At 42.0% G+C, this 576716-nt stretch overlaps 3 protein-coding genes, 1 long non-coding RNA gene and 1 pseudogene across 17 annotated transcripts; 3 read left to right on the top strand and 2 right to left on the bottom strand.

Moving 5' to 3' along the window:
* Positions 1 to 28050: 28050 nt before the first annotated feature.
* Positions 28051 to 54729, top strand: LOC132665050 (uncharacterized). Its single transcript, XR_009603939.3, has 7 exons — positions 28051 to 28160; positions 33679 to 33754; positions 34059 to 34128; positions 49082 to 49154; positions 51660 to 51738; positions 53910 to 54046; positions 54456 to 54729. It is a non-coding gene; the product is annotated as an uncharacterized LOC132665050 (long non-coding RNA).
* Positions 54730 to 218292: 163563 nt separating this feature from the next.
* Positions 218293 to 369064, bottom strand: SUDS3 (SIN3A corepressor complex component SDS3). 12 transcript variants are annotated; one of them, XM_081790702.1, is made up of 15 exons: positions 367460 to 367776; positions 365508 to 365577; positions 364675 to 364746; positions 362937 to 362992; positions 361528 to 361599; positions 358583 to 358602; positions 357221 to 357377; positions 348739 to 348834; positions 347713 to 347774; positions 347531 to 347552; positions 346256 to 346361; positions 339232 to 339316; positions 335921 to 336006; positions 258865 to 258954; positions 218293 to 218395 (listed from the first exon to the last, which is right to left on the bottom strand). In XM_081790702.1, the coding sequence occupies exons 1-15, from the start codon at positions 367599 to 367601 to the stop codon at positions 218335 to 218337; spliced, it is 1197 nt and encodes a 398-aa protein (XP_081646828.1). In that variant the 5' UTR covers positions 367602 to 367776; the 3' UTR covers positions 218293 to 218334. The 12 variants fall into 12 exon arrangements, with proteins under 12 accessions (XP_081646828.1, XP_081646830.1, XP_081646834.1 ...); XM_081790704.1 differs by lacking the exon at positions 258865 to 258954 and having other exon boundaries at positions 218320 to 218395; positions 367460 to 367775; XM_081790708.1 differs by lacking the exons at positions 218293 to 218395; positions 258865 to 258954; positions 367460 to 367776 and adding exons at positions 301960 to 302143; positions 369012 to 369064.
* Positions 219177 to 227488, top strand: LOC132665188 (histone H3.3C-like; annotated as a pseudogene).
* A 1985-nt stretch (positions 369065 to 371049) lies between the features above and the next one.
* TAOK3 (TAO kinase 3) lies at positions 371050 to 556466 on the top strand. Of its 3 annotated transcripts, none has more exons than XM_078435737.2 (21): positions 371050 to 371335; positions 456851 to 456953; positions 465453 to 465663; positions 472454 to 472525; positions 472911 to 473012; positions 476314 to 476359; positions 477553 to 477649; positions 480484 to 480597; positions 482673 to 482764; positions 495858 to 495951; positions 496988 to 497069; positions 504355 to 504522; positions 507187 to 507393; positions 519809 to 519943; positions 528438 to 528674; positions 530394 to 530522; positions 535847 to 536050; positions 543569 to 543808; positions 545281 to 545493; positions 551407 to 551589; positions 552635 to 556466. In XM_078435737.2, the coding sequence occupies exons 3-21, from the start codon at positions 465544 to 465546 to the stop codon at positions 552794 to 552796; spliced, it is 2697 nt and encodes an 898-aa protein (XP_078291863.1). In that variant the 5' UTR covers positions 371050 to 371335; positions 456851 to 456953; positions 465453 to 465543; the 3' UTR covers positions 552797 to 556466. The 3 variants fall into 3 exon arrangements, with proteins under 3 accessions (XP_078291863.1, XP_078291865.1, XP_078291864.1); XM_078435739.2 differs by lacking the exon at positions 371050 to 371335 and adding an exon at positions 380205 to 381000; XM_078435738.2 differs by lacking the exon at positions 371050 to 371335 and adding an exon at positions 381040 to 381618.
* An 8827-nt stretch (positions 556467 to 565293) lies between these two features.
* Positions 565294 to 570282, bottom strand: PEBP1 (phosphatidylethanolamine binding protein 1). Its single transcript, XM_060611837.3, has 4 exons — positions 570021 to 570282; positions 568736 to 568845; positions 567958 to 568058; positions 565294 to 566299 (listed from the first exon to the last, which is right to left on the bottom strand). Exons 1-4 carry the CDS (start codon positions 570153 to 570155, stop codon positions 566082 to 566084), a joined length of 564 nt encoding a protein of 187 aa, XP_060467820.1. The 5' UTR covers positions 570156 to 570282; the 3' UTR covers positions 565294 to 566081.
* Between the last annotated feature and the right edge of the window lie 6434 nt (positions 570283 to 576716).

Below are 576716 nucleotides of genomic sequence, written 5' to 3'. Positions count from 1 at the left end.
CACCAAGACCTTGCTTTGCCTTGATCTCATTTAACCGTAACAATGCTATAAAGTGGAATTATTTAAAAAGCATTCCAACTTTTCATCCGACCTGAACCTCAATCAGCTGAATTCCCAGACCTGGTTGCACATCAGAATCACCTGGGGACCTTTTCAAAACATACTCCCTGGAAGATTTCGATTTTTAGGTGGGTTCAGGAGTACGTATTTCTCAAAGGCCCTCAAGCAATTGTGATGCAACTAGTACGTGGACTGACTTGCTTTGAGAAATTACAGATTAAGACGTCACTGTCTGTCTAGAGCTGATCAGAGCAATTCTTGTGCTTCCTGCTTCCTCCACGAAGTAACTGCTTCTTATTTTATGTCCTTGACACCAAAGTCCAATACCTGCCAAAAAGCAAGGGCTTAATAAGAGTTATTGACTCACTAAATGAATTGAGAAATGGATGGTGGATGGATAGATGCATGCTTGCATACATGCAAGGAGGAAGGAAGAAAGGAAGGAGGGATCAAGGCGGGGGCTCCTAGAGCTTGGTATTTACCCATAAACTTGAGTCTCTTCTTCTCCCACTCTCCTTCCTGACCTACCTTCTCTTTATCTCAATTTCCTGTCTTCCTTTCTGTCTTATTCCCCAGGGTCTTAGAACCTCTTTTCAAGGTTCTGTGCTCCCCACTTCCTCCCTTCCTTAAAGGTAAATTTGGGACCACTTTCTCATTAAGACCCATCCTGCCACCATTAGGACCACAGATCCAGTCTTCAGTGCGACCACGAATTAAATGAAGGTGGTCCTCAGATTCCCATCAGCCTCCAGTCCCACTGGAACTCAAGCTACCTTTCTCTCAACCCCTCACCAAATAGCCGTTTTCTTATCCAGTCACATAACTTTCACACACCAATGCACTGATGATTCTGAAATTTATATCTTCCATTTCAACTCATCCCCTGACCTCCAGGCTTGCATATACACCTGTGTGGTTAGGATCTCCACTTGGGACTCTAACAGGAATCTTCAATTTAATATATCTAAAACCAAAGCTCTAACTCTCCTCTACTGTCCCCCCGCTGCCCCCCACCTCAGTTGTGTTACCACCATTTGCCCAGTTGCCCAGGCATGCCTGACCACGTCCCTTCTGTTACTCCCAGAGCCAATTCTACAGGAAGTCCAGAAAGCTCAACCTTCACAATATATCTTAAAACTGACCCTTTCTTACAGCCCCTCTGCTGCTACCACAGTCCAAGCCACCATCAACTCTCTCCTGCATAATTAAAGAATCCTCCAAACTGATCTTCTGACTTTGCTTCTTGCCCCCTACCATAGTCAGCCTCCATACAAAGGCCAAAGTGAGGCTTTGGAAATACACATCAGCTGGTGTCATTCGCCTATTGGAGACCTCACAAAGCTCACCACCCACCATCCAGACACTCCTGTGGCCTTCAAGGGTCTACATGATTTGGTCCCCAGTGACCTCTCCAACTGCGTTTCCTCACATTCTCCCTGCTCACAATGCTGTCAAGTGTTTCTGTCTCCAACACTAAGTTCCTTCCTACCTCCCTGTCATTGAACTTGTTGCTGGTCCATTCTTCACTCAGACATTCACATAGTTCACTACCTACTTCAGGTCTTTGCTCAAATGTTACTCCTTCAGAGGGTATTTTAAATAGTTTCTCATGATTCCTACTCTCTGTACCGACCCAGTCTTGTCTTGTCCTTCATACCTCCTTCACTGTCTCATTATATTATAGATACACACACACACACACACACACACACACACACACCCCTACTCAAATGTATTTTTTGATTATCTGTTCCTAAGTTTCATGAAACCTTTTCTATCCTGATTTCAGCTGTATCCATTATGCCATAGTCAGTGCCTAGGACATAGTAGGCACTCAATGTAGTTGTTGAGCAAATAGGTGAATTGTATGCCCCTACCTTGCTCGGTAGTATATTAATCCAGATTATAAGAACCATGCTTTATTCATTATTGTGTCATTTTGCTTTTTAACAAATAAGCTCAATAAATGCTTACTATCATAGAGCTTGTTAAATAAATAATGATACACGCATGTCACAGAATTCTACATATTCTTACCCTATTTTTGTTAAAAATCCATAACACTAATGGAAAAGAAGAATATGCCCCAAATTGAAAATGAGATCACCTTTGCCTCATGGGGTTACGGCTACAGTTTCGTTTCTTCTTTGGCTTTTCTCCATTTTCTAATTATTTACATAATGAAAATTTATCCCTGTACAATCAAAATCTAATTTAAAAAACTTTTAATGTACTCCTATTTGGAGGTAAAACAACTAATCTCCTAAGATGCTGAGAGTCGTTATGTGGAGACCTGAATTCTCACCTCTCCTCCTCAGTTGGTCAGCCAAGTCAAAATCTCTCAGTCTATTCTTCTGAAAAATGAGGGCATACCAAAGTGTGATGAGACACAAGTGACAATGTCTACATGCAAAGATTTGGAAAACAGTAGTACATTTTGAGGGATTATCACTGGTGGATCCTTTCTAGGGCATTGGTGGGGATTACAAAATTGGCTCCCTTCTTGGCAAAGACATCGACATATCCATGCTTCACCCCAAAGGGGTAATTAATGGTGGAAATATTGGGCATGGTAGGGAGACAAAGGGAGAAACCAGCTTTTCATCAGGCATCCCTTCTGGCTCCGGTGGATTACCATTATCCACCTAAGCTAAGTGACCACCCACTGCTTATGTGCAAGACCTGAGTTTCACGGCTTTCTCTTGAAATGACCCCTCTAAAGCGGAGAGGTATAGCAGGGCCTCAAAGCAGGATATGGAGCCAAGGGAAACCCTTTTCCTTTCCCTGTCATCTTCATGTCAGGTCCAAATTCCCAACTGCACCCCATAACCTGCCCAAACACCCCAACACATGCACACATGCATGTGACTAGGCAGCCTTCATTTAAGTTCTGATAATTTTCCCTTTAAAAATAAAAGTGCATCTGACAGTCTGTGATCATTTGCCCAAACTGAGCTGAGTGCTGCAGACCAGAATGATGGCAGACATCAGGCACTGGCTCATTACCCTTGCCTAGTGTCTCCTACCACAGTCTCAGAAAAGAAGGCTCATTGGGCAGCCACTGAATGAGACCACCATTAGGTTCCTTCCCCCTACAGGGGCCTCAGTTTCTCCATCTGTAAAATTAGGAGGCTAGACTAAACAGGGAAGAAGATAGGTATATATCTCACACATATCTCATTCTCCGAAACCCAAAAGAAATGATCCCAGACCTTTATCCCATGTACAATAACAGACTCTGCTTTCTTCTTGGTCCAGGAATGTTTGAGGGAAGACATGGGGCATGCATTTCTCTGTCTCTGGCTTCTTTATTTTCCTGAGTTGGTTCAGTTTATGGGTCATCTATTCAGACTTCCCCGTGTTCTCTTCTTTTCCCATACTATATCATCACATCCTGGACACTGCCACTATTCCTCTACTCCCACCCAAATGTCACCAGCACAAGTCTTAGTACATGAAACAGATGTTTATTGTCAGTTTGGGTTGACAAACTGTGCATTGGAGTGAAGCAAACTACTTAAAATTGGAAATGAGGTATCCCAATCTTTGAAATTTTGAGCCATTCTAACTTCAGGAAGTCCCTATGCTGTCTTCTCTGGCCTTTTGGGCTCAGCTACCCATCATGTGGCTCAGCCTCCCGTCTCCTACAAGCTCCTCACCCCCATCTTGCTCATTCACAACCCTGAATTCATATAACTTATGCAGGACAACTTAGTTCTGTCTTTGTTTTGCTGTTTTCTTACAGTTTATATCCTTTGGGTCCCATCTTCAATACCTAAAACAGCCGATAAAAAATGCGTTCTAAGACAAAGACAGTTTTCTCTCTAAGAGGAGTTCTGATGCCATATGTGTATAGCTTTTCTGACCCTACCCACATACCTGCCATAACTTCCTAATGCTATTCCTGAAACAGATATCACTAATCAATCTAACCACTATTTGCCACTAATCAGATCTCTTCCCAACAGAGAACTGTAAACAGACATTCCCAGTGAATAATACCTGCCCCCACCTCCCATAAGTACAATCTTTTTGCAATTTTCAATCTCTGAGCCCCAGATGACCTCAAAGTTTCCTTCCAGCTTGGACCGTCTAGGGTCTGGTAAGAGTAGAATATTCACTCAATGAAATCAACCGAGGACATCATTAATCATTTGCATGGAAATGTTCCAAATAATCTGAATAGGACATACCCCTGTCTCAACTTCCCCCATCCCCCCAGCTCCAAGAGTCTGCAACAGATCTGAAAAGAGCCCATGCCTGATCACTCTTTTGGACTAAAACATGAAAGATCCTAGATAATTAAGAATAGTACAATCTCATCCTCTGCTCCAAATGTTCTCCCCTCATCTTTTTCCTTGACTGACTTCCTCTTAGTCAACCTTCTGGGCTTAGCTGAAATGTCACTTTCTCCAAAAAGACATCTCTGAGACCACCTTCTCTAAATGTTGGTCATGTCCTTGACCCTCATTAGGCATTCTTTAGCACCATATACTTCCTCTCAGTAAATCCCGTCATCATTTAATTGCATAATTGCTGCTCAGTGTTTCTCTTCCCAACTAGGTTCCATCTCCAGCATCAAGACATGACTGCATGTAATAGATGTTCAGTAAATATTTGCTACATGACGGATTGATTATTAATATGTACTTTCTGTGTTTTTTTTTTTTAAATTTTTTTAACGTTTATTTATTTTTGAGACAGAGAGAGACAGTATGAACAGGGGAGGGGCAGAGAGAGAGGGAGACACAGAATCTGAAATGGGCTCCAGGCTCAGAGCCTGACACGGGGCTCGAACTCACGGACCGTGAGATCATGACCTGAGCCGAAGTCGGACGCTTAACTGACTGAGCCACCCAGGTGCCCCTGTACTTTCTGTGTTGAATGTGAGACTTGGAGATGCACATGGTATATAACATGTCTCCTGACACATAGAAAGTGCCCCATAAAGGACAGTAATACAAACATAACTGATACAGGGCTCTGTGCTCTCTCTCTGTATATCATTTCATTTAATCCTTGCAAAAACATAGGTGAAGCCACTGTAATTATTCTCAGTTGACAGATAAGGAAATTCAAGCTCTGATAAGTGAAGTCACTTGCCCATCACTGCAAAGAGGCAAGAGCCAAGATGGATACCTAGAGAGCTCAGTCTCAGAGCCTCTGCCTATGGGCTATTCAGGAGGAATCAGAGAGGGGCATTAGGCTCAGGGCTTGAAGGTCAGTGAGGTTTCCCACTGAAAGGAAAGGGCAAGTGTAGTGTAGTGGAGCAGTTAGGGCTTGAGCCTTAGAGCCTAGACAATCTGAGTGTCAGTCCCTCCCGAGCCACTTCCCGGCTAGGTAGCATGCGCAAGTGACAACCTCTCTGAACCTTGCACTTCTCCTCTATAAAATGGGAATAATAATACCTCTGCCTGTAATTACAATATGATGATCCTATAAGTGGTACACTGACTGGTACATTATGCAGCGCTCGTAAAAATAGCCAAAATTATTCCTTCCTCCTGGTTCCCTCCTGTCTTCACCTCTCCTTTCCCCTCCCCTCCCCTCCCCTCTACTCCTTCCTTCCCTTCTCCCCTCCCCCGTACACTTATATATATATGCTTTGGTTCTTAGAACGTCACTTTTAAGTGGGTAAAGAAGCTGCCTAGATGCCTCTTTACCCACTACCTGGAAGTATATGTGTTTTGGGGAGAACTGAGTTTTTTTCCCCTAATGCCTAAAAACAAAAAGACATTATTGGGTACAATTAATTGTTCAAACTGCCAGAGATTTGAAAGTAGGGGGAATAAACAGATGTTGCTCTGAGCTCTCTGCTCATTAACTCAGAGAAAAGATTCATTTCCTATGCATGATTAACTCCCCATCATCAGTGATTTACACAGCAGATGATCAAAAGAGAATTCATTATTCCACAGACAGAGAGTCTGGGTACTAGGCATTCAGCCTCCTTGGGATAGCTCTGTCCCCTAAATTCCTGGGGTGTCTATGGTTAGTGCCTTGACCCAGGAAGATGCTGTTTGTCATTGGCCCAGTTCTCCCAAGGGTTCTCAAAAGAATGATGATCAAAACCAGCACAGAGTAAGCCCCAAGACCTCCCTCTGTTCTGTGACTGGAAGGAACCCAGAATCCAGCCACCTTTGGTCTTCATTACATCTTGTCATTGTTTAAAGGAGCACTGTACTTTGGAAGATAAAGCCAAGCATGGCAGGACTCATGTTTTCTGTTGGAAAAGGTCCCAGGACCAAAAGAGAATCACCATCATAGAGTTCAAGATCCGCAGAGATCTGGCAAGTATATACCTATTGAGCACCTACTATGACACTGCAAATCAAGAACATCATGGCCTCCTCTCCCAACATTGCATGGGCAATGCCTTCCTGGGAGGCTAAATGAATACTTTCAGTGCTGAGTTAGCAGACAAAAATCCAAGGGGTTCTACATTGCCCTTGCTTTCCAGAAAGGATAATTCTACTGCAAGGGTTTTATTTAACCATCAGTGGTACAGGGCCAAAGGATCAGGAGCCAAAACTATCTTAGAGAAGGATCAGGGTCTCTGCCCTTTATGATGCTCAATCAACCAGCCTTACATCAGTCACTGTGAGTCAGGCTTTGTTGGGGAGATAGTGTTGAATCAGACACATTCTCTGCCCATGAAAAGCTAAGGCTAGAAGTGGTAATGGGGTAGGGATATGAAGAATTAGAAGACAGTTTTTAAACACCCCTGTCTAGTCCAGGGCTTATTTGTGATGAATTCTTTACTAGGACTCAGAAACAAGACAAAAATAAAAGCCATCCTTGTATGAATTTTTTATAGAATGAAATTTATTTCATTGTGAAAATGCTTCCTTATTTTGAAATAATGCCCTCCTTCTCTCCCTCTCTTCTTTCCTTACATTCTTCTCTTTTTGTATTTAAAAAGTTTCTTTTATGAAATGATGGTGTTGATAAAATCTGAAGTTAATAGTTGTCAAATCCATGGCAGTTCCTACCCCCTCCCTTTAAAAAATATTATTCGTTCATGAAATCTCTAAATCAGGCACCCATGGCTATAAATAAAGGCAATACAGATAAAGCTCAATGGGAGCTTGGCAAGGAGGGCAAGATACCTTCTCACTTGGGTGAAATCAAGAAAAGCTTCAAAGGAGTTGACATTTGGGCTGAGACTTTAAAGATGGATGGGCTTTGTAAACTTAGAGTTTGAGGTAGATTCAAAAGGGCAATCCAAGTGGAGGACACAGCAAGAACAGAGGCATAGGGGTGGGAACAGAATCCCAGAATAAGTCATGCTGTAGAAATAAGCAAAGACCTACTTTTACCAGAGTACACAGTAAATTCCAACCTGTAAGCCACTGCCTCCTAGAGGGCTCTAGAGGTATTGCAAGGTATCTGCCAATTTTCAAGCCCATTTGCCAATGTCTCACTCCTAGTACAACTACTTTTTAAGTCTTTAGATCTATTTATTCAAAAGTATTACTGAATTCATAGATGCACCTGGTCAACAAATGATTTATCAAGCAAAATATGCTAAAATAGCAACTGTTATTTTGGGAATCCATGAAAAAAAATTTTTTTAATTTAATTTTTTATTAAAAAATTTTTTTAACGTTTATTCATTTTTGAGAAACAGAGAGAGACAGAGCATGAGCGGGGAAGGGGCAGAGAGAGAGGGAGACACAGAATCTGAAGTAGGCTCCAGGCTCTGAGCTGTCAGCACAGAGCCTGACGCGGGGCTTGAACTCACGGACCGCGAGATCATGACCTGATCCCAAGTTGGACGCTCAACCAACTGAGCCACCCAGGCTCCCCTTTGAAAAAAAATTTTCATGTCAAAAGGGAACCTCATGATTCCCTCTCCTTTCATTCATTTAACAAATATTTATTGAAAGCCCATTATGTGCTAGGTACTATGCTAGACACAATTTGCTTTGGTAAGCAAGACTCAGGACAGGGAGAAAGACCAATGAGTAAGACGTTGTAACCTGGGTGAGGGATGATGCAGAGACTGGACAAGGACAGCAGCAAAGGAAAGGATGAGCAGTGGCCAGACTGGGGCTTATTTTGAAAGTAGAATAAACGAGACAGGCTCATAGATTTGATGGTTAGGGATCAGGGAAAAAGTAATAAAAAACTGCTCCTAGGATTTCAGCCTGGACCACTGGGTAGATGATGATACCATTGCATGAGGAAATAAGAAGAGGTTGGAAATGATTGGACAACAGCATGAGGCTTATGAAGGTAGGTGAGAGGGTCATTGGCAATAATCATGAAGGCCAGATCAAGAAGGTGTGGGAGCCTTAAATGCCAAAACAAGAAGTCTGGACTTTTGTAACTGGAGGCACTTTTTTCAATCACCCCCAAAAAAGTCAGCAGCTTGGGATCCCCAAGAATGCCTGGGAGAGATGCTCTTCGATCAACTTTACTTTCTGAGTATCAACTGTATACAAAGCACCATACTTGGCACCATGGGGGATACAAACATAATTTCTGTCCTGGAGACATCATCATCTCCTCAGTTGACTCTGAAGGCTCACAGATGAGAAGAGCAAGCACCCTATCTTTGAACAGCAGCATAATTAAGATAGGCGCTGGTGCAAAGCTGGGATTCTAGAAATTGTGTTGATCTCCATGAGGAATCAGTTGGAAATACCTGGGGTTACATCAAGTTGGGTCTGCCTTGCATCTTTGTATCCAGAGGTTTGCCCTCACACTACATAAAAAGATTCTTGACATACCCACTTTATCCAGAGTTTCCATTCCACATCCTTCACCCTGACAACTGAAATGGAGACCACTGGGGGCACCCAACCCTGATGCCCTTTACTAGCTAAATGCATCATCCATCCCCAGAGGCTGTATTGGCTGCCATGCTCATAGCTGCCCTAGGGAGGATCTTCTCTCAGACAGGAGCCACCTCACCCAGAAAGCCCACTTTAGGTACATTCCCTCCCCAAGGTCATCCTATAAACAATGAGTACCTGACACAGTGGTCAAAAAAAGCTCACCCCCTTTGCCTTGAGATGGGATCAATTCTGCAGCATAGTTCATACCTGAGAGCTTTCTGTGGGATCAGACTGTAGCTAGTCTCCAAATAGAACCACATCCTCCTCCTATCCTTTCCTTCCTTCCCACTCCCTTGCTTCTGAGAGCTCAGTAGGTCACATGCATGAGAACCCCTGTGTCATATTCTGCTTCTAGAGAACCCATCCTAAGATATCAACCTTACACTTCACTCCCTAGCACAATACTATCATTAATAATAACTAACTTGTTGAGCTCCTACGATGTGCCAGACAATGCGGGAAGCCCTTTCTGTACCTTGCCTTGTAGGATTTCAAAGGTTCAGTGCCATTACTTCCATTTAACAGATGAGAAAACTGAAGCCCTCAGACATTATTATGTGTGGCATCCTAAACACATTTCTTCTGGCCTCATGGAAGGAACACAGACCTTCCAGGGGATTGCACCCCTCACTCTACAAAACGATCTTTTCCTACATTTTTAAATGTTTTTCTGAACTCCTCCTCTTCCCTCCCCCTACCTTCGCACTTCTCAGATCCACCCTCCTCTGAAAACCGGTGGTCAATTACATGGGTTTCATTGCTCAAGATCTCCTAGGGCAGAAAATTCAATTTATTTCCATCTGTGTTAGTTTTCTCTCAGAATGCCTTTTTTAAATTGGCAATAAGCACTTGAGCCCTCCCAAGGATTGTTCACTCAACATGTTCCTAATGTTTCTAATAGGTATGTGTGCTGAGAAGAGAAAGGATGTCCCACCACCTTTTCTTCCAAGTGCTCCAAATAACTGATGAGATCTGGATCTGCTGTAGAATCACAGAAGCTTCTCTCTCCCAAAGAACCAAGCCTCAGTGCCAGCAGAGTCAAAGGATAAGTGTTCTGAAACTCCAAACCCTTCCCAGAAGGAAGAGGCATTAGAAACTGAGCATGACTTATAGTGGCCACTGCCAAAAAAAAAAAAAAAAAAAAAAGTGTGGCAAGCATAGCTAGAGGCAGAGGCAATAAAATAAGGAACATACCTACTTATTCTGCATAAGTTGTTCCTTCTGCCTGGAATGTATTCCCTCTTTCTCCAACTACCGAACTCTTATTCATGCTTCAAAACCCAGTTTAAAAGTCACCAACTCTTTAAGATTTGCATAAAATTCCCCAGCCCTTCATGAAGTAACTGCTTTCTGTGGACATACAGAGTAAGATCCACTCTCTCAATAGAGTTAACAGCTCCTTCCTGTGTAAGATAACCCAAGATCAAATTCTCATTGCATCCCTCACTGGCTGTGTGACCTCGTGCAAGTCATTCAACTTCTTCAAGCCTCCGCTTCCTCACCTGTAAAATGCTAATGTACACAAACACTTCGCATTGTGCCTGGAATGCAATGGATGCTCAAGAAAATGGTGGCAAGTTTCTTCATCACCATCATCATAATCACTCCCTCCTCTGAATTTCCATAAGCACTGTTTTCCTATTGTCCATTCCATTAATTTGCTCTTTACCCCTATGGCCTTGTTTTGTTAATTAACATCTGATGTGTGCATATCTCCTTTCCTTAACTACATGGCAAGGTCCCTGGGGACAGGAAATGCATCTTACACTGTTATATCCTACACAGCTGCAAGAACAGTGCCAAACACATAATACATGCTCCAATATTTGCTGAATAAATTCTTAAATCTCTGGCTCCCAGTATAGGTGCTTATTTTGCTTGGCAACAGAACAAATAACATTTTATATTTACATTCTTGTTTCCAGGGCTAATTGATGTGGGTCTTATAATCATAAAAACCCCTCTAAACTCTCCCCTAATAATGGCAAAAGCCATCAATTAAACAAACCATTAGATGTATCAACAACCTATTAATCTGCTCTTAGTGGAGGGACACTGGTTGATTTTCAGCTGTCTGGCTGCACAGTGGAAATGAGTTTAACTGGAATATTCTGTTTGGTTTCTAGCTCTCCATCAGCACTACTCACTCTATGAAATGAGGATTAAATGGTAATGTAGCTAATATAAATATGGAGACAGAGGAAGATATGCAGAGAGCATTTAACCCAGTTCCTGGTACACTGTAAATCTTTAACACGTAGTAGCTTTAAAACTCTGGGTAGAGGGGAGTGGAGTAGGAGAGTATAAAGGAGAATCAAGCCCTGGCTTTGCCATTTTAGCTCTTTGATCTCTGGTGTTCTCAGAAGCAAAGTAGGGATGAAAATATCTGCACTTCCAGGTTATTTTCAGGATTAAATGAGATTATATGTATGATAGGATAGCTGTCCATCGTGGCACAGGTGAAATGGTGGAGAACACAGAACAGAGTGCCTGCCCTTACGAAGTTCATGGTCTAGAGGAGGATACAGACAAATAGTTCCCACAAGCGAGTGGTAAGTTCTATGACAGAAGGTAGTACGGAGGACCGAAGGGACACACGGAGGGCGGGACACCAGCTGGAGCTTGTGTGGTGGGGTCACTGAAAGCTCGCCCTGCCAAAGAGGTGTGTGCTGGCCGTTCCCATCACCCAGCTTCACACCCAGCCTTCCATCAGCCACGTGGGCTGCAACTACAACCCAGCTTTCTACCTGCATCCTTAGTGGGCCCTGCAAGATGGACGGTGCCAGAGGAGACAGCAAGGCTGAAGGCAGCTGCAGTAGTTTCCAAGGGCTACTAGGAACCAAGTACCATGAAAGTACTACAGGCAGCTTGACCAGCATACAAACATCGTCTCACGCGTGTGGTTGCTACAAGTCCAAGATCAAGGTGTCAGCAGGGGTGGTCCCTTCTGAAGGCTGTGAAGGAAAATCTGCTCCATGCCTCTCTCCTAGCTTCTGGTGGTTTGCTGGCAATCATTTCCATTCCTTGGCTTATAGAAGGAATCTCTGCCTTCGTGTTCTTGTGGACTGTGTGACTGTATCTGTGTTCAAATTGCCTCTTTTTATAAGGATACCCGCCATATTGGATGAAGGGCCCATCCTACTTCAGTATGACCTCATCTTAACTAATTATGTCTGCAATGACCCTATTTCCAAATAAGGTCATGGTCTGTGGTTCCAGAGGCTAGGATTTCATCATAGGAATGGGAGGGGGCGGGGATTCGACCCATTACAGAGGAAACAGGGACCGTTCCTTCCATCCATCCAGCCTATAGTATTGGTTGGTTCCAGAAACAGCAGCTAGCTCTCATTTCCTTTTTTTTTCTTGCACTCCTGGAAACAGCTTCACTGTGTCCCATCAGAGTCACCAGAATCAGCTGGACAGGGCCACCCTCTCAGACCCCATGGGGGACCCTCCTCCAAATATCTAGATTCTAAAGCCCCAACCTCTTCCCTTTGTCCCTCCAGCCCTGTGGGTCTGAGCCTGTGATGGGCAGCCTGTGGCACTGCTCCTGGTATTCATATTGTTGTGTGATCCCTTCCCCAGGAGTGCAGGATGGACTCAGTGCCTCACTTATATGAGAAAATAGAAGCAGCTGGGGGCACCTGGGTGGTTCATTTGGTTAAGAGTCCAACTTTGGCTCAGGTCATGATCTCACGGTTTGTGAGTTCGACCCCCACATTGGGCTCCATGCTGACAGTGAGGGGCCTGCTTGAGATTCTCTCTTTCTTCCTCTCTCTCTGCCCCTCCCCTATATTCTCTCTCTCTGTCTCTCTCCTTCCTCTCTCTCTCTCCTTCAAAATAAATTAATTTTTAAAAAAACAGCAGAGGTGATGGAATGTCACTTGAGAGATTAAATAATGAGACTGTGACCTCCAACGTGAGTGTTCTGTCTTGTTCACTTGTTCTGATGAAGCCAGCTGCCAAGTTGCGAGCTGCCCTACGGAGAGGCCCACGTGGCAAGAAACTGAGGGAGGTCTCCAGCCAAGAGGCACAGATAAGCTGAAGGCATCGGCCCAATAGTCCACGAGGAACTGAATCCTGCCAACAACCATGAACACATATTTCCAGCCATGCCTTTGGATGAGACCTCAGCCTGAGCTGCCACATTTACTGGTGTCTTGGGAGAAACCTTGAGGCAGGAGATGAAGCTCAGCCATGCCTAGATTCCTGACTCACAGAAAAGAGGAGATAACGAACGGTTGTTTTCAGTTACTAAGTTGTGGGCTATTCTGTTATGTGGCAGTGACTAACTAATGCACTTTGGTTATACACAAGGTACCCTTTTTACTTTTTCTCTGTTTCAGTAAGTAGTTAACCAACTCCCTATTAAATTCTCTCAGTAACATTAATGAATATAATTTCTTTGTCTTGATTTGACACCAACTGGCACAGAATGAGATATAAGATGTGACCTTAAAGACAAGTGGGAGTTCATTGGCAAAGAGGATGAGGAGAGTGTTTCAGGAAGAGGAAACATACATGCAAAGGCCTGGCCACCATTCCAGTGTTTAAATATATTTATTAAGCACTTACTATGTGCCACGTTTGGTACCAGGTCCTAAGAATGAAATTATGAATGAGAATTTCTACTCTCATGTTCAGAATCAGGCGGCAATGACAGAAACACTAGGACTGGTACATTGGGGTCAGCTCATACCCCAGGCTTCCTCATCAGGGACACATGCATCCTGTTAGGATAGTGGCACTTAATCCAGGCACAAGATGAGTAACCACCTCCCAGTTTCAACATCTCATCTGTAAAGCAAGAATGACAATCTCTCCCTCCCAGGACTGTAGCATTAATCAAATGAGGTTCGGAGGCTTGAAGCAGCTTTGTAGAGGAGACAGAGCTCTACTACAGTTAAGGCACAGTAGTCTTACTTTAACAATTGGTGTTTTCAATTCAGAATGATCCAAATCCTTCATCTGCCCAGTGGCCAGTGGCCCTCTGCTGGCCCAGAGCTGGCTGTAACCAAGACCTTATTAATAGGATTAAACAAAGAGCCTGTTGCTTCTGGCCCCAGACAGCGGGTTGCTGGTCATTGATAAAAAACAGGCTGTAATACAAAAAGCAACCTCCCCGCAGCCACCCGCCCCATAAATCATCAGCTACCAAGGGCTATTGAATTACCTTTAGAAGATGGATGGCACCGGAGCTGGAAGGCTGCTTGATAAGGGTTCCCTTTGAATAATTCCATGTAGAAAGCTGGGTTTGAGAAATGGGGTCTTTCCACCAGCTCAGCTCCATCCGTGCTGTCTCTGCCAGGTGCTTTCAAGATAAACACGTTTCCTTATAGGCTGCCAGAACGTCTGTGATGAAGGAAGAAAACTTACTGCCAGGCCTGAGGGAAGTATCTACTTCTGCCCAAGGCACAAAAGGTGGTTTTGTTTTAGTATTATTATTCACTGTTCATAGTACTAACTCATTAATAACAGCTATCATTGATTAAGCATATTCCATGTGCCAGGAAATGTGCAAAGCATCTGAGCTCATTAAGTCCTTAAACAACCATATGAGACAGGTCTTATTACTCTCTCCATCTGACTGATGAAAACTTAAAACTCAGAGAGGTGACATGACTTTCTCAAGTTCACACAGCTAGTAAGTACTGGAGCTCAGACTCAAACCCCTGCTCTTAACAGGAATCAGCAAAACTTTATCTGTAAAGGACCAAATAGTAAACAGTGTAGGTTTTGTAGACCATACCATCCCCATTGCAATTACTCACCTGTGTCCTTGCAGTGCAAAAGCAGTCATAGATACTGCATAAACAAATGTACAAGGCTGTGTTCCAATAAAACTTTATTTACACAAATAGGCAGAGGGCCAGATTTGGTTGATGGACAAGCTCTACTCTTAGTTTTATTAAAAAAAAAAAACCTTATTTTAATGTTTATTTATTATTGAGACACAGAGAGACATGGAGCATGAGCAGGGGAGGGGCCGAGAGATGGAGAGACACAGAATCTGAAGTAGGCTCCAGGCCCTGAGCTGTCAGCACAGAGCCCGATGCCGGGCTCAAACTCACAAACTGTGAGATCATGACCTGAGCCGAAGTTGGATGCTCAACCGACTGAGCCACCCAGGCGCCCCTGGACAAGCTCTGCTCTTAACAGTCATATGGCACTAACTCTCTACATTTGGACTTTGTGGTTTCCCCCACTCATCTGCTTCCACATAGAAAATGTCCTGGCTCTTCATGGAGTTATTTAATTTATTCAACTCACTTACAATTCCTTCATTGAGTTCTTGAAGGCACCAGCTCTAAGGAAAATACTGAGATCCTGCTAGTTTAAGAAGCAAGACGTATAAAATATTTCAATTATTCCTTTTATTAGTGAAGAAAGGAGCTTCTATGCTACACTAACAATAAATCCAAGATCTCAGTGGCATATTGATACTTTGAGCTAAATAATTCTTAGTTATCCGGTGCATTATAGGATGTTCAGCAGCATCTCTGGTCCCCACCCACTAGATCCCAGTAGCATTTCCCTACTATTTCCAGAAATTGCCAAATGTACGCTTAGGGACAAAAGCACTCCTGGTTGAGAACGGCTGGATTAAGACAACAAAGTTTATTTCTCATTCATGAGAATTTGAATATGGGTCATGAGCTCTCCCTGAGAAGTTCCCCTGCAGTGGTGCAGCAAGGTCCTGAAATGTTTGCATCTACAACTCTGCCTTCTCAAAGTTCTTTGCCTCCTGCCCTGCAAATGAAAGAGATTGAGAATGGAGAACCTACACCCCTTCTTAACTTTCTCAGACCAGAAGGGACATGTTGCTTATGTTCACAGGCCATTGGCCACAGCCTAACTGCAAGGAAGGAAGGGTGGGAAATATAGGAGAACACATGGAGTATTTGCAGTCCCTACTGGTCATTCAGTCACGCAACCAACACTGAAGGAGTACCTATTCCAGTCAACAGTATACTGATGCTGGGGTTATATCTCCGTGAATAAAACAGATTTTGTCCCTGCCAAAATAGTGCTTACACTCTTCCTTTAGGGTGCTGCTTCGGGTTGCAGAGAAAAAGAGCATGAGTTAGGTCTGGTAGCAGAGATTATTGAAAGGATACACAAAGATGTGCAAAATAAGATAAAATTATCTCAGCAATTATCCTGGGTCCAGAACTCCTGAAGCCTCATTAGGAACCTGAATAAATACATCAAAAGTCTGAACCTAAGTGATCTTTCTTTTATTCACCTACCCTTCATATATCCTAAAACAGAGAACACAACTGGATCAATTACCATCCAATAATGAGCCCTTTTGGCCAAATCACTTCAGAGTTTTAACATCCAGCTTTCACTAAGTAATGCTGTCATCACAAACAATTCCAAAATGGCTTACAATAACAGACATTCATTTGTTGCTGATATATACGTCATCTGCAAATTGGTTTTAGCTCTGCCAATATCTTCTTTATTCCAGACCCAAATGAATGGCAGTCCCATCCTCAGTCATGAGTTAGAAGGAAAAGAGCAAGTGGAATTACTATTGGATCTAAAAATTTCTTCTCAGGCATGGCATTCACGTCTGCTGAAATTCCATTGGCCAAAGAAAGTCACACAGCCATGTATGACATCAGTAGGGCAGGGAGGGTACTCATCCCACTGGAAGGACCACACGAAAGGGATGTAGGGATAGGTCTATCAACTAGAGAAGGATTCTAGCATCTCGTGGGTAGTGGCCAGAGATATTGCCAAACATCTTACAATGCCCAGGACAACAAAGAATTATATAGCCCCAAGTGCCAAGCAAATATTTTAAATGCTTAATATAATCTAACACCATAGTTCTCAATGTTGTTCCCCAGGGAACATTTGATGATGCCTGGGGGCATTTTTGGCATCACAATAGAGAAGATGCTACTGGCATTTAGTTCACAGAGGCCAAGAATGTTGCTACACATTCCACAGTGCATAGGAAAGTCCCCCAGAACAAAGAATTATCCCACCCCAACTGTCAATAGTGCTGAGATTGATAAACCCTAATCTACCACAAGAGGCAACTAGGCTCTTCTATTCATTCATTCACTCATTCATTCATTCATCTTCATCAGAGATTTATTGAACATCTATTGAGTGTCAGATACTGTGCTAGTCCCTGGGGATAAAATAGAAGTAAACATAAATACAATTCCTGCTCAAATGGATTGTATAGTCCACTTGGAGAGGCAGACATTAATCAAATAATCACACTAATGAGTGTTTCATGACAAACTAAGATAAATGATAGAATGGAAAAGATTCTCTGAGAGTTTATTCTATGAGAGAGATTAGGGGAGTCTTTCCCACCAAGTGACAAGAATTCTGAATGATGTGTAGGAGTTAACTAGATAAAGAGGGTGAGGGAGTTCTAGGCATAGACACAGAAAGGAGCATTTTGTTGGAGGAACTGAAAGGTCAGTGGGATGAACACACAGAATGTAAGGGGCGAGTGGTGTATGATGTAGCTTACAAGGACATCAGAGACCAGATTATCCAGGGCTTTGTATGTAGACCAGTTTAGAGAATTTTGTTTTTCTCTTATGAGCAGTGAGAAGCCACCAACAGGTTTTCAGCAGGGAATGAATTATCCACTTTGCATTTTGAATAGTTCACTCAAACTGCAAGGTAGAGGATGGCATTGACGGGGCATAGAGGTGACCCAGGTAGACCTGTAAGCTGACTGTTATCATCGTCCAAGTGAGAGATGGTGAGGGATCCACAAAGGGGATGGTGGAGAAGACAGAGAAAAAAATGAATATATCTGAGAGCTAATTAGGATGTGAGATATGAAGGAAGGAAAGGTATTCAGATTGTCTTCTAAATTTCTAGCCTGTATAACCAGATGGATGGTCATGGTGTTCACTGAAATAGGAAACACTGGAGAAGAACTAGGTTTAAGGGAAGGGGAGCAGGAAGACAATACACTCTATAACAGAACATTAGCTTAAGTTGTCTTTGAAGCAGCCAGGTAAACATATCAAGAAGGTAGCTGGATATACATGTCCGTGACTCAGAGGAGAGACGAGGCTGAAGTTATTCATATAAGAATCATCAGAATACATACATTCAACCCTTACATTGCAGCCTTTGACTTGGACCCCAATCCTTGGCTTCATCATTTGTGGCTTCTTATCCTTGACTAAATGGCAGTAACCATAACAACTCTATAAAAGTAGAACCACTTGTCTGCTTCCCTCAGAATTCAATCATTCATTCAACAGTTTTAGATCTCATCATTTCTGACTGGTTATCCTTGATTCAATGGCGGTAGCCATAACAACTCTACGAAGATAAAACCACTTAGCTGCTTCCCTCAGAATTCATTCATCCATCCATTCATTCATTCATTCATTCAACAAACAGTCTTGGATGTTATTGTATACTAGACTTTGTCCTTGGGGGCTGATGATACAGCAGTAAATGAGAACAAACAAGGTTATTGTCCTTCCAGGCATTTAATATTTTATGACTTCTTCCTTTGTATGGATTGCTCAAAACAACTGACCCTTGTTCGTTCATGTCCAGTTTGGAGTATATCATCCCACACTGAGGAAAATGCCTGTAAAACAACCTCAAAATCAGGGATGCCTGAGTGGCTCAGTTGGTTAAACGACTGACTTCGGCTCAGGTCATGATCTCACGGTTCGTGAGTTTGAGCCCCATTTTGGGCTCTGTGCTGACAGCTCAGATCCTGAAGCTTCCTTTGGATTCTATGTCTCCCTCTCTATCCCTCCCCCACCTCTCTCTCTCACAAAATAAACATTTTTTAAAAAACCTCAAAATTTTAAGATGATAACAAAACTATAGTATCTCAGCCTTATATTTGTAGGATCCATTAAATTCACTGATGTAAAATAGATTTCTTCTCACATGCCAACTTTAACTGATTGGTAGTAGCTGCATGAAGACGTAGGGTCAGAATGATTCAACTGGAAAAGAGATCAATTAGTGATGTTTGCCAAGGATTTGATATGGGAGAGTGGAATGCAACATGCCCATGGTTCTGATCTCAAGTCTTCCTTTTTATGCACTACCCAATTCTATTTGATAATATTTTGCTAAAGAATTTTGTGTCTATGTTCATGAAAGATATTGGTCTATTATTTTCTTTCTTTATAATGTCATCAGATTTTCTTAACAGAGTTATGCTGGCCTAATGATACAAGTGGGAAACAAATTCTCTTCTTTATTCTCTTAAAGAGTTTGTATAGTCTTAGCATTATGTCATCCTTAAATATTTGATAAAATGGGCCTGTAGCTGTAGGGGAGGGAAGTCAAGGTCACAACTGAAATTGTGAGTTCAATTTCTTTTTTTTTTTTTTTTTTTTCCAACGTTTTTTATTTATTTTTGGGACAGAGAGAGACAGAGCATGAACGGGGGAGGGGCAGAGAGAGAGGGAGACACAGAATCGGAAACAGGCTCCAGGCTCCGAGCCATCGGCCCAGAGCCTGACGCGGGGCTCGAACTCACGGACCGCGAGATCGTGACCTGGCTGAAGTCGGACGCTTAACCGACTGCGCCACCCAGGCGCCCCGTGAGTTCAATTTCTTAAATAGATACAGGGCTATTTTGATTTTCTATTTCTACTCCTGTTCATTTTGATATGTTATATTCTTCAAGGAATTTATACATTTCATCTGAGTTGTCATACTCAACCCATTCACTTAAAAGGTAAAGAAATTAAAGCTTAGATAGGAACTCAGGTCTTCAGAGGCTCAGTCAATTGCTCCCAATCTATAGCATATGGATTTATCCTACTTCAAAGGCCTCAGGGACACTGTCCAAGGATCTTTCCAAAAATGGCATACACATGCATTTTAAATGCCCAAATGCTCCAGTATTTGGCATAAACTAGGGACTTAGGGAAAAAGAGCTGTCCAGGGTAAAAATCACCTTCATCAGCATCAAACTGGACCCTCAGATTTTTATCAGTCTTACCCATCAATGCCTGAGTTTTTTTGAGAAAACTCATGGGTCACAATAGAAAGAAACCCACTCTGTTCATATTGCCCTGGGAAGCACCCAGTCTGCCTTTCCCCTGGGTGCTCTCTGTTCAGTGCAAGAAGTCAGGCTGTCCATGCAGATTATTTCCCCCTGAGTCTGGGCTCGGTCATTAGAAGACAAAGTCCCTATGAAGCTTCTCTGCCTGACCTGACCTATTTAAATATGTCATGCCTGATGACAGTGGGAATGAAGCTGATGGGGATGGACAAGAAGGCATGTTGGGTGGCCTAAGGGAGATGTTCTTGCAGAACTTAGCTCAAAATGTTTCTGGGGGAAGGTCTCTCTAGGGGAGAAGCATCTGTTAAACCTGACCACATCAGCACCCTGTATGAAAATTTTCAATGAGACCCTTGTATGCTCATGAAGTAGTCCAAACTCCTTCACATGGCTTCTAAGGTCCAGCATGATCTGACTATTCCATGTGTCTGTCTCCACCCTTCCCCATGACCACCATCTTCTTTGAGCGAGATGGACCTACTTTCAGTTCCAAGGTGGCAACATGCTCCCTCATCCCTCAGGGCATTTGCATAGGTTGTTTGTTCCCTTTGCCTAAAATATGTTCTCCCCCTATTTTCACTTGGCTTGTTCTACTTAATCTTCAGGTCACAGCTTAAAAATCAAGCACTCCAATAGCATGGCCCAACACCACCAATCTGAACTCCTTCTTTGGACAACTACAGTCCACTGTACTCACTATATGACCACACTTACATGTTGCTTTGGAAGAGACTGCCTATCTACCTGTCAGTATCCCCCACTAATCTGTGAGCTACATGGCTTCTTCTCTGACTTCCACAGTCATATGACCAACTGCCTACTTGTCATCTTCACTTGTATGCCCATGAACACGTCAGGTTTAACACGTCCAGTAATGAACCCCCAATTCCCTCTCCCAAACCGGCCCTTCCACCTCAACAAATGCCAACTTTATCCATTTAATTGCTCATACCAGAAACCTTGGAGGCAACCCTAACTCCTCTCTTTTCGTCACATCCCACATCTTATCCATCATCAATTTACCTTTCAAGATTTTTACAGAGTCTGGCACTTCCCAACACCTCAGTGTTGAGTAGACCTGAGCCACCACCACCCCTCACCCAGATTATTGCAACGGGCTCCCAACTGGCCTCACTGATCTACCTTTGCTTCTCTAAATTCTATTTCTAATACAGAAGCCAGAGGAATCTTCTTAAAAGAAACATCTGCTTATATCCCCCCATCTGACTCACAAACCAAAGTCCTCCCCACATTTTTTTTTATATTTATTTATTTTGAGGGAGAGAGATAGAGAGAGAGAGATGGCATGTGCAGGCAAGTAGGGAAGGGGCAGAGAGAGAGAGAGAGAGAATCCCAAGCAGGCTCTATGCTGTCAGTGCTGAGCCCAACATGGAGTTTGATCCCACAGCCCTGATATCAAAATCAAGAGTCAGATGCTTACTCGACTGAGCCACCCAGGTGCCCCACCACATTCTGACAGGATCTGACCCCAGTTACCTTCTGTCCTCACTTCCTCCAGTTCCCCATCCCTCATTCCATCCAGCCACTCTGGCCTCCCTACTGACCTGGAACATGCCACACATACTCCTGCTTTTTTTTTTTTTTTTTTTTTTTAGTTTTTTAATGTTTATTTATTTTTGAGAGAGAAAGAGATACAGAGTGCGAGCAGGTGGAGGAGCAGAGAGAGAGGGAGACATAGGCTCCAGGCTCTGAGCTGTTAGCATAGAGCCCAACGCGGGGCTCAAACCCATGAACCGTGAGAACATGACCTGAGTTGAAGTTGGGTGCTCAACCATACTGAGCCACCCAGGGCCCCCTACTCCTGCCTTATAGTCTGTGTACTTGGTATTGCCCCTGCCTGGAATGCTCTTCCTCCAGAAAGCCAGGTAATTCCTTCTTCTATTGAGGGCTCCACTGGCCACCCTATGTAGGCGGCACCCCCTTACCAATCCCTATCTTCTCCTACTGCTCCATCATACCTATGAGTGAGGACTCCACTGGCCACCCTATGTAAGACGACAGCCCTTCACCAATCCCCATCTTCTCCTACCACTCCATCCCACCTTGCTCTGTTTTATTTTTCCCTGTAACACCAACCACCACCTGACCATATTTAACGATTTATAATTTGTCTCCCTCCATTGGAATGTGAGCCCCAAGAGGGCAGAGACTTCTGCTTTTTCACTGTCATAACCCCAATGAATAGAAGTGTCTGACCGTGTTGTTGATTGAAAGATTACGACTTCCAGCAACATGGTGTATTGACTGGTGTAGACAACCCCTGTGCCACAAACATAGTATTAGGGGGAAAAAAATCATACAGAGCCAGACTCAAAATTAAATAAAAGACATCCCAAGAGGTCAGAAGCGAAAACTAGATACTCTAGGAGTAAGCTCCATATGAGAGTAGGGCCACCAGGAGGTATCAGACACAGAACACAGGCCCTGAGAGGTGAGGGCTGGCATTCTAGTGTCACTAGGGTAGCAGGAGACATGGTCTGGGGCCTCTGCAAGGAGGAGAGCTGGGTGTGAGACTCCACCATAAAGACATACTCTCAAAGACAGCAGAGAACCTTCCCAGCAGCCCAGGAACCCTATAGACAAATGTGCTATCTGCCTGGGCTCTTGATGGCCTCTTAGCCTGAGCTCCTCCAAAGCAGATCCTGAAACAAGGACTTGGGATCAGGCAGTTTATTGAAGAGGTGATCCCAGAAAGCATAAAAGAAGTAGTAAAAGTAAGATAGAAAAAGGAGAAAAGCCAGTAACAGTTGCATAAGAAGCACATTACTACTGGGGGAAACTGAGGCTTGGTCCAGCTGGAGACCTCTGAAAGACTGTAGAAGACATGTCAGAAATTATCCCACAGAGAATAGGGGATGACACACTTGTCCACCAACTCATGTCCCCCAATCATTGAGGTTACTCTGAGAACGTTAACCTCTCTTGCGCTTATAGGTTATTCTAGAGCCCAGCCAGACAAGGTCTTAGGCAGAGAAGAAGAAAGGCAATTGGGATAAAAACCTGCCAGCAGTGCGCTAGGGAATGTCTGCAAGTAAAGAAAAACTCTGGCGGATAAAAGGGATACAGGGCGGGGCATCTACTACAATGGGGAAAACGTCTCTGGTAAGAAATTGCAAACCCAAGCATCCATGCACCATGGCATGAGTGTCTGGGTTTTATACTTCCCACGTGACACAGAAATTCTCAGCCAAGAAATTAACATAAATATAAATCTGGATTTCGAAGCTCTCGAGGCCCAGGAGGAACAAAAGCAAAAATACCATATAAATAAACATGGAATCTGTTGCCAGGAAGGTCTGCTGGGGCTTCCATCCATCTGCACGGAGTCCACGAACCATGAGCCAAACAAATGGAGATGACCAACAGAAAGAGGCTAGCCCCAGTCCCTAGGGTGGGGATGCTTCTATGTGGATACAGCAGTTAGAATGAACAGAGGCGAGGACAGTGAGCTCACCAAGAACACGTCTCAAAAAATGCCCCAACAATGAAGTATCATTACACACCTATCAGAAGAGCAAAAATCCAAAAGACTGACAACACCAAACGCCAGGGAAGATGCGCAACAGGAACTCTCATTCATTGTTGGTGGGGATGCAAAATAGCACAGCCACTTTGGGAAGCAGTTTGGCAGCTTCTTAGGAAGCTAAATGTACTCTTGTCATACAATGCAACAAACACGCTCCTTGATAGTTACCAAAATGAGTTGAACACTTATGTCCACACAGAAACTGCACACAGATGTTTACAGCAGCTTTTATTTATTAACTGCAAAAACCCAGAAGCAACCAAGATGCCCTCCAGTAGGGGATGGGAAAATAAACTGTGGTTCATCCACACGATGGAATATTTATTCAGTGGTAAATAGAACTGAGCTATCGATCCATGAAAAGACATAGAGGAACCTTGATGGTTACTAAGAGTGTAAAAGAAGGCAACTTGACCAGGCTACGTGCTGTATGATTTCAACTGTATGACATTATGGAAAAGGCAAAACTGTGGAGACAGTAAGAAGAGCAGTAGTTTCCAGGGGTTGAGTTGGGGGAGGGATGAATAGGCAGAGCACGAGGGGATATTTAGGGCAGGGAAACTGTCCTTGTGATACTGAAATGGTGGATACAGGTTGTTATACATTTGTCCAAGCCCAAAGCATGTATAACACCAAGAGTGCACCCTAATGTAAACCATGGACTTTGGTTTATAATGATGTGTCAATGTAGGTTCATTGATTATAACAAATATATCACTCTGGCCAGGGATGTGGATAGCGGGGGAGGATGCACAGGTATGGAGACAGGAGTAATATGGAGACTCTCTTTACTTTCTGCTTCATTTTCCTATAAACTTAAAAATGCTCTAAAAAATAAAGCCTATTAAACAAAACAAAACAAAACAAAACAAAACAAATGTCCTCTTCTCTCTCCTTCTCATTTCCACCAGCAGAAAAAGGAACAAGAAAGAGTGGAGTGCAGGGGAGTGGGAGAGCATGCCCACATACAGCCAAGGCCAGGAAACAGAAAGGGAAGCTCTGAATGAAACCTAAGACTGGAATTGAAAAATGGCCTGGTGTCTAGGCTCTTTTAATGGCCCCAGGAGACTGAAAAGTTATGGAATCCAACTGACTTACCAGGTAGCAGGAAGGTGGGAGGTGGGTGTGGGAGGTGTAACAGAGACTGGCTCATTGTAATAACTTGGACAAGTAAAGCAATTTCATGTTTATTCCTCAGTGAAAGGAGACCTCTCAAATAGGCTCCAGGGGAAGTTTCTAGGATCTTTCTACAAATTACATCAATTTTCCCTTGTTCCTATGCCTAATGTTTACCCTTATGTATGCACAAGTGCATTTGCACATGCACACGCACACAACACAGAGCACACACTGCTGAGAAAGCCTCTGTGACTGGCAACATCTAACACAAGTCCTCATCTTACTGTCAGAACACGGCATTTTAACAAGAATATTCTCCGGCTCTGCTGAGAAGCAGAGTATCAGCAACAATCACAATTACAGAATCTCACACTTCTGTTCCATTTTTGTTTCAGGAGGTTTAAAACGCTTGGCAGACTTTAATTCATTAGCATGGGCATACATACTCGCCACCTGTGAGAGGAACAGCAATTATGAGGTACTCCCGCCCACGTCTGATACGGCGCAATAAGATCCCAGGGCATCTGTCAGACGGTCATGTGGTCCTGTCTCAAGCATTCCTGAACAGTGTCATCACTGTTCCACAAAGGGTGAGACAACAACTCCTTTCAAGGCTTTCTGTGTTACCAGTGGCCAATGGGCTGCCATATTGGTTCTCTAGGCTTTATCCACAGTTGTTTCGTTTCTTCATTCTAACTTAGGTGTCACAGTTTCTAGAGATGCATAGAAAGATTGGCAAGGCCCCCAAGAAAAAGTCTTCTAACAAGAGCAAGGGTTTTTATGGTCTTGATCCCAGCTATATAGCAAACCTTTCCTCTTCCCCCACAAAGCACAGCAACCCACTTAATTAAAAACTTGGCCAAGTGCTGGAAAAATGCCCTGATCCTTATCACTTTCCAGGACCACAGAGACAGATGGAAATGGGTAAAGGGGAGGCTCACTCATATGACATGTTCCTCCCACTACCTGGCCTTTGCAAGGGTTGTTCCCTCTGTATGAAGCACACCCAATCCCTCTCTCGCCTCACTTAATTCCAACACCTCCTTCAGATTACAGCACAGGTCACTTCCCCAAGTCTAGAGTAGATTGCTTTGCTGGATGTGCTCATTGGAGCACGTCCTGTCCTCTACATTTTCTTCACTTTGTAACAATTTACCAAGTTCTGAGATTATTTGATGGTGGTCTGTCTCCCTGTGGGCTCTTAACTCCCATGAATGCACGGACCATGGCTATTCCACTCACCAATGCAGCTCTGGAAGGTAGCACATTGCCTGGTACACAGTAGTTAACCAATAAATATATCATGGATAAATCAACTAACCCCATTTTACCGAGAAACACAAACACATTCAGTAAATTTTTGTTGAATGAATTAACTAATATCTTTAAAACTATGAGAATACTAGCACCTACTTAATAATAGTACTTATCTAATAAAGTTATTAGGAGAATAACATTGTTGATGCAAATAAAGATTTCTTTTAAATTTTTAATGTCTATTCATTTTTGAGAGAGAGAGACAGAGACAGAGATAGAGAGAGAGAATGAGCAGGGAAAGGGCAGAGAGAGAGACACAGAATCCGAAGCAGGCTCCAGGCTCTGAGCTGTCAGCATAGAGCCCAATGCGGGGCTCAAACTCATGAACTGTGAGATCATGACCTGAGCCCAAGTTGGATGCTTAACTGACTGAGCCACCCAGGCACTCCAATGCAAATCTTAAACAGTGCTTGGCACGTAATAAGCACTCAAGAAATATGAGTTGATCTTATTATTAATAGTTATCCCCATAATAGGAAGATACTTGGAATTACTACCTGAAATGGGTTTTTTCTCCACATTTTCTGGTAACTCAGCCCTTCTTTCAGCCTGAGCAGCACTTTTGATGTGGACTTGGAGATTCAAAGGGCCCCTAAGCCATACAGCTAGTAAATGGCAGAGCTTGGATGCCAACTCACATCTCTCAGACCCCAAAACACCAGTGTGTCATCCACTTTTTCTCAAACCATCTAGCAATGACCAAGCGAATAATGAATAGAACTTCAACTTTATTCATTTTGAAACACCAGCTCTTAAGAACTTTGTCACCTGAAGAGGAAGCATTACTTTACTGAGGAATTGCCACCATGAGAAAAAGTATCTGAAATGATAATAACGTCACACCTTGCTAAGAAATAAATCCTCTCTGTTTATTATAACAAAGACAATGGCGTACCAATGCATTATTGGAAACAATTATCTCTACACTTAGCTCCCCAGAAGTTGCTGTCTCAGCCAATATTACTTAAAGACAGTGATGTTTTTCATTTTGTTTTCGTCCTGTGAAGTGTATTTTAAAAGTGAACGGGAGACCCTCTTTGAAAAATCGATTACATATTTCCATTTTAATGCAAACACTTAGTGTCCAACACTCGGCCTCACCATCTCATTAGCACTGGTGCACAGCACCACTGCAGACATTTATTTCAAAATCTTTTCTTTCCCCAGGCAGAGAAGGCAAATTGAGCAAATAGTTGCCCTGGCAGATAGTTGACCAAATGAAAAAAAATCGTGAAGACGGGTGGGGGACAAACTTTCAGAAGCAATGGGAAAGTATAAGGTAGCTTTAAATCCATCGTCTCTGGGGAGCTGTTAAGATGTTTATTTGTATTTTTAGGGGATCTTTCAAGCTGTGCTTTTCAAATATTACACCACCAAAACAATAATAGTAAATAAATAAAATGGATTTTATGATGGTCAGTTTAGGTCCCAAGTGATCAGATACATGCCTCTTTTCTTTATGTTGAGAAGTTACCTCCCTGAGGTTACTAGAAAAGGCCATTTGGAAATCCTTCAGATCTGAGAGGAAAGTGTTTGAAGCGCAATGCTAGGTTTAAATCCATTCCCCCGTAGTGAGCTGGTGTCCTGTTTCCAAAGCCAGGGAAGGCAGCCTGTATCTTCCTGTGAAACAGCCTGTCTGGGCTACACACCCTGCACGCCAGGTAGGATTGAGGCAATTTAGGCTGAGTGCAAAGTGCTCCATTTCAGGCTGAAATCACGCCAAGGTGTCCTTACAAAAGCCACATTCAGCACCTCCAATTCCACATTCCATTCAGCGCTTTGTCTGCCATTATTACCCAGGATTCCAAAAGCACTTGGCTGCATTAAATAAGAGTCAGGAAGGACAACAATAGCAAGGAACTGCTGGAGGACTCAAAGCTGGAATCACCAGGGGCGCCTGGGTGGCTCGGTCGGTTAAGCGGCCGACTTCGGCTCAGGTCATGATCTCGCAGTCCGTGAGTTCGAGCCCCGCGTCGGGTTCTGTGCTGACAGCTCAGAGCCTGGAGCCTGTTTCAGATTCTGTGTCTCCCTCTCTCTGACCCTCCCCCGTTCGTGCTCTGTCTCTCTCTGTCTCAAAAATAAATAAACGTTAAAAAAAAATTTAAAAAAAAAAAAAAAAAAAAAAAGCTGGAATCACCAAGAGGGGAGCAGCCAGAGATGTCAGCTGAGCTCTGAAAATAGACGTGACTTAATGAGCAAGAGACAGGTTGGGTTTCTCTAAAAAGGCAGATTCAACCTGGTAAGAAGTAGATCATCACACACTGCTGATGGGTGCACCTCGGTTCAGCCACTTTGGAGAGGGCTATTTGGCAATACTTATTAAAACTAAAACATGCACGTGCACTAGGACACAGATATACCTCTTCTTAGCATCTATCCTAGAGAAAGACGCAAATGGATATAATGTGCACAAGAAGGGATACACAGAGATTTTCAACAGAGTTGCATGCAATAACCAAAAGGTGGAAAATGATCTAATACTCATCTATAGGGGAAACGTCACACTGTGGAAGACTGTGCAAAGAGGCTATGCCCTAAGCAGGACAGACAACAATATCCACACTCACCTGCCCAGGAGTTAAGACGTTCCAGAAACTCTTCCAAGTGCCTCAACACTTTGACCCTTTGAATCCTTATAATAGTCCTTGAGAAGATTCTCTAACTGTTCTCACAGGGTAACTAAAGCGGCAAGACATTAAATAACGTGCCTAGGATCACACAAATACACAAGGTATTTAAACTCAGGCCATCCAGCTCCAAAAGTCACACTGCTTTCCAAGGAATTTTAAAAACATATTGTTTTCCTTTGAATTCAAAAAAGCAAGTTGCAGAACGATACATCCAATGTGCACCTGCCAGCCAGAGGCTCAGCTTTGTGGCCCATGGTCTCCCATTCTCTGAACTGTATTGAATGGACTTGACCAACACCTGCCTCTCACCCACCCCTTCCTCTGTTTCCCAGGCCATTGTTCCCCTAGGATAGCACTTTATTATGTTTAGATATGTTCATACACTGCCAGGTCTTGATCAAATTTGTAGTCCCGGAGGCCCTTTTGTCCTTTTAGGATGTGCCCCTCCCAAAACCAGAAGTGGGAGGAGAAACTACATGGAATGGTTCAGAGAATGGATTCTGAAATCTAAGAAACCTTGGCTTGAATCTGTGCTCCAACTGTGAGTGCTTGGGCAAGTGATTTCACTTTTTTGAGCCTTGTTTTCCTCATCTGTAAAATGGGGATATTAATAGTTCCTACCTCACAGGTTATGAGGATAATGTATGGGCAATGTTTCGCATAGTTCTGTTACATCATTAAGATTCTGTCTGGTCCATGCTTTTTCGGGGGTGATCACATTTTCCTATTTCTTCCTTCTTGGGGAGGTGTCTTAGTCTACCCCAAAGAGGAAGGGTAGCAAATTCAGTTCAACATGTAATATTCACTGACCACATTACAGACATTTGCCACCGGGAGCTATCTGGTACACTACATCTCTTCCTGTTGGCACACTGATTTTCATTTTTTCCCATCAAATTCCCATTGAGAGTGGTTCTAAAATGAGTGCCCCTAGCTACTATGGAAGGTGTAAGGGGAGAATAACTCAGGTCCCTCTAGCCACATGCCTTCTTGGGGACTTGGAATCTTGAGCTTGTGACTGAAGGACATAGAGATGGTTGAAGTTATGAACCAATTTCTGCTGTTGGATGTTTGCTATAATTCCTGGTGCTCATTCCCTTACAAGCCTGCTCCTCTAGCCCGTTATTCATTCCACGTGCCCACCCCCCATATCCTTCTAATATATTCTCTTTTAGTGGAAGAAAGCCAGAGCCAGGTTTCTGGGTCTTGTCACCAAGAAGGCTGCCTCATTACATCTGCTGTGCACAAGGTGCTGTGGGTATAGAAACTAAAGACACCAGTAGTCTCTGCGCTCGAGTTGTCCACAGCCTCACAGAGTTCAGAGCATTCTCATCAGGTGCTTGGTTATATAGTACCCTCCCTTTCCACCTCCCCCCAAAGGCAACATCTGTTAGAGCTGAGACAAGAGAGGAGGGCAGGAGAGCCATGACTGGACCAATGGTATTTGACTTCTCTGCCTGCTCCAACCCTATTCCAGAAACCAGAGACCATACCCAAGCTTAATCTTATGGGCCTCTTTAGAAGTCTGGCTAATTAATGGCTGTAAAAGCAGTTTGGACTTTGTAAGCCTTTTATAATGTGCCTCATTTAGACATAATGGGCTCAAGATTGCCTCTGGCATCCTCAAGAAAATTAAAAATCCAGTAGGCAGTGGAATTGCCTCAATGTGGTTTTCCTATTACTTTTATTTTTATTATGATTGCAAATAGTGGCATTACTAATGGTACCTTGGACGAGGAAGCCTTTCCGGGGAAGGCCTAACTATTTCCCTACATCCACAGCATGATTTATTGGTCCTCCAGCCAGCAGCATGCTGGCTCCTTCTGCATGATGTCATTTAATTCTTGCCAAATGCAGGGGAGTTGGAGGGTTCCCCAACACGTGGAGTCATTCCTAATATGGGTCCACGGCAAACAGAGACACCATTCATTACCCTCCAGCTTGACAACATAAGTCCTAATTGGTATTTGTCTAATCCTTGGCTTTGGACAAGCAGGTGTCTTGCCTGCATGGAGTAGGAAAGATTTGGTGTTCTGGAAGTCTGGGATAGCATGCCATGTAGAAAGATGGCAGTTTATGAACTGGGCAGAAGAGGCACGACTAGTAATAATAATAATAATAATAATAATAACGCTATCCATCAGGACCTTTAGTTGCAAATCACCAAAGTACCTCTACCAAGTTTAACAGAAGAAAAAATTTTAATAATATCAGGAAGTTCCTGGAATCCCCAATGAGGGTCAAAGAAGCTTGATCAGGGAGTATATTTCTAGGAATGAAACCTGAATTATATCCCTTCGGCAAAGACGACTGCTACCCCTATTTGTCACAGACACCTCAGCTACTATTAGTAACTCTGGGTTTGAAACATCACCCTCTGCCACTGTTACCCCTAAAAGGTTGGGTGGTGTGTCTGCCATCATGCTCATTCAAAAATGGATTCCACCTGTACCTGCCAGCCAGCATCACTTACCATCAAATTTTTTACCAGCGAATTTTTGCATAGGTGAATCAGATTGGTGGGATTAAGTCAGAGGCATGCCAAGGGCAGTGGGAGGGGTCTGCCCTTGGTGTAAAGAGCAAGAGAGTACAGGATTAACAGAGAATTTAAAAGCAATAAATAATAAAACTGACTTCAATCACTCTGTTTTAATTGTTACCATGAACCAGTAATTTCAAACGATGTCCATGATACAATACACCTCTGGATGGGGCAGACTATGCCCATCCCTCCTCCTAGGTAGGCTACTGGATTAATTCACATTTCTATAGGGGCACCACCTACAAAAGGGAGGGTGCATCTGATAACAATAGAACCTACCTCTAGAGTTATTGCGAAAAAATAAATCAATATTGTAAGGATGTCCTCTCTCCTCAAATCGATCTAGAGACTGTAATCCTGATCAAAATCCCAGCAAGTTTTTGTTTGGGTGGAAATTTATACGGTAATTTTAAATATGCATGGAAAATCAAAGACCCAAGATTATCACAGAGAAGAACAAAGTCAGATGATTTTCACTACTAGATATCAGGGGTTATTATAAAGCCAGAGTAATTAAGGGAGCATGCTTAGATACAAGAAAGATAAATAGACCAGTAAAATAGCATTGAGAACTCAGAAACAAATCCACACACGTAAAGACACTTGATTTATAATAAAGGTGCCACTGAAGAGGAATGGAGAAACAATGGCTTTTTCAATAAACGGTGCTAGGTCAATTGGCCATCCATAAGGAAAAATCTGAATCTTTACCTCTATCTCATACTACACACAAAAATCAATTCCAGTGGATTGTAGATCTAAATGTGAAAGGGAAAAATGATAAACCTTCTAGAAGACAATATAGGAAAATATCTTGAGCTTGAGGTAGGCAAAGATATCTTAAACAGGACACAAAGGAACTGCAAAAGGTGAAGCCTCATTGTGCAGGTGGTTCAGAATAAGAAAACCCACAAATCAAAGTCCTTGTCTAAGTTTTCTCCTTTAAAGTTTCACTGCCTTAGAACCTTTTAAAAATCTCAGAATGTTCAGGCTGAAGCATTCCAGAGTAGGAGGGAATTTCCCATGGTGCTCTACATGGGAAGAATCTATGTCTAGGCTACTTTTATAGAGGCAGTGACTCTGATATCATATATAGTGATTGTTGACTCTGTGCCAGGCACTGTGCAAAACACTTTGCATCATTCTCTTATTTATCTCTATTTCAGCCAGTGGTTGATGCCTGCAAATCTGTCACCATGGAAACCACAACACAAGAAAATCTACCTTCTAATCTCTCTCTACTACTTCATCCTTTAATATCTAAATTTTTTAATTTACAAAATTAAGACACAAAGAATCAATCAAGAAATGTTGAAGTGAATGTTTCCCGCTGTATTGTTTTGTTTAATTTACAGTAAAATTTAACAACAATTTGATAACTTAAACTTTACAAAATATATTCCCATGCATTTCCTTATAGAATCTCTATGAAATAGCTATGCCTGGCATTGTAATTCCCATTTTCCAAACGGATAAGGTGAGGAATGCAAAAAGCTCCTATCAGGGGCTGGAACCCATGCTAAACATTATAAGCCACATCCAGCATGAGTGGAAGAGTTAGCTATTTGGTTTTGTAGAGGCATGCTCAAGTGAAGAATGGTATTAATATATTTGAGATTTCTTCCTTAGAAGTAAGTAAATGCAGGGTGCCTGAGAGGCTCAGTCAGTTAAGTGTCTGAATTCGGCTCAGGTCACCATCTCACAGTTCATGAGTTCGAGCCCCGTGTTGGGCTCTGCTGACAGCTTGGAGCCTGGAGCTCAGAGCCTGGAGCCTATTTTGGATTTGTGTGTGTGTGTCTCTCTCTACCCCTCCCCCACTTGTGTGCTCTCACGCGCTTGCTCTCTCTCCCTCTCTCTCAAAGTTAAATAAATATTTAAAACGTTTTAAAAGAAAAAGAAGTAATTGCAGAGGATGAGGGCAGGAGCATGCTCAGCCTTCATTCCAATTAGCCTAGTTGAGAATCTGCTCCCTGATTCCTAAATTGGTCCTCCTGGTCTCCAGTTTTCCCTGATTTCACACAGATCATGGCAACACTTTCAGATTTATCTGTCTACAACAGAGCTGTGATATGTAACTTCCTTGCCCCAGACCATCAACAGGTCTTTACTTTTTAAAAAATATAGTATTTAGGGGCTCCTGGGTGGCTCAGTCCATTGAGCATCTGACTTTAGCTCCGTTGTAATTTCATGGTTCGTGAGTTCAAGCCCCACATCGGGCTCTGTGCTGTCAGCACAGAGTCCACTTCGGATCCCCTGTCTCCCTCTCTCTGTGCACTTCCCCTGCTCACTCTATCTCTCAAAAATAAACATTAGAAAGTATTTATATAGTATTTGTAATCAAATTCCATTAGAAATAAATCTTGGCTCAAATTCTGACACCAGCACTTACGAATTCAGTGGTTTTGGTCTACTTGTCTGAGTCTCAGTTTCCTTGTCTGTAAAATGGGGCTAAGACTAGGGTCAGTTGGAGGGTAAAAGGGATATTTTAAGTATAATGACTGAGTGCATTGATGTGCTGGTGTTAAAAGATGGAATGGACCATTTGCTTCAGTTAACAATACAAATTTTCTCTTTTTTCTTTTTAGAGCTTGCTGTGCACCAAGTTCTATGCTCACACTTTTCATGCAGGCCATTATCAAATCTGCACAACCACCCCCTGAGGTTAGAATTACTATTTTCTGCATTTTTATATACACAAGGAAACTGGAACTCAGAGGTGTCACCCAGCTGGTAAATGGTAGAATTTAGTTTTAAACTCATATCTCACTGAGTTTGAAACTCATACTCTTCACTGCTATATGTGGACCACCAACATCAAAATCACCTGAGGGTGGCAATTGCAGAAATGCAGATCTCTGTGCCCCAGTCCAGACTTCCAACAGAACCCATTTTGATCTTTCTTCTTGTGGCTGAGAATATGGCTGCATAGCCAGAGACCTGATTTCCCTGTCTGCTTTGTAATTAGATGCAGTTGTGCGACCAGTTCTTGCCAGTGCAATGTGAGTAGAAGTAACAGGTGCCAGCTCGAAGCCAAGGTGAGTAAGAAATAGATGCATCTTCTCCAGCCACTCCCACTGACTAGAATCTAGACATGGTAGGAACTCAATCTTGACTGAGCAGATGATGACAAGTTTATAGAAGGTAGAGGAGCCTCATGATGGAAGAAACCTGGGTCTCTGCAACCATCCTAATCTTAGTCACTTCAAATTATCAGTCATTTATCAGGCACATGAATCTATGATTTGGGCAGGCACCAGGGGATCCCTGGAGGGAAGGGGATGGGGATGGGGATGGCACCAGGTGGGAAGGTTCCACTGGACCAGAGGGTCCACTTCCATAGTAATTCATGCCCATGGTGGGAAAGTTGATTCTAGCTCTTCTCAGCTGAAAGCTTAACTGGGGCTGACTACCATGTGTCCCTCTTCTTCTTCCACATGTGCCTCCTCACAGGCTTTTGGGCTCCCACATAGCATGGTAGCTGGGTTCAAAGAGTGAGTGTTCCAAGAGAAAAAAGTGGAATCCTATAGTCTCTTAAGGGCTGTGCCCAGACACTAGTATAGGGTCACTTCTAAAACATTCTGTTGGTCAAAGCAAGAGGAGGGGACATCAACCTCATTTCTCAATGAGAGGAATGTCAAATAATACATGCCATCCTTAACCTGCCACATCTCATGAAACAAAGATATCCGCCAATCAGGAACACTCACTTTGGATTGTAATGTGTGTGGGAGAAATAAGTTCGGTGTTCTCTAAGCCATGTTATTATTGGGCCTTTTGCTACAACACCTTAGCCTTCTGCCATGACAAATCCAGTGAATCAGAATGGAAGCTGGGGGGTCAAGAATCTACAAACAAGCAAACTGATGGCTTCATGAATGCCAGAATTTAAGACCCACTCTGCTAAGCAACACAGCTACTCCATTCAGTGTCTGACTTCCCAATGACTCTGAGACAGATAAGCCCTTTTATCTGATTGTTCATGGGGTTCACATCTTGGAACAGACAATCTGTCCACAGGGCTGGTTTGAAGATCCATGACCTTGCTAAATCCCACTTGGAGATACCTAGAGGGGTCTTGGGAGTTCATCTAGCAAAATCCTCTCTGGTACAGGGGCCCTAATACTCTAGGGTTACAGGATGCTCCCATCGAAGGAAAAAATTCCAGAAGCCCAGGTAAAAGGAAATGTTTTCTGATTGTCTTTTCTAAGATGCAACTCCTATCATATGAAAGGATTGAACTATTTCAGAGGCGTGAAAAATCAGAACCTGAAAGTCTAACAGTGTTGCTTAGCTGGGTGGATCTCAAATACCACAGACATGATATTAATTAATGGTGAATCACTTTGTAGGCTACATATATTTTACATAACAGGGAGCTGGGTTCCCATACCAACATGTTAAAACTCTCTACGCAAGAAAGTTGCAGAAAAGAGCAGCAGTATTTAGAGCAATTAGTGAAGACATCCAACCAACAAAATGACAGTTTTTAGACAAACAGCTGGTTATTCAAGGCTCTTAGCACCTGGGGGAGGGAATGTCTTACAAAATCAGGTCCCTGATTCAACAACTTTCTCCTCTTCTTAGTTCATATCCAATTCTGTTTGAATATTAAGCTTCCTTATGGTTAATATTGGGTCCCTGCAGACTTAATTTGGCAATCTTCCTCAAAAGAGATGATAATACCAGCCCCATGAGGTTGTTACAAAGATTAAATAAGATAATAGAGATATTCATGCAATGAATATTCACAATGAAGATCCATAGAACATGTAGTACAATGTTCAGAACAACACGCTGCATGGTAAATAGAAGTCCCTCTCAGTCCTTCTCAGTCTGAGGAAATAGCTTCTAAATTAGGAATGGCAGCTGTTATGAGCTGTTTGTCACTCCAAAATTCATATGCTTTGAAATCCTAACCCCCAATGTAATGGTATTAGGAGGTGAGGCCTTTGGAGGGTAGAGCCCTCATGAATAGGATTACTGCTCTTATAAAAGGGACCCCAAAGAGCTCCCTCACTCCTTCCATCACGTGACAACATAGAGAGAAGTCAGTCATCTATGAACCAAGAAGTAGGTCTCACTTCCCAGGACTTCCCAGCCTCTGGAACTGTGACAAATGTTTGTTGTTTAAGCCACACAGTCTATGGCACTTTTGTTAAAGCAGCCAGAACAGACTGAGACAGCAGCACATCAATGTTTGGTTTGCTACATGCAATGACTTTTTTTTTAAGTTTTAAATTAGATTCCAACATAAAAATCAGAAGGTTTCACATGAAAATTCAGATTTCTGGTTTCTTCTAAAAGAATAGAAGAAACTCTAGAAATCCAGACCACAGCTCTAGAAACATGGCCCCTATAGGCAGGAGTTTGAGAACTAGTACCTGATAATGTTCTCTCTCATCAAGTTTTGTTTCCAAGGCCTACTTCCCTGGGCTCTTAATTTGTCTTCTTGGTCTGGGAGAGTGAGCAGGAAAAGAGTCTGTTGAAAGCTCTGATGTCACCATGAATTGTGAGTGGAGAAAACTGCCTTTGATGCTTGGCCAGGAGCTGGGTGCATGTAATGACAAAAGATGTGCTAACAGTCAGTGTTTCTGGAAAAGATGATGCATCTTCATTATGGCTTCCCTAGCTAATTACCACCCGGCCAGAAAACTGCTTTCAGAGTCATCGTGTTTTATTTACCTATTGATTTGGTGGAACCCTACTATGCTCAGGGCACCATGTTCTGTCCTATGGAACATAAAAAACTGTCGAGAAAGAGACCTCATCTGGCTAACCCTTGTTCACTATTTAAAGTCTTAGTATTAAAATCTCTCCCTCCACAAAGCCCTCCCTAATTGCTCTAACTAGGTTAGACTTCTAAGTCTACACTCCCGAAATTTTCCTTTGTCCCATTCTATGAACTTGGCTAATGTCTTTATCTATCCCCTTCTTCTGAGTTCCTTATGGTGTCCTGTTACTTGTTGCATCCCCAAGTCCTAACACAGTGCATGATACCCAGAGGGTCCTTAACAATATGCTGAAAGAAAGAATAAATGAATGTGAGTGAAAACATGAATGAATGGATGGATGAATGACAGAAGATTTCATGTTTATGCAACTAACTGCAATAGAAATGAGGAGTGGGGCAAATGCATTCATTGGTTAACTGGTCATTTGTTAAACATTTTAAATATCACCCCTGAATACAGAAGACTTAAATGCCCAGTGCATTAACAGCTACAATTAATTAATATCTATAATGATTACGAGCAGATAATTAAAGTATTTTGCACTAAAAGTGGCTGTTCTCTTGCATCAGGGAATTCTAGTATAAACTTTTTTATATAAAGGAAACTCCTGGAACACAATAGATGCTCAATCCATGCTACATTAGTTAGGAGGGCTGAGACTGGCAATATTATACCTGTTACCTTCACTGCTATGCCTTCAGCACAGAATTTGGTACACAGTGTTTAACAATGAGGAATTAACAATATTAGCTCAGAGATAAAAGTTAGTCTGATTTTCCTAAGGGCAGTTTGGATCAGCCATAGAGCCCCTGAGAGTATTCTGGGATACTTAGGGTCAGTGGTAGGAAGGTCAGTTTTCAGCCTGGAGAGAAGTGGAAGGTGCTCCAGGATCCCAAAGGCCAGGCTACTTATCTATTATCTAGTCTTTTTGAGGGTTGTGCCCAAGGCAATTGCCACAAAGGGCACCTTATCTCTGGCAGCACAGGGAGCTGAGGGCTCCAGATAAGCCCTGCAGGTGAGTGGGACAGTCCCAGATGGGGCTCCTGATTAGAGGTGAACATTCTGAGGTTTGCAGGGGTCTGGGGTCTGGCCCAGGGCATTTCAGACTTCTCTATAGAAGAGTCTCTTTGGATTTCACATAAAGTTGAAGAGCTGAGAGGCTGGGAGGTAGCAGGGAGAGAGAAGAAGAAAAAGACCAGAGATGGAAAGAGAGTAATGGAGACACACACACACACACACACACACACACACACACGCACACACACGGGATCAGATGCACAGAGAGATGCACAGTGGGCAGGACAGGAGAAACAAAAGACCCAGAGTCAAAGCAAGAGCCAGGACTGGAAAGAATCAGAGGCAGGAACTCACAGAAAGACACGTAGCCACAGACCCAGGAAAAGGAAATACAGAAGAGAAACACAGGGAGGTAGGGTCTCGGAGATATTCACCCAATGAGACAACACAAAATAGAGAGACAGATGACAGAGATGAGAGAGTGTCTCAGAGAGACACAGATGGACTAAAGAAGGACAAACACAGAAAGACAGAGATGGAGAGAAACCTAGGAGATTAAAACAAAATAAATCAGGGACACCAAACAAGAGGTACACAAGGTGAAGAGTGGAGGAAAGGTAAGGAACAGAGGGACAGGATGAGCAGGTAACCCTGTGGGTCAGCTCATCTGGAACAGCTCTTTGTACTTGCTAGAGATTTTGATTCTGTAGCCCTGGGGAGAGCCTGGACACCTTAAGTTTTAAAAGCTTCCTGGGTGACTCTCATGCACAGCCTGGATTGAGAACCACTGCTTAAGGCAAGGGTTTTGGTCAGTAGAAGAACTGTATCAGAGTTATTTGGGGTGTTTGCTAAAAAATATCCTTGGCTCTTAGGGGCATCTGGGTGGCTCAGTTGGTTAAGTATCAGACTCTTGATTTAGGTTCAAGTCAGGATCTCATGGTTCATGGATTTGAGCCCTGCGTTGGACTCTGCAGTCACAGCTCAGAGCCTGCCTGGGATTCTCTCTCTCCATCTTCCTCTGCCCCTCTCTCTCTGCCCCTCCCTCTCTCTCTCTCTGGGTCTCTCTCTCCCAAATGAACAAACATTAAAAACAAATCCTTGGCTCTTGAGCCCTTCCAGAGCTCTGAATCAAACCTATGAGTGTGGAGCCTAGGAACCTGTACTTTTGTATGCTTCTCTGGGGATTCTGAGGCATAATTCAGTTTGATAAATGTCCTGATCTGGTGGCTTTAGGGAAACCACACACACACACACACACACACACACACACCCCTCAGAGTATGTTTGGTGACAGTGTCCCTACAGTGTCCCTAGGTACTAGGGCTGGTCTTTATAAAACTTCCCTTGCCCAACCCATCCTTATTTGTGGAAATGGCAAGATTCAAGGTCAGAAAACCAGGTCACAGTACTGTCTCCTACATGCTGAATGGCTCTAGACATGTTGTTTAACTTCTCTGAGCTTTTCATTACTCATCAATACAGTTAGGTTAATAATCTCAGCTCTGCCTAGCCAACAGGCCCTTGTGGTAATCAAATGAGATATAAAATGTAAATCTGCTTTGTGAGCTAGAAAGCATTACAGTGCTATCATTTATTATTATTATTAACAGCATCACAATTATTAATAGGTGCGATGTCTTTTTCCAACATTGACAACCAATTCCCCAATTCTTTGATACCAACTGAATATCCAACAATTCAACTCTGACACTATTCAGAGTTAGTGCAGATTCTAAAAATTAAGGGCTCAGCCCACAAACTGCCCCCACTTTAGACAACAGCCACAAATGGGGTGCCCAGGGTACCCACACTTCTTCTGTCCAGCCAACCCAACTATAAATTCAAGGGCTCCTGTGACTCCCTCCTTGGATTTGATAATTTTCTAGAATGGCTCATAGAACTCAGGAAAGTGCTATACTTATGGCCACAGTTTATTATAAAAGAGACAAACATCCAGATGAAGAAGTACCTAGGGTGAGGTCCAGAAGGAGCACAGAAACCTCTGTGTCCATGAGGCTGGGATGTCCCACCCTTGCTGCATGTAGATGTGTTCACCAACTTGGAAGCTCTCCAAATCTTGCTCAAGAGTGTTTATAACCTACTCTCCAGCTCTCTTCCCCTTTCCAGAGATAGGGGAAGCTGAAAGTGACCAGACCCATCCTGAGGCTATCTAGGGGCTCCACCCTGAGTCAACTAACTGTCATAAACTCAAGTGTCTAGAAAGGAGTAGAAAGTTATGAATAACAAAAGGCATTCCTATCATTCTGGAAATTCCAAGGGTTTTAGAAGTTCTGTACCAGAAACCAGGGACAAAGACCAAATATATATTTTATTATACCACAACATATAACAGCTACTGAGTGCCTACAATCTTCTAAGTGCCCTGATAAATACTTCACATGCTTTATTGCATTGATTCATCATAACAACTTTATGACATGAATATATTATTGTTATCATTATTATTCCATTTACAAATGAACATCATGAACATTATGAACAAATGAACATTATGTCCATTTTACAAATGAACAAATAGAGACTCAGAGAGATGGAATATTTTGCCCAGGGTCACAAAATAAGCAAATAACAGAGCCGGATCTCTTACCATCTTAGATCTGAAAGGAATCTCAAAGACAAGTCTATATAACAGTCTCTCTCTATAAGAAGAACCACTAGGGGCGCCTGGGTCGCTCAGTCGGTTAAGCGTCAGACTTCAGCTCAGGTCACAATCTCGCGGTCCGTGAGTTAGAGCCCCGCGTCGGGCTCTGGGCTGATGGCTCAGAGCCTGGAGCCTGCTTCCGATTCTGTGTCTCCCTCTCTCTCTGCCCCTCCCCCGTTCATGCTCTGTCTCTGTCTCAAAAATAAATAAAAAACCTTAAAAAAAATTTTTTTAAAAAGAAGAACCACTAAAAGTTCAGAGAAATTAAATGCCTGACCAAGGTCATAGAAAGAGTCACTGCTATATCTTACTGCAAATTACTTTAAACAAATTACATAAGCCTGACTGACAACAGGCTTATGTATGTAGAAAGTCCTAATGAATTCATACACACACACACGCACGCACGCACACATCTACTAGAATAAGTGAATTTAGCAAAATCACAAAATACAAGTCAATATGTAATTTACATAAGTTTCATTTTTACTGGCAACAATTTAAAAAACAAAGTTAGGAAACCAATAGAATTTACAAAAGTATCATCAAAGATACAATAATTAGGAATAAATTTAATGAAAAAACGTATAAGATCAGTTTACTGAAAACCAAAGAAGAATGCTAAAAGAAATTAAAGGCCTGAATAAATGGAATGATATACCATGTTCATGGATCAGAAGACTTAATGTGAAGATGCCCATTCTCCCCCAAACTGAATGCAATCCCAATCAAAATCAGACTGAAAGAGCTAAGAAGCTAATTCTAAAAGTTCAGGAAAAAGCAAAAGACCTATGAATACTTTGCTAGGGCTGCCATAACAAACACTATGTGGCTTAAAATTTATTGTCTCAAGGTTCTAGAGGCTAGAAGTCCAAGACTGAGATGTTGCCAGGACTGGTTCCGTGTGAGAGCTGTGAAAAAACTCTGTTCCATATGTCTTCCCTAGTTTCTAGTAGTTTGCTAGCAATCCTTGATGTTCCTTGGTTTGTAGAAGCATCACTCTGATCTCTGCTTTCATATTCACAGGTTCTCCCTGTGTGCATCTCTGTGTCCAAGTTTCCCTTTTTTACAATTTTAATTTGTTTATGTTTATTTATTTTTGAGAGAGAGAGAGAGAGAGAGAGAGAGAAGGAGAGAGAGAGAGGGAGAAAGCATGAGTGGGGGAGGGGCAGACAGAGAGAGAGACACAGAATCTGAAACAGGCTCCAGGCTCTGGGCTGTCAGCACAGAGCCCAACACAGGGCTTGAACTCATGAATGGTGATATCATGACCTGAGCCAGAGTCGGACACTTAACTGACTGAGCCACCCAGGCGCCCCTAAACGTCCCCGTTTTAAAAGGACACAAGTCATGATAATTTAGGATGTACCTACAGAACTCATTTCAACTTGAAAACTTCTATAAAGACCCCATCTCCAAATAAAGTCACATTCTGAGGTACTTCAACATACAAATTTTGAGACATGACAACCTAGCAAAGCCAAGACAATTTTAAAGAAGATCTCACATTACCTGATTACTATAAAATAACAGTAATGAAGATAGTGTGCTAGAGTGATATAAAAACAGATAAAACACATAACTGGGACAGAATAAAGACTCTAGAAACAGACCCACATGTTATAGTCAATTGGTTCTCTACAAAAGCAGCAAAGCAATTCTATGGAAAAAGGAGTCTTTTGACAAATGGTGCTGGAATAACTAGATACTCAGATTAAAAAAAAAAAAAGAATCTCAATCCCTATATCCCACATGTCAAAAAATTAACTCAAGATGACTCATAGACCTAAACATAAGAGTTAAAACTATAAAGCTCCTAGAAGGAAACATGGAAGAATATGTTGTAATAAGCCAACTTTCTTAAGGCACAGAAAGCACTAACCATAAATTTTTTTTTAATTTATAAATTGGATGCCATAAAAATTTAAAACTTTTGTTCATTCAAAAGACACCATTAAGGAAATTAATAGGGAAGCCATAAACTGGAAGAAAATAGTCATAATACATATATCTGATAAAGTACTTGCTTCCAGAATATAAAAGAAACTCTTACATCTCAATAATAAAAAGAAAAACAGTCTAGTAAAAATGGTCAGAAATCTTGAAGAGACCCTCCACAAAGGAAGATACACAAATAACTAATGAGTATGTGAAAATGTACCAATGCTACTAGCCATCAGGGAAATGTAAACTAAAACCAGATTGACAAAACACTATATGGCCATCAGAATGGTTTCTAAAAATCTAGCCAACATAAAATTTCAGCTAGGATGTAGAACAACCAACAGTTTCAAACATTTTGAAAGGAGACAGGAAAAAATATACAACCATTTTGAAGAAAAAGCTATAAGTGTTTTATAAAATTATACATACATGTACTCCTTAATTCAAGGAAACCAATTTTTAGCAACTTACCCCCAAAATGAAAACATGTATTTGCATAAAGACTTTATTTTTTTTTAATTTTTTTTTAACATTTATTTATTTTTGAGACAGAGAGAGACAGAGCATGAATGGGGGAGGGTCAGAGAGAAAGGGAGACACAGAATCCGAAACAGGCTCCAGGCTGAGCTGTCAGCACAGAGCCCGACGCGGGGCTCGAACTCACGGACGGCGAGATCATGACCTGAGCCGAAGTCGGACGCTCAACCAACTGAGCCACCCAGGCGCCCCGCACAAAGACTTTATTTACCACACATATTTTATTTATAATAACCAAAAGTTGGGAATGGCCCAAGTGTCTATTAGATGAACAGGTAAATAAACTGTGTATATCCATACAATAGGACATGATACAGTAATAAGAAGGAATAGATTGCTGTTCCATTAACCAAATGGGTGACTCTCACTGACATAATGTCCAAGAGAAGACAGATACAATAGAATACATACAGTATGATTCCATTTGATATGCAGTTCAAAAACAGGGAAAATAAATCTGTAGTGATAGAAGTCCAAAGACGTGATCACCTCTGAGTTGAGTATCAACTGGAAAGAGTCATGAAGGTGTCTTCCAGGGTGCTGCGAATGTTCTTTATCTTCATCGGAGAGTGAATATATGTTTAAGACCTGTACACTCTAATTATGTTATCCCTCAATTTAAAAAAATTATAAAAATCATGGCAACTCTGCCTCACATTTAAAAAAATAAAATATCAGTGCTTTAGCATCATAGAAAATAAATACCAAAATACTGGGATGGCCTGTGGGTCATGATTTCGATCATTGTGCATGAAGGTGGCCATCCTGCAGGTAGTTGAGAAATGACAATAGCGCTTGTGACTTTGCCAGGAAGGTGTGAGGCTTCAGAAATCAACTAGCTCACCAAGATAACAGTGGTTTCCTAAATGAGAAGAACCCACCACCCTCATTAAAGGAAGTGGGACCTTACTGGAGCCCACCTGTGAAAGGATTCGATATATATGCACATATGTCCATAGGAAATGAATGCAAAGCCATGACAGAGTGAGTGCTCTCCATAAAGATGACAGAGCAATAAAAATGAAACTACCTTTAAAAAAAAGAACGGTGCAAGTGCCAATAAAACAGGGTGGTTATTGACCTTGGAAGGGCTCTGCATTTTGGGTTTCCTGGTGGCAAAATGAGTCTGGATAGGCCTGGTACCTGTCTTCTTAGGAGGAAGGTGATCAGCCAGGTAGCAGGCAGATAATACTTTAAGGTGTTGTCTCAGACCTCATTTAAGGAGGAAGGCAATGATCAGAGGTAGACTCGTTCATAAGCAAGAAAATGAAATACAAGATAAACTCTTTTCTTTAATTGGAGGCTGGGTTCACTGATGCCTGTGTTTACTAATTTCTATTAGGGACTACTTACTATGCACCTGGTATACAATACACCTTAGACAATTTAGCAGAACAGTTTTGGGGTCAGATTTCTTGGGCTTAAATACTGACCCTACAGCTTATTAGTATGTAACCTTGGGTAAATGACTTAAAACCTGCGTCTCAATTTTCTCAGTGTAAATGAGGCATAATAGGGTTAAGCACAATAAATGATGTATAATGGGGTTACTGTGAGGATTACATTATGGAGTAATACACGTAAAGAATGCTTAAACAGGACCTGCTACATATAAATGACAGCTATTTTTTATTAATGATGCTCTTCTCATGGACCATAGATGCAGAAGCACACAGATACACATAAACATGCATATACACAAATGAGATACAAAGAAAGTGGCCAACACAAAAACGATATGAAATTTGTTTAAGATTCATTAGTTGGGTACATAGTGCACGTGAACCCCCATGCTAGGAATGGCTGTGCAGTGAAACGGGCCATACACCAAATAAAGAAACAGTTATTCAGGGGCACCTGGGTGGCTCAGTCGGTTAAGCGTCGGTTCAGCTCAGGTCATGAACTCACAGTTCATGAGTTTGAGTCCCACATTGGACTCTGTGCTGTCAGAGACCAGAGACTGTTTCAGATTCTGTGTTTCCCTCTCTCTCTGCCCCTCACCCACTCACACTCTGTCCCTTTCTGGCTCTCAAAAATAAATAAACATTAAAAAAAAAAGAAATAGTTATTCAAGAAATTCTTTTTTTTAACGTTTATTTATTATTGAGAGACAGAGAAAGACAGAGCATGAGCATGGGAGGGGCAGAGAGAGGGGGAGACACAGAATCTGAAGCAAGCTCCAGGCTCTGGGCTATCAGCACAGAGCCCGAAGTGGGGCTCGAACTCACAAACTGCGAGATCATGACCTGAGCTGAAGTCGGACACTTAACTGACTGAGCCACCCAGGCACCCCTAGTTATTCAAGAAATTCTACCAAAAGTAGGAAACAAAAAGGACAGTCAGTGGTATTTGAACTTAGACTCAAAATGGAAATTCTACTCTAGACTGCTATAGTCAAGAACACAGGCTTCCTTTTCTCCCCAACTCCCAGTTAGAGGGCTATCGTCCTGGAAGGAGCAGGACATCAGCATTTCTCCTCTGGTCCCCAGCTACACGTTGCTGATGCTAGATTCTAATGAAGTACAGCTGAGAGGTGGGGGATCCCTTCTGCCCAGCCCCACAGAGGCTCCACCTTGAGCATAGCACTACTGAGAATACTGACATCCTGAGAGCCCCTGCCCGAGCTCATGAGGTGAGGGAGGGGGTTCCACAGTGGGAGAGGCAAACCAAGGAGACCTGGGACCTCCAGAGCACCTCTCTCTCCTAAAGCAGGAGTGTCACCCAGAGAGAAGTATGCCATTGTCTACCCCCAGTATCACAGTTACAGTCTCAGAGGTTTTATCTGGGGGAGAGAAGTAGACCAGAGCTAATGGGGCTCTTCATCCCTTCCCAAAGCAACCAAGTCCATTTACAACAGAGTGTGAAGTTCAAGCCTAAGGGTGTTTTCAAGAAACAGTACAGATGGTGAAGGGCTGCTGGGCTTCAATGGGCTATTGATGGATTCATTGGAGATATAGGCTAACCTAATGTAGGCCAGCTAGTTTGCCAGAGACAGAAAAGGAAAAGACGAGTGGGAGGATTTTGTCATCACAAACCTCAAACACTGTCCTCAGGAAGCATCTCTTCCAAAGAGCCCAGATTTTATTGTATCAGTTTGTGAAGAAATTTATGCCCTAGGGCACTGTTGAAGATTCCTTAAATGGAACGACTGAGGTAGTTTAATATTTAGTGTGGTCAGGGAAAGAAACAACCAAAGAGAGTTCTGCCAAAAGCCCTGTCATTCAAGTGTGACTCTGGGCTTATTCCAGGCTGCCGTCTTGGAGAATCAAGATCAGAGACTTCGCACTGCAACAGGGAGGGGAATAGACTTCGTTAAATAATCCAGCCAGTCACTGAACAGGTAAACAAGCAAACAACAAATGTGCTTGGATGACTAGGTAGCCACATGCAAAAGAATGAGATGTGAGTTACCTCACACCATACATAAAAATTAACTCAAGGGGTGTCTGGGAGGCTCAGTCGGTTAAGCATCCGACTTCGGCTCAGGTCGTGATCTCTCAATTTGTGAGTTCGAGCCCCGTGTCAGGCTCTGTGCTGACAGCTCGGAGCCTGGAGCCTGCTTCAGATTCTGTGTCTCCCTCTCTCTCTCTACCCCTCCCCTGCTCATGCTTACTCGGTCTCTCTCTCTCTCTCTCTCTCTCTCTAAACAATAAAAAAAATTAACTCAAAATGGAATATTTAAGAGCTAAAACTATAAGACTCTTAGAAGAAAAGAGAGTAAATCTTTATAACCTTGGATTTGGCAATGGACTTTTAGATATGATGTCAGAAGCACAAGCAGCAACAACAAAAAACTAAATAAATAGAACTTCGTCAAAATTCAAAACCTTGGGGGCATGTGGGTGGCTCAGTGGTTTAAGTGATTGTCACAAATCACAGAATCGATGGGGAAAAAAATCAAATAATATACCTGAAAACAAACTTTTATATAAAAACACAGAGCAAACAATCCTAAAATTCGTATGGAACCACAAAAAGCCCTGAATAGCCACAGCAATCTTGAAAAAGAAAAGCAAAGCTGGAGGCATCACAATTCCGTATTTCAAGTTCTATTACAAAGCTTTAGTGATCAAAACAGGATGGTACTGGCACGAAAAACAGACACATAGATCAATAGAACAGAACAGAAAACCCAGAAACAAACCCACAACTGTATGGTCAATTAGTCTTTGACAAAGCAGGAAAGAATATCCAACAGGAAAAAAGTCTCTTCAGCAAATGGTGCTGGGAAAACTGGACAGCAACATGCAAAAGAATGAAACTGGATCCCTTTCTTATACCATACACAAAAATAAAGTCAAAATGGATTAAAGACCTAAATGTAAGATTTGAAACTATAAAAATTCTAGAAGACAGCACAGGCAGTAATCTCTTTGACATCAGCCATAGCGACTTCTTCCTAGATATGTCTCCAGAGGCAGGAGAAACAAAAGCAAAAATAAACTATTGGGACTACCTCAAATAAAAAGTTTCTGCACAATGAAGGAGACAATCAACAAAACTAAAAGGCAACCTATGGAATGGGAGAAGATATTCACAAATGACATATCTGGTAAAGGGTTAGTATCCAAAACATAGAACTGATACATCTCAGCACCCCAAAAATAAATAATCCAATTAAAAAATAGTCAGAAGGCATGAACAGACATTTCTACAAAAAAGACATCCAGATGGCCCACAGACACATGAAAAGATGATTCCTTTTACATAAAATGAACAGAATAGGCAAATCTATAGAGATAAAAAGCCGAACAGTGGTTTCTCATGGCTGGGGAGGTTGGAGGTTGGGGAGGTGATAGTTAAAGAGTGTGAGATTTCTTGAGGTGATAAAAATGTTCTACAATTGACTGTGGTATGGTTGCACACATCCCCGAATATACTAATAACTATTTAATTGTACACTTTAGATGGCATAGTTTGTATGCTATGTGACTTCTCGACATAGCTGTTATTAAATTTTTTTTTTGAGGGATATACAAAAAAATGAAGCCTAGAAGATAAAATAACCTCCAATATTTCCCAAGTGTTTGTTTTGTGCTGGGCATTGCGCCATTTGGAAAAAGCTTATAAAGTACTTACTATGCAGCAGACACTTCTCTAGACTCTGAGATACAACAGTGAACTAAACAAATTCCCTGCCTTTATGCAACTTACTTTTGAAGGGAGAGAAGTAGACAATAAATACATATACACTGAGTGGCGATTAAGTGTTAATAAGAAAAACAAAGTGGAAAATGTGGAGGGCTGCCATTTCCAGGGGGTGGGTCAGGGAAAGTTTTTCTGATAGAGCTGAAAGAAGGTAGGCCCAGGAGGGAGAAGTTCAGAGAAGTAGGATCAGCCGAGTCCCAAGACTTCGAGATGGAGATGTGCTAGATGTAGCACAAAGAGCAAAGAGGTCAATGTAGCTCTCATGAGGTTAGTAAGGAGAGCAATGGTGGGAGAGGGTCAAAGAGGAAGGCAGAGCTTGTGAACTGCTATAGGATGACATGGATATTTAGTGCTGGGGTCTCTCTCACTCCTGTGGACAGACCTGTCCTCAACCCCATGGCAACACATCAAGGGCACCATCCAAGGGTCCCAACACACGACTTGGGTGACCACAGTGTAGTTCAACGTTTTTCAAAATGTGGGCTACATCCTATTCATCGTGCCATAAAATTAATTTAGTAGGTTGGGAAACCAGAATTTTTTCTGGAGTTGAAATAGAGTGGAAAATATCCCAGTACCATAGTTCTGTGGGTGCGAGCATGCGTGCACGCATGGGCATGTGTATGTGCATATGTGCCATGTGCTGGGTGTGATAGAAAATGTATTTCTTACTGAGGATGGCATCAAAATATTCGAACCTGACTCCATCCCATGCCGGGCTCACACAGCACAGGCAAACCTGCACCCAAAGGCACCTTGGCTGTTGATATGTATGTGGCCTCCTATGCTGACTGTCAACAATTTAATTGATCCAAAAGATGAACTCGCCTGCAGCTATGGAAAGGAAAAGGTCTTCTGTGTTAATTGAGACATTTACTTTAAGCGAGGCAGGAACCCCACGTGTATGTGTTGGCATTGTAATGAGGTTTCCTTTTTTGCTTTGTTCAGCTACCACAGTCCTGATCTGCAGAAGAACCCCAAGACCAAGCCAGCCACATCCCTCTGGGTCTAGATACAACAGGTAGGGGAGGGGCTGCTGGCTCCCTCTCAGAAAAGTGCCAGGACCCTCAAAAGTGCACTTTTGGGGATCAGACAGGTATAAACTCCAACCCTGATGCTGTTAACTCCCAACTGTGTGACCCTGGATAAGTGAAATCACTCCTTGGAGACTTGGTGTCTTCATCTGCAAAAAAAGGTGATCATTGCACCAACCTGATAGGATTGTGGTAGATTAATAATAATGGCGGTTTCTACCTGACACAGTGCTTACAGTGACTGTCTATATTAACACAGGCAATCCTCCCTACAACTCTCAGAGATGAAGGATCTATTCTCCCCACTTGACAGATGAGGCTACCGGAGCCAGAGAGGTTCAGTAACTTGCCCAACGTCACCCATCTGGTAAATCGTGAGGACTGGGCTTTCCGCACATTCTCTGCTCAGTTTTAACACTGGCTGTTTAATGGGGAAAAAAAAGTAAGAGCCGCTAGAGAAAATCATTATTTAGGAGATTATGCAAATCTTTAAGGCCACTTACCAAGAACTTTGGGTTCTCTTTCCAGGCCCATAGTAGGATTACTTTTCTCCACTCTCTTGAATTTAGGTATTTGTTTGCTTCAGCTAATAAAATGAGTGGAAGTGATGTGTGCCACTTCTGGGCAAGAGGTTTAAAAGAGAGCAGGCAATTCAGTATGTTTTTCTTCTTCACGCTGTGGTTCCCATGAGCACATATCAACATGGGCCTCCATTAACCTGCTTTTCTGAAAAATTAGGATAAACAAAGACTTCTGGGCCAATATGCTTTTGTCACACTACATGAATGAGAAATAAAGTTTGGCTATGTTAAGACTCTGGCAAACTGAGAACAAACTGAGGGTTGATGGGGGGTGGGAGGGAGGGGAAGGTGGGTGATGGGTATTGAGGAGGGCACCTTTTGGGATGAGCAGTGGGTGTTGTATGGAAACAAATCTGACAATAAATTTCATATAAAAAAAAAGACTCTGGCATTTGGGGTTATCTGTTACTATGGCAACACCTAGCCTATCTTGACTGACACAGGCCCTTCCCAATCTGATGTACTGTAGGTACCATTCACTGAACTCTGTGTGTCAGATGAAGTACTATAACCACTTTATTATCTACTTCAACCCATTTACCCCCATCACAACTCCAGACAAAACTCCTATTAGCATACCCATTCACAGATGAGGAAACTGGGGCTCCAAGAAGTAAGTTAAGTGCATTGCCCAACTTAATATAGCTCATAAGGGGCATGATCAGGACCCAAACCTAGACCACAAATAATTGCCTCCACCATTCATGGGAACTGAACCAGCAGTGTGCCAGATCCTACCTGCACCATCTTGTGAGAGCTGATTCTGGGCATCTCTTCCCACATTCATTTCCAGTGAGGTTACACTGGTTACCTTGAAATCCACCACAGTTGGGAGGATTTACACCATGGAAATTGGCAAATGCTACAAATCAGGGCTTTTCTTTTTGATAGACGAGCCAATTTACCACAAGATTGGATCCATATTATCAGAGCCAGCCATGCTGAGTTCTAATCCACTAAACTTACCCAGGACCCCTTGGGATTCCCAAAAGTGTTCCTAGTTGATAACAGAGAATCTGTAGTGAGACTAGCACAAAGCAGGGCATCACAAGTCGAACTGTTAAGGGCAAGAAGACAGAAGGTGCTCTACAGGATAGCTAAAAAAAAAAAAAAAAAAACCAAAAAAAAAAAAAAAACCCAAAAAAAAAAAACCAGGCTGTGAGAGTAAGAGGAAGGAAAAAAACTCTGGTGGAGGAAAGAAAGGCCTTCCAGTCAGGAGAACAGAGTCTTTAATCTGTGGAGCACACATTTTGTTAAGCCTGCATAATTCATGAAACACAAGAACATCCCGAGGACAGCTGAAGTTCAGGGCAGAAGATCAAGTTGACAAGATTGGCTTTGGGGTAAAACACGCAGGGGGGCTTGGCTGCCGGAACTGACCTATATTTCTGTGTGTTTACACCGCAGCAGGAGCTGTCTCTGCTCATCCATCACCCCTACCAGACTTCACCCGCAGTCCAGTTTTCCCCAGGGGTGTTGGGTGGGCAGAGGGGCTGTGGAGCACAGAACCATAAGGATGACTATTCTGTTGGTTTCTGGTGGCTGTTCCCACATATCCAAGACCACTGTATTCGTGCTTGGGATGATAGTGACAATAACTCTGCCACTTACAGGGATGGGGTGACCTTGGGCAAGTGATCTTACCTCTCTAAGCCTTAGTTTGTTCTTTGGTGAAGAGGTGCTGGTAGGAGCTCCTAGGTCATAGGGCAGTCATGCACAATGCCTGGCACATAGTAAGTGCTTAGTAAATGGTAGCCGTTAACTTTTGTTACTACAGGGAAGAAGAATAATAAATAATTATTATAATATTTAACAGTGCCAGATGCTATTCTGAGAGTTTTGCTTAAAATAAATCCTATAACCCTCACAGTGAGCTTATGAAATAGGTACTATTATTGTCTCGTTTTCTAGATGAGGAAACTAAGGCAGGAGAGGAAGCATTTGCCCAAATCACAGTAAGTGGTGGGGCCAACCAGTCATTGAGCTCCTGGTAAGTACCCAGGCATTTATACACATCTTCTCTCATCCTCACCTGCACAGCTTGGACAGGTATGCTTGTTTCCATTTTAAAGATGAGAAACTGAGGCTTGAAGAGTCAAATTAGCTAACGGCTGGGTCACTGAGCAAGTAAGCAGCAGAGTGGGAATTCAAGACTAGGTCTGTTTATCTTTATTCCCAGAAAGAAAAATAGTCACCCTCGTTAAGGCTAATTAACATGTATTTGGCATTTAAGATATGCAAGACACTAAGCACTTCCCAGGCATTTTCTTATCACAACAGCTGCAGGAGGTGAATACTTATCCCCACTTGACAGAGTAGAACACTGAGGCACAGAGAGGTTGGCCACACGTCCAAGGCCACACAGCTAGAAAGTGGCAGAGCTGGGATATAAACCCAACTATCCTGACTCCAGAGCCTCCTTGGCCTAAGTTCCATTGAACTATAGAATATCTATTCAACAAATATCCCTGACCTGTGTTAAAGAAATAATTACTCCTGACATTTGCCAAAGAATGGTAAAGCAGACCTTATTCAGGGGAACTATTGCCATAGGTATAGGGACTGCTGCAGTGGGATTTTACAGTAGGGAAGAGAGACTGGGGTCAATATAAGGAAAAGTGGGACTTCCTAGCCAAGGAGCAGCTCACTGGAAGGAAAACTACTAAGAGGGGGAATTCTGGCTAGACAGACCAATCGGAATTCTTGCTGGAGGCAGGCCAGGACGATGAGACACCACTTGGGGGATGGTGGAGGATGAGGAACCCGATGAGGCAGTCAGGGTGATCTGATCCAATACCAAGGATGACTAACCTGACGGAGCAGGATTCTTGCCAAATGTGAAGAGGAACACAGAAGTCCAAAATCCAGGGCCTAGCTGAGAAGAGAGTTCAGAGGAGCTTGAATAGAGTTTGGTCAAAGAGGGAAGCTTTGTCACCTGCCATGAAAATTCCAGGTCCTTTCATTTCCTTTGACCAATGTCTGGGTAGTCCTGAGAGGGAGATGGGTGGGGGGCAACCACTAAGGAGCTGGAAAGAAAAGGGAATATGGCTGAGGGAGGGGCAATGTTAGAGCTAAAAGTGATGGACAGAAAGCCAGACCAATGGACTGGACCAGCCCTCCCTCTCTCTGTCCCCTCTCTGTCTCTCTCCTCCTCCTCAGAGAAGAAGGAATTCCAGGACTATCCCAGCTGTGTCTTGCAGGTCTTGGAAATGCCAATTAAAGCAGACTCAGGAAGATCCCTTGGTCTCCTTGGAGACTGGGCAACTATCTCCAGCTCCACGCCTCCCTCCATCCCTCCTAACAGGGCAGCAGTGGGGACCTCTGCTGGGGAGGCCCCTCCTTGGCTTCCTTGGCTAGAAAGATTTATTAAAGCAGAACCTTCTGAAATGACAAAATAAAGGTCAGAGGCTGCAGGCTAGATGGACTTCCAGGCAGAGTCTGAGAGAGTCAGGCCAAGAGCTGGAGGTACTCTCGCCTCCATTAATGTCTCCTGCCCTTCGTGCAAGGCCTGCCTGGGGGTGGCCCAGAGGCAGGGCCTCACTCAGGGATGAAATGTCATGTCTCCTGAAGGTGCTGGACTGGATTCCAGTTTTGGGGAGAAGTCAGTCCACCCTCTAAAACCTCCAGACCTGTTCAGGCTGACAATTTGTTACTGCAGCGTCTCTCCTCTTCTTAGGCCTCAAATGGCTCCCTTGACATTTTTGGTGGCCTGCAAGACCCTGAGGGACCTCCCGCCTTCCCAGCTCTTATCACAGCTGTCTTTGGATCATTCAAGAAATGCTGTTCTAGTATGCAACTCCCTGCCTACCGCAGGCTGCTTCTCTTCTCCTAGACTTGCCCAGCTGTCCCTCTGCCTAGGAATCCCCTTTGTCCCCTCCCATCCTCCAGTTTCACCAGGATGACCCTAAACAACCTTCCAGATCCTCCTCAGGCTTCCCAGCTGTTGCTTCCCTCCCCAGTGGGGAGTTAGGTGCCGTATGTACCCAATTACCTAGGACTGCTGTAATCCAATTACCACACACCAGTGGATCAAAACAGAAATGTATTCTTTCACAGCTCTGAAGGCTGGAAATCTGAAATCAAGGCGTCAGCAGGGCCACACTCCCTCAAAACTACTGGGGGAGATTCCTCACTTGTCTCTCCCAGCTTCTGGTGTTCCAGGTGTTCCTTGGCAGTCCTTGGTTTGTGGCCACATCACGCCAACCTCTGCTCTGTCTTCAACTGGTCTTCTTCACCGTATCTCCTCTCCTCTTCTTCTAAGGACACCAATCACTGGACTTAGGGCCCAATCTACACTGGTATGACCTTACTGAGCTAATTACATCTGCAAAGACCCTATTTCCAGATATGGTTAGATTCTGAGGTTTCCAAGTAGACATGAATTTTGAGGGGACACAACATGACCCAGTACAACCATTTTACAGATGAGACTGGTGCCCTGATGACCCCTCCCTTTGTTTGCCCCACTTAAAATGATCTGGCAGCAGAAGAGAAATTACCAACACTTTTTAATAGAACCCATCAGCTAATAAAACTGGAAGCAATAACCTGTCACTTTGAAAGTATGAACCAACATGCTTGTCAAGAAGCTTTCTATTCTAGCAATAACATTGGACTAGTAAACTGCTTGCTTCTCTCTCTCTCTCTCTCTCTCTCTCTCTCTCTCATCTGTACATTTCCAAATAATGAATGTCAACTCATCTTTAGGACTATTAAATACCCAAGTGGCCAATGCAATTGGAGAGTAGATAAATCATTCATTCCAAAAGGCAAGGAAAAAACTGAAACCCAAAGCAATGGAGAGGATGGAACCAGAGACATGGCGGGTTCAAGTACTGCCTTCGTCACCTACTGACTTCTGACTCTATGACCTCTTGAGCCTCAATTTCATCAAAAAAAGAGGGGGATAATAATCACACCTCTCTCTCTGGTTCATTTTGAGATTAAGTGCCTGGCAAAGAGTGAGCACCCAAATAAATGTTACCTGGTAATTTTCTCAAAATAAAAGTTTTTGAATACTCATGGCTTGTTATTGTAATTCTGAAACAATATATTTGTGTTATAAAATAAAGCAAATTAACAGCTAACTTCTTGTCATTAGGAATCAATGTTTTCAGTTTAAAAGAGATACAAATATAAACACAAAATAAAAAACAGTGTGCCCCCAGTTTGAATTAGAAATATAAGTATGGGGGCACCTGGATCGCTCAGTTGGTGAAGTGTCTGACTTTGGCCCAGGTCATGATATCCCAGTTCATGAGTTCAAGCCCCATGTCGGGCTCTGTGCTGACAGCTCAGAGCCTAGAGCCTGCTTTGGATTCTGTGTCTCCCTTTCTCTCTGCCCCTCCCCACCACACTCTGTCTCCCTCTCTCTAAAAAATAAATAAACATTAAAAAATTAAAAAAAAAAAGAAATATCAGTATGAATTCATGATGTAGTTTCTTCCCCCAAAAATATGCATTTCCTAACTGTCCTCTTAAAATGCCTAGAAACAGTAATCCAGGAGCAATGAGCACTTCTAGCACCTAGACTATGGTCTCACATACCATTTTCCTATTCAAAGAAATCCAAACTCTTTGGAGAAATGGCTGACTCCTGGCCTTGGGCAGAAAATATATGAGATGAACCAGACAGTATTATCATTCCAGAGTGTAGGAACGCTATTGATATATTAAGGTCATTTCCAAAGGACTCAAGTCTCCCACTAGCCACAGATGAGATAATTTGAGTATCAATAATAATAATGTAATGGAGCTAAGTACACCACATATGTTAAAGATCTATGAATTTGTAATGGTAAAAACAACTAATTCAGTTCTTTCATTTAATCCTCACTTTAATACCCAATGAAGGAAGATCTAATTGGCCTCTTTGTCACAAAAGAAATTGAGGCTCAGAGAGGTAAAGACTCTCACCCAAATTCACACAGCTTCTAAGAGGGGGACCTGGAGTGTCAGGCCAGTTCCATGACATTGCAAAATTTCAGCAAGTATTCAATAAGTGAGCTTTCCCCCCACCACCCCCACCACATCCAGGCTATAGGAAGGCATAGAAGAAATGGGGAGAATGAAGAACCATCAAAGTTTCATCCTGCTGTCCCTGCTTACAAGCAATAGATGTTGGTAGTTGAGTGGGCAGCATGATATCCGTTTAAAATGATAAAGATGAACCAATTATAACCACTCTTGTGAAAATCCATGACAGCCATAAAATGGTCTTTGGTTTTAAAGTGGTAACTGGGAAGATATTTCTAAGGTACTTCCTGATTCATGTCTGTACCCTCCTGCTCCTGAGACCAAAGTGTCTTAAAGAGTGGTTTGGGAATCATTTTTAACTATCACCCAGCGTACTGTTTAGAAATGCAGATTCATGGGCCCCATCTCAGATTACATTGATCTCTGGTGGGCAGGCTTCCATAGTCAGTATTTTTAGCCAAATTCCCTGAGAAGTATGCTACAACATTAAAATTTGAGAGACATTGCCCAACACCCCATCCCCTCATAGAAAACACCCTCCTTTGGGGCCTCCCTGCCTCCATCTTCCCCATTCAATCTACTCTGCAAACAGCCAGAAAGATCTTTCTGGAAAACAAATCTGAAGTGGCAGTCCTCTTAAAATTTTCCAATGGTTTCCCAGTGTCCTTAGAATAGAGTCCAATGATTTCAGCTCATTAATGATCTCCAGCTTTATTTGTCATTGCTCCTACAACCCCCACCACACTCCGTGCACCCCTAACATGGGAAACTCTTAACCTTCTCCATGTTCACTCACGCATCTACATTTCTTCCAGAATGTCTCTACCTACCACCCACTCTAACACTATCCCTGGTGGCCTCTCCAGACTCCTACTCATACTTCAAACACGCTTCTGGATTCACCTGTACTTAGCCTTTCTTGGTGCTTCTGGCTGAGTTAAGTCACCCCTTCTGATCCCATTGTCTCTTCCAGCACATTTCAAGATATTTAGTAACTGGTAGGTTATGTACCCATCACCCAACCCTCCTGTGCATCCTTGGAAAACAGAGGCTATGACATTTTCACCACTGAGCCCACACCACCTGGCACACTGTAGGCTTACAGGGCTTATTAAAGAAGTGAGGGAATAAGTTAATGAATGAATGGCATCTCCCTCCTCATCCTCACTCCACCATGGTACACATCTTGCCCCACCCATCCTCTGAATTCTTCCTATTCTCCTTTGCTCCCTAATCAATACAAATTTTTTGCATGCTGCTCATTGGGTCAGCGCTGTGATCTTGGCCAAGGAGGTGAGGGGCGGGTATTTTGCCTCAAAGATACCCCCTTTAACTTAAATAACAACTGTCCCTTTTGCCACACTTGATAGTTTTCAAACTCCTTCCATAAGTACAACAGCCCTAGAAGGCAGGCAAGGTTAATCTTGGTATCCCTGTGATGGAAATGAGTATGTTTATGCAGATAATTAAGGGTGCCTGTTTTATCCATACCCCTTGTTTTGATAGCCCTTGTGAACAAGTTATCCACAAGTAGCCAGTCATGTTATACGCTTAGAAGCTCCCCGCTGCCCACAGTTGTCTGCACCAGGGATGTACACGGGATTTAAGTGACCCAATAAGGTTGTCTCTTGAGAATTTTAATTGAAAAAGAAAGAATTTCCTTGAGCTTCTTTTTTTTTTGCCACTTTTTAATTGTAAATTGAGACTGTGCAGAGAAAATCAGAGAGGGGGGCTACTAGATGGTTTCAGAAAGAGAGAAAGAAAAAGAATGGCCTTCTTGGTTTCTGATCTCTGTTCAGTGCCTGGATGAAGTCTCTTGTGAGAACCAGCTCTGAGTTCTGCCTTTGGGTCTCGGGAGTACCTTTACTGTCCATTCAATTAATCTCCCCTTACTAGAGTTCCTTTGTGTAGGTTTCTGTTCCTTGTGAACATACAAGCCTTGGTCCAGATGGAGATGTAAGAAGAAGGAAGAACATTGGGCTGGGAATCAGAAGACCTTAAGTGGCTTTGCCACTGAGTGACCACAAGACTTCCAGAAAAGCATTTCATTCCTTCAGACCTCTGTTCCCTCTCCTGTAAGTGGTAGTAGTGATGGTGCCTACCACACAGGGTCAAAGGAGTAGTGTATGTAACAGCATTTCGTAGCTACATAATTATTAAGTGAAATAACTTGTCCCAGGTCATCCTAATGGTAGAAGATTTGGGCATCATGATGGGACATCAAAGGGAGTGCTACTAGGGAGAGACTGAGTGTCATTCAACCACGAGTCACTTTGTACAAACAGCCTCCTAGGAATGGAGCTTCCTGGGAATGAAGGGTGCAATGGCCCTGTCCAGAGGTCACCAGCTTTGAGGAAACACCAGGCTGGAGAATAAGTCCCAGCCACTCCAAGGGGGGAAGGAAGCAGCTCTCTCTCTGGTTCCATTTAAGCTTCCATTTCTCCCTTTGTATCTGTGAGCTCTAAGGGTAGGATGGTGGTTGTCTTGCCAACAGTCCTATCTCCAGAGGGCACAGGGCCTGGCACACAGCAGGTGCTCATGGGTGGATGAATATCTCTGTTTTTCTCTGTCTCTACCTCTGTTTTAATGTCTCTGTCTCTTTTTCTGTGCTACATCTCTCTGCTTCTCCCTTCCCCACTTCATCTTGTCTCTCTCTTTTTAAAAAATTTTTTTTTACATTTATTTATTTTTGAGACAGAGACAGAGCGCAAGTGGGGGGAGGGTCAGAGGGGGAGGGAGACACAGAATCCGAAGCAGGCTCCAGGCTCCACCCTGTCAGCACAGAGCCCAATGCGGGGCTTGAACTCACGAACTCTGAGATTATGACCTGAGCTGAAGTTGGATGCTCAACCGACTGAGCCACCCAGGCGCCCCATCTTGTCTTTCTTTTATCTCTATTGGTCTCCTCCTCTCTCTAGTCTCCTTCTCTAGTGTTTGCCCCCATCTCTCCCTCTTCCTCTCTGTCTCCTCCCCACCTCACCCCACACACTCACACCTGCCCCAAACCTCTCCCTCACACTGGCTCCCTTTGTCTTGGTCCCTCTCCTGTTGCCTGGTAACGGCCCTCCCCAGCAGCCGCGGTGAAACCATAGCAACGGGCAGCCTAAGCCGTGGCCATTCGTCTCCCTTTTGTCCCTTGCATTGCACGTGGATGCTCCAATTACAGGTACTCAGGCAGCAATGCCTTTGTCCGCAGCCCATTCACTGCGCAGCCGGCTCCCGAACCCTGAAGCTGTTGGGAGCTACCACACAAAGCGCCTTTGTGCCTCCTGGGTGCCCCTCCCCACCTCCCCACTCCACCCCCATCCTCTGCTGTACTCAAGGACATGGAGATCTCCAAACTCATGCTCTGACACCAGCAAGCAGGGTGGTGGTAAAGGGGAGAGGGGAGGGGAGTGTGGGGAAGATCGACCGAAAGATATACTGACCCAACAGCCCCTAGGAGACACGTCTCAGGCCAGAAGTCTGGGGAGGGCAGTGGCCCCGACTGCCCCACTGCTGGTTATGTGCCCCTCTGGGCTCTGACCTTCCTTCTGTCCACTCCTTCAGTGCCTACCTAGGTCATCCTCAAGCCACAGAACCAGCACATGTTCTGTTCCCTCTAGCCCAAATCTTCCTTCTCTTTGCACACTCAACTCGTACCCCACCTTCAGATGCCAAGCTCAAGCATTCTTTTGGGTTGAAGCCTTCTCCACCTTCTTCACTGGCTACCACAGCTCCCTATGTTGTGTCATCCACGCATGCAATTATAATTTTCTGAGTGGCATATGAAATTCCTAGGGCTGCTGTAGCAAAGTACTACAAACCAGGCAGCTTCAAACAACAGACATTTACTGTCTCACAGTAAACTGTCTCACTTCTGGAGGCCAGGAGTTTGAAATCAAGATGCCAGCAAGGCCATGCTCTCTAAAGGCTCTAGGGAGAATTCTTGCCTTTTCCTGGCTTCTGATGTCTCCCAGCACTCCTCGCTGTTCCTTGGCTCCTAGACTCTGATCTCTGTGTCCACTGTCACATGGCATTCTCCCTGTGTCTCTGTCCAAATTTCTCTCACAAGGACAACAGTCATTGGATTAGGGTCCATCCTAATCCAGAATGTCCTCATCATAACTTGGTGATTATCTGCAAAGAATCTATTTCCAAATAAGGTCACATTTCAAGGTTCAAGGTGAACATGAATTTGGGGAGGGAAGGGGAAACTATTCAACCCAGTGCAGATGGTTATTAAGCCCTGTGACCTCAGCAAAGGCATTTACTTTGCTCACCACTCTGGCTCCCAGTGCCCACAGTGCCTGGGCAGTTAAGAAGTCAGTCGCTGTTTAGTGAGGGAATGAGCTAGCAAGACTTGCTTCACCTGCATGAGCCTTAGAACATCTTATGCAGAATAAGAGACTCTTGAAAACTGAGAACAAACTCAGGGTTGATAGGGGGTGGGAGGGAGAGGAGGGTGGGTGATGGGTATTGAGGAGGGCACCTTTTGGGATGAGCACTGGGTGTTGTATGGAAACCAATTTGACAATAAATTTCATATATTGGGGAAAAAAAAGAACATCTTACGCAGAAAACAGGAATAATAGCATCACTTCAAAGAATCGATGAGGAGGAATGCACACCTGGCATGTAGAGAATGCTCACAAATTGGTAACCATGCGTTTTAGTTGCCTATGATTGTTGTAACAAATTGCCACAGAAATCAGAATCAAGGTGCAAACAGGGCCATCCTCCAAAGGCTCTAGGGAAGAATCTTCCCTTGCCTCTTTCATCTCCTGGTGGCAACAGATCTTGGCGGTGGCTGTATCACTCCATCTTCACATGGCTGTCTTCCCCATTCTGTAGCTTCTAAGGACCCTGTGGTTAGATCTAGAGCCCACCCAGAAAATCCAGGATGATCTCGTCTCAAGATCCTTATTTACACCCGCAGACCCTCTTTTTTCCAAAGAAAGTCATATTCACCAGTTCCAATAATTTGACATGGACATATCTTTTGGGGTGGAGGGTGCCACACCATTCTACCCGAGACACTATGATTATTTTTTTTTTTCTGTAATTAAAGTCCAAGCTCTGGTTGTTGACAATTTATATTCAGTCAATATTTATAAAGACCAGGTAATTACCAGTTGTGGAGCCTGCTCACTTTTACTTAATTTTTATAATGACTCTGAGAAGGCAGAATGTGTTTTTCCCATTTTTTAAGTTGAGGACAATGAGGCAGAAGAGATGAAGTGAATATCCCCCAATTTCTAAACCAAGGAATAGGGCAGAATCCCCAAACACACCCGAATTTCCCTCCTTTGTTTTTCCTGCCTTCACTGGAAGGGTCTGCCCATCCATCAGTTTCCTTCTTCTTCAAGAGGACTTCTCCAACCCCTACGCTGTGTTAGGACCCCTCTTTTGGTTTCCAAGACATCCTCTATCATTTGGCATCTATTTTTGTCTCCTTTGTCTGAGGTATGAACTCCTTGAGGATAAGGACTAAACGTAGTTCAATGTTACATCATTTCAGTTTACCATGGAGCCAGAGCTCCATAAATATTTATTGAAGTGAAATTATATGTGTAATGGTATTGTCACAGACTTATTCAACTGAACATATTAATATAGGTTACATTATTATTATCACTTGTTTATCTGATACCTCAGTCCTACAGAAATCCTGGTTTCAAGAAAGCTAGTGGATATTTATCCCTAGGATTCAAATAATTGCAGTTTTCAGATGGGTAATTGGTAAAATGCTAGGCCCATTAATAGAAATCCAGAGAATCAATAGTGTAAACCAATGCTTATCAAACATTAATGGTGACACAAGTCACCTGGGCCTTGTTAAAAATGCACATCCTGATTCAGCTGGTCTGTGGCAGGACTTGAGATTCTTGCATCCACAAGCTCCAGGATGATACCAAGGTGGCTGGTCCTGGAATGAGCTTGAGAAGAAAGAATGCAGTTCATTTGAGCAGGAGGTCAAAGATGATGAGTTAGATTTGCAATGCTGAGTTTGAGTTGCTGAAGTGAGTCTCAAATGAACATTTTGATGAGGTGGTTGTACACACAGGGTCAGGACTTGGACAGAGAGGTAGAGGCCACGCCTTCTGATATGGCATGCCACATAGGACATGGGTGAGCTTAAGTATGGGCCAGGAAAAAAAAACAACAACAAAGATACTGGGGGATGTACACATTTGGGAGAAGGAAAAAGAGAAATAGAGAAGGAGCAGAAGAGAGGTGAGGAGTTGGGAAGACAAAGAAACCAGGACAGTGCAGAATCATAGGACAGCCAACTGGTAGAGGAAATATGGACAATAAGCCAAGAACTTGCCAATGGAATTTATGACCTTGAAGGTCACTAGTGACCTTGAAATAAAGGTTTTACAAGAGTCCAGGGGTGTGTAGCAGACACCCGATTCTCAGTCCCATACGCCATTGGCCCACCTGAATTCACCTGCAGCCATATCCAAGTATTCTCCCATATACAAGCTTCTTACCTTGAGGATCTATGTCTGTCTGTCCTCAACTTGAAGATTTCCTCCAGCAGCAGAGGACTTTGCTTGGCCTTAGGTAGTCTCAACCCAGATGTGTAGGGGAGTTAACACACAGGGAGAAGAGGGGCAACTCTTAACCAAACTAGTGTGGGAGTGGATAAATATCCCAGTCCTTAGTTCCACAGGGGGTGTGGTTCTGCAGCATGGTTTCCCAGTAGAATGAAGCTCCACTGACCCATAGCATTAATCTGCTCAATAACACACTTCTTGGCTCTTCCCCCTTCCCCACCTCACTTGTCCATTCTCTCACGCATGCTTCCTGGGATTACTTCCCTAAAAAGTTGTTTGCACCCATGTATCCTTGATTCAGGTCTGCTTTGATGGAGGAAAACTCACATAAAGATGGGCCAGTAGCCATAGGGGACAAAGTGCAGATAGCAAACACAAAGAGCATTGCAAGAAATGGAAGGAGGTTTAAGCCAGTCTTGCAAATAGGTCCTCTTCCACTGGTCCAGGCACATAAATGAGCTGAGCCAGGCAAGTACCTAGTGATTAGATTCACTGATTTCTCATGGAAAAGGGAAAGCCTTTGGAGGCAGCTCCAAAGGAGCGCCCCTCCCCACAGCATCAGCATCACCAACCACCCACTTGAACACATGAGGGCAGACACTGTCCTGGGAAATTGGCAAAGCTTGAGGAAGAGGGTAAAGTTTGCCTCGCTCGGTTCACATCTATGAAGAGACTCTCTGGGTGCAGCTGAGGTTGCTGCTATATATAACACACAAGCACAACTAATAAAACTGATTGTAAAGCACTTTGCAGATCCAAAATGCCACATAAATGCTAAATAAGAAAATTAATCTTAGCTACAAAGAACTCACGTTGAGAGACGGGAATGGTTTTGAGTCTGTGCCAGGGCAAAGGGAGTGTGTACCACCTCCCCTCCCCGCTCTCTGCTTTTACTCTCCCCTCAGCCAGTGTATGCCTATGCATCCTGGGCAGCATGCTCCCGCATGAAGCCCTGACACACTCACACCCCAACACATACACCCCACACACATACCAGCCCACACACATGCAGAGACATTTTTTTGCATAGCCATGCACATACACCCAGATGCACCCTGACACACACACAACACATAACCCACACACATACTCACCACCCCACATATATGCACCCACAGATGCCTTCACAGCCAAGCATATACACTTAGACACACACATATACATACACCCATAAAGGTTCACGCACATACACTATCTCTCACACACATCCCATCTTCTAAATGCCCCCCAGATAATTTCTTAGACATGTAGCCACAAATTCATCCCGAGGACCCCTCACACATGAAACACCCTCCTACATGCATACCATCACACACACAGTCTCACACATGGCCTTCATACATTTTGCAGTATCTTAAATCAGTGTTTGAAGTTCTTCACACCCTCCTTGTATTAAAACCAAACATCCATGCCCTCTATTGCTTAACTTCCTCTTACTACGGACTTAGTTTCTTTCCCCACCCACCGACGGTGGACTTGGCCACATGATTTGTTTTGGCCAATGGAATGTTAGCAGATGTGACACAGAAGGGTTCAGATATGCTTGTGAGTCTTGGATTGCTCTCTGAATCCCCAGGGATCTGCCAGAAGTAGAGCATGCCCCTCCAGCCTGGCCCTAGGATGAACATGGAGCAGGTATGAACTTTATGCACTGGTAGCTCAGCCCAGCTGGATCCACAGCCTAAAATAGAGCTACCCAGCTGAGTCCAGTCTAGATCAGCCACACCATGGTTGACCCACAGACCTATAAGTCTCAGACCGTATTAGAGGTTAGAAAACTATCCCATGGACCAGATTGGATCTATGCCTGTTTTTGTAAATAAAGATTTATTAGAACACAGCCATACTCATTCATTTATGTACTATCTATGCTGCTTTTGCCCTACAAAGGTAGAGTTGAACAGTTGCAACAGATACTGTGTGGTCAACAAAGCCAAAAATATATACCATCTGTCCCTTCCCTCGTTGAAAAAGTTTTCCAATCCCTAGAATAGATGCAAGTTGTTGTAAGGCATTGAGTTTTGGGTAGTTTGTTGCACAGCATTATTGTGGCAGCAGCTGATGAATTCATATGAATAAATACAATTCAGATATTTTCTCATTGCCAGGGATTTTTGTTCCCATGGACCTATAGGCATTCATGTTTCATCTCATAAATTTAGACACAGACATCAGACACAAACACTTCCACGATCTGTATATACACGTGTGCCCACACACACTTTCACACACAGATCCGCACATGGACTTATATATAAGTGCGCACACACACACACACACACACACACACACACTCCCCTAAGATATCACCACACAAAGGCACACATACAATGTTCCACATCACTCGTACATTCCTCCATTGACATATTCACATGTCCACATACTCCCACACAAAAATGAACACATGGGCACTGGTGCATGCTTTTTGGTCTCATTGCAGCCTTCTCAGTCAGTTCAGTGTCCAACTTCGGCTCAGGTCATGATCTCACGGCTTGTGGGTTCGAGTCCCGCGTCAGGCTCTGTGCTGACAGCTCAGAGGCTGCAGCCTGCTTCAGACTCTGTGTCTCCCTCTCTCTCTGCCCCTCCCCTGCTCACACTCTGTCTCTCTCTCACTCTCTCAAAAATAAACATTTAAAAAAAAACTTGAATGGTCCAGTAAGTCCAAGGTCTTCCATGCAGGCCTAGACCTCAAAAGACTAGGAACATTTGACTCTGATGACCACAAGAACCCTCCCCAGGAAGAAGGAAGTAGTAGGCTATCTAAGAGTTTGTACCCAATGGTAGCCATGACTCCAGTTTCTGATATTGTGGAGAGCAGAAAAAGATTCATGACCACAATGCAGAAAGACAGCCTATTCAACAGACTGACTTCACTCTGCCTCAACAGCCCTTCTCTCCCCAGGTTTCCTTTCTTTGAGCACCTTCAGTTAACTCTGTATGCCCTTGTCTGGTCCTCACTGTCATACCGAGGCAGCTCTTGTAATACAGTCTTCCACTGCCACATAGTTGCTATGGACTGAATTAGGTCCCTCCAAAATTCCTATGTTGAAGCCCTAACGGACCCCATGTGATGGTATTTGGAGGTGGGGCCTTTAGGAGGTTTAGAGGAGGTCATGAGGGTGGGGCCCACGTGGGATTAAGTCCCTTATAGAGACCGTAGAGATGGTTTTCTACCCCACCCCACTGTGAGTACCCAGCAAGATGGTGGTCATTCACAAGCCAGGAAGACAGCCTTAGCCAGAAACCAACCTTGCTGGTACCCTCATCTCAGACTGCCAGCCTCCAGAACACTGAGGAAAAGTCTGTTGGTTAAGCCACACAGTCTATGGTATTTTTTATGGTAGCCCAAGAAGACTGACTACATGCTGCTAGAGAGGTCCGCGAGGCAGCGATTTCTGTCTGTTTATTTATTCCTGGTGCCCTAGCATGTAGCACAGTGTCTGCCACATAGTAAGGGCTGGATAAAAACTGTGGAATAAATGAATAAGGGAACAAATAAATGAAGGTCTGGCTTCCACGGCAGGATTAAAAATGTCTTGAGGACATGGGCTTTATTTCCTTTGTCTTTCCCACTGTGCTTTTGCAGTTCACGGGAATGCAGGAAAGAAAATGGCAAGAAAGGAGAAGAGCAAAGGGAAGGAGAGAAAGAAGGGAAGAAAATGAGAAGCAATGCAGGGAGGCAACTTGAAGGAAATAAGAAAGAAAATGGGAAGGACAAGGGAAATGAAAGACAGAATTTGAATTCTTAGCCTGTCTCTACCAGCTGTGTGACCTTGGACACACGACTTAATCTCTCTGAGACTCAATTATTTTCTTCAACAAAATGGGAGGTGATAATAGTGGCTAACATGGGACTTTTTGAGGATAAAATGAGATGATACATTCAAAGCTCACACGTGTGGGGTGCAGCAAGTGCTAAATGAAGGCAGAGCTGCAATGAGAATGAGAAGGAAGATGACCCTGATGTTGATGGCAATTAACAAAGGGAGGGGAAGGGAGATGGCTAATTTGGAACCAGCCCCTTCAGAATAAGACTCTGTGGTCCCACCCACCTCTGTCTGGCCGCATGTGCCCCCTGTTTGCGCCATTCCCCTAGACCGGTGGTTTTCAACTCTGGATGCCCATTAGGATTTCTTGGGAAGCTTTAAAATTCCTGATGCTAAAGCCACACACTCTGGACCTCAGTACCTGCACTTGGGAAAGGTGCGATGAATACTAGCTGTTACCTGCCATGGTTACCATGAGCACAGGTTCTCCCTCCTTTGAACAGCTGTGGAGGCAGGAGAGGCTTCTCCCCGACAAGCCCCTTGGCACCCGATCCCCACACCTCAGAAACCCATTGCCAAACTCCCAGCACTCACATTGGCTTAAAAAAACCAGAGAACCTGAGTCTGCCCCTACTTGTCAAGCACAAACAGAAAGTCAAACAGCAGATTTTCCATGGACAGAGAGCGGCCAGCTGAGCCCAGACAGGCACCCGGGTGCCCCTCCCAAGAGGTTCTCACAAAATTCTGAGAAATCACAGCCCAGACAGGCGGGGACGCCTGCAGCCTTGATAAATCAAGAGCATCTGGTGGGAGCTCGGCCTGGGCTGAGAAGGGAAGAATTTAGACTCTCAATCACCTTCAACTCCCAATTACCACATTTCTACTTGACAACAGAAGCCAGGTGGGAGGCCTGTGTGGGAGATGCACACCTAGAGTTCAGAGGACCAGGCCAGCAGGGCAGGTAAGCGCAGGGGGTTTGGGAGTCAGCCAGACATTCAAATACCAGTGCTCTGAGTGTTTACCTGAAAGACTTTAGGTAAGTGACTTCACCTCTCTGAACCTCCAGTTCCTCATCTGCAAAACTGGCATAATAAAATCCCTCCCTGGGGCCTCTGGGTGGCTCAGTAGGTTAGGCATCTGACTCTTGATTTTGGCTCAGGTCATGATCTCACAGTTTGTGAGTTCAAGCCCCATGTCTGGCTCTGCACTGACAGCACGGAGCCTGCTTGGGATTCTCTCTCTCTCCCTCTCTCTGTGCCCCCCAACCACTCATGCTCAGTCTCTCGGTCTCTCTCTTGCTCTCTCAAAATAAATAAATAAACATTTTTTTTAATTATTAAAAAAATGTTTAAAAAATAAAATCCCTCCCTTATAGGGCGGTCTTGAAGATAACAGCTGACAGAGAAGGTAGTTTTGTAAAGTGCTGTCACTTAACACACAATGATAACTGGCCCCAATTCCTCACTGTGTGAGTGTCAACATTTATGGATTTTCTTTAAATAACTGAAGGACCTGGACTTCCTCCATCACATGCCTTATTCTACTTTTTCTGTGTGTATTCTCTTTTATTATGTAACATTTTTAAAACCACATGTTCACTCAACTGTTTCTCACCACTTTTGTTGCCATATAAACATATACAAATAAAATAAAACCATTTTAAAGAAGAGAATTTCTTTTTTTCCCTTTAGTTTCTTCAATAATTGAATGCCTGTTAAGCTCTGAATTATGAAAATGTATCCTATGTAATTTTTTGTGCATGAGCTATTTTTCCACACACACACACACACACACACACACACACGTATGCTGAATGAACAAGTTGCACAGCTGATAATGCCCTCTGTTCCTTATGAGCATTTGTCATTGTAATATAATATATTCATCATTATATTATTATGCCTTCCGTCCCTTGTCCTAAGAAGAAGCGTTTAATATGTCATACCACATTTAAGCCCCCAACCTCCTAATGAAATCGTTACCATTTGGATTGCAGGCATTTTTTTCCTTTTAAGTAAATTATTTTACTGAAGTATAACATATATTCAGAAAAGTGCACCTATAACTGCCTAAGTCGACAAATTTTTGGAACATGATCACAGCTGTGGGACCAGCATCCAGATCAGAGGCCCCCCTACATGTCGGTCCAAGGCCAACCGCTTTCCTGATTAGGTTAGATTAGCTAGTTTGGAAGTTCATATAAATGGAATCATACAGTATTATTAGAGGCAGAATAATGACACCCCCCGCCAAGATGCCCATGTCCTAATCCCCACGATCTCTGATGTGTCGCCTTGTATGGCAAAAGGGACTTTGTGGGCATGATTAAGTGAATGCCTTGGAGTTGGAGAGATTACCCAGGGTCTGCATCCCTGCTTTAAAGATGAAGCCCCCAGATGGGTTAAGTCTAAGGCCAAAGGTCACACAGGAGGCAGTAAGGCTGGGATTTGAGTGATTTCTAGTGGCGACATCTAGAACCCATACTTTGAACCACTGCTCCAGGTGGGAAGACTGAGGCTGGGTGAGACGGTGTTCTGAGTATGATCATGCAGGGCAAATCTTCAGAGCCGGGGTGTGAACTGGACTTTGGCCTGCTGACCGATGGCGCTTCCTTGCGGAGCTGACATGCCACAGACATTTCCTGCCTGGATCCGTGATGCTGGAAGCTTCAGCTGATGACATGCTCTTCCCAGTCTGCCACTTTTGTGCCAGCTCCAGGATGACAACCACATGAGTCACTCACCAGCCACAGGGCAAGCTCAGCTGACTCCTGTGTCACTTGCTGTCCCCAGCCCCCTCAGGGGGAAAGGAAACGCCACCAGCTCTCTGCTGCTGTGGAGAAAGGCTGTGGTCCCCAGGCCCCTTGACACCAGCTTCAGCTAGACTGACCGGGCAGAAGGGAATGCCAGCTGGGTTTTCTGCGTGGTTCATAGACTGTGGAATAGTTTAGTAGAGACAGGGCTGAACATTATGGCCACCTGGAAAATTTCCCTCTGGAGTTCCACTTCCAGGGGAACAAGGAGATCTAAGATGGCCACAGGGGTTAAATGCAAAGCCAGGGTCCCCAGGGTCAGACAGGATTCACAGACTGTAGAGTCTCAAAGGGACATTTCACAAACTCCTTAACTCTCAAGAGGTAGGGAACTTAACATCTCCATATACCAGCTCATCTTTATTGAGCACCTGCTACGTACTCGGCACTGTGCCAGGTGCTTTGTCACTGTTTTCTCTATAATCCCCACTAAAGTCTAGAGACATAGACCGTTCTTAGGCACCTTTTAGTAAAAAAGGGTGGAGCTCAGGAAAACTTGCTCAGAGCCAAGTGGCCAGAATTGGGAACCAGAGCTTTCTGACCCTAGAGATAGGGTGCCCACTCACTACAATTTACATCCCAGAGAGGGAAATTTTCTTGTTCGAGTTATTCTCCAAGTCAGTGACAGGCTGAGACCACACCCTAGCATCCTAATGCCAGATATATCTTCTATACCATGAAGACAACTTTGCATAGACCAAGGATGAGCCACAGGGCCAGAATTAACAGTATAGTAATCACAAGCATGAGGGCTGAAGACAGATGGTTGCCCATCATAGCCACTTCTCTCTCCCCACTCTTGACTCAGAAGCAAAGTCTAATTGGTCTAAGCCATTCCTACTCCCTTGCCAGAGATTCATTTGGGAATGAGACTTAGTTTGTGGCCAATGGATCCTGGGAAATGTTTCCTAGCTCTAAAAGAGACATCACATCAAGAGAAGCCCTCTCATCTTCCCTGGATGTTATATCCGGATGTGATACCCGGAACCACATCAGCCATTTTGTGACTCTGAGAGGAACCAGGCTGAGGGCAATTCCCATGAGCTGAGAGATGAAAAGAATCCAGGTTAGGTGACATTGTCAAAATGCTGACTAACCACAGAACCAAATGTCCTCCAAAATGCCTGTTAGGGACATTATAAAAGACTTTCTTGCTTAAGTACATCAAGTCACGGTTTTCTATTACTTGCAGCCAGATGCACCCCCACTGATACAATGAACCTTAAATTTTGGTGTCAAACTGCATGGGTTCTATACCCCACTGCACCGCCAATTAGCCACGTAACCTTGGGCAAATCTGACCCTTGTAAGCCTTGGTTTTCACCTTCTGTACAATGTGGTGGGTAATCGTAATCTGAGTCATAGTGAGGGTACAATGAGAGCATAAAAATCAAAGTGCACTGCAAATAGGAAAGCCTGAGGTATTGCTGGATATTATTATTGTTGCTGATATGATAGACTCAGAGGGTCCAGAAGAAGCCTGGGGCACCCTGGGGGGCCCAGAGTCTGCCCTTGTTCCTGGCGGTGGACTCAAGGAAGGGAGCAGCTGCACACACTCAGATAAGGCCACATTTGCATTCCCCAGCCTTTCCCGCCCGGCGCTGTGCAGGCTGAGCCAGACAGACCCTTCCCTGGGGCTCAGGGCCAGCAGTGAGCATCTGACGGAGGCACGGATGCTGAGGCAGAGGCTGAGAAAGGGCCGCACCCCAGCCATGGGGGCCCCACCAGAGAAAGGACATATGCCAGTGACAGGAGAATATTCTAGCTATCCTATCCTGACAGTCTCCTGCTTGGTCAGATTCTTTGCTTTCAGCCTCTCATTCATATGAACTCTATGAAGTAGATTTATTCCTATTTTGTGGATGAGAGAACTGAAGCTCAGCGAGGTTAACAAACACGTCCAAGCTTAAACAGCCAGAAGTGGAAAGGCCAGATCTGTCTAGTGCCAAATCCACGCTCCTAACCGCTAGGCTGTAGCTGAGAAAATCAGCTACCCCTCCAGCTGCGTGAAAACAGGAAAGCAAGAACTGTTCCTGGAAGAACTGTTCATGGAGCTCACCACCCAGCCTATGGCTGAACCATTCTGACACCAGCTCTTCTGAGATTTTGCCGTTGACATCCTGGCCTGTCTCAGAATTTTCCATTTCCTTCTGTGTCAGCCCTCTAGGTAGGGGTCCTGATCTCACAGGAGACAATGCTGCTCTGAAAATGGCTTCAGAGGAGTGGAGATAAAGCCTTTCACCAAGAGTCTGGGGCCCAACAGGGCAACCGAGAAGGAGCATGTGAAAGTGGGCTGGTTAATCTCCGCTTGTGATTACCCCCTCCCCGCCCCAGCCAGATCCACTCTGCCCTTCTCTGCACTGCTCTATGCCTCAGGGGGTGACCCATATGGATGGCTTCGGTGGGCTCCCTGACCTCTAGCTTCCCAGGAGGTTTGGTCAAAGGGAAGCACTGGGAGAGGTCAAAGAGCAAGAAGAAAGAGTTGGAGGTACTTCTCCCCATTGCCTCTCCCAGCCACTCCCCAACTCAGTGTTATGGTTCCAGATGTTCTTCCATGACTGCAGCTCCTTCTAGCCCCCCTCCCTGGCTCTACCTCTTACCAGGTTCTGGAACCACACTCCTCTCCTTGTATATTCAAGCCAGGGGTAACTGCTTCCAGCTAAGGCAAGTCTCTGGGTGTCTCAACATCCTCATCCATCCCCCTAACCTGACCCACTCTCCTGTGTGTAAGCCTTTCATTAAATGTCCTTCAAACTCCCACCTTTCTGTTTCCTCTTGGGGCTCTAAGTATTGAGGGGCTGATTTTTTTTTTTTTTTTTTGGAGGGGGAGAGGTCAGATTGTAATATGTTCTTGAGATGTTGGACTGTCTTGGCTCAGCTATTCAGATAAACTGCCAGTGGGAGGAGCTTTAAGGAATTGCCAGTGGTTGGTGATGCCCCATGTGATGCTGTCCCAGAACAGTGGAACTTGGTGGCAAGGGCAGTCTATTTCTGTGGTATTTGGGCTGTGACAAGCCAAATTCCATCTGGCCTAGTCTGCCTGGCTCACAGCGAGCTGCAGTATGGTAAAGAGGAAACAGCCAAGGGTGGTGGGACGGTTCCCAGATCTCACACACGAAATCTCCCTCTTTTCAGCCACCCAGCACTTTCAGATTGACAAGACATTTTCTCATGAATTCACTCATCTGAGCCTTACTACAATCCTGTGAGGCAGACAGATAAAGGCTGCTTCCCATTTTACAAATGAGAAAAATTTAAATTTAGAGGAAGGGACATATCTAAAGTCACACAGCCCAGTAGGTCTCAGACAACCCCAGCCATGGTGATCCCAAGTCTGGGGGCCTTTGCAACACATCTCACCCTTCTAACTGATACACCCTCTGCCTCAGTGCCTGAAAGATCACTTGGCAAACCTTCCCTCAGACTCCAAAATAAATAAATAAGAGCTAGAATTTGATCACTGAACACTTGTTATGTACTAAGCATTGAGAAAAATACTTAATATATGCTTTATCTCTTTTAATCCTTAATAACACTGTGAGATAGTAATGATTATCCCCCATTTAAATGTGGAAGAAGCTGAGGTTCAGAGAGGTTAAGTGATTTACCCAAAGTCACACAGCTGGCAGGTGTAAGACCTGAAATCTGAAACCAGAGCCATCTTATGCCTCTTGTGCTTAACCATTCCACCAAACTGCCTCTCCTCCAAATGCTCCCGACAGAGAGCCTTGACCTGATGGGTGAAAGGTACTTCCATCCCCTCTGCCAACGCCTGGAGCTATGTTAGCAAGTGCAGTGCTGCATGTTGAAAGTTGATCATCCTGCAGACAGCACCCTTGGCAAAGTAACCCCTCTCTTGGCAGCATGTCTTAAACTTTCTGGTCTAGCACAATGTTACCCTGAACTTGAGGGGATAAAGGAGTCAAGTTTCCATAGATGGAATGAATGACACCTCACATAAGCATTTCACATCTTAGGATGGGTTCTGACACCTCCTGAGTTGTTTCATTCTTATGGCAAACCTGTTGGGCACACAGGACAAATATTTCCAAACTTTTCTCTCTCTTAAAAGAAATCTAAGGATGCAAAAGAGTAAACAGACTTACCCAAGGTCACACAGCTGGTACAGGTGAAGCCAGGATTCTGACCTACATAGATTGGGCTCCAAAGCTTATGCTCATTCCACTGTAATGTGCTGTTTGGCTTGGGATAAGAATCTGAGAAGGGAAGTGACTTGCCCAAGGTCACACAGCAAGACAGTGTTGCTGGGATTAAACTCAACTAACACACCTTGCTGCACCCAGACTTCCTCTTCTCTGTCTCCTTTTCTGGAAGTCCCCCCACCCCCACCATGAGACTTCTCCCCCTCAATTTCCTCTTCTAGAAGCAGCTAGAACTAAGAGATGTCTCCCATCCCATAGTATTCTTGGACAGAAGGGGAAGAAGGAGGAGGGGAGACTAGTAAGGAGACGGGGAAGCCACGGTGGGTATCATTTGCATGAGCTGGTTACAGCATGGTTTCCTGAACTCTTGGCAGTACATGCCTGCTCTCTGCCTGCAGGAAGGGGGTGGAGCAGCTGTGTGCACATCTGCCGGAGGAATTCTTTAAAGAGCAGAGATGATGCTATTTTTCTACCAGCAGTAGCAACAGCAGGGCAAGTGCTTGAGGCTCATTTTGGGTTTGTTCCCTCTCTGTCTGAGGTTCATGTCTTTAGAACAGCTGTGCACACAGAGCAAAACAAGACTGTAAGGCAAGTAGGCCTCTGAAGCAAGCTCAGGAGCCCTCTGGTCAAATTCATGTGAACTCACTATTCACAGAGGTTGCTCACAAACACAAAATGATAGCAAAGACTCACTGTATGCCAGGCAGTCTTCTAAGCTATATACATATATATTTAATTTATATATTTCATTCATATTTATATTTTTAAAATTTTTTAATGTTTATTTTTGAGAGAGAGATAGAGCATGAGCAGGGGAGGGGCGGAGGGGCGGCGGGGAGTCACAGAATCCGAAGCAGGCTCTAGGCTCTGAGCTGTCAGCACAGAGCCTGATGCAGGGCCCAAACTCACAGACCACAAGATCATGACCTGAGCCGAAGAAGGACATTTAACTGACTGAGCCACCCAGGTGCCCTATTTGTATTTTATATATATCAAATTAGTTTGTGTGTGTATACGTATGCATGTATATATACATATATTCTCTGTGTGTATATGTATGTGTGTGTATAAATATATATGTATAAATATATATATACACACACACACACACACATATTGCCAAAACTCTATGCCATAACTAATATAATTATCATCAGGGATTCTCAACTCTTCATGTGTAAAAGACTCACCCAGGAATTATTTAAAAATCAGAATCCTGGGTCCCTGCCTTCTGAGTTCAGGAGGGCTAGAGAGCCCAGATAATTAATACTGGCTATTATTACCTGAATGATAACCATATTCCAGGTGTGTTGCTTAATGTTTTATGTTTATTAATGCTTATTTATCACAACAAGCCCCAAGTCAGGTAATATTATCTCCATGTTATAGATGAGTAAACTGAAGTCCACAGAGGTGAAGTAACTTCCCCAAATCTCAGTTGTCCTAAGCCTCACAGATAGCAAGCAGAGGAACTGGCTTGTAATGCAGGTCTTCTTGATTCCAGACACTGTAATCGTAACCAGGGATGCCAGTGCCTATCCTGTGTAACTCCAAGAGTAGTGAAAGAGCCAACTGGGGACCTAAACAGTCACAGAAACACCATAAAAAATAAAAAGAACCAGAGAGCAATCTTTTTTTTTTTTTTTTTTTTTTTTTTTTTAATTTTTTTTTCAACGTTTTTTATTTATTTTTGGGACAGAGAGAGACATAGCATGAACGGGGGAGGGGCAGAGAGAGAGGGAGACACAGAATCGGAAACAGGCTCCAGGCTCCGAGCCATCAGCCCAGAGCCTGACGCGGGGCTCGAACTCATGGACCGTGAGATCGTGACCTGGCTGAAGTCGGACGCTTAACCGACTGCGCCACCCAGGCGCCCCGAACCAGAGAGCAATCTATTTCAGGTGTTGTAAAGGTTAGTAGGGAAGCAAGATCACTTCCTGTCAATGGACAACCCTGGCAGGCTTCTTAAAGGAGGTGATATTTATATAGAGTCTTCTTAAAAAGTTTTTAGTGTTATTTATTTTTGAGAGAGAGAGAGAGCACAAGTGGGGGAAAGGGCAGAGAGAGAGGGACATACAGAATCTGAAGCAGGCTCCAGGCTCTATGCTGACAGCTTGGCATGGGGCTCGAACCCACGAACCAAGAGATCATAACCTCAGCCAAAGTTGGATGCCCAACTGACTGAGCCACCCAGGCGCCCCTATAGAGTCTTCCTAAAAAGGTCAGGATTTGAACACAGTTTTGATGGGTGTTGGAGGGAAAGAATTCCAGGTAGAATGAACACATAAGCAAAAGCACTGATGTGAGAAAGAAGAGAAATCTAATGGGAGACATGAAGCAATACCACTTGGTTAGTATGAAACTATAGGCAAATCTGAATAGCTCGCTCCCTCATTTCTTTCAACTGTTTATTCAAATGCCATCATCTCTTCAAGGACTTAGATGACCACCCTATTTACAGCTGCAGTGAAAATTTTTCCCCTCCTGTTCCATTTCCCTGCTTTATTTTTTCCATAGCATCGTCACCTTCTATTATTGAATATGTCTTTTTTTGTTAACTTGTCTAACTCCACCCACTAGAACATAAGCTCCAAGAGGGAAGGTATTTTTGTCAGTTTTCTTCCTTGTTGAATTTTGGGCTCTAAAACAGGACCTGGGATATGATAACAGAACTTGGGTGCTCAATAAAGATGTGTGAAATTGTGAATGAATAAAGCAAGAAGGGGTATCAGGGAAGAGTGCTTGGAGAATTCAGCACCTCGGACAGAGATCCACTGTTTGGGATCTCCATCCCTGGTTGCCTGATAGATGGCAATTGGGTTGACTTGGATAGGGGCCTCAATTCCTCCCTCCTTCCTTCCCTCCTCTGTTTTATTAAAAAAAAAACAAAAAACTATTGATTGATTGATTGATTGATTGATTGATTCAGAGAGAGTGTGTGTGCATGCAAGTGGGAGACAGAGAGGGGCAGAAGGAGAGGGAGAAACAGAATCAGAATCCCAAGCAGGTTCCACACCCAGCCCAGAGCCTGAAGCAGGGCTCGATTCCATGACTGTGACTGAGCTGAAATCAAGAGTTGGATGCTTAACTGATTGAGCCACCCAGGCAACCCTTCCTTCCTTCTTTCTAATTCTCCACTGATGAATCTAATGTGCATCCACGATGAGACATCATGTTACATCCAGCTGTGGCAGCCTACACAAGCCACTCCTACTGCAGCCATCAGTAGAGTTTCCAGAATCTTGATATTCTAATGATCCTAGTGACAAAAACAGTCGGGAGATGGAGGTGGAGTTCTCTCATTAAGGCAGGCTTAGCCCACTGGGGCAATTCCTAAATCAACCCCCCACCATACAACAGCTTTCTGCACTCTCTCTCCTCCAAACATCTTTGACAAATCCTATTCCTCTCCCTCCTCCTTTCTGATGAGTCCTCAGACACTCCAGCCAGTCTGTTCTGATTCATATTTATCAGCTTGGGGCTGTCTTCCCTTCCACCATCACCCTCATATTCTCCCCCAAGTTAATTGGGGAAGACGGATGGATGATGGCGCCCTGTGTAACCTAATTAAGATAAAAGCTTCCGTTGATCTTCCTGCTGGAGAGACAAAAGATGTTGCCAGCAATAACTCCTGATGCTGACATGTCTTATATGTGCAGCCCCATGGAGGAGTCAAGGGTCTTAGCTGTCTTCAGAACCAAAGGATCCCAGTTACACAAGCTCCCATGACCTGACCATCTGTGAAATGTAAGGCAGATAAATCCTGAATCTCATGTTTGCTGAACTCTGTTTCTTAAAATATTTTTAATGTTTATTTATTTTTGAGAGAGACAGTGAGAACACGAGTGTGGGGGGGGGCACAGGAAGTAGCAGGACAGAGGATTTGAAGTGGGCTCTGCATTGATAGCAGAGAGCCTGATGCAGAGCTTGAACTCACAAACCGTGAGATCATGACCTGAGCTGAAGTTAGACGCTTAACTGACTGAGCCACCCAGGTGCCTCTTGCTGAAAACTCTTAGTATCTGTATCCAGAATCTGACTACTCCTCACTACCTCCACCTGGACAAGCCCCTCATCATGCCTTACCTGGAATACTGTAGTGGCTTTCTCACTGGTCTCCCCTATTCTGTCCTCATTCCCCTATAGCCCATTCTCAGTACAGTAACATTGTCACATTGTTGTGTTCCTTTAGAAACAAATGGATTCAAGTCACTCCTCTTTCCACAACCCTCCAATAGTTCCCCAAATCATTCAAAGTAACAACATGGCCCCACCTGTTTGGCCCCTGCTACCTCTATGAGCACATATCTTATTACTCTCCCCTTGCTTACCCTGTTCCAATCAAACTGGTCTTCTTGCTGCTCCTAGAATGTTCCCAGCATACTCTGGCCATCTTCTTTGCGTGGGCTATTCCCTCCAATTGGAATGCTCTTCTTCCAGGTAGCTACCTGGCTTATTCCCTCACCTCCTGACCACCTTATTTAAAATTGCAACAAACACTACCAGTCACTCTTACCTGATCTATTTTTTCTATAACATTTGTCACCTTCTAATATACTGGATAACTCATTTGTCCATTACTAGACAACTAGCACATGAATACCACAAAGACAGAGATTTCTGTTATGTTTCGTTCTCTGCTGTTTCCCTGGTCCTTTATATAATGCCTAGCACATAGTAAGTGCTCAATAAACATCTAATGAACAAATGAGTCAACAGAAGTATAAAATTTTGCATCGCTAAAAATGTCTAGAAGGAACAAAGATAACTGTGGCAAAAACATTAAAAAAAAACCAATATAAACCCTGAAATGTAATCATCAAGTGCTTTACAATCTATAGGTATGCAACCTGTGTCAAAACTGCAGCTCCTAAGTAAACCTGAGGTCACATTAGCAGCTTGGATCTGCTACTCCCTGGCTGTGTGACCTTAGGCAAATTACTTAACCACTCTGAACTTTGCCTTTCTTATATAAAAAATATGAAGATACTAATAGAAACCTAACCCATGAGGTTATTATAGAATTAAATGTCTTAATAAACCTAAGGGGCTTAAAATAGTGCTATAAATAGTTACCATGCAAGCCTGCACGTGCTGACATAGGTCCTGAGCCATTGACTAGAGGAGGGCAGTAAGCAGAAAGCTGAGTCTCATAGTTGCTCAAAGCTTCTGCCCTTGGATATATCCACTAGAGGCACCACGGACCACTAGAGCAGTGCTGAGACCTCAGACAGAGTTGTAGAGATGGAGTTTTCCTTAAATCAGGCTTGGTCCTTATCCCTAAGAAGCCCCGCTTAGTTCCAGAATCTCACGTATGTCTTGAACATGACAGCTTTGACTTTTCATCTTACCTGCGAACTTCACTGGAGCTCAAAGTGAGGCCATTAACTGGGTGCGGAGGTGGGTATGGGTAAGGGAAGAGACAGGCACTTGACTATACTTACCACTCTATTTTTCCTTCCCCAGCCCTCTCTGGCCCCAATCTTCCTTCACCTTAACCACAAAGCAGCAGCCCCTGTGCATGTCATGAAAGCAAGCAGACACTAGCAAAAACAGTATATGTGTTTGTAAAAACTGCTAAGTTTTAGGGTTATTTGTTATGCAGCAATAGGTAACTAATACACCTGGGATGGGACCTAAAATCTGCATTTCTAACAGCTCCCAGGTGGTGCCCATGCTCCCATGGACTACACTCTGCATAGCCAGGAGATTAGATGATTTGCTCAAGAAAACATAGCTAGTCGTTAGTGGTAGAACATGACTCTGAACTTAGATCAACCTGTCCATATCCCCTTGGCATTCACTATTCCAACATATGCTTGAGAGTGTTCTATTGCCAGGTCTCCACCCACGGGCTTTCTCCCTGTCCACTCAGGACATACTAGGAGTTCTGGGACCTAACTCCCCCAATAACGGCACTTACCCAGTGATGGGTGGGAGCTAGATGATAATTACCCCAGCTTCTTTACTTCTCAAGTGGGATAGTTCTAATGTATGCTCTACACATCTCCCAGGAGTCCCCAGTGAGATTGAGTTCCAATTGCCCACAGTGTTAACATGCTCAATAACAAGAATTTATTGCCTTTTTTCCCCTCCCTGTGTCACTTCCTCATTCCCCTATTAGTAGTTCTTAAAATCATCTCCCAAATAAACTACTGGTATTCTAATCCTTGTCTTGGGATACTGTGTGTAGGCTACTATGTCAGAGAGCTCTCTCTCTCTGTTCTTGTTCTCTCTCTTATATATACATATGTGTGTGTGTGTGTGTGTGTGTGTGTGTGTGTGTGTGTGTGTGTGTAATCTCATTTGATCTCCACAACAAGTGATTTTCTCATTTTACAGACATCCAAGGCACAGAGAGGGTAAGTGACTCACCAATGATTACACAGCCAGGAATGAGCAGAGCAAGCCTCTCTGACCTAAAATACTAGGTTCTTATAACTCTATCCACACTTCACCCACCACCATCTGCCCTGAGTCTAGAACTACCCATCTCCATTCTCTGAGCTTTTCCCTCCCTGCAAGAAAAATGCCAGGCCCTAGGCCCCATCTCAGTGTAGCCCCTTGCCCTGAAAAAGAAGAGGCCAGTAAATCAGTATGAACGTTCCCAAAACTACTAAGTTACTAAGTAACTAAGACTTTCTCAAGACATGTCCAAAAACAGTGATCCTGGAAATGAGGTTTTAAACACAGGTTTTAAATCATCAGGTTTTAAATAGATCTTTGAGTGTCCAAACAAAAGAGAATCTACTGTGACAGGTGGATCCTAAGTCAATCCTTACATGTGATCATTTAATTCAGCAAACTGCAGGGCTCTGCTCCAGGAGCAGAGGTAGGAGTTTCACTTGGCACTCTCTGCCCCAAGTCATTTCCACAAATGTTACACAAAATCTACCCAGTGTCTGGATGATAATAGTTACTCAGTAACTATTTCTTGAATAAATGGATCATTCAATGCATTAATGAACCAATGAATATAGGTGTACCACCTAGCTGGGCACAGAGGCCCCCACTACCGGGACATCTCCTGCCCATTTGACAAAGCAGCAAAATGCTCAGCCATACACACTAAGATTCATAACTCTTCAGGTGGAGTGCTTCCCAATTTTCAAGATTTTTCCCTACATGATGTCTCATTTTATTCTCCCCTCCCCCACGACAACCTTTGAGTTTATTGAAACAGAAACAGACAGCAATTGAATGTGGACGAAAGAGCTTCAGCCTCTAAGTCCAAGAAATGTTAAGCTCTCACCCTGCTTTTGCCATGATTTGCCACTAATTTGTTATGTGACCTGGGGATGGTATCTTCCCCATTCTGAGAACCAATGTCCTTGTCTTTAAAATGAAAAAGGTTAAGCTGAATTTAAGATCAAAGATTCCCTTCTGGTGCTAACATTTTATGATTCCAATATCCACCCAGGCAGGAAGGAAGGGCCAAATTTTACACATGACAGATTTCCCAATGCTTCCTCAAATATCACCTGTGGATCTCTGGGTATAGTTATTCCTGCCAATAATAAATGTTGTTTTATTGTAGGCTCATCATGTTCCTGGAACTATGCGGGAAACTCTCCATACACTATCTTATTTATTCCTCACAACAACCTGTGAGCCTGAGTTTGATGTATCATTTATAGATCCTTTCAGCTGCCAGTAAATGACTACCAATGGCATAAGTCATAAGAACATATTTAACAAGGAAACTGGACATCCCACCATTGGTTGAGCATCTCAACGATATTACCAAGAATCTAAGCTCTTATATCCTTCTCTTCCATCATCCTCAGAGTTCTGGTTCTTCATTCACAGGTTTGTTGCCTCATGGTCACAAGATGGCAACTATGGCTCCAGACATTATAACCCCATGCAACAACATTCAAAGCAGAAAGGAGGAAAGGGAGCAGGAAGGAGATCTATCCTCAGGTACTGCTCTTTTTCACTGGAGAAAAAATCACTCCCAGAATCCTCTACACCAACTTCCTTTTATTTTTTAATTTTTTTAATGTTTATTTATTTTTGAGAGAGAGAGAGAGACAGAGCATGAGCAGGAGAAGGGCAGAGAGAAAGGGAGACACAGAATCTGAAGCAGGCTCCAGGCTATAAGCTGTCAGCAGAACCCAATGCGGAGCTCGAACCCACAGACCGCGAGATCACTACCTGAGCCGAAGTCAGTCGCTTAGCCAACTGAGCCACCCAGGTGCCCCACCAACTTCCTTTTTATCTCATTGGCCAAAACTCAAGTCACATGGTCACCCCTGACTATAAAGGAGGCTATGAAAGCATCTGGCTTTTTCAACCTCTAGAGTGGGAAGTGAGCATGAGAAAAAAATGAGGCATGCTATTGGCTGGGGAAGCAACAGTGTCTGCCACACTTACTTATACCCATTTGAAATTAATAAAACTGGGGCTTAGAGAGGTTAAGTAACTTGTCCACTGTCACAGAGTGAGTAAGTGGCAGAACAATAAGCAATGCCCATCTGCAAAGCCTGTGCTCTTAACTACTGTCAAGTCCCAACTTTGGCACCAGTTAGACCTTTAAAAGTCGAATGGTGGGGGCGCCTGGGTGGCGCAGTCGGTTGAGCGTCCGACTTCAGCCAGGTCACGATCTCGCGGTCCGTGAGTTCGAGCCCCGCGTCAGGCTCTGGGCTGATGGCTCGGAGCCTGGAGCCTGTTTCCGATTCTGTGTCTCCCTCTCTCTCTGCCCCTCCCCCGTTCATGCTCTGTCTCTCTCTGTCCCAAAAATAAATAAAAAACGTTGAAAAAAAAAAATTTAAAAGTCGAATGGTGGACAGTTTAAAGGGAGTCACATTTTCTAAGAGGATATTGAAAGGGCACAAAAATTTCAAGTCAGGCTAGAGGGTCCGGTGATGAGAGACAGTAAATGGATCTCCTCAAGAAGGCAACAGGGTGCTTCCCAGACACCTGGCCGGATGGTGAAAGTGAGGCAGCATCATCCTAGTCCTTGGCATCCTCCCCTGACTATGAGTTTGGCTTCATAGGGCTTTGCCTTGCCCTCGTCAGCATAAGCAGCTGAGTCAGAAGAGGATCATCCTAGGAAGGGAAGCAGGAGCCCTGGGATGGGCTGGTCACTCCTGGGCCATATGTCAAGGGGCCCTTAATAGCATAATCACTCTCTCCCAGGAAGGCCAGTGGTGACAGGCCTTTTAATGAAGGATAATGGCGTTTTGCATTTAAATATGCTCAGCCACTGACTCATTACTGCAGTAGCCATCAGAAAGACAAGTGAATCAGAAGGGGAGGAAGAATTTGTCAAGCTTGGCGAGAAATCAGGCTAAGATGTGGACCACCAGGGACCTTCATGGCTGCCGCAGCCAGCATATAGCTCCTTAGCCCTCTTGAGTGGAGAAATGGACTATATGGTATGTTTCCATCATCACAAACAGTTCTACTGGACAGCCCTAAAATGGAGTGAAGGTGGAGGAGAGTTAGTTTCCCAAAGGAACATCAAGATGCTAGGACCCAAAGAAGGGTGGATGGATGCTGGGGAAGCAAAACTGATGTCCACTGTGAGTCATTCTTAATTTGAGAGTTACAGATAGCCGGGACTGAGGGGAGCTAGGGACCTCACCCCCCGCACACAGGAAAAGAACTGCAAACAATTTCATAAACACAGAATTCTGCTTAGAGTTTCAGGGAGGTCATAGGCTCCCTGGAGCCAAACCTTGAGCAATGACCCCGGTTCAGAAGTCTTGGTGTTCCGGGAATTTTAGCAAGACAGCGGGTGGGGGAGGCAGTGCAGTAAGGGAATAACTTTTAAAGGCTTTACTGCAGAGTGCCATTTCCAGAACTGCCTTAATTCTCCACCCCAATGCCCTTAGTCTGAGAACAAGAAGAATTTGTCTCTACTCCTAATTATCGGGTAAGACACAAACGATGCAAATATTATGCTAAATGAGGCCCCTTAAAATAGCAGAGAGCAAACCATGGCAGAAGATGCCTTGTCATTTGCAATTTGCAAACGAGTTTGATGCCTTTCTTCATCCTCTCCCCACTCCCCACCCCTGTGGTTGATGTTAATCTGAATTCCTGAAGGAGTCACCTTCCCCCCAGAAAGGTGTCCCTTGAGGGGAGGAGAGGAGGAAAACGGGGGGATGGAAATGCAGCTTGATTGCCTACATCTGATTAGTAATTACAAGCCAAGAGCTGCTCTGGAGAGAAACACTGTCACCCTCTGATGAGGAACAGGCTTTAAAGGCAGGTATCCCAGGTAGAGAGGGTGGTAGGAAGGTGACAAAAAGGGGGAAAAGGTGGTGACAGATATACAGTTGGGGATCTGCTGCTATTGGGCTGGGGAAGGAGACTGTTCCAGTCTTTGCTGGCATGGGTGACCTTGAGCTGTGTGCAGGTTACACTGTGTGCCTCAGTTTCCTTACCTGTAAAATGGGAATAAGGGTACTACCTGCTTCTTTGAGCTGTTATGGAAATTGAATAAAGTCTTATTACAGTGCATGCACCCTAACAAGCTTGGAGTCAGCTTTCAACTGATAGGACAGTGTGCCTGAGGTTCTATAAAACCTCAGGAAGGTCACCTTCACCTCTGCCACGTGGCTGTAGACATCCACATCTTAAAAAAAAAAAAAATGGAACACGATGGCCCATAACCAACTTCCAACTACTTGCATCATCAGAAAAAAATTGGTGGCTTGGGCAATCCTAGACGAAAGTAACCAAAAATAGCATATTGATTTTAGCTGTTTTCATGAACTTCCCTACCCCACATGAAAAATGAGAAAGGAGATCCAACTTATCCAGCATCAGTTGTTCAAAATGCAGGCAAGACTCTGGAAGGAAGGACTCCCATCAAGTCCCCCTCCAAGGGTGGATGGATGGCACAATTCCCACTGAATGTCCTCCTTCATCAAAAATCAGAACATATGACTTGGCCTGCAAACTGCTGGCTGACTTTGGGCAACTGGCTTAACACACATGTGCAAGCAGGGGAGAGGCAGAGGGACAGAGAGATAATCTCAAGCAGGCTCCACACTCAGCATGGAGCTAGATGCAGGGCTCAATGAGGGGCTCAATCTCATGACCTTGAGATCACAACCTGAGGTGAAATCAGGAGTCAGATGCTCAACTGACTGAGCCACCCAGGCACCCCAGTAGAAAGAGGTCCATTCTGGTATTGCATGTTCAGTACATGAGGGTGGTGGGCAGACTTTGCATTATGACTGATTTGTACTGGTTACATCACTACCTCTAATGAACTTTCCCATTGTGGGAAATATGAGAATAAAGCAATGGTCCTTAAGTGTGGCTACCCTTTGCACTCAACTGAAAAGATTTTAAAGTGTTGATACCCAGGTTCAACCCCTCCCTTAAGATTCTTTTTTTTTTTTAATTTTTTAATGTTATTAAATTTTTTTAATGTTTATTTATTTTTAAGAGACAGAGAGGCAGTGCATGAGTGGGAGAGGGGCAGAGTAAGAGGGAGACACAGAATCCGAAGCAGGCTCCAGGCTCTGAGCTGTAAGCACAGAGCCTGACACGGGGCTCAAACTCAGGAACCGTGATATCATGACTTGAGCCAAAGTCGGACACTTAACTGACTGAGCTACCCAGGCGCCGCCCCCCCCCCTTTTAAGTTTATTTTATTTATTTTAAGAGAGAGAGAGTGCATGAGCAAGGGAGGGGGAGAGAGAGTGGGAGACAGAGAATCTCAAGCTGATTCCATACTGCTGGCATACAGCCTGATGTGGGACTCCAACCCATGAACCGTGAGATCATGACCTGAGCTGAAACCGAGTCAGACACTTAAGTGACTGAGCCACCCAGGCGCCCACCCCCACTAAGATTCTGATTTAATTGGTTTGGGGTGTGGCTTAGCCATTGAGAATTATTAAAAAAAAACAAAACCCTAAGCAATCCTGATTTGCAGTTATCTTTGAGGACCACTAAGCTAGAGAAATTAGGGCTAGTGAATGATTGACAGTGATAGGGTAAAGCCTTACATCCATCTTTTAAAATTATATCATAAAGAAAAGAATGATGTATCTGACCATGATTTTTTTTTAAAAAATGTTTTTTCCTCCCTACCCCCAATCACAAGCCAAATGAGGAAGTCAAAAAGCCAACTTCTTAGAAAGAAACTAAAATATAGAAGCCCAAGAGGAAAGTATGCATGCCTCCACTTACCCCCAGACAAGTTTTAAAACTGTCATATATAAAGAGTTCTTACAAATTAATAAGAAATACAAAGCTGAGATCCAATGAAAGTGAACAAAAAACATGAAAAATAATTCTCAGTAGAATAAACACACGTGCCCAAAAGCTTGTGAAATTTTTCAAAAATGCAGCCATTTCGGTAATCAAAGAAATGCAAGAAGAAACAAGATACTGCCTTTTAAATGTATTAGCTTTAACACACAAAAAAAAAAAAAAAAGAAAAGAAAAGAAAAGAAAAACCTCTATGCTGGCCAGAGTGAAGAAAGCACTCTCAAAAACTGCTGGTGGGACTGTAAATTAGTTCAACCTTTCTGGAAAGCAATTTGGCAGGACAATCCCAATTATGTTAAAATATATATATGTACATTTAGGCATATGAAAAAAATACTGGGAGGATATAAAACAAATGTTAACAGCAATTTTCTTCCTGTAATAAGATTAGGGTGATTTTTATATTCTTCTTTATACTTTTCAGTATTTTCCAAATTTCCACAGTGAATATGAATTGCTTTCATAACGAGGAAAAAAAGAAAAACAATGAAAAGAGATACATATTTTAAAAACCTTGTTATGTTCTTTTGAAAAAAAAAATTTTTTTTGTACTGTTTCATTCCAGGATGCTTGGTTTTGCAATGCTAAGCTCTTTCTACAGAGTTTTGTACTTCATCCTGAGAGAGTTGTTGAATAAAAGGAACTGGTTATTTCAGTAGATCTACGAAAATGAAAGCACACCTGCTCTGCACTCAGCAGACCTGTGTAGGTATTTTGGCTTTGCCCTTTCTTGGCAGTGACCTTGTGTGAGTCATTCAAACTCTCTTAAGTTTGGATTCCATATCTTTAAAGGAAGACATATAATCATTCCTACCTCATAGGACTGAATGAGATAGCTTATGTAAAGTGTCTGGGACAATGCCAGGTGCTTAGTAGGTGCTCGATAAATGATAACTAGAACAAAACAGATGGTGGGGAAAGACATGACATCCTCCTAAATGGGAAGCAGTCATCCAGAGGGAAAATCCATGCCACTTGGAGAAAATTATTCTGATAAGTACACTTCGTGTCAGCATTCCCATTTTACAGAGAAGGCTTGGGAGGCACCGGAAAGGTAGAATGCTTTGCTCAAAATGCTCCCAGGACTTCAGGATTGGAGGCTGAACAAGCAGCCACATCCTGATTTCTTTCCTCTTGAAGAAATGTTCCCAGGCTGTTTCCCTACCCCAGAATAACATGCCGCCCATCTTCCCACATCTTCCCAAACCAAGGGGAGCATCTCCCACCTTCCGCCAACATGATTATCTAGTGTTCACTGAAGCATGTTAATCACAGGGAGGTTGTAAAGCTGTCTAAATGTCTGTGAGCTCCTTGAGGACAAGAACTGTGTCCATTTTGCCACCCCCATGTCGGGTCCCTAGTTTCTCCGTTTGAGTCAGAGTCCAGCTAGATTAGAAAGGAAAGAGAAGGATTCAAATGGTCCTTGGCCTCCAGCTTATTGGCCAATCCAAATAGGTGGTAAATCCCTCCTCCAACTGCTATCAAGCAGAACTGAGAGAGAAAGTCAGCTACTGGATAAGGATCAGGGACATATCATCATAGGTCACAGTGACGACTTTGGCTTTTAGTTGGAGAGCAGGGATTTTTGCCTTTTTTGTTCACTGATGCATCTTCAACATCTAAAACACTGCCTGTAGGCACTCAATAAACAGTTGTAAAAATAAATAAATACTATGCGGCCAACAAAAATTCCTGCCATAGAAAGACATTTATGATGTATTGCTTAGTTGGCTTGTATTTTTAAAGGCAGATTACAAAAGAGTATATATAACTAGGTGATCACAAATTGTTCACTGTGGTTGGTTTGGGTAGTGAATTTGGACCCCATTTTTTTCCTGTTTTTGTAACTGAATATCCCCCCCTAAAACAGCTTGTGATATTTGTATAAGAAAGGAGAAATGTAAATGAAGAAATTAGGTAAGAATTGGGAAAGAAGAAAGGAAGGAGCTGGGAAGAGAAGAGATTAATTCAGCCTGTGGAATCCGAGTCCATGTTATCCCCAACATCCATTCTCCATCTCTTACACACATACACACACACACACACACACACACACACACACACACACACACACACACGGAAGCCCTCCTTCCCTTTACTGGCCCTACCCTTAGCTGCATTCCACACTCTCTCTGCTCTTGGCAGCAACCTCACATCCTCCCAGAGGCCAATGCCCTGCTCCCCAACCACAGGGGAGGCTGCATTCAAATCCACAAACAAAGGCAATTAGCAAGGCCCTGGCTCCTGTAATTGCCCGCACGCCTGAAAAGAAGTAAGTGATGACTCTTTCTGAGCAGAATAAAAACATCTCAGCCATTGGAACCACATGTATGCAGGGGCACCTGCCTGGGTGGCTCAGTTGGTTGAGCATCCGGCTTCTGCTTGGGTCATGATCTTGTGGTTCATGACTTCGACTTCAAGCCCTGCACTGCACTCGTTTGCACTGAGTGGATCTGTCCCCCTCTCTCTCTGCCCCTGTCCCATTTGTTGTGCTCTCTCTTAAAAATAAATAAAACATTAAAAAAAAAAAAGAACCACATGTATGCAGAGCAGGCCTCCTCTAGGAAGACCCAGGAATTGCCAAAGATAGAAATCACATGACCAGAAGGCTGCCCCAGAAGGGACGAGACTAGCAGATGAGAAAGAATGGCCTCTTGACAGGCTTTCTGGGGACTAGCCGCTAACCCCCTGATGTGAAATCAGGTCTCTTGAAAGATTTAGGTTCAAATCCCATCTCTACGATTCACTAGCTAGCTGGGTGGCCTTGGGAAATCACACTGCTTCTCTGAGCTTCAACTATAAAATGGAAGCAGAGCCAGCCTCAAGGGATCATTGTGGGAGCTAAGTGAGAAAGCACCCAATAAGAGCCACTGATTGTCACTATTTGTGAGCATATTTTCCCCTCTGCCTGTGCTCTCTGTCCCCCCCCCCCCCATTTCCTTCTATATCTCACTCATTCCTGCTCATCCTCCATGATTCAGTTCAGATGTTACCTCTCCCAAGATGTTCCCTGACACCTTCAAACTGAATTGGGTGTCTCTGCCATGTGCACCCAGTTTACATGCTACTTCGCTGTCTAGGTCAGGGCTCATTGGTTGTGAGTGACAGAGACAGCCTCTGGATAACTTAAGCAACAAGGGAGTTTATTGGAAGGATGTCAGAGCTCAAGAAATCAATGTGAGGTTGGAGACTGGGCCTCGAGAATGAACTAAAGATGCTCCAGGGAGCTGAGGAATAGAATCTGGGCATGAAGCCACTGCTGGGATGGAAATAGGGCCTTGACCTTTCAGGTGCTTTGGCCCTCTGCTCAGAATCAAATTCCAGGGAGCAGATGATGGAGTAGCCTTGCTAAGGCACAGGTCCACCCCTGGCCAGGGTAAAACAGAGCCACCAATTATGGCCACACCATACTGTCTCCAGTGGAGAGAGGTTACCCCAATAACAGAAGTGACCTATGAAGTAAAAGTGAGTGCTAGCCACGAAAAACAGAACAAACAACAGGTATAGAAACCAACAACAGAAACTGATCTCAAATGTAGGCAGGGACTGGATTTAATCTCAATCATTCCCCTCTGAGTCTCTAAGACTTTACTCAGTGCCTTGTAAAGTTGGATGGATGGATGGATGGATAGATGGATGGATGGATGGATGGATGGATGGATGGATGGATCATGGAGAAACCATAGCCTTCAAGGCAAGTAGTGCTAAGGGCCCCAAGTGAGGCACAAGGAATGACCATGGGAGGCAGGGAGGGGAGAAACAGACTTGGGAGTCAGAGTTGAGTTCAAGTTTGAGCTCGGCCTCATTTCTGATTTGGCTATCTTTGACTTTGACTAAATTGCTTCCTAGGCTTCAGTTTCCTTACTGTAAGGACAGCTTTGTAAGTTTGTTGTAAGGATCCAAGAAGAAGTTTTGTGTATAGAACTGATACAATGCCTGGGACATGCATGTTAATACTTAACATTCTGTTAATATTAACACTCCATTAATACTCTTTTGGTTTTACCACTGCAGGAGGTGAGGGGAAGAAAAATGATCTGCCAACTGAGCATGAGAGCCTTATGGAGAAGGGGCTACTGAGATATGTGAGAGCTCATTGGGGGACTCCTAGATGAACAAGGTAAGGACCCTGCTCTAGAGAAACTAGGAAGGGGAGTGAGGGAGACAGATGAATTCTCATCCAAAAGTCACATTTTTAAAAAATGAACAAAAGTGAAACTAACGTATGATGAAAATCTTATGCAGCCAGAACCAGACCGAGAAGAAGCAAAAGCAAGTGTAGTCAAGGACTGACTTATTCAACTCACTAAATTCTGAGGATGGTGGGGAAATGCCCAAGCCCTAGGGAAGGGAAGAGACTGTTCCAGAAGTCTTCACAAGTTGGAACTTGAGATGAGGTTTAAGATATATCTGGAAAGGTCAAGAAGGAGGGCACTCCAGGCAGGGGGTGTGAAGTTGCAAAGTTAAGCCTTAAAAAACTCTTAGCCTCCTTGGCCCCCTTTGACAAATACCATAGGCTGGGTGGCTTCAACAACGGACATTCATTCCTCACAGTTCTGGAAGCTGGGAAGTCTAAGATCAAGGCATCCATCGATTCAGTTCCTGGTAAGGACTCTCTTCCTGGCGTGCAGATAGCTGGCCATCTTACTAGGTCCTCATATGTCACACGGAGAATGAACTCATGTCTCTTCCTCTTCTTCTAAGGATACATCGATCCCATTATGGGGGCCCCACCCTCAAGATCTCATCTGAACCTAATTACCTACCAAGGGCCACATCTCCAAATACTGTCGCACTGGCGGTTAAAGCTTCAATACGTTAATTTGTGGGGAGGGACACAGACACTTAGTCCACACCAGAGACCCAGGTAATGGGCAAGGGAGCAAAAAGGGAGACTATAGTTTTGCAAGTGGCTTCCATTTTTACTAGGTTCTGTCTTCACTTGGGACTTTTATGGGCTGTAATTCTAGCTCAGCTAGGGGCACACAAACCTGGTTTTGTATTGGAAGTACCTACTTCCAGGGGTGCCTGGGTGACTCAGTCGGCTGAGCATCCAACTTCAATTCAGGTCACGATCTCACGGTTCTTGGGTTCAAGCCCCACATTGGGCTCTGCACTAACTGTGCAGAGCCTGTTTGGGATTCTCTCTCTCCCCCCACCTCTCTGTCCCTCCCCTGCTTGCACCCTCTCAAAATAAATGAATAAACTTTTTAAAAATTTTTTTAAAGAATTAATTACCTGCTTCTATTTCCTTTTCCAACTCAGAATCCTGAGCTCTGCCCCAGATAGACTAAAGTAGAATCTCCTGGGACAGAGCCAGGAAATCTGGATTTTTTTTTTTTCGTTTCCACAAGGGATTGTTTTTTATTGAAGTAAAATCACATAACATGAAATTGACCATTTTAAAGTATACAGTTGAGTGGCACTTAGCACATTCACAATGTTATGCAACCACCACCTCTGTTTAGTTCCAGAATATATTCATCACCCCAAAAGGACACTCCCTACCCATTAAAAGGAAACCCATATCCCATTGCCCCCACCCTCCCCAGCCCCTGGCTTTCTGATTCTATGGGTCTGCCTGCTCTGGTTATTTTGTGTAAATGGAACCTACAACAGTCATCCTTTTGTGCCCGTCTTCTTTTAGTTAGCGTGACGTTTTCAAGGTCCATCCATGTTGGAACACGAATCCGTGCTTCATTCCTTGTTATGACTGAATAATATGACACTGCATGAACAGACCACATTTTGTTTATCTGAATGGTGGACATTTGGATTGTTCTCACCTATTGCTGACTGTGAATAGTGCTGTCCCTAGGTAATTTGAAAAATTGCCTTTTGGGAACTGTACTCAGGTTATAATCACTTAAAAAGGCCACAGTTCTCAAGCTTCAGCATGCCTCACTCACAATCACCTGGAGAGCTTGCTAAAAGATATAGATGCCAAAGCCCCTCCTCCACATATTCTTGATTCAGTAGATTTGTGTGGGGCCTGGAAATAATTTTTAATGAGGCCCCTGCCTCTCATCCCTAGGAACTGGGATGCAGGTGGCCTACCCACCATTCCGGAAGGCACAGTGATTTAAAAGGAGGTCATCCATGGTTGAATTATGGGTCATTTTTTTTTCCCTATTTTTTAACACTTGCCAATATTTACCAAATATTCAACAGTGAGCATGTTTTACTTTTATATTCAGGATTATTTGAAATATCAATGAATAGAGAAAAAAGGAAAAGGCCCAATGCCTCACCTGATTCCCAGTCTCTGCTTCTCTCCAGCCCCACCCCCACCCGCTAAGACTTTACGACCCCCACCCCCTTCCTGCCCTCCCCCAAGCCTAGGCTCTTTCTGAAAAGCACACACACATATTAAGAAAGTCAACATCTGATTTCTATGCACAGGATACTTTGCCTCTGGCATGTCACACAATTTGCTTACTTACTGTGCGCTTTTTGGAGCATCTGAGGAAATCAAAGCTGGGGGCTGGATCTCTGTTTTCCTACAGATAATGGTATTCTCCCACCACCTAAGTTAATAGATTGAGGCTTGCAGGCATTTATGAGTGGTGTCTTTAATATGGTTCTGGAATATTTGCCCTATAAATTCTTAAGAACAGACTTATAGATTGCCTATTACCAGCATTATGGGCTATTAATAAATCAGTTACAGCCACGTATTTTTTTTAAATTGCATTTTTCCTATCTGTTCACATTCAAAGCAGCTAAAAAATTGGTGAGAGAAGGAACACCCGTGCTGGATGAGGGCTGCGATTTCCTGTAGGGAGATGGCAGGGGAAGGGAGTTGACAGCGAGGTCTGAAAAGACAGTTTCAAGCAAGGAAGAAAGAGAAGTGAAGGGACCCCACCAGCTGGGTGTTGTTACAATGTTTTAGAGCCACAATCCATCTCCTGGTGTCCTCAGGCAGCAAGGCTGAGCCCGCTGCTGTCTCTGTGATTCCTTTGCTATAAATCCCCCTGGTATTCCTCTGCTCAGGCTGTTCTGTGTTAACTTTGCTTGTAATGATATGCTGCGTGGTACTGGGGCAGGGGGACCCAAGCATCACCAAGACTCTCCAACTGGTGTGTACAAACACAATCACATGGGAGGGGACCTGAGGTTCTCCAGCTCCACAGCCCCTTCTCCCGGCTGGGGGAAGACCTTCAACCTTCTTCAAGGCCCCTGTCCCAATCTAGAAGCTAGGGAGTCCCCAGGGGATGGCATCTCATTTGTATTTGGCACTCTAGGCAGATGCTGTTTCCCCACCCCCACTCCCCACCCCCGCTGCCTCGGCACTGATCCCAGCTGTGGGACTCTGAGGTCCCTTGCCTGGCAGGCATTGCTGTGCAGAACTTACCCCAAACCCTGCCACACAGGAGGACCCCACGCTTGGGACCACAGCACTGCCCCACTCTGCATTATTACACAGCCCTTTTCTCTCAACAGTGCCGAGTTCAGGATGACAAAACTAAGAGCCATATTTGTTGGTTTTGTTGTTGTTGTTGTTGTTGTTGTTGTTGTTTTTGTTTTCCCCAGAACTACCCTTTCCTCCAACTCCCAGGATTTGGGGTTGGGACTGGATCCCTATTCCTATTGAATTTTTTCCCTACTGTCCATTCACTGGAACATACCTATTTGTCACCTTACAATCTCTTTTCATTAAGCGTCCTCTCCCCCTCCCATGCCATCATGTATGCATGCTGGCAGTGTCTGAATACCCGTCACTGGGGCTGATGGAGTTGTTTTTTCTGGAAGCCTCTAGTGCAAACCAGTAGGTGCAAATAGAGGGGAAAGCAGTTTCTGGCATAATATACCTTGTGTGACAGAAGAAGCCATTGCCAGCCGCTATTACAAACCAACATGATGCACGCAGTGTGTATTAAGTGCTAAAAGATGTATATTATCTCATTTAAAACCTGCAACAGTCAGAGGAGATTATTTTTATAATTGTCCCCGAGGCCATGCGGTAAATGGTGTAAAAGGGATTTGAGCCAAGGGAGGAGATTCTAGAGCCCTCACTGGTAACCGCTACACTAAGAAATAAACAGTGAACTATTTTAAAGATCCCACTCCACCAAATATCCCAGATCCTCCTGACAGGACTCCCGCTAGAAGTGTCTGAGCAGCTGCGGGGAATGAAGGTATGCAGGGAACCATCCTCCCATGTGCTAGTGGTGGGGGCACTTAAGGAAAGACACAATACTGTCTTGACAGGCACAACCACATCAATCCACATCTCAGTCCCCCAACCCGCCTGGGTGCTCAATGTGGCTGAGGCCTCCATTAAAATCTCCCAGCCTGTCATCCACCCTTACGTCATCTCCCCTTGGTCCCACACAGCCCTGGAGACCATTTGAGGCAATACCTCTAGCTCCACCCTATCCCCAAAGCCCCTTTTCAGATCAGGTGCCCCTTGGGGAACAAGCCCCTACACATCTTGTCCCAATCTCCCAGCCAGAAAAGGGCAACAAGTTGCAATTAACCCGGAGACTCTGAAAATCCAGAGAAACTTCCCCAAAGGTCTCCCCCACCCCAGACACCTGTCACTGGATCAGAACCTTCCTTTAGCAGAATCAGTCCGTGGATGAAGGAACTGTCTGCAGAAGACCCCTGTTAAAATGCTGTTTCAGAGGAGAGCCCTTCCTATGGATTTGCAAAGTTCACTTATCAAATGAGCTCATGTACTGATTCACTCAGCATCACTCATGCCTACAGGGGTGCAGGACTGAGAATACCTTGTGACAAGAGTGTCCCCTTGGAGAGCAGCAGGCAGAATCCCACAGGATGAGGACACAGGAGGATGGATGACACCTCATTGGGCTGTGGGGCCCTAGAATGTGCGTGGGGGGTAGAGGATGGTCTGGGGCATTTAAGGGGGCACCGCAGGGCTCTGGGTATGAAAAACAGGAAGATAGAGCAGGGTTATCTAATGATTTTGCCTGAGGCCGGCACTGCCCCTGCGATGACTTTGTTCTCCAGCCTCTGTCACATCCTCTGGCCTATTTCTCTGAAGATAAGTTCTGGAGTTTAAAACCAGAGGCTTTCAATTTATGTAAACATAAAATCCTCATTGGCAGGATCACTGGGCACAATAGAAAGGCTGGACTGGAAGTCAGAAAACCGGCTCCAGCTCTCACTTGTGTCCCCATGACAATGAGTCTATCAGCTCCCCTCCAGGGGCCTTGGTTTCCCCTATTGCCTTGATTGTGGACAAGATGCTTGAAGGCGCAGCAGCAGCCATTATGCAACCATGAGGAAGACCTGCCATGAGACGGCAAGTGGCAGAGCAGGAAGATAGAAGGAGCCTGGGTCCCCAAAGACATGCTTCCACATAAAATGTTGAGACTGACAGTCAGCCTCCTCTTTCCTGGCCCCTGACAGGTTTGTCAGGTCTTCAGTCACTTGCAGCCATTTCTTTTTAAAATAAATATTAACCGAGCATCTACCCGTGGCAAGCAGCTGAGCACTATTACACTGATTTTATCCCATTCCTCACAACAGCCCATTTCACAAATGTAAAAATTGAGGAGCAGAGAGGGTAAGGTACTCAAGGTGATGGATACAGTGTGAATTAGAACTTAGGCTCTTAATCAGAAAGCATGCTTCACCTTCCTGAGCCTCAGTTTCCCTCTCTGTAAAACAGGACAGTAGAAGACAGTAAAAGTTCTAAGGTTTTGAACAATTGAGACGGACTTCGGTTCAAATCCTACCTCCACCACCTGCTGTTGTGTGATTGGAGCAAGTAACTAAACCTCTCTGAGATCCAATTTCTCCCTCAAGAACTACTGCCCCTGAGAGGACCTACCTCATAGGGTTGTCATAAGGATTAAACATCAAGGAAAGCTGTTAGCACAGTGCCCAGCACAGAGCAGGCAGCTCTCTGTGGCTGAGAGATAATCTCATCTCTCCCTTCTAGCACAGGACTGCCAAGACACTGGGGACTGGTTCCTTACCAATGCTGAAATATCCAATGTTATTCCCCAGAGAAAATGTGCTCCTGTGGCTTTCTAGGAACGGGAGAAATTGAATACAGAAATTTTTCATCTGAAACCAACTATTTTTAAAAACAACTGTTTACAACTTCGTTTACTCCTGGCAAGGGTTAGACCAAGGCATCCAGCCCCTCCTTGCTGTGGGTAATGGAGGAGAGAGAGAGAGAGAGAGAGAGAGAGAGAGAGAGAGAGAGAATATATCACTCTCCAGGAGCCTCCCCGGACTCCACAGCTAAGCTAAAAACTTAAAAACCTGAAAATGGGAAGGAAAGGGGGAGGCGCAGAAATGAGAAGAAGCAGGTTCCAAGGAGGTTATATAAAAACAATGAAATCGTAATATTTTCCGTGACAGATTTCATCAGTGCCGCCTGAGTGCATTCTATTAAACCTCATTTATTAAATTCTGAGGAACATAATTTAGATATAAGATCCCGGACAAACAGGTTGCAAAATAGCTGATTCCGGACACATCGACATCCCCCCATGCGTGGAAAACAGGCTGGTGTTTTTCATTTTGATGGTCTCACGGGGCTCTCCTGGCACAGCTTGCGTGGGGGAAGGAGACAGTGAGGTGAAGGTGGAGGGGGCTCAAGGCTCTCATTTGCAGTCTTTCTGCCCCCCTCAACAGCCATTCAGAGGTGTTGTGCTTCCTGTCCTGTAGCATAAGCATCTCTGAAGTTGAACAGGCACACTTAATTGTGTTCTGGAATTTGTGGGCTGAGAGGAAATATACGAGCAGGTGCCAAGAAAGCAATGGACACACAGCACAAATAGCTTATTTGTTTATCTAAGGGTCTCCCTGGAGCCTCCCAAGACATCCCCCACCCTCCAGAGAATCTCATTTGCTGATGTTTACAAGGCAGGAAGATGCCAGGGTCTTCCTGATGGATGAAACAGATGATATGTTTATTCTGGGATTTCCAGGTCATTGGGAAGTCTCCCTGCCCACGCCAAACTCCCAGCCCAAACACCTCCTCAGACCTGCTTTCTAATGCCCCAGTTGCCCCTTAAAAGGAGTGAATCCATGCCGGAGACTGTGTCTGCATTAGTTCATCTACTCCTCTCCTCAGACCCCTCACAGCACGGATTGTTGGCCCCACTTCATGGATGAGAACACTGAGGTCCAGAGAGGCGAGGCAATTTTCCCAGGATCACTCAGTGATTAAGAGGCAGAACCAGGAATTCAAGCCCAAATTTCACCATTCTACTGATGGCAGGACACAACATACCAACACTTAGACAGATGACAGGCAGAGCTCCAAATGGGAGGAATCCACCATGCAGGAGCACATAAGGGTTGTGCCCAGGAACAGGGCAAGAGGGAGATGCGGTAGGGGGCATCATCCATATGGCAAGCAAAAAGGGGTTATCTTGGTTTCTTGGGCTCCCAGTGGGTTGGTGGATTTGAATAATTTGTGGTGGGCTTTGGGGCATAGAAGCTGTCCCTAGTTGTCTGGTACCTGGCCCTGGCTTGATTAGGGCAGGTGCATGGTGACCCTGGGGCGTGAAGCCCGATAAGGCAACTAGTTGCAGTGGGAACTTAATTATCTGCTCAAGAAGAGAAACTGACCAGCCTCTAGCCAGGGCCTCAAAACTGGGCCAAGACAGAATTTGAAAACAAATAAACATCAACATTACAGATGGGTCTAATTCTAAACCCCACATCTTCTTCCTTTCTCTGTGCTGAACATGCCTGTAGACCTCGGGGTCACCCATCCTTACCCCACATTTAGTTGGTCACAATGTCTTTTGCCTCCACCTCTGGAAAGTCTCTTAGATCAGTCCCCTGCCCTCAAAAGTCATGCTCAGATCTCTTTCATGAACTACAAGGCCCTTCAAGGCAGCATCACTATGGTTAAGAGGAAGGTGAGCTCACAGGTCAGCCCATCTGGGTTCAAGCTGTGACGGCGCCACCTGTTGGTGGCAGGACCTCAGAAATCACCCGCTCTCCCGCTGAGCCTCCTCTTCCTCATCTGCAGAAAGGGAATTAAAGAGTGGTCTGCAGCTGGAGGTGGGGAGGCTTAAGCGAGACTGTCTACCGGAAATCCTGGCCCAGAGTGAGTCCTCATGTAATGTACTCAGCACTGCTGCTGTTGCTATTGCTGTCATTCTGTCGTCTCCGGTGCTAACCTGCATTTCAACCTCACCTCTCTGCTCTTCCCAGCTCTGGCCATACCCCCATGCCCCTACACTGCCATGTCCCTTCTCACCTTTCTTCTGAGGCTGGGATATTTTTCTCTGCACCTTTCCCACTTCCTAGCCCATCCTGTTCATCCTTCAAAGCCCAGCCCCATGGTCACTTCCTCAGAGAAGCCTTCTGGAGCCCCTCACCGGATCCCGGCAGATTTTGCCTCCTCCTGCCCAGTGCTCCCTCCCTCTCCGTCAAAGTCTGAACCAACCATGTTGCAAGGAGGAAACGGGGCTCCTACCTGGCTTCCTGACAGTGAGCTCCTCAAGGGAAATGCAGAATCTTATTCACACAGCAGAGTGGTTAAGGATGCAGATCTCGTGCCAGGACACCTGGGTTCAAATTCTAGGTCCACCTGTAAGCAGCTACCTCTGGTGTCCCACCCACACATTCCTGCCTTTGCCACTTTCTCCTGCCGATACCTGCATGTCTTGAGTTGAGGGTCTTTGTCTCATCACAGAGTCTGCTTTGCTGCCTGCAGGGCTGGCCAGAAGTATCAGAGAACAAATGTCCCCCTCTTGACCCCCACACCCTCACCCAGGAGCAGCACTCAACCAACAGCTGCCAGAAGTGAGTAAAGAGATCCCTAATTCTCTCATCCCCTGGGTGGGATATCTCTGAAGTGTGTATTCCACCCGGCTCCTGGAGCTTCCTCAGCGGGATCAAGCCCCACTTGCCCACAGGGGCAGCTGGCTTGACGTATCAGAGTTCTCCAGAGAAACAGAGCCAATGGGACAGATAGATGTAGATCTATGTGTCTATGTCTATAGATAGAGAGGGATAGAAATAGTCTATAGATACAGATATATATCTCTATCAATCTCTGTCTATATCTATATGGGGATATTTATTATAGGAACAGGCTCATATGATTATGGAGGCTGAAAAGTTCCACCATCTGCCATCTACAAGCTGCAGACCCAGGAGAGCCAAGGGTGTAATTCAGTCTGAGTCCAAAAGTCCAAGAACCAGGAGTGCCAATGTCCAAGGACAGAAGTCAGATGTTCTAACTCAGGCAGAAAGACAGCAAATTAGCCCTTCCTCCACCTTTTTGTACCATTCGAGCCCTCAAAGGATTGGATGATGCCCACCCACACTAGTGAGCACATCGTTACTCAGTCTATAGATTCAAATGCTAATCTCTTCTGGAAACACCCAGAACTAATGTTTTACCCTCTGTCTGGGCATCCCTCAGCCCAGCCTAGCAGACACACAAAATTAACAACTGTACTTGATAATGCATCTTCAACAGTTGCCTTCCTCCACTCCCTCACCTCCACTCCCCCACTTGCACTTCAATTCTTATCTCAGGGGCTGCTTCTGGGGGGATCCAAATGGAGACGAATTACCCTTCTAGCTGCGAGAGCTTGGGCATGTTACTTAAATGCTCTGTGCCTCAGTTTCTTCATCTGTAAGTGGGAATAATTTTATTTATGGGATTGTATTATGAGGAAGAGGTGTGCTACACTGTATGTGGAAAAAGGGTCTGCATTACAGAAAACACTATAAATATTAGGTCTTTTATCCTCAAGGTCTAGCAGAGGACCCGGCATATGCGAGGGCTTCAAAAAGTGTTTGTTGGTTGAAGCACACTGAATCTCTAGGGATGGAGGAGGGCTGTATATTAAGCCTTTTCATTCTGTGTTAGGTTCTTTTGGTTGCCAAAAACTCACTCAAGCTAACACAAGTGAGGAAGCTTGTTTTAAGGAGGTGCCTACAGGAACAGAGACAGGCATCTCTAGGGAACTGCAGAGCAACCAGCCAGGCAGACCATACCAAGGCAGGAGCATAATGGGGAATATGGAGGTGGTTCCGGTTCCAAGAACAGCCCTAGCGACTGGGTTATCTTGTCACCGCCCCCCCTGAAGTGCAGAATGTTCTTCTGTCTTCCCTCTAGAGATCTATTGCTATCATGACTCATCTCATCTCATCTCATCTCATTTCTCTCTCTCTCTCTCTCTTTCTCTCTTTCTCCCCTGCCTCTCTTTGACAATTTTCTGGTTTCACTGAGGTGTCCTAGTTTCTTTCCAGTCATATCTCTTCCCCCTGAGGGTTGTGATCCAAATGAGAAATAGTCACACAAGTCAAGCTGGTATGAAGATACCAGCCTCAGAGGTGGTAAAGCAGGACTGGAGAGCACAGCACAGACTTGTCACGAGAGGCAGGAATTCTACTCCTTCCCCCAAGTCTCATGGTGGAGCTTCCTGGAGCAGAATATGGGCTCCCCTGCCAAGCTGCCCCTCACCTGCTGTGCAAGAAGAGGCCCCAGAGGGATGGGGAACAGGTCATTGCACTATGCCAAGCAAGAGCCTTCCAGCAGGGCAACTCTGAAACCAGAACTTGAAGAAGCAGTGGAGAGGGCCACATGGAGACCTATCCACTATTCACTTCCACTGGATAGAGTAAGAAAGGGAGGGGAGAGACAGGCTGAAGCCCTCTCCAGTACTTCCAAAATGGTGGCAGTTATTTTAATGGACCATGGTGGACTAGACAGGAGAGGGAGAGGATTACTTTTCCTGCAGCTCCTCACTGACCAGTTTTGCCCATGTCTGTAGTTCAAATTCCCATGAGAAAGGACCTGATTGGTTCAGGGACTCATCTTCATCTCTGTTTGAGCAGAGTCTCCATAAAAGGACAGCTCGTAGGCCATTGGCCAGCCCACCCCTTAGTGAAACCCCAAATTACAAAACTTGTTCATGTATTTGTTTATTGTCTGCCTCCAACCCCACTAGAATGTTCCTGTGAGACCTGAACTTTATCTGTTATGGTCATTTTTTAATCCCCAGCATCTCTAATAATAGTACATGGCTCAAGTAGGAGCCTGATAAAGACTTACTGCACACATGATTGAATGAATGACTAATGCAATGAATAAATAAGTGAACAAGTTTATTAAGAGCCCTGTCTACATCACTGAAGCCTCATCCCTATCATTCAGGGAACTCAGCTCCACTAGGCAAAGTTCCACCAGGCAATGAGACCCCACTTACCCAGAAGGCAATTCAGTGAGTTTCTACTGCTATGGCAGTATGCCCTCAAACCCCATCAAAGCAACTTGGCCAAGGATTCCTTCCAATCAAGTGCTGGAATCTTTCTGAGAGACGTTCTGGCCAACACAATTTTCTGTCTTATTCTCTGTCCAGTGATGTTTTAGCCCCTCTTGAAACTGGACCACTGCCCTGATTACCTGCTTCTTAATCCAACTCTGTCTGCACCAGTACCCTTGATTAACATGTTTTCCTGTACACAGTGATGTCTCCCTCCAGCTCACTCACCAGGGCATTCTTTAACAGAAGCCTAAAACCAGCATGCTAATGAAAACAGCTCTTGCAAATAATCCTTTAAAGGGATTCTTAGTACCCAGCTCCTAATAAACTGATGCAAATTAATGACCTTTAGGAGGCCACTAAAAACCCACAATGTCCATGGTCTCACTATTCTTTTACCCAGAATAAAGTAGAGATGAGGTTACAGATAACAGAAAACATCAAGACAGATCAGTCCCAAGTTTCATCACACTGAGCCTCAAACAATGTTAGAAGGGGACAGTACCCTGGAGAGCTCTGAAGAACTAGGATTTACTTCATGGTTGCCAAGGGAGATAGCTAGGGATGCCCCAAATGAAGGAATTTTGTCCTATCTTCCTCAGCATTAGTCAGAGGGTCTGGGAAGGTTAAAGGATAAGCCTCTGGTGAGCTGCACATAATGAATAAGTAAGACTTTTACAGTTATTGTGAATATCAGAGATAATATGTGAAAATTGCCAGCACATAGCAGGTGTTCAGTAAATGGTAAATGTTGTGATGATGCAAAATGCACACTGGTGCCTTTAACAGCAGAGACCTGGAGAAAGAGCCTTCTCAGCCCAGGATCTGGAGTATCTTGGCACCAAAGGACTTTCTGCACTCAGCCACAGTGGAGGCTTCAGAGCTACAACATTTGCAGCTCCTGGACATGTCTGCAAGGGCATGTAAGACCAAAAGGACCAACACAGGATGGTCCTAAGTTAACTACCTCGTTGAGAGGCCAGAGTAGAACCTCCTGCCCAGAGAGGGGAGGTCAGGGTGAGCCTCTCCAAGTCTGTGAGTCTACCCTGGACCAGCCTTTCTTTGTACTCCTCTGCAAACTCTCAGTGCCCTCTCCGGGACCCCTTCTCACCATCCCTGACCTCTGATTTTCAGCGTTAGGCTCACCTCCCCCAGGAAACCTTCCTAGGCATTTGCAAGCTACATATTCTTTTTCTCATCTCTATGTCCCCAATGACACAGTCTTCAGCAAACAATCTAGCCTCCTCTTTTAACATTACACTTCACTGGATTTAGGTCTATGAGATTTAGGGACCCCTTGAGAGCTGAGACATATGAGACTGGCTCATATGTCTCATGTAGCCCCCTAGAAATCTTGTGAAATGGTGATTCTGATTCTGTACATCTTGGGTTGGGTCTAAGACTCTACATTTCTTTTCTTTTTTTTAATAAGACTCTACATTTCTAACCATCCCCCAAGTGACATTGCTCTAGACCATCTATTACAACACTGTTTCTTCAAACTTTTAATGTTACCTATTTTAAAATATAGAGAATCAAGTTTACTTCAGGAGCTGTCAGAGCCCTCCACAGGCACTGTGAGTCTCCAAGAGAGGGATACAGTGCAGTGTCTCCCAAGAGAAACCTCTGTTCAAGAAACTATCCTCCGGTATTTATCTCCTGATCGGACACACAGCAATCATTAATAACAAGAGCAAATATCTATTTCCTCCTTACTATGGGCCAAGAGCTTTACATGCACCATCTTATTTAATTATTCCACTGACCTCTATGAAGTAAGCACTGTTGGGATCCCCATTGCGAGGAGGAATTAGAAACTAAGAGAAGGTAAGTCATTTGCCCAAATGTGTGTGGGAGTCAGGGATTGGGCCCCATTTGTCTCACTCCAGGGCCCTCCTCTTCAACTACCCACTTGACCTCTAAGCCTGGGCCCAGAGACCTTCTTCTTCCATAAATAATGGATGAGGAGGCAAACTTAGGACAGATAACTGTCTCAGCTGCTATCAGCTTTAGTTTGTGTACTCTTTTACATGGCTCTTTTACAATGTGGGTTGGGTTTTTTAAAAAATATTCCTATGGTGAACATTTATTAATCACAGATGAGAAAAGAGCACACTCTTGTTTTAGCTCAGAGTGTATCTGACTACTGCAAGTAACCGTAGATAAATATGTGTTCTAATCACATTACAAGAAGTCCAGAGGTAGATAGTTAGTGACTTTAGTTCAGCTACCAGGAACCCTGGTCCTTTCTTTCCTTCTAGGTGTCATGGACAATAACAGAGAAAGTGCATGTCTTGGCTGTGGGAGAAGTTAGTGTAATCACCGTTTTCATCCACCCTTTGATTTGAAAGACATTTTAAGATCTTTCCATGTGTCAACCAGTGGGCTTTGAACAAAATGAAAAAACACAACCCATTCTATGGGATGGATAAGATTATGCAAATAACTAATCTCCCAATTATGATACCATCTAATGACTATTATTCATTTCAACCCTGGCTTTCTGTAGAAAAGATCTGAGGAGCTAATGCACTGTGATAGGTATTGTAAGAAAAGTGAGCACGGGCCCATGAAAGCCCAGAGAAAGGGCCTCTTGTCTCCCTGGGGGGGTGAAGATGGTCAAGAAGGGTCAGGAAAGGGATGAATCTGAGTCTTACAAGGCAAAGAGAAATTAGCCAGGCAAGAAAAGTTCAAGTAGGTACAGCATGCCAAGCAAGCCAAAAGAAAAAGAAAAAAGAAAAAAAGAAAAATGTGAATACTCAGGATGTTTTCACCTGTACCCTGTTTTAGCTTTAAAAACAGGGTGGCTGTTTTGGGGTTTGTGGGGGGAGAGATTCCCCCCTCTTATAGAAAAGGAGTACAGGGGTAGATGATCCAGAGTTATTTCCACAGATCAAACATGCAAGCGTCTTGGATCAACCTGTCTGGAGTCTCTTCACCCTCCCCTCATGGTTGTAAGATGACTCCAATTGCTCCGGACATCACAAAAGGAGAGAATACAGGTCTCTCTCTCCCTTTTTTTTTCTGTGGCTTCTTCCCTGACACCTTTGCCCTTTTAGGCGAAGTTGCTCACTTTGTAATGTAAAACACAATATTTTATGCACATGTGCCAAGGGGTTAAACTAGGTAAGATTCACTGGAAACATAGAAAGTTTGTAACAAAACTGTATGTGAAGAAACACTGTCATCTTGAAATGAAAGGGACAGAGAGAATACAAGGTGAAAAAAGACATTCAGATCACCAAATTTATTCAAGCAGGAGCCAGCTGAGAAAACTCCTTCGTGCAAACACAAAGGATGAGTCAGATGGTGAAACTAGAAGGTGGAACCAAGAGCCATGGAATGTTACTCCCAAGCCCTGTGTTAGAATCAAGGAACTGCCAACTTGTGACCAGCTGGGTTGCAGAATTTCTATGGGCCAGTGACCCTGTGTGCTTCACACATTTTCCCCTTTGTGAACAAGAATGTCTACAGTGATTATTCTATGCCTGTCCTACCACTGTCTCTAAAGATAGCTTGCCATCAGGGGCACCAGGGAGGCTCAGTCAGTTGAGTGACCGACTTCAGCTCAGGTCATGGTCTCATGGTTCATGGGTTCGAGGCCCACATTGGGCTCCGTGCTGACAGCTTGGAGCCTGGAGCCTACTTCAGATTCTGTGTCTCCCTCTCTCTCTCTGCCCCTCCCCTGCTCATTCTCTCTCTCTCCTAAAAATAAATAAACATTTCAAAAACACTTAAAAAAAGATAGTTTTCCATCAAATACTGGCTCTGCTGCTTGGTACCTTGGGCACCTCCAGCAGAAGCCTCAATTTCTTCATCTGGGCAATGGCAACAATTATAGTGCCTACCTAACTCATTGGTTGTTAGGAATACTTAGTAACATTACTGTGATATGTGTGTATTCACTCCACACAGTGCCTAGTACAGGTAAGTAAATGCCTACCGTTATTATTTTTCATTATTCTCCCCCCTTCACACTGAACATATTCTTAGCACTTACCATTTTGCACTGGAATTATACCTATCTTCCCTGTTAGGCTCTGAGTGTGGGGAACAGAGAAGATATCTTAGTTATATTTTTATCTTTCACTAAACATAAATAACCCTCGCATGTGGTAGATGCACAGTGTTGAATGAATGAATGAACGAATGAACGAACGAACTATCTGAATGAGGGAATACCCATGATTCTGCTTTTCTTCTTAAGGGCCTTTGGTACTTGAATAGCATGGTTTTCTCTCCTGGATGTTGCTGTGGGAGATGATTTGAGAAAGCCAGGGGTCCTTCCTGTCAGTCATGAGGACTGAACAATTCTGATCATCTGTGATGGTGAGCACTCCAAAGGCAGTCCCTACAGTAGGAAGCCGCTGTGGATGGGATGAAAACCCTGGAGAAGGAAGGGTTCCTCCCAACTGGGAGATACCTGAGTTCCAGAAACCCGGCTCTCTTCAAGCCACTTCCCTTGCCCAAAGCACTCTGCTAGCCACCCTTCTCCCAGCTCTGTGTTGTGACAGAATAAAGTTCAGTGACTTGAGATTTCTCTTGTGGTCCCAGACAGTTGAAGGCAAAATGGGATGTACATACAAGCATGGATTTATTGACTCTCCTCCAGTGCTTCGGGGAACACTACATTTGGCTAATTTAGGAAGAATATCAAAATCAGGGCACCCATCTGCCTGGGGTCAATTAGGAACAAAACTCTCATGAAGCAATGGGCTATGGTGACTACGGTGACCTGTGACCTCCCTCAGACCCAGGATCTGTAACAAGCATCAACGACAGCCCTAGCATAAATGCCAACAAATTCCCAGTGTAAATGATGTACCTAAACTCACAGCATACATCACTAATCAATTACAGCACACATTCACCCCAGACACACCTTTTCATCCCATTGATTGAATAAAGTCACTACTAATTGGTTGGGGGTGCCATGCAAGATTAAACCCACTTTCCAGCCCTGACCTAGATATTCACACCACCTGCACAGCCTTCATGATTATAATAATCTCCTGAGCTAGTGCCTCCTTATGTCCCTAACAACATGATCTTAATAGCATCCTGTGTCATCATGGAGCGGACAACTTGCATCTTATCATATTGCCTCCTCTCTCTAGGACTCTCTTCCTTTTCTGAATTGCACTTTGGTGGGACATAATATGAAGCAGTCAAATGAAACTGTATTTACTGTAAGAACAATGTTGAGGATATTGTTCATTATTTTACATAGTGCCTTCTCTATGAGGCTCTAGGAGGGGGGGAAATATGCCTCCTTGATCTTAGAATCAATAATGGATGTGTCTCTCTGGAGCCACCAGATTTTTTTCTGCCTTATGAACCTTGGGCACTCTGTAACTGACATAGTTCCCTCTTTGCAATGGCTACAGGAAGTCGACAGACCAGGAAAGCACTACTTGCCTTATAATTCATGCACTAGCCTCTTTCCTGAATCCATCTAATTTTTCTCTGTTATTTCCCTCCTTTGTTTTATTTATCTTAATTTTCATTTATTTTATTCTGTTGCTTTTTGGGCGTATTTATAAGCCTCCTTGAATATTTGGGGGAATAAACTTGGTATAAATAAACAGATAGATAACTAATATCCAGATGAATGTGAAGCATTGTTCAGGCTTTTTAATATCTAATTCATGTGCAAATGTTGGGGATGGGGGTGCCCCAGACCATGTTTATTGGGGGATTGGAGTAAGACCATTATTTCTTTTCAAACATCCACCCTGTTCTTCATGCTCTGAGAGACCTAAGAAAGGTGTGTGTGTGTGTGTGTGTGTGTGTGTGTGTGTGTGTGTGTGTCCTTGATTCCCTGCTTTGCATGTGCTCTCACAGACCTGATATTCCCTTAAAGCAACCTAAATCAGCAGGCCCAGAGGCACATAGTTTAACATTAAACATCTAGGGCACTTAAAGCAAAAAGATGAAAGAACAGGCACTCTTCCTCTTCCTCATTCTCTGTATCACAGCTCTCTACTGCCTAAAATACTTGTCCAAGCCACTTAACACATGGACCTTGAAGCCATACATACCTGTGTTCAAACCCCCCATCCTGCCATTCAAAAATATATTTACTTAACCTCTTTTTCTAAACCTCAGTTTCCTCTTCTGTAGAACACCTACTTTCTGGAGTGGAAGAATGGCTGAAATGAGATTATATGCAAAAGCATTTGGTACAATGCTCGGCACACGGTGAGTGCTTGATAAGTGATAGCTATGACTTCATAGCTTTTATTATCCTTGTCTCCTTTAACCTTTATAAACTGTAGGCTCTGCTTCACTATATCTGGTGGAGAGAGAGAATAATTTGGTTTATTATACCCTTACCGGCATACAGCCCGGGGTCAAGTACATAGTAGGTGTTTAATACCTAGTGGCTGAAACTCTGGAAGAATGTGCCCCTGGAGACACAAACAGTCAATCTATTTACCATGCCGTGTGCAATATTTCATTATATGGCAGTACTTCCTCTTTCACAGAATGACCTCTCTTCAATTTGTACCAACTACATTCACAGCACCCTCTATTAGCTGGCAGTAGCAACAAATAACCTCCCAAAGTCAGCATGTGATTTTCTCTGAAGGAAAGCAAAGGAAGAAAACGTACATGTATGGAGTCCACGTTGTGTGCTGGCCAATGTCCTGGACACGTTCATCAGCTGCACGTGAAGCTGTGTGGTCAGTGAGTGAACAGCCACATCAGTCTCCACCGGGTCAATTCTCCCTCTGTGTAAATTCTACAGCCTGAGCACCTAACAATCTATATTCTTTTCCAGGTCAAATGAAATGACAAGAGGATTTAAAAAAATGTGTCTCAGAAACCCATAGCCAGAGCCCAAGAAACCAGCAACAGGGAGAGTCCTGGTTAATTTCAAGATGCCAAACAGCCAGCTTTCCATCAATTTCCAGGACCTCATTTTCCCTCCTTCATTTTCAGAATTGATGTTTATGTTTCCACCAGGATAGAGACCAATTCTCCTTGGCATCCTCCGTCAGAGAGAATCAGAAATTTTCCACCTGGGATGCTACAAATTGCATTTCTCAACACAGTTCTGGAATACGGGATATGACCAGCATAACTAATGCTGAGTGATCAAAACTCAGGTGCTCTAACTTTATAAGAATCATCATCAGGCAGTCAGCGTTTCACCAAGGGATGGAGCCTCTTGTCCTCCAAGATTCGAAGAGCAAGAAGAACACATCGATCTGGAAGCAGCTCCCGGGGAAAACTGCAGCACTAGGGGGGAGGCTGGGTGAAGACTCTGCCACTACCTCCTGTCTAACTTTCGCTGTGTTGCTGCTGCTCTGAGCCTCAGTTTCCCATTTTTGGAATGAGGACAAAAGCAGGACCCAATTCAGAGGACTAATAGCATTAAATAACAACACATGGGAAGCACTTAGCACAGCGCCCGGCTCATGGGAAGGGTGTGGAAATCTTAGCTGGGCTATAGTAGGCAATCTGTCTGGTGTTCACCCTTCTCTAAAAGTATCCTTCACTCCACGACCTAGTTTACCCTTGGAAGCCGTAACCACGCCCCCTCCAGGGTTCTCTGCCAATGGTGGTTAGACCAGGAAGGAACGCTCACCCAAACTCGACCAATCAGATTCTCTCTCCCAGACACCAAGGGTGCAACTCAAGGAGCTAGTCAGACTCCGCTGGCTGTTTCAACTGAAGAGTATAAATTCAGGAGCCAAGAGGATGCCATCTTCTACCATGTAACCAAGGAAGCAGAGAAAGTGTGTGGAGAAAGGTGTCTCCAGGTCTGGCTACCGGGGGAGAGAATGAGAAAATTTGCTTTAGTTTTAGACCTTTTCTGGTTCATGGTTCCAGGGTCCTGGAAGGCCTGGCTGCATCTGTTCCCCTACCGGCTCCTGAGACAGCCCTGTCACTTTCAACAAATCCCACTGTTTCCCTGAGCTAGTCTGAGATCTCTCTTATTTGGAGAAAAGGGTTTTGAGGGGAAAGCAGAGACTTCAGGTTCAAAACTCTTTTCTTGGGAATATGCTATTCCTTAGTACTTAATGAGGGATTCTATGAAGAAGGAAAGGAAAGGGACAGAAAAATACCACTTAATGAACACCCATTGGGTACCATCCCCTCTGTTTGGTGCTCTCTCACATCACCATCTGGATGTGAGACATCTCAGTGAAATAGGGACAATCACCAAAACTTTACACAGGGAGCACTTAAAGCTCAGAGAGGTTAACAAGGTCACACAGCTGAAAACACGGTGGAGCTCAGATTCGAACCCAGGTCTGTCTGAACTCATGTAAGTTTTTTCAGAAATCTGGTATTAACAAATTGGGGATTAACTCAAGGTTTCTGCTGCATCATCAATAATCATCTCCACCACCACCATCAAATCACCCATCCACCTCCCCATTATCCCCTTCCCATCACCACCCCTTATCATCACTGTGGTCACCATCATCATTTCTATATCACTGTCATCACCATCACCATCCTCAACACCACCACTGTCATCACCACCACGGCCATCTTCATCATCACAAACATCACTGTCACTATCATAACCATCATGATCATCACCATCATCATCCTCATCCCCTTCATCATAACCACCATCATCATCATCACTATCATTATTAAAACTATCATGATCACCATCCTCCTCCTCCCCCTCCTCATCACCACCACCGTCATCACTATCACTATCATAACCATCATGATCATCACCTCACCACCTTCTTCATCACCATTACCATCATCATCCATCACCATCATCACCATCCTCCTCATTATCGCCATCACTATTGCCCTAATGGCTAACACTTATTTAGCAATTCCATTCAGTCACTGTTTGTTTGTTTGATTTTTTTAAGATCAGCTATCATTTATTTAGTGTCCTACTCAATGGTAGTTGATATAGACAGAGTTAAGAAACAATCTTTACCCTCAAGAAGATGGTCATAGTTTGGTAGTTGAAACAGATAAACTACTACAATTGCAATCATATGAAAAGTCCCAAAATTGAGATGGGTTATTGGGCACATTCTTGACTTAAAGGAGGAAGTGATCAAATTTCATTGAGTTAATCCTTTTTTTTTATGACTGAGTTAATTCTTGAAGGATAATTGGTGATCACCACAGAAAATGCTATAAAGGATACATAGTCTAGACAGTGGCACACGCCCATGCTCTCATAAATAAAAGTCTCTAAAATAATTCATTCCAGTGATTCCTCTCCATTAACACAAGTGAAATTTAACTTGTTACCATTCAGTCACTCTTTGAGCACTGTACAGGTTAGCACATGACAAGACTTTGAAGAGATATTGTTACCATCTCCATTTTACAGATGAGGAAACGGGTTTTGGGAGGTTACGCCACATGTCTGACGTCTCCAGATCGACCTGGGTCCAAAGCCCACCCTGTAAGACTGGTCTCTCCTGGTGAGCACGGGCTGCATCCACCATTTCTTTGACATCCCTCGTGACACCCAGCATTGTGCTGTCCGTGCGGTAGCTGCTGAACACATATCTGCCGAGATGATGGAAAATGTGAAAAGGATCACAGAAGTGCTGAAGAAGGGGCTAAATGCCCCACTCCAGGTCACCAGTAAAGACAGCGGGAAAGCCAGGCTCTGAGCGCCAATCTCCAGGCACAAAAGGCTCTCTTTCATGTTGGTAATAAAGATGCTTGTCAAAATGCCTTTTGATGTGGAGCTGGGAGGCTGACAGGAGCGTGCCGAGCCTCTCAAAGGCTGAGGTTCACTCAGTCCTTACCTTATCTCCTGGACTGAGCCAGGCCATGAATCAATGCCAGGGCGGTCCTCTCTCACCCCCAATTCAAGCCAAGGAAACAAAGAGAAGGAAAAACCACATTTAGTGAGTGCTTATATGTGCCAGGTATTGTGCCAGTGCTTTACTGGACAAAATGAGACATGCTGAGGCCACCTGATAGTTAAGCTCGTGATTAAATGCACAGGCTCTGGATCCACACTGCCTTAAACCCTGGCTCTACCATTCACTGCTTATATGACCTTGGGCCTCAGTTTCCTTATCTATAAAACAAGGATTAGATTATTAGTAGGACCATTTTTGAAGGGTTATTATAAGGGTGAGGTGAGCATGTGGTTAATGCTCCATAAACATTAGCATGCATTAATCCAATGACACTGTGAAGTAGGTATTATCAACCCATTCTGCAGATGAGGATACTAAGGCTCATGCACATAGAATGCCTTGCCCAATACCACACAGCTAACAGGTTCAGACACTAGACTGGAATCTACATTGTTTATACTCCAGTCCTGGGCCCTGTACCATTCACATTGTCATATTACCAGGGGTCATGGTACCCTCAGCTTTGGGGAGAGGGGAAGGTCAAGCCCTTTGTCCTCTATAGGCCTTCTATCACTCTTCCATTGGCTTAGTTTTGTCACACACGCAAGTGAGCTGTAGGCACAGAGAAGTCAAGTCAGGGTTTCTTTGCTCATTTCTTTATTCGCCACGTATTTATTGTGCCATGCACTAAGGTTTTGAGAACATAGTGATGAGCATGACAGACTTGGCCTCTTACCTTATGGAACTCAGTTTAGCAAGGGATGCAGATATTTATCTAAGAGTCATGTACATGTGTAATTGTGGCTACACATGTGCTTAGAAGGAGTGATGTTGGTGTTCAGAGGGCCAACATAGGAGGAACTGACCATGGAAGGGGATCAGGGAAGGCATTTCTAAGGAGGTGATGACTGGGCTAGGGTATGGCTAATAATAGTGATTATCAACATGAAGAATGGAAGGAAAGCCATTTCAAGTAGAGAAAAGAGCATATGTAAGGGCCCTGTGGCAGGAGGGAATACAGAAGCAGCAGGGACTAAAAGTGATTTGCGTGGCTAAGGCAGAGAGCAAGGGGGAGTGTGTTACAGGTGCAGTTAGAGTAAGGAGGAGCATGTTACAGGGTGTGGTTGATGCTGAAGCAGGCAGCTCTCCAAAAACACTGTTGAGAAACACTGTTCTAGAACATTGCCTGGCACATAACAAATGTTCAGTACAAATGTGATGAATGAATAAATGAATAAATGGGAGGACTGAGTCACTGGCTGAAAACAACCTATATTATAATAAGAGAAAATTCTAGAATAGCAAAGGCACATAAAAAGAACTAAGGAAGTGCATATAGGAATGCATTTGAAGGCCCTGGAAGGCTTCCAGGAGGCGATGACTCTTGAGCTGAACCTTGGAGCCTGTGAAGACATTTTCCAGGTGGATAGAAGGGGAAGCCTCCCAGGCAGAACACACAGCATTGACTGCAGAGCAGCTGAGGACCAGGGCACCTCTGTGGGAGCCGCTGGGAATGATGCAGCAGGGGAGGCTTTCTCTGTCCACATGACCTGACCCAAAGCAGAGTCCACTGCTGGGCTCCATCAGATCTTTGGTGATTGATCCCTCACATCAGGTGACGCCCTTCGCCTGAATCTGTGCCAGAGCCCCCTGTGAGGGGCACCAAGCTCTATCTTACCTGCCCTAGACTGGATTCACTGAAAAGGGAAATGCATGTTTAATTGCCTTCTGATTAAACAGGTATTAAAATGACAACCACGGAGCAGAACATCAGTGAAACAAGACAAACTCTCTGGGAGGGAAGAAAGGGAGCAGTTTTGTCTGTAGGCAGATGTGGAGCCAAATCTGTCACCTGACCAAGGTCTAATGCCCTAGTTGGATGGGACCCTACACATGGTGAGAAGACACTGGATTGGTCTGACTGAGATGCTTAAAAAGTTGGTGAGGAAGGTGAAGTGGGCAATCCCATCACCTGCTGTGATGCCCACCACCATCACCAAGCATTATTGCAGAATACAACAGAATCCTTCTGAGGAGGTTGCATCTGAGCCATGCTACAAATGACAAAGAAAGAGTATTCTGGGTAGAGGGAGCAGCAAGTGCAAAGGCCCTGTGGCAGAAAATTCTGGTGGGTCCTAGACAGTGACAGAGGCCGGAGGAACTGATGTGTATTGAGGGAGGGAGGAAAGCATTGAGGACAGGGAGAATAATGGGGCCCAGGTCATACAGTGCTGTGTAGGGCAGGTAAGGAGACCAGATTTTATCCTAAGGCTGATGGAAAGGTAATGAAGGGTGTTAAGCATGGAAATAACATGATCTGATTTATTATATATATATATATATATATATATATATATATATATACATACATACATATAATTTATATATATATGACTCTGGCTGATACGTAGAGGATGATTCACAGATGAGGAGTAGAAGCAGAGGCCAGCTGGGAGGCTGCTATAACAGTCCGGGCAAGAGATGCTCATAGCTTAGACTACAGTGCTCCATGTGAACATGGAGAAAAGGGGACAGATTTGAGAGGTGTTCTGGCACACTCTGAAGGTAGAACAGTCAAGACCTGACCTCATATTTGAAGCTGAGCTAAAGGAGGGGAAGGAGTTAATGGGACACCCAAGTTATGATCATACCATGTTTCACGAGTCAGTCTTTTTATTTGATTTTTACAGGTTTGGAAACAGGCCTAAAGCAATCCTATAAATCACGTAGAGAAATAACCACTCAGCTTGGACCAGTCCAACCCAGGCCTTGATCCCTAGCAGTTTGACCTCAGCTCCTACGCTCATAAACATCCCAATAAGCTTCCACAATCGCACAAGGAAGGCAGGAGAGTCAGGAGACCAGGCCCAAGCACTGTTCAGCCACTCGCTGTGTGACTCAGGCAGACCTCTGTACATGTCTGACCCACCCTCAACTGTACAGCGGAAATTACAACAGCTTCACCAGGAGGGTGATGGGAGAATTACATGAAATTTACTCATTCAACCAATAAACACTTACGAAGCATCCACCATGCGATGCCAAGATGCATATCGATGAGCACAACAGTAGAAGAATCCTGTCCCTGAGTTGCTTACACACCAGGAAGGAGACACGCAATAATCCTAATAAATAAGTACATTATCTGGTATTTTAGAAGGTAAGAAACGCTATGGAAAAACAAGAAGGCAGAGCAGGGTGGGGGGGACATATGTAAATGTATCAAATCTGCACCTTAGACTTTCACAATGTCATATGTCAATCACACCTCACTGAAAATTAAGAGAATAAGCCATTGCAGCTATCACAATTGAATAATTGTTCTATAAAAAATTGCACGTCTTGACAGATCTTTTATTTTTATGGCTTTCCTTGCTTGGGGACAAGAATCTCTGCTCCCTCAGTTAACTCCAGAAGACAAAAGTTCTTTCAACCCAGAGAAATGTCTGTCATTGTTAAAATAAAAGCAAACAGAAGTGCCTGGGTGGTTCAGTCGGTTAAGCATCTGACTTCTGCTCAGGTCATCATCTCCCAGTTCGTGAGTTCGAGCCCCGCGTTGGGCTCTGCGCTGACAGCTCAGAGCCTGGAGCCTGCTTTGGATTCTGTGTCTCCCTCTCTCTCTGTCCCTCCCCTGCTCATGCTCTCTCTCTCTCTCTCAAAAACAAATAAACATTTAAATAATAATAATAATAATAATAATAATAATAATAATAAATACTTTGGGTGAAACAGATGGAATAATATAAAAAGCTCTCTGGAATCCCAAGTTTAATAAAAAAGACAAAAAACAAAACAAAAGCAAACAAACGCACAACCCTCCCACTGCAAGCACTTGCTAAGTGGAAATGTAAGATCCAGTTAAACAGCTCCAGCAAAGCAGCTCCACAAAACCCCTGGAGCTCCAAAGCACCCTTTGTCCTGAAGCACCAGTTCTCAGTGGGGGTGGTGCTGCCCCCTAGTGAAGTATCTGGAAATGTGGGTCGGGGGCATGTTTCAGATTGCCACTAAGCTCGCACATAAATGTCCTGCCAGACACTTACTCCATGAAAAATAAACATCATGTGAGCCAAACTCTAACTTCTTGGTACAGGCAAACAAAAAATTATTTCCTGCATGGTTCAAGCATATACCGAATTTTAAAGGAATATAACCACTGGGTAAGTTGAGCAAAGGTTGTTCTTTGCTTTGTCCAGAACGTCACCAAAGTGCACCATTTCAGGAAACTGGGTCGTGGGCAGCAACACTGTGGATGGTATTTTTGTTGTTGGTGTTTGGTGGTGACACCACACGTCTGTACAAGTCTGCCTTCATAGTTGTGACAAGTCACAGTGATTATATATAGAAGCAATTATCCGACTATATCATTATGTTTTATAGTAGAGTCATATCTAAGCATTTACATATTGAAATATATACTACCTTATTACTCCTTTTAGTTTATTCTGTTATAATATTGTTAGGACATTATATTGACTTCTTGAAGTTATGTGTATATATAGATTCTACTATCTGTGAAATTCATTTCTGGGTAGTAAAGAGCATGTTATAAAAATTTTTTTTTCTTTTAGAAAAAGGGGCACGGAGTCTGACTGAAGACTGATGTCATCTAAATGCTACTACTGAGCTTTAGAAAGTATGCCCTGTGGATCTGGGCACAATTACTATCTGATCTCTCCATATTTCAAGAGAAACTAGGCATCCAGAAATATACGTGCAAGCTCCCAATTCTTAGAGAAATGGCACCAATTTTTAAATATAAACACACATTGAAAAGATCAGTGGTGTCAAAGATTTGGATGAAGGGAGGATGAATAGCCAGAGCACAGAGGATATTTAGGGCAGGGAAACTATTCTGCACAATACTATAATGGTAGATATGTGTCATTATGCATTTGTCCAGACCCACGGGATATAGCACACCAAGAGTGAACCTGAAAGTAAACTACGGTCCTTGGGTGATAACAATGTGTTAGTGCAGGTTCATCGACTATAATAAGTACATCTCTCTGGTGGGGATGTTGATTTGGGGGGGGGGGGTGCTCTGCATGGATGGGGACAAGGGGTCTATGGGAACTCTCTGTACTTCCTACTCAATTTCATTGGTGAACCTAAAACTCCTCTACAAATAAAGTGTATTAAATACATATATTTCTATAAACACTATTCAGGCCACAGAATCACATCTTTTGATTCAATGTAGCCTGACTATGATCTCAGCTTTAACACTAGATGTATTTGATGGAGAAACCAGAAGGACGGATGAGCCTCTGCCATGTGTATGTCATCACTGAAGTAGTCATTTATTAAACATATACTTTGTGCAGTTTTCTCTATATTACGCACTTTGTTTCACAAGAAGCTTCTAAGATAAACAGGATCCATGTCACCGATGAAAAAACAGAGGCTTTGAAAAATATTCTTATACCACAATCACCATGTTTAGAGGCATATATTTTTATGCCCACTTTATAGACCATGCAGCTGAGGCTCAGAGAGCAGTACTGGCCCACACCTTTCAGCTAAAAAGCACCAGAATAATCTCAGAATGATGCCAGGTGGGTCTGGTTGATTCCAAAGCTCATACAATCAACCAAACTGCTGCATTTCCTCTCTAAAAGATAAGCAATACTAACAGCAAGGGTCATTCACCTGTCATAGAAGGAGTATGACAAGTGCTTTGTTCACTGTGTCTACACCAGAGACTGTCAGCCTTGATTACACAGAAGAATCAGCTGGATGTTTTAGAAAGTATCCATGGCCAGGTCTCATGTGAACGGTCTGAGATATGACCCGGGCATCAGGATGTGTAAAAAGTTCCCCCAGGTGATTCCAACAATTATCATAATCAATCACCAAACCCCAGAGTTGGGTGGGAATCTTGGTGTCACCTCTTGAGCCAGTCAATTCATTTCTCCATGCCTCAGGTTTCTCATCTGTGACACAGATACCGCTTATCCTCGGAGGCTTCTGATGAAATTAACTATGACTTCCAGGTGACCCACGCACTGGGCCAGGTCAATGGCTTTCCACCCTAACTTTGTTCTAGAATCATCTGGGGGTTTTCTCTCCTGGGTAAGGATGCCCAGGCTCCATTCTCAAAGATTTGTTTTCAGCTGATCCATTTGTTGCCTGCAGATTACAGAGCCTCCCAGGTGATTTGAATATGCAGCAAAGGGGCAGAACCATGCAACCAGGTGTATCTAATGCCTTATTTTGCTTGTAAAGTAACTGAGGCTCACAGAGGTAAAATGACTTACTCAGGGTCACACACCTAGAAAATTGTGCTTTGAGCCACTATTTTATGATACCCAAAAACTTAGAAACCTCTTTCCTGTCACTAAATACAGATTGTCGAGCCAGAGAGTCACAAGATCTCAGGGTAAGTATGTCCGTTAAAGGCCACACCAGTCCCACATACCCTCTGATGTAACCTCTCTCTCCAAGTGGTCACCATAGTTCGACTTGGATTCCTCCAGGAACAGGGAGATCATTAGCTCTCAAGCTGCCCACTCCATCGTGGGGCAGTTCTGACACTTAGAACTGCCTTACTTACTACACAGCCTGTTGAGAATTCTGAGATAGATCTATTTGAACTGATACAGAAAAATCTCCAAGAAAAATTAGTAAGCACAAAAAGCAAGTTAAAGAACTACATGCCTGGTATGATCTAATTATTATGCAAAATACAAAAACCTTCTCAGTGTGTATGTAATTGCATAGGAAAAATATCTGGTATCATAAGAACAAATCAATAACAATGGTTAACTTTAATAAGGAGAGGGGAATTCAGAGGGACAGGTGCATATTTTTTTCTGAATTGTAATGCTTCAATACTTAATAGATTGTTGTGAAAATAAAATGGAATAAAGGAAGTAAAATACTTAACACGTGCCTGTCATTATAGGCACATTCAACAAATGTTCCTTAAATAATTTTTTTTGAGAGTGAAAGAGAGAGAAAGAGAATCTTAAGCAGTCTCCACATCCAGCACAGAGCCTGACACAGGGCTCGATCTCACCACCATGAGATCACGACCTGAGCCAAAATCAAGAGTTGGACACTTAACCAGCTGAGCCACCCAGGCGCCCCTTGCCAAATATCTTTTAATCACAGAAAAGTTTCAAAAGGATGTCAGTGGCGATTACAGATTTCTTTTTGCTTACCCATTTTTAAATTTTTCCAAAATGAGCATTTATTATTTGTTAACAAGAAAGAAAAAGAAATCACTTCTGTATCAGCTGAGAATACATTTGGCTGCAAGTAACAGAAAAATCTTCACAGTGGCTTAGACCAAAAAAAAAAAGGGGGGGGGGGCAGGATATCTCTTAACAAGATGTCAAAGTAGGTGGCTGCTATTCAGTCATCAGGGACCCAGAGCCATTGGCCATTCTCAGCACATCAGAATTTATCACTATGCTTTTCACTTCATGGTCTTAGGGTGGCCACTGCGTCTGAAAATGCTGCATCCAAGCAGAAAAAGGGAGGGGGGATGGTGCCAGCTGTATGTTTTCCCTTTTACTGGGAGATACCCTTGTTCCCAGAAGTACCCACGGCAGACTTCCATTTAGGTCCCATTGGCCTGATTTGTGTCACTTCTCCCTGCAAGGCACACTGGCAAAGGAAGGAACAAGAGTGTCATAATTGGATTCCACTCATCATGACTCACAGCCTAGAACTGGGTGTGCCACTGCCTGTTTAAACATAAAATGTTCCAATATCAAGAAGGAAGGGGGTTTAGGCACTGGGTACACAAGGGTCTTCCATTTATGAAGCCTGAAGCTCCACCTCAAACATCCAGATCGATCATCATTGTTATTTACAAAAATACATGCATTATTAATAATTCCACTTGTAGGCTGCTTACAGTGTGACATATAACATACTTAAAATCTCATGGGGAACCCAGCGGGGTCAGGGCTGGGATTTACAGGCTTCTGCCTGTGGAGATGAGTAATGCTCATTCCCCCAAGTATTTATTTACATCCAACTAAAATATAAGACAGGGGCGGGGGTGGGGGGTGGGGAGAAATATGAATCCTATCTGTAGTGGGGGTGTATACATGTTCAAACACTGTCTGACAGATAAATGGACAAAGGGGAGCAGGTAACAGAAACCCAGTTCTAAGGAGGGATGGCTTAGGTCCTGAGAGAAATTTCATCGTAAAAGGAAAAGGAGACTGGCCCAGAGGAGACTTAACAACAAAATCTGAAGGGCGGAGGGAAGCAGGAGGTTTAGGGAACATGCACCAGCTGGAACTAAGCATAACCCAAATGATGGGATATGTATGTGTGTGTGTGTGTGTGTGTGTGTGTGTGTGTGTGTGTGTGTGTGTGTGCGCGCGCGCGCGCGCCCTGGGGAGAAAAAGAGCTTTACGAAATAGTGATGTAAAATCTCGAGTATAGAAAGGACGACGAATTTGTCTTCTCCCTTCACAACAGATACTGAGCTCCCATGATGGTGTGAAAATCAAGAGCCCAGAGAGCTACACAGAAGAGGGTGAGAGTTCTGGTTCTGGAATCAGACTGCTTAAGTGTATACCTCACGCCTACCACCTCTGTGACCTTGGGCCTGATGCTTACTTAATCTCTCATCAGTTTCTTCCTCTATAAAGTGGAAATAATAATAATAATATCTACCTTGAAATACTGTCATGAGCATTAATAAGCCTAGAAATACCTGGCACTTACTAAGCTCTTGCTATTTGATAGCCATTGAAATTATTGGGCAAAAGAGTCAAGATCACCCACAATCCCAGGGTGGGTCTCAGAATGGTTAAGGCCAACTGCTATTAGAAGCCAGAAGTGGCCTGAGCGTGCTCACATAACCCTCGCCAGTGAGCATGTGATCATGCCTGGAGCACTGCAGAATTTGAAGGAACTCAGCCCGGCAAACAAAACCACGCCAGTCCAATCTTTTTGCAGCTCTTGGTCAGAAATAACGAGCATCCGATTCATGATCTACTGAAACACTCTTTAAAGGACCCTTTTGTCTGACACACCAACTCTCCCCATACCTTTTCAGCACATTTCTCACTACTGAGGATTCATCCAAACCTCCAAAACCCCCTACCCACCACATATCCTCTCCTCTCCTAAGACTCTGCTGTCTTTTCTCTCTGACAAGCCCATTTTTAGGTAATTCAACAGATATGTCCTTGTGCTGGGCACAATTCTTGGCAAAGGGACACAGGAATGGCAATATGTGGTCCCTACACTGAGGAGCTCATCCTCATATCCCCCTATCTCAGCCACTTCCCAGGATAGAGGATATCCCAGACTACCCTGGACCCAGACCAGAAGCAGGTGCCCAAACCATTAGAGTTCTCCTAAAGACCCCTGGCAGATGACAGGAATGCAGCTGAATGACTATTTGCAGCCTCTCCATGACAGTCTGGGGAATGAAGACACTTAGTTGACAGTGGCCTTGGCAGAGCCATAGAGAGACCTCAATACATTTATCACCAGCTGGGGAGCTGCTGTTCAGCCTCACTGACCTGTAAAATCCACACTAAACTCAGGGCTGGCTCTTCAAGCTTCTGAATTTGATTTAGACCCTAGGAAGGGCCCCCAAGGCCTGAGAGTGACAAATCACCATTTCTCAGTACTATTCCACTTAATGTGGATGTTTGAAGATTGCTACAAGCCACTGGGGAGAGCCAAACTTGCCTCACCTATGAGGCACCCCCCAAATGCCTCCTCAGTTTGGCACTTCTCCCCCATAAACTCATCACATTTGGAATATTAGGCCAAAATCTGTCTCCTCTGATAGAATATAAGCTCTGGGAGAGCAGGGATCATATTGGACTTATTCATGGATGTACCTCCAGCATCATGCCCTATGTGTTGTCCATAGTAAGTGCTCAATAAATACCCACTGATTTCATCATACATGATACTACTTTCACAACATACCTTGAAAAAAATACAGTCAATACTGAGTCAGTACCAAATAGGATGCTAAGTGATTTACATTCATCATCTTAAACGAAAGGTCAGAGAGATAGGATTTATATCCTAACAGCCCAAACGAATAACTTTGGGCAAAGATTTAACCTCTCTGGGCCTCGGTTTCCTAATCTGTGAGAGGAGCACACAATAATAATACCAATGTGTCTGCGAAGTGCACAGCATAGCAGCAACGTTTTTAAAGAGAGCCCGGGCCGCCCTCCACTTACCCAAACTTTAACTGCTCATGCCCATTAATTCCCAGTAATCCCACTTCCAGGAGTTTCTCCAATAGAAAAGTTTGAGCGCCTGTAAGAGGACGATGAGCAAGAATGTTCACTGCAATGCTGTTTGAAACAGAAAACTTCATAGTAACCTACGTGTCCATCAACCAGGGCTGGTCACACAAATCACAGTACTGGGCATTCATTTCCTGGGGCTGCTGTAACAAATTACCACAAATCGGGTGCCAAAAACAACAGACATTTATTCCCTCACAGCTGGAGGCCAGAAGTCTGAAAGCAAGGCGTCCGCAGGACCAGGCTCCCCTCCATAGGCTCTCGGGGAGAGTCCGTCCCTTGCTTCTTCCAGTTTCTGGTGGCCATCAGCATTTCTTGGTTTGTGGCCACATCTCTCTCTGCTTCATCTCCACACGTGCCTTCCCTGTATGTGTCTGTGTGTAAAATCTTTTGCATCCCCCTTACAAGGATACATGGGATTACGTTTAGGGCCCGATGATAATTCAGCATGCCCTCCACATCTCAAGATCCTTAATGTAACCACATCGACAAGTCCCTTTTTCCAAGTAAGGGAACGTTTACAGGCTTGTTATGGACTGAATGTCATGCCCCCGACCCCACAAATCCATAGGTCGAAATCCTAGCCACCCTCAGCATGTGATGGGATTTCCAGATGGGGAGGTAATTAGTGTTAGATGAGGGTGGAGCCCCCGTGATAGGATAGTGCCCTTATAAGGAGACACACCAGAAAGCTTGCTCACTCTCCCCTCCAAGTGCACATCAAGAAGAGATCACAGCAAATAAACGGCTACCTAGAACAAAGAGAAGAGCCCCCCGAATGAAACCCACCTTGCTGGCACTTTGATTTTGGACTTCCTAGCTTTGAGATCTGTGGGAAATAAATTCCTGTTGTTTAAGCCATCTGTCTGTGATGTTTTGTTATGGCAGCTCAGGCAGACTAAGAGAAGGTTCCAGGCATTAGGATATGCACATATCTTTGGGCCACCATTCAGCTCACGACATACAGTATATGAGGACTACAAGGCAGTCATCAAAAGGAACAAAGCTATTGCATTGCTCAGTGACAGGCGATCATGACTTGCCCTGGAGAGTTAGAAGTGGAGACTGAACAAAGGGAACAAATTCTAGATGGTTCTGACAGTAGAGCTGATCAGACTTACGTTTTGAATGTGGAGGATGAACAAAAGAGAAGACTCCTTCTTCAAGTCACTGCAATAGGAAAGAGACCCAGAAGGTCTAAGGGCTAAGCCTAGATTCTGAATATATACATATTTTTAATTTCTTTTTGGAGCATAACGTACATACAGTAAATATGCAAAGCTTCCATACACAGCTTGATGAATTTTTACATTTGTATTCACCCATATGCCAACCATGCAGAGTACCCTATAAAACATGATCAGCATCCCAGAAGGTTTCCTTGTACCCATTCTAATGTCTGCATAAAGGTAACCATTTTGATGTTTATATATTTAGATGTTCTCAGATTCTTAAAAATCCTTGTATATTTTGACTTTTATAGGTGTGAATGTTTTTGAACTGCATACAGACAGAACTTTTTCACATTGGGTTTCTCTCACCTGTCATTACATCTGTGAGGTTCATCCATATTGCTGAATGTATTCATACTTTGTTCTTTTTTATTGCTGTGTAGTATTCTATTGTATCAAGATGAAACCCATAGGGTTTGCTGATGGGGCATGGAAGGAGAGGGTTTGGGGCTTTTCTTCTGTGTCACTGCAAGATGGAGTTGCCATTAACCTGACATGGATTACCCTGGGGGAGGTGAGGTGGGCAGAAGATAAAGATCAGGAGCACGGGTTTTTTTTAAAGTTTATTTCTTTATTCTGAGAGAGACAGCAAATGAGCAGGGGAGGGTCAGAGAGAGAGGGTGAGAGAGAGAATCCCAAGTAGGCTCTGCACTGTCAGCACAGAGTCCCATATAGGGCTTGAGCCCACAAACCATGAGATCATGATCTGAGCCAAGATCAAGAGTCAGACACTTAACCAACTAAGCCACCAAGGTGCCCAGAAGTTCAGTTTTGAACCTGGTAAACTTGAGTTGCTTACTAGACATCCAAGTGTTGATGGTGAGTAGGCCATTAAATCATCAAGTGATGAATTACAACAAGGTGGGGTAGTGGGTGATGGAGAGATGACAGGAGACGCAGAGCTTGGGCAGGGCATGGGGGGTGTTGGGAAGGGTAGGAAGTAGCATGTATGAGCAAGCAGCATGCCTACCTTTCCTCAAGGAGTAGGAGGTATGTGCAAGAAAAGCAGCCACCACCTGAGAGGGCTCTGGGGGAAGCTGTGTCCTTAGGGACACATTAGAGCAACAGGGGAAAGAGGATGTCTATAGATATTGTACTGCACCAGGCTCACAAATTTTCCGGGAGCTTCTCGTCCACTCATAACAGACAGGATTATGGTGCCATGCATCGTGACCATCCCCCATGCTTGCCAAGCGAATTAGCTCCTGGGTCTTCTTCACAACACACAGCGTAGGCTTGACCGAGAATCAGGACACCAGAGACCCAAACCCACGTCTGCTGCTAAAGTGATGTGCGATATGAGGAAGGCCCTGCCATTCTCTGACCTCAGCTCCTGCCTCTATAAAAGGGACGAGAAGAGTGTAGATTAAGAAAGTGTGGGTGTTGGGGTCAAGCAGACCTCATACAGTAAATGAAGTTGGGTCTCACTAGCACCCTCTTCTAAGAACAGTACCTGATTTTCTTTAAATGTTTATTTATTTATTTTTGAGAAAGGGAGAGAGAAAAGGAGAGCATGAGCAGGGGAGGGGCAGAGAGAGAGAAGACAGAGAATCCAAAGCAAGCGCGACACAGGGCTTGAACTCATGAACCCTGAGATCATAACCTGAGCCAAAGTCAGATGCATAACAGATTTAGCCACCCAGGCACCCCAGTATTCTGATTTTTTTAAGGAACCACCCCCCTCACACACACACATGCATTCTCAGCCCTTGATGTTCAGATGGAGCTGATGACCACCCCCCTACCCCCGCCAATCCATGCTTAGCCAATCAAAATCACAGTAATTTGTTTTGGGATGTACACATGACCTAATTAATGTCAATGCACACCAACCCTGGGATGTTGACTGAAACCACTGGGGGATGATGTTCCCTTCCATTGTACAACTCAGCCAGTAGACTATAAGCCTACAGCTGCTGGAGGGCATCATGCTTCTTGCAATATGGGTTGAATTGTAAAGAGCCTTTGATGCTCTGCTATGAAGTTGAGGGCATCTCCAATTTTTTCACCAAAGCATCTATATACAACTGAGAACAAATTCAATAGCTGTCCATTCTGAAGTGCTGAGCTCGTGAACTGAACTACAAAATTTCCCCAGCAACATTTGTCTTAGCTTATGTACATGCATGTGTATTTTAATTATTTGCTTACACAAATACAAACAAAACTATTTGTTTATTTGTGTGTGTGTGTATATATACACACACACACAAATATATGTACATATATATACATACACACAAATACACACACACACATATACACACACACATACACATACATACATGGCTTTCTGTCTCTCCTGGTTCACTGTCACCCATCTTCAGGGCTTCAGGTGTCCCAGTTTAAGAAATATGGCTTTAAATAAGAGGCAGACACAGAGGTTTTTGTGGAGTGGCATAACCTGACCTTAACTGTAGGTTTAGAACATAACTCCAGGCCATGATACCTTTTGTCCATTATTTCCAGGCTCAGGGTTGCAGCAAATATCCCTTACATCCCATGTGAACCTTGATAAGAGGTCCAGGCTGTGACCTCATTCTGGAATGTTCCAGGCACCCCACTCATTCACTCATACTCAAGGCTTCTTCACACGTCAGGCTGACCTTTCCCAAGGACACCAGAGTCCCACTGCTCCCATGAAATTTTTATTTCCCCATGGGGCCGCACACTATGGGGAGATAGCTACATCCCTGCTAAATTGCTTTGATAAAGTTGATTATGGACCACATTACTAAGCTTTTGGAAGTTACATTAAGGCTTTGAACTAAAATCTGTCTTAGTACCGACCTAATCCTCAGGAGGATCCACTTCTACCTTCTTGGGGTCACCCTGACATATGTGGAATCCTTAAATTCTAGAAGAGTGACCCATAACTACTTGGGGGAGTTTGTCACAGACCCTTTTAAGAACATGAAGGAAAGGCCTGGACCCTTCTAGCCAGGAGAAAATATCTTTGGGGAGCATGGTATACACAAAAACCCCATTCGGAGGCTAGGTTAAAACAGAGGGATGAGAACATCAAGACTGAAAGAAATATTGGAAATTATCTGACCCAGCTGGCCCACTAAATAATAATAACAATAATTATCATGATTAGAAGAGCAACTGTCTATTCAGTACTTACTATGTACTATGTACTCTGCTAAGACTTTACATACATCATATCATTAAATCCCCACAATAACCCACCCTATTAGGTACTACTTCATCCCCACTTTACAGATAAGGCAACTGAGGATCCCAGAGTCTAAGTCACTGCCTGTGGGTAGGGAACAATTGAGTGTCAGAAGCCAACTGACTCCTACATCCTTGCTTATAAGTGCCATGCATTAGTGTCTGTCATTCATAGTGCTTGTGGTCAGCCTTGGTAGCAAGTTACAGGAGCCCACTGAAGCTACTACCTTAAGAACAAGGGGGGTTGTTACAAGGAAGGATATCAGGGTATTCCAGAATCCATAAGCAAGGAATTAGCTGGACTGCAGGAATCATCTAGAACTAGATGCAGTTTTGCCATAGGAACCAAAAGGGCAGCTGTCTGTTATGGATTGAATGTTTGTGTACCTCCCAAAATTTATACAATGAAGCCCTAATCCCCAATATGACTGTATTTGGAGATAGAACCAGTAAGAAGATGATAATGGTTAAATGAAATCATAAGGGTCAGGCCCTAATTTGTTGGGCGGATGCCCGTATAAGAAGAGGAAGAGACACAACAGGAAGGCAGCTGTCTGCTAGCCAAGAAGAGAGCCCTCCCAGGAACAAAACCCTGCCAGACCTTGATGTTGGACTTCCAGTCTCCAAAACCATGAGAAAATAGATTTCTGTTGTTTAAGCCATCCAGTCTATAGTATTTTTTATGGAAGCCCAAGCTAACTGAAACACCATCTCCCTTTTTCTCTCTTTCTCTTCCCTTCTTTCCTTCCCCCTCTCCCAGCAAAAAAAGAAAATCAGCAAAGGGAAAGCTTAGGAGCTGGGTTTCCCTAGCATGAAGACTAGGTCACCAGCCAGAGATGACCTCTCAGAATGACACATACCCAAAATGAGTGAAACCCTGAAATTGCAAGGGTCTCAAACTTAAATGCATCAAGGAGCCAGGCAGTGAGCTGAAGTGAGTGAAACGTGTTGGCTGTGCACACAAGGGAGAGGTGGGAACTGAGAGCCCCACGAAAAGCACACAGACACATCTCAACATCAGCCAGCCTTGCTCTGTTGATGTACAAGTCAAATGCTGGCAGATTGCACCCTCTTGTTTCCAAAACAGAAACTCCTGACCTGTATTTTCATGTGCAATCTCCAGATTTTTTAAACATTTCACACTTGTACAGTTCAAACTAAATACATGCATGGGCAAGCTATTTCTAGACTGAGGGCAGCCAGTTTGTGTACAAAATCCATGCAGAATCCATTTGGGAGGGAAGGAGGACAGCCAAATGAGGACATGCTATGCAGTCAAGGGCTTGGGTTCGAACCCTGCATCCAGCACTCACTTTCTGTGTTACTTAACAGGTCACTTAATTTCTCTGATCCCTCTGAGCTAATCTTCTTTTAGTCCTGTTGTTTCTAACATTTTGCCAAAACAAATAATGCTGCTGTAAATCACACTGTACACATGTCACTCTGTATCGGGCAAGTGTATCTGAAGGATGAATTCCTGAAGGGGAGACTGCCAGGTGTCACAAACTGGATTTTTTTAGAAGAGACACTAAGATAGTTTGGGCTGCAAAGTGTTTGTTAGGAACATATGTCCACACAAAAATTTACAAGTGACTATTCACAGCAACCTTATTGATTAATAGTCAAAAAAAAAGGAAATAAATCCAAGTGTACATCAACTGATGGATGGATGAATAAATGGCACAACCACCCAATAGAATAGTGTTTGACAATGAAAAGGAATGGGCTACTGACACATGCTACAATATGAACAAACACTAAAAACAATATGCTAAATAAAATAAATCAGACACAAAGGATTGAATGATTCCATTTATCTGAAGTGTCCAGAATAGGCAATTCTTTAGAAATTTAAAGTATATTTGTGCTTGCCTAGGGCTGGAAGGTTGGGGGCGGGGGATGAAAAATGAGTGCCAATGGGTATGAGGTTTCCTTTGGGGTGATGAGAATGCTCTAAAATTGTGATTCACAATTCTGTGAATACACTGAAAATTAAACTGTTCACTTTAAATAGGTAAATCATGTGGAGTGTACATTATATTTCAAGAAAGTTGTCCAAAAAGATATTGAAGGGAAGGAAGAAGAAGCAGGATCGGGCAAACAAAAGAGCCTAAACTGCAATGCAGCCCAACAAAGCCACTCAACCAGGCAGAGAATGACTGAGCCCAAATAGCCAAGCCTCCTACCCTGTCTTGCTCAGTTACTGGATGTTGACTGCTCCAGAAAGCCGTGACCTTGGGTGAGGGAGCTCTCTGCAGCTGTCAAAGGAGCTGACAGTTGGAAGCCATCTGCTGACCACACTCCCCACAGTAGGGTGGCATGTCTTCCCTTGAAGGGGAATCTGAACAGCACATCTCCCCATGCACCAACCCAAGTCAAAAGGCAAACAATGAATTTTGATAACTACAGCCATACCTCAGGATTGTCGCTGTTATCATTGACATGGAAGAATTCCCTAACCACCAGCAATATTTTTATATCTGGCAGGTGGCATACTATTGAACAACAGTGGGGGATACAGTTTAGAAGACCACCCTGAGGAATACCCGTAACGCCACATGAAAGACTTGTTATTTTCTCCTATAAGGATCAGGAGCCCTGCCGTGGTTCTGTTGTTTTCCCAAGAGAGCTGACATGATGTAAAGCTGTATTTTAGAAGACTCATTTTAGTGAGAGTATGCAAGATGGATTAGAAGGGGGAAACCCAGAATACAGGGAGACTAATTAATAGCTTGTTGGTTGGAACCACCCAGCCATGGGGTGGGGAGGGTGGGTGGTTGCCCCCAAAAGGAAAGGAAGGTACAGAGGGAGGAAGTTTTGCGTACGTGGGAACTGATGAGACCAGAGTATAAAGGAGAAGGCAACTCCTTTCAGTTTGAGCCGAGGGGCACTGGATGGATGATGTCCTGGCCCTATCCAGCCATGATGTTGACTTGGTAAGAATCTTCCCCAACCACCCACAACCTTCCATATCCACTATCACCACCATCACTTCTTGCTTGGATAACTCTACAGCCTTCTTGCTGATCTCAGAACATCCACTCTGGCTTCCTGAAATCTATTCTCCTTAGAACAGCCAGAGGGACCTTCTTAAAACTTAATTCAGGTCCGTCACCCCCGCATTCAAACTCTTCCAAATGTGCCTCACTGTCCTGGAGATAAAGAACTATGGCTGCAAGGTCCTTCATTAGCTGCCCCTGCCCAACTCTCCAGCCTCATTTCTTACCACTCCCATTACTTTCCTTACTGAACTTCCTTTATTCTCTGAAGGTTCCATGCTCCCTTTTGCCTCTGAACAGCACACACATGCTATTCCTCTGTGCTCAATATTCCACAGTCTCTAGTCTACTCCTACTTAAACTGTAGGTGTCCAGTTAGATGTTGCTTAATCCAGGAAGCCTTCCCTGACCACCATCCCTCAAGACTTGGTGAGATGCCTATGGCAGATTGCGCAAACATGGCACCAAATAATTCCTCCGTCTCCATGTGTGCCCACAGTGCTCTTCCCAACACGAGATGCAAGGTTCCCCCCAGTCTTTGCGTCAGGCTGGCTGTTGATTTGCTTTAACCAATAGAGGGCATCAGAAGTGACTTTCTAGAGCTTCAGATTCCAGACCTTAAGAGGCTACAAAGCCTCTTCTGCTTTCAGTCAGAAGTCCAGGAGACAGAGGCACCATGGGGAGGAGAACCAAGGTCCCAGATTATGAGTGAGAACCAACACCATGAGAAGAATGGCTCAGCCACTCCACCAAGTCCTGGGATAGTCAAACCATCCCTCTGAAGTACTATATATGTGACAGGCCATCTAGGATCCTCCAGTTGCCCAAGCCAAAGGCACATGAAATAGCAACAAGCCATCCTTCTGAGCCCTGCCTGAATTCCCAACCCACACAGTTGTGATTCATAAACTATTTGTTTTAAGCCCTTGTATCTTGGAATGCTCTGTTATATAGCAACGGATAACTGATAAAATGCCCCTCCTCTTAGCTCCCACAGCACCTCCCTATCTCTTCTGCATGGCCTCCACTTTATTACCTTCATGGTTGCTTGCTTACCTCCTCCACCTCCACCATCCACATCCACATTAGCATCAGGAGGAAAAGAGCTAAGCTGTGTCTTGTTAAGCACCACCTCTCCAGGGCCTGGCCGATGGTAGATGCTTATTAAGTATTTGTTAATAATACAATCAGTCAAGACAGGGATACTCTAAGCAGATCCACTACCTCCCTTAATAAAGCCAAGCCATCTGTCAAGGTTGCCAGGGAAGGGTGAATTCCCACATGGCAAGAAGTGACTAGACCTATATACCCAGGCTTTCCCTCTTCCCTTCCCCATATTTACTCAATCACTGGCTCCTTCGGATAATCTGGACTTTTTTTTTATGAAGGAAGTTTTGGGTGCCTTTATCTTTAAAAGGGCCACTGGGTGGCTCAGTCCATTGAGTATCCAGCTTTGGCTCAGGTCATGATCTCACAGTTCATGAGTCTGAGCCCTGCATTGGGCTCGCTGCTGTCAGCACAGAGCCCTCTTTGGATCCTCTGTTCCCTCTCTCTCTGCCCCTCCCACCCTCATGCTCTCTCTCTCTCTCTCTCAAAAATAATAAACAGTAAAATTAAATTTAAAAGTTACAATAAACCCATGAACATCCATTGCATGTTAAATACATGCCTGGAAGTGTGCCAACAACCTGTATAAGTTTCCAAGGGCTATTGTAACAAATTACCACAAATTTGGTGGCTTAAAACCATGCAAATTTATTCTCTTACAGTTCTGGAGGCCAGAAATCCAAACCAGTCTCGCAGTGCTCAACTCAAGGTGTCAGCAATTCTGATTCTGTCTGGAGGCTCTAGGGGAGAATCCCCTTCCTTGCATCTAGCAGCTCCTGGAGGCCAGCTGCATCCTGGGCTCAGGGCCCCCCTCATAACACTGCAACCATCGTTCCATCCCTACTGCCTCCTCTGTACTCAGAGCTCCTTCTGTCTCCCCTTTTTAAAGTCACTTGTGATTACAGTTAGATTCACCCAGATAATCCAAGAAAATCTCCCCACCTCAGGAGATCCTTAACTCAATCACATGTGCAGAGTCCCTTTTGCCATATAGAGTGGCAATTGGAGGTTCTAGGGGTTAGGATGTGAGCATCTTTGGTGGTCTTTTTCCAGCATACCACAGCACGAACTCACTCACTGTCCTGAACAACACCACGGTGAAGTTCTTTTGTTCTCTCCCTTTTAAAGAAGAAGACACTGAGATTCAGAGAAGCAAAGTGACTGCTTTAAGGGTGCCTGGGTGGCTCAGTCGGTTAAGTGTCGGACTTCGGCTCAGGTCACGATCTCACAGTTCATGGGTTCGAGCCCCCTGTGGGACTCTGCTGACAGCTCAGAGCCTGCAGCCTGCTTCGGATTCTATGTCTCCCTCTCTCTCTGTTCCCCCGCACCCCGGCTCATGCTCCATCTCTGTCTCTGTCTCTGTCTCTCAAAAATAAATAAAACATTAAAAAAACATTTTTTTAAGTGACTGCTCTAAGTCTATGGCTAGGCCACACTGAGAACAAGTTCTGTTGGACTCCTAACCCCTCTGCTGAGATCCCCTTGTATCACTGTTTATCATATGGGCTGACAGCAGTATTTAAGGAGAGATCCTTCAGGAGGAGATGAAGGTCAGGGAACTCTGACTATAAGGTCCAACCACACCTCTCTCTCCATAAAAGATTTGTTGATTTTCTTTGGGGCCACCATGGAAGACTAGGGTGGTGTTTTACTCAAGAAACCAATGGGAAAGTCTGCCATTTTGGATGTGTTGGGCTGGAGGTCACACTGGTGATCGCTCAGGACAACTGAGATTGCTTCAAACACCTGGGAAACCATGTCTCCACTCAAGCCTGTACACCATGCACATGTGGCAAGAGTACGAGTTCTTCTCTTCCTAAGGGCCTTTGGAACCCCATTCTTCTCCCATGTCTGCAGCTTAGTCACGAGGTAAAGCAAGGACAGATTTGCCCCAGTATAAGGACACCTGATGGTAAAGAGTTCAAGGCAGCCAGTGCCTCTGGGCCAGACTGCTCCTCCACTGTCTCTTGGGGAACCCCACGTCCTCGAAGCACCCCTCAGACCCTCACCAAACCCAAACCTCATAGCCTGAAGGATCCTTAAAGGTAAGGATTATGTGCATTATCTTCTTAGTTCTGCACCTCAGAACTCAGCACACTTCCTGGCTCACATTCAACCATCAAGTAATTTGTATATGAGCTAGAAAGAGAGTAAAGAGAATAGACTGGATATAAAGGGAGGAAAGAAATGGCCTTTTGGTGCCAGTTATGCAGTCTTGGGCAAGTTACTTAACCTTTGAAAGCATCTCTCTTCCTTATCTGTAAAATGGGCGTAATGACATTCTGATCACTAGCATTTACTGAGTACTTACTATATGTCAAACCCAGGTCCAAATGCAGTATCATTTAATCCTTATAGCCTAAAAAGTAGGTAGCTACTCCTAGCTATACGCACTTTGTTTAATTTTATTGCCTATATTTATGCCCAAAGCTCACCCTAACTTTGTTTCATTTTGATCTTTGCAGTTCAGTTATTTAAAAAAAAATTCATAGGGGCGCCTGGGTGGCGCAGTCGGTTAAGCGTCCGACTTCAGCCAGGTCACGATCTCGCGGTCCGTGAGTTCGAGCCCCGCGTCAGGCTCTGGGCTGATGGCTCGGAGCCTGGAGCCTGTTTCCGATTCTGTGTCTCCCTCTCTCTCTGCCCCTCCCCCCGTTCATGCTCTGTCTCTCTCTGTCCCAAAAATAAATAAAAAACGTTGAAAAAAAATTAAAAAAAAAAAATTCATAGATGAAGAAACTAAAGCACAAAGTAATTAGGTAACTCGCTCAGGATCACATAGCTTTTAAGTGGTTGAGTCAGGACTTGACCCCAGTACTCTGCCAGCATGTAGGGTGGTTATGAGGACGGAATAGGATGATGGTGCCAGTATGTATGGCTTGTCCTTAGGGGTAAGACAGGGAGACAGAGAAATGGGGACAATATCAGGTCTAGTCTCCACTCTCTCTGTTGTGCCTGCCTCCCTCCTCAAGTATACAGATTCAGATTAACCACCAGCTAATGATTACCCTTTTATTTATTATTTGTTACATGGTATAATGAATACCACGAACTCACCACCCAAACCAAGACCTTAAATGTTATTAGCAATAATTTCATCTAACCATGTGTTCCTTCCTACCCCATCTCCCGCCTTTTTCTTAAAGGTACCATGATACTCAATGTTGTATTAATCATTCCATTGATTTTTTTCTTTCATGTTTTCATATATATATGCCTAACAATAAATAAATTATGTAGTTCTGCTTGTCTTTAACTTTCTAATTTCTAGGTCTTTCAATTATAGGCTCTCGCTTCTTTTTAATGTAGTTGAATTTTATAAGTTCACCCAGGCCACCTTGTTGTGTGGGCTCTTTGGTGCACTAGGGCTCCAACTGCAGGTGGGGGCTGGAATTCAGCCTGCAGCTCCCCCCCCTTTTTTTTAATGTTTTATTTATTTTTGAGAGAGAGAGAGAGACAAACAGAGCACGAGTGGGGGAGGGGCAGAGAGAGGGCAAACACAGAATCCAAAGCAGGCTCCAGGCTCTGAGCTGTCAGCACAGAGCCTGACGCAGGGCTCGAACTTACGAACTGTTAAGATTATGACCTGAGCCAAAGTTGGACACCCAACTGACTGAGCCACCCAGACGTTCCTCCTCTGGCCTTTTTCTAATCAGCACAAAGGCGCCATTCCCCAGCCAGGCCACACACCTGTGAGGCTACAGCCACCTGAAGGGGGCATCTTTTTGTAATTTGAACAAAGGCTAACGAGGGCTCTGAGTTAACCTCCCATGGGTGGTCAGCAATCCCTCTCAGCCACTCCATGTTCAAGGTCAAAGTGGAGCACATGGGGCTCAGAGACAGGAAAGGACCCACAGTGATGGCCTCAGGAGAGAGCTGTGTCATGAGACTCACTGTTCCTGATAGAACTCGTTGGCCTGCCTCCATCTGTCCATCTCTAACCCATCAGGAGGGATTTCCTAATCAGGTTCCAGGGGCTTTAAGATTTATGTCAAGAGGCCTCGATTTATTGAATTAATGCTGCTGAGCAGAACGGTAGCTGTTAAACAGTGTGGAGATCTGGATTTTACAGCAATGTAACTAATAAGGCTATTAACACAAACTGGGCCTGCCGCTGGCATTTATAACACCATAAATCTCTCTTCCCACTGGAAGTATTTATGGGATGGCATGCACTCCAAGTTCACTGCCTTTGCTGTGCTCCGCTCTCAACACTGGGCGAGGAGGAGGTGCGGCCCGATACTTGGACTAGTCAGGAGGAAGGAGGGAGAGAACAGAGTCTGATTCTCAGCCCCCATGCCTTCTGTCACCTGGACATGGCAGCCATCGCCATGGGCAGACTGTTTTACGTTAGTACTTACTTATGTATTTGCTTCCCGTTTGTGGAGCGCTGACCATGCACCGAGCCCTTTGCAAATGTAGCAACTATGAATTCCCTAGCATCCTCTCAGGAGTGAAAACATGCTAACTTCTGTGCGTGTGGATGTGGATGTGTTCTCCCACTGAACTGAACTTCTGTCTTGAGCCCCGCAAACTCTCTGAAGCAGAACATTTAATCTTGTCACTTCCAGCTAAACACCACAGTCATTTTACTGATTTTTATTTTTCTTATTGATTTCAGGTTAAACCAAGTCAGATTTTAGATGTTCTCACTCCTTTCCTCTCAGTGTGGAAGATGCCAAGTTCCAGGGGGTGTGCAAATGTCCCAAGCCATCAGTGGGCAGGGGTGGCCAGGTCTGTATTTTCATCTGTCTGTGTCCTCGAGGGCATCCACTGATACGTGACCCATGCCACAGTGTCACCCTCCACACTGGCTGACCCCTGGGATGGGACACACCTCATCCGGTCCTCACATCCTTCACTGCAGTACCTGTGTCCAGGCCAAGGGAAGCCTTGCAAAACTGCTATCTTATTCTTTCCCTCCCTTCCTCCTAATTTCCAAGACCCACTTAGGGGGCCACGGGCCATGACACTCCAAGGCCACTGGCAAGACACTCTGTCTCTGGACTTCACATGCCTGGCCATATCGCTCACCATGTCTATGCTCTGTCCAACTAGTGCACCATGATGCCACGAGGGCACTGGTGCTCTCTTGCCACCTCCGTGAGAGCTGCCATCTCCCTCCCTTCCTTCCTTCTTTCTTTCCTGCTCTCCCTTCCTTCTTTTCTTCCTTCCTCCATCCCTTTCTCCCTCCCTCCCTTCCTTCTCTCCTTCCTACCTCCCCTCCTTCCTTCCTTCATCGTTTCTTCTTTCCTTCCTTCCTTCCTTCCTTCCTTCCCTCCTTCCTTCTTCCCTCCCTCCCTCCTTTCCTTCCTTCCCTCCTTCCTTCCCTCCCTCTTCCTTCCTCCTTTCCTTCCTTCTTCTCTTCCCTCCCTCTCTGCCTGTCTTCCTTCCTTCCTTCCTTCCTTCCTTCCTTCCTTCCTTCCTTCCCTCCCTCTTCCTTCCTCCTTTCCTTTCTCCTTCCTTCCTTCCTCCCTCCCTCTCACAACATATTGAGCTCTTCTCAGGCACTGTTCTAGGTACCTTATAAGATGTGCTTCATCACTCACATCACAGCTGAGCATGGTAAGATCCACTATTATCCCCCTATCACAGACGTAGAAACTGAAATCCAAAAGTGTAAGTCCCCTGTGTAAGGTCATGCAGCCATCAAGAAGTGGGACTCATACAGGCTTCACCAGGGCAATGAGACACCCACAGAATCCAAAACTAAATGTGGGGCCCTGCTTCACCCTCGGGGTGAAGAGCTTCACCCTCGGGGAGGCACTGCTCAGAGTCCCACATGGGTGTCAGTGTTTAACTCTCCTCCCTTCTTCCAGTCTAGAGTTTGGCGAGTTTGGGGATAAATGGCTCCCTAGGAAATCTTCCCAAACTTTGGTTCCTATCAAGACCTTAGCCTTTTGGACTTCCAAAGCAGCAGATGTCACTGTATTCCCTTTTTCCTTTATGACAATGGAGACTAAGTCCTGATCTAAAGAGAGTCTAGCATAAAAGGTGACCTTCAATATTTCAGACCCAGAAAACCCCACAAAGGTGGAAGCTTCACTCTTCATCCACATCCACATCATCACATTCAACATTACAGCAGCCCCACTGAGGAAGACACAGTCCTTCCCTTTGTACAAGGGATCAGAGGCTCCAGAAAATTCAGGGGCTACTCCAGAAAAAAAAGTGAAACTGACAAGTTGCTGAATGAGAATTTGGATTCAGTTCTGAGTTTCTGGGGAATCACTAACCTCTCTTGTGGGAGCAGAAACTAGCCTGTGTTTTTTATTTTATTTTTTTTTTTTTGGTCTACTCAAATAGTGGCAAAACTGGTCCCAGTACAGAGCTATCCAGAGTTTGAGACTGTCTTCTGGGGGTTGGACCACGCATGAGGATATGTGGCACAGAGAACGCTCAGCTGTGCACGCTTACCAGGCACCTTCTGTTGATGTGGAATTCAGAAGGTCCACTCTTCCGGTGCGTCTTAGCTTTTCTCTGTTGCCCCTTCCTCCTTCTTTGGCCCCCATTGTCTTATTCAAAATATTGTGAACTCCCACTATGTACAAGGCTCAACAAGGAGAGAACAAGGAGAGAACAAGGAGCAAGCCAGAGCCCCTCTCTCCCTCAAAATCTTAGTGCCTCAGGGTGACCAAGGTGCAGACTGTTAGTTTGCAGACTGTTAGTAGCCCCACACAGGTCCTGGTACAGAGTAGGTTATCAGTAAATTGATGAAGGGTTTTCAGTTCCCATCAATTACACAACCTAGAGATACAGGGTGAAGACTCCAGAGTATCTCAAAGATTTGGACAGTTCTGTGCTCCCAAGACTCTCAGCAATACAGAGACATCAAGAGTGATCACTAAAAGCTTCAAGAATGGCTGATATAAAAGGAGACAAAGTAGATGAGAATATACCCAGACTTGGACAGGAACCCAGACATAAGTTACTGCTAGGAAAGGAGAAGGGGCCTCACATGTTCTGAGAGCCTACTCTGTGCCAGGTCCTGGCCCAGGCACTTAACCTAGGTTTTGAATCTTACAACAGACTATGAGATGGACACTCCTGCCAACCTTGCAAACTATTTCTCATCTATGAAAAAGGGTCCTGTTATTGTCAGTATCCTGTGGACAAGGAGTGTCTACCTCCCATGGGTGTTGAATTAACCTTCACGAGCAAAAGTAGGGTAGAATCCTGACCCCTAAATGCAGCAGGGATAGAGTTGGCTGGTTTGTTCCATTTTCTCAAATACCTTTTTTGTTACAATAATATGCCATTTTTCTTTCTTCTTAGTCAATACACCATACATAGTGTGAAATTGGAAAAAAATGCTAATAAGCAAAACACAGAAGAGAAAAGCCACCCTTAATCCCATCATTAAGAAATATTCACCCTCAGGTGCCTAGGTGGCTCAGTCAGTTAAGTGTCTTGATTTTGACTCAAGTCATGACCCCAGGATCATAGGATCAAGCCCCAGGTCAGGTTCCTCATCAGGCTCTGCACTAAGTGTGGAATCTGCTTAAGATTCTCTCTCCCCCGCTCTCTCTGCCCCTCCCACGCTCATGCTCTCTCCCTCTCTCTCTCTCTCTCTCTTATAAAATAAAATAAAAATAAAATAAAAATAATAAAATAAGAAATACTCACCCTAACTACTGTGGCATTAACTTCCCAGGTGCTACACACACATATATATACCTATACATACATGTACACCCACACATACAATAACACATACATATGTGTGACACATGACATGACACATTCAGGTCACATATGTATATCACATGCAGGCCATAAATAGATATTCTTATACACATGCTAATATATTCCTATTCATATACATGTGTGTATCTTGTGCGTGCACATATATATTACATATGTACTGTATATAACACATGTCAAGTATATCTCATGTGCATATGTGTGTGCATATCATATACATATACATAGGCTATATATCATGCACATATACATATCCTATACACATACATATTTTTTCAATAAATAATTTTTTACATTATGATCGTGTTCTAAAATTTTCTCATTTCACTAAAAAATACATAATAAATATATTTTCTGAACATTACATATTCTTCTATAACATCATTTTGAAGGCTCCAACCAAAGCGACTATATGTGCATGCCACATTTTGTTTGCCCTGTCCTAGCTGTTGTTAAACACTTAGCTAGTTCAGTAGTATAAAAAATGCTGCTGTGAACATCTTCAGAGCTACATCTTCAAGTGCATTCGTGATAATTTCCCTAGAATAGATTCCCATAAGTGAAAGTTTAGTGTTGGGTGGGAGCTTTGCCTATATAGAAGGCTTGTGATGCATTAAATATACATATATATTTGGCTTTGCATATATATATATATATATATATGGCTTTTGATGCATGTTGTCCATTTCCTTCCTATAAAATTCATGTGAATTTACCCTCCCACACCACTGTACAAGACTTCCACTTCTTCACATTTGTACCTTCACTGAGTACTGTCATTTTTTACATATCTTTCAATTTGAGAGATGAGAAATGACGTTTCAAGGATAGTTGAATTTGCAATTTTTATTATAAGTGAGGTTAAATCAATCACCTATTGAGTAACTGCTCTGAGCTCAGCAAAGGAAGGCGAGTTGGGAGAAGTGGTGAGTAACACCTAGGAAATCATTTATCAACACAAGGACCACACAGGAGGAGACAGCAAGCCAGGAGGCAGCGGGAGTTGATACAGAACTAAGTGCTAGAGGAGGTCAAGGTTGAGTTCAGGAGGAAAGGGCTCAGTGGCTGTCCTGGAGCTGGAAGGGAGACCTCCAGGATGAGAAGGAAGACCAAGGCAAGGGAAAGGAGGAGGAGGAGCGGATGGGAGAGGGAGAAGAGGAAGCAGGGGAGGGGAGGAGGAGACGAGGGATGAAGAAGAGAGGCAGGGTAGAGGAGGGAAGAAGAGGAGAGGAGAGGGGAGGGGAGTGGAGGGAAGAAGAGGAGAGGAGAGGGGAGGGGAGTGGAGGGAAGAAGAGGAGAGGAGAGGGGAGGGGAGTGGAGGGAAGAAGAGGAGAGGAGAGGGGAGAGAAGGGAGGAAGAGGAGAGGGGAGTTGGGAGAAGGGGGGCCTGGGCAGTGACTGGAGCCCTGAACAATGCTGGTGCCCCTCACATGCTATGTTCCTTTCAGTTCCCAAAATGCTCCAAAGTCCCTCTCATCTCCCACCCTTTGCTCCTGCTGGTTCCTCCGCTCCCACTTTTGCTAAGTTCTCCTCCTCACCTCTCAGTCTACATCTTAAGTGACTCTTCCTCAGGAGAAGCGTCTCAGCCCCAAGCAAGTTCCTGTCCCCTATTATATGCCCCCCCCACCCCGTGCCCTGTACTTGTGCTTTAAAAATACATGTTGTAATAGAAACTGTGCATGTAATTATTCATGTAATGTCCAGGGACTGTAAACGCTGGGCTGTCTGTCTTGCTCACCTCTGAGTTCCCAAGACCTAACATGGACTCTGGTATGAAATAGGTTTGCTACTATTCAGCTCTTGTGTCTCAGCTCTGCATTGACCCTTTAGTATTCTATCTTGTGTTGCTGCTGCTAATACACCTGGAAACTACTTTTCTCCTTTGCCAGCCAGATTTCTTTATCAGTTCCATCAACGGGAGGAGACAATGAAGGCTGGAGGAGGGAGAAGGGACTTGGTCCATCTCCCTGTTGGTGTCCTGTCCCTTTAAGCACCTCCCCAGCAAAGCAATACCTCCCAACCCCCTTTCCCCACCCCTACCCCACACTGTCAAGTGGTTCTAGTCTCCAGTTGCTTTTGGAACTCCCTGAATCAGCCTTCAGTCTTTCACAAGGACCAGCAGCAACCAGCAGTGTCCTCTAACCAGAGTTCTAAGTCCCAGATCCATGGGCCTCTCCTCCCAGCTATGGGGGAAGTAGCTACTTCCTTCAGTTATTGTACCGGAACTATCTCATTGTTCTGCTTTTGCTTTTTCATCCCTCAAGCTTTCCACCCAATTCCCCATATTAAACTCTCTCTGTTAAAATACCTAATGTGATTTACATCTTCCTAATAATATAGTGGACATTCAGTTAAAATTCACTGAATCCAGGAACCATTCTGTGGTTAGAAAATTACATAAGCCAATCAGATCAACATTGCATGACTGAGCATCTGTTATGTGCCTGACATTGTGTGGGGTCCTAGAGGCCCAGAAATGAACCAGAAACAAGCCAAGAGTGCCCAAAGCACCTTCGGATAGAGAGCAGAACTCCCTTTCTCTCACTCCCATACCTACATCAGGAGCCTCTTTAAGGACAGCAGTTCAAGCTAAAAATCTCTCTTGTTCTGTACTTTGCAATGCTTTTCAATGGGTCTCTATTGGCATATTGGGGACAATTCTTCATTGTGCAGGACTGACTTTGCAAGAAGTTTAGCATTTTTGGCCCCCTCAACTAGATGCTAGCACCCCTCCTCCAGTCATTTTGTTCATCAAACGTTCCCCCACACGTTGACAAATGTACCTTTCACAGTGTCCACCCTCCCTGACCACTACAAGGTCACCCACTGAGGAGATACCCCCAGGGGATGATGGATTTGCTAATTATTTCTGACATTATCAGTCCCAGTGGAGAAACCTTTCATAAATGTGGAAGGTGGTGCAGTTCTGTGTGAGATCTGCAAATTAACTGAAACAACCAACAGAATGAAATCCAACAGAGGGCGTGACAGGGCGGCAGACTGGTAGGGTGGTGGTACAGGAAAAAGGCAGCGAGGAACCTAATTAGCCAGGACTGCTCATATCTGAGCTGCTCTGCTCCCAGCTGCCTCCTGACTCATGACATGTTGAAAATGAATTCATCAAGAAGCACTCACATCACCCCTTGTTAGAAATGGGTCCTGAGTAGCCTTAATTAGAAGAGAGATGGGAGGAGGTAGGGCACGGAAGAAGAGAAAGAGAGATGATGGGTTGCCCACATACATGGTACCCTCCAAGATGGGGTATTTTTGAAAGAACTGAGATTTCCTTCCCTACGTTCAAGTTGTCTCACTAATAATGTCATTTTCTGGCACTTCTATTCCAGTGTCCTGTCTTACACGGGAGAGAAAATATACCGAGTTCCAGAGACGGCACACAACTCCAACCAATCTCATCTTCCCAACCCATTATAAATGATGTTTGTCCTAATGTACTTCCTATATCCTTCACCCCCCACCAAAGAAAACTGGTTTGCCTTTGAGATCAGCATAGCGTAGTATGACAATGGACAGTGGAATCAGATAGTTCTGAGTTCCAACCCTTTCCTGGACAGTTGTAGCTCTGGGATCAATAGCAAGTTACTAACTACTCTGAGCCCCAGTTTTCCTCCCCACTGGATACAGCTGTTGACACCTCAGCCTCTGGGCCCTGGATGCTGCTGAGAAAGGAGGACCCTACTATCCGCACTGCCAATTTCAGAGGATTGTTGTGGAGAACTAGGGAGATGAAAGAAACAAAGGTTCTTTGTACGTTAAATCATTCTACACACAGATACTGTAAGACCTTGGTTATTTATAAATGGCTTATGCATCCCATTGATCACTTACGTCTGTCTCCCTGCTCTGCTTCTCAACTGATCCCACATAGGAGGTCTGGTCAGAGCGGGTGAGTGGCAGGCTCCCTTGACTGTCCACCCAATAACCACTCACCCTCCTCCTCCTCCTTCCCAATAGAACTCTGATTTTATTCAATCTCCTAACAGCCAAGTGCTTAAAGTTGTACTGTACCCCTCTCAGATCCAAGGGAGGGGTGAGCCTTGACTGGTCAAAACCAACCATGGCAATCCATTGCCCCTTCAGTGATTGGCTGGAGCATGGACATGTGACATGATTGTGACCAATGGACAGGATGGGAAGCCTGGTGCGGCTCTGGGAAATGCATTCCTTGCTCTTACAAAGTCAATGCTTTGGAGAATGCTGATGTTTTGATGCTTAGAGCTGTTGCAGCCGCCTCTGAGCTCCAAGAGAAAAGCATAAGGGCAAAAGCTAGCCAGTGAGACTTTGAGAGCCTCAGTGTCTTTGGTCCTTGAAGTTGACTCTAGAGCTGTCCTGCCTAGAGATATCTTGATATGTAGGATAATTCTGGTGCTCATACAACCTTGTCTTTGTCAGCTTGGGCTGATATAATAAATTGGCATAGACTGAGTGGCTTAAATAGTAAAAATTCATTATTCACAGTTCTGGAGGCTGGAAGTCTGAGATCAGAGAGTCAGCAGGATCAGGTTCTGGTGAAAAACCTCTCCTGCCAGGTCGCAGAAGGCTGAATTCTCCTTGTATCCTTAGATGGACTAGTTAGCCCTCTGGTGTCTTCTTATGGGAGCACTAATGCCATTCATAAGGGCTCCACCCTCATGACCTAATTACCTCCTCAAAACTACTTCCAAATACCATTATATTGGGGATTAAATTTCAACATGTGAATTGGTTGGGGCAGAAGGGCACAAACATTCCGTTCATAACAATCCTGGTTTTCCTGGAACTATTCAGTTTACATTTGTGCAAGTGTGCTGTCTGCTTTAGCATTTGTCCTAAACAACAGCTTCCTGGCTTGAATGATAAATGATATGGTCTCCCTACTGATAAATATCCTTATTACTTAAGTCACTTTGAGTTGGGTTTATTCTATGCAATCAAAATATCCTAATTAATCCAGGGCTAGGGGTGCCTGGGTGGCTCAGTCGGTTAAGCATCCGACTTCAGCTCAGGTCATGATCTCACATTCATGAGTTCAAGCTCAGAGCCTGGAGCCTGCTTCAGATTCTGTGTCTCCCTCTCTGTCTGCCCCTCCCCCGCTCATGCTCTGTCTCTTTCTCTCTCCTTCAAAAATAAATAAACATTAAAAAAATTTTTTTGAATACAGGGCTAGAAAGAGGTACAAAGGGTGCATGTGCACCTATGTGTGTATATTTATGCGTGCACACAAGTGTATGCCGGCTATACTAAAGCTTAGAACAGATGCTTGACAGTAACCTTTACTTAAAATTGTCCATGCTTCCTCTTCTTCCCTCCTTAGTAAACATCATTATTGTGGAAACAAAAAGAACATGAGAGAGAAACAAACAGTAACATTATAATCCGAGAATTCATCTTCTCCCAAATGTGTCGTGAATCTTTAAGGCAGAGCTATGTGGGCATCCCTTATGCCCACACCCTACGTTTTCACTATTGTCTCAAACAGCAAAACTCAGATCTGTCTCCATGCGTGTAGCTCTTTACCTTTCCCCAAAGTTATAAATCCATTGTCAGATACAAGCCCTTGTTCTCACTCTCCCCTTCATCTGTCCTTCCTCAGTTACTCCATTAATGGCTTCAATTTGCCAGTTGCCCTCTCCCCTTACACTGTGATCAGCAGGGTGGGGCTGACTTGGCCGCTATCACAGAGAAAGCTGAGTAGTCTGCTGATGTAGTGTGTCGAACAAGTGCCCCATTAGTTTTTCTATCATCTGGTGAGCCTCATCCATTAGCTTGGCTGATTTGAGACGAGGTTTCAAGGTAAACCTACCGGGCAGACACTCAACGTTAAGACAAAAGCAAGTTAGAACGCTCAATGTCTGCCAGCCTGTAAATGGCTCTTGCAGCTAAGCTCTCTCTCTTCATTCCTCACCTGATGCAAATCCAAATGTCTGAACTCAGTCTCTAACCACCCAAGGTCAGGAGCATCTGGACGTGGAGACTGGAATCAAGAAACTTAAAAGACACGGCTGTTACTATCACTCTCTCCAAATCACTGAAACGGGCACTCCTCTATTCTGACAGGAGGAATATAAAAAGGCACAGTATGTGAGTTTGTATCAAAAGTCTTAACAGTATTCATACACTTTGATTCAACAGTCCCATTTCTATGAATTTATTCTGAAGAAATAAGGGGACAAATATATGTGTGTACAACAATGTTCATCACATTATTGCAGTAGAAGAGATTAGTGCTGGAGCGCCTGAGTGGCTCAGTCGATTAAGCGTACGACTTCAGCTCAGGTCATGATCTTGCGGTTAACAAGTTCGAGCCCCATGTCGGGCTCTGTGCTGACAGCTCAGAGCCTGGAGCCTGCTTCAGATTGATGAAACAATTTATGACACATCCATGCAGTGGAGCATGGCATGGTTATTAAAACAAGTCTTGCTCAGTTTAACAAGTAAGAGGGTAAACAGACACACCATTTCAGAGGATAATCTGGCAATATGCATCAGAAGTCTTAAAAATGTTCATACCACTTGAAATAGTCACTAATGCTGTTCACAATGTTTCTAATGCTGTTCACAACGTTTCTGGCTCTCCACCTTCCAGACATGGGGTAGAACTGAACTTCATGGTCTCCTAGTTATTATCCACCTAGTCATTAACCATGTGATTGGTTCTGACTAATGAGTTATTAAAAAAAAAAAAAATGATGAGTACCACTTCCAGGCCAGAGCATTGAATTGTCAATGTAACACCCAGGTAACACCCAGGGCACTTTTTTCTTCTTTCCTGGTGACTAGCAATGTCTGAAATAGTGGCAGCTCCACCAGCCTTGGTCCCAGAGTAAGAAGACACAAGCATAACTCAGATACACAGGATGAGAGGGAAATAGGCCATCGTTGGTTTAAGATTTTTAGAGTTGTTTGTTACTGCTGCATATCTGACCTACGCTGATACACTCTTTGACCAAGCATGCCCATCTCTAGAATTATAAGGAAACACCTGCACACATGGATATACACGTTGGAGGATATTTTGTATACAGAGATACATGTTAAGGATATTAATCATAAAATTGCTTTAAACACATTCAAAAACACACAGAGAGAAGTCCTATAGCACACCCACAGTGCCAGTACAGCTAGGGTGGAAGTTCTGTCAACATCATCCGTACGCTACTGTATTTCCTAGGAAGAACTCAGCCCTGAAAGAGAGCCAAGTCACCACCCCAGCCTCTTCCTTCCTCCCTCATAATGAGTTTCCCCTCCGGGCCCCCAGAGTCCAATCAGCTGATGTTAGGTAAAGTTCTTAGTCCATCAAAGATGTTCTAATAATATTCAACTTCAAAAGGTTAACATTCAGAACTTCAATCTGTTTTCTCCCAAGAATTCCTGAGGTTCCCTATGCAAATGTATCTAACTCCTCCACATAAGACATCAAGGTCCATAGAACAAGGAATAGAGGGAGAAAAAGGCTTTATCTGTCCCAGAACATACCTGCTGTGTGTTCTTCCCCTGGCACAAGGAGTACTTACTTGTTTTGCTGTCTACATACAACACTCAAGCCAAGTCTCCACCTCTAGACATAAAAGCAGCTGGAAATGTAGCAACTTCTCTCAACATTGAGGAAAATGGTTTTTAAGTTGACCAGTTCATCACACCATTACTATTAGGAATTATGTTGACCATGTGGACAATGATGAGAAATAAAACAAGGATGAAGTAGAGAGAGGTGACATGTTTAGACACCATCCAGATTAGAATTTGCCTTGGTGTCTTCAAGATGCCCCCTTCAGCAACAAATCTTTAAAATGTAATGGCCCTACTGGGTATGGGTATACCTTCTGAGCCTTAGGAAGTAGCTAGTGAAGACAATAAGCAGAGTGAAAAGTCCCTGAGGCTCACAAAGGGATGGTTTCTTGGCTGCTGGAAGGCCTTATAAAGTTGCCGGTGGTGGCGTTTGTGGCAGTGAAGGCAGTACAGGTGGCAGAGGTGATGGCAGTCGTGGTAATGGGCAAACATGGTAAAACTTATTCATCAGCCCAATCCTGACCTCTCAATTCACAAGGCTGAATTAATGTGACAGTGATGGGGCATTAATATTTACTAGGATTTAATATTTCATAGTCATTCTCTCACTCTAGAAATGGATTAAAAACAGAGAGGTCAGCTATCATCAGGGAAAACAAACAACTCAAAGCAACAAGAGACAAGGGAAGCAATAGGGGATGGGGTAAAGCAATGAGTAGAGAGGGAGAAACAGACATTCCCACGGTGAGAGTTGAGGATCTTGGGGTACCTGCCATCATAGGCTCTAAGCCAGTGAGACAGAAACATTACCAGAACATCTGGTCAACCTCTCTTCGCCTATTTATCTTCTTTCTAGAACATTCTGCCTCTGCTAGCCCACCTATCTCTCATCTCATGTGGGATGAGAAAGAAAGAAAATATCCCCTTTCATACCTGGAAAGCCAACAGGCAGACTTCAGGTAGCAAATCAAGTTGGGTCACCACTAAGACCTGAATCTAGTCATTGGTTGCCCTCGGGATACCTCCTCTCTGGGAATAGGCAAACCCAACTAAGTATCACAGTTTTCCCCAAAGTGTATTTAGAGAAGTATTCTACAAGCTGGACTAGAGGCTCTTTGAGGGCAGGGACCAAGTCCATGTTGATCACCAATGTTCCCTAAGAGCTAGAAAAATGCCTGCAATATGGTCAGTGCTCAATAATTTTTGTTAGATGAACAAATGAATGGATTGTCCTATGGGATGTTGTATTTCAAAGGTGCCACAGTTGAGTAATTGTGGGAAGGATGCAGATCCTCGCCTGTCCTTGGAGAATTACAATGTAATATCCAAGAAGCTTCTGTCTGACTCTGTTTATCACAGAAGGTCTCAAATTTATTTCAACATATGTTATATCCCACGTTTTTTGAAATTCCTTAACTGTTATTTCTATGGGACATGCTTTGGAAAATGCTGCTATGTGGTATTTCAGCATGGTGGAAAGAGCAAGAAGAAATCTAGAATCAGACAAAACCAAGGTTCAAATCTCAACTTTACCACTTTTCAGCTGGGGTGCTTGGACAAGCTGCTTCATCTCTCTGGGCCTCAGCTTCTTCATTTGTGATATGTGAAATATCATAACATCCCTTTTACGTACCTCACGGGGGTTGTGATAGAATCAAATAAGATACTACATGTGGAAGGTAAACCACTTGCACATCATGGTCATTGCTGTTTCTAAAAGCAAGGATCATGTGAAGTTGACACTGCCCAAAGCAATTTCCATTTCAGTTTCAGCTCCTGCTAAAACATGTGCCAAAGTCTAACCTCTGGGAGCTTCTGGAGCCTTGAAAGTAAATTTCCAGGTACAGGTGAATTTTACCATCTTAGAAAATGAATATTAGAGTTGTTTAAAAGGCCGCTTGAAACACTGTAGTAGACACTGGTCATTCACAATATCATTATCCCTTGCTACGTCCCTCTACTTGAAGACTGGAAAACAAAATACTGTACTAAATTTCCAGACGACCTTGAAGCTAGGAGAGATATCGCCTACAAAATATAAGCAGAAATCTTTAATGAGACTTCTGGGAAAGGCTTTGATTTTCTGATTTAATGCAGAGTCAGATAAGACTAGCACAACTGTCTCCCCACTCCCTTCTTGAATTGAGTGCAGATGTGAAGGCTGGAACAGCAACAGCCATATTGTAACCTTGAGGGAAAATACAAGAAAATTACAAAGGCATCATTCTAGAATTATTGAGCCAATACACCAGAGCCAGAAACCACCTTTCCTCAACTTCATGTTATGATAAAAAAATAAATAAATAAATCAACGTAGTCAGGTTTTTGCTACCTGCAGCAGAATAAAATCCTGATGGGGTGCCTGAGTGGCTCAGTCAGTTAAGCATCCGACTTAGGATTAGGTCATGATCTTGTGGTTTGTGGGTCCAAGCCCAGCATCAGGCTCTGTGCTGACAGCTCAGAGCTTGGATCCTGCTTCGGGTTCTGTGTTTCCCTCTCTCTCTGCCCCTCCCCCACCCCACTCTCTCTCTAAAATAAATAAACATTAAAAAAATAATAAAATCCTGATAAAAATAGTGGGGAAAAAAGCGTTTGATTGGGACTTTATTGTTAAAATCAAACTTGACATTATGAAAATGTTTACATCTCATATTAAAACAAACTGAAGTTGTAATTAAGTTGCTCTATCATTCCATGTGCTCATTCTCTTTTTTTTTTTTTTAATACAGAGAGCATATGAGTGGGAGAGAGGGGCAGAGAGAGGGAGAGAGAGAGGGAGGGAGAGAGGGAGGAAGGGAGAGAATGAATCTTAAGCAGGTTCCGTGCTCAGCACAGAGCCCAATGAGGGACTCGATTCCATGACTTTGGGATCATGACCTGAGCCAAAATCAGGAGTAAGATGCTCAACCGACTAAGCCACCAAGGTGGACCTCCATGTGTTCATTCTTAAAACCAAGTATGTATTAGTGATTTATTTGGTACAGAGCATAATTCTTGTAGCCAGTTTACATCCCAACATAATGTGGAGATGCTTTACCGCATGCTGGACTTTTACAAGTTCATAAAGATGAGCTACATCAATTTTCCCAGAAATCTCTTTTAATCCTCTGCTCTTCTCTCTCCCTTTTGCAGCTCCCACTATGGGATCATCCTTGCAGATTTTTTGTCTTTTTTAACTGCCTAACTCTGCCAAGTACTCAGTTGTCAAGGGCTTTGCATGAGATGTGAGAAGCTCACCAGGGATCACGGTCATCAGCTTCATGAAATCCTGCATATTCCATGCAACATTTTCTTTGCAGCCAGTTTGCACTATATTCCCTTCACACCAGTGGAGCTTTACAATTTCAGATCACTGAGAGTGGGGATAAACGAGTGTTGAGTGAAAGTATATGAATGGGGATTGATGTGTTAGGTGGACAATTCATTAGTGAATATTTTCATGCATTGATGGCATTCAAAAGTCTACAGATGACGTTCACCTTGATACAGCCATTAAGGCAACAGATTGGGAGTCAGAAGATCTGTGGTCCAGTTCTACCTGTGTTCCCGATGTGCTGTGTAACATTGGGCAGGAATGTCATTTGCGCTCCTCAATAGTAAAATGGCAGGACTGCGTACCTTCCCAGATCTTGCAACTTCTAAATGTCTATTATCCTTGAAACAACTGACAATGGGTAGGGGGTAGCAATGTTGAGTATAGAAGCTCAGGACCTCTGGAAAGGGTGACAGAAAACCCTGGATGAGGTCCTCTGCTAAATCTGAGTCAGGCTACACATTTTCATTTTGAGGAGGCCCTCGATCTCTTAGCAGCAGAGAAACTAATTAGATTTAATAAGAGACAAGGCTGCTAAATGAAAGTACATGAGAAATATCACATTGCTGAAGATGAACACATGTTCTGGCCTATCCTTATCATAAAACCAGTGCCCCCATTTATCCTGGAATCTGTGACCTAGACTGAATGAGAGAAGTAAGCGGCTCATTGATGTAATGTAAGTAAAAATTTCATCCCAAAGGAAGAACGAGGAATACAGGCACCACTGGCACAGACAATAAAAAGCAGTAAGAGGTCAATCTTTCCCCCTCACTACACTACTTCTTAATGCTCACAAAAGCTCTTCATGTTGAAAATTGTTCAATGGCTCTCCACTGTAAAGTTCTAGGAAAGTTCCCAACTATTTGTGATCTGTCCCCTGCAAGCATCTCCGCCCTTGTCACTAGCTATTTCACGGGTCTTACTTTGTACTTGAGCATCAAGACATTTAATATTTTAAATGTTTGGGAATATTCCATTTACACTGCACCGTTTCTCACTTCCCTGACTGTGTTTCTTCTTTGCTTCTCAGAATTCTCTTTCCTGCCTTCCACCGTATTCTGCAGCCAAACTATTTATAGTTCTCTGAGCCTGTGCCTCCAGCCTCCTTAATTTTTGCAAATACCACGCCCTCTTCCAGGGACACTTTACCATTCACAGTACATTTGACCACAGTTAACAAAATATCCAACTAAAAAGAGCTTAAACAATAAGGAACTTAAACTAGTTTGTTCAGCAGCTCAACAATGTCACGGACCTTCTATTACTTCCCTTCTTCCCTCCCCTCCCCTACTCCCCAAGACTGGGTGACCCTCTATCATGGCCATTCTTTCCACCTTTCCACTCCACCATCTTCCTGTTGACCTTTAGTCTCAGGCTTAACACTCCCATACCTCTCCCCTGGTGGCAAAATAGCTGCAACAGCTCCAGACATCACAACTCCCTCAACAGCATCCAAAGGTATTCCAAAGAGGACTTTATCTTCTCAACTCAGTTTTCATGAAGGAGAAAAACCTTTCACAGGCTTTTCTGCACCCAGAAAAATTTCTGTCAGATTTCGCTGTCCTGGAAAGTTCTTAAGCTTCCCAGAGTAAAACTTAATCAAGCACGTAACATCTGTTTCATTCCTAAATGTCACCAGATCTTCCCCTAGCCTCACCTCTGATTTTGTTTTTCATTGTTGCAGCATTTACTGAGTATTCCTAAGTACTAGGCACTCTGCTAAGCACTCTACAAACATTTTCTTATTTAGCCTTAGAACAAGTCTGTGAAGTAAGCATTGTTATACCTATTCTGCAGTTGAGAAAACCAAGGCCCAGAGAGGTTAAGCAATTTGCCTAATGATGCACAGCTAGAGAGGTAGAGTCAGGATTCAAATCTGTATATGTCCAACTCCAAAGCCCAAGCTTCTAGATCCCTCTTGATCCTTCTCACTCCTGCCTCCTCTTGACATTTTTTGCCCCTCAATGGCTCCTTCTCTTTTACATAGAATTGTCTCTGTGTAACAGACCCTTTCCCTCTGCTGAGCAACATCTTCTGATCTCCCCTATAATTGAAGAAAAATGAGAGCCATTTCCTTTCACCCTGCAGTCTCCTCAATCTATCAAACTTCTCAAAAGCACCTCTTCACACTTACTGATTCCACGTCCTCAGCACACATTTAGCTACTCTTTGTTTCATCTAGCATCCTCCCCCACCTCCCCACTGGCTTGCTCTGCCCAAGGTTATCGGCAATAACCAACGGAATCCCTTCCCTCCTCCTAGACCTAATTAGTAGGGTAGCCAGGCAGCTACCCAGGGCCCAAGTCTATATGGGACTCTAAAACATCACTGGAAAGGTAACAACATGAAGACAATTGTGTTTACCAGAACTCCTCTTAGGGATAGTACCTTGTGCAGTTGGAAAGTAAACTTTGATAAGTTACAGGGGAAGACGGTGACATCTCCCCAGGAGGCACGCTTGAGTAACAACAAATGCTTTCCAACTGCCCTCCTCTGAGGGTTGATCTCTTTAACTGCAGGGCTTTTGTTTTGCTGAATATGAAATGCAAGCCTGGAGCTAAAGCTAATTGCTTAAGGTCAGTAGGGGAGAGGCCTTTGCCCCACACCAGGCTCAGGATTTCCTCCAAATGAATGCCAAGCAAATATTTAAAGAGCACCAGTTTGAAGGGTGCAAAATTATTAGCTTACCCTATGGAACCACAATTCTCAGTCCAGCTCTATCTGCTGCATGTAATATAACTAATTCACTTCGTTCTCTCTTCCGTGGTTTCCTCTGCTTTCTTCCAGGCCCCTGCATCCCACTGGATTCTTCCTCTCCCTCTTCCTCCTCCCTTCTGATTCCCTCTCTCGTAAGGGAAATCATATGTCGTATATAGTTAACAACCAGAGCTTGGAATTAAACAGACCTAGGTTCAAGTTCTAGTTTGGCCATTTCCCACATGTGTGACCTCGGGCAAATTACTGAATCTTTCCAGGCTTCAATTTCCTTTTCTATCCAAATAGTATCTACCTTACTCAGCTATTTTGAGTATTAAATGAGATAATACAAGCAAAACCCTTGACACAGGGCCTAGAATAGCAGGGCTCAATAAAAGGGAGGTCTTGATGATGACAGATGATGATGACAATAGTGATGATAGTGGTGAAATCTACCCAATTCATAGCAACAATAATCACCAACATTCATGGAGAGCCACTATGTGCCAGACACTTTTCTAAGCACTATACACGCAATAAATGACTTAATTATCACAGCAACTCTATGAATTAGACATACTATTATGTCCATTTTATACATGAGGAAACTGAGGCACAGAGAGGTTAAGTATCTTGACCAAAGATACAAAGCCAGCAGGGGGCAGAAACAGAATTTGAATTCAGGCCAACTAGCCTCAGGAACTCCATAGAATTTTAGGAGACATGTAAACACAGTGTTCAGGGAATCATAGCAGTTTGTGTGTATGTGTGTGTGTCTGTGTGTCCGTGTCTGTGTGCATGTCTGTGCATGACTATGCACATACAACGTGTGTGTGTGTGTGTGTGTGTGTGTGTGTGCGTACGTGTATGTGTGTTCATGCTCATACTGTATAGGGTAGAGAGAAGGAAATTTACATTCTGGGTCACAATTTGCATTCTTTTTGCATTTGATCATGTAGCTTTTGGTTGCAAAAATTCTTGCTTGTTTGTTTTTCTTAGAACTCCTCTCTTTTTTCTAAAGCATGATCCTCACTTGTGGTTCAGGGAATGATAAAAAAGCCCCCATTGGCAAAGTGGAGCCTGCCTCTTAAGGGCATATAAAAAGAACTACAGAACTCACTTAAACCTTTCCTACTGATAAATTATAGGGAGATTTCCTCAGTAAAGAAGACAAATGAATTATACAGTATTTCATTCCAACATACTCTCCTCCTTCACTCTATATATTTCTACAACATTACTGGAAGAACAGCTCTGTAAGAGGCAGGCTCTACAGTCAGCCTGCCAATGTCCCCCACCCCCCGCCCCCACCCAGACTTGGTTTCTTCCTCACAGTGGTGTGACAGCTTTGTCCCCCTCCCCCACCAAGATGTCTCCATCTGACAATGACCAGCTCTGTGATCAACAAAACCCAGCTGCCTTGAGTCTATCTCCTTCCCTCCTCTGTGTCTCACTTTAGGATTTTCCCCTTCCCTCCTGTTTCCAACTCTTTCCCTCCTCCCCCTGTTGCTTCCTTCTTCCTCCCATCCTCATTCACAAAATTAGGGAGCAGAAGTGGCTAACAGGTAGGGAACTGGTATCAGACTCAGCCCTGCCATTTATGACCTATGTGACCCTGAGCCAGTGTTTAACCCCTGAGAATCTTGGGTTCTTCATCTGAAAAACGAGGGTTATGTTAAGGATTAAGTACAATATGTAAGTAAGGGGCTTAGAACAGTGCCTGACACATGGTAAGCACTAAATACATATTAGAAGGAACTGTGAAACTCGCCATGAATCACAAAGGGGATGAGAAAAATTTCCCCGTTAAATGCTTACACATTTGTTAAGAATAGGCTTATCTCTGATCTTATTCCTGATTCCTGATCTCTGGTCAAGAATGAATTAATCTGATGTCAGACCTGGGTTCAAATGTGAACTCTGCAATATACTGGCTTCATGACCGTGAGTGAGAGGCTTAAACTCTCCAAATACCAGTTTCCTCAGCAGTCAAATGATGTCAGTAATAGTCACCACCTCTCAGAAGAGGTATAAGGGATTAGTTTAAAACCCTTAGCTCAGAGTCTGGTGCATAGTAAGTACTCAGTAAGTGGTGATTCTTAAGAGTTGGGGTGTCTTCCTTCCTGTGCAGCCAATGACCTCTGACCTCCCCTTGTCCATTTTCAACCCTCTTCTATTTGGCTTTTAACCCTCTTAACTCCCCATTCACACACGAAACTAGGAAAGTTTGTAAGAGTGTTTATTTAATGCTGTATCTGCTATTAATTGCTATCTAACAAAGCATCCCACACTTTAGTGGCCTGACACAAGCACAATCATTTATTTTGCCCACAAATCTGCAATTTGGGTAAGACTTGGCAGAGCTGATTATTCTCTGCTCCATGCAGCATTAGGTGAGGCAGCTGAACTGGGAGCTGGAAGATCTTTCAAGATGGCTCATCACATGCCAGCTAGTTGGTGCTGCTTTTAAGCTGGGAATCCAGCCAAAGCTATGGGTTGAAGAGCTTGGTTCCCCTCCACAGGCTACTTGGGCCTCCTCACAACATGGTGGCTATGTCCCAAAAGAGAACATCCTAATAGAACAAGGAGGAGGTTCACTGCATTTTTGTGAACTAGTCTGGGACATCATTTAACACCATTTCCATGATATTCTATTGCTCAAGGTAGTCATAAGGTTGGAGGGGAAGTGGCACGGATACTTAATGGGGAGTATCAAGGCTCCAGAAAAGCACGTTGGATTGGAGATATTGGTGTGAGCATCACTGGAAAATATATTCTGCCATACTTAGCAACTTTCTAACCACCCCGCCCCTACCCCAGCCTTTACCCTCCAAGGAAAACACTCTACCTTAATTAGTTATCTCCCTTTTAATCAGATTAAAGCTAAAGAAAGCCAAGTCAGGAACCCCATAAGACATTGCACTGATTTCATTATCCACTTTAAACTGGTTTGCATTCTCTGTGTGAATCTGCTGGCTTGGGCAGCTTTGACTGTTTTCTTCATGTGGTCATTTGCAGGAGGCAGTTCTGAGAAAGGCAGTGGGGGCAGCACCAGAGAATACCACAGATACTATGGTCAGGTTCAACCACTCATTCATAAATGTACAAATTCCTTAGGCAATAAGCTTCCCTGTGATGTAATGTGATGTGAGCCCACCCTTTCAGGGACAGCTGACTGGCATAGGTTTAATCACCTGACCTAAAGGCAGCCATCCGGAGTCCTAGTGCATAAAGATGAGCTGAACCAAACAGATTTTCTCTCACAGGAATGTGAGCTAAGAAACAGGAGGAGGTATCTGTTCTTGGGAATGGAAGCTGAAAGTTCATAACGGAGAGTAAGGATGGAGACACTGCAAAAGCCTTGTCCCGACTGCTATTTTGGTAAGCAGAAACCATGCATTACAGATGAGGTAGGTCTGTAGAAAGGAGAATAGAAGAATCCCGAAGTAAAGACAGAGACCATGAGTTAGGAAAGGAAAGAGAAGAAGGTCATTAGAGATATTTTAGATTCTGGTAACTTTTCATTCCAGTTCCAAGGACTTGATGATTAAGCCCCTTGTGTCCCCAGAGTGGGGATTGCTGAATCATACAATAATTCCATTTTTAATTTTTTGAGAAACCTCCCTACTGTTTTCCATAGTAAGCTGTACCATTTTACACTCCCACCAACAACGTACAGGGTTCCCTTTTCTCCACATCCTCATCAACACCTATTATCTTTTGTCCATCCTGACAGGTTCGAGGTGATATGTCATTTGTGGCTTAGTTTTGCATTTCCCTGGTGATTAGTAACACTGAGAATCTTTTTACATACTGCTTGGCCATTTGCCTGTCTTCTTTAGAGAAATGTCTATTTGTTAAGTCCTTTGCCCCCCTTTCATTCAGGTTTTTTGTTTTTGCTACAGATAGGGAAAATGTGGTATATATATATATATAATGGAGTACTTTTTAGCCTTTTAAAAGAAGAAAATCTTGCCATATGTGAGAATATGGAGAACCTAGGGGACGTTATGCAAAGTGAAATAAGCCAGTCACAGAAGGACAAATACTGCATGATTTCACTTACATGAAGTATTAAAATAGTGAAACAGAAAGTTGAATGGTGGTAGCCAGGGACTGGGGGGAGGAGGAAATGAGGAGTTGTCATTCAATGAGGATAAAGTTTCATTTATGCAAATGAACAAGTTCTGGAAATCTGCTATACAACATTGTACATATAGCTAAAAATACTGTAGCATTCATGTAAAAAACTTAATAGAGTATCTTTCACGCTAAGTGTTCTCACCACAATTTTGTTAAAGTCTCTTTTATTTATCCTGGTCTATTGTCCCTCCAAGTTCCCTCACTGCCTCATCTCACTAAAATATGTAGAGAGTAGTCACCCATTTCAGAGATAAGGAAACGGAGGCTCAGAGAAGTAGCCAACTTACCCAAGGTGACACAACCTTTAAGCAACAGAGGAGCCTTGGAGGGAGACCATCTGGGACATCCAAGTTGAAAGGTCATCCCTCTCTGACCTGTCCCTTTCATCAACACCACCCTCTCTGAAACTTGTTCCTTGGAGGCTGCCGTGAAGATATTTCAGCAATAACCCTGCCCTTGAAAGATGACTTTGCCTTGGGATTCCATCTTCCTGATGGAGTTCTTTGATTCCACCCCTTCCTCGAACTGAGTTAATTGCCAAGACTATGGGGAAATCTCACCAGCTCCTCAGTTCAACCAGCAGGACCCCCATCCTTAACAATGCAACTTTCTGACAAAGTATGATAGATGGCCTCAGACAAAACTTTCCTAGCAGGGGATTGGAAAGTAAAATAATTAAAAGCAGAATGTAAGGTGGGGGGAGAGATTTCTTTCCATTGATTTCTTTGCCAATGAGAAGTCTTTAAAAATCACTTTTTAGCTGTAGCCCTCGGATGCGTGATCTGTTATGCTGAGCGGGAGGGAGAAAAAAAATCAAACTCTGAACAGGATCAAACTGTGATCTTTCATCCTCCTGAACAGGCAGCCATCTTGGTAAAGAGCAAATTAGAAATTCAAACAAAAGAAAGAAGGAATGTCTGGGTAGGCTTGGCTTTGGGGAAAATTGTGAGATGGCAAAGTCTGACTTCAGAACCACGTGGCATCCCTTTCTCCCCTTGATTCCCACCACTGGCGGAATCTGCCTTGAGTGAGGTGAGGAAAGGGAGAACTTGGTTATGCCTCCCTCTCAGCTTCCGCTTCTGCTTCCTGTAGGCTTCCTGTCACTTGTCCCATCTAGTCTTGGTGTGACCTGTCCCTTTAGTGTTCTCTGATGCTAGTAGCAGACCTCCAGGAGGGGCTGATAGACTAACAGTTAATTAGTTCATAATGAAGTCTAAGCTGTAGATACCCTGGCCCACCAATCTAAGGATATTTGGGATTTGACAAAGGGAGCTCTTCAAAACACACTCTGTGATAAAGGAAGAGCAGGCAGTGTGTTGGTTGAGGAATGCAGAGGATACTGTGAGGTGTTTCAGAAATGAAGGATGTAATAGCTCAACTCCTGAAGTACTTTTAAAAGAGAGCCCTTTACAATCAGCTGCTTTCAGGGACTGCCTCAGCTGGAGAGAGCTATCTCATCTAAGGTCATGCCCAAGGTCATGCCGCCTTTCCTGGGCAGACTGTCCCCAACTACTAATTAACAGACAACTTCTGAGACTAGTTTGGAAGATTGCCTCCTCTTCGGAACTCTCCCTAACGCTGGCTGAAGTTTCTGTTGAGACCAAATTACAGCTCAATTTCCTCCTCTTTTCAATCTTACTTCCTTCTCTTACCCCATAGGTATCGATCCCAAGAGCTCTCCTTAACAACCGCTCCACATGCCAATCCCCATCTCAAAGTCCACTTCCCTAAGAACTCCAACCTATGACAGCGCAAGAGGAGAAAGGCCTTCCTGGCAGAGTCAAAGTGTTGCATAACTCCAGGGCACCATTTCCACAGTGCTATTTGGAAATGGTATTCCCTAGAGTTGCACAGTCCTAAAGCCCTGCTTCCTGTCAGTGCCTCCAATCACAGCACCCAATCATAAGCATGCATTCATGTGCACCCAGATATCCACTCTACCAGCCTCTGAGATTGGCTGCTCCAGGTACCGGAGTTTTTCACTGTGGCCTGTTTCTGCCACTCAGGGCTTTGCAGTGTGCTTTCTCTGCCCCACCCCCACCTGACCCACTGAGCTATTTCCCCACATCCTGATATTTCTCCCACATCTAGTCTTCCTCAAAATGTGCATGTTCCGTGTTTGCCACTCTATGGTACCAGACACAGATTTACCCCTCCGAGCCTCCATTTCCTCACCTTTGATGTGGCACAGGCTGTTGACTGGCCTCCACTACCCATCATTCCCTCCTTCCTTTCCCAGAACATAAGGCCACCCGCCCATCTAGATATTTCCCAGCCTGCTTTGCAGCATGAGGACATGTGACCACAGTCTCACCAATGAAATGTAAACAGGAGAGACTGCAATGGTATGTGTAAGTTCTATATTGCACCCTTAAAAGCAAGCTGTTTTCCCTCCACATTCCCTTTCTCCTTTCTGCTAAGAAATTGCAAGTGGAACAGCTGCCTTGAATCTAATAATGGAAGCCTGCTTCAAACCACCCAACTCCACCAGTACACGAGGAAAGAATAAGCTTCTACCTTGTTTAAGCCACTCTATTTGGGAGCCTCTTGGATATAGCATGTTAGCACATAACATAACCAATCCATGTAAAGTGAAGATAATAACCCTTACCTCACAGACTTCCTAACATCTAGGAACTTTCTAACCACACTCAATGAGCTTTCCTCATCCTGTTTTTGTTGAATCTCATCTCCAGAATGAGGGATTTAAAAAGAATGATCTTGGGGGCACCTGGGTGGCTCAGTCAGTTAAGCATCCGACTTCAGCTCGGGTTCATGGGTTCAAGCCCCACATTGGGCTCTGTGCTGACAGCTCAGAGCCTGGAGCCTGCTTTGGATTCTGTGTCTCCCTCTCTCTCTCCACCTCTCCTCCACTTGTTCTTTCTTTCTGTCTCAAAAATTAATAAACATTAAAACAAATTTAATTAAAAATAAATAAATAAATAAATAAATATATACATACATACATACATACATAAAAAGACTGATCTCAAGAAATATAGAACAATACAAGCAAAGATCCTGAGTTTAGTGCCCAGAGAAGACAGAGGTCACCCTACACAGACTAATTCGGGGCCAAGTCACTTAACCTCTCTGTGCTTTGTTTCTTTCACTGTAAAATGAGGATAACAAATGTAATTATGTCATCGGGTTGCTGTGAAAATCAAATGAGAAAACATATGTAACATGCTTACGTAAATGTATGCTGTACAGCAGATACATAGACTCTCAACCAAGGGCAGCTATTATTACCAGAGAGGCCACTTTGCCTAAGGAATATGAGTATGTGCTCTGCAGCCAAGCAGTCTGGATCTGAACCCAAGCTCCCCCTCTTGCAGTATGTATAAACACAGGTGGATTACTAAATCTTTCCGCGTCTTAATTTCCCACCTCTATGAAATAAGGATTATAATAGTATCTACCTCATAGGTTCCTCACAAGGATGAAACGAATTGATAATTTGAAAGTCCTAGTAGAGTACCTAGCAAGTGGTGAGTGTTCAAAAATTCTACCTATTGATTATCATCATCAAAGACTCCTTCCAGGGCTGATAAATTAGGACTCTCCTCAGAAAACTAAAAAGCAATGGAAGTCTGAACGAAGGGATACTGCACAGTCCAATGTTCTATGACTTGCCCTTTCTGACCTGCTGTTAGCTGAAATTCTCATTATTAGAACCACATCTTTAAATTGTGATGTGTTTTCATAAAAATCCTAGCCCCAAACCAAAATATATTAATTAACAGGAAATGAGACTACTTGGCCTGTTTTATAATTCAGCAGAAATACACTAGTCATTTATCCATTTAAACATTTTCTGTGAAGCTATAAGCACAGTTCAAGACTCTTAAGGTATAAAAACATAATAGAAATCAGTTTCCCCAGATTACTATCTCAGATGGTAAAGAAAAAGGTCAATGGAAGACACTGTTCATTGCCTCAGCAATATCTATTCCTCCTTCTTTCTTGATAACAAAACCAAATTTTATTTGGAAAAATGAGTGCCAATGCCAGAAAATGGGTTGTGCCTGGTCTAATTTGATCATGACAATCTTGTTCCCTCTTCCCAGCCTCTCTTGCAGCTAAGGATGGTTATGTGATCCAGGCACAGGGGACAAATGTAAGCCAAAAGCTGAGGCAGCAGTCCTGTGAAAAGCATTTGCTTTCCTATTAAGAGGAGAGAGAAGCAGCCGGTGTGGTGACTGCCTTTTTCCCTGCCCATCTTCCTTTCTTGAACATATATGTGATGTCTGAAACTAAAGCAGCTGTCACATGATCTTAAGATAACAAGCATAAAGGAAAGACTGAAGCAAGAACAGATACACTGGCCCTGACATTCCCAAGCCACTCACTGAACCAACACCAGTAGCCATTTATTTCCTGACTTCTTGTTATAAGCTACTACAGATGAGTTTTACTTGCAGCTAAATATATCCCTAACTATACAGGTCCTTCTGCAAAATATGGAGCTGTGGCAGGCAGGTCCAGATAGCAGTTTCCCAGACATGGGCATATGTTCTTGTATTCAGGGTGTAGGTATGGTATGAAGGATGTGAAGAGGGTACTAAAACTAAACCATTCTCCTACTTCATCATTTTACCTATGACTGTCATGTAATTCGACCCAGTCTTTGGTGAATTTCCCAAGCACAGATACAAGTAGTTTACTGATAATCCTAAGGGGGCAAAATTCACCTAATAGCGTACAGAATATGTGGTCCTTGCCCTCAAATAATAGCTCTGCTCAGTTTGGGCAGCCACTCTCCCCAGCCCATAGCATTTTTCCTTTCCTATCATTTCTGTTCTAGCACATAGCAATTCTGTCCCAAAGGCTTCCTGTGCCTTTTCAACTCTGCAATCACCCAGCAGTTGGTAAGACCTATTAATATTTCAGTTCATTTTTCAATTGCAGGGCCATGATACTCATTGAACACAGACCATCTATTCATCTACCACAAAATACACCCAAGTGTCTCAAAATGCCCTTCTGGTTACAAATGAGATAGTTACAAAATACCCCTCAGGACCTTGGAGAGCACCTGTCCAGCAACCTTCCAGGTCAACGGAAGGTCAATTTCTCCAAGACCTCTTCTACAATCCAAGGCATGACATTGCCTCTTCTTGGCATTATTAACCAGGAAAAAAAAACCCAAAAAACAAAAAACAAGAAAAAACAAAACAAAATACTGGTGGAGTAAGACAGCCATTTCTTTAACCTAAAATATGGCAATCCTCCACAGAGGGAGCTTTTTACCAAGATTAAGACAATAATCCCAACCACTGAACACCAGATATGTGGCATTAGCATATGATATTGTTGCCATTTTACAGATGGAAAAACAGAGGAGTTAAAAGCTACCACATTATGGAACACTTGCTAAATGCTGTTAGTCTGCTAAGCTATAGATAGATTATATGTAGCTTAAATACATATGTTTCCCCCACATACACAATCCTATGAATTTCTACGGATATATTTCACTATGTAGTATGTTCTTGAATTTGGATTAAAATAATTTAGAGAGAGATACGTCCGTTATTAGTCTCATTTTATATGTTGAAGCTGAGGCAAGTAGTATGTAGCTCTTAATAGAAGTCCTAGAATTTAACCCACATGGTCTGACCATACCTAAGAGGACCATATAATTTCCTGTGTAAAAAAGCATTTTTATTGAGGTATAACTGACATACAATATTATATCAGTTTCAAGTGTACAATGTAGCGATTTGACACTTGCTATACATCGCAAACTGATCACCACAATAAGTCTAGTTACCATCTGTCACCATACAAAGTCAATACAATATTATTGACTGTATTCCCCAAGCTGTACATGACATCCCCATGACTTACTTATTTTATAACTGTAAAACTTCATTTTTTGAGGGTGAAATGGGTGCTATTAATAATAAGGCCAGACTAACAAGTATGAATCAGGACTGTCCCTTGTAAACCAGAATATATGGTCACTCTAGCTGTATGGATCTCCATGAAATGATACAATGAAATAATGTATTTAAAGCATTTATGCCCATGCCTGAAACATAGTATGTGCTCAATAAATTCTAGCTGCATTTATTATTACCCATCTCTCAGGGTCACTGTGAGGCCCTCATGAGATGGAAGGCATCAAGTGGTCTAGAGATACATAGTGTCATCAAGGGTTTGCTTAACAGGCCTCTTCCATTCTGTCCTCTTCCTCTGGAAGGAAGCATCAATTCTGGCACATGACATCTGTCCCATGTGAGCAACGCAGAGCCAGAAGAACGTGAGATGACTCAAGGCCCACCTGCCATAGGTTGATGGATGGCAAACCAGTGAACTGCTGAGTCTGGCTTGAACACCTGTCTGCCGCATGCCAGGAAAGAAGCAGAGGCTTCTCATGCAGCCATTGATGTCTGTCTGGACGTCTGATATCTTAGCTAAATTTAGACTGGCAATCAATAGAGACCTCTCCAGAGGCCTCATTTTCACAGGTTCCTACCTCACTCGCGTGTCCTTCTACAGTGCTGAAACCTACATTCAGGGCTTTTCCCCTGTTCCTAAGCAATCATCTGAAGTTCCCCACTTCTACCTCTGCTTTCTTCCATGTCTTAAGTCATTCCATCTTGCAGCAAGGAAATCATTTTATCGATGCCACTTTCCTCAAGGTGGAGGTACAGATACCAAATCATGCAATGTATGTAGAGCCAGACTGCTTTAAAAGTCTCTAGTCTGGGCTGCCTGGTGGCTCAGTCAGTTAAACATCTGACTCTCGATTTTGGCTCAGGTTGTGATCTCACAGTTGTGGGATCTAAGCTGAGCTTGGAGCATGTAAGTTTCTCTCCCTCTCCCTCGGCCCCTTCCCTGTTTATGCACACTCTCAAGCGCTCTCTCTCTCTCTCTCTCTCTCTCTCTCAAAACAAACAAAAGGTCTCTGGTCTAATGCACTCAATTTACAGATCGAGAAACTGAGATTCAATAAGAGAAGAGACTTGCCCAATGTAATATGCAAAGCATTTTAGCATTAGGTTGAGCTGGGGGCAGGATGTTGGAGTCAGAATGCCTGGCTTCAGATTCTACCTCCACCACATGCAAGTTACTTTATGTCTCTGTGCCTCAGTTTTCTCAGCTATAAAATGGGACTAATCATAGCACCTATCTCCTTTATTGTGGTGAGGAGTAAATGAGACAGTGCACATAAATCCCTTAGCACAGTTCTCTAGGGCTTAGAATTAGCATTAGATAAAGGTTGCTTTTTATTATTTTTAATATTGATGGAGCTGGTACAGGATTCTACATCTCTTAGTAGGGAAAACTGTGAACCTGTCAGATGCTGGGTGCATCCTCATAAAAAGAGACTTTTTAAAAGGTTTTAGATTTTTAAATGTTTTTCCTTTATAGCATTTAATGCTCTCAAGGTTAATCAACTTGACCAGTATTTCTTAAACTGTATTCCTCAAAAGAGTAGCTTTCCTCAAAGCTAGGAATTCCTTGAAACCCCTAATTTTGTGGTCATACAAGTTTAAGAAATATTGGACCTCCAATTTCCTCCTCCCCTGGAAATTCATAATGTACATAAATATATTAAAGATCCAAGAAGTCCTACAAGAAAGGAGTTCAAATGACGTTATTTAAACTGTTATTTCCCAAATATACTTGACCATAAAATCTTTTTGAATATACCCACTGACACTAGTACCACAGAAACATGAATTCAGAAATTCCGAATTAGGTCAAAGCTTCCTGAAGTTCCCCATTCAAAATTAGAAGCCAAGCCATATTACCTGACACTCCATAGCCTTCTAACCTGAAAAAAAAAAATCCTTCTAGCAAATAACCTACACTTGACACCATCTGCTGTGCCCAAGACTCCCACAGGGCACTGAATCTTCACAATCATATTTGTAGAACTTTGCCACCCACCCCTTAGCCACAGCTGATTGGATCAGAAGTAAACACCTGACTGATGAGCCAGTCAGATTCTTTCCAGAGAGAGTCTGGGGTAGAGAGGTGTCCCAGCCCGTAAGTTAAAGACCGCAAACTCCTACTGCTGGACACCCCACAGCTATTCTACTGATAGCCTCTTGCCCAACTCTCCACACACAGAGATAAAGATGGTGACCAGCATCTCCAGCCTACGTACATTCAGTTCCTCACTTCCCACAACTAATTGAGCTTTGTTGGCCCTGACTGGCCCCATTTAGGTCACTGCCTCATCCTGAACCAATCATAAGGGATGTGGGCTTCTTGATGGGCTGGGCCTGAATCACATGACCATTTCTGGAGCAAGGACTGACAAAACCCATCTGAATCCTACAGAAAGAAGAATATAGGAGGAGTAGTTTCCTGCAGAAGAACTACGGTTCTATGACTAGAAGATGGGGGAATAGCTGGGGAGAAGACAAAAATAAAGATGTGCACTGTACCCCAGGCCACATTATGATTTTTATGGGTCTTAGGCACTTCTAGGAATCCCTTCCTCAAAAAATATAAAATGTATGCATAGATATAGATAAATAAATAGATTATATATAATATACATATATTATGACTGTGTTGGTAATAAAAACAAATATAACCCTGGCTTGATTATATTCATGGTTTTCTTCTGCTTTTAAAGGAAATTAAAATATTTTTGAGGGCCCTAGGTATTGCACCTACTGTGCTAATGAATAAATCAGCCCTGACCACACCTGCTCTCAGATGAAACCATTTTCAGCAGAAACTTGTGCCCACTGATGAGCAAGTATTCCTGTGTCTGCCTTCCACACCATCCTCCAGCCCATCCTGAGAGCTCATGAGGGGGGACAGCAAATTTACCTGAAGAACTAACCTGGAGAAAAGGGGAGCCAAGGAAATTAAGGGTTTCTTCTTCTTCTTCTTCTTCTTCTTCTTCTTCTTCTTCTTCTTCTTCTTCTTCTTCTTCTTTTTTTTAAAGGTTTTTATATTTATTTTTGAGAGACAGAGACAGAGAGCAAGTGGGGAGGGACAGAGAATAAGGAGACAGAATCGGAAGCAGGCTGCAGGCTCAAAGCTGTCAGCACACAGCCCGACGCAGGGCTTGAACCCACAAACCTTGAGATCATGACCTGAGCCCAAGTTGGACATTTAACCAACTGAGCCACTTAAATGCCCCAGAAATTAAAGGCTTCTTAATGAGTATAATCTTCCTGCTAAAAGGTTTAACTGCCAAAGTGCCTTAATCTGCTTCCAAAGTTCACATTCCTTAACTGCCCAGTCTTGGAAAGGTGCTGATAACTCCCTTCACAAATCTCTCACTTGCCATAACCAACGTTATATTCAAGGCTATTATTTTTAAGATTACATGAAGTGAAGTCGGTAACCTTTTACTTTCTTCTCCCATAGCTTGAAGAAAGATGAGCCACAGGGATATTTTCTTCTTTTTTAATGTTTACACATTTGAGAGAGAGAGAGAGACAGCATGCACAAGTTGGGGAGGGGTAGAGGAAGAGGGGGACAGAGGATCTGAAGCTGGCTCTGGCTGACAGCAGTAAGCCCAATGTGGATGTCAAACTCATGAACCATGAGATCACGACCTGAGCGAACGTCAGATGCTCAACTGACTGGGCCACCCAGGTGCCACACCAAGGGGATACGTTCACGGAAAGGAAACCAAAGAATGGAACAAGATGAAAAGAACCCTAAGTGCTTTGGAACGAGAAGCCCTGAAGGGCCTTTGTAAGGTCTGCTGGAAAATCCCTTATCCCTAAATAATTTACCCTAAAGTATTCTGGGCAGCACGGTGTGGTGCACCCATTCCTATCTGTCTTCTGCTTCGTTAATGTCAGCAGGTTATGCCATATTTGTGTATCAACTGTAGTAATTATTAAGCTTTTGTTTAAACCAAGTCACTTTTCCCCACATAACCTCATTCTAAACAATACCATCCAGGAGATCCAAATATGATGAACCAGTTATATTATTCCTGATACATTCAATCAAATATTAACCGTTCTAATAGAAAATAGTTGTAGATGTACTTCCCCAAACCTTCACGAGTACCCCCAATGACACGTACACTCCTGGGAGGATGCCTGCTACTAATTAGCTGTGTGCCTTTAGCGTGTCACTTACACTCTCTGATCGTCAGTTTCCCCACCCAGCTGACCTCTAGAGGTCTATGATTCTGCAGTTCCACAGAGGGGTTTAGGCAGCTGAATTTTCTGTGATTGTGTTCCACTCCCCCCGCTACCAACTTTTCTAGCTTTTAATTTTCTGAATATTAATTTTTAAATGAGGAAACATTTATATAAGCTTTGAAAATAAAATCTATCTTATTTATAAAAAAATATATATTCCAAATCCACAGGATATTTTTTATTTTAGAAATCTCCAGATTTCTATCCACTCAAGCTCCTTCAAAATGTCAGAGGTTTTGTACATGCAGTTCTCTAGAAGTAATGCTCTTCCTGCAAGAGTTCATAACTACTCACCCTTCATAGCTCAGCTTAAATGTTCCTTGTTCAGGGAAGCCCTTCCAACCCATTCCAGCATTTCCACTATACGTCACATCTTCCTATTAAATACTTTCATTTTATTCTGTTTCTCCAGAGGTAATTTTATTTAAATTTGGGGGATCAATTCATTACCGTCTGACCTCCTCCCTAGACTGTACATTTCATGAGGGCAGGAATAGCATTTGATTTCCTTGCCATTGTGTTTCCAGAAATTTCTCTACTGCCTGGCACACAGTAGGCACCCAGTTTGTTGAATGAATGACATTTCCAGGAGGGGGTGGTTTTGAAATTCCATAGAAGCTAACATGTCTTCTGGTAATTTGTTCTAGGGTGTTTCAGCCTTTTCAGTCACAAAATCATCCCTAATGTCTAGCCTCAATTCCTCCTCACGTTTGGCAGAGAAAACATTTTACAAATAGAGTTATACCTGAATGCGATAGTCTTTGGAGGGCCAAGGAGAAATTACAAGCTGCTTCTGTGATGGAGCCCTGGGAATTTCCTCCCACTCCCCATCCAAGGCAAAATCCAAATGTTCTTGATGCGTGTTAATTGCGAATGAAGCCTACTGTTACCTGGTTCAACGCAATTATCTACAAAGCTGGTCAAAAATGCTCAGATGGAGGTGGTTTCAGAACAAAGAGGAAGGGAGAACATTATTTGAGCAGCAAGTAGGCAAGCAAAATCCATCACGGTTAATTATTTGCTCTTAATTGTCAGGAAATGAAGGATGGATGGAAGAGGGTTTAAATGGAATAATACAAAAAGTGTTCTTCTACCCAAATGCTGTAGCCAAATTTGCAAGTGAGACTTTTCATAATCCACGGGTTGTTAATTATCTAAACACGGGTCCCTTGGAGCTGCCTGAGTGAAGATTAATTAGTTTTTGAAATAATAGCTAAATTGATGTGGGGAAGGAGTTCAGACTCCAAAATAATGGCTGAAAATTAGCCATCCTATTTCTTCATTTCTCTTTGCTGGGTTCCTAGAGGACATTTATCTCTGTTGCTTTTGCAGAGAGGGCTCATTAATCACACAGGCAGATGGGCCTTCCCAAATTTGTGACGTGGAATGAAAAAGTAGCCCCGCAAAGTGCACAGGAAAAGAAAAGCTGATGATTTTCTGCACAGACTTCCTTCCAAACCCAGTCATGGCCAGAGGCTTCCTTGTCAATATAAGCAAGACAAGGTACAAACTCCAAAACTCGATTCTTTTCTCCTGGATTGGAAAACCGGTCTGTGGGCAGAAGGAGGTTTCCATGGGCCCCAGTGTCCAGTCCAAAGTCTGGACTTCTGACTCAGAGAAGGACTTAGCTTCATGTATACCCCTTTTTTAAATCTACTTAAGTAAAATTAAGGATTTTTTTCCTATTTATCTAAAAAAAAGAAGGCATAGCAGGCTTTCACTAAATTTGGAAAGTATATTTGGGTCGATCAACTAAAAAAATAGAGGTTATGTGAAGTTGATGAATTTTACCTTGCAGATAGGCAGTTGTTTGACTTTGGGTTTCCCTAAAATCAGGGCTAGACTTGAATGCAGGTAGGTTATTTGGGAAGTGACCCCAGGAAGAACAAGTAGGAAATGGGGAATGTGAGCCAGAGAAGGGTAAGAGCCAACAAACCATTCCGATGAGCTGAATACCACCAGGGGCAATAAGGACTCACTCCTATTAGAAGTCTTATGAGAAATCATATGAAACATTCCTCTAAAAGGTCTCTCTGGATGATGAGGAGGCTGGGTCATTCATTCAATGATTTCCACGCTCCGGTGGTTGAGGGTTTCACCTAGGGCATTAAGATCTAACACCATTCTCCCAGGTACCAGAGGAAGCTGAAGGGCAGAAAAGGGAGATGCATGTGGGAACTGTCCATAGCTGCAAGTGAGTCCAGATGGACTGAGGGGGGATACGTAGGGGGACATCAATGGTCACTTGCCCTTCTGTAGGCAACACTGCAGTACGAGAAGTTAGTGACTGTCCGGATGTGCTATATTACAAAACTGTGGACAGAGAAAACACATAGTGGTTTCAAAAATGAGCCCCTAAATGAAAGTCATAAGGGTAGACACTACAAAATATAGCATTATTGCTTCCCACATGAGCAACTCTAGGTACTTTAGTGTACTTGAGAGAACATGCAGATAGATTTATTTTGTACAAATGGTTACATATTCCAACAGTCAAGTCTAGGGGAAAATAGTTGATACAGGGTTTGTGTTGATATCCAAAGAAACATCCCCTGTCCTTAATCATTTTCTTCCAAAACCACTGGGTTCTCAGGTGTGTTTTTCTTTCTGCCCTAGAACTCAGACTGAGCCAACTTTGTTTACCCAGCTTCTTAGCAAGATTTAATATTGTCTTGGGTTTGGTTCTCCCAGAAAAAGCCAGAAAGACAATGATTCAAGGAGTTTGAGAGGTGACCCCAGGAAAGGAGATGTCAGTGGTTGAGTTCCTCAGAAAGCGGACTCTGAGATGGAGTTAGCATGCAGGATGTTAGTTACAGAATGCCCTTGGAATCAACACCTATAAAAGGAAGAAGGAATAGAGGATGGGAAGCAGAGGAGGTTAGCCACAATGCAGGCCCAGTAATACCTGCACCAACCCTACAGAGAGCTCTGAAGCTCGAACAACACTTACAAGTAGTCCAAAACTCGGCTGGGATGGCTGAGCTTTTATAAACACATATGAATCAGTCATGAGGTGCGGGCTTCCCCAGAATAAGGTGTTTCCTTGGTCACAGCAGCTGTCTGCAGCTAGATGATCCCTAAAGGGACTGACAGTTGAAGGTCATTGGCCAACAGCACTCTAGGCAGGAAGTCCTTCAATGAACGGACATCTGCATGTTATATCACAAGTGTCCAATACAGTAGGGGGTGGAGTGAGACAATGAAAGGAAATAAGTCAATAAACAGTATGTTACTGAAGAGGTTACCACTGTGGGCAATCAGTTATCTCACCTGGGATAGCAAGGGAACCAGGGTATTCATTTACCAACTCACATCAGTCACTGGTTGAGAGCTAATCCCACGGAGCATTAACATCCTGGACACAGGCTCACGGGGCTCCAGTTACCAGAGAAAGTCATCAGGCAGAATCACTGTCAGCCCTTTGGAAGCCTTGGGCTGAGTATGCATAAAATAGTGTCATGGGCAGATGGGCGGGGCTCCAAGCATACATATTAAAGCACCAAATTGTTAACCAAGGACAATCCTAAAAGAATTTTTCTGCCACACAAGACAGCTCTAACCCCTCTTCTCAACTGCCCAATTATCACAGAATCATCCTTCTGCCAAAGTGCAATTAGAGTGGTCTCCCTAAAGCACAAAATTAAACATGTCACACTCTCTGCTTAAAAGCCCATCCTGCCTCCCCCTCTGTTATCAGAAAAAGTCCAAATTTCTCACTCTGGCTTTAAAGGCCCACTTTCAAAGCATGACCGTACCTCACTTTACCTTCCACAACCCACCCAGTTAGACCGCACTGATTTGTGTCCCTCAAATTCACCACGTTCTCTTCCTTTCAGGACTTTGTATGTGCTGTTCCCTTTGCTTGTAATACCCCTCTTCACTTTCCCACATTCCTGTAGCTCCATCAGGTCTCTGTTTCGTGGTGCTTCTTCCAGGAAGCCTTTCTTCCACCACAGATTGGGTGGATGGCCCCTCCTTACAATCCCCTAGCATGCTGAATTTCCCCATCGGTAGTGTTTATATACTGCATTATATTTTTTTGGCCGACATATCTGTCTCCCTCACTAGACTGAGTTTCGCAAGGGTAGAGACCATAACTTGCTCACCAGTATGCTGTCAGTGCCCAGCACAAATGCCTGGCACAAGGTAGCTACTCAATAAATTGTGGTGGATAAGTGTGGAGCAAAATTTGCCCCACACCTACAATGCATGATGCCCCAAATCCCTCCCAATTTGGTCCAGTTCCAGCTCCAACAACCACTTTGAAGCAATTTGGACAACTTCTTCACTGTGGGTTAGAAGGAAGCCTTCGCTGTCTGATCTACCCTTCTGCCAAAGGGATCATTACTTTTCATGCATCGCGATTATGAGAAAACTGACATTTGGCATGTAAGAGGAAGGACACAATAATTCAAGTAAGGAAAGGCTTTTACAACTTCCAATTATGGAAGTGAGGTGTGTGAAGGAATAGAAGTTCCTACAAAGGATAATGGCTTGGTTAATCAACAAGAAGCACGGATTTATTTATTTTTTTTTTTTTGCCTTTTATTTTATTTTATTTTTTTTTTATTTTTTAATATATGAAATTTACTGTCAAATTGGTTTCCATACAACACCCAGTGCTCATCCCAAAAGGTGCCCTCCTCAATACCCATCACCCACCCTGCCCTCCCTCCCACCCCCCATCAACCCTCAGTTTGTTCTCAGTTTTTAACAGTCTCTTATGCTTTGGCTCTCTCCCACTCTAACCTCTTTTTTTTTTTTTTTTTTTTTTCCTTCCCCTCCCCCATGGGTTTCTGTTATGTTTCTCAGGATCCACATAAGAGTGAAACCATATGGTATCTGTCTTTCTCTGTATGGCTTATTTCACTTAGCATCACACTCTCCAGTTCCATCCACGTTGCTACAAAAGGCCATATTTCATTCTTTCTCATTGCCACGTAGTATTCCATTGTGTATATAAACCACAATTTCTTTATCCATTCATCAGTTGATGGACATTTAGGCTCTTTCCATAATTTGGCTATTGTTGAGAGTGCCGCTATAAACATTGGGGTACAGGTGCCCCTATGCATCAGTACTCCTGTATCCCTTGGATAAATTCCTAGCAGTGCTATTGCTGGGTCATAGGGTAGGTCTATTTTTAATTTTCTGAGGAACCTCCACACTGCTTTCCAGAGCGGCTGCACCAATTTGCATGCCCACCAACAGTGCAAGAGGGTTCCCGTTTCTCTACATCCTCTCCAGCATCTATAGTCTCCTGATTTCTTCATTTTGGCCACTCTGACTGGCGTGAGGTGGTATCTGAGTGTGGTTTTGATTTGTATTTCCCTGATAAGGAGCGACGTTGAACATCTTTTCATGTGCCTGTTGGCCATCCGGATGTCTTCTTTAGAGAAGTGTCTATTCATGTTTTCTGCCCATTTCTTCACTGGGTTATTTGTTTTTCGGGTGTGGAGTTTGATGAGCTCTTTATAGATTTTGGATACTAGCCCTTTGTCCGATGTGTCATTTGCAAACATCTTTTCCCATTCCGTTGGTTGCCTTTTAGTTTTGTTGGTTGTTTCCTTTGCTGTGCAGAAGCTTTTTATCTTCATAAGGTCCCAGTAATTCACTTTTGCTTTTAATTCCCTTGCCTTTGGGGATGTGCCGAGTAAGAGATTGCTACGGCTGAGGTCAGAGAGGTCTTTTCCTGCTTTCTCCTCTAAGGTTTTGATGGTTTCCTGTCTCACATTCAGGTCCTTTATCCATTTTGAGTTTATTTTTGTGAATGGTGTGAGAAAGTGGTCTAGTTTCAACCTTCTGCATGTTGCTGTCCAGTTCTCCCAGCACCATTTGTTAAAGAGACTGTCTTTTTTCCATTGGATGTTCTTTCCTGCTTTGTCAAAGATGAGTTGGCCATACGTTTGTGGGTCTAGTTCTGGGGTTTCTATTCTATTCCATTGGTCTATGTGTCTGTTTTTATGCCAATACCATGCTGTCTTGATGATGACAGCTTTGTAGTAGAGGCTAAAGTCTGGGATTGTGATGCCTCCTGCTTTGGTCTTCTTCTTCAAAATTACTTTGGCTATTCGGGGCCTTTTGTGGTTCCATATGAATTTTAGGATTGCTTGTTCTAGTTTCGAGAAGAATGCTGGTGCAATTTTGATTGGGATTGCATTGAATGTGTAGATAGCTTTGGGTAGTATTGACATTTTGACAATATTTATTCTTCCAATCCATGAGCAGGGAATGTCTTTCCATTTCTTTATATCTTCTTCAATTACCTGCATAAGCTTTCTATAGTTTTCAGCATACAGATCTTTTACATCTTTGGTTAGATTTATTCCTAGGTATTTTATGAAGAAGCACGGATTTAATGAGGACTCTGCAGTGGTTGAGGTGCAGACCTCATCTTTATAACTGCCCTCAGCAAGAAAAAAGGAGATGATGAATCAGAAACCTGGAATCATTTCCAAGTTGCAAAGATCCAGTCCACACACTAATTGACCTCCAGAAGTGACATTGTAGTTTTGGAATGTAAATGCATCTAGATGTCCAAGCAATCGATAATCCCCAGGGAAGCCAGTCAAGTTAGCTGGGTCCCAGAAGACATGGCCTGAAAGAAATTGGACAGGGCCTAAAGGAAATCCATTTGCAGGCTGGATATGGAAAGAAAATCAGAAAATAAGGGTACTACAATTGGTACTACAATTCTCCTGACAAGGGATGCTTCCTTTTCCAATAGACTATAAACTTCATGGGGACAGGAATTCTGTCCATCTCTTTATAGATGCATCCCGAGTCTAGCATAATGCCAGAAATGTAGCAAATCTTCATCAAATATTTGTTGAAAGAGTGAATGAATAAATAATGAAATGCTCTAACACTTTCTCTTAAAATCTTGCAACATCTTATTGCTGCCAATTCTCCAGTTTTGTGTCTCTCCCTTCTCTACGATACAATCGAGCCTCTAGCCAAGGCAAAAATGTGGAGGAGCTGAAGCTCTCCTCCACTGATGATGAAAATTTAAATTTGTACAAGTACTCTGAAAAACTATTTGGCAGAATCTACTAGCGTTGAATATATACATATACGACAACCTAAAAATCCCATTTCTAGGTATGTGCTCTGTAGAAATACATACATATATTAACCCAAAGACATTCATGGAAATGTTCATAGCATCACTATTCACAATGGGCCCAAACTGGAAACTACTGAGAGGCCCATCAATGCTAGAATGGATAGGATAGGTAAATATGTTGGGGTATGATCAAACAATGGAATATGGTAATGAGAATCAACAAACTACAAGCAACAATGTGGGTGAATATGACAATTATAATGTTGAATGAAATAAGCCAGACACAAGGATACCGGTGTCTGATTCAATTTATATAAAGTTCAAAAATAAGCAAAATAATCTATTCTGTTAGAAGACAGGGAGTAGATACCCTTGGTAGTGACCAGAAGGCGTGATGGTGGATATTGTGGAACACTAGCAAAGATCCAGCTCTTGATCTGGGTATGGTTACATGGACATGTTCAGATTGCAAACATTCATTGCACTACATGTGCTTATGATTTGTGCTTTTTGCTATGTTTAGGTTATTCTTAATTTTTTATTTTCAATTTAAAAATAATTCTAGCCAAATAACTTACAAACTCAAACGTCTTCAGAGGACACTGTGTGTATTTTAACAATGTATGTGAGAGACATGGGTCAGAGGACCAAGTATGAGGAAAACAAGGAAGTGGTAGGGACTGAGTGAATAGGGAGCCAAGCCCCTCTAAAGACATTTAAATTCAGATTTTAAAAAGTCTGTGCTCACCCAACCAAACATGACTGCCAGCCCAATTCAGTCCATGTGTGATCAGTTATCAGTCTCTTCAGGTCTGCCCATACTCAACCACCCACAGTCTCTAGACTCACCTGACAACATGCTCCTAAGCCTTTGCCTTAAGCCTGTCTTCTGCCACCTTTTCCCATGGCAATGCCTTCCTCATCCTCCAAGATCTAGCTCAAATGTTTACTCAGTGGAAATCCTTGCTGATCCCTCCTCTCTCAGGCACTAATAATCACTTTCTCCCTCATGCTGCCATAAGATTATGTCTCGTCCACAGAGTATAAACTCCAAGAGGGCAGGGATTTCTATTTTGTTCCCAGCTTCACTGTCAGCACCTAGGACAGCACCCTGAACATGACAAATGCTTGATACAGAGGTTGAAATATAGAGAGAGAAAAATATTTACTATACCTCTATAACTATATTCTTTATCCAGAAGGGTGTTTATAAAGTCCATAAACAAATATGTGCAGCCCATCAATCCCCTATACCAAATTCAGAAGATTATGAGCAGCCCCTTACTGGGATTTGGGTGGTATATTACAATCCCTATAGACTCCAAAGAGAATAAAGATTTTGAAGTTGTATCCTTATTCTATTATACCACTCTGCCAATGCTTACACGCTACTCCAGTAGATCCAGGGATTTTCCCCCCTCAAGAATGATATCCCATGAGGAATTACCAATTTGGAAACCTCCTCCACTTGGACCCTCATCCTCTACTTCCCTTCCATCCAGGAACCCTTAGCTTATTCAAGCCATTGCTCAATCTTCTTGTGCTTAGTTTCCAGGGCAGTTTTTCAGCCATCTGGATCCTCCTTTTGTTCCACTGTTGGGCTGGGGACTGGGGCATGAGGAAGGGGCCCAGATCTTTGAGGAGAAGAAGAGGTGTGCTCAGCCTGGCCTCCCTCACAGTGGATTATCAAAAAGTAATCTGATCTATCACACTGCCAAGATTAATGTCCTCCACAATCTCATTCCCTACTCATTATTATGCTCAAAGATATCTATCTCCTTGGTATATGTCACAGGAAGATGGGAGTGGAGGGAGAAAAATATGTTCCCTCCACTCCTCTGTCATAATAATCATCACACTGTATTTTGACTAGATGTATATAATCTGCTTCCCTTAGAGACTGTGAACTCCCTGAGGGCATGAACTGTGTTTTATTTTTCTATACATCTAGGTGTCCTCAAGGCACTCACAGAGGGATAGAGGTGGGTGCCATATGGTGATATGCTCCGTTGGGTAGCAGTTGAAAGAAAAGCTGCTGCCACTGGCGAAAAAGGAGCATTTTAAACCAAATTCCTGTTTGCCTCCAACAGATTGCATCTGTCCAAAGTACTATACTTATGCTACAGAAGACAAAAGGCACTAAGTAGGAGTTTGGGCAACTGAAAGCTTGGACCATTTAGAATGATGGGTTTACACACATAGCTCTCTCAACTGGAAGCTTCAGGTGCCTGCCCTGTCTTCAGTGTTCAGAATACTGCACGCAGGGTAGAGGATTTAAGATGCTATAAATACATTCTCAGGACTGAAGAGCATCCACAGGCACCACTAGGTGCTAGTACCATACACATGGTGGAGATGGGGGGAGATTCTTGTTTAATTAAAAATAACTTTTTTTCTTAGTAGAAGCATAATATATGTGAATTGTGGAAGATTTCAAAAATATGGGAAGCATAATTTTTTTAAATACATGTGATACTAGTACCTAGAAATAAACACCATAACTCCTTCCAGGCTTTTATATACCAATCCTGGCACTGGTCTCAGAGAGTGCTTAGCTATAACTTCATGTGAATTCAACTCTGTTCCACATGGTTTCTGCCAGGTGTGATTCTCTCCTCAGTGCCCCTTCCACACCCACCACCATGTCCACTTCCCTCCAGTATGGTGACTCCCATCTCTGGTCGACAGTATGCATTTTATTTTGCAGTTTGTTCTCTATTCTATGTCACGTGTTCAGTTATGGCATAAACTATGCCCTGGTCCTCTCTTCCCTTTGGATTATAATAAGCCTATTTTGTAAGCCAAAATAAAAATGTGTCATTATGTTCCTGCTATATCCATCCTAATTCTTGTCAAGGAAAGATATATGCCTCTGACTAATTAAAAAAGGATACTAGGAAAAAGAGAAAAGAAAATACTACACACATGCACGCGCACACACACACAGACACACACACACAATTTCTGCATTTCATCATATTCAAGATGCTAGCAATTACAAGACACCATTTTAAAATTTTTTATTGAAGCATAGCATACAGAGAGAAAAGTGTATAGACATAAATGCATAGCTCAATGAATAATCACAAAGCAAACACCTGTGTGACCGCCTGCTGGGTCAAGAAATAGAGTGACGCCAGCCTTTCAGAAGTCCCCCGCCTGCCCTGCTTATGTTCCCTCTATCCTCTCAAAGGTAACAACTGCCTTGACTTATAACACTATATCTTGGTTTTGCCTGGTTTTTTAAGCTTTATGTAAGTAGTATCATACATTATATATTCTTTTGTTTATGACTTCAATCATTCAACATTATATTTGTAAGACTCACCCTTGACTCACCACTACTTTATGTAGCCCTAAGAAAGAAAAAACACTACCAATTAAACTAGGGCACAAAGCTTTCTTATCACTTATAATTTTTATTTTATACCTACTTAAAGAGCTATTTTAGATTTATTTGTTTGGACTTTTATCACATATTATTCTTCTGCACTCATAAAAAAGGGAAAATATAAGCAAAAGATATTGGTAGGGTGTTCCTAAAACTCCTATGTGTTCAGAATCCAATTCTTCTGAATCACTCTTGACTCACAATCAAAGCTCTCCATTTCTTTCTTCACACAATGACATTCAGCATATCATTGCATTGGTGACACACTTTTTCTTCAGAGTGTCCCACTATTGCCCCCAGAGTTCTCCTCCCAAGCTGATGATCTCACCCTGCAAAGTTGGATGCTGGAACTTTCTTACCAGAAGTAGCAGTAGACAACAACCAGAATTCATAGTCCTTACTTCAGTGGTCTTTAATGGTTGGGTGACTGAAGCATTCTGGAGCCAAGGCCACCAGGAATAAGAACCAAGTGTGCAAATACTCAACACAGTGACAACCACATAAAAAATGGCTGTCCAGTTGACAGTATTGTAAGAGGCCATTGACTCCCGGATGCATCCCAATTTTTGAGATGACATAATTTATTTAATGTGTATTTTAGAAACAATGAAATGCAATAGTTTTTTTAATGTATTTATCTTGCTTTCACATACAGTAGAAAATGGTCATGTGGTAGGACTCTACTTCCTAAGATAGGAAGGGAAAAAGCACACAACCAGAAAGGAACAATTCAGAATATCAAGAAAATATTTGGGCAAAAAAAAAAAATTGAGAATCTTATTCTAGTTTAAATATAAAATTAAGTATAAGGTGGATTTGACTGAATTGATTTAAATTTTCACTAAAGAAATTCTTTGATGCTTATGTTTTATTTCTCTAATTATTTCATAGTAGTGTTCACCATCACATGGAACACCATCTATCCACCCAACTTCCCAAGCCAGAAACTTAAGTGGTATCTTCCTTGCTCATGACCCCCCTCCCATATCCAATCTGTGTTTAAAAGGCATCCCTCCATTCATTTGACTATCTATCTGCCTACCCATCTCCTTTAATCACAAATATTCCAATATAAACTACCATGACTGCTTACTTTGAGGACTACAAAGGTATCCTTATAGGTCTATCCCAATCTCTTCTAGGCTCACTATCATCCATTTTCCACCTGCCAAGGAAAGGATCCTTCTATAATGTAAATCTAGTTATGCCTCCTCATGGTTCTAACAAATAATGTCTTAAGTCCTTACCATGACTCATAAGTTCCTGCATTTTCTGGCTGGTAAATACCATATATGGCCATCCTAAGTGACTTTAGGGCACATGAGTCTCTAGACTATGATCTATTATACTGTGGAGCTGTGCCCTGTACAACCTATCTGTCCATACACAGCAGCCCTGCCCCTGATAACTTCTCCAGCCTCATCTGTACCAATTTTTCCCTTTGCTCACTACATTGGACCCACATGGACCTTCTCTTAGCCCTCAAACACACCAAACATCCTTCCCAACTTTATCTATGTTGTTCTGTCTTTTAGGTACACTTACCCTCAATTCCACCTTCACTTAAGTAATACCTACTAATCCCCCATGTCTCAGTTTGAACACTTCCTCAAGAAAGCCTTCCCCTGACTGTCCAGGCTTCCTGTACAACCATTTATAGACTTGGTTAAAATTGTTACCAGATACTTTTTCATGTGTTTTATGGTTTAAAATCTGTATTCTCATCTGGCATGTACGCTGCCCAAGAGAAGAAACTATCTGTCTCCTCACTAATTCCCAATGCCCAACATAATGCAAGGCACAGAGAGGTTCAATAAGTAGGGAATGAATGAATGAGCAGAAAGATGGATGTAGGATGGATAGACAACTGAATGAATAAATGAATGAATCCCTTTAAGACAAGCAGAGGCAGCTTTAATCCATTTGGCAAACTTCGGAGCTGCTTGATATATCCCCATTCTTCTCTCCTTCCTCTTCCTAACCTGTCACCTACCTAGTTTGGTCTGAGAATTGGGACCCTCCAGTGGGTCCAAAATTGCCTTCAATCTAGGGTAACCAAATGTAGCAAATGAAACACAAGATACCCAGTTAAATTTGAACTTCATATAAGCAATGAAAAAGTTTAGTATGTGAAAATGAACAGTAACAATGTCATTCCGGCATACTTATTCTTTTAAAAAATCACTGCTTATCTGTATTCAAACTTACCTTGGAATCCTGTGCTTTAGGTGGCAACCATACATCAGCCCCTTCAAAACTGGACTTATTTGTCTCAGCCCCATTTCCCGCCTTCTGCTTGCCTATCACTGGTGGCTGACCTCTGTGGGCTACATTTCCCAGAACACTTTGCTAGCTGTCATCTGGGGCTGGCCAGTGGAAGACACAGGTAAGACAGTGGTGGGTGACAGAGAGAAGTCAGTCTTTCTCTCCCTTCTTCTCAGCCTCAGCCAGCACCTCTAGTAGTAGCCGTGTCACTTCTGTGAGTCCAGCTCCTGCCAGAAGGCTCTCTGTGGTCCCAGCTTCCAAAGGGTGACCTGGCTCCTGGTCACACCATCTTCTCTGTTCCAAAGGCCAAGTATAGGAGAGGCTTCCTGCTGTTGCCAATCTCTGAGTTGCCTCACCATTTCACTTTCTTAGGCTTCTCTGTTCTTTGCTTATCTGTGTAAGATATTCCCTGCATTAAATTCCTTTGGTATTAAACTCTCAGAAGGTATCCGTTCTCTTATTTGAACCCTGACTCATACAACCCAAGTCTCTGACTCTTTCTATAGTCTCCCGACCTGGTTGCTGGGCATAACTCTTCCTCCAAGACTGTGAGCCAAGGGTAACATGCACAGTACCATCGTCAATTTCAATGCTCCCCCTGGTCTAATGTTTGGGGGAATGGCTTCATCATTATTTTTATGACTAATAATAATATAGCTTATATTTATTGAGCAGTTACTATACGCAAAGCACTACACATGCTTCATCTCATTTACTTTCCAATGTAACTTTATGACTTGGTGCTATTATCCTCATCTGGCAGGTAAGAAACTTGAGGCTCCAAGACCAAGATGTTGCATTTAGGAAGAGCAAACCCAAACATGTGTAACTCCATGCTCTTAATCATCCTGCACTGCCTGGGACTCCAGTCCCACCCCCCTCTCACACCTTCTGTAGGGCATACTCTTAGAGCCAATGCCAGTTCTCTTGGAAGGTTTGGGTATCTTTAGGAGCTGGTGTGTAGGCAATCTCTGAAGGGGTTTTCTGAGTTTTTGAGGCTGAACCAGTCTCAATGGTGTATGTACGTGCAGGGGTGAGTGACAGCGGTAACAAAGGGGGAGTGACCTTGAAATTTGAAACTAAGTCACTCTGTGTCAGCTGTCACCGTGATGAGAAGCCAGGCAGGCAGCTCCACAGGGGACCCAGGGAGACATGAAAGGCACACAGAGTCTGGTCAGGTTGAAGGAGATGTTATTTATCAGGCCGAGGGACTTTTGGCATCAAGGGAGTATCTGCTTAACAAAAATATGAAGTGTCACCAGCAGTGTGAGAAGGCCTCCTGGTGTATGTGGCCCGAGAAAGGCCCATTTTATAGCAAAAAAAAAGACGAGATGAGGTTGACACCCATCCCTCCACCACTCTTTCATGTTTCCAGAGAAATTGCAGCTAATGGAGCACTGCATGACTCTATGCTTCACAATCAGAAGTCCATAGTGGTGCTTCCATGGGGATTCAAATCCCAGGAGGCAACTCTCACGCTACAGACCTCAGCCCTGTTAGCCACCAGCTGCCAGCCTCACGCAGAGCCAGCTGTTTAACATTTACAAACCGGTATCTATTTTTAACATGGCACAGGTGTCAAGGAGTAGGCAGAAAGCCAGGCAGGGATGAAGTTAGCACAGTTTGATTTGGCCAGGTTCTCTGATCTGGGGAGTGGTGGAGTAGAAAAGGCGAGGTATGGTCTGGTGGAACTGGAAAGTAGAGTATATGTCTGGCAGTTTCCTTCTGAAGACTCCCTACATCAAACACCCAGTGTTCATAGGTCATTGCAATGGTGCCCCAGGAGGGCCCTTCTCCAAAATCCTATTCATTCATTCAGCGCTTACCAAATACTTACTGAGCATCTACTATGCCCCTAGGCATTGTGCTGGAGGCCAGCCCAGACTCCCTCCATTGTAGAGCACCTCCCCCATCTTCTGTCCCATTCCAGCAAGATCATGCTTTCAAATTTTTTTTTAATGTTTTTATTTATTTTTGAGACAGAGAGAGAGCATGAGCAGGGGAGGGGCAGAGAGAGGGAAACACAGAATCTGAAGCAGGCTCTAGGCTCTGAGCTGTCAGGACAGAGCCCAACGCGGGGCTCAAACTCACAGACCGTGAGACCATGACCTGAGCTGAAGTCGGACGCTTAACCGACTGAGCCACCAGGTGCCCCACAAGATCTTGCTTTCAGATCCTTTGTTTCATTCGGTTCATGAAGTATTAACTGAGCACCTCCTCTATGTCAGGCACTACGGTTAAATATATAGCAGTGACCAAGGCAGACCCAGTCAGTGACATATGGTACCAAGAATAACAGACTTGAAGGCAAAGGATTGACTTTGGACAAGTTGGCTAGCCCTTTAGAACATCAGTCTCCTTGTTGGTAAAATGAGGATCCTACCTACTTCACAAAGATATCACGACCCTCAGAAATAAAAGATATGAAAATTACTAATTATATCTACAAAGACCTTATTTCTTTTTTTTAATGTTTATTTATTTTTAAGAGAGAGAGAGAGACAAAATGAGAGAGGAGAAGGGGCAGAGAGAGGGACACAACAGAATCTGAAGCAGGAATCATGCCCTGAGTTGTCAGCACAGAGTCCGACGTGGGGCTCAAACTCACGAACCATGAGATCAAGACCGAGCCAAAGTTAAATGCTTAACCGACTGAGCCACCCAGGCACCGCACAAAGACCCTATTTCTAAATAAGATTACATTATGAGGCTTAGAGTAGATACACCTCTGGCGGGACACTAACCTACTACAATTATACTAAGTTATCAAGTAATTCATATTTTTAAAGATTTGACTCTGTGTATATCTCTTAATACTCATCCACCCCCATACACTCCTTGAGATCAGGAAACACAGGTAATATTTTTTTGGATCCCCATTTTCATGAACGTGAATGAAAGTGAGAGTCCATTTCTGTTGAATGAACAAATGGACTAAAGGCTAATAATAGAAATTGAAAACCAAGGGCCAGGCTGCTAACATGAGTGAGGGCAAGAACGGACCTGCTGGGGTGAACTGGAGGGCACATGTCCTACATGAAGGCACTGCCACCCAATTCCAGCCAACTCTTGCCAGGCCCAGAGTTGTGCAACCTTCTGATTTTCCAAAAGAAGCAGAAAAATGTGGATTTTCATGTGAAATCTCCCAAGTTTTAAATGTTGGTCATAATTAAACTTTTAAAACACAGCGCAAAACAAACAAAATACACTGATGAGCTGGATGTGCCATGGAGACCACCAGCTTATCACCTCTACTCACGACCCAAGGAGTGACTCTGATAGTATCATTGCAGGCAGGCCAGTGATAAAGACACCTTTGAGATGGCTGGCCTTGTGGTATTTCCTCTCTGCCTAGCTGTGGGTTTGCTCTTTCTGGAACCCTGCAAAGATTTACACGTGCAGGATTCACATCCTTTTCAATTCATGCATTCAAGTATTTACTGAACCACCATTCTGTGTGATGTTTTATGCTAAGCTGGGCACACATGAGACAAAAAAAAAAAAACAAAAAACAAAACAAAAAACAAAAAAAAACATAATAAAACACCAGACTTCAGCCTGCCCTCAAGGAGCCTGGAAAGGGAGAGAGAGATTAAATTCATCATTATTCCAAATAACTATTTAATAACAACTATGGCAAGCTGAAAACAATACAGGGGAAAATTTTTCCTCTCTCTATTTTTGGGGTATTTTTGTTCAGTTTATTTGAAGACAGAGCTACATTGAGGGGTCACTATAGTTTTGGAGCCCACCATGGGGCCTGAGTCTTCTCAACTGGACTCCAAGTATCACTGCAAACTTGGTGACTAATTCCTCTTCTCTTCCTTTACTTTCATTTCAGGGGCTTTTCAAACGGTGTGGTCTTACTGGAACACTTTCACGTCGATTGCTCAGGCTGCAATCCTCTAACCTGTGGCCACTGAGTGGGGAGGAATAAAAGACTGCCTTTTGGCTGGAAGCTAGTACCCTTGTCAGAATGGTAACAGACCCAGAAACTTGATGCCCTCTCTTCATTTCTCTCCTTACACAAAGCTGTCTGTCTTGGGTACAAGACAGCCACCTAAGTCACTAGGAAGCCTGCCAATCTTAAGACTCTTGTGTGAGGTTTCTTCCTAATTGGTCTAATGTGATCTCTTCCACATCTCTGGTCTAGCCACTTCTGGCCACAAGACCTCCAGTCAGTCAGCTGAAACCAGTACCTGATTAAATTAAAACCCAACCAGGGATTGTTTCCTAGGGAAGTTAGATATAAAGACTACATGTGTTTGTAACGTCACCTGGAACATGATGGATTTCTATCTTTACTACTCTTTGTCAAAGTATCCCACTAACTACTTAAATTACAACATTGGGTAATTTCCCCTTGTGAAACTTTTCTAGTGTTTTCTGTAGGTTAAAAACGGCATGTTCTTCATGGCATGGCATGGTATTTCGGTCCATTCATTGGCACCCATTTGTAGTCTAGAATGCAATGGGGAAGCAGGAGGGACACTTGCTCCTACAGGGCAAGGCAGTGTTCATAGCAATTTCATTTGAGGGACACTTCCAGTCGCTTTGACACTAGGAACCTCTGACATATCCTTCATGGGACACTACCTGGGAATCAGGAGGAGATTTTCTTGGTAATGGACCTTCTCTACTTTCCTAGAAGCATGGGATCACCTTCTCTCAGTCCCCAAGGACTCCCCCTTGGAATGCCTTTTAACCCACTGGAAACAATTTGGATTGCAAGGTTTAAGAAAAGACTTATCTTCTATAACACTGCATGGCCTCGGTACTCCTTAGGAGACAAGGAAAAATGGCCCATTAATGAGACACTAAGCTTCAATACAATCTATCAGTTAGAGCTCTTCTGCAGGAAACAGGGCAAACGGACAGAGGTACCCTAGGTCCAGGCTTTCATGGTCCTAAATTAGGACCCCAACCTAAGGGCCTTTTACAAAATGTGATTTGCTACTAACCAGGCCAATAAACCCTCTCCTGACATACTGGATGATGATTTTTTTTAAGCTTATTTATTTTGAGAGAGAGAGAGAGAGAGAGAGAGAGAGAGAGAGAGAGAGAATGAGCAGGGGAGGGGAAAGAGAGAGGGAGCAAGAGAATCCCAAGCAGGCTCCATGCTGTCAGTTCAGGGCCTGATGTGGGGCTTGAACTCACAAACTGTGAGATCACGACCCGAGCCAAAATCAAGAGTGGGATGCTCAACTGACAGAGCTACCCCTGTGTCCCTTGGATGATGATTATATAAATAGGCCTCCTCCTAATAAACCCAGGTTGCTGGAGGAAACACAGGCCATCTCTGACGAAGGGGGACACTGACTCTCTCTCACTGTTCCTCCTCCTAATAGACCCAGGTTACTCTTGTTGAATGTGGGGGCTTCTCCCTCATTCATTTCCTGGGTTAATGGCTATGATAATTGGAGCCGGTTGTCTCTAGTTGGTCTACTTTGGAATGGGGACTTTAAGGAATAATCTCAAGCCCCTGCTGAAACTCCTTTTGTTTTGAGGAATTTCCCTGTCTTCTCTGTCCTGATATGGACTGCATATTTTTACTTGTTGGTGGGGGAAAAAACAACAGCAACATGTTTTTGGCTCATCCAAGGTGATGAGCTTCAGAAGCAGGAGTCCTCTTTCCTTGCCCTCTAGGCTTTTATCCACCTCCAGCCTTGCTGGTGGCACCCCATCTCTTCTGCCTCCCCCACCTCCTGTTTCTGCACGACCTTGGGGATGGCCTGTGTAACTGGCTCCTATACCATCCTGGGTGCTTCTGGCACCAAATTCTCCTGCTCCTCCTACCTTTGCTATCAAGGAGTGAAGAGCCCAACCAGGAGAATAGAATAAAAAGTGACTGGAAACGTCAATAACACCAGCTATCATTGACTAAGCATCTACTATGTGCTCACCACTGTGCCAGACATATTAAATGTGTTTTCTTTAACTTTCAAAACAAGCCTGCTGGGTAAATATTAGTTCCATTTTCTGAAGGAAAACACTAAGGTTGATGGAGATTGAGCTGTCCAAGATCAAACAGTTGAGTGAATGGCAGAGCCAAGACTTTATCCCACGCACTGTCTCATTCTACAGTTCCTGGTCTTTCAGCTACACAATGCTCTCTCCCAGAAAGCACTACAAACAACCACCAAGTGCAAACTCCCTGTCCAGACTTCCAGCCACAAGAGCAAACCACACCCCAAAGGTATTTTAGCTTGCATGCAACAGAAGTTTATATTTGTCACTTGTGTGATATTCCAAAGCAGTTTTCCCAAATAGTTTGGCTCTTGCCAAACAGTAATTCAAGAACCCAGAGCCTGTCTATCTCCTGGCTTCACCATCTTCAAAAACAAAATGGCTTCCAAGGTACCAAGGTGAAGGATTGTGGGTGGGAGGTTTTTATGTGCCACATAAGAGGTGGGCCACATCATTTCTATTTATATTCAATTAGCTACAACTCAGTCACATGCTGATGTCTAGTGCAAGGGAAGCTGGGAAATGGGGTCTGTCTGTGTGCCTAGAAAGAAAAGAAATCTGGTGATCAGCCAGTACCCCTGCCATACTGCTTCCCAATAAATCCATTTATTCTGGTTGTATCTTTTGAGTACCTGCAAAAGTTCACTGAAGCTTACCTTCCCTTCTGGATCATTCAAAGAGCTTTTATTCATGTGCCTTACAGTTTTATATTTACATTGATAGCTATTTAAAGTCTGTATAACCATTTGACACTATCATTATCTTGCATGCTTCACAGAGGTTGGAGTCTCAGGGAGAGACCTGCTTTCTTTTCCATGGGTTAGAAATGAATACAGCCCCCTATGCAATCTTGCCAAGGACTAAGAAAACGATATAAAGAATGAAAAGCTTTCAAAAGGAAGATATTACTCATGTAGTCATCCAGGGCTAGGTTTGCAAAGGAGATATGAAAATACCATAAGCCAATTTCAAGCAAATGTCATCCAAGACTCTTAAGAGGTTCCCTCTTGTCAAGTTTCTCTTTATGACACATTGAAAATTTTAGGGTACATCAATAAATCATGATTTGCCATTTCCCTCCAAAGCCTTCCCTGTTGTGAAATTCCAAGTAGCTAATCCCTAGAACAATATCTTTCAGAAGATTTTCCTGGTATGTCTGGGTTTATTTTACGTTGTCCTTTATATAAAGAAAGAACTCTTGCCCTAGTCCCTACCAGCAGGGGATGCACATGACCTAGGGTGGGTTTTTTGTTTTTTGTTTTTTGTTTACCCATTTGAGGAATAAATTACACATAGCCTTAAATGCCTCTCCTGCAAAGGGGATTACTCAAACTGTGTTTCAGGGAATACTCTCCCTGTGGATGCTAATATATGTTCTGAAAGAAAACAGGAAGCAAAGAAAGGATTCTGGAAGGAAAATAGGGTGGGGACAAACTGGGTTAAAGAAAGATAAAGAAGCTTCTTTACTGCAGGACTTTCAGAACCTTTTATATGCTAATTTTGGATCGAATACTGAAGAGAAAGCACAGGTTGACCCTACAGATGAAAACCGCTCTTAACCTTACAAATGGGCATAAGACACCTACAGGAAGTGAGCATACTTTGCATTTACCTATATATTTCATACTTCTGAGTTTGAAAAGCAAAGCCCTCAGCTCTGCTCAAAATATTCCTAGATGGGATACTGGATACATTCCCTCATCACCCATTGTAAGTCAAGTGTCTGAAAAAAAAAAAAAAAAACAACAAAAACCAAACCTCTAAATTCTACTAAGATAAGAATAGCAAATTGGGAGCCAAAAGACCTGAGCTCAAATTCTTGTTCTTATACTTATCTGCTGTGCAACCTTGGGTAAATTAACTAATCTCTCTGAATACCACTTTTTGATGTTCCATTTCCTCACATGTGAAATGGGGATTATAATAATAGCTACTTTATTGGGGCATTGAAAGAATTAAGTGAGATGAACTCTAGAAAATATTTAGTAGGGTTCCTGGAATACATGGGTTATCTCCCCTCCAAAAAGATGAGCCATTTATCATCACTACTATAGCATGGTATATTTCTCAGATTTATATGGCACAGGAACCTTTTATCACAGAATGTGCATTAACACCTCAAGGAACATTGCAGAATCAAGTTTGGGAAATGCTAAGTAAGAAGGCATCCTATGAAGATGACATCCTATGATGATGACAGAACATGGGAGAGTTTGAGGACCCAAAGGGGGTGCACCAAGGGCTCAACATCATGAATGTGATCTCTCTATCCACCTTTCCAAATCTAAAATGCCAGGGCGCCTGGGTGGCTCAGTTAGTTAAGCGTCTGACTTCAGCTCAGGTCATGATCTCATGGTTTGTGAGTTTAAACCCTGTGTCGGGCTCTGCATTGACAGTGTGGAGCCTGCTTGGGATTCTCTCTCCCCCTATCTGCCCCTCCCCACCTCAAAATAAATAATAAGTAAACTTTAAAAAAAAAATCCAAAACGGTATATCTGGAAGTGGTGCCAACCTCCCAGATCCACCTGCAAAGTCCTGGTGTCGGAGCCTTCTCCTTAACAAGCTCCAATCCCAGCTTAGACTTACAAAGTTTGAAGCTGACCTTTCTTTGTTCAAAATGAGGATCTCCTGAAGAACACCACATGGGACTTTCAGAGCCAAGGACCACCATTACATCCACGATTGAAGTCAATGCTTCCCTGTCTCCTCCTAGGGTTTATTCTGCTCCCATGGTAGAGGGCCCTTTTCCCCGTTGAGTCTGCTCTAGTTCACCTACTCCAGGTTCTATGAGAGATGAACTGCCACCAAATGCATTTAGAGCAATTAGAGCTTCAATGCGTGTCCATAGCAAAATCATTATAGTCACCTCATTCCTTAGCACTTCCAATATGCCAGGGAGTCCACCAAGCACCTGAAATGTACCATCTCGTTTAACCCTTACAAGAAGGGTTACCTCTATAAGGTAGGGTCTATGATTATGTCCATGTTATACACGAAGAGAGTGAGGTTCCAAGAGATAAAATGACTTGTCCAAGTTCTCACGGTAAGCTGTGTTCTGAACCCAGGCTAAGTCTCCTGAATTTGGTTCATCTATTTCACACTATCTCCTTTTTCTCATAGTTTCCCTCTTTCTCTCTCTTGCCTGTTCTCTGTGATGATCTCCAAGAAAAAAGCTGGATGGATTTAAGTAAGCAGGGGGAATGCCAGTCAGACACATTGATTTCCAGAGAAATAGCTTTCTACTCATGGATGTTCAGAAACTGGCATGCTTCCAATATCAGAACTGGTAGTTTGGTGGGTTATTCAAGAAAGCCAAAGTGAAGAATCATAAAACATAATGCATTCATACCTTACATGTTTTAGTTTAACCTCAAACAAAGCAATGTCATTTGTTTGCCAATCTTTTGAGGTAGGAGAGGTCTTGTCTTGGAGCACAGGAGCTTTAATGAAATTCCCTTCTCTTTTTTTTGGTATAAATCACAACCATAATATATTACTTTTGATATCCAATTCCAATCTCTTTGGAGTGGTGGACTTTTAAAGAAGGCATACATGAAGTGAACTGAGTATTGCACGCTTCCAGATTTTCATGATTTTTCTTTTTTTGTTGGGTTTTTTTTTTTTTTTCTTTTTTGGCTAATCTCTTAGTTTTCATCCCCTGGTTTGACAGCATTTCTTTTCAACTCGACTTTTCAAGTCTTTTCAAAGCATTTAACTTAGTGTTCATGGAAACAACTCCTCTCTTTCAACTCTGGTATTCATCTGTGATTTGTAATATTTAATTAAACTATACACTTAGAACAAAATGTAGGAGCCGCAACTTTCCCCCAGATATCTTCCCAGCTCACTCCCCTCACTTACTTCAGATCCTTGCTCCAAAGGTATCTTTTCAGCAAAACAGAATTGCAACACTCCCTACACCCCTTCCCTGCTTGCTTTTCACTCCATCACTGATAATCATCCAAGATACAGAACAGCTTATTTCTTCTGTTTATTGTTGTCTAACCTCGTTACAATGTAAGTGCCATGAAGACAAAGATTATAGTCTGTTTTGTTTGCTGATGTATTCCAAGGGACTTGTACATAGTGGGTCCTCCATAAATATATATTGAATGAATGAACAAATGTTCCCAAATGGTGGCTGGGATTATAGCTGATACCAAAGAGGTCTAGAGAGCCTCTATGTTTTAAAATGAGCTACTGAATTTTGAGGTCAGATGCCTACCTCAGAGGCTCACCGAGAGAAGAACAACCTGGCCCCACAACCCACCAACCCTCTCAGTCTATAAAAGAAGGCAGCCACAGTATGGTGAGTGATGACAGGTGTCTCCCAATCCTACCTACAATGTGAGGTGCTGTGGGCATTTTTGTCCACTCTGAGGTCAAGGAAGGACAGATTTTTCTCTGTTTTTTGGTTTCCTATAAGTTTTCTAGAATGTGCCTACAGTATTGATTTCTTTATGTTTATCCTGCTTAGAGTTTGTAGGGCATCTTATGATGGCTTGATACCTTTCATCAGTCTTGAGGAAAGTCTTAGTCAGTATTTGTACAAATATCTCCTTCTGCCACCTTCTCTTTCTCTCTCCTTGGGACTCCAGTTAGACCTTCTCACCTTCCTTTTCTTCTGTACTCACCACCCTTTTGTCTCCCTATTCTTAATTCGCAGTATTTTCTTCTGACTCATCACATGCATGGTAAGCAGAGCTATTCTTAAGTATTTGATAACTTCAATATTTGGAGGTTCCAGGGGTCTGTTTCACTTGCCATTTCCACTAGTTGTTATTTATTTTGCTCATGTCCTCATGTGCCTGATTATGGTTTTATCGCATGCCAGACATTGTGTTTGTAAACCCGTTTGTGGAAATAATCTGAGGCCTTGGGATGATGTTATTTTTCTCCAGGGACAAATGTATATTTGCTTCTTGTAGGCTCCTGTAGGAACTAGCAGTCTGGGGTCACCTCAATTCAAATGCAGGGACTGACATGAGCGGTTGCTGAACCACAGTCCCTGCAAGAGCCTGTCCACTTCCATTCTACCTTTGCCCCCAGATGCAGGCTTTTGGGAGTCCAAACCAAAGTAAGGAAGGTTCACCAAGGCCTCCTTCCCTGGACAAGTGCAGAGTTCCAATCCCCATGCCCTGACCCTACGAGGGTGCTAAAATTCCCACTTAGCCCCTTTACTGTGAATCACACTTGGAATTGCCAGATACTGGTCATCTGGCCCACCTCTAGCCTTCCCAGATGCTGTCCCATTTCCACTTAGCTCTCCAATACCTCGAAGCAGTGTATTTGTATGTGTGTGTGCATATGTGTGTATGTACACATATTATACATATATAGAAAATATAGTAAACATATTATGTCTGCCTGGTGGGAGGACTGGTCCAAATTACCTCGTCTGTCATTATTAGAAGCAGAAGTCTCCTCATTACCTGTGTCAGGACCTGGCTAAGGTGAGGCAAGTGAGGCACTATAACTAGGGTGCAACACTGAAGGATATGCTCACTCTCAGGTCCACACAAACCCGGGCTGGTTCCTGAGAGCCAATACATCCTTCTACCGTGTACCCAACACCTCACCTGCCTCGCCTTTATCCCAGTCCTGATCTCTATATATTTGCAGAGGTTTAAATATCTGGGCAGACACTGCTAGGTAAACTGACATCTGGAAAATGGGTTAGGGGTTACAGACTTTATTTGGTCTTTATTCACTTCTAAATTGTTTGTTCTCAAAAATCAGGTATTACTGTTTACTACACACTAAGTGCCTGACACGCATGGTCTCCTGTAACCCTCATAGAAACCCTATTAGTAGGAACCATATTTATCCCCAGTTTGCCTATGAGGGAAAAACAGAGATTAAGTAACTTGTCCATGTTCCCCAAACTGAGAGAAGACAGAGCCTGGTTTTGAACCCAGGCAGGTCTCTAAGCCTCCATATCTAACCACTACATATATAGCCACCCATTATGGATCCTATTAAAAGCACTGAACTACTTCTGCAATTTAAAAATACAATGTATCTAAAATACAATGTAATCTAAAATCTAAAATATTTTAATTAATAGTATATGAATATATTTCATCTATCTATCTATCTATCTATCTATCTATCTATCTATCTATCTATCTATCTATATTAACAGGCATTCTCATGTCCAAAAACATAGGGCTTCTAGCCCATCCTGCGATAGGGAAAGGCAGGGGTCCACTGGCCCCTCCACACTTCCCCTCGCTCGCCTTTTCACGCTCCCTAGCACAGAGGAAAAATGGCCCAGGGCCTGTTCTCAGACATGTCCAGGGCCCAGGCTACTGCCCGGGCCACATCGGTCTGCCTGTTGTTACCATGTCAACTCGGGCCTTTGTCCACGACACGGTGCCCGACTCCCATTACTCACTCTGTCCTTTCCTGTCTGGCTGTGCCAATAAAATGATTTATCAGCAGGAGGTCAGGACAGGCTGCCAGGTTCTGGGCAGAGGAAGGAGGCATGGGAACTGCTTTATGAAATAAAGAACTGGCCCCCAAAGGTCACACTTCATAATCTCAAATGCCTTTCCCACAGGTTCTGGAAGTTGCAATCATTCATTCATTCATTCATTCATTCATTCAACAAGTATTTATTGAGGACCCAGAGCTGAGTTAGGCCTGTGAGACAGACTGGTAAACAAAGGAGGTGAAATCTCTGCCCTCATAGAGTTCACAGACCTGGGGGAAGGCAGGTAGGGTACAAGTCCCTTACAGGTACATTCAAGGAAGCAGGTGGTGTTACTAGGGCAAGAAGCAGAGCCTCAACTAGCCTAGGGGTGGAGAAGGCCTCTCTGAGGAGGTGATTATTCTTGAGCTGTGATCTGAAGACAAAACAGGAGTCAACTCCACCAAGATGGAGGAAAAAGCATGCCAGGTGGAGAAGATAGCACAAGCAAAGGCCCTGAGGTCAGAAGGAGCTTGGTGTTCATGAGGATCTGTAAGTGTGGCCAGGAAGCAGAGAGGAGTGTGGAAGGAAAGAGGAGGAGACCGGGGAGGCAAGCGGGGACCCAATGATGCACAGCCTCACAGGCTTTGTAAAGAAATTGGTCTTTAGGGGCGCCTGGGTGGCTCAGTCGGTTAAGCGTCCAACTTTGGCTCGGGTCATGATCTCCCAGTTCATGGGTTCGAGCCCCACATCCGGCTCTGTGCTGACAGCTCAGAGCCTGGAGCCTGCTTCTGATTCTGTGTCTCCCTCTCTCTCTGCCCCTCCCCTGCTCATGCTGTCTCTCTCTGTCTCTCAAAAATAAATAAATGTAAAAAAAAAAAAATTAAAAAAAAAAAAAGAAGTTGGTCTTTATCCAAAACAACTTGAGAAAATCATTGGAAGATTATGGACAAAGGTATGTCAGGATCCTACTTGCATTCTAGGAAGAACATTGAGGAAAACAGATTAGGAGAGGACCTACATGGAATGAGAAAAGCCATTTAAGAACCCAGAACAGTGGGGCACCTGGGTGGCTCAGTCAGTTAAGCATCCAACGTCGGCGACTTTGACTTGGGTCATGATCTCACGGGTTCCTGAGCTGTCATGCTGTTAGCACGGAGCCTGCTCTTCAGACCCTCTGTCCCCCCTCTCTCTGCCCCTCCCCTGCTTGTTCACATGCTCTCTCTCTCTCTCAAAATTAAAAAAAACATTTAAAATTTTAAAAAGGAACCCCAAACAGTGTTTTGCAGATGATCTGCAGGGAACAACCACTTTTCCCCAATCCGTCATAAACCTTTGCTTTTGTAAAATACAACAAAAATTCACTTTGCATGTCACAGCAATATCGAATTGCTATAAAAGTTACAAACCACTCCCAATTTGTTGACTTACTCATTGTGAACCAGTAACAGTTTGCTGACTGTCACTAGTACCTACATGACAGTTTTGAGTGGCACTGGTGGAGCATGAATGAGGTCCCCCAAACAGGCTCAGGTGCCCAAAGAGAAAACAACTCTGTTTTCTAGAACCTGGTCCGTTCAACCTCATGTAGGTAACAGTCTCAGGCCTTCTGAGCAAACCTGCAGGTTACTGCTCATATATATTTCAGTGTTTATTCTCCCCCCTCCTCGCCCTCCTCCTCTCTGCCACGTGCCATGGAGCTCATGCACACTGCAGCCCCGATGGTCCTGGCAGGGAAGGGGCTGCTCCATTTGATCTGTATCTGCCTCCACCCAGCGCCCCTTCCTGTCTGAGCTGGAACTTGCCACTTCCAGTCCTGGAACTCATCTTCAGTCCTGCAGCCTCTCCTGGTCCTCAGCTGTTCAATGGTGCACAAGTCACATCATCCTGGGCCCAGGCTTCCCTCCCCCTACCGCCTCCTCCCCACCGGGCTGGCTCCTTTCCCATCCCCCTTTCCCACAGCCACACACAACCACCTGCTCTGGGCCGGTGTCCCTCTGCCCAGCACTTCTCCCAGCCACCCCTGACCTTTAGCTCTCTTGCCACTGAAGAGAGCAAAGCTGCTGATTATCAGAGTAGCAGCAGGGACAAATAAGACACAGATGTCCTCTGACACTTGGGTCCCTGTACTTACAGTGGTGACTCCAAGGAGGGGGAGTGAGCACACTTATGTGAAATTCTCTCCCCTTCCTCTTCAAACTCACCCTGGGGTGGCAGGAGGGGACCTAGATCTGGCTGATGTTGATTTCCTGAATCCTTCTGTCTCACAGACGGATCAATATTTTGGATTGAAGAGGTGATAAATCACCACCCTTATTATCAGCTCTGATTCCACCACCCACTCCCTGGGGGAAGGATGGGAGTCCTGCTCAAAGATATTTCCAGTTCCTCTTCTCTCATTGTTCCTCTGCTCCCATGAATCAGACATGGTCCTACAACTGGCCGTGGCCTGTAACAGGTAAGCGGGAGTGACACCTGGCAGTCCTGATGAAGGCACGTCAGAGCCGCTGAGCAAGTCCCCGACTCTAGCCATCACGGAAGCACGTTTGCTTGTGTTGCTATGGAAGATCCCTAAGATCAAAGCTGCTGGGAGAACAGCCCTGGAGCATCACCAAGACTGTAGCTGACTCTGCATGAGTGCAATGTGGGTTTCTGTTTTGAACCCACCAGTTTTCTGTTACAGAAGCAAAGTGTTGCCTATCCTAGCATACCATGGTTCTGGCCCAAACTGAGGATGGCAAAGGTGGAAAGAAAAGCAGTCCCTAGCTAATATCTCCACAGGTCACCCATCTAAGGGAGACTGGGGACATTCTCCAGGCTACAAAAAATGGCAGCTGGTTTATAAAAGTGGTGGCAGCAAAGATGACAGAAGTGGGTGGACTGGTTACGCCTTGGTGACAGATCAGACAAGGGGGGATGAGAAGAAGGGTATGTCAGGCCATGTCTTGGGTTCTGGCTTGGGAAATTGCGGAACTGGCAGACCCATTAAGTGACACATGAGAGTCCAAAGAACAGGCTGACCACATGTCTCTGTCCCAAAGTTCTGAACTTGGCAGGTCACAACAGGTGGGACGAATAGCTGTTATTTGGGGTGCTCTCCTGTTTGCAAGCTTAAGGATGAGCTTTCTCAGTTATGTGGCAGACAGATGCTCACTGGAACAGAAACAGGACTCTGCTGTAATCATTCCCATTTATAATCATCAGGAAAATACCAAACTACAAGGAAGAATGCTGTACTCCAAAAACCACTGGTATTTGGGTACCTGACAGAACTACCAGTGATGAGGATTTGATGGATGGAGAAGACCGAGAAGAATGTCTGATTTAATTTTTTCTTGTATCAACTAATTACATGGTGTTCTTTCATCAACACAGGATGTTGACAGGGTCTCCCCAACTTGAGACCCAGAGACTTGGGTCTCGGTTCCAACTGGTTCTGAGACCCCAGGCAAGGGTCTCCCTTACCCTACAATGCCGAGGTCATCCACAGTGGTGCTGTGCACTCAAGAGATCCATGAATGGGACACAGGGATCCCCAGAAATTACAGTCAGAACATCGTTTTGAGTGTGCAGATGTCTACATGTTGGAGAAGAAGCGGGTCTGCGAATTTCATCAGATCCTCAGAGAATTCCATGGCTTGGAAAAAATTATAAACCACTGCAAGTGGAAATGGACACACCAGAGGATTATGAGGAATGAGGCAGAAGTCGGCAGGAACAGATTCCCGTCTAGTTTTATTTTCCATGTGTATCCAGGCAAGCCAAGACACCAAAGACCAAAACAACTCAGGAAGGGGGCAGGGAGAGAATAAGTAAATCATTGGTGCACTTACTCATCCCATAGGCACCTGCTGGACACCTGCTATGTGCCAGAACTGGAAACTAGGGGTGATGCAACAAAGAAAGAGTGAATGGAACAGGGGCAGGGGTGTGTGTGTGTGTGTGTGTGTGTGTGTGTGTGTGTTTGTGTCTGTGTAGGTCTGGGTGCCTGTGCGTGTCTGTGGGTCTGTGTGTGTGTGTGTGTGTGTGTGTGTGTGCACATGTGCAAGCACGTGTTGACCCTCGGAGCAGCCGTGGGCTGGGAGCCCCATCGTAGGCTCTTCTTCACAAGAACCTGACTCTGAAGAGCTTGGGGGCACAGTGTACACATGGTTAGGAACAACTGATCCTGAAGCTGCAGGGCAGCGAAGGAAGATGCCAGGGAGTGAAGGTCCAGGAACTGAAAAGTCCTCGTGGTCCTACCATGCAAAGTGGCTTACCAGGGACAGGCTGTCCCACGCCCTCCTCAGGAGGGTCTTCTCTCCACCATTGTTGACAGCCAGCACCACATTGCCAGGACCCGAAACCCTGCCGGAAGAGGAATCCCAACATTTCTGCATGCCTGCCTAGGAACCCTACTTTATCACCCAAAATCTGACCTGCATCTATTCAGTGCAAACTGAAAAGGCCTTCAATACAGATCTTCCTGGACTTGTGATGGAGTTACCTTCTGATAAAGTCATTATAAGTTTAAAATATCCTAAGTCGGAAATGCCTTTAATACACCTAACCTACTGAACATCACGGCTTAGCCTCGCCTAACTTAAATTTGCTCAGAACACTTACAGTAGCCTACAGTTGGGTGAAATCATCTAACACAAAGCCTATTTGACAACTAAGGGTTGACTAGCTCCTATAACCTATTGACTACTTTACTGAAAGTCAGCAACAGAACGGTTGTGCGGGTTGAGCAGGTGCACAGAGGCTGTGAGCGGAACGGCCGTTTATCCTCATGCTCGGGTGGCTGACTGGGAGCTGTGGCCGGCCGCCCAGCAGCACAACAGAGAGTGTAGGCACCACGTATCGCCAGCCTGGGAAAAGATCCAAATCCAAAATTCAAAGTACGGTTTCAACAGAATGTGTATTGATTGCTTTGGCACCATCATAAAGTTGAAAACCCCGAAGCTGAACCATGGAAAGTCAAGGACTGCGTGTACTAGGTGCTGTCCCCAGGAAAAGGCCCTGGGATGCCACTTCCATGTGGAGACGCACGGCACAGAGAGGCAGCAGGAGTGGCCGGGAGCCAGGGCACTGAGGTCAGAACGGACAGGTCTGAACCAGTGAGCGGTGTGCGCCTGAGTCCCCTCATCTGCCAAATGGGATTAATATAGTCACCACCTCCTAGGGTTGTGTGAGGATCAAACGAGTTAAAATGTCTAAGGGTTTGCAGTGCTGACTGGTACACAGTGAGCACTAAATAAATATCTATTATTATTATTATTGTTATTCATTGAAAATGGTTTCCTCGCATTCGTTTGAAACTGTGCCTTGCTGCCATGTGAGAGAGAGAGAGAGAGAGAGAGAAGCCAAGAAAATAAGATGTTACATATCTGCCCATTAATGATAGCAGGCAACAGAAGGGCAAATCAATTTTTATGACACATTAATATAAATATTTTATCATATTGAAACTAGCTTGGGGTATTTCTCAACTGTAAGGCATTTCTTTCTCTCTTGTAAATTAACTATGCCATGCCTCACTGGAAGGAAGGAAGGAAGGAAGGAAGGAAGGAAGGAAGGAAGGGAAGGAGGGCAAGGGGGGAGGGAGGAGGCGGGGTGGGGGGAGTGGGGAGAGAGGGAGGGAAGAAGGGAAGGAAAGAGGGAGGGAGAGAGGAGGAAAGGAAAGAAGGAGAGAGAGGAAGGAAGGGAGAGAGGGGGAGGGAGGGAGAGGGAGAGAAAGAGGGAAGGAAAGAGGGAGGGAAGGAAGGGAGGGGAGGGAAGAGCTTTGGGGAAATCCTCTGCCCACTAGTGACTAGTGACGTAGTGACATAGTGAGATAGCGAAGCATGCGCCCAGCACCGCCTGTGTAGTCCTTACAAGTTCCTGAGCATCTGCAGTTAGCTGATCAGCTTCCTCTGACTGCTCACAAACAGCCCCCTGAAGCATGTATTCTCAGCTCCATCTTCCAGATGAGGACACCGAGGCTTAGGGTGAGTGAGCAGCCCTCGGTTACCCACCCAAACCCCAGCTCCTCTGATCTCCTGCCCAGGAGCACTGCCTCTAGAAATTCTTTACTTATTCATTCAACAAACAGTACTCAGACTCCGGCTGTGTGCCCGCCTCTGAGGAGCGCTACGGATGCGGAAATGAATGAGCCGGAATGAGCCACTGAAGTTTCACGGAGGCAGCTTCCAGGCCCGGTACAGGAGGTATCTCAGAGGGCTTTCTCCTGCAGTGACCTTCTGGGACACGAGGAATCCCAGAGCCATGGGGTCGTGCACCCCTGTGGTCAAGTCCTGACCCCTCCACATACTGCTGTGTGATCTTGGGACACCCAAGTAACCTTTCGGAGAGCCACTTTCCTCAGGTGTCAAAGATGACCACACCTACTTCACAGGGCTGTTGTGAGTCTTGCAAAAAGATGGATGCCTGCAGAAACACTTAGCCTGATCTGGAAGAGGCCGCTGGTGAAAGGCAGACTTGAGAGATCTCCTCCCTGCTGGGTCTGAATATCTTGAAAGGAGATTTAGACAACTGGCAAAGAGTTGAGGGCTGGGTTCGGGGAAAGCACACAGATAACAAAGCCAAGGAGAAAACAAGGCAATTATTAACTTCAGAAAGAAGGAAAGGTGTTGCAAAAGGGGAAAGCAATCGGAGTCGACTGCAGAGTCAGCAGCACACCCCATTTACAGTTAGGGTAATACAAACGCTGAATATTGATCCAACAGAAATTACAAAGGATCTGGGGGAGGAGGAGGGTGTCACGTTTAAAGGCAGACCCAGGTGGAGGCAGAGAGAGGAAGAGAAAGGCAAGTCCTGGCCTTCCGTGGAGAGAAGCCAAGGGATACAGTCTGGAATGGAGTCAGCACAAAGTTCCAATACAAGCAGGCTATTTAGAGACAGTGTAGGTAAACAAAATGATCCACTCAAAGGGCAGAGGTGGTTGCTTCTGGGGAGGGAGAGGGGAGAAAGGGGGCAGAGGGACTGCTGTTTTGTACGGCACGTTTTGCAAAAGTGCGTGACTCTAAACCAGGTTTTCTCAACCTCAGCTCCACTGACATTAGGGACCAGATAATGCTTTGTGCTGGGAGCTGTTCTGTGCACCAGAAGATGTTTCAGCAGCATCCCTGGCTCCTACCTACCTGATGCCAGTACCAAACTTACCACCCCCACCATCAATTCCAGTGTGACAACCAATAATGTCTCCAGACACTTCCAGATGTTCACTTGGGGGCAAATCACCTTCCCTCTCCCCCTGAGAACCACCGATTTAAATGAAGTACATGTGGGGCACCTGGGTGGCTCAGTCAGTGAAGCGTCCTGATCTTGTGGTTCATGAGTTCAAGCCTTGCACTGGGCTCTGTGCTGACAGCTCAGAGCCTGGAGCCTGCTTCAGATTCTGTGTCTCCCTCTCTTCTGCCCCTCCCAGCTCACACTCTGTCTCTCTCCTTCAAAAATAAATAGGGGCGCCTGGGTGGCTCAGTTGGTTAAGTGTCCGACTTCAGCTCAGGTCATGATCTCACAGTTCGTGGATTCGAGCCCCGCGCTGGGCTCTGTGCTGACAGCTCAGAGCCTGGAGCCTGCTTCGGATTCTGTGTCTCCCTCACTCTCTGCCCCTCCCCTGCTCTCTCTCTCTCTCTCAAAAATAAATAAACATTAAAAAAAATTAATAAAATAAACATTAAAAAATTAAAAATAAATAAAATAAATGAAGTATGCGTGTGACTTTAATTTTTAAACTTCTTTTGTAAGGTGCTTCAGCAGTGCCCAGTGCATAGTTAGCACTTGATAAATGGTAGTAAAGACTGTTACTTCCTTGACCTTGCCAGGGCTATTTTGTCAATCCATCCACAGATATTTCCTGCCATGCACCCCATCTCTCTTAAAGATAATAGCACTGCTACTAATCACCTTAATACTGATAGCAGTAAGAGTATAGCATGTCTGGGCTTGGCACAGTGGGAATCCCAGAAGAGACTGAGTACATTCACATTTAGTGAACACTCACCTTGTTGCGAGGTTGCTGTGTGTGATCACTGTTAATTTCATCCTCATAACAACCCAGAGAGGGAGGACAGAGGATCCTTCTTCTCATGTTACAATGAAGAAACTGAGAACCAGAGAAGTTAAACAACTTGCCTAAGGTCACACAGCTAGGACATGGAAAGGCCTTAGCTTCAAACTTAATTCTGTCCAATTCCAAAGCAAGCCAGCCCCCACCACCCTCAGGAGTCCCAACTCTTGCTATGCATCAGAGTTACCTGAGAGACTTTTTAAAATAATGATGCCCAAAGGGGATTCAGAGGTGCCAACTTATAAAATAAGTAAGTCACGGAGATGAAAAGTACAGCATAGGGAATACAGTCAGTAAGACTATCATAACCTTGTTTGGTGACAGATGGTACCTACTCTTAGCATGGTGAACACGCTAATGTATAGAATTGCTGAATCATTATACTGTACACCTGAAACTAATATAACACTGTATGTTAATTATACTTCAATAAAAGGAAAAAAAAGAAGACCCATATTCTTTCCACAGAGATGATACAACAATTAATATTTTGCCATATGGCAAATACATATAAATTTTCATATCATTTGACCGAAATTTTCAGAATAAGTATCTTACTTTCAAATGATGTTTTTCTGATGTAGAAAAATAAAAAGAAAATGGTTCCTCTCCAAAATAAACTCGTCTAAATCTAGAAGGAAAAAAGAAAGAAAGAAAAAGAAAATAAAGTTCACCCCTAACCCCCTCTACCCCCTACTCCACACAAAAAAGAAAGTGATACCCAGACTCTAGCCCAGACCAATGGCTCAAAATCTGTGGGAGAGGGGCCCACACATCTGAATTTTTTTCAACACCCCCCAGGGGACCCTGATGCACAAGGAAAGCTGAGAAGAATGTCTAGATCCAGATGTGCATAAAAGTTGTACGTGGATCCTCTGGATGTCTTGTTAAAATGCAGCTTTTGGTTCAGCAGGTCTGGGGAGGACCCAGGGCCTTTTTCTAACAAGCTCCCAATAATGCTGCTGCTGGTGCACAGACCACACTCTGAGCACCAAGAAATGAACCTGCTGGGGCGCCTGGGTGACTCAGTCGGTTAAGCATCGGACTTCGGCTCCGGTCATGATCTCACAGTTTGTGAGCTCCAGCCCCTCATCAGGTTCTATGCTGACAGCTCAGAGCCTGAAGCCTGCTTCAGATTCTGTGTCTCCCTCTCTCTCTCTGCCCCTCCCCTGTTCACACTCTGTCTCTCCGTCTCTCTCAAAAATAAACATTAAAAAAAAATTTTTTTAAGAAAAGAACCTGCTGCATGTCCTGTCTTATTAACCCTGCCTGCCAAAGTTACCTTAGGCATTTCCTAGAGTAAGAGGGAAACTAGAAGAAGGGCAGTAATAACCCCATTTACTGAACAGCTACTATGTGCCAAAGTCTATGCTGAATATACTTTCAATATATCAGCTCTTTTACACTTCGTAATAACCGTGTGTCTTAGCAACTTCTGTTATTCTCATTTCATAGGTGATGCAAGAGGTGCAAAAACATTTAAGTGGCTTTTTCAAGAGCAATACAGCTAGCAAAGCAGTCAAAATTCATATTTGAGTCTCTCTCAGGACTCTTGATTCCTGCTTCTCCTGCCTACCTTAATTCAAGCCCATTCCCCACCGATGTTGTACAACCTGAGGCAAGTCACCTGACTTCTCTGAGCTTCATATTTCCCAACTGAAACCTGAGCGTAAAGCTCATCCCTGGATACCTCACATCACAAGAAAACATTTTGACATGAAGTGGAGGCCACATCCCTGAAGACACAGCATGTTACAAAGGCTTGTTCTGAGGGTGGGCGGGTCCTGTTTTGTTTTTAATCCTGAGCAGGTGGGTGGAATTTTGCTTCCCAGGGAATACAACTGTGTGAGGGGCTGGAAAGCAGGTAAGCACGTCTGCAGAAGGAGATAAGGTCTGCGCCATCCCCAATGACTAGAAGCTTATTAAGGAGAAATGGCCAGAGAGATGCTATCTCCGTGAAATATCGGCCAGTTTATCTCTGGCAGCGACGCAGCCTGGGCAGGGGAGCAAAGGCAACAGGGTGATCAATTCTAACGCTTTTCCAAGGGTGCTAGAGGCACCCCCAGCCCACGCCTGGTGGGGCTGAGCACCTAGTCAGGTATGGATGCGTGGCCCAGCCCCTCAGGGAAATTAGAGGAGCTGCAGGTTCAAAGTCTTTCTCAGGGTACAATCTGTATCTGGTTTGAAAAATGATGGAGGCAACAGATGGAACCAGAGGGCTTATTCTAGCACATTCTGGCTGTGTGAGTCTGCACACAGCCTCAGTTTCTTCCTCAGTAAAAAGGAGAAAGTCTTGGCTGATCTGTCTTTCTCCTGGTGTTGTTTGAAGGTTTTCCGAATGGCAGTATGTATTTTGCATGGACCTGGTATCATTAGGCAAATCTAGATGGTACATGAAGGGAGACATTTTTATTCTAACAGTTGTGTGCTGATTTTATGTGCAGCAGGAAAGTGTGTGTGTGTGTGTGTGTGTGTGTTACTTTATCTCTATTTCCTCTTTCTTTTACCTCAAATCACATATCACCACCTGACATTGTATAAATTTATTAATTCATTAATTGTGTGTCTCCCACCACTATGAGATCAGGGGTTTTCTCTTTTGGTGTACTGATGTACTCCCAGTGCCCCCAAATAGTGCCTGGTATATAGCAGGTGCTCAGTAAATGTTTGTTGACTGAATATCTAACCAGGAGTTCACTGACAACTGTTGCTTAGGGTTGGGTCTGGGTCAAGTTATTTTTTGTTTTCCCCTTTGGTTTTTAAGTGAGTGGATTTTTGAAAATCTTTTTTAATGTTTATTTATTCTTGAGAGAGAGACAGAGAATGACAGAATATGCACAGGAGAGGGGCAGAGCGAGAGAGGGAGACACAGAACCCAAAGCGGGATCCAGGCTCTGAGCTGTCAGCACAGAGCATGACACGGGGCTCGAATCCACGAACTGCAAGAGATCATGACCTGAGCCAAAGTGGGACACTCAACCGACTGAACCACGCAGGTGCCCTTAAGTGAGCAGAGTTGATGAATGATAAGGTGGCACGCAAAAGCCCGAAGTCTGGGGGACCCCCAGATAATAGATGTGAAAATGCTTAAACCATCAGATAGCACCACCAAGAGGATCTGAGGTTATGCGCAGCCATGACAGCAGTGGGCCTGGGGGCCAAAGAGGGACTCAGGGTGAGTTCAGAGTCCCAGGTCACTCACCTGTAATCCTGGGATCACCTAGAATCCCTCCTGGTCCTGCTCCCCAGGTCCTCTGTGAGAACCAAGTGAGAACCAAGCAGAACTGTTTTATACACCTGCAAGAGCTATTGACATGGAGGCGGAATTCTGTTACCTCGTGAACACTCTAGGTGCCACAACCTGACCAGAGCTATGTCACTCCCAGAGTAGGTGCTTTCCACAGGAGTCTGCATGGGTGCTGCAGTGGAGCCAGACTCGAGCTCAAGTCTCAGTGCTACCGGTTGGTACCTGTGTGATCCGAGCAGTCTCTGGACCTCATTTTCTGTACTCAATAATTAAGTTTTTGCTCCATGTTTATAAAATAGGGATAGCACAACTCCCCTGTAAGTGGCAAAACATATGTTCTGTAAATGACAACAGTGGGTCCCAGGTCCCTGTGACAACCCACTATCCCCACTTTTGGATGGAGAAACTGAGGCACAGGGACGTAGGGATGATTATGATCACGCAGCTAGAAGAGGCGAAGACTTGCCTCAAACTTAGGAAGTCTGATCACACTAAGCTACACCACCTCCCTTTAAAAAAGGATCTGGGAGGGGCACCTGGGCGGTTCAGTTGGTGGAGCATCTGACTTTGGCTCAGGTCATGATCTCATGGTTCGTGGGTTTGAACCCTGCGTTGGGCTCTGCACTGACAGCTCGGAGCCTGGAACCTGCTTTGGATTCTCTGTCTCCCTCTCTCTCTGCCCCTCCCCTGCACTCGTGTGCTCTCTCTCTCTCAAAAATAAATAAACATTAAAAAATTGTTTTCAAAAAGGATCTGGATGTGTAAGGCTGGTGCCTTGATTCATTCACTGAACAAATGTTCATTGACATCAAACAAGCAGAGATGACATACCAGGTCCCGGGCTGGTGAACAACTTGGACAGGTTCCCTGCTCTCATGGAGAGGGAAAGACAAGAAGATTCGAGGATGGAAAACACTACCAAGAACAAATGGATATGAGGGCTCTTTCTGACAGTCAAGGCAGATCTCTCAGAAGAGGAGACATAAGCGGGACGAATGGATCAATCATAGGAGAAGGCTTCAGGGGCAGGATTGCAGAAGGAGGGAGCAGCTAGTGCCAAGGACCATGCAGGGAAATGGGCTTAGCATATTCAAGGGACAGAGAGAAGGCCTGGGGGACTGCAGCCCAGGGAGAGGAAGAGTGGGTCCAGAAAAACCAGGAATGGCAGGAGGGAGCCAGGTAGGCCAGAATAAACAGTCTGGGGTTTGCTCCAAGTGTATCCGAAGCCTTTGGAGGCTTCAGCAGTTAAGTCACCCAATCCTACTTAAGATCACTCTGACTGCCATGTAGAGCACAGATCAATCGAGGGGAAGACCGAAAGCTGGGTTATCAGTAATGAGACTCCTGAAGTTGTTAGTGCAAGAAATGATGGTACAAAAGTAAGGGCTCACGTCCACCAAAAGACATGTACAGGAATGCCCTTAGCAGCATTATCCACAATAGCCGCAAACTGGAAACAAGCCCCACGTCCACCCGCAAAAGAACGTTTGAACAAATGCAGGATGTTCATATGGTAGAATACTGCGCAGCAATGAAAAAGGAAGACCAAGTCCTACCCACAAGACAACGGGTGAATTTCCTCAACATGATGTTGGGAAGCCAGGCAGAACCATACATTCTGTTTGATTTCATTTACAGGGAGTCAGTACAGGCAGCATTAACCTGTGGTAATGGGGGCTGGGGAGGAGTCACCCCTGGGGTGATACTGACTCGGAGGCAGAATGAGAGCCAGTTGGGGTGGGAGAAACGCTGTCTGTCTTGAATTCTGTGGTGGTTCTAGAAGCATGTTGGTATGTAAAATCCACCGAGCTGTGTACTGAAAATCTATGTTCCCTACTGTATGTGTTATACCTCAATTTTAAAAGACATATAAAAAGGAAAAAAAAAAGTTCCTCAACTATATAAAGCAGAATCTAAGTCTCCTGACTCCTAGTTCCGTTCTATTCTCTCCAAGCCACAAATCCACATGAAATATTTCAGTAATGCACAAATTTTAACCCTAATAAATATATAAACCGCACACACACACACACACAAAAGAAAAAACGGACAGAGTGGCTCAGGCTGGCAGTGAATGAACTCAACAGGTGTGGGCCCTCCCTTGGCATTTTGGAAGTGAAACTGGCCTCCTGGGGCCACTGGCAGCTCGATCGATCGCATGACTTGTGAGCAGCGCTGTCTCCCAGAGCGGAGGCTGTGGGCCAAACTAGGGGAGGCTCAGTGGCACCACAGCCCCCAGGGATGGGATTCCCCAAGAGTATTGGAAATCTCCGGCAAGAGGTCCAGAACGGTGAGCTCAGGGTCTTCTATCGCTGTCAGTGAACCGAGAAGTCTAGATCTGCTGGGGACAAAAAAAAACCCTGCCTGGTTTTAAACAGTGTTTGATCTCTGTCGACCGTGGAGCCACATCAGAACCAGAAGAGCCAGAGCATCAGACTCGACTCCTTCTGCCTGTTTTTAGACCCAGCAGCCTGCACTGCATTCGTTCCGTGTCACAGCCAAACGGCTACAGGTTGGAGCCCTGTTGCTTGGGGAAGCCCCCAGAAAGGGTTCCCACGGGCCAGTGGATGATGGGCTGGGAGGTGCTCTGAGCTCTTGCAGTGAGATATGCGTCTTCCACGTCTCTTTAAAAATTTTAGGAAACTTGGGCACGAGGGTGGCTCAGTCCATTCAGCTTCCGACTCTTGATTTCAGCTCAGGTCATGTTCTTACGGTTCGTGAGTTCAAGGCCCACGTCGGGCACTGCACTGACTCTGTGAAGCCTGCTTGGGATTCTGTCTCTCTCTCCACCCCTCCCCTGCTCGTGCTCTCTCCCCCTCTCAAAATAAATAAATAAACTAAAAAAAAAAAAAATAAAGTTGAAATTTTAGGAAAGTTTTTAAAGCATCAAGAAGAAAAAATAAATTATAGATATATAAGAAATAAATTATACACACACACACACACACAAATGGAGTCCCTTCTCGACTGCCTTTTTTCACTTAGTAACTGATCTTGACTATCTTCCAGTGTCACTAATAGACTTCAAGTACATCTGTTTTACTAGCTCCATAATAACATGATAATTGATAATGCCAGAATTCATTCCCTGCACACCATTCTGAGCGCTTCTCATGTTTTTGAGACTTTAATCCTCATTTCATCCCTAAGAGGTAAATTCTATTATCATCATCCTCATTTTACACACAGGAAACTGAGGCTTTGCCCAAGGTCAGGATACAGCCCTGTCTTCAACGCAGGTGCGTCTGACATCCAGGTCTGCCCTTTACCAGCACATTTGCCAGCCTCGGGATGAAGGGGTTGCTGTGTCTTGAGTCGGGGGGCCCCTCATCATAAATCCAGATTGATAATGTGTTTTGCTATTCAGTATACAGATGGGTTTAAGAACATCCTTGTGGGGCGCCTGGGTGGCTCAGTCGGTTAAGCGTCCAACTTGGGCTCACGTCATGATCTCGCGGTTCGTGTGTTTGGGCCCCGTGTCGGGCTCTGTGCTGACAGCTCGGAGCCTGGGGCCTGCTTCAGATTCTGTGTCTCCCTCTCTCTCTCTGCCCCTCCCCTGCTCACACTCTGTCTCTCAAAAATAATAAACATTAAGAAAAATTTTTTTTTAATTTTTTTTTTAAGTTTATTTATTTTTGACAGAGACAGAGAGTGAGCATGAGCTGGGGAGGTGCAGAGAGAGAGAGGGAGACACAGACTCCGAAGCAGGCTCCAGGCTCCAAGCTGTCAGCACAGAGCCCGATGCAGGGCTCGAACCCACAAACCGTGAGATCATGACCTGGGCCAAAGTCGGACGCTTAACCGACTGAGCCACCCAGGCGCCCCAGAAAAATTTTTTTAAAAAGAACACTCTTGTGAATAGATAACTGAGGGGTCAGAAAGCCCATTTCCTTAAGATAAATGCCTCGTTGTGAGATAGCTGGGTGGAAAGGTAAGCCCCCTACCAAATTACCTCCCCTCTGGAAAGGCTGTGTCACTTACTCTCCCACCAGCAGCGTGGAAATGGTCTGCCTTTACCACTCCTCCTTATTTTAAAACCTCAGCCAGGGGCTCCTGGGTGGCTCAGTCAGTTGAGCATCCAACTCTTGGTTTCAGCTAAAGTCACAATGCCAGGGTTATGGGATCGAGCCCCACACTGGGCTCTGAGCTGAGTGTGGAACCTACTTAAGATTCTCTCTCTCTCTCTCTCTGCCCCTCTCCCCTGCTCATGTGCTCTCTCTAAAATAAAATAAAAAATGTAAATAAATAAAATCTCAGTGAGAAGGGACTCTCCAGCCACCTTCTCTCTATTCTTCCCTGAACATGCTGATGAGCCATTTACTGAGGGTGACCAGGGAGACTGGGTGTATGTGCTTTATCTTCAGTGCCAGAACATAAATGCCTGGAAAGCACAGACCACAACTTACTCACCTCTATGACCCTCCCAGCCCCAGGGGTCGGGGACAGGCATCTGCACTGGGAAAAAGCCATATCCCTGAAGAAAAGGATGGAGTCCCACCTCCCAGCCATTGTATGTGCCCGGATCACTGCCTCCTCTCCCCTAGTTATCCTCACAGGCTTGGTGCTGGCATCACCACCACCACCACCACCACCCACAGGAGGCCTTCCCTGCTCCCCCAGCTGAGCCCAGCTGCCTTCTCAGCACCTCCACAGCCCCAACTCAACCCCCCGATATAACACTGACCACATGACGTTATACCACATTTCAACAAATCTAAGCCACCATCATCATTGTGTGCAACCCTACAAAAGACTGTGGCACAATGCTTTTCCCTTTTCCTCATTAAGAGCTTTGCTAAGATATAATTCACAAGCCATACAAGTAGCCCACTGAAGGTGTACAATTCAATGGGTTTTAGGACAGTCACACACCTGTGCGACCATCACCACAGTGGATGTTAGATCATTTTCATCACCTCTAAAGGAAACCCATTAGCTAGCACCCCCTTCCCTCTACCCCTTCACCCCTATCTGGTCATAAGCAACCACTAATCTTCTTTCTGTCTCTACAGATTTCTCTGTTTCTCTATTCTATTTCTCTATTCTCTATTTTTGATATGAAAGGAACCATATAATATGTTGGCTTACATGGCTGGTTTCTTTCACTGAGCATAACATTTTCAAGGGTCCTCCACACTATAGCAGGTACCAGTACTTTATTCCTTTTTGTGGGCAAAATAATACTCCATTGTAGGGAGAGAGCACATTTTATTTATCCATTCATCAGTTGATGGACATGGGGGTTGATTGTGAATAATGCTGTTTATAAACATTGGTGTACATGCCTCTATGCAGACACGTTTTCATTTCTCTTGGGTCTATACCTAAGAGTCATAGTGCTTTCTTATCACTGAGAACCTTTCTTTCTACTCTTTTAAAAAGTGCTTTTAGACTTATTGAGACATGAATGTTTTATCACATATCACACTGGCACATACTTAAAAAAAAAACAGAAGCAAAGTATATTGGCTAAAATATTCAAAAAAAAAAAATGTCTTCAATATAAAGTCCAGACCTTCTAAATCATTTGTTTTTCAATCATGGTTGCCAAAGTCCATGTTCTCCTGTAAGATATCATCCTCTGTGCCATTAAGCACATAAGAGATACAAGAATTCTTAAAAGATATAGCCCCACTGCTATCTCCAGGCAAGGCTCACCTCACCCTGACTGCTGCTGGTCAACAGTGATTTCACACCATTGAACTTAAGATCCATCTAGATCTCAGAGAGGTTAATATGTGAAAAAAAACCCAAAAAACAAAAAAAACGTGCATCTTCAAATTCACCAAATACAGTCATTTCCTGTTTACTTGCCTATATCCTACACAAAAGATCATTCGTGTCTTGAGGACAGGAACCAAGCTGATCCACACAAAATACACGAACGAATGCATGCTGACCTATTTTGGAAATTAAAACTCACTCACCTCCCGCTTGGGGAGCACCACCAAACTGTTCATGTCTCTGAGCCATTTCCCCATCTGTGAGATGCAGATAATGGCGAGATCAAAAACAAGCCCGTGTGCGCAGGGCATCTAGGAGACATCCTGCAGACAGTGGGCTACTTAAGAACACTTGTGGAATGAAAGAATAAGTGAATGATAAAATCTTTACCATTGCAGCTAAAATTTACTGCCCATCTGTCTGTGGGCCAGACATTGTTCAATGCGTTTTGCGCGTGAGAACTCGTTTTCCCCATACCTCATTTAATCCTCACAATGACCCCACAAGGTAAGTACTGATATTCCTCACAACTGACAAATGAGGGAACTGAGGCACAGAGGGATAAATGAATGAATGGTGAATGAATGAATGAATGAATGTTGACTTATGTTAAAATCCCAGACTTTCCATTTCTAGGGGATAAACTAGTCAGTCCCCTCCCCATTTATAAAATGGGGAAGTGGATCACTTGTATCCCACAGATGGATGCTGCAGAGGATATGAATCCGCATGTGTTAAGCACCTGGCTCAGGCACAAGTGGGCAAAATGAAGGCTGACCCATCTGTTAGGAAAAGACCTTCACCTGCTTGGCCAGCGACCTGGGGCAAGTCACATAAGTTCCCTGACCTTGCTTCCTCATCTGTAAAGTGAGCATATGAGTATATCCCCACGGTAGTGGTGAGGAAGCTTGAAATTACCCCCGCAAAGCCCCTAGCTCAGCCAGCCACGTCCTTAGAGGAAGCTTCATTCTGACAAGGGGTCCTCACACAGCCAGGTCTGCTTTCCAGGAAAGCCAAACAGCCCAAATCAGCTCCTCTCTCTCAAGACGAATCCAACACGTGCCTGCAGTGCCAACCCTTCGAGCTCTCAGGCGGGCTGGGCAGAACCCAGTGGGTGCACTCTGCTTCTCCCAAATGAATAAATCATTACAGGAGAGCACTATGCATCCCACTAGCATCCATAAGGACCTGAATTATATATAACAAAGCAGCAAAAGCAATTTATCCCAGGCACGTGCAAGTCATAAAATGGGAGTTCTCGGGTGCCGGAGACAATTTTCAGATATTGCGGCTTTTATCAAAGCAATAAGGCCCACCAAAGGAGCACCCTGCCCCACGGGTGCGAGGACGCCTTAATAGGGTTTATTTATTATCAGAGGAGAGAAATCTAACTCTCTCTTGACTCTGCCACCACCCACCCACCCACCCACCACCCCGGTATGGCTGCTTCTGAGCTCAGGGGCTCTGGGATATGGGGACGAGCTGCCAAGAGCAACCGCCCTTCTAGTGGGAGCCATCTGTTGAGAAGCTGGGGGTGGGACCAGGTGTGCTCCAGATCCCTGGAGGAAGAGAGGAGAGAGAAGAAGGGAATGTAAGAAGAGAAAACGGTATGGTAACAAAAGCTCTAAACCAGAGCTCAAGGGTCCCGCCTTTGCCACTGATTACAGGCAGGGAAACTGAGGCACAAAAAGGTTGAGTAACTACTTGTCCCAGATCACACATGGAGAGAGGAGAGGAGCTGGAATGACAGCCCAGTTAGGCTCGATAGACATTTATTCAGGACCTACTATGTACTGGCACTAGGGACACACAGTAGAGATGTCCCCACATCTCTATGGGACAGCAGTGTGGGACTGCTGACTGCCTCTCCTGCTGCATTATCAATGGCTGTCCTTATGACTGGGCTCCAGCCCACAAGCCTGCCTTGCTGATGATGCGCAAATGTGCCAAGTATATTCCTATCTCAGGGCTTCTGACTTGCTGTTCCTTCTGCCTGAAACACTATTCCTCCAGATTTTTACACAGCTGACCCCTCAACCTCCTGCCTCTGCTCAAATGTCACCTTCTCAGACAGGACTTCCCTACTCACCTTATCCAAATTTGCAAGCCCCTCCCCTGCCATGACACTCCATCACCTTGTCACGTGTTGGATTCTCCTAAAGCAAACACAGAGATGGAGTGTGTCGTGTAGAGGGGAAAGCAGGTGTGGATAAAAGACGGAAGAGAAACTATGACATCAGTTCAACATAGCTTCATCCACCCGGGCGACAAGCTCTGCGAGCAATATCGCCCACCAGTGCGTCTGGAGTCAGGAGGCAATGGCCAGGCCTTTGGACCCCACACCTCACTGAGGCACGGGATGCAGGTTGCCCTGGGAAATGTGTGAGCTTGGGCAAGGTGGCTCTCTGCAGCTCAGGCAGACCCTGAGGAGGAACAGGTGGGGACTATCTGCTGACCACTCTTCCTGCAGCTGCTCAGCAAGTCCTTCCTCGATGGGAGACGTGGGTGGTACATCTCCATGTCTACAACACCCTTTATCCTGCTTTCTATTTTTTCCCAGTGCTTACCACCACCCAACATTGTATATAACCACATATTTGCTTGTCTCTTGTCTCTCTGTGCAGCTTTCCATGAGGTGTTCAAGGATACAGGTAATGGCTGTCTTGTTCTCATTTCCTGGAACAGTTCTTGGCACATAGCAGATACCCAGTAAATACTTGCTTAATCAATTAGTAAATGAATGAATGAACGTCCTCCATCGCTCCCAGTTCAACAGGAGAGACTGAACAAGTGAACAATTACATTTCAGTGGTGAGTACTGCTGATATCCTAGGTCAGTGGGTGGTATCTAACCAAGCCTGGGGTGGGGAGTGTCCACGGAAAGCTGTCTGATTCCAAGTCCGCTGCTATTTCCACTTATACCACGACAGGATGAGCAAGACAGATTCAGCCTTTATTGCACTCAGGGCTACCCCCTCATCTTGGTATGTTGTACATGGTACTTAACCATTTCATGTTTTTATCAAAAATTTTTTAATGTTTTGTTTATTTGTGTGAGAGAGAGACAGAGTATGAGCAGAGGAAGGGCAGTGAGAAGGAGACACAGAATCCAAAGCAGGCTCCAGGCTCTGAGCTGTCAGCACAGAGCCCGACATGGGGCTTGAACTATGAACCATGAGATCATGACCTGAGCCAAAGTCAGAGGTTTAACTGAGCCACTCAGGTGCCCCACCATTTCATGTTTTTATATATTGCCTCTCCAACCACATTAGAACTTCTCTGAGCCTAGAGAGCACATCTTACATATCTTTTCTTTATCCAATTCAATGCAACCATGGTGGTTTGGGTACCACTGTCACCCCCTGAACCATTACTGAGTATATGAAAAGGGCCTTTAAGCATGAAGACAGCATGGCTGTGCCCAACCAGGTTTTCTAACCTCCAGTTTGGACATAAGATCTGTAAAAATAAAAATAGCTATTGCTTGGTGAGGACCATGTCCAACCAGATACTACGCCAAGCACTTTGCATACATCGCACCTGTCAATTATTATGGCAGCCTTGCAAGGTAGAGGCTTGAATATTGTCTCCATTTTACAGATAAAGAAACTGAGGCTCAAAGAGGGGAAAACATTTGCCCAAGGTCACACAGTCAATATGAGGTAGAGCTAATAGGCACACTTGAGCTGATGATGTTCTTAACCATGACACTGATCTTTTGGGGCTAATGAGACAGATTGCTTTAATTCAGCATAGAATCATAAAATCAGGGTGGTGAGCTCAACATCTCCATCAGCCTGAAGTCACCAGGGTTTCTGTGTTTCTGTAGGGAGCAGAACCAATGACCACTCAGCCATATTCGTTCTCATCTCTGTAACAATTCCAGATATCTTTGCTCAGGTGTCAGTTGTGTCCTCATCAGAAGCTGTCCCATTCATTAAGCTGTCTCCCAAAGAGATTCATGTGATAGCATGAAGGTTAGTGATTGTATCCAGATCCTTACAAACAATGGAAACCTGGCTCTTTCAACACACCGAGAGAGGTATCATCCCTCTGGGTTAGACTCACATTAGCCACACTTTGAGACTGATGTATAAACCAGATGACAACGTATTCATTTGCAAAGAGAGATTACTACTGTAGAGATTGGTTCTGAAAAGCTATGCAACCAGTATTTTCTCTCCTGGTAAGAAGACCAGCCTGGGGAAATAAATAAGAATATGGTTTCTTGATGAATAAAATTGGGACAAGGAGAGATGGATGCATTCATTTAGTCTTTAGTGGCAATAGACTGAAATGGCTGGAAACCAGCATCTCATGGAAAGGATAATTCAGATGGAATCATCACTGTCACAAGTCGACTGGCAACAATATCTGTATCTATCTTGTGGTAAAGATTTTTGGTTGCTGCCAAAAGGCCACTGTCAACCTCCTTCCCCATGGCTGTTTCAACACTATAGAGATTGGATAAACATACATTCACTTTCCTTGGAACTAAGGGTAATCAACTCTGGCTAATGAGACATAATGGTAAGTCATCTGGGGGGCTTCTGGAAAGGTATCTGGCTTCTTAGTGAAGGTACAGAGGCAAGAGAAGAGCTCACAAGTACTAACTCTTTCCCCCTCTTTCTGCTTTAAATGTGGATGTGATATTTGGGGCTGTAGCAGCCATCTTGTATCCATGAGGAAGATGAAAAGCCAATTTACTAAGGATTATAGAATAAAAAGGAAGAAAGAGAGTTAGATCATTGACAATGCTGTTGACCTACTACACCAAAACTGAAACTTCCAACATCCAGAATTTCTATTAAGGAAGTTCATTAAATGTCTTTATTGCTTAAGCCATTATTGTTTCAGTTATCTGTTGCACTATTACAAATCACCCCAAAAGTTAGTGGCTTAAAACAACCACCATTTATTACTTGTCGTGATTCTGTGAGTTGACCAGCCTCAGCAGGGTGGTTATTCTACTCCATTTGGGGCTGACTGTGGCGGCGATCATCTGGAGGTTCAACTGGAAGGAATGCTCAAAGCAGCCCATTTGCATGACTGGCAGTCTGCTAACAGCTCAGCCTCTCTCCCTATGGCTTGGGTTTTCCACAGCATGGCAGCTGGGTTCCAAAAGGGAGTCTTCCAAGTGTGCAAAGTAGAAGCTGCAGATCTTTCACAGCTGAGCATTTGGAAATTACACGATACCACTTCTACTTCATTCCATCTTTTTGAAACAAGTCACCGGGTGAGCCTGGATTCAAGGGGAAAGAGACCCTGCCTCTTAATGGGAGGATGGAAAGGAAGTTTCAGCCACCTTTAATTGACCATAGTTATCACTCTGATTTTCCACAACTTGCAGCTGAAAGCAGTTCTCTAAACCTAGCCTTGCCCTGGAACAAGAGATATTCAAAGATCAAGACTCACTCTCCACTGAAACAAGCTGTAGTGATTGCATTCAAGGTTGGCATTTGCAACTCTGTCCTCCAGGCTTCTGTGGCAGATCGTGATGGACACAGCCTTTCTTTAAAATATGTTAATAAGTTCAATCACATGACAGACAAGTCTTGCTGGCCTAGCCATCCTATCTCTTTAACATGACTTTGCATTGCTCTGCTTCGATCTATAATATATTGACTTCATGGTGTCACTCTCAAAAAGCAATCTTCACTCCCTATACTTTCCAAGTGCTCAAGAAAACATTGCTGTGGCCCCCTACACCTGGCATCAATCTTCATCAAGATCCTTGCCCTGTGTGCCTCACAGGGTTGTTGAAAGAATCAGTTGCGATGAGAGCTGGAACAGTACCTTGAAGTGGTTACCAGGGATTACTGTTATCATAATCAAATAAGCATGTTGTGTCAGCTATGGCTGTTTTGGTAACAAGTGACATAAAGCCCAATTTAAACTAGCTTAGCAAACAGGAGAAATGCTGGCTGGGAGTCTGAGGGAGTCTTGCCAGTTTCAGGCATGGCAGGATCCAGCAGCTCAAACATCGTCAGCAGGACCTGCCTGATCTCCTGCAGGCTGCTTCATTTCTCAACAAGAGAGTTGCAAGCAGCTTCAGGTGCACATCTTGCTGGGTGTGCTTTCCCTAACTCTTTACCCAGAGGTCCTTCTCCTCAATGTTACTGGCCCAAGTTGGGCAATGTGCCCATCCCTTAACCAATCCTTATGGCTGAGGGCACGTAATGAGCTGCCTGGCCAGGGCCTGGGTCACATGACGACTCTAGATCTGATGGGATCAGTTTGACCCAAATTGTATGGACTGAGAAAATGTGGGGTACTGTTACCACAAGAAGGACAAATAGCTGCCCAGTGTACATGACATGGTGGAAGACCATTAGGTGAGGAGTCTGGAATCTGAGTTATCACCTTTGTCCTGCTGGATGACTCACTCTTGCTCCTGAAGCTTGCATTTGGCCCATCATGACCTCAGGGATTCTATGTTGTGTCGATTTACTATCGGGTCATCATGGTATCTGACTAAATCTGACTATATTCCTTAGAGATTCCTGAGAGTGAATCTGATTAGTATACCTCATGTCCTTTTTATAAAGTCTACATCCTTGGCCAGGCTACGGAACAGCTACCCTTGCGTCGTGGGCCACCACCAGTCTAATAACCGATGGTTGGGAAAAGATGACGCGTGGCATAAAACATGGCTAACTTAGCAGGGACACCATGAGTGAGCAGGGAACACAGATGTGACAACAAGCAGGGAAATGGAGTCATCATGGCAAGAAGCATAAGGGAAGACTGTGCAGCTCCATGAGAGACAGGGGGGACTCTCCCTGCCCTCCACCCCCAAAAGAAAATCGATCCTGGTCTTAGAAGACCTGTAGAATGACTCACTTAATACTGAGCCCAAATTTTCATAGCAAATCATGGGAGAAAAAAGGGCTTTGATTTGGAACTTTAGCTTGAAAAACGAAACTGAGCTTACCAACATAACAAAATTTAGGCTACCATTTCAACTATGCATGAATTCTTGTGAAGAACAAAAAATGTATTAAGTAGTGAGTTTTTTTCGTGTAATTTTTGTGACAAAATCCTTCACTTCAGGTTTGGTTTTCACAGTATGATAGCAAAAAGGTCATTTAAAAAATATTCAAGGGCTTCACCAATTTTTTCCTAAGGCCTGCTAGAATCTTTTGATATTTAAATCTTTCTCTTTTGAAGTGCTCACCGAGTCACTTTCCTTGTCGTTTTTTTTTTTTTTCTTCAACTGTTAACTCTTGGGGTTGATATGATATTCAAAATATTGAATAACCAGTGTGATACAGGCATCAACCGACCAGAACAGTGGCCACAACAGCCGGTGTGGTGGACCCTGGGAGGTCCAGCTGAATATGGCTCTAAGACCACCTGATTCTCTCGGGTCGTCTGTGATTCTTCTGTTCTTTAAGCATGTCTCAGCACCACTTTGATCAGGAATCCCGCATCTTGGGCAAGATTTTCAATTGACCACTTGCTGCTGGATTACACTGCATATGCACCAGGGTCAGACATTTGGTGAAAGACTGATTCTCTCTGACAGTATTTCTTGGTTGGAAGGACCAGCAATCCATTCAAGGGCATTCAAAATTCAGGGAGTCTCCTTCACAGAGACTGAACCACCAGGAAGCTGCCATGGCAGAAAAGGATTCATGCTAAGGATGATAACTTAATCATTAAAAAAGTGTTAATAACTGAAATTGTATAATTATTGAAAAAAAATGAAATGACAAACTTCTGCTTTTCTGCACAACTTCATCACCTCATGGACTCAGATGATAGACACACAGTGACAAAGACCCCTGAATTCTATTTGTGAACTGGCTTGAATGGATTGCCTTTCTTGTACCCATGGAGTCCTAACAAAGACCAGCAGGATTTACAAGTTTGGGTCACCATTGGTTTCAACAGAACTATCAGAACTACATGGAAAAAATACGATGACCATGTATTAGTCTCATACGTTCTGAATCTGTTTCCTAATGAAACATTCAAATATTAGCCTGCATTTCAAACTAGAAATCCTATTTGTAAAATTCAGGACAGATCTCTTACTCAGTGGTAGACTTTATGCCCCCAATTCAGATAGCAGGCTTGCCTTGCTAATCGCAGAACAGAACACGTCATGAACACACAGGAGTGGAGAAGCAGATGAACTGAGGAATTTCTTGACTGTGTCCTCTTGTGAGACTTTGGCGTTCTGATCCTTAGCCTCAGGAGTCAGGGCTGGGGTGGGCCCAGGCCGCTGGGTGTTTTTCTGCCCCCAATTTTGAGGAACAACAGCAATTACTTCATGTTCTGCAATGTTAATTAACTGGAATGGGTCAAAGGCTCACCCAGATCAGAAAAAGTTCCGAAAATGGACTCGTGAATTCTGCAGACTGTGAATTTTCCTTAATTAACATATTAACGTACTTCCTTCCCATGCCTCAAGCCAGAGTTTTTCAGTCTTGGAAATAGAAAAGCAGGAGGATCTAGTGGTCACTGGCTCTCCAGCATAGTGATAAAAAGCTGAGGTTTTGCAGCTAGACAAACATGGATATCAGTCTTGGTTCTGTTCCCTGCTAATTGCGTGTTCTTGGATAAATGCACTTCGCCTGTGTGGACCTCAGTTTTCTCATCTGTAAAATGAGGAAAATAATACCATCTATCTCATGGGGTTGTTGTGTTAGGTATGAGGTGCTTCTAAGGCCTGACACATCACATATGTCCAAAAATTATGAATTTGACCCAGTGGTAGACAATCCTTTTTTTTCCCCTACCAAATGTTCATTACTCTTCCCTGTAGTAATAGTTCTTTGGGTTTCCTTTGAGTAACCACTCCTCCTCTCTAGAGTGGTTCAAGGGATACTAAATAAATCCACCGTGAGTTCAAGGCTGAATCTGTATGAATTTTCTAGGGCTGCATAGACTAGGTAGCTTAACAACAGAGACTTTCTCATGGTTTTGGAAGTCTGAGGTCACGGCAGTGGCAGGGCTGAGCTCTCCTGAGACTTCTCTCCCTGACTTGCTGATATACTTCCTCTCCCTGTGTCTTCGTGGAGTCTACCCTCTGTGGGTCTGTGTCATAATTTCCTCTTCTAATGAGGACTCCAGTCATGCTGGATTAGGGCCCACTCATATGACCTCCTTTAACCTTAATTACCTCTTTAAAGGCCCTGTCTCCAAATACATTCACCTTAAGAGGTCCTAGGGCTCAGGATCTCAACATATGAATTTGGGGGAGTCACAATTCAGCCATAACAACTTGTAACCGAGATCTGGCCAGAAAACTCTCCTCCCCCTAATCAGAATGATTGATTCAATCCTAGACATTTTTTTAAACTTAAGTACAGAGAATTTCTTCATCTTCAAGGTGTGTGTTGCAAAGACAACGTGGAATGGAGCTACTGTGGTCACCATGTGGAAAAGGTCAACACAGAAGAAAACATAAAAGAGAAATGGAAAGAGAAAGACTGAGTCCTGAAATCATCTGAGCCTCTGGATCCTGCTGCACCTAGAGCTCCCTTTGACAGTTCACTCACAGAACCCACTAAAATCCGCTTTTGTGGCTTGAGCCAGTTGGGAGTTGAGTTTCTATCACTTGCAACCAAAGAAGTCTTGACATGCATGCCCCTACTTATTTTTTTTAATGTTTATTTATTTTTGAAGTGGGGGGGAAGGAGCAGGGAGAGGGAGACAGAACATCCAAAGTGGCTCCGTGCTGACAGCAGAGAGCCCAATGTGGGGCTCAAACTCACAAACCATGAGATCACGAACTGTGCTGAAGCTGGACGCTTAACCAATTGAGCCACCCAGGCGCCTTAGCCCCTACTCAATTATTAAGGAGCTTGTAGAGCCCAAGTAAATAGAATGGGAGAGGATTGAGGAACAGAGCTGGAAAGTAGAGGAATATTTACAGAAATTAGGCAGGTAACCATAACCATTAAATGCAGGAATCAGGGTAGATTTAATAACAGATGTATATTCCTTTAACCTAGCCTAATGTAAGAAAATTTGACTCTGCATGGTAGTTAAGACAAGGAGTTCTTCACTAAGCCATAGACTTCTCGAAGACAGCAATATTGTCTCATTCAGATGCAGTGTAGCTCTGGTGCCCAGCATGAAACAGGCACACAAAAAATATTTGTGGACTTGGATGAGCTTACTAAGAAATCTTTTGCACTTTATGGTTCAATATAGACATCCTTTAAATAATGGATTTGGCATAGTATTATATCTGCATTCACTGTTGAAGAGTTACATTGATAATCATAGAGCAGCCAAGTATTAATTTTAACAATGTCTAATAACTCAGAGAAGAAACTCTCAAGTGGGTCCCCTCACCATTAGCTGACCTGTAACTGGCCCCTTCTTTACCCATCAACTGCATTATAATTCTCTGTTGCAACATGGAACTACTTGGCGCCCATTACAGCCCCTTGTGAAAGGGGTTTGGATGGGAAAAGAGGAGAATGTGTCTTTATGACACTGGATAACAGCATGGAGTGGGCAGTGTGACCTTGCTGTACTTGGATTACTGCACCACTGGAGAAGAACACTGAACTTCGGGTTTCTATCTGAGTTTTGACTCTGAGTTTCTATCAAGCTGCTGGTAACCTGCCTGTCCTCCTCTCTGGAGAGAGATTACTCCTTACCCTGGAAAGGAAGTAAATGTCTCTGGCACATGGAGCTTATCTCTAGGTTTACCACCTCCGAATATAAGCAAATATCTTCCAGGAAGAGGACAGAACTTACTCATCCTGGGATGTCTCCAGGAAGAGAGAAGGTCTCTACCTTTGGTTTGCTATTCAATCATTCCTAAACAAAGACCATTTGAGAACCCAAGAAATCCAGGGAGAACTGTCTCCCAACAAATACATGTTGAGATGATGCAGGGAAGGAATCTAGATTCCTGAGTCACCAGATGGAGGATAGCCTTCCCCAACCCATGACCAAGGCTTTCTCTTACCAAGAAATATACTTTCGTGATGCTCAACCACTTGGTCTTGTCTATTATGGCAGCTAAGGTTAACTATCTTGACTAATAAAGATGACTTTAATGTACACCAGACAAATTATACTTGCATGAGGAAGAAGAGAGTTAGATAATATGTAGTAAGTTCCAAATGATAAGGATGGGGATGGGATTTGGGAGTGGACAGAAGATTATGAAGAAGTCTTCATCTTACTAGTGATAGACTAAAAGAAAACAGAATTTGAAAGACAAGCCACAGTTGTCCAGGGACGCACCCCCCAGTCTCTGCACACCCAAATGTCATCAGCAGCCCCCCTCCCCACTCTCGTGCATGAACATTACAGTGAGCCAAAGCTGTGAATGACTTTCACACCAGTTTAGAGCTTTTCAGATCATCTTAAGCTCAATTACAGCTAAACCAATAATATACCCCAAACATCATTATTGGAGAATCACCAACCAGGCCTGCTAATTGTATTTGCAGCTTCTTCATCATATTAGTCAAGTCATAAGTGCAGCATGCTCTTCCCAGAGGATAACCGTTCACAAGGCCAATTTCCTTAGGATGAGACTTTCATATCACATCAGTTTGAACTAATGTGTCTCGGGAAATAAACTGTCAGATCAATAACATCTGCAACCAGAAAATATTGGTGGCAAATAGCAGAGTACAGCCTGCAGTTCAGACCAATATGATCCTTACCTGACACTTGGAAGCTGTCATGACTCAGAAGCTTTGGGGCTTTCCAAGGGGTCAATTTGGAGATGCTGTTCACATTCCCTGGCAAGACACAAGGAAGCTTCATTATAATACTTTGTAACCTTTTCCTCAGAGGCTCACCATATCATTACTAACCTGAAAAAAGCAAACATTTATTAAGCCCTTCTGTGTTCCAGGCTTGATGCCTTGAGCAGCGTATGTAATGATAAGCAGTCTTTATGGAAGTCCACAAAGGAGTTCAAATTCTAGATCTAAAACTTCGTAAAGGCAAGTTTCCTTACTTCTCTGAGTCTCAGTTTCCAAATCTGTACAATATGAAATAACAATAACTACTTTCCAGGGCTGTTTTAGTGATTGAAGAGAAGGTATGGGTTGTGCCCACTGTAGTGCATAGCACACAATAGGTGCTCAATAAATAATAGTTATTGCTATGACTCTAGGTACTTCTTTGTAACTGAAGTTAAACAAATTAATGTTTCCTCCTCAAGTGGGCCATTTGAGGGAAGTTTACCCACCAATCTAGATTGACTCACATAATCTTTCCAGGGAAATATAAAAGGCATGCCATTCTGTTTTTGAAGTAACAGAAAAAAACTGTCAGCTTCTCTTCTTGATGTTTTCCTATATTTTCAGAAAAAAGCCCTTGACATAACCTAGCATTCTATGAGTATCAGATAAAGATTGAAAAGTCAGTAAAGAAATACAAAAAGCATGGAAGGCTGAGAAGTATTTAACAATCCAGAGTCGGGGTTCCTTTTGAACCAGTAAGTCCTGGGATTGAATTCTAGATCAGGCACTTAGCAAAGATGTGACTTTAGGAAAATAACAGAATTTCTGAGCCATGGTTTACTCAATGCAAGACAGCAACACTGTCTGCCTCCAGGAGGTAAGGTCAAAACTAAATAAGGTGATAAATAGTCAAACTTTAGTGACTGTTAATTCTCATCCCCTCCTTCTCATCTCCTATCATTACAAGCTTCAAGTTAATTCAGTAAATGTGTATTGGGCACTATGATGGACACCGGTGATACCGTGTAAATGACACTGACAAGGTCACTGTCTTCATGGCTCCAACCACATTCTGGAGGGGAAAAGATAAATTACTCAGCCAATCCCACAAATCAATGGAAAATTACATTTGTGAGGAGAGCTAAAAAGAAATGATGTAGGGCATTAATGAGAGTTCTCTAAAACCACCTGGCTGAGGCATTAAGCAAGGCCTCCCTGAAGAAGATCTCTCTCTCTCTTGCCCATTCTGGGTTGTAAGCATATTTCCTAATGGGGACAGGACAGAAAGTGGCACTGAGGCGGTAAGCTAGGGCCCAAGTCATGCTGGGCTTTACAGGGTAAACTGCAGGGCCACCATGTTGCACAGCCACGGGAGACACCAATTAACTGAACACACAGCCTGTTTTGCAAGACCAGCAGCCTTGGGAAGCAACATGCAGAAAAGAGAAACCATAAATAAAATGCAGAGTGTGTAAGAGAAAGCATTCAGAAGAAAACAATTATGGAACCTTCAAGTGCACCTGTGATGGAGTAATAGAGCAGACCAACATTCCCACCACATAAAACCAGAAAAGCCAGATCGAACACAAACACACAAAAATTCTATTTGAAAGCCCCAGGGTGCCTCCAAGACTTGCTGTACAAAAATCCTGAAAAGAAAGGAAGTTCAGTGAGATGCACCTGACATTGGGCACATCACCTTTTCCCTTGGGGGCACTGATGACTCTTAAGCATCATGGGGAGAGAAGCTCAGAAGCAGGGCAGAGGGCAGCTGCTAAAAGGCATAGAAGCCATCAGAGTGGTTAGGATGCTTCAGGAGGGCAGGAGACAAAAACTAGTATTCGGGGATGTCAGAACAGCTAGGAGTTGAAGGTCCAAAACAATTCCTTCCCAGGAAAGGAAGTAATGGGAAGTGATCCAAAAACACTGTGCCAATTTTCCCCCATTTGTGCTGTATTAGGTAAGCAGTCTAGAATGAAAGCAACGATACGAGACCTGACTTCTCAACGGACTTGATAGAAGCAAAAAGGCAATGAAAGGAGATGATGTCCAAGTTAGAATTCTACACATCCTGAAAGTGTGTGAATTCTACACATCCTTCGAGGAGGAAAGTGAAATAAAGATATTTTCAAATACATTAAAAAGGACAGAATTTGCCACCAGAAGATACAAGTGAAATAAACAATACTAAAGAGGGCTCTATAGGCAAAAGGAATATGATCCCAGACAGAAATGTAGGAAAGACTAATGAGCAACAGAAAAAATATGTATGAGGTAAATCTAAATGAATATGGAAAATATTAACAAGAATTCCCTGTGGGATTTTTTTCCACTTTATTTATTTTAGAGAGAGTGAGCATGAGCAGGGAAGGGGCAGAGGGAGAGGGGGAGGGAGCTAGAGAGAGAGACAGAGAGACAGAGAGAGAGAGAGAGAGAGAGAAAGAGAGAGAGAGGGAGAATCTCAAACAGGCTCCAGGTTCAGCACAGAGCCCGATGCAGGGCTCAATCCCACAACCCTGGGATCATGACTTGAGCCAAAATCAAAAGTGGGGACACTCAACTAACTGAGTCACCCAGGTGCCCATCCTATGGTTTCTTAAGTGCATGCACATTTAAGTGAATACAATTAAAAACACAAAAGGCAGAAAGAAGATACATTAGAGTATAATAAGCCCTAGAATTTCTGGCAAGTGGTAAAAATACTAATTTACATTAGACTCAAATAAACAAAGAAGGAATGTCTTAATTTCCAGAGTAATTACTAAAATAAGGTATAAGTAATAAGTTAATAAAAGAAAAACTGGTTTAATTTAAAAGTTTTTTTTGATTGGTCCAAATTAAGATTAAAAAGGGGGAAGGGGAGTAGAAATAGAAAGAATAGTAATATTATAGATATAAAACCAAATATATCAGTGATTATATTACATGTAAATAGACCAAATATTCCAATTAATAGACCTACTGTGTCAGACTATATCAGAATGAAACAGTTATATGCTGCTCATATGAGATACACCCTAAACATAAGGACACAAAAAGGTTGAAAGTAAAAGGAAGAAAAAAAAATAAAACACTAACTAAAAGAAAGGCAATATAGTTACACTAATATCAAATCAAGTGAACTTGAAGGCAAGATGCATAACTAGATATAAAGAGGAAAACTCCAGGGGCGCCTGGGTGGCTCAGTCGGTTAAGCAGCCGACTTCGGCTCAGGTCATGATCTCGTGGTTTGTGAGTTCGAGCCCCGCGTCGGGCTCTGTGCTGACAGCTCAGAGCCTGGAGCCTGTTTCAGATTCTGTGTCTCCCTCTCTCTGACCCTCCCCCATTCATGCTCTGTCTCTCTCTGTCTCAAAAATAAACGTTAAAAAAGAAAAAAAAAAGAGGAAAACTCCAGTAAAAAGGTTAATCCACCAGGAAGATATAACAATTTTATATTCGTAAGCACGTAATAGCATACTTTCAAAATATACAAATCAAAAATCTAAAAAGAAAAGTAGACAAATCCATAATAGTAGAATATTTTAACAACCTCTCTCAGGAGCTAATAGAACAAGCAGACAAAAAAACTGGTAGGAGTATAAAGATCTAAGCAACATGATTAATGAACTTGACTTGTTTGACATTGGACTGTTTAGCAAGAGACTGGACACAGCTTTAAAAAAAAAAGTGGCGGGGGGGCACCTGGGTGGCTCAGTCGGTTGAACATTTGACTTCAACCCAGGTCATGATTCTCGCTCTGTGGGTTTGAGCCCCGCGGCGGGCTCTGTGCTGACAGCTCGGAGCCTGGAGCCTGCTTTGGATCCTGTGTGTGTGTGTCTCTCTCTGCCCCTCCCCTGCTTGCACTCTGTCTCTCTGTCTCCCAAAAATAAATAAATATTAAAAAAAAAAAAGGATTAATGAAACGGGATAAGTCAGTGGAAAACATCCACTGCACCCAATGATAATAGAAGACACATTCTTTCTAGTGCACACGGAACATTGGCCCAAAATGACTAGAAAACTGGGTCATAAGACAAATGGAAACAAATAGCAAAGATGAATATCATTCAGAATATATATTCTTACTACAATGTAATTATGGAGGAATCAATAATGATAACTTAAAAATCTTTTAGGGGCTCCTGGGTGGCTCAGTCGGTTGAGCGTCCGACTTCAGCTCAGGTCACGATCTCACAGTTCGTGAGTTCGAGCCCCGCGTCAGGCTCTGGGCTGATGGCTCAGAGCCTGGAGCCTGCTTCCGATTCTGTGTCTCCCTCTCTCTCTGCCCCTCCCCCATTCATGCTCTGTCTCTCTCTCTGTCTCAAAAATAAATAAACATTAAAAAAAAAATTAAAAAAAAATAAAAAATAAAAAAAAAATAAAATAAAATAAAAAAATAAAAATCTTTTAAAGGCTGCTCAGAAATTAAGAAAAAAAGTCACAAGGGGCACCTGGGAGGCTCCATCAGTTAAGTTCCAACTTCGGCTCAAGGCATGATCTCAGGGTTTGTGAGTTCAAGCCTCACATCAGGCCCTCTGGTGTCAGCAGAGAGCCCATTTGGATCCTCCCTCCCCCTCTCTCCCTGCCCCCCACCTCGTTCTCTCTCTCTCCCTCTCTCTCTCTCTCTCTCTCTCAAAAATGAATATTTTTTAAAAAGGAAAAAAATCACAAAGGAAATTAGGAATACTTTATTAGGAATAAGATAGCAGAAAGTATGGAAAGTAGCTAATGCCCTCTTAAACAAACACTTAAGGCTTGAAATGGATCTCCCAGAAAAGAAACAAGGATGTTAATCAATAATATAAATATCCATCTCAAGAAGTTAAAAAAAGAACAATAAATCAACTCAAGAAACTAGGAGGAAGAAAATAATGGAGATAAAACCAAAAATCAATGAAATAAAAAGAAAACTTACAATAGAGAAAATCAAGAATACTCAAAATCGGTTCTTCAAAAAGGCTAATAAAAATTGATAAGTGCCAAGTAAGATCTTATGGGCATTGAAAAGATAATATTATTTTTAATCTTACCATCTTTAATATTAAGGATAGAGTACTATAAACAACATTATGCCAAAAGAATTTGACAATTTAGATGGGACCATACAAGCTAGAAGAATACACCCTACCAAAACTGACACAAAGAAAAATAAAAAATGTGAATACTTCTGTATCTATTAAAGACATTGAATCTGTAATTAACACTCCCACAAAGAAATCTCCAGGCCCAGGTATCTTCACTGGTGAATTCTTCCAAGCGTTTAAAAAAGATGTAACACTGACATACACAACCTCTACTAGGAAATATAAAAAAGATGAAACATTTCTCGATTCATTTTTTGAGGTCAGCATGACCTTGCTACAAACACCCAGATACCAAAACCTGACAAGTAAATTACAAGAAAAGAAAATTACAGTCCAATCTCTTTCACATACCCGGATACAAAACTCCTAAACAAAATATTGTGAAATCAAATGCAGTACTTACATAAAAAGGATGTTATATCGTGACCAACTTTGGTTTATCCCAAGAGTACAAAGTTTGTTTTATGTCTGAAATCACTAAGACCCTCCATATTAATGGAACAAAGGACCAAAAAAAAAAAAATTAAAAAAAAAAGTTCCTCTCAATAGTTGAGGAAAAGCATTTGAAAAGAGTCAAATACTCACTTATTGCTTAATTTTAACAATCTAAGTCAGTTTTGATAAGGAATAGCTACGAAACAACCAAAGCCATCATACATAATGGTGACATATTGAAAATGTCTTCTCTGAGGCTGGGAATGAGTTAAGGATGCCCATTTCCACCACTGTTACCCACCACATCTCAAGTCCTGCAGAACCAGCTGTTCGGCCCATGCCTCTGGCAACTTCCTCCTCCTTCCCTCTACCCAGTTAAAACCACTCCTGCAGGTCGGCTGCAGCCACACCATCCTGTTCTCCATCATTAATGGACTGTATGTTTCCATGGCAGCCACACCTCCAAAGGGTCCAAATCCCAGCCTTGGCAATGAGGAGGGGGGGTCCTTCTAAGTTTCCAAGTGTCTTCACTTATTCACTGCCTTCTCCAGTCACTCTTCTGTGCTCTTTATTTTTTTTTTTTAATTTTTTTTTTTAACGTTTATTTATTTTTGAGACAGAGAGAGACAGAGCATGAATAGGGGAGAGGCAGAGAGAGAGGGAGACACAGAATCTGAAGCAGGCTCCAGGCTCTGAGCTGTCAGCACAGAGCCCGACGCGGGGCTCAAACTCACGGACCTCGAGATCGTGACCTGAGCCGAAGTCGGCCGCTTAACCGACTGAGCCACCCAGGCGCCCCTCTTCTGTTCTCTTTAGAGTTACCCTCTACCCTCTGAACTAGCTACCCACCTTTTTACTAGTTGTACTAGCTAACACATTTTCATATTAACTTTCCCCTGTTCAAATTACTGGCCTGGTTTCTGTCTCTTCACTGAACCCTGACTGATACGAGACGTAAATAAATGCAGAAATAAATAATGTTCATGGATTAGAAGACTCAACATTGTAAAGTCATTCTCCCTAAATTAAGCTACAGATTTAACAAAACCCCAGTCAAAATCCCAACAGGTTTCTTTTTTTGTTGGAATTGATATGTTAATTCTATAATTTACATGGAAATAACAAGGGTCCAAGAATATCCGTGACAATCTTGATGATGTCAAGATTGGAAAATTCAAGCTTCCAGATGTTAAGAATTATGATAGGGGCGCCTGGCAGGCTCAGTGGAAGAGTCCATGACTCCTGATCTCAGGTTTGTGAGTTCACGCACCAAGCTGGGTGTAGAGATTAAATAAATAAATAAAAACTTTAGAAAACAATTATGATAAAGCTACAATAATTAAGACAGTGGGGTAATGGTACAAGGTGAAACAAAGAGCTCAGTGGAAGAGAATACAGAGTCCAGAAACATACCTATAATATGTTTCTGGAACTTTTCATCACTCCAAGATTTACCCTGATTTACGAGAGACATTATTGAAGTGCAGTAGGGAAAGACATTATTTTTGAAAACTCAGTTGATGGAAATCCACACTGGGGTGGGGGGGAAGCATCTTGCCTCACAAATTACATACAATAATAAATTCCAGGTGGATGGTAGACTTAAATGTAGAGGTACAACAATAAAGTTTCTGAAAGACAAACCTAGGATAGGTGAAGATTGTTTCCACAGGACCTATAAGACACTTTCCAATTTAAATTATCCTTAAATTTGATGTCATTAAAATTAGGAACTTCTGTTCATTAAATTCACCAATAAGATATTGAGGAACTGCTAAACTGTTTTCCTCAGTGGCTGTGCCTACCAGGAATATACAAAGTTTCCACTTTCTTCACATCCTCACCAGCACTTGTTTTTCCCTTTCATTATTTGTTTTTCTTTCTTTCTATTATGGTCATCCAAGTGGATGTGCAATGGTATCTCCTTATGGTTTTGATTCACATTTCCCTAATGACTTACAAAAGAACTGAGTACTAATCCATGCTACAACTTAGATAAACCTAAAAATCAGTATGCTAAGTGAAAGCAGCCAGACACACTAGGTCACATATTGTATGATTCTATTTATAGGAAATGTACAAAACAGACAATCTATACAGACAGAAAGTAGATTAGTGATTGGCAGGGAAGGGGGGGGGGGATGAAGAATGGGGAGTGGCTGCTTAATAGATTTCCTCTTGGAGTGAAGACAAGTTCTAGAACCAGATGGTGGTGATATGCTTAAGCAACATAATAAATGCACATGAAGACACTCAACTGTATGCTTTAAAACAGTAAAAATAATAAATTATATGTATTTGTATTTTCCACAATTAAAAAAACAAAACAAAACACCTCAACAAGAAGAAAATGAAGGGGCAAACAGAGTAGGGGAAGATATCTGCAATACCCAAAACTACAAAAGCCTCATAGCCAGAATATACACAAATACACAAATTGACAAAAGAGACAGCCCAGTTTTTTTAAATGGGCAAAAAACTTGAACAGGCACCTCACAAAGAATATATAATCAGGAAACACAAAGTGCTCAATATCATTATTCATTAGGGAAATGCAAATGAAAATTTCAATAAGACACCACTGTATACATGCCAAAATAGTTTAATCCTTTTAAAATGACAATATCAAGTGTTGTTAAAGAAACAGAGTAACTACAATTCTCCTTCACTATAAGTGTAATGAAAATTGATACATTCACTTTGGAAAAGTGTTTGGCATCATCTAAAATAGCTGAACATACACATACCCTATCATCCAGCAAATCCACTCCTCAAAATAGCCCCAAACCAGAAACAACCCAAATGTCCATCAGCAGCAGCATGAAGAAATACATTGTGATATATTCTAGAACGGAATATTATGGAGCATTAAGAATAAATTACAGCGGGGGGCGCCTGGGTGGCGCAGTTGGTTAAGCGTCCGACTTCAGCCAGGTCACGATCTCGCGGTCCGTGAGTTCGAGCCCCGCGTCAGGCTCTGGGCTGATGGCTCGGAGCCTGGAGCCTGTTTCCGATTCTGTGTCTCCCTCTCTCTCTGCCCCTCCCCCGTTCATGCTCTGTCTCTCTCTGTCCCAAAAATAAATAAAAAACGTTGAAAAAAAAAATTAAAAAAAAAAAAAAAAAAAAAGAATAAATTACAGCGGTTAACTGACACCACCACACTGCCATGGTTACCTAATGCCAGTGCCTCTAGCTCACTGAGCTCCAGACAAAAAAGAGGGTAAGGGCTCTACACCAGGGCTTGTACAAAGCAGTCTGCCTATAAATCTACTGGTGATAAAGCACCGAGGAAGCAACTAGCTACAAAAGCCACTCGTAAGAGTGCACCCTCTACTGGAGGGGTGAAGAAACCTCATCGTAACTGGCTTGGTACTGTGGCACTCCACAAAATAAGACATTATCAGAAGTCCACTGAACTTCTGCTCTGCAAACATCCTTTCCAGCATCTGGTGCAAGAAATTGCTCAGGACTTCAAAACAGATCTGTGCTTCCAAAGCACAGCTACTGGTGCTTTATAGGAGGCAAGTGAGGCCTTCTGGTGGGCCTTTTTGAAGACACCAACCTGCGTGCTACCCATGCCAAACATGTAACAATTATGCCAAAAGCCACGCAGCTAGCATGCCACATACGTGGAGAACATGCTTAAGAATCCACTATGATGGAAAACATTTCATTCTTTAAAAAAAAAAAAATTATCTTCTTCCAGTTATTGGTAGTTCTGAACGTTAGATATTTTTTTCCCATGGAGTCAAAAGGTACCAAAGTATATGATTCCAAGTGGAAAAATAGGGGACAGAAATCAGGTATTGGCAGTTTTTCCATTTTCATTTTCCGTGAATTTTTAATATAAACGTGGGGACATAAAGCATTAATGCAAGTCAAAATGTTTCAGTTAACACGTTTCAGCAGTTCAACTTTATAACAATTATAAATAAACCTCTATATTTTTCTAGAAAAAAAGAGAATAAACCAAAGCTACATGAATAAGATTCACAAACATAATATTGGCCAAAAGAACCCAGATAAAAGAGCAAATTTCATAGGAGTCCATTTCTATAAAGTTCAAAAACAGGCCAAAATAGCCTATGGAGATAAAAACATAAGTAAAAACAGAAAGTTACCTGGAAGAGGGCACAGAGGCATGGCTAGGGCATAGGCAAGATTCTAGCTCTTAATATGGGAGGTGATTACGTGGGTGGGTTCATGAATTCACCAATCTATATCCATATATTTGTGTACTTTCTGTTTGAATGTTACACCTCAATTAAAAATTGTTTTTAAGTGGCTGGATAAACAAACTGTGGCATAGACATACAATGGAATCCTACTCACCAATGAAAAAGGAATGAACTATTGGTACCTGTAACAACTTGCATGAATCTAAAGGGCATTATGGTGAGTGAAGCAAGACAGTCTCAAAAGTTACCTAGTATATGATTCCATTTGCATGACAGGCTCTGAAAACAAACAAACCAACAAACTACAGAATGGAGGACAGATCAGTGGGTGCCATGGGGTTAGTTTTAGTTTTGGTTGGCAAACTGGTCCCTGGACACAGGGGACAAGGGGAGAGGCTAAAGAGGCAGACACTTTGATTGGCAGGTGGCATGTTTAGTAAGTGAGGGAACTCCTTTAGGAGGCTTGTTCTGGGTGGCCCCAAGCCAAGTAGATCCCTACACTAGCCACTAAAACCTTAAAAGTTTATACAGAGGCCTTAACTATAAGATTCAGTGACAGATTTGGTCCACATAGTCTATGTTTTTCAAAATGGCTTTTACTGTGGGAATGGTGGGTGGAACTCACATTTCAAGGACAGAGGAAGAGGTAAGGGGTCTCCAGTTGCCCAGATCTAGTTCTCAGGTCAACTAGTGGTCACGTCCTCTACCTGTTAGGATGGGTCAGGATGGGACACAAGAGTATTTTCGGATTATGGAATAGTTCTCTGACTGTGGTGATGGTTACACAAATTTATATGTATTAACATTCATGAAACTGTGCACCCCTCCCAAAAAAGTCAGCTTTATTGTATAATAATTTTGTCAATGAAAAGTGAAGTACAGGCTTTGCAGTCAGACTTCCTTGGGTTTGAATAACAGACTAGGTGTTTATCTTGAGACAGATAACTTAATCTTCCTACTTCCCAATTTCCCCATAAGAATAATGGAGGTCATGGTGACCACCACCCTCCATAGGGTTTTATGAATATAAAATATGCTAAAACATACAAGCATTTAGAACAGGTGGTACATAAATGCTTGACAAATATTAGTGATCATTATTAGTACACATATACATCATGTGAAATTTTTGTTATAAAGTGTGTAATTTTTAAAAAGCATTACTTTTTGGGGCGCCTGGGTGGCTCAGTCGGTTGAGCGCCGACTTCGGCTCAGGTCACGATCTCGCGGTCTGTGGGTTCGAGCCCCACATTGGGCCCCTGTGCTGACAGCTCAGAGCCCGGAGCCTGTTTCAGATTCTGTGTCTCCCTCTCTCTGACCCTCCCCCATTCATGCTCTGTCTCTCTCTGTCTCAAAAATAAATAAACGTTAAAAAAAAAAAAATTAAAAAAAAAAAAAAGCATTACTTTTTGACAACCCAATGTTCATTAGCTGATGAGTGGATAAACAAATATGGTATACCCACACGACAAAATATTCTTCAGAAATCCAAAGGAAATACTGACCCATGCTACAACATTATGCTTGGTGAAGAAGCCAGACACAGAAGGTCACATATTGTACAGTTCCAACTATATGAAATGTCCAGAATAGATAAGGGATTTCCTTTTTGGGAGTGAAGGGAATGCTCTGGAATTGAAAATGGTAAGTGTTGCATAACTCCATAACATACTAAAAACCACTGAATTGTATACTTTGAAAGGATGCTCAATAAAGCTGTTATTTAAAAAATACTAATATTTAAATATGTGCTCACTGCTCAGTCAACTCTGTCTACTTGCTAGTCACCTTATATTGTCTGTAGAACCCTTACATATATTTTGCTTATTTTGCTTCTTAGTAAATTATATCTGTGCCTTCTTCTGTAATAAATCAGGTTACAAATGACCAAAGAGATTAAAAAAAAAAAGATCATCTTGACTTTAAAAGATTTATTTTAAGTGCCCATGAATGTGAAATGATGTTTTAAATAACTGAAAACAGTTTTAAATAATATTAACCAAAAAGAGGTGTAATAAAACCATTTAATGGTTGTTAATCTGAATAAATAGGTTTTAAATCATAAAGTGGCACTTAATTGACCTGCAATAACTGGCTTGTTAAATCTAAATTAAATCATTATCTGAGGCACTTAAAAAAAGTAGAGTTCTTGAAGACTTGCAGAAAAAAATGTTATGAAAAATAGCAATGATAGTTGTATACCAAACTAATTGTTGAAGAAGCCTCTATGACTTTTTTTTTTAATGTTTACTTATTTTTGAGGGAGAGAGAGAGAGAGAGAGAGAGAGAGAACAAATGAGGGAGGGGCAGAGAGAGAGGGAGACACAGAATCTGACTAAAGCAGGCTCCAGGCTCCAAGCTGTCAGCACAGAGCCCAACGCGGGGCTCAGGAACTGTGAGATCATGACCTGAGCTGAAGTCAGTCACTTAACTGACTGAGCCACCCAGGCTCCCCAGAAGTCCCTGTGTCTTTTAAAAAGGATTCCTGGGACCTGGAAGTTAAGGGTTCACTGCCCCCAACCACTTCAGACACCAGTCACTAGCCCAGATTGTTACCTGTACTTCCGACCCACTGGCTATAAATCAGAAGTTCAACTAATTTGCTAGAGCAGCTCACAGAACTCAGAGAAACATTTTACTTACTGGATTACCAGTTTATTATGAAAGGATATAACTCAGAAACGGCCAGATAGAAGAGATGCATATGGTAAGGTACGGGGAGAGGTCGAGGAGCTTCCATGCCCTCTCAAAGGGCACCATTCTCCACGAATATCCACATGTTCACCAACCCAGAAGTTCTCTGAGCCCTGTCCTTCTGAGTCTTTATGGAGGCTTAATTACATAGTCAAGATTGATGAAATCATTGCCATTGGCAACTGATTCAACCTCCTGCCCCTTTCTTCTCCCACGCCCAGAGGTGGGGGTGAGACTCCGGAGGGTTGGTACTTAAACTTAGGACCCGCCAATCACTAGGTTGGTTCTCCCAGCAACCAGCCCTCATCCTTAGGCAGGGTCCCAAGTCACTTATTAACATAACAAAAGACACCATAATGGCGTTCCTCTTAGCAAATTGCAAGGGTTTTTAGGAGCTCAGTGCTGGCAACTGGGACCAAGACCAAATAAATATTTGCTGTTATGAATCACAATATCACCCCATTACATTATTCACATGTCCAGTGTGGCTTAATAAAAGCTTACTAAACAGTGGCTATGTCCAGGTATTGTGCTAGATTCTGGGAACACAGTGGTAAAACAAGAAAAGAAGGAGTCTACCCTTTTGGGCCTAGCAGTCTAGCTATTAGCACTGTCCAACAGGAAGTGAATGTGAGCCACATCTGTAATTATACATTTTCTACTGGCCATGTTAAAGAAGTAAAAAAAAAAATCCCATAGATGGGATTCATTTTAATAATGTATTTCATTTACCCCAATACATCCCAAATATAATTACAACATGTCACAATACATAGAAGTATAAATGAGGTACCTTATATTTTTATTCATACTACCTTCGAAACCCAGTGTGCAATTTACATTCAAGGCACGTCTTAATTGAGACTACCTGCATCTCATGTGTTCGACTGCCACATGTGACTAGTGGCTACCATACTGGACAGGTCTAGCTGTATCACCGTTTCATTTTTGTTTTATTTTTCTTTTCTCAGTCTATCTTCTCTAGTGTTCTCAGTACGTCATTTGGACTTTGGCTTTATGGTTAGAATATGGAAAATAGAGCCTACACATGAAAAAGTACATATTACCATACAAATTTTATAATAAAATATATAAGCATTGTCACATGATATACTCATTAAAATGCCCAGTATTCAGCTGTGACATTTTTGTTACCAGGCACACCTACACACTGAATGCTCACTGAATGAGTAAAAGCCCCATAAGTGTTGTGAGTTATCAGATGGGAAGAATCCCTAAAGCTGGCAGGGGCTGAGAAGACTTCTTGAAGGACTTATGCATGCATTCATTCATTCATTCAACAAATACTTAATTGAGCAGCTACTATGATGGATTTGAAGTGGGCCTAGACACATCAATAAGAATAGAACAATAAAAATAATATCACTGGATTGGTTGTCCATGTTGAGCCAACCACTGCACAGTCTTTTTACCACTTTAATGCTCACCAAAAACCACGGGGACTATTACAGTATTTCCTTAAATTGACTCACATCTTTTTAGTAAAATTCTAACTTAAAAATTCTAGCATATGACATAAAAAAAAACACAAAACACTATTCCTTGCCATTCTTAGAAGGTAACTGCAAAAAGATAAAGCGAATGTAACTGATGCTAGTAAATTCTCTATAGGTAGGGTTGCCCACTGGAGACTCTCAGGCTATGCCCTGCTTTCTTTTCCTGTTCAAAGGTAGACTAGCCAATGTTAGAGAGGTATTAGAAACATATTAGCACTGTGCTAATATTTTCTTGCCTCTATAATCAGTAGGCAAGTCATTTGAAAGGAGAATAACTACGTGATTTAACTGTATGCAATGTTCAGTGATACCTAAAGTTATCCTGTGCATAACCAGTGGTGCACATACCATAGTTTGTTCAAAGAACGTGAGTGGCTTCCAGAAGGAGATCAAGCAGGGGGCCTATTTTTATGAGTGAACAAAACACCACACTTGCCTCTAAACCAGACTCTCAAAGACATCATGACCTTCAAGGCACATCCTATTTCCAAAGCAAGCACACTCTCTTCTTTTCCTCTGCAGTTGAGGGGACTCCAATGTTCACACTTTAGAATATCCATAAACTATATTCCTACTGTGAAGTCTGACTAGAATTTGTATTTAACAGAAGCAGTATGGTACAATGGTTTAAAGCCCAGGCTTTGGAGTCAGACAAACCCAGATTAGCATCATGTTCTGCCTGTAGCTCTATGATGGCAGTCAAGTGACTCGACTTTGCTAAACCCATGCCCCTTACATGTAAAATGGGAATTATAGCCCTTGCTTGTAGAATGATTGTGAGGATTAATAAGACAACATACATAAAGTACTTTGCACAATACTAACATTTAAAAAGCACTGAGCCTGGGTGGCTCAGTCGGTTCAACGTCAGACTTCGGCTCAGGTCATGATCTCACACGTTCATGGGTTCAAGCCCTGCGTTGGGCTCTGTGCTGATAGCTCAGAGCCCGGAGCCTGCTTCGGATTCTGTGTCTCCCTCTCCCTCTGTTCCTCCCCCACTTGTGCTCTCTCTTTGTGTCTCAAAAATAAATAAACATTAAAAAAAAAGCCACTCCACAATTCTGGCGCCTGGGTGGCTCAGTGGGTTAAGCATCCAACTCTTGACTTCAGCTTGATCTCATGGTTTGTGAGTTCAAGCCCCACATCAGGCTTTGTGCTGACAGTGCAGAGCTGTTTGGGATTTTGTATCTCTCTCTCTCTCTCTCTCTCTCTCTCTCTCTCTGCTCCTCTCCTGCTTCCTCTCTCTCTCTCTCTCAAAATAAATAAAATAAACTTTAAAAAAAACACTCCGTAAGTATTTCTTTTTGTTGTTGTAGTTGCTGTTGTTATTCTAACGGAAATCCTCCTGTATCAAGAGATCAACCAGGGAAGCAAAACCATTAGGAGATGATAGATAAATTTTCTCATATTTTTAAAACATGTGTATATATAACATATATTTTAAGTGTACATAATAATACATATTTTATATGTGTACATGCTATATGTAAATATATGTAAAACAAAAGGGATCTGTTACAAGGAATTAGCTTCATGCAATTGTGAGGGCTGATTAAGCAGTTGCTGTAAGGCTATTGTCTTCACATCTGATGCTGGAGCTTGAAGTCCTCAGAAAGGCCGTCAGAAAGAGAAGGATCTAAGAACGTGGGAAACCCATGAAGATTCCCATTGCCTCTGGTATTAGCAATGTGAGTATCCTGAGGAAGCCGGAAGCCTTTAGTCATAGAGCTGGACACACACACCTGGACACACAGGGTTCCGTGTTGGGCACAAAGCCTGCTTTGGAGTCTCGCTCCCTCTCTCCTTCTCTCCCTCTGCCCCTCCCCCGCTCGCTTGTATGAGCATGTGCTATCTCTCAAAAAAAAAACACTAAAAAACAAAAAATAATTTAGCTGCCAACATTTAAAAATCGTAAGATTCCACATAATCTCCAGTTCTGGAATTTTTTCTCCATTGCGAGTTCTAGCCCCACAAGGCCTCCACCCTTGGCGCTGGAGCTGAGTCGTAGTTGAGACTCCAGACAGAGCACAGGTGCTCCTGGCCACCACAGTGGCCAAAACTGGCTGCCTGACCCTCCCATCTCTTGTGAAAAGAACCCTGATTTTGCTCCTGTGTTGAGCAGCCATATGCCCCTCCTCAGTTGTGGGTAAATCTCAGCAGGTGTAAATCTTGCTGGGCCTACGTCAGTTGTGGTGGGCATGTGTCCCTCTCCAGGAACTTGATCAGGCACACGATACAGGCCTGGCCAATGGGACCTAGGATGGGGCTTCTGGGCAGTACTTCCCTTGCTGATTAAAAACAGAGATTTAAGTCAACTGAGGAGAACACAGCCTCAAATTCACTCACTGGAATGACAACATGGGAATATGGGAAAAACAATTCCTTGGTGACACTCTGCTGCCAGATGAGCCACTCTGGAACCACCTCCCTCCTCACTTCTCGTGATGCCACGTAATTTTTTCCTGATATTTGAACCACTACTGTCAGGACTTTGTTTTACTCAGAGGCCAAAGCACCCTAACTGATACCGACTTCGTCTCACCCCTGCAGGCATTCAACTCACTGGTCCCCAAATGTGCCATCAACACTCTCATCTTCATGTTCTTCTGTGCCAAGCATCCTTCCTCCACTCCCCCATCCTTAGATTCCTGGCTGGCAAATGCTTAGTCACCCCTGAAAGTCCAGGTTAAGGATTACTTTCTCTCCCGTAGTTTCTTCAATCCCCAACTCCCGGCCAACTTAATTGCTCCCTCATCCATATTCCCATGAAATGCTCCAAAAATCCCCATTTCAGGCCTCTATTTCCTGAAATCTATGAGTCTATCTCACTCAGGAGCTGTGTTCCTAGCTTTTAGTTTCTAGATTCCTGGGAATCTTTGAATTCCCAGCAAAGTTTTACAGAGTCGAATCAATGTCTTAGGCATTGTCCATGACCTCCAGCCTCACTCATTTATCTATTCATCTCAATAAAGATTTACTGTGCATTTAGCACTCTGTATCAGGCGTTGTGTTAGGCACCAGGGTTATAATGGGAAACAAGACAATTGGTCAAGCCTTCATGAAACTCCACCCTTAGTGGGAAAGAGACAAAAATACCACGTGACAAATGGTATAAAAAGCTAGTCATACCCAGAAGTAGGATTGCTGGATCATACGGTAGTTCTATTGTTTATTTTTGGAGGAACTTCCATACTGTTTTGCATAGTGGCTGCACCAATTTCCATTCCATACCAACACTGGACAAAGACAGGTTCCCTTTTCTCCACATCCTCCCCAACACTTGTTATCTTTGGTCTTTTTGATAATAGATATCCTGACAGGTGTGAAGTGATATCTCACTGTGGTTCTGATTTGCATTTCCCTGAGGATTGGTGATGATGACTGAATACTTTTTCATACATCTGTTGGCCATTTGTATGTCTTCTTTTGAGAAATATCTACTCAGATATTTCTCTACCCATTTTTTAATCAGGTTACATGGTTTTTTGCTACTGAGTTGTATGAGTTCCTCATACATGTTGGAATATTAACCCCTAATCAGATACATGGTTTGCAAATATTTTCTCCCATTCTGGAGGTTGCCTTCTTCCCTTTCCTGTCCAGGAGCTTTTTTAGCTTTGATGCAACCCCACCTGTCTATTTCAGCTTTTGCTTCGTGCCTTTGTTTTGGTGTTATATCCAAAATATTATTGCCTAGATATCAGTTTGACTGTGGTGATTATTTCACAATGTAGATGTATACCTAAACATCAAGCTGTACATCTAAATACATATTTCTATTTGTCAGTTACGCCTCAATAAAGCTCGGTGGGGGAAACTAGGGGAATCGTGAGTGCAAAGAAGAGAGGTCAAACCCAAGCATGAGAAGTCAGGCGATAGCTCCTAGAGGGGTGCCATCCCAGATGATGCCCAAAAGGTGAGTAAAAGGAGCCTGGAGAGTATTCCAGGTAGAAAGAAGAACATGTGGAAAAGCACAGAGGTGAGAGAGAACAAGGAAGCTTTAAAAAGGCCACTTAGCCAGAGTGACGAGGTGTCTGGGAAGATAGGCAGAAGAGCATATCGTAAAGCCTGCAGCACAGCCACAGTAAAGCATTTGGTCTTCATCCTAGAGGCGATGGGAGCCATTTACAGTTTCAGGCAGAGGTATGGCACTCTCTAATCTGGTGTGGAGACACGGTTCACTTGGATGGGAAGCAGGAACGTCAGTTACATGGAAGAGGATGGGAGGGAAGTATTTGAAGGTGGAAAGAAAGGAAGCACAGAGCAGATCCATCAGAATCTAGAACACCACACCAGTGCAAGTCACTTCCCCAACCTGAGCAGACACACACACATGCACACACACGCACACACACAAGATTCTACACACTAAAACCCTGGTGTTACTCAAGGAAAGTCTGAAGACTCTTACCACCTGTTCTGTGGCATAACGGACAAAATTACTTGATAAAAATAAGTCTGGGAAATTCTAAGTTAACCAAAGTTAAAGCAGATGTCTTTATTGCAGGCCATCTCAGAACCTTTAATATGCTACAGTGAATTTGCTAAAAAGAAAACAGATGATGTTTTTCAAATTTGGTGGACTATGGACTTCTCCTTCAGTCCTTCTCATCTCAGGAAATAGGACCTTAATTCATTCAGGCCAAAAAGACAGAGTCAACCTTGATTGTTCTTTTCTCCTCACCCAACACAAATGAAGTAATCAGCAAGTCCTGTAGGCTCAACTTTTAAAATAAATGCCAAAAAAATAAAAAAATAAAATAAAATAAAATAAAATAAAATAAAATAAAATAAAATAAAATAAAATAAAATAAAATAAATGCCAAGGTGCAACCACTTGAAACCACCTTCTATTGCTACCCGGCCCCTAAAATTCAAACCACTATCATCTCTCCCCTGGGTTGTTTCCACGCTTCCTAACTGCACTGTAGGCTTCCACTCCTCCCTACAGTCTATCCTCCCAACAGCATCCAGAGTGATCCCTAGGAAAGGTAAGCTGGGTATAATATAAATGTCACTTCTCTGCTTAAAACCATCCAAAGCCTTCGTATCTCATACAGAGTAACATTCAAATGCCTCATCATGGCTACAGGGCATTGCGTGACCTGGCCTCTACCCACCCTGGGCCCTCTTCCCCTCTTGGTCCACTGTGAGCCACATTCTGGCCTACTGTTCTTTAAACCCACCAAGCCCATTCGGATCCCAGGATTCCACACTTACAATTCCCTCTGCCTACACTAGTCCTCTACATCTACACATGACTTGCCTATTCTCATCATTCAGGTCGCCATGGATAAAGGGACTTTGCCGCATTTTATAATGTGTCTCCATCACCTAGGACAGTGGCAAGCACATGGCAGGACCTCAAAAAGCACTGAGTGAATGAATTTATATTTGAATATCGCAGCACCAAATGACTCACTGTTCAGGAGCACACTGGGCTGAATGAATGTGATAAAATTTCTTTCCTCTTGCCACTTTCCAGGTGAGAGGGAAAAAAAAAAAACTCCAAATAAATAAGTAGACAGTCACCATTTTTCCCTTTGGTGTGCCAAAACTATTTTCTCAGATCAGCTACAGTTCATTTTACAGGGAGGAAAAAAAGCACAGCCCTCCTTCTGCTGGTTAATTCAAAGCTCCCATACTGGCTGACAAATGCTGGATGCTATATAACAGCCCTTGTCTGTCTTAGGCATAGACCTCAAAAAATATTGGAGAGGATGAGGAAGGAAGGAAGAACTGATCTATCAGGTCGAAAAGCCTTGCTCTTTAATGCTTGGAAAGTTTATTCCTTGGCCCTAACTGCTCCATGATAACCCTCAGTATTCTCCAGGTGCCTTTAAGAGCCCAGCACTATGCTAAGCCCAGGGGAACATGGGAGAAGACAAAGATAGGATTCTGAAGGAACATACAAGTTGGATCTTGCATAAACCAGAGGTTAGCATCCAAATTCAAATCCTGACAGAATCTGATCCTAATCTAAGCACACTCATGTCTCCCCTGTGGATGATCTCTTGCTAATTCAGGAGACTTTGGAAGAGGACATATTTTTTGAGCCTCAGTTTGTTCATCTATAAATGAAGGATATTATCGATCCCTGTTTCAAAGAATCACCACAAGAATTTAAAAGACACACATAGGGGGCCTCAGTGGCTCAGTTGGTTAAGTGTCTGACTTCAGCTCAGGTCTGACAGCACAGAGCCTGCTTGGATCCTCTCTTTCCCTCTCTCTCTGCCCCTCTACCACTCATTCTCATTCTCTCTCTCTCTCTCTCTCAAAAATAAACAGACATTAGAAGACACACACACAGGGCACCTGGGTGGCTCAGTCGGTTAAATGTCCAACTTCAGCTCAGGTCATGATCTCACTGCTCGTGAGTTCAAGCCCCATGTCAGGCTCTGTGCTGACAGCTCAGAGCCTGGAGCCTGCTTCGGATTCTGCGTCTCCCTCTCTCTCTGCGCCTCCTCTCTTTGTGGTCTCTCTCTCTCTCTCTCTCAAAAATAAATAAACATTAAAATTCTTTTTTAAAAGACACCCACACATTTAATGTGGTCAGCACAGAGTCTGGTACATACTAAGTACCAAAATGGTCAGCTATTAACATTAGGAATATTATCATGAATGTCCTTCCAATGCCCCAAGCCTCAGTCCCCACACCTTTAACATGGTGGTGGGAGGGGGGGCAAGTGAGGTGGTGTTCATGGGTTTTTTATGAGGATTACACAAGTAGTTCTCAGTCTTTGCTGCATCTTAGAATCACCTAGGAAGGATTCAAAGATCCTGACACTAAGCCGTCCCCCCAACAGTTACTCTCAATTACATCATAATCTCAGAGCGTGGGGACCAGGCATCAGTACTTTTTTAGTTCCCTGGGCAATCTCAATGATTAAATGAATTTGTAAGCACACAGTAGATACTCAACAAATGTCCCTTCCTTCTACCCCTCAAATGACTTAAGAGGGAATGAGGCCCTGGTAGGGTCTGAAATCTTTGCCACTTTTATGATTATATGAACAGAAGTGATGACGCTTTTGGAAATCAAGTAAGATATAACTGCACAGACTAAGAACTTATTCAAATTGTATGTAAGCCATCGATTAGTTATGCAAATACACTTGTGGCCCTTCTAACTATTTTATAGGCCTGGATGAGGCCCCAAGAAGACTCCAGTTGGACACGCCTGCGTTAAATAATAGCTACAGGGGGAGAAAGTCACTGTCTCAACAACAGATGTTTTTCTCAAACAAGGCAGCTCACCTGAGTACGAGGAAAATGGAGAGATTCTGCAAAGAGGAAAAAGGGCTTGTTTTTGCTCTAATAAAAGAGAAGCTGATTTTTATCTAGGGTTTAATTATCACAAAACTACGCTCTACCTCTTCCTGTTTCAAGAAACACATCTGAAAGGCCTGGTGCAGGGGAACAGTAAATTATTAATACCAATAGCACAAGGTGTTTTTTACCTTGCTTTTATCTGTGGCTTTGGAGGCACTTTATAAATATTAGCTAATTAAGCCACCCAACAGCTTTGTAAGGAATATATTATTATCCCTATCCTTCAGATGGATGAAACCACCTTTATTAGAAGACAGTGCTAATCCATTATCCCAGGATTAGCCATGGTGGTTGTAGCTGAATCGATGACTCTGTTAGAAGGCAGGACTCACTTGCTCTCTGCATTCATTCACTCATTCGTTCATTCAAGTAGTCATTCATTCAGCAGCCATTTCTTGAGGACCTACTATGGCCTCTGGGTTTGGTGGGGAAATGCTAAACTCTGAGGACAAAGATTGTGTCTTAGTTTTAGCTGCGTGCTTAGGGCCCAGAACAGTGCCTGGCACAGAGTAAGTGTTTAACGCACATTGATTTTAAAATGGAAGTGGGGGCACCTGGGTAGTTCAGTCAGTTAAGTGCCTGACTTCAGCTCAGGTCCCGATCTCACAGTCCGTGGGTTCGAGCCCCGCGTTGGGCTCTGTGCTGACAGCTCAGAGCCTGGAGCCTGCTTCGGATTCTGTGTCTCCTTCTCTCTCTGCCCCTCCCCCACTTATGCTCTGTCTCTGTCTCTCAAAAATGAATAAACATTTAAAAAAATGTTTTTAATGAAATGAACATGAGACACAATCCCTGCTGCACACACACAGACTGTGAGGAGGGCAGGAGAGACCCCTGCCTCAGGCTTCACTCCCCTCCCCTAATAACAAGAACAGCTAGTTACTGTGTGCCATGCACTATGCTAAGTGCTTTAGGCACACTAACCCATTTCACCCTAAGATCAAACTGAAGAGACTGGGAATGGTACCTCCATTGGAAAGAGGAGGAAGCTGAGCCTTAAAGAGACATCCATGGAAGACCACTGGAGTCCAGCTGTCCCTGGTGGGAGTCCCAGCTCTGCCCCTCACTCATGATAGGTGGCAAGTTTCTTCATCTGTCTTAAGCCTCAGGATCCTCATCTGTGAGATGACCTGCCCCAGGAGAGTCATTTGAGGGTTAAATGAGATCCTGGAGGGCCGGCCCTTGAGCAGTGCCCAGCACACATGAAGTGGAGAATAAATGTCACTCTAGCATCTACTCAAGGCCATGCCTAGTGGTGAAACTGACATTTAAACCGAGGTCTGCTAACTACTGCTACTCAGCTGCTTCTCTTCTTGGCAAATGATCCCATGTCCCAGGATCATCCATAACATCCCATCCTCCTACAGCCTCTCTGGCCAACTTGTTCTGCGGTTCTTGTTCTGGCTACCCCAGTACTGTCACCACGAGGGGCTGGACATCAGCACCATTTTCCCCTAAGCACATGAGGCGTTCACAACCTGCCAAGCAGTCACCCTCCTACCCAACTCACAGTGTCTGTGAAAGCATGAATCTGGGTTCAAAGCTGGAACTGCTTATTTGTGGAGGTAATTATAAGATCTATTGCTCAGGGTTGTTTTGAGGAGTAAATGTAACACATGAACATGGCTTTAGCACGGTGGTGGGACCAGAGTAAGCACTCAATGAATACGAATTTGTAATGTCAGTCCTCAATCAGTTGTTCTAAACCAGGGGTAATTTTTCTCCCTAGGTAGAGTTGCCTGATTTGGTGGTGGGGGTGGGAGTTGGGGTATCTTAGGATGCCCAGTATAAACAATAATAATCTTTTAATAGAAGTATGTCCCATGCAATATTTGGGATATACTTATGCTAAAACTTTATTGTTTATCTGAAAGTAATATTTAACTGGGGCCCTGTGGTTTGTTTGTTTGTTTTTTAATGTTTATTCATTTTCAAGAGAGAGAGAGAGAGAGCATGAGCAGGGGATGGGCAGACAGAGAGGGGAACAGAGGGTATGAAGCAGGCTCGGAACTGACAGTAGTAAGCTTGATCCAGGGCTTGAATTCACGAACTGTGAGATTATGACCTGAGCCAAAGTCGGACACTCAACCAACTGAGCCACCCAGGCGTGGGGCCCTGTGTTTTATCTTGCAACCCTACCCCCCAGGAGCCATTTCGCAATGTCTGGAGCTACAGTTTGCACCTACCAGGTAGAAAAAAAGGATGCCACTGATCATCTCTCAAGGCACAGAAAAGCCCTCCAGGACAAGACTTATCCAACCCCAAATCCCAACATGTTAACAGTGCTGAGGCTGAAAACCCTGCAATAAGCAATATCATCATAATATTCAAGAGGAAAGGGTTGAATGGACAGGGTTTTATACCCATAGAGTGGGTTGAATTTTAGCCCCCAGAAAGATATGCCCAAGTCCTAGCCCTTGATACTTCTGAGTTTATTTGGAAGTGGGGTCTTTGCAGAAGTCACTGAGTTAAGCATCTCGAGATGAGATCATCCTGCATTTACAGTGAGCCCTAAGTCCAATGATCGGTATTCTTATAAGAGAAAGGAGAAGGAAATCTGAGGTACGGAGAGAAGACCATGTAGAGGCAGAAACTGAAGTAACAAAATCCCACCACCAAAGGAATGCTAAGGGTTACCAGTAGTCATCAAAAAGTAGGCGACAGAGGCGTGGAATATATATTCTCCTCAGAGCCTCCAGAGAGGACACACCCAACGGACACCTTGGCTTCAGACTTCTGGTCTTCAGGACTGTGCAAGAATACATTTCTGTGGTTTTAAGTCACCGGATCTTAAATAATTTGTTGTGGAAGCCCTAGGAAATTAATACAACCCCCTACGAATTTACACTCTAGAAACCCCTCTCCTTTCTTTTTCCTTCTTTTTAAAATTTTAATTACTACGAAATGCCTCAAGCCTGTAAAAAAAAAAAAAAGAGAGAGAGAGAGAGACTAATATAATGAGCACTGTGGACTCACCACCCATCTTGGGAAATGAAGCTTTACATATACTAATGAAGCCCCAAAGGCACGCCCATCCTAACCCACTCTCTCCCCCAAGAGGCAATCACTCTCCTGAATTCAGTGTTAATCATTCCCTTATGAGCTTTTATACCTTTACTACATATGTATGAATTCCTAAATAACAAATAGAATTCTTTGCCTGTTTCTAAACTGTATATAAATGGTACTGTAGAACGTGTATCTTTCCTCCACTTGTATCTTTACTGGACTTTTGCTTTTGAGATGCATGTTGATGCATGTGGTTCAAATTCACTTATTTTCACAGTTCCACTGTGTGCATATACCACAAATGTCCTAATACATTTTCCTGTGGACAGACCTTGCAGGTTGTTTTTTTTCTTTTGCTTTCTTTTTTTCCCTTTTTGTTTTGGTCGTTGTTGTTATTACAAACAATGCATCAGTGAGCCTTCCTGTTTCCTGGTCTGTGTGTGTAAGAATTTCTCTAGGGTTCTGTTTCTCAAAGTGTGGTATGAGACTGGTGAATAATGAAATCATTTCAGTGGCTTTGTGGCCAATGCTGTGTTTTTTGTGTTTTCTTGTTTCTGACAGAAGAGAAGAGGAAATATGAGGAGCGTGTCATATAGGAAAGGTAACTGTTGCTTCATAAAACTATTGTTTCAATTATAGATAAGTGTATCGTGGGTTGCCATCTAGAATTTATTTCTTACTGGCAGTGAGAGCCAAAAGAAAGTTTAGGAAACAATTCCCTTGGGCCTTACTAGTCAGACTGTGGTCCAAGCATCACCTGGGAGCCAGCCAGAAATACAGAATCTCAGGCCCCTACAGGACCTACTGAATCAGAATCCTCATTTTAATAAGATCCTCAGTGCCTCATCTGCCCACAGAAGTTCGAGACTTGGTTCTTTAGGTACATACCAACAAGTGGAATTGCTGGACCATAGAATGTGCCCATGTTTATTGAGCTTTACTAAATATTGCAAAAATGTTACCCAAAGAGTTTCCACTAAGCGTTTCCTCGACAGATCCACTCTCCATGTTAGAGCTCATAGTAAGATTCCATTTGACCAAAGTATTGGGCAGCTACACATTTTTCTTTTCTTTTTTTAATGTTTATTTATTTTTGAGAGGGGTAGAGAGTGGCAGAGGGGCAGAGAAAGAGGAAGACACAGAATCTGAAGCAGGCTCTAGGCTCTGAGCTGTCAGCACAGAGCCCGATGTGGGGCTCCAACTCACAAACCACAAGATCATGACCTGAGTCAAAGTCAGATGCCTAATTGTTGACTGAGCCACCCAGGTAGCCCCCCCCCTGTTTTTTTTTAAGTCACATCCCCTTGGGGCTCCTAGGTGGCTCAGTTGGTTGAGTGTCTGATTTTGGCTCAGGTCATGATCTCACGGTTCATGAATTTGAGCCTGGCATAGGGCTCTGCTTTCACAGTACAGAGCCCGCTTCAGACCCTTTCTCCCTCTCTGTCTGCCTCTCCCCAGCTCACACAGGCGCACTCTCTCTTTCTCAAAAATAAACAAACATTTTTAAAAATCACAGCCCTTCTTTGCTGCTTCCCTGCAACTCCCTCCTTCTCCATGCCCCTGGCTTTCTCTGGGGAGTGAGGGAAGGCTGTCATAAACAAGGCCCCCTTCTGGGTAACGGGGTTTCACCCAGAGATGGAGCAGGGACAACAGCTATCCTGAGGAACCACCTGAGATGCTGAAACACCTTATCCTGGAGAGAGAGCAGCCCCTGGACAACGAAGCAGGTCGGCTTTCCTCAGGCTAAAAGAGCCACAGCCCGGGGTGCCTGGGTGGCTCAGTCGGTTAAGTGTCCGACTTCAGCTCAGGTCACGATCTCGTGGTCCGTGAGTTCGAGCCCCGCGTCGGGCTCTGGGCTGATGGCTTGGAGCCTGGAGCCTGCTTCCAATTCTGTGTCTCCCTCTCTCTCTGCCCCTCCCTGTTCATGCTCTGTCTCTCTCTCTGTCTCTCAAAAATAAATAAACATTAAAAAAAAAATTAAAAAATAATAAAAAATAAAAAATAATAAAAAATAAAAGAGCCACAGCCCTTTTCAGTGAGGCTGACATTGTTTCTTGGCTTTAGCAGCCCTACTCCCGGATGCAAAGTTTAATTTGATTTTTTCACTCAAGTAACCAAAGCATTTCTGATGCATTGCTTTTCATGAGGTCCTGGCAGTGCATCAGCTGAGCCATTTCCTCAAGCCTCCCCTCTCTGCTCTGGTTTGAATTTTCTTTTCCTGGTGCCTGGCTTACTTCCTTATGCAGTATCCGCTTCCTGATGCAGAGTGGACGCAGTAATGTACCCCTGTGCTGACAGCCGCACTTCCTGAGCGCCTGCCATGGGCCTGGAGCGGTGCTGGGGGCTTCCGCACACACCACAGACAGACACTATTAGCCTCGTTTCATGGCTGAGGTCATCATTCAGAGATGGACACTGTCACACTGATGAAATGGGAATTAGGTCGATCAGAGTATCCCATCCCCAGCCACAATGACTGGTTCAGAAATTAACATAAGACCCAACTTGGTCCAATGAGACACCATAATGGTATGAACCATAGAAGAGAGACCCACTCTTCCCAGTGGGTTTGCTGAGCTGGTTACCGGCACCCCTATCATTGCTAGAGGCCAACTTGCCATCACTGAATGGCAGAGAACAGAGAAGCTGCCTGAGAGTGAAGCCAGCATGGAAGAAGGCACAGTAGAATGATGGCAAGAGACTGGTGGCACTATTTAAACTCCTGGATCCAGCTGTGCCTAATTCCCCCTGACTTTGCCATTTCGTGAGCCAAAAAGTCTTTCCTCCCCTCAAGCCAGATTGGACTGCGTTTCTACTACTCATAACCGGAAGAATCCTAGTATGCCTGTTCCTATGGCTATTGGATGTGATGACATAAGATCCTACTGTGGGGCACTTAGCACAGAGCCTGGCACATAGCAAGCAGTCAATAAACGGCTCTCTTTGTCATCCCCAGCCTGAACCACCTCATCACCCTCAAAATAATTAGCAGGGTAGTGGCCATGACCCTGAGGATGAAGCTGCTGACTTGGCCTGGCACATTCACTTACTTCTCCCTCACTGCCTCTCGGCTCCCTCTGCAGAAAGCTCCAGTGCCAGATGGCTTGGGGAAGAAAGTGACAGCTGAAAGCTGGTGCAGCAAGGGTGGTGGCTGCTCCCAATATCCAGAGAGGCCTTTGGAAGGGTGAGAGGTGGGTAGGAAGCAGGCAGTTAGAGGCTAAATGAGCCCAAAGGATTTCTGAACCTCCAGACCTCCAGCTGCTGGAGGTTCAGCCTTGGCATGGGCAGGTACCCCAGGCTCCCTGGGCCCAGTGACCTCATGCCAACTTCATCCATCTAGCAGGGAACTGAGACAACCCCTCTGGCTTCTCTGCTGCCTGTGTCCTTTGCTGAACCACATCCCCGCTTATTTGCGCACAGTGAGTTCTCAGCATGTTGCTGAGGACCATACGGGACACTGTATGGGTGGCAATTGTCAGTGACAGTGTAGCAGAAAGACAGGGGAGCCAGGAGGGGCTGCTTCTTGGTTTCTCCTCCTCGACCCACACCAGGATGACAGAGCTTCTCATCTGCCCCATCTTCTCACTGGTGCCCATTCTGTCCCTTGGCTCCCCTCCTTCACTCCTCCTTCATCCCCTTCCATTGCAGACAGGTGTGGATTTTCTCCACTATAGTGGGTGCCAGGCCCCCGGCATCCCTTTTACATCCCGAGCATCTGCGTGCATGGCTCCCAAAGCCTATAACCGTGATCTTCTTTGGAGTACTGTCCTTGAACTACTGGAGCTGTGTCCCCCATCTGGAGACCCGGGAGTCCCTGTGAACCAGTGACTGGTTCATGGGTACTAATGGCCAGTTCCCATGCCTTGAGGTAGGACATACCCTGAGGTGTAAATTACACTCCAGAGCTCCTGGTAGGATCTGAATAAGGCTGGGACTTCATCTGAAATCACACCCTTACTAGACTCCCTCCCCTTTCCTTAGCCTACTCCCTCTACTCCCTTACCACTTTCTCCCATATGCATTTACTAATCAATTACTTGCACACAAATCCTCATCTCTAGTCTGCTCCTGGGAGAACTCAGCCTTACACATCTAGCATCCATTCCCTTAGAAGAAATGCCCTCTCTCAGTTTTAGTTCCCGCAGTTTGTTTAAAGCTGATGACCCCATCCCCCAGCATGAGGGAGGGACATGCCCCTGACCTGGACAATCAACTTACTTTGTCCACCATAACCTCAATGTTTGGTTCAGGATGGGACATAACCCACATTGATCCAATGGGACTCAAGGCCATGGACTTTGCTGTAGCTATAGGGAAAAAGATCTTGTTCCATTAGGTTTGTGGGGAGTATATCAATCTTGAGCTACTGGGGACCATCTTGCCACTAGGAGAGGAACTTCCTGGGAGCCAAGCCAACACGAATGAAAGCAGAGCTGATAAGGAATGGGACCAGGGCATGACATCATAAGAGCACCTGGATCCAGCTGTACCTGAAGACCTAAGCCATGGATTTTTAAGTTTTTTGATTCTGCAGAATCTCAATCGGCACCTACAGCATTAGTAACAACATCTATTTACTGGGCACCAACAAGTGCCAGGTGCTACGCTAAGTGCTTTCTACCAGTCATTTCTAATCCTCACAAGAATGCTGTAGACATTACCATTTCCCATTCACAGAAGCAGGAACTGGAGTCCAGAGAAGTGCATCAACTGTCCCAAAGTCACACAACTGTCATGTGGCAGAGCTGGGACTCGAATCCAAGTCCTCAGAGCCTGTCTAACAAGAGCTTAATCAATGCTTTTTGGCTTAAATAAACTCAGCTTTCCAACCTCCCCCAAACAGCCAATGTGTGGCACATGGATGTAGTAATTTGGGCTGCCTAACACCGGAGGTCACCATCGTCATGAAACCATGCCCACAACATTGAACTAGACATATCCTTTTGTCCCAAAAACATCTCCCCAAACACTCCTCTCAGGGCCCACATGTCCACCCTGGAGGTTGATCCACTCCTTGACTCTCAAATGCTATTGGCTCCTTACACAACCCCTATGAAATAAGAACCATTAGATCCCCATTCTTCAGATGAAGACACTGGGGTTCGGGGAGATGAAGTCACTTGTTCCAGATCACATAGGAGCTTTAGCAGAAATCAAGACCCCGGGGGAAAGAAACTCAGTGGGACTGTAACTTCTCCTATTCATGCTCAGAGAAAAGAGAACAGGGGTGCTTGGGCAGCTCAGTGGGTTGTGTCCAACTCCTGACCTCAGCTCAGGTCATGATCTCATGGTTCGTGGGTTCAAGCCCTGCATCAGGTTTTGTGCTGATGGTGCAGAGCCTGCTTGGAATTCTCTCTCTCTGTCCCTCTCCCACTCGTGCACACTCTCTCTCTCTCTCTCAAAGTAAATGAATAAATTTTAAAAATACAAAAAAGAAAAGGGAATAATAAATGCTTGCTGCATGCATGAATGAATGAGTGAAGGACTGAATGAATGAGGAGGATGGAAGAAGAAACAAATTCCTTTCAATATTTTTTTTAATTTTTTTTTTAACATTTATTTATTTTTGAGACAGAGAGAGACAGAGCATGAACGGGGCAGGGTCAGAGAGAGAGGGAGACACAGAATCGGAAGCAGGCTCCAGGCTCCGAGCCATCAGCCCAGAGCCTGACACGGGGCTCGAACTCACGGACGGCGAGATCGTGACCTGAGCTGAAGTCGGACGCTCAACCGACTGAGCCACCCAGGCGCCCCTCCTTTCAATATTTTTTAAATGCTTATTTATCTCTGAAAGAGAGAGAGAGAGAGGGAGAGAGAATGCAAGTGGGGGAGGGGCAGAGAGAGGGGGAGAGAGAGAATCCCAAGCAGACTCCACACTGTCAGTGCAGAGCCTGATATGGGCTCAAACCCACAAACCATGAGATCATGACCTGAGCCGAAACCAAGAGTTGGATGCTTAACCAACTGGGCCACCCAGGTGCCCCCTACTTTCCATACTTTTAAGAAGGTGCGAGATAGTCCTAACTGATGAGAAATAATCCTTCCAACCTAATAGCTTATTCCTCACTTGAAGCTCTAAGGAAAGGGCCTGGAGCTGACTTGGTGTGGAAGCTAAGAGAATTAAGATCTGACTGTGCCTTTATTTCTACAACATCCCACTTAATGACGCAAGGGAAAAACCAAAGGCCTCGGAGGTAAATCTGGGGTCAAATCCATAATCTGCCAATTACTAACTGTGTGACCTTGAGCAAGTCACTTGGCCTCTCTGAGCTATTTCTGTCATCCATAAGAAAGGGCAGTTCACATATGCACCTCCCAGGGTTGATAAGATAAGATGCATACAGTAGGCATTCATCAAACACCAGCCCCCTTTTGCATTTTCCCTAGTCTCCTGAGAATTCAAGACAGAGATGACTGGAACCCTTTCCGAATACTGCCAAAGTCCTTTCACATAATATCCTCCAGCTGACTCCCTGGGTAACTGAAGACTTAAATGGGGCACTACCTAGAAACGCTTTGAGGGACTCGGAAGAAAAGGGGCGAGAGATCCGGAGGGTTATTATTACACATGGAAACGAGAGAGTCAGAGCCCACACACGCCTCTCTTATAATCAAACTGACACTGAGGTTTACAGTGCATTGAACACTGCGTTCCAGTCCAGGGAGCTAAAAATGGAAATCTGTGAAAACAGCAGCTGGGTTAAAAAGAGAGCGGGCCTGGTGTGCGAAGAGCGGGCTCCTGCGGGGGCCGAGAGCAGGAAGGACACCAGGCCCTGGACACCGGAGCTAAAGCAGCAGCGGGCTCCTGCAGGCTGGGACGCATGCTCCACCTGCCACGGACCCCAGAGGGGACTGAGACCCTGAAGCCTTGCAGGACTCTTGAAAACGGCCAAGCCACGGCTACAGCCTGTCCTTGTGCAAGATGCCTTACTGCTTGGGTCCTCGGTTTCCCCATCTGCAAAGTGGAGATAATCTGAGGATTGTTAGAGGAATTAATCAGTTCATAAGTGAAGGCACTTCACAGAGTGCCTGGTGTATAGGAAGCTTCGATAGATGTTAGCTTATATTGCCACGGGCCTTGTTCATCCCGTATCTTAGCCTCACAAGATCATCCCCTGCCCCCAGTCTCACCTATTTCTTCCTAACTAAATCCTATCCATCCCATAAGCCTAAGTTCAAATTCCATGTTCTGATAAAACCATACAGATGCTGGGAGAGTCATTCATTCATTCATTGGGAACCAACTATGTGCTAGGGGCTGTCCTAGTAGCTGAGTCTACAGCCATGAGCAAAACAGACAAAAGTCTATGCCCTCTTGAACTTCTATTTTAATGACCTGTTACATTTTTCTGATTATATTAATATAATTAAACAATGGACATTTTTACATGTGTCCTTGTACCTCTTAGAATCAGCTTGTGTACTACCAGAATGCCCGTATTGATGCTTCAAACCGCAAATCTTCCTGCAAAATTGACTGCTGAACTGCTGTAGGGCAGGAAGCGCCCCATCCCTCTCCCAAACCACTCAACTGGTCCCTTTTTGGGGGGGTGGGGGAATATCTGGCTGACTTGAGAAACAAGACACTCATATTTCACACTTCTCTCTGAACTTACCCCAAGAACACCGGCTTATGCTAAAACAATCCTTTGTACAAGCTTGCCTCTCTGCCTGCGTGTCCCCCATTACTCCGCATCTCAGATGACATGTCAGCAGCCTGATCAGCCCTGCCCAGATCTCTCCCCAGAGGAAAGAGGCTGTTTTCTGTGTCTGGCAATGCCTGGCACAGGTGTGTGTCCTTTGACGGATCTGGCCTTGGGGACCTGAGGGCAGATGTTCAAAATGAACAGCACCCAACTGCCAGTAATCATCTTGGCCTTTTCTACTCACAGACCCCACGGCCCCAGGGGAAAGGAGTCTACTCGCTGCTCATGCAGGAGGGGAGGCTGGGAGGCCCAAGATCTGCTGACAGATGCAAAGGAGTGTCAGAGCCGATGAACCTCAAGCCTCCTCAAGGGCGTATGCTTCATCCTCACACACAGCATAACAGAAGCCGTGCAACGCACTGGGGATCAGAGGATCAGACTTCCCACCTAACACAGTGGCCACCGACTGTGGGGTGTCATTACCCTCCATGAAACTCACTTCCCTGTCTGCAAAGTGGAAACCAAACCTTCCAGCGTATCCTGAGAGGAAATGAAATACTGGTCGGGCTAGTATTTTGTAACCATCATCTGCTGTGTGACCAATACTCTCTGTGCCTCAGTTTTGTCATCTGCAACATGGGTTTAACAGCAGAACTTTGCTTGGAGATTTGTTGTGAAATAAGTGAATGAGGTCAGTAAGAAATAGGACTTTAGAGGAGGATTAAATAGGGTGACCGAGCATGGGGCACCTGGCTGGCTCATTCGGTTAAGCGCCTGACTCTTGCTTTCGGCTCAGATCGTGATCTCACGGTTCATGAATTCAAGCTCCATGTTGGGCTCTGTGCTTGGGCTCTCTCCCTCTCTCTCTGCCCCTCCCCTGTGCTCACTCTCCCCACCCCTCAATCTCAAAATTAATAAATTAAAAAAAAAAAGCCCCCTGGTTTGCTCACATCTGATGAGTGGGAGTTCTTGGGATGGAAAATCCCCAGCAAACTAGGGCGAGCTGGTCACTCAAGGCTTCAATTAATTAATGCAGCGGACAGCATCTAACAAGGTCTGATAGGCATTAATTAGCTCAATGAGTGATGCTCAAGCCAATGAGATCAGAATCTAGAAGCTCTTAGACGGTTCCAACATGCAGCCGAGGTTCAGAACCATGCCTGGAGGAAGACAGAACCCCTCACACCATGGTTCTCAATGCCACCCACACACTGGAACCGCGCAGGGTATTTAAAAATTCCCCATGCTGGGTCCCCAGCCCAGAGTGAAGAAACTACAAGCTCTGGTGTGGAGTCAGGCGTCATCATTTTGTACAAGTTCCCTGCATGAACCCAATGTGCAGGCAGGGATAGGGACCCTGCTCTACAACAAAGCCGTCTCTCCCCCACGGGAAGAGTCCTTGTGTGCCTACTATGTGACTTTGGGGGGCCGGTTATGTAACCAAGGCTGTTAACAAGGATGAAAGGAAAGAAGGTACCAAACACGAGGTTCAGTAAGCGGTGGGCTTGTCACTACCCGCTTTAGCAGCAAAACGAGACCACGAAGAGCCCAGACTCTGGAACCTGCCTGGATTCCAGTCCCAGCCCTGCCACGTTCCACGTGTGCGGACTTGAGAAAGCAACTCAGCCTCGCTGTCTTCATCTGTAGAATAAGGATGTTAAATTCTTGCCTCAGGGGGTTGTTATGAGGAGTGAAGGTGGGTGGCGCCCAATAAACTGAATCAGCGAGGTTAGGCATATTATTATTCCCCATCACACATTAATGAACCCATTCTGCAGATGAGAAAATGGAGGCTTAAAGAGCTTGTCCAAGTGCACCCAGCTCCTAAGCACTGGGGCCAGCAGCTGTCAGGTCAGGATCACTTACTTCTTGCGGTTTTCCACCCCGTGGCGACGCACCTCCCCTCTCCTGCTCCCCTGTGTGTATACCCCCACCCCCCACCCCCGTGTTCTTCCCACCAATCTCAAAATTTCAAGTTCCGGTCCCTGCAGCCAGAGGGAGACACACGACACTAATCACAGAAATGAATTCCAAATCGAAGATGCGAAAAAGACTGGTCCCTGCAGCCAGGTGAGTTTTCCAGGTGAGAGTTTCAGAGCCTGATAAGCTCACCACTTTCCCCTTCTTTGTGGAGAATCCAGACCCTGTGGATACCTAATGATGGTACATGCCAGGCCTGGTCTAAGGGCTTCACACATATAACTCATTTAATCCCCACAGGAACCCAATAAGTAGGTTGTGGTAGCAGCCCCATTTCACAGGTGAGCACACTGAGCCTCATAGAGAATTAAGAAGCCTGCTGCAGGAGCCCAAGATGTCTGACTCTGCAGTAGTGTTCTTTTTTGTTTTTTTTTAAAGTTTATTTATCTTTGACAGAAGGAGAGCGTAGGGGAGGGGCAGAGAGAGTGGGAGACACAGAATCTGAAGCAGGTTCCAGGCTCTGAGCTGTCAGCACAGAGCCCGATGCGGGGCTCAAACCCACAGACCATGAGATCATGACCTGAGCCGAAGTCGGAGGCTTAATCAACTGAGCCACCTGGGCACCCCACTGCCGCAGTGTTCTTAACCTTATCCTGCCTCCAAAGGCAGCCAGGGATCAATCCTCAGTGGAAACAGGCCAGAAGGCAAGTCAAAAAGAGAGTGGGTGTTGACTGTTTGGGTTTTTGTTTTGCCTTTTTGCTTCTTTCAGTTTGTTTTTACTAGCTCCATAAAGAAAGCCTGGGGCCAAGAGCTAAAGGGACAAGGAAGCAGTTTCCAACATGACACAGAGAAGAGCTTTCCAACCATGAGGACAGCCCGAAAAAGAAAGGCTGTCTTGGCCATTAGGAGCATGTTGGAATTATTAAGTGCAGCCAGCCTCAGGGAGGTGGGGACTGGGGAGCAGTGGCCCTAACATGCCAGCTTAAAAAGTCTAAATGCCCTGAGCTCTGGGAAAATTACATAATTCCATTTTTAAGATTCCAGAAAACAGGCATAAAGAATGCCAACAAATCCTTTCTTCGAATATCAAATTATCTGTCTCAACAACATCAGGAAGAATGAAAAGACTCTCACCCCCCAACCCCTTTAGACTGCTCTTTGGATAGTCCAGACGTGGAAACACTTCTATTTTTCCATTCCACACACTTCCCAACTGTTCGACTTTTGGACAATGAACATGTACTACTTTTGCAGACAAAATAATATAAAAATTATTTTAAAGGGTTTGAAAGGGTATTTGTGATAGGGGAATATTTGTGATGTCATGTTAGGTGAAAAATGGCAACCTTCACAATGTAACCCTTTTTCTTTACTTTTATATACTTTAATAGCAGTTGGTGGGTGATAGTATTATGGGAGGTTTTTATTTTCTCCTTTATGCTCTCCAATATTTTTTTCCCCCTACGATCCACATGTATCAGTTGTGTAATAAAAAATAAAGGTGTTTTTGAAAAGGAGATGATCCTAGCCAAGGATAGAGCTTCCATGGTTAGCAAGGTTCGTGCAGAGGCAGGAAGATAGGGGGAGGGGGCTCGGCTTGGAGGACAGGTTGGAGATTTGAACTCACGGAATCCCTGATGCTGGGACTCTGAGGTTTCTAGAACCTGACCGGCCACGCCAAGGATGGGTGTGCCGATCAAAATGTGGAACAACAGAGAGGGATCTGAAAAAGATGCTGAGTGTGACATCACACATCCATACAGCTGGAGTGGGTCTACCTGAGAATCAGGCAAAAGAGCAGAGCTGGAAAGTTAAATCTGGGGATTTCCTTAAAATGACCAGTGGAGCTGGATAGAAAACCCCTCGGGGAGAGAGTCCTGCCTGGCATTGCACAATCTCACTGCGTCTCAGCATCAAATGTGACAAGTAAGCCAAATCTTCTGATCATGGGGCCTGGCATCAGCAATTTTTAATTAACAGACTTTATTTTTAAGAACAGTTTCAGGTTCACAAGCAAAACTGAGCAAAAAGTACAGAGCATTTCCACACGCCCTCTGGCCACACACACAGCCACCACTACCATCAACATCCCCCACCAGAAACAGCCCATTTGTGACAGTTGATGAATCCACATTGACATCGTTATCACACAAAGCGCATAGTTTACATAAGGGTTCACTCTTGGTATTGCACGTTCTATGGTTTTGACAGATGTATAAAGACATGTACCTCAGATTCAATGTAATCCCTATCAAAACACCAACCGCATTTTTCACCGAACTAAATCCTAAAATCTGAATGGAACCACAAAAGGACCCATGCAGCCAAAGCAGTCCTGAGGCAGAACAAAACTGAAGGTATCATACGCCCAGATTTTAAACTATACTACAAAACTATGGTAATCAAAACAGTAGAGTCTAACACAAGAACACAAACAAAAAGCCAGTATGATACTGGCACATTAGCGGACACACAGATCAAAGGAAGAGAGCGCCCAGAAGTAAACCCAGGCTTATGTGGCCAATTAATCTATGAGTAGGAAGGCAAGAATATACAATGGGGAAAAGACAGTCTCTTCAACAAATGGTGCTGGGAAAACTGGCCAGCTACATGCAAAAGAATGCACCCCTTTCTTACACCATCCACAGAAATAAACTCAAAATGGATTAAAGACCTAAATGTGAGGCCTGAAACCATAAGACTCCTAGAAGAAAACATAGGCAGTAAGCTCTTTGACGTCAATCTTAGCAATACTTTTTTAGGCGTATTTCTGCAGGCAGGAACCACAGAAGTAAAAGTTTTAAAATGGGACCACATGGAGGCGCCTGGCTGGCTCAGTGGGTAGGGCATACGACTCTTAATCTCAGGGTTGTAAGTTCAAGCATCATGTTGGGCATGGAGCCTACTTGAAAGAAAGAAAGAAAGAAAGAAAGAAAGAAAGAAAGAAAGAAAGAGAGAAAGGAAGGAAGAAGAGAGAGAGAGAGAGAGAAAAAATATGGGACTATATCAAACTAAAATGCTTTTTTTTGACAAGGCAACTACAGAATGGGAGATGATATTTGTACATGACATATCTGGTAAGGGGTTAACATCCAAAATCTATAAAGAACTCATACAACTCAATATCAAAAAAAAAAAAAGCAATGTAATTAAAAATGGGCAGAGGACCTGAATAGACATTTTTTCAAAGACGATATCCAGATGGCCAACAGACACATGAAAAGATGCTCATTATCACTTACCATCAGGGAAATGCAAATCAAAACCACAATGAGAGATCACCTCACACCTGTGAGGATGGCTAAAATCAAAAGATAAGATGGGGCGCCTAGGTGGTTCAGTCAATTAAGCATCCGACTTCAGCTCAGGTCATGGTCTGTGAGTTCGAGCCCCAAGTCGGGCTCTGTGCTGACAGCTCAGAGCCTGCAGCCTGCTTCAGATTCTGTGTCTCCCTCTGTCTCTCTGCCTCTCCCCCACTTGTGCTCTGTATCTCTCTCTCTCTCTCTCAAAAATAAACATTAAAAAAATAAAATCAAAAGGTAAGAAATAACAAGTATTGGCAAGGAAATGGAGAAAAGGGAACCCTCGTGCTCTGTCAGCGGGAATGTAAATTGGTACAGCCAACTCTGGGAGTATGGAGGTTCCTTTAAAAATTAAAAATAGAACTACCATAGGATCCAGCAATTTGCATTCTGGGTATTTATCTGAAGCAAAAGAAAATGCCAATTTGAAAGGACATATGCACTCCTATGTTCATCACACAGCATTATTTACATTAGCCAAGGTATGGAAGCAATTTAAGAGTCCATCGACAGATGAATAAAGAAGATGTGTGTGTATCACACACGTACGTACGCACACACAATGGAATATTACTCAGCCATAAAATGAAACCTTGTCCTTGAATGTAGCAGATATTATGCTAAGTGAAATAAGTCAGAGAAAGAAAAGTACTGTATGATTTCACTTATATGTGGAATCTGAAAAGAAAAACAAAGGAACAAACAAAACAGATTCACAGACACAGAAAACACACTGATGGCTGCCAGAAGGGAGGAGGGTTGCAGGGATGGGCCAACAGATGCAAGAAATTAGAGGCACAGGCTTCCAGTTATAAAATAAATAAGACACAGGGATGTGACGTGCAGCACAGGGAACACAGCAATATTGTAAAAACTGTATGGTGACAGATGGCAACTATACTTACCATGGCAATCATTTCATAATGCATATAAATATCAAATCACTGTGTTGTACCCCTGAAACTAATATCATACCGTATGTCAATTATACTTCAGTAAAAAAGGAAAGACACGTATCTGCCGTTGGAGTATCACACAGAATAGTTTCCCTGCCCTAAAACTATGGGCATCAGTATTTTTTGAAACTCCCAGGTGACTCTAAGGTAGAATCAGGCTTGAGAAGCACAGCTGTAGCCAGCAAGAAGAGCGAAAACCATGAAATCTGGAAGAGAACTTGCTCTTGGAAGAGCAGGAGAAGTGAGTTTTGAAAGGGAAAGATGAATAAAGGTTATAGAGACAGCAGAACAGCGCCATCAAAACTAGGGAAAGAATTTTGAAAAGGAAAAGCTGGAACGTGCTGAGGGCGTGAAGAAAATTGAGAAGCAAGGAGAAGGAGAATGGAGAGTCATATCTGCTAGATCTTGGGTGGCCTTTGAAAGTTTGGAAGAGACAGAGTATGCCGGTGGGGTGGCACAAACTTGCTGGGGGGTGGGGTTGAGTGGGCAGTGAAATGGAGGCTGCAGATATTTTTGGAGAAGAAGGGGAAAAAAAGAAACATGGGAATAAGGTAGCCAAAAAGGAAAACACATCTCACGGAAAGGATCTTTTTTAAAGGAAATATATACAGGGGCGCCTGGGTGGCTCAGTCGGTGAAGCGTCTGACTTCGGCTCAGGTCATGATCTCACGGTTGGTGATTTTGAGCCATGCATCAGGCTCTGTGCTGACAGCTCAGAGCTGCTTCAGACAGCTGTGGAGACTGCTTCAGGTTTGTGTCTCCCTCTCTCTCTGCCCGTCCCCTGCTTGCACTCTGTCTCTGCCTCTCTCTCTCTCAAAAATAAACATTAAGAAAAAAGTATATATATAAATATAGAGAGAGATCTATCTACGATAGATAAATCTGTCTACAATCTTAGAGATAGAGAGATAGATCTCTCTCTTTCTCTCTCTCTCTCTCTCTCTCTCTATATATATATATATATACACATATATATATATATATGAACAAGATTGTGGACAAAGAATCTGTGAAGAGGCAGAGCCCCAAGATGCCCAGAGAATGGGGCAAATTCTTGGATGACACCTTGGAAGGCAGTGCCTAGAGGTATGTTGAAGAACACAGGTGGGTTCACTTGTAGGGAAAAAACCTACTCATCTGTGAGTAAGAGAAGACCTTCCTTCATCCAGGTGGTTAGGAAAGGCCGGGACCTGATATTGCCACAAACCCCATCCCCAGCACAGCTACCCGTACTCAGGAGGGAACTCAAAACCCAGAGCTGCTCCCTGAGAAGCAAAGAGTTTGAAGCACATGTCGGCACCCCAACTCTGCAGACCCTGCAGCAGAGGGACAAGCCCCCACAACATCTAGCTTTGGAAACTGATGTCCCTTAGGTCCACAAGACTCCAGGTATCTGAGAACTGGCTGGTGGACCCGCCTCCCCAGGCCCAGCGCACAGGAAGCCAATGGAGAGGTGCCCAGACTTTTCTGAATGACGCTCATTTGCTCATCTCACAGAGGCGGCCTGAGGGCCACACATCTAATTTGGCACATACCTAGGGGCCTGCTGGCTGGGGGACACCGTCTTCGGCTCTGCCTCTGCCACACTCCAGAGCCCCGGTATCTCCCAGATGGAGCTTTTATGTGGTATTTCTGGCTGCCCAAGGGGACACCCCTTTATCACCTGACTCTGGAGGCCGGGCGAGCTTGCCAGCCTGGGTCCCACAGGACTATACCAATCAGAGAGAGACTCCTTGGCAGGCTCTCACCCCCAGAGCACTGCACAGACAGCAGCCAAACACACCCCAGGTCTTTCTGAGTCTTGCTTGTGCAGGAGCTCTGGCCCAGGGGCTACTGGTCTGGGACACAGCTAAGAGCCTAGGGAGGGGCTCTCAGGGAACAGAGGCTGATGGACATCATTTTTGTGCTCTCTCCCTCTGCCTCCACTAGCTGGTATCTTCTGGAAATGCTTTTTATACCCTAGTCTGGGGCCCCAATGTTCACATCTACTATGGACACACCTTTACATCACCTGATTCTGATGGCCCATGGGCTTACTGGGACTGTATATGCTGCATACCTTAACAGCTGCTACCTGAGGGTCTGGCTTCTAATCAGCCTGACTGACTCCAGGTGCAGACCAAGATTCCTGCCCTTGGGACACAGACAGGTCTCAGCACACCCTCAACTACTGGGAGCCATAAAAATAAAACAGGCTACTTGGACAATCACAGAGGTTTGAGAGATAACCAAGAGCTAGGGCAGGGTTGAATGAGAAGGTTCACCTCCTACACGAGGCCACTCCTTCAAGACTGGGAGAGGTGGCTGCTTTATCTAACGCACAGACACCAACACAGAAAGTCAAGTAAAATCAAGAAAGAAGAACATCTTCCAAATGAAGAAATAAAATAAACCCTCAGGGAAAAAAAAAACTTAATTAAACAAAGATAAGCAATTTACCTGTTCAAAGTGACAGTCATAAAGATGCACACCTGCGTGCCCTTGAGCTGGGGCTATAACCTCTCCAGAGCCCCAGTTTCCTCATCTTTACTGATTGGACATGACAGTCTCTACGCACAGGGCTGTTTGGAGAATTAAATAAGAGAAGAGCAGTAAGCATAGTGGCTGGCACATGGCTTCTACAATCAATAGTCTGGCCATTAAGCACAGATACAAGCAACTTGCAGGATAGGTTACGTTGTTGTTTCGAGGGATATTGGAGTTTCCTGTTGCCGCTGTAACAAAGTTATCACGCACTTAGTGGCTTAAAACAACTCAAATTTATTATCTGACAGTTACGGAGGGAAGAAGTCCGAAATGAAACTTGGCAGGGCTAAATTCAAGGTGTCAGCAGGGTTTTATCCCTTCTGGAGGCACTAGCTTCTCGAAAAACTGCCCACATTCCTTAGGTTGTGGCCCCTTTCTCCATCTTCAAAAACGGCAGTGTAGCATCTTCTAACCTCTCTCTCTGACCTTTGCTTCCATCCCCACATCTTCTCTGACTTACCTGTCCCCTCTTATAAGGACCCTTGAGGTTACATGACATTGGGCCCACCCAGATCATCTGTAAACAATCCTCTGTATTCAAGATCCTTAACTTTACCTTATCTGCAAAGTCTCTTTTACCACTGTAAGGTAACATATTTACAGGTTTCCAGGATTGGGATGTGGATATCCTTCGGGGGCTGGGGGGAGCCCTGACTCTACCTGCCACAAGAGACAAGAAGGGAGTCCACTGGTATAATCGAATAGCCACAGCTAATCATAATACTGGGAACACTCAGCAGACTTGAGGACTGGAAGTAGCTTTAGACGGTTCAGTAGTTTGTTGAACACTTGCTGAATGCCAGGCCCCTCCAGGGGGGACCCAGGGGCTGTTAAACAAGATGGGAAAAAGTAGGGGTGAGGCTTAGGGATCTTCCCTAGGTTACTAACCTGCCTGCTTTAAATACTGGATTGCATTTTTTAAAATATTCCACTACATTACAACATTTTTTAAAAGCTCTGATCTAGCCACATGCTCTCATTTTCATGATGAACTGAGGTCTGGGGAGATTCAGTGACTTATTGGAGAGGCAGAGGAAGATCAGCTTAGAAGGGAGAGCTCCTTCTCTTATACCCCAGCATTCAGTGAGCACTGAGCTAGACTGGTCAGTCACTGGGCAATCACCCTGGAGGGAGTGGCACACAGCGGTAAAAAACATAAACTTGAGGTGCACACGTGAGCTCAGGCCCTGCCCAGATACTTGCTGGGCAGTACATTTCTAAATGTTTGCAAGATTAAGTGAGATAATGAACAGAAAGCACTTAACACAGCACATATCCAACCACGTGGGCTGCCATTGCTGGCTAACTGGTATTATCATTATTTCTATTTCTCATCTCCCAAGCTACACTGTAAGTTCTCTGAGAGTACAGCCTGAGGTGATCTGTCTTTGTGAGACAGTGGGGTCCCTCGCTCCCTATGACCAGCTCCTATTCACCCTCAGGTCTCAGCCGAAACACCACCCCTTCCCTGGGGAAGCATCCTAGACCATCTAGAAGGCACTGGGTCTCCTATTTCATACTCTCATAGCATCCCAAATTCTCTTTTGTAGCCTTCACCCCACTTACTGTTAAACAATTATTTATGCAATAAATTTATTTGACCCCTACCGTCTCCTACAATGTGAGCTACAACACAAGCTAAGGAGTTAAGTAATGCTCCTTCCACATTCCCCAGCCTCCTTTGCAGTTAATTAGGACCAAGTGACTAATTCTGGCTCACAGGTTGAGTGCAGAAGTGAGACATGTCACTTCTGGGCTTACACACAGAAAAGCAGGTACAGTAACTCTCTAGTTATCAGCTCCCCAGCCACAGTGACTGGCAAGGTTCCATCGGCCTGGGTCCCTGAGTGACTACATGGAGGCTCATCTCTGGTTGATCCACACTGGATGAACAGCATGAATGAGGAAAAACACCTCTGTCATTGGAAGCTTCTGGGATTTCAAAGTTAACTTGTTACAGCAGCACAACATAGCCTATCCTGACCAATACACCGCTCTATTCCCAGCATTCACAGAGTGTGGGGCACATAGAAAGTGCTCCATAAATAAATATCTTTTGAATGAATGAATGAATGAATGAATGAGCCTCTGAAATAACAGGTAAAGACCAGAATACATGATATTTCCTACGTGGTAGAAAAGGACAGCTTTCCACCACCAAACACACACACACACACACACACACACACACACACACAGACCCACATGCATGTGCACACACATATGCACATGCACAAAAGATTAGACCACTAAAAACTGAAATACCAAGGCCCTCATCAACTAGGACAGAAGCTAGAAAAGCAGTCTCTTTGACCTTGTTGCTGCTGGACTTCGAGTCATTGTCGTGTTGTTGCAGGTCACAAAAACATTCAGTGATGCTGAGGACGATTAGGTACTCAACAGAGTGATAAAATCCACTACAACCAGAGCCATTAGTCACAGGGCATTATTTAGAAATTGTTGCAATTTATAATATTTATGAATTGATCTGCAGGAACCCATAAACATTGCTCATCAATGTAACTAATTGGCATTTATGAGCTTGTTTGGTTGGCTGATACATTCCAGTTGGTGTCATCATGATCTTGAAGAAAAAAAAGGAACCCACACATGCTGGGGCCTTTGGCGAGGGTGTTGACATTCTGACAATTCCATTGGATTGGACAAGGAATTGAGTGAAAGTGGTCCATTTATGAAGTGAAGGAAACACCAGTATAGAAGCGAGGAAACAGCGAGCTACCACAGAGGGCAACAGGAGCCTAATCCCATTGTCTCTCCATGAGGAACCCTGAGGACAGGTGCAAAACACATCTTTTCCCTCCTCCTTACCATTCAGGTCTCAGATGGAATAGCCCATCCAAAGAAAAGGAGAGCTGGGGTATTTATACATCAACTCCCAAGAATCACTGGTTAAGGGCTGCTCTTGAAGCAGAAGGTATTAATTCCTTGACCCTCTGAACTGCTTCTCATAGACAGTTTGAATCCTGGCAGTTCTGGCATAGATGTGGACCCGGCAGGTGGCAACTGGCTGAAGCACGCTGAAAGGTAGGAGAGCTATGGGTCACTGCTGCATCCACTTCTCCTCCTTTGATCAAAACAAAGAAACCCACATAAGCCATGGTTGCCAAGTGCCTTCACTGGGACAGGCACTGTGCAGGGGATTGGGAATAAAGTCTCAACCTTGAAAGGCATGACCCTGTCACTGCAGACTCACAGCATCTACATTATGGAGGAGACCCAGTCAACCTCAGTAGAGTGATATTGTTATAATGGAGGCCTCCAATATGCAGTGGAGAGGCATCTTGCTCAGTCTGGGTGGAACACCATGGTAGGAAAGTCTTCCAAATGGTATAAAAGGCCACCTGAGCCATGAAAATGAGTCTGAGTTGGCCATCTATACTAGGTGGTCTGTGGGAAGAGTATTCCAGACAAAGGGAACAGCATGGGCAACGGTAAGAGGCAAGAAGGAGCATCCGGGTGCTCAAGGAACTCTAAGTCCTTCAGGAGGGTCGAAAGGTAGGATGTGTGTTGGGAAATGATGGGACGGGTGGCTGGAGAAGTAAGGAAATGGTGAGAAGTGCCCAATCTGAAGGGTTTGAGATTCTGATTTGCTAATTGGTTCAGCAGGAAGTAGTCCCAAGTAATGGTGACTGGAATTAGCACAAGCTACCCAGCATCCAAACATCTGAGGGAAGGAAAGTTTGGAGGAGCAACACAGGACTGGAGTTGAGAGAGCAAATGAGCCATGTAAACTTGGCCAGGCCCTACCCCTCTTTGGGCCTCAGCTTCTCATGTGTCACCTGCAAGGTCCCATCTTTTCTTTCATTCATTCATTCATTCATTCATTCATTCAACAACTATTGGTTAAGTTCCTAGTATGAGCCAAACACAGAGGATACAGCAGTGAAAAAGTCCCACCTATCACTGAATTTACCTTCTAGGGGGAAAAAAAGCAAGCACATAAGTAATACAACTTCTGTTACAGAAAATCCTATGAAGAAAGATACAGCAGGGTCAGAAGTGATGGATGAGCAAGCCTCTCTGAGGAAGTGATATCTGATCAGAGATGTCAGCAAAGTAAAGGAGAATCCTGGGAATGCCTGGGAACAGAACATTCCAATCTTGGTGTGTCCAAGGAAAAGCAGAGAAGAGAGGAGTCTGAGAGGGAGGCAGCAGCCAGGTCGGATGGGGCCCGCTGGGCCATGGTGAGAGCCTGTGCGTTTATTTGGAGTTTGGGAGGCATGACAGAGTCAACACTAAGCGACATGCTCTGACCTGCTATTTTAAATGCTCATAGCAGTACTAGTCACAATAACCAAAAATGTCCAATACCCAACTCAGATGTCCATCATCTGATGAATGGATAAACACAATGCAGTCTCCCAATTCAACGGAATAGGATTCAGGATAAAAGGAACAAAGCTCTGATATGTGCTCCGACACGGATGAACCTTGAACACATTACGCTAAGGGACAGAAGGCAGACACGAAAGGCCACACAGCGTGTGGTGCCGTTCATACGACTAGGCAAATCTACAGATGCAGAGAGTAGATTAGTGCTACCAGGGCCTGGGTCGGCCATGCTGTAGGGAGGAGTGGGGACGAGCTGCTCATGGGCACAGGGTCTCTTTTCAGGGTGACTCTAAAAATGTCCAGTATTGGGAGTTGAAACAAACTTTCTCTCTAACCCTTTAAAGGCCTCCAAAACGTTGCCAGTCTGTGGGCAGAGACTTTTTTTAGCCCCCTCTCCTCCACATCAAAGACACTCACTTTGGCCAGCATAAGCAAAAAAGACAAATTCATTATAGGAATATTGGGGAGTTACATGGAACTAAAAGAACAGGAAATAGCTGGGCCAAAAAGAATCTGTCTCCTCTCTCTCTCCCCTCTCCTCCCGAAACAGTTTTGTCTCTTGGGCAAAAAAAAACAAAACAAAACAAAACAACATCCAGCCATGCACCGTCTTCTGTACATTACAATTTCAGATACGAAGGACTACCTTTCCTGTCTCTATTCTCGGATTCTAATGGGCCCAGCTTGGGTCTGGGGTGTATTCATCAGAGGCCAAAGGCGAGCCTCACTGCGACAACAGCTCTCTTGGTACCCCTGTGATCAGAGTACTGAATTGAGGAGGGGTAGGCTTTATTCAGAAGAAAAGTGAAATTTTCTGGAAATAAAGATTTGTTAAATGAATAACCCTGAAGACCCCTTTAAATTCGGAAAAATCTTAAGATAAAGTGTTTACGGTCGAACGGTAATTGAGTGATTTTTAACGAGCATGTGTTCAGCCAGGGCTGGTACCACTCTACAGCCGCCAGAAGAGCAAGGCAGCATTTTGTGCCCAGCAGGGCCCAACAGAGGACTTAGGTTTTGGGGACAAAGCAGACTTCTATACCCCGCATCCCAGCCCCACACGCAGAGAACACAGTGACCCCACAGGACACCCACATGAGCCTAGAGATGATGACCCCCTTTCCAGCTCAGTTGAAATGCATTTCTCCGGATCACACAGAAACAGTCCTGGATCTCATCAACACAGCTCTTGCTCGAGCCACAGATGGCAAATGGAATGCTCATCCCCGCCCCTTGCTCCCTGGCCCGGCTGCTTCCACATTCCTTGACAATAATGCTGGTTCAGACGCTGGCATTGCAGCCAACCCTTGCTAGGCACAGCAGGGTGGGCCAGGCAGAAGGAAAGCTGGCAAGGTGGGAAATAGGGGCTTTTCATTTTATGCTGGTCCCAGCAGCCTGGGAAGTGCTGTGAAAAGTGGGCAGCGAGACTGCAGCAGATGACAGAGCTTTATCAGGTAAGGGGTGGAGGGTGGGGGGCTTGGGAAAATTACAGCCCCACTTGCCAAGTCTCGGAGACACCTGTGTCTAATTTAGCATAAGGACGGTATTATGGAAAAGGGCCACCACCTTCCTCAGATGCAGGCTTTCACTCAATCTGGTCCATTCCGGCTCCTATACGTCTCCCCAGCTTGCTCTCCATCCCAACTCCACCTGCTCTGACCCAGAGAGCCGCGACTACCTCCCGAATTCTCTATTTGCTCCTCGGCCACAACAATTCATTCTCCACCCAAGGACCAGAGTGGTCTAAGTTGCAGGTCTGATGAAGCCTCCCTTCAGCTTAAAAGCCAACAGCGGCTCCCTAAAGGATAGAATCCAAAATCTTTTACGACAGCTCACAAGGGCCTTCGCAAGCTGTTCCTGCCTGTGACCCCAACAGTGTCAAGCGTCAAGGCGGGTCGGGCTGTGTAGCAGATGCACTGCTTCTCTGCGGGGTCCCCTCACCGTCACCAAATTGGCCCAACCTCCAAGAGCCAACACCTGCTCTCATTTGCTGGACAGCTTTCTCTGGTGACCGGACTCTACTTTTGCTCACCTGCATGGCAGGATGGAGGTGCCAGGGAATTAAGGACCCCTGGTCCCTACCAAGAGCAGCCCTCCAACAGTGACTAATGGTAGATGGTGTGTAAATTCCCCAGCTCCATAATCTATTGGGTGGGATAACTGAGATGCATGTTTGACACTGGCCCCTACAGTTCCCTACTTGCCCACAGTGGTAACTTCTTTGATTATGCATCCTTCCCCAGCTCCTTCCCTTCCCTCTCTCACCTTCTCATTCCTCAACTGGTATTCAGAATCACCTCCCAGATAAAGCTCTTATATTCAAATTATTATCTCTTGGTCTTGTCTGCAGAGATCCCTGAAAATTCAAGCAATTATTTTCCATAACCAGGTTATCCAGCTATGTACTTATTAGTCACTGCACCTATTAGTCGTGAATGTGCCATGTTCTCTGCAGCCTCCGGACCTTTGCACAAGCTGTTCCCTCTGCTCAGCATCCTCTCCCCTCGCCCCCCCACCCCAGCACCTTCTATCTCCTGAATGGATCTTACTCTACCTTGAGCTCTCTCTTCAGCTTAGGTCTACATTCTTGGGTAGAACTTCTTTGACTGCCCCTATACACGCACAAAGTTTTCATTTCCCTGGAATGTATTCCCCTTGCACACTCTTTCTTTTTCAGTTCATTCATCTCACCTGCGATTATGTGTTTGAAGCCTGTATTCCCCGCTGATATGTAAGCCCTATGAGAACAGGAACTAAATCTGTGGGATCATTTCTGTATTCCCAGGGTAGAGCATGAAATAGATGCTCAAAGAGTCACATAAATAGTGCGTTGACTTCAAAAAATTAGAAAAAGAGAGAAGGTGTAAAACTCACCCAGAAAGGGAAATGTTCAACACATGCTAATTGGGTAATCGCAGCCACCATGGCTCAGCACACACAGTGTACCAATGGTTTCACAAAGATCACCTTAATTAGCCCCCATAAGTAGATACTGATGTTATCCCCATTTGACAAAGGGGGAGACTGAGTCAAAGAGAGTCTAAGTAACTTGCTGAAGAGCACACAGGTAACAGGGGCAGAACTGGGATTTGAACCCAGAAAGTCTGGCATCAGAGTGTGCATAACTAACCACTAAGCTCTCCCGCCTCTTACCACACTGGAGTGAGATTCCAATTATTAAGAGCTTCACAGCACCTGTATACAGAGTTTCTCCCCCTCAGAAGGCGTGAAGTGACGAAAGACAAACAGAATCAACTGGGCTGATGGCATTCATTCGCCAGACCAGATATTATATAGTACCTACTATGTGCCAGGTACAAGGACGGAGTGGTAAATAAGACAGACAGCATCACTGCCCTCCCAAGGCTTACAGGTGCTGCATGAATCAACACACAAGTAGGTCTGTAATGACCAGCTGTAAATACTGTAGACAGAAGGGATGGGAAGCACCTGACTCAAACAGGTCACAGACAACATTTAAATGAAGACCTGAAAAAAGGAGAAAAATTCAGCCACCCTGAAGGGGCGGGTAGAGAACATTCTCCACCAGACCGTGGGAAATGTTGGCTGTTATTCTAGGTGCAGTCAGAAGGCACTGGAGGGTTTCAAGGAGCTGAAGATGTGTTCTGATTTACATTTTCAAGCCTCCTCTCCAGCTGCTGCAGGGGGTGTGGGTGGCAGGGAGACAGGAGCGGGAGCAGAGACCAGCGAGGAGGCTGCTGCCAGGGTTTAGGTGAGATACGGGGGCTCCAACGGGGCTGGGAGCGGGGGAGATGGAGAAGCGGGCCCCGTTCAGGATACATTTAGGGGAAAACCAAGAGCAGGGCTTAGCGACGGGTTGAGTGTAAGGGCTGAAGGAGGTGGAGGAATCTGAGCTGGTTTTCAGGAGCGGGTGATGAAATGTCTCAAGCCTGGCCCAAGCCTGGCAGCTTTCACAATTCTACCCTGACAGTTTGTCCTCAAGACGCCATCTTTCCCAAGCCCTCGCTTTCCTGAAACAACCACATTCCATAATAAGCCGTTGGGGCATTTCAGGAAAGATGGAAGGAACAAGCCTCCAAACAATAAAAGTACAAACCGCAGCTGGTAATGTTTACACACACATTATGGGCCAGGCATACGCTTCATGCAATTCCCTCAAATACCCTCTGGTAAAAAGTCTATTATTGTCACCATTTTACCGATGGAGCTTAGAGAGGTTAACTAATTATCCTAAGGGTTACACAGTGAATCAATGGCAGGGGAGGGTTCAGACTCAGGACTGGCAAATTATAAAGCCAATTCCCACCTCACTGCTCCCCATTTGGAGGACCGGTGGTGATACTTTCTTTTTGTGGGCCCTGAGTTCCTCGGGACTGCCAGTAGTTGTCTGTGAGGCCTGGGAAGATGCCTAGAGATGCCCCTGACACCTGGCTCTGAGACCACTGCCTAGAGCCATGGGGTTCCCCAATACCCCACAAACACCCCGGTTCTGTACATCCCATTAATCTCAACCCAGACTAAGGAAACCTCAACCACAATCAAACAATGGGTACCACCAAAAAGGGAGAAGAATGTGGGCCCGAAGTATCCACTGATCACACCCCTGTTCTGTCCAAGCAGCTCTCCTCCGATCTCCTGACTCATCACACTCACTCACATACATTATCTCATTCGACTGATGGGCACATACCATTCTGCCCATTCCCACAGATGAGTACAACTGAGGCTCAGCCAAGCGAAATGGCCTGCAAGTTCAGAGCCAAATTCTGAAGCCAGGGCCTCTCCGCTTAAGACCGGTAGCCTTTCCAACACTGCTCAATAAGCTTGCTGTGAAAACCTTCTTAGAAGTCTTCTTTTTATTGATTCTGTTCTATAGGCCTTTTTCCCACCTCAGTAGCAGCCAAGAACTGGAAGGGGAGGGTGGGGAAGGGAGTGACCAGGGAGTCTTGAAAGCAATAAAGGGCACAGTCCCAAGGGGAACTGTGATTTGAATTGAGTAGAAATTGGTTTCCTGTTATCTTTGTAGCCACTACGTTTGCAATTCGGGACCCGACGCCCATGTATCAGGCCAAATGCTGCCACTGTTTTCTGATCAAATCTCCTTCCTAGGAAGACACCGTTAAAAAATTCTCTGTAACCTATCAGGCAGGTTAAGTTCCTCTAAAAGACCCACATTGCCGAACAAGTTCACAGAGAACTCCAACTGCAATGGAGCCAGAAAGAAGCCATGTACCACTGTGCTGGCTGGGGGTGGAGTGGGGGGCAGGTAGCAAGATAAATGCTCCAAGGCCTCTGCGGGGCCAAAAGGAAACATGATGATGCTGAGACGCCAGTCACAGGCCCTGCTGCCCTGCTTGCCTCATGACTGATATCCAGCCACTACATACAAACACAGGCATACCGGAGGGTAACCTACTGAAATCTTTCTGTGCACACTGACAAATTACCTCCTTGAATATCCCTGACAAACTCCATCTAAAACAATAAGGAAACGCGTCCTCTTCTCCAGCAGGAAGACCATACGTAAGGAGGGCTTCAGGTCCGGTTGATTCAAAGCTACTCAAAGAGGTCTTGGATTCTTGGTCTCTCTCTGCTCTGCCATCCACAGCGCAGACTCCGTCCAGAGTCCGATGCCCATCATCGTAAGACAGTTGTAAGGTGGTTGTGGATACCATTTGGTGCCGGTGCTTTCTTGTTTACGTCCAAGAGGAGACAGACAGAACCTCTCTCCATATTATGGACTATAAAAGCCCTTCCCGTTGGTCTATTTGGATTAGCTCAAGTTCATGTAACTACCCCAGAGCAGTAACAGTCACCAGGGAAATGCCCCCAGGGACATTTGGCAATGCTCAGAAACATTTCTAGCTGTCACACTGCAGGGAGAGATGTAGAGGCCGGGCTGCTGCTATAACATACTATAACACACAAAACAATCCTCCACAACAAAGGATTGACTATCTGGTCCAAAATGTCATTAGTGCTGACACTCAGAAGCCCTGCCTTGGATTATCCAGAGCAGGGTTGGCAAACTACAACCTGCAGGTCACAATTTGGTCCGCTGCCTGATTTTATAACTAAAGTTTTACTGGGACACAGCCACACTGTCCATGGCTGCTTCTACACTGCAGCAGAGAGCGGTCACACAACTAGTTGTGACAGAGCCCGTATTCAAATCCCTACCACCAAATGCTTCAAGTATTTACTCTGGCCTTTTTCTGCAAAAGTTTGCTGATCCCTTATCTAGGTCTACCCTGAACGCTGTAGTTAGAAGAATTTGCAAACAAAATTAGGGTTTATTGAGAAGAAGGAGAAAAAATGATATTGGGAAGTAACACACAGTAACCACTACCAAGATAATTCTATTTTTAGAGGTCATACCATGGGGCACAGCTCTCTGCTGAGGCTTTTCCAACAAAACTTTATTTCCACATAAAAGACTTATTACAAAAACTGGGAACTTAGGTCTTCACAGTTCTGAAGTTGGTGAGAGGTGGCGAAACATCCAATCCCCACCACCACCACCAAAAATATCAAGATTTTCCTTCATTCAACTCCTACCACAAATAGAAATGATCATCAGGGACTGGTGGGTTCTGAGCCCACGAAGTCTGAGTCAGGCCTCTGTGGCAGGCCAAAACAATGCCGGAATCAAGGGAGAGGAAAATGGAGAAGAAGAAATTTCTGAGTCAAACAGACTACAGTTCTCCTATGAGAGGAAGTTCCTCAACAGAGAGAATCATGGGATGGATGAGGGAAGCATCTCCAGAAAAATGGCGACCTGAAAACAATCCTGTCCCATAATGCCCTGGGGTCCTTTGAGATTTTACAAAGTCTGTCCAATAAGTCCTTTTCCCTCACAAATTTAATTGGGTTTTTTGGCCCTTGGCACCAAAGGACTTCTGAGAAAGACAAGACCCCTTGGATCACTGGACACCCTTTCCAGTTCCTGCTCCCCATTGCCTCAGGGGCAGGGTAAATATTCGCCCACTGGGTTGACTGGTTCCTCTTCGCTCCTTCCATCCAGTTACCCAGAGATTCCTGACCCACTTGGCAGGAAATTGAGCAGACCCAGAGGCCTGACAGAACATTCAAGACTTAAAAACTAAGAAACCCAGGAGGGAAAATGGTACCTGACTTTTCATAGTTATTTTAAGGGTTTCTTTTAATAGCAACTATAAATGGTTACTAGACTTGTCAAATATAAGTCAGTATCAACTCTTACAAAAGACTAAGAAGGGAAAAAACTTTTTTTAAGTGGAAAAAAATTCAAGGCCATGTCTTTCCCACCTGAGATAATGTTGCTTTCATTTTCCCTGCTCAGCCTGGTCTTTAGCCCACCACTAAACACCCTGTTCCTATTACTTTCCCATTTGATATTTTAATTGAATGAGAACCGTCATATCATGGCCAATATTCATTCCCCATCTGCTGCTTCTCCAGTCTTTTCTGGGAGCGCCTAGGGCAACACTCCTCCCTGGAACAAAATCTACTCTCTGACTTCCTCTGGAATAGATTTTCTTTCCTGAAGCCAAACCATTTGCCTCCTGGAGGCAAATCTGTCCTGGAGGTATCCCTCTGAGGGCCACCATCTGGGTTTCCAGGCTATCCTTACAGGGTGGAGGGTCATGGCGTGAGCTTTTTGCCTCTGCTGTTTCCAACCCACCCTCGCCAGGCTGGGGCTCCAGAAAAGGGGGGTCCCTCCATTTGAACCACAACAAGGCAAATATCAATCAAATGATGATTCTGCATTAAACAAGCTGCAAGCAAGATCACAGTGAAGCCAAACATGTCATCAAGAATATATTCTGCACACACGTCCCAACCAAGCGCTAGATTCTACAGACAGAGATGAGGAAAGTAAAGTCTGTATGCTCAAAGCAGCCAGTCTTGAACAAAGCTGTCCAGTAGAATTGAAACAGAAGCCACACTTGCAATTTGGAAGTTTCTGGTAGTCACATGAAAATAAGTGCAGTCAGTTAAGTATGGGTGGCTCAGTCAGCTAAGTGTCCAACTTCAGCTCAGGTCATGATCTCACAGTTTGTGGGTTCGAGCCCCACATCAGGCTCTGTGCTGACAGCTTAGAGCCTGGAGCTGCTTCCAATTCTGTGTCTCCCTCTCTCTCTTCCCCTCCCTTGCTCATTCATGCTGTTTCTCTCTCTCTCTCTCAAAAATAAGTAAATGTTAAAAACAATTTTTTTTTTAAATAAGTACAAAGAAACAAGGATTGCCAGGCACTTCACATACATTATTTTCTAATTTAATCCTGACAACAAGAATATGAACCAAGAACTTTTATTTCTTCATTTCACAGATGGTAACACTGAGGACCATGGAGTAGTTAAAACTGTGCTTGGGGTCTCACATTGGTAAGTGGCATAAAGGGAATTTAAACCGGACAATTTAGTTACAAAAGCTATGCTCTTGGCATACTCAATTGTTGTAGGAAAGTTGTTATTTAGAAAGGTCAAGAAGTCTTTCTCCTTTCATCCTTTTTTTTTTTTTTTTTTTTTTTTGAGATAGAGCAGAAGCTGGTGAGCAGGTGGGGAGGGGAAGGGGGGAGGGAGAGAATCCCAAGCAGGCTCCATACCCTGTGGGACTTTTTTTCCCCCCCTGTGGCAAACATGTCAAGCCAGGGCATTAAATTCAGACCTAAGCAAATATGCTTTTATCCACAGGTTCTCTGTTTGGCCCTTGTTTATCTACAAAATACTTTCCTACCCACCATGTATCTGTTTGTACCATCTAGTGGGGACAAGGGGAGGTTGAGTAACGAGCATGAGTCACCCCTTCCTGGGGCTTTAATCCACCCTGGTTCCAAGGAAACTCCTGTCTGATCTACAACAACCTCTCAGAAAAGGAGCCTTTCCCCAAGAGAGACAAAGGATTAAAGCAGAACGTCTTCAGGGAATCGTATATTGAGCACCTATTATGTGCCCATCATTGGGCTGGATCCTGCAGTCAAAGAGAAAAAGCCAAGATGCACCCACCTCCTGCCATAGCGCTCACATTCTCTCATGGGCAGCAAAGAGTGGACGGCTGCAGTCCTGTGTGGTAAGAACCATGAGAGGGGGATGACAGGAACACACAGGCAAAGCACGTGGCCCTGCCTGGGGCGTGTCAGGGAAAGGGGAGGATCAGGGTCAAGGAAAACCTCCTGGTGGAGGTGATGCCTGAGCTGAGCCTTGAAGGATGAGGGTAAAAAGGCAGGGGACAACAAGGTCAGCAAGGCATGAGGATGGAGAGACAAGCAGGGCCAGATCATGAAAGGCCTTGAGTACCCAAGTGTGAGGAGTCTGGACATTTCCTTGAAAACAATGAGGGGCTCGTGCTTCAGTTCCCGCATCTCAAATGAGGGAAATAATCGTATCCACCTCATAGGGTTGTTGTGAGATTAAATGCTTGGCATAACAGTTGGTTCATATTAAATGCTCAATAAATGTTCGATGATCATAATTATTATTGAAAGGCTTGTGGAAGACTAATCACATAATATTAATTACTGTTAATATGACAACTGCCATTAATTTAACATCTATATGTGCTACAGATGGTGCTAAGCCCTTCATGTACATCACTGTCTTACTTCTAAACGTGTGTTGTTCTCTGAAACTGCATCATGCACTATGTGTCTCTCCCGCTAGAAAGAAAGCTCCGTGAGGCCAAGACCTGTTTGCCTTGCTTGCTGCTATATCCCTGGTGCCTATAAAGGAGGCTGATGCACAAAGCAGGAGCTCCATGCGCTATTGCTGGGGGAGTAAATGATGATCCATGTACAATAATCCAGAGAAAGAAATACTATTACCTTGATTTCACAAGCTGAAGTGTAGAGAAATCATTCAGGCTGCCATGTGAACAAAAGATGCAAAATGGGAAAGGCTGGAGGCAAGGAGACCAGGGAGGAGCTGTTGCAGACATGCAGGGAAGAAAACTGGGATGGAGAGAAGTTACTAGATCAGATCACCCTGAAGAAGGTAGGTGATTAGGTGGGTAGGTGTGTGGGGAATGGACAGATGGAGGGATGGATAGATGGGTATGTAGATGGGCAGGAAGGAGGATGGATGGGGAGGTGAGTACATATGTGAATGGATGGGTGGGTGATGTGATGAGTGGGTGGGTGGATACGTGGATGGGTTGATTATAAATGAGAGGAAAATAGCTCTTCAGACGTTCCTAATACACTTGCGTGAAGCATTTTATGCGTAGGATAAACATTTTTACTAACAGTAACCAGAATAAATATTAACATATTGTCCGGGTAATGATGGCAGAGTCTGTAACATCATGAGATTCAGGAAATATAACAATCCTCTCCAATATGCCTTCATACATACCAATTTTGTCCCAGACTCGTGAGCTCAATTATTCTTCCCTTTACCCCTTCAAGACAAATAAGGCATAAAGCAGCCTTTAACCTGTCGTTCCTTCAGCTGATTCCCAAATCCAGAGTGCTGAGGCTTTAAATTATTCTGTACCTAACTTGGTTAGCAGTACCTGGGTCTACACAGGATGATCTTATTGTCAAGGCAACAGAGTTGGTCTGACCTGCCAAAGCTCCGGCTGCTGCCGTTGCTGTTCCAGAGAGGGAGGTAAAGGCAACTCAGAATGGTTTTGAAAGATGATTCCTGTCCAGTGGAGTTCAAACAGACATTCAGTCTTAAAAAAATCCCCAGTTGGGTCACTCTTCCTTATTAAAGGCAACCATGGACAGAAGAGTTGGGTCTGTACTTTCTTTTTCTTCTACCCCTCCTCCTTTCCCTGTGTCTTGAAAATAGACACACACACACACACACACACACACACACACACACACACACACACACACCAGAGAGCCATGTATAGGGCCAAAGGAGGCGAAATACAGTACTATAAAACAAACCCCCACCCCAAGTCAGAACCTTCGCAATCTTTCCTTGAAATTCTCCCATGAGCAACATTACCCGCTTGAGACCTGATGGCGTCTTTTTAAATAGTATTCAAGAATTCCACAGGCTTGACTAGGAAGAGTCCATATATCCCTATGGAAACTTCCTTTGGCCTATAAATTATTCAAAGTTACCCAGTGTATTAGTTTGCTAGGGTTACCATCACAAAGTACCACTTTTCCCAGTTCTGGAGGCTAAACGTCCCAAGTCAAGGTCTTCCCTTTATACCTGTCTGTGTCCTAATCTCTTCTTATAAATAAATGCACCTCGGGGCACCTGGGTCATTCAGTTGGTTGGGAGTCCAACTTCAGTTCAGGTCATGATCTCATGGTCCGTGGGTTCGAGCCCTGCATTGGGCTCTGTGCTGACAGCTCGGAGCCTTGAGCCTGCTCTTGATTCTGTGTCTCCTTCTCTCTCTGCCCCTCCCCCACTCACGCTCCCTCTCCATCTCTCAAAAATGAATAAATGTTAAAAATAATTTTTTTAAATAAATGAACACACCAGCCATATTGGATTCGGGCCCACCCCAATGACCTCATTTCACCTCAGTTACTTCCTAAAAGACCCTATGTCAAACATAGTCACATTCTCAGAGACTGGGAGTTACAACTTCAACCTATGAATGTGGGGTGTTGGAGGGTACACAATCAGCCCATGACACCCAGGGACATAAGGCGGTCCAGGGAAGCATCTTGTCTAACATTCACATCTCAATAGGGGGCAGGAGGGGAAAGAAGAGGAAGCTGTTACTCAATGGGATGGGTGCTGGTTGACTCTGTTGATTGACATCCCAAGGAGAAAATGCAACGCTATGCTGTGTCTGGCCATCCTGGGTCACTCTGCAATGGCTTCTTGTTGGGCCAGCTCCTGGACTTGGCTATTATCCCTCCACCATACCAATCTGACTGAGTACACCACCTGTGGGCTCCCTCTTTAATTGCTCACCTAATCTCAGACCAGTGTTTTCTAGGGACAATAAGGTATGTAGGTTGAGAGGGAAAAACATTTTTAATGCGGTAAAATATATATAACATAAAACTTACCATTTTAACCACTTTCAGCCAGATGGCATTAAGTACACTCACAATACTGTGTAACCAACTCCACTGTCTTAATCCATTTAAGCTGCCGCTATAACAAGATACTACAGATAAGGTGGCTTATAAACAACAAAAATTTATTTCTTACAGTTCTGAGACCGGGAAGTCCAAGATCAAGGCACCAGCATAGTTACGTTCTAGTAAGAAAACCTCTTCCAGATTTCAGCCTTATTGTGATATCCTCACATGGCAGAAGGGGGTTGGCAAGCTTTCTGGGACCTCTGTTCTAAGGGCACCAATCTCATTCGTAAGGGCTTAACCCTCGAGACCTAGTCACCTCCCAAAGGCCCCACTTCCTCATACCATCACACTGGGCATTAGGACTTCAACATATGGATTGAGGGGAATGGATACAAGCATGCCATCCATCTCTAGATCTAGTATTTTATCACCCCGGACAGAAACTCTGTACTCATTAAGAAAGAACCCCCCATAACCTCTCCTCCCAGACCCTGGCAACCTCTATTCTACTTTCTGTCTCTAAGAATCTGCCTATTCTAGGTCCCCTGCATAAGCAAAACATACAGTATATTTCCTTTTGTGTCTGGCTTACTTCACTCACCATGATGTTTTCAAAGTTCGTCCCTGTTGTACCATGTACCAAAATGTTATTCCTTTTCATGATCCACTATATGGAAACACCACATGTGTTTATTCATCTGCTAATGGACACTTGGGTGGTTTCCACCTTTGATGCCACTGGGAACATCAGTGCACCAGTATCTATGTGAGTCCCTGCTTTCAGTACCTGAGGAGAGCTCCGTGTTGAGTCTGGGTCATCGGCCTCTACTCTCCTTTTCTTCAACTTGATTTTATTTCGTGGTTCCCATGATTCTTCTCTGTGCCACTGAATTTGAGCCAAGATCCCCACAAGTCCCTCCTACCAGGACTCCCTATTAATTTGGGAGATTAGAGATTGGTGTATTAATTCTGTCCTCCCAGGAAGCCCCAGAAGCCTGACTCAAATTGATCCATCTCCACCCCTCTGGTGGGCTTTGCACACCAAGCAAGTGGGGAGGCTACCTTGACAGAGTCCCGAGAGTTTTTCTGATACACAAATCCCAGGGCAATGGTCAGCTAGCACCCTACATTTGCCCAACACAGAACAAAGAAGATTAGCTTCTCTCCGTTAAAAACAAAACCATAATCCTCCACAAGTAAGCCAACAAACAAATATTTATCGGACAGGTATAGAAGAGGATATTAAAATAATTTTCTCTCTTGGAGTTGGACCAACACCCCCACCTCCTAAATTAAGGTGCCATCCTACCTGTACAGGACATGCCAAGGGAGTATTAAACCGGACTGGCAGGCATTCATGCATCCCCTATCTCTGGGCTACAAAAACGAGGCTGGGGTTTGGAAGGAATTGGAGTGAGGATTCTGTGATGGTCATGTACTTGTTGGAGGGCTGTACTTCACAGCCCTCCTCCCCCACCTCACTGTAACAGGGGCAGGGGAGGACACCCTCTCATCTCAGGCCAAACACAGGCAGCCTCAGAGAGCTTGATATGTGCCTCCTGGAGTCTGGTGAACTCAGGGCACAGTGTTGGGTCCTCACCAAAAGTCCAACAGGACAAGAGGCTATGTTTGGAGATTTCTGTGTCGGGGAGTGGAATAAAGAGAGGACTTCACTGGGAATAAGCTTCCCCTCCACTGGCAGGGGGAGACAAAGGAATGAATTTCCTGGACATTAATATGGTTCCCACAGAAGGAAGCTGGCTGGCATCATGCTTTAGGAGTATACTGTCCAAGAGAACCACTTGGACGTATGCAGGGACCAAAGCACAGCGAGAGAGCTGCAAGCAAGTAGAGTATATAGGCAAAGACCCAAGAGGCAGGCTCTCTTGGGAACCAACAAAAGTACCCCATGGGAGAGTCAGCTTTGACTTCCACTCTGCCCACAGGATAGCAATCTCAACAGAAATTTATTTCTCACAGTTCTGAGAAGCTATCAACAGCATCAGCTGCACGATAGCTTCTTCACTGCTGTCCCATCCCCTACCCCAATCTCTCTTTCCACCCACTCTCCTCCAACCTGGGGCTGGGAGAAGCAGAAACCATAGGTTGCCACAAAGAAGAAAACAGACTGCAGAACTAGTGAAGTCAGCCCATGTGCCCTCCCCCAGCTCTGCTCCTTCAAAGGGAGAAGGAGGAGATTTAAGTTAGAAAAGAGACAAGGCTGTGTAGTTACTAAAAGCAGCCTGTCCTTGTAACTGAATAGTTCTCCAAAGCCATGGGACCTGCCAGATATTTCTTGCAAGACCAGGAAAGAACAAGTCCACAGGCAGTATACTCCTTCCCTCTATGTATACTGCACCACGTCGAACCCACCCAAGGAATTCATAATACCCACCATACACACTTTGCAAGGCACCTGGGATTTGGAACTAAAAAGATATCAAGTCTTGCCTTAGGGAAATCTTCATATAATCCTTAATTTATTATTGTAGGATTGTTTCTTTCAGGCAAAGGCTCTGTGTAAAGAGGGGATCAGGTGCTTGCTGGAGGAAGAAAGACCACATATATAAAGGATAACTCAGATTCTGAGAAGGTGACAGAGACTGTGACATGTTTTAGAATGTCTCCCCATAAAAACAGAGAGATTAGTTGGGAGAGTGTAGTTGATGCTAATGGTCCCCCCTAGACCCCTTTACTGGACTGATGCACCCATCCCCTACACTAACAGCTCACAGCTGCCCTGCCCCCTTCTCTGGAGAATTGCTCTCAGTCCAGTGGAAGTCCCTTGTTCAGGAAGTTGTGCCTCTCAGTGGCAACCTGAAGCCAATAGCTGGACATGGGGGGTAGAAAGGTAACCCCCCCTTACATAAAGCAGCACAACTCTGTTATGCTTGTCACACCCCAGAACATCCCATGGGATCAGGCGGATGCTCTTCTCCAGCTGAAATCTCATCTTTGCTTACGCCCTTCTCTGCTGTCTCCTGCTTCTCTCCCTCCTTTTCTTCTGAGAGCACTTCCCCCAGTCAATCCATCGTATGTACCAGAGTCCCCATCTCAGGCTCTGCCTCTAGGAAACCTGATCCAAAACAGAAAGCAAAACTAGACAAGATCTACAACAAACCTAGGTGACAGGTATCCCCATAAATCCCAAAATATGAGGGGGTGGGGACAAACCATCAGTAGCTATTGGACCCACATGGTTAATACCATCTTTGCAAGATGAAACAGAGGGAAGGAAAGGGGGGGGGGGTCCTTCTGAGACCGTTAAACCAACTGAGGCTCACAGGGAAGCAAGGCAGGCTGACCTGAGAACATCAGCTGGAAATGGGAGGGGGTCTGCGGGTTCCAACTCAAGTAAGCATTGGGACCAGCATGGGATAAGGAAGGTCTGGATACTGGTCTCAAAGCAAACCAATGTTCTCTTCCAGGGCAAAGCCCTATACTGAGAACCTGCTAGGAGTAGAATCCAACAGGGCAGGGACAACAGGGGCAAATGAAAGAGAATGCCCAGATGTAAGCAGAAGTAAAGGGTAGAGAAAATACACAGCTGAAAGTATGGGGCCGTATTTTTTATCACAAAGAACAACTAAAGATGGAGCTCTAGAAACGGGAAGCTTGAAAAGCTATCCTAGGTTGATTTTTCCAAATAAAAATATACGAAAACTCATTTCACTGAGTAACTGAATAACAAAAAAGTATCGCTGTCAAATATGATTCACAATTATAAGAAAACAGAATTTATAGACAAGGAAAATGTGCCAGAAATACATGCTCACCAAAAATGGAAGGAAAAAACCCCCACTGTAACCTGATATAGAAAAATGGGATAAAAGAAATTAAGAAAGTAATAGCTATAGAATATTCATACAAGTCCCTCAGAAAGAAATCTAAAGCAATGAAATAGAAAAAACAGAACCATAATTCAAGAAAATCAACCCAAAATAACCAACACTGAAACAGATCCAAGAAAATTACTGGACTTAACAGGAAAAAGAAAAAAAAAAAGATTATGCTCTGGACACCAAGCCAAAAAGATCAAGTAACTTATAAGTAAAATCAGATGGTCATTAGGCTTTTTAACAGTAGCACTTTATGCTAGAAGAAACAAAGAATCATATTTAGAATCTTCAAGGAAAGAAAATGTGGGCCAGGAATTTCTATCCTAAACTGACCTTCCAACAAAATTAAATTTAAAAGCAATTCCTAAAAATTCAAAGCAAAATAAAATAAATGAAACTAAATTTGTATTCACTTAGTATTATAACCACACAGAGAAGAATTTTTTTAAGTAACTTTAAAATATAAAATTTGACTAGATACCCCTCGTGGAGTATACACCAAGAATGAAAAGAGACTGCAAAAAACAATATGCACACAAGAATTGAAGACAAAATGTTCAAACAAAATGTGTACAACAATGTTCATAGCAGCATTATTCACAAGAGCCAAATATGGAAACAACCCAAGTGTCCATCAAGGAACAGATAAGAAATGTAGTCTCTGCATGCAATGGAATATTACTCAGCCATAAAAATGAATGCAGTACTGATCCATACTACAACATAAACGAACTTGAAAATATGCTCAGGGAAAGAAGCTAGGCACAAAAGGCCCCATAATGCAGGATTTACTTTAGAGGAAATGTTCAGAATAGACAACTCCATAGAGACAGGAAGTAGATTAGTGATTGCCCAGGGATGGGCAGGGGAGAGAATAGGCAGTCACTGCTGAATGGGTATAGGATTTCTTACTGAGATGATGAAAACGATTTTCAATTCAATAGTGGTGATATTTGGACAACATTGTGAGTATAATTAAATCCACTGAATTGCACTTTTTCAAATAGGTAAAAAAGAAATGCAAAAAATATATAAAAAATGGGTAAACGTGATTTTTCTGTAATGTGTTTCACTTCAAATTAAAAAAAAACCCTAAACTATTTTTATTAATCAAATTGATGGTGCAAATGATGATATTGCTGACTGGTGTGTGTGTGTGTATTGAGGGATTTTGAAGCAAAAAAATAATTATGTTGGTATCTTTTGGACCCAAGATTCTCAGCATTGGGGAAAGGAAATACAGAGCTAAGGATGTTGAGGTGGATAGAACTAGAGAATATTGACCTAAGTGAAATAAGTCAATGAGAAAAAGACAAATACCTATGATTTCACTCATATGTGGAATTTAAGAAACAAAACAGATGAACATAGGGGAAGGGACATGAAAAAAATAATAAAAACAGAGAGGGAGGCAAACCATAAGATACTCTTAACTCTAAAGAACAAACTGAGAGTTGCTGGAGGGGAGGGGAGGGGGAGGGCTAAATGGGTGATGGGCATTAAGGAGGGCACTTGTTGGGATGAGCACTGGATGTTATTATGTAAATGATGAATCACGAGATTTTATTCCTAAAACCAAAACTACACTATATGTTAACTAACTTGAATTTAAATAAAATCTTGGCAAGAAAAAAAAAGGGGGCTGAGGTTAAACAGAAACCCTATTTCTTACAAAATGAAACGTGCTCTTACCATACGATCCAGCAATCAAAGTCCTTGGTATTTACCCAGAGGAGCTGAAAAGTTATGTCCACACAAAAATTGTACACAGATGTTTACAGAAGTTTTACTTGTAATTACCAACACCTGGACGCAACCAAGATGTCCTTCAGTAGGTGAGTGGTCCATCCACACAAAGGAATACTATTGAGCACTAAAGAGAAATTAGATATCAAGCCATGAAAGACACAGAGAACCTTAACTGCATATTGCTAAGTAAAAGAAGCCAATCTGAAAAGGCCACATACTGTGTAATTCCAACTACATGACATTCTGGAAAAGGCAAAACTTTATGCAAGAAAAGGCAATAAAAAGATCAGTGGTAGCCAGGGGTCTGAGGGGCATGAGGGGAGACATGAATACAGGTGGGGCACAGAGGATTCTTTAGGGCAGAGAAAATACTCTATAATGACAGATATTTGTCATTATACATGCATCTAAGCCTACAGAACGTACAACCACCAAGAACGCACCCTAAGGTAAACTATTGACTTTAGGGTAATTTTGATATGTTAGTGTAGGTTCATCTTTGGTAAAAACAAGAACAAAAACAAAAAAACATCTATCATTATGGTGAGTGATATTGATAATGTGGGGGGTATGCATTATGGAGGCATGAAGTATATAAGAAATCTCTATGGTCTCTCAATTTTGTTGTAAACCTAAAACTACCCTAATAAAATAAAGTCTTAAAAATAAACCATGTAGCCATGATTTGAAAAGGAATCATCAATATGAATTTATCATGTGTTTTGTGTTTTTTAAGTACATACTTACTAGTTCTGTCCACTGGAAATTCCTAGAAACAACCACTCAATGTCCTGGTCCCATGTTTGGCCAAGATTGGCACTCAAAAAATATTTGTGGGAGAGAGGGAGGGAAGAAAAAGAAATGAACAAACCTGGGTGTATACTTGATGTGGGTGCACATGGAAAAAGGTCTGCAAGAATATGTTAAGATTACTAAAAATTACCTTTAGGGAGTGGAAGGGGCAGCGGTTAGTATCTTTCACTATCTACTTTAAAACCCTTTTGTAACTATAAAATATTTTAAAGAGCATGTAAAAATACAGGAAAACCTTGGATTGTGAGTAATTTATTCTTTGAGTGTTTCACAAGACAAGCAAACATGTCTAATAAATTTTAACTTGATAAACAAGCGATGCCTTGCAATACGAGTAGTACGTGATACGGAATGTCACATGATTACAACTGAGCCAATGGTTCTTCTCTCTCTCTCTCTCTCTCTCTCTCTCTCTCTCTCTCTCATTGTGGGACTGTGGGTGATTGTCTCCCATGCTCAGATGCTCAGTCTCAGGCCACTGTTTGGCAGAAATCAGGGATTTTTCAGAACATTGAAAGGTGCTCACAACTGGCACTAGGGTATTTTTTGTCACTTCAAAGCACCTTTGCTTTTCCATACAAGAGTAAGCTTAGGAATGCTTTGCTTCATTCTAGGTCAGTTTGCCTGCAGATATAGACCCTTTCCTCTGCTTCCTTATTGTCAGTTATATTAAATACAGTATATGACCGGCATTTATTAATACTGTATTGTAGTCAATACGGGTATTGTGAGTGTATACAATGGCCCCCATGCAGAAAAAGGTTGAAAAGAAAGGTGGTAAGAAGATGATTACAGTAGAAGTTAAGAAGGAAATAATCAAGGGGCACCTGGGTGGCTCAGTCGGTTAACCGTCTGACTCTTGATTTCAGCTCAGGTGATGATCTCATGGTCTGTGAGTTGAAGCTCCACGTTGGGCTTTGCGTGGCAGTGCAGAGCCTGCTTGGGGTCTCCCTTTCTCTCTGCCCCTCCCACTTGCTCTCTCTCAAAATAAATAAAAATAAACTTAAAAAAAAAAAAGAAGAAAATCATCGAAAAGTATGAAAGAGGTAGGCAAGTGGCCAAAATTCCAAGATTTTCTAAGAAGTCTACGTGTGCATCTCATCTGCAGAGGAGGAGAAAAAGGCAGAGGAATCCCTCACTTCACGTGAGATTAGGAAGATGTGTAAAATGTGGGAAATTGCAAAATTTTGTAGAAAAGCACCACCCGAATAAGGTTGTAGCAGTGCAAACAATGAATCTGTTTAATGACAATGCAATGTCACATTTCCACAAAATCCTCAAAAGGAGGCAAAAGCAAGTGTTATTGGATAGGTTCCTTGTTAAAGTTGCACAAAAAGAAAAGATTTCCATTGAACCAATAAATAGCAGTGATTCCGTTAATGATCATGAAAGTCGTGCTATACAATGACCCCCCTCTCTCGTCAACCTCACACCAAGGTTTTCACAGGTAAGTGCAGGTTAATTTGTTTGTTTTTCATTATATTTTGTATTTTCTTTATTATTTTGTATTATATTACAGAATTGTAATCACTTAAATGAGTATTTTTGAGTTGTGGAACAAATCATCTGAGTTTCCATTATTTCCTATGGATTTCTTATGGGGAAATTTGCTTTGATATACAAGTGCTTTGGATTACAAGGATGTTTCCAGAACGAATTATGTTCGCAAACCATGGTTTTACTTACATTTTTAAATAAAAGCCCTCAAGCAAATTGGTGATATGTATCACGTATTTTAAAACTGTGCTTGAGGGGCGCCTGGGTGGCTTCAGTTTGTTGAGTGTTGGACTCTTGATTTCAGCTCAGGTCATGTCCCAGGGTCATGGGTCAGGCTCTGCACTGGGTATAGAGCCTGCTTAAGATTCTTTCTCCCTCTTCCTCTGTCCCCTTCCCCAGCTTGCTGTCTCTCTCTCTCTCTCAAATAAAAATAAAATAAAATAAATAAAAATAAAACTGTGCTTGAGACAAATTAATAGAGCTGTTTGTGCATATGGATGTCTGTCTCAATATTATTTATAATATGGGCAAATTTCAAACTACCAATATCTAATAATAGGGCACTGGTTAAATTAATTATGCTACATACATATAATGGAAAACTATGCAGTCATTAAAACTCACATTAAACTCAAAACTGTTTAATGAGTAGGAAAATGACTATGGTCCACTGTTAAATGGGGAAAAAAATTCTAAAGAGTACTTCATATAAGATCCAAATTTTTGTTTAAAATATTTGTGTGTGTATGCATGTACAATATATTCACATGTATAGAAAGGGGTGAGAAAAAAATGTAAAAAAGATTACCTCCGAGTTACAAAATTCTGGGTAATTTTAATTTTTATTCCTTCAGTCACCTCATAATTATTGTGTACCTACCAAGTATTTTCTTTATGTCCCTTTTTATGAACATGTTTTATTTTTGTAATTAGAAAAGAGAAATACATGTTCATTTTAAAGGAGTAAAAAGTGATTTCTAGAAATGAAATGGAATACCAGCTTCCTCCTGCTCCTCTAAATCTGAACTGTTGTTTGCACTTGACCTGAGCCCATTGCACATGAGATGTGACCACTACGGGGGCCTTAAAAAAAGTGACTAAGTGCCTCAGACGTAGCAATCTCTTACTCGACACATCCCCAAAGGCAAGGGAATTAAAAGCAAAAGTGAATTACTGGGACCTTATGAAGATAAAAAGCTTCTGCACAGCAAAGGAAACAACCAACAAAACTAAAAGGCAACCAACGGAATGGGAAAAGATATTTGCAAATGACATATCGAACAAAGGGCTAGTATCCAAAATCTATAAAGAGCTCACCAAACTCCACACCCGAAAAACAAATAACCCAGTGAAGAAATGGGCAGAAAACATGAATAGACACTTCTCTAAAGAAGACATCCGGATGGCCAACAGGCACATGAAAAGATGTTCAACGTCGCTCCTTATCAGGGAAATACAAATCAAAACCACACTCAGATATCACCTCACGCCAGTCAGAGTGGCCAAAATGAACAAATCAGGAGACTATAGATGCTGGAGAGGATGTAGAGAAACGGGAACCCTCTTGCACTGTTGGTGGGAATGCAAATTGGTGCAGCCGCTCTGGAAAGCAGTGTGGAGGTTCCTCAGAAAATTAAAAATAGACCTACCCTATGACCCAGCAATAGCACTGCTAGGAATTTATCCAAGGGATACAGGAGTACTGATGCATAGGGGCACCTGTACCCCAATGTTTATAGCGGCACTCTCAACAATAGCCAAATTATGGAAAGAGCCTAAATGTCCATCAACTGATGCATGGATAAAGAAATTGTGGTTTATATACACAATGGAATACTACGTGGCAATGAGAAAGAATGAAATATGGCCTTTTGTAGCAACATGGATGGAACTGGAGAGTGTGATGCTAAGTGAAATAAACCATACAGAGAAAGACAGATACCATATGGTTTCACTCTTATGTGGATCCTGAGAAACTTAACAGAAACCCATGGGGGAGGGGAAGGAAAAAAAAAAAAAAAAAGAGGTTAGAGTGGGAGAGAGCCAAAGCATAAGAGACTGTTAAAAACTGAGAACAAACTGAGGGTTGATGGGGGGTGGGAGGGAGGGGAGGGTGGGTGATGGGTATTGAGGAGGGCACCTTTTGGGATGAGCACTGGGTGTTGTATGGAAACCAATTTGACAATAAATTTCATGAAAAAAAAAAAGTGACTAAGTGGGGAACTAAGCTTTGCTTCTGCCCAGGACTAGAACTACCATAACCTCATGTGGCCACTCACCATTGTCCCATGTGGCCATCCTTCAGAGGCACAAAACCCACTCACTTCTCTCCTTTCCTACACAAGGCTTTGAATTTTCTACACCAATGCTCAAGATCATGCACCCAAGTAGGACCAAAGCGTTGGACCTCTGTAGTATTTGCCAGCTTGCATCCATTCACTCTTCTCCTGACACAGTATCCTGAATTATCTCTGGGAATATCGCCTTTTCAGTCTCATCCAGTGTGCTACAGGCGAGGCTCTGTCCCTGGCCCAGGGTCAGAACATAGGACCCAGGTCCAATCAAATCAGCACATTAAACATTAAATGCTCTGGCCAAAATGACTGGTTCAGGGATAATCACATGAGCCAATGAGAGCCCATGACACATAACAAAACTTTTGCTGGGAAGTTGGCACAAAGACTATCTCACTTTTCCTGTTGTGTGTAGATCGGGAGGGATATATTCCTGGGGGCTTCCGGCAGTCATTTTAAGACCACAGAGGGAAAACCAGCCTATGAATGGGATCAACTCAAAGAAAGCAGAACACAGAGATGGAGAAAAAACAGATGCACCCTGATGATATCATTTAGGCTCTGGATCCAGATGCACCTGACCTACCTCTGGACTTTTCAGTTATTTGAGGCAATAAAGTCTCTTCTTTGCTTAACCCAGTTTGAGTTGTGTTTCTTCTCTGACTTCCAATCAAACATTATTAATCAATACAACTGGCTTCTTCTGATCAGCTGAACAAAGGACATCTTTCAGTCATGTGCGGTGAGAGATAACTTAAATAGAAATCTAGAATCAGAAGATCTGAGTTTGAATCCTTCTTCCTCCCCTTACTAGTTACATGACCTTGAGCCAGGCACTCACTCTTTCTGAACTTCAGTTTCCTTACCTGTCACCAATCTCAGCCTCATTGTGAGAATCAAATGTTAAAATTTTTCACTTTTAACAATGGTGGGAAGCCCCTGACAAGCATTAATAAGGAGAGTTCTTCAATGTGTCTTGGGGGGAAAAATCACTTTGGCTGTTATGTACAGAATGGCTGAGAGGAGGGCAAGAATGAAAGCAGAGAGAGCTGTTAGGAGAGGGGCTTTAGAAGTCCAGGCAGACAGGGCACCTGGGTGGCTCTGTTGGTTGAGCATGCAACTCTGGATTTTGGCTCAGGTCATGATCTCACGGTTCTTGAGTTCGAGCCCCACATAGGGCTCTGTGCTGACAGTGCACAGCTAACTTTGAATCCTCTGTCTCCCTCTCTCTCTGCCCCTCCCACATGTCCCCACCCACACTTTCTCTCTCTCAAAAATAAACATTAAAAAAAGAAGTCCAGGCAGATGACGGTGGCTTGAATCAGGACACTTACCCAATGTCAACTATCAAATGTCAGTGGCAACATGGCAATCACCAAAGTTGCCCAAATTCCCGTGTACTATATCTGGCTTTTTGCCATGTTATTTTCACATAAATTGGTTTTGTCCATAAATAAATCCTACCTGACCCTTAAGCAATAATATTCATGGACTCCCAAGGCTGATTTGCAAGATACATATAGATGATATATTACATATCATATATTGATATACTGCATATCATGTTACATACATTTCTAAGTCACATTAAAATAAGTACATAACTATTGATTTTTAAAATGTTTATATACAAGTCCCTGAAGCTCAACTCGAATGCTACCAGTAGGAGACAATAAACCATCCAAAAAGATTGTGGGAGGTACAGGGGACAGAAAGGAAGTATTTCTTCTTTTTGTGCAGGGGAAAAGTGCCAGTTGGCATCAAGTAAGGTAGTTTAAGAAGGCTATTAGGGAAGTGTTTACCTGTAGATGGACCTTACTCTAAAGAGAGAGCCCGATTTAAAAAAAAATAAAAATAAAAACTCTGAGCAGAGAAATTAGAGGGCAGTTATTTGAATGACATTCTTCCCTTTTACAAAATGGCTCACCACGGAGACCCTTTAAACTAAGAGCACCCCTACTGAATAAGTGCCTAGTACCATCATTAACTACTTGACAGAGAACCTGGGGGCAGCTAGGGGAGGAAGGAGGAGGTGGCGAGGAATTTTAAAGCCAAGCCCCTGCCCATTTAAGACCAATTTGAAACGAAGATTTCAGAAAGTCTGAAAGTATAATTTGAGTGAATGCGCTAAGTAGGCTTCTGTGAATAACTCTTCCATTTAGACAATGTTCCTCAAGAACACCCTACTCTGCAGCCATTAAAAAGTGTGTTTTAGGAGAATATTTAATGACATTGAAAACATCTCAAAAGCAGGTGGCAAATCAGCATGTACAGCATGATTCCAATTTCAGATTTAAAAAAGAAATTCTATACATGGGGGAAAAAAAGGACTAGGAATCTACATTAAAATGTTAACAGTGGTTATATTTAGATGGAGGGTTAGATGGATGGTATATATTTTCTTCTTTGTTCTTGCCTGTGTTTACCCACATTTCCGATAATTCTTTAAGCAGAGAAGGACAATTAAAGGTTGTTTTTAAAATTGGAATCCATTGATGGTCTACTGCAAATCGTACCAATTACTTCCTGACTGAACACATAAAATAGGAAATCTCTTCCTAGAAGGGCCAAATCTCTTATCTCATATATGATGGTAAAATGATAGCTAACATTTGTAACCACTTATTATGTGTCAGGCACTGTGCTCAGCACCTTATATAATCATGTCATTGACAACGACTCCTCACAACCACCCGATGAGATGGGCATTTTTATGCATGCTCTCACCCCAATTTTCCAAATGAAGAAACTGGGGCTCAGAGCAATGAAATAACTGGTTCAAGGTCACTAGTTGGCAGGTGGCAGAGAATCCAGGTCTCCCGATCTCTAATTCAGGGCTCTTTTTCCTCCATAGCATTGGGTTTCTACAGATGCCCTAGTTTATGGGCTGAAAATATCTCATAATTACCCCATAAATAAGCCATCAAACTTATTTATTCCTTGGATTTAACTTATTATTTAGCATTTAAAGGACACATTACATTGAGCAAGAACCATCAATCTTTCACATAATGCTCTGGTTAATAACTTAGTAATTATAATCCACAGTCACAAACCTGAACATGCTTGTCGTTTCCATGGCGCCAGATTCCCTTTTAAAGAAGAGAACTCGTCAATTATCTCTGACCTGCTTGCTCTTTGAATTTACACCCATCCAAAGCACCAGCACTTATGCTGGTGGTCAGAGCATTTAAGACTAACTGCAGAGCCCCTAAACCTAAGGATTTGAAAACCGTGTATCTATAATCCCCTTTAATATGGTATCAGAATATCATTTAGCCATTATTCGATGCTAATAGAACTCCTGTTTATAAGGCATTCATGGGTGTGTGCCAAGACCTGAGCAAACTGCTTTGCTTAAAGGAGGAATACCAGAATGCAGTGCTTATCAACCTTATCAGAGCCAACACCTGCTTGTATCAGTCAGTCTCTGCAGAGTAACATGTAATTTCCAAATCTCAATGAGTTACAAAAAAAAAAACAAACAAAAACACCTTAATATTTTACTCATGAGTCTGTGGTTGGCTGTGGTTCTGCTGAGCTCATCTGGGATTTGGTGATGAATTCTGGCTCCAGGCTTTAGGTTGGGTTCAGATCTGTTCCAAGTGTCTGCCTACTCCCCACAGAGCAGTGGCCATCTGAAGCATGATTTTCTCATATCAAATGGCAGGTGAACAAGAGAATTAGTGAAAACTCATGATGCCTTTGAGGACCAGGCTCCAGACTGGCACATTTCCATTTCTGTCCACATTTCATTGGTCAAAGCAAGTCTCGTGGCTAAGCCCCAAATTAATGAAGCACAGAAATGTTCTCCATCCACTCTAGTGGAAGCTGCTGCAAAGTTACATGGTAAAAGGTACTGGTGTGTAATACCATTGAGAGAGAATGAAGAATTGGGAGCAATGATCCATTCTACCCACCCTTTTGTAAAAGAAAAATATATATTTTAATGTGCCCTTTACTATCCTGAAATGAAATTCAGAAATAATATAACCTCTACATGTACAATTTTCAAAAATCAGTGTGAATTCTAGAAGCACCGTAAGGTAGTCTTGTGTTGGCACATAAACCAAGAACCACTGTGTATGTAACAGCTACAAATGCAAGCTGAGTCAGAGGTGTGGGTCCCTCAAATAATTTGAACAGTGTTGACATTGTTGACATGATTTTTCTGAAATGGTATAAAACTGTGAATAAAGTTTTGAGAAAAATAAACTACCACCATCCCTTGATGCACACTGTAAACTGCATTCCTAGAAAAATCAAAGTATGCTAAAACCAATATATGCAAAATATTCTATGTGTTCATATATAGAACAGGCTCAGATGACAGTATGAGTTTTTCAATTACATGAAGGGCTGGTAGGACACTAGAAAGCCAAGCAGGACAAAGAACAGGTCTTCCCCTGTTGAATGTCTAGCTCACCTATTCCCCTAAAGCAAATCATGTCGTCATGATTTAATACCTCCCCATCAGTGTAATTACCAAAGTCATGCCCACAAACACTGGAGAGAGGCTTAAGGGGCAACACTGTCCCTGTAAGGACCAATGGTGGTGTATTAGAGTGAAATCTTTTGATGTTCTACAGCCTGGGTTTGAATCCAGGCTCTGCTTCCTACTTATAAGCTGTGTCACTTTGGACAAGTTACTGAACTGCTCTGAGCCTGTCTTATTCATAGTGTTGCTTTAAGGATTAAATGAGAGAGTACAAATGACAAAGCATTTAGCACAATGCTTACACATACTAAGTTGTCAATAAAAAATAAAAGTCAGAGCCTAATGTTATGCTACTCACTATTCCCAGTTCACAGATGAGGAGACTGAGGCTTAAATGAGATGCCTTTCTTCCTCCCCTCTCTACTGTCTTCCGTTCTGAAGATGGGCACTAACTGATGTTCTGCTGAGGGTCAGTTTCAGAAGAAAGGTGAGCCTGGAAAGACTGTTGGATTGACAACATGAGTCCATGAGTAGAAAGGATCTGGATTCAAATTCTAGGCTGAAATATGTAGCGGCTTCACTCTGAAGAAAGCACTGTCTTTCACATCCCCATCGGCATCACCATTTGGCATGCTCAAGAGTGGTGGCCGTGCAGACCCACCCAAAAGTGGTCCAGAGGAGAACATGGCCTTCAGTGGTAATGCCAGCAGAGGTTTTAGAAAGGCGATGCTGAAGACAGACTCTGGATCTAGAGGCCAGAGCTCTGTCACTTACCATTTAAGCATCCATGAGACTTTGGGTAAACCTCGCCGCCCCGTGCCTCAGTTTCGTCATCTGTGGTTTGTACGAGTACAAACCTCGCAGGGCTGTTGTGGAAACGAACAAGTGTGAAAGTGTTTAGAACAGCGTCGGCATATAAGAAGCTCCGTGTTCACCACTGTACAACTGATGTCCACCACTGAAGGTTCAGGGCAGTAATACAGCGCCTGAGCTGGTGGAGGATAAAAAGTGGTGAAAAGAATGGATGAATGGATGCACAATGGTTGGAAACAACTGTCAACTTCAGAAACATGCCATTTCCAGCTTCCAATGTGGGCATCTGCAAAGCTGCAGTGGACTGTTTGTGCTTATCGGCATGCTCTCCACCGCATGGTCTTTCAGAAAGACAAAATAAAGCGAAACAAAGCTGAGGTGTGTCAAGGTGCACTCACAGCTGTTAACACTGCAACTGAACTAAAACCATCAGCATCAACCTTATACACACTCGCTCTAACAAGCAAGGCGTTTTTTATCCATTCTTGTTAACATTTACAGAAGAGAACAAAAGAGGAGGCGTTGATGAGAAAAAGAATGGGACAGTAGGAGAAAGGAAAGCCGATGGAAGGAGAGTGCCTAGTATAGTGTCTGATGCACAGCAGGTCCTCAATCCTTATTTGTTGAATGAGTGGATGGATGGATGGATGGATGGATGGAAGGAAGGACGGACAAACGGACAGGTGGTGGATGGGTGGATGAGTGGATGGATGGGTGGACGCATGGGTGGAAAGATCGGTGGATGGATGGATGGGTGAATGTCTAATCCCCTTTTCTGCCCCAACTTCAAACTTCAAAACAAGACAGAAGATTTCTAGAGATAAAGTGATCATCCCTGTTAATTTTTTAAGGCCAACAGCTTCCTCAGGAAAAGATATGAAAATACCATGTTATCCCATGTTAGACAAATCATAAATATCTCAAATTCTGGTGAAAGCTCTGCCGCTTACTAGCTATATGACCTGGAATAAGTCAGTTTGATTCTCTGAGCCTCATTTTTCTCACAGGTAGTCTCTAAGAATCCACACAGAGCAGACATCATATAATATCATGAATGACTTATGTGCGTAAGTATATACCCATGTTTACACTTTACACCCAATGCCCAATTTGTTAGCTTTGTTCATTCCAAACCTTTTATCACTATTATTACACAGCATGTTACTGTATATTGGTGACTTTTTACTTCTATGTAATATTCAACAGTTGTAAAACACTAGAATACCATGGCTACAATTCATTTAACACTATGTACTTTCTCATAGGTCCTCAGTAGATGTGACTAATTCTGTATCAGTCATATAGTCTCCCAATAATATGGCAGAACAAACAACTACAAAAACTCCAGGGCATATAGTAATAAACATTTACGTGGGGTTCAGCTGACCTGGGCTGGTCTCATCTGATTTTGCTGCCTTGCTCACATGTTTGTGGTTAAGTGACAGTTACCCAGATGCTCTGCTGATCTTGGCTGGACTCACTCGCATGTCTGAGTTTTGGCTGGCTGTTGGCTGATCTAAGATGGCCTCATCTAAAATGCCTGGGTTGACCTGGCTCCACAACACAGGCCTCTCATCCTCCAGCAGGCTGGCCTGGGAATTTTCCCATGGCAATTGCAGAAAAATTAGTGAACGCAGAAATGTATGCTTTTTCAGACCTTTGTTTGCATTACCACTGCTAATATCCCATTGGCCAATCCAAGTCATGTGGCTAGCACAGGTTCAAAGAATGGGTAAATGGACTCAGCCTCTTTTGTGAGACGAACTGGTAAGGCTGTGGTTACAGGGGTGCTATTATGAGTTGAACTGTCTTCCCAAGATTCATATGATGAAGCCCTAACTCCCAGTATCTCAGAACGTGACACTATTTGCAGACAGGGTCTTTATAAAGGTAATTGAGTTCAAACGAGGTCATTAAAGTGGGTCCTAATCCAGTCTGACTTGCATCCTTAGAAGGGGAAATCTGGACACAGAAACCCAGAGGGAAGACAAGGTGAAGAAACAGGGCAGGGGGAACAGCCAACGATAAGCCAAGGAGAGAAGCATGGAACAGATCCCCTTCACCCCCCACCATCCCTTAGAAAGAACCAACTATACTGACAACTCCATCTTGGACCTCTAGCCTCTAAAACTGTAAGACGATAAATTTCTGCTGTTTAAGCTGGCCAGTGTATGGCACTTTGTTAAGGCAGCCCCAGGAACCTAACAGAGGGGGTAAAGAATTAAGGTGTTGATGAAATCAGTCCTTAATACCTATTTTCCAGAAGAAAAACAGATAGCTCTGAGAGTTCAATTAATGTATCACCCAAGGGGCATCAGAGTTGTGAGTAGAACCCAGGTCTTCCTTATCAGATTTCCTTATGCCTCTAAGACATTTCTGTTCACAATCTTTTGTCTTTTCCCAGGTGGCTTCCAACAGGGAGGCGTTGGCATGTGTGGGACACCGTTCATGCCCAACAAGGCAATTCTGTGCATGTTGCTTCAAAGCTTCTGTTTTACAATCCTTAATGATCTAGTAATTGTGTTTATGGCTTTCCAATGAAGTGTGCCGAGCTCTGATAGCCATCACTGGTTTCTTGAGGGCCTTTATTTGATCTGAGACTGTGCAGAGCTGCTGATAGATTAAAAAAGGTGTGTGCGGCAAAGAGGAGAAAATTCGGGTCAAATATTTTACAGAATAGTTTTCAGCTAACCACTCCACACACTTGAGCCACCGACTACATTTGCATCGAACATACCCAATTATTTGGGATAACTCTAAAGCCACTGGAATGATTTCTTGCACAGAATGAAATGAATGGAAAAGAATTAGGCCATTAACCCATGATTTAGTCAGGGTTGTCCAGACAAACAGAACCAATGGGAGATACAGATCTCTTCTACATGAAGAGATTTATTATAAGGTATTAGCTCATGTGGTTATCAAGGCTGAGAAGTCCCACAACCTGCCTTCTGTAAAGTGGAGACCCAGGAAAGTCAGTCACATAGTTCAAGGTCCCAGAGCCAAAGGGTTAATGGTGTAGATTCCAGTCTAAGTCCAAAGGCCTGAAACCAGGAATGCCAAGGGCAGGAGCAGCTCAAATAGGCACACAGAGTTCATTCAAACTTCTTCCACCTTTTTGTTCTATGCAGGCCGTCACCAAATTGGGGCTACTATCTGTTTTACTTAAGTTCACCAGTTCATATGCTAATCTCTTCCAGAAATGCCCAGACATAACCAGAAATAATACTTAACCACCCTAAGTCCACATCCTATACTAAGTCCTTCCTAACACACTCCTACCAAGATGCCCCACAGTTCCCATAGCACATTTCCTCTCAGTGCTGCAATGAAGAATAATCCCAGCTTGTTCGATGGAAAGTAGGTTTCTGGTGGTCTTTAGCTAAAGGACACGGACATTTGGTAAATGCTTTTAAGAGATCTGAGGAATCCAAACCATCCTCTTCCAAAAGCATTTCTAAATTTAAATACAGAAGCAAGAAAGATCATCATTTGGATGTTTAATTAATATTTATCACAGTTAATGTCTTAGTTTTATGGTAAATTTTAGATGGAATTGTGTTTTCATATGCTGTGTATACACTTTCACAGTACATTGAGAACCTTTTATAATTAATGTGTCTAGTGTATATTTAGATTTGAAGCATAATTTATTATCTTAAATCATTAGGAGAGCTTAGAATTCTCATAGATCTGCCTCCAGCATATCTCTAGATGTCGCTTTTGTTCACGGTCCTAACCTAGGTTACTGATTTGGGGGCATCCACAGTGATCTTTGGCCTTTGGCACCTTGACCTTAACTCGACCAAACCAGAACTCATTAACCTCTCCTAAAAACCTGGTTATCCGGCAATTTAGAAGAATTCATCAAAATTTTAAATGTGCTTAACCTTTGACCCAGGAATTCTGTGAAAAATTTATTGCATAAATCTACTGGCACAAAAATTGAAAGACAAAGATATCTGTTGCTTTGTTGGTAATAACAAACAAACAAACAAAGAAACAGAAAACAACAGGAAACAACCCAAATTTTTATAACTGAATCTTAATATACCCAAACAGTAGAATACTATATAGCCATTAATAATAATGTTATAAATGTATAAGAATTAATTTGGAAAGAAGTAAATAATATATTGTGGGGGAAATGAAGAAATAATATAACCCAAGGTTAATACACACACACACACAGGTTTATAAAAACATAAAAATACCATAAATAAAAGTGGGTTATATCTAGGGGTTAGGATTAAAGAACTGTACTCCCTCTACCGTGTTCAAAAGTCAAGGTGTATTGCTTTTACTTTTTTTTTTTTTTTTTTTTTTTAAGATTTTTAAGTAATCTCTGCACCCAATTTTTGGCTTGAACTCATAACCCCAAGATTGAGTCGCACACTCTACCAACTAAGCCAGCCAGGCACCCTGTATTGCTTTTACTTTTAAAAAATAAATGTTTTGTCCCATGTGCTATAGTCCTTTTCCAGATTCACCAACCACCAAATCCCCATCTAAGATCTTATTGTCATTTTTACCTCCTCTCTCTCACAGCCCTAAATCCAGCCATATACTGAGCCAAACCTTTCTACTTCTGAAACATTTCTCACATCCTCAGCACACCCTTCCCTCTGGCCAAGGTCAGTCTCACCTGGCAGGTCTCCGACTCCACTTCCCCACTGTTCCAATGTATGTTCTGCCATAGGAGACTCTTCTTTTAATTTTTTAAAGTTTATTTCTTTCTTTTGAGAGGGAGAGAGAGAATCTCAAGCAGGCTCCACACTGGCAGCACAGAGCCAGACATGGGGCTCAAACTCACAAACAGCGTGATTATGACCTGAGCCAAAACCAAGAGTCAGACACTTAACCAACTGAGCCACCCAGGCTCCCTCTAAGGGGACTCTTTCTAACTTACCTAACCATAATCTTCATTCCTTTGCCCCCAAACCAGTGGCTCTCCTGGACTAACAGAATAAGCCTCAAACTTTCACCAAGGACTTTAAGATTCCTTCGCTTTAGGTCCACTTTGCCATTTCAGGCTTAAGTCAAGCATCCAAGGCATCCACCCCAGTCCCCCATCCTAGACACAGCAGCATTAATGGACCCCCTGAATCTGAACCTGCATTTTTATACCTTTAAATCTCAACTCACACTGTTCTCTCCTTCCCTGTGCCCCTTCTTTTAATTTGCATCTTGTAAAATACAAGGGTCTTGACTTATATTCAATACTGTAAATGTTTCTTTTTGCTTGTACTGAGAAAGAGCCTAGTATGTTGGAAAATGCACAGATTTTTAAGCCAGAACATCTGGGATGAAATTTCAGCTGCCACTTACTAGCTCTGTGACATTTACTTCACTACACTGTACCATGGTTTCCTCATCTGTAAAATAGGGATAATAATAAAGCCAGCCTCATAAGCCAACATTTGCAAAGCAGAGAAGTACTGAACACAGTAAACACTTGAAAATGTTAATTATTAGGATTACTAGACTCTAACATGGTATTATCTTCAGTTGCTATTGAGCATGTTAGGTTTTTGCTCCTAAATTAAATGCTCCCCTCCCAAAGCTACTGAGCCTTTTGAGTTCTCGTGGCAGCTGTTTATAGCTTTTTGGCCTTAGTCCCTATGCATAATAATTAAGAGCTTAAACTCTGAAGCCAAGCTGACTCCTGTCTTGGGCAACTTAACTGAGTTAAGCCTCAGTTTCTCCATCCATAAAATGAGCTAATAATAGTTCCTGTCATAATGTTGATTTGGAAGATTAAATGTGATAATCTCTGGGAAGTGCTTAACATGGGACTAGCACATAGTAAGTATTCAATAAACATTAGCTAGTATTATTATCAGAGAGACAGAAGCGGGGGAAGGAGAGAATATATTCAAGATAGTTTAAATACGGTGGAATTTATTAGAAAGATCCAGGCAGAAAAATAATACTACCATAGAGGTTTCTCAACCGGGCATTACTGACATTTGGGGCTAGATCATTCTTTGTTGTGGGAGCTGGTTCTGAGCATTCTAGAATATTTAAGCAGCATCTCTCTGGCCTCTACCCACTAAATGCCAATAGCAATTCCCCTCATCCAGTTGTGACTATCAAAAATGTCTCCAGATACTGCCCAATATCCCCTTGTTGGGGGTGGGGAGGTGGTTCTGGGTACAAAAATCACTTCCTGTTGAGAACCACTGAGTTACCCTCACAGGACCCAGAAAATTGCAGGCCCATACCGCTCTAGCCTCTTGGCTTCATTCTATTTAAAAAAAAAATTTTTTTTAATGTTTATTTATTTTTGAGAGAGAGAGAGAGACACAGCACGAGCAGGGGAGGGGCAAAGATGGAGGAAGACACAGAATCTGATACAGGCTTTCGGCTCCGAGCTGTCAGCAGAGAGCCCGACGCAGGGCTCGAACTCACAAACCACGAGATCATGACCTGAGCCGAAGTTGGACACTCAACCAACTGAGCCACCCAGGTGCCCCGGCTTCATTCTACTTCTTAAATTGCTCTGCAAATCAGCCTCCTCTGCAAGTTTTACCCTCTTGCTTCCCTGTAACTTAAGTCTATCTGGGCTTTAGCTTGCCATGATACCAACCCTGGCCCTCACACATGCCCACACCCTTAATGGCTCCAGCCCCCACACGGCTGACTTCTGGTTCTCTTTATGCAGATTCTTGAGAAACAAAGACTCTGACTGGCTGAACTATATAGTCAAGAGACCACCTCCTGTCCAATCAGCCGTGACCAGGAGAGAAGAAGCACCTAGGAGAATGAGCATGGGAGCCACAGATTCCACACCTTCTGCAGGTGCCCCCCACTCACCGCCCCCATGCCTCCAAAGAGGGAGGTGTGGTCAGGTCAGGTGGAAAGTCTACCCCACATTCTTACAAGCACACTAGACCAATGTGTTTCCTTAGCATTTGTTGGAACAAAAACCCTTTGGAAGACAAGATACAACAATTTTAAGTTGCATATCATTTCAGGGTGGTTCATGGCCCTCATCCCAGGGCCATTTCTTGGATCCTATAAGACTTTACACATATAGGAGAATTATATGTAAATCAATTGCACATCTATTGTATCCAGGGTGTTGGCAACACACACACATTTACCTTATCTGAATTCAATTATGAGAAAGAAAAAAATTTATCCTGCAGCTCTTAAAACCAATCACACTAGAATTTGGCTCCAGTGCCTCAGAGAAGGAAGGTCACAATCAAAATGCAAAGAGAAGTAAGAGAAGTTAATTCTTATCTTTTGCCCTTGTAAAGGCCCAGGGCAATTTAAGGTAATTTTGGCCACACAAGATTTTTGCCTTCAGCACCAACACTAGAACCTATACCTCTAACCTCCCATTCAAGATGTAACCCTGCAGGCTTTCCATACCCATGGTTTTCAAACTGCAGGCCTCCGCCCACAGGTGGTCATAAAATCAATTTAGTGGGTCATGACCAGCATTTTTAAAAAAAATTCAATAGAATCGAATAGAAAACACTGGAGTGTAAGTTTCATACTGTGATTATTACTTCATAAAAGTTTTGCTTCATTTGTGTGTGTGTCTGTGTGTGTGTGTTTCTTACTCTGGTGAAAAACCATTTGAAAGTCATTGTTCTATATTCTGTGCTGTCCTATATTGGTAGCCATTAGCACATGTGGCTATTGAGGACTTGAAATGAGGTTGGTCAAAACAGACATGTGCTATTAAGTATAAAATGCACACTGAATTTCCAAGACTAAAGATGAAAAAAGAATGTAGAAAATCTGATAAATAATTGTTATATTGATTACATGTTGAACTATAAGCATTTCCTTTGGGATAGATTCTGTTAAATAAAATACTAAAATGAATTTCACATGTTTCCTTTTACTGTTATAACGTAGATACTAGAAAAATGTTAATTATATATGTGGTTGTTATTATATGCCTGTTGGACAGTGCTGTTCTGTATGTTTTAGCAAAATATACGTGTGTATACATGACGTACTCATAATCTGGCTAGTAATACAGCATCTTTATGTAGCATCTATAACCATATTATTACCCAACACTTAGAAAGATTTGTTCAATGTTGAAATGGCTGCCCCCCCCCCCCAACACCCCTACTTCCAATGCAGAGAGTGCCTTTTGACTCAGCCTTAGTATACACATCTGCCTGCCTTAGTTTAATGTTGCAGGGCCTTAGCAGAGGTGACAAATGCCCTGGAAATGTTTTATTTATTCTCTTAACTTATTCAGAAAGGATTATGGTCTTCCTGCCAATGGTTATGCACTCCAAATGACCACACATCCTGAATCAGGCAGGAAATGCCTGCGTATCTACCTCCTGTGTTCTCTATAAATCTCTCCGTGCATCAGCTTTATGATTCAGCCTCATTCCCCATATTCTCCTTTCCTCTCCTACTTCAGGGAAGGTCATGCTATCTGTCAATCACAATCTTGATACTTCTACTTGTCAAAGGCATGCTACAATGACCCTCCCAACATGCATGTGCACACAGATGTGCATGCACACAGATACACACACACACTCCTGCCAGCCCTAATTAGTTCTAACCTCGCTGGAGCCATTCACTTTTCCCTGGGTTGACTCCTTTCACATCCAATACCTCTAATGATATTGATCTTAGGAACTGTTCCCTTATTGAGGTAAATAATAATTAATAATAATAACAGTAGTAAATAGCTGTCTTTTATAGACCACTTATCTTCCAGACGTTATGCTAAGCATTTTCTCTCATGTAAACATCACAAAGATTTTGTTTTGATACAAATACTTTTTCCATTTTAGTAATAAAGAAACTTTGCCTTACAAGGTGACCTAAACTGTAAGATCCATAATGTCTTACTATACACCCAATGTGTACAAAAATTGTCTGGCACACATACGTAAGTGCTCAAAACATGTCTGTTGAATAAATAAGTAAATGAATAGATAATGGCATATACTACTCTCTCCTTTTACTTATAGTTGTGTCTGTGTGTCAGAAACCTTATTAAGCTGGGTGTTCCTCGAGGACAGGGTTTCTTCTTGCATTTCCTGGGTTTAGCACAATGCCTGCCACAGAGTGGACAAAGATATGTCAAACAAATCAATAAAAAAATTAATGATTAAATGTCACTTTCCCACAACTTCAGAATAGGACAATCCTTTGCTAAGATTCATTCGGTGGCTCCCTACTACCCTTGGGCTCAAGCGCAAATTATTCTTTATGGCCTGCCTACGAGGACCCCCTTATCACTTGAGTTGTCACCTCTTGTCGCTTGGAGCCCCAGCTATACTGAAATTCTTTCAGCTCCTCAACTTTCAAGTTAGGGTTAGGGTCAGAGTTCCTACTTCCCCAACTCACGGCCTTTCTCACCTGCCCCCAACCCCAGTGCTATACCCTTGGCCTAGCCAGTCCTTCCTATCTCCTAGTGAAGCCTTTCCTGACCTTCATCTAGATTAATTCCTCTTAGATAGCTCTCACTGTACCCTGTATTTTTAGTGTTTATCACAAGGACACCTCAATAATTACCTTTTTCTCTTCCTAGCATTTATTTTCTGTAAGCCCTATAAGGTAAGGAGCATGTCTGTTTTGTGTATCACAATGTACCTTGTGTCTTGCCTAGAGGTAGGAAACCAATGGTCCGCACATATTTTTTGGCTCACACTCCCAATTTTGTTCATGTACATATATGTTATATATAGAATTGGTTCATTATAAAATTTAAAATAGACATATTTTACAAAAATATGGATTTATGGCTTCTCATGAAAAACAAAATCCAAAGATCTGGAATACTGGGTATATAGTCAGAATAGATGAGCAATGCTACAGTAAAAACACCAAAATCTCAAACTGGTTACTCACACCACACGTCCATTGTGGGTAGGCTGTGGCTCTGCTCCCTGTCTCTCCCTGAGTTCCATGTGAAACACTGAGAGTCACTGTGGCCGAAGGAAAAGGAGACACAACAAACCGTGCTTGCACCTTTCACCCAGAAGAGACATGTGCCTCTTACATCCACGTTGCATTGGCCAAAGCCAGTCAACAGGGTGGGGATCTTTAATCCCCGTGCAGGAAGGGCCACTGCAGGAGAGAAAATGGAACATCTGGAAAGCAGTCATATAAATCTATCTCAGAGAAACAATTGGCCGGAGCTGAGAAGCAGCAGCCTCCTTTAGATGGGACACAGACTCTAGTGTGACACACACCTCTCTTCCTTCCTAACTCTTCATACATCACATTCATTCCTTGTTGGAATTTAGGCTTGTACTCACTACAGTAGAGGGTCACAGAAAGAGCAAATAAGTGAATATATGAACAAACCTCTCTATATATTATGGCACAAATGAAAACCAGCTCCTTGAGAAGCAAACTCTCATGCCAAGCCCTAGCTAGTCGGTCACTGCCTTTCTTGGGACACCCTGTCTGGACTAGCTCCACCTCCGGTGAGCACTTTGTTGGCTGGCCAGAGGTGGACAACACCTCCCATGCAGATGTCCCACGATTGCATCACAAAGGGGACATTTGCCCCCTAGGTGACTGGGCAGCTATTACTCACAGCAGGCTGGCCAACATTTACAAAACAGATGGCACCTGGCAGAGTGAGGAGCTGGTGTCTATGGTAGGCAGGAAGCACGGACAGGTGGAAAATTGTATTGGGGCGCAGCCTCGTTATTATGTTTCCTTTTATTTAATTTTGTTTTTTTTAACGTTTATTCATTTTTGAGAGACAGAGCACAAGTAGGGGTGAGGCAGAGAGAGAGGGAGACACAGAATCTGAAGCAGGCTCCAGGCTCTGAGTTGTGAGCACAGAGCCCGATGCAGGGCTCGAACTCACAAACTGTGAGATCATGACCTGGGCCGAAGTCAGACACTTAACTGACCAAGCCACCCAGGCACCCCTCATTATGTTTCTAATGGCCATAGGATCAAATATTGATCTTGAATGCCTTGCTTCCCAATAGAAACAAGAAAGGATTCTCTTTGTTCTGTCCTGGGCGTGGAGGGCAGATGTCACACATTTAATTTCTTGCTTCCTTCACACTGTAAAAGCATAGGCAACCCAAGTTTTCTGTAAGCTTTTATTTCTAAGAGGCCTTAAGATGCCATGATGATGCACCTACGATACAAATTTTTGGTAAAACAATCTCCTGCCCCAGTCTGTGTCAGCTATGCTAGCTTCCTTGCACCAAGCTACTAGATTTTGAGTTATCTACACACAAACACCAGTGTTCCCATTTGCACCCTTGCAGTGACATTATTACATTCTTAGCTGTATTCCAAATCCTCCCCATTCTCTGATTCCCATCTGTTCATGCTCTCCTACTTGTGTGTGTGTGTGTGAGTAAACATATAGACACATACACGTTTATGAATGCACATGCAAACTTTATTATTTCTTCCAATGTACACTTAATACAAGGCCAGGCAGTTGGGGTAAAATGATGAGCAAGATAAGCATGGATGCTGGAGCTCAGAGTCCTAGCGGAAAGAATAAGAAATTGTTGTAAGTTCTACAACAAAGGTTCAAAGAGCTACAGGAAACCTGAACCGGGACCGGGAAGGTTCATGGACCACTTCCCAGGAGAAATGACATTTTAACCTAAGACCTAAAGGTTGGCAGTAATTAGTGAGGCAACTCCAGGCAGGGGAAACTGTGAGAAGACCCAGAATCCAAAAAGGGCACGGGATCTTTAAGGAACAAATGGGTTCGGTTTGGCTAGGACGTGGGTAGCAGGAGGCAAGATAGGAAGCAGGTGGGGAAACTAATAAGAGAAGAAGCTAATGAGGAAAGCAAGGGCCGGCCTTACAATGCCTGTGTGCCCTGTGAAGCAGCTGGAACTTAATTCAGAGAGAAATGGGGAGCCAATGAAGAGTTTTAAGTAGGAGGGTGATTTGATCCGATTTACATTTTCTCCACGGGAATATTCAAAACAGACTGGAAGTCTTGGTGCTGACCCATCAAATGGATTCAGATGGGGTCCTAAAGATGCCCTGCCCTTCTGGGCGTGCAATCATTCACTGCTGAAGGTCTCTGAAATGTCCGGAGGGAGAGGCTGGACTGCCTGGGGGACGCGGGCTGAGGACGTGGCTGTTTATCACTGTATAGCATTAATTTGTCACCACATTAATTATAGTCATAAAGATCTAAAAATAGACATAGGAAAAACATGAAGACAATACACACCAGCAAAACTTGTCTTGTAGGGTGATGGGGTTAGTGGTCCAGGTCAGAGTATCTTAATTTTTTAACAACAAGTATGGCCCCCTTGGGGGCATAACAGCTAAATATACGTGCTAATGTCTCCACAGAACAAATAAGGCAGGGTAATAGATGAACTGATGTTCTTTTCTCCTACCACCAGTGTGTCCTCCCTATTATCCCATGACCATTCTCTATTTAAGGGGTCAGACCATGAAAGCAGAAAAAAAGGCTTTTAAATTTCAAAAGGAACCTCGAAGGGACTTGGGCCAAAGGAAAATAAACACAAAGAGGCAGACCAGGGTTTCCTGCCTTCAAGACAAGATAAAAAGAAAAAATAGAGGAGTTTGGGCACAGGGGAGCACCTGCCCCCCAGCCCCACTAGTGGGGACTATCACTGGAGACCCCAATTGGAAATTGGAAGTACTAGGATCTGTGCTTTGAGTGGTTCACCCAAGAAGCCAGCAAGAACTCAGGAGGGGAAATGGCTAGGATCCAGGTACATGAAACCATCTTAAAGACTTCCTCCCAGAGGACTGCAAGCCTCAGCCCCCAACAACCTCCAATACTCAGATACTTATTTGAGCCCCTGAAACTTAAAAAAGAAAAGATACTCTTAGAACCCAGCTATAAGAGACATTCTTGGGACAATTTTGAATATGGACTAGATTTTAGATGATATTGTGAAAGTACTGTTAATTTCCTGAACTGATAATGGTATTGCAATTATGCCGGAGAAAGACGTTTTAGGAAAATGCATGAACTATTAAGAGATGAAATACCTGAATTTCTGCACCTTATTTTCAAATAATTCAGCAGGCAAAACATACAGGTACACAAGAGAGAGAAAGCAAATCTAGCAAAACATTAACAACTGATCTAGAAGGAGGGGTATACAGTGTTCACTATACTATGGTTTCAGCTCTTCCATAGCTTTAATTTTTAATAACGTATACACTTTTAAAATAAAATTTTTATAACAGAATTCATAATTGTAATTAAAAATGCTAGAAATCACAAGGAAAATGATTCAATAATATTTAAAATGTTTTAGGCAGCATAGAGAATGGTTTGCATTATTGCACATGAAGAAGAAAGTTTAAGTAACAGTTGCTGAATAGAGTAGTTGCGATGATTTGCAGTATTTTTCTCTATTTTTTATCTTTCTGTGCTTTTATAATATTAAAAAGTACTTTTAGATGTTATCTTAAAAAAAGATGGGTGGGGGAAAGAAATCCTGAATTGACTGAGATTAAGTATCTGCCACCCAATATAATGGGGAGTTCAGAATAAAAATTAAAGTGAATTATGGAAAAGTGAGGAAGTTACTGCTGTTTCTGGGTTACTGGACCAGGAGTTACACAAGTCACGTTGTAAGCAACAGAGACCAATTCTGGATCCTTCAAGCATTCTGGGGATGGTGGGGAGCTCACAGAACCACCAGGAAGGCTGGAGAGCCAGGCCTGGCACGTGGACAGGCAGAAAGGCAGGCTGGCCAGCAGCCACCACTACTGCCAAACCCAGGTGACAAGAGCCGTTCAGAGAGGACAGGACTGCAGCAGCCACTGACCTGAGGGGCTACAGCCTAGACTTCGGCCCCTCCTGCCCCTGGGCACTGAGTGCAGACACTGGCACCATCACTGGCCTCCAGAAGCCCACTGCTGCTCCTGCCATCTCCAAAAGAGATCCTCCACTGCTCCTACTTCTGCAGAACACCACTCCCAGTTCAAAGCCTTACACATGTGCATCTGATTAGCCAAGTCTGGGTCACATCTCACACGGGAGATGCAAAGGACACTAGGACAGCAAGGACCTCATGTTTGGGGCTCCTACGATGGGAGGAGGGCCCTGCCTCCCACTAAGACTCATGCGGTGGGAAATTTTCTAAAGAGATTGGAGATTCTGACATTGGGCAGCAAAAACTGACAAATGTCACCATGCAGTAAACCAGGCACCACATAAGAGAAAACAAGTCCAAGATTTGGCCCTTGCCCTCAAGGAGCAAATTTGAGAGTGAATATTATAACTCATTATTCTTTGTTAACCCATGGTGCTTAGCAGAGAACAAACACTCAATAAATGTTTGCTAGATAAATAAAAATAAATGAACAATCTCCCGGACAAAATCAAACGACCTTTTGCCGGCAGAGGACTGAATTAAAGAATTCTCTAGAACCTTCTAACAACAAGATTCTTGGAATCTACAGTCTTTCCTGAGAATGTCTGAGACTCACAGTGATCTTCCAGAGACTGTGAACCAGAAGCTGGAGGAAAATCTCACTGATGTGCTAAACCTTACCAAATATTAAATTTTAAAAACGGTTCCACCTAGAAAACCAATTTAAATCAAGTCTAAATCCAAACAACTAAAACAATTGAACAAGAATGAAATTTGTTCTGAGTCCCTACTTAAGGTAGAATCTTATCTTTTAAGCAAAAAGCCCAATGTCATTAGTTTTGGTCATACACTGGCTTGTGGTGTCACGCTGGGCTATGTCACAGCACACATCAGCAATAATTTTATAAATGTGTTCTCCCCAGCTGCCTACCTCTGAGCTTGAATCAATTTCCAACCACAGTTTGCACATTTCATGCCAAAAGGCTGCAGTCGGGGGCGGGGGGGGGGGGGGGGGGTGCCAAGGGCTGGTGTGAAATCACTTGTTCTGCACATCTTCAAACATGGGTGAGAATCATCTTTCCTTTCAATGGTTTTGGTCTCAGTTTAACTAGACACAAACTTGCTAGATTCTGTGCAGTCTCTGGACTTTTCATTAATTCACTAACTCAACAAATTTGCACTGATTCCTTACTATGGGCCAGGAACTGTGCTAGACACTGGGGATACAGCAGTGACCAGAAAAGATATGGTCCCTGAAATCATGGCACTTAAATTCTCGGTGGAGATCCACAAATGAACATGCAATCATAAAGTGGAATGGCTATTAGAGGGGAAAGCAAGCTGGGTGCTATATACAAAAATAACAGGAAATCTAATTTGGATTGGGTGGAGTAGAGTAAGTGAATGCTTTCCTGAAGAAGTAACATTTACCCTCCAACCTAAACACTGAGAAGAGTAGTTATGGGCTAAACTATGTCCCCCCCCAAAGTCATATGCTGAAGTTCTAACCCCCTGCCAGGACCTCAGAATGTGACTGTATGTAGAGACAGGGTCTTGAAAGAGGTAGCTGAGTTAAAATGAGGTCATTAGGATGGGCCGTAATCCAATAGGGCTGTGTCCTTATAAAAGGATATTCGGACACAGACACATACACAGAGGAAAGACCACATGAGGACACAAGGAGACGGCCATCTACAAGCCAAGGAGAGAGGCCTCAGAAGAAACCAGCTCTGCTAACACCTTGAACTCAGACTTCTAGCCTCCACAACTATAAGAAAATAAAATTTTTAAGTCAGCTGAGCTGTGGGACTTTATCATGGCAGCCCTAACAAACTAATACAAGGGTTAACCAGGTAAAGACTGGGGTGAAGAAGAGAGAGGTTCAGGCAGAGGGAAGAGAAAGAAAGCAAGCAAAAACCCAGAGTCAGAAAAGAGCCTTGCTTCAACAAAGAATTGAAAATCCAGGGCGCCTGGATGGCTTAGTAGGTTAAGTGTCTGACTTTAGCTCAGGTCATGATCTCACGGCTTGTGGGTTCAAGCCCCGCATCGGGCTCTGTGCTGACAGCTCAGAGCCTGGAGCTGCTTGGGATTCTGTGTCTCCCTCTCTCTCTGCCCCTCCCCTGCTCACACTCTTTCTCTCTCTCTCTCAAAAATAAGTAAATGTGAAAAAAAAATTTTAATTAAAATTAAAAAAAAAGAACTGAAAACCCCATAAACATGTTTGAGGTTGAGTAAAGACAAGGAAGGATGGGACAAAGTATGACTGGAAACAGGGGCAGAAGCCAGAATGTACAGGACCCACCAGGCCATGTTAAGGATCCTGACATTTAATAGTTTTGGAGAAGGGGGAGGAGGTGGTGATGTGGTTCGACACATGGTTAAATATCGTTTTCTCTGGGCAGTAGAGGGGCGTTGCGGCAAGGGGCCCAACTAGAAGAGCAGTGATGGTCTTTGGACCAGGCTGGTAGCAGTAGAGGTGGAGAACTATCAACAGACACATACTTAGAAGACAGAACTGACAGGCTTTGCTGCTGTTTGGGTGTGGGGGCTGAAGGTGTTGGATGGCAAGAAAGGTACACTGGCTTCTGGCTTGAGTACCTAGAAGCACTTATCGAAACGTGTTTTCCGATGTGTAGAGAAACTGTGGAAGCCATCTTCTGGCTTCCAGAAGTAGACAAGAGGTATAACCTCTTCAGGTAAAGGTCAAAGTGCTCAGCCCGGAAAACAAGGTTTTTCTAAATCTACTCCCTACTTGCCTTCACAGCTGCTCCTTCCATCACCCACCCCCACATCCCATGCTCTGGACACAGCTGATGTCTCAGTGCTCATCCTTGCTCCCCCTATATAGAACATGCAGGGGCACCTGAGTGGCTCAGTCAATTGAGCGTTCGACTTCAGCTCAGGTTGTGATGTCACAGCTCGTGAGTTTGAGCCCCGCGTCGGGCTCTGTGCTGCCAGCTCAGAGCCTGGAGCCTGCTTCGGATTCTGTGTCTCCCTCTCTCTCTACTCCTAACCCATTCGCGTTCTGTCTCTGTCTCTCTCAAAAATAAATAAACATTAAAAAATTTTTTTTAAAAATAACATGCATACTCTACCTCCCTAGGAACCCCTGCCCATCATTCCATATACTGTGCAAACGTAACTGCTCCCAAACCTTGACTCCAGTGTCCACGTGGACCCCACCTCTCCCTCTAGCGACGGTTCCTTTATGTTCTTGGCTTGACCAAAGCACTAATTACATGCACGTTATTCTCTCACATCACACCCTGTTCTTGTTTTCCACTCCCTGTTCCAATTTGTAATTAAATATTCATCTAGGAGTTTCCTTCTAGAATTTAAGTGCCATGAATTCAAGGTTAAATACATGGAGCTAAATCCAAGGGACACTTGTGACCTTTTATGTTTCCTGACCTCTCCACAGAACTTGATAACGTATATTCCACTCCTTTTCTTTTTTTAATATTTTAATTTGAAATGTTTCTACAGAAAAGTTAAGATATAACGAATACCCGTATGTCCTTCACCCAGAATATCCGATTAATCTTTTTTTGTCACATGTGTTTATCCCCTGCTTTTGTTTTTCTGGACCATGGAAATGTAAGTTACAGATATCACAACACTTTACTCCTAAATACTTCGCTTTACTCCTAAATACTTCAGGTTTCCTAACAACAAAAAAATATATATATTTCTGTTACATCATCATAACACAATGATCAGATTCCAAAAAAAAAAAAACAAACATTAATGCAATACTACTGTCTTAGTATGTTCAGGCTGTTGTAACAGAGTGTCATAGACCTGGTGGCTTGTAAACAATAGAAATTTATTCCTTATAGTTCTGGATACTGGGAGGTCCAGGATCAAGATGCTCACAAACTCAGTGTCTGGAAAGAGCCACTTCTGGCTCTTAGCCCACTGTCTTCCTACTGTGTCCTCACATGAGGGACGGGGGCAAGGGAGGTCTCTGGGGTCTCTTTTATAAGGGCACTGATCCTGTTCATGAGGGCTCCACCTTCATGACCTATAATCACCTCCCAAAGGTGCCACCTCCAAATACCATTCACTGGGTGTTAGCATTTAACATGTGAATTTGGGAGGGCACAAACATTGAGCCAATAGCAACTCTTATGTGATAACTCATTTTAAAATTTTGTAAATTGTGGGCGCCTGGCTCAGTCGGTCGAGCATCCAACTTCGGCTCAGGTCATGATTTCACAGTTTGAGTTTGAGCCCTGCCCCTCATCAGGCTCTGTGCTGACAGCTTGCTCAGAGCCTGGAGGCCGCTCCAGATTCTGTCTCCCTTTCTCTCTGCCCCTCCCCCGCTCACACTCTGTCTCTCTCTCAAAAATAAACATTAAAAAAAATTTTTTTTAATTTTGTAAATTGTTCCTGTAATGTCTTTTACACTGATTTTTTTTCTGATTTAAGACCAAATCTAAAACCACCTTCTGCATTTAGCTCTCATGTCTGTTTACTGTTATCTGGAACAGTTCCTTAGTCTGCCTTAGTCTTTCAAGGTACAAATATTTGTGTCAAGTATAGCCCAGTTTTGTAGAACACCCCTCAATTTGGGTTTGTCTGGTATCTCCTCCTGATTGGATTCTGGATGTACTCTTAGGGCAGAAATATCAGAGAAGACATGTGTCCTTCTCAGTAAGTGACATCAGGAGGCACGTGACTGACACTGGCTTATCCCATCATTGATGATGAACCCCTTCCTTGAAGGTCTCTCTTCCCTTGGCTTCTATGGCTTTCCTTCTACTTCCTGGGCAGGTGTTTCTTGGTCTTTTCTCATGGGCTCCTCTTCCTCTGCGAACCCATAATTGATGGCCAGACACTAGGAGCCTATTCTAGACTCTTCACTCTCTAAACTGTCCTCCATTGTGCTTTGTATCCTGAATCTAATCTTCTGTAACTTCAGTTACCACCCTTGCACTGACGGTTCTCAAACTTTCAATTCTCCTCACCCTCGATATCTCTCCTAAACTCCAGACCCAGAACTACCCACCAGACAGCTACACAGGAGGTCACCACCGTGTCCAAGAAAGAACACATCATCTTCCCCTGCCCCTGGCCTGTTTCCCTTCCTCCTGTGATAAATGCCAACACCCAGAGCTCAAGCAATTCATCCGTTTTACAAACATTCATTGAGGAACTCAGAGCCTTTTTAAATTTAATTATTCAGAGTCTTCCTTCATGGATTTTCAACATCTTTAAATAACAGCTGTATCTGTCTTGTTTATTATTGTGTCTCTAGTGTGCCTTACCCTTGAAAATGGTAGCTATTTGTAATCAGACTCAGTTTTCTCATCTCAAAGGTAGAAATAATAATGGATCCCTCACAGGGCTTGGGTGAGGAGCAAAAAGAATCACATATGAGCAAGTCCTTTATAAACCTAACAGCGTACCCCCTGCTATTCAAAATGTCCGAGATCAGCAGCAGCAGCAAGCAACGCCTGGGAACCGGTTAGATATGTGAGCTCTGGCTCCACACTGTCTTCACCCAACTGCTGAATCAGAATCTCTATTTTGTACAAATCTCTAAGCGATTTGTATACGCAGTAAAGTTTGCGAAGGACTGCTCAATCCCAAATGAATTACAGACAGACCCAGGCACTGAATACATCACACCACTTGTTAACATTCAGTTCATGGTCTTTCTCACACAAGAAGTCTTTCCTGGTCAAATGAGGAAACGCTAGGTTCACATGAAAGGCACAGCATCAGGGAAACGGCACGCTTTGAAATCCTGACTTCTGTTTCCTCATCTCTAACCTGGCTTTGAGAGCATCAAGGTCCTGGACTGCTGTGATGACTGGTGGAGAGACACGTACATGAAGGATCACGGACATGCGATGGATGAATACTTAGCAAATCACATTTGGTTTTAAGGACAGAAACTCACACTCAGATGGCTTCCCATTTGCCAGGAATGTGCAACCTCTAAGCCTGTCTACAGGTTCCACCTAGGTTAAAAGAAAAGACTGGGAATCTCTTCTTATTCTATGTCTAGGACAAATTCCCTTTTCACAGAGATCTGGATGTGCTTTTTTAAGCTACCATTTATTGAATTCCTACTATGTGTCAGACACAAGCTGAATAAAGTGAAAATGTCTGGTCTTTACATTCCCCACGTTGGTGCCAGGCCTGCAAAGCATCAGGTGGGCAAGGGCTAGAGCGGTGGAACAGAAGGTGGGGGAAAGAACTAGGAGGAGGAGGAGACAGTTAAAGGAGCAGATTGGTGTGCTAGAACTCCTTTCGCCAAAGTTTATTTCAATCTGGCTGGGTTTTTTTTTTTCAAGCTTCCAATTTAACAAGCTCGAAATAATAATTCCCACTGCTGCCTTCTGCGTCCAGCTCCTTACCTAAATAAAGGTGCTTCTTAAATATCAAGGACCTCTCATACCGAAGATGATTGTAGCTCTTCAAAAAGACAGACGTGCCAGGTAACAGGCACCACAAAATTATAGACTGACATTCTCCAAAACCCCTATGAGACGATGATGAACACTATATTGTGCACCCTCCAAAAACATAATCATACCACAGACAGAAAGTTTTACATACAATGTCAGAGAAAGAAGGCTTGCAATCCTTTTAAAAGAGACTGCAGAATCTTTCACTTCAAATCTCTAGATTTAAGGTGTGTCTGTTTCTCTTCACACAGATCCTTATGTACCCATACACAGGTGCATGCATGCATGTGCGTGCATGCACACACACACGAACACACTGCATTTTCACTTACTTCATTTACCTCTCTAGATCCAGAAGCAGAATAAATTAACATTTCCCTGGCAGGCAAGTGGAGACATGTTTTGTCTAGAGATTACACAGATTAAACCATCAAGTGCCATAATCTACCCTCAGTAAAGCAGAAAGACAGACAGGAAAATTTAGACATAGCCATCTAAAGCCCAGCAGGAAACAGCAAATGCACATCCTGAAAAGCCCATGTGCTCTGGCCTTCCTCCTGATCTAACGGACACTGTTCAGCGGAAAACACATCTTTTGTGGAATGTAGTTAGAAAACAAAATGAAATGAAACAAAACTGTGACGTCAGAAAGACCACAGTTGCCTGGAAGCTACCAACAACTTCATGTTACTCAAAATGGCTTTTTTAATCCAAAGGAGGCATTTGGGCAACAGAAAAGAGAGTTCCAGGGGTTAAAAGCATGGAACTCATGTGGTGCCGACTCCCTGGGTTTGCCTGAATACCTGCTCTGCCCCTTTTCTCTGAGCCTCAGTTTATTCAAACAGAGAAGGGGGCAATATGTGCACCTACTCTGTGGAGCCGTCCTGAGTTAGATGAGGTGATGCATGCAAAGATCTTAGCACAGTACCTGGTACACGGAAGGGCTCGGCAGAACCTGTAAGTGCGGCACAGAGGTCTTGGAAGTCCACGGACTCCAGTCTTGGTGGCCAGAACACAGAAAAAGTCCCCAGATCCCACCTACCCCTTCCCCTCAAATGTGCTATCATGTGCCAGAGCACTTGGGTTGATGTCCTGCACCAAACACTACAGGACTTGGCAAAAGCTGAGGACTTTAACTCATTTGGGGCTTTAAAAAATTTTTTTATTGCAGGGATATATTATATTTATAAAATGGAAGCAAATTTTAACATTTATATATTTTTGTATGTTTTATAAAATATACATATAAAATTTGCTATTTTAACCAGATTTAAACATACAATATGATGGTATTAATTACATTCACAATGTTGTGTAACCATCACCACTATTTCCAAAATTTTTCACCACCCCAAATAGAATCTCTGTACCCATTAAGCAGTAACTCCCCATTCTCCTCTCCCCTAGCCCCTGGTAACCTTTACTCCCCTTTCTGTCTCTGAATTGGCCTAACAGTTCACTTATCTTATGTTCCCTTATCTTATGTTCCCAGACCCCCAGCGGATGCCTGAAACCACAAGTATTACCAGACCCTATATATGCTTTCTCCTGTACATATATACCTGTGTTAGTGTGATTTATAAGTCAGGCAGAGTAAGAGATTAACAACACTAACTGATAATAAAATAGAACAATTAGGGGCACCTGGGTGGCTCAGTTGGTTGGGTGTCCGACTTTGGCTCGGGTCATGATCTCACGGCTTGTGAGTTTGAGTCCCGCGTCAGGCTCTGTGCTGACAGCTCAGAGCCTGGAGTCTGCTTCGGATTGTGTGTCTCCCTCTCTCTCTGCCCCTCCCCCATTCACATTCTGTCTCTCTCGCTCTCAAAAATAAATGCTAAAAAAATAAAATAATAAAATAAAATAGGACAATTACAACAATATGCCACAATAAAAATCATGTGAATATGATCACTTTCTCTCAAAGTACCTTACTGTACTGAACTCATCTGCTTCCTGTGACAATGTGAGATGGTAACATGCCTGTGTGATGAGATGGGAGTGACGTGCATGGCCTGGGCATGGTGAATGAGCATTAGGCTACACTCACTGACCTTCTGACCATATGTGAGGAGGGAGATCATCTGCTTCTGGACCGCAGCTGACCGTGGGGAACTGAAACCACAGAAAGCAAAACTGTGGAATAAGGGGAAGTTGCTGTAAATGGAATCATGTGATATTTGTCCTTTTCTGGCTTCTTTCACATAGCATAATGTTGTCAAGGTCCATATTGAAATTCACTTATTGTAGACTATATCAGAACTTTATGCCTTTTTATGGCCAAGTAATATTCTACTGCACAGATATGCCTCATTTTGCTTATCCATTCATGTCAGCAGACACTTGGGTCGCTTCTACCTTTTATTTATGGCAAACAATGCTATAAACATTAGAGTAGAAAGATCTGTTTGAATTCCTGCTTTCAACTCTTTGGGGTACAAACCTCAGAAAAGAAGTGCTGAATCACAGGATAATTTTATGTTTAACTTTGTAAAGAAACCTCAAACTGTTTTCCACAGTGGCCGTACCATTCTTCATTCCCAGCAGCAGTGTACAAGAGTTCCAATTTCTCCACATTCTCTCCATCTCTTGTTATCTTCTGTAACTCAATGGTTTTTAAGAACATCTCACGACTGTCCCAACAATGCGGCAAACTTACTGTTCTAGAACAGCTGAGAAGCAAGTAATGCTCCTTTAGTGATTCTCACTCCACTAGGGACAACTTTGCCTGCCAAAGAAACATTTGACAATGTCTGGAAACGTTTTTAGCTGTCATAAGTCCTCATAAAATTATTTTGCATATCGGTCTTCCCAATAAGATTCCTTTCAGTTGTTCTCACTTCTATTTTCTACTTAAAAATATATTTTAAAAACAGTTATTTCCATCAGGTTGGTTTGGGCTGCAAGTAACAATACCAAATGAAAAGTGGCTAAAAAAAATAATGACACCTCAGATTTTTAAAGTATAGAAACAATGAAGTTTAGTAGTTCAATAATACCACCAAGCACAAAGGCTTTTTCCATCTCTCTGTTTTACCATCCTTGGCATGCTGGCTCCTATCCTCAGACTGGTCTCTTCATGGCCTCAAGCTGACTGCCACATATCCAGTCATCACATCCTCACCCGGCCACATACAAAGAGGAAAACCTATACCAGCATCCAGACAGCAAACCTCCCCCTGGGTCTCATTCACCAGAGTTGCATCACCTGCTCATGCCTAAAGTAAGCACTGGCAAAAAGAATAAAACCACCACATTAAGTTTAGGCTCAGCAAAGTTTATCCCCTAAAGCTGGAGAGGCATCACCTTTCACGAGCTAGGAGATGTTGAAGGTATTAACTAATCTGTAGGTTGCTTCATTGGTGCTTCAAAGATAGTTTACTTGTCATCTGGTTTCAGATGCAAATGATAAAAAACTTGTTTTGTTTTGTTTAAGAAAGGAATTATCAGCTCAGATAACTGAAAATTCCAGGGATGGACACTGACTTCAGATACACACAGATATTGGTGGTCAAATGCCATCACCAAAGCTCCTCAACCCCTCAGATTCTCCTGGCTGGCTCTCCCCTCTTGGTGAGAGGCCAAAACAAAATCCCAGAACTGTGTTCTCATCAGCTTTGACTGGTCTGGCTTGGATCACTGTGGCTCTGGGAGTAGAATGCTCTGATTGGCCACATTTGGATCACAAGGCTCTTCCAGCACAGGGAACAGAGGTACTATAAGCAGGAAGGGTAATGGATGATCAATTTGCAAACATCAACAAGCACGCACTACACAGACACATGGGGGAAAATGTATATATTTCTGGTCTCTAGTAGTCTGATTATAAAAATGCACTAATTCCACAAACATTTGCATTCAGCTAACCACGTGCCAGACACAATGCATTGAGGAGGTAAATAAGACACAGTCTCTTCACAAGGGACGCTACTCTTCCCCCACTAACCCCCTGTGTGACCCTGAAGAAGCTTCTCAACCTCTCAGATTCTCCTGCTCATCATCTATAACAGAAAATGGCTGGGATGCTTGATTTCTGAATTGCTTTCCAATTCTGTATTCAATTAAGTCCATGACTTCCTTCCTACAAACTGCTTTGAGTACTTTCTTTTTCTAGATAACTACCAATCAGACCCATTTGATTCGCCTTGCACGGCTTGTTGCCCACCACAGAGGAACAAATAAAAGAGAGCAATGAAATAAACTCAGAGCCCCTCTGTGACTGAGCAACTGACTTTGGCATCTAGAGTTCACACACTCTTGCAGCCAGACACCTCATGGGTGACTGAGGTGAGGAAACCCAGCAGAGAAAAGGAGGTCCGGGCAAGAGATAGTGGGGAAGCCTACCACTGGGGAGGAAACTCTGGGCCACAGACTTTGCTCTTTCCCAGCTCCCACCCAGACTCAGTGTGGGCGACTTACTTCCAAGCCATGTCTGTAAGGGTACTTGGCAAAGAGACTCACTGGTACCTCTGCAGATTGCATGCTAAAATTAGCAGTGGGTGTGAAGCTGACTCCCTCAGAGTGATTGCAGGGCCCTGGAGGTGCTGGCTTCTGCTGATTAGTCATGAGGCTGGCTTGCAAGGAAACACTGTCAGGTGCACAAAATGTTTAGTGACCCTTAAAAGACAGAATATTGTAGCTAAGCCCAAGTAAGTCTGCTCTAACAATCTTTCATTCTTTTCCCCAAAGTGATGAGAATAGTAATGATCAAGAGGTAACAGGCTGACAGCCTTCACATGAGGAGATATGCAGGTTGGACATTGTACAACTTTAGGGGTGCCATGCATATTGCAGTGTATGGAAACCTAGGTGAGTGTTGCCCCCTAGAGTTATGCAGTGCTCAACCTGTACAACTACATATGGCAATCCTTAATGTTAACAGCAAAACTAAGGTGAAAAGGCTGCCATAGCCAGAATCCAGAGATTTTCAATCAACTAACAGAATTTACACCGATTATATACTGAAGTGCTATTTTGGATATATTGGGTTAAATGAAACACATTAATTTTACCAGTTTCTCTTTTTAATGTGGCTACTAGAAAATTTAAAATTACACATGTAGCTGGTATTTGTGGCCTGCATTATATTTCTACTGGACCATACTATCATAGAAGGTCCCCAGCAGGACGGTGCAGTTGCCCACTGGGAACCCACTAGCTACCACACTCCTTTGCCTGTTTTTCTTCCTTTGCCTCTCTCACGTTCCTACTCCCTCACTGACTTCCATGGGATCACCTGACAAAGTAACTGGACCTAAATTTGTCTCAAAGCATGCTTCTGGGGTAAAGTAAGACACAGACTTACTATGTATAGGGAACCATACTAATACATACCCTTTCCTTCTACTTGATTTCCAACATGACCCAGAAGAGAAAGAAACCAACACAGGAAAGGTTAAATACCAGATTTAAATAAGAGAACAAGGGATGTGCATGATTACCTGCCAAGTGAGTAGTAAGAGAGTTAAGTGCTAAGAGCTTGAAGGAGAAATGATATTAATATGGAGTAGTGTGGTTGGGGAAGGAGATTTCTGCTTGGCACCACAAGATCCAAGTGCTGTCAGTTTACTGCCAAAGAATGAGTTGTCAGATGTGAAGTTTGAGCAAGGACCTAGACTCAAGGAATGACTTTGGTGCTGATGATATGTGCTGTGTATTTTGTGGGAAGGACACTTTGATTACAGTGTGTGTGTGTGTGTGTGTGTGTGTGTTGGGAGTGGGGGAGGATACCAGGATCTGATTCTCCTAGTTCACTCATGCTCCTTGTGAACAAAGCTGGCAGTGGGGAGGTAATGTAGCCTATTTCTCAGAGAGCACAAACAAAACATACTTTCCAGAAAGAGATCAAACACTCTACCCCTTTCTCATTAACACCATGCTTTTTGTGACTGAGATGAGCAACTATAAATGTCACTGTAGGAGAAGCAAGCATTCATTCTATGAACGTTATTGACCACTCACTATGTTCCAGGCACTACTGAAACAGCAGTGCAGAAAGCAAAGACCAAATGCTTTGTAACTTTCAAGATGGGGCGGGGGGGGGGGGGGGGGGGGGAGAGGGGGGCAACACCCTGCCACCATTCAGTCCTTTAAAACAAGCAGTAAATAAGCCAAAAAAGTACAGAAAGGAAATAATTAAACTGTCCTAAAGAACAGACATTTTGGTAGTTACCTAATCTCTTATTTATTGTTTCCTTTTAAAGGAAACGAAAATCATTTTAAAAGAGTCCAGAGTTAGCTAGAATTTAAAAGAGAGAGAGCTAAGTCTTTTTTCCCCTGCAAAAGAACAAATTTGCATGGAAGAATTGGGATGGTGCTGTCCAAGGTACCAGTGGCTTCTCAGTTCACCTAGCTGGGATTTGAACATAATTATGATTCCCTCATAACTTTACAAAGGTAATATTTTGCCCTAATAAGTAGGTGGGCATCACAATCTACAGTTACATATGTGTGTGGATTAAAAATAGCTTTCCTTTCACTTATGCTCATTTTAAATGTCCTATTTGGATTTAAAAATAAATTCCTTTAAAATACATAGAATCAGGGAGTTAAGGGTTCTATCGATTCAGTTCAATCAAGGTTCTAAAGCACATTTCATCTTGTAGATGATATTCTTTCTTATACACAGCTGGAATCTCTCCTGCCTAAATGTGAAAGTTATATTTCAACTGTCTACAAATATCAGAGGGCGAAAAGTAAATGATTAAAATGGGACATTTAGCCCCTAGGCGGCTTGGGGCTCTGTGCTAATGGAGCAGAGCATGCTTGGGATTCTCTTTCCCTCTCTCTGCCCCTTCCCCACTTGCTGTCTCTAAATAAATCAACATTTTTAAAAATTTTAAGAATAAAAAATTCTCCCTTTGGACAGAACAATTGGTGTCGTGGTAATCAGTCCCCATCATGCTTATTGTTTCCCCAACACTGAAGGCGTTCCAGTTGCTACTTAAATATCCCATTTTATTTACTTTAATTTTTATTTTTGAGAGAGAAAGTATGCGCATGCACGAGCTGGGGGGAGGGACATACGGAGGGAGGGAGGGAGGGAGGGAGGGAGGGAGAGAGAGAGAGAGAGAGAGAGAAAGAGAGAATCTTAAACAGGCTTCATGCTCAGCACAAAGCCAGATGTGGGGCTCAATCCTATGACCCTGGGATCATGAGCTGAGCCGAAATCAAGAGTTGGTCGCTTAACTGACTGAGCCACCCAGGCGCCCCTAAAGGGAGAAGCTTCTACTCAGCTCCAGCCATGTACTCGTGTGGGACAACAAACTCAGTCTTGCAAAGTTATCTAATTACTTAGGAGAAGCTCAAAAATCTCTTAATTTAAACATGTTTTAATTAACTCAATTTTTAAAATCTACAGTGTGAACCAAAAGGTTGGATCCTACCCACAGCCTCCTGCTTTGCAATCTCTGTTCAATGCCAACTCTCATGCTTGAAATTTTAGAATGTTAGGAAATTGGAAGATATAAAAGCACTTTCTTTCCCATTTCACAGATGGGGAAATCAAGGCACAAAATGTCTTAGATTTCAATTCTTTCCCCAAGAGTTGAGAAAGCAACCCCAAATACCTACTACCAAGGGCACTAAATTAAAAACACACACTAGACAATTAAACAGTTTGTGAGCACTCAGGAAAGGAATTCACTGCAGAAAAAAGCATATGGATTGAGCACAGTACCTGGTAAAGAGTGGGTGCTCTGCTCTATGAAAAGGTATGGTAGAAACTGTTGAATGAATGTCAGCTCAGCCACATACCATGGTTGTGTATCATAGCAGTACAGTGTAAAGATCTGGAATCATACCAACTTAGAACTGTACCAACAGCTTACTACCTGTATGACATTCTCCCAGCCTCAGTGTCTTCATCTGTAAATTTCGAATAATACCAAACCTGCATGTTTGTTAAGAGGATCTGAAATAACATACCACACCAATCACATACATGCATTTTATCTATATAATGCCCGTTATTCTAATTACTTGACAGATTTACCAGATTGGCAAGTCAGGAAAATGTAGGTCAGTTAGGCATCTGACTCTTGATTTCGGCTCAGGTCATAATCTCACAGTTCGTGAGATCGAGCCCTATGTCAGGCTCCGTAGAACCTGCTTGGGATTCTCTCTCTCCCTCTCTCTCTGTCCCTTCCCTGCTCATGCCATCTCTCCCAAAATAAATAAAACATTGAGAGAGAGAGAGAGAGAGAGAGAGAGAGAGAGAGAGAGAGAATGTAGTAGAAAGAGATGAGGTTTAATGGAAAGGTCACAAGTTTTGGAATCAGTGCAAACTGAGTTGGATTCTAGTTCTGCCACTTACCAGCCTGGCTACCCTAAGTGACTCTTTAATGCTACCTTCATAGGGCTGTTGTAAAAATTAAATATAATTGAGCATCTACCCTATGCCATGCACTATGCCAAGCCATTTGCTTACTTCTGTTCACTTAATTTATGTAGAGTGCTTAGCACTGCCTGGGCTATAGTAAGTGCTCAACAAATAGCAGGGAGGGTTATAATCAGCATATTTGAATAGCAACAAGCACTAAACATCACTTAGGAGAGCCTTGTGAGTATAATAGATAAATGTGGGCTGGATGAGACCACAATGAAGTAGGTTTGTAAAAGAGTTGAATACACCATGGAGAAAATATTAGACAACAGTTGAGAGCCAAAAGAATCCTGCGTAATCATTCAGAACCAGTTCAGGAAAGATTTTCTGTAAAAGGGAAGATGGCAAATATTTTTGGCTTTGTGGGCAATAGAGTTGCTGTGGGAACTACTCAACTCTGCCCTTTTAGTGCAAAGACACTCATGGATATGACATAAACTTATAGGTGTGGCTGTGTTCCAATAAAATGTTACCAAAACAGGTGGCGGGCTGGATTTGGCCTATGGGTCGTGGTTTGCTGAGCCCTGGTTTAGAGTAATAAGTGATGGCACGCAGTAGCATAAAGGGTGCTATTCAGTTGAAGAAACCGAGCGCACAGTTACTTAGGTCCTTGGAATTAAAATCACAACTCAGGACGATCATGGTCGGTGAGATCCCAAAAACCAAAGCAATATTTTGAAAGTGATTTGAGCCCACGAAAGTGAAAATTCTATCCTAGTCTGCTCTGGAGGGATCATGCCCAGACTGGTTCTGGGCAAAGTAATGTGAACCAGAGCGTGTTCAACTGAGACAGGTGATAAAAGACCAACCAGAAATCGCTTACATGTTTCGTCTGGTGAGCCTGCCACAACACCCCATTCCCAATCAATTGCTAGTAGCTGCAAGCAGCCCCATGTAGAAAGGATTCTGAGTCCTCACATCTGGGCCTCAAGACAACGGGCCAAGACTGATGAGTAACGTCTTCCATGGGTACAAGGGGAAAGCGATGATGAATGTGCCAACAGCTGCCGTCCTGAAAACCCCACCACATGAGGAAGGATAGACAATAAATAAACGGAATTTGTTACCCCAAATAAGTTATGTAATCCAAAATATAATCATCTTCAAGCTGGTAAGATACTACTATGCTCTAAATATTAACCTGATCTTGCTAACAATGGACATATCCAAAATAGTTTTTATTACAGTGGGCAGCAGGGGACTGGCCTAGGTCACCGGAATATTCTTCCCAGCCCTGCGTGACACTCTGTGATTTTTCAAGATGCCTTATTGTACTATCACAGCTGTGTTCCAGGTGGCTTAGTCTTCCCAAAAGCTTCGCTTTGAAGACATCATGAATATTTAAACATACTTAAGGCTAAACATTTTCATGCTTCTCAACTCACCTACAGTCCAAAGGTGGGTTCTGGTTGTCAAGAAGGCTCATTTTCGAGATGTGTGTTTGTGCACATATAGGCATACAAACCCATGGGCACTGTATTATATACACACGTTCAGACCTTCAGGGTGCATGTATGTAAATTCTTCCTTTTAAATCTTGACACTGAGTTCTAAAGTCAAAGCCTGCAGTTAAAGGCCACTGACATGTCTTCAGACACAAACCAGCAGCTTTGTATTAAGTAAGAATGTACTGATTATTTGGAAATGACCTACTAATGTTCCCACTGCAGTGATTCATAGATTATGGCCTCAGAACCCACAGTGACAGTGAGCTAGCCAGTGTCCCCTTCAGTGTCATCCTTCATTGACAATGCTGCATGAGTCACAGAAGGTCCCAGAGGGAGGTGGGAGCAGGCAAGGCATGAAGGGTTGAGGTAAAGAGAGTTGGCTAAATAACATATGTTTTTCTTTTTCCCATGAAATCCCACTGAAACAACTATAAAGGTATTTTGTTTTCCTCTGTTTTTAAGGACTTAAACCCACCAGAATGGAGAATAGGTGGGGGGAAAAAAACCAAACTGTAGAAGCTAAATATATATGAAAAGTGCCTCATAATCTTAAGCCAACAGTGGAGACTCATAGATTAGCAGCACCTAATAAAAAATTAAGGTACCTCTAAAAATGAAGGTTAAGGCAGTGAGACTGGCTGAAATCCAGTTTAAGAAGCTGTCAGTTTCCAGCAATTGCATTACCAGGTATATATCCCAAAAATACAAAAATACTGACTCAAGGGGATACGTGTACCAATGTTTATAGCAGCACTATCTACAATAGCCAAACTATGGAAACAGCCCAAGTGTCCATCAACTGATGAATGGATAAAGAATACGTGGTATACAGATACAATAGGGTATTACTCAGCCATGAAAAAAGAATGAAATCTTGCCATTTGCAAGGATGTGGATGGAGCGAGAGTATTATGCTAAGCAAAATAAGTCAGTGAGAGAATGACGAATACCATACGATATCACTCATATGTGAAATTAAAAAAACACACACACACAAAAATGAACATAGGGGGAAAAAAGACAAAGAGGCAAACCAAGAAACAGACTCTTAACTATAGAGAACAAACTGATGGTTACCAGAGGGGAGGTTGTGGGGGGATGGGGGAAATTGGTGATGGGGATTAAGAAGCGCACTTGCTGCAATGAGCACTGGGTGATGTACGGAAGTGTTGAATCACTGACCTGTATACCTGAAACTAATATTACACTGTGTGTTAACTATAATTTAAATGAAAAAAAAAAAAAAAAAAAAAAGCTGTCAGTTCATCAGATCTGCTTCCCTACTTCATGCAGCAAGATTGCCTAGAGACCAACCTGGCAAAAGACCAGAAGTTTCTTCTCTAGAGAAGATACAACAGTCTCTGGATGAAAGGACTCTAGAAATGGGTACGGCACTTTAAAAAGAAGAAAGGATAGGGGGGCCTGGGTGTCTCAGTCGATCAAGCGTCCAACTTCAGCTCAGGTCATGATTTCATGGTTCATGGGTTCGAGCCCCACGTCGGGCTCTGTGCTGAAAGCTCAGCATGGAGCCTGCTTCGGATTCTGTGTCTCCCTCTCTCTGCCCTTCCCTGCTCGTGCTCTGTCTCTCAAAAGTAAATAAATGTTGAAAAAAATTAAAAAAAAAAAAAGGATACAAAATCAGAAGATAAAAATAGCTCTTAGAATTTTTTTGCGGGGACACCTGAGTGGCTCAGTCAGCTGACTGTCCAACTTCGGCTCAGGTCACAGTCTCACAGCTTGTGGATTCAAGCCCCATGCCAGGTTCTGTGCTGACAGCTCAGAGCCTGGAGACTGCTTCAGATTCTATGTCTCCCTCTCTCTCTGCTCCTCCCCTGCTGGGTTGCATACACGCTCTGTCTCAAAAGTAAACATTAAAAAAATTTTTTTAATGAAAAATATTTTTAATGAGAAAGGTTAAAAGACAAATTTAAGGAAACCTCCTAGAAAATAAAAAGACAAAGAGAAAATGGGAAACACAAGAAAAGTTGAAGACTGCCATAGGAAGTCCACTATCTAAGTAAAAGAAGTCCCTGAATGCTAGGAGAAAGAAAAAAAAAAAAAAAAAAAGAGGGGAAAAAATTACCCATTATATTAGTTACCTATTGCTGCATAACAAATTATCCCCAATACTCAGCAGCCTATAACATTTATTCTCTTACCCAGTTTCTGAGAGTCAGGAATCTGGGAGCAGCTTAGTTGGGTGGTTCTGGCTCAGGGTCTCCCACAAGGCTACAGTCAAGCAGTCAGTGGTGACTGCAATCTCATCTGAAGGCTAGACTGGGGCTGGAGGATGTCTTCCAAAGTGACTCACTCACATGGCCATTGGCAGAAGCCTCAGTGACTAGCTGGCTGTTGGCAGAAGGCCTCAGTTCTTTGCCACATGGCCTTCCCCTATGGCTGCTTCACATGGTAGCTGGCTTTCCCCAAAGCAAGTGATTCAAGAGAAAGAGAGCACAACCAAAAAGAAGTCACTGTGTCTTTTATACTCCAATCTCAGAAATGAATTACTATCACTTCTGCTATATGCTACTAGTCACAGAGACCAATCTTGGTCCAATAATGACAGTGAACTACACAGGGGTATGACTATCAGGAGGCAACGATCATGGAAGCTTGCTACTACATACATAAAATGTGTGTGTGTGTGTGTGTGTGTGCATATTTATGTAAATGTATTATTTTAATTCTCAGAATTTAAGGACATATGTTTCCAGAATTGAAAAAGCTAACTGCTTAGAACAATGGGCCCACAACAAGGCCTGTCATCTTGAACTTTCAAAATGCCACAGATCCTACAAGCTTCTAGAGATGTTAAAAAGTCAGATAACCAGGGGCACCTGGGTGGTTCAGTCACTTGAGTGTCCCACTTTGGCTCAGGTCATGATCTTGCAGTCCTTGAGTTTGAGCCCCGTGTTGCATCGAGCTCACTGCTGTCAGTGCTGATCCTCTGTCCCTCTCTCTCTCTGCCCCTTCCCCCACCCTCAAAAATAAAGAAACATTTCAAAAAAAAAAAAGTCAAATCACCAAAGATACACAAACGGCCAACAGGTACATGAAAAGTTGCTCAACATCACTCTATCAAGGAAATGAAATGAAAATCAAAACCACAATGAGGTATCACCTCACACCTATTAAAATGGTTATTGTCAAAAAGATATAATTTGACAAGTACGGGCAAACATATGGAGAATAGAAAACGCTTGTGCACTGTTGGTGGGAATCCAAGCTGGTGCAGCCAGTATAGAGATATGGGGGTTCCTAAAAAAAAAAAAAAACTACCATATGATCCAGTAATTCTACTTCTGGGTATATATCCAAAGGAGATGAAATCACTGTCTCAAAGAGATATGTGCACCCCCATGTTCACCACAGCATTATTCATAATAACCAAGACATGGAAGCAACCTAAGTGTCCACTGATGGATGGCTGGATTAAAAAAAAAAAAAAATGTGGTATATATACACAATGAAACATTCACCCATAAAAAGAAGGAAATCTTACTCTTTGCAACAATATGGATGAACCCCAAGAGCATTATGCTAAGTGAAATAAGTCAAAGAGAGACAAGTACTATGTATTCTCACTTAGAAATGGAATCTAAAAAAAAAATCAAACTCATCCAAAGAGAGAGTAGATTGGTAGTTGCCAGAGGAGGGAGCTGGGGGGTGGGAAAAAGAGTGTAGGCGGTCAAGGGGTACAAATTTCCAGTGATAGACAATTCCTGGGGATGTAATGGACAGCATGGTAACTACAGTTAATAATACTGGACTGTACACTTGAAAGATGCTAGGAGAGATCTTAAAAGTACTCACTACATTCGCACAAAAAATGGCACACCTACTGAAATGACAGGTTAACTAACCTTACTGTGGTAATCACTTCACAATATGCATGTTTATCAAAATGGTACAAATTGTACACCTTAAACCTATGCAATGCTATGTCAATTATATCTCGATAAAGGTGGGGGGGGGTGGTGATCAGAGAATAAATAATCAGAATGGCTTCAGGCTTCTCAAGGACAACATCAGAAGCTAGACGACAATAAAAAATACCTTCAGAATCTTGAAGGGAAATGATTTCCAAGCTAGAATTAAACCCACCAGAATGGAAAACACTAGAGAGGAAGCAACCAAATTTTAGAAGCTGTAAAGTAAATTAAAACAAAACAAAACCTGAATTTTAAAACTGACAGCAGAGAAACCGGAGAATAATGAATTTAGCAGCACAAGGAACCTCTCAAAACGAAGGTTGAGGAAGGAAGGGGCTGGCTGAAATATAGTTAAGTGCTAAGTGCTTTGTGGGCCTTTTCAATTCTGGAAATGTATGGGCTTTAATTCTGGGAATTAAAAATGTAGTTACACCAGCCAAACCATCGATGAAATAAGAGAACAGAATGAGAGCATTTTTAATCATGCTTGGTAAGTTACTGCAAGATGCGTTTTGCCAAAATGGGGAGGAAGAGAGAAAGGAAAACAAAGGAAACAAGAATGGGAGATCCAAACGCAAAGAGTGACAAAGCGGAGCCCCCAGTACGGAGGTGAAGGAAGACTCCAGGGAGACAGCTATGTGCCATATGGGGGGCCACCAGTCTAGAGTAGGCAACCAGTCCAGAAGTCCCCAGGGGGAAGGCTTCTTCAGGGTGATGAAATCAATGGAATTCTGGTGCATCTGAGTGTCTTAAAGGGAATTTAAACACTTGGTGAAGGCCTTGAGGTTGAATTCTAATAAGCACCTAGGAAACCAGGCTTATAACAAAAATACAAGACAATTATTAACTCCTAGGGGAACACTGTCAAGGGGGAAAAAAAAAAAGGCAAGCATACTTTACAACAGGGCTCAGCTGTGACTAGCGTTTACATAGCCGCAATAATGTAAACACTAAATACTGACCTCATCAAAATTATGAAATAACTATATTGAGAGAGGAGGGAAGGATTTCCATGGTTAGAATTTAAGAGAATTCTTAGAAATGTCCTGAAATAATCAGCTAAAAGAGGTGGGATGATTGCTTCTGGGAGGGGAAATGAGGTAGAAAATAAAAGACTACTGTATTTTGTGGCCAACTTTGTAGAATCCTTTCATTTCTAAACTGCATTATGTTATTACTGTGATCTTAGAGATTAATATGCTGTGCTGAGAAATGAGATAATTAGCCAACCATTCATTCAGTAAGCATTTAATGTGTACCTACAGTATGCAAATCCCTGGGGATGGGGGGGGGGGGGACCCAGTCCCTGTCCTCCCTCACAGTCCAGTGGGTTTCTCAACACAGCTGGTGGGAGGTGAGGGAGGATTTCAAACTCTTCTCTAGTGAGGCGCTAATAAGGTGAACAGATGCTGGGCATCCGTTGTCTTGAATTTCAAGGTTCGTGGCCAGTGGCAGGGGTCCCCCTTGCAAGGATGCTGTGGGCTTAGCCTCAAGGCATGCTGGGACCTGAGCAGATGGGGCAGACAACTCCTGAAGTAACAACGGGCAGCTGGCAAGGTGGGAGAGATGTATCTAACACGCTAGAGGGACCTGGCTTGTTTCAGGCACGAGGGTCACTGTTGGGGCTGCTTTGCTTGTGTGACCTCACTCAACCCTCACAATAAGCTTGCTGAGGTGGCTATCATCATCGTCTCCACTTTCTAGACTGGAGCCCAGATAGGTTATGAGACGTGCCTGAGGTCACACAGTTTGTAAGTCACAGGGCTAAAATTCAACCCAAATCTTAAATCCATGCCCTTCAGCTTCAGCCTGGGATTTCCCCCAACTGTTGGATTAGGAGTTACAAGACCTGGGTTTAGTTTCTGCTCTCCCATTCATCGGTGGTGTGATCTCAGGCAAGTTGCTTCCCTTCTCAGTGTCTGTTCCAGGCGTGGAAAATGGAGGGCGTTGGTCCTTTGTACTTTGGCACTACATGCTACGATGGAAGAAGCCAACAGGAAAAGGAAACGTAGGAATGCGGCGCAGAGGTGAATCCTCTTCTCTGAGTCTCAATTTCCTCATCTGTTAAAAATGGGAATCAGGCAGACCTACCTCACATGACTGTTGAATGCACTAAAAAAGATAATGCACGAAAAGTACTTAGCCCTTGTCCAGGCCCGTAGTAAGTGCTCAATAAACACGAGCTCTTCTTCATTCCTATTACTCATACTCTGACAGAGCTCCACCATGCTTGGCTTCCTGAAACTTCCACCTCTGGTAAGGTCAAAGCACCATGTTTGCAGGAAGATGAGTGATCAAAACAGAAGAAAGGGAGTCAAACAAAATTACTGCCTAACAGGAATGTGTGCTGTTGCCCTTTATTGGTTTTACATATGAGTTAGTTTACGAATACTTTCAGGAGCATGTAAGTGTGAAATTGGAAAGCGTCACTCCAAGACTGCCACGAACCACCGCACTGGCGATATAAAAGGGGGAGGAGGAGGGAACAGGGTGGGCCAGGGGAAGGGAGAAAAGGACAGAGGCAGGAAGGAAAGTAAGGTGAACCCGAAGTGTGGAAGGACAAAAAGATACGGGTCTGGGAAAAAAACAACAACAACAACAGATTTTAAAGTTCAAAGCCCATTCGTCCAGAGTTACTGTTGAGCACACACTCTCATTTGACTTTTTAAACACGTCCCACCCCCTACCTCCGCTTTCAACCGAGCCATTTCCTCTGCGTGCAGTTCCCATTCCTGGCCATGGACACTGCTTAAGGCCTGCCTCAGTTTTCAGGCCAAGCTCAAATTTTCTTTTCTTTCCGAAGTAATTGTAAAGCATTCCTGCTTCATGAAAATTCAGACTCTGGGTCAGCAAGACCTGCTTTGGAATCATGCTGGGTGAACTTGAGGCAAGTTTCTTACTCTTTCTAAACCTCAGTTTCCCAGTCTGTAAACCCCAGATACGTAACAACAAATTCACAGACAACAAATAATTAATGAGATAATGCACGTGAAGTGTTCAACCACCTGCCCGGTAAATGTCAACTGCTAGTATTTTCTCTGTCCAGTTTTCTCCAGGCCTCGAATGTAGCTCCCATCCCCCTGAACCAGAATTACTGACAAGCACGGCTGCCCATCCTCACTGTCCCAGAGGAAGGGAACCATGCTTTTATTTATCTCTAAATCCCCCCAAAGAACCTAGACTACCTAACATGCAGTACTCCATGAACAGCATGTGGATTGAATGCACTGATGTCAATCCTCGAGCTCGTGATAGTTTACTACTATTTCAAGTAGAAGAAAAAACATCCCCAACAGTCAGCTCCAGGTGACCAGATGATCCTGGCAAGGTCCCGTCTTGGCTGGGATGACTGCGAAGTTCTCCAGGATCTCATTTTGGGGCTGGAACCCTCTGCTCCAATAATAATGAACACAAGGACAATAAATCACCAACACGTACTGAGGACTTACTATGTCCCAAACACTACTTCCGAGTGCTTTATCTAATCTCTGAGAAATCACTTAATCCATGGAAAAATGCCAATTCTTATCCCCACTTTACAGAGGAGGAAACTGAACAGGGTGACCAACTGTCTCGGTTTGCCTGGGTCTGAGACAGTTCCTGGGATGCAAGATTATCAATGCTAAAACCAGAAAAGTCCGAGGCACAAGAGGATGAGTGTGCCCTAACTATCAAGCCATTAAGTAAAAATCCCTGGGTTAATGAGTGGCCATACCAGAATACAGGACCCCCACCACCTCTCTGCCTATAGCTGGCCATATGAACTTGGGCACATCATTTATCATCTCTGGGCCTTAGATGTTTTCATCTTCAAAATAAGGGGTCAAACTAAATCAGCAGACAAAACTAATTGATTAAGCCACTCCTCCCATTCTGCCCAACTTGGGCTTCAGAATCCTTCTCAACCCAATGTGCTGGGCATTCATTCCAACCCACTTGTAGGAAGTGACGCTTACCATGATCTCTGAAGCTGCCAACTTTACCTTCATTGTCTCTTGGCACTAAACTAGCTTCTGGTCTCACAGGATTTGGCAGATTAACATCCAAGGACAGAGACAGATAGAGGGCAGCAGTAGTGACAATGGAGGGGACAGTTTCCAGAGACAGGGCACTCCCTGAATCCAGCCCTGTGTTATGTCCCCCTGAAAGCAGAGTATGGTGAATGAGAGAGCAAGGGCTCTGGAGAAACTGGGCTCAGAATCCTGGCTCACCATTTACTAGCTACGTGACCTTGGACAAGGTACTTGACCTCTGTTTCTCAATTTCTTCAACTACAGAGTGAGGATTTGTAACAGCAGCTACCTCACGGGGTCATTACAAGGATTCAGTAAGTTAATATGGGTAAAGTGCTTAGGATATAGTAAGTGCTATATACATAACATTATCAGAATCCTCAAAATCACTCTGGGGTGGATATTACTATTTAACCTATGTGCCTGTTACTTAACCAATGTGCCTAACGTCACATTGCAGCTAGTTAAAGCTGGATTCAAATACTGATTCCAACTCTTTTGCTTTTGCCACACTGCCACTATGCCACACTGCATCTCAGTAAACACTCAAATACTTACTGAAAGAATCAATGTTGAAAAAAAAGTGATTCTTAATTATATGCAGGGACTTGCCAACCTGAGGCCACTGTACTCCTACCTTCAATAACTGCTTATTCTCTATGAGCACTGCTTTCCTAGCTGGCTCTAGAACCTTTTTTTTTTTTTAATGTTTATTTTTATGTTTATTTATTTCTGACACAGAGAGAGACAGAGCGTGAGTGGGGGAGGGGCAGAGAGAGAGGGAAACACAGAATCCGAAGCGGCTCCAGGCTCTGAGCTGTCAGCACAGAGCCTGATGAGGGGCTCAAACCCACAAACCGCGAGATCATGACCTGAGCTGAAGTCAGTTGCTCTACCGACTGAGCCACCCAGGTGCCCCAAATGTTTATTTTTGAGAGCGAGAGAGACAGACCAGTAGCCGAGGAGGAGCAGAAAGAGAGGGAGACAGAATCTGAAGCAGGCTCCAGGCTCTGAGCTGTCAGCACAGAGCCCGACACGGGGCTGGAACTCATGGACCATGAGATCATGACCTGAGCCGAAGTCGGATGCTTTAACCGACTGAGCCACCCAGGTGCCCCTAATCTCACCTACTTTGACCCCACACCCATTCACCCCATCGGCAGGCAGACACGTGATGCCAACAGACAGGAGCATCAGGCTGCAGAAAAACAGAGCACACCGCTGAGTCTCCAACTTTTGAGAAACAGGGGAGAGAATCTTTCAGATTCTGATTATTGGTCTTCTCGTATCAGTAAAGTGAATTTTGTCATTTTAGAGATCTGTATCTTTCAGAGAATTGAGCAAACACAGATTAGGGAAAATGGGTTAAAGGGATTAAGTGTCTAGGTACCTATGCTGTATCTTATCTCCCTCACTCCCCTAAGGATCCTTCTGAACATACATATCTTTTCGTCTTAATAATCATAGCTATTCACAAAAATACCTACTCTGGTAAACACTAAAATTCCTAAAGCTAATATATTTCTCATCATGTCATTATGTCCAAAGAGAGTGAGCTGGTGCCCATGTTTCTAGAGCATTCCATCTACTGTCTTTTTAAAAGCAGAGAAGGTGCTTAGCTTTACCAAAGATAGATGTGGGGCATCTCTAACACTAGCAGAAGAGACCAGAAATTGGTTTCATTCCTGCCTCTCTCCAAAGACTGCAAACCCTGGCTTTGGTGGTTACGCAGGCTGCTGGTTGGAGCTGAGCAGACAGTCTGAAGCAGGTGACATTGAACTGGTGTGTTCTTTCGTTCAGTGGCTCTACAGCAGGACACGACATGAAAAGGTCCACCGACATCCAGAGAGCAGCAAGATGTAGCGTGTCCAGCTCTCCATCTACATTTTTAGAAACCAGTTCAATGGCTCCTACCCTTCCCTGCTTACTTCAGAGATGACAAGAAAGGCAGGCAGGAAGAGAGTGATCTGGGGAAAAAAAAAAAAAAAAGATAAGTGTTTTCCTCCAAAGGTTCTCATGTTGCTTATTAAAGTCGGCTCCATCAAGGTCATTCACTCTTTACATTCTAAATGGCTCCGTTTTCTGTTACACACCTGCCCACGCTGTTTCAGAGCAAAGGGACCTCTCGGCTAGTAACTGTGACTCTCACAACTCGATTACCAAGGAAGAAGCCCGGAGTTATCTAGCAGGGGAAAGGGTCCTAGCAAATTATAGCGTTTTTACCTCTGAAATTTGCTCTGTAAGAGGTGAGAGCAGATAAAAACAAACTCCCAGAGAAGGGCTGGAGAAAGGTGGAAATGCTGAATGCACTGTGAACAAAGGGGGCTGGGAAAAGGCTGCACAGGGCAGCGCTTAGGAACCCTGGCTTAGAATCTGAAAGAGCTGGGACTGTGCAAGCTGGTGTGTGTGACCTTGGAGAAATTACCTAACCACCCCCTGTGATAAAGGAATGTTTCCTCCTCTGAAAACTGGTGATAACAATAGCGTCTTCTCTCCAGGGTTGTTATGAGGCTTCGATGAGATAATAAAAGTGAAGGGCACAGTACTGAGGGTTGGAGCTATTATTATTCTCCAGCCCACCTGTCTTTGCACATCATTTTGCACTAACAGTATCTGACAACATTTACGGAGCACTCACTAGGACTAGGCACTGTGATGAACTCTGGGCTTCACAGGAGAATTAAGCCAAGTCTTAGACTATGTTAACAAATACATCAACAATATAACAAATATATTAACAAATTATATTAACAACTGCACTGGGAGTATCAGCACTCTTTCACAGATTACAAGGACTGAAAGAGAAAATGCCTGCCTTGCAGCGTTTAGTATACTGCCTGACCTAGACAAAGAACTCTCACAAAGGCGGATGCTGACATCAAGGGCAAGTTCTGTTTGCCTTGGCGACAAGCGGGAGGGTGACAGAGTTAACCTGAATGGTTTTTGTTGTTGTTGTTGTTGTTTTTACCACCCCTGTGTCGCCACATCCTTCACTACTAGCTTTCACATCCCTGGCGAACCCCTAGCCTCCACCAGGGACTTGGCTCTTCTACAACTCTAGAAAGACCCAGGTGCTCAAGAGCTTGAAGGTTAAGATGACAAAAATAGAGAAAACCGGTTGAGCTAGCCCTTACCCCTGCGAGGACTGGCAACCGGAAGGAAGCCTGCTCAGGCCGTGGGTGCTGGTAGTGCTATTTCCTAATCTAGATGACGGGTTGCATGGACGCATTCACGTTGAGAAGATTCAACTTGTACAAATAAGATTTGTGTGCTTTTCTGTACAAATGTTACAATAAAAAATTTTAAAAATAGTGACCACCCTTCTCCAACATCCAAAGCACAGAACAGCCCTTCCTGCTGGGCATGCCACACCCGGGTCGTGAGCACGACAGGTCTGTCACCTGTGGCAGTTAGCAGCCTCCTCAGTTTACCCACCAGGGAGCTGTCGAAACACCAGCATTTTTTTCCCCCTTTGGTAAAACTGGGAAGCAGTGCTCTAGAGTACCAAATGGCAGCATCTTCTTCAATCATACGAGTCTACCTTAAGGTTTTTCCTATCTAAGGTCAATTGCATTGACTCAACTTTCCATGAAATTGTTTTATCATCTCCAACAAGGAGAGTCTATCACATTGATGGGTCAACACCTCTAGACTGCTCTTTACAAAACTGAGAGCCTTTGACATCACTCCGTATCTTCCTCTTCACAACGAGCAAGCATCTAGTATATCCCTCCCTCTCTCCCAATTTCCTTCTCCCACAAACGCTGGAGGGAAAACCTAAAATAAATTTCAATCATTTATCAAGTCAATGGATATAACACAGACTACATGCTGGTTTTCTCTTTGAAAGTTTATTGTTATTTAAAAAAAAAAACCAACCCTATAACTTTTTACATTTTACATTCACCTCTCAGAACATTTAATGGTACCAGTTAATGAGGATATATAAAAAGCCCACCAGCTGCTTCAAATGGCTGCAAATATTTTACCATGTTCTGGTATTAAAGTGGTTTGAACTCTTTGGAAAAAATGGCATAACATTAAGTACCAAGATTTCAAATTCCCAAATTAGAAACAAGATTTTTAAGTCAGGAGGAAATTTAGTAAAAATTCAAGGATAAAAGGAAAGGTTAATAGAAAAACAAAAAAAAAATATTGTAAAAAATAGGATTTCCCCCGCTACCCCAAGGTAGGTTAAAAAAAAAAAAAATGCCACCAACCCCCTCCCCGCTCCCAGTATTTCTCTTAGAAAAGTCACCCAACCCTGAATACAGGGTCTCACACACAAAGACAAATAGCTTGATTTGCAGACCAGCCTCTGGGATCTTATACTGGCCCCAGTTAGAGGAAGGAAGGAAGGAAGGAAGGAAGGAAGGAAGGAAGGAAGGAAGGAAAGAAGGGAGGGAGGGAGGGAGGGAGGGAGGAGAGAGAGAGACAAGAAAGAAAGAAAGAAAGAAAGAAAGAAAGAAAAAAAGAAAGAAAGAAAGGAAGGAAGGAAGGAAGGAGAGAGAAATTATGTAGTTAGAGATCCATAAATACTGGTATCCAAACGAATGAAAACATCCCGGCTTTGGTATGGCTACGGAAATCTGGAAACTGTTCAAGAGGACACTGGCTTTGGGAGAGAGGGACTCAGGTGGTGGGGAAGGCAACACAAAGGCTCTAAGCAGAGGTAAAATAAATAATTGGGACACATCCATAGCAAACACCGTGTATAATCCTGAGGCAGGTGCCTCAAACAAAATACACATATAGGTTCTTGATCCAAATAACACAAGTGCAGGTTCTTGATCAGATTAACGCACATACAGGTTCTTGTTAAGAGTTGTCTAGATCAACCTTTTTCAAAGTATGAGTTGCAAGAAATAGTTTGAATTTAGGGAGAGCAAAAGAGCTTCTGGAATAAGAATGGCCACCTGGGCTAAAAGCCAGACCCTTCTTAGTCCAGGAACCTCAAAGTCTGTTTTGTCCATCACAAAAGCACCTCCATCTCCTAACAAGGGGGCTCTGCCTGTCAGAGGGGCTGAACTGCTGGCTTGTCATCTCTGGGGTAATGAAATAAAAAACTAAATCTTCTGGGACTAAGAGTACGATTTACTGTGCTGTGTCTCAGGTCTATTCCCCATCTGCCCCCGTTTTCACCACACTATGATTAAGGGTTGTGAGGACAAGAGAGAAGCAGAAGGCAGTGATGTGGCCAAGGCCAGAGCACTACCTCATCACCCTCAAATTTACAGAAGAGGCAAGGCCAAAGTGCCCATACCCTGGTCTTCAAATAAATAGTTAATTCACAAAAGCACAAAGGTGCCACCAGACAAGGAAGAAAAAAAAAAAAAAAAAAGGCAACTTGTTGTTTTGATGCAGAATCCCAGTTATCAATACAGTCCGTTTCAAAAAACCAAACTTTGGTGTACTGCTAGAAAGCCAAGTAAGACAATCATTCAGAAACAAACAAAAAAACCCACAACTTTGATGACCACACACACTACATCTAGATATACTTCCATCACAAGGGCACTAGAGGATAACAGCCGCCTGATATTACGGGATGTTACACACCCACAGTGACAACTCAAGCAAGAGAGCAAAGGCTGTCAAGAAGAAACAAAAGATGAAGCCTCTGTTTACTATGGACTTGGTTCACCAAAGCAAACATCATAATGGGGGCTGGGGGCAGAGAAGCAGCACAGAACACGGAGCGAACTCTAAGTAAACAAGCATCATCTACCCTGTTTTCTAAATGAGACTCCGATACCAGGGAGAAAAAAAAAAGAGAAATGAATTACAAATGAAAACAAAAATGAATCTGTACAAGTCTTTACTCTGAGTCAGTAAGGTTTGGTCTCTGTTGAAGCCAGGACTTACAAGAAAAGGTGATTCACTGCTTTTCATGGCCCCCAACTTGCTTTGGGGTGTGGACATCAAAAGACAACACAAGGAGAATCACCCGAGACGAGGGGTACTACATACAAAGATGTCTTAGGATATGTAAGGTCTACTGATTTCCCAGAGAGATGCTAACAGTTGCTCTAACCCCAAATTCATTAAATATCCTAAGGTGACAGCTATCATCCAGAAAATCCCATGTGCCAGGGAATCACTCCTCCGATGATGGGAAGGTGGGGCAGAGAGTACGGGGAAGGCCGTTTCACCAGGAATCATTAGGAAGAGCGCAGGTTTAGCGGCAGCCACGGCAGAGTTTTCTTTGTCTTCAGGCTGGACCAGACCTCCCGGGAGGCAGGGGGCGCCGACAACAAGGCCCCACGGGCTTGAAATGGTCGGGGCAACAGCGGCATGAGCAGCAAGAGTGCAATCTGAGTTATGAGTGAGCATCTACAGATCACTGATTACTGCACTATCAGTCTTATCTCCCCACCTACAATAGATAACCTGGATAATCAGCCTGGGCGAGGTACCATTCCATCGACTCGGAGCAGGGGACAGAAATGAATTAGAAATAAAAACTTCTGAAATGACCACTCGTTCCAGCTTGAGCTAGAACAAACATGTCTGAATATACCACTTGCATTAAATAACATTTAAAATGCAGGACCTTCAGCACATTATAAGCGTGAAAACGCCCCCTCCCCCAACCCCATTTACTCCGTGCACGTAGTCACCCAGGCAAATTTTTCTGTCGCTCAGCCAGTGGAATGGATGGCATACGCCAGATGTTACACGAGGCATTTATTTCTCAGAGAAGGCTGAGAGCCAGGAGACTTAATCTCCTTCTGCTAGGACCTCTGCCCCAAGCTTCTGGAGAAACAGTGAATTGGGCTCGACAACAGAAAGAGCTACGTGATTCACTAATCAGATTCATGAAAATGCCGTGTAGACTGTATCCCTTCCTGGTAGAAAGACCTAAAGATAATTAATTAAAAAAAAAAAAAAAAAATGTTCCTTCAAACTCAAAGGAGCCTTTAAAAAAAAAAAAAAAAGACAAAGTATAAGCAAAAAAATAAAATAAAATAAAGAAATGAGTAAACCAAACTCCCAATACTCCCAAAAGTAAGAGTTCATGGTGACTGACGGCTGGAAGAGGTTGAGGCAGGAAGGAGCAACGCAAAGACCGAAGCAGCTGCCACCAAAGCGCCTCGCGGAATCCACAACAGCGCTCCCCATTTTCCAAGGCCAAGGAAGCAATTCCCGGGTTAAAAACTTTCTATTTGGAAGAAAACAAAACCAAAAACCACTCCAGAAAAAAGGTCAAGGGAAGAAGAACACTGTAGAAAGTCAAGCCGCTGACCTCCGGCGGATCACGAAGAGCCCGCGCTGAAGCTGGCCCAAATAGATCCTCATCTTGGTGCTGTCACTGGTCTTCCTCACCCAGATCTGTAGGCAAGAAGGAAAGGGAACAAGATGAGAGGGGCTGACAGCAAATACCGAGGGGCAAATTTTCCAGAGCCTCAAAATATCTGCATGAATGGGGTGTGGGAAGAACACTGGCAACCTCTTCCTGTCTACCTGTGAGGTCTTCAACCCACCTCCTTGACCTGTGGCCCTGCTCCCAGAAACCACCACCCGAGACAGCAGGCGGCAGCCCTGGGCCGCCCTTCTCCCTCTCTCACACCTCTGATTCAGAAAATGGAAAGCAAAGGGACACCTGGATGGCTCAGTCGGTTGAGTGACCGACTGCGACTCAGGTCATGATCTCATGGTTTGTGAGTTCGAGCCCCGCGTCGGGTTCTGTGCTGACAGCTCAGAGCGTGGAGCCTGCTTCACATTCTGTGTCTCCCTCTCTCTTTGCCCCTCCCTCACTCATGCTCTGTCTCTGTCGCAGAAATAAACAAACATTAAAAAAAAAAATTAAGAAAATGGAAAGCACAGTGATCTTGGGTTCTGTTTTTGCCTTATCTTAAGGAATGACATTTTTTTATTTGGTTTGATTACAGCATTATCAACATTCAAAATACATGTGTTCACAAATATAAACTCTCAATCAAATTTGGAAATATTTTCCTTGCCAAGGGACTTCCATATTATAGCTTTTCGCTACTCTGGTTTCCTGGCAATTAAGGCAGGGGGAAAAAAAAAAAGAAAGAAAAAAAAACAAAAAGGAACAAGAAGAGGAACAAAAGCCCATGAGTGAGCTAAGGCCCAATCAGGATCATCAGAAGGCTCAATGAGCTTGAAACAGTCCTTCCCTCCTAGCCACATCCTTCTCCCACAGATCGCAGCAGATGACTGCCATTTCACCAGGCAGAGGTGTTCTCGTGCGGCATCAAGGATGAACTTGGGCAGCGGGAGACGGCCAGGGCAGACGGGGGCACTCAGCAAGTGTCATCCTCTGCCCCAGCACTGGGAAGAAAGCCACCTCCTCGGTCACCCGACACACCTGAGCTTTCTCATCTTCAGAACAACCCTACGAAGTCCTATCCTCACCCCCATTTTACGGAAGAGGAAGGCTGAGTCCCCTTGTTGCTGACACCTGCTATCGAAACTCCTTGCTCTTGTCCCCAAAACCAGCCCGGACTCTGCTTCTCACCCATTCCTCATCCGTTTTAACTGATATGCACCAGATGGGGCCTGACGCAGGATTCTGCTTAAGTTCTTCAAGTTCTGCTTCTCCCCCACATGCATCTCCAAGCCCATCTTTCCCTCCCCCTCCCCTCCCAGCTTCAAGGGTTTAAAGTGTTCCTGGTCTCGTTTCAGTCTCTTTAGTTCATGTATCAACAAGAGCCCTTACAGTCAAATATGCTGGTTTAAAACTAGTTGCGCCTGGGTGGCTCAGTCGGTTCAGTGTCCGACTTCGGCTCAGGTCATGATCTCACAGTTCGTAGCTTTGAGCTCCTCTTTGGGCTCTGTGCTGACAGCTCAGAGCCTGGAGCCTGCTTCGGATTCTGTCTCCCTCTCTCTCTGCCCCACCCCTGCTTGCGTGCTTGCGCACGCTCTCTCTCTCTTAAAAATGAATAAATGTTAAAAAAAATTTTTTTTTACCTCAAGTTAAAGATCTCACATGGAGCTGAGCCCCTAAGGACCTTGCAAAAGCACTTTAAACTGAAAAACGACCCCCAGAAGGGCTGAAATGGGGAGTCACCAAAAGGCTCAGACTCCCTAACCAAATGTGCCTGGAGTCAACTTATGCAAAGGCCACGTGGCTCCAGTGTCACTTTGGATCTGACCTGAAAAATGAGCTAGAATACTTCCACGAGGTGAGAAATATTTCCTCATCATCAGAGTCACATGCCTCTCTGATACACTGAGGCTTCTCCCCTCCAGGTGACATGTCTCAGTGTCACCGTTTTCTTGTCACCTCACTGACACTCTATTGTGTCAAAGGATGACCATCTTTAACAGAGAGAGTAAAAAATGTAACCTGCGTTGCTATTTTCCTGAAAAATCTCGAGGTGTCCCAGAGGAGGACAACGCACTGGTTGTGAAGTGACATTTAGGTCCCAAGAGGCCACGGGGCAGGGCACAAGGGCTGCTGAGAAGTCACAATGTCTCTTGCCGACGAACAGCAGGTCTCTTCATCAGATCCCTCTGTTCTGGTTCTGACGTGGCTTGGGGTGACTCACAGACCCCAAGCCTAGAGAAAAAGGACATTCATTTATCTGGAAGGTTCTCCCTGACTTCTGAGTAAACAATCATTTTGCAAACTAGTCACATTTGAGGGCATTTTCAATTCAGGAAGCTGGGAGAATGGAAGAGGCTTAAGTTATTTCATAATCCAGTTTCATTAGATTTACTGTGCACTGGCACGAATAAGTTACAGAGGGTAGACACCTAAAAATCAATTTCTTTGCAGACATTTGTGGACTGATAAAAGATCAAGCCAATCGAGCTATTAAAGTTTTAAACTTTTTTAAAACTACTAACAATACAAGTTACACATTGCTGACATCCCTCTAATGAAGGGCCAGTCGGAGAACTCACATCGTCAATCATACCATCCGCGGGCATAACCCTCTGAGCTGACTTTGGAACCAGTCCCTCTCCTACAGGAGAGACTCTAGGAAACCAATACCTAAGGACAAGAGCCTGGTAGCTCACTGCTGAGAGGTGCAAGAGGACACGTTAGATCATAAAGACAACAGGCAAGGAGTAGTGTGTGGCTCAGATCAGGCCAGCATCCATTTACTGAGCACTTACTGTATGCCAGACTCTGTGCCAAGTGCCTCATTAAAGCCTTCCAGCACAAACGTCTCAGTAAACATGAAAGCTCTAGAGAAATTACAAAGATGGAGTATGCTCCACAAGCAAGTTTCATTCTCAGTACATGGTTACCTTCCAAAGCAGCAGGATACGAACATACAGATATCACACAGACTTGCCTTCTGTTCTTTCCTGTGGTCTCTCTCAGTGGTTCCCAACTCAATTACTGTATGTGGGGCTCACAAATACCACCAGGAATATACAAATCCACATATGTTGTTAGTCCAGCAAAGCAAGGAATTTTCAGGGGGCACTGTGACTACGTGCAGCTTCTGCCTGAAGTGCTGACTTCCCTCCTAACCCGCACAGCACACCAGGTTCCACTGCACTCTCTGGGCGGCGCCCGCACGCTTATCGCACTGTGCTCTCCTCTCCTGCAGGATTAGGGAGTTCAGTCCCTACCTCATTGGCTCCGACAGAGCTGATCACACAGCTCAGCTTCTGGTTGTCCTTTGACTCCAGATAGATGGCTTGGCTCTTGTGGTACCTGCCAAAAACAAGACACAAATTTGTCTATATTTTTAACCACTGTACTAAGGTATGACTGACATGTTAAAAAGCTATACATATTTACTGTTTGTAACTCGAGGAGTTTGGGGTAAGTATACACCCATGAAATCATCACCACCACGAACATACCCATCTCCTCCCAACGTTTCCTCCTGCCCTCTTCTTTAGAGTTAATTGTTGTTGCTGTTTTTCCTTTTGTAGAAAGAACACTTCACGTAAGAGCTACGCTCTTAACAAATTTTAATAATATAGTATTGTTACAGGCACCAATTAAAAAAGGAAGGAAAAAAGGGAGACAGAAAAACACCACCACAAAAAATATAATTAAGAGTCTTATTTTACATTTGAGGAAGAGCCTGGATTTCAGATTTAATTTAAAGGCTTCCATCCTTGGATTAGACCAGATGGCCTCTTAATCTTCTAAATCTGAAACTTCTATTCCTTGGGCCTTCTGCAGAGGGGAAAAGGGGGCTGAGGAAAGGCTGGGAAACTAACACCATGTATTTACTTTTTATTTGGACTATAAAACCCATTTCAAAAAGTAAATTACAATTTTTCAAAGAAAACCTATTCTGGGGCACCTCAGTGACTCAGTCGGTTGAGCATCGACTTTAGCTCAGGTCATGATGTTATGGTGATTCAGGAGTTCAAGCCTCACATCGGGCTCACTGCTGTCAGTGCATAGCCTGCTTTGGATCCTCTGTCCCCCTCTGTCTGTGTCCCTCCCCAGCTCACGATCTCTCTAAAAAAAACAAACAAACAAAAAACGAACCCATTCCCACGGGCAAGCCCATCTCAAATCACTGAAGGTTCAGTGGATAAAATACACAAATAATAGAACACTTGCTCAAACCTATTTTCAATGTGTCCAAATAAGTCATCCCATAAGAAGGAAGGCCAAATTCAGCCCTTACTTTGGTCACTCAGATGACTCATTAATCACTTACCGCATACCAGTGAGTACGCTGGAGGTTGGAGGTGGGCAGTCAACAGGGCCACAAGGTCCCTGCTGTCACACAGCTTCAAATACAGTGGCCATGAAAAATACTGAGTACTCACCCTGGCAAGCATAAACCAGGCGAAGTTCTGAGCATCAGGGTATGTACCAACGGGGATTTAATTTGGCCCCATCAGTCAAGAGAGCTGCCTTGCATGAAGCTGACAAGACAGACATCCCATTTCAGCCCCAGTAGCTATCCTCTTGGCCTGCAGCACAGGACCACCTTCAACTTCTACAAGCTCAGGGACAAGGCCGAGGATGAAAGTGATGAAGCCAGGGCCAAAGCCCAAATGAGACAGCAGCAGCTGCCACAGGAGGACAGAGCAGCTGCTGGACTGAAAGAGTTGGAAACATCAGCTGAGGTGCGGCTGGGAGCCCTGGCAGCCCCAGTCAGTCAAAAATCTAACCTTTGGTTCATTCTGGCTGCACAGATCTGGCCAAACAAACCCACTAACTCATGTAAATTCTACCAAAACACATCTCCCAGCAAAGCACTGTATCCTATTCTTTGGGGGGGGGGGGGGGAGGGAGAGGCAGACTGCTTTGCTGGTATAACGGTATAATGAAATAATCTACTGCCAAGATATCACAGTGAGAGATGGACTTCACTCCCACAACGAGCTTTTTCCAATCGAGGTTCTAAGCACTCTTTAACCTGCTACTTAGAAGCTGAAACTCGGGTTTCTAACTCAATTTACTTCCTGAAAACACTGTTAAAAGAAATCGAATCATAAATGCAATTAGAACAGCGAGATTGGTTTAGACTCAGCTTTAAAGTTGCTTTTGGCCAGAGATCAGTTGGTAAACTGGGTCAGGGGACCTTCATTATGCTAAATATGTAATATCACAAGGTCTGAAGTATACAGCGCATGAGGAAAGGCTGAATTAACTCACAGCATCACTCAAAAACTCCAGTTTCCCTCCCACATCTAAGCCAACTTTCCTACGTAAATAGTAACATCTCAAGTGATGGTCAGAATAAAAATACAGAGAGAGGGGAACATTTGGATGTTCTACAGGGATTATGAGTTATTAAAGGGACATAGACACAAAACAACATGCACCTAGCCCCAAGTCATTCTGATACTATTTTCTAAACACTTTAATAAAGAAAGGTCACAGTGTGAAGAAGTAGGTTACTAGTGTGGAAAGGTACTTAATATACTGCTAAGTGGAGGGGGGAAAAACTATGTCCATTATGTTCCTGTGCACATAAAACAGATGTATGTTGCGTGTGTATCATACACATACACACACAGAAAAAAACTGGGTAAATCTGTAGTTAAGATGCATAATAAAACGTATATTACAATTTTATAGAAATGTGAATCTAAATTAAGAGTGGTATTATATACATAGCAGCGCTATCAACAACAGCCAATTTATGGAAAGAGCCCAAGTGTCCATCAACTGATAAATGGATAAAGATGATGTGGTATACATATACATACTACTACTCAGCAATGAAAAAGAATGAAATCTTGCCATTTGCAACAAGTGGATGGAAGGTATTATGCTAAGTGAAGTCAGTCAGAGAAAGACACATGATTTCACTCAAGTGGAATTTGAGAAACTCAACAGATGAACATAGGGGAAGGGAAAGAAAAATAAAACAGAGAGGGAGGCAAACCATAACAGACTCTTAAATACAGAGAACTAAGGGTGGCTGGGGAGGAGGGGGTGTTAAATGGGTGATGGGCATTAAGGAGGGTACTTTTTGGGATGAGCACTGGGTGTCACACGTAAAAGAAGAATCACTGAGTTCTACTCCTGAAACCAAGACTACAGTGTATGGTAATGAACTTGAAAATAAATAATACTAATAATAAAAAGAATGGTATTCCTTTTATTGCATGGCTTTCTTTTTTCTGAAATAATCAAGTGTTACTTATGTTAAAAATCAAGCAAATCATGCTTCTGGAAAATACCTGAACAACAAAGATGGGTAAAAACGAAACGTAATGTTAAAATTAACATCTTAAGGTCTATTAAAGACAACAGCTAACTCTGGGAGATGGGTCAAACAATCCTCATGAGACGTGTTGCTTTCCTTCAGATCTGCACAGGATGCAAACCCCAACACCGCTGATCGGCTTTAACAATGAGATCTATGAGGTCTATTACCACCGCCACCCCCCATCCCAGAAGTGGTCTGGGACCTGAGCATCTGGCCACCTCCCAAGTCTGCCTGCTCTGGGATCACCAAATGGTGGTGGCTTGAATGTCCACCAACGGTCACCATTTGCTCCACAGTAGAGCTGGCCCATGCGTTTCCCAAAACAGCCTGGGACCTGGGAACCTGGTTTCCTGGGAAACAGGACCTGGGTTTCCAGGTCCTCCTGAACCAGGTCTCACACACCGCACCATGGTCTTGAGGAACCATTATCCCTGGATATCAAATCTATTCAATGATCTGAATTATCGGGGAGGTGGGGGGCAAGTCCTCAGAAATTAGAGTTTATATTTTCAAAATGAAACTAAAAAGTATATGACAACCGTAACATACAAATTTACTTTTCAATGCCTAAAGACCAATAAAAGAGAGGGAGAAAACTGAAAATAAACTTAGACATAAAAACTCTTAAAAAGCAGCAACGATAGAGCTAATTTAGTAAAAATGTACATTATCACTTTTTTGCCAATTAACCCATTTTACAAGCTGCCTTCATCTCCGATGAAAAAAATACTTGAAATAGCCTCAGAGAACAAGCCCCAAAAGTCAAATTGACTTTATCACTTTATTACTAGTGGAAATCCTAACCTGGGAATCCTGACAAATGAGCTCATAAGGCTTTGCTTCTACTGTTAAACCCAATGAACTAGAATCAACACTACCATCATGGAAGAAAGCAATTTCCTTAAACATGGGTCAAAAAGGAGGAGGTAGAATTAATTTAATTTTGTATCCTACTGGGAACCCTGATATTAACATTTCATTTCCCAAAAAAACTAAATGCCATGTTACAGCTCTGGAACCTCAAGGAGCCCCGATGCCAGGTGTAAATCTTCACCGTCTCAACAGTCTTTGTCAGTCAAAGACTGGAGGAAGCAGGGGGACTTCGTTCCTGATTCACATCAGCAGCCCCAGATTTAAAGTAAAGAGAGATAAACCAGTCCGCCGGCACCATCAGTTAGTTATTTTAAAATATCAGCCACTTTCGTGGTACTTGCTAAGAAGGATCATTAGTCCAAATCAAAATGTGAGGAAGACTTAAAGCAGGACATAAAATGCCTTAAAAGCACTACCAGACCAAGGCAAAGCAAAGATGCTTATCTTTCAAAACGACACGTAGCTTGATAAGTGTTCACGCAGAGATGGGAAGCCTGAATCACACTCATTTTGCTGAAGTCGTTGAAAACTCAATGAAACAGGTTTTGCCAGAAATACTCCAAATATTTGCCAAAATACTCCACACCACTGCAAAGAGCATAAAGCGGTGTGCTGACCTCTCAGATTCAGGACTGGTGCAGAAGAAGGAAGGATGACAGCCCCCAACCTGACAAAGGCCAGACGTCAAGAGCCTGGGGAGAGAGGAGGCCAGCTACACGCTGGTCAAGAGCATTGGCCAGGACTCGCATGATACGGCAGGAAAAGGAGAGACCCACCACCTTCCAACAAACATGTCATCAACTCTGACTGCCAAAGCCAAAGGAGTGAGAAACAGAATACAGATGAAAATAATCTCAATATTTAACCATAAGCAACTTTAAATTCACTGTAGAAGGAAAATGCTCCCAGAAACCTTTTTTTAAAATTAATCATTTTTTTAAAGTTTATTTATTTATTTGAGCAGGGGGCAGAGAGAGAGGGAAAGAGAGAATCCCAAGCAGGCTCCACACTCAACACAGAGCCCAACGCAGGGCTCGATGTCACAACTCTGAGATCATGACCTGAGCCAAAATGAAGAATCAGAAGCTTAAAGGACTGTCACCCAGGTGTCCCCTCCCCCCCCCCCCCCGAGACCTTCTTTTAAAAATTTCTGCAGCAACCATGAGAAAGACAGCAAAATTCATTCAAAATGCTCAGGAGGTCTAGCACATCTAACGTCACCACTCTGTTTACGTTATGAAACACCAGGCACCGTGGATCCCTTCTTTAGAAAAGCAAGAATTTTATTTTACTGCATTTCACCCTCAAGACAAGTCTCATAAAGTCTGAGACTTAAGCCTTAGAAAGAAGATCTGAAGCAACGCAATTACAAAATGAACATCATTTGAAATATCACATAGCTTTAAGACTCATAGATCCGTAAAAACGTTAGTGATAAATCTCATCATTTTTGAAGACAGTTCTTATGTGCGGGCTTGATCTTTAAAGGTTATTTGGTTTTCATTATTAGAAACATTTTTCATCTCATTTTGCCCCTCAGCGTGTTGACCTGTTGGGGCCTGCCACCTAGTGGTAATGTTCTCATAAGCAATGTTAAGATACAATATAACTGGACTTTTTGAAGAAAGCCAGAGAATAGTCAAATGAGAGGGGCAGAAGTCACTAAGATCAGGCTCACAGACAGAGGCCTTCACCATCTACTGGGTAATTAACTTACTGTAACCTGATATTTTGGTGGAACGGGATTATTTCAACCATGACTACGTTTCTAAGTGTTTCTGCCTACTTCATAAGTGTGATATTATATTGTAATCAACTAACAATCTTGGGCGTTTTCTTTTAACAAAGCTCAAAAAATTCTAAATAGCCATTACTCTAATTTTGGAACTGTAGGTTAAATACACTGAAACTCAAAAGATCATTATAAGTGATAGCGATTATAAATGATAAGTACAGAAAGTATGCAATAACCCCAGATAAACATTCTCCACACAAACGAGTGAAAATTCAGAATGCAAATCTGTGTCCACCAGGACATAAACTAAGTGTGCCTGCATATGGACAGTGAATAAAAGGGATCTATCAGAATAAAGGAGCTGTGATACGAGGAGGGATCCAGGGTGGCTTAACAGCTAGCAGAATGCCTAGTTACAGAACAGATAGTAACATTTGTTGAAGGAGTAAGTGAACGAGTTTGTAAGCCCTTTCATATTGCTTTACTCTCTCCTCTCCGATAGAAATGCTGGTGGTCTGAAGGTGTCAAATGGTCTTTATTCTGAAATTATTTCTGGCGTATTAAAAAGCTAAGGTAACATACCTATACACTCACATGCAGCTAAGAAAATTATGCAAATAACGGTTTAAAAAAAAAATGGTCTCTAAACTGGTAATGTTTTAGGATTCAACTCCCCCAAGTATGTTTCCTGGAACATTCATATAGCAAAATAATGCATGCAAAAACAGTACCTGGGGTCAAGTAATATCTGATAACATCTCAGAAATTGACAATGCACATTAGCATATCAGAGTACCCAAAAAAGCACGACAATGAAGAAACCCAATTACCTTAATTAACATGGTCATACCCCAAACTCATCTGACCACCAAATCCTTTTTTCCACAGAATACCTATTAATTTTAGTGCACAAGGGCAGAGTTAAGAGAAGGCAGAGAGGGACCTGGCCTCAGTCCACAGGGGTAGCACCAGAGACAGAGGCCTGCAAATTCTAGCACGATGATAGTAGCACGGACAAGGGGTCCCTATCAGAACACGTTTTTGGGAAACGCTGTGTTCAGAGATCTAATGATCAAATGACTCCTGACGCATTTTTTTTTCTTTAAGTAAGCTCTACGCCCAATGTGGGGCTCGAACACATGACCCCAAGATCAAGAGTCCCACGCTCTTGATCCACCGACTGAGCCAGTCAGGTGCCCCACTCCTGACACACTTTTAAATGTTATTCCACTTCAGTAGTATGTAAGTTAAGCAGCAGCCAGCCATGCTCAGTGATAACGAGAGCCCCAGCCCTCTTCCAAGATGTTCTTTTGAGACTCCTGCGAGTAATCTGTGATTTTCCACAACATACCATCTTTTATCATAGTACAGTTTCCCATCTTCTATCCGAGCTTCAAATCTCTGGGCTGGAGACTCTGCCGGCGTGGCAGGCAAGTGTTCAGGAGAGGACGGGGATGCTGGAGGAACCAAAGATATTTCAGTGACCAAGCATGTAACAAGCATGTGGGTCCACCAGCTAACATGCTTTAACTGAAATGCTACTAAAAGTGGTAATAAACTCGATCATTAACTCCTCAGGGGTGTAAAAATGAGAATTCAACAAAATTTTTGTGTATTATGCCTGACTTGCTCCTCAAGGCAACCCTGTGAGGTAGGCGAGGCACAGGTTAACCTCACTGAACAGAGGAGAAACCAGAGATGCAGTCTAAGGGATTTGCCCAAGGTCCCTAAGAGAAGGACTAAAACCCCAGTGATCAGAAGCCCTGAACGGCAAAAATTAGAAAAATCTCTTTGTAAAACTGAGCTCATTTCTCGAATGATTTTTTACTTACTAGGTAGAGCAGGCCACCTTGTGTGTACAGTCAAGTTAACACAGTGGTCCTAACTACCGGCGGTTCAAAGGATCTAAATTCATACACTTTATACAAACCCCTCCCCATCATGCCTTTAGAAAATCAGGACCTCTCTGCAGACAATGGTAGCCCTCAGGAGGAAATTACTAAGAGAAAAAAGAATCTTGTTTCCTTCCACAAGACTTGGTGAGCAGAGAGATGTGTGAGTAATCACAGTGCTTAAAACGTAACAATGCCTTGCCCGTTCAGAATTCTATCTTGCAGCCTAGCACAGACTCTCGAGTGCCACTCTGAAAGGAACCACCATGAACACTGGGCTGGCCTCTTCTATAAACTGGGACTCTGAGTCCCTTACCAGAGCCAGGCTGTGAAAAGGCACTGGAACAGCACTGCCTAGCACTCAATTCCACAAAGTAATGCTGAAAAATCCTTCTGGTTTCATTTCCAGAAATGGAGGCAGACTTAAATCCTGTACCTTGAGGCCTACACAGAAGGAAACCTTCACCAGCCAATCAATCAACTGTCTCTTTTACAATAAATCCTAAGGTAAAGGCAAAAATAGCTTCAACATAGCGGGGCTAAAAAAAAAAAAAAAAAAAAAAAAAATCAGGGGAGGGTGCACTTAAGGTTCCCTTCAGTCTTCATGACGACTGCTCTTAGGCAAATAACATTTTATTTTTGAAAAGTGCAACAAATGCCTGTGAGATAGAAGCATGCTTTTCCAACAACATGATAAAAAGATTGCACAAACGCCAGTAACACTGTGCACTTACCTGGTCTCTTGGGTGACTTAAGCTGTAGGAAGAACAACAAGAAATCTTAGAACAAATCATTTCAGATGCAACTTCACGTGTCAAAGGTATCAAACTGATTTAACAAGTAACACACGAACAACATGAAGCACAAAACCATTACCAAGCCTAAGCTTTCAAATAAATCAAAAATCAAACCGTACCTTATTTAACGTTCTCAGATCCTCCATGATCTGTTCATCTGTTAACAAATAGTTTAGCTGGGGTGTTGAGAGTTAAAGGAACATGTCCGAGGGCCATGGTTTCCAAGCAAGCAGAAATCAACAAAACAGTACCAGAACTTTAGAATTTACAGTGGGACTGCGTCGGGTGCTGTTTCTAAAACAGTGTGCCTCTCAGAAGTTGCTGATTCTACTAAATGTCATGGTGCCCAGGTATGTAAACAAATTCACAAATTTCTTCCAAGCGTCTCTAAGTCGTTCAGAAACTACAAGAGTGAGAGCACAGGACACGGTACCAGGAGAACTTCCTCTTCAGTTTATGAAGTGCTCTTGTTCTAAAGATCCGAAGCCTTGCACGTGCGTGCACACACGCACGCACACACACACACACAGGCGTGGGCTTGTCCTTCCCACGTAACTTAAACCCTCGGTTGTGAAGACAAAGGTACCTGAAGTCAAAACCCTTTCTTGGTGGCAAACAACTGAATCATTCTGTGCAAATGGCCACTTATCCTCTCCAAGAACAAAGAAACAGAAAGAACTTTGCCATGCGTGCCCTCTTCCCACTCCCATTTTTATGACTAAAGGGCTTTTTTATGAGACTGAAATCTCATTCGCTTTAACAATTTGCATTGCACTGGTTTCAGGATGTAGATAACAGAGGTACAAAAGATAGGTATCACTGTCCTTGTTTTACAGGTAGAAAAACCAAGGCATGTGTAATCTGAGGTCACCCTGAATCTCCAAGTGTTAACACTAGGCTGAACTCCCAACACCAAGTGCCTTTCCAAAAACTGCTATCTATAAACCCCTCCCACTGGAAGCAGCAGCAACTAAGGACTCAACAGTAAAACGGCCATTCCCTAGCTCATGGGTAAATACACACGCTTGCCAATCACAATTTCTGTAGGACAGTGGCCATATATATTCTAGCAAACAGTTAAGCAAAAGATTCAGTCTAAAGAAAAACAGCTTGATGAAAAATTAAGGCTTGATGCAAATGGATATCAGGAGCAGGTTTTCTCCTCTTGTCTGGGATGGGGACAGGATCATTTGGTCGCCTCCGCAACTTTCTGGTCATGATGGGTTTCACTTCCATAGAATCTGTGGCAAGAATTGAATGGGTAAATCTATCCGACTACCACTTGAAGTCAGTAAGAATTGCTGTACTGTACAAATATCTGCCCCAGAGCCACCCAATCAGAACTGTTTTACTGGGGACATCCGGACGTGGCTCAAGCCAGACATCCATTTCAGACTTCAGAGGAGGGCTATCCTGAAGACTCAGACTGGATGGCCTAAGTGCATGCCGCCCCGCCCCCACCGAAATGCAGCCCCACCCTGCGGTCTACCTGTGGAGTCACTGCAGGCATCTCTCCAGCACCCCGAAAACTAGAATTTTCCTCCTCTTCCCTCAAATTAAGAAGCCACGGAGTGGTAGGCTCTTGGGATCAGAAGGAACCTTCGGGTCATCTTGGTCAACTAATTCTTGCAGTGCCCATGGAGGGAGGGAAACTGAAGCACATGCATGCACAAGGCTCTGTGAAAGGTCAGTGGTCTCAGCACCAACATCTTTATAGGACATCTTCATTTACAAACTTAGACTCTTCAGTTTCATTTTATTCTGTAACGTTTTCTAGCTACTTAACTATCAAGAATGATCTAATGAAGGCTCATAATAAAGGCCTTTTTCATTCTTCTTGACTTTTCTCTGCAGTCTGACACTGCTGTTGACTCTCTTTACCTTAAAATCTCTCCTCCCCTTGCCATCACCACCCAGATCTCCCCTCACCTGACCTGCCTCCTTGGGCTCCTTTCTGCTGGTGACCTCTAGAGTCCAGTCAGTTCTCAGCCTGTGTCCCAGTGAGCCTCCATAACCAATACCAGCTTCCCCACCCTTCTGAATGGCAACCTATGCCCGGCAACACCATCCACTCTCACTTTTTGTCTCACCTCCCATGGCTGCCTCCTCTCCCGAGTCTTGGGGACATCACATCTGTCCATCCCTCTTGGTCAGGACAGACTCTGTCATTGTCACTTATCTTCCCTCACCCAAGCATCATATTCACAAGGTCGTGGGCAGTTCTGCCATTAAACCACTTCTCAACTCCATTCCCTCATCCTATTCTTATCTCCCTCAGAGCAATTTCCCTAAGACGCACATCAGATCCTTCTACAACACATCCCCTTTCTTATTCAACGCTTCTATGGCTTGCCACGTTCTTTGGAAAAAAGCCCGCGTCACTTTCTGGTCTTGCCCCTTCTCCTTCCTTCGCATATACACCATGTGAGAACTTTTAGCTCGTCTGTCACCCAAGGGCACACGCCTTACTATGCCTTCAAGCCTTTGCACGCTGTCCTCTCTGCCTGGCCCCCTCTTTTCAGCCCGGCAAACTCCTGCACGACACCCTTTGAGAGCCAGCGCCACGCTCCCCGTTACATGATCTTCCAGAGTCACACCGCCTTCCAAACAACCAGAGCAAACCTCTGGACAAACCTCTGCTACCAAGTGCCACACCGTATGGCACATTTTCCCCAGAGACACATGAATTCCACCCCAGCACCTAAGCCATAGTTGTGGCAGGGGTGTCACAGAGTTTCCTGCACAACGACGACATGAGGAGACCATTCATCCACGACCACGCATCCCCTCGGCACAGCAGACGGACAGCCTCACGGAATTCAAGTGTAGCCAGCCCTTCCACTGTGGCAAGGAATTCAAGCGTACCTCTTCCACTGTGGCAACGTGCAGGAGCTGCCAAGTTAACAGTCGTGAGTACAAAGCCAAAAGAGATTTCTGCGTGTTGCTCTTAAGAAGGGAAACAGGGGTGCCTGGGTGGCTCGGTCGGTTGAGCGTCCGACTTCGGCTCAGGTCATGATCTCACGGTCCGTGGGTTCGAGCCCCGCATCGGGCTCTGTGCTGACAGCTCAGAGTCTGGAGCCTGCTTCCGATTCTGTGTCTCCCTCTCTCTCTGCCCCTCCCCCGTTCATGCTCTGTCTCTCTCTGTCTCAAAAATAAATAAACGTTAAAAAAAAAAAAAAAAAAAAAGAAGGGAAACAGGCAATGCTGACTTCTCGCCCCTATAAATGAAGGGGAAGTGCAGTCCTGATAAGTGTGTGTACAGGTGTGCGTGGAGTGGTGGGTAGAAGGAAGGAGGACTCACACACCCGCCCCAGGAGACAGTGGGGAGGGGAGTCCTCTCTACCGGAAACGGCTCCCCCTCTACCGAGAGGGTGCACTCCTCCAGTTACTTACTGGATGGTGCATGTGAATCCCTGCCGCGGCTGTGGGACCTCAGGCGGGCTACGTAAATCCTCTGTGTCAAGTTACTTCATTTATAAAATGGAATTACCAGTAATACCTCCCTCACAGGATGCTTCGAGGGTTACATGAGATACGAGTAAAGCCCTAAACATGGTGCCTGGCGTCACGAGAGCTCAATCAATGCTAGTTTTTACTACGCCATCTGCAGCCAGGAAAGCACTGTACAAAAAATATTTTTAAAAAAATCAGGGGCACCTGGGTAGCTCAGCTGGTTAAGCATCCGACTTCAGCTCAAGTCATGATCTCACAGTTCGTGAGTTTGAGCCCCACGTCGGACTCTGTGCTGACAGCTAAAAGCCTAGAGCCTGCTTCAGATTCTGTGTGTGTGTGTCTCTCTCTCTGCCCCTCCCCCGCTTGCACTCTGTCTCTCTCCCTCTCGAAAATAAACATTAAAAAAAATTTTTTTTAAAGTCAAGGTACAAACAGCTGAATGAAATAGAAGTTACACGCTTGAAGACAACCGATGTCAGCTGTGAGGCTGTGCAACATTCACACCTAATTCAAAAATCAAGGTGTGAAGGGAGCTCGCCCAACCCAAAGAACACTAGAGAAAGAGTACCTAGCACATGAACACCAATGAATGGTCCACCAGCGACAATGGTCGAGTGTGCCCTGCCCTCTGGGCTGCCGAGTCTCAGGCATGGGGAGGGTGGGCCACACATGATGGAAATGAGTCAGTCAAGGCACAGCCGAGAGAATGTGGGAATAACCCGGTCTAATCATGGCCAATAGGCTCAGAAAATCATAACTGCATCACTCACAAATCAGAAAATATAATCAAATTCTTCTTATGAAATAGCGAAAATCAATCCATTTTATTAGCCTAGCCACCACAATAACCTAATCAATTTTCATCCAAAAGACTGCTTCAGCAGAAGGAAGGTGCTCCGAAAAAGCCTCCAAGATGTAGTAGCCCATCCCCACCACCAGCCAGGAGAGTGAGCAGGGAGCAGGCCTGGCCACGTGACTCGTGGAGAAGATCAACACGTAAGTACCACGCACTGTAGTTCCGAAGCTACGTTATGGACTCCACTCATGTCGCTCCAGCCTTCTGAGGTAGACTTTTCACAGAGGGAAAGAAAGGATATCTGACTGACCCAGGTCTGAATCCACCTAGAAGTTCTACTTCTCACGAGAAGCAACAGGCTGGCGTACTGAGTTTGTAACAGCAGTCTCCTGTGAGTTTGGCCAGTAAGAGGCCCAAGGGGCTCAATCTGGGGACACCATAAAAGTCCGACTTCCGGAAGTGACACTCAGACGTTGGAGCCTGGCAGCCCTGGAGAAGGCACTTGAGCAGGAAATCAGTCTTCCTCTCAGACGAGCCCAACACTACTCTACCTGGCTTAAATCAGAAAGCCTCTCAGAACACCCAGGACCCTTCGTGGGTTTGCTTCCATAGCAATACTATCTGTGATCTAACTGAATACCAAACACACCGAGGCAGGAGAGTACAGGAGGCAGAAACACTGGACAAGGGCTGAGACCAGGTACGCAGCTCCTCTCCAAACCACCTTGTACATATGACATTTAACAGCATAACTCCTCCTGCTCTACCCACCAGCAAGGAGACCAGGAATGGCCGTATCTGACAGACACAGACACTCTCCGATTAGCACCAGGTATGCTGGCTAAGAAGTGGGAGCTTAGGCTGAATCAGTGCCAGGCAGAGCCTTTGCAGCACCAGTGTCTATGGAGAGATATTCCTGATAACATTAATCACCGGCAATTACCATAGAATTACCACTTCCCCACTGGCCTTGGGTTCCTTACTTCCCCAGGTCTCATCATTCACTCCAACAGCTCACTTGCCTACAGCCCATAAATGCAGCAAAAGCTTCACTGGAACGTACTTTAACTTTAAAAACAGGGGCGCCTGGGTGGCTCAGTCGGTTGAGCGTCCGACTTCGGCTCAGGTCACGATCTCGCGGTCCGTGAGTTCGAGCCCCACGTCAGGCTCTGGGCTGATGGCTCAGAGCTTGGATCCTGCTTCAGATTCTGTGTCTCCCTCTCTCTCTGCCCCTCCCCCGTTCATGCTCTGTCTCTGTCTCAAAAATAAATAAACGTTAAAAAAAATTTAAAAAATAAATAAAAAATAAAAAAATAAAAACAAAACCATACTTGTTTAGCCACAGCTGCAGTGACTCAAAGGAGTATCCTTAAGACAAAGAACATTAAGTGGCAGAAAAACAAGCCACTGCAGGGTAACCACTGTAACAGACTGGCTACAAACCAGGGGGCAGTGCAACATAGGGCAAACCTAGAGGCCCAGAGCAAAGTCCAGCATATCCTGGCCCCTCTCTAAGGGGCTGGCCAGCTCATCAGCATCACAAATCAAGGAGATGGGGGCAGGAAGGGAAGGTGAGAGAAGAATCAAGGTCGGTCTTCGGTGACCAACCAATCAGGGTAGGAATGAAGGGTGAAGGGCCCCATCCCCCTTAGGCCAAAGCTGTCAGGAGCAGAGGGATGGTATTATAAGAGTGAACCAATCAAGCCGTCCTCTGCACCCTCAACCACTGAAAACACCTGGATCCCACAAAGGCAGTGCCAGCAAAGAGCGTCTTGGCACCGAGCCCGCTCCCCCCAAAATCCAGGTCACCTCCGGCATTCTCCCTGCCCAGATATTTGTGTGAGGCCTCATCTCCTTGCCTGGGCTTCCAAGGTTCCCTGCTCACTGGCATCTGTTCCTCGTGGTTGAAACCACGCCCGCATCAGTACAACCACACGTACATACCCTTGCAAGGTTTTACAATCCCTAAAAACAAGCCTGACAAACATTTACCTTCATTTAGAAGCCTACTCTCTGGACACCGCCTTACTCTGGGCAGGACAAAGGAGCTGTGTCAGTCTTGTCACTACCAGAATACAAGCTCCTTGAGGACCAGTATTAGCCTCACTGTACGAATCACTCAGCACCGCGTGAACCCATGGTATTTCCATGGTAGGAAGTCGGGACAATGTGGTGGTTAAGACCAGTTGTGGCGTAAGCACCATGCCACTGGGGAGCTCTGAGCAAGTGTCTCCGTCCCTCTGAGGCTGCTCCGCCAAGTCCACCGAAGGGAGCTGCAGGAACCGAAAACTGCTACAAGTTCCCAATCCCTAAGTGCTGGCTCTGTGTGCAGCCCCCAGCCACGCTCTGAAGCACCTCCTAGGCGTTATATCATCCGACCTTCGCACCAAACCTCCCATCTCCTTCCTAAACGTAGGTTCTCCCATCGCCTTCTTAAATGAGAAAACCCCACCAGGGAACCAAGTTCAGGAGAGGGCCAGGATTCATCCACATCTGTCGGCCTAATGAGGAATTCCAGTGTTTTTATGTAATACCTGGCTCGACGTAAGTACTCAGGAGACAGTACTTTAGCATATCTTAGTATTATAATTTTATTATTATAAAAAAATTTAATTCGTAGGCTCCACCTACAAATCCAGTTATCTTCTAAAGGAAACTCCCAGGCTTAATGGGGTCAAGAGTAGCATCCACAGGGACCTGAGGGTTGGAATATGCCCCTGGCAAGGCAAAAATTACAAAAAAAAATGAAGTGGCGGGTGGTGGCTGTTGAGACCAAGGAGATAGGCTGTTAAGAGAAAGGAGAAAAGGCGGCTATCCTCACGACAGGAAGTGGACAAACGGATGAAAAACGATCGAGCGCCCCACATTTTAAAGCTCATTAAATTCTCACTGATTATCTGGGTTACTCATAACCTTGGCCTCAACTGCAGAGAAAACTCACACTCAGGTAACCCCACCCACGTCCTCATTACTCAAAAAATGTGGTCCAGCCAACAGCATTAGCAGCCCCTGGGAGGTGGTTACAAATACAGGATTTGCAGGCTCCCCCCCACACCTGAAGCAGCAGCTGCACCTATCAAGACCCCCAGGTGACCCATGCACACAGCCAAGCTGGAGGAGCGCTGATCCTCGGTTATCCCGGTTTCCTTACCGACAGCACATCTTTCCGCCCGCACAGCCTGCTGTCCTAAGTTCTTCAAGAGCAGCATGGGCAGTGGAGAACCTCCCACTAACCCCCACAGAGACTGCAAAGCTTTCAGGCCTGTTCAGGCAGAGCAGGTCACTGGCTCTCCCCGTTCCCAATAGGTTATCTGATCCAAGCTTCCCATCGGCCTCTCGTTCCAGCCTTGTTTTTCGAGAGATCTTCATGTTGGACCAGAAGAGGAGATTTTAAAGAACTATCTTTTCCAGGCAGAGCCAGCCAATGCTGATACTGGGCATCAATCCACAAAGGTGAAATGAGTCACTCAATGAGAGGAGATCAGGCCTTTCATCCAGCACCATAGCGGCACCATCTGTGGGAACACTAATTATCCTTCTAGCTCCACTGCCTTTTCTTCCGACGCTCTATCATTACCTTGGCAGAGCTTTTCCATACCAAGGGTACCAAACGGCTTGAGGAAGGACATCAGTAGCTTTAATGCCCATGGCTAGCTTTAAGCACTTGTGCAATCTATTTTATTGCGTTACAAATGACTTCCCCACATTTATTTGTCTTTTCTACCCTGGCAGGCTCAGCCTCAAGTCACTGGGGACACCTCCTGTCCCAGTTAAGATTCTGACTGCGAAACGGCCTGGCCAAACAATGTCTACTGCTTGTCAATAATCAGGATGCCAAATCACAGGTAAGGTGATGATATCCTTCCCTGCAGATGGAAAGGGAGCAGCTATAAACTGACGATATTTCCCACTAGCCTAATGAAGACTCCCGAACATCTGGTGGCTCTAGCAGAGAGCGATGAGGCATCAATGCCAGAAACGGCCACCGTCAAAGAAAATGGTACACAGGTCAGAAAACAGACAGACTGGTATCGGACACGGCAGCACAGGGCTGGCAGTCTAATCGACAAAGCATGTCCACAAGAACAAGATGGTACTGTCTGAAGATGCTATTTTAGCACACATTCTTACCGAAAAAACATTTCTGAGACACTTCCAGAGGCCTTCAAGGACATAATTCCTTCTGCTGAGTCTTTCAATAAGGAAGTGTACCAGAGGAGAGATTTCTGAAGAATCAGACCCTCACTTCAGACACACATTCTCGTGGGTGTATCAGGGGGGTTGGGGCCAGAAGTTTATGTCAGTCGAAGGGCCCCATTGGGTCACAGCACCAGAAATACAGAAAGAGAAATACTACTTAACAGTTACTTCTAAACTCTGCCCCAAGGACTTAACATGAAAACAACGCATTCCTTATAGACCCCTACTAAAGTCAGACATGCCAGAGCCCCAGCACCTTCTGTACATGGCAAGAGTTAAATCTGGGGGTGTGCAGAAGGCATGCCCCTTTCCCATCCAGGTGACGAACTCACCACTGACTTGTCTTGCAGTATTTGCTGACAGAAATTTTGCCAAGTTCCAAAATATCTAGTTCAAGTCAATTCCCGCCCCATATTCTAAGATTCCTCGGCATACATACAGCGACAGAACAACAGCCCCCGTTGCTTCTCCCTTCCGCTTGCCTACAACTGCAGACTTCCCGTATGTGGATTACTAAAGCCTAGAAGGCAAGGGAGGGATTGGCTCAGGGTCTAAGGTAACTTCACTACCTCTACAGGAAACTAGTTCACTTTGGCTACTCCTGCCAACTTTGTACCAACTCTTTCTGAAACATTCACAGTAACACCTGGGGAAGGGATCTAAGAGCACAGATGATACAGCCAAATGCCTTTGTTCTCCTATCTAGGTCAAAGGAAGACAGTGCCTCTCCTGTCATTAAGGTGAACTAAAAAAAACAGATTCCCACCACCACAGAGCTGCATAAGTAATTCGTGAACATAAACTAGATGTGCGGCTGACCCAGGAATTAAATTAAATAAAGCACACACCAGAAGCTGCAGCCACTACTAAAGGACTACCACTTACTGAATGCCTGTTACACACGCAGGCCACTGTGCCAGGCACTCACGTTTCCAACCACAATCCTGTGACACAAGGTCTGATCAGCCCCATTTCAGAGAGAGGGAAATAGGCTCCGAGATGCTCGGTGGCCAAAATCACACAGCCAGTATGAGACAGAGCTAGAAGTCTGAGCCGTCCTGTCAAAGCCCACCCTCCTTTCAGCTCACTCTGCCTGGACGAGGAAGTGAGGGAAGACAGGAGAGTGACTGCACAACCCCGCCCCCCCTGCCAGCCCCTGCCCTGTGGTGCCTTCGTACCTCCAGTCAGCTCCATCGTTAGCTTTTCATTTTCGATCATTTTCTTCTTCTCTTCCAGCTCAGCAATCAAGTTCTCTTTCAGCTCCACCTTCTTGTCTTCAAATTCTTTCACCGCGGCCTTCTTTTCTTTGATGTAGTTTCTTTCCACCTGTTCAGTCTGAGCAAAAGAGAAACACAAGTTCGGGCTCCAGCTGTGGACGCAGGAGCCCAGTAAACACCTCCCCGGGAAGCACAGGCTCAGCTGCACCCGCCTGCACAGGCAGGAGCGGGACACCTGCAAGTTCTCCAACAAATGCATGAAGTCGAACCATACAACCGGCCTATGAGCATACCTGACTACTCGGTTATTTCTTCTCTTTCACATCTTATATCGCATGGCTTGCAGCTTAAAGTAAAATGTCAAGATTCTCACAGATAAATTCTTTTAAAGCCTTAATTTCTAAGGAAAAAAGTACATTCTGGATAAAACATCTACGTTCAAAATTAATTGCACAGAGTCAAAATAACACGAGTTACTTGATTTGTTGACATTTATACCAAGATAAAATCAACTAGGTCATCAGATCATTTTTTAGGTATCTGAATCCTCAAGCACTCAAACACCGAAATAATACTAAATTTAAAAGTGTTCATTTTTTAAGTCTCGCCATCACATTAAGCGAAGAACAAGGGAGCTTATGGTTGGCTACGGCTGTGGGTCACATCATCCTGCAGACTATGTGTGTTCCACTGACCTCAGTAGTAAAATGGTTCCTGATAACGTGGCTCTGTTAAACCATGACCTCACACTCACGTGTGGCTCTCATAAAGTCAGGACTCCCCCCACACATACACACTAGCCACCCCAGGAACAGATCAGCATCCAAGATGCAGGCTCTCAGCTCTGTACCACAGCGCTGTGCTTCACAAAGAACCGACACTCAGATGTCTGCTGAAGGAAAGAAAAAATGTTCAATCTGCCTTTCCTACTGACCTAGAGGGGTTCCGCTGTAAAACAGCCCCTGAGCCACTTCAGAGACTGGGCTATGTCAAGGAGCAACATAACAAATTAGACCGTTGTAACTTAGACGTACTCCCGCATGGCACTAACATCAGGTGAAAGTCAACGAGAGAGCAGTGGGGGATGAGTACCCCCTCATCCCCTGTGATGAGCAGAAGCTGCCTGACCTATAAACGAACAGATGGGAATTTCTAAATGGAGACCCAAAATGTCCTCTAGTCAAACTCAGCCGTGATGAAAGCTTGCAGCTGGGGGCTTCTCAACTATCCACTTGGTGATAGAAGGAAAGGTTCTCCAGATTGGGAGAGCAAGATTCCAGTCTCAGAGAGGGCCTGAAAACCCAGAAGATCCAAGGTACTTACTTCCAGCTGGAGGAAGAGTTCTGAAAGAGAGAAAACATGCAATTAGATTCGCTAGGCTGTGTCACCTTTCCAGACAGTGATGGTAGGATTCATTTAGAAGCAGTAATTGCTTTCTGAAAGCACCGTTACACAGAGCAACTGTTTCCATCAGTAAAGTGTTGATCGACGTGAAGGGGAAGGATGCAGAAACTCTCTAGTTACAATCTGGCCCTGAACAAAATCACTTCTGGCGGTTCTCCCCAAGGGCAAAAACAAGCAGTGGGAACCAAACTCCCCTGGCAAAATAAAACTGAAAGTTACCCCTTCTTTCACTCAGTAGGTACCCTCCAACAGTCCCACAGGGCAGGATGGGGCAGGAAGGAACAATGCCGTTTCTCCAGAAGCAGAATCAACACTGACGTTTTTAAAGCACGGGTGAAGTACTCTGCATGGCAAGGAAGGATATTCCCCTGAGAAGTCAGGGCAGAGGTTCTGAGCCCTTCCGGGGCTTTCTTCACGGGCCACCATGCCTGTGTGTGTGGCTGTGCCTCCACAGCAACACCCTGTGGGTCTCTGCTGCACTTCCAAGCTCCAGACCTCATGTGACCTCTGCACAGGCAGCTCCACCTCACTTACCAACCCCACCCCCCCTCAGGCACCTACGAGTCTCCACCCAAGAGTATTCGACAGCTTACTCACCACCCACTATGTGCCAGGCCATTAGCAACCGTTTAACAGCAGCCCCCCACTACATCAGAAGGCCCTTGACAAAGCCAGCCCTTTAAACAAAAGGGGTCCATAGCACCTAATCTTTTCTGGGCGACAGTGGAGCTGCTGCATAGGTCACAAAGACTGCCAGTGAACCAACAACGCCAGGGGGCGCTGTTCATATTTTAGCACGGTCTCCTTCGTGAACATGATGAATCCTATGGATCCACTTGCCCATAAAAAAGCATATACGCACATCCACACGTAATTCCCTAGAATCTGGAGTTTCAGGACTCCAGATTAACAATTCAGACCTCAATAGATATTGAATAGGAAGTTTAAATGAAGAGGGGTGCCTGGCTGGCTCAGTCAATGAAGCACACAACTCAATCTCAGGGTCATGAGTTCAAGTCCCACACTGAGTGTAGAGCCTACTTAAAATGTAAAAAAAAAAAAAAAAAAAAAGAAAATTTCAACAAGGCAAGAGATGAGCCACTCATTATTTTCTAACTTCTCCAGAAGCCCTGATCACTTTGGTCCTAGGATCACCGAGCACGTGAGCCCAAGCACACGCAGCCCAACGTGCTGGCCCCAACGGCTTTAGATGCACAAACAACCTGACACAGCAAGTCTGCGCCCTTGTCAGAAATCACACCCGAACCAAGTCAAACTGGCAATCAGCTTTCGGGGTCGGTGATGGTTGTTTTACTTAAAACAGCCATGCACCAACACAACTAGAGCAGGTGGATTATCTCTGCCCAGAACGTGGTCTTTCAGGCTCAAGCTGTGACTGATCTGGGAGCTCTTCTGCATGTGTATCCGGGGGCAGGGGAGAGAGATGTTTCTGAAAGGACACACGAGGACAGGACTGAACGTGGAATTAAGGGAAGCAGCTCAATACTCATGCTGCAGTTCTGGCTTCAGAAAAGTGGCTCACGTCCATTTCCTTTCCTTACTTGTATCTTAAACCAATTCCATGAGGTATTCGTATCCCCCCTACAGATGGGGCAATTGGGGCTCCAAGAGCAAATTATTGCTTAAAGGCTCAAGACCTAAAGTGCAAGGAGGAAGACCTAAACCTAGGGCCTCATGCCTCACCTCCTTTCCCTAATGCGGAACACCGGGAAGAGGGTTGAGGATCTCAAAGATGTCCCAAGGAGATGCCTCAAGAAGTCAGAGTGCAGTGGGGACAACCACAGGGGCAGGCAGGCGGATGTGGGCGCACAGAAGGCCAATGGCTGTACTTCCATTTTCCCCGCGCCTCTTGCACCCCTCCGCTACCTTTCTGCTGTTGGGTGTACGCGGGACATCTACTCCCTGGAGAGAGGGAAAAGTTCCACCAACAGAAAGCCGGAAAGACAATGGAACAGAAAGCAAGAGGACAGCAGCCTGAGGAGCAGCACCCAGACAGCATCTGCAGACCCAGCATTAGGTCCCCCCAGACCCCCCCGAGCAGGAACAGGCACTACGTGGGCGCTCGAAATTGAATGCTTACAGAACATTTCCCATAGGACCAGGAATCTGTGTTTACACACTTTGAACAATCATCACATATTACTTTTTGCATGATTCTTTATTGACCTCAGAATGTTCCTTAACTTACCCATGTTTGCACGTCTTTTGTCAATGAAATAGCACATTTCCTAAAGTCAAGGACAAGGTGTTCCACTACTTTTTTGCTCAGAGCTTGAATGTAGCAGGTGCTCCACAAATTCTTAACCAACACACGTACTGTGTACTATAACGAACCAAGGTGTGCTCTTCCCGTAAATGCTTGTAACACTCAAGAGGAAAAAAAAAAAACAGAGGACACCCCTTCCTCCCAGAGCAGGGAATGCCAAAAGAAGCAAACTTCAAACAAGAGTGAAACAAGCTCGATTCTTTCCCATGTCAGCTCCTCTCATGGTACATTCAGCCAGCCAAGCAGACGTGAGACAGAACGTGTAAGACTGCTTAACCTGGGGGCGCCAGGGAGCATAACTGACTTCAAGGAGCCAGCTGGGGGTTCCAGGGACTATAACCGACCATAAGGAGCCAACACGAATAAGCTTAACTACAGGTTGTTCGTTGGCCACTGGAAAAAAGATGTCCCAGCTTTACCCAACTGCACCTCTGGTCTCTCTTCCCCAACCCCTCCACCATACCCAAGGATTATCTGAGATGCCTGCTGGACAGCAGCTCTCATGACATTACATCGATAATCAGCAAAAGGAGAAACACTTAAAGATGATTTACTTCCACCTAAGACAGAGCCTCACCTGCGTTTCGAATCCTCTCTTTGTACTGCTGATCTAGTTTTTTCATCCTCTTCTGATATTCCTGTAACGTACCTGATTTTGAGATGTACAAAATAAAACATATTTTGAATATCAATCTGTTTTACATTTTAGTTCCTAAAATTATCTTATAGTATCCACAGTGACTGTTTTAATAACCTCAAAGTAAAACACAAACCAAGGAAAGGCACAGGCAAACAGAACTAACTGCTCTGGTTCTCAACCAAGGCCAACAACAGAAATCACCCCACCTAGTGGATTAAGACTCTCTAGCAAGTGAGAGGAAGTCAAAAGGTGCAGGATTGAAATGATTCTGATCACCTGCTGCCACTTTGAGTCAATGGGCTTCCCTTTCCTGAGCTCATTCTTCTTCAGTAAGGCCTAGAACTTTCAGTAGGACCATCCAGAACTTTCCCTACAATGGTGGAAACATCCTATGTTGCACTGTCCAATATGGTAGCCACTAGTCATATGTAGCTATTGAGCACTTGGAATGTAGCTAGCACAACTGAGGAACAGAATTATTAATTTCAGTTCATTAATTTCAGTTCATTAAATTTAAATAGCCACACATGGCCAGTGACAATTCTGGATAGCTTGGGTATAGATTTTCACCAAATATCTACTCGTGTCATTGCTTTTCCCTAAAGCAGCCAATTACACGGGTCACTATTATCATGGAAAATATTTTCCCGATCATGACATATTTGCAGGGTATGTTAATGGCATCTTTTTCAAAATCCCTCACTCAACCATGCCAGGTATGCCTTATAGCCTTGCTAGAGGAGAATATATTTCTTGCCCCACAAGAAACCCACTGTCCCCATGGTGCTGGCCATCCCTCATGGGTAATCTCATCTACTTCGACCTTCTGCGTCTTGTTTAAAACAAATTTAAACAAGAGAAAGTGGGGTGCCTAAGGTCAAATTTCCAGAAAGCAGCGAAGCTGGGATTCAAACCCGTGACGGCACTTGAGAGCCTATGCTCTTAACCTGATGCCGAACTGTCTTTAGCAAGAAACAGCACAAAATACAGTCCACTTCTAATTTACCAAGCAAACAAGAGAAAACACACACAGTAGGGATAACCCACAGTTCGCCAGCAATTAGTTTAGAAAGTACTGTACCACTTCACATATTCTTTGGTAACAATGTCTCTCCCAAAAATGTCTAGCTTTAGGCGCACAGTGTTTTTCAGTTCATGCTCTTCCAAAGGGTCTGAGATTTTGAAAAGGTGAAAATTACTGCTTTACTGACAGAAGTAAGCAAAATACATACCGGACAGCTAAAATCAGGCAGACCAAATTTTAAATCACTCCCACAGAGGAGTGAAAGATTTCAAAGGTTTGCAATACTAAGCATACTTAGAAGTGAAGGGTTAAACACACCAACCTTCCTGAAGTTGTTGCAACTGTCTCTTGAGAGAAGCCAGTTTATCCTGATACATCCTGTTAAAAAAAAAAAAAAAAAAAAAAAGCCACACTGAAAAACACTAATATTGAATTCCAAAATAATCTACATACAGGAATTACCTGGATTGTTATGGGAATGTCATAAACGTCCTTTAGTGAACAGAGAAAACTGGAGAGTCTGCCAGCTGGTTTAAAATGTACCAGCAGCTAAAGGGATCAGAAAAGGACAAGGATTCTGTGTTCTGGAATCCTAACTCAGTGTTGTAGTTTCCTGTGTTCTCTATCCCACCTTTAGAGAATCAGTCTGAAACCCACAAACATGAAGACCCACAAATTTTAATAAATAAGCAACAATAGGCAAGAAGTTATAGAGAAATTGAAAAGTGTGGTGCCATTTTCTTGTGGATTTAGAGGTATCCACAAGAGGTATAAATACACACACAAACGCAGCAAAGGCCTAAACACAGCCCTTATATCAACTCTACAACTACATTCTAAGTTCCAAACGAGTCAGGTTATGCCTTTGGCATGTTTTTCTACGTAGATATCATAGTTGGTACAAACACCAAGTTAATAAACCTTCCTGTCATTTTTAAAAGCACTACCTTCCAGGATCAGAGAAATAATAGTAATTCAGTAACAAAGTTAAAATGTAGGATTTGTTTGCAGCCCCAGCTGGATAAGAACACATAACACACACCAACAGCCTAGTGTGCTATTTTTTCCCCCTCACACCGAATGGATTATAGGCAATTATTCACTCCGCCAAGTCTGTTTGAATGGTAGATTCCACAAGTAAATCATATTTTAACAATATTTTTGCTTCTATCTGAAAAACACCCCCACTTTGACACTGACAAAAATAAGATTTGCAACCTGAATGAACACTGTCCAACAGAGAAGCAGCACACTAGCTTTTTGATTGCTCAAGTGAGGGCTGTAAATACAACCCCACTATTTGTATAGGTTGGGGGAAGAGTGAAACACAATCTAGGAATTCCACAGGAGAACTGATCAAAAGATCCAGGAGAATTCTGATGCACTCTCAAGGCTCACCTTGAATCATACAAGGCATTAAATTTTAATCAAAAATGTTTGTGTATCCAATATATTCCAAATGTTTATTTTCGAGAGAGAGCATGAGCCAGAAAGAAAGGGACGGAGTGGGGGATAGGGGATGCAAAGCAGGCTCCAAGTTGACAGCAGTGACCCTGACGTGGGGCTCAAACTCACAAACTGTAAGATCAGGACCTGAGCTGAAGTCGGACGCTAAACTGACTGAGCCACCCAGGCACCCCCTGTATCCGATATTAAGGGGCACGCTGAATTAAAATATGGTCTCAAAAGAATGCTTAAACATGGTGAGTACAGGAGAGGAAACAAATGTGTAAACTGCACGCAGGAAGTATTTGGAGCCCAGCGTACTAAATTTTCTACCGCAGAGTGCAGTTAACAACGCCTTTGAGTTCTGAATCCGTCTTTGAAAGGGAATATTAACAGACTGAAAAGCAAAATAAATGCAGATTTGGGAAAAGGTACACTAAACTGACTGAAATGGTTTAAGGTGAAAATGGTTCAAAATAAGTCGGTAAAAAGCCTGGAAAGAATAAAAATAAAAAGCAAGCACAGCCCACGTGGTCTCTCAAAATAAACAAACAATAAAAAAAAAAGTAATTCTTCTTTATTCAGCATGGGTGGGTGGAATTTAGCTGAGCTACCCCTTTGGATTCCAAAGCGTGAAAAGGGTAACAGAATCCAGATGATGGTCACGAAACATTTGCAAATAGGACCTATAAAAAAAAAAAGAATGTGGATCATCTGGTTTAAAGATTAAGAATCTAAAGTCAAATCAAGATCCTCAAAATACATTCAACAAATACTTATGGGATATATTTTATACAGTCTTCCATCTGTGTTTACATTAAAACGAGTGGTTTCAGTTTCTCTGGGCACATTTAGAGAAGGCTTGAGTGTGGACGTGGGACAAGCGGAAAGAGCACTGGAGCAGGAGTCAGGGGCCATGCTCTCCCGGCACCCAGCACACCTTCAGCTCTAGGTGGAATAAACAGGACACACCCTTGATGCTGAGTTATGGTTTTCACATTTAAAAAAAACAAAAAGGGGAGCCTGGGTGGCTCAGTCGGTTAAGCATCCAACTTCAGCTCAAGCCATGATCTCACGGTTCGTGGGTTCAAGCCCCACATCGGGCTCTGTGCCGACAGCTCGGACCCTGGAGCCTGCTTCGGATTCTGTGTCTCCCTCTCTCTGCTCCTCCCCCTACCCTCAAAAACAAACTTGAAAATTTTTTTAAATGAAAACGTTCTCTCCTGCTACATGGCCCATCCCCAAGGTTCTTCCAACCCGCAGAAGATTCTTTTAACAGGAGGACTGATTAAATATGACAAATTTAAAGGGGGAAATTGCACACGCGCATGTGCGCACACACACACAGTCTTTGGAAGCTCTATGGTCAAAACCATACTCAACGTCACTATAAAGATTTCCTGGTCAGTTCTGTATTCCAAACAAGAAATAAAAGATCCATACTCACTGTTCCTTCATTTCTACATAGTCTTCTTCATCATGCTTTGCCAGGTCAGTTTCACTAGCGTCCTCAGTGTCTGAAGTAAAACCAAGGAAGAAAAGCTTGTTAAAATCACAGTTCATGAAGTTGGCATCACCTGACACAGTAACACTTAAACTTCTATAAAATGGATGCAGACCTGCAAGAAACCATCAGTGGAAAATATTAGTTACTTCAGGAAAGAAAATACCATTTCCGACGTATACATGGCCGGATTTACGCAAAGAGCTGCCTTTATGCGAAGCGCAACCAGAGAACAGGGTGCAGTTCTCGGATGTTGGCAGTCACGGTCAAGTCTGCTACTTCTGCAGAAGCCACACTGGCAGGCCAGGAAAAGGAGATGTGTCAGATGGGAAAACTACAGGCAGCCAGGCCTTGCTCAGTACTCCAACCTAGTAAGTACACGCTCTTCTGGTCTATGCCTGGTGTGAGCCCTGTAACGCATTTCACATCACATATACAAAAGAGAACACAAACCAACAAACTCTAAGAACTGAACTATTTTCAAAGTCACAGCTAAAGGGAAAAGAAAGGAGACAAGATAAACAACAGAAACTGCTTCAGAACACATTAAACACTGTTCTTAGAATAAGTAAATAGTGAACTGTCTCATTTCAATAGTCCTATTTGAGGGGGGAAATCAATTCTGGCTTCACTGCTCCCCCTTGTGGGCCTTAACAGCAGTTACAAGTGATTCACATTCAAAATCTCCCCTTAAGGCCCTTCTTCAAATGTAGTTTAAACCAAATGCAGTTAGTTGCTTCAACTTTATTACCTGCACATGTCGCTGCCTTTTTTTAAGGCTGCTGCCCATCCAACTCTCCACAAAGCATTCTCCACTCTTTCAGTCGAGACCTTCACAGAATTCCTGTCATATGCCAGCCACTGTAGTTGGCACGTGGCACAGTGAGATGAATAAACCACATTCCTCATTCCAGACAGCTGGTTCAACCTTTTGCTCCACAGCCCTGTTTGGTGCCAGAATATTCCACCCATACGATGGTCTCTTTCTTCTCCCTGGTCCTTTTTCTTTTGTTCCCCTTTCTCCTCCAGGACGTCCTTCCTCAATTCCCTCCAAAACAGTCTTCCTCACACTTACCGAAGTGCAAAGCCCCATTTGAAAAGCAAGGCTCTGAGAAGCAGTAATGATAACGCAAAAGAGCGTGGAACTGAAAACACAACGCCACCTGGGCACCATCAAGCAAATCCCCACTTACACCTGTGCCTGCGTCCCCAGTGATGAAAACACCCACCGAGTACCAGGCCAAGTACTTTCTGCACAGATCTCCTTTAATCCTCACACCTACAATAGGAAGCCCCGTTACAGCTGGAGAAACTGAGGCGGAAAGCTTAAGTCAGTCCTCTAAGGTTACAAAGCTGGGTTCCGTGAGCCAAATTTACACCTAAGATCCGGCGGATTCCAGGTCCCGTTCTTTTAAGCAACCTGGACTCTCAACCTGCACTGCGCGACCCAAAGGAGGGCTGGCTAAATCATTTCCCCGAGGGTGGAGGGTCGGAGGGAGCAACTTGGGAACCTGGAAGCCCAACTGGGCTTTTGCTGTGGTCTCTCGGGAACTAAAATGCGGAGGGCAGCTCAAGGTACCCCACGGAAGTCCTCCTCATTCCCACCAGTAAAGACTTGAGGCTCACCAGAGGCGGTCGGAAGGAGAGGAGCAGAGTCTTAAATGGACCTCCAGCTCTGACACCAGCTCCCCAAGTCCCCCGGTCCCATAACTGTCAGGGTACGTTGTCTCCACCACCGCCTCTACCCCAGCGCAGGTGGGGGGAACTTCCTCCCGGCGGCCCCTTCACCTCCCCCAGTCCCGGAGGTCGCCCCGCCCCTCTCCCGTGCACCCCCCACCCACCCCCGCAGCGGTCCCACGCCCGCCGCGGGCTGCTGAGCCAGCCGGAGGACGCACCTTCGTCGGACTCTCGGCCCCGGCAGCTGCGCTCGTCGTCCTCGGCGCTCTCCAGCTCTTCGTCCTCCTCCGGGTAGTACTCCGGGGCCGGCGGCGCTCCAGCCGGGGCCGGAGCCGGAGCCAACAGCCCCGCGGCACTCATATCGCCACTGGCCGCTGCTGAGCGTGTCACCCGGGGACCGCAGCCGCGCGCCCTGCCGACTCGACGCCCGCCTACCGGCCCCCGAGGGAGCCGCCAACTCGAAGAGCGGCAGCCGCGGCGACCCCTTCCCCGTCTCCGCCAAGCTCCGCCCCGCGCGCCCGCGCTCGGCAACGGGGACCTCGCGCCGGCGGTGACTTCCGGGTCGCAAGCTGTCCGAGAACCGCCTGACTCCATCATCCTTGAGGGGGTGGACGGGCTGCCCCCTTCGCCTTAACCTCAGCCCTTTCATCGCCGTCCTAAAATCCTCACTGGGTAGTGGGGAGGGGCGGAGACAAGTTCTCTACAATTAGGCAAATCCTTGGACAGGCCTGGCCGCAGCCAGGACCCCGAAGCTGGAAGGCGCTCTGTTTCCAGAAGTAGCCGCCAGGCGGCGCAAGGAGCCAGACCTAAAGCGAGGGTCCTCTGCGACCTGAGAGACAGAAGGGTTGAAACCTCCTGTCAGGTGGAGGTGGTCTCTTTAGTTGAAACAGGTTAACGACGTGAACCATCCCATTTATAGGTCGAGAAACGTTGACATCTAGATTTTCGTGATCATCCGCCCCCCCCCCGCCCCCCGCCCCGAGCCTAGCTCCTCCCCTAATTGGAGCTTTATTAAAAGAGAACTAAAAGACAAGGATGCTGATATTCCATCCTGGGGTCAGTAAAATGGTGTTTTCCCAGTCTGTAGGAGTCCTTTCTGTTTGTGTAGGCATGCTCAATAAGGTATTCTCCGATTTTACAGATGAGGAAAGAACGTTTGCCTAAAAAGTGGCAGCGTCCAGTCTGCCTTGTTTACACGAGCACACCCAAGCACGGTATGTCTGTACATTACTGCTGCCTCAATTTCTTAGAGTATTAATTTTTTAAAAGGTTCTTTTCCCCGTCCAATGACTTGCTAACCAATTCTCAACTGAGCAAGTGGAACATTTGCCTGCAGGAAGTTAATTAGGCTAACGTAAGGAACATGATGTGTGGAAACTTAGAAAACAAAGACAGCTGAATACCTGCTTGAATTAATTGATGTGATTCCTTCTGAGTAGGAGATACTGTGTTATAAGCTTTGCTTGATGAACAAATTTAGGATGTCCTTTGTCTAGTTGTGGGTAGCAGGAAAATGGTTAAAGAAGCTGGCCCAGAGGATGTTTACTTGTACAAAGTAACCCTGCCCCTTATGTTACACCCAAGTCTCCAAAGAATAAGTAACTTACAAGTAGGTTGAACGCAGATGTAAAACCCAGGATGGAATCCCATATCCTGATTCTCAGCTCCCTTGTGACCAAATTCATCTCTGAATGGGACCCTAAAGAGTGTCCTCAAAGTGAAAAAAAATGTATTCTCATCCTATTTATTTTGACATTTCTTATTTTCTACCTTAATGAAAATGTTAGCTCTGTTGTAGATTTTTCCTCCCAAGAAAACTCCAGAATTTCTAAAATAGAATGTTGCAGTGTCTTTCCATGACTTCAGAGATCTTCTGAAGCTCCTTCTAAATAAAAGTCATTCTCAGGGCTCACTATATATCCGCCATCTATATTTAAACTAGGTTTTTAGAACTGTCTCTTGTCCAAAGGATGAAGTCATAGTCTATTTTTATTTTAGATCACATCTAAATTATTTGTAATCAACTATATTGAGCAACTTAGGTTTCCATCAGTAGCAATAATCATAGACCAGAAAAAGCACCAACATTTTAGAAATTAGAGTTCACTGATATAATGAATCAAAAAAAAAGAAAAAAGAGATTTGACTTCATTGCTAATTGGTTTCAAGACACTGGAATATTTATCTTGCTTATGTTTTCTATCTTGATTGCAAATAACATCTGCTAATGGTCATGCATTTCTTTTTTTATACGGATAGACACAACTGAACACTGGTAGTGAAATCTTACTCCATTTTTTCAATCCATTTTGCCAACTGTAGAATTGGTAGGATGAGCTCTTAACTAACATATACTCTTTAAGAGAAGGAAAAGTTCTCGTGACTTTAGTCTTACCTAACCTTTATAGGTTAAATAATTTTGGACAGTTTCTCTAGGCCTGAAAAATCAAGTTCCCTCAGAACCACCATGCATTTTGGGCATTTCCAAAATGCCAGTCACACTGATCAGGAGGCACCTACTTCAGAATTCATCTTAAACGGAGTCTTGCCAGCCTCCTTTCCACAGGCCCTCTCTGTACATCCCAGCATCCCAATTTAAAGGGGAGCATTGTAATTGGAATGGAGTAGGATTTTAAAACACTAGGGAAAATCTGTACAGTGTTCAGAACACAAATTTTGTCAGGAGTGAAAGTCAAAAAAGAGTTATGTTGGCGAGTTTCCTGAGAACAAAGTCCTGTATACATCTGACAACGCTTAGGATCAAATTGTTCCTGAAATGAAACAATTTCTTCACAAAATGCTGAATTGTCAAAGTCCATACACTTTGGGGTTTATGCTACTAAGGTAGCGGTTTTCAGTTAGCCGTATCGATTTAATCAACATATCCAGCTTCAAAAAATATAAAGAACGGCTCTAAGTAGCACGATGCACTTTTACCCCCAGCAGGTGAAAGGAGTCTGATTACCACAGGTTGCACTTTGACCATTAGTTCACACGGAATCATTAAAACATGTGGCCCTGAAAACGAATATGCTGACTAAGCTTGCTGAAGCCTACCGCGCAGTTCCTGTTCCCACAGTCAAAACGATTATCAAAACCCACAAACTGATTATTTCTAAAGTTTTGTCCTTGTACCTCCCAAAATGGGCCCCATCAGTATTGAATGCTTACTTGCTCACAGTATACATCCAGTATAAAGATTTTTTTTTTTCCCAACAGCTTTAAACTGACGTCTGTCGAACGCAACATAAGGGCAACTCCCTTGCCAAGGATATGAAAACAATTTAAATCCAGGAACTATTTACAAGTCCTGGGTGAATAAATGTTAATATTAACCAATGGCAGAATTTCTTAGGAAGCTGAGCAATAATGGAAGAAAGAGGACCTCCTCAAAGGCTCTTCCCTGGTGGTTCCTAGGAATCCCAGGGGTCCTTGGCCTCTGGGAGACTCCCAAGAAAAGCAAAGGCGCGGAGGAGTGCCATGAACTTTGACCCCAGCCAGCACAAACAAGGTTGACCGCACCCCAGGCGGGCCAGCAGGGTAACTGAAGTTGCGAGGTCTTCCGCGTCTGAGGAAACCCCGCCCCGCTCCGCCCCGCCCACCGCCAGCTCCGCCAATCCTCAGGCGCCATCGACGGCTCGGCTACCCAGGCACCTCCAATCAAGTACCTATATCCGGCCCGGGGCCTGGGCCCCGCGGTCAGGGGAGGTCAGTAGAGAGCCTATCGGAGCCAAGCTGGGGGCGTGGTCGGGGGCAGGGGGCGGGCGGACTGAGACCGCGGGGCGGAGCGCGCTCTGCGCAGTCGGGTGCGATTGGCCACCCCTGGCAGGAGCCGCACCTCGGACAGCAGCAGCGGCAGCCGCGGGAGGGTCCGTGTGGCGCCCGGCGGCGACGGCGGCGGGGTCCTGCGTGACAAGAGTGGGACCAGACACCGAGACCGCGGGCGGAGGTCCGCGCGGCCGTACCCGGCACTGAGCGGCGCGACCCGGGGATCCTCCGGGGGACGAGCGGCAGAAGAGCGACTCGGGAACAAGTGTGCGAGAGGAAGCGGCGGTGGCGACGCCGGGCCCGGGAGTGGTGACAGCAGGTCTGAGGTGAGAGCACCGGGGCGCGGGACGGTGACAGAGTGAGCCGAGGTGAGGGGACCCTGGGCGGAGTGAGGTCGGGAGGACTCGAGCGAGGAGAGTTCGGGAGCGGGTTTGTCGGGACTGGGGAGAGGGGACTCGGAGAGGAGCGCGCAGCGCGGGTCTCAGCGGGGACCCCGAGAGGGCTTGGGACAGCGGGTCCAGTGGAGGGGGGGGTCCCCTAGAGGGCTTGGGACCTCGGGTGTGAAGGGAGGGGACTCCAAGAGGGACCGGGACAGCGGGTCTCAGGGGAACCCCGAGACTGCTTGGGACAGCGGGTCCGGTGGGGGGGTCCCCTAGAGGGCTTGGGGCAGCGGGTCTGATGGGAGGGACCCCCGAGAGAGACCGGGACAGGGGGCCTGGGGTGGGGGTGTCTCCGAGAGGGCTTGCAAAAGCAGGTTTGATGGAAGGGACCCCCTAGAGGGGCCGGGACAGAGGGTCTGGGGGGGGGGGGAGGAGGGGCTCCCGAGAGGGCTTGCAAAAGCAGGTCTGACGGGAGGGACCCCCCGAGAGGGGCCGGGACAGGGGGCCTGAGGGGGGGAGTGTCTCCGAGAGGGCTTAGGGCAGCGGGTCTGATGGGAGGGACCCCCCGAGAGGGGCTGGGACAGGGGGCCTGGGGGGGGGGCGTCTCCGAGAGGGCTTGCAAAAGCAGGTTTGATGGAAGGGACCCCCTAGAGGGGCCGGGACAGAGGGTCTCGGGGGAACCCCGAGACTGCTTGGGACAGCGGGTCCGGTGGGGGGGGGGGGTCCCCGAGAGGGCTTGGGGCAGCGGGTCTGATGGGAGGGACCCCCGAGAGGAGCCGGGACAGAGGGCGGGGGGGGGGGGGGGTGTCTCCGAGAGGGCTTGCAAAAGCAGGTTTGATGGAAGGGACCCCGTAGAGGGGCCGGGACGGAGGGTCTCGGGGGGGGGGGGGGGGGAGGGGCTCCCGAGAGGGCTTGCAAAAGCAGGTCTGACGGGAGGGACCCCCGGGAGGGGCCGGGACAGCGGGTGTGAGGAGGACCCGGAGACGGGCTTCGGAGCGCGCGAGTGGACGTGGGAGAGGGGAGCGAGCTTCGGTCGGGGTCGCCGCGCTGAGTCAGGGACTGCGGGCAGCGCAGAGCGAGGGGACGCGTGCCACCCGCGGGGTCTGCAGTCAGCCGACCTCCTCGAGGGTGGTGTGTGAGACGTGGGACAGCCCGAGCCCTAGTGAGTCCGTGGAGCAGGGATTATGTAATGACACCTCTCCCAAGTAGAACGCAAGGGCCGGAGGGTCTGGCAGAAGCGCACAGATGTTGGCGAGAGCCAGAGGCCGCCTGCCCGACCTCTCGTTGGCCCCTTGGCTCCCCATTTGTTTCTCCGAGCTTGGCGTGGATGCCTCGAAAGCGAGGGGCTCCCTGACCTCGGTAACCTTAAAACCAGGACGTGAAAAGTTGGAGAGGGCTTCTCCAACTCACTACCAACCAGTTGAAAGGGAAAGGGATCCTTTTGGAGCCCCGTGTGGGATGGTGATGGTGATAGACCCTGCATGTCTCATTTTAGCTCAAGGAGCGAGGAAACGTTTTTAGGTTTAGCAGCACTTTGGTATCACTGTTTACAATGCAGGTTCAAAGGAACCAGACACTAAGTTTGACTGTTTAACTTTGCTGTGCTGGAGGCAGTGGGAAGGTCAAACTAAATTTTGAAACGAGGTATTGGAGTCGCTAAGCTAACGGCACTTTGCAATGAGATTTCTCATCCAGAAAAAGCCACCAAGACTGAGCTTCAGGCACAGTTCCAGGACTAGCTAAGGAGAGAGATAAGCCTATTTAAACCAGAAACTGCCCTGGTAGGAGGCAAGGGCGTACCTATTAAAATGCTGAAACCAATAGCCGAGAGCCAGAGGGGGTGGAAATTGGGGGGCAGCCTCCCACTTTGACGATGTGAAAGTTAAACTAATGACCAGGCTAGTCGTTCACGATACTTAGGCTATGTTAATACTGCCCTGACTACCTTTCACGTGTTCCCTTGAACGCACACGACTTGTTACAGTTGTACCCAGTAGTTCGGCATTTGAAATTTTTAATCCTTTTCTCTGGGTGTTGTTCCTCCTCACCCCTTCTCTTTGCGACTGATTTCTGTTTTTACAGGAGCAGACTTAGAAACGGGATGGTTTGGGGGAAATAATGGGGAATGTCATTATCATCTCACGGTTAGATCTTTTCTTTGTTTCTGGTTTAGAATATGTCTTATTAGAAGCTTTCAGGGGCACCTGGGTGGCTCAGCCGGTTAAGCGTCAGACTTCAGCTCAGCTCATGTTCTCGTCCATCCCGAGTTCGACCCCGCGTCAGGCTCTGTGCTGACAGCTCAGAGCCTGGAGCCTGTTTCAGATTTTTGTCTGTCTGTCTGTCTGTCTGTCTCTCTCTCTCTCTCTCTCTCTCTCTCTCTCTGCCTGCCCCTCCCCCACTCGCGCTCATGCGTGTGCTCACGCCCACGCGTTCTCTCTCTCTCAAAAATAAATAAACACTAAAAAAAATTTTTTTTTAAAAGGAAGCTTTTGCTGTGTGTAATAATTGCCTGTTTCAACGGAGGGGGAAGACCTTATTTCCCCAAGACATAATGGAGAAGGCTTACATAGAACTGCCTATTTAAATCCAAGCCAGAAATTACTGAGGTCACTGTCTGTCATCAGGGTGATAGTAAATAGAGGACCTAAGGTGTGTTAAGTAGGATTATTTCATGTTAAATTTATTTCTCCAGAACCCTCAGCCAAATTCAAGTAAAAAATAAAGTTCATTAAGGCAAGAGGTTATTTACAAGGGGCAATGTCTTCATTATGTAGCGCACATAACTTATGACATGGTCTATGGAAGGACTGGGAATCTCAGTACCAATAATTCTACAAAGTAATAGAAATGTCTGCGCAGATAAGCTCTTTGATCATACTTGTTAGCTCATTTCTGACTGGTACAAATGGTAGCCTCTTAAGACAAAACATTTAATTCCTTAGAAGAAAGTGTTCTGATACTCCCCTGAGTGATGACCAAAGCAGTCATTTCAGCCACATAACATTATGGTGCTGATCCAGAAACCACGAAGAGAGATTCATTGTAACAGAGTTTTTAGTGATAGAAAGGGCCTATAGTGACTTTTTATTCCTTGGGGTGATGAGTGGGTGGGTAGGAATTCTGTGGGAATTTATTTTCATTAATTTCACAAAATAAAACTACACTACGAGAAACTATAAATATGTGAAGTCATTACACCTATGTTCATTTATACTGTTTCTTTTCAATTAGGGGCACCTGGGTGGCTCGGTCAGTTGAGCATCTGACTCTTGATTTTGACTCAGGTCATGATCCCGGGGTCGTGGGATCCACGCTGAGTGTGGATCCTGCTTAAGAGTCTCTCCCTCTGTCTCCCCCTGCCCATCTCTGTCTCTCTCCCCAGCTCACGCGCTCTCGCTTTCTCTGAGATAAAAAGAAATAAATAAAAATTAAAAATACACGTGTACTGAAAAGAAGAAATTAAGAAGGAGCCTTCCACTTCCATATGAATTGTGGTTATAGCAACCACATAATTCAAGTCCTTGTTGGTCTGCAGTTCTCGAACTGTTCTTGCTCTTTGTTTGGCAGGATTCAAGGACTACCCAATAAGTACAATACCCACTTTACACTTTTCTTTACCACTTGAGAGTACACAGTCAAACCATTGTCATCTCAGAGTCTGCCTTGATATCTAATTTGTTTTCATGTTTAAGCCAACCTGAAAAATTCTCATTGCTTGCCGGTGTTCATATTCGTTGGTTTCAGTAGCACAGGAGAACGAAAACTATTGATACTTTTATTTTAGAGTCTCAGTTAAAAGCCTCTTTCCTTCATAATCTTTTCCTCTAGTCTTTGTTTCTTCCCTCCCTGCAAAAAGAAAACATATTGACAGAAAGTTTCTCTCTAAAAGTTTTTTTTGTGACTCCCCTAGAGGAAGACTTTTCAGTCTTCAATGAGATTCAATGAGCTCATCTTCCATGATCCCGTCAACCAGAGAGGACAGTTTTGAATTAGTATTTTTGAGTTGTGAGATACTGTGCAGTTGCATTTGAGCTTAGGGAGTTTAGGTTGTGATTATTTAGCTTTATCATCCATTTAATTGGTTGCTTTGTTATTTATGAGAATATATTAAAAATTTGTTACCGTTTAGTAAACTCAGACTGAGAAAAAAAAAAAAAAAAGTGGTATCTATCAGTCTAGCTATCGTTAAAGATATATTGAGTTTATGGCCCAAAATGTGATCTAACTCCTTTCTAAGCTATAGGCATCGAATTAAAAGCAACAACTATTTAGAATTTTTAGGATAACCAACAGGGATTACATTGATAAATTATCATTCCAGCTTTATGTTAAATTTACCTAAAATTTTTTTTAATGTTAATTATTTTAGAGAGAGAGACAGAGACAGAGCGTGAGTGGGGGAGGGCAGAGAGAGAGGGAGACACAGAATCTGAAGCAGGCTCCAGGCTCCAAGCAGCCAACACAGAGCCCGACATGAGGCTCGAACTCATGAACTGAGCGATCACAACGTTAGCCGAAGTTGGATGCTCAACTGACTGAGCCACCAGGCGCCCCTTACCTAAACATTTTATAAATCAACCTAACGTGTTTTTTTTTCCATCTGACCTGAGATTTGATAAAGACATCGAATCTCAATTATTTCTATCTTACAAGAGAATGATGTAGGGTCCCGTTTCTTGATTTGTTAACACAGATCAGCCTCCTGTCCATTGTCAGCTATTCCACACAGACACATTTTTCATCCCCAGAGCGAGTGAGAAAGAGAATATGCCTTGGAATGGACATTTTATTCCTAGGAAAACCTGTTCCCATTAAACAAAGAGGTGTGGCCCATGTAGCATTAGGTACTAATACCGAGAATTGACATGCTGGAGTCTAGTCTTTGGGACCCTTTCCACTTCACCTGTAGCCTCAGTGAAATAATGGATAGCAAATTCAACCACACAATGTACATTTTGTTACATTTAATATTATAGTGAATTATCAAAGTGCCCACTGGAAGATTTCAGTTTTATTTCCATCCACTATTTCTGATGGACAATGGGATAAACCTTTATTTCCAGATCAAAGTAAGAGTCTGGGCACTATGCATTTATTTTCATATGTTTTAGCTTCTAATGACACTGGCTTGTCCACAACAATCAAGGATCGGGACAATTCAAATAGATGTTGTTTACCCGTTACAATAGATGGCACTAACCAAGGCAGAATGCTTTCTTAAATAAACTAATGATCTAAGTAGTTTGGCAGTAGACACACAAAATAGAATCGTAGTTCATGGCCAATTTTCCATTCTGTTGTGAACATTCACCTTTACTTTTTGAAGGGTGTGTGTGTAAATACTCAAATATTTGCAAAAACCACATATAGTTTTCATTTATTTTATTTTTTTAAACATAACCTATTGTCAAATTGGGTTATATCCAACACCCAGTGCTCATCCCAACAAGTGCCCTCCTCAATGCCCATCACCCACTTTCCCTCCCCCCCACCATCCACCTTCAGTTTGTTCTCTGTATTTAAGAGTCTCTTGTGTAAAACCACATGTAGTTTTTAAATGATCTAGGTCAAGAATTAATAGCACAGATACAAAATTACAATATTATGCTTCCTGTACCTTTATGTTTCTGTTGTCTCTCGTGTAAAAGTTCTCTTCTGTCATTGCATACCAGTTCCTTGTTGACACCTGCTTGTCGTTTACCAGCCAGTGAGCACTTCAAGGCAGTGAACTGCTAGGTCTTACTCATCCTTGCATTTCCCCATTCCAAGTTTAGTACCAGGCACAAAGTATGAAGGATGCTCTATAAATGTGAATTGAATGAGTGAATGAATTAATGATGAGCAAATTAGTAGATTATGTTTATGTTCACACTTTGTTTCTTACACACCGAAAGAGACAGGGATTCAGTTGGAACACGTGAGTGAACGTTAGCATTATCTATCTCTCGTATAAGAAACAGCATGATACATTGGAAGGAGAAAGGGTCTCACGCCCAGGCAGACCTAGGCATCTACTTTGGCTTTGTCACTATGCCAGCTGGTTTACCCTGGGTAAGTTACTTAAGTCTTAAAGCTCTCAATTCTCTCATCTGTCAAATAAGAATACATACTTCACAGTCTTCTTATGAGGAATAAATGAAGCAGTTTATGTAAAGCGCCAAGCACACTGACAAGCACATGAAAGTGTTTAATAAATGGTAGCTGCCTGTTCATTTAATCACTCGAAACAATTTTTTTGTTGTTTTTGCTCTACTCCCAGCATCTAATCAGTTGCTAAATCTGACGGCTCCTGACTCCAAAAAGAATAATTAATAGATTCTCATGTAGGGAAATTGAGACAGGGTAAATGACTTCCCATGGTCAGACAGTGCAGACTTGACCCCCATGACCTAGATCTGATTTTTCAACTCACTACACTTTCCACTTCATACTTCTCAATGTTCCAAGAAGGAACTAACGAGGTCCTTAATAAGGTGCTAGGGAAGGACTGCTGTGACAGTCTTCCAGTCTCCTTTTCATCCTTCTTATACACACTGTGGCTCTCTCACTCTCCCTAAAGCACAGCTCTGATTTTGTCATTCACATGTTCAAAACCTTTAGTAATTCTCCATGGCCAGATTTCTCAAACTGTCTTTCAGTTTCTATTGCTCCATAATCCGTGTGTGTGTGTTTGTGTGTGTGTGCGTGTGTGTGCGTGCGCGCACACACGCACGAGAGCATGTGTATCCTATGCCCCCACCAGACCAGCCTACTTACTAACTGAGCACTTACTGACTTGACATCTTCAGGTCTTTTGTTGCTGACCTTTCTCTTCCCTAGAATGCCTTCTGCTTTTCCTTTTTCAGACCTACCTCTCAGGCCATCTTCCGTGAGGCCTTTTCTGATCATCCTCCTTGCTACTCTTTCCTGTAAATTCCTTAAGTACTTTGTGTATTTTCTTATTACATTAATATTCTCTCTGATTTTATATGATAGGGTTCATACTTATCTTTTCTAGGTGTCCATCTTTTTAATCTTAAAAGGACAGTGTCTTACACATCTAACCAAGTATCTTGCAACTAGTATCTGCTCAATAAATATTTGTTGAATTGTATTAAATTTAAATACTTAGTTTAGGTTCAAAAGTAATATTTAAATATAATTATTGCTGCCGGTGAAGATAACAGAAATAATTCCTTTTTTAAATGTTTGTCTTGAGAGAGAAAGACAGAGAGCAAGAAGGGGTAGAGAGAAAGGGAGACAGAGATCCCAAGCAGGCTCCACACTGTCAGCACAGAGCCTGACAGAGGGCTCGAATTCACAAACTTTGAGATCATGACATGAGCCAAAATCAATTGTTGGACACTTAACCGACTGAGCCACCCAGGCGCCCCAGAAATAATTCTTAAGTGAAGAATTCACTTCTGACCCTGGCACTTGGTAAAGTCAATGCCAGTGCTAGCAAGTATTTGGAAACTTGTATGTTCATATGCAGCTTGATAATATTCCCTAAAGTGACCTTTGACTCTGAGTATTTAGGATTTGTTACTTTTGTTTCCTGATGATGTTTTCATCTATAAGGAATGAGTTCTAACTTCCTGTCTTTGGAAGTTTGTTTTCCTTTTTCTGGGTATTAGCAACAAATAAAATAAGATTCCCTTTCATTTGCAACAGAAGGCGGTTGGAGGTTGTTCAACTTGAGTCGGAGGTAGAGTCTGGGAGAGATCTAATACTCTGCTCTTCCAGAGCAAACTTCCTTTGCGATATAATTTGCAACTGTGAGCAAATACTTATTGTTATGTCTACCTTCCATATTGTATTCTTCTCCACAGTGCTTACTACCTTCTGGCATACCAAGTATTTTGTTTATCTTATCTTTCTACCCTACAATGTAGACTATGAAAGCAGAGATTTTGATTTTATTCATTGCCGTATCCCTGCCTGTAGAAGAGTGCCTACCATGTAGTAGGTGCTCAATAGATATTTGTTCAATGACTAAGTAGATCAGTTTGTCTTTGGGAATTCCTCCAATTCGTTGGCTAAAATTTAGAAGGTTTTGTTATTTTAAATATAGGAAGTAAAATCCTGAGGAAGTGTAAGGCATAGCTTGGAAGAGTAGAGTTTACCTGTATGTTTTACTGTCTCTGGGTTTTACATTTGTCTTTGAGCAGACATGATTTTAATATATTTGTGTTTTATTGAACGCAAACAAAAGCCATTCCTACCACCACACCGTATGATTGTGTCTCAGTCTGGCTAAAATCTAAGAAAACTGTTTATTGTAACAAAATCTAATGGAAGCTTGCTGGCATACCTCTTAAGCGTCAGAGGGTAATAAGACCAAAATTATAATAAAATTCATTACAGGGGCATTAGCTCATTAAAAGCACTTCATTTGTGTTTGTTTGTTTGTTTGTCTTAGGTGCTAATTTTAACCTTGAAAATTGGTCAGATCGAGCTTCTGGTATTGATTTGGGGTTATCAGTTTTCTGCATGTACAAGTAATTAGATTTGAAATGTGTTTTAAGCCTGAATTAAAAGTACTTAGTCACTGGTGACTCATGGTGAGAAGTTTTTCCTTTTCCCTGCTGGAACATATGCCATTGCCTCCAACCTGGCTTTTTTGAAACCTTGAAAATATAAAGAATCCTACTTTTATGTACTAGGTTCTGGAAAAGTTCCTCTAAGGTTCAAGGTGTCGGCCTTAGTGACAATATTTTTTAATAATGAGCACTACTGTTGACTTTCCAAATATCTGTACAATTTTTTTAATTACTTTATGGGAATTTTCTCATCATATGTGAAATTGTCAAAAGTCTACTAGATAGTGTGTGTGAATGACCACAAGGACTTTGTTTTGTTCATTATTTTTTTTAATAATTATTTTCATGTTTGTTTATTTTTGAGAGAGAGAGCACAAGTAGGGGAAGGGCAGCAAGAGAGGGAGATATAGAATCTGAAGCAGGCTCCAGGTGCTGAGCTGTCAGCACAGACCCTGACGCATGGCTTGAATCCACGAACCGTGAGATCATGACCTGAGCTGAAGTTGGACGCTTAACTGACTGAGCCACCCAGGCACCCCTGTTTTGTTCATTATTGTATTCCTGGTGCCTAGAACAGTGCTTTGTACAGAGAAAGCAATTTACATATTCGTTGAGTGAAGTTACATATATTCTTAATGATAGCACATCTTAGAAAAATAATGAAAGTCTGTTGATGTAAATTTTCTCCAGCCCTGTTGAATTAGCTAATCGTCAATTTACAATCAACCAGGTTTGGGAGGCTCTTGAATTAGCCCAAGGTAGCTCTGCCCTAACAGCTCTTAGCATTGATTGTGCCAACCTGAAATCTCCCTTAGTGGTTCACTTGCAAAAGGAAGAGTAAATCGGCAACACCCATAGGCACTTGCACCTGTGGGAACCAATGAGCGTCCTAACAGGAAATACTTTCAGCTTGCAATACCCATAGTAATGTGCAGCACCCAGGTCATGCTGTTTTTATCTGCAGTTCCTTATTAGGAGTGTACAACGCTTCTTGAAGCTTTTAAATTTATGTTTAAAAGAGAATGATCTTTAAATTTGAGGAATAAAATGTGAATGGTTATTTTCCTCTTCCTCATTATCAAGGAATTGGTGAGTTGTCCTCCTTTGAGTTCTTTCTTTACCTTCTAATCTTGTGTCCCCTGAAATGTTCCTCTAGCCCATGGGGAGAGGGGGAATGGAGAGTACATAAGTGTAATTAAAACTTACACTAGTATTATTATCAATAATAATGGACAGTTCTAATATTTACAGGATACCATAATGGTAGGTATTGATAGAATTTCATAGATTTTTACCTAAGATTTGTTTAGCTCGAGCGAGTTTTCCTCTTTTGTAGGGACTGGGGAAAAAAGGTCAGGAAAAGTTTTTAGAAACTTCTTCCCAAAATGTCAAAACATAAAGCTGTATACATTAATGTAATGCCGTTAACGTTAGCTATCTGACCAGGAAGTACTTTCTTTAAGCCTCATGTATAAAACTGTGTCTATAATAACTTCCTTTCTCGGAATGAAGGTGCTGATAGCGTGGTGGTGTTCTTACAACTTAAGCTGAGCTCAGTTTTATTTTTCCTAATGAAAAAGTGGCAGCTTTTTAAAGAGAGCCATCTCTGGGGCAATCTTAACTTACTGTTGGAGCTAAATAAAGAATTTTTAAAGTATTTAATATGTCGGATTGGAGATGCAGGACTTGCATTTGAGAAGATCTACTGTGAGTAAGCTTTGTGTTTTGTTTTACATTTAGCGTTTTATTATAAATATGGTTTGTGTCTAAACGTTGTTAATAAACTATTTCTTGAATTTCATGTGAATATTTATGGCCTTAGCTCAACGTCCAGCTGAGAGTAATCAACCTCAAATATCACTGGATTCCTGTGCTCTATTTATTTTAATTTGTAGTTTGATATTCTACAAATAAATAGTGGGAATTTTTTTCAGAAAGTGTCTTTTTTTCTTCTAGATAAGTGAGGTAAATGCTGAGCTGCAAACAAAATATCAAAATCTTGTCAGAAGAGTCTTTTAAACAAAAATTTTAAATACAATGAAGGCTATTTTTGTTAAATGGGTGTAGTTTGTGCTTGTGATTGATATTCCTGTAAAACAGTATTTCAAAATGAAGCTACTCAAAATGGCACCCTATTCATCCTAGAGATCTTAAAAAAGATCAAGGCCATGTCCTAATTTTCTTCTTTCCCAGCAAGGGAAAATAGGATAGAAAGCAGAGCAATTTCTTGAACGTTATACCAAATTTACAGACAGAAGAGTCAGAAGATTTGATCACATTTACCTTGTTTTATAATTTTTTTGTTTTGTTTTAGTACATAAGGTTATTTACTTATTAAAGTATAAAAATATCTTATCCATGAGGTAATAATTTATGGGACTACTCTAGCCCATAAAATGAAATTAGATGAAGTAGGAAAGTAAATAATTTTTTTTAACAGCTCGTGGTTTTTATGTTGAAAAGTTAATGCAAAATATTTTATAAGCCAGGAAAGCTACTTTAATAATTTCTTTACCAATTTCACTGGGCTCTTAGAACAAGGTTTAAATGAAATGTATATAATCCTGACTTCCAAACTCTTAATACTGTGCGTGTTAGATGTGTAAATTAAAGTCTAACAATTGTACATAAGGATGCATTTTCATTCGAGAAGCGTTGCCGTGGATGTGACCCATTTGAGGCCTCTAGCCTTCTGCTATATAAATAAGGAAATTAAAACTTTCAAATAATCTTTGAAATGTGATGGTATAGAGCGTGTGTTTTTTTTTTTTTTTTAATTTATGAACGTTAAACACTTTACAGTTTATGTTTCAGCTTTTATAGATAGGGAGACCTTTTATAGATTGTTATATCAGCGCTCCACAAATATCCCAGTCTTCGCTTGCATGGGGGTGGGGCAGAGGAAGTAGGTGGGGCTTCACGGTAGTGACAGATTATTGCAGATTATATGGCTGCCTGCCAAAGCGCCACTAGTTGGAAGAGTGGAAGTTACTAACTGCATCTATTATTTTGTACATGTTTTATTTGTAACCATTTAAAACTGCTGGTTTCATACACAGGTGACAAATGTTAAGCTTTAAATCACTTGACATCTGCTTAATGTTCGGTTCTTTAGTTTACCTTGGTCGTATTCCTTGCACAGTCTGCCAAGATCACACTGACCATTTTGCGGAAGACCGTGTGTTAGCAGAAAAAAGGGGAGGGGCACACAGAACTTTAAACGATAACTACTTTACTCTCTAGTTAAAGTGTTGCAGGGTTAAAATGTAAGGTGTCCCATCATGCTTAGGCAATTTATATAAAATCCTAATAAAAACAATCATGCCTTGTGAATGAGTTTGTAGTTTTCGATTGTATTGGTTCGGTTTGAAATTGAGATTCCTACTGTTGCAACATAAAAGGAAGCTTTGTAGAGGAAATATGACATCTTTGCCCAGATGCATAAAGAGGGAATTAACAGTGGGGAGTTATTATTAGAGGGGTCTTCTTATGAATGTATTTTATGTACTGAGAAGTATCTCTCAAAGTCTAGTTTCTATTTCAGGGTCACTGGCAGAAGTTAAATAGTTGCTCAGGTCACTGGATAGTCTAATAAAAAATTACTTTTAAAAGCATTTTGATGTCACCAACCAGCCTAGTTAGTCTTGATCTGGCTGAGCTCAGTGATAGCATTTTTTAAAAATGTAACCAAATTGAGAAGATATTGAGATGCTGTGAATACCATCAAATAGCAATGTAATATAAGTGTCCTTCTAAAAGAGAGGCCAGTTAACTTCGTTCCCTAGCAGTGTCCCACTGTCCTTCAGGAATAGAGTGCACTGTTTTCAGTATAAGGAAAGCTTAGAAGTGAGTCAAGGAACCTGTCCACTTGTATCACTGACAGTTATTAAATGTTCCTCCCTCTTTTACACAGTGAGTAACATGTCCAGTTTCCTTATATCTGTTACTTTTGGTTTCAGTAACATATGTTTGGGGTTTGCAGTATAATAATTAACAAGAGCATATCAGATGAGCATGTCTGCCACATGCAGCTCACTAACTTTGTGACCTTATACAAATCCCTTAACTCTTGAAGCCTTGGTTTCTTCAACTGTAAAATGGACACAATCATAGTACCTACTTTAGGGATTGTTGTGAGGATCAAGTGAAATTATGTATTAAAGGAACAAGTTTGACTGCACGTTGTAAAAGAAGAGCTCAGCGAATGATAGTAGATATGGTTACTTTTGCCGTTTTTGGACATTTCAGTTCTTTTTCACAGTTCTCCCAGAAAATGGTCGTGGGAAGATAAATAAAACAATACGTACAATAATGTATAGATAATAGAGTCAGTCTTACCATAGAAGTATTTAGGGAGTACCATGGGAACACATGAATGAAATCTACATATCTTACCTGTTTACACTACTCCTCTTACCATGTTATATACTGCCCATCCTAAGGGGAGAGGGGAAGCAGGGGAAGAGTTGACTGTAGATTTAAGTAATTATTAGTATAAAAAAATCAGTGAATGTGCCAAATTTAGCTTTAGTAACATGTGGCTGTTGCTAAAAAAACGTGGGGTTTTTTTATATGAAATTTATTGTCAAATTGGTTTCCATACAACACCCAGTGCTCATCCCAACAGGTGGAGGGTTTTGTTTGTTTTGTTTTGTTTTTTTTAACTTTTTTAATGTTTGTTTACTTTTGAGAGAGAAACAGAGCATGGGGTGGGGAGGGGCAGAGAGAGAGACACACACAGAATCCAAAGCAGGTTCCAGGCTCTGAGCTGTCAGCATAGAGCCCAATGTAGGGCTTGAACTCACAAACTGTGAGATCATGACCTGAGCTGAAGTCAGAGGCTTAACCTGCTGAGCCACCCAGGCGCCCCTGTTGTTGTTTTTCACTTCTGAGAATTTCCTCCCAATTTGATATAGCTCAGCTTAGGAAAGCAACATGGCAAAGTGTTGATTTCTTAATTTATTTTCTCAACAGAATTTGTTTTCTTCTGACTGGATCACTATCATAAAGTTAAAACTGTGTCTCAAGATTTTAGATCAGCTCAAAAAAAGTTAGGTTTTTTAGGGGTGTTGCTTTGGTTTGGCTTTATTTGGGTGGAACCAGACAATAAAGAATATATACACTTGAATATAAAGAAGAATGTTTTTGTTTTCACTATCTTAGTGTCGGGGGGTTCATATCTTGTAATGGGTCAGTTAACTTTATGTATTGAAAAACAACCAATTGTTACATAAGCAGACTTTCATGGGGCTGTGTTAACAAAGCAGATGTGAAATCTGGGGGCACCTATGGTAAATTCACCAAAGAAAGCAATGAAACTACTTATAGGGTATTTGAAAGACATTTAAGCTCTGTGAATATATTTTTAGTGTTGGAAATATCCAAGTCTTAATCTGTCGTGCAGCTTCTTTACCTAGTAGGCAGCCGTTACATTAGTCTGTGTCTCATCCTCACTTCTGGTACCCCCTAATTTTACAGTCTCAAGGCCCAGCACATTGCCACTGGAAGATCTGTGTATCTCTGTGCACCTGTCTTACTCAGACCCTTATGGCCTCATTCCTGGATTACCATAGCTGCCTTCCTTCATTTCCATCTGTTTTTTTCCAGCTCCTCCTGATTAACCTTCTTTAAATGCTACTCCTCCCCTTTTCAGAAAGCTTCACTGGTTCCATGTTTTCCACCACATTAAATCTAACCTCTTCTGCCTGACTTTCAACGCCCTTGCTAATCTGTCCCACACTACTTATCCAGCTTCATTTCCTATGTTCTTCTCTCTTTCTGCTCTATTGAGGTCAGTCTGTCTCTGCAACACACCATCGTCCTCAGAGTCTGCGCCTCCTGGACTGTATGTACTTCACTCAAAAAGCCCTCCTTCTCTCTGCCTATTCAAATTTTACCTTTTCTTCAAGACCCTGTGTAAAGTTTCACTTCCTGTTTGAAGTAAACTCAATGTTGCTGCAGAATCCCAGATTTTTAAGTTAGCAAACCAGTGAAAGAAAATGTGCATAGTATCTTAAATCATTCAATTTTACCTTCACTAATGATGTAAACATTTTGAGTACAAGGACCACATCTTACACTTAAATATTACACGGTTCCTCGAAGAATTCTGAGGCACCTGACCTTGATGTGAAGGAAAAGAAAGTAAATCTATTTCATCCTGCCTATCTAAAGTAAAGTCAACAATCGTAATATTGAAGAGACATGAATGTTTTTCCAATTTGGGTCAGGTCTGTCACCTCACTTAAAAATGTGAGGCAAATGAAGACAGTTTTGTAACTGAATATAGATTGACATGTTTCCTTTATGAGAAACAGTGTGTGTGTGTGTGTGTGTGTGTGTGTGTGTGTGTGTGTGTATGATTTTATTTCCTTCATTAATAAATAGCCAGCTGCCCTTGGAGAGGTTTAGTTTTGGTATTAACAACTTTTCATCCTGTCACTGTAGATTAAATATGATCAATAAGTTTTATGTAATCAAGAAGTATTCTTACCCAATTCGTTAAATAACCTAAGTATAAATGCCTACTGTGTATAACGTTAGGCTCTGTGAAGGGATATTGAAGTTACTTATATATGATCCCTAACCTCAAAAACTGTTAAGGAATTTTATTAGGGAAAACAAAATATATACTCAAAGCTTAAACATAACAATACTTGTTACTTCATTTGGATGTCTGTTGTTTTAATTCTCAATGAGTCTCCTCTCTTTTGAAATAATACATGCCTTCCTTGTATTGATGCCAAAGAGCATATAGGACAAACAAATGAAAAAAAAATTTTAAGCAAACTCCCATTGTTATTTTTCCAGTTTTATTGAGGTATAATTGACCTGTAACATTCTATTAGTCCAAGGTGTACAGCATAATGATATGAGTTATGTATCTGTTGTGAAATGATCACACAATAAGTAATTGACACCATTCACCTCACATAAACTTTTTTTCCTTTGTGATGAGAACTTTTAAGATTTACTCTTAGCATCTTTCAAATATACAATATTATTAACTATAATCACCAGACTGTACATTACATCCCCAGAACATGTTTATCTTATAAGTGTTTACCTTTGCACCACCTTCTCTCATTTTTCCCCACCCTCCACCACCTGCCTCTGGCCACCACCAATATATTCTCTGTGTCTATGAGTTCACTTTTTTTTAGATTCCACATGTAAGTGAGATCATACAGTGTTTTTTTTCTCTGGCTTATTTTACTTAGCATTAATGCCTTAAAGGTTCATCCATGGTGTCACAGATGGCAGGATTTCCTTCTTTTTTAAGGCTGAATAATAATCCACCGTATACAGATACTACCTTTTCTTTATCCATTCATTCATTGATGAACCCTTGAATTATTTCCATGTCTTGGCTATTGTAAATAATGCTGCAATGAACGTGAGAATGCAGATGTCTTTTCAAGGTAGTGATTTCATTTCCTTTGGATATGTATCCAGGAGTGGCATTGCTGGATCATATGGTACTCTATCTTTAATCTTTTGAGGAACCTACGTATTGTTTTCTATAGTGGCTGCACCAGTTTACCCTCCCACTATTTTTTATACGTGTCTTCCTTTGTATTGAGCATAAAGGACACCTAGATGTCAACTTTTAAAATACAGAATATTTTACATTTGTGAAAGTATGGATACTTGGAAATGTCTAGTCAGTGCTTTGGATTTTGTGCTGATGCTTGGTTTTGTATACTACCTTTTGTCGCAGAGATCAAGGTTAAATAACTCTGTAAAGTACTATTAGTGTCCACAGGATAAGTGCTATAAGTCCAAGATGCCATCCACATATAACAAGAAAAGCTGCTTAGATAACATACCAATGATAAAAAGTTGAAATTATGGACTATTCAATACAGTTTAGGATTTTTAAAAATAATTTTAAGCATGCACAATAATAATATTTTTCATTTATAAGGGGCTTTAGAATTTATGTAATGATTTCACATTATTTCATGAGTCTCACAGCTTTGTGAGGCATTATTGTTCTCACTTTATAGATGAGACCATTGAGGATGAGAGAAGGTAAGTGATATACTTAAGATCACCCAGCTAGTAGGTAAGTGGCAGAGTTGACTTAAACCCAGATTTGCAGACTTAAAAGTGAGACCTCTTTTTCTTTATACCACAGATCCAAATTGAATTATTTGGAGGGGTGTGTGTGTGTGTGAGTGTGTGAAACTCACACATTTTTCCTCTTTCCAGTTAAGATAAAATTCACATAACATAAAATTTGTCATTTTCAAGTGTAAAATTCAAGTTTTTAGTATATTCACAATGTTATGCAACCATCATCACTAATTTCAGAACATTTCCATCACTCTAAAAAGCATCCTATCTCAATTACCCCCATCCCTTGGCAACCACTAATTTTCTGTCTTTATGGATTTGCCTACTCTGAACACTTAATATAAATGGGATCATAACATGTGAATTGTTGGATCTGACTTCTCCATTCAGCATAATGTTTTCAAGGGTCATCTGTGCTATAGCATGTGTCAATCCTTCATTCTTTTTTATGGGTGAATAATAGTCCATCAGATGGATAGACCAGTTTATCCATTCATCAGTTGATGGACATTTGAGTTGTTTCCACTTTGGGGCTATTATGAACATTCTTATGCAAGTTTTTGTGTGAATATATGTTTTCAGTTCTCTTGTATATATACCTAGGAGTAGAATTTCTCATAATTATTTTTGTAAAATAATTCAAATGGAAGTACTTGGAAATTATTTATTTTGAGTCATTTATTCACAACCATCTCACACACACAAACACACACACACACACACACACACACACACAGTAGTGTTTATTTGGCTAATTTGTTTCCCACATCTGTTCTGCAGAAGTAAGGCAGAGGCAAGATTTAGTTCAGATCCTGGATAAGAAGTCTCTAATTCTTTTTTTTTTTTGTTTTAATTTTTTTTTTTAACGTTTATTTTTGAGACAGAGAGAGACAGAGCATGAACGGGGGAGGGTCAGAGAGAGAGGGAGACACAGAATCTGAAACAGGCTCCGGGCTCTGAGCAGTCAGCACAGAGCCCAACGCGGGGCTCGAACTCACATACCGCGAGATCATGACCTGAGCCGAAGTCGGACGCTTAACCGACTGAGCCACCCAGGTGCCCCAAGAAGTCTCTAATTCTAAGTGAATGTAATCTGAGTCCAACACTGCCTGCTATATTCAAGATACTGTGGAGTACAAATAAGTCAATAATATTTCTACTGCTAGTCGTATTCAATTAATGGAATCAAGAAATGTCCATGTTCTTTAAAAGTAAGGCAACATGGCATCAATGCCACAAGAAGTTAATTACCTATACAAGAGGAAGGAAGAGATCGCTTCTGCACTAGGGAGATGGGGTAACTTGGAGATAGAATTTGAGCTGAGTCTTGAACACTAAGTAGCTTTTCAGCAGGTGTGGTGAGACACGGTGTATTTTTTTTTGCCTGGCTCAGGCATTGTGAATAAATATAGGATATCTAGGGACAGTGGAAAATCAAAGGCCCTTGAATCATGTACAAAAAGGTTTGAACTTTGAACAGTAGATAGTGGGGAGCCATTTAAGGTGCTTGAATAGAAGAGACTGATGCAATCAGAGCCTCTGAAAGATGACTCCATCAGAAGTTGGTAAAGCAACTTAAAGAAAGAGATTAGGAATGAGAACCTGGACTGGTAATGAGGTTCTGGAACTAGGACAGCCCCAATGCAAAGAAGAAAAGCAGCTTGTGAGATTTATTGAGGACATTGGCATTTTAGGAGAGATAGCTGAAAGCATAAGAGTAAATCCGATCAATAAGAGGAAATGCGGAGAGAAGAGAAGGGGTCTACTACAGACCCTTGTGTTAAGAGGTAAGCGAAAGAAGATGAGCCAGGAGAGGTGAGTTGGAAAAGAACTTCTGGAGGAAGGTGCCACACAAGCCAAGAAACAAGACGTTCCATAAAGGTTGTGATAGGGAAGGATAACGACCTGAGAAGGATTCTGTTGGATTTGGAGATTAGGAGTTGAGAGCTAATGGATCCTCGGGAAAATTTCCTGTCCTCTCAGTAAATGATACTTTGAGCATATCGTAGGCCAAAAGGAGTCAGTGAGGAGAAGTGGAAGATTTAAGAAAAGTAAGAAGAGTGGATTAATGAAATGAGAAGGTAGTAGGATACAGAATTAAAAGGCCGTTTTTTGGTGTTGTTGGGGGAGAGGTGGTTAACCTGTAAAAGGAAGACTAAAGAATGAAGTCAACCGAGTATATAGAGAAATTTTAAGACGGAATGGAGAAAAATGGAGGAAGCTTACATTGAATGGCCTCAACATAGAATTCATAGTATTATTGCTAATTAGTAGCAATATAGACAGTTAGAATTAGAAAATACCATGAATTACCTCAGGCATATATAGAAAGATGACATTCTGTCTTTCCATCCTATATAAATATTTCACTCTCTTAGCTGTGTGCTGCACATCTTTGCCATTGCTTTTAAATGCCTTTTCCTCTCCAAAGCATAGCAGTGTGATGTAATACATAGACTATCAGTTATGCCTTGCTGAGTCCATTTTTCTGCTAATTATTCAAGGTGTGTATTTTGAGTGCTAATAATATTGGCAACTCAAGTACAGTATTTTGCTTAAAAATTAGTTCACAAATCTGTTTGAAGTTTTTAATATAAATATTTTTTTCTCTAAAAGATGCCCCAAACTGATGATTATTGTGTTTTCTGTAGAATAGAAATTTGTTAGCAATCCATTGTGGGGTAACAGGCACTGTGGAAACATTGTAATCTGCACAATATTTGGTTAAAAGTAACAATGATGACTATATGTCACTTTGAAATTATAAATTTCCCTGTTGTAAGATGTTATGAAATCACTTCCTTGTGAGTCCTGAAGTTTGGAGTTCCCAGCAAGAACACTTGTTGGTAAATGAGTAGAAATGGAAGCAGATGTCTCCCTTGTTCCCTTTAATGTTTTCTCCTATTCTCCACAAAATGGTGGGAAACCCTTGACCCAAGAGTGCTCGCCAGTAATTTTTAACAACTCTATAAGCAATATGTGCCTTTCATTTTAATAACTAGAAAATGTAGAGTAATTAGAAGAAAATAAAAGTTATCTTCTATACCTAAATGTATTTTGACATATAACTTCCCAGACTTTTTTACAATTTTTTTTTTTTTTAAATAGCAATTGGGGGTTGCCTGGGTGGCTCAGTCAGTTAAGCATTCCAACTCTTGATTTTGGCTCAGGTCATGATTTCATGGTTCATGAGTTTGAACACCTCCCTACCTCTCCATCAGTCAAGCTCCGTGCTGACAGCACAGAGCCTGCTTGGGATATTCATTCTCTCTCTCTCTCTCTCTCTCTCTCTCTCTGCCCCTCCTTGGCTCATGCTCTCTCTCTCAAAATAAATAAACATTTAAAAAATAAAAATAGTGATTATGAAGGTTATATGGCATTATTGTTTTTATAAGCTGTTTTTTTTTTTTATTTTAACAGCAGTATGTCATAATAATGTATAAACACATTCGAATTTCTGTGCCTAAATGTACGGCCTCCACATCATTTCAAGCCAGCATTGCTTTATGGATAGTCAAGGTGGATTTTGCGGGGGGGGGGGTTAGTTTTTATTCTTACAAATTGTTCTAAATGGCTCCTTGGTTATTCTATCCCCAGTACAACTCTAGTTTTTCCAGTCAGAAGATTCTACAGCAGATGGACCATCACAACATGGTTTCCAAGATCATGTTTTGTTTCGTTTTCAAAACGGGTGGGGGAATAGCATATTCTACTCTTTGTCCCAACAAAGGCTCCCATTGCTAAAGAATATGTCCTCTTTCTCCACCCACTAGAAGCACAAGCTAATAATGTCGACAATTCTGTCAACCAACAAGGGTTTGAAAGGATGCATACTTATCTCCCTAAACACATGGCTTTTTCCTTGGCCCTCATCTGCTCCAGAGGAACTCCAGCTCTCCTTCCCTTAGACTATCACCAGCCTTCCTTCCTCTTATATTTCTGCCTATTCAGGATTTTTTTGCTGTTTTTCAATTTTTTCATTCAAACCTCTTGGTTCTAAGCTAGAATCATCATTAAAAGGAGAGAGACTTTGGATTTGTCCAAAGTAGTCAATTACTACAGTCTTTTAATTAATGAATATTTTGTTCCCATTATTATAAAGGCTATATTTCAGCCACCTTAATTTATTCTATTTTGTATTTAAAAAAAAAAAAAACTGTATCCATGGGGTGCCTGGGTGGCTCAGTTGGTTGAGCGTCCGACCTCAGCTCAGGTCATGATCTCGTGGTCTGTGAGCTCGAGCCCCGCAGCGGGCTCTGTGCTGACAGCTCGGAGCCTGGAGCCTGCTTCTGCTTCTGTGTCTTCCTCTCTCTCTGACCCTCCCCCATTCATGCTTTGTCTCTCTCTGTCTCAAAAATAAATAATCATTTTAAAAAAATTTAAAAAAAACTGTATCCTGATCTGACCCTAAAAAATAGATATTTTTATTCTCACCATACTGAAAGTTGTACTTCAAATTTATATCACTACAGTAAATATGAATGCAAGTGTAGAAGGTTTTTAGTAGGTTCAGTAGGCTTGGTTTTCAACATTTTATGTAATGGCTAGGTGATTGAGTAGACCAAGCTTATAAAATTTGCCAAGTGATCCTTAACTGGCTAGCATTTTAGAAAAAACAAATTAAAATTGTTAATTGTCCTTGACAAGGTGAAGGGGTGCCTGGGTATTAATGAGAAGTTAACAAGAGGACTTAGAAGTTAACCAAGTGATTCAATGAAGGACTGAAAAAAAAAAAATGTGAAACTATAACAGGGGCCTCCAGACTTTCAGAAAGCATGATAGAAAGAGAAATAGCCTTACTAGATATAGTATTGTTAAGTGTGGGAAAGTAAACTACTGTTACCATTTAAAAGGCTATAATACTGTTAGTAGTATTAATAAAGCATGATTTCTTTTGCAGTTAAGAAAAAAAATTTTTTTTGGTTATTTTCACTAGCTTCTGATATGTATTGAGAGAGAGAGAGACAGATGTGTGCAAGTGATAAAAAAAAAAAAAATAGGACTGTGAGATCAAAAAGTTCTAATTGCCACATCTCTTTCATATTATTGAACATACCGTAAAGTGATAGTACTGATACCACATTTCTCAGACGGAAGTTCCATCATTGTCAAAGTATGAATAGGTATTGTTGATGTGAACACTGCTTCTCCCTTGTGACCCAGGTAAGATGGATGGTTGTGTTAGAATGTGGTGTTCCGTCTGTTCTATATATTAACAGAGATTTACACCTGCTCTTTGTATAGTAACTGAACAAATCAGCTCTATAATTGCCTTCCCTGAATCTAGTGGATTATATTTACTATGACACTTGCTTTTACTTTGTTTTGAAAGAATCAAGAGCTTGAGTTTGTGTATTTTGGCAAATGAGAAGAAAAAAATTGGAATGTACACAGGATAAAGGGCCATTAGTACATTAGGGACTCCTGGGGAAAATAAGTGAAGTCAATATAAATATTAAAAATAGGGGCACCTGGGTGGCTCAGTTGGTTAGGTGTCTGACTTCAGGTCATGATCTCACAGCTCGAGTGAGTTCGAGACCCGTGTCGAGCTCTGTGCTCACAGCTCAGAGCCTGGAGCCTGCTTTGGATTCTGTGTCCCTCTCTCGTTCTGCCCCATCCCTCACTCATGCTCTGTCTGTCTGTCTCTCTCTCTCTCAAGAATAAATATGCATTAAAGAAAAAATAAAAATAAACAGGATCAGAAGTCAGGCCATTGTCAATATTCTAAATTTGTAAGTGTATACAGGGTTTCTTATGTTGTAGAACTTGGAACAAATAAGTTCTAGGGAATTTTTACAAGACTCTCTGAGTTTAAAAGACAACACTAAATCTCCAAAATTGCCATCTCTAAATTACTGTTGTTAAGTACTTTCTTTAAATTAAATGTATTGCTAGTTTAATTTGGTATCATTCTGACATTTTATTCTGTGGTTTACTAACGCACTTAATGCAGTTCCTTGTACATATCAAACAATAAGTATTTAAAATTATTTCTGGGTATTCTAAGTCCTAGGTTTAGTGTAAAATGTCACATATATGGAGTACACTGAGAATCCTGAATTTCTATAACAAATTTTTGTTTTTGATGAATGAATTTACTCCACCCTGAAGTACTATCTAGATTTTACCAATGCATGTGGAAGGGACCAGCGTGTGTGTGTGTGTGTGTGTGTGTGTGTGTGTTTACTTTTTAAACCTGAGAAATATGAATAGAACTTGATATCCAAATTTTTGAAGACCTAATAATTTCTAATTGGGTTTTACAATGTCTCACAACAGAGTACCATCTGATATATGTATTACATATTTTGTTTACTGATAGCACACAAGTTTATAATTCTTTGTTATGTTATCTGAGGGAAGAGTCTGGCATTTACTATGTTCATTTCTGCAGGCTTCTCAGGATGAGAACCTTTATTCTAACCTTTATTCTTTCAAAATTTGAACTGAATGTACTTCCTTCTTGCATAAAAAGATCTTTTCAACACATTGGAGAAAATATTAACTTTACCAAGCTTTCTAAGAGAATAAAATTCAAAGTTATTTTATGTTGTGCTAATGAAACTTTTATTTACCATTTTTACAGAGTAGTGTCTGTTAACATATTAGATATAGTCTGTAACTATCAGCAGTTTGATTCCTCAAGCTAGCTTCTCACTGGCAACACCAATATTATAATAATATCAAAGCCGCCGACTCTCTGAGATGAGGAAGCCACATGGTCCCTCCCAACTCTGAAATCCTGTGATTTCAAGCTAATTTCAAATGAAGGAGGAAGTCTTTAGCTAAAGTAAAACAGTGAAAATGTTAAAACAAGCAAATGAGGGATTACAAAAGAGTTTTGTTAGCACGGTTTAGTGGACTTCCTTGATAAAAATCTTATAACCATTATTATAGGCAGTTTTGTAGTTAAAACTACGAGCAAAGAAGGAAATGTTTTGAAAACAGGCAAAACTGAAATCAACCCTTCCCCTTACTTTTTTTTCTCCCCTAAGTTTGCTTAGTTTGACCATGTGCCCATGCATTTGTAGCACTCATATCAGTGCAGATCAACATTGTCCTGTAGAGTGACAGTCTGGTTACTCCTTTTATATTAGATGTAATTATTTAAATTTGTTAAAACTTATAAGTTTAATTTTTAAGATGTATTATTGCTATTAAAATAAAATTTGGATAAATAACTGTTTGTACCTGACTTGGATAAAGGACAGTAGAATAAAAAAGAAATAGGCAATCTGGGAAATTTAAATTTTTGACCTTATATTTGATGACATTAAAGTTTTATTGTTAAACTTTAGGTACACTGATGGCATAGTTATTATGTTTTCAAAAGTTTTTTTATATGTACAGTCTGAAATGTTTATGGATGAAATGGCATTTATTTTGCTTCAAAATAATGGAGAGCAGAGTGGGGAAATGGGTGGGCCATGAGTTGACAAATTAAAGCTGGGCATGAGATAGTTCATCATACTATTCTATCAACATTTATGTTTGACATTTTCCATAGTGAAAAACTTCCAAAGAATAACATTTAGTAGGGGCGCCTGGGTGGCTCAGTCCACTAAACGTCTGACTTCAGCTCAGGTCACGATCTCATGGTTCGTGAGTTTGAGCCCCACGTCGGGCTCTGTGCTGACAGCTTGGAGCCTGCTTCAGATTCTGTGTCCCTCTCTCTCTGCCCGTCTCTCACTCATACTTGGTCTCTCTCAAAAATAAACGTTAAAAAAAAAAACATTTCATACCCATCTATGAAGTTTTATATGCAGAGCTGTCTGAAATGTCTTTATTTTTTGCAAAATGGAAGAAAAGCATTACCTACAATAAATTCCATGCCTTTCCATTCTCTTCTCATAATCCATATTCCCTGATTGTCTCTTTGCTGTCAGCAAAGAGCTGTTAAAATTGTCACATGGTAGGAAAAGAGCAGTGGGGAGAAAGTCACTTCATTGTGCCCAGGAGGAATTCTATTTAACGCCTTTGCTCTTCTTCCAGCTCCAACCTGTAGAGAATTTTCTTTCTACCTCTTTTTTTGGGGGGTGGAGGGGAAGGCAGGCAGCCTTCAATGTAGCCTTCAACGGTCAACAGACCGTTCAACTGTATCTACATGTTATCACAAATATATGTGTGCACAGAAATTGTGTGGAAAGTACTTACTCTCCATAATTCAGACTTATAATTTATTCTCTACAAAGATCAATATTTTAGTTACCAAAGTTCCTACCTGTTGCTAAAACAGTCACTTTGTGTTTTAAGAGAAATAAGGGCCATTCCTCAATAGCATGTGGAAATGATCATTGTTGATGGTCAAAATATTAATAAATCGACCACGACATGCAAGGTTTTGTGAAATATGAAGAATAGTCTATTATTTCAAAGTTTTAGAAATTGGGAAAAGGGGGAGTTTCAAATCAACTAAGTAGCATGTTTGTATTAGAAGAATCTGCAGAAAAGAACAACTAAAGTTCTCAATAAATGTCTCAACTTCACAGTCCTATGATAGGATTCATTACACAGATTTAAGGATAACAAGGCTATAAACCATTCACGCCAGTAATTATGAAGACTTAACTTCCACAAACTCAGTACCTTTGGGAACTGAGGTTTTTGGTAAATTGAATCCAATGAAGAACTGAGAATTTTCATTCACTTCAAGCCCTTGTCTTGGTTTCTCAGCCTCTCTCCCTCCTCCCTGCTGTGCATCCTCCTCACTGCCATCCAAATTAACTTTCTAAAAGACAAATCTGAGCATCATCTAGTGGCTTCAAAAACTCCAGCGTCCCCACATTGTTCATGCAAGAGCCCGAACTGCCTTCACGTAGCATCCACAGTCACTCCTGGCCTCATCCTTTTTTGGCCTCTCCCAGGAGAGAACTCTAAGCTCAAGCACAACAAAGTCTCTGCTGGTGCCAGGGAATCCTATGCTCTTCTGATAGGACTGTGCTTTTGAATGCTCGGTTCCTTCTGCCTGGCCTGGTTTTCCCTTCCCCCATCTCCTCTTGTGAGACCCAATTGAAAGATTCCTTCCCTTAATTCTCCCAGACAACACTTAGTATTCCCTTCTGTTTTCATAAGCACTTTTCATCATGTCGCTATTTTTTGTACTATATTCTAACCATTGGGTGGTGTTTATCCCCCTTTCTATTGATTGATTATTTTCATTTAATCATTCCTTCAAGTATTTTTTTTTATGTTTATTTATTTTTGAGACAGACAGAGACAAAGTATGAGCAGGGGAGGGACAGAGAGAGAGGGAGACACAGAACCTGAGGCAGGCTCCAGGCTCTGAGCTGTCAGCACAGAGCCCCACGCGGGGTTCGAACTCTCCAACCGTGAGATCATGACCTGAGCTAAAGTCAGACGCTTAACCCACCGAGCCACCCAGGTGCCCCATTTTCCTTCAAGTATTAATTAAAAAGTTACTATGTTCCAGATGTTTTGGCACTGGAGCTAGAGTGGTTAAAACAGTCACAGTCTCTAGTGAAGGACACATGTGTTAAAAAAAAAAAAAAATCACTAATACATTATGTATTTAGAGTTGTGACATCAGGGAAGATGGGGTTTCTATTCAGTACCCCTTTGTAGATGGCCCACTCTGTCTTCCCACCTCCACCCACCCACACAAAAGCTGACACGTCATACATAGAAGCAGCTCAATAAATGCTTACAGGAGTGATGAACTTATAACTATACATGAAATACATGGATTTATCAGGTTAAACTTTATTGAGATTTTGTAGACTGACACAGTTGTAAGAAATAATAGATAACATCTTACCAAACTGTAATACAGTAACACACCAGGATATTGATATTGTCCAGATTTTCCTGTTTACTGGTCCTTGTCTATGTGTATATGTGTATGTGTGTGTATTTAGATCTATGCAATTTTTCACATGTGTATGTTTGTGTATATACCACCACAATCAAGATAGACAGTTGTATCACCACAAGGCCATATCACCACATCTTCTCCCATCCCCATTTCCCCACCCCCTGTCCTTAATCCCTGGCAACCACTGATCTGTTCTGCATCATTTCATGAAAGCTATATGAGTGAAATCCTGTAGTATGTAACCTTTGTAGATTGGCCTTTTTTCCACTCGGTACAATTCTCCAGGGATTCTTGAAGTTGTTGTGTGTATCGTTGGTTCATTCCCTTTTATTGCTAAATAGAATTCCATGGTATGGATGTATTACAGTTTATTTTATCATTTATCTGTTGAAGGACATCTGGGTTGTTTTCCAGTTTGGGGCTATTGCAGATAATGCTACTGTGAACATTTGTGTATAAATTCCACATAAATTTCCATTTCTCTGGGATAAATGCCCAGGAATGCAATTGCTGGGTCATACGGAAAATTGAATGTTTAGTTTTATAAGAAAATGCCACACTGTTTTCCAGAGGGCTGTGCAATTGTATATATATGAGAGCAGTGTAAGAGAGATCCCGTTTCTCCATGTTCTCACCAGCATTTGGCTATGTCACTATTTTTTATTTTAGCCATTCTGATACATAAATAGTAATACCTCATTATGGTTTTATTTGCATTTCCCTAATCCCTAGTAAAGTTGAGCATCTTTTCATATGCTTATTTGCCATTTATATATCCTCTTCAGTGAAATTTCCATTTGTCTTTTTCCCATTTTCTAATTGCATTTTTGTCTTTTTTTTTTTTTTTTTTTACCGTTGAGTTTTGACAGTTCTTGATAAACTCTACATACTGCTCTTGTTGGATCCATGGTTTGCAAATAGTTTCTCTCACTCTGTAGCTTGTCTTTTCGTCATTTTAATTGGGATCTTTTCTAGGACAAAGGTTTTAAATTTTGGTTAGGTACAATTTATCAATTTTTCCATTTATGGGTCATGCTTTTGGTGTTAAATCTAAGAACTCTGCCTATTGCTGGATCCCAAAGATTTTCACCTTTGCTTTTTATCTAAACATTTTATAGTTTTGTGTGTACATTTAAATCTGTAATCCATTTTGAGTTAACTTTTATATAAGATACAAGGTTTAGCCTATGGATGTTCAATTGCTTCAGCACCATTTGTTGAAAAGTATTCTTCTTCCATTGAAGTACTTTTGCGACTTTGTCAAAAATCATTTGGGCGTACTTGTATGTGTATATCTCTGGGTTCTCTATTCTGCTCAATTGATGTGTCTATCTCTTCACCAGTACCAAATTTCTTGATTGTTATAGCGATATCCTAAGCCTTAATATTAGGTAAAGTGATATCTATTCTTTTTCAAGAGTGTTAAGCTATTCTAGTTCTTTCGCCTTTTCTTGTAAATTTTAGAATAAGTTTGCCTATGTCTACAAGAAACTTTGCTGGGATTCTGATAGAAATTGCATTAAACCTGTATATCAATTTGGAAAGAATTGACTTATTTTCTACATTGAGTCTTAGGCTCCATTGAACATAGCATGTCTCTTTATTTACTTAGATCTTTGATTTCACTTATCTACATTTTGCAGTTGTGAGCATGCAGATTCTATACATGTTGTGCCAAGTATATCCTTAAGTATTTCATTTTCTTTGGAGTGATTATAAATGATACTGTTTTTTAATGTCAGTTTCCACATGATTAGTATTGGTATATAGAAATAGATTTTTATGGACTGAACTCATATCTTTGTGACCTGGTTCAACTCACCAGATGCTCTTTACTAAGTTGAGGTAGTTTCTCCTCTATTCCTAACTTACTAAGGTTTTGTTTTGTTTTTTTTTTTTTTTAAATCATAAGTAAGTTTTGGATTTTACCAGATGTTTTTTCTGCATCAATTGGCACAATCATATGATTTTTCTTTAGTCTATTCATGAAGTAGATTATATTCAAGTGTTGAATCAACTTTGCATATCTTAAATAAATTCCTCTTGTTCATAGTGTATAAGTCTTTTTCTACATTGATAGACTCAATTTGCAAATGTTTTGTTGAGTATTTTTAAAAACTTTTTATGAATACATTTTACAATATTATTAAACTTTTTTTTTTAAGTAATCTCTATACCCAGTGTGGGGTATCCCTTGGTATACTTTTAATGACTACAGGATCTGTTATAATATCTTCTGTCTCATGTCCAATATTAGTAATTTATCTCTTCTTTCATTTTTCCATTGTTAGTCTTGCTAGATATTTATCAATCTTACTGATCTTTTTCCCAAAAGTCACCTTTAAATTTCATTAATTTTTCTTACTTTTCCCATTTTCAGTGTCATAGATTTCTGCTGTTATTATTTTCTTCCATCAACTTAGAGTTTATTTTGCCTATATTTTTCTAAGTTTTTGAGGTAGAAACTTGGATCACTACTTGAAGACCTTTCCTCTCTGCTGATATAAGCATTTAGTATTAGAAGTTTCCCTCAGAGCACTCCTTTATTTGCATCCCACAAATTTTGATACGCTGTGTTTTCATTTTCAATTAGGTCTATGTATTCTTTTATTTCCTTTGAGAAATAAAAAGCCATGCTTTGTTTAGTAGTGTGGTGTTTAATTTCCAAATGTTTGAAGATTTCCCTGTTGTCTTTCTATTATTAATTTCTAGTTTGATTTCATTATGGTCAGAAAACATACTCTATATGATTTTAGTTATTTTAGATTTATTGCAATGTGTTTTCTGTCCCAGGATATGGCGAATGTTCCATGGGCACTTAAAAAGAATGTGTATTCTGCTGTTGTTGGGTGGAGCGTTCTATAAATGTCAATTAGATTATATCCCTTGATGGTATTCTTCAGTTCTTTTCTATCTTTGCTAATTTTCTATTTAGTAATTTTATCAATTGCTGAAAGTAGGGTGTTAAAGACCACAATGATAACTGTCGGTTTGTCTGTTTTCTCCTTGTAGCTTTATCAATTTTTGTTTTGTATATATATTTTCTTAGAGAGAGCAAGCATGAGCAGGGGCGAGGCAGAGGGAGAAGGAGAGAGAGAATCTTAAGCAGGCTCCATGCCCTGCAGAACATGGGGCTGGATCTCACGACTGTGAGACTATGACCTGAGCTGAAATCATAAGATTATTACCTGAGCCAAAATCAAGAGTCGGACACTTAACTATCAGACCATCCAGGTGCCCATGGTTAGTATATTTTAAAGCTGCTATCTGGTGCTTGTACATTTAGAATTGCTGTCTTTTTGGTGGATTCATCCTTGTATTGCTATGTAATGTCCTTCTTTGTCCCTAGTCATTTTCTTTTCTCGGAAGCCTATTTTATCTGATATTAATATAGCTAGTTCTACCTTTCTAGATTCAGGATAGCATGATATATCTTTTTCCATGCTTTTATTTTCATCCTACGTATGATGGGATATTTGAACTGAGTTTCTTATAATCATCGTATTGTTGGGTCATGTATTTTTTTCCATTCTGTCAGTCTCTGTCTTTGATGGTGGCTACTTTAAAATCTTTGTCAAATAATTTCAACTTCTGGTTCATTTTAATACTGGCATCAGTTGACTATCTCTTTCCATTCAAGTTGTGATTTCCCTGGTTCTTGTTATGACAACTGATTTTTATGTTGTATGCTGAACATTGTGGATATTATGTTTGGAACTATGGATCCTGTTTAAATCTTCTATTTTACCAAGCAGTTGCCCTGTTTAGGTTCATTGTGTAAGTTCTGTCCTACTTTTGTAGGCGGTGGTTTCTTTTTTTTATTTTAATTCCAGTGTAGTTAATATGCAGTGTTCTATTTGTTTCAGGTGTATAGTATAGTGAGTCAACAATTGTATATGTTACTCATTGTTCATCAAGGTCAAATATACTGTTAATCTCCTTTACTTATCTCACCCATACCCCCCACCCTGCGTGTGGTAGTTTCAATGATAATTTACTTGTTGTCCTTTCAGTGTTATCTTGGTCTGCTTCATTCTTCTGACTCCACTTGAGCTCCCCACTGGATCCCTGCTGGTACCGCCTATGGGGATAGATGACCCTTCCCTGGTCCTCTGTGGGCTTCCCATTGTCATTAGGTAGGGGGTATGAGATACTGGATCCCCAGGATGAGGTACATATCCCCTGCTGTTCCCACTCTGTCTCCCATGGTGCTTCTGGAGAGGGAAGCACCTACCCTGGGCCACATTCTGCTGCTGATGGAGGGCCAGGGGCCAAAGGGTCTAGGTATCTCTCTGTTACTTGGTTGAGGGCAGGAGACTCCAGGCCTAGTTCACTTTGTGCTGTTGGATGAAGGACTGGAAGATGCTTGGCCTGGGTTGTCTTCTGCCACTGTGTAGATGGCTAGGAACCACCAGTATTCTGTGCCACTGGGTAGAAAACCACTGGGTAGAGGCTGAGAGACATCAGGCCTCCTTGGGTCACTAGAGTATATGGAAGTGCACACCTGCTGCCACCTGTTATGGGACAAGAATGGATCAGTCTGCTTGGGTTCCGCTGTGGCCACAAATGTGGAAGATTGGTTTCGCTGCTACTACTGGATATGGATCTCCCTGTTAAATCCCTGCTCTGCTTCCCCTTTCCCAATCCTTTGGCCAGAGAGAACAGGGTTGTTTGGTTGGTTTGGTTTTGACTTTGTATGCTTGTTGGTGGTTCAGTATATAGACCTTTCTCATGCTCAGTCTGGGATAGAAGGGAGATAAAACCCAACCTCAGGGAAGCGGTCAAGGTGCTCTTTAAATCCTGAAGTCCCCAGCCATCTGCCTTCTTCTTTCTACTGTTCAGAGTCCTTTATGGTTGTCTTTTTGTTTTTGTTTTTTGAGAGAGAGGAAGAGAGACAAAGCCCGAGTGGGGAAGGGGCAGAGAGAGGGAGACACGGATTCTGAAACAGGCTCCAGGCTCTGCGCTGACAGCAGAGAACCTGACACAGGGCTCGAACTCACAAACCATGAGATCATGATCTGAGCTGAAGTCGGACGCTTAACCCACTGAGCCACCCAGGCGCCCCTATGGTTGGTTGCCTATTGAATTATTTCCAAATTGTATAGTTATATTTAGAGGGGAAGAACCAGGAGAAATGAGCCATCTCTTGTCCCAGAACCAGAAACCTACATGGATTTTTAAAGAGAAATATTGTACAAAGAGCCCTAAAGCAATACTGAACATAACTGAATTTCTGATGATGTATCTCTGTTGCAAAGTATAGTTTGTTTTTTTTAAAACAGCATAGAAAATAGTGAGTTTACCATTTTTTTTTATCCTAAGATAACCATGATTTCTCAGTTTTTATAACAAACATGAGGTTCTTCAGGGGTCTCACTTCTTTCTCTTTAAGCTGAGGTGGAGCAGGCTGGCTAGCACTGCAGGTGTCATGAAAGTTGGGGATGCTTCTGGGACCTTCACAGGCATGAGGCCCCTGAATATCATTTTTAATGTATAGTAAAGAGTAGGAGCTTGGGTTAAATATGTGATTACTAAGTGACATAATTGGTAAGTCTGTAATATTAGCTTATTTAGTATTTGTCTCCATTTTATAAAAGTAGATTTCAATTTTTTAAATCTTATTTTGGATTAGGACAAATGAGAATTTAGTCTATTTTTACATGATTTCAAATGTTTAATATAAATTTAAAAACTGCTTGGTGATTCCATGATCTAATTCTACCACCTACCCACACCATTGTGTAAGAGTCTGTGTGTGCAGTTCTGTTTATAGAAAATTATATCATCAAGCAGTGGAGAATGACTAATTGATTTAATGACAGGACAATAGCATAGTTTCTTTGTGTCTATCCTAAGGAAGGAATGCAGTAAAAAAGAAATTGTCTACTGAAGGCACTTTCTTTATTCTTGTACTGGAAAAGAAGTATAGACTTGTACTGGAAAAGAAGTATAAGATATATAGGTGCTACAGAGATGTCAGTTGGCCTACAAACAGAGGAAAAAATTTTCTGTAGTGGCACTTTTTATTTATTTTTTAATTTAATTTAATTTTTAAGCTTATTTTATTTTTGAGAGAGAGAGAGAGAGCATATGGGGGTGAGCGGGTGGAAAGAAGGAGGGAGAGAATCTCAAGCAGACTCCGTGCTGTCAGCACAGAGTCCGACGCAAGGCTTGAACCCCTGAACCATGAGATCATGATCTGAGCCGAAATCAAGAGTCAGATACTTAACCAACTTGAGCTCCCCAGGCACCCCTCTGTAGTGGTACTTTTTTTTTTTTTTTAATTTTTTTTTTTAAGGTTTTATTTATTTTTGAGACAGAGAGAGACAGATCATGAACGGGGGAGGGGCAGAGAGAGAGGAAGACACAGAATCGGAAGCAGGCTCCAGGCTCTGAGCCGTCAGCCCAGAGCCCGATGCCGGGCTCGAACCCACGGACCACGAGATCGTGACCCGAGCTGAATTCGGACGCTTAACCGACTGAGCCACCCAGGCGCCCCTGTAGTGGTACTTTAAAAAAATAATTAATTTAAAAAACAAGGAAAAGAGAATCCTACAAGATAGGTTTATTAATAGAAAAAAAGAAGTGGAACAAGGGAAGAGTGTCTTTAAAAAGATAGCTTTGTGGGGCGCCTTGGTGGCTCAGTCGGTTGGGCGTCGGACTTCGGCCCAGGTCATGATCTGGCAGTCTGTGAGTTCGAGCCCCGCATCGGGCTCTGTGCTGACAGCTCGGAGCCTGGAGCCTGTTTCAGATTCTGTGTCTCCCTCTTTCTCTGCCCCTCCCCTGCTCATGCTCTGTCTCTCTCTCTCTCTGCCAAAAATAAGTAAACATTAAAATAAATAAATAAATAAATAAATAAATAAATAAATAAATAAATAAAAAGATAGCTTTGTATATGACCCAAGTGTGAGAAAATAAAATCATGTAACAGAAGCTGAAGGGTGGATGTGGGGGAGGGAGGGACAGGGCAGGCATTAGATAACAAGAAGAAAATACATAAGGAAAGACTATCCTTAGTTCCTAAAAAATAATTAGTATAAACACTAGATTTTTCCCTAATTTTCTTTCGTTATTCATAGCTATTATAGTTATTAAGAATAAATTTATTTGTAATGTGATAATCATACTTTACTTTTGTAGGTTTCAACAGATTTTAACTTACTAGTAGTACGTGATATTTTATAGGAGTTTATAATATGCCTTTATATTCATTATTTTACTTGATCCCAAGACTATCAGAAGGTTAGATATTATTATCCTTTTTATTATTATTATTATTATTATTATTATTATTATTATTATCCTTACTTTGGAGTGAATGACTGACCCAAAGTACAAGGCTAGTGTGTGGCCAGGGCAGAATCCAGCTCTTTGCTTTCTAATTTAGCCTGTACAATCATTTTGTGGAAGCCATTGCTATCTACCTCTTATGTTCATTCCCTCTTTACATCAATTAAAAAATCAAACGTTAGGGGCGCCTGGGTGGCGCAGTCGGTTAAGCGTCCGACTTCAGCCAGGTCACGATCTCGCGGTCCGTGAGTTTGAGCCCCGCGTCAGGCTCTGGGCTGATGGCTCGGAGCCTGGAGCCTGTTTCAGATTCTGTGTCTCCCTCTCTCTCTGCCCCTCCCCCGTTCATGCTCTGTCTCTCTCTGTCCCAAAAATAAATAAAAAAAAAAAAGTTGAAAAAAAAAAAAATCAAACGTTAAATGTTATTATAGACCTTGTTCTAAAGGAAATGAAATTGAATTCCAAGTTACATTTATATTCTTAATAATTACTCTCTCTTAAAAACCACTAATCATCTGTATGTATATTTCAAGAAATCCTCTGTCCTCCCCACGTGAAATGAGATTATGACCTGTGTATACCATAGCTAGAGTTTTATATTGCTTGTTTGTCCTTTGATTGTTTTTGGTAGGTGGCAGTTAGGCATAGATGAGTTCAATATTCTTATTCTTCACACCAAAGGAAACAGATGTCTCACATTTTCATAAGGTTTATGACAGTTTCAGACTTATGAACCTCATAAAGATAAATGAGTACTGTCAAGCCAAAGGATCGTTGCTCACCAAGATTGCCTTCTGCACCTTTCTGCCCGCTTCTGGGTCTTTCTTCCTTCTTTTTCCCTTCATTATTCTTTAATTTTTTTCTACTTTCTTCTTTTTCTCTTTTCTTGTTTCGGCCTCTCTTCTCCCCCCCCCCCCCCGCCCCCCTTGGTTTCTTTTTCTTTTCTTGCTTATTATCAACCAACACATTTAGGGTTTAATTAGCAACTGCCTTCTTTTGTAATCCAAAGGAACTACAGTGCAGTATACTTCCTCTTTGTGATAGCTTCCTCTTTGCCCCACTATCAGCAGGGACCAGATATACACAGACATGGTATCTTAACTATCTGGAGGGTGCCTAGGGCCTGAATTGTGATAACGGAGTTTGGGTCAAGAATGTGAACACCACCTAAAATTACACAGAGCTACTTTGGCATATTTTAAAATTCATTCAGCAATGGGACCTTTTTTTTTTTTTTTTTTTAATTACCAATAGATAGGTTTATATTGGCTTTCTAAAAACACATGTAGCTATTCTTTGTAGACAAAAGTAGTGGATAAAAACTTACCAGACCTCACTATTCTAATATAACTTAAGCAAACTACTTTCAAACAATTTCATTCATAGATTTGAATATAATCTTTACATTTATTTTCTCAACTTTCATTTTTGCTTTTTATACTGAGGGCTTTGCTTTTTGTTTCCTATCCTGACATCTCTAGATATAAATAATTTCTCTTAAAAAAAAAAAAAAGACAGGAAATGAGAGTTAGGACTTTTGTCATTTTGTAGAAAGTACACACCATTCCCGAACCCCCTAATGTATTTTTCCCTGTAAATATTGAAGATATCCAAATTATCTTTTTTGTTGTTGATGACAGTTCTAACTTCATATTGAAGATTGATCACTTGTTGCCATTCTGTCATTGCTTATGAGAATTAAAAAAAATAATCTATTGCTCTGCCTTACGTTTCTGGTCAGCCACATTCCAGAGTTCCATGTTAAAGTCATGGCAGAAGTAGCATTATATAACCACCTTATACAAATCCTGATTAATTTTGTACCAACATCCTGTCAGAGAAGTCATCTTGGATCCATATGTAAAATGTCAGAATTGAGGAGATATTCGTGTTTACATGTCCTTTGGTTTTTATTTAGCTCTGTAGCAATTAAATGAATGCTACTCCCATTTAAAATAGACAGAAAATCGGGGCACCTGGGTGGCTCAGTCGGTTGAGTGTCCAACTCCAGCTCAGGTCATGATCTCACAGTTCGTGAGTTCAAGCCCTGCATCAGGCTCTGTGCTGACAGCTGAGAGCCTGGAGCCTGCTTCAGACTCTGTGTCTCCCTCTCTCTCTGCTCCTCCCCGGCTCATGCGCGCGCGCTCTCTCTCTCTCTCTCTCTCTCTCTCTCTCTCCTTCAAAAATAAATAAGAACATTAAAAAATTTTCATAAAATAGGCAGAAAATAAATAAAAATTAAAAAAAAAAGGGCAGAGAGAATGACCTTCCTAATGTAAGCCAAAGTCATAGGATATAACTAGCTTTTTATATTGATATAAAAATCTTGGGGCTCCTGGGGGGCTCAGTCAGTTAAAGCAACCAACTCTTGATTTCAGCTCAGGTCTTGATCTCAGGGTCGTGACTTCAGGCCCTGTGTTGGACTCCGTGCTGGGTGTGAAGTGTACTTAAATAAAAATTTTTTTTTTAAATCTTGTTCCTCAAACCCCTATAAATATGGGATGTATAGAAGAATGACTCATGGTATAAGAATATAGTCTTTCTTCTATTTATGGTTCTGACAAATGTTTAACATTCTTAACGCACTATCTTCCTTTTCTTCCTTTTACTTTTCCTTATTATACTCTGAAAGAAATAATTTATAGTATTTTTGGTATTTTGCTGGGTTTTAAGAGGTTGTTGAAAGTCAATTTAAATTGTTTTGGAATTTGGGGCGCCTGGACGGCTCAGTCAGTTAAGCATCCACTTTCAGCTCAGGTCATGATCTCAGAGTTCGTTAGTTCAAGCCCCGCTTTGGGCTTTGTGCTAAAAGCTCAGAGCCTGGAGCCTGCCTAGGAGAGTGTGTGTGTGTGTGTGTGTGTGTGTGTGTGTGTGTGTGTCTTTGTCTTTGCTCCTCCCTCCTCCCCTCCCTCCCTCTCTCTCTCAAAAATAAACATTAAAGGGGTGCCTGGGTGGTTCAGTCGGTTGGGCGTCTGACTTCAGCTCAGGTCATGATCTCACAGTTCACAAGTTTGAGCCCCTCATCGGGCTCTGTGCTGACAGCTCAGAGCCTGGAGTCTGCTTCAGATACTCTGTCCCCCTCTCTCTGTGCACCTCCCCCACTCACACTACACTCTCTCTCCCCACTCTCTCAAAACTAAATGTTAAAAAAATTTTTCTTTAATAAAAATAAAAAATAATAAACATTAAAAAAATTTTTTAAATTGTTTTGGAGTTTAAGTCTTTCCAAACAAGAGTCCTGGTGAATTCCCATGTTTGTTCTGGAGAAAATAAAACCCAATCCAAGAATCAAACCACCATTCCCAGTACAAGAGACTACCACATAATTTCTTTCAGACATATCACATAGTGTTTAAGCAGGTTTCACCGCCCAAACATCTATATTCTGTTATCCAGTCTATTGATTGTGTTGCTTAGTTATTAACTCTGTCATGCTTTCTTGCCTCCAGGCATTTGTGTTAACTACTCCTGCCTCAGATATTTTCTGGTTTCTCTGGGACTCCTTTACCCCCTTTCGTCAAGAGACTGGGTTAGATATCCTTTATGCGTGCTATCTTGTTCTATTATTGCCTGTACTTCAGGCTGGCTTTCTCACCAAATATAATCTTGTTGAGGACAGAGATTTTTAACATGTTCATGATTATATCTTTATTACCTGGCATGAAGTCTGGCACATAATAGGTATTAAATAAGTATTTGCTGAATAAATGAATAAAATTACAGGAAAAAATAGTCATTTAATTTCATATTTCTTTCGTATTAAAACCATTATAAATCCCTTATACCAAGATATTTGTTATCTCGATTAATGCTACACTTTGTTATATAAGTGGAAAGTTTCAATTATTTACTTACATTTTAAATTTGGGACTCGCAAAATGGATTCCTCAGTGAGAGATCTCCAATTTCCCTTGAAGAAAAAAAATTGTAGCTCTCGTACCCAGAGGAAATAGTATAACATCTTACCCATTAATGTGCATTTCTGAAATAGCTGGATTTTTTGGTTTTTATTAATAGTAAGCTACAGAATTTGCTATACTCTAGTACAGAGCTCTGAGCTTGAGTGGGTGTAGAATTGGGCTCTGCATCCCCATGTGAGTGGGTAGAATATTTAATTGTTTCTTCTATAGGCTGCAACCTCCCTAAAAGTAGGGTTTTTGTCAGCCATATTTATGTCTAGTACCTAGCACAAACTGGTCATTTTAGGAACTCACAATTTGTTGAATAAATTCATGAATGAGGGAACATTACAGGGAAGATCTTAGTTCTTTGTGTGAACCCAGTGGTAGAATGTAATTGCCCAATGTAAAAAGTAGAACTTAGGGGCGCTTGGGTGGCTCAGTTGGTTAAGCGTCCAACTTCGGCTCAGGTCATGATCTCAAGGTTTGTGAGTTTGAGTTTGAGCCCCGCGTCAAGCTCTGTGATGACAGCTCAGAGCCTGGAGCCTGCTTCAGGTTCTGTGTCTTTCTCGCCCTCTGCCCCTCCCCCGTTCGTTCTCTCTCTCTCTCTCTCTCTCTCAAAAATAAACTTAAAAAAAAATAAAAAGTAGAACTTACTGTCTAAGTATAATATACTTTCTGAAAGTAAGCGAAAAATCCATTCGGATTAGGAAAATCGCAACTTTATAGTCAGTTTTATATAATATTGTCACTCTTTCAGGAAAAGTGGGTCTAAAATTAATCCATAAAGAGCAAATGGACTTTTCAAATTTTATCTAGCAATAGAAGTTGAGAAGGATAGTATTTGTGGCCTAAGTAGATCCTTATTCAAGAAGACATAAAATGGAAACTCTAAATGCCAATAATCCTGAGGCTTATTTGTAAACATTATGTTTTAGGATTTTTATAAAAGTTTGTCTTCTGCCAGAAGGGAAACTTGACTTTGAGAATCAGTCTCCAAGGACTTGATAATATTGAATGAACTTAACTCTTTTTCTGACATGGATTGATTTTATTATTTTTGGCACAAGATCAAAATAGCTCAGACATAGCATTTATGTGAATGTTTTGCACATTTTCCTTCACTATTTCTCAACATACATGGGTGCTTTTCTTTCAGAGTGGTATATGCTTATGTTACATGAGCAAGTGGGTCGAACTTGTTTGGACTTGAGCTTTCATCCTATGATTAGAAAAATAACAAATAGACTTACTCTAGTCCTGGTTCTTAACCTTTTCAGAACATCAGCTTTCTCATCTGTGAGATTGGGATAATAGTGCCTAACTCTTAGAATTCTTCTGGGATTTAATTAATATACATAAAACTTGCACTAAGTATGGATGTTGTAGATAGTGATAGGGTGGAATCGATAGTTTGCCTTGCTAAAGCCAGTTGCAGTTAGGTGTTATGCTTGCTTGTTTTGATCACCATGTCTTTTAAATATGAAAGGCCAGTAAGGAATATTTTGCAGTCACCATGTGACTGCCTAATGTGCTGGTGAAATCTAAGAGTAATTTTGTATCATAACTAATAACTTCAGTAGAATTATGTCCATGATTATAAAAATGAAGTGACATTCAGAGGTTGGTGTTAAAATTATGGTTAATTAGGGGCACCTGGGTGGCTCAAGCAGTTAAGCATCCGACTTCGGCTCAGGTCATAATCTGGCAGTTTGTGGGTTCCAGCTCCATGTCGGGCCTGTGCTGACAGCTCAGAGCCTGGAGCCTGCTTCAGATTCTGTGTCTCCCTCTTTCTCTGCCCCTCCCCTGCTCGCACTCTCTCTCTCTCAAAAATAAATAAACATTTAAAAAAATTACGGTTAATTAATCCAAACTAACACAGTGCTAGATACCTTAAAGATGCATGTTCAATAATTTTAGTTCAGAGTAATTTCTGTTAAAAATGAGAACAACAAAAGTTGAAATTCCTCTATAGTGACACCGCCACTGAAATTTATTGGTAATCATTTGGTGTATATTTTTCTGAAATTTTTCCTTTGGGCATCCATAAGCCCACATAAAATTATCATATGCATGTATTTCTTAAATAAAAGTGGAATGTTATTATATGCACTGTTATGTAACATGCTTTTCTCACTTAATATATAAGACCAGTGTGCATATACACTTTCCTTTTTTTTTTTTTTTTTTTTATTTTATTTTATTTTTGGGACAGAGAGAGACAGAGCATGAACGGGGGAGGGGCAGAGAGAGAGGGAGACACAGAATCGGAAACAGGCTCCAGGCTCCGAGCCATCAGCCCAGAGCCTGACGCGGGGCTCGAACTCACGGACCGCGAGATCGTGACCTGGCTGAAGTCGGACGCCTAACCAACTGCGCCACCCAGGCGCCCCACACTTTCCTTCTTTTAACCACTAACTTATTGTACCGTAATTTCTCTAATAAACGTGATTGATGAAACTTAAAGTTGTTTGTGTTGCCTTTCTACACTGAACCTTCCTATTCCACTTGTATGCTTCAATAGAGCAGATCCCTAGATGCAGGATTACTGGGATGACAAGAGATCCCCATTCTAAAATTTGATAGACATTACTAGCTTGACCACCAATGAAGTTCTCTTATTAAACCAACTTACACAACCACCCACCCACAGGTTTTGATATGTTTCCTGTTTTACCCCTTCTAACACAGCACTTCCCTGATATAAATAAATATAATTTATTTTGCATTTCTTTGATTATTATTGTGCTTGAAATTCTCTTCACATGTTCATTAGCCCTTACAAGTCTGTAAATTGGCTATCACCTCCTTTTGCCCATTCTGATACCTTTTTTCACTTTTTGTTTGTAGGTACTCTTTATACATTTTGGATAATGGTTACCTTGTAGTATATAGACAAGTATTTTTCCCCATACTATGTCTGTCTCTTACTAGCATATTATGCAAAAGAAGCATTAAGTTTTACATAATTTTATTTTTATCAAGATTATACATTTATATAGTTTAAAAAGTAAAAGTTTTCTTCAAATCCTGTAATGAGAAACTTGTCTCCTGCCTCGCACCTCTGCTCCCACTTTCAAATCCTGCTTCTCAGAAGCAACCACTTTAAAGTTTTATAGGGGTTTTCTCTGATTTTTCTTATCCATATTGCTGAAGAATGTATTTGTACTGCCATCTCAGTATTTCAGTTTTAGATGAAAGATGAGAAGTTAGCTTTCACACACACACACGTCTTACCCTCATCTTCCAGATATAGTTACATCATAATTTTTGGTTAGCTCAAAGACCATGCTCCCATACAGCTGTGATTTTTTTTTTAAGTAATCTCTCTGCCCAGTGTGGAGCTCGAACTCAAAACCCCGAGATCAAGAGTTGCATGCTCTACCAATTAAGCCAGCCAGGCGCTCCTGCAGCTGTAATTTTTCATGAACTCTGAGTAAATTTGCTTACTCCATTATAATATTTTGTTTTCCCTACAGTAAATAATTGTTTTATTTTTCTTTTGTTAATGGGTTTTAACAAAATTGGCATATTTTATGCCAAAATTATAAATATCTTCTCAATATATCCATTCAATGGATTTATTTATATATATTTATTTATATTTATATATATATATATATATATTTATATATATATCAGGTAACTGTCAATTTCATCTTTTTCTTGAAGACTTCCCTAGAGGATCCCTATGTCCTTCTCCTCCAATCTGGACTGGTTGTTCTCTAGTTCACAGTTATCCTGAGAGATTCCTTCAACCTCATCCTGGAGATTTACATTTTTTATTTAGCAAAATTAATAAGTGTGTCTCTGAATTTCTATATTTTGTGTCATGCTTAAAACCTGAGATCATACAGATATTCATCCATAATTTTAATGCCTTAATGGTTTTATTTTTTATATGTATATGTCTAAATTATTTTGGTGTAATGAATGAGGTAGAAGGTTACTTGGGTTTTTTTCTTTGAATGACTAGTCACTGGTCTTTGTGTCATTTTATTGAATAAGTAATTCATCTTCCCACACTGATTTGAAATGCCACCTGTATCATATGTTAAATATCCATATGTATTTTGTTCTCTTCTTTTGAGACCCTCCTTCAGTTTCCCTGACCTTTCTGTCCTATTCCAGTGCTAGATCTCAATATTCGATTTGTTGTAGTTTTATAATTTGTTTTAATACCTAATTGAACAAGTGCTCTTTCATTACTCTTTCTTCTTCCTAAATTTCCCTGGCTGTTTATCAGATGTTTGTTTTTCTAGATTAGGATTTTGCAAATGCTATCCCACAGACTGAATATGCCCTGCTACTTGTTTTTGTATAAACAGCAAACTAATGGTCTTTAAAATTTTTAATGGTTGGGGGGGGAAATGAAATTAAAATTTCTTGACATGAAATTCAAATCTCAGTGTCCAATAAAGTTTTATTGGCACATGTGCTCATTTATTATTTATTATCCATGGTTTCTTTCACAGCACAAGACAAGATTGAGTAGTTACATCAGAGACTGTATGGCTCACAAAGCCTGAAATATTACAGATACGTTACAGGAGAAAGTTTGCTGACCCTGTTCTAGATCAAATTTTAAACCGTTCAAAAGGGAAATCTATTGAAATTTCATGTAATGTACAGATTAATTTTTTTTAAGTTTACTTATTTTGAGAGAGAGCGTGCAAGCAAGGGAGGGACAGAGAGAGAAGGAGAGAGAGAGAGAATCCCAAGCAGGCTCTGCACTGCATGGAGCCTGACTCGGGGCTTGAACTCCCAAACTGTGAGATCATGACCTGAGCTAAAATCAAGAGTCAGACACTTAACCGACTTGAACCACCAAGGCACCCCTATATGCAGATTAATTTTTAAAAATTTTTTAATGTTTTTATTTATTTTTGAGACAGAGAGAGACAGAGCATGAGAAGGGGAGGGGCAGAGAGAGAGGGAGACACAGCATCTGAAGCAGGCTCCAGGCTCTGAGCTGTCAGCACAGAGCCTGACGCGGGGCTCGAACTCACAGACTGTGGGATCATGACCTGATCGGAAGTCGGACGCCCAACCGACTGAGCCACCCAGGTGCCCTATATACAGATTAATTTAAAGAGAAACAATATTTTACCGTCAAACAAACTGAATCTTACTATCAAATAAAAAGATATGTCTTTCATTTACTTAGATTTTTTACTGATATCTCTTAGTAATGTTTTATAATTTTTTCCATTTAGTTCCTGTACATTACTTAAGTTTATTCCTGGATTTTGTGGGTTGTTGTTGTAAATACAGTTGTTAATGGGATATTTTCCTCCAGCCTATTTTCTTTATAAAAACTTAGATACATAATATTTACTCATTATGAAATTGTGAAGACCTATCATAAGGTCATCACTGATTAAGAGCAATATTGCTATCTCAGTCAATAAGTGAGACAACAAGGATAGAAATTATTTACTTAGTAAAATTATAGGGGATGGTAAAAAATTATTTTCCTGGAATTTTACATTATCATTTTCTAAAAATATCTTGTGACCTAACCTAGTTTCTATAGTACATGCTTTAATTATGAGTTAAAACAAAATTACTAATTTTTTGGTTTAAAGTTATTTTTAATTAATAATATACTTATAAGTCAGTCCGAGAAAGACAAATACCATATGATTTCACTCATATGTGTAATTAAGAAACGAAACAGATAAACATAGGGGAAGGGAAGGGAAAATAAGATAAAAGTGGAGAGAGAGCCAAACCATAATAGACTCTTAAATGCAGAGAACAAACTGAGGGCTGCTGGAGAGGTAGCAGGTGAGGGGATGGGCTAAATGGGTGATGGGTACTAAGGAGGGCACTTTTGGGGATGAGCACTGGGTGTTATATGTAAGTGATGAATCCCTAAATTCTCCTGAAACCACTATTACACTATATGTTAAATAACTTGGATTTAAACAAAATTTAAAAAAAAAAACTGCCATATATATATATATATTTGCTTACATTTTAAATACCATAATGCACAATATAGAAAGTAGATGTCCCCAGTCAAGTAAAAGCCCCCAACATGCCAACCTTTCTTCTAACAGATATAGTCACTGTAAACAGTCTCAAGCATATTCTTCTATATTTCTCCTTTATCCTTCTTAACTTTGTTCATATTATTAATGTTATTTTAAAGTGTAATCATATTATGCATATTACTACTTACTTGATATTTTAATCAGCCGTCTTTCCTATAGATCTGCTTTTGGTTGTAGTAGCTACATAGTAGTCAAGTGTGTGATTGTACCAGTTCTTCTTTGATGGACATTTGGGTTTTTCCAAATGTTTTCCATTACAAACCATGCTGTAATTATCATTATAAATGGCAGAGTGATTCATTTTCAGTTCATCTACTCTGACTCTAAAATATTCCAGCTTGAGGACCCTCTTTTTTCTTGAACTCCCTGCAGTGTAAGGGCCCCTTTACTTTAAAGCAGTGTGCTAACCAGTGTTTTTTGTTTCTTTAATAATAAAACAGCCTTTGCAGCAGTAAGCTTACAGTCTAGTAGGGTTGTCCAGTGAGTACCCACTCAATCATAACTGTGATTAATTATGTTCATAAAATATCAGTCATGACTATGAGCTGACAAACTTATGTGCCTTGGGCTTCTAACCAGATTGCAGGGGCAGGGGTTGATTAATCCGGTATATGAAACAAAGCATATATGAAATCGTAGCAGAATGCTGTCTATTGGGCTTGTGCCGAAACAGATCTCTCATAAACTAAGCTAAAATACATATTTTAACAAAGGGAAGAGAGAAAGGGAAAAAAAAATCCAGGGAACCCAAAGGGATATTCCCAATATGCTATCTTGTTTCATTATTCATGTGCTAGCAGCATCAGCTTCAAGAAGTAATGGTTGAAATACATAGGGGCGCCTGGGTGGCTCAGTCGGTTGAGCATCCGACTTCAGCTCAGGTCACGATCTCACGGTTCGTGAGTTCAAGCCCCGCATCAGGCTCTGGGCTGATGGCTCAGAGCCTGGAGCCTGCTTCCGATTCTGTGTCTCCCTCTCTCTCTGCCCCTCCCCCATTCATGCTCTGTCTCTCTCTGTCTCAAAAATAAATAAACGTTAAAAAGAAATACATGTATACCTATTTTTAAATATATAATTGTCATAAACCTTTATTAAATCTCAAGATTTCACTAGACCTCTGATCCTACACTTCACTAGGACATGTGATTAAAAGAGATTACCAATAATTCACATTAAGTGAAAAAATGTTTAAGCTTTATTAATAATAGAAAAATGTAAATTAGAGTTAATGTTAAGTATCTTAATGATTGCATACCTTTTGACAAATCAATTGCACTTGTAGAAATTTATCCTAAGGAAATAATGATGGGTACATCACCACTATCTACTTCCAGAAACTTTTTGTCATCCCAAACAGAAACTCTGTACCTATTAAGCACTAATCTCTGTTCCCCATCTTTGCCCGGCTGGTAGTAACCTCTCATCTACTTTATCTCTATGAATTTGCCTATTCTAGATACTTTATATGAGTGGAATCATAATATTTGTCCTTTTGTGTCTGGCTTATTTCAATTAGGTTTATCCACGTTGTAGCATGTACCAGAACTTCATTCCTTTCTATGGCTGAATAATGTTCTATTGTATGTATAATACCATATTTTGTTTATCCGTTCATCTGTTGATGGACACTTAGGTTGTTTCTACCTTTTGGCAGTTGTGAATAATACTGTTACGAACATTGGTATACAAGTACCTGCTTGAGTCCCTGTTTTCAATTCTGTTGGATGTATACCTATGAGCACAGTTAATGGAACATCCAGTAGTTCTATGTTTAACTTTTTCCAGAACCTCCAAATTGTTGTCCACATGGCTATGCCATTTTACATTCCCACCAGCAACATGAGAGAGATCCAAAGTCTTCACAGCCTCATCAACACTTGTTATTTCCCATTTTTTAAATTATGGCCATCCCAATGGGTATGAAGTGGTATCTTACTGTGGCCTTGATTTACATTTTCCTGATAATTCATAGCGTGGAACATTTTTTCAAGTGTTTATTGGCCATTTGTTTATCTTCTTTGGACAATTGTCTATTCAAGTCCCTTGCCCATTTTAAAATTAGATTGTTTTTTCTGTTGTTAGGTTGTAGGAATTCTTTATTCTAGACATTAAACCTTTATCAGATATATAATTTGCAAATATTTTCTTCCATTCTGTGGGTCGTTATTTCAATCATAATTGTATCCTTTGCACACACAAAGTCCTTTTTATCTATTTTTCTTTCATTGTGCTTTGGGTGTTATATTTAAGAAACCTTGCCGAATCCATGGTAATGCAGATTGCTCCCATATTTTCTTTAAGAGTATTATAGTTTTAGGGGCGCCTCGGTGGTTCAGTCGGTTAAGCATCTGCCTTCGGCTCAGGTTGTGATCTCGTGGTTCGTGAGTTCGAGGCCTGCATAGGGCTCTGTGCTAACAGCTCAGAGCCTGGAGTCTGCTTTGGATTCTGTGTTCTTCCTCTCTCTCTGTGCCTCCCCTGCTCACATGGTCTTTCTCTCTCTCTCTCTCTCTCTCTCAAAAATAAATTTAAAAAAAATTTTTTAAAGAGTATTATAGTTTCAGCTCTTGAATTTAGAGCTTTGATCTGTTTTGAGTTAATCTTTGTGTATGGTATAAGATAAAGATCTAACTTCACTCTTTTGCATGTGGATATACAATTATCTCAGCACTGTTTTTTGATAAACCACTCTTTTCTCCATTGTATTGTTTTGGCACTCTTGTTGAAAATCAGTTAGGTATACATATACCTAAGAAGGTTTATTTCTGTGCTCTCACATCTATTCTGTCGACCTGTAAATGTCTGTTGTTAGGCCAGTACCATACTGGTTTGATTACTATAGTTTCATGGTAAGTTTTGAAATCAGGAAATGTAAGCCTTCCAACTATATTTGTTTTCTTCAAGATTATTTTGGCTGTTCTGGGTCCCTTAAAATTCCATAGAAGCTTTAAGATGGGTTTTCCTATTTCTGCACAAAACACTATTGGGATTTTGATAGGAATTGCATGTAATTTGTGTGTTGCTTGGGTAGCATTGTCATTTTGACAATATTAAGTCTTCCACTTCTTGAATACAAAGTGCTTTTCTGTTTTAGGTCTTTTAAAATTTCTTTCAGCAATGTTTTGTAGTTTTCAGTGTACAAGTCTGCTGCCTCAATTAAATTTATTCCTGAGTATTTTATTTTTTTTGATGGCACTGTAAATGTAATTGTTTTCTTAATTTCCTTTTCATATTATTCATTGCTAGTGCATAGATATACAATGATTTTGTGTGTTGATTTTGTATCCTGCAAATTTGCTGCATCTTTTATTAGCATCAACAGGTTTTTGTGTGTGTGTTCTTTGGGGTTTTCTAGATATAAGATCATATCATCAAGAAAGAAATTTTTTTAACATCCTACCTTTTCCTTGTAAGACCAGAAAACATAATTTATGCCAAATGAGTAGAGCTCTTCAGTTTTGTGTTGTGTTGTGTTGTGTTGTTTTGTTTTGAATGGGGAACCATTTTTTTTTCTATTTTCTAAAAAGGAACACTTGTAGTAAACGTAAAATTTCTAAAGGACAACCAGTAAATGAGTGCATTTAACCAGATTGTTTTGTGTAGCAGGTACACTGTATAGTTAAAGAGAAGATTAAAAGAGTTGTTAGGGGCGCCTGGGTGGCTCAGTCGGTTAAGCGGCCGACTTCGGCTCAGGTCACGATCTCGCGGTCTGTGAGTTCGAGCCCCGCATCGGGCTCTGTGCTGACAGCTCAGAGCCTGGAGCCTGTTTCAGATTCTGTGTCTCCCTCTCTCTGACCCTCCCCCGTTCATGCTCTGTCTCTCTCTGTCTCAAAAATAAATAAACGTTAAAAAAAAAAAAAAAAAAAAAAAAAGAGTTGTTAAAAAGATAACATTTATACGGGCAAATCCATGATCAGTCTTTATTTAGATTCCTTTAACTGATTGTTTTAATTTAAAACTTGGTACTGCATTTGAATGTATCAAGAAGTCAGTCATCTGTACCTCCATGTTAATGGGCAGCATTATTCACAATAGGTTAAGACATGGAAACAAGCTAAGTGCCCACTGATAGATGAGTGGATAAAGAAAATGTGACATAACACATAAACACATACACACAAATACAAAAAAAAGGTGGGGGGGGAGGAAATCCTGCCATCTGCAACAACATGGATGGACCTTGAGGGCATCATGCATAGTGAAAAGAGAAAGACGAATACTGTATGTTCTCACATGTGGAATCTAAAAAAGCCAAACTCATAGAAACAGAGTAGAATGGTGCTAAGAAGGGGCTGAGAGATAAAGGAAATTTGGAGATGTTGGTCAAAGGGTACAAACTTCTAGTTATAAGACGAATAAATTGTGACAATCTACTATTTAACATGGTAACTATAATTAACAATACTGTATTATATACTTGAAGTTGCTAAGAGTAAATCTTAAATGTTCTGAACATACACACACACACACAAATTAGGTGAGGTGATGGATCTATGATTAACTAACCTTATTTTGGTTAATTATTTCATGGCATACACATGTATCAAATCATCATGTTGTACACTTTAAACTTGCACAATGTTTTGCCAATTCTCTTTCAGTAAAGCTGGAGGAATAAAAGAAGGCAGCATCACCCATTAGCATTAGGAATAATTTGAGGAGATATCTAAGGAATCAAATAATTAGAAACAGTCTCTAAGTCACATACGTGTGATGTCCCATCTCCCATGCAATCTTTGTAAGTGCCCTTGATGACATCTAAACTTCATCATAACCCCTCTTTCACTGCACCATTCTAAAGATATCCCAGCAGCAACCTGTCTTGTATCAATACCACCAGCTCATAGTGAATTTGGAGAATTATCCAATTCAAATATCACAGTCTCCTTTATTTACCTTTTCTATCAGTTTTCCATTGTGATTTACACTTAAGTAGTTTATTAACAATTTAGTTAATTTTACCTCAAGTTTTTTTTTCTCATGTGCATATACATATTACGTATTCACTTGTTTCCCCAGATTCTCAAATAACTGTTCAATCTAGTCTCTTCCATATTTAGATCCTCCTTTTTAGGGAAAAGAGGATTATTTTCTTTTTTAAAAAAAGTTAAAATATTTCAAACATGCAGAATATAATTAATATCTATGAATCTATGTCCCAGAATTAATTTTTTCTAAGTTTATTTATTTTGAGAGAAGGAGAGAGAGAAAGAGAAAACACAAGCATGGAAGAGGCAGAGAGAGAGGGAGAGAGAGAATCCCAAGTAGGCTCCATGCTGTCAGCCCAGAGCCCGACATGGGGCTTGAACTTATGAACCATGAGACCATGACCTGAGCTGAAGTCGGATGTTTAACCAACTGAGCCACCAGGCACCCCTCAACAGTACTTTTTAAAGATATTTTTAAATGCAAAATAAGGTTTTAGATTTGCATTATAGGTAATATACTCTGTGGACTAAACTAAAAACCTAAATTCTATACCAAACATTGATTTGTGGATGTAATCATGTTCATTTATAGACAGATACGTAGCTTGGAAGTGAACATTTGGAACCCAACTTTTTTGCAACTTGGAGACTTCTTGTAATGTCAGTCTCAGGAAATCCTAGGCAAATATTCAGTTATTACTCTAGAAGATAAATAGATGATGTGTACTGTGATGGAAATTAAAATGTCACTGCTAAAAGATTTGCATTATGTCAGCTTGGAAGGACCTGGAACTTCTGGGTTAGGCTTTGTTTTCTCTACCAGCACTATCATTCATTTTACTATTCCAGGATAAAGGCACGCAAACTTAAAGGCATGGAAAGGAGAAACTTTTATCAATACTTGGCCAAAAGGCAAAGAGACAACTTCAAGGGCAGTTATAGTAAATAACTTCTTTAGCTAAGTCACCAAATAAGGTAGAGTGGTAATTACTTATTCCAATTTGAATTCTTCATAAGAAGTTGTCCTGGGTTTCCTTTAACGTAAAAGGTTTGGTTTTAATTCTCTAAATTTTTTAGCATTAGATTACGGGGGCAGTTTAGACATTTCTGTTGTATATAAGTTTACTATCGAAGTATCGGATAAACCCTTACAATTACTATTGACAGTAACCTTTCAGATGTTAGAGTGCCCCAAGTCTCAGGTGAAGTTCTGAGAGACAGCCTTTCTTTCTTGGTAATACAGCCAGAAACACCTTTCCTCCTGTAATGTCTTGCCTGACCTTTTTGCTAGGATCCAGTATTACCTCTAATTGGTTGGCTGTCTTTTTCTTTAGGTTGTAAACTATCACTTTTTACAGATTTCATTTTGTTTGCTTTTAATTCTTTCTATTTTTAAATAGCTGTTCAGCCTCTTCTCTGCATTTTTTTCCTGTCTTTAATGATAGGGATTTTTTTTTGTCAGTTTCATTTTCACTCCAGTTTTTAATACAAGGCTCAGCAGAAAAGAGCCTCAGCAGATAAGCACTTTTGATTGATGGAATTCACATCTGTTGTGTTTCCCCAAATGTATTTTTTCCTCCACAGCCTTTCAACACTCCCATCTTGATTTTGTTGTGCTAGATCATGATACTACAGGCCTCTGGTTAAGATTGGTGTTACTCAGTACCCAAAAATAATGTGAGAGTGCAAGGTTGTGACAAATGCTGTTAGAGGCAAACAAAAAAAAAATTGTGGTAGAAGTGATACTCTTCTTCTCCTGATTCAATATGCAACTTTGGGTACTTGGTTTCATTTAGCTTTGCTTTCATTTCTTCATTTGTAAAATGACACATAAGCTGTGTTACAGGCTTTGTGAATAATTCAATTTACCAAACATTTGTAAATTGTGATGCCTATTGAATTTGGATATTAGTAATCAACCTTTAACAAACAAATTATTTTAAGAAGCTATTCCCTCAGCACTATCCAATTCCCTATTCCCAAGAAAAATATCTTGCTTTCTTGTGATTGTCCAAGGGCATGACTAGTAGTAGGTTTTAGAAACATAGGCAACTCTATCAAACTATAATCCGTAATTATGGTATTGTTGCTTATTTACAAAATCACAACTGCTTATATAATTTAACTATGTTTCCTCTATGGTTTTTAACTAGTCCTAACAAATGTTAAATTATATGTTACGTGACTAGATTTTCTTAAATTTTTAAACCTTAATATGGGGGAAATCACTTAGCTTTTACAATTTTATTCAACTCATCTGTTTTAATTTTCTATAGCTATAATTTTTGTCTAATGTTTCTTACGGGAAATAAGGAATACACACATGAAAAATTATTTTGTTGAAGACTATTAATTTTTAAGCCAGTAATTATGGTAGTCTCCAGGTAGCAAACATTTTCAAATTTCTTCTTGAGACTTTTTTGCCTGATTGCCTGAAGAATATTTTTAATTTTTGGAATTTAGTAGCTTAATTATGACATGTTTCAGTGTTTATGATCATTTTCTCTGGCATACTGTGAGCCCTTTCAATCTGTAGCTTTAAAGTCTTTTTTTTTATTCCTAGAAAGTTTTAAAAAATGTTACTAATTTTCAAATTTTATATTTCCATTCTCTTTTTCAAGGATACCGATTATGAATATGTTCATCTGTCATATCTATAATTTTCTCTAATTCTTTTTTTTTCTTTTTTCAGGGCCCTTTTGTTACTTTTCTCAATTCTATACTCTATGTCTGTTACTGTGTTTTCTTTAACACTACAGTTTCTTCTTCATTCTGCTTTCAGTAGAGCCTTCATTTCTGTAGTGGTTTGATTTTTACCCACATCTCTCTTGACTTGTGCCAACTCATTTTTCATTCTCTTTCGGCTCACCATATCCCTGCTCTTTATCTCTTAACTCTTCTGTCCCTGCTATGAGCTCCTAGTTTATTCAACTACTTCATTGAGTTATTTTCTCTTTTTTAACTCATTGGCAATATGTTTTGACATAACTTACATCTGATATATGACTTTTTTTTTTTTTCCTGAATAGAGTTCTTCACCTGCCATTTCTTTTCCCTATTTCCCTATGGTTTTTCTTTGTTTTTGTTTTTACCATATCTTGATGTAGATCTGATGCTGTTTCCTTTTTATCATTTTCATCTCTAAATGAGATGAATTCTCCTTGGTCTTGTAGGATTCCTTTGGGGAAGGGTCCAAGGCCATGTTTTAAGCCAGCCAAGAGTTTTCCCGACTTAGTGATTAGAATCCTTGTAACAAACTTATTTGTGAATTCTTCAATCTTTACTTTTACTGAGACAATGGATTTGCAATTTTATTGCATTGATTTTGAAGACAGGGCCAATATAAACCTCTTCTGGACACAGCTCATTAGTTGTACTTAAAAAGTTTCTGGAGCACCTGGGTGGCTCAGTCGGTTAAGTGACTGACTCTTGATCCCGGCTCAGATCACGATCTCACAGTTCGTGGGTTTGAGCTCTGCATCGAGCTCTGTGTTGACAGTGTGGAGCCTGCTTGGAATTCTCTCTCTCCCTCTCTCTTTGTCCCTCATCTGCTCATGCTCGCTCGCTCTCTCTCTCTCTCTCTCTCTCTGCCTCTCTCTCTCCAAATAAATAAACTTAAAAAAAGTTTAAAGTTCCTGCATAAATATCCATGAAACATTTATAAGAAAAAGCAAAGTTATAGACAATCTGTGAATATCTACACACATTTTGTGGATATAGCCAGTAGCTATTATTTACAGATGGACTGAGGAAGTAATGCAGTCGTGAAATGTTGTATAAATGCAATTAGTTTTCCCACTGCCCTAAAACTCTAAATTCAGAACGTATTAAGGTTATCTTCATTGTAGAGTTTACACACTCTTGACTGCTTTCTGTCCCATACTTTAAATCCCTCCTCCATAGTCTCTCCTATAATAGGAAAAAAGAGCTACCAACTTCACTAAGCAGGTATGGTAAACCTATTTATATGACTAGCAATAGTACAATAGAAGGGCAATTATAAACATATAACAGATTATTTGAAATCTATATTAAATAGACAATAGAAATATGAGCAAAACTATGGATAGTTTTCATATTTCCATTTTCATACAATACAAAAAAGGGAAAGGAAAAGTTTCAGGAATTAGAGAGCTCAATTAGGAGCATCCAGATATCATAAAAAAGTAGATTATAGACTTTTTCTACAGTGTCCGCTTTCCCGAGAGTCATTTTTTGGGTAGCACCCTTGTCATGTAGAAGTATTGGTGTGCCTGAAAACATGAAAAACTGGAAATCAGATACTAATGAAACATCAGAATAAAAACTGATCTTTTCTGTCCTACCAAGATGTTAACATTAAATGTGATTAGGTATGTGAAGGCACTTTATACGAACGTAAGCTTTAATGTTGTTTGTCAAAATGTGCAGGAGACCAAATTTGATTCTAGCAGCCTCTTTTAGTCAGCTGTTGAGAACAAGTACCAGCTTCTATACTGTAGTCCCAGACTCTTTTATACTATAACCAGTGAAGATGGTAACAAGTCTAAAAAATACTCACTGGAGCAGGATGCAGCCTAACCTATATAGCGTTGAAGTAATGAGATATCATCTCCTTGGGCAGAGAGCTCTGCATTTTGGAAATCATTTAAGGCAAAAACTCCCTGAAACTCCTTACTGGTTTAGGGAGGAAACCATTACCTCTAGCTAGTGGACTGTTGAGCGCTTGGAAATTTGTCTCACAGAAGGAAGGAGGAGCCACGGCCACTGTCCCTGTGAAAACACAGATTCCTACACACGCTCATCCTTCCCATTGCTAGACGATAACTAAATGGAGCAGTTCCCGTTTCCTATGGTGATTCTCTTTCATTCCTGTTTAAAATGGAGACAGCTGGTCAGGGAGCTAACTAAATGTAACCAGCCTGAGGAAGATACTGGAGAGAGAAAGAGAGGGCATCAGTGACAATACCCCCATCCCTCAGAGGTTAGGCCGGCAAAAATAACTGAATCCCCATAGGAGCCTCCTTAGCATTAGACTACTAGTTAGATTTTATTTATTTATTTATTTTTAAGGTTTTTTTTTTTATTTTTTTTTATTTTGAGAGAGGCGGGGGCAGAATCAGCGGGGGAGGGGTAGAGAGAGAGGGAAACAGGATTTGAAGCAGGCTCTGTGCCGAGAGCAGAGAGCCTGATGTGGGGCTCGAACTCATAAAGCGTGAAATCATGACCTGAGCCAAAGTTAGGTGCTTAACCGACTGAGCCATGAAGGTGTTCTTGAACTACTAGTTTTTAGATCTTAGCTTTTTGTTCTGCAAATGATTTCAAAAAGAGAGTATGAGGCCACCAATGATGGCAGGAAGGCAGAGGGGAAGGCTGGTAGAAGGTCGATTCATAAATTGGTAAAACACGGCTGAAACCTCAGTACTTCTTGTTCAATTAGTCAAGAGATGTGTCTTCAGTTCCTGAGGCAATGATACAACTTTTATAGTTTTGTTATAAGAATCATTATTATTCATTTTCATCATAATTACCGATGTTTTTTTAAACTATCTAGAAGCGTGCTGTCCAACATAGTAGCTGCTAGGCCTGTAGTTATTTAAATTAAAATTTAACAAAATTAGAAATTCAGTTCCTCAGTCATACTAACCACATTTCAAGTGCTTCATGGCTATATATGGTTAGTGGCTACCCTATCGGACAGTGCAAAGATACACTATTTCCATCATGATGAAACATTCTATTTGAAAGCACTGGTCTAGAACATACTCTGAGAGCAAATGTATAATGTTAAGTGTATCTAGTTTACAATCAAACGATTAAAGTCCAAAGTATGTATGTAAAATAATTACCTTTTAGAGATGGAGCCTACCATTGTAGCTTGGTTATTCTAGGCATAAATAATAAGATTTCTGAAATGAATGATTAGTGTCCACTAAGAAAGAACAAATACATGGTAATTTTAGACTCATGGACTTGAGGGAAACACGGATGGATAATGAAGGAATTCATTCCACTCAAAACCCTTCAGGATAAGTCAAGATGAGAGAAAGTATTGATATAATTAATGTTATTGGTAAATAAAGAATAAAACATGAAAAACCTAATTCAAACAATCACACAGGATACTTTATACATTCCTGTTTTATGAAAATATGATGTCTTCTTGAATATATCTTAAAAGTGGTTCCTATAACAAAACTTAAGCATCTATAAAGGAAGAAGACTGATCTAATCCTTGTGCTAATATAGTAATGAATGTTATTACTATATCCAGAGCAGTGGAGGGGGGGGGAATAATCCAATGGCAAATGAGCCCATTTTTTGGACATAATCGAATAGTAAAAAATGAACAGTTAAGTACTTTGTAATTTATAGATATGCTCTACACAGACTTCACATTTAATTATTTCATTAATAGTATTAGACGAAGTTTATTGAATGTGTGTTCTGTGCCAGCCACCTTCTTTAGCACTTTACGTGCACTGTCTTATTAAATTCTCACAGTAAACAATTCTATGAGTTAAAAACATTAATTATGTCCATTTTACGGATAAGGAAACTGAACCTTAGATAGTTTTAATACTTGCTCATGATGATATGGCTACCTAGGGATAGAATTGGATTTGAATGCAATTTTGCTTTAGTCAAAACCCTGCGATCTTAACTGTGGTTGCCTTTCCAAGGACCAGGCTGAAGACCACAGTAGTAAGCAACAGAGTAGGATTTAAACACATGCCTTTCTAATTCTAGGTGTGATGTTCTTTCTAGTTTGCCATATTCCTCTCATATGAACTGAAAATAAAGAGGAAATGGCCATAATTTTATATGTACTTTTAAATTTGTTTTTTAATGTTTATTTTTGAGATAGAGCATGAGCAAGGGAGGAGCAGAGAGAGAGAGGGAGACACAGAATCCAAAGCAGGCTCCAGGCTCTGAGCTGTCAGCACAGAGCCTGATGCAGGACTGGAACCCACGAACTGCAAGATCATGACCTGAGCTGAAGTCGGACACTCAACTGACTGAGCCACCCAGGCACCCCAATTTTATAATATTTAATGGGAATTCTTGAAGTCCCTATAAGGACAGTTTTCCTAAATTTACTACACATCAAGATTTGCTAAACAAGGGGCGCCTGGGTGGCTCAGTCGGTTAAGCCTCTGACTCTTAATTTCTGCTCAGGTCATGATCTCATAGTTCGTGAGATCAAGCCCTATGTCGGGCACACACTGACAGCAAGGAGCCTGCTTGGGATTCTCTCTCTGCCCCTCCCCCACTTTCTCTTTTCAAAATAAATAAACTTAAAAAGATTCTCTCCTTCTCCCTCTGGCCCTCCCCTGCTCTAGCTCTCTCAAAAAAAAAAAAAACCAAAAAACAAAAAACAAAAGCCTTAATGTAACAGTGACGATATTTACCATACCCTTATTTTAACATTGTCTTAATTTCAGATTACATTCATTTTTAGAGAACATTACAACCATGCAAACTTGGTGAAGAATATTTAGGGAGTTTCTTACTTGTAAACATAAATTATGATAATTTTCCTAAACTGGGTTATGAAGAAATAATCAAATATCATACCAAGAAGTCTAGGAGGAGGCAATTAATAATTCAAGACCAGGTAGTAGAGGCCTCTTTTTAGTTAATATATTTTGTCGTCCAAACAGTCCATGTCGGTTACCTGAGAACTTTGAGGGTTCTAGCATTCAGCATGAGAAATATCATGAGATGTGAAATTTCTGAAGAGTAAAAATCAGTTTTCTTTACCAGAATTCCCCTCAAAGTGAATGAAATCTAATTCAGCCAGTTGAATCACCGAACTCTTTTATTGCATTGGAACTCATAAAAGAATTTCATTCGAAAAACACAGCCTGCCATTTTCAACAACTTAAACCGATAGTCCATTCAATCACCTCATAACAAAGTAGTGTGGAGAATGACTTCACTGAAATGGTGCCAGACTCTCTTTAGCAAAGCGGAGTTGGCATGAAACAGCAGAAGGACAGGGCAGGACCAGGAAAGTAAAGAAGAGTTAACTATACTTTTTTTATTAGCTAGCATTTAAAATATGAAAGCAATAGGGGACCCTGGGTGGCTCAGTCGGTTGAGCATCTGACTTCAGCTCAGGTCATGATCTCACAGTTTGTGAGTTGCAGCCCCGCGTCAGGCTCTGTGCTGACAGCTCGGAGCCTGGGGCCTGCTTCGGATTCTGTCTCCCTCACTTTCTCTCTCTCTCTCTGTCCCCCACCTCATGCTCTGTCCCTCTCTCAAAAATAAACATTAAAAAAATTAAAAATTTTTTAATAAAATATGAAAGCAATAAAGAAATGATCAAGAAATAATATATAGAGCATCTTCCTGAAAATTGTAGTCTAATTGAGAGAAACCAATCTATATGAAATAATGGGAGATTTGTAAACTAACAATAACATAGGAAAATGATACATAGGTAAAATTCAGTGCAAAAGAAAATTTTTACATCATCATTTTGTTGTAATGGGATTGATTGATTCCGTCTTTCATCAACTATCTTGCAGAAGTACTATCTGTCAAACATTGTTTCAGGTATGAGAAATGCAGTAGTGAACCAAACAGGCCCCAAAAACCTGCCCTTATAGAGTTTACATACTAGGAGGGGAGACAGAAAATGTATAAATTAGGCAAAGTACATAGTATTTTAGAAGGTGATAAATGCTATGGAACAAAAAAGCAGAGAAGAGGCAATGGGGGAGGTTGCAGTTTCAAGAAGGGTAGTTAGAGGCTGTAATACATCTTTTTATTAAAGTCGTGGTAGCCTGTGGAGGCTGAAGTTGAAACAGGGCCAACCCCTTCTCCCTCCTGAAGGAAGAAGTGAAAGGAGTTCAGTGAAGAAATGAGAATGGTGTCAGGTACTTTGTTTATCCTTTTGTTGATTCTGGATTTGTTCTTTTATTTGTTTGGCCATTTTAGAAGTATGTTTGGCTTTTTGGTGGGTCAGTTGGCCCTTTAGATAAAATTGGGCAGTGGTCTTAATATTATCCCTGATAGTAGACCACAGGTCCACTCATCATCCCCTGAGATCTCTGCACACACAGGTACAGTTCTGAAGAATACTAATATGGAATGATATTTCTGATAATGAGATTTTCACTTACAGAAAAAATTTTGCTCTATCCTCTTAAAATCTTGAGAAGTAATCCTAGTTAAAATCCATCTGCCTGTTCCCATGTCTCTATAAAACCAAGTCTTTCAAGGTATTGGCACTGAGTTCTTGTCAGTGTTCATTCATCGAGTGAGTAATGTACAGAAGGTGTTTTCTTTTCCAAGCGTATCTAAATATTTCTTGTTTTGTCACAGTTTTACAAAAATGACTAAGTATTAGCTGTCCTTGTCTCTTCCTTTCCACTGACCCCTTCCCTCTTTCCTTTAGGCAACCACAGATCTCTATGTATCTACAGAAACCTGTACTTGACCCTACTACTCTATTTTGTTTTACACTAGTGTGCCTCTAAAAATTTCCCCCTGCCTTCATTTCCCTCACTCCCCACCATGGTCCCAAACAAACCCCATTCCAGCTAACTGAAATAGTCTTCTCAAAGATCATCAGAAGTTCCATTTTGCCAACTTTCATGGTCTTTTCTAAATCTTTATTTAACTTTACCACTTGACCCTTTTAGAGAATCTCCCACCTTGCATTATATCCCTTAAGTGGGATAAAATGAAAGCATACATAATGCCTGACACAAGAAAGTACTCAACAAACGTTGGGTGAATCTGAACTGAATACGACTCTATACTGTCTTAATTCTCTTCCAGCCCAATGATTTATGCATTGTAGATACTCAGTGCACTTTGTATTTGTTTTGTGTATGAATGAATGCATGAGCCTGTTACTTCCCTGTCTCTTTGCATGGTTCTTCTTCCTCTTTCACCTCAAATATATGTTTAAGAACTTATATATTCGTCATTGTACTAAAGGCATAATATTCATCGTGTCATTTAATTCTCACACCCAATTGATATGGTAGTTATTTCTCCTTTACAGATGAGGAAAATGAGACTTAGAACTCTTGCATGACTTACCGCCTCACCCAATTAACTAGTACATGCATGGGGAAACCACCAGTTAATCTAACTGAGGTTGCTCTACAGGCCTCGAATATTAGCTCTCTGCCCTTTCTTTTATTCTTCCCTTAAGGGAATCTACCAATTCTCCTCATTTCAGTATGCCCGTGCCATCGAAATGGATGCCTTTAGGAATCGATGTGCTCTCCCGTTTCTCCAACCATTTGCTCCGTGCTGTCTTGCTATTATGTTGAACTCAAGCTGTTGAAAACAGACTTCATCCCTGTTACCTCAGGTGGTACTCCCTTTTAGTGGTTTCGTCAGTGACATTCTCATCATCCTAATCACTCAGACTTGAACATCTTTAACTTCTTTCTCTTTTCCATTTTCTTATCCTAACTCGCATCAGCTGACACTGGGTTATTCCCAAGGGATACACAAATACATGCGTAATCCTTACACATGTCTGCCACAGGTAGAAAAGTCGATCTGAGAAGTGTCTTTATTACTTCCCTTTAGTTAACAACTTACTTATTGTTCTCTGTCATTTTAGAAACATACCGTGAAAAAACTAAGAGCTGTTGGAAATTTTTTATTTATTGGAAACTGCTTTTCCAGAATCTTACGTAACTGGATAAATGATACTGGTCACTCTAGCTTCCTTCCTTGATCTGTGCAGAAAGTCATGTTTTCTTTTTCCCAGTTAGAAATGAGTGAATAGAGACAGAGTGACAAAAGACATCTAGGAAAACATCAGAAAGCACACAAATATTCTAAAAGAGGTATTTTTGTCCATATGTAATATAATTCTGTGAAAGGGAATTAGTCTGAGAAGAAATAAATCTCATCTCCTGTCTCTCTTACTTTTGATGCACTCATTCTTGTCATGGTTTGAACTGTGACCTATTCGGACCACAGCTTAAGGCTTTAATAATTGCAAATTTGAATGAAAACAAAAAGCATCTTTGCTGAATCATGAAGAATTTCATGAATTCTTGCTTTGGGGAGGAGTCTGGTTACAAAGTACAAGGTTAGTTGTGGTGAGAAAGATCCTTAAAACTTCAACAAAACACTTAAGCACACGTATTACCAAGTTCCTTCTGGACCAGGCATTCTGCTAAGTGCTAGAATTTTTTTTTTTTTTTCCCAGCTTCTATCAGCTGTTTTGCTTTGATGTCTCCACCTCTTTGCCACTGTAATCAAGCCTTCCTGCTGATGACATTTGCTTCTACTTGTGGCATTATACTAACTAACATTTCTCGAGTGCCAAGGAAACCCAGGCAGGGATGAGTACTAGTGAAGAGGAAACAAAACTGTAAAACGGGCTAAAACATCCATACTGGAAGGAGACCTGGATTTGGTCGTTTCTAACTATATGAAGGAGGTATAAAAGAAGAAAGGGGGGGTGGTCCTTAAAAACAAAAGATGAGTAGAGAATGAGGAAATAATTATTAGACCATGGGCACTTACAGCTGTTGAGGAACTGAAAGAATACCAGAAATTCAGAAAGAGAAAAGCACTTGGCAAGATATCCTTCAGTACAACTAAAGATTCTTCAGTGTGCGGGTATTTACTGTGGGGAGGCTATTTAGAAAACTAGCTCTGAGCTCATTTTTGCTTAGGGTGAGTCTTGGGGTTTGTGAGCTGGCTTCACTCTGCTTAATCCTCCCCTCTTTGGTACTCAACCCCCCACCCGGACACACAAACGCAGAGTCTCTGAGAATTATCTCTTTTTTCACTTGAAATTCAGCTCACATTTACTTACTCAGACTTTTGGAAGTTACCACTCAGACAGATGCAAATTCAGTATTATGCCTGCCAAAATGTGCAGAAAAGAGACTCTTTTTTACACCTTCCATCTTTTGAGCTTTGGTCCTGCTCTTTCAATCTCTGCTAAATAGTAAATGGGGAGATTGTTGTTCAGATGAACATGAGTACATTTGCATTACTGAGCTTGCTGTTTCTAGTTCTAAAGAGATTCTTTACAGTTTCCTTATCAGCAAAGGAATCGCCTTGATTTCCTTTGATGATGTTTCCCGGCTGATATTCTAGAACTAACTAGCACAGAAGCAGTTCATACCCTCATGAAATGGCTCTTGCCCAGTAATCCTGCTTGATTTGAACATATTAGGCTTTAATTACAGGGTTAAGAGGATGGATGAAGAAGAAAGCAAAAAAATACCCACTGCCTCCAAATGAGCTCTATCAAATCAGCTTGACTCCCTCAACAGAATACAGGAATACATTTATATCATAACTGTTTGTTTATTTGAGAGAGACAGAGAGACAGAATGAGCGGGGGAAGGGCAGAGAGAGAATCCTGAGCAGGCTCCCTGCTGTCAGCATAGAGCCCCACTCGGGGCTCGATCTCACAAACCGTGGGATCATGCATGACCTGAGGTGAAACCAAAAGTTGGACACTTAACCAACTGAGCCACCCAAGCACCCCTATCATAACTGTTTTTAGCCCTAGTTGCCAGCCATGAAGAATAAACACTTTAAGAGATGTAGTATGGGTTAATGACCTACTGAGAGATGGGAAGATTTTAAAAGAAGAGAAAACCATTTTTGACTAGTAAAATCACCCAAATTAAACTACGAAAATGAGTGCTCTCTTTCTATCTTTAACATTTCAGTGTATAGTTTTTTCAAGGTGTTGCCTTGAAAAAAATCTGGTTCTGATGGCTCCCCAGGGGAGTTCTACCAGACATTTAAAGCAGAGATAATACCTATCCTTCTCAAGCTATTCCAAGAAATAGAAAGGGAAGGAAAACTTCCAGACTCATTCTATGAAGCCAGTATTACTTTGATTCCTAAACCAGACAGAGACCCAGTAAAAAAAGAGAACTACAGGCCAATATCCCTGATGAATATGGATGCAAAAATTCTTAATAAGATACTAGCAAATCGAATTCAACAGCATATAAAAAGAATTATTCACCATGATCAAGTGGGATTCATTCCTGGGATGCAGGGCTGGTTCAACATTCGCAAATCGATCAACGTGATACATCACATTAACAAAAAAAAAGAGAAGAACCATATGATCCTGTCAATCGATGCAGAAAAGGCCTTTGACAAAATCCAGCACCCTTTCTTAATAAAAACCCTTGAGAAAGTCGGGATAGAAGGAACATACTTAAAGATCATAAAGGCCATTTATGAAAAGCCCACAGCTAACATCATCCTCAACGGGGAAAAACTGAGAGCTTTTTCCCTGAGATCAGGAACACGACAGGGATGCCCACTGTCACCGCTGTTGTTTAATATAGTGCTGGAAGTTCCAGCATCAGCAATCAGACAACAAAAGGAAATCAAAGGCATCAAAATTGGCAAAGATGAAGTCAAGCTTTCGCTTTTTGCAGATGACATGATATTATACATGGAAAATCCGATAGACTCCACCAAAAGTCTGCTAGAACTGATACATGAATTCAGCAAAGTTGCAGGATACAAAATCAATGTGCAGAAATCAGTTGCATTCTTATACACTAACAATGAAGCAACAGAAAGACAAATGAAGAAACTGATCCCATTCACAATTGCACCAAGAAGCATAAAATACCTAGGAATAAATCTAACCAAAGATGTAAAAGATCTGTATGCTGAAAACTATAGAAAGCTTATGCAGGTAATTGAAGAAGATATAAAGAAATGGAAAGACATTCCCTGCTCATGGATTGGAAGAATAAATATTGTCAAAATGTCAATACTACCCAAAGCTATCTACACATTCAGTGCAATCCCAATCAAAATTGCACCAGCATTCTTCTCGAAACTAGAACAAGCAATCCTAAAATTCATATGGAACCACAAAAGGCCCCGAATAGCCAAAGTAATTTTGAAGAAGAAGACCAAAGCAGGAGGCATCACAATCCCAGACTTTAGCCTCTACTACAAAGCTGTCATCATCAAGACAGCATGGTATTGGCATAAAAACAGACACATAGACCAATGGAATAGAATAGAAACCCCAGAACTAGACCCACAAACGTATGGCCAACTCATCTTTGACAAAGCAGGAAAGAACATCCAATGGAAAAAAGACAGTCTCTTTAACAAATGGTGCTGGGAGAACTGGACAGTAACATGCAGAAGGTTGAAACTAGACCACTTTCTCACACCATTCACAAAAATAAACTCAAAATGGATAAAGGACCTGAATGTGAGACAGGAAACCATCAAAACCTTAGAGGAGAAAGCAGGAAAAGACCTCTCTGACCTCAGCCGTAGCAATCTCTTACTCGGCACATCCCCAAAGGCAAGGGAATTAAAAGCAAAAGTGAATTACTGGGACCTTATGAAGATAAAAAGCTTCTGCACAGCAAAGGAAACAACCAACAAAACTAAAAGGCAACCAACGGAATGGGAAAAGATATTTGCAAATGACACATCGGACAAAGGGCTAGTATCCAAAATCTATAAAGAGCTCATCAAACTCCACACCCGAAAAACAAATAACCCAGTGAAGAAATGGGCAGAAAACATGAATAGACACTTCTCTAAAGAAGACATCCGGATGGCCAACAGGCACATGAAAAGATGTTCAACGTCGCTCCTTATCAGGGAAATACAAATCAAAACCACACTCAGATACCACCTCACGCCAGTCAGAGTGGCCAAAATGAAGAAATCAGGAGACTATAGATGCTGGAGAGGATGTGGAGAAACAGGAACCCTCTTGCACTGTTGGTGGGAATGCAAATTGGTGCAGCCGCTCTGGAAAGCAGTGTGGAGGTTCCTCAGAAAATTAAAAATAGACCTACCCTATGACCCAGCAATAGCACTGCTAGGAATTTATCCAAGGGATACAGGAGTACTGATGCATAGGGGCACCTGTACCCCAATGTTTATAGCGGCACTCTCAACAATAGCCAAATTATGGAAAGAGCCTAAATGTCCATCAACTGATGCATGGATAAAGAAATTGTGGTTTATATACACAATGGAATACTACGTGGCAATGAGAAAAAATGAAATATGGCCTTTTGTAGCAACATGGATGGAACTGGAGAGTGTGATGCTAAGTGAAATAAGCCATACAGAGAAAGACAGATACCATATGGTTTCACTCTTATGTGGATCCTGAGAAACATAACAGAAACCCATGGGGGAGGGGAAGGAAAAAAAAAAAAAAAAAAAAAGAGGTTAGAGTGGGAGAGAGCCAAAGCATAAGAGACTGTTAAAAACTGAGAACAAACTGAGGGTTGATGGGGGGTGGGAGGGAGGGCAGGGTGGGTGATGGGTATTGAGGAGGGCACCTTTTGGGATGAGCACTGGGTGTTGTATGGAAACCAATTTGACAGTAAATTTCATATATTAAAAAATAAAAAAAAAATAAATTTAGTTATTTACAATAAGAAAAAAAAAATCTGGTTCTATAAACATGGACATGAATTTATGGGGCAATAAGATGGATGAAGGGAAATTAGTAGGAATGGCTTTAGAAAAACTCACATCCCCTTTGCAGCTTTCAGCTGCCTAGCATGGTCTCTTCCTTTCCTATGAATATAAATATACATTTTAAAATCATAAAAATATAGTGACCGAAGAGCTTTGTTTTTACAACTTTATTTTGTGCCTTGCAATTCAAAACATAGTCCATGGACCAGCAATAATAGCCTGGGAGCTTGTTAGAAATACACATTCTCGGGTGCCTGGGTGGCTCAGTCGGTTAAGTGCCTGCTTGATTTCAGCTCAGGTCATTATCTCAAAGTTTGTGAGTTCCAGCCCTGCATCTGGCTCCGCGCTGTCAGCGCCTGGGTGGCTCAGTTGGTTGAGCGTCCAACTTCAGCTCAGGTCATGATCTCACAGTTTGTGGGTTCGAGCCCCACATCAGGCTCTGTGCTGACAGGTCAGAGCCTGGAGCCTGCCTCAGATTCTGTCTCCTCTCTCTGCCCCTCCCCCGCTCACACTTTGTCTCACTCTGTTTCTCAAAAATAAATAAATGTATAAAAAAAAAGAAATATAGGTTCTCTGGCCTTAGTCCTACTGACACTCAGAATCTGCATTTTAACAAAATACCCAGGTGATGGATGCCCATCCAGGTTTGAGAATTACTGATCTAGGATTTGCAATTTGGGCTGAAAATCTCAAGAATAGTTGCTAAATTTCTATTTTATTTTTAGTGACCTCTGTAAGCATGTAAAAGTAGCATTAATTGAGTAATTTCAGACTAATATGCGTTTCCCAATTAATAATTTACTGTTCAAAAGAAATTGTGAGAGTACCTTGGAATTTGAGAGACTTTATAAGGAAGGGTTGAAATACAGAGTGACTTCCTGTTTCTGAGAAATAGTTCGGGTTGAAATCAAAAAGCACCTTATATTTGGGTATATACCCTGGCATTACCAATTGTGTTATCCACATTCCCAAATGTTATTGCATTTTTGTTATACTTTCAACAGTGTGTTTTATCTGAAAAGACATTAGTTCTTTTGGATTCTTAGTAGGATTTAGCAGATCACTTTTTATCATGTGATTGATTTCACTATAATGATATAATCTGAGTATCTCCTTTTATGCTAGCAAATGTTTGTTGAGTGCCTATTATGTATGAGAGAATATACATATGAGCAGGACAGACAGGAGAGAAACAGTAACAATATAAACATAATGACAATCGTCCCTAAAAGGGTGAAAAAACACTTTGGTAAGGGTGCTCCCGGAGGGCCTCTCTGACATGGTCACGTCTGAGCAGAGATCTTAAAGCCATCCCCTTGGCATTCCTGATTCCCATCCTGTGCTGCCCTACATTTTTCTTCTTCCAAAGCACTTATCATTCTTTTAATTGCTAATTTACTTCATTATGCTCATTGTTAGTTGTCTATTTCTCTCCACCAACAGGTTAGGGAGCTTTATTTTGTTTCTCCAAGTGCTTAGACTGGCACATGGTCAGGGCACTAAATAAATATTATTAGTAGATAATTAAATTGAAACTGCAACTCAGGTCAGCCTGTTTACATCCGCACATTGAAAAATGACACAGAGCTGCTAAAGAGCAGAAGAGAACAACCATGGCTATATGGAGGAAAAGATCAAAGAACTTACTTGCCAGTGGAGGAAGCAAGTATGTTCACAGAACACTGTTAATTTAATACCTGCTGTAGATGATATGTGTTATAACAAGAGTACACATAATGTGCCGTGATAATTTTGAATTTTAGCTCTCAGAGTAAGGAAGAGAGGTGGAGTTTAACTGGGTCTTGAAGAAGCTGTAGAATTTTGGCTTGAAAAGAAACAAAAAGATACTCCACGCTAAGCAAAAGGCGCAAGCAGTGTGGACACTGAAAGTATCTAGCACATTTCAGAAATAACTAGAAACTGGTAAACTTAGATTGGAAGCATATCTTAGCAGCCTTGGGTATTTTTTTATGGAGTTTGGGTGTCTTCATCAAAGGTATTTGAATAGCAGTGTGATACTATTAGGACCTTGTCTCAGGAAAAGGACATTTCAGACGATGTATAGGTGAGTTTGGAGGCCAGAAAATGTAGGAGACGATTGAACTTACCATAGGTGGCATTATTTGCTTATGTGGCTCATCTTGCCTTCTACATCTAAAACAGATGAAGGATAAAACTTTACTATGTATTGCTAACAGTCCTCTAAATATTAAGTTGGGTTCCTGGTACACTTTCTCTACCCCTCAAAGTTAACTTGGAGATATCCAAAGTCAGTTGTTGTAGGAATGTTTACTTTTAAAAAGCAACTTTGTATTGAATTTTGGTGTTGCCTTGTACATGAGCTAGAATAGCTAGAGATTTGTATACTTCTGAAGGCAGTTCTGCGAGACAGGCAGCTCGCAACAGGAGGAAACTGCTCTAACATGTATTCTGTCAACGTATACAGATGCTTTGCCCTACCTGCCAGTGGCAAGGCAAAATTAAAAGTGACTAAGAATGCTGAGTTATCCTTTCAACATTGGAAATTAGGCAAGAGCTTCAAGTTCTAAATGCTAACTTTCTAGGGTATAAATGCATCTCTGAAAGTCTCAGAACAGGATTACCTCGGAAGATTTTAGATACTCAGGCCTCTCTCGTCTTTAATTGGCATACTACTTTTTACTGAACAGAAATTCTCAATGATGATACTGCCTTTTTCTTTAAGGCAAAAAATGAAAAGAAAGATTTGGGTTTAAAAAAAAATTTTTCCTTATGTAATCTCTACACCCAACATGGGCCTTGAACTCATGACCCAGAGATCAACTGAGCCAGCCAAGTGCCCCCAAAAGAAATTTTTAGATGGGAGGGCCTTGATCTTTTGGTTTGGCCATGGGGAAAGCAAATCAAAATAATTAAGCAGTTAGCATTCAGGAATATTGTAGACTAGATAGAATCCTTTATAATTTATCAAGTCATTAATTTCTGAAATCTCTCATACAGTGATTTAACTGAAAATTGCCATAGTGGTTAAGAGAGTGGGCTTAAGAGGTTAGACCATCTAGATTTGAATCCCAGCTCTATCATACACTAATTCTGTGAAGTTTGACCTCAGATTTTTATCTGTAAAATGAGATCAATAATAGTACCTCTTTCATAGTATTGTGTTAAGGTTTGAATGAGATAATGTACAGTGCCTGGCCCATACTACGCATTGAATCAATGTTATTTATATTGATGATATTGTTGATTACATTAAACTGGGTCCTGCTAATGAAAGTAACTTTTCTATCTTTAGGGCCTATAGTAGTCTAAAATAAATGCTTGTTGATTTTCTCTATTATATTTGTCCTAAAATTAGGTCATTTATAAAGGCAACAATGAATGAATATTTTAAAATCCTAATAAAAGACTGAATGATGTCCTATAAACCAGTGTAAATGATAATTTGGACTTGCTGACTGAAGGCAGGCCTAACTGTTAGATTGTAAACTACTTAATGTATGGCTATCATGTATTATGACTGTCCATGAGGAAAAAATATTGCAGAGCAGAATTAAGTTTTTAACATGTAATATAGCTGTTATTTCACTTTTTAAAAATGAATATGTATAGACTTGGACTCCAAAGAGTTTTCTAGATGTTAAAATGGGATAATATCAACTGCCAGTTTTTTTTAAGACATCCATTAAAATAGATAGGTTTTTGAACAAGTAAGTTGAGAGTACTGATAATTCTGAAATTATTAACATTTGGGTACCATGTTGTTCAGTAAAATACTAAATTTCCACAATAAGGGTCAGATTCATTTAGGTAAAGCAACCTGTAGAGATAATAATTTAAAAAACATATTGGGGCAATGGGGTGGCTCAGTCGGTTGAACGTCCAGCTCTTGATTTTGGCTCAGGTCATGATCTCGCGGTTTGGTGGGTTTGAGCCCCATTCATTGACCACCCAGAGCCTACTTGGGATTCTCCCTCTCTCCCTGTCTCTCTCTGCCCTCCCCCCTGCTCACACTCTCTCTGTCTCTCTCAAAAATAAATAAACTTAAAAAAAATAAAAAACACATTAAGGGGGTGCCTGGTTGGCTCAGTCAGTTGAGCATCCAACTCTTGATTTCGGCTCAAGTCATGATCCCAGGATCATAGGATCGAGCCCCACATCAGGCTCCACATGTGGAGCCTGCTTAAGATTCTCTCTTTCTCCTTCTGCCCCTCTCCCCTGCTCTCTTTTTCTCTCTCTTAAAAAAAAAAAGCACATTAAGTAGTGATGGTTACTTGCTTAACAAAAATATCTGCTATAATATTCCTTAAAAAAATGTTTTAATATATTTGATACATGAATTCATATAATTCAACAGCACCTGCATGGTACCAGCCAGTATTTTAGACACTGATGATATAAATATTATCTCAGTCCTTTAGCAGTTTATGGTCCTAATGGGAGACATTTACCTAAGATAATCTAAATCTTGTGTTTATACCGTGTATATGAGAAATGGTTACCACATCCTTCTGTGGAAAAAAACCCACCCCAGCTTAGGGGACAATCAGGAACGTTACCCTGAAGTGGTACTATCTGAGCAGATTCTCAAATGCTTTCTAGTTGTCTAGGAAAAAGGAGAAGAAACAGGTTGCCAACAGGTACCACTTTTTCTTTTCCTTTTTTTAAAAATTTTTTAATGTTTATTTTTGAGAGACACAGAGAGACGGGCACGAGCAGGGGAGAGAGAGAGGGAGACACAGAAACTGAAGCAGGCTCCAGGCTCCAAGCTGTCAGCATAGAGCCCGACATGGGGCTCGAACCCACAAACCGCGAGATCACGACCTGAGCCGAAGTCGGGCATTTAACTGACCGAGCCACCCAGGGCCGCCACCAAGGGGTAACTTCTTGATATCCCAACGAAGTAGTTAGAAATAGCTGGGGCACCCCGTGTGAGGACCTGCAGTTACTAAGGACAAGGGGCAAGAACAGACAAGAAGCAGATCACAGAGGATTTCATTTGCCATCTATCTACAAGGAGCTTGGATTTTATATCCTGTACATGACGGGATTAAAGGGTTTTAAGCTGGAGAGTGGCATGGTCAGATTTTACTTTCAGGCTGATAATGGCTGGCAGTAGTATAGGGGATGGATTCCATTCATAAACAGCTTTAAAGAGTTTTTGAAATCAGGTGATATGTAGAGAACTGACAGAGTTCATTCAGTTTCTGAATTTCAAGTCCGACTCAATCATGAAGAAGTTGCTTTAAATACTTGAACAAGAAAGTACTTGTAATCACTTATATCTTGTGGAACTTACACATTCAAAGTTCATATTCAGAGGCAGTATTGTTGAAAGATCAAATAAATGTAAAGACTCTTTCGAAACAGATTTTAGGTCAGGATTTTATGCTTAATCAAGTATGCATACTCTAATTACTGACTTGTGTGTTTTTTACGTTTCTATTATAATGAAATCATTGTGAACTTTTTCTTCTGGTTCAAAGAATAGTATTTCTACCCAGTTCTTTGAATTATCAAGATATATTTTTAAAAGGAAAAGGATTATGAAAGGATCAGTTTCTCTAGCTACCTGAAAAAGAATGCATTTTCACTATTAATTTAGTAGCCATTTGAATATTGCCCAAATCTTACTCCAAAAATTCTTAAAGAATGCTCTGTTAGTATGTGGTGCCTGGGTGGCTCAGTCATCTAAACTTAGGACTCTCGATTTCAGCTCAGGTCATGATCTCAAGGTTCCTGAGATTGAGACTGGAGCCCCACATCAGGCTCCGTGCTGTTAGCATGGAGCCTGTTTGGGATTTTCTCTCCCTCTCTCTCTGCCTGCCTCTCTCTCTCTCTCTCTCTCCCTCCCTCCCTCCCTCCCTCCCTGTCACTCAAAAATAAATAAATAAACATGTAGGGAAAAAAAGAAGAAGAAGAAGGCTTTCATAGTCTGCTCAGGCTGGTATAACAAAATACCACACACTGGGTAGCTTAAAAAAGAGAAATTAATTTTCCCACAGTTCTGGAGTCTAGGAAGTCTACAATCAAGGTGCCAACAGATTAAGTTTCTGGTGACATCTCTCTTCCTGGCCTGCAGAATGACCACCTTCTGGAGCTATATTCAAATGGACTTCCCTTCTTGCCAGTGTAAGGGAGGAAGGAAGGGAGAGAGGAAGGGAGTGAAACAGGGAGAGAGAGAGAGGGAGGGAGAGGAAGGGAGGGAGGGGGAGAGAGACAGGAAGGGAGAGAGAGGGGCAGGGAGTAGGGTGGAAAGAGAGAGAGATTTGAGACCATTCTCTTTTCCTCTTCTTTTTTTTTTTTTTTTTACACGTTTATTTTTGAGACAGAGACAGAACATGAACGGGGGAGGGGCAGATAGAGAGGGAGACACAGAATCAGAAGCAGGCTCCAGGCTCTGAGCCATCAGCCCAGAGCCCGACGCGGGGCTCGAACTCATGGTCTGGGAGATCATGACCTGAGCCGAAGTCGGACGCCCAACCGACCGAGCCACCCAGGCGCCCCTTTTCCTCTTCTTATAAAGCCGCCAGTCCCATTGAATTAGGGTCCCACCCTTATGACTTCATTTAACCTTAATTACCTCCCAAAAGCCCTATCTCCATATGCAGTCAATTTTAGATGTTGGAATTTGAAAATATGAATTTGGGGGTGGGGGGAGGGACACAATTCAGTTCATAGCAGAGGCCAAGTAGACCTTTTCCAAGAAGTAAATAGAAGTTTAATTTTGAAGTTTTGGGGTCCCTAAATCTGATTGTGCTTCAAGAAAACTTCTATTTTCAGGGCAGTAAAGTGAAGACAGAAGAGAAATAGTCCCAAACAAACACAAAAGGGACTTTTTAATAGCTGTGACATTTTAGAAAAATTGCATGCCAGATAATCCTTCATTAGCTGTAAGAAGGTTTATTTTCGAAGCTCTTATTTCTGCATGTTCTATTATCTCCAATGTCTGCCATTGTAATCCTGTAGCAGGGAGTCAAAAGGTATAAATACAGGGCTCTCACAGTGCCTTCATGTATTTGGTGATCAGTGGCAGGTAAAATTTGCAGAGACTAAAAGCGTTTACATCTTGGGTTTTTCTTTTATTTGACTTTGGAACAATTAAAGTGAAGATTGCAGGGAACTTTAGTTATATTGAACTCAGGGCATTTTTATGTGTGTGAATCTGAATTCAAGATTTTAAATCGAGAAACCTGCCAAAATCATACAATTTTAGAGTTGGAATAGAACTTAGAAATATTCTCAACTAGGCCCAAGACCGGGAAAGTGAGGCTTAGAGAAATTAAAAGAACTTGATCAGTGCCACAGAGCCATTTAGAGACCAATATGGGACTAGGATCTGCAGCTCCTGTCTTCCAGTGCAGAGTTCTTCGACTATACCATGATGCTGTTCCCCATCATAACCATTCTCTGATCAGGAATTCAATCTAGACTATAATGGCACGAGTACCAAATCATTAATATTAAAGTTAAAAGCAACTTAACTTCTTTGAGCCCACCTTAGATACATTCTAAATCTAAAATTCTGACTACAAAAAGATCGTAAAAAAAATTAAACATATATGTTAATTAATATATCAGTTGGTTCACTTTATTGCTATACTGCACATATTTTCTTTTCAAAAAATACATTTCTAACGACAGGGGACTTTTTTTTATATAATTAACATGAAGCAAAAGCCAGTCACACAAAAATCTAAATTTTATTTCTGATAGTATTTTTTTTTGACTGTTCATCTCACTTTGTTAGACTTAGGGCCTTTTGATTAAATTGAGTATAATGGAGAGAATGCCTGATTATAGAAATATAATATTGACTTAGCATTTATCTAACGTTCACTAAGATTTCAACTTCAAAATATTTTTCCAAGATTTCATTCTCAGCCTTCTCTTTTCTCTCCATTCTTTACCTGAGTTACCATAGTTCCTTCTTGAGTTTCTCATCTACCTTATACAAATAGTTCCAGATCTGAATGTCTAGCTCCAACATTTCCCCCGAATTCCAACCTTCATTTCTTACTGCTTGCTGTATATCTCTCCTTGGATGTGCGTCTAGCACTTAAAAGTCCATTTGGCAAGAAAGCACTCATCTTTCTACCATTGAACTTGTCCCTTCTACTAAGTTCCCTATTTTTGTTCACAGAACAGTTGCCTCCTCGGGTCACTTGTTCTCAGAGCCTCAGAGCTAACTTTGATTTCCATGTCTTTTCCAGGCTGTTCAGCCAGTCAATTGCTGACTCTAAGTCATGTTATTATTGTGTTATTCTTGCATCCAGAGTCATGGTATCTACCTTCTGCTTTCAATTTCATTGCCAACATTCTAGGATAAGATTATTATTCTTTCTTGTTTGGTAGCCCTAACCTGACCTTCCTGATCTAGTCTCCTTCTATTCCAATTCAACCTTTTAAAAATATTTTTTACTTAATGTTTCATTACAAAATAACATACGTTCAATGGAGAAAATATAGAAAATACAGAAAAGTAAAAAGAAAACAGAAAATGCCTATATTCCCAATACTCAAATATAACCACTATTAACATTTCAGTCTATATTCTTCCAATTTTTTCTATGATGTGTGTGTAATGTTTTTAAACAAAATCTTCCTAGTTCAGCCTGTGTATTACTGCCAGACAACTACAGTATTATTCTTGAAGACTGAGTCTAATAATGGTTTTTCATCATTGCAGAAAAAAGCTTAAAATCCTTTGCATGATATTTAAGACTCTTCCACCTTTGTTTCTAAAGGATTCTTGCCCCAGATCTGCAGAACTTAAGTTACTTGCCATTTCCTAACATGCTACAACCTCCCATCATATGCTCACAGCATTTCCTGAAAATTCTACCTGTTCTTTACAGAGCAATCCAAATGTCACTCTTCCATGAACGCATCAATCACCTGCCCACCCCTATCCCCCATTCTTTAGAGAGTTGGTTCTTTTTACCTCCTTTGAACCTCCACACTACTTGCAACAATCACTGGTTCTAGATAATTAGTTTCTGTGTTACATATTTTTCAACCCCTAGCATGATGTCTTAAGGATAATGAATATCTAGTAGATGTTGAATGAATAAATGAATGAATGACTAGTTGAGCACTACTCTGGGGTCACTACACCTCTTATTAAACTCATGAGAAGAGTAAGATTTTGTAGATACAGAAGAAACTTAAAGAAATAAAACTTAAATAAATAAAACTTACTTAGGTTAAAGGAAATTGATTAAGGAGACAGAATTAAATACTGGAATGCTGCAAATCCAAGTTTGTCACTTCTGAGTTGTGATTTGGCTTTTGATCATTAATGAGTAGATGCTTATAGGGTGGGTTGCCCATTGCTTGAACATTATCCTGTTTTGAATAGAAAGGAGGTGGGGCGCCTGTGTGGCTCAGTTGGTTAAGTGTCCTACTTCAGCTCAGGTCATGATCTCACAACTCTGTGCTGACCTCTTGGAGCCTGGAGCCTACTTCAGATTCTGTGTCTCCCTCCCCTGCGTGAGTGTATGCACTGTCTCTCTGTCTCTCAAAAAAAAATTTTTTTAAAGACTTTTTTTATAGAAAGGAGGCAGGGGCGCCTGGGTGGCGCAGTCGGTTAAGCGTCCGACTTCAGCCAGGTCACGATCTCGCGGTCCGTGAGTTCGAGCCCCGCATCAGGCTCTGGGCTGATGGCTCAGAGCCTGGAGCCTGATTCCGATTCTGTGTCTCCCTCTCTCTCTGCCCCTCCCCCGTTCATGCTCTGTCTCTCTCTGTCCCAAAAATAAATAAAAAAACGTTGAAAAAAAAATTAAAAAAAAAAAAAAAAAAAAAAAAAAAAAAAGGAGGCAATGTTAGTCCTTCTGCTATGGATATGGAAGAAGTACAGGTAGATATTTCTTTCCCAGTTGCCTGGCAGCTGGCATATGGACATGTGACCTCGGTCAATCAGATGCCCCAACCCAGGACCCTGAATCTTGAGAGCTCGGGGCACAATAGATAGGTATGGTTTGTGGCAGTTGCAAAGGAGTCAAGAGTATAGTAAAGCAAAGTAGCAGTAGCATCTCAGACATTTACTGTGGCATGATCTTGAATATGCATTTGCCCTTTTAGGGGCCTGCCCATTTTCTGAGCTTTCTGGTTCATCCTGAGATAGCCTATTCTGATGTGTGTTTTCCAAAACCACCAAACAATTAACTCAATTCTGACACTCTCTACCTGGAGACAGCGTCAGATCCCGCAGGTCAAGAGCTCAATCCTACCAGACTGCCCCCCTTCCCCCCACTTAAGATGCCTGCTGCAAGTCTGAGTTGTTGCCACTGCTTCTGACTGACCAGCTACATATTGGAGCTTCCCACAACCCCCTCCTCAGGTTCAATTAATTGGCCAATTGGCTCACAGAACTCACAGAAACATCCACTTATATTTACTAGTTTGTTGTAAAGAATATTATAAAGGATACAAATAGCCAGATGAAGAGGCCCATAGGGTGAGGTCTGGAAGGATCCCCTGTGCAGGAACTTCTGTCCCCATGGAACTGGGGCGTGCCACTCTCCCGGATGTGGATGCATTCACCAACCTGGCAGCTCTCCAGACTCCCTTTTGGGAGTTTTATGCAGACCTTATTCCATAAGCATGATTGATTAAATCCTATGTCATTGGTGACTGAATTCTTTATCTCCAGCCCCGCCCTCCTCCCTGAGGTCAGGAGATGTGGCTGAAAATTTCCCACCTTCTAATCAGGGTTGGTTGCCCTGACAACTACTTCCCATCCATAGGGGCTTTCCAAAAGTCGCTTCATTAACAGAAACTCAGGTGTGGTTGAAAGGGGCTTCTTATGAATAACAACAGGCTTTCTACCTTTATTGCTCTTGTCACTTAGGAAATTCTAAGGGTTTTAGGGATTCTATGCCAGATGAAGACCTAATATAATATAATATAATATAATATAATATAATATAATATAATATATAATATGATACACGCACACATCTTATTACAAATCAAAATATCACATCTATAAACAAATATCTGGCCTAAGTTGACTAGAGTCGGTTTCTGTCATTTGCAACCAAAAGCCCTGATAGAGACTTCTAGTGGTGTAGCATCATACATGCATTTCAACTCCTAAAACATAATGAAGTAATTCTATAGAAATGGGACTACTAATGCCAAAAGGTATAGGAGTGAGGGCTATTTAGTGGAACTGCAGGGGGAAATGCCAGGTTCCTCTCCACAACTTTTCAAATAACAATGCATGTGATACAAATGTGATCAAGTTAGAATTATGTTCACGTCTAGCAAATCTTTTTCCTGCATCCACTATGTGCTCAGCATATGTTATTTAATACTCACAACATTCTGTTAATTTCTACTAATAGAAGTTATGGAAGCTTGATAGGAAACAGAATGGATTAAACTCTGTAGATAGTCAGGAACTCTTTAGAATTCCTCAGCAGTACCCATTTATACTGGTTTTCTTTTGAAGAGAGAATGGTTTGAATACCCAGATTTCTGTAGCTCGAGGAATGTGTTAGAAAACATTCAGTTTTGTTTTTACTAACCTCTAATTTTTTTTTAACATTTATTTGTTTTTGAGAGAGAGAGAGACAGGGCGTGAGTAGGGAGAGGGGCACAGAGAGAGATACACAGAATCTGAAGCAGGCTCCAGGCTCTGAGCTGTCAGCAACAGAGCCCAACACGGGGCTTGAACTCACGGACCACGGAGATCATGACCTGAGCTGAAGTCAGACGCTTAACCGACGGAGCCATCCCAGGCGCCCCTAACCTCTAATTTATTAATGTTAGCAACAAACCACACAAGTATTAACAACATCTGGGACTTTGTCATCAGCCACCAGTAGGTATTTTAAAACATATTACAGTTACAGAAATCTCAAAATATTATTTATGTTGATATTGCTTTTTGAAATTGTTACAGTTATTAGACAACCTACTAAATGAATTAATAAAAAAGCATACATATTACTAAATCACAATTTTTAAAAATATTTTGATAAGATTATTTCAATATAACTGGTTTCCTTTGTAATTCTAAGTGGCTAATTTTTTTTCATTTAAAACATTGTTCTGAGAAGGTATCCGTAGGCTTCACTAGACTTCCTAAGAATTATTTTTATACTGGAACTAATATAACACTGTATGTTAACTATACTGGAATTGAAGTAAATTAAAAATCAAAAATTTTTTAAAAATTTGAAAACAAAGAATTTTTTTCTAAAGATTTATTTTTATAAACTTTTCTTGTTCTCCTTTAGACTAGTTCAATGACTCCCACACTTACCTGTGCACAAGCATTAATTTAAAGGATTTTATAAACAAAACCATATATAGTTGGCCCTTGAACAGCATACGTTTGAACTGCATGGCTCCACTTATCTGCAGATTTTTGAAATAAAAAACAGTAGAGGGGCGCCTGGGTGGCTCAGTTGGTTGACCATCCGGCTTCGGCTCAGGTCATGATCTCACAGTTTGTGGGTTCGAGCCCCACATCAGGCTCTGTGCTGACAGCTTAGAGCCTGGAGCCTGCTTCGAATTCTGTGTCTCCCTCTCTCTCTGCTCCTCCCCCACTCATGTTCTGTCTGTCTCTCCTTCAAAAATAAATAAAAACATTTAAAAAATTAAAAATTAATTAATTAATTAATTAAAAGCAGCAGAGGGGCACCTGGGTGGTGCGATTCGTTGAGCATCTGTCTCTTGATCTTGGCTCAGGTCATGATCTCATGGTTCATGAGTTCAATCCCTGCATCAGGCTCTGCGCTGATGACATGGAACCTGCTTGGGCTTCTATCTCTCCTTCTCTCTGCCCCTCACATGCGTGTGTTCTCTCTCTCTCTCTCTCTCTGTCTCTGTCTCTCTCTCAGACTACGTAAATAAAAAAGCAAAACAGTAGAATACTATAAGTGTATTTTCACTTCCTTATGATTAATGACATTTTCTTTCCTCTAGCTTTATCAAAAGAATACAGTATATAGTACATACACGAAATCAACTGTTTTGTTATCAGTAAAGCTTCTACTCAACAGTAAGCTATTAATAGTTAAGTTTGGGGGCAGTCAAAAGCTATACACAGATTTTTGGCAGCATCGGGAGGTCAGAACCCCTAACCCCTGAGTTGTTCAAAGACCAACTGTATACTGGCATTTTCAAGGATAATTTGCACTATATGCAGTTTTGGCCTTAAATGTCCACCTTTGAACTCAACCACCTTGGGTAAGATATGACTCCATTGTAAAGTGTTTTCAAGTAGATCCATTGACTCCTGGGAATTGGAAGACTTGAAAATAGCTCTAAAAATTCTCTGTGAGATTTTTTTTGTTATGTTTTCATTTTGATGATTATCTCCTTTAAAAAATGCATAGTGGAGCATGTAGATAGCCACCTTATTGCCAAACTTCTATGATTTGCTATTATTTCTGGATGTGAGTTTGTGTTTGCCATAGCCCCAGTGCCAAGTGGTACTACTCTGTCTCAGAGTAATAAGAAAAGTATGGAAATGGAATTAATGCATAGATGTTGGATTCTTGACTTGGGAAGACCAGATGATGTAAAGTCAAGCTGTGTAAATGAATTTTCCCCAGGAGTACAGGTAGAGACAAGTGGTGGGAGAATTAAGCCATCACATGGTGAATAAACATAAGACCGTATTTGTTTGGGGGGCTACTGTAGCAACAAAATAATAACATCTATTATATTAAATCAGTGTTGTTAACTTTGATTTGTGGAATGTTTGTAAACTTGTTTTAGAAGTTGTACAAAAGCTGTAAGAAGTTTATTACAGTTTTGTAAATGGGTAGTTTCAGTAGCTCAGGCCACACAAACTTTCAAGTCTCTCTTCCTTTCTTTCTCTCCTCTTTCTTACTCAGCTAAAGCACCAAAGCCCATTGTCTATTCCAGAAGTTATTCCAGAATTAAGCCACTTCTCACTACCTCCACCACCATCTCCTCCACCTTGGTACCAACTACCACCATTTCTTGCTTGGACTTTGTAATGATTTTTCCAGGGCTCCCTGTTTTTAACCACGCTCCCATATAATCTGCTTTCCACGCAGTAGTCAGAGTGGTCCTTTGATAAAATCCAAAGTCTTAATCATGTTATGAAGACCTTGTCTCCTCCCCTGTCACACTCCCCATGGCTCACTCTGTTCTAGCCACACCAGCCTGACTTTTCTTGGAATACACCAAGCAGTCTTGCTAGACCCTCTGCCTGGATTGCCCTTTTTGCCACGTATCTTTATGGCTTTTACTTCACTTCCTTTAGCCTTTAGGCCTCCATCAGCTTTTAAGTTATCTGAGAGATCTACCCTGACCACTGACCTTGGCTTTATTTTTTCTTTATAATATTTATTACTACTTGAAGTATCAATATTCATGTGTCTCTCTCCACTAGAGTATAAGCTCTCTGAGTAGAGAGAAGAACCTAAAGCCTTGTTCAGTACAGGACATGTGTTAGGTCCTTAATAAATATTCGCTGAATGAATGAATAGATGAATAAATAAATGAAGTGGATGACTAAAACTAAGAAGATGTTAGAGATCTGTAAGAACTTTTTTAAAGGACTTGAATATCCACCAAGTTTAAGAAACTCTTTGAAAGAGTAAATTATCATTATGCATTACAATGATGTAAAGCCATACATATGGTTAAGATCTATAGGGCAAAGTGAAAACTTCAAGCCTAGTCAAATCTTTTAGAATAGTTTGGGGGACACCTGGGTGGCTCAGTTGGTTGAGCATCCGACTTCGGCTCAGGTCATGATCTCACAGCTCGTGAGTTTGAGCCCCACGTCGGGCTCTGTGCTGACAGCTCAGAGCCTGGAGCCTGCTTCTGCTTCTGTGTCTCCCTCTCTCTCTGCCCCTAACCCACTCGCATTCTGTCTCTTTTCTGTCAAAAATAAATAAACATTAAAAAAAAATTTAGAATAGTTTGGGATTTGTGGAGACATATCAGCACCATTTTTGTACTGGTCTTGACTCCTGTTAAGTACCATTTTCCCCCAAATTGATACATCCTTGATTTCAAGTTGCCAGCCTTGTATCAAAGTATCAGAACAATAATTTCAATAAATTTAAGAAATCCAAAGGAGCTTCTCCTTTCCTCTCTCAATCTAAACATCTTTTTTTACAGAAGGAGAAAATAATATCTATTAAGAAACCAAAATAATTGATATAATTACTTTTTAGCACACATAAGCTCTTAAAGGGTGACTTGGAAGAGGCTTCTTTACAATATTTAATATCATTTGACCCAAGAGTAGACTAAAATTTATCATTGTTATGATAATAAACTCCAGCCACTTCTGCATTATTTGCTAAGTAGAAATTAGATGACTTTAAAGTCCCTTTCCAGTTATGATATATGATCACAATGGCATGAAAAGCAACTAGCATCTAGTTTTTTTTTTTTTTTTTTTTAGCATCTAGTTTTATTTTCAAAGTAAAAGTATCATAAAAAAGGTTTCTTACTTCAGAATAACAAGTAAATATTAGTGGCAGACAGTAGCAGCAACTAACCAAAAACAGTTTTCTGTTTCTTTCTTTAAAAACAATTTTCTTCAAGTCTATAAAGATAGTTGTAGTATAAAAAAGGGAGAAAAACTGGTCTAGTCTTGACTTTGAAAACATCCCATCACCTAATTGTACTTCATTTTTCATTGCTGTAAAATGAAGATTTTACCTGCCTCTGTCTCCCTCTGGGAGCAAGATAATGAATGAAATAATAGGATTTTACACAGGCTGGCTGGGGTGTCTGGGTGGCACCTTTGTAAACCACCTCAGTCAGGTAAGCGTCCAACTCTTGGTTTTGGCTCAGGTTATGGTATCATGGCTGGTGAGGTCGAGCCCCATGTTGGGCTCTGTGCTGACAGCATGAAGCCTGCTTGGGATTCCCTCTCCCTCTCTCTCTGCCACGTACCCCCCCTCCCACCCACTCATATGCTCGCACTCTCTCAAATAAATGAACTTTTTTTTTTTTTTAAAGAATTTACATAGGCTAATTTATAGTGAGGCTTAAGTTTCAGAGCGCTTCGTATGCACCAGCCCCTTCTAAGGCCCTAATATCTATTTCTGTATGGGAATTTCGTAAAATGTTTTTTTTCTTTTTCTTCTTTTTTTTTTTTTTTTTTTTTTTTTTTCAAAAGTAGGCTTCATGCCCAGTGTGGAGCCCAATGCGAGGCTTGAACTCACAACCCTGAGATCAAGACCTGAGCTGAGATCAAGAGTCTAATGCTTAACTGACTGAGCCATCCGTGCACCCCTGTTTTGCAAAATGTTTTCTTAAATAGATCCCTAAATTTGTTTATGCTTCAGTCTATATAAGAACTAAATCCACCACTGCATACTCAAGTGTTATGAGGTCTTTTGGAGAAATAATAACACAGAAGTCCAATTTTATGTTTAATTACCCTCCACTATATAGCAAAATCGGAAAACTTTTTGGTGTTTTGAAGTCTGCCTTGGGCAGCTTGATTTAGAAGGAAGTTTTCTGGAATGGGGAATCAGAAGACCTGGGTTTTAATTCTGGGTCACACTACTGCATAGGTGTGATTTGACACTTGTCTGAGATTTGGTTTAAAAAAAAAAAAAAGTTGAAGGGTCTGATCTTTAAAATCTTTCCAATATGAAACATTCCGATTCTTACTCCCTAATGCTGAAATATTGTAGTTTTTTGTTGTTGTTCAAACTAGTTGGTTTCAGGTTTATTGTTCATGTAGTGTGATTACAATGTTGAAAGTCAACTAAGACCTTCCGAGAATTATCTTTCTTGAAAGTTTCTGGGAAAAGGGAACTTCTGAAAAATAATTCTATTTCTACTCTCTATCAAGTGTTCTTACTTACATTAAGTTAGAGTGTCTGTAGAAAAATAATTTATTTGATTGCCATTGTTGAAAGATTTCCATTTCTTAAAGAGTGAAGAAAATCATTTCAGCTGCGCATCTCTGATGAAATCATCTACTCTCAGCAAGCTGGATGGTTCTGTTGGCCCAAGGGCCTAAGACCAGAAATACTGCATTCTTGGCACAGTTCTCAGTTCTCACTATAAATGCAGTACCTGAGGTTGCAAGAGGTCAAGGAAGGGGGAGACAATAATTCCATGCCTAGCATTTCATCTTCAGTTAATTCTTAAAATGCCATCCTCTTGGAAGGAAAAATGTCCTTGTTCATGTTTGGAGGGAAGGATGAATTTAAAGATCATTTTTAGAGTAAGATTGGGATGGGAAAGGGAAAGAGATATCAGCAGATTTTTGTAGAGTACTTGCTCTGTAAAGATGTCACAGGGCCCAGCAATTCGACCCTTGGGTATATAATCAGGACAAATGAAAATGTATGTCCACACAAAAAATTGTACGCAAGTGATTATAACAGCATTATTCATGGTAGCCAAAATGTAGAAACAACCTGAAATGTCCATCCACTTATAAGTGGATAAACAAAATGTGGTATATTTATATATATAATGGAGTTTTATTCAGCAATAAAAGAAATTAAATACTGATTCATGCTACAACATGGATAAACCTTCAAAACAGCATGCCAAGTGAAAGAAGTCAGTCACAAAAGATGATTCAAAGGAAATGTCCAGAACAGGGAAATCTATAGAGACTGAAAGTAGACTAGTGGTTGCTCAGGAATGGAAGGGTGGGAGGGTAATAGCTAATGGATATGGGACTTCTTTATGTGGTGATGAAAGTATTCTAAAATTGACCATGGTGATGATTGCACATACCTGTGAATGTGCTAAAAAACAACAACATTGAATTATACACTTTAAATGGTTGAATTGCATATCTTTATGTGAATTATATCTTTAAAAAAACCCACTTTTTTAAAAGATGTCATGGGATACAATGATTAATCAAAACAGATTTAGACACGTATCCACCTGTGAAGAAGCACTTGCCATCCAGTTAGAGTATATGTATATATATATATGTATATATACATGTATATATACATATATATATACACACTATATATATACTTATTATGTGTATATTTAAATATTTATATGTATAAATATATAATATAAATATAATATATATAATATATATAATATAAGTATAATATATATTATATATAATATAAATATAAATAATATAAATATAATATATATATTATATAATATATATTTATATATTTTTTATATATAAATAATATATATATATTTAAAACCAAAGCAAAGGGAGAAAATAATAGGTCTTATACCAGGGGTGATGTTCAGCTGGGCTGTGAAAGTGGTTTTGGAGTTTGGATATTCTAGTTAGAGGGAATAGCATAAGCAAAGACAAAGGTCTGAAAATGTAACTGAATAGTAATTCATTTTTTCCTGATTATGGAGTTGAAGAATTTTGGTTAGAAAAGTGGTTTGAGGCCAGCTTTGTTTTGTTTTTTGTTTTTGTTTTTGTTTTTTTATTTATATGGAATTTATTGTCAAATTGGTTTCCATACAACACCCAGTGCTCATCCCAACAGGTGCCCTCCTCAATGCCCATCACCCATCCTCCCCTCCCTCCCACCCCCCATCAATCCTCAGTTTATTCTCAGTTTTTAAGAGTCTCTTATGGTTTGGCTCCCTCCATCTCCACCTTTTTTTTTTTCCTTCCCCTCCCCCATGGTCTTCTGTTAAGTTTCTCAGTATCCACATAAGAGTGAAAACATATGGTATCTGTCTTTCTCTGTATGACTTATTTCACTTAGCATAACACTCTCCAGTTCCATCCACATTGCTACAAAATGAGGCCAGCTTTGAATCTTAGTTAGGTAAAGTTATTCTTTATACTGTAGGCCGTAGGGAGACATTGAAAGATTTTGAGCAGAGATGTGATATTATCTGAACTTTGCTTCAGGAAGATGATTATGATAATAATGTTTTTAAGATGAATTCCAGAAAAGATAGAATAGAATCTCACCAAGAAGAGGCAGAGGAAAGAGATAACAGAAATGGAAAGTGAAGAACAGATTAAAAGAAATATTTGAAGCAGAATTATAAATTAACTGAGACAGGGAATAGGGAAGGGTCAAAGTTAACCTGAAGTGTATGTGAGGGGAGAAACCAAAAACATACTTGAAAATATGGGCATGGGGCTGGGAAAGGAGGTTGGCACAGTCTGATGCCATAGAGTTACAGGGACCCATTGAATGCACAGAAATTAGGATAGCAGCTTGCAGTCACACACAGGAGCTTCGGGCGAATACTTGGAGGAACATTCATTTAGAGATCAGAGAAAAGAAGAGAAACTATAGGAGGAATAATTTGGAAAAACAAGACAGTTTTATGGAATTCAAGAGATATTTATAAAGAAGGGAGCTTGTGAAATGGAAGAAAGCTGAGAAACATCCCTTAGGTGTAATGGACAAACTTGAGTATAGTTTTCAGGCTCAACAGCGTATGCAGTCTTCCAGCAGGGGGAAAAAAAAATAAGAAAGTTTCATTTCTAGAAGTCATAGAGTTTATTATATTTATAGAGCTATGCAACTGAAGATAAAGAACACATTTTGAGAAAACTATGTAAGAATGAAGGAGTATTTAGAGGGAAAAAAAAATACTAACCATGTGTGTCGATTGCATGTCCAAATGCCAGTGAACAGTTCCTCCTGCATCTGAAATTAGGACATGAGGATGTTAGTAAATGCCTTATTTTAAATTACTTACTTAGAAATCTTGCAACTGGTGGGGCGCCTGGGTGGCTCAGTCGGTTAAGCGTCTGGCTTCAGCTCAGGTCATGTCTCACACTCCGTGAGTTCGAGCCCGAGCCCCGCATCAGGCTCTGTGCTGACAGCTCGGAGCCTGGAGCCTGCTTCGGATTCTGTGTCTCCCTCTCTCTCTGCCCCTCCCCCCCCCCCCCCGCCCCTGCTCATGATCTGTCTCAAAAAATAAATTAAAATATTTAAAAAATTAAAAAGAATGAAATCTTGCAACTGGTGTTCATTTAATATCTTAATGAATATTTTAGCTTATTGAAGCTATAGTCAGGCTATATTAGCAGGTAGATATGCAGACATGGCAGTGATTGATTGGTTTGATGGTTAGGTAAAATGTGATACAGAACTCAGGCAAGTTTTACCTACCACTTAACCTAAAACATTCCACAGCTATAGAATCAGAGGGAATAATAAAAATAATGAGAAAGTTTAGTTTGTAAATATAGACATGAGAGGAGATTGGGATATCCTGAACAGGAAAAATGTGAAAATGGAGGTCAATACCTTTTTTCCTATTTTTTTCCCCTCTATAAGGCCTTCATCTCCAAAGCCAGTCCGCTTACCTAAAAATTATTTCATTATACATGTTATATGTTTTAAATTTTTACATTCTTTGACCAAATAACTCTAGTTCTAGGAACCCATTCCAAAGAAAGCCCTAAAATATAGATGAATAATACACTTAAATATCTTCAAAACACAGTAATATTTAATAGTTCAACAAAGAGTTGAATACAGTCTTGGCTTCCAACTGTGGAGAAAGAGTTGTGAATGAATAAGGAGATACACTCTGAGCAGTCATTAAAGTGATCTTTCTGAACAGTGACAAAATGGCAAAATGTTTATAATGCAGAATTAGATAAAAGAGGTAGACTGTTGGGGGCGCCTGGATGGCTCAGTTGGTTATGCATCCAACTTTGGCTCAAGTCATGATCTCATTCTCCGTGAGTTTGAGCCCCACATTGAGCTCTGTGCTGACAGCTCAGAGCCTGGACCCTACTTCGGATTCTGTGTCCCCCTCTCTCTCTCTGCCCCTCCCCTGCTTGTACTCTGTGTGTCTGTCTCTCTCTCAAAATATAAACATTAAAAATAAATAAATAAAAGATAGACTATGGAATTATATGTATAAATGATCTCAGCTATATATAATAAAATAAATATGAGCATGAAGAAATAAACATAAGCATGGAGAAAAGTATGCCAAATTGTTAATGGACTTTGTCCTGGGTAGGATTATGGGCTTTTCTTCATAATAGTATATTTTTCCCAGATTTTCTACATTGGGCATGTAGTTTTTTAATAGAAAATAAAGAATAATCATTACCCCCCAAATGCAGAAGATCGGCTATAGGAGAGCCAAAGAACGGGAAGATAGATGAGTCAATGTAAATCATCATGGCTACTGAAAAAGCAATTTAGAATATAAGCCTTACTGACAATCAGTAGCATCACCACATGCTGTCAGATTAGTCCCTGTCTACTGGTGGCCTCTATTGAGTTTCCCTGGACTCAAACTAATGGAAGTCTCAATATAGATTCTGAAATCTAAGGACACTTTTATTTCCCTGGGATTGCTTGTGAAAGTGTAGCCTAAGCCTTTGATGTGAAAAATCTTACTTTTGCATTTATAATCACAAACAGATGAAGATAAAAGTTTTAACTTCATAATATTACATTTGCAAATACTTAAAACTACCATATGATCAATTGTTGCCTCTTTAATTTTGCTTCTACACTTATGTGTTTTATTCTTCTTTTTCCATAGGTGCATCATAAATGCAAAAGACTGAAGTTTTAAAGGAGGACAAAGGGTTTGCTGCTAAGATGAATCTGAGCAATACGGTATATTTTGTGCCATTCACAAAAAGGTATTATCCATAGATCCATGATACAGCTTTCTTCTATAAAACGGGAAGAGATTATGTCTTCTGGTTTGTCGATAGTTAATATTTATTATATTTTTAACAAAAATGGGAAAGTAAAAATATTGAATTGGAATAAAATTTTTTTACTTTCAAATTAGTTTTTTTACAGATTTTCATCATTCTCAGTTATAGCTTACAATTTGGAGAAATATTTGTTTAAAAGAAGTATGCTTACCTAAATTTTCTTGGTTCCCGTTATCAAATTATCTTCTGGAAATATATACTGCCTTTTTTGTTGTAGAGCTTTATGATTAGACTTTGAAGTAACATAAGATTTTTCATATCACTTTTACTGTAATTACAGAAGTAATAGGCTTTGCAGAAAATTTAGAAAATACAGATAAGCAGAAAGAAGAAAATTTAAAATTACCTGAAATCCCTACACCCACTTCAGATAAAACAAGCCTGTACGGAAATCGAAACTTGGAAATCCCTCTACCTGCTTACATCCTGCCTCTTTTGCTAGAACAAAACAAAAAGGACATTGCCTTATATAAGTTCCTAGAAGGATATTACTTGGTCCAAGAATGTACCCATTCTGTTCTTCTGGCAATGTGTAAAAATGACTGTTTCCTTATACCCTCACCCAAAACTGTATCTTTTCTCTATTACTTTGTCAGTTTAGTAGATGAAATTAGTTGTCTGATTATTTTAGTTTTTGCTTCTTTGATTACTAGTGAAACTATGTGTATTTCATATCGTTAGTAGCCACTGCTAATTATTTTTTAAATTTCCTATCTGCGTCCTTGGACTATGTGGGTGGATGTACATATATGTTTGTGCTTACTTATATATATGTTTTCATTGAAGTATAATTAACATACAGTGTTATATTAGTTTCAGGTATGTACAGTATAATGATTCAATACATTACTAAGTATGCATCAAGATAAGTGTGCTCTTAATCCCGTGTTTATCTATTTAACCCCTCCACTCACCCGTCTCCCCTATAGCAACAACCACCAGTTTGTTCTTTGTATTTAAGAATGTTTTGTTTGTTTGTCTCTTTTTTCCTTTCTTCATTTGTTTCTTAAATTCCACATATGAGTGAAATTGTATGGTATTTGTCTTTCTCTGACTTATTTCATTTTGCATTATACCCACTAGGTCCATCCATGTTGTTGCGAATGGCAAGATCTCATTCTTACTTTTACAGCTGAGTAACATTCCTCTGTGTGTGTGTGTGTGTGTGTGTGTGTGTGTGTGTGTACACATCACATCTTTATCCATTCATCTATGGACACTTTAGTTGCTTCCGAATCTTGACTATTGTAGGTAATGGTTCAATAAACATAGGCGTGCATATATTTTATTGAATTAGTTTTTTATTTTCAGTGGGTAAATACCCAGTAATGACATTACTGGAGCATATAGTTATTCTATTTCAGTTTCTTGAGGAATCTCTATACTGTTTTCCACAGTGACTGCCCCAATTTGCATTCCCACCAACAGTGCATGAGTGTTTCTTTTTATCCACATCCTCACCAATACTTGTTATTTCTTGTGTTTTGATTTTAGCCATTCTGACAGGTATAAGGTGATATTTCATTGTGGTTTTGATTTGCATTTCCCTGGTGATGAGAGATATTGAGCATCTTTTCATGTATCTGTTGGCCATCTGGATATCTTCTTTGGAAAAATGTCTTTTCAGGTTCTCTGCTCATTTTTTACTTGGGCTATTTGAGTTTTTTGGGTGTTGAGTCCTGTAAGTTCTTTATATATTTTGGATATTAACTCCTTATCAGGTATATCATTCACAAATATCTTTACCCATTCAATAGACTGCCTTGTCATTTTGTTGATGGTTTCCTTCTCTGTGCAAAAGCTTTTTATTTTGGTGTAGTCCCAATAGTTTAATTTTGCTTTTTTTTTTTTTTCTCTTGCCTGAGAAGACCTATCTAGAAAAATGTTTTTATGGCCAATGTCAAAGGAAATATTGCCTGTATGTTTTCTTCTAGGAGTTTAATGGTTTGGGGCCTCACATTTAGGTCTTTCATCCATTTTGATTTTATTTCTGTGTATGGTGTAAGAAAGTGGTATAGTTTCATTCTTTTGCATGTAGCTGTCCAGTTTTCCCAGCACCATTTGTTGAAGAGACTGTCTTTTTCCCATCGTATAATGTCGCCTCCTTTGTAGTAGATTAATTGGCTGTGTAAGCGTGGGTTTATTCCTGGGTGCTTTCTCCTGTTTTATTGATCTTGTCTTTTTTTGTGTCAGTACAATTCTGTTTTGACTACTACAGCTTTGCAGTGTATCTTGAAATCTGAGATTGTGATAACTCCAGCTTTGTTCTTCTTTCTCAAGATTGCTTTGGCTATTCGGGGTCTTTTTTGTCAAAAAATACAAATACAAATACAAATGTTAGTATTATTTGTTCTAGTTCTGTGAAAAATGTTGTTGGTATTTTGATAGGGATTGCATTAAATGTATAGATTTCTTTGAGTAGTGTGGATATTTTAATAATATGGTTCTTCCATTTCATTAATATGGAATCTCTTTCCATTTGTTTGCATCATCTTCAATATCTTTCATCAATTTATATAGTCACCTGTCTGATATTAAGAATAACTTTTAACCAGCATATATTTTGCAAGAATTATTTCTACTTCATTTGCCTTTCAGTTTTGTTTATTGAATCATTCTGAAACAACCTTACTGATGTATAAGTGACATACAATAATCTGAACATATTTAATGAATATAATATCTTTTACCAAAATATGTATCTGTGAAGATAGTAAATCTATCCACCATTCCCAAAGGCTTCTTAATACCCCTTTTTAATCCCTCCATCCTACATCTTCTCATTCAACCCTATCCCCAAGAAACCACTGATGTGCTTTCTGTTACTTTAGATTAGTTTGCATTTTCCAGAATTTTATAGACATGAAATCATAAAGTATGTACTCCTTTTTTGGCGGGGGGGGGGGGCTGTCTTCTTTTCACTCAATGTAATTATTTTGAGTTTCATTCACATTGTAGCATGTGCCAGGAGTTCATTTTCTCACTGTGATGCATTCTATTATCTGCATGTACCACAAATTGTTTATCTGTTCCTTTGTTGATGGGCATTTGGGGGCTATTAAAAATAGAGCTGCCATGAACATTTGTGTACCTGGCTTTGTATGGTCATATGCTTTCATTTTTCTTGGGTAAATACCGAGGAGTGGAATGGCTACATCATATGGTAGATATAGGTTTAGCTTTTTAAGAAGCTGCCAAACTTTTCCAAACTCTATCATTTTGACATTCTCTCAAGCAGTATGTGAAAAAGGTATTTGACACCCTTGCCAACACCTGGTATGCCCATTCTTTTTCATGTTAGCCATTCTAATAGGCATGTAGTAGAACCTCAGGTTTTAATTTGTATCTCCCTAATGAATAGTGATATTAAGCATCTTTTGTTTTGTTTAGTTGCCATCCATATATCTTCCTTGGTGAAGTGTCTATTTTAATCTTTTTCCCATGAAAAAAAAATTTAAGTTTTTTTATTTATTGTGAGAGAGACAGAGACAGCACAAGTGGGAGAGGGGCAGAGAGAGAGGGTGAGAGAAAGAGAATCCTACACAGGCTCCACACTGCCAGGGCAGAGCCTAACACGGGGCTCAAACCCACGAAGCTGTGAGATCGTGACCTCAGCCGAAACCAAGAGTCAGACACTTAACTGAGTGAGCCACCCAGGCGCCTCTAATCTTTTTCCCATTTAAAAAATTGGGTTGTTTACTTTCTTTTTATTGAGTTTTGAGGATTCTTCATAGTTTCTGGATACAATTCCATTATGAGACATATTTTGCAAAAATTTCTTCCAATCTGTGGCTTGGCTTTTCATTCTCTGAACAGAGGTCTTTCAAAAAAGTATGTTTTTAATCTTGATGAAGCCTAATTTATCAATTACTTCTTTTATGGATTATGCTTTTTTTATATGTCTAAGAAATCTTTGCCTGACCCAACATTAGAAAGATTTTTCTTATGTTTTCTTCAAGGATATTTTTAACTGTATGTTTTACATTTAGTTTTATAATCTGTTTGGAGTTAATTTTTGTGATGGGTAGGCATGGATCAAAGAAGATCCCTTTCTTTGTATATGTTTATACAGTTTTTCCAGCACCCTTCATCGAAGACTTTCTTCACTGAGTTACCTTCACACCTTTGTCCAAAATCATTTGTTCACAAATGTGAGGGTCTCTTCTGGACTTTGTTTCGTTACACTGATTTGTTTGTCTATATATAACAGTATCACCCTGCCTTGATAACCATAGCCTTAGGATAAATCTTGCAATTAGATTATGTCAGCCCTCCAAATTTGTCGTCCTTTTTCAAAGTTGTTTTGCTTATTTTATGTCCTTTAGCATTTTCATATGCATTTTAGAATCAACCTCTCAATTTCTTTCTCTAAAGAACAATTAATATTGATTCTTCTGACCTATAATCACAGTTATTTCTCTTTTCAGTCTTTAATTTCTATCACCTTTATTTTGTAATTTTCAATGTATAGATCTTGCACATTCTTTGTCAGATTTATCCCTATGGATTCATATTTTTGATGCTATTGTGATGTTTTAAAGATTTGATTTCCATTCATATATGAAAGTAAAACTGAGTTTTAAACATTGATCTTGTATTCTGCCACTTTGATAAAATCACTTATTAATTCTAGTAGCTTTTTGTAGATTGCATTGAATTTTCTACATAGGTGATCACGTTATTTGTCAGTAAAAGTCTAACGTCTTCTTTCCAATCTTGATGCTTTTTAAATTTCTTTTTTCTTGCCTTATTACACTTACATACCATCCAGCACAATATTGCAGACAAGTCTTGAGAGCAGACTTCCTTGCCTCATTCCTGATCTTAGGAGGAAATCATTTGGTCTTTGATATTACCTATAAATATTTCATAGATTTCTTTTATCAGGCTGGGGATATTACCTTTTATTCCAGGTTGGCTCAGAGTTTTTATCAGGTTTGAATATTGGATTTTGTCAAATGATTTTTCTGCATCTATAGAGATGATCATTTTGCATTTTTTTTCAGATTGTTGATTTGGTGAATTACATTGATTTTTGAGTGTTAAACCAACTTTGCATTTCTGGGATGAATCCCACCTACTCATGATATATTATCCATTTTATATGTTATTGAATTTTATTTGCTGTAATTTTGTTACAAGTTTTTGCATCTATATCTGTCAAGAATTTGGGGGCACCTGGGTGGCTCAGTTGGTTGGGCATCCAATTTCAGCTCAGGTCATGATCTCACAGTTCTGTTTGTGAGTTTGAACCCCCCCGTTGGGCTCTGTGCTGACAGCTCAGAGCCTGGAGCCTGCTTTGGATTCTGTCTCCCTCTCTCTCTCTGCCCCTACCCCGCTTATGTACTTTCTCTCTCTGTCTCTCTCAGAAATAAATAAACATTTTTTAAAAATTATATATATGAAGAATTTTGATCTGTTTTCTTTAATGTTAGCTGTTTCTGGTGACAGATAATAAATCCAGTCCCCATTACTCCATCTTGGCTGGAAGCAGAAGTTCATTCATTATATTTTTTAAGTTCTAGAAGTTATTAATTGTATGTAGTCAGACTTACTGATTTTAGTTAACAACTTTTGCCTCTGATATCTTGCTTATTAATTAAATATTCACCTGCAATTTATTTTAGAAGTTTTTATGGTCTCATTTTTTTATATTTAAATATTCATTTCTTTTGAGAATTAATTTAATCTATAGTATGACATAGTGATCTATGTGTTTCATCCAAATGATTATCCATAGTACTTAGCTTTATTCACACTGATGCCAAAATATTCAAAAGTTTAGAATATATTTTGACAATTGAAAAGATTTTACTTCTCATAAGTTTAGTTCGTAGATCTTTTTGTTTTTCTTAAAAACAATCTCATAACTTCTTTTTTTTTGCAGTCTTCAAAAGGGATATCTTTGACATAATGCATTGTTTCTCTTTTCTTTTCTCAAACATAAGCAGTGGTGGCAGTAGCACTTTTTGAATATTAGTTGTGTATTAGTCTCTTGACTGACAACTAGACTTAAGTCACTTTTTCAATAGTATTGATATATTGACTTTATGCTTGATTATCAGCATTCATGGATTGACAGGATGACCTTCCACGATTACAGGCATAGTGCTGCAGGGGAATCCCTTTTTCCTGTTTAAAACCTTCAATGGCCCCCCAGTATACTTAGGATGAAGTACAAATTTCTTAATATTGTTTAAAAGGTTTACTGTGATTTTCCTTGGCTTAACGCCAGCTTCATATTTTCTCCTTCCAACTCTACCATACGTCCATATTGAAAGAACTACTTTTATTTTTCCTTAAAAAAGCATGCTTTTTCATATCCAAGAAAAAAGAGACTGGGTCACCCAATTATATGCTTCTATTAATTGTTTTTTTTCCTTTTTTATCATAGCAATCATTTATAACCATTTTGTTATTTGTATCATTATAGTGTAATATTTATTCCCCCACTGGACTCTAACTAAGCCCTTTAAGGACAGGGACAACATCCCATTTGATGTGGGACCAACACCCAGTATGTGCCTGGCATACTAGGCACTTGACAAATATGTGTTGAGTCAGGGAAAGGGTTGACTGGATAGATGGATACTTAGGGTGATGACCTACATATTCTAATGCTCTAACTAGACTAACCATATGAAGTAATATACAGTGTCACCTAAGGCTGTCATATCACAAGAGAAAAATTCTTCTTAGCACTAACTAGTTGTACTTCTTTGTTAATGACCCTCTCTTTTCTCTTCTCCTTGAACAAAGCCTATTGGCTCACGTTTTTAAAAGTACAATTTTATTGGCCAATAACTAAATTTCTAGCATAGTAATCTAATGGGTCAAGGAAGAAACAGAAACTGTCCCGTGTGTTGGAATGATTGATTCTCGTGGGAGGTGGTATTTATAATAAAAAATATAGGTGAAAGTTAATATTTCAATATTTTTCAAAAAATACAAAGGATGTATGCCAACTAAGTGTAACTATTAACAACCAACATGTAAGAATGTCAAAATAATGTGCTTTTATTAATAGAAACTTTGAACTCAGAATGTTTTGTATAACAGTCAAAGAACCTGCCTCTTTAAGTGAACATTTAGCATAGTCTCCAAATTATGGCAATTTGTTATTTAATTACCTGATCTGTATGCATATATTGTATATTAAGAGCATGGGCTTTACAGTTTGATCTGGGTTTGAGCCCCAGTCTGACAAATACTACCTGCCTGATAATGGGGGAGTAGTTTTGCCTTTCAGTCTTCCTTAGTTTGTTGTATAAAATCAAAATAATGAAGTCCTGCATTATGAAGCTGTTGTAGAGATTAAAGAAAATAACATATACATATATGGAATTTAGTGTTGCCTGACACATAATAGTGCTTAATGAATGTTAGCTGTTATTATTTCAATGTTAATTAGACCAAAATGCTTTTAAAAATAGATTTATTGAGGTACAATTTTAATACCATGCAATTCACTCATTTAAAGTGTACAATTCAAAAAAAATAATATAACAGTTCAGTGGTTTTTAGTATATTAACCATTGTGCAGCCATCACCGCAGTTTTCTTTTTTTCACAGTTTTAGAACACGTTCATCACTCTAAAAAGAGAGCCCATCCCTTTTAGCTATCACCCCCAAACTCTCCTTCCCCCAGCCCCAGGCAACCAATAATCTACTTTCTGTCTCTATAGATTTAGTTCTTCTGGGTGTATTATATAAATGTAGTTGTGCAACATGTCATCTTTTGTGACTGGCTTCATTAACTCAACATTGTGCTTACAAGTTTCATTCATGTTGTAGCATATATCGGTAGTTCATTTCTTTCTATGCCTGAATAATATTCCACTGTATAGATATACCACATTTTGTTTAATCACTCACCAAATGGACATTTGGGTTGTTTTCACCTCTGGCTACTATGAATCATACTGCTACCAATATCCATGCACACGTTTTTGTGTGGACATAGGTGTTTATGTTTTGGGCTTATACCAAGGAGTAGAATTTCTGGATCAAATGGTAACTTGATGTTTAAGTTTTTGGTGAACTGCCAGTCTGTTTCCCAATGGTTTCACCATTTTGCATTCCCACCAGCAGTGTTGGAGGCTCTAATTTCTCCACATCCTTGCCAATAGTTATTTAAGTTTTTGATAGTAGTCATCATAGTGGGTATAAAATGGTATATTACTGTGGTTTTAATTTTTATTTATCTAATGAATAATTGGAATATCTTTTCATGTGTTAATGGTCACTTGTGTATCTTTGGAGAAATGTCTATTCAGATCCTTTACCTGTTTTTCTTTTGAGTTATTTGTCTTTTTATTATGAAGTTGTAAGACCAAGATGCTTTCTAATATTAATTTGTATTGCAGCCAACCAAGATGTTTTAGAAATAAGTTAATAGCAAATCTTATTTTTCTACAGGTACTAAAAACTTACCACCCAAAAATTTTATAAATGAGAGATAAGGCTGAGTGGGATATCAAAAGCAAAACGTTTGCAAGTACTGGTCACCATGCCTAAAGGGGTGCCAAAGCACCCAGAGATTGCTGATCTCTTCTACAAAGATGATCCTGAAGAACTTTTTATTGATTTGCATGAAATTGGACATGGAAGTTTTGGAGCAGTTTATTTTGTAAGTAATTTTAGAATGGTTTAGAGAGATTAAATTGGGGAAGTTTGAGTTCTACACATTCTATGACTTGTAAAATATACTTAGTTTTAATGTTTATTCTACAAATTAAATGTCTACTGTGGAGGCAAACAGTCATTGCTGGAAATCCAGTCCTAGAATTCTAGGCATTATTAAAGTCAGTGGTATCTATATCAACTGATTCTGCTATCACGGTACTCCAAAAAATGTTCTAAGCTTGAATTTGAGCCCTATGCATTTTCTCTATATGCCAAGCTCTTTTTTGCCTCAGGGCCTTCCTATAAGCTATTCCTCCACCTAGAAAACTCAGCACATTGCGTCCCCATCCCTGCCTAACTCTTGCTTATCCTACAGATTTCAGATTAAGTCAGTTTACATCCACAAGATTGCCTTTCCCCGTTCAACTTTCCAGCACTAAATTAAGACCTTTGTGACCTCATAGCACCCTGTGCTTACACATTGTTGCGTTTATCATGGTTATAATTAAATAATTATGTGCGAGAATTTTTGAGTCATGTATGTCTCTACCCCGACATAGGCACCATGAGGACAGGGGTTCTGTCTATCTTATTCATTGCTATATGCCCAGTATCCTGTATAATGTCTGATAGTAATAGGAACTCAATAAATGATGGACAGATGGGCAGATGGATGGATGAACATTATGGCCACACCGACAGATGGCCTAACAAAGATTTTTAGTAACGTTTCATGTCAAGTCAGTGTTTTAGGTTAAAGGGTACAAGGCTTAGCCCCCTAAAGTCAGTTTGAATTCCCAGAATGTGATTATCTTCTGATGAGAAGAATGAGAAGTGGCTAAAATGTTACCTTAGCTCATCACCTGAAATTCATTACAGAAAATTTAATTGGCCATTTACTTATTTAACCTTAGAAGTTTGCCTCCTCAAAGTCACAACAACTTCCTTGAGAGCAAAGTAATCCATAAAAGCAAAGTAATATTTAAGTACTACTTATTGCTTGTTTCTCCTCTCAACCTGTTATCGAATCTGTTTTGTTTTGTTCTAACTCTTTGACTTTTAGGTGATCCTTTATGTTTTGACATCTAGGTAGGGCTTATCTTCAGTTGTCCTTCCAAATGAGATTTTATTAATTGCATGTTTAGCTCCTCTTTTTGCTTCTGGCCAAATCTTCAGCCTGGGTTTTCCCTGAACTCTTTCTCATCCCTTCATGTCTGCGCTCAGCACTACTACATTTCTCCTTGACCCCCCTCTAATACTTGGCTTCCACTCACGTACATTTTATCTTTGAGTGACCGTCCATGGCTGAAGAGGGTGCTAATTTTCTAGTCAACACTTCTCTGTTAGTCTTTAGGCTAAGAATAGTATTTAAGGCCCAGTCAAAGTCCTGTCTTCCTCAGTCACAGGGATGCTTTTATTTTAAGTCTATTTATTTATTTGCTTATTTATTTACTTAAAGTAATCTCTACTCTTAATGTGGGGCTCGAACTCATGACCTCAACATCAGGAGTCACATGCTCTACCAACTGAGCCAGCCAGGCACCCCAGGGATGCTTTTTTTTTTTTTTTTTTAAAAAGGACTTTTAAATTACAAATATACATACAGAAGTGTGCATAAATACATACCCATATATCTTAATATACAATTTAAAGAGTAATTAAAAGGTAAATCCTTTTATAAACACCAGTCAGTCTTGGTGTTTTATAAACACCAAGAAATAGAATATTTCCATCACTCTGGAGGCCCCACTCATATTAGGGGAGTCCACTATTTTGAATTTTATGGTGATTATTTTCTAGTTTATCTTTTTTTTTTTTTTTTTTTTTTTTTTTTTAAAAAAGCAGGCTTCACACCCAGGGTGGAGCCCAGTGCGGGGCTTGAACTCATGATCCTGAGATCAAGACCTGAGCTGATACCAGGAGTTGGACGCTTAACCAACTGAGCCACCCAGGCACCCCTCTAGTTTTTCTTTATATGTAACCCACAATATAATTTGGTTTTGCCTGGTTTTGAACTGTTTAAACGTGGAAACCTTCTGTATATGTTTATTGGTGGCCTATTTATTCTGCTCCAAGACACTTTCCTCAGCCACCTTTTCTTACTTTCCTTCTATTTATAACTCCTTCATCCTCTCAGAGTCTCTCTTGGCCAGAGTCAGAAGGTAGTTCCAATCTCTATTTGATTCATATTTTAAAAAGCAGCTAAACCCCTCTCAAAGTTCTCCTTTAGAATGACTACAATAAGCCAAGCATGTTTTGAAACTTACTAGCAAAGCTTTGGACTAGGGACCTACTTTATAATAGGCCACAGAAGACCTACTCATTCATTTGCCGTTTGAGCTAAGGCCTGTCTCTTTAGCCAGAGTATATGCATTTTGAAAATGAAGACTGTTTCTACTATTTCTTTACAACTCTAAAGGCTAGCCAATGCCCGTTTACAGTAGGCACTAAATATATGTTATTTGTTGATATGATAGATGGGAGAAATAATAAAGATATTTGGGTGGTTTTGAAAATGTAATCATTAACTATATTGTATATTGTATTGCCTGTATACAAAAGTGAGTAGTACAGGCCCATATATACCCGTAAGGCACTAAAAAACAGATTAAAGAAGAATTAACTTACACTTTACTGTAAAACTTAGAAAAACTTTAATTTTTTATCTATAATGGTCATGTGGTAACACCTTAAAAAAACAGATTTCTCACTGGCCACAATAATGTTTATGTGTAGTTCCTCCCTCACTGTTAATAGAGTCTTCCTCTTGTCACTCATACCGTGATGACCAAGAAGACCATCATCTCTTCTTTGGGCAATTGCAGTAGCATCCCAGCCCATCTCTGTGCATCCATTCTGGTCTCTGTTTAGGCTGCTGTCCACACTATAGTGAGCTTAGGGGAAAAAGAAGTGAGTCTGATCACATCATCTTTTTCTGTAAAGCCTCCAGGGGCTCTCTGTTCTTAGACTGAGATCAAAACCCTTACTGTAGCCAGCCTTCAAGGTCTTCCATGATGTGGTCCCTGTCTGTACTTGAGACATATTCCCACTCATTCTCATTGCCCTCGCTATAACATAATAGCTTTCTTTTGACCATTGTCATAGGATCTTCGCATAAAGTGTTCCCCCTTCCCCTTCCCCTTCTCCTTCTTAACTCCTGTTCCTCTTTTAGCTCTCAGCTGAAACCTCATTTCCTCAGGGAAGCCTTGCCTGACCTGCCGGAGTCACATCCTCCCATTTTTGTTTCTCAGAGTAACACATACCCTTCTTCCTAGCAACCGTCACAGTTGCAATTTTACATTTGTTTGTTATGATATTTTCGTTGCTATCTATGCTACTATACAAGAGATAGGTACTGGGCATATTTACTCACTTCTTAGCCCCATACCTGACAATTTTTGAATGCCTATTAAGTATTTGTTGAATGAACAAATGAATCATAAAGAACTCAGAGAAGTTGGTACTGCTAATTAGTACTTTTCATGAATCCTAGCCATGCTAGCAAGCCATTAAGATCAGATTCCAGCAACCAACATTTTTATACCTAAACACTATAATTGTGTTAGACTTTTTGTAGTTTACAGCTTTTACACAGAATGTTGTCAAGAAATATGTTTAAAGTGAATTGTAAGCTGGCACAGCTCTCATAGAATCAATCAACTGAGAATATTTTCAGAAAAAAAATGGAAGCTATTAACTTGGTAAAATATCTGTGTGTTTGGATTTACATAAGTAATGCAGAAATTAGCAGTATTAACACATCAGACAGTAAGAAATCCTATATTAAAGGAAAATAGAAACAGGCTGGGCATGATTATTTTTGTATTCACTTAAACACAACTACGAAGCTTCTACGTTTCCACTGTTGCCTTGTTGAACTTAACATATCTTCTATAATCCACCTAAAGCTGATGATTAAGTTCTGTTCTTCTGGGTATACTTATTACCTTTCAGTTTTAGTTGAGACTTAATAACTAAGGCAAAAAGAAAAACTTATTTTTAATGCTTATGTTTCTCTATAAATTAGCAACAAGTGGACAGTAATCTAATTGTAGCTGGAAATGGTTAAGAAAATATCAGAAACAGTACTCTAAATATTTTTTGAATCAATGATCTTGCTTAAACTCCCTGAGATCATTAAGACTATTGGAAGTGTTAAATATGAATACTAAGTTTTAAGAATAACACTTGAAATAAATTTTTTAAAAAGGGGACACCTGGATGGCTGAGTTAGCTAAACATCTAATTCTTAATTTCAGCTCAGGTCATGATCTCACAGTTCATGGGATGGAGCCCCGAATCGGGCTCTGCACTCAGAGTGCAGAGCCTGCTTGGGATTCATCCTCTCTCTCTCTCTCTCTCTCTCTCTCTCAAAAATAAATAAATAAACAGACAGTAAAAATTTTTTTAGAAAGAGTAACACTTGAGATGTGTAGAAGTGGTAGTCATTCATAATATTATATGAAGTACTGGAAAGCTGAGACCCCACTGATAGTTTCCTTTCTGTGTACTAAAACATTGATTTTTCCTTGAAGTTTCATTTGTGAACTTTAACCAGTATAAAATTGCATTAAAAACTTCACATCTAAACAGACTCTTAACAATAGAGAACAAACGGATGGTTTCCAGAGGGGAAGGGAGTCAGATGGGGGGGGAAATAGGTGATGGGGATTAAGGAGTGCACTTGTTTTGGTGAGCACCAGGTGATGTATGGAATTGTGGAATCATTAAATTGTACATCTGAAAGTAATATTACACTGTATGTTTAACTGGAGTTTAAATAAAAACTTGAAAAATAAATTTCACATCTAAGAAAAATCAACATGGAAATGTTTTTCAATTTTCAAGTCTGTGCTCCAGTAGACAGATTGTGTAAGCAAGTATACTTACAAAGTTCTAAGTAATGATTACTCTGTAAATGTAAAGAAATGTATTTTTATTCTAGAGAGATTCTTTTTTCAAAAGTCTCTGGTTCCAAATAAGCATTGATTATAAATAAGCTTAATAAGCAGTTAGATAATACCATCTGATTCCATATTTGTCCTTCTTTTTTTCTTTTTATGAAGGTTAAAGATTTGGTTTAAAAAAAAAAAAAAAACCCTGCAAGTTAAAATTACTCATTGCTTAAGCATTTCTTAAGCCTTTCCCAGGCTGCTTAAGCTGCACAGTAGATAGATTCATCCCCAAAATATCCGCTTTTCAGATACAATCACTCTAACCTTTATTGAAATACTGAATTCGCATCAACTTTTCTTTGTTGCTGTCATATAAGCACTGTCTTAGTGTTAAATTTTAAAAGCCAGCAAAATGTGAGAGATTTTGTTTTCAACAAAAGTCCATCTGTACCTTATAAATGAACAAAATATCTAAAAAAAAAATGCCTTTGTAGAGGCCTGCTGATTTGAAAACTCTAACTAGTAGACACCTTGTTTTTATAATAGGTACTTTTACCTTTAGAGATTATAAAAAAAAATTTTTTTTTTCAGTAAGTGTTCATTTTGTCAGCAGTTTGTCATTCAGTAAGACTCTGGGATTGAATTCTTTTTACATAAATAAGTTACTGTTTATTTTTTAATTTAAAATTTTTTAAATTAGAAATTCAGTTTTATTTGAGGAGCTTCTTTAAGTGTATTTAAGAAACCGATTATGCATTTTTCTCTAAAATTGATGACCTGATTTTATCAGGGAGTGAATTTCTAATCTCTTACCTCAGAAACACCACTATAGCTTTATTGGTTTACAATAATAATATCATAGCACCAAAATAGCTCACTTATATCAGGAGTGTGTCACTGATATAGAGCCCTGTTATTAAAAGAAAGCCAAAATTAGATAATCTTTGAATGTCTGACATTTATTTTTCTGAAAATTTTAAGGAAATTATTTATTTTAAATCTCTTAAGTAGGAGGAAGACTATTACTTGACCTGTTATTTTCATGTGTGCTTTCAGTGAACTATTGTATTTTGGGTGTAGAAAAGATAAATAGAGATATCATGAGCCAAGGCAATCTTTGTAGATGAATACACACACACATATATATATGTATATACGTAATACGTTCTCATTATAAAATATAAGTGCCTTTGGAAGTGAAAGTCCCTTTTAAGATTTATCTTCTGCATTGTTCAATGTAGTAGACTATTTAGATTTAAATTAATTAAAATTTAAACTTCATTTCCTCAGTCACTCTAGCCACATTTCACATGCTATCCTATACAATGTAGATATAAAACATTTCCATCATGACAGAAAGTTCTATCAGACAGCACTCCTCCAGGGATTATCACTGATATATATTCTGGTATAAATTCTTTAATATTTTTTCTTCACATACATCACATTATTACTCTTTGGCAAAAGTAAGATAGTATACAGCTTGTTTTTTGTCATTGTATTTTTTACATCTTTCCATTTTACTCTATATTTATATAGATTACCTCATTCTTTTAATGTTTACCTTATTATATGATCCTACCACGTTTATTTAATTGATTGTCCATTGATGGACGTTTCACATGGTGAAGCCAGTGTGGACGTTTTGGAAATTTGCCTTGTTTTCGTTTGATTGGATATATTTTGTTAAACCCTAATCCTTTTTTATGTTATAGTATTTGCATGTATATAGATAAGAATGAAAAAAAAGTTGTACCTTACGGTGGGGTGGAAGTGTCTCTCTAGCCTAAAAGTTACAGCGTCTTTAAATTGTGATAATGAAGTTAATCAAATGTTAAAGTGGCTGAAACATCATCATTCTTTTTATTTTTTTTTTTTTCTTCTACTCTCTCAACACAGGCCACAAATGCTCACACCAATGAGGTGGTGGCAGTTAAGAAAATGTCCTATAGTGGGAAGCAGGCAAATGAGGTATGTTAAAGACAGTTGTGTACCTAAACTGACATAATCTAGTTAGTATGAAATTGACAGTAGAAACAAAGTTCTTTAAACGTTACTTTATCATATCTTTTTTATTCCTTTTTGTAGAGCATATAATAAATATTCTTAATATTCTAACTCAGTCAACTAATTTGTGGAATAGAACATAAGTTAGTGTAATAGATTTATTATATTTGCTAATAGATTTCCATTTACAGGTACTAAAATTAAATAACACAAGTTTAAACAGCGTCTTCATTTATTAAACATTTACTTTGTGCATTTAAAATAACAAAGAATATTATATATGTATAGTTGCTAATAAAATACTATTTTCAGTCTAAAAATTGTATCATTTGCTTTATTACTTCAATAGAAATGGCAAGATATTCTTAAGGAAGTCAAATTTTTACAACAATTAAAGCATCCTAATACCATTGAGTATAAAGGTTGTTACTTGAAAGAACACACTGCTTGGGTAAGTCAGAGGACCTATATTATTTATTTCCTGTTAAATTTTTTTTTCTATTTTTTCCATTATCTCTTTGATCTGTAAAATTGTCAGCCTCATTTTTGTCCCATTGACTTTTGTTATCAGTATTCAACATGTGTTAATACCTCAGAGTGTACCATGTGGTATATACATTCTATAAGATCAATATGATGCCTAGCCTATGGGAAATTTTATTCTATAAATAATCAAAAACAGTGAAATTTTAATATCCTCTTATAATGGTTTATTTGCAAAAGTAAAAGAGCCTTTTATTCTCATCCTAGAATTTTTATCTTCATTATTTCTCACCCCCCTACTCCAATTCCCCCAAAATTTGGAATCGTGCTTGGTGTTACCATCACTGTCTAAGTATTTTCAAACATGGCCTAGCATATGAGTAAAATGAAATAAGTCTTTTGTTCCACTCTGTCTTTTGAGTATATTTTTACACGATCGCACTTCTGTTTTTAGGTTAACACCTTAGGCACTGTTGAGTCCATCAAGAAGCTACACTTTGTGCTTTAGCAAACTGCATCTTCCAGTTTAAAGTCCAACCTAACATTTACTGAGATTCATTTGTTAAGAAGTTACCATGCATAAGTGCTTTCCTATACGTGCTCTCCAGTTAGGGAATGGAATTTTTGTTCCTAGATCGACTATCCAACAAAATACTTAAACATTTCTTTTCAAGAAGCTTTTAAGATATCTAGAGCCATTGCTTCTGTTCTGAGCAGAAGAAATTAGTCAGAGGAGTATCTCATTATGTGGAAATCAGTTCTCTGGCAATCTCCACCATCTTGAAGGAGTCAAGAAAGGGATTTTAAACATGCAGAATAAATGTTACAAAATTAAGTGGTAAATCTCATGTGTTTCGAGTCTTCAGAAAATCCTCTGAGCTCTTATTTAAAGCCTATTTACTCTGAGATTACATAGAGTGCTAGTAAGCTTGGTTAACTAGTCTCTGTCCACAGTGGATTTGATAGGCTAAATAGAAGGAGCTCATAGGAACTAAACTGCTGGAGACATGCCTACAAACAGCCACAAGACTAATGTGACCAGAAGGAAGAAATAAGGAAGTTAGAAAGCAGACCTAATCACTTAAAAGTAGAGCAACTGGAGCTGTTTAACGTCAGGAGCAAACAACCGGCCACAGTTCAGATGTCCTTGTGTGACCGAACAGTAGGGAAAAGAATGTACGTGACAAAAATATAGAGTTAACATATAATTTTAAACAATATAACTGTAACTGTAAACATTTTCTCTCCATTTGGTTTTAAAGTTCTATGTTAATATTCTACATACCTAGTTAAAGGAAGTTATATATGCATACTAATATACTTAGTTTAAGAAACAGAAGCTCAGTCAGCTCGACTTCGGCTCAGGTCACAATCTCACAGCTCGTGAGTTCGAGCCCCGCATCGGGCTCTGTGCTGACAGCTCAGAGCCTGGAGCCTGCTTCAGATTCTGTGTCTCCCTCTCTCTCTCTGCCCCTCCCCACTCACACACTCTCTCTCTCTCAGAAATAAAAATAAACATTTAAAAAAAAAAAAGAAGTACGAACTTCCAGTTATAAAATAATGGTGATAAAAAGTACAGCATAGGCAATATAGTCCATAATATTATAGCAACTTCATATGGTGACAAATAGTAACTACATTTAGGGTGGTGAGCATTTCATAATGTATATAATTGTTGAATCACTGTGAAGTATACCTGAAACCAATACAATATTGTACATCAACTATACTTCTTTAAAAAATAAATAAAATTAATGTTTCTGATTCTGCTTCTTTTAATGTCAAGCAGAAAACTATAATATGTCAAAACTTTAAACTCCTACATTTCTCATGTTGTTTTAAATTATTCTGTAATGGAATAATGTTAACCTATTATGTATAGTTATATATTTAATTACATATAGGTATATAAAAATTTAATATTTTAGATATAAACATATAACTATTATACATAATAATATGTAATATGTGTGATATGTATTATGTACCTGGAATTACTGGAATTATACAGAAGAATACCAATATATTAATCATATGTAATATATGATTATTATATACTGTAATAATATATATTATGATTATAACATTACATATCATGTAGTATATAATTTTATCTCTTATTCTTCTAAATTATGTACAAAGTACATAATACATGATTATGTTTTTACCTTAATTTTTTAAATGAAAAGAGCTAATATGTTAATATTGCTTATGTGTAGTTGATGATAGGAAATTTGTATTTCAAGAAGAAAATATGGTATTTTTGAGAATAAGAAAATAATTTGTAGGAGTGTGTGTGTGCACGTGCACATGTGTAGAGATTGGTCACTGAGCACTCATAGGTCTGATCTTGTTTATAAATCAGTAGTCTGGGACACATAAAAAAAAAAATCTAAGATGAGAATAAAAGAATTTTCTCCTTTTTGCTTTTAAAAAGCCTCCCAAGATTGCAAACCCAAAAAGTATCAATAGTATTTTAATAATATTGTTCCAGAAATGTTTTAAGTGAGGGGCGCCTGGGTGGCTCAGTTGGTGAAGCATCTGACTTCAGCTCAGGTCATGATCTCACAGTTCGTGAATTCGCATCAGGCTCTGTGCTGACAGTTAGCAGCTTGGTGCCTGCTTCGGATTCTATATCTCCTTCTCTTTCTGCCCCTTGCCTGCTCACTCTCGGTCTCTTTCAAAAATAAACAATAAAAAGCTTTTTTAAAAAAGAAATGTTTTAAGATAAAAATTTAAATATTCCATGTCAGACTTGCAAGATAAGGTAACGATACATAGCAGGCTATGTCTTTAGATTGAGTTCTAAACAATATTTTCTTGTTTATAAATGTGAAAATAAGAAATTTACTACTTACTGGTTTATTCTATTCAATTAGTATTTCCCAGCATAGGTTATATGGGCTCATATATTTGGTTGCCACTTTCCCCAAGTTACAAAATTTAACTTATACTGCAACCTAGCTACCTTAAAACATTTTGCAACAAGGTAGTTTGGAAACTAGTAAATAAGTGGCAATCTTAGCTTGACCATTTCATGTCCAGTACACTTATAGTGTTAGAACATTGCAGTTCGAAGGAGGAAATAACAAAACTATGTGGTAAAAGTTATAAAAATAAGTTAGTGTCGGATGACCAAAATTTAATCCAGGTTCAATTAGGTCAGAATACTTATTCTTCTAGTAGTCTTAGTTTCATGGTCACTTGGTTGGTTTTAGCAGTTTCTTATTAACTGTGATTATTCTGGTTATTATTTTAATCTATTACAGTTGGTGATGGAATATTGCTTAGGCTCAGCCTCTGATTTGTTAGAAGGTAAGAATAAAAGCATTATCCCCTCCTTTCTGTTTTGCCTTGACAAGAATATTATCTACTCCTATATTAAAGAAGTAGTTTGGGGTTGCCAAACTACAGTTTGGGGTTGCCTGGGTGGCTCAGTCAAGCAGCCAACTCTTGATTTCTGCTCAGGTCATGATCTCTGGGTTAATGGGATTGAGCCCTGCATTGCACTTTGTGCTGAAAGAGTGGAGCCTTGGAGCCTGTTTGGGATATATTCATCCATTCATTCATTCATTCATTCTCTCATTCATTCTCTCTCTCTCTCCCGCTCTGTTCTTTCCTTCCTCCCTCTCTCTCCCCCCCCCCTCCCCTGCTCATTCTCTCTCTTGCTTGCTCTCAAAATAAATAAAGAAACTTAAAAAGAAGTGCAGTTTGGGCAAAGCAAATGGATGGATGACTTAGACTTAAGGATTGTGTGGATAAGCTGTGCAAACTTTATCTCCACAGTAGCTCAAAGTATCTCAGTAATGATTAGCGACCTCCTACTCTTTAGTTCATGGCCCATCCAGGGCAGGTACTTACTAAAATGTTCAGCTCGTGTGATGTAATAAATGTAGCCAAAAGCATCAAATTCATATGTGTGTATGAAAGAGAGGTAAATGGTATCAAATTACACTGATATTTAACTCTTTCAAATATCTTGGCTTAGTTCTCTTCTGCAAATGCTATTGTAACACAGAGACTGTGTTAAAAATTTACATTAAAAAAAAAAACTTTATTCTTATATCATCCTTGATCTCCGAATAGAAATTGCTTATTAGCTGCTTTCACAAATAATGAAAACCTGTAGTTAGAAGAGGTAATTATAGAAGCTCTGTGGAGAGGAGAATAATACAACCTAAAACACTCCAGGCATTTAACATGTCAGAAAGGACTGGTAAATTTGGGCCTGGCCAGTTGGAATCAGTGGTGGCTTTGACTTGCAACTGACACATCAATTAACAATTCATTACGATGACTATTAGTCTTCTTTTTATTTTATTTTAAGCAGTTCATTTGTTTGTTTTTGTACTTGGGTTTCCTGTTATCCAATTACTTACTGCAGTTCTATAGGGAATATATATCCCGTATATTTAGGTGAATGTGTTCCTAAATTGTCATTTGAGAGTACAAGATACTAAGAAGAATGAAACTCATTACTGCTTCTAAATTTTTCTTTCCTTCCTCAGTTCATAAGAAACCACTTCAAGAAGTGGAAATCGCTGCCATTACTCATGGTGCCTTGCAGGGGCTGGCCTACCTGCATTCTCATGCACTGATTCATAGGTAAGATTGGAGACCAGTTACAGGACTGCCTGTTCAGGGAATCTTGAAAATGAGCGCATGCTCCACTTTGTAGGGTGTCTGTGGGTTTATAGGAAGCAAAGAGATTGCTGCTGCTTCTGGATGTGAGAAGTTGCCAGAATTTAGCTTCTATCTCTGGGTCTCTCCCAGGTTTACCCAAAGACTTGCCTCACCTCTGTTCTATAATTAACTGTTCTCCAGGCAGGATGTTGGGGGAAAATTTGAGGAAGGGCACAGCAATTGTTTGATACTATGCCAAGAAAAAAAATTAGCCTTCCTTGCATATATTTATTTCCTACCTGAGTTTGTTTCCCTCCTTCCTTCCTCCCTTCCTCCCTTCCTCCCTTCCTCCCTTCCTTTATTTATATTTTAAGAGAGAGTGGGGGAGGGGCAGAGAGGAGGAGAGAGAGAGAGAGAGAATATGAACCCTAAGCAGCCTCTTCACTCCCAGTGCCCCAATGCAGGACTCAAACTCACAAACTGTAAGATCATGACCTGAGCCAAAACCAAGACTCAGACGATTAACCCAATGAGCCACCCAGGGGCCCTTCCTTCTCCTTTTCCTATTGCAAATTAACAACTCAATCTTAAATAATTATGTGCTGTTTCATCACTTTAAAATATTGTGCATTTCGATACTCCATATAGATATGTAGGAAGATATTATAGTCTTTACCTTGGCAGAAACTGTAACTCTGAGAGATTTAAATAACTGCCCATAGTTTCACAGGTTTTATACAATAAAGATTGAAGCTCAGATTTCCTAACTCTTAATCCAAGGCTTTCCTCTACCTTGTATTTTCTCTACCACAACCCCGCTGTCCTCCCTCCATTGTACTTCCTGCCACTAACTTCTCCTAACTAAAGATGTTGTTCTTAATCTTTCCTTCTCTCAGTAAAGAATTTCTAGTACAGTTACTTTAATGAAAAGTGGAAGAAGTAGTGGAATATGAGGTAGGTGTAAAGAATCTCAGATGGCTCAAAAGCAAAAGAAAACGCTTTGCCATTTACTAGGAAGAAATGAGACTATTACATCATAGGTTCCCCTTTTGCCTGTTTTAATCACCCTAGAGTAGCCGTTACCAGTTACTGGTACCACAAAAGCAGAACTTCCTCAACACAGGCAGACCAAAATCCCTGCTATGAAGTTGGCTTATTTTTAGAAGCAAAGAATGAGCTTAACCACACCTAAAAAATATTGGTGAAATAGATTTAGCCATCACATCCATGGATTTGACCAAACAAAATGTTTTTAATATATATCTTTGGTACCAAAATGTCATTACCGAATGCCAACTTGTCTATATGTGATTTTGCCGGTTCCCATTTAAAGCCATGGTTCATTTTTTTTTTTTTTTTTGTGCCTGTGTTATCAAAATCTGCACATTAATTTAATGTCTTATTTTATATTATACTTTATCTTCTTTAATATATAAAAGAAGTTGAAAAAACAAAAAAGCCCTTTAAAATATGCTTCCTGTTTAAATACCATGTCTCAGATTTTTTTATTATTTTGATTTAAAGACAAGTCAGGAGCACCTGTGTGGTCCAGTCGGTTAAGAGCCTCCAACGTCGGCTCAGGTCATGATCTTATAGTTCTTGAGTTCGAGCCCTGTGTCAGGCTCTGTGCTGACAGCGTAGAGCCTGGAGCCTGCTTCAGATTCTGTGTCTCCCTCTCTCTCTGCCCCTCCCCTCATGCTCTGTCTCTATCTCTCAAAAATAAATAAACTTTAAAAGACAAGTCAGTGTTCTAACTGAAAGTAATAGAGAAAAGATATTTTTCTGCTGTTAGAGAAATAATGTTTTTTTAGTTTTCTCTGCCAACGTCTAATGTCATCGTGAGTAAAGAAACTGAATTTTCAAGAGAAGATTTTTGGAGACATTGTTTTCAAACATTTGAACCTTATCATTTTCACCTTGACATAAGTTTTCCTCATTCTCTCTGCTTTGTCTTTCCACAGCCCATTGATTTATAACTCTTGGTTCCTAATAGTCATTACACCTCATGCTTTTTTTTTGAAGAGAATAGAGAGTACATCCACATGTTTTCATTCTAAATTATCATCCTAAACAATGAATTTTTTAAATCATATTTCAAAAGCTTTTTGCTGCGTAAAATATCTAATAGATTTAGTAATAACCACTTGCGATTCTTTGTCATAATACAATAGAAATGCAATTTCCTAATCCCTAATCCTTGTTTGTTTTGATCTTTCAGGGTCTTCTTTTTACTGTACAGTGTTATTTTTAAAATAACACCTTCTATATAACATGTACCCTCAAATGCCTTAGAGTTGCAGTTACAATTAAGGCAGAGAGAAAGGGTCACAGGCAAGAAAGAAAAGGTATGTGTGTAGTTGAGGTTTATTGGTAGGTAGATTAAAGAGTTATTGAAGGTTTGTTTAGACTCTAAAAACCTTATGTAATTTGGAAAAAAAAAAAAAAAAAAGGCAGTTACAAATGGTGCCAATTTTCCCAGCATAAGGAATACCGTTGACCACTGGATCAGCATCTGAGAATATGCTTTTTTGAGTGTAGTAATTGAATGGATTTCCTTGTCTGCCATGTCTGCCTTTTCTCTTTGCATTCCCTCCCTCTAAAGAAAGCTCTACCTTTTAGTAATTACTATGACCTACCTGTAAGTATACCCAGGAATCTGGGCCCCCTTATAACATGCAATAATTACTAAATCCCCTTCTGGCAATCTGAGCAAGCTTTTTTTAAATAAACTTTTTGTCTTATTAATTGCATGCTCTGATGTATTCCATAATCAGAGTTGAAAAGTAATTTTCTAACCCTCTTATTTTTTCCTATAGGGATATTAAAGCTGGAAATATTCTTCTAACAGAGCCAGGTCAGGTGAAACTAGCTGACTTTGGATCTGCCTCAATGGCCTCTCCTGCCAACTCCTTTGTGGGCACACCTTACTGGTATGTAGAATTTTAAAACTAGAATTTTAAAACGTGCATACATGAACAAGATGGACTCATAGCACTGGTTTGTTTTGGTTTGGTTTTTTGACAATGTCTCACCATGTGCCCCAAATGAGATTTCATTAAAGAAGGATAGAAAACTCACTAGCAAAAAAAGAAACACTCTTAGTATAAAATTTCCAGTGACTTTAACTTGTTCAAATAAGGTTGATGTCACTGGGTGTAAACTGAGCAGGATTATCAACTCATTGACCAAGCTCAGGTTTTAGATTTCATTTAAGTTTCTTTTGAACTTTTCTCTTGAGGCAGAATGTCTAGACAAGGACAAGGTATTCTCTTTAACCTCTAACTAGCCAATAAGTAGAAATATTACTTTCTAATGAAAGAAATCCAGGTTCTTGTTTTTGTTTTGTTTTGAATTAATTTATTTAAATTCAAGTTAGCTAACATATGGTGTAGTATCGGTTTCAGGAGTAGAACCCAGTGATTCATCCCAGCAAGTGCCCTCCTTAATGCCCATCATATTTAGCCCATCCCCCCACTCTCCTCCCCTCCAGCAACCCTCAGTTTGTTCTCTGTATTTAAGAATCTGTTATGATTTGTCTCTCTCTCTTTTTATCTTATTTTTCCTTCTCTTCCCCGATGTTGATCTGTTTTGTTTCTTAAATTCCACATGAGTGAAGTCACGTGATGTTTGTCTTTCCCTGACTGACTTATTTCGCTTGGCCTAATACCCTGTAGTTCCATCCATGTTGCTGCAGATGGCAAGATTTCATTCTTTTTAATCCCCAAGTAATACTCCATTGTATATATATATACACCATATCTTCTTTATCCATTCATGGACATTTGGGCTCTTTCCATAATTTGGCCATTGATAGTGCTGGTATAAACACTGGGGTGCATGTACCCCTTTGAATCAGCATTTTTGTATCCTTTGGATAAATACCTAATAGTGCGGTTGCTGGGTCATAGGGTAGTTCTATTTTTAGTTTTTTGAGGAGCCTCCATACTGTGTTGCAGAGTGGCTGCACCAGTTTGCATTCCCACCAACAGTGCCAAAGTGTTCCCCTTTCTCTGCATCCTCACCAACATCTGTTATTTCCTGAGGTGTTAACGTTAGCCATTCTGACAGATGTGAGGTGGTATCTCATTGTAGGTTTGATCTGATGATGAATGATGTTGATGATGAGTGATGTTGAGCATCTTTTCATGGTGTCTGTTAGCCATCTATTAGCCAAAGAAAGGTCTTTGGAAAGAAGACATGTCTTCTGCCCATTTCTATCCAACATCTCTAAAGAACTTTGTTAAGTTTCCTGAAACTTTACCTAACTTGTCATTCTGACTTAAAATTTCACCCCCATCTATTCAAGATTCCTTTTCTTCCTTACACAGATACATTGGAATTTCATTGTACCTTGGAGAATGACTTATATCCCTGGAAAATTACTTACCTACTAAAAAAAGTTAGCTACTATTTGAATTTTTTTTCTGTCAATGATCATCAAGTAGCATTTACTAAGCAGCCACTTACACTAACAGAAAACAAAGCATATTAAACTGATAAGGCCCCTCCCCTCCTATGAAAATCCATTATGGACAAACAGTATCCATTACCATAGCCTGTTTGTTTATTTTCTACATTGTAGTATCTTTGAAATAGCTGATTATATTGTTTTAAATAGCTCCATAAGTATTTTTCCTGTTGTCTATAGTTATTTCTTTTAGTGTTTCATACATATTAATCCTTTACAAATCTTTCTGAGGTAGCTACTAGAATTCTCTCCACATTACAGATGGAAAAAGTGATATACAGGAAGGTTATGTAATTTTGCTGAGATAAAATGATAGTTAATGGTGGAACCAGGATTTTTTAAAAATAATGTGTTGTTTCATGTAAATCATTGAGGATATTGGCTATATTTTGAACAGCATTTTTCCCAATGATTTGTGTAAGGAAATAATATCCTTATCAGATAAAACTTTAGAATATGCTCAAACAGCTGTTTCACTTTATTAGATGAATTTTGTTTTTAATTTGCAATATGAATTTTGCACATTGCAATTGGCAGGATGGCTCCAGAGGTGATCTTAGCTATGGACGAAGGACAGTATGATGGGAAAGTTGATATTTGGTCACTTGGAATCACCTGTATTGAATTGGGTGAGTAAAAGAGTTGTTTGTATTATACTTTTGAGAAACACTCCTGATTATGATTATGAATTCATTCATCCATCTATGTATAATTTAATAGGCTACTGTTATATGTGGGCCAGGCACTGTGAATTGTTATATTTTTTCCTATGCTTTTGTATAACATCAGAAGATTGCTTTCTCTCTGCTACATTTTATTACTAACTTAAAAGAGTTTGAGGGATGCCTGGGTGGCTCAGTTGGTTAACCAACTTTGGTTCAGGTCATGATCTTGCGGTTCATGAATTCGAGTCCTGGCTCTGTGCTGACAGCTCAGAGCTTGGAGCCTGCTTTGAATTCTGTGTCTCCCTGTCTTTCTGCCCCTCTCGCACTCATGCTCTGTCTCTCTTTCAAAGATAAACCTCAAAAAAATTTAATTAAAAAATAAATACATAAATAAATAAACAAATAAATAAAAGAGTTTGAGCATACATAGCAAGTAACAAATGTGGGAATATACAATAGTAATAAGTGTTAATATTTGAAAAATATCCATTCTCCATATCATGAATGATAATTTATGTCCTCCTTCCCAGTAGTAATTTACAGTCCAACTTGTAAAGAGGAAATCTGAAAAAGTAATAGCAGGCTTATCAAAGATCTGACTATAAAATCTATATCTGACCCATTTAAAGAGCAACCTCAGAGACTTCATGTTAGATAGAAGTTAGAAACTCAGATGCCCTCGGCTTTAAAGTCGTTCCCCAAACATTGTTGCATTTATCCATTTATCTAAAATTGTCTAACATGCCACAGATTCTTATTTTTCTGATTGTGTATTTTGAACTTTAGTGTATCTTAAAGTCACCCTTATCCAAAGGTATACTGGCAAATTTATTTATTTTTTTTATTTTTTTTATTGTATGAAATTTATTGTCACATTAGTTTCCATACAACACCCAGTGCTCATCCCAAAAGATGCCCTCTTCAATGCCCATCACCTACCCTTCCCTCCCTCCCATCCCCCATCAACCCTCAGTTTGTTCTCAGTTTTTAAGAGTCTCTTATGCTTTGGCTCTCTCTCCCACTCTAACCTCTTTTTTTTCTTTTTTTTTCCTTCCCCTCCCCCATGGGTTTCTGTTAAGTTTCTCAGGATCCACATAAGAGTGAAAACATACCATATCTGTCTTTCTCTGTATGGCTTATTTCACTTAGCATCACACTCTCCAGTTCCATCCACGTTGCTACAAAGGGCCATATTTCATTCTTTCTCATTGCCACATAGTACTCCATTGTGTATATAAACCACAGTTTCGTTATCCATTCATCAGTTGATGGACATTTAGGCTTTTTCCACAATTTGGCTATTGTTGAGAGTGCTGCTATAAACATTGGGGTACAAGTGCCCCTATGCATCAGTACTCCTGTATCCCTTGGGTAAATTCCTAGCAGTGCTACTGCTGGGTCATAGGGTAGGTCTATTTTTAATTTTTTGAGGAACCTCCACACTGTTTTCCAGAGTGGCTGCACCAGTTTGCATTCCCACCAACAGTGCAAGAGGGTTCCCGTTTCTCCACATCCTCTCCAGCATCTGTAGTATCCTGATTTGTTCATTTTGGCCACTCGGACTGGCGTGAGGTGATATCTGAGTGTGGTTTTAATTTGTATTTCCCTGATGAGGAGCGACATTGAGCATCTTTTCATGTGCCTGTTGGCCATCCGGATGTCTTCTTTAGAGAAGTGTCTATTCATGTTTTCCGCCCATTTCTTCACTGGATTATTTGTTTTTCGGGTGTGGAGTTGGGTGAGCTCTTTATAGATTTTGGATACTAGCCCTTTGTCTGATATATCATTTGCAAATATCTTTTCCCATTCCGTTGGTTGCCTTTTAGTTTTGTTGATTGTTTCCTTTGCTGTGCAAAAGTTTTTTATCTTCATGAGGTCCCAATAATTCATTTTTGCTTTTAATTCCCTTGCCTTTGGGGATGTGTCAAGTAAGAAATTGCTGTGGCTGAGGTCAGAGAAGTCTCTTCCTGTTTTCTCCTCTAGGGTTTTGATGGTTTCCTGTCTCACATTCAAGTCCTTTATCCATTTTGAGTTAATTTTTGTGAATGGTGCAAGAAAGTGGTCTAGTTTAATTCTTCTGCATGTTGCTGTCCTATACTGGCAAATTTAACCAGTGGTTCTCAGGTGGTGGGGGAGGGGGAGATTGGGTTACTGTGGAGTTGGAGAAAGGTATGCCCATTTGACCTTCGGGAGCCCAGTGAGAGCTGGCTCCAGCACAAGACTGACTTTATCTAGATTTTTTTAATTTAAAATTTATATAAATACCTTTACTTTTTTAACATTTGTTTTTAAAAATTTCTTCATCGAGTTTTGTTTTGTTTTGGTTTTTGGTTTTGGTTATTTTCCTCCATTCTGGTATCCAAATTGATCCTGTAAGAATTTCTGAGTTCCAGTTTGATTCTCAGACTATAGTTTTATTTTTCCTAAAATGTTTGGCTTGTGAAGACAACTTGAGATACTTGGTATTCCGTGTCCCAACTGCTTCATTGACCCCTTCCTTGAACAAAGAAACATATGATAAATATACATGACTTGTCTCTTTTTTTTACCTTAAGGAAATATTAATTTTTTTTAAAAACTGAATCATGGAAGAGAGAATATGTACTTAATTTTGAAAAAATACGTAATATTCACATGGTTTGTAAATCAAAAAATATATAAAGACATGAAGTGAAAGAACTTCTTCAACCTTTGGCCCTATTTCCCCATTTCCTTTCCCACCTCTGCCAGTACACACGGGACACCGTTACTAATTTCTTGTATATCTTTCCAGAGTTTCTTTACAAATGTACAAACAAATATAGATATACATCTATTATATTCCTTTTCCCACCCAAATTAACATATGAGTGGTACTTTGATTTTTCACTTAACGACATCTTGGAGATCTGTTTTATGTTAGTAACTTAAACCTGTTTTTCATTTTTCACTGTATCACCTTACTCCACTATTAAGGATATACCATAATCAATTTGACTGGTCCTCTGTTAAAGGATATTGAGGAAATATATTTCTTCTTTACATTCTAATATTGTGTTATTCTCTCTTCCACTGAAAGGGAAATTAACCTAATTTATTCACAATGATGGGGGCGGGGGACTCAGAAATATATGCATGCTTTAAATGGGACACCTGATGCACTTCCAACAATAGTATGTAGAACTTGACAAAGTAGTCCTAAAAGTCATAGGGCCAAAACTAGCCTAGACAATTTTGAAGAAGTAGAATTTGGACAGAAAAATCACTGTGCCAAAATCCATACCATCATAATTAAATCAATACAGTGTCAATGTAGGGAGAGACTAATATCCAATAGAACAGACAATAAAACCTAATTATATAAATTAGTATGTCAACTATACTCAAAAAGTATAGATACGTGAAATACTTAAAACATGGCATGTCATATAATAAGCACTATCTAGGGGCGCCTGGCTGGCTCAGTCGGTTGGGCGTCCGACTTCGGCTCAGGTCATGATCTCACGGTTCGTGGGTTCGAGCCCCGCATCGGGTTCTGTGCTGACAGCTCAGAGCCTGGAGCCTGCTTCTGATTCTGTGTCTCCCTCTCCCTCTGCCCCTCCCCTGCTCATGCTCTGTCTCTGTCTCTCAAAAATAAATAAATGTAAAAAAAAAAAAAATTTAAATAAGCACTATATAAATGTAATTATTGTTACTGTTGTTACTATAGGAGTATACACCTTTATGGGTGTGGGAATAATTTTTCTAAAAGTATTTTGAAAACAGTGACAAATATGATAACTTTTAGTACTTTGAAATACAAAGCTATGTAAGGTACAAAAATGAAAAGACAAGCCAGAGGCTAATAGAAAGTAGTTAAAACATATCTAACCAACAGAGTATTGGTCCAGAACATATAAAGACCTCTTATAATTTCTTTATCACATTTCTTTATCAAAAATAAAAAGAGGGGCACCTGGGTGGCTCAGTCAGTGAAGCATCTTACTTCAGCTCAGGTTATGACCTCACAGTTTGTGAGTTCAAGCCCTGCATCAGGCTCTCTGCTGTCAGCTGAGAGCCCATTTCAGATCCTCTTGTGTCTCTCTCCCCCTCCCTCTCTCTCTCAAAAATTAATAAACATAAAATAAATGAATAAATATAAGGACAAACAGCCAGTAGAAAAATGGGCAAAGAACATAATCAGCCAGTTCATTGAAAAGGAAATCTAAATGGACATCAAACCTTCAAAGGTACTGAGACTCACTAGTAATAAGGGAGATGCAAGTTAAAACCCTTTCACATTTATCAGACTGGCAAAAGTTCTTGAGTCTGAGGATAATAAATTTGGGGAAGCTGCTAAGGAAACAGCAACGCACACACTATTGGTAAAAATGTAAATTGGTATAATGACTTTGGAGTATAAATTGGCAACATCTAGTAAAGTTGATGAGGGGCAGTCTCAGTGACCCAACATTTCACTTCTAAGCATATTCCTTAAATAAATATTTACGCACGTGCACTGGAAATGTGTACGATAATGCAAGCTGGTGTAGAAGCTAGAAAATGTTGACACAACCTGAATTCTTACCCAGTGAGGAATGGATAAATTAATCATGGAATGCTCTATCACAGTTAAGGATGAACTGGATCTACATGTATCATCATAGATAAATCTCAAAATCATAACATTGAATATTTAACAAAGTTGCAGAAGTATAGGTACAGTATGATGCCAATTATGAAAGTTTTATAAACACTTTATATTGTTTATGAGTGTGTATTAGTATACATATACTAATAAAACATAAGAACATAGATGTAAAATGTAACTTCAGAATAGAAAATTCTCTGGTAGGAGGAGGGAGAATAAAGATATATCTACTTTCTTACTTTCTTTGGAAGAAAAAAACAAATATGGCAAAATACTGATAAATCTAAGTGGTAGGTGTCGTAATCTGCATGTTTTTACATATTTGAAATATTAAAGAATTTAACTTCTTACAAACGAGAAATTAAATTCCTTTGATTAAACAACAACAACAACCCTACCCTCTGCCTAGCATGGAGTTAGCAGTATAGAGTAAATTTCAAAATTAGACACCCTGGATTTGAATTTTGGCTTCACCAACACTTAGTGGGCAGGACCACCCCATGTGGCTACACATAACACCAGCGGGCATTCACATAGTCTAGGATGTGAGTGACACCTTTTGGAGTTGCATAAATAACATGTTCATCCTGAGCGTGAGAGCCTGAACAGCTTTCTTAACTTCCTTGAGCCTCAGTTTCTCATGTAAGTGAAAATAACAATATTTATCAATAGATGTTGCTGGACTTCAGTAAAATAACACATGTAAAGTGTTTAGCATAATGCCTGGCACATAGCAAATGCTCAATAACAGCTAATGGCATTCGTACGTAGGATTATTCCTTTGTTTGTCATTTATATTCCAAAGTGAACCAAAATTATACTTAAAACACTGAAACCGTAGCAGCATCTCCTCAGTTATGAAAATTTAAGAGGATGTACTACCCAAGTTGAATTTCACAGCTTATTAGCGTCCACCCATTGTTTTTACAATTTTTTTTCTTACCATAACCTTTCTAAATGTGGTATAGATTCTACCCTTTCCAGCCTTCTTAAATAAAGCAAACAGAATATACCCTTTTATGATAATTCAAGATCACCATTACATCAGTTTTTGTACTATGTAGATGTAGTAATGGCTGAAGTTTCAAACACAAGTTCACACCGGGTGAAACAAAGAGTCATCCCAGGAGATGCTTCTAGTACTTCCTCTCTTGAGAGAGGCCCTGGTTTGTGCTTAATTTTTGATTTTATTTTTTTATAAAAATGAATTAAAGTATGTATGAAAACACTGTCTCTGTATCAGCCTAACTCTGATTGCCTTTTATAAAATGAACTACACTTACAAGCATAGACTTTGGTCAGACAAACTTGAGTTCTAATTCTAGCTCTGCCATTTCTTAGTTGCGTGACTTTGGTCAAATTGTTTGAACTCTCTATGAAATTTGTGTAATAAGATCTCCTACCTTACTAGAATTGTCTGGATTAAATGAAAATCTGAATTTAAAGTTCTTCTTATTATAATCTCTATATACTGTACTCAATAAATGTTGGCCATTATCAACGCAATCATAATATATGTCATATTTCATCCAAGATTTTAATTGACATTTTAACATCTCTTTGAAACTGGTGGTTATTTTACAGGCAATCGCATTTTATAATTATAATTGGCAGCATTTTCCCCCAAGTTATACATAAAACAGTGTATATTTTATAGTCAGTAGCATCTTAGATTCAGAGAAAAATGGTAGTACCTGCTCAGTTAATATTCATTAAGTAAAATTGTTACCAAGGACATTTAACTTATCAACAATTATTCAAAATGTATTATATTGCTAGTGCAATAGACCATTCAAGTACCTTTTTGACAGCTTTGCTATATATCTCCTTAGCATTAATCTTGTTAATGCATATATAAAAGAAGAGTATTTTTTTACATGAAAAAAAAAAAAGACCAAACTGCTGCATATAAAACTGGAAGTTAATGATTTTTCCAAGTTTTCTGTATGTTTGCAATACTTTAAATTGTACTTTTAATATTGAAATTACTTTGAAACTTGTGGATAATGTTGTACCCTTTCCTTATGACATTACTTCTATAATACTGCATTTTTTTTAAAAGCTCCCTAATTTGTAATTTAAATTGCTAGGGTAACATCACAAAGGAGGAAGATGATAATGTTACCGGCACTGTCCCTTTTTCCTGGATCAAGCTCTACAGTTCCATAGTGGTGAAGCCTATTCTATAAATTATCTTTTGCTAAATTAATTTTCCACTGAGAGAACTAGTTACATGCAAGAATCTTCTGAAAACCTTGGACACTGAAATTGGCCAGTCAGCAAAAATTTTATTTTTCAAGATTATTTCAAGAGAGGTTAATATGATGTTCATTTGTTTAACCTACAGATGCTTAACTTAGTTTACCTATAGAGGTTATGATAGAAGCTGGCAAATGGTCCATTAGCCTCGTCAGGGCATTTATTGTGCTCAGAAATGAATTCTCCAGGAAAACAAAACAAAACAAAACCCCAAAACATGCCTTTATGTAGGTTTTTTGCCTGGACTTTTCTTTTTTTTTTTTTTTTTTTTTTTATTTTATTTTTTTTTTATTTTTTAATATATGAAATTTACTGTCAAATTGGTTTCCATACAACACCCAGTGCTCATCCCAAAAGGTGCCCTCCTCAATACCCATCACCCACCCTGCCCTCCCTCCCACCCCCCATCAACCCTCAGTTTGTTCTCAGTTTTTAACAGTCTCTAATGCTTTGGCTCTCTCCCACTCTAACCTCTTTTTTTTTTTTTTTTTTTTCCTTCCCCTCCCCCATGGGTTTCTGTTACGTTTCTCAGGATCCACATAAGAGTGAAACCATATGGTATCTGTCTTTCTCTGTATGGCTTATTTCACTTAGCATCACACTCTCCAGTTCCATCCATGTTGCTACAAAAGGCCATATTTCATTTTTTCTCATTGCCACGTAGTATTCCATTGTGTATATAAACCACAATTTCTTTATCCATTCATCAGTTGATGGACAACCTGGACTTTTCTTCTTCCATGTTAGCCACTCATTGTTTATCTGTTAATAAATGAATGTTGTGATGGCTGTTAGGGGAAGGCAGGCATATTTACTCTTCTGAAGCTGTTGCTGCTGCTTTTTTTTTTTTTTTCATTTTAAAGTTTATTTATTTAGTTAAGTTTATCCATTTTTAAGTAATCTTCACACCCAGTGTCGGGCTTGAACTCACAACTTTGAGATTGAGAACCACAGACTCCTCTGACCAAGCCAGCCAGGACCCCTCCCACCTTTTTTTTTTTTTTAATCCCAGTACAATCTATCATAAAATGCACCAGGTTGTCAAAAAGACACTGAGACCTAGTGAAAATAACACATTTCTTGGATTCTTACAAGGTGGGTTGAAATCCCAATTTAGCCACTTACTATGTGACTTAGTTTCATTATTCAGACTAGCTGAACCTCAGTGTATTTAGTTGGAAAATAATGCTTGGAATGATCACGCTTACCTTGCCGAGCTATCGTGAGAATTACGACCGACAGCAATGAGTGCCTGACATGTAGTAGGGGTTCAGTAAGTGGTAGTAACTATTGTTATCACTAATTATTATGTTTTTCAGGCACATTGGTTTGTAAGAAACCTGTTGCCACAAAAACTTGACCATTGTCTTTAAATAGAAATCATTATTTTTTTCTTTTAGTTAATACACCTTTTTTAGGATTCCACCCTCCTCCCTTCTTTTGAGAAGATATGAATTACATATCACAAGGTGGCTTCAAAAGCACTCCTAATTCCTATTTTGCTGCTTATGTGGAAGATCGTATACAGACTATTATATTCTATAGTAAGGGGTTGACAAACTTTCTGTAGAGGACCAGATAATAAGTGTTTTAGGCTTTGCAGACCATACATTCCCTGTCATAACAACTCAACTCTGCTGTTGAGCATAATAACAGCCATAGACAATATGTTTATAAATGAACGTGGGTGTAGTTCAATAAAACTACGTAAACAGTCTTCTAGGTGAATCTGGCCCGCAGGCCATAGTTTCCCAACCCTTGCTCTATAGTATGCTGGCTTAGCAATGAATCCTGTCACCAAGGCCCAGAGGATTTATGTAGCACATCTAGCAAAGGACTTGAGCATAGCTGAGGCCATTTGAAACTAGTATTTAGCAAATGCTTCTCAGACCATAGAACTATGTTGTGTGTTTAGAGTACCTGTGGTCATGTGCTTCTAACTACTAAAGCTATTCTACCATTGTGTGGCTGGCTGTTGTCTTGTGTTGTTCACAGTGGAGTGCTGACTACTTATGGCCTCACCATTCCCTCTTCATTTCCAAGCTACTGCCTTTCTTGTCACTGTTGAATTGGGTTTTGTTGTTGTTTTTTTGTTCCTTCATCCTCTTTCCAAATTCCTGTTCTTTCTTTAGTCCCCCTTCCTGGCTGTTTCTCCTGTGCAATTCAGTGTTCTTCTTAGCAGCTTGAATTTTATATCTTTTGCCATTTAGTGAGAAGGTTCCTATCCTTCTGGCAGTGAATGAAACCATCACATAGCATCTGATGGAAGCCCCAAGACTTAGTCGCTCCTCAGTCATTTTTGTGACTTCTTGCTGCCCAAGATTATTTGCTGACAAAGTTTCTTCCTTGCTTTAATTTGCCTTACCTTCATTTATTTATTCTATGGGTATTTTTGAACCACCAAAAATAGATACCAGGTGCTATGCTTAGCAGTGGGAATGCAAAGATGAATATAGTAGACACTGTCCTTGTCCTCATGAAGCTTAGCAGAAAGGACCCACATTACGTAAAGAATTACACAAATAATTATGGTTGTGGTCCATAGGAGAAAGGAAAAACATAATTTGCAGTAACAGAATCTAATAGTCTGAGAAGTCAGAGAAGGCTTCCCTGAGGAAGTGCTTACAAGCATATAATAACCCCTGAATAAATATTTATGAAATGAATGCAAAATGCAGTTATATTTAAGGTGAAGTCTGAAACGTTGGCAACAATTAACCAGATAAAGTTGAGGGAATGAAAGTGAGAGGGGAGTCCAGACAGAGGAGGCAGTATGTGTGAAAGGTTCTAAAATTGGTTCTCTCAGTGAAGCAAAAGAAGAGGGTGGAGGCATTACTTCTCAGAATGAAATGCTAGAGGTCGCCAGGGTCATGTTTGTTTAATTTTTTTAATGTTTGTTTAATTTTTTTAATGTTTGTTTATTTTTGAGAGAGACAGAGAACAAACGGGAGGGGCAGAGAGAGAGAGAGAGAGAGAGAGAGAGAGACAAAGAATCCAAGGCAGGCTCCAGGCTCCAAGCTGTCAGTACAGAGCCTGACATGGGGCTTGAACTCACAAACTGTGAGATCATGACCTGAGCTGAAGTCAGATGCTTCACCGACTGAGCCACTTAGGCACCTCATCTACGGTCATGTTGATAAAGGTAAACTGGCTATGGTTTGAGGATCCGGACTTTGTCCTAAGAATGATGGGAAATCATTGATGGTTACACGATGAGTTCCTAGTTCCACCTGACTTTAAATACTTGAAGTTGGCAGAAGGCCAAGCTTTCCAGCGTGTCCCTGCTGAAAAATAAAAAAAATAAACCTGAATCTAAACCTGAACCCTTGTACATTTGAAACAGATACAAATCCATTTGTCCACACGACAACTTTTTTTTTTTTAATGTTTGTTTATTTTTGAGAGAGAGAGAGACAAACCATGAGCGGGGGAGGGGCAGAGAGTGAGGGAGAAGCAGAATCGGAAACGGGCTGCAGCCTCTGAGCTGTCAGCACAGAGCCCAACACAGGGCTGGAATCCACAAACTATGAGATCATGACCTGAGCTGAAGCTGGACGCTTCACCGACTGAGCCACCTAGGCGCCTCCACACTATAACTTTCAAATTTCTACTTATTATCAGTTCATGCCCCTGTAATACTAGTATCTATTTCATGAGTGTATAGTATCCTGTTGAGAGGTTAAGAAAAAATATTTGTAGAATAGTAGACTGTCACATTTTAAAGGTATCAGAGAACATTTAGTCAAGACTGTAAGAGGCCCCTCCAAAGTATCATGAATGAATAACCATAGTTGTCTTCTGTGGGAATACTGTCAATGGCTTAAAGTTCACTACTCTTTTTTTTTTTTAACGTTTATTTTTAAGAGAGAGAGCAGTCGAGCAAGTGGGGGAGGGGCAGAAAGAGAGGAGACAGAATCTAAAGAGAGATAGCCAGAGATAGCCAAATTGAGACGAATGCATTTGTAGGACAAGTCCAGTCTTAACACACCTGGCCTTTAATGTTTGTTTATTTCTGAGAGAAAGAAAGAGGCAGAACGTGAGCAGGGGAGGGGCAGAGAGAGAGAGGGAGACACAGAATCCGAAGCAGGTTCCAGGCTCTGAGCTGTCAGCACAGAACGCAATGCAAGGCTCAAACTCACATAAAGCAAGATCATGACCTGAGCCGAAGTCCTAAGTCCTACGCTTAACCCACTGAGCCACCTAGGCGACCCCTAAAGTTTACTGCTCTTAACATTGTTCTTTCCAAATTTGGGGGGGAGGGGTTGCTTTCTTTTGTTTTCTCACCCTGGCTTTTTACAAGTTCATCCTTCTGTGAGTGAAAATGTCTTTCATATTACTTCTGCCCTAAGTTCTTGTTTCTTAGAATTGCAAAGAATAGGGGCGCCTGGGTGGCTCAGTCGGATAAGTGTCCGACTTCAGCTCAGGTCATGATCTCGCGGTCCGTGGGTTCGAGCCCCGCGTCGGGTTCTGTGCTGACGGCTCAGAGCCTGGAGCCTGTTTCAGATTCTGTGTCTCCATCTTTCTCTGACCCTCCCCTGTCCATGCTCTCTTTCTGTCTCAAAAATAAATAAATGTTAAAAAAAAAAAAATTAAAAAAAAAAGAATTGCAAAGAATAAGCCCTGTTTTCCATTTTAAAAGAGGTTAATAGAAGAATCTTTGCTTAAAAACCAAGTTACTCTGATAAAACCTGAGAATTAGATTATGAATTACAAGGGGGGGACTGTGTAAGGAATCCATTAGGATAAGCACAGTAGAATGAGATTGTGACTTATCTTCTAGGGCATAATAACTAGTAACTAATATAAAATTAAGTGCTCAGAACTAGAACCTTGTTTCTTTCCTTTGGTCAACAAACTGAGCACCTTATATGTGAATAACATTTTATTACATGTTGCTTGAGGAATAAATAAAAGCTAAAGAGTATTAGGGTTATAAGATCTTCCTCTTAGAGCTAATGATTTTTTGTTTCTTGAGAGAAAAGATTTGTATGTTTATGTCAGTGCAGTAAGAGAGCACAGGCCAAGTAGGCAGTATACTAAAACAGAGCTATAGAAATTCCCAAAAAGAGACCATGATGGGCTGGGTTGGAATAAATCTATTAACAAATACCTAATTGCACTGAGTTTCTCTTTAAAGGGGGTGAATCTTGGGGCACCTGGATGGCACAGTCAGGCGTCGAACTCTTGACCTTGGCTGGGGTCATGATCTCATGGTTGGTCGGTTTGGGCCCCACATCGGGCTCTGCGCTGATGGTGTGGAGCCTGCTTGGGATTTGGCCTCTGCTTCTTTGTGACCCTCCCCTGCTTGTGTTTTCTTTTTTTTTTTTTGTCCTCTCTCTCTCTCTCTCCCTCAAAATAAATAAGTAAACTTAAAATTTTTTAAATAGATAAATAAAAATAAAAGGGAGTGAACCAAACCTTCCTTATTATTTATCTTCCCCTTCCTCCCGTATCCCGTCACCACCACCACCTGTATCATTTATTTGGCCCGGATGAGCCTTCAAACAGTGTTTATTGAATTGAATTATTTTATCTCACATGCTATGTTAGTAATGCTTAAGATGTTCCATTCTATAATAATGCTTCTCATTCTATTTTTCTGTGCCTTATGGGTTTCATTTCCAATAAATACATATTTTTAAACCAATATACATACACACGAAGATGTTCATACCTGTTGTGGAAACACAAGCCAAGACCAGCCTTTTGAAGATACGTGAAAGGGGTGCCTGGGTGGCGCAGTCGGTTAAGCGTCCGACTTCAGCCAGGTCACGATCTCGCGGTCCGTGAGTTCGAGCCCCGCGTCAGGCTCTGGGCTGATGGCTCGGAGCCTGGAGCCTGTTTCCGATTCTGTGTCTCCCTCTCTCTCTGACCCTCCCCCGTTCATGCTCTGTCTCTCTCTGTCCCAAAAAAAAAAAAAAAAATGAAGATACGTGAAAAAGAAAGAAATTTTTCTTTGTCTTTTTTGAAATGGGCTTGTTAGGAGCTTTGCCAGTGTACATTAAGATGACCAGCAGCTTCTTCTGAAGGACTATCCTGGGCTGACCTTAGAGATTCAAATAAGTGGATTATGTCGCATGATGACAGTAACGAGCCGTTGATTTAGCAGCAAAGCTTTGCCCACAGATCCTTATTTCTCTATCTGCCTGATTTCTTTCAAGAAGTACTTTATCGTTTCTTTTCTTTCAGCGGAACGGAAGCCCCCCCTTTTCAACATGAATGCCATGAGTGCCTTATACCACATTGCCCAGAATGACTCCCCAACGCTACAGTCTAATGAATGGTAAGACTCTGCTCTCATTTTAAATCTCTTAAGGAAATCACCATATGTATTTGGCACGCATTACATTACATTTTAAACATCTGACCTAGAAACCATGTCATTCCTTCATTGTATGTTAGAGGAAGTGCAGTGGTGCTTTACAGGCATGAACTGGTGATGCACGCACACACACACACATTTTTATGTATTTATTTCTCACTGTCACTTGTACTGTGTTCTTAAACTGCGTGTAGGAACTGAAATTCTATAGGGAACATACCCTGTTATCTTCCTAATAAGTCTTGTCTTTTAAATCCTGACAGTCTCGTATTGATCATCTTAGCTCTTATCACTTCTCAGCAGAGATAAAGTACCTTCTCTGATGTCATTATTTTTCCACTTGTCATTTCTTTTATTATATGTCTATTTAAATATGTTGAACATACACTATCACTATCAGACCATACACTATCAGAAGATGTATCATTCCATATAGAAAATTATGACACTTTGATAACTGTTTGGGCCACAAGAGTTATAGAAGAAGGACAGTTTTAAAGAGACTGGACAAAATGGGATTCTCAAGAGAAGAACGTTTTTTCATCCAGAAGGCATATTCCGAAGTTCTCTTCCCTTATGCTTCAAATTTTCCTACCTGGTTATAGGTGGTGGGTGTTGGAGAGGTTGCCAACTGGCCATGAAGAATATAGACTTGAGATTTAGGAGAGTTGTTATCTTGGGAAAGAAAAATGTGCACAAAACTATAATATGTGTAAATAATAGTATTTTTCATTTTCTTATATAAATTATGTTTTGACCTTGCTTATATATTAAGATATGTTTATGTGTTGACTAACTTTAAATTCTCCACATTCATTATCCAAATATGAATTTTTAAATACTATAAACTTGAAAATGGTCCACTTCTAATATTCCATATATTTTATTAAAAAGCTCTTAAAATGTAAAATTTTCCCTTGAGTGAGAATTATTTTAAGTAATCCATGTATTCCACAGACCCTCATTTTCTTTTCTGTCAATGTATTTGCACATGCAGGACAGACTCCTTTAGGAGATTTGTTGATTACTGCTTGCAGAAAATACCTCAGGAAAGGCCAACGTCAGCGGAACTATTACGGGTAATTTTTCAAATTTGTATTTGAGAAGGGGGATTTGAAGTCATGTTGTAGTGGAATATGGTAAATCATTCCTATGGCGCCTCATCATGACAAACTAGATTAGAACATGCCGCCTTGTCATTTATCCAGAGATAACAGCAAGGCATAGAAACGGCAAGATTATCACAATGGATGTGCTGTACATTCCCCTGGGTAGTCTTTTCCCAATCTTTTCCATCCTCTCTGCTTCCCCCTCCCTCTTTTTGCCTTATGACAAAGAGTATTTCTCTTTGCTCTGGTCATCACTTGGATGTTCCTGTGACTAATATCTGCATGCACTTTAATACGGTGCTCTCAGGACAGTCTGCCAATGGTCCACATGCCAACCCTGGGATTTCAGTTAGGTTGTTGACAAATCATCAGGCAGTGAAGATACACAATAAATATACAAAGCATACATTTATATCGCCTTACATCATACATGTTGGTGACAAGAGTATCATGTTAACTTTATTCATTTGATTTAAGCATCATGGTTTTGAGCATCTCTTCATGTAACATTTTATTATAAGCTTTATATGTAGGTTCCCTCAGTATCAGTGAAGTATGTGGAGACTTTTACAATATAAAGATCTTTTATTTGGCACAGACTGGGCCAGATTTATTTAACCTCTTTCTGGACGTATATTTTTCAACTCTTTTGTTGGCTGGTTGGTTTTAAGGAAAACTCAGAAAGATTACATTGCCTAAATTTGAAAGCTTAAAACTGTCAGCTGCCTTTAGAATTGAAGAGCACCTTGTGTAGGTCACAAACTCTTGGTTTATGTTTGCTTCTTCTTACAACTCTGTAAACATTATCGTATTGTTTTCTCTGGCTGTAAGTGTTTCTGAAGAGGTAGATCTGAAGGCAGCTAATTTTGCCATGGAAAATTAAGTGTTTTCATCTTGTAAATAGCAGCCCACAGGAACACAGTGGCAGAAACAATAGGACAAAGGACTCCCATTCCCTTTGGTGGAGAGCCATCATGCGTTCTAGACATGTGCTCTACTCTGTGTGTCTCAGCAACAGTTCCGCACGTCTTCAGGGAAAAATGACAACCAGAACAAAACACCAGATAACCCAAGATAAAGTAACATCTTTATTACTTTGAAGTAGGTGAAGATTAAAAAAAAAAAAAAATGGGACCTAGAAAGCCCTACCATAAAGGGGAAAAAAAGGATAATTTGGGCCGTATTAAAATTAAGGGGGCGAAGAAAAATAAAAAATACTGAAAAAAACTAAGGGGGAGAAGCACCTCAAAGAAGAAGATACTACAAGGATTCGAAGACAAATTTTAGGGCACAGACAACAAAAGGATATAAAAAGCAAGTGGGCAGAGGTAAGAAAAGACACAGAAGAGAAAAATTAAGACACAGAATCATAAGCAATAAACGAATGTAGTAAACCAACCCATTTAGGGTATTTCCAAGGATAGAAAGTTGTAGGGAAATAAAAGTTAAATGCAAGGGAAAAAATGCTAAAGATGATTATAAGGAAGATGGCTTCTGTGGAAGACAGGAGATCTAATTATATGCCAACCTATTACTCCTGAAGAAGAAAGCAAAACACATCTAGCAGAAGATACTTAAAGATATACCTGAAGAAAACTTTATTGGCAATAACTGTTTGGATCTTTATTTGACTTGATTTCATCTTAATTTGATTTGGTGGGCCAAATCAAACAAGCCCACCATTTACTCAACAGTTACTGATTGTCTACTACATGACCAAGCACTGTTCCAAACACTAACAAGTAAATATATGATAAAGTAAATATATATCAGTTGGTAGTAAATTCTTTGCAGAAAAAATAAAGCTGGAGCAGGAGCTGGTGGTTTGTTTGTTTGTTTGTTTGTTTTAATTAACTCTACCCACAACATGGGGCTCAAACACACACCCCCAGGTTAAAGAGTTGCATGCTCTTCCAACTAAGCCAGCCAGGTGCCCCAGGACCTAATGTTTGGGTGGGGTTTTTTCCCCCCTAAATTTATCTATTTTGAGAAAGAGAAAGAGAGATGCTGGGAGGGGCAGAGAAAGAGGGAGAGAAAGAGAATCCCAAGCAGGCTCCTCACTGTCAGCAGAGTCAGATGCGAGGCTCAAACTCATGAAACATGAGATTATGACCTGAGCTGAAGTCAGACACTTAACTGACTGAGCCACGCAGGTGTCTCAGGAGCTAACTTTTTAGATGAGGAGTTAGGGAAGGCCTTACTAGAGAGGTGACTTTTAAGCAGAGGCCTGAAGAAAGACACCATGGAACTGATTTGCAGTAACCTGATAAAATTCCTTGAACTCCAAGGGTAAAGAAAGACTTATACAAATAGGTTGAAAAAAATATTTTGGGGTGGATCTTTGTCCTAGCTAAGGTGCTCTTCAGTTATAAATGCAGCTTAGATTTTCAAGCCTTACAAATTGAATCAATTTTTTTTTTCTTAATAGCTTTTTAAACAATGGCTCAATAGCAAAATCCAGCCAATCTAGTGATAAAACAAGAAAGAAAGAAAGAGAGGGAGGAAAGGAAAAAGGAAGAAAGAATAAATTAGGAACTGAAGAAACTGGTACAAGGACTGGCAGCAAACACTGAATTTAAATTGGCCCCAGAATTTTTTATATATTTCTTTTGCTTGTTTATTTTTTTTTTTTTTCCAACGTTTTTCATTTATTTTTGGGACAGAGAGAGACAGAGCATGAACGGGGGAGGGGCAGAAAGAGAGGGAGACACAGAGTCGGAAACAGGCTCCAAGCCATCAGCCCAGAGCCTGACGCGGGGCTCGAACTCACGGACCGCGAGATCGTGACCTGGCTGAAGTCGGACGCTTAACCGACTGCGCCACCCAGGCGCCCCTCTTTTGCTTGTTTAAAGGGACTACATTCTTCGGGGCTCCTGGGTGGCTCAGTGTCCGACTTCGGCTCAGGTCATGATCTCACGGTTTGTGAGTTCGAGCCTGGCTCAGTTCGTGTCCAGCTGTGCTGACAGCTCAGAGCCTGGAGCCTGCTTCAGATTCTATGTCTACCCCTGTCTCTGCCCCTCCCCTGCTCAGGCTCTGTGTCTCTCTGTCTCTCAATAATAAATAAATGTTAAAAAAAAAAAAAAAAGTTTTTTTTAAAAAAGGGACTACATTCTTCATATTGGTAGGTAATACGAATTTAGGAAGACAGAGTGAGAAAAGTAAATCTTCCTATTCTGGGTCCCTCTCTAGAGGCAGCAACCACTATCACCAATCTTGTGCATATTTTTCTAGAGATATTTTATGCATATGGAAGTAAATATTCTTATTTTTGCACCAGTAGGAGCTAGCTCTAAACATTGTTCTAACTTGATTGTCTGTTTTACTTTATAGTATGTTTTGGGTACCTCATTCTTATGAGTGGCTCTGTCACATTCTCAGAACGACCATGCTTTTTTTAACCAACTTCTTTATGGGGTTTGCGATCTTTTGCTATTAAAAACTGCTGCAGTGAGTTTGTGTACATGTGTCATCGTGTACTGTATACGGGTATCTAAAGAATAAAATCATGGAAGTGGAATTGCTAATCAGAGGGAATCTAGATTTTAAATTTAAACGGATACCGACAAATCGTCCTCCAAAGAAGTTGTACCAGTTTATAGTCCCACTAACAAAGAGGAGGACCATCAAATTTTCAACTTGGCTCTCAGATCAGTGAAAAACTCGTAGTTTTAATTTGTATTTCTCATTATGAGCTAAGTTGATGCATCTTTCATATGTTGAAAAGCCATTGGTTTCCTTTTCTGTAAACTCCTCTTTGTGATCTTTACCCATTTGTCTGATCATTGGGCTTTATTATTATTATTAATTTGTAGTAGGTCTTGCAAATATTTTTTCCCTATTCCTCTTTTGGTGTTGTTTATGGTGGGCTTCTTTTGAGAGGTGATCTAAAAATTTGTTGTAAGGAAGTCAACTTCCCCCCCGCCCTCAGTTGGCTATCTTATTCCTAAATATTCTTAATCCATCTTTTCTTCACATTTTCTTCCTGACATTAAAACGTCACCTTCACATTGAATCCATTTCAATATAGAACCAAGGTAAAATCATTTATATGGTTAAAGAGCAGAATGTAAATGCTATAGGCACTGACAGTGTAAAAATGCTAATGTAACCAGAACAACCTAGGGGTAGGAAAGAAAGATAAGTGTATTAATTTTCCTCTTCTTCAGAGTAGCTGGTCGATAATAATTCTTAAGTTGAAATGCATAATTAAAAAAAAAGTAATTCTAATCTCTGTCATCTTTTTTTTTTATTTCCTTAACTTTAGAGGATTTTTTAAGAACTGGTAACTATTGGTGAAGAAATTATAACTGAAGTTAAGCAATTACTTTACTTCATTGTTTTCTAATTCTGCTACATTTAAGTATACCTTAATTTCACAGATTTTCTTAAAATTAGCATGCATAATCTTCCCATGTAAAATTGTTTCTAGATATCCATTATCCTGTGTGAGAACATGTAAAATAACATTCTTTATTTCTGGATGATGGAATTTGGGATGTTTTTCTTTTACTGTCTTTTATGCATTTTTCTGTATTTAAACGTTTCAAGGAAATATACTTTCAAGAACAATGGAATCATTCTTTTTAAAGGATCTGGGGACCTTTTAGTTGTAAGGGTGTCAAGAGTAATGGACTTTGGAGAACAGGAGGAGATGGGGTTGCAGGCAGAGAGAACATGAGCAAAGGTATACAGGTATGAAACACATGTCATGAGTCAATAACTATCTAGACTGTACTATATGCATTGGATGGGAAAGAGGTCTAGGAGTGACTAGATTTGAGCCTACAATTACAACCATGGACCTGGCTGTAAAAGGCTAGACTTCATCATCAAGGCATGTTTTTTTGTTTGTTTGTTTTTTGAGAGAGTGAAAGAGCGAGCATGAGCAGAGGAGGGGCAGGGAGAGAGAGGGAGAGACAGAATCCTAAGCAGACTTCTGCCGGCAGCGCAGAGCCTGACTGGAGGCTCCAACTCACCAACGGTGAGATCATGACCTGAGCCGAGATCAAGAGTCAGATGCTTAGCCCATTGAGCCACCCAGGTGCCCCTGGAGGCATGTTTTGAAGACTTTGAGTATATCAGTTTTAAAAGGCTTGAACAGGTTAAGGGCTTAATTACCTTGTGCAACAAGTGCAGGGCATTGAGAAAGAAGATGTTATAAGCAGAGTCCAGAGCTGTAAGCAGCTCACCAATGTCATCATGGATCCAGGCTCTTTGTATCTTCCTACTTTATCATCTTCAGCAGGTGGTTCTTATCTTCTTGGTCACAAAATGGCTCCTGCATCTCTAGGAAAAGTCTTTATCCCAAGAGGAGAAAGAAGGAAGGGCAGAGTGGAAAACACCCTTTCTTCAGGTGCCTTGCCTTTTTCTTCTAGAAAACAAAACCGCCCTCAGAGACTTCTGTGCCTAGACAGCGTCTCATTTGCCAGAACTCTGTCATATTGTTATTTTTTAAGTATAAAAAAGGCTGGAGTTCAAGCAACCCTTTTACTTTCTAGTGTTCACAGTAGATGAAGGCAAGGAAAAGAGGTTGGAAAGGGAGATAAATGGGACACCAGTGTCTGTTACAATGAGTGACACAATCAAACCCATGTTTTAGAAAGATGATAGTGGTGATGGCCCACCGGAAAACTAACACCAAATGAGCAGACCTGAGTTGTAGCCCTAGCTCTTGCAGTAGTTAGCTGTGTAAGTCACCTAACCTCTCTGTGCCTGAATTTTCACACCTTGAAAATGAAAGAACTTCTAACAGCTATTCCCGTTCTAAAATTCACTGATCCTAAATACTAGCTTGAAGTTTACTCAAAACCAACTTGCTCTTGTATAATTGCAAGCAGTAGAGGAGCAAAATAATTTACTTTCTCCCTTTCACTCTCATCTTGAAAGACGCGGGCTACTCTTGCTTTTGGGAATGGTGTTTCATTTTCAGAAAGGACTCTTGGCAGAGGAAGAGATATTTTATAAAAGCAAGAGCAAAAGCCACAGTTCCCCTGACAGCAAAGTCGGGGTGAAGAACCACAAGACATGTACGTGTTTTTCTCACAATGGCCCTACTTCTCTTTTATACCTGTTTAACTTAGGAAGAAATGAAATCCATTCCATCATCTAGGGCCTACCACATTATATCCCATTTACCCAATATCTTCAAATTACAAGTTCACATAAGTGAATTTTCCATGTAACTGAAACTTTTCCTTGAAAAAAACAAAACTTCCTCCCCCCACTTTTGATCATTTTCTGTGTAATCTCGTCAGAATCCATGATGTACTTTTCTGCCTTCTTAAAGAAAGCATAATGAACATAATTTCACTTCTTGATGGCTCAGAAGCAGTAGTGTTTCGTCAACTCGTGGCATATAAAAGGACTGCCTGAGGAGCATTTTCCCCTTTGCAAAATAGCCCACAAACCTTTGTTCATTTTTATGTGGTTGGTTGGTAGGTGTGTTAGTCGTGGAATTTCTCTCTTTTTATTGTCAGGCTGCCCAAGAACTTCCAAAGACCGTTCTTTTTTACAACAAACAACCCTAGTTCTAACAGCTCTCCCTCTTCTATTCTCCCACTTTTATTCCCTCTTTCCAAACTGCTACAGACTGAGAAACCAGGAAACCATAATGTGTGTAAAGATCACTGATAATATTGAAAGTGAGGGCTGTTTATACCAGGAAAAATTTATGGACTTTGGGGTAGTTCTTTTCACTCTTCAGAGGCCCTTTTCCCTTATTTCTGGTTGTGCAGTTCTGTAAAGGGAAAATGAAGCTGCCAGAATTATGACCTCTAAATAAAGCTGGCATATTTTCACGCATATACTCTACACGACCACCAAAATAGAAAACAAAATACACACAGTCGTTTAAAAGGGGTATTGTGGAGTGGGTAGGAGAATTGAGGCAGATTATAACAATAATATTCTTGAACTCTACATCACTTCTACTTATTATATAGCTTCAGACTTGAAAGTTACAAGTGTCTAAACTACTAGTCATTATCGGTTACATGTTAAAGTAAATCTCAAGAATTCTCAAGTAGACTCCAGGACAAAGTCCACAAAATGGGGCCTGAGGAAGAAGAGAAAAGCATAGTTATCTCTTTATAAGATTTATACAAATTGAGAGGTTGTGCGAAATGAAAGTCATATCTTGTTATTTCTGCAAAATCAACAGACCCGGTTATGTCTGTTTAGCTTTATAATGTAAATCTTGTGCCCCCAAATCTGTTTTCTCACTATCAGTTTCTGTTTTTTCTCCTCCCTCAATCAGCATGATTTTGTTCGACGAGACCGGCCACTACGTGTCCTGATTGACCTCATACAGAGGACAAAAGATGCTGTTCGTGAATTAGATAACCTACAGTACCGAAAAATGAAAAAAATCCTTTTCCAAGAGACACGAAATGGACCCTTGAATGAGTCACAGGAGGATGAAGAAGTAGGTCCAGTTTATTATAGCAGGCGCTCTAAGAGTGGGAAAGTTCTGGACTGGGCACTTTGTAAACCACTTTAGGCGATAAAAATGTAATTGGTGCCCCATGCCTCAAGAAACATGCAGAATTGCAAAAGAGATATTCGTAAAATAAGTCTTAAATAAGACAAAATATGAAAAACGTTACCAAGATATGTCACCATGCAAGGGTCATAGTGGGGAGAAAATAAGCCTGCTGGGGAGAATTAGTGAAGGTTGTATGAAGGACACGACATGGGTGGTTTTTGAGAGACAGGCATAGGGCATTTTAGACTCAGGAAAGTGCTGTACTTTAGGGAGATTATCTTGGCAACAGAGTGTAAGATGGGCTTGATGTGTTACATTCTGTAGACTAGTCCATGCAAGAGGCAATAAGGGCAATGTCGGTGGTGGGGGAGGGGGAAGGAAGACTTTTGAGAAACACTGTAAAGGTAGATTAGAAAATACAGTGCTTCTCACTGAAAGTGACTGTGACAGATGAGGAGGAGTTTGAGGTGACTCTGAACATTTTAGCCTGGGTGAATAGACTATGGCAATACCAAGAACAGAGAAAAAGAACCAAGGAGAAAGAATGGATTTAGGGTGATTTCAGTTTGGTGATGTTGAGTTTAAGGTCCCAGCATCATATGCTGCTGACCTAGTATTGAAGTTTTCAAAGGAGAGGTGACTTTCTGGTTTCTCATCAGATAACTTAAGAAGGATTTGTTGAGGCAAGGGTAAGGACAGTTGGGATGCCTGAATAGTGATGTCCGGCAGTTGGTTGGGAAATTCAAACCCAGAACATAAGAAAGAGGTCTAGGTAAAGGGTGCTTAGCTGGGGGTCAAGAGCATTATAATAATAATGAATGAGAAGAGAGCCGTGCCATATAAGAGACCCTAAGGAACAGACATCACAGGTGTTCTGAGAGTCCACAACTTCAAGCAGCCAGTGTATCGGATGCCACAGAGAGGTCATGTTAGACAAGGACCAAAAACAAACAAACAAACAAAAAACACATTAACTGGGTTTTACAAGTAAGGCATTCTTGATGACCTTCATAAGAGCAGTTTTACAGGAATAGTTAGGATGAATAATAGATAACTGTGGGTTTGTAGAATAAATGGGAAGGGGGAAAGTAGAAGCAGGGAAAGCTGGTTATGTTAAGATTCATAAATTTGGCTGAGAGAGAAAAGTGACAAAGGGCAGTATGTAGAGAGGTATGCGAGCATGGGGCAGGCGTCTTCATGTTTACAGGCAGAGTGGAAGAAGTCAGGATAGAGGCATGGAAATTAGAAGAAACAGACATAGTTAAAGAAGCAGGATCTCAGGAAGTCCATGAGATAGGAGCAGGAATATTAGAGCCTTGAACAAAAAGAAAGGACTCCTCGGGCGCCTGGTTGGCTCAGTCGGTTAAGCATCTGACTCTTGAGTTCAGCTCAGGTCATGGTCTCGTGTTTGTGAGACTGAGCCCCATGTCAGGCTTTGCACTGACAGTGTGGAGCCTGCTTGGGATTCTCTCTCTCTGCCCCTCCCTCATGCATGCATGCACGCTCACTCTTGCTGTCTCTCAAATGGATAGGTAAACTTAAAAAAAAAAAAAAATCTTCTTCTTCCTTTAAAACTAGATAGAAAAGAGGAAAGAAATGAACAATGAATTTTATTTTACCTTTTTGATGTGAAAGAAAAAATAACAATTATAAAAATGAAATTCAGAAAACTGAATTGGACTATAAAATCTCTTGGTTGCACATATACCAATGTTCCCCTTTAATTGGGAAAATAAATCTATTAAACATGTAATGTGTTATCTACCATATTAAATTACCCAAATGACCTATGCCAGTGATTCCTTATATTGCCATGGCTAAGTAACAGTTCATTAAAGTTAGATACACACAGTATGACTCTTTGAAAATAGGATTTTTTTTGGAACTAAGGTGCTCTAATTATATTATTTAATCTTATATCAAAAGATATCCCACTGTGATGAGTAAATTATATGTGCTGATTATTTTACCACTTCTCAAATAGTAGTCTTTGGAATAGCAGTGATGAATACCAGTATTATTTAACAGATATATTTAATAAGATTACAGAGGTAAGCACGATAGAATTGCTTGAGGGAGGCAGAATTTAATTACCTATCCAGGACAGTAGAAATAGTATCCCTGCTTAGGCATGAAGTTATTCGATAGTGATTTGCCAAGGAGTATATTGCTTGTCGATTCTCTGGAAACTCTTTCCACTCTTAGTTTCCAAAGACCACCACCCTATTTGTAAATATGTACGGTCTTTATCTAGCACCTTGATTGTCCCTGAAAGTCTCTTACAAACCTGGCCTGATTTCTGCTTGCTGAATAGCCATACGATAATATGATCATTGCATCTGACAGGGGAAAGCCCTGGGATAGCAGCATTTGGGGCCTTATGACCCATGTCCATAATGGCCCCTGAGGAAGGCATAGAAGTGAATTTGAGATGTCTGGAAATGGGGGGGAGTAGTGGAGTCACTGCATAAAAAGTTTATCTTGGCAGATTTGGCAGAAAAGCAACTTGGCACTGCAGAATTGAGTGTGCTTAATAGCTTAGTCAATGAATTGGGACTTTATCTCTAGTCATTTTTTTTTAACCCCCATGCCCCATTTTTATAGGACAGCGAACATGGAACCAGCCTGATCAGGGAAATGGACAGCCTGGGCAGCAATCATTCCATCCCAAGTGTGTCTGTGAGTACAGGCAGCCAGAGCAGCAGTGTGAACAGCATGCAGGAGGTCATGGAGGAGAACAGCTCTGAGCCTGTCTTGATGCACGATGATGAAAGCCCAGTCAATTCCAGTTCCTCTGTTGTGCCCAAGAAGGTAGGTTTCGGTTCTGTGGTACCCTCCGCAGCTCTAGGCTTTGCCAATCCTAGTGAAGCCAGCTCAGGCCGCTTAGCATCCAGACATGTCAGCGTTCCCTTTCTACAACTGAAATATGGGACTAGACCAAGCCGTTGATAGTTCTCTTACAGTAAAAAGGTAACAAAGGACTCTGCAAGCTATAGCTGGGCCTATTTTCTTCATCTTCCTCTTGCTGCTCTGATGTCTACCATCATCAATAAATAAAAATAAATAAATCCATAGCCTCCAAGTCAAAGAAATTGATAAAATCCTCTCTAAACCAATAACTTTAATGCTGTACATCTTTTTAAAAATTTTTTTAATGTTTATTTATTGTTGAAGGAGAGAGAGAGCATGAGCGATGGAGGGGCAGAGAGAGGCAGACACAGAATCCGAAGCAGGCTCCAGGCTCTGAGCCATCAGCACAGAGCCTAATGCAGGGCTCGAACTCACAAGCTGTGAGATCACGGCCTGACCCAAAGTCGGACGCTCAACGGACTGGGCCACCCAGGGGCTCCTAAAACTGCAAATCTTGACAGCTTCCTGAGCATAATCCGTTGGTTGTACCCTTTCAGAAGTATGCTCACGAAAGTATGTTTCTTGGGGCGCCTGGATGACTCAGCCTGTTGAGCGTCCAACTCTTCATTTTGGCTTGGGTCATGATCCCAGGGTCATGGGATAGAGCTCCACGCTCAACATGGAGCCTGCTTGAGATTCTCTGTCTCTCCCACTGCCTCTGTCCCCTGCTCGCACCCTCCCTCTCTCTCTCTATAAAAGTTAAAAAAAAAAAAAAAAAGTTTTTTAATAAGTATGTTTCTTAATGTATATTCCCAGGATACCATTTGTTTTAGATACAGTTTCTATTCTTTTCTGTTGTTCTCAGATTTATTTCTAATTCTAAAACTAGTTCTGTCAGCTGAAATATTCTGACTTTTCAGTGAATAATTCTGTTTTTGTATTTTTACTTTTCCAATTAAAGATTCTCATTTCATACAGGATTATCATGTTTCATAAGTTGAAGCACTTCATAAAAAAAAAAAAAAACATGAAGTTCCTTTCGGAGCATTTTCTATGAGTATTTCACAGAATTACCAATAATTCTTTGGACAGAGTCCCAAAAATGTTTTGTGTGACTTTAGGTAAATAGTCCATAGTGTAGAATTATAAAAAATAATCCTTTTTTATTTTTCCTTGTAAGGTGTGTATGTATTTATTTTAATAAATCTCAATAATTACACCCTAATTCCAGTGTACTTAGACTTCAATTGGTGCATTTTCCTGGGAAGGAAAAGGAAATTGAACAGGTAAGGATGAAGGGCAGGAGAAAATACATTGGTCCCTGGTCGTAAGTAGTGAAAGGATACACATCTGTTTTCTAAACTGATTAACTTGGGGCGCCTGGGTGGCTCAGTCAGTGAAGCGTCCAACTTCGGCTCAGGTCATGATCCCGCAGTTTGTGAGTTCGAGCCCCGCATCGGGCTCTGTGCTGTCAGCTTGGAGCCTGGAGCCTGCTTTGGATTCTGTGTCTCCCTCTCTCTCTCCCCTCCCCTGCTCACACTCTGTCTGTCTGTCTGTCTCTCTCTCTCTCTCAAAAATAAATAAACATTAAAAAAACTTTTTTAATAAACTGATTAACTTATTCATTTATCCGACAAAAATTGGTGAGGACCTCTACTATGTGCTAGGAACTATGGTAGGTCCTGTGGATGTATAGGAAATAAAACAGACATGGTGCTTTCATGAAACTTATTGTCTCTGGGGGAGATTAGGAAAATAACTGTGCAAATAACTATATCATGTAATTATGAAACTTCTGCTCTGGGTAAAAGGATTTAGTCTATCAGGGAGTAGTGGAAAGACTACCTTATGAAGTGACATTTAAGCTAAAATTTCAAAGATAAGTAGAAGCTAGCTAACTTGGGGTGAGACAAGGAGGTGAGTCAGAAAGTAACAAGCGCAAAGGCCCTGAGACAAAAAGAACTTTGTATATTCAAGGAAGAGGGAAAAGATCAGAGAGGTTAGAGCTTGGTGAGCTATGTAAAGAGTGAATGGAGTCCAGAGAGACAGCAAGGACCCAGATTATCAGAAAGCCATGGAAGTATTTTGAAGAAAGGAGTGATACCAGACCAAAGTAGAAATCCACTAAGAGTTCAGCATTGGCAGCCAGCTCTCTTTGAACATGGGCAAGTGATCCGATATTTGAAGGGTAGAAAAGAAGGTTTTGCTGGAATCTCTTTTTGGAAGGAGCTATCATGAATGCTGACAGATTTGGATCTCTCCCTTCTGTTCCCTCTGGGGCTCCATGGGTACAGGGATGAAAGGAAAAGGATTTCCACTGGATCCAGGACCCCTCAAAGGAGAACAGAATTAGAAGATACTACTAGCATAGTCAACAAGAAGGAAAACCCTAGTCTTGAACTTATTGGGGATTTTAATTCTAATTTTTGTGTGATGGTACAGAGCTGTCTTATGATAATACGGGTTTTTCAATATTTTTTTCTCTTGCATGGTATAATCACTTAAGGATAGATGTTAATTTATATTCTGAAATAGAAGGTAGTTGTATTTGATCCATACGAAATGTTTGTCAGGAATAATTTAAGTTATATAATGCATTTCTATTTTATTATGAAATAAATATATAGAGAAAGTGTGATGGAAGAAATTTAAAAAACATTTGCAAATAAAACTGAATGAATTAACTTGAAAATATAAGCAGGCTAATCAAAAGACAACATGAACAGAGTAAAAAAGCAACCCACAGAATATAACAAAATATTTGCAGATTATATTTGCAAATCTAATGTTTGCATATCTAATATTTGCATATCTAATAAGGGATTGATATCTATAATAGAGAGAGAGCTCCTAAAACTCACCAACCAGGGGCACCTGGGTGGTGCTCGAGTCTTGATGTCGGCTCAGGTCATGATCTCACAGGTTTGTGAGTTTGAGCCGCACATGGGGCTCTGCACTGATAGTGCTGAGCCTGCTTTAGATTCATATTCATTCCCTCTCTCTCTCTCTCTCCCTCTCTCTCTCCCTCTCTCCCTCTCTCCCTCTCTCTCTCCCCCTCCCTCTCTCTCTCAAAATAAATAAACTTAAAATGAAAAAACAAAAACAAAAAAATTCAACAACCAAAAAATGAACAGCCCAAATCAAAAATGAGCAAGGACTTGAATAGACATTTTTCCAAAGAAAATAAAACCATAGCACATGAAAAGATGCTCAACATCATTAATCATTAGGGAAATGCGAATCAAAACTACAATAAGATACCACCTCATACCCATTAGGATGGCTACTATCAACAAAACAAAAAATGACAGGAATGGACAAGAATGTGGAAAAATTGGAATCCTTGTGCACTGTTGATGGAAATGTAAAATGGTCTAGCTGCTGTGGAAAATAGTATGGTGGTTCCTCAAAAAATTAGAAACATAATTACCACATGATCCAGCAATTCTGCTTCTGGGTATATATCCTCCCAAAATATGAAAGTAGTATCTAAAAGAAATGTCTGTATCCATGTTCATAGCAACATTATTTATAATAGCTAAAACATGGAAGCAACCCAGCGTTCATTGATGAATGAAGAGATAAGCAAAATATGATATATGCATACAGTGGACTATTATCCCACCTGAATGAGCAAAGAAATTGTGTCACATGCTATAACATGGATGAACCATGAGGACATTATACTGAGTGCAATTTGCCAGTAATGAAAAGACAAACACTGTATGATTCTACTTATATGAGGTATTTAGAGTAGCTAAAATCATAAAGACAGGAAGTAGAATGGTGAGTGCCAGAGGCTGGGCTGAAGGGAGAAAAGGAGAGTTGTTTAATGGGGACAAGTTTCAGTTTTACAAGATGCAAGAGTTATGGGGATGGATAGTGGTGATGGTTGTACAACATTAGAAGTGTATTTAAGAGCCCCGAACTGTATACTTAAAAATAATTAAGATGGTGAATTTATGTGTATTTTACCACAATAAAAAAGGGGGAAAATATAAGCAGACAATAAAAGTAGAATATGTTATATATGAAAACTTAGTGTTAAATATGATATTTCTTCATGAGACCCATTTAAATCCTATACCTGGGCTTAAAAATACATCATTTTAGGGGCATCTGGGTGGCTCAGTTGGTTAAGTGTCCGACTTTGGCTCAGGTCATGATCTCACGGTTGGTGGGTTCAAGCCCCATGCTGGGCTCTGTGCTGACAGCTCGGAGCCTGGAACCTGCTTGGGATTCTGTGTCTCCCTCTCTCTCTGCTCCTTCCCATTCATTCTCTGTCTCTCTCTCTCAAAAGTAGATAAACATTAAAAAATTTTAATATGTATATCATTTTAAACACAATAGAAATAAAAAAGTATTCAGAAACTTTATATTTATTGGTATGCTTGAATTCCTAAAAGTTTTCCACTTGGGAACATAAATGAAATAGGATTTTAAGTTCTCAATAGAAAATTTTATGTAATGGATTACAGGAATAAGGAAACTAGTTTATAATTCTGTCTGCAACTGTTAGTGTTATTTTATGTTGCAAACCTCTCTGGGCCTCAGTTTCTCCATCTGTAAAATTAGGAGTTGTTCTATGTGGTTTCAGAGATCCCTTCCAGGTCTTAAATTCTACGTTTCTTTTCCTGTAATCTTTAAAGAAGCAGATCTCTAATGTGACTTTTAAGCTATTTTGTAAAGAGGTGCCTCAGGAACAAGCCTCATCCACACCTCCCCCAGGACAAGGCCTGCTTTTATATCTTACATTTTATGTTTGGATTTCACTTGAAAAGGAGGATTTTTCTTTTTCTTTTTTTTTCTTTTTTTTTTTTTGAAAAGGAGGATTTTTCTAAAAGCCACTGTTCTGATCAGTCCCTCCTTCTTCATGCAGATGGCATAGTGGTGACACATAGATACAGGTAACATTTAGGTCACAGGTTGGATTCTCTGGGAAGCAGAGCTGAGACCATTTCATGCACCAATTCATTTGCTTATTAGGAGTTTCCTTGGGGATCAACACCTGTGGAAGAGAGAGAAGGGAGCAGCATTGGGCAGAGGGCAAAGTTGAAGTGAGATGGCTCCCAAGGAGCTCTGGGGCTAAAATGACCCTTCAGAGTTGTCCAAACTAAGCCAGAATGGCTGTGCCTTGTTACCCTCACGCAGATCAGTCATTGAACGTGAGCACCCTGGGAAGGGTATGAACTTGCACAAGGCCGCTCTCTGCAGCCAAGGCAGCCCCTAAATGGACTGACAGCCCAAAAGGATTCTGGCAGCAAGTCTTTTCTTAGAGGGGAATCTAGGTGGTGCATTTCGGAGTCCACCATAATTTGTGACCACAAGGAATGTTTTTGAAAGGAAGCGGTCAAACTTGTCTTACAAAACATTTACCAGTTTTGTTTGGGTTTGTGACCAGAATCTTAGAAAAACCTATATATCACTAAATTACCATATTACAGTGTTTTACCCATTACCTCATTATCCTATTTTCTTTTCTTTTTAATATTTGTCACTATCTAATATTATGTATTAAATTTTTTATCTATTATTTCATTAGTAGAATGTAAATTTCATTAGGGCAAAGACTGTGCCTGCCTTGCTCCACAATGTATCTCAACACCTAGAACAGTGCCTGGCACAGCACAGGCACTCAGTAAATAACTACAGAATACAAGAATGAACAAATAAAAAGAAAACAGGGGCACCTGGGTGGTTCAGTCAGTTAAACATCTGACTTCAGCTCAGGTGATGAGCCTGCTTCAGATTCTCTGTCTCCCTCGCTCTCTGCCCCTCCCCGGCTTGTGCTCTGTCTCTGTCTGTGTCTCAAAAATGAATAAATGCAAAAAAAAAAAAAAAAAATTAAAAACACACACATACACACACACAGGGAATGAATTAATTGCCAGAGACTAAACATCATGCTATTTTGGTTCATTGAACATATGGATTAAAAGGGTTAAATAATCTTAAGTATTATCTTTATGGTTTAAAAGACTTGAGTGAAGAGCATTTCTCCAATAATTATACTCCAGTAATTAGAACAAACTTAAGAAATATCAAAATACACATTTGTGTCGCCCCCCCCCCACCTTGATTGTTACAATCAAGCAGGCATTATCCTAAATTAGTCAAACTGTAGATATGGAACAGATTACCGTTTTATATAGGAAGTAAATTTACTTTTAAAGGCCATGTGCAACCAATAAGAGTATGACTTGCAATTAACTGCTCTGCCTCCAGAATAAAGATGCCCTGATTTTAGCAGGATGGTTCTATCACACATCAAGCCCCAAAAAATGTAAAGTGGGACACCGAAAAATTTCCTTTGACGTTAGAATTCCAGGTTACTTCTTTCTCTCCAGTCCTCACCTTGAATCTGGTCTTTCCCAGGCCCTGAAGGGACCCTAATCTAATCTTCCCTTTGAGGACAAATGATTTGATAAGTCTAAAAGTATATTCTGACAAAATAAACTTTAAGCATTTCTTTCGTTTTCCCTTGCTAGTGTTGCCACCCTGCTCTTTCCAATAACAAGAGTAATCACTGGGGCCCCTGGGTGGCTCCATCGGTTGAGCGTCCGACTTTGCCTCAGGTCATGATCTCAGGGTTCGCGAGTTCGAGCCCCGCGTCGGGCTCTGTGCTGACAGCTCGGAGCCTAGAGCCTGCTTCGGATTCTGTGTCTCCCTCTCTCTTTGCTCCTCCCCTACTCATGCTCTGTCTCTATCAAAAATAAATAAACATTTAAAAAAATTAAAAAGAAAAACAGAATAATCACCATATCGTAGACTGTTAGCTCCTCAAGGGCGTCTCTCTTCTCCTACCACCCAGCACAGTGTCTGTTACACAGTAAGCATTCAATAAACAGTTTGTGAACTTTTACAGGACACAACTCCACGTACACCTCAGTTTTTAATTATTCCCAAATGGCTCCAGGAGAAACTCTCAATCCAGATTAGGTGTTTCGCTGTCACCTAGCCTGCTTCTCGGCCTCTACCCCACTCCTTAAAATCATTGTGTATGTAGCAGTAGCAAACAGATTTTAATAGCATTCTAACCAACAAAATCTATTCAGTTTTCCAATTAAAAGGTACACTTTTATTTTGTTAAAGTCTAAAGTCACTTACCTTTGCCTGCTACCGCCTTCTATTAATATAGATCATAAGATTTTAATATATTAAAGTATTCGTTTTCAATTTATTATATTAGACATGCCTAATGAACTCTAATCATCATGGCCCCCTTTTAGGTATTATTTTAAAAGATCATTCTATCTTAATTCCTAAAGTTTTATTTGCCCTTTTTCCTATTAGTCGATGGTAGTTCTTTTTTTTCTTTTTTCCTCTTTTTTTAAAAAAGAACAGCTTTCACCATTTTTGTGGGAGGGAAAAAAAAAAAAAAAAAGAAATGTCCTCGAGGGGATAGGATGTTCTAGTTTAATTTTCACTTGCTTCAGTGGCCTTTCCTATTATTTTTGCTGAGGAGAGGGGCGGGTTCTTTGACTCTTCAACTCACATTTGGCAAAGTAAAAGTAAATTAACATATGAAGGTAATGTTTCTTAAGCAGGGCAGTCATACAGACCAATCTCTATGGTAACATCTTCATCCTCAGCATGCTAGTCATTTTTGCTCCTTAGTAGCCACCCTCCCAGGTTCTAGAGAGCCTCGTCCATCTTCTTCCCTTCCTCCAGCCCCGGCTGTTGATAGCTACAACTGCTCATGTAGTAATTGAATAATTTTGAAATGAACAGAAACAAAAGGCATAGTAGGTTTGCTGATCCCTTCTGCACAGCGTAAAAAGTGTGGGAGTCTATAAAAAAGCTTCTCATCATCCGATAAAAGCCATTTTTAGATCCTCTTCCTGCCCCCATGTCAAGGTATGCTTGTGTGTCACTATTTTATGACTTCCTTAGAGTACAGAGTGGCAGGTTTTTATGAAATACAGATTCGAATTCTGTTAAATAATATAAGAGAAAATGTCATTTTCTCAGAATCTTCTCAGACCTGATTTCTCCTCAGACCTATATTCTTGAGCTCATTTATTCAGCAGACATTTCCTGAATGCCTACTAAGTGTCAAGCACTAAGAAGCTGCTAGGGAGACAGAGTTTTCAAACCACATTTGCTGTCTTCAGAAAGCTCACAGCCTCACACACAGACACACAAGTAAGTATGTGATAGTATGATAAAGATACACCCAAAATACAACAGAGTCCAGAACAGTGGTTTCCAAGAGTTGATTTCAAGTTAACCTGGAAACTCTAAACAAGTGACTACACCCTGAATCTTAATTTCAGAAGCATAAATAGATAACTTAGAGAAAAACTTTTAAATAAAAGTAGAGCCCTCTGTCCAGGGCATAATAGCAAAGTTTGTGCTTAATGCTTCATATACTTGACTATATTGTATAAAAGTTCAATTCTTTTTACTAATGATTTCAAACAAACGTTATGACAGCTTTTTTTTTTAATCTGAAAAAGTTTTATTTTATTTTTTTTTTACAGTGAAAGAACGTTATAAATTTACCTGGTTAACACAGATTTATTTAAAACTGGTCCTCACCCATATTGGTATTTCAAAGAGCAATTTTGTTTATTCCCAGATGATACTGTGTTAAAGATAAATTATAAACAAGGCCTATGATTTATTTGTCTTGGTAAAATAGAATATGATATTTGTTCTTTTTTTTTTTTTTTGAAGATTTTATTTTTAAGTAATCTCTTCCCTCAACATGGGGCTCAAATTTACAACCCCATGATCAAGAATCACATGCTCTACTGACTGAGCCAGCCAGGTGCTCCAATATTTGTTCTTAATCTTCTAAAAATCATTATTCAACATCAAAGATGTTGCCCCTCACGTTATTTGTAAATAATATACATCAGTGCCTAACTGCATTAATTAGCAAATTGTCCCTTTCCATTATTAATCTTAAAATGTGTTCAGTTCAGAAAGTTTGGGAGTCAGATATGGTGGTCATTTTCGAAGGGACTGCGATTTGAAGGGACAGTATAACCGACAGACATTACACCCAGTAAAGTTGATAGTTTAATTTATTTGTACTTGCTTCTCAAGTCACATTTCCCTCATTTCAAAATTGCTTCATTGTTTAAGTTGTCTTCAGAATTTTAAACTTGTTTTATGCAATGTAACTGAATATTTTAAAATTCATTTATTCATTCATCGGGACTCAGTCCGTGGAGCATGTAACTCTTGGTCTCAAGGTTGTGAGTTCGAGACCCATGTTGGGTATAGAGATAATGTAAAAATAAAATCTTAAAAAAAATGATTTAAATTCATTTTCTTATGCATTTGAAATGGATATCCACTAGTAGGCTAAAATTTTACCCCATTTTGTGGTCTCTTGCATAACATTTGAAGACTTTTAGTGTGGCGGTACGTTATGAAGCTGCTGTGAAAAACTAAGAATACTTTTAAAAATGAAAAAAATTTTAAGCTGAAATAAAGAATTATACTGTTGACATTATTTGCTATATTTGAAGTAGATTAAAATTTTAGACCTATTCTCAGACTAGCTTTTAAGATAGTATTATGTTTAAAATATACCTTAGTGGGTTATTGAATTAACTACATTTTAACTAAAATCACTATGATTTCAAGTCTTAACTTTCCTGGTGTATCCAGTTTAAAAACTTAGAAAATATAATGTGAGGGGCGCCTGAGTGGCTCAGTTGGTTAGGCAGGCGTTCCACCTCGGCTCACGTCATGATCTCACAGTTTGTGAGTCCAAGCCCCGCGTTGGGCTTTGTGCAGACAGCTCAGAGCCTGGAGCCTGCTTTGGATTCTGTGTCTCCCTCTCTCTCTGCCCCTCTCCTCCTTGCACTCTGTCTGTCTCTCTCTCTCTCCCAAAAATAAATATTAAAAAAAAAAATTTAAGAGGCGCCTGGGTGGCTCATTCAGTTAAGCATCCGACTTCAGCTCAAGTCATGATCTTGTGGTTCATGGGTTCGAGCCCCACATCGGGCTCTGTGCTGACAGTTCAGAGCCTGGAGCCTGCTTCAGATTTTGTGTGTCTGTCTCTCTCTGCCCCTCCCCTGCTCGCGTGCGTGCGCACGCTCGCTCTCTCTCTCTCTCAAAAATAAATAAACATTAAAAAAATTTTTTAATTAAAAAAAAGAAATATAATGTGACTTCTAATTTGCTAATAAGCAAGGTCCTAACCCACACGTGTTAATTTTTATCTGAGAGAAGATAGACTAATAGTAGTAAAATTATACACATTTGTGCGTGAATATGTTTCACTTTATTCTGTTCAGCAAACAGTGTAGATTCTGGTGTCACTATTTACCTTTGTAAATCAGGTTATTACAATTTGAAACTTAGCTGCTACATCTCAGTCAGTTTACGTAATGTTAGCTAATTAATAATCACCAAAACTTTGACTTCTTAAGCCCTCCTGTAAAACCACAGGACTCCACCTCATCTGTCTCATCTGCTTAGTGGCAGTTAGAAGCTCCTTGTTTTTCTGGGACTGTAATATTAGGATACACGTAACTTACTAATAAACAGTCAGCAATGTGAATGGCGGTAGATCCCAGTGCCTTCCTCTCTAGAACGTTAAACCTAGTGCGTACATCCCAGTCTCACACCTGATCTCTCTTTGCCCTATAAAATAAGAGGTTAGATTTCCTGGGAAATAATATAGAAAAGTTTTAATTGGCCTTTCAAGGTTTTTTTCACATAAATCTCAAAAATATGGGTTGAGATATATTTTTAACCCATAGTACTATCTAATAGAACTTCTTGCAGTGATGGAAAGGAACTGTATCTGCACTGTTCAGTATGGTAGCCATAGTTAGTGGCTACCTTGAAATATAACTGGTGTGACCTGGGAACTGAACTTTACATATCTTATAGGACAGCACAATGGTAGCATATCCTTGAATTTGACGTATATGTCCCCAATGGCCTTACAGGTCCCTTCATTATTTAAAAACAAACTAGACCTCAATACAGTAAATTGAAAAAAAAAAAAATCTCTAGATATAGATGTAATGGCAGATACCTTCCCAACATTCTGGAGCATTCTAAATTTATAAAAGGAAAAAGAAAATCAGCCCAATGGTAAATTTAATCTTGGCTCTTGGCTTTTACATAAAAACCTGGATATAAAATTTAATTTCCCTCAAGAATATATGTGTCTTGACTTTTCAAAATTTTAGACTATATAATAAAATTTCGTGTTTTCTAAACCTCTTCAATTTTTGTTTTCTGTTGAAAGAGGAATTATTAAAAAAAAAAATTCAAATAGTCATAGACAAAATGCAAAACCGACTTCTCACAAAAGGGAAGTGGATTCTCTTAAAACCCTAGGACAATAAGGGAATTAATTTCTCCTTCCCCTCCTGAACATGTACTATTTAAAAATCCCCCATGGTTGTACATGTTTTTGAGCTATTATTATAGTATCTTTTTCCCTGAAGGGTTAGAGCTACTTACTGACTGACCACTCCATCTTTTATAGAGAAAAGCATCACCCTTTGAAAGCATTTTCCCCTTTAAAACTCATTTAAATTACATTTAAGAAACATCCATTATTACCCTTCCAGGGAATGTTATTTTTCACTGGGCGTTACACCAAGATTAATCATCTCTGCCTATCAAGAAGCACAGATTTGATTAAATCAGCCAAGGGCATTAAATCCCAGCCTCACTCACTCTGGTGACCATACCGAGACTGAGTTGAGGAAGAATTTGTGAAAGTATCATTTGGTTGAAATTGCATGCCTGTCTCTTTAAATCTAAAAAAAAATCCTTTCAGAAGCTGTAGAGAGAAGGTGCTAGAACTGTGTACGATCATGACTGGAAAGCAGGATCCCTCAGTGACTGCCGAATCTTCCCAGCACAAGATAGAGAGGCAGTTCAGCACAAGCCTACACTGGTTCTAGGCAGAACGATGATCCTACCGAACAGATCTCAAATAAAATTAAATTGAGAAAGCAGATCTTTCAAGGGAATGAGGCGGAGGCTCGCTTTTATGTTAAAAGCAACCAGCATCCTCCTTGCTAGACATGGACATGACATTTTTAAAGGAATTATTTGGTTACAGCGTTTTAAGCAAACCGTTCTAAGGAGTCTGTACATTGCATTGTTTTTTCTATTCTTTTTTTCTTTTGCATATATGTAATTCTGGAGGTAAAGAAAAAGCCTGCCAGGGATTCAGAAGGCATCCCACTAGCGATCAGCTGACATTCCTAACTGAAGGCTGCAATGTGTTGCTTATTCATTTTGTACCGTGGGAGCTGCGGGGACTAGCAGAGAGCTAAACTATGCATTTCAAACAGCAGTGCTTGTGCAGAAAGAGGGGTGAGAGAGAGGCAGCCGGCGAGGAAAGAGCACAGCTGGACTTTCTCCTTGTTTTTATCCATTTCTGCAGGATCATGTATTCATAAGGGATGAGGCGGGCCACGGCGATCCCAGGCCTGAGCCGCGGCCTACCCAGTCAGTTCAGAGCCAGGCCCTCCACTACCGGAACAGAGAGCGCTTTGCCACGATCAAATCAGCATCTTTGGTAAGCAAACACCCCTCTACCCACCTTCCCTTCCTTCCCCTCCTCCCCATCTGGCAGCCTCTCGCCCTCCCTGAGCCTCTCTCGGCTTCATGGATGGGAGGAAAGGAGTCAAGAATGTTTTCTCCCTCCTAATAATTTTATTCATTTTAGAAAAAATCTGTTGGCATGGCAACCTGATCTCAGATATTTTAGCATTGTCTACGGCATGGAAAAAAAAAAAAAACTGTGTGTGTGTGTGTGTGTGTGTGTGTGTGTGTGTATTTATATATGCTGTATATGCAAAATAAAAGGCCTTTGAGATGAAGTTGCTAACCTATCCAATTTTTTAAAAGCTATTTGTCTTTTCATTGAAATAATAACGCTAAAAAAATTTTTTAAAGGTATTTGATGTATGTGTATACAGGGCACTATGCTTCTTTTTGTATAGATGCATGTGTGTCTGTAATGTATACACACACATCAAAAGATAAAACACAATATATTTTTTCAAATATATCATTGCTGGTTAATGGATGTAATTGTAGAAAATAAGATACTAGCTTCCCAGGGCCGAGTTGCTGGTTCGTTCTGGTTCATTCATTTATTTATTGCAACAATGGTAGTGGCTGCACTTCCCCATTTAACCCCTGAAGAATTCCGTGGCACCAATAAAGCAAGAAGGGCTTTGTAGGAGAGGATAGGGGTGGTTGTGGAAGAAGGGATACTGTAGGATCCTTCAGCATTTTTACTATTGCAAATGTGATTGCTGGATGCCCTTGTAGTAGCAAAAGGGGTGTGTGCTGGAAGAGTTAGTTTTCATGCCTCCTCCCCTTGGCCCCCCACGCGTGCGCGTGCGCGCTCACATACTCACACACACACACACACACACCGCTTCACCCTTGGCACTCTAAACTCTCTTTAATCTTTTGCTTCTGAATCTCACTTCACGGCCAAAAAATTACTGAAATATTCATTGTTTTGCCCAGATTGATGCTAGAGGTCACATGGGCAGAAAGAGTTCGTGTGTACTGCCTGGCTATTACATTTAGAACCTATGATGACATCATCCGAGGCCGACCCAGAAATTGTTTTTCTTGTCCTATTTTTTAAACCTGATTTCCACTTTTATCTCTCAAGTCTTTCAAAAGCTTCGATTATCTTTGGAATGGATAATGGATTATCATCTTAAAATAAATAAATAAATCTAAGGAAAATGGAAGTTAAAGCACCTACATATGGCTGTGCCTGCTGCTGTCTAAAAGCAAGCAATTTAATTGAGACTCCTTATCAGTAAGCCTGCCTTTAAGTTCCTTTGTGTAGAAGTTTCTTGTAATCTCCTTAATGGGCAATTTTTCATTTAAATGAATGTTATACTGTGTAATAGAGATCTAAAAATGTCCATTCTGTGTTTGCTAATGATTGCTAAGCACCTAAAAGACATGCTTCTGAGTCTACATAAAGCATCATGAATTTGTTAATAAATAGCTTCATGTTATGATACCTGACCAAAAAAATATGTTATTTATGTAATATTATTACTTACCACCGACTCTAGTGAGACTTGTATGTCTATCCAGACATGCTCATGTTGAAATAAGAGGAGAAATGGTGAACAGCCACTGAGAGAGCACCAGAAGCAGGTTTTGAATATGAAACAAACATTATACCAAGTGGATTTCCCCCCTGTCTGGGACAGATTCTCTCCTTTTGTCCCCTGCCACACCCTCATTCTCACATCACATATTCATGACCTCTCCTACCTCCGAATGTGATGTTACTACTGCCATGCCACAGTGATCTGAAGTTCACATTTGTGCCTATCAGCCATCGCAGTCGTCTTCTCTGCTTCCCTACTAGGCCACCTCAGGACTATGGGCAAAGTCCTCAGGAACCCCTCTGAATCCTATAGGCTTCCTAGTGCCCAGACAGAGAACAGCTGAGATCAGTCTCTGATGGACTTTGGATTTGCTAAAAGGCTCCCTGCCCCTATATTAAGTGAAAAGCTGAGTAGCTGATAGGCTGTTGCAGTAGCTGCAAGATAAGTTGTTGTATGCAGAAAGCCCTCTCCAAATGTAATGCTTTGGGAGTCATGGTGGGATTGATGGAAGTTTATTAGAGGTCAGTGGTATTTGCATCCAATGGTTTTTAAAGAAGAAAAATGAATGATTAGAAGGGGAAAGTGGTGTGAAAGTGGTGACACAGTTCCATGTCTCATTTTGGACAATCTAATTATTGGTATGGATATTTCAATGTATCTTACCAAGTACTACAGTTCTACGACCTATGTTGTTTTAAAGGTTAATTCCAATAGTCCAATAGGAATATATAAGTCAGGGCACTGGAATATCAAAAAGAAGTATCCAAATTTTCAAAGTAGATCATGAACCCTACTGCTTTTCATGGATCTCAGCTCAAAGGAAAAGGACTAAAGTTACTTAAATGACATAAAGGTAGGAGCAAGATGCTGAGAAAATGAAAGTCCAGTATAACGAACAATCAAGTCATTGTTGAAACCTCCCTTCACTTCCCATGATTGGTAGCAATACTATGTTGATTGATTGATTTTGGTTTAACTCTTTACAGTCTTCTAAATAGAAGTGCTGGCAAGTCACAGAGTGATTCAAAAGTGAACAGCAAAAAGAAAAAGGAATTTAGAAATTATTTTTTTCAATTAATACATAAATAAATAGATAATGAGTTTATATTTCAGACAGACTTGCAAACTGACAAAAAATTTTATATTCATTAAATTTGTTTTATCAGCCTACCTCTTCTACATAAACCTTAAAGAGGCCTACACCTGTGGTTTTTGCCCTTGGCATTTTTTTGTACATTGTACTTTTGAATGGGGTTATTGACCAGTGTATGCAGTCCATGGGCTACAGGCTTTTACTGCTAGATGTTTGTACCATTTTGGCCCCTTAACACTGAGATTTTTGTGTTCTTATGCACCGCTGCACAATTACGTTTGTAACAAAGGAAAAGCAAGGACTGTGAACCTAGACAGCAGAAGAAACCCTGAGGAAACTTTAGAATCAGGTATATTTGTATTATAATCATTGAAGGGCAGAGATGATTGACCTTATTTTGAAAAACTAGGAAAAAGAAGGGCATATCATGGAACCTTTTTTATTTCATCCTTTCTTTTTCTTCTCCTGTAAGAAAGTTCATATTGGACTGATTCATTATCTGGAGAAAGGAGTTGTTTGTATAGTTCTTCAGAATTTCTCATCTGATTTATTGGGCCTTTGAAATGTGCCTTCCTTAAGTTTTTATTACTGGTGAATGGAGATCCTAATATTTTAATTGGATTAGTAACCCATGAGAGTGTTTTCAGCTGTTGTTACATCTGATGTCATTTCTTAAAATTTCATAATGTCCTGGGTCATATGGTAGTTCCTTCCCATAGTCGATGTTAATATAAAGAGCACCAAGCCCATATCTATCAAACAATTCAGATTTTGACTCTGAAGGAATTCTCACTGGAATGAGTGGTCTTACTACACAGGTAAATTTATGTTAGAATACACATTTGGGCCGGGGGCCGGGGTGCCTGGCTAGCTCAGTTGGTAGAGGATGTGACTCTTGATCTTGGAGTCGTGAGATCAAGCCCCATGTTGGGCGTAGAGCCTACTTTAAAAAAAAAAAAAAAAAAAAGAGGAAGAAGAAGAAGAATACACATTAGGGACAGGGGCACAAAACTCTTAGTTTCTAATCTCTAGGAAAGCGTGTAGACAGAAATGATTATTGTTCTATCCATGCAAACAAATATGGATTCTTTTTTTTTTTTTTTTTTTTTAATTTTTTTTCAACGTTTTTTATTTATTTTTGGGACAGAGAGAGACAGAGCATGAACAGGGGAGGGGCAGAGAGAGAGGGAGACACAGAATCGGAAACAGGCTCCAGGCTCCGAGCCATCAGCCCAGAGCCCGACGCGGGGCTCGAACTCACGGACCGCGAGATCGTGACCTGGCTGAAGTCGGACGCTTAACCGACTGCGCCACCCAGGCGCCCCCAAATATGGATTCTTTTACTTTAGTTTTACCAGATTTAATAGAAAAGCTCTTATAAAAATGGAGTTTTCATTTTGATTTTAAAAACGCAACCTAATTTTCAGCTAATTATAGAATTGGATACCTGAATGAGTTTGATAGACGAGCATAAAAATATTAGCGCCTCTGCAGTAAATGCTGTTTCACCTTTCATCAGCCCCACTGTTCTGTTTCTAAATGCTTGAAGATGTGTCCTCTTCCTGGATAGTATAAGTGTACCAGAGGATGCTTATCAGAATATTGTGTAGCTCCTCTTTCCTTTCTCTCGGCTTCTTAATCTCACTAAGATCATTACTGATACCATTTTTTCACTTATGCTGCCCAGTCTATATGCCCAACTCCCATGACCAAACTCTCTGAATAAACATGTTGAATGAATGAATGAACAAGTGAATGAGTGAAGTCTCTTCCAGTTGTGCTATCACAGGAGAATTTGGATTTGCAGGTGTACATTTCAAAGTTCTTCATGCCAGTGTTTATGTATAAGGCAGAATTGCCTATTATCCATCATCAATTTTGGTATGAATTTAAATGTTTTTTCCCTAGGTATTCTAAAGAGGGGGGTGTCAAATTTCTAATGTCAAAATGTGACCCGTTGTATTATTTTTTAAGAATTTGCTATAAATTTCATTTATTCTAAGAGCTGAGGTGACCAGTTTTTATCATAAATATCATATGTATTATTTTGATTGCATAAGTTGGCTTTGATCTCTTAAGAGGGTAACATTACCAGCCACCGTGCTTCTCTTTTATGTTCAGTAAGTTGTTTATTACCCCTCTAGTGCAGTGTTCTGAACTTGGTAGGCAGATAGCACACTTTGGATGAAGTAGTGTGTTTTATTTTTTTTTATTTTTTATTTTTTTTAATTTTTTTTTTCAACGTTTTTTTATTTATTTTGGGACAGAGAGAGACAGAGCATGAACGGGGGAGGGTCAGAGAGAGAGGGAGACACAGAATCGGAAACAGGCTCCAGGCTCCGAGCCATCAGCCCAGAGCCTGACGCGGGGCTCGAACTCACGGACCGCGAGATCGTGACCTGGCTGAAGTCGGAGGCTTAACCGACTGCGCCACCCAGGCGCCCCTGAAGTAGTGTGTTTCAGGTCCAAATTTTTGCTGGAATTAAATAAGGTAGATGGAATGACTGTAGAAATTTTCCGGAAAAAGTGCAGTCTAACTTTATGGCTCTTAACTTTTATATATTACTCCAGGTACGTGAAATGGTTAATAATTCAGTTTCATAAATTATACATACTTATTTTATAAGCCACAATCTGGATAAAACCAGTCCAGTTTTATTGTTAGACTTCCCCTTTCTCTTGGATCTACTTGTTCTGATCTATGTCCGCATCACTGGAAATGCTTGGTGGAGGGAAACAGAGACATACTGCTCAGACCCTGGCAGGACAAGAAAGAGAATCAGCATATATCAGACATCTGTGTGTCAGACACCTTGCTGGGCACAAGTGTTATCCCACTAGTGATCTCATCATAGCAGTGGCTCCTCTTGGGAGACTTCAAGATGTTAAGTAATTGGGCCAAGGTCAGTTATATAGTAAGGGAGAGAATGAGATTTGTGTCCAAGGACCCTACTGGGCATGGCAAGATGCTACTGCCCACTATTAGTCAATCACAGTTTTGAAACTAGCATTATAAAAACTACTACAGTCACTACATTCCTATAACTTTCTTTCATTTTCAGACTTATTCAGCTTGTAACTTAGACTTACCACTCTCTCCAGCTTTGACTTTTGGGGGTGTTGATTCCTTCCATTACTTAATAACAGAAAGTTCATTCTTTTCTGCCTTGATGAGGTAGACTTCCTCAGGCAATTCAAGAACCATAGGATCTCAGTTCAAATCCTAGGCTTTATAAAAATTAAAGAGGCAAACTACATGTGAAAGGACATTGTAAACTGTATAGCATGATAAAATTTAAAATTATGAGTGATTTTTTTGTTCTGATCAAATAGTATATTCGTAAGACACCCAGTGTAAACTTAAAACATGCAGGTGTACATAACTGTAGATAAAAATATTTTTATGTATCACATTAGACTTCATACATAAAACATCTGGCCATACTTTTATTTAAATTTGTCTACTTTGCTTGAGTATGGAATTCTAAAACTCAGTATCTCTCTATGTGCCTAAGAAGGCAGTCACGTCGAAACGTAGAAAGTTTTGTTGCAACAAATGGAAGGCGATATTAGGAGTTTAAGAAGGTGATTATCCAAATTTCAGGAAGCATTTAGAAGCAATGTGTTTCTCCAGAACCTCAGTGATGTAAATGATAGCATGTTGAGCTTTGTAATTTGTCTTTGCCACATACTTGTGTGATCTGGTGTGCAGTGTGGCCACCCTTTTCACAGGCAGTCACTCACCAGTTAGGATAGAAAATGTTCCTGACACAACTCATTTCCGTTTTATCTTTATGTGCCTGGTTTAGGGAAACACCCATCCTGGGACTATTTGACCACAAGCTAGTCAGACATCCTGCTGGCAAGTTTTAAATGTGTCATGATAGCTTTAGGGTGTGCCATGCCTCAGCTTTGGGAATCTGATTAAAGAAGGAATACTAACGCGAAAAAAATAAGTTTAGGGATAATACATATCTCAAATGCAAATTACCCTAGAACAGACACTTTACTGCCATAGTTGTATGAAAAACAAGTAAATTCAGAAAGGACTAAATGGGATCCTTTCTGTTGATTGGAATTGTTGTTTCCTGATAGTTGAACTTCAGAAAGGCACAAACATGAGGAAGTGAAATATACACATATATTCCAAATGATTTCTTTCTTTCCTTTTATCATGAAATAGTCCATTAAAAAGAAACATGATATTGTGATGACAAAATAAATTTCCTTTAGAGTGTTAGGTGCCCCTTTGGTGATGCTGTCCTTTTTTTTTTTGGTCTTGAAATATCTTCTGCTCTTATGTTCTTCATACTTTAAAGAGGGTTGTCCTTTAGAAAAGAGAAATGAATATGAAACCTAGTGTTAGTTTCAGCTGGAAAGGTTTCAAAGTTCGGCTAATGTTTAATGGTATACTTTGATAATACTATCCAGTTACAGAACAGCACTCTCTTGATAGTAAGGACTCAGTCTGGTATGCAGGGACACCTTCTAAAAGGAGCAAAGAAACAAACTGTTCTTTGTACAAAATGCACTTTGACCTATAAACTGAAAATAGTAAAGAGAATTAATAGCACAAAAATTTCTAGTAAAACTTGTTTAAGGGTTAGGTTGGGGAGAATTGGCTTATAGTAGATAGGAGTGACTAAATTACTAGTGAAAAACAAAGCTGAAGTTATAATTTTATAATTAATTTTTTTCCCTAAAACAGGAAAGATGAGAATGAAGTGAGCAGAGAATCTAACAGGAAAATAAAGAGGGGTGACATATTGAAGGAAGGAGTGGAAAATCAGAAAAGGTTTAATAGAAAGAAACAAGAGATGCCCAAACTTATATTTGCAATCTTGAGTTTCTTGAATATTCACTTGAGTGAAGGAAAAATTACTAAGAAAAGTAGCCACCTAAAAATTATAGAAATGCTTTCTCTTCTTTAGGAGAGCAAGTAAATAAATATATTGTAATTTGCTGACATCTCTTCTGGGGGAAGGGGAGGTGGAAGACAGAGGATTTAAAAGAGGAGAGTGTGCTCTCTCTCTCTCTCTGTCTCTTCCTCTTCCTCTCTCTCCCTCCCTCTCTCTCCTTTCACCTTCCATGTCTCCCTCATTCATATTAAGAATCAGGAATAAATCTTGTTCAACTTTAGGAATATACTCAAAATTCCTATTAGAGACATGATCTTTAAAAACAAGCAGTCGGATATAATGCAGTGGTTCTCAACCAGAGGGATTTTGCCCCCCAAGGGACATTTGTCAATGTCTACAGACATTTTTGATTGTCTTGACTTGGGAGGTATGCTGGCGTCTAGTGGGTAGGCCAGAGATGCTGTTAAATATCTTACAATGCAAGGATAGCCCTTCAAAGAATCATCCAGCTCATTGTCAATAGTGTTGAGGTTGAGGAATCCTGGTGTAGTAGAAATAGTGTAACTCTGGAACCTGACAGACCTGGGTCTGAATCCCAGCTCTGTGCCTTACTAGCTATATGACCTTGAGGATACGTATCATGATATATCAAAAATATGTAAATATAGTTCGGCTGAATGAATAAACGAACTCCCTCAAGTCTCAATTTCTTCATCTACAAATTGGGGGTGGTAACACCTACCTCATTAATGAGTAAAATGAGTGCGTGAATGAGATGGTTTTCAGGATTAGGGATCAAGAATATAAAGAGCATACAAAATAGCACCTGGTACAGGTGAGCATTCAGCCAATAGGTAAGTTGATGGTGGCAGTGATAGAATTATGCCAGAGGGCTCCTCTACTTTGCCTGAAAGTTTGTCTTCCATGAATCTGGTTACCTGAGTCCTGTTCCCCGACCCAAATCAGGTTACACGACAGATCCATGAGCATGAGCAGGAGAACGAGTTGCGGGAACAGATGTCAGGTTATAAGCGGATGCGGCGCCAGCACCAGAAGCAGCTGATCGCCCTGGAGAACAAGCTGAAGGCTGAGATGGACGAGCACCGCCTCAAGCTACAGAAGGAGGTGGAGACGCATGCCAACAACTCGTCCATTGAGCTGGAGAAGCTGGCCAAGAAGCAAGTGGCTATCATAGAGAAGGAGGTCAGTGTGCACGCTCCTGCCTTGTGCTGTAACCGGGCCAAGCCTGCTCCAGTGGCCTCACGCGAGCAGGAGGCAGGAGAGGTGTGCTTTTTGGTGTTGGAGGGACAATGTTGCTTTGTGGTGATAGTTAAGAGGAGTTAGGTTTTGTGGGGCTACTTAAAATCGTCAATAAAAGTTAGAACAGTTACTGCAGGTATATGTTACGTTCTTGTCTATGCAAATGCATTCTGGGAGTCAATCCCTTGAGGGGGTCTGGGTACAAATAAAAAGAAACAAGGGACTTCTATCCTACAGAAACTTGCAGAGTTAAGACCTGCCACTGTGCCTGCCACACCCACAGTCCTCTTCAAAAGAAAACTGCCCTACAAATAGTCCCTTTTAGTGGTGACAGTCCCTGGCTTCACTGGACTAGGAATGGGCACCTGACCAATGGCAGCGAGTAATTAACCTGGCTATTGCTTACATCTTCTAGGAGACATCTCTCTTCCCCACCCAGGTCCTAAACCAATTTTTAAAACAGAGGAGAGAGTAAGGCAGAGAATCAAAATATGACTTTGATTACTGCTAAGTGTTAAATGGGAGAAGTGATTTATGTCTGAAGGGAAATGCATTAATAATACTGGACAAAACTAAACAGACTCACCTATCTAGGCACTGGAAGCACTAAACCAGTCGCCTTCCATGCCACCCCCTGTAAGACTTACATAGTGTGGGAAAGCAGGGGTGAACGTGTGCTCTCTGGGAATGGAGTGACTGGGGACAGAGTGCCAGGGGTGTCTCGGTAATTAAGCTCTTCTCCACATGGAAGGGAACATCAGAACTGCAGAAGCAGCTTTCCCCCAACAGCCATCAACCTGTGAGGCAGCCTAGCCTGAAAAACCTCTGCCCAAACAGGGATGATATTGGTTAAATAAACCAGTCAGACTCTTTCTTGGGGATTTGGTTTGGTAAAGATGTAAAGAGAGTTGTTAATAATGGGAAAACTGTTGATAATGGAAGCTAAAGGTGAAAAGATACATAAAAAGAACCATGAAGCATAATCCTTTCTCTGTCTCCTAAGTACCTCATCTTACGTATGTGCTGACATAATGGTCCCCTGACACACAGATTTGGTAACTTTCAGGAGCCAACGTTTTTTGGGTTATCTTTTATTTGGTCTGTGTTCTATCCATTTGGGAGCCCTCAAAATGTCCCAGTGTCTGACTGTTGTGGATTGTAGCAGGTGCCTAAGAAAACGAAGTATTATTAGCTTTGCCTGTTGTACTAGAGATGACTCTACCCAGAAATCCAATAGTTGAAATAATTAATCAATTAGAGTTAGGTTCTTGGAAGAAAACTGGCCATAGTTACTTATCCATTTTTATAATTTAACCTGTGAGCTACCTACAATACAAAAAGAAAAAAAAAAACTTTTATTATAATCCTTAGTTCACTTTTCATCCCATGTATTTTGTGTGTGTTCAATAAAACATGTTTATGGCTTACCTTCATATTTTTCCCATAGTTGGGAATGTTTTTCAATGGTAAACATTTCCATTTTTTTTAAGATACAAGAGAATCAGAGCAGGCATTTCCTTATTTTGTTTTTTATTAATTCTTTGTTCAAAAAACATTACATTATTCAGCGCTTATGGACTCTTTTCATGCATTGGAGAATACAGGCAACTGAATTCTGTGTGAAGAACAATTTATCCTAGATTGTATATGTCATTTTATCAGGCAAAGGTAGCTGCAGCAGATGAAAAGAAGTTCCAGCAACAGATCTTGGCCCAGCAGAAGAAAGATTTGACAACTTTCTTGGAAAGTCAGAAGAAGCAGTATAAGATTTGTAAGGAAAAAATAAAAGAGGTAAGAGTACCAATAATTGTCATCACCAATTTGCCATTAGAGTGCTTTGAATTTAAGGGCCTCCTGGCTGGCTCAGTCGGTGGAATATGTGATTCTTGATCTCTGGGTTATAAATTCACACCCCATGTTGGGTGTAGAGATTACTTAAAAATAAAATCTTTAAAAAAAAAAAAAAGAATGGTTGGAACTTAAAATTGACTAACCTTACATTGTGATCAACAGTCTAAATCATTGAGTCTTTTTTTCAATAATTTTTTTAGTGTTTATTTATTTTTGAGAGAGAGAGAAAGACAAAGCGTGAGTGGGGGAGGGGCAGAGAGAGAGGGAGATACAGGATCCGAAGCAGGTTCCAGGCTGTGAGCTGTCAGCACAGAGCCTGATGTGGGGCTCGAGCCCACGAACCGTGAGATCATGACCTGACCCAAAGTTGGACCTTTAAGCGACTGAGCCACCCAGGAGCCCCTGATTCTCAAACTTTTATCACCTAAAGGGATTATTAAAATGGATTGCTAACTCACCCCTAGATTTCCTGATTCAGTAGGTCTGGGTGGAATTTGAGATGTGCATTTCTAACAAATTCCCAAGTGATGCTGATGCTGCTAGTCCAGGCATCAGATTTTTTTTTTTATGTTTATTTATTTATTTTTGAGAGAGAGAGAGAGTGAGCACAAGTGGGGGAGGGGCAGAGAGAGAGAGAGAGAGAGAGAGAGAGACAGAATCGAAAGCAGGCTCCAGGCTCTGAGCTGTCAGCACAGAGCCCGACATGGGGCTCTAACCCACAAACCTTGAGACCATGACCTGAATCGAAGACGAAGTCAGATGCTTAACTGACTGAACCACCCTGGCTCCCCCAGGCATCAGATTTTAAGAATCATTGATCTAACTCTAAACCATTCTTGCCGACTTCCAGTTTATTCTTCAGCCACTTCAGCCAGAGTGATCTTTTCAAACCATAAGTCTCATCATACAACCTCATGATTGTAACAGTCCATTGGCTTCCCGTTGCTCTTAGGATAGATCAAAATACTAGAAATCCCGAAGTGATCGGCTGCTAGCCTCCCCTCCAGTGTCGTCTCACACCGCTGTTCCCCCACCTGTTTTCTCTACCCCTGACTCTTCACTGCTCCTGCCACTATGGTCACCTTTTGGTTCTTCAGATGTATCAAGTTCCACTTTTCTCCAAGATCTTTGGAGAAGACTGTTTCTTTTACCAGGATGTTCTCTCCACCCCCACCCTTGACCCCCAATCTTTCCCTCCGCTATTAATTCTTACTCCCCTCCTTGTAAGACTTAGGATTGTTTATTAATACCTTAACTTAAACATCATTTCCCCAGGGAAGCATTTCCTGACTGCCTCAACCGAGACAGGGGCCTCTGATTTCATAACACTAGTTTTCAGTTATCCTTTTTTTTTTTTTTTTTCTTCTTCTTGCCCATGATTGTATCCCTGCACCTGGTACATGTGAATCTCTGATAAATGAATGATTGATTCCTGAAAGTTTGGTTGTGGACCATTAGTGGACATGGAGAGTCCTCCTGGGGAACTGCAATGTGACCTGAAAGCTCACATTTTTTCAGTTCTCCCACCAGTGCTTATAGGTGAATTGCCTACAATTCCCTAGACTTTCCTTCTCATAAGACTTAGCATTTCTGATTTGTAGACTACTGGTGTATTAAGGTTTAATAAAATTCAGTATGGGACATTCTTTCAGTTTGTAAAATAATTTATTGGAGCTCATAGTCTCCATTAACAATATGGGACTTAGCAAGGCTCCTCTCCAATTCTTTTTTAATTAGGAAGTGAAAGCAAGTGGGTGGGGGTGAGCCTCAGGATCTTTAGTCCTGCCCAGATGAGCCACTGGTGATTGTTGGGACTGACAGAATTTTGTATTTAATCCCCACTGCCTAACTGGGAAAAATCTCTGACACTATAAGGTCTAGAAAACCAGACTGGGGTGCCTGGGTGGCTCAGTCAGTTAAGCGTCCAACTTCAGCTCAGGTCATGATCTTCCGGTTCGTGGGTTTGAGCCCCGCATCAGGCTCTGTACTAACAGCATGGAGCCTGGAACCTGCTTCAGATTCTGTGTGTGTCTTTCTCTCTCTGCCCTTACCCTGCTCATGGTCTGTCTGTCTCTCTCTCTCTCAACAATAAACATTAAAAAATTTAAAAAAAAAAGAAAAAGAAAAAGAAAAGAAAACCAGACTGTAGGGAGAAATAGCCTAACTAAGAAGGTTCATATTCTGTCTATTTTCTCTGAGTTATTGCTTGAGCCTAATTATTACATCATGATGGAAAGATGTTACTGGATCACAGGATAACATTGACTTTTCCCTAAGAAATTTAAAATGTTCTCATTTGCAGTTACATTCTGATGTCTAACACTATGCGTTCACTCACTTTCTGCGGCCACACTTTGTGACTGCAGCCACCGTTTTGAACTTTTATAACACTAAGGTATTTGGAGTTTGCATGAACTCAGCCTGTAGAAGATTCTCCCACAGAACAGCATTTGAGAATCCTCACTCAGTCCTCAGGCATAGGCTATTTTTGGTACTCAGATTTATGAGTGCAGGAAACCACAGGCCTAAACTTATAAGCCTTTCAACATGCTCATGAAGAAAAACAAGCCTAAACTCAGTTTGAGATAGCCTCAATAAGCCTTTTTGTGCAAGGCTAATCCCCCTTGTGAAGTAAAGCTTAGTTCTATGTAAGGTGGCACATATATTTAGATATTGATATATTAAAGGTATTGCCCTTGGAGTGACAGAACAATCTCCATTATCCTCACTGTTTGATAGATGACAGGGGTGTGAGCGATACAGGATGACAGATGGTCCAGAAATAATTTATTCTTTTTTTTTTTTTGATAAACAATAACATTTTATAATAACAGTTTCTAGTATTTGTAAAATACTAGAAATTTGTAAACTTTTTATGTTGAGACAATTATAGATTCACATGCAGTTGCAAGAAACAATGCAGAGAGATCCAGTATACCGATTACCCAGTTTCCCCCACTGTAATATCTTGCTCAAGTGTAATGCAATATCACAAACAAGACATTGACATTGATAGTCAAGACACAGAACATTTCCATCACCACAGGGATCCCTCATGTTGTATGTTAAAGCCACACTCACTTCCCTACAGAAAGAATTTATTCTTGATTTTAGAGTGAGGTTTGCTTGTTTTTGTTTTTTGTTTTTTTGTTTTGTTTTTGTTTTTGAGAGAGAGAGAGAGAGACAGTGCTCGAGTGAGCAAAAAAGCAAGCCCAAGCGAGGGAGGGGCAGAGGGAGAGGGAGAGAATTCCAAGCTGGCTCCACACTCAGCACACAGACTGACGCAGGACTCAATCCCGCAGTTGTGACATGATGACCTGAGCCAAACTCAAGAGTCGGACGCCCAACCGACTGAGCCACGCAAGTGCCCCAGGAGTGCGTTTTCACGGTCACATTTGGATTTGGGTGTGCAATGTAGTGGTTAATGCCAAACCTAGTAGTGAAGTCATGGCATCAGGAGACGAGTCACCCAGCCTCGCTGATGTGATCCCAGTTTACTCCATGCTCCATGCAGCCTGCTCTCTTGTTGACTCTGCTGTTTCACTCAAGACTTCACTAGAACAGGAAAGTTGAAAATTGATTTACAAGGACTTCTTGTTTAAGGGCAAGCATACTGTAAATAGTGTTGATGTCCATATCACAAAACATCAGGTAAAATAGATATTAGCATTTGAAGGAGATTTTCACTAAGCAGTCAGCCAAATCTTATAGATCAAGCTGTTGGTATGAACAATATGAACAAAAAAGAGTGCACTGTGCTTTCTCTAAAAATGGTCTTCTTGCTTCCTCCATAGAGTAAAGTAACATCTTAAGGGTTCCAATTCCCCACTTTCTTCTCTTTACCCTTATGGTCTAGAGTAGTTATGAATTTTGTCCTTTTGGAAATGGTTCATTTACCCACTCATACCAAGTAAAGGATACTTTTTTCCTGGGGCACCCGGGAGGCTCAGTCGGTTAAGCATCTGACTTTGGCTCAGATCATGATCTCACAGTTCGTGGGTTCAAGCCCTGCATTGGGCTCTGCGCTGACAGTGCAGAGCCTGCTTGGGATTCTCTCTCTCTCTTTCTCTCTGCCCCTCCCCTGTGCATGTGTGCATTCTCTCTCTTTCTCTCAAAATAAACAAACAAACAAACGTAAGAAAAAAAGGAATGCTTTCTGAAATTCACACTAGAGACATTTGCAGAGTTACCTCCTGCCTGTGAAATCTGTCTGCTTCTCCCAGCCTTGTCTTCTTTACTCTTGCTCCACATGGCAGCAGGTTACCTTTTCGAGATGCATCTCATCCTGTCACTCCCACATGTATAAAATCCTTTTCTCCTGTGCTACAGATCAGTGTCCTTAACTTGGCCTATGAGGCCTCTGAGGATCCTGCTTCATCTCATGTCACACTGCACCCACCACCCTGGGCCTTCTCCCCGCTCCTCAGTTGCACCATGTTTCAAATAACCCACCTGATTTAGCACATGCCGTTTCCTCTGCCCAGAGTTTTCTCCCTTCTCCTCTTTCGTTGGTTAGCTCCTACAAGTTTTTCAAATTTCAGCTTAGTTTTTACCGAGATCCAATATATTCTTTAAAAAAAAAATCTTTTAATGTGTGTTCATTTTTTGAGAGACAGAGATGGAGACAGAGTGCGAGCAGAGAGAGAGGGAGACACAGAATCCCAAGCAGGCTCCAGACCCCGAGCTGTCAGCACAGAGCCCGACGCGGGTCTCGAACTCACAGACCGTGAGATCGTGACCTGAACCGAAGTCTGGCGCTTAGCCGACTGAGCCACGCAGGCACCCCTCAAATAGGTTCTTTTAAATAAACATCCTTGTAGAACCAAGTCCTCCACCTGCACGGCAGCTGTGGCAGTAATTTTCGGTTCATTTCTCTGGTTCTTTGATTAATTACTGATTCCACATTGTGGCGCCCCACGATGGTGGTTATCGTGTTCTTTTGCTTACCATTGCATCCTTGTGCCTTGCACAGTGCCTGTCACATGATGAGAACTCAGTAAGTGTACGTTGATTGAATGAGGGAGCCGGTTATTTCCGAGGCTGAGAAGCCAGAGACCTGGGAAGTAGCAGGCCTCCCTGGCACTTAAATAATCAGTAAATGCAAGTTGGGAGAGAAGGATTGCAGCACCAAGTATTCCTGTCCTTGTTCTCAGTTGCTTTCCCAGCAATTTCATCTACCATATTGTAAGAAACTATCAGTTCCTTTGCTCGATGAGACCAGCAAGTTTTTTGTTTTGTTTTGTTTTGTTCCTCTTTTTGTGAAGGAGATGAATGAGGACCATAGCACACCCAAGAAAGAAAAGCAAGAGCGGATATCCAAGCATAAAGAGAACTTGCAGCACACGCAGGCTGAAGAGGAAGCCCACCTTCTCACCCAGCAGAGACTGTACTACGACAAAAACTGTCGTTTCTTCAAGCGGAAAATAATGATCAAGCGGCACGAGGTGGAGCAGCAGAACATTCGGGAGGTATTTATTACATTCATAACCGCCATCCCTGACTTACGAGACAGTAGGCTTTGTGAGGATCGTCCCTGTCTGTTTGTCCGGCCTTATATCCTTCACGTTTATAGTCTTTTATTTTTTTTTTTTTTTAATGTTTACTTATTTTTGAGAGACAGAAAAACAGAGTGCAAGCTGGGGAGGGGCGGAGCGAGAGAGGGAGACACGGAACCCGAAGCAGGTTCCAGGCTCCGAGCTGTCAGCACAAAGCCTGACATGGGGCTCGAACCCACAAACTGCGAGATCGTGACCTGAGCCGAAGTCGGACGCTCAACCGACTAAGCCACCCAGGCACCCCATGTTTATAGTCTTTATTGACACGCCTGACCCAAAGCAGGTATGCAAAAGTAGTCAGGGAATGAATTCACCACTGAGTAGAAGAAGAAAGCCCATTTACAGAACGAGGAATCAACATTTTCCAAATAAATGTCACCGTTTTATCGAACACCTATTATAAGCTATAGTATGCGGTGGAGAATCAAAGGAAGTAAAATAGAGAATTTCTGCCTTCAGCCTGCGTGTCAAAACAGTTGTGTTTTTGTGGCTCCACGTGAAACACAAAGTGTATGATGCTCTACAGTTAAGTCATTCAGGCATCCGGTGCCACCTTAGTGCCAGGCGTTGTGCTGGTGATGCCAGGACTGTGGAGTTGTTGTGTATACATCCCGCCTTCCAGCAGCCTAAGTCTGAGGAGAAACAGACATGTGACAGGCTGGTTACAACGTAACAGGTCAGGTACAACAGTGGACCTATAAATGAAGCGTCCTGGGAATACAGTCATGAAAGGGCTGAGAGGGCTCAGGGCCTGATGAGAAGCTGAGTGTTTGGGGTGTACGAAGTGGAATGTCAGAACAAGGGGAGTCAGAAGCAGAATGCAGAGGGCCTTCCTTGTTAAGACATGTTATTTCCATTTTAGCCTGAAGGCAGTTGCATCACCGTCCTAGGGGTTGCAGCAGGGGAGTGAAGAGAGTTTTCTTTGAAAGACCTAGTGCACCAGTGTGAGGCTAGGCTACAGCAGGAAGAAGCCAAGTACAGTGAGGTCAGCCAGGACGTTCTTTCTCTAGGTCCACCTGGAAGAGGCATGGGGGGAGATTGGATCTGAGTGACATTTCTGAAGCAGAACTGACAGTAATTCCAACCAAACGGCATAAGAATTTCGGGAGAGAGAGGGGTCAAAAATGGCTTCAAAGTTTCTAATTTGGGAAACTGGATGAATAAGACATTATTCACTGAGATGAGCACAGAATGTGACTCAGTCGCAGATACAAAGTTCAGTAAGAAATCGTTGTGACCTGGAGTAATCAGGGAAACCCTCACAAATGAGCTAGCATGGTAAAAATATCAAAGTCTGCGAAAAACCCAGTGTTCGTCTGCGCGAGGGAAAGAAGCACCAAAGGCACGTTTATGGAATGAGCATCGGTACATTCTGAGCTCCTTGGGGGGCAGCATTCAACTGGGAGGGAAGAAGGATGGAGCAAACTAAAATTTATCAAATACATGCAATGAGCCAGGCCCAAGCCCTTTGTCTGTGTTGTCTTGTCTCATTGGAAGAGAGACAAACCGCTGCACATTTTTGAGCCAGGCAGTGAGTGATATGCTAATACTGTGCGTTAGAGAGATTAGCCCAGTTTGGTTGATGGCAGTTCACAGATTGATTCTAGCACGCATTCTCAGTGGGGGGTGGTACTGCCTCCGGGGGAGTAAGCATAGGCTCTTGTGGGAGAGCGGTCTCAGATATTACAATGGCCACAGTACATACAGGGATATACAGTGTATCAGGTAGTGTTCATTCACCTTTTAGGGGAGGGGAAAACCTAGAAAGCTCCTGGTGATGAAAACATAAAAATGATGATAATGGAAAAAGAAAAAAAAAAAAAAAAGACAAGAAGAAGAAGGTTGAGAAACATTGGGTTAGGGGGAAGAAACTGCAAGCAAAGTGATCAGGTGGTAGGAAATAGGGCACAGACAAAGATGATGGTGGCACGTGTCCAACAGGCGGATTTGAAACGTATTTTGAATATAAAATAAACAGGATTTGGCATACCGTAGGATATGAGAGGAAAGATGAGGGTAGAATCAAAGTTATTTCTAGGGTTCAAGGCGTGGTTACATGTAAATTTGGTCAGAGACAGAGAAGCCTAGAGAGAGGTGACAGTAAGAAACTGATTAATTCCATATTAGACATGTTGCCATATTTGTTAGAAGGCGAAAAAGCCCAGTAGCCATTTGGAAATAAGATGTTTGGGATTCTTTTCATCTGGCAGTTATTTCTATTCTGATAGCACGTATTTGGAAGAAGTGTAAAGCCAAGGGAACGATCAGTGCCAATAAAAGCTGTAGAAGAAAATTATTCCTCAAAAGTTATAGAGAATGTTATTTGTGACTTCACTAGAATCAGGTTCTAATCAACTGAGTGAAGAATAACTCTTATAAGGGTACTTTTTTAAGAGTCTAAGTTTTTATGTACAAAAGTAATGCAAGAACATTGAAACAAAAGACAAACACAGAAAAATACATAGTTGAGTAGTGAAAGTTCTTGATAATCCCATGCCACCCAGTGTCTACCCTGACTACCATTAATTTGGCATCTGTATTTCCAGATTTCTTTTTCCTTGTATGTATGTACTCATACATTCAGCTTATATAAAACTTTAACTTTACAAAAATAAGGTTACATTAGTATCAGTGGGTTTATTTGATTTGCAAGCCACAGAAACAAATTCTGGCTGCATGAGCGTGGAAAGGAATTTATTGGAAGGATATGCGGTAGATAACAGCGGTGAAGAACCAAGCTGGAAAAGATGAAGAATCAAGCTGGAAAAGCAAACTCTGTGACCTAGAGAGCAAGAGCCTAATGGACATTCCTCAGAGCACTGCCATTTGGTTGTATTTCCTCCCACCATATTTAATCTTTGTATCATTTCAGCTTCAGATTCAAATTCCTAGGAGGGCTACTCTCTGATTACAGATAGGGTAGAGGAGTTTCTCAAGCAAAAAGAGGAGCCTGTTAACAAGAGAAGGGAAATGGATACTGAACCTACAAAAATGTCTAGTATACTGTTTTGTAACTCTTCTCTTTCTTTTTCTCATTTACTCTCTAGGACATACAGCCCTATGTGGTTCTTTTTAACCATTAATAGTAAACCCTGGGGGTATGGCTATAAAATTATTTATTTAATGACATACTTCTCAGTGGATATTTTGTTGACGTTTTATAATATTACTAACAGTGCCACAGGGAGCATCTTTGTACACAGATCTTTTTACATATATGCAAATATTTTGTAGGATATATCCTCAGAAGTGGAGTCTCTGGGTCACAGTGTATATATGTAAAATTTTAATAGATATTGCCAAACTGCCCTCTAGGGGTTTTACTCCCACCAAAAAGAGCACTTGTCTTTCTATTTCTTTGCCAAAACTGAGTATGAGCAATCCTTTTAATTAATGGAAACGTTTAAAAGGACCACCATAGACTGGGTTGAGCCTCTTCCTCTGTCATCACAGATGCTCGTATTTTCTAACCAGTTATGAAACCAAGAACTGAAACTAAGAAAGCGTTAAATGTCATAGGCTAACAACATCTCCATTAAAAGTCTGAACTCTAGTTCTTACTCAGCCTCATCGGGCATGAGGACAAAATGTTTTACTTGAGCGAGATCAACTCGCTTTAAAGAAGTCAGTAGCACTTGGATCGTGGCTGGGAAGGGTTTATTATGGGACACGGCCTGGATTCACAGCTTACACAGGACGTAGGGTCTTATATAGTATGGTGATGTGTTCAGGGGCCGTGGTGTATGAAAAGTACATGTGTTTTGACACTAAGCTCTCTCTCAGCTTGGGGAGATGCACACAGCGTGTGATGTGAGCCAAGGGAAAGGGGGCCCTCGTGTCTCTCAGCTTAAACCGCCTCCAGGGCACATAGGCGTGGAGTGCGTTGTGGGCAAAATCACTCGTACATTAAATCTGCTTTTGTTTTTGTTCAGCTCACTTTATTTAATTGGTATGAGCTAAAGGTGTGCACATGGGCGCACAGTACATTGTGTCATTTGTACAGATGAAACAACCCCTGCATCGTGTCTAGCCAGAACAGAGGGATTCTTCAGAATATTGTGTCACAGGCTGAAAGACAGCGTAACGCAGGAAAACGTAAACCATTCTCTGGGACATCTTTTAATGGGAACTGTTGAAAATCCCCAAACCTGAGCTTTAGCCTTAGTTCTGCTTTATGGAAATTGAATGATCGTATGTTAGTCTCTCAATTCCCAAATGTTTTACTGTCATAGGTAAAAGGGGTAAGTCCTTGCAATCTTAACACCTCATAGGGTTGCAGTGGGCATGGAATGAGATGCAAGAAATCACCTTTAAAAACTGAAAGCACATTACACTTTTTTATGTAGGCACAGCAATAGGCTCATAAAAAGTCAAAATAATAATAATAATAATAATATAATAATAATAATGGCAGCTTATCAACTTATGTCTCAGCAACCCAGATGTATGAATTCATTATCGTGTTTCTCTCACTTTTTAAATCATTTATAAACACTAGATTTGAGATATTATATGCACATTTTCCCTTCTGAATACAGAAAAATAATAATGATACGTTAATATGTTCCAAAGCATGTTCTTATGATCTTTCATTTCTTCACAAAGAATCATAGTTCATGGTGTAGGTACTGTTATCCTCACTTTACACGTGAGGAAACTAAAACATATATTGAAAGGCTTGCCCAACATCATACATAATGACTGACTCATACACCCTGAATATTTTCCTGTCACTTCTCAAACTTTACAATACATCAGAATTAGCTGGGTGGCATGTTATTAAAACCAGTCACCTGTAGCCCTGGCACTTCAGTTGCAGATATCCTGTGGCTAGCATCCTGAAACATCCCGTTAGACGTAAAGGAAACCGTTTGATCTCTTCTGAAAGTGTTGTTTGCTTTGTCTTGTATTTTGTCCCCCCCATATGTTTCGGGGTTCTGGGCAGCCCAGACTCAGTTTGGACTTCTCAGTGTAGGAAAACATGTAATGAAATAAGTGTCCAGTATTGGGAGACCTGGTACTCAAAGGTTAAAAATGAAATAGTAATCTAGGAACAGGACCTCTACCAATTTAAAGGGCTTTCCTTGGCTTTTCTCTTGGTCACTGGCCTAGAATAGCTTTAGTCTCTGAGGCCTCGCCATCCTTTGGTGCCACCTAGGGGCCAGTTATTGGTTTTTAAAAGAAGACCATTTGATGGTCCAGGTAGAAGAAAAATAAAACTAGGGAAAGCAAAATGCAGGAGGGAATGGGAGCGATGCTCTAGGAGATTATCTTTTTCCCTTAAAACAAATACAAATTGCATTTATACTTTAGATATTTCCCCACTAGCAAACATGCTCCCTGAGGGGATGTACTTGTTCATGGCTCTATCCCTAGTGCCTACAGCAGTGCCTGACACATAGGACGTGTGCAACAAATATTTGTTGAATAAACAAATGAGTGATTAGGGACTTTGCTCCAGTAATAGATGCTGTGCTGTTTCAAGGACTTCTCTTCAAATGCATACAAGGCCCAAGTATGCAAGATATTCTCACCAACACCAATATACACATGTTATTGATATTGTATGAAAATAAATGACTTGCATTTTCTCCCATAGTGGATGCCATCAGAGAAGAGAGGCACTCTTGTTCTAACTGAAAGTCCAACTCACAAGGCTTCTTCTTTCCTTGACCTTCTTAACTAATAGTAATACCAACCTCTGCAGAAATCTTACAGCATAAAGTTTGCCTCTTTTATAGCACTTACCACTTTCAACATTGTTCTTTCTCTTTTTTTTAATTTATACGTAAAACCTACTTCCTTGTGTTAATTAAGTTTCTTTTGTCTGTATGTTAGTAAAATTTATTTGAGCTCGGTTAAGCCAAAACCAGGGAATTCATTACAGAAATATAGAAATATTTTGTAAAACCCAATAGCAATAATACAGCTGGTGTACAGGACAGCTTACCAGTTAGGAATATGGGCATCAGCATATTCCCTGCATGTCTGTCTTCTTTTTCATTCTTTATGTTCTGAAGTCCAGCTTTCTCTAACCCTCAGCCCACATAGCAGTGGGTGGCCACCACATATGTAGTTTTTATATGCCCCTCAGTTCCAGCCACACTTAGAGGCTAACTGTCTCTGCATCCCAATTCCAAATTCCCAGGAGAGAAAACGGATTGATTCACTTGGCTGTGAGTTGAGCATATAGCACTTCAACAACTGTGTAGTACACTTCCCTACTAGAGTGTTAGCAAGTTGAGGACAGAATCATGGCTTAGTAAACATTTTTAAGTACCCAGAGCACAGGGTTCAGATCTTGGATATGGTGCCATTTAGGAAATATTCTTGAACTGGTGAGTGAAAAGGTATCACCCGACTACCTCTCTCTTTTTTTTTTTCTAGTTTTCTTTCTTTCTTTCCCCCCTTAAAGACAGAAAAACAAACATACAAGGCAGGACAAAAAGTAAAAGAAAAGAAAGACAGACAGACATGAGTAGAACTGGAAAGAACAGAATGATTTGATCCAGAAATCATTAAACAGACTAATGGAAAAAATGGAAGACGAGAGATCTCATCTGTTTTTTCCCAGCCTGCCCTTACTCTGAGATTTTTTTTAATGTTTACTTATTTTTGAGAGACAGAGGCAGAGCATGAGCAAGGAAGGGGCAGAGAGAGAGGGAGACACAGAATCCAAAGCAGGCTCCACACTCAACACAGAGCCCAACGTGGGACTCGAACTCACTAGCCATGAGATCATGACCTGAGTCGAAGTTGGGTGTTTAACCACCTGAGTGACCCAGGCTCCCCTACTCTGAGATTTTAAAAAACAGATCATTGGCCTACTTCTAATACATGCAAAAATGGGTTTTTTTTTCCAAGAAAACTAAGAGTATTGCAGACATTGCCAGTTTAAGTCTGTGATTTTCAAGTCTGACTACATGTTAGATTCACCTAGAGAACTCTTAACTATAGTGATGTCAGGGTCCCACCCCAGACAGTTATCAGAACTTCAGGTTGTAGGATTGAGGCATCTTAAACTTGCAAAGGTTCTTCACATGATTTTAATGGGCAGCCCATATTGAGAACCAGTGGTGTAACTGAAGAAAAATGTACTTAGATCTCTGCAGGAGACCTCACCTGAGGAGGGTTCATGGCAGCTCTAGGAGATAAGAAGGGGTCAGGTGGAATTATTCCCACTTTACAGCTGGTGTAGTTGTGATGGCTGTGAAGTTGCTCATCTTGTAAAGTGATGGACCCACAAACAGAACCTAAACCTCCAGGGACAGTTAATCTAATCTCGCTGAGTCGTGCTGCCGAGCGCTAATGGGCTTATTAATTAAGAGACTGTTAGTAGTGCGATTCCTCGCCATCTCTCGCTTAGTGGTGCATTCCTTCTAATTCACCTCCAGTCACCTCTCGCCATGTATCTTTTGCTCCTGAATGCAGGAACTAAATAAAAAGAGGACCCAGAAGGAGATGGAACATGCCATGCTAATCCGACATGATGAGTCTACGCGAGAGCTGGAGTACAGGCAGCTGCACACGTTACAGAAGCTACGCATGGACCTGATCCGTCTACAGCACCAGACTGAACTGGAAAACCAGCTGGAGTACAATAAGAGGCGAGAAAGGGAACTGCACAGAAAGCATGTCATGGAACTTCGGCAACAGCCAAAAAACTTAAAGGTAAGAGGAAACGGAAGTGGTTCCCTATTTGTGCTCCAGGATACAGTTGTGCTGGATTACGTAGTCCCTGCGCCTGGAGGACTGTCAGATGTGCCTGGGCAACTCCTCAAAATTACGAATTTCTGGGCCCCACACCCACGGAATCAGAATCTCCAGAAGTGAAGCACAGAGGCCGTATATAACAAACGCCTGAGGAGATGCTGCTTTGAAACCATTGTACTGGATGATCTCTCCATGTTTCTTTGTATAATGGCCTGCAGTTTCTCTGACCCCTTCATGTCCTGCCCTCTTTAAAATGGTAAATTGCGGACAGACAGCAGCCCGTGGTTCTAATCCCAGGGGATGAGGAAGTTACCTAGCAGGTGTATGGCAGAGAGATTTCATCTGTCATGCTGGATTATTGGTAGTAACTACGTTGAGTGCCTCTATATTGAGAAAGACTAAAGCTACATCCAAGCTTGGTAGGAAAGAGTATGATTGTAGTGTAAGAGTAGTGACATCTGCATGGGAGTGAAGAGTGAATCTACATGTGCCAGACCCTGCACTAGAGATTTGGAATTCCTTTGGGCCTCACTGCGTGCAGATAATTTTAGCTGACTGCTGATTCACAGGCTCTGTGGACTAAGCCATTGCTGTATGTCAAGGGGGTCGCTGTCAGTGATGACAGAGATACAAGGCCAGCCCCACAGTGGCCATGCTCCTGCCTAACCTGCCAAATCCTAACCTGTCTAATTAGTGATCTCTGTCATCGCAACTCTAAGTGTTCGTGATATGCACGTGTGACCATGAGGCAACCTGATGAACACCTTCGGGACTCAAGTAATACGGCCTACCTCCTCCTTGCCAAAATGCATATTTGATATTGCCACGTGAACGTCTAACTTCTTCATGGGGGAAGAAATCTAAAATCACTTTTCCCTTTACACTTAGGCTGAAATCCAGTGGCATTGGATTATGATGTGAGGTATTACCCAGATGTTCTTTGTTGATTTGTCAAGGAAATGCAGAGCAGTGACAGCCAGCTTGTACATTGCCACCCCCTTTCTCACCTGGAAATGGGTTGGGTTGGGCGGGGAGAGATGACCAAAAATAATAGGGGGAGAAAACAACAAACAATAGAAGACACTGAAGATTTTGACGAGGAAGCCATTAAAATAATGAGCAGGCTTTCAACAAACTAAGCTTCGTAGTTTAGTTCAGTAGTTCTACAATCTGCTTAGAGTTGTGATCTCCTTGTAGTGGTTCATTTTTTTAAATCCGTTTGTAAATTCAAAATTACTTCTATGTATTTAATATAAGACAGAAAGTACTGGCAGTTAACTCTTATCTGTGTCATATGTATTATTTTCATCATTACTGACTAGCAATGTGGGTCCCTGCACCAAAAAACAACGGGTCCCAGCACCTGTATTGTATTGTTACAATGGAAGTTTTCTGTACTTACTAACGTATTTGCGTTTTTGTCTGCACAGGCCATGGAAATGCAAATCAAAAAACAGTTTCAGGACACTTGCAAAGTACAGACCAAACAGTATAAAGCACTCAAGAATCACCAGTTGGAAGTTACTCCAAAGAATGAGCACAAAACAATCTTAAAGACACTGAAAGATGAGCAGACACGAAAACTTGCCATTTTGGCAGAGCAGTATGAACAGAGTATAAATGAAATGATGGCTTCTCAAGCGGTAAGTGGTTAGGTTTGGTGCCACACCTTCAAGAGCTTTGGGAATCAAGAAAATTCAAGATCCAGCCTTTTGTTCCCAAGATGATTCTTGCACAAATTTAGGATATTGGCGTTTTTTCTGCCCAAAGAACCGAGGAAGTGACGACGCTGAATAAAGCCAAGCCAATGTGGATACTTGCTGGAGTGTGTCTTGTAAGACAGAGCTCAAGGAATAACATGCTAAATCAGACCCGTGGCACATAGGGACTTTGAGGGCAAGATGGGATAGATACTGCACATAATATCATTTTTTCACTCATCAAAGATTGTGCAACTAGTGTCAGACACGAATGAATAAGACACACTCACACAGACACATTCATTCAATACACTTTTACTAAGCATCTGTGTTCAGCACTCTGCTGGGCTCAGAGAGGGTCATAAGCAACAGTAGGTTGCTTGTCTTCACACTATTTGTTAGTCAAAAAGGTCAGATAATTAAGCGATAATAAAAAAGCATAATAAGTGCTTTGCAGTGGGAGGTATGGGGAGCTATGGGAGGATGAGTAAGAACAACTAATGTGGTCTAGGGAAACCTTCCCAGCAAGAGCCAAGGAGCTTAAAGGAATGTACTGAAGGAAACAGGCACCATGGAAAGGGGCCTACGTGGGCAAAGACCCAAAAGATGGCAAGTGTGCATTTGGGGACTGAAAGAACTTCGGTTTGAATACAAAGTTCAAGGAGGATGGTGGGAGCCCAAACTGGAGAGGTCATAAAGGTCTTGGTAACCCAAAGATGGGAGCTTGCCTCTGATTCAGTGAAGTTTTCCCAATGAGATGAGTCTTAAAGAGTAATCGTTTGTCAAACAGGCGGAAAAGGAAAAAGTTATTCCCAACAGAGGAAACAGTAAATGCAAAGATGCAAAGCCTCAAAGAGGACAGCACGTTTGAAGAACAATGAGTAGTTGTTATGGCAGGAGTATAAAGGGAAGCAGGTGAATAGTTGGGGATCAGACCCTCAAAAGTCAGGAGTTCGGACATCATTCTATTAACAGTGGAGAGCTGCTGAAGGCTATTTTAAGAAGGAAAGTGACAGGATCAGATTTATGGTCTAGAAACATACTGGCAATAATGTGGCAACTGTAGGTATAAAGAGACGGTTAGGAAACCATTATAACCCAGGAACAAAACTATTGAAAGCCTGAACTGAGAACATCCTCCTGGAGATGGTGAGGAGGCAGAAGGATTTGAGAAATATTTAGAAGTTAGAATAGATGGAGCTCAGTGACTAATTTGGGAGGTAGGTTTAATAACAGTGGAATGGGTCATGATTTTAGCAAGATAGAAAAATGGAAGGGTGAGTTTGGATGCTGGGCAGATAATTGACCAAGTTGTGGACGTGTTATCTGAGCTAGATGGGTATCCAGGTAGAGAGGTACAGAGATAGAGATCTATAGTTCAAGAGAGTGTTAGTAGGCAAAACAAATAACTAGGCATCTGTGTTATGTTAGACGGGGAAGTTGCAGCTGTTGGGAATACCCTGTCCTTCTAGGGACAGGAGATTTTTATTAGGAAGAGGACCAAGGGAAGAGTTGTGGACACCACCATTTGAGAGCAGAGTAGAAGCAGACCAAAGAAGGTGAACAGTCATTGTGGGAGGGGAACTGGAGAGAGCATGTCATAGACACCAGAACAGAAGCTTCTAGCTGATCATTTCAAATGTGGCAGAGAGACCTAGCAGTGGATTTGTCCAGTGAGTGTCACAGACAATCAGTGGAGGGGTGGGAGTGAAAGACATTATAGTGCGTTGAAGAACGTGATTATAAAGTGAGATAGAAACTTATAACGAATGAGATTACTTTTCCCAGCTGCTCATCAGTGAAGGACAGGAGACAGAACTGTAGCTAGAGGAAGAGACAGTTGAAAGAGGACTTCTGTTATTTGGGAAAGGCTTAAACGTGAGGTTGAGGGTAAGAGTCAGTGTATTCATTCATCCATCCATCCGTCCGTCCGTCCGTCCGTCCAGTAAGTGTTTATTGAGTGCCCTACCGTGCCCTAGGCATCCTGGGGTACTACAGTAAGACAGTCATCAATCATGTCTTCTTGGATTTATGGAGGAGTGAGGAAGCAGGTCGAAAGAGTCCTCTCTGTGTAATGGCAGAGTAAGTGCAATGTGCCAACAATGTAATCAGGAGCATAGGCTCGTCTGGAGAGTCAGGAAAGGCCTCACAGATACAATGAGTATTTAAACTGAGGTGTAGGGAGCACATCTAGGCAAAAGGAACTGTATTTGTAAAGATAGGGGCTTCTGAAGAGCTCGGAGTCCATTATGTTTGGAATATAGAGAACGAGTCAAAGACCAAATGAGAGTAAGACTGGAGGGGTAAATAGGGGCCAGATCACACAGGGGCCTGTAAGTTTTCTTAAGGATTTTGTTCTTTATTCTAAAAACAATGGGAGGCCATAGAATAGCATTAAGTGGTGGGGGGAGGGAAGGGAGACTGACATCAGATTTGCATTTTTAAACAATCAGTCCAGTGACAGGCAGAGAATGGCCTGGAAGATGGTCAGATGGATCTCAGGGGATGGTGTATATGTAGTTGCTGCTTTTACCTGGGCAGGAGCAAGTGGTGGCTAGACCGGAAGGGGGGATGGGATGGAGAAAGTGATGAAATTTGAGAGAGAAGCAGGAGGTGGAAGTGAAAGCATTTAGTAACAGAGTTGACACAGAGAATGAAGTAGATTAAGGATGACTCCCAGTCTCTAGTTTGAACAAAACAGTAGATGGTGGTGCCACTTATCTCTGTGGTAAAGAGGGAAGTTGAGCAGCTTGGGGAAGAGGGAAGGGAATGATCATTAGCTAATATTAGTCATGCTGAGCTTGAGGGCCTGGGCACCATCCAGGTGAAGATGTCTCTAGCAGACCAGATAAGCTAGTCTGGGCCTCAGGAGAGAAGTCTGAAATAGAGGGGTAGAGGTGGAAGTCATCCACATATAGATGGTAATGGCAGCCTTGGGAATAGACGAGATTCCTTAGGAAGAGAGGTTAGAGGAAGACGTGAGCCCATGTATAATGGCTGGAAGGAGGGAGTAGCTGGAAAGGAGAGGAGGGAGGGAAAAACCAAGAAGCTGTGGTATCTCAGAACACAAGAGAGAGATTTCCAGAAGGAAAAGGCAATCCATGGTATTAAATGCTGCTGGGAGTCAGGTAAGATAAAGACCCCTTGCCATAGAAGTAAGGAGCAGGATGAGAAAGTACAGGGAGAGATTCAGGGGTAGGAGAGGGGAGAGAGAATTGCTAGGGACATAAAGGCCAATAGGATTTTCATCTTGTTCATCTTTGTGTTATTAGCATCTGCAACAATTCCTGGTTGGCATACACCAAGTGCTTGATGAATGATTGTTATAGAGATGGACAGAATGGGCTCCAAGTATATAGGTTCACAGTTGCCCTTGAATAAAAGGAAGGAAATGCCCTTTCTTCTGAGGCAGGGAGGAGATACAAGTAGGCATGATAAATGCTGCTATCCTTTACTGACTCCTTACCATGTGCCAGCCACTATTTTGGATATTTTTAAGTGTTATTTCATTCCTGTGAAACCCCTTTCACCTTTGAAGTAGTTACTGTTTCAACCCCAATTTACCCGCAAGGAAACTGAGGTTTATTGAAGTAAAGCCACTTGCTTAGGGCAAGAGTTGGCAAACTGTTTCTGTAGAGGGCCAGGTAATAAATATTTTAGTCTTTGTGAACCACAGGGTCGCTGTCACAACTACTCAACTCTGCTGTTGTAGTGCAAAAGCAGTCCTGGATGGTACATAAATGAATGAGCATGTCTGTGTTCCAATAAACCTTATTGACAAAAATAGGCAGCAAGTCAGATCTGGCCCTTGGGCTATAATGTGCCAGCTCCTGGCTTTGGGGCTCACACAGTGGTAGTTAGCTGAGTAGTGATGAAGCTGGGATTTGACCCCATTTCGGGAGGAGTTCGTAAGCCTGGCCATATTACGTTATGAAGCTGCCATCACCTCCTTTCATTCACATTAATCCACTTCAGGTAACAGACATGATATTTACCTACAATTCATTAAAACATTTTAATGGGTTTGATATGTGCAACTTTGGGATGATGAACAGCATATACTGGAATATCCTCTCTGATTTCTAGGCTGGCACTTTTACAGAGCAGAGCTGGTACAGAATAACATAGTTACGGGCATTAATAATAGAACGCCAGAAAGAAGAGAAGATGGAGACGTTCCAATGGTCTAAACTGCCCATAGGACGAACCTCTCACCCACTGGGCCAGGGCTCATAACAATTAACAGAAACAAGTAGAAAAGAACAGACTTTCATTCCCTTTATTGGTGAGGAAACTCCCATATTGAGAGGGAATTGATACATTTTATTGGGAGCCAGTAAACCCTTTGGCATTTATCTGTAAGGCTGCTCCTGCTGCAGACTGTCATATCTTGTGTCTCTTCTCCTTTCATTTGGGAAAATAAGAAAAGAGGTTTCCTCTTCAGCGGATTTTAGTGAAAGCTGGGTAGGATTAATTACTAGAAAATACCATGGAGATATGATTGTTATTTATTTTATGTTCATGTTTATGTTTATGTTCATTTTATGTTCATACTTCTCTAAAGTACTAAAGAAGACACTGTGCAGATAACTTCCTAAAACTATTCTAATAACATACCAAAAGTTTCTTAAGATATTGAAATATATTGCTAATTGCCAAAAATTGCACCAATTAGGGAAGGGAGTGTAAAATGGAGAATAAGTGTCTTGGGGAAGTGATCTGTGTAGAAACGTGTGGATAAATTCAGTGTTGACAGAACTACCTAATTCAAGGATTCTAATCTCTTAACTTCCCAGCTAAACTGAGGGCCTGATAGATTTAGACAAAACCAAGCCTAAGACAGGAGGATCATCAATCTCAAAACATAGTCCCACTAATAGCCCCAAACCTTCAGTTATGCTCATTGAAAGGTTGGCATTTGTGCTGGCTGACTTGGCCCATTCCCCATACAGGATCAGTAGCGTGGTATAATAATACAAAGTTCAGGAGCTAGAGGGAGCAAGGGGCACTCTATCGGCCTACTTTATAATCTGGGCTTTGCCATTTCAAACCCAAATGTGCTCCTCGAGATCATCATGGCTATCTTCTGTGGGGAAGAGATTTTGAACCACTAGAGTTTTAGATTGGCTGGCCAGCAGGACAACTTGTATGGCCAGCAGTAGGGACCGCCATCACTTGCTAGGATCATAAGTGTACTGTGGGATAGGCCCCAAGTGTAATGGGGATTTGACTCCTTTTTTAGAGCTAAGGATATCTCAATGTATGGTGGTTTGAGAGTTAAAGATACATAAGTATGAAAATGGTTAGTCAAAACCAAAATGATGATAACAGCTACTATTTACTAAGCGCTTGGTATGCATCTAGAACCATGCCTGGGATGTCGTGTGAATTCCTTCATTTAATGTTCATACCAATCTTAGACAGTAGGAACTATTACTGATATTTTCTTGAGAGGAACAAAACGGGACCCGGAGAGGTAACTTCTCAAGGTAACACACCCGAGCGAATCGTGGAGCTAGACCTCAAGCTCAGGAGTCTCCATCCAAAACCCACCGGCTTCATCACTGGGGCACGTAGCCCTCTGACTCCTGCTACTGTGGTTTTAAGAAAACCAGTTTTTCTTAAGAAAAGAATGTGTTTGTTTTCTTAAGAAAGAATGCTTTAGGAATGTGTTTGTAGAACTTTGTAGCCCATGGGGCAGAACGCACTATTTCTGATTTCTAACTCTGAATGTACCCGGGGCCTCTGGTGTTCTGAGGGGGTCTGTTCCACTCTACACAAGGAAGCATCTTCCGGCAGGCAGCAGGCACTGTGAGCCAGGGATGAATTACAGCGTGTGTCTTTTGTGCCCCACAGTTGCGGCTCGATGAGGCGCAAGAAGCTGAGTGCCAGGCCTTGAGGCTACAGCTACAGCAGGAGATGGAGCTGCTCAACGCCTACCAGAGCAAGATCAAGATGCAGACAGAGGCACAGCACGAGCGAGAGCTCCAGAAGCTGGAGCAGAGGGTGTCTCTGCGCAGGGCACATCTTGAGCAGAAGGTACGAAAGCACTACTCTGGGTCGGGCCCTGGCCCAGGGAGCTGCCCTTTGCGGAGCCCGGCCCCTGCACCTAAACCAGGCGCTGTTCACTCATTATCTGCTGTTACACTCCTAGGACCCCTGAGAGGTAGGCCTGATCTCCATCCCACAGGCAGGATACTAAGGCTCCAAATGCTGAAGTTACTCGCATAAGTCTGACCCCACAGCCTAAGTAAGCTCTTTCTATTACCCTGCTAGGAAACCCTCTGCCTTCACAGCCAGGAGAACAACATGGGTCACCCGGTAGTTGATAGGACACATGTGAAAGGCACAATGAGCGGATAGCATGGCTGCTGAATGGTACGAGGAAGCCAGATGCGGATTTGTTTTTTTATTTCCAGCTATTTCTAAACCGAAAGAAATCACCAGCAGGGCTCTTTAAAAGAAATTAAAAGGAAGAGAAGCTGATATTGCCCCGCATAATAAATGTTATCAGAAGTGAAATAGTCATTGCTATAAATATTGCTGAGGAACAGGAAGTAGAAAAGATTTCATAAAGCATCTAAAAGCTGTTAAGCATTTATTTGCTTAACCAGTTATCTGTACCTTCTTCTGATACTTCCCTGAGACCAACGTAAGAGACTATTTTCACAGCTCCTGTTCTAGAACTAAATTGCTAATGACCCAGGGGGCATTTGGCTCTCTACGGGAAAGCAGCACAGTCTAATTGTGCTTGAGTGTCTTTTAGCTTCTCCTGAGCCATCTCCTGCTGAGACAGGACACTGACCCGGATCAGCCAAGCTGCTTGGTCTGCTAGAATGATAGGGCTGGCTCGCCCCAGGCGGGCCCCAAACATTGTTACTCTTGTGAGCAGATTTTAAATATGATGGACTAGATACAAGACGTTTATCCCAGGATTCTCCCAGCCTTCCCCAGTCTAGTTTACGCTTAGTTCCTGGGTGTGCGTTCGTCACACGTGTGCATGTGTGTGGATGTGTGTGTTTGTGAGCGCCTGCAGGGAGACCCCTGCCACTAAGAGCGGCTCCTTGCTTGTGCTTTTTTTCAGATTGAAGAAGAGCTGGCTGCCCTTCAGAAGGAACGCAGCGAGAGAATAAAGTACCTATTGGAAAGGCAAGAGCGAGAGATTGAAACTTTTGACATGGAGAGCCTCAGAATGGGATTTGGGAATTTGGTTACATTAGATTTTCCTAAGGAGGACTATAGATGAGATTAAATTTTTTTGCCATTTACAAAAAAAAAAGAAAAAAAAAGAAAAAAAAAAAGAAAACAGAAAAAAATTCAGACCCTGCAAAACCACATTCCCCATTTTAACGGGCGTTGCTCTCACTCTCTCTCTCTCTTACTCTTACTGACATCGTGTCGGACTAGTGCCTGTTTATTCTTACTCCATCAGGGGCCCCTTCCTCCCCCCGTGTCAACTTTCAGTGCTGGCCAAAACCTGGCCATCTCTTCTATTCATAGTACACGTCACAGTATTGATGTGATTCAAAATGTTTCAGTGAAAACTTTGGAGACAGTTCTAACAAAACAATAAACCAACAACAACAAAAAAGTGGGTATATATTGCTTTAAGCAATCACTCATTACCACCAATCTGTGAAAGTAAAGCAAAAAAATAAAAATAAAAATAATAATAATAATAATAATAATAATAATAATAAATGCCAAGGGGGAGAGAGACACAATATCCGCAGCCTTACACCTTAACTAGCTGCTGCATTATTTTATTTTATTTTATTTTTTTGGTATTTATTCATCAGGAATAAAAAAAAAACAAAGTTTTATTAAAGATTGAAAATTTGATACATTTTACAGAAACTAATTGTGATGTACATATCAGTGGTGACATATTATTACTTTTTTGGGGACGGGGGGGTGGGCGGGGTGAAGAGATCTTGTGATTTTTAAGAACCTGCTGGCAAGAGTTTAACTTGTCTTCAGCATATTCTGATTGTATCATAATCATTTTCTGCTGTTGCAGAGGATGTGAATACACTTAAGGAGCTCACAGAATCCCAGTAGCACAAATTGGGCTTTGGCAAATCGTGTATTTTGTGTATAGAAGGAATTTAAGGAGAGGTATTACTTATTTTCATATTGTATTTTAACTGTTTCTCTGATCAAATTTTTTTACTTCCTCCTCCTATTCCTCCCCACCTTCCTCCTTTTCCAATTCAGTATTTGGAGTTCAACACTGTCTCTCAATCAGATCATCTTGATCTTTTTCTTTATTTCCCTTCCCCTCCCTGAGTCCCATAACTTGGTCATAAATATTGCATTATTCACACTTTCAAACTGTGTATTTTCTTACAATAAAAAATGATGAAAAAAAAAAGGCTTTACTTCTTTTGCATGCACTTTAAAAAACAAAACAAAACATTTTTCAGGTTCCAAGGAAGAGCATGATAACTGTCAGAGCTTTTAATTATATTTGTAAATAAAAGTGTTCATCACATCGCCTTGCTGTGTTATTGTAGCAGGAAGTTTCCCTTCTAGGTTCACCAGTTTGTAATTCAGAGGGAGACCTGCCCTCCAGAAATCATTCTCTGTAGCCCTGGTTGCTTCTTGAAGAAGAGCCATCCAAGACTTTCAGGTAAAGCTGTATCTTCCAAGTTCTTCTACAGGGATGAAGATAATGTTGCACTGTTTGAAGTGGTCAATTGCTCCTTTTTGCCCTTTAGAAAAAGGCACGTGTGCATGCATGTGCACGCACGCACACACACAGACACACACACACACACCAATGTGCCAGTCATACTTAGGCACATACACTGCAGAGAAAGAAGCAAGCTATTAAGGAGAGATTATGACCAAATATGTGAAATGATCCCACTGTAATAGTAGATCCCCTCAAATTCTGATTTCATTAGAATAATTTTATGTACATAACAATGAGGTGATAAAATATAGAACTTTTTTTGTAATGCTTATTTATTTTTTGAGAAAAAGAGAGAGACACAGGCAGGGAAGGGGCAGAGAGAGGGAGACACAGAATCCAAAGCAGGTTCCAGGTTCTGAGCTGTCAGCACAGAGCTTGATGTGGGATTTGAACCTACGGACCATGAGATCCTGACCTGAGCTGAAATCAGATGCTTAACCAACTGAGCCACCCAGGCGCCCCTAAAATATACAACTTCTAATATACAGTTTTGGGGTCAAGACATTTTCAGGAAAATCTCTTATTTTTATGGTCCTAAGTCCTGGACGTTGAAAATTTATCTTTAGCATGATGACCTGAAGATCATTCTTGTGTCCTATGGAATGTTCAGTCATCATTAACAAATGTGACCAGTCATGTTCACTCTGACAGACTAAAGCAGAGAAATATACTCAAAAAATTATAAAATAATTATCAACCATAAAACCTTTGATAATTATCACCCAGTTTCCTAGCAGCTTCATTCATTGAAGTTTCTATATTAGGCACCTCAGAAAATAACACTGGAAAGGGCTGGAAAGAATACTCATAATTGTCCATGAAAAACAGATAACCTGTATTGCATGCTTCTGCTTACTATTTGATGGGACACTACATTAAGCATTTTACAGATGAGGAAACAAGCTCAGACCAAGGGAAAGTGGTGGCCGTGGAGTATGAACTGAGACCTGATTCCAGAACCCACACTCCTAAGCATAGGTCACGCTGCCACTCAGAAGGACATATTATATCATTAGTAAGGCAGAAAAACTTCCCATGGTTTGTTTCATGTCCCTCGGAAGTGAGAAAAAAAAAAAAAAAAAGCCATCTAGCTAGCCTGTGAAAGGGCTTATTTCCAGGAGATTGTAAGTGCTGATCTTTATAAAAGTTCCTCCTCCACAAGTTTGTCGGTGATGTGCCCCAAGGTAGAGTCACCAGAAAGAAGGAATGTGAGTCCCTGCTCCTAACACCTGGAATAGACGGAGTCTTCCACCTCCTAGGACCTACATGAGGAGGCAGTGAGAAGAGACAGGAAGCAGAACGGCAGCAAGAGAACAGGAACAAAAGTGGTGCTAGGGCAGCAGTGGAGAGCCTGGTCCTGTATTCTTCCAGCATATACTAATCTCCCTGGAAAGAAGAAGGTATTGCCGGTTCGTCATATGTATGGTAAGGACTGCTTATGTTTGACTTGCAACTATTCATTCAATGAGTACCTTATAGGTCCGGTACAATGCCAGAAAACATAACATCATAGCATCAGTGTCTCTTAAAAAGGCAAAGATGCTTGCCCTCCTGGAGTTTACATTAAGGGGTAGGAGGAAAATGACAACACAATAATTATAATAAATTACCTTACACAGTCATAAGTGCCATAGAAAAAGGAAAAGGGGAACGATAAGGGGGTACTAAAGTGCCAAGATCATATTTTGCTCATTCACTCAAGAAATAGTTATCGAACATCTGTGTGCCTGGAGGGTGTGGCAGTAAATAGGTCCCTACTCTGTAGGAGCTCATGGTTTAAATCTCCACTGAAACAAGTAAGTCAAGGGACTAGGTTAATCAACAGTGGACTAAGACAAGCCATGACAATTCAAGTGGTAGGTACCACCAGGAGTTGAACTGAAACAATTACAGTCATAGGGAATACCAGACAACACTTACCAGTGATGCTGAATTGAGGAAAAAAAAAAAATTTCTTGAATTTGCCACCATCTGTAATTATGTATCTGTTGAAAAAGCATATTCCAGGGGTGCTTGGGTGGCTCAGTCAGTTAAGGGTCTGACTGTCTTGATTTCAGCTCAGGATCTCACAGTTTGTGAGTTGGAGCCATGCTTTGGGATCTATGCTGACAGTGCAGTACAGAGGCTTGGGAATCTCTCTCCTCCCTCTCTCTGCTCCTCCCTGGCTTGCTTTCTCTTTCTCTTAAGAATAAATAAACTTTAAAAATCCTTGGAGTTAGGGGCGCCTGGATGGCGCAGTCGGTTAAGCGTCCGACTTCAGCCAGGTCACGATCTCGCGGTCCGTGAGTTCAAGCCCCACGTCAGGCTCTGGGCTGATCGCTCGGAGCCTGGAGCCTGTTTCCGATTCTGTGTCTCCCTCTCTCTCTGCCCCTCCCCTGTTCATGCTCTGTCTCTCTCTGTCCCAAAAATAAATAAAAAACGTTAAAAAAAAAAAAAAATCCTTGGAGTTAAAAAAACAAAAACATATTCTGGGGCAAGTGGAAACATGCCCATGTAAGAACACCACATCCCCCTCCAATTTTAATGGAGTAATGTATTTTGTCAAAGAAAGGATAAGGTATAAAAAATACATTTTTATTCTAGTTTGGCATAGTTTGGCATAGTCGCATGCAAGTCTTTTCCACTGATTACAACTAAAAACTAGACCAAACACAAAAGAAACTATCTGAGGACACTAGGGAAAAAAAAAAAAAAGCGTGTGGATTGTGGAAGAGTCACCTAGACAGAGGAATGAAGGTAAAATAAAATCATCCTCAGATGAAGAAAAATTAAGAGAATTTATTGTCAGCAGGCCTACTCTACAAGAAATGCTAAAGGAAGTTCCTCATAGTGAAGGAAAATGATACCAGAAGGAAAAACTTGGATCTCTGGGAACGAAGGAAGAACAACAAATGATAAAAATCTAGATAAATAAAAGACTTTTTCCCATCCTACATTCTTTAAAATATATATATATATATATATATATATATATATATATATATATATATATATATATATATTTGAAAGCAAAAATTTTAACATCATCTACGGAGGGTTTTGATGTATGTAAATGCAATTCATGTGACAACTATAACAAAATTTGGGGGTCAAGGACCCATATGGTTGCCATGCTTCTACTTATTACGTGAAGCTTCTACTTGTTACAAAATGAAGAATTTTGTATTCTTCTAAGCAGATTATGAAAAATTAGGTATGTATATTGTAATTCCTGGAGTAACTACCAAAAACAAAAAGAAAACCTAAAGAGGCATAACAGTCCAAATTCCAATAGGTAAAATATTCAAATAATCCAAAAGAAGGCAGGAAAGGGAAAACAGAGGTATAAAAAGAGGAGCAAACAGAAAACATAACAGGGTCAACCTAAATCCCACCATTAGCAGTAATTACATTAAATATTAGCAGTCTACGGGGTGCCTGGGTGGCTCAGTCGGTTAAGCAGCCATCTCTTGATCTCGGCTCAGGTCATGATCTCACGGTTCATGAGCTTGAGCCTCACATTAGGCTCTGCACTGATGGAGTGGAGCTTGCTTGGGATTCTCTATGTCTCCCTCTCTCTCTGTCCCTCCCCTGCTTGTGTGCTCTCTCTCAAAAGAAACTTAAAAATATATATATTAACGGTCTCTAAATAATCCAGTTAAAATTGACAGAGTGAATTTTTAAAAGGACTATATGCTATCTATAAGAGACAAACTAAATATTAAAGACACAGATAAGGTGAAAGTAAATGATTGGGCCCTGGGGTCTTGTTTTTTGGGAGATTTTTGATTACCAATTCGATTTCTTTACTGGTTATGGGTTTGTTCAACTTTTCTATTCTTGTTTCAGTTTTGGTAGTTTAAATGTTTCTAGGAATTTGCCCATTTCTTCCAGATTGTCATTTTATTGGCGTATAATTGCTCATAATATTCTCTTATTATTGTTTGTATTTCTGCTGTGTTGGTTGTGATCTTTCCTCTTTCATTCTTGATTTTATTTATTTGGTTCCTTTCCTTTTTCTTTTTGATCAAACTGGTGAGGGATTTATCAGTTTTGTTAATTCTTTCAAAGAACAAGCTCCTGGTTTCATTGATCTGTTCTACTGGTTTGTTGTTGTTGTTGTTGTTTGGTTGGTTGGTTTCGATTTCTGCTCTACTTTCTGCCTTTATGTTGGCTTTGTGTTTTATTTGCTATTATTTTTCCAGTTCTTTAAGGTGTAAGGTTAGGTTGTGTATCTGAGACCTTTCTTCCTTCTTTAGGAAGGCCTGGATTGCTATATACTTCTCTCTTATGACCGCCTTTGCTGTGTCCCAGAGGCGTTGGGCTGTGGTGTTATCATTTTCATGGGCTTCCATGTACTTTTTAATTTCCTCTAAAAACTGAGAGCTTTCCCCCTAAGCTCAAGAACATGACAGGGATGTTCACTCTCACCAGTTATTCAACATAGTCTTAGCCTCCAGTCAGACAACACAAAGGAATAAAAGGCATCCAAATTGGCAAGGAGGAAGTCAGACTTTCACTCTTTGCAGATGACATGATACTCTATATGGAAAACCCAAAAGATTCCACCAAAAAACTGCTAGAAATGATCCATGATTTCAACAAAGTCGCAGGATATAAAATCAATGCACAGAAATCAGTTGCATTCCTATATACCAATAATGAAGCCACAGAAAGAGAAATCAAGGAATCAATCCCATTTACAATTGCACCAAAAACCATAAAATACCTAGGAATAAACCTAACCAAAGAGATGAAAAATCTGTACACTGAAAACTATAGAAAGCTTATGAAAGAAATTGAAGAAGACACAAAAAAATGGAAAAAGATTCTCTGCTCCTGGACAGGAAGAACAAATACTGTTAAAATTACCCAAAGCAATCTACATATTCAATGCAATCCCTATCAAAATAACACCAGCATTCCTCACAGAGCTAGAACAAACAACCCTAAAATTTGTATGGAACCAGAAAAGACCCCAAATAATTAAAGCAATCCTGAAAAAGAAAAACAAAGCTAGAGGCATCACAATCCCGGACTTCAAGATGTATTACAAAGCTGTAATCATCAAGACAGTATGGTACTGGCACAAGAACAGACACTCAGATCAATGGAACAGAATAGAGAACCCAGAAATGGACCCACAAACATGGCCAACTAACCTTTGACAAAGCAGGAAAGACTATCCAATGGAATAAAGACAGTCTCTTCAGCAAGTGGTGCTGGGAAAACTGGACAGCGGCATGCAGAAGAATGAACCTGGACCACTTCCTTACACCATACACAAAAATAAACTCAAAATGGATGAAAGACCTAAAGGTAAGACAGGAGGCCATCAAAATCCTAGGGGAGAAAGCAGGCAAAAACCTCTTTGACCTCAGCCACAGCAATTTCTTACTCAGCACATCTATGGAGGAAAGGGAAACAAAAGCAAAAATCAACTATTGGGACCTCATCAAAACAAAAATCTTCTGCACAGCGAAGGAAACAATCAGTGAAACTAAAAGGCAACGGATGGAATGGGACAAGATATTTGCAAATGACATATCAGATAAAGGGTTAGTATCCAAAATCTATAGAGAATTTATGAAACTCAACACCCAAAAAACAAATAATCCAGTGAAGAAATGGGCAAAAGACATGAATAGACAATTCTCCAAAGAAGACATCCAGATGGCTGACAGACACATTAAAAAATGCTCAACATCACTCATCATCAGGGAAATACAAATAAAACCACATGAGATACCACCTCACACCTGTCAGAATGGCTAACATTAACAATTCAGGCAATGACAGATGTTGGTGAGGATGCAGAGAAAGAGGATCTCTTTTGCATTGTTGGTGGGAATGCAAGCTGGTGCAGCCACTCTGGAAAACAGTATGGAGGTTCCTCAAAAAATTAAAAATAGACCTACCCGGGGCGCCTGGGTGGCTCAGTCGGTTAAGCGGCCGGCTTCGGCTCAGGTCATGATCTCGCAGTCCGTGAGTTCGAGCCCCACGTCGGGCTCTGTGCTGACCGCTCAGAGCCTGGAGCCTGTTTCAGATTCTGTGTCTCCCTCTCTCTGACCCTCCCCTGTTCATGCTCTGTCTCTCTCTGTCTCAAAAAAATAAATAAACGTTAAAAATAAAAAATAAAAAATAAAAAAATAAAAATAGACCTACCCTATGACCCAGCAGTAGCACTGCTAGGAATTTACCCAAGGGATACAGGAGTACTGATGCATAGGGGCACTTGTACCCCAATGTTTATAGCAGCACTCTCAACAATAGCCAAATTATGGAAAGAGCCTAAATGTCCATCAACTGATGAATGGATAAAGAAATTATGATTTATATACACAATGGAGTACTACATGGCAATGAGAAAGAATGAAATATGGCCCTTTGTAACAACGTGGATGGAACTGGAGAGTGTGATGCTAAGTGAAATAAGCCATACAGAGAAAGACAGATACCGTATGTTTTCACTCTTATGTGGATCCTGAGAAACTTAACAGAAACCCATGGGGGAGGGGAAGGAAAAAAAAAAAAAAAAGAGGTTAGAGTGGGAGAGAGACAAAGCATAAGAGACTCTTAAGAACTGAAAACAAACTGAGGGTTGATGGGGGGTGGGAGGGAGGAGAGGGTGAGTGATGGGTATTGAAGAGGGCATCTTTTGGGATGAGCACTGGGTGTTATATGGAAACCAATTTGACAATAAATTTCATATATTAAATAAAAAATAAATAAATAGAGGATAAACAACAAAGGAACCATCCAAGCCAAAAGCTTATTCTTTGAAAAGAGCAACCAAATTGACAAATTCCTGGCTAGACTTACCAAGAAAAAACAAATTGCCAGTATCAGGGGTGAATAGGGGAGTTATCATCACACATCCTACAGATATGAAAAGGATAATGAGAGAAAACTATGAATAACTTCATAGCAACAAATTTGACAACCTGAATGAAATACACTTATTTCTTAAAAAACCAACTTAACCAAAATTGACACAAGTAGAAATAGAAACTTAATAGCCCTATATCTTTAAAATTTTTTAATTTGTCATAAAAAGTTTCTTCAAGAAAAAACTTCAATTCCAGACAGTTTCACTAGTGAATTCTATCAACATTCAAGGAAGAAGTAACACAAACCTTACACAATTTTTTTCAAGACATAAAGAAGACAGGATCACTACCCAACTTGTTGTGTGTATATGTAATATCAAAACCTGACAAAGAAGGGGAGAGGGACAGACAAAATAGGTGAAGGGGATTAAAAGGTACAAACTTCCAGTTATAAGTAAGTCATGGAGATGAAAAGTACAGCATAGGAAACACAACAGATGGTGACTACACTTGTGGTAAGCACTGAGTAATGTATAGAATCGTAGAATCACATACACCTAAACCTAATATGACATTGTATATCAACTATACTTCAATAATAAAAAATCTGGAAAGACTTTATCAAAAAAAAAGCAAAATATAAATGAATGTACCTTATAAATATGGATATAAGATTGCTTAATAAAATATTAGCAGATGGAAACTAGCAATATTTTAAAAGATTTGTATTACAGGACGCCTGGGTGGCTCAGTTAGTTGAGATTCTGACTCTTGGTTTCGGCTCAGGTCATGATCTCATGGTTCATGGGTTTGAACCCTGCGTAGGGCTCTGTGCTGACAGTGCAGAGCCTGCTTTGTATTCTCTCCCCCTCTCTCTGTCCCTCCCCCACTCACGTGCTCTCTCTTCCTCTCTCTCTCAAAAATAAACATTAAAAAAAAAGGTTGGTAGTACACAATGAACAAGAAAGGTTTATCTCATAAATACAAAGTTGATTTAACACTTGAAAATCAATGTAATCACTATATTAACAAAATAAGTGGGAAACTCATGAAATCATTTCAGTAGAAGCAGAAAAAGCATTTGGAAAAAGTTCTACATCCATTCATTAAAAAGATAAAAACCAAGAACTCCTAGCAAATTAAGAATAGCAGGAGGGGCGCCTGGGTGTCTCAGTCAGTTGAGTTTCCGACTTCAGCTCAGGTCATGATCACTGGTCCATGATTTAGAGCCCCACATCAGGCTCTGTGCTGACAGCTCAGAGCCTGGAGTCTGCTTCAGAATCTGTGTCTCCCTCTCTCTCTGCCCCTCCCCTGCTCATGCTCTATCTCACTCTCTGTCTCTTTCAAAATAAATAAATATTAAAAACAGACTGAGGGAGGCTACCCCCTATTTCTAAGGTTATAATATCTTTTCCGATGTATTCTTTTCATGCGATCTTCTTGCGCATACACTTGACCTTCTTTGGTTGGGTTGTTGACCTTTTTCTGAATCATTTTTGAGTCTATACCTGTCCTAGACCAGGAAACTAACATACTACCATAATTCCTCATTGATTTTTCAGTCTCTATGAGTGAGAAAGTACTGTGGTTAGCAGAGAAGTCTCAAAGAAAACAGGAGTTTAGAGAGAAAAGAGTAAATTATTAAAACAAAAATTTTTAAACACTTATTTATTTTTGAGAGACTGAGAGAGACAGAGCATGAGCAGGGGAGGGGCCCAGAGAGAGGAAGACACAGAATGTGAAGCAGGCTCCAGGTTCCAAGCTGTCAGCTCAGAGTCTGACATGGGGCTTGAGCCCTCAAACCGTGAAATCATGACCTGATCCGAAGTCAGACGCTTAACAGACTGAGCCACCCAGGCTCCCCTCATCTTAAATACACATAAATACCAAATTATTAAAATGTTTAAAGTTTGAGAAAATCAGTTAAGGGCACGGGGAGAAAAAGGTACTTTCATGTACCATTGACATTGAGTATAAGCATGACATTTTTGGAGGGTGGTTTGTCAGGATCAGGACTAAAAATGTATATACCCTTTGACCTGACTATTTCAATGGTAGAAATTTACTAAATTACTTGCAAAAGCATTTATACATCTAGAAAAATGTTTGTGGACGCACCGTTTATAATAGCAAACTACCAGAAATAATCTAATCACAGTAGGGGAACTAGACTGGTTCTTTACAGAACTCCCATAACAATAGAATATTTGTTCAAAATATAGATGTGAATTGTAGGCACCTTTTAACTAAAGATATACTGCACAGGGGTGCATTAGTTGGGGAAGAAACAGTGCCTAATAATGTATGCTAACATGGGTAGAAAGACCCTAATTTTTAAAGAGGAGATATGTAGATACATGGCTGACCTGGAGATTTAGGTTTCTGAAGAAAGCACAAACTGCTAACTGCTCCTGAAGAACCAGGAAGGTGGAAGGCACTTCTTCCCACGCTGTGTTCCTCGCCTAACCATGGGTGTGCGTTATTTTGCACATTTATTTTTAAGGTCAACAGGATAGTTGTTTTCTTTATAGGACTTTTTGTTTTGCAAATTATTTATTTATATATTTTTTAATTTTTTAAATGTTTAGTTTTGAGAGAGAGAGAGTTTGCGAGCATGAGTGGGGGAGGGGCAGAGAGAGGGAGACAAATCTGAAGCGGGCTCCAGGTTCTGAGCCATCAGCACAGAGACCAACCCAGGGCTCAAACCAATGAACCCTAAGATCATGACCTGAGTCTAAGTTGGATGCTTAACTGACAGCCACCCAGGTGCCCCTTATTTATTTATATATTTTTAAAAGCGTATTTATTTTGAGAGAGGGGGGTTGTGGAAGGACAGAGAGAGAGGGAGATTGAGAATCTCAAGCAGGCTCCACACTATCAAGCGCAGAGACTGCTGCGGGGCTCGAACCTACGAACCGTGAGATCATGACCTGAGCCGAAACCAAGAGTTGGACACTTAATCGATGGAGCCACCCAGGTGCCTGTTTTGCAATTTAAAAATTGAATTTTAAAACCCTGAAGTTAGAAAATAATTACCCTCTTCCTTCCCCCACCCCTCCAGGGAGGACACAAAGCAGCGTTTCCAAGTTTTTTCAGAGAAGGAACTGCAGCAAAAGGTGGGGGCAAGACCCAGCCTCGCTTAGCACATGCCAGGCCCAATCACGACCCCTTCTCCATCACAAACCAGGTCAGTGATGTGGACCTTCAAATATCTCCTTTCCTTTCTTTTTGGTACATTAAGTGGTGTCCAAGTACAAGTGACCCTTGAACAAATGGGTTTCAAAACTGCGTGGGTCCACTTACGTGTGGACTTTTTTCAAGATGGTATGGTACCGTAAATCTATTTTCTCTTCCTTATAATTTTCTTAAGGACATTCTTTTCTCTAGCTTCGTTCATTGTAAGAATATGGTATATAGTGCATAGAAGACACAAAATGTGTTAAGCAATTATTTATGTTATTGGTAAGGCTTCCAGTCAACAGCAGACTATTAATAGTTAAGGTTATGGAGACTGAAAAGTTATACACAGATTTTTAACGCACGGGGCGGGGAGGGGTGCCGCAAACCCTGAAGTTGTTCAAGGGTCAACTGTAACCTCCCCCCAACCCACCCTCCCACCTTTTGGGTACAGATTCCGTATGGATCACAAGTCAGAACAGTGAGAGGTGTAGCCTATTTTTTGGTCATTGTTCCTGTGCCCAACAATACCAAGGGAGAAGGTGTGCCACTGGTTTCACTCACGTGGAGAGAAGCCCTTTTGAAAAACAAAGGTACTTTTTGGGCAAGAGTTGGCCTAAAGCTTTGTGATTTATTTTTTTAAAAACCCTCAAGTTGGAATGGTTACTTTTTTTTTTTTTTAATGTTTATTTATTTTTGAGAGGAAGAGACAGTGTGAGCAGGGGAGGGGCAGAGAGAGGGGGGAGACACAGAATCCGAAGCAGGCTCCAGGCTCTGAGCTGTCAGCACAGAGCCCGATGTGGGGCTCGAACTCACAAACCGTGAGATCATGACCTGAGCCAAAGTTCGACACTTAACCAACTGAGCCACCCAGGAGCCCATGCCCATGGAATGGTTACTTCTGCTGTAGTCTGATGGCACATATACAAGCGTGGATTCTCTGTATGGTCCCTGAATCAAGTCCCGGTCATCAATGCTGGTCAGGGAAAGGGGCTGTCTCTTGACTTCCCACATTTATGAAACCCCATACCCAAAAGGGCAAAATATCTAGAGACCTGATTCATCCACACAATGTTTTTACTTTTATTCAACTATAAGCAAACAGCATAATTAACACAATAGTCCGCAACCCCAGATCGGCTTTTCTTACACAGACGAAGAGTGACCAGTTCAACAGGTAGACAACTTAGGGATTTTTGACAAACTCACTCAGCCCTGTAGTTCATCTAAATGGCAGTGCCTTAACCGCAAAGCAACTCTCCCTATTGCTTTTTCCAATACTGCTATTTCAAGGAGGCAGAGCAGGACACTTACTCCTAGTAAATAGTCTGAGATGTTGGGGGTTAGTGGACACACCAGCCTCTGGCTTTCTTGGTGAGACATGGCCGTGGAAACATGACCCAGAAGTGCCATCATGCACAATTCCAGACTCAGCTCACAAAGGCAGAGGCAACGAATCTTTTTTTTTTTTTTTTTTTTTTTTAAACCTCCCTTCAAGAGTCTTTGATGCTCTGCTCTATTACTAGAAGACCTGGTCTTTTTACCTGAATTTTTTCTTTCTTAAATTCTGGGTTGCTACTCTCATATTAACAATGTGATGACCCCATCCTGGTACCAATATATCCATCACAAAGGAGTTCAAATTTGATCAAAACATAAACTGGGATGTGACTCTCTGAAATTATAAAAGGACAGGCAGAAGGAAAAGTCACTCTAAACCACTATCTGATTGCTCAGGCCTCACCTATGAGGATGGGACACGGGAAAGCAGAGAAATCTACATGCAACACTCAACTTGAGAACACTGCTCCAGACCTCCAGGATGCTTTCTGTCTCCTAGCATTTCCCTACTTCCCAGACAGCTGCTCATAGAGTTTGGGCACATAGTCATCCCATTCAGCTTGGTAACATGTACCGGCCACCGGGGGCCCAAGCTCGTACTTTTTGCGGAAAGACGCCACTTTGAATTTGCCACGGTTGTCTCCAGATCGGTTGCTGAGAATGGGCTCGTCACACTTCAGCGGCCCGTTCTGCTCGTAAACCAGCCAGACGTAGCGGTGAAGGCCTGGAGGGAACATGCATACACAGCTAGGCATCAAGGATGGAGAGGTCACCCATGTTCATGTTCAACGTGCCAAGTGGGAGGGACCCAGCCACCCCACTGACAAGAGGGACACTGAGGACCCGCAGAGGTAGGAGTCAGGACACTCACCTGCTGAAAACCCACTGCAATTGGCATGAAGTCCACAGCTGGCAGCAGGGCCTGGGCCTGGCCCTTGCTCACCCCTCCTACCACCTCTGCCCCCCATTCATCTCATTCTGGGCTCCCAGCCCATCTCCACTGGGACCCGATTGCAAGTCATCTTCCACCACCCCCATCTGAACACCCACTTCACTTCTGCCATAGTAACACTCCTCGAAGAGTCTTACTTTTCAGTTTAGTCTCCTCACTAGAAAGCTCCATAAAGCTATGCTGTTTGTCTAGTTGACCATCTTCACTGCAGGACCTACTCTAGTGCCTGGTAAAACTCACTGCAACCAACTAAGTAGCAAAGATGCTGAAAAACAATTTGTGTTCAAAGGTGCTTATGGGGTCACCTTCATCTGTCAGTCAATATTCATGGACTAAAACAACTATGGTCTAGGCATTTTTTACTATGCATGTTGTACTTTACTAAAAGAATATTTTTTAAAAAGCAAAAGGGAAAAAAAAGTCAGTCACTGAAGCTTTTTTTGCTAATGAGAACACAGCTCCTACTCAAGAGAATTGCTTTATTCTCCAGTGTGTACTTCCCATAATTAAACTGCCTAATTATATAACTGCCCTAGAGAACTTAATCAATCCCTGGAAAAGATGTACCTTTACTTGCCTCTTACGAATACATGAGAGGGCCTGAAGCCATCTGAAGCTTCAGGGTCTACAGATAAAGCATGAGCCTATGGCCAACTGTTCTTGTCGGGAACCTTCCTGTACCTCTTCAGACTAACACGGCTGGACAGTGTTTCCAACCACCTGACTTCCTTATTCCGGCAAATGAAAGCACCCTGTAATGCACAACAGGTGTAACATCTGACTTGGGGAAGTTTCAGTATAGTATTCTCCCTCTCTTTGTAACACAGCACATGTAATCTGTAACATAACACCACACAACATGTGTGCATATCTTTAGTATACTTCTTGCTTCCAAGTCTTTTCAAGAGGATACCACCCTACACTTGCAACAGAAAGGAGCTATAAAGAGATAAAGAAGCCAGTTCTTTATAACGAATTTGGAAACTATGATAACTTCTGAGGTCTTCCATGGGAACTGGCGAAGGCTGAATGTAGAACTCAGATGGGTTAACTGTGTTCCATCCACGTGCAGCAGCATGGCACTGCCACCCCCACCGCCCACCCCTGGAAACTGTTCCAAGCTTTCTGCAACACTGCTTCCTCGGAATGCTTTCACCGACTTCCCTGCATATGATGGCCTAGTGGCTGAGAGGCAATCATTAACAGAGGTGCCATCTGACCAGAACCCAAGGTTCTAGCCACCTGACATCACTGCAGGTCTCAATGTCTCTGGCAGGCAACTGCCTTGGAGGTTGAACTGCACTGCCTGAAAGCCCCACTAGGCTAAGGGATCTCTGAGAACCAAACTAAAACTTGCAGCCCTTTGGGCCACTCCTAATGTGCACCCACTACCCCCGCCTGCCTCACCCCCCAAAGCAGCTTTTACTGACCTGTGCCCTTGGGAGGCCCAGAGCCGACGTAATCAGAGAGGACTGTGCCGCTGCTAATGTCGTTGCCCTTCATGTTGACCACCAGAAAATGGTGCCATTCCCTATAATGAGGAACACAGGACAGTCAACACACAGGAAATTAGTACACTCACTGCACAGTCAGCAAGTGTGCACGAAGCACAGGCTCTGGGCCAGGATGCAGCGATGACACAGACAGTCCTGCTTTCTTGGCCAGCACAAACCTCACCACTCTGCAGAAGAGAGGGCCCGATACCTCCCTCTGAGATTTTCTAGGCAGTATCTGCAAACACTTTCTGGAAAGGGCCAGACAGTAAATGTTTTAGGCTTTGCCGTTCATACTGTCTCTGTCACTATCCAATTCTGTGGCGATAGTGTGAAAGCTGCCATTAACAAGACATAAATAAGTTATCGTGGCCGTGTCCCAACAAAACTTAATATATGAACACTGAAATTTGAATTTCTTGTAGCTTTCACATGCTACAAAGCATTATTCTTTCAATTTCAATCACTTAAAAATGTAAAAACCATTCTTGGCTCATGGGGCTATACAAAAATAGGTATCAGACAGATGTGGCTCTGGGCTAGTTTCTAGACTGCTGCACTAGGGACTGAGAGGTAGGAAATGCACACTCTGGCTTAAGCATGGGTGTGGACATCCCAAACTGGGTCTATTCTCCTGGCACAGCATGCCAGAAAGCACTAGGTCATATTTGGATGACCTGGTGTTCCTGGTGTTCCCCGTCTTTCCCCAACTTGCCTGTATTTGGGGTCCTTCCTGCTGGGAGCATCTGGATCTGTCATGACCAAGGTGTAGAGTTTACTTGGATCAAGGCCATCCCATGCAATACTGGTGGGCCGGTTTTTAACCTGTAGGAAGGAAGCAGTGTGGAGTTAAAAAGTCGGAAATGCAGAAGCCAACACTCTGATTTCAGGTTCCTCAAAGGTAACACACAGTAGATTATTAATAAAAGCTAAAGTTTATTGACTCTGCTGAGAGCCAGGAGCTTACTAATATACATTATTTATTTTAGTCCCAACCACACTACAGGGCTGTTACCCTAGCATGTTATTAACAGAAAGAGGTGGGGTCCGAATTTAAACCCTGCCGCTGACTGAGTCCTCTAAACTCAGGCTGGAATTACATGGTCTGGAATTACAGGCCCTCTAGATTTTGTGACCAGGAGCTTAGCTGGGGCTTGCTAAAGTGCAATCTGAATTAACTGGACACTTAAAAGTGCACAGAAAATGAGAAAGTCCAGGTGGCCCAACTGCATAGTGAGTCTGGGAAAACGTGGGCTGCAGAGAGGCACTTTATTTAAAACAATAAGCTCTGTAAACATCCAACACAGTCCGCTGTCAAAACAGTTTATTCACACCATTGCCCCGGAGCTTCAGGACCGATAACTAGCAAGTGTCTGGCACTCGTTTCTCCGCTTGCAGCAGCCAGGGCCTGGTCTGGTCTCAGGCCGAGGCGTTGGAGGCCAAACGGTAGAACACTGCAGGCTGTTGCCCTCGAGCATTCCAGATGCAGAACGAACTTAGAACTTACCTTCGGGTGGCTTCTTGCTCTTGCCCGCTAAGACAAACGGAGGAATCCGGGGGCGATACCGGTCACCGGTTACATAATGCGTCACATGGCCTCGGGTGGGGCCTCTGCCACCCAAACTGTGGCCTAAAATTCTGGGACCCGAGGGGAGGCTCTGGGGCAGCCGGGGCGACCTCGGCCATCACTTCCCGGGCACCGCCCCCTCCCCGCCCCTGCCCCCAAGGCCCAAGCAGTTTCTGGGCCTAGGCCCCGGCCAACGCCACGAAGTAAGTCCCTGCAAAGTAGATCACTTTCTCCTACAGGCGGAGCCCCGCCCGCCACGTGCTGCGGTCCTGGTGCCCGCAGGTGTCTGCAGGCCTGCAGCGTCGGCACCGCGACCCCCTTCCCTCTGAGGATCCGGCGCACAGAGGCCGGAACATCCTTCCCATCTCCGCCGGGTCCCCTCCCCGGAGGCCTCCAGGCCTGGAGCAGAGACACGCCCGCCGCCCTCGGGTACCTGGGTGGGCGTCAGCACTTTGCCCAGCTCGTCGACCTCCGCCCCCGTGTATTTGACCTGCAGCGGATGCTGCGGCCGCTCGTCCACTTCCTGCAGGCTCAAAGGCCCGGACCACTTGCTGAGGTCGACCGGCATCGCTGAGCCGAGGTGGGCAGACAGCGGAGAAGAGTCGCGGGAGGTAAGGGCACAGGCCTACGACAGCAACTCCCAGCAGTCGGCGAGCTGGCGGGAGGAGGCGCGGGACCAGCAGCCGTGGAGACGCATGCGCCGGAGCCACAGCCTTGCCCTTCCCCTATCCTCCAATCACAAGCGAGGCCCGGCCTACTCTGCTCTCTAATTGGTCAAAACCGGTAGCACGGGGCGTCTCGCGGTCCCAGGTCAATGCAGTAGGTTTTGCCTTTCTTTTTGCGCTGAGGGTAGTTGCTAACCCGCTGCAGTAGCAGATTTCCAAGTTGCTGTGCCTCGATTTGCAGGACTGTTGTATCAAGAAATGCAATTAAACTAGATTTTATATATATATTTATATATGTGTGTGTGTGTATATATACATATGTATGTATATATATATATTTTTTTTTACCATTTTGCATGATTCTTGCTCTATTTTTTAAATACAGAAATGATAAGGCCTTGCTTCTTTTCCCACTTCTTACAGCAAACCTGGTTGCCCTCACCGCCCTTACTTTTTGCGCATGCTCACGTTTTGGTGACTGCCAAGTGAGAGGGCCTGAGATCGAACTAATGTGCATTTTTCTAAACGGACAAATATATTTGCACATGTATTTGATTCCCCTGTACCCACTTGGTGCAAACAAGATTCCTGGGAAGTGATTTTCTTTTTTAACTTTTTAAACCATAATGATTCCTGTGTTGCTGACAATGGGCTCTGCCTCTGCCAGAACTGATTTCATGGTGGCCACCAAATGCTTTCTTTTTACTAAATATAATGGGCACTATTTAACAGTCCTTAACCAATTTGACCTTAGGACAGTTTTTGACATTGATTACCACCTCTCTCCTCGCCCCCAGGTAATTAAAAATTGTCTGTTGTTTTCTTAATGGTAAGAATACAAGTTTCATTGTAGAAAATTCAGAGGAAAAAAAAACTAATGAATTAAATTAAAATCATTTCTATTACACTACATGGATATAAACATCAGTTAACAATAATTTCGTTCTGTTTATTCATTAATATAAAAATTGCATTAACCTCCAACATTATGGAATATATCAAAAAGGTATCAAAGTAGATATCAAAAATATCAAATCAAAAATAAATCATTATTTAATAGCTTATTCTGTTCTAGATGCACCATAATTTATTCAACAATCCTCTTGATGTTGGACATTTATGTTTTTTGTTGTTTTTTCCTTTTACAAACATCAAGGAAATGAACATCTTTATACACATATATTAATGAGGGGCGCCTGGGTGGCTTAGTTGGTTAAGCGTGGGACTTCGGCTCATGTCATGATCTCGCTGCTCGTGAGTTTGAGCCCCACATCGGTCTCTGTGCTGACAGCTCAGAGCCTGGAACCTGCTTTGGCTTCTGTGTACCCCTCTCTCTCTCTGCCCCTCCCCTGCTCAAACTCTGTGTGGCTCTCAAAAATAAACATTTAAAAAAAAAAAACTTGGTAGGTAGTTTCAGGAAAATTTTATTAGGGATGTACTAGGCCAAAGAGTACTCCAATGAGGACTGTCATTTACTGACAGTTAGCACTACCCTATGCCAGGCCCTAACTGAAGGGAGGCCTTGAAACTCAGAGTCTCATTACATCATCACACCAACCCAACGTGGAAGGCACTGCTGTTACCCCATTCCATAGATAAATAAACTGAGGCTTGGAAAGGTGTAAGCCTGCCTGGCTACAGAAGCCAGACGCAAAGCCCTTAGGCACACCCTAGCTGGGAGTGCAAGGGCGAGGGGGGCGGGGGGTTGTAGAGGTGAGGCAGTCATGATCTGGCCTCCAGAAAGCTTCCTCTAGGAAAGGTGTCACCACGAAGAGCCCACTTGGCAACCATGAGAACGTGCCTCTTAGATCTGACTGCTAGGAGAGAATTTGGGTCCCAGCTGCTATGCTCTCTCTGCTTTTAAGCCAAGGCCATGCTTTGGCAGACTTCCCCCACTGGCAATGACTGAGCTCTGCAGAGATACTATAGCAGAGCCTGGAGACGGGCTCCTCTGTAGTCAGGATGGACTTGCCTGCTTTCTTTGAAACTGCACCTCAGGTAGACGCTTCCTGCACAGGTCAGACAGCTCTCCCAGCCTCTTCACTCCCTCCCACTTATTTGCACGGCCATTTCCCCTAGTAAGTTTTTTGCACAGCTTCTCAGATGACCAAGAGTGACACTCCCAAGTTTAAAAGACAGTATGAGGACAACCTGAAGTGGAAGTGAGCTTGGAGTGTTAGGTCTTGGAACAGTGGGCAGATGGATTTTGCTGGAATGGGGCATTTGGGTAGGGGCAGGTGGATGGCATAGCAATAAGGCTGAATAAGGCTGAAGAGACACAAAAAGGCATATCCTTTTATTTTTTAACCTAGGAAAAGTTTAAAATTTTCTTCAGTACACAAATACCCAGCCACATAGCATAATCTAAGAGCATGGGTATAGGAAACAGAATGAGTTCATATTCCAAATCACTCACCCAATACCTATGAAACCTTGGGCATGTGTGACAGGCAGAAAAATGGCCTGTCAAAGATGTCCACATCCTAACCTCAGAATCTGTGAATATTGCATGGCAAAGGGGAATTATGGTTGCAAATGGAATTAAGGTTGCTAATCAGATGCCCTTAAAATCAGGAGATTATCCTGGATTATCTGGGTGGGCCCAAGGTAATTTCAAAGGTCCTTAAATCGGAGGGGGAAGGCAGGATTGTCAAAACCAGAGTGATGCCATGTGAGAAAGACTCAACCAGCCATTGCTGGCCTTGAAGATGGAGGAAGGGACCATGAGACAAAGAGTGCCGGTAGCCTCTAGAAGCTAGAGAAGACAAGGAGACAGATTGTCCCCTAGAGCCTCCAGAGTGTACATAGCTGTGCTGACACTTTTGATTTTTAGCTCGGTGAGACTTCAGACTTCTAGCATCCAGAACTATAAGATAATACATCTGTGTTGTCTTAAGCCACTAAGTTTGTGGTCATTTGGTACAGTAGCAACAGGAAACTCATACAGCACGTGACTTATCCTCACGAGGCCTTAGTTTCTCCCTCTCTAAACTGGGTTTACCAACACCCCTGAAATGATCATTGTGAGGATTCCATGCAACTCATCTGATGTGCTTCACACACAGCCTGGCACCTCCAAGTAGGAAGCTATTACTTTATTAGACATTCATTGCGTAAAACTCATATATAAAAATAAGCAAACATAAAGTTAATTAGTTAAGTAACGTCCCTTAGTAATCCTACCACCCAAGTCAATGAACATGTTGGTGTATTTCCTTCCAGACTTCTTTCTATGCATATAAATGTGAATATGCATATATGAAAATATGATTTCAATATGACATACATGCTGTTGTGTAATTTGCCTCTCTTCGGCTTTCTCCGGTCATGTCTATAAATAAATACAGGCACACTTTTTTTAACCTGGCTTTTTATTATCTTATTTTATTTTATTTTATTTTATTTTATTTTACTTTATTTTTTGAGAAAGACAGAGAGCATAAGTGAGCAAGGGGCAGAGAGAGAGAGAGAGAGAGAGACAGACAGACAAGTGAGGCTCACCCAGGGCTTTAGTGGGAGAGAGGGAGAGAGAGAGAGACAGACAGACAGACAGACAGACAAGTGAGGCTCACCCAGAGCTTTAGTGGGGCTCGAGCTCACCTGATGTGGGACTTGAACTCATGAACTCTGAGATCATGACCTGAGCTGAAGTCAGATGCTTAACGACTGAGCCACTCAGGTGCCCAGCAACATTTTCTTTAATGTTTATTTTATTTTTTAATTTTTTAAGTTTATTTAGTTTTGAGAGAGAGACAGAGAGAGCTAATGGGAAGGGGCAGAGAGAGAGAGAGAGAGAGAGAGAGAGACAATCCCAAGCAGGCCCCTCACTGCCAGCATACAGCCTAATTTGGGGCTTGAACTCACAAACCAAGCAGAAACCAAGAGTCGGATGCTCAGCCAACTGAACTACCCGGGCGCCCCAAATGTTTATTTTTGAGAGAGAGAGAGAGAGAGAGAGAGCGCACCAGCAGGGTAGAGGCAGGAAGAGAAGGAGACAGAGGATCCAAGGCAGGCTTTGTGCTGACAGCAGAGTCCGATGTAGGGACTGGAACTCACAAACTGTAAGATCATGACCTGAGCCAAAGTCAGAGACTTAACCAACTGAGCCACCCAGGTGCCCCTACAGCAACATTTTTAATAGCTGCAAGATTCCATTGTATGGATCGTCACTTGTTTATAAACACAAACCCCCCCTTTGGAAACATGGAAGGCATTCTCACTATTATGCTCTAGAAACATCTCTGCAATACTTATCCTTTTGCATGAGGCCCTTATTGGGTTGGTTGTTTTCTCTTGAGGATAAAAAAAATCCTAAAAGTGGGTCAAAGAAAATTTACATTTTAAGTTTGAGATACTATGTTCCAGATTGGGTTGGGCCTCTGTGGTCAATTTTTAAGTGAAAAGGGTACCTAACGCTTTTATTACCCTGTCATTTATTTCAAATGTTTCAACCTCCACGAAGTTCTATATTCATGCTTTTAACAATATATGCAGAGTATGTGATCCACATAAGAATATATACATAATTCTGCATTAGCCCTCTTTTAATATTTTATTTTGAACATTTCCTGATGTTAAATACATTTCCAAAAATGTTTTCTTTAAAATGGCTGACACAGGGGCGCCTGGGTGGCTCAGTCAGTTGGGCGTCAGACTTCGGCTCAGGTCATGATCTCGCGGTCCATGAGTTTGAGCCCCGCGTCGGGCTCTGTGCTGACAGCTCAGAGCCTGGAGCCTGTTTCGGATTCTGTGTCTCCCTCTCTCTCTCTGACCCTCCCCCATTCATGCTCTGTCTCTCTCTGTCTCAAAAATAAACGTTAAAAAAATTTTTTTTAATAAAATAAAATAAAATAAAATAAAATGGCTAACACAATGGGGTCAATACTTAATCATGCAATCATGGCTTTTCATTTTCTCCCTTGTCAGACAACTGAGGAAAGTGGAAGTTCAGAAATTTCAGGGACTTGCTGAAGGCTGACAGCCAGCTGAGAAGAAAGCCACTTGGTCTGTGCTGAGTGGTCTGCAGAGTCCAAAGCAGGTCTGGGCAGAGAGGCAGTTCTGCCAGCCAGAGCGGAAGGAGCCAAGCACTCCTGCAAATGTCCACAGTAAGTGTTTGTTTTCATCCAGAAACCAAGAAGTGCCCCAGAAATCCAGGTTAAAACCCCAGCCCTGGAGAACTACGGAGGCTCCTGGCATACAGCAGAGGTGCTCAATATTTACTGATTACTCAGAGCACTATTCACGTATTAAAGGAGGTGGGGAAAGCAATTTTTAAAAAGGAAGAAAAGAAAAACAAATGTTATATTTATTGACACACATCCTCTATATACTTGCCTTTCTGGATTGTAATGTGTGTGTGTGTCTGTGTGTCTGTGTGTGTGTGTCTGTGTGTGTGTGTGTGTGTGTGTCTGTGTGTGTGTGTCTGTGTGTGTGTGTCTAGGCAGGGAGCTTCCGTAGGTGCTGTCCTTGGGTAGCCTCAAATGAATGAGTCTGAGAAACCGCAGGTTGTTTTTGTTTGTTGAGTGAGGGGAGGAAATTCACTGATGTGGTTATTTGGTGGAGTGGCTTCATTCCAGTTTACTCATTGTGTTTCTGCTAGAGAAAGAGTTTCACCAGGCAGGCCTAAGGCAAAAAAAAAAAAACAAAACAACCCTCTGTCCTGTGGCCGTGATTCAGAAACTGTTGTTGAGGCCATGCTTGATTTGGGATTGTGACATCAGAGGATCCAGGCACAGGCTGTTGGCCATGGAAGCTGGGCTGAGACATTTTTCTGGAAGTTGACCGAGATCTTGGTCTCCAGCATGCCACTTGTTAGGTTTTTTATACTGAGATTTTTGCTTTTCTGCTATGAGAATTTCAAAGCATTTTATTTTATTTTTAAAGATTTTATTTTGAAGTAATCTCTACACCCAACATGGAGCTCGAACTTAAAACCCTGAGATCAAGAGTCAAGTCGCCTGCTTTACCAACTGAGCCAGCCAGGTGTCTCAAAGCATTTTAAGATACTCTTTACGTTCACGCTGTCATCTTCTACGTAAAATATCTTTAGGAAAAAATTAGACAGAAAATTAATTTTAAAAACGAGCAAGTCTTGGGGCTCATGGGTGGCTCAGTCAGTTAAGCATCTGACCAGCTCAGGTCATGATCTCACGGTTTGTGAGTTCGAGCCCTGCATCGGGCTCTCTGCTGACAGCTCGGAGCCTGGAGCCTGCTTCAGATTCTGTGTCTCCCTCTCTCTGCCCCTCCCCTGCTCATACTTTGTCTCTCTCTGTCTCAAACATAAATAAAAACATTTAAAAAAATTTTTTTTAAATAAAAAAAAGCAAGTCTATTTCCTCTAAAAATTGAAAGTAGGCTTACTATATGACCCAGCAATCCTACTTTTGAGTCTATATCCAAAAGAACTGAAAGCAGGATATTGAAGAGATATTTGCACATCATTTTCACAGCAGCATTATTCACAG

Source organism: Panthera onca, chromosome D3, assembly GCF_046562875.1.
Source record: "Panthera onca isolate mPanOnc1 chromosome D3, mPanOnc1 haplotype 2, whole genome shotgun sequence".
NCBI lineage: Eukaryota > Metazoa > Chordata > Mammalia > Carnivora > Felidae > Panthera > Panthera onca.
Note: the sequence above shows the minus strand (reverse complement) of the source record. Positions and strands in the feature narration are given on the sequence as shown.

Bases quoted from the DNA above. Each gene is read 5' to 3' on its own strand.
- SUDS3 (XM_081790701.1), bottom strand. From the start codon at position 367,601: ATGAGTGCCGCGGGGCTGTTGGCTCCGGCTCCGGCCCCGGCTGGAGCG. The intron at 347,553-347,712 runs GTACGGTTTGAT...TTCTTCCTACAG, and splicing joins ATCTGAGAACGTTAAATAAG to CTTAAGTCACCCAAGAGACC. The intron at 302,144-335,920 runs GTCAGCGGCTTG...TCTTTCCGCTAG, and splicing joins CTCTTCGTGATCCGCCGGAG to GACTCTGAGCTCCAGCATCC.
- TAOK3 (XM_078435737.2), top strand. From the start codon at position 465,544: ATGCCTAAAGGGGTGCCAAAGCACCCAGAGATTGCTGATCTCTTCTAC. The intron at 495,952-496,987 runs GTAAGACTCTGC...TTGCACATGCAG, and splicing joins ACGCTACAGTCTAATGAATG to GACAGACTCCTTTAGGAGAT. The intron at 543,809-545,280 runs GTAAGAGGAAAC...TTGTCTGCACAG, and splicing joins AACAGCCAAAAAACTTAAAG to GCCATGGAAATGCAAATCAA.
- PEBP1 (XM_060611837.3), bottom strand. From the start codon at position 570,155: ATGCCGGTCGACCTCAGCAAGTGGTCCGGGCCTTTGAGCCTGCAGGAA. The intron at 568,059-568,735 runs GCAAGTTGGGGA...TCCTCATTATAG, and splicing joins AGGAAGGACCCCAAATACAG to GGAATGGCACCATTTTCTGG. The intron at 566,300-567,957 runs GTCAGTAAAAGC...TGTTCCCTCCAG, and splicing joins TGGGCCTCCCAAGGGCACAG to GCCTTCACCGCTACGTCTGG.